Source organism: Phocoena sinus, chromosome 9 (genome assembly GCF_008692025.1).
Source record: "Phocoena sinus isolate mPhoSin1 chromosome 9, mPhoSin1.pri, whole genome shotgun sequence".
NCBI lineage: Eukaryota > Metazoa > Chordata > Mammalia > Artiodactyla > Phocoenidae > Phocoena > Phocoena sinus.
The window spans coordinates 32,568,754-33,145,469 of NC_045771.1; the positions used below are offsets into that span (position 1 = coordinate 32,568,754).

General features: G+C 39.0%; 4 protein-coding genes, 1 non-coding gene and 2 pseudogenes across 17 annotated transcripts; 4 read left to right on the plus strand and 3 right to left on the minus strand.

Annotated features, from left to right (window-relative positions):
• Positions 1 to 9,223: 9,223 nt before the first annotated feature.
• On the plus strand, positions 9,224 to 89,359 carry ASZ1 (ankyrin repeat, SAM and basic leucine zipper domain containing 1). 2 transcript variants are annotated; one of them, XM_032643134.1, is made up of 13 exons: positions 9,230 to 9,335; positions 9,713 to 9,812; positions 13,631 to 13,753; positions 15,790 to 15,901; positions 70,674 to 70,785; positions 71,329 to 71,463; positions 73,219 to 73,337; positions 74,769 to 74,844; positions 75,809 to 75,865; positions 78,006 to 78,115; positions 84,078 to 84,183; positions 85,012 to 85,125; positions 88,809 to 89,359. In XM_032643134.1, the coding sequence occupies exons 1-13, from the start codon at positions 9,231 to 9,233 to the stop codon at positions 88,956 to 88,958; spliced, it is 1,419 nt and encodes a 472-aa protein (XP_032499025.1). In that variant the 5' UTR covers position 9,230; the 3' UTR covers positions 88,959 to 89,359. The 2 variants fall into 2 exon arrangements, with proteins under 2 accessions (XP_032499027.1, XP_032499025.1); XM_032643136.1 differs by lacking the exon at positions 70,674 to 70,785 and having other exon boundaries at positions 9,224 to 9,335.
• Positions 89,360 to 105,168: 15,809 nt separating this feature from the next.
• Positions 105,169 to 105,356, plus strand: LOC116759106 (annotated as a pseudogene).
• Positions 105,357 to 105,429: 73 nt separating this feature from the next.
• LOC116759824 lies at positions 105,430 to 107,346 on the plus strand (annotated as a pseudogene).
• A 13,756-nt stretch (positions 107,347 to 121,102) lies between these two features.
• Positions 121,103 to 166,371, plus strand: WNT2 (Wnt family member 2). The gene is made up of 5 exons (XM_032643242.1): positions 121,103 to 121,485; positions 123,586 to 123,812; positions 129,134 to 129,411; positions 146,845 to 147,109; positions 165,120 to 166,371. The coding sequence occupies exons 1-5, from the start codon at positions 121,403 to 121,405 to the stop codon at positions 165,347 to 165,349; spliced, it is 1,083 nt and encodes a 360-aa protein (XP_032499133.1). The 5' UTR covers positions 121,103 to 121,402; the 3' UTR covers positions 165,350 to 166,371.
• A 50,184-nt stretch (positions 166,372 to 216,555) lies between these two features.
• Positions 216,556 to 478,211, minus strand: ST7 (suppression of tumorigenicity 7). Of its 12 annotated transcripts, XR_004351468.1 has the most exons (17): positions 477,940 to 478,211; positions 336,725 to 336,807; positions 326,090 to 326,249; positions 310,849 to 310,903; positions 310,110 to 310,225; positions 308,714 to 308,789; positions 306,541 to 306,609; positions 304,492 to 304,646; positions 302,181 to 302,278; positions 271,583 to 271,697; positions 254,490 to 254,562; positions 253,591 to 253,726; positions 252,919 to 253,021; positions 236,819 to 236,969; positions 227,225 to 227,317; positions 224,562 to 224,701; positions 216,556 to 216,951 (listed from the first exon to the last, which is right to left on the minus strand). XR_004351468.1 is itself a non-coding variant. In XM_032643436.1 (16 exons), the coding sequence occupies exons 1-16, from the start codon at positions 478,088 to 478,090 to the stop codon at positions 216,856 to 216,858; spliced, it is 1,719 nt and encodes a 572-aa protein (XP_032499327.1). In that variant the 5' UTR covers positions 478,091 to 478,211; the 3' UTR covers positions 216,556 to 216,855. The 12 variants fall into 12 exon arrangements, 9 of the variants coding, with proteins under 9 accessions (XP_032499327.1, XP_032499326.1, XP_032499331.1 ...); XR_004351469.1 differs by lacking the exon at positions 306,541 to 306,609; XM_032643436.1 differs by lacking the exon at positions 253,591 to 253,726 and having other exon boundaries at positions 236,834 to 236,969.
• LOC116759936 lies at positions 239,866 to 239,972 on the minus strand. The gene has a single exon (XR_004351598.1). It is a non-coding gene; the product is annotated as a U6 spliceosomal RNA (small nuclear RNA).
• Positions 478,212 to 506,123: 27,912 nt separating the features above from the next.
• Positions 506,124 to 564,276, minus strand: CAPZA2 (capping actin protein of muscle Z-line subunit alpha 2). The gene is made up of 10 exons (XM_032643130.1): positions 564,035 to 564,276; positions 538,451 to 538,514; positions 534,581 to 534,632; positions 523,165 to 523,228; positions 518,631 to 518,837; positions 516,838 to 516,917; positions 513,670 to 513,748; positions 511,515 to 511,586; positions 508,275 to 508,337; positions 506,124 to 507,551 (listed from the first exon to the last, which is right to left on the minus strand). The coding sequence occupies exons 1-10, from the start codon at positions 564,071 to 564,073 to the stop codon at positions 507,411 to 507,413; spliced, it is 861 nt and encodes a 286-aa protein (XP_032499021.1). The 5' UTR covers positions 564,074 to 564,276; the 3' UTR covers positions 506,124 to 507,410.
• Positions 564,277 to 576,716: the final 12,440 nt, after the last annotated feature.

Genomic DNA, 576,716 nt, shown 5'->3' on the forward strand with positions numbered 1-576,716 from the left:
ATACTTCAATAAAAAAATTGTGGAAATTTAAAAATTCATGTTGCCTATTAGAACATGAAAAAAATTAATAAGGAAGAAAACGATTTAATTTGATTAAAAGAAACAAAATAAAAGATTAGTTCCAATAGAAAAAATACTTGATATAAATGACAGTGAGATTTTAGTTTCTTTCAAATAATAACAAAGTGTACAATTTATTTCCTGCATAGAGTATACAATTACTCAGGGTAATACAGTTTATAAAACAGAGCCCAAAAATGTGTCAAAATTTCAAGTAACCAATGGAAATAACTTTCATAAAATATGGTACCTCCAAGTCCATTGTTAAGAAAATAAATTAAGGTACATTAAAATGCTCGGTTTTAAAGTTTTAAACCTTTGCCTAGGTGGGAAAATTTGTAATGTAATACTGGTTTTGATTCTTCTGTAAATTTAATTAAAATTTATCCTTAAGTAAAAACATCTATACTTGCTGGTGTCTAAAGCAGTAAGAATGACTTTGCTGTATACCTGAAACTAACACAACATTATAAATCAACTATACTCTAATAAAAATTTTTTTTAAAAAAGGAGTAAGAATGGACAGACCATGTAAACCTGAGTTTAGGTCTCAGATCTCTTTGACACAACCTGGATCTAGTACTCCCAACTGTCATGCAAATGATCACATTTACCTTTGCCTATTTAGCACGGGATTTATGAATAAATCACAAGTATGAAAACACTTAGAATTCTTTGAAATGACTTGACAAATTCAAATTAACTATTTATTAGTAGTAGTTAAATAAGAAAATATAATATCAATAGCAAACATTTATCTGATTTTTAGGTAATACTTTGCCTATTATGAAAAACAATGTGTCATGATGAGAATGTTAGGAAGTTATATGAAAGATCACTCTTACAAGAAGGCAGAATGTGAAACCTGTCTAAGGCTTAGTTTCCATATTGTAGTGGAATGGCTGAGAAGAGGGTGAACTCTGAGGACTGACCACCTGAGTTGACTCCTGATTCTGTTATCTTTTAGTTGTTTGACCTTGGTCAAGTTTTGTAACTTCTCTGTCTGAGTTCCTTATTTGTAAAATGCGGATAAACAACAGTACCAATTTGGTAGGGTTTTCATAAGGATGACATGGATTTGTGGCAGTCATTCTTGACTGTCTAACTCAACACCCATTCTCAACCTTCTCTTCTCTTCTCTTGCTCCACTATAAAGTTTGAAAAAGTGTAAAACTTGCTTTCCCAATCTCCCTTTCAAATTGGGGTGCTAGGTGACAGTGCAAGCAAAGGAGACAAAAGCAGAATACTGTTGGAGCTTCTAGGAAAGCTTTGCCTTGCCTGATAAAAGGAGACAGATTTAGCTGGGATAAAAGGGGAGAGATGTAGCTGAGACCATCCTTTCCTTCCTTCTTTTTTCCTTCAACACAAACATGCTGCTTGGTGTTGGGAGAGACATCTTACAAATAGGAGAACAAAGTCAAGGGAATGGGATGCTGTCAGAAACCACTATGTCACTGAACAAATGCCAGTTGCCAGAAGCCTTTTAATATGAAAAAGTGAACTGTAAGTTTTTAGCTGACTGATACTGAATATTGTTACTTGCAGCTATAACTATTCCTAACTGATTCAGAGTTAATACATGTGGAATGCTTGGAATAGTTCTTAGCCATGATTAATGCTTAATAAATTTTAGCTATAAGTATTTTTTTCTAGTTGATCATGTGTTGTATGTCATCAATTTTATATTCATTAATGTGTGATATGTATTTGTGTGGTTTATGTATCTTGTCTTATAGTTTCAACATAGAGTTGTAATATTATTTAAATAGTATTTAAAATTCACTGTAGTTTAAATACATGATAATGGTACATGGTACCATAAATACATGGTCATTTCTTGGAGCAATTAATCTGTCTAAATGCCCATTTTTTTGCTGTCTTCTTTAATTCAAGAGCCCATTATATCTGTTGAGCTTTTCTTGTTATTCATTAATATGTTACTAACTTAAAAGTTTTGGAAAAGATGCTCTGGAATTTCATCATTTGCTCCCTTTTATCTATTGTTTTAGAACTTCTGTTTTTTTGCAACATTTTCAGAATAAAAATGTTGAGGCACTTATGAGCTTCTGCTATTTCCTAGCAGCATACAACTATAATGTTCTGTTGGAAGTAAGGGCTAACTACTCTTAAGGCACTTTCTTCCACCATGCCTATCTGAAATGCAGTAGATTTATGGATATGCATTAAAAATCTAGAAAGAAAAAATAAAATTAAGAGGACAATAAAAAAAACTACAAGTTCTAAAATTTACTTTACAAGTTAAGTAAATGAGTAAATTTCCTAGTTAATGCAAAGAAAAAACAGATATCAAGTCAAAGAAACTAATCATTTCCAGGAAACAAATCATTCAATTGTGAACCTGTACCCAACTCTATGTAACAGCCCATTTTAGAGTTTATTAGCACTCCCTATATTATGAAGAATAAACCAACACTCTTGATTTCAGTTACCCCCCTCCCTGCCAAACACACATCCACATACACACACACATCCCTGCTTTTCCACACATTTTCTTTCACTGGAGTAAATTCAGCCACCATTTACCCAGTTTTTCAGGCTTAAAACTTGGATGTCATCCCTGACCCCCTCTTTCCTTCTCATCTCACTTCCCATCTATTAGCAGTTTTTATCTGCTAACTCTAAAAAACATATATACCCTGACTCTGGCATCTAGCCACCTTCAAAGATAACTGCTCTTGACCTACCCTTCTATGATCATTTTCAAACCTGGGCTACATGTTAGCATATTTGAAAAAATAAACATGACACAAACAAACATTTTCATTAACCATTACTTCCTTGTATTATATTAGTTAATGCTTCTTTTAACACCCATTTTCATCATTTCCTGATGACTTTTTTCCTCTTTGTTTAATTGGTTGGATTGGTTTAGTTCTCTGATCTAACCATGCTCCTTAAGGAAGAAAACAAATCCAAATAAGAATCCACTCCTGTTTTAATAGTTTAACCCCATCATTTTGGATTTTTACATTCTCCCACTGGATGTAGATAACTGCCCTAGATCCAGCCCCACATCTTTCTTCTACAACCTTATCCAACCCTGGCTACACATTAAAATCACCATAGGAGCCTTGAGAAATATCAACTCCAGGACCCTACTCCCAGAGATTTTGATATAATTGCTTTAGACTGGGGCTGGCTAGAATCATCTCCAGAGGTTACTAATATGCAGGTAGGGTTGAGAAACTAGACTACTGTAGTAGATTCTTAATTGGTATTACTGCTTCTACTCTTGCTCCCCTTGCATACAGTGTTTTCCCCTTTAGCCAGAATGACCTTCTAAAATGGGAAATCAAACCCTAGGAACTCCCTATAACACTAAGAAGAACACTTCAGAGAGACCTTCTCTGAAATCCCTATTTCAAATTCCCATTTGCCTCCACTAATCTCTATTCCCTTTACCTAGTTAATTTTTCTTTATAGAACTTATTATTACCTGATATTTGATTATATATTTGTTTCTTTTTCTTACTAGACTATAAACACTCTGAGGTCAAGAATCTTGCCTTTCTTACAACTCCATCCTCCATGCCTATGTATAGTAGGAGCACAGAAAATATTGTGGAATCAATTAATGTTATTTTTTTAATGCTTATCTCTCCCCTTGACTGTCTTGAGCATATAAATTTTAATAATTGAAAAACAACATTTTCAATTACCATTTTTATGCTTCCAAAATTATGTCTAAAAGAAGCAGTTACCCCAACTGGATCCCAGACAGGATTAAGTATTAAGGATCCCAATGGAATTTTTTTAAATGAATGAAAATGAGACCACATATATTACTATAGAAAATAAGCAAGAATTATAACTGCATGATAACATTAAAGTTAAAACTAGTTCCCCACAAATACAGCATTATCAGAGGTACTGGTAAACTAAACTGTATTAGCTAATCATTACTAATGTCTGAGTCAAAGCTTAAAAGTTAAAACAAAGCAAAACAAAACAAAAAAAAAACACCCAGGAACTAAGGAAAGTCTAAATTTGAGTAATATTTATTTCCCAGATACTGCTGTTTTCTTGCCCTCTTTGTTTTACCAGTCTCCTATCATCAGTGAACTAAGCAGAACACTGTGGTCATTAACAGAGGGTAGGTGGCTTTCTGACCCACTCCAGGAAGTCACCCTGGGGGAATTCCCAGATCTTTTCAGACAAAACCAAATTACCCATTTCTTATCTGTCCAGGAATGAAGCTTGTGATTAACCTGTAAATGAATCAAGGTTTATTCTGAGTCTGGTTTACTGGTCAGAAGATGAAATCTGCTTTGGAAAAGAGTGCTTTAGAGACAGGGCTACAGTGTGATGGTGAAACACTTGTTAGAAACAAGGATCCCTCTTGTGCTTTTGTGTGCTTTGAGTGCTTTTGTGGGCATCACACTTCCCTGAGTTAAACCTGAGCCCCATTCTGGAGCGAGAGAGTCTACTGTGAATTCTGACCATCCCACCTAGCAACTGTATAATCTTGGGCTATTTACCTAACCTGTCTGTATTTCAGTTTCCTCATCTGTAAAATGGAGATAATAATAGCACTTACCTCAAAAAGTTATAGTGAGGATTACATGAATTAATGGATGTAAAGTGCTTAGAAAAGTGTCAGGGCACAGGAAAGTTCTACATAAGTGTTAAAAAGTGATGACTAAAAGCATGGATTTCAGAGCCGACTGTTTTCTGCATTTGAATTCCATCCCTGCCAAGGTAGACGACCTTAGGCAGGTGACTTTACCGTTCTGTGTCTCCATTTCCCCTTTTGTAAAACTGAGATCATATTTACCTCAACAGGGTTGTGTAAGTATTGACTTAATATAGGTAAAGTCCTGAGAACTGTGACTGGAATATAGGAAGTATTATAAAATGAATTTAGGCCCACTGATCTCTTCATCCTATCCATTCTCCCTCAGCAATATCATTGCTTTAATATATTCATTATCACCTCTTAGGAAGATGGTTTCTAAAGCTGAATTGATAGCCCAGCCCTCTCTGGGAGCTCTACACCTTATCTGAACATGGATGTTCCTCAGACATTTCAGACTGTCTCTGTGCAAAACAAAACTTATCTCCATTTCCATTTTCCTCTTCTAATGTCCTTGTCACATTAGCTTTGACTTCTCTGTCCCCTTGTCCTTCATATAATCACCATTGTGATTCTTATTCACAATAAATTTTGAATGCATCCTCTTCTCTCCATGTTTGCTGCCACTTCTCCAGCTCACAATTATAGCAGTCTTTTAATGGGTCCTGCCACCTCCTGAAATCACCTTTTGAAATCAGTACCACACCTTATTCAACATAAAAGGGAATGAAGTGTAGATATATGTTACAATGTGGATCTTGAAAACATTATGCTAAGTGATATACGCGGTATATTGGGTTGAACCGTGACCCCCTAAAATTCATGTCCACCCAAAACCTATGAATGTGACCATGTTTAGAAATAAGGTCTTTGCAGATATAATCAAGTTAAGATGAAGTCACAGTGAATTAGGGTGAGTCCTAAATCCAATATGACTGATATCCTTACAAGGAGAGGGGAATTTAGATACACAGGCCCTCAGAGACACAGACACACAGAAAAGAATACCTTGTAAATAAAGAAGCAGAGATTAAAGTGATGTATGTCTACAAGCCAAGGAATGTCAAGGATTGCTGGCAACCACCAGAAGCTATGAGAAGGCAAGGAAGGAGCCCCCTCTAGAGCTTTCTGAGGGAACGTGGTGCTGCTGACACTGATTTCAGACTAACCTCCAGAATGGCCAGAGAATAAATTTCTGTTGTTATAAGCCACTCAATTTGTAGTAATTTGTTATGGTAGTCCTAGGAAAATAATATATATAGTATGGATATACCACATTTTGTTTATCCATCCATCAGTTGAAGGACATTTGGGTTGTTTCCAATTTTTGGCTAATAGGAATAATGCTGCTATGAACATTTGTGTACATCTGTGATCCATTTTGAGTTAATTTTTGAAAAGAAGTGAGGTTTTCAAAATTAAGTCCACTTTTTTTTACCTATGGATATTCAGTTGATCCAGCATTATCTGTTGAAGACCATCCTTCCTCCATTGAACTGCTCTTTCACCTTTGTCAAAAACCATTTGGTCTTACTTACATGGGTCTATTTCCAGGTTCTCTGTTCCATTCTATTCCTTCTCCAGTACAACATAGTCCTGATTACTGTAGCTAGCTACATGATAAGTCTTAAAATCAAGTAGAATAATTCCTCCTACTTTATTCATCTTTCTCAGAATGTTTAAGCTATCTAGTTCCTTTGCCATTACACGTAAGTTTTAGATTAATCTTATCTATTGTTATAGTCTGTTCAGGCTGCTATAACAGAATACCATAGACTGGGTCATTTAAAATAACAGAAATTTATTTCTCACAGTTCTGGAGGCTTGGAAGTCCTAGACCAAGGTACTGGCAGATTCAGTGTCTGGTGAGAGCTTACTACCTCATTCATAGGGCACCTTCTTCTTGTGTCCTCACATGGTAGGACAAGAGAGTTCTCTGGGGTCTCTTTCATGGCACTAATCCCATTCGTGAGGGCTCCACCCTCATGACCTAATCACCTTCCAAAGACCCCACCTCCAAATACTATCATTTTGGGGATCAGGTTTCAACATATGAATTTTGTGGGGCCGGGGTGGGGGGGGAGGCGGGGCTGGGAGACACAAACATTTAGTCTATAGCATCTATATTTACAAAAAATCTTGCTGGATAAATTCCCAAAGTTTTAAAAATCAATTATGTGTAGATAACTCCAAAATTTATATCTCCAAGATCAGCCTTTCTCCTGAGCTCCAGAGTTGAACATCCAACTACCCACCTGACAGCTACATTTGAGTGTTTGATTTTGAATATGATAATTTTGGGATGCTCATTCCATCTTCACGTTTATCTATGATCTTCCCCCATCTTAGTAAATGGCACCTCTGTTTAGCCAAATGCTCAAACCAAAAACCTCCTCTACAAAAGAAGTTCAGTATCTTTAAATAGACATATATATACATACACACACACCAGAACATGACTTTTATCAGTTTAAAAATATTTCAGTGTCCAATTGCTCTTACAGTAAAATCTAGAAATCCTTGCTTAAGGCCAACAGGTCCTCTCATCACATACCCCTTCCTTCAGTGAAGCTTCAGCCTCAGGCCTTTCTGGTCCAAGCAGGGCAGGGACAAGGTAAAGTAAATGAGACACCTAGAGTGCAAAATAGAAGAACTTACAGGCTCTTAAGAGTGTCTCTTAAATTTTTCTCCCTAGGGTTTTCACTTGCCCCACCCTAGTCCCAGGCCTTGGTCCAAGCTTTTTCCTGCCTTAGGGCCTTGGTACTAGCCATGTCCTCCACCAAGAAAGCTCTGGTCTCTCACTTTTTATGGCTGGCTCCTTCTTGTCATTCATGACTCTGCTCAGGTCAACTACCCTATTTAAAATAATAATAATAATAATAGTACTAGCTAAGATTTATTTACCTCTTACACTGAGACTGGCTCTATTCCAAGCCCACACTTTACTTAATCTTCCAAACAACTCTATATGATGGGTACCATCATAATCTCCATTTTACAGATAAGGGAACTGATGAAGAAAGACGCTAAGTACATTGCCCGACAGCACACAGCTCCTGATAGTAAGTGATTTGGCTGGGAAACAACCTAAGTTATGCGATTCCAGAAACTGAGCACTTGTTTATTTCCTTGGGTCACTTACAATCTGCAATAATCCTGTTTGTTTACTTGCCTACTGTCTTTATTCGTTAAAATGTTAGTTCCATGAGGCAGCTTGGTTTGTCTTTGATGTTGTCTCCCCTAACTTAGTTATGCCTGGCTGTGCTCAGTGATCCATAACATTTATGGAATGAATGCATTTAGAAAGACAGACCTTGCCCTCAAATAACCACACTACTTAAAAATACTTATCCGTGAAAATCTCTGAAGTAGATAATTTCAAAATCTTACACCAAAGACCCCTTAAGGCAAAAAAAATATTGTAAAACTTTCTAAGAATGGTGCATGGCTACATTCTTTTAAAATTATCTTTAGGTACATACATGTGCCCTACTCATTGATTGGTCTACTTTCCTCTGGTGGCAAAGATAATCATTGTGTTACCAATATTTCATCTAGAAGCTGGAATAGATGCAGAAAAGTCCGTTTGGACCGCTTTCACCTGGAGTTGTTTGTATTGTTTACTTTCTGAAAGTTTAAATCATTTCTTCTTCCCAGCTTTTTTTTTTTTTTTTTTTTTTTGCGGTACGCGGGCCTCTCACTGCTGTGGCCTCTCCCGTTGCGGAGCGCAGGCTCAGCGGCCATGGCTCACGGGCCCAGCCGCTCCGCGGCATGTGGGATCCTCCCAGACCGGGACACAAACCCGTGTCCCCTGCATCGGCAGGCGGACTCTCATCCACTGCGCCACCAGGGAAGCCCTTCCCAACTGTTTTGATGCATTCTCTTCCCCACTCCTCCCCTTTCTCAATTATTTCCTTTAAGGCATCTACACTACCCATCTGGGGAGTGTTTGATGTTCCGAAGTTTCTAAATCTACGATGAGATCCGAGATCACATGAAATTGAAAGAACGAATTCTCCTGGTTCCTTTGTCAGCTCCCATTTATCTGCCGGCTCCTTGAACGTATGGGTGATGTTCCTCAGGGAGGTATTCTGGCCAACAGCATTGGCCAGGGGACGCATGTTTGATAGTGGATTTGGCAGGGGGACAGCTAAAGGGAATGGAAGCGAAAGCCTAGTCTTACGTGTCATTTAAATCCCCATTCTGCTCTTGCCACAAGTGGGGCATTCCTTAAAGAGCAAGAATTTCATTAAGCAAATACCCTAAAAAGAATGTAGGGTAAGACCCCCGAAAGGAATTGGAAGCACTGGCCAGGAGGTCAGCTCTGCTCGCCCCGCCACAATGGCCACTTTTCCTCTCCCAAGAACTTAACGACTGGCAGGAAAGAACCTGGGTCGCTGCGCGCGCTCACGCGCCTGCGCCTGAGGGCCCAAAGCCCCAAAGCTAGCGCGTCGCGCTTGCCCACACAGCCTGCCCGCGCAGCCTTACGCGCTCCGGTGCGCAGGCGCAGAGGGAGCAGGCGGGCGGGCGTGCGTGCGTGCGTGCGGCAGATTTTGTGGGGACCTGGGCGGCGGCCATGGCTGCAGGCCCCTTGCGCGGTCTGGCAGTGGCCGGTGGAGGCGAGAGTAGCGAGAGCGAGGATGACGGCTGGGAGATTGGGTATCTCGACCGGGCAGCTCAGGTAGCGAAGGAGGACTTGTCTTGGCCGCACCTGGATCGGTCTTCCCTGGCCATGAAACCTCTTACTTCCTCGCCTGTGTTTCCCTAATTTTTTTTCCAGTGTAAATACAGGCTTTTGGACTCCAAACCAATTCACAGTTTCCCTACTGTGCTTTCCATCAAATGCGCTTCTTTAGGTTGTCGAAGTAGCTCTTTACTTAGGTTTGGACCCATCATAACCCAAAGATAATTTTAGTTATGAGTTAGTCACAAACTGGATGTTGCCTCCCCCCACCCCCCCAAAAAAGATGTACCAAAACTCGATCACTATTGTTTCCCGATGCAGTGGAAATGAAAGTATGTGTAACAGAAAATTTTTTTAACTTTCTGCTTTTTTAGAAATTAAAAGGACCGTTAGCCATTGAAGAAAAGCATGAAACATTTAAGAAAGCTTTGACCACAGGAGATGTTTCATTGGTCGAGGAGCTCCTGGATTCTGGTGAGAATTAAGGGACAGTTTCAACCTAACACAGTTGTCTCAGTTCACAAGGGTTCCTTATTTTATTTATTTATTTGTTTGTTTTGTGGCACGCTGGCCTCTCACTGTGGTGGCCTCTCCCATTGCGGAGCACAGTCTCCGGACGCACAGGCTCAGCGGCCATGGCTCACGGGCCCAGCCGCTCCGCGGCATGTGGGATCTTCCCGGACCGGGGCAGGAACCCATGTACCCTGCATTGGCAGGCGGACTCTCAACCACTGTGCCACCAGGGAAGCCCCAGGGTTCCTTATTTTAAAAGGTTTGAGTTGTTCTTCTAATGGAAGCACAGTGAATGTTAGTATCTCAAGTGTCCTACATGTCTTACTTGACTCAGTTCTCTCTGCCTTATTTTCTTTCTCTAACACAAATTTGGAATGCCGCACTGACACTGTCCATCAGTTCTTCCACCTCCTTCAAAAGGTCTAGTCTGACTAATCCTACCCCACTTTGATAATCCTTACTTACTTTGCTCAGCATTTACTTGTCTATAATTATTGTTATGTGTTTCTCAAGAATTGTTTCTAGTTATGTACATTTTAGTTATGTTCTTTGCCTGTGTTGGTTGTGTCAGTGTGTGAATGAGAATGAAGTAGGAATCTATCTGGATACCTCTTCCAGCCTATTGCCTACTCAGTGTGCTTCCTTGGGAAAGTCATTTGAACTCCCAGAGCATCTATTTCTTTATAAAAACATTATAATTCTGTCTTGGGTCCCATGACATTTTTCTGTGTATTAAATTAAATATTATTTTTTTAAATTACCTTGACATAGAAATGTGAGTTGTTGATAATGACTGAAATTATCAAAGGATTAACAAGCATCTACTGTCTACCTGTAAATACAAAACATTCACATACAAAACTGTATATAGCAAAATGTTTTTCTTCTATGCTAGAGATGCATGGTTTAGTGGAAAGTAAATCATTTTGGAAACAGTACAGTTCTGGGTTTGATTATTAGCCCTGCCACTTGATGGCTCTGTAATCTTGACCAATTTAGGAAACTTCCTAAACTTCAATTACCCCCTTTTAAAAACCGGGATGCATTGTATCAAAGGGTTTTTTTTTGGGGGGGTGATTAAAATGAGAGACTATATACGGGTCTTAGAACATATAGGCATTATATAAATATTAGCCGTTGTAACAAGTAATAAGGATCGTGTGACTTTGTGGACAATGGAACTTGAAATTAAAAAATTAAATTGAATCAAATTGGAATAATTGAAAGAGGCCTAATACTAGGATATGAACACATGCAGGAGTGTGCATAGTGTTGGATGGGATGGAATAGGCAGAAATTTGTTTTAGAAAAGTGAGTTTGCCTTGGGAGTAGTGGGACTAGGTGCACTGAAGTGTTGGAGGCTCTTGAAAGGACTTGAAAAGAGCCTACTGGTAAAGTATTTCGTCAGCCTTTTAAAATTTGTCTTTAATTACAAAAAAATTTTAACTTCCTTTTAAAAAAACAATAAATAGGTATAAGTAGAGAAACACCTTTGTCCCCACTTTCACCCATATTACCTCTGAAGTCTCATTTTCACACGTAACTCTTGTTTTAGTATTTCCTGATTTCCTTCCAGATGTCATTATTTAACACTTTAAAAAATATTTTTACTTTTTTGCCTTTCAAAGCCATATGTATTCCTGCACCAGTTGGAAGTTTAATAAAAATATGAAACCTCCTTTTGAGTCAGCCATTTTTAGCAGTCTTTGGTTTTTGTTCTTCTGCTATGCACTAACATTTTCAGTTCTCTTTAAATTATTAAATATTTTAGACATTCAAAAATGTATGGCGACTTATCTTTTTCCCCCTGGAGATTACCACTCTCCTATAGTTGGTATTTATTATTCCTATGTACGTCTTTATACTTTTACTATATGTATATACCCCCAAACAATTTAGTGTTATTTTGAATGTCGTTGAGCTATAAAAATATATTGTGTCAATCCTTTTAAACTTATCTTTTTTGCAGTATGCTTAGAACATAATATGTGCTTAATAATTTACTTTTTTGAGCTTAGAGGTGATGATTATTAAGAATTTTTATACTAAAATGCCACATTTGCTTAGCCTTATCTTCACATCTTTTCCTTTTTACTTTTGCTGTCACAGTTTTGAGCAGTAAGGTCAATAAGGAAAGAATAATGAGAAAACAAAATGATCTTTTCTCTGATCTCATTCATATGCTTTCAGTTGCAGCAATTTAAAGAGGAAAATTTGTTAGAGAAGACAAGTTGGGTCAGCAGTATATATATATGTACAAAGACAGTTTTCTGTTGTTTTCTCCTAGGAATTATCATGCACCTTATATCAATTAAAGTTAGACAATTGGGAATTTGACAAATATAGTCTTTCAGTAACTTAGTGTTCCTACAGAAAAAAAGTGAGTTCTCCCTAACAAGTTTGCATTCCTTCAGTGATATGACCTTCATCTTTGCAGATGGAACACTTTAGAGCCAGAGACTACAACCTGTAAATTGTAAGGTATATATAAGGAAGCCTATATTCAGTGGTTTTCACATACACGTTTTCCTTCTTTGAAACAGAAAAACATTCTTTTTTTTTCTTTTCTTAAGATTAGCAGATATTTCTTAGGTTGAAGAGAGAGTTTGCCACTTATATCTTGATCTCTTTATAGCAAAGGCTTTACATAAATTTAATGGGTTATGTTCACTGCCTTTTTATAATCTTGTCCTTGTATCATATCTTCTATGCTCCTCCCCAGTCTTAGATCCAAATCTAGATTAGTTCAACCATTTTCTTTTCTTTTTTATGTGACTAAACTAATCAGTGCTATCGGGGAAAATCAGATGACTTCGGGGATTTGTACCATTAATGATTTGTTTGAGGATTTTAAGGTCAGCTGGCTCTCATCATTTCTTAACAGTTACTATCCATCCCTTCCTGTCTCATTCTGGATGGTGGCTATTTAAAACTTTATCCTGCTCCTCAGGCCTGATATCTCTTCTGTGCCTCTCCTTATTCTAGCTCACTGTTTCATCCATTTGTCCAAAGCAGAACTTGATAGTTATTTTCTATTTGTTCTTTTCCAACACTCCTCTTCCTCAAAGTAATTTTAAATTCCAATAACCCTGCCTTTGAAATGTCCTTTTGTATTTCTTCTTCTTTTTCTCTGCTGCCCTTGCTCTGACTTTTGCATGGACTTCCAGCCTCATAACCAGTTCTCCCTGCCTCCTATCCCACTCTCAGCAGTGGTACCTACATTTTCTTTATAATACAAATGTAATGATGTAAATCCCTGGATCACAAAGTACAGTCTACATTTCTTAACCCTGACTTACCTTTTTAACCTTATGTTTGGCCAGTAACCCATGGTTAAATTTTGCGTTGGGAAGGAGGGTAAAGGAGTTTTAATAAGGAATATATTTGGTGTTTGCCACCATAGAGATGTATGATAATATTCTAACTAAAAAGACATTTTTTATCTGTGAAACTTTTCCCAACTGCCCTAGAGAGAAAAAGGAAGCATGTAAAAACCTGTTCTAATATAAATATATATTATATGAAAAAACATTTGACAGATTCAGTCTCTTGGAAAATAGTGAAACTGAAGTGAACTATAGTGAAACTGAAGTTAGCTTTTTTATCAAAGTTCATATATAATTTTCTATTTTTCTGAAGCCAAGAAATTACCAAGAAATTCCCTTCCATTATAAAGTACACAGTGTATGTCACTACATGAAGTACTTTAAACATATTAAGATGACAGTGATTTTTTTTTTGGTGGGGGAGGTTTTAACACCTTGTTTTTATATTGACAGGCATCAGTGTAGAGTTCAGCTTTCGCTATGGGTGGACTCCCCTTATGTATGCTGCCAGTGTTTCCAATGTAGCGCTGCTTCAGGTTCTGTTGGACAGAGGTGCTAATGCAAGCTTTGTTAAGGGTAAGATGTTTTAAATATTTAAATATGTGAAAATGTACTTTGTATATTTCTCTGTTTAGAAGCCTAATTATATTCTGTTTGGGCGTGGTGATATATACTTTCCATGCTCTGTTTTCATATATTCACTTTAAAATAAACCTTTGCTCTTGAAAAAAATTGTAATAAGGTTAAGATATTTGACGTAACTTAACTGATTATTTTTACTCTGATTTTCTTGATTCCCAAGCAGCTAATAAGCAAAGTGAAAAACATTAGTTTTTTAAAAAAAATCTTCCTATTAGTTATATTATATAAACAACATAAAAAACAAATTAGAAACCATACATATTTTGAAAAACCTTCTATCCAAAGAGGTAGATTCCATTTATATTATCGTTATAAATGGTTGTGTTCTTACTGTATACCTTTAACTTCTATGCTAGAGAGTTTTGCTTATTTTTAAGGTAAAATACATTGAAAGAAAACACTGAAAAGCTGATAATTTAGTGGAAAATTGCTTGAAAATCAGTCTTTGGAATTTACAGCTCAACTCTGAATTATATCACGTAAAGTTCTTTCAAAGATAATTTATTAAATCCATTTGTTTCTGTCTTTGTCAGTAGTGGTTTGATTGCTTTTGAAGAATAAGAGTATATGTGCAAATGCTATTTAATTATTATATTGAATTACTGATTATTTTCTACAAGTTCCCAATAGACAATTCATTTCGTAATTCAGGTATAGGTTTCATTTTAGAATTAATTTTCATATTAATTTTGTACTACATTAGATATTTGTAAAATCATTTCTGTTTTTTTCTCATTTATATATTTTATATAAATTCTTGTCTTATTGACAATTTTATGTTTAATCTGCTGCTGTGGTAGGTTTTTCTTATTATGTCATTTAAAAATATCACCCAGCGGAAAAAAAGAAAAATATCACCCAGGGACTTCCCTGGTGGTCCAGTGGTTAAGACTGCTCTCCCAATGCAGGGGGCACAGGTTCGATCCCTGGTCAGGGAACTAAGATCCCACACGCCACATGGCGTGGCCTAAAAAGAAAAAAAAAAAATCTCCCAATGAAAGCTATACTTAGAAATGAGATTTTTGAAAGTGTATAAAATGTTGTGCTCAAAAAACTGATTAATAGTTTTCTTTCTCTGCTTCTTGTAATGAGAGGAATACCTTTCAGTTATAAAACACTTTATAATTTTGCCCAGCATGTTCACATAAATTATTTTATGTATCCCACAGACCCCCTCAGGTGGAGGGCAGGCTTTAGCTTCTTATATGTAAGTTAGGTCTACTAGGATATCACTGGAATCACAGTTTATCAGTGACAGAACTGGGACCAGAATCTATATTTCTATATTTGGTCAATATTGAACCACAAATGTAAACCATGGCTGGCATGACCTATTTTTAATTCCCCAATTCTTACTTGAGAATTGTTTTTTGTTTTGTTTGGGTTTTTAATTTACCCTGATCTCCACTGATGCCATAAAAGCCAAGGGAAGAAGAGTTTTAGGAAATGGGATGGGCTAAGAGAGATCAAGTAGAAAAGGACTAAGAAGAAACCAATACATGTAGCAGTTAGGACATCTTCAGTAGGATGGTTTGGGCGTAAGCCAGATTTCAGTGAGTGGTCAAATGAGTGAGAACTAAAGAAGTGAAATCAGAGATTATCAATCATTGTTTTTTAACCATGTGTTCAAGGCATACTTTTAATCAACCAAAAACTATTCAACTCCAGGCAGTAAATCTGCACAGAGCCCATGCTCTGAACCACTTTCCTATTCTCTTGAAGAAATGAGAATAGGGAAAGGAAATTAGTAAATGAATTGTAGATATACTTTGGAAATTGATAGTTCATCCCTGAGCTCAGTTTTTGGTGAAGGAATACAAAGGTATCCGCTGAGAACAAGAGATTTGGAAATAGGTTATAGAATTTTAAGAATGCAATAAATATTTAGAATCTTTTGAACGATAAAAGAAGTTAATTAGATACACTTTCTGATGTGTGTGGGGTTTTCCTCACCTTTCCTTTCACTATAGATAAGCAAACTATTTTGATAACTGCATGTTCTGCTCATGGCTCAGAGGAACAGATCTTGAAGTGTGTAGAGCTACTACTTTCAAGAAATGCTGATCCAAATGTTGCTTGTAGGTAAGAACCTTACCATTTGTTCAAAAATGATGAAGATACTTTTCTTTGATTATCAGCCTTTTGTTTGATTATGTTAAACACTTGACAGCATGATTTTTTAAACATCATGAGCAGTGTGTGTTTACTTGGCCATATGGCTGATGAATGAAAATAAGTCATAAGGTCACGGTTCCAATTGTATAAGAATATCAAAGGAAGAGCATGTCATTAGTCTTTCAATTTTTAATATTTAGAGGAATGTCCTAAGAAGTTGAATGAGAGGGAAAGTACGACAATAAACTGTATTATTTTCCTTTGAATTACATACTCAAAAGAATATGATAATTGAGCTATAATAGTAAAGCCTCTTAGTATTCTCTCTATAAAGCACAGACCCACTAAACAATTTACACAGATACTATGAATTCCAAAATAATATATCAAAATGTTTCCATTTTCCCAAGACTTTTCCAGTTAACTATATATGTAATAGTGCCTAGATGCATAGAAGATAAGCAGTGAACGTATCTTGCATCTGTTAAAATATCAATAATAAAAAAAAATGAATCATATTATTTCAAATTTCTATCACTGACTTCCTTCTTGTCTGGCTCCAACTTCCTATTAAAGCTCTTTCTGTTTTATTTAATCTTCAAAATGAAGCAAGAGTGAAGTAGCCCATCCAATAGAAAATGTCTAGTGTGAATAGAATTATAATGCCTGATATATAGAAGTAACTAGGCTTTACTCTAGAAGTTATTTTCTAATTTAGCTTAGTTTCTGTGACCTGTATAGCAGCTTTGGAAGGTACTGTACAGCTGTAGATAATTCCCAGATCTTTTCTGAGGCAGAGATTTTGATTTAGTAGAGTGGTTCAAGCAAGGTCTATTTGGTCCTCCAGTGGATTTTTGGCAAAGCCTGGAGACTTTTTTTTTTTTTTGGCTGCATTGGGTCTTCGTTGCTGCACGCAGGCTTTCTGTAGTTGTGGCAAATTGGGGCTACTCTTTCCCAGCCACCAGGGAAGTCCCTGGAGACATTTTTGATTGTCACATCTGGGAGACACTACTGGCATCTTATGGATAGAGGCCAGGGTTGCTACTAAACATCCTACAATGTGTAGGACAGCCCCTCAAAACAAAGAATTGCCCATCCCAAAATGTCAAAAGTGCTAAGGTTGAAAAATCTAGTGTGAGAAAAGTCAAAGCTTATGGAGTGGATAATCAGTATTTAACAAATTAAGATTTAAAAAGAACTGGGAAAGAAACTACCTGCGATTTCTTAGTAAATCAATTCACAGGAACTTTTATTCTCTCATTTACAATATAATCCCTAGTTAGGTATACCTTTTGAATCTGATTATACCTTGAAATTAGGAACTCCAGGATACCTTACTGAAGTAAACTTCAACAGTTGCTGTAATTTTTTTTTATTGTTGAATTTTATTTTATTTATTTTTTCATACTGCAGGTTCTTATTAGTCATCAGTTTTATACACATCAGTGTATACATGTCAATCCCAATGGCCCAATTCAGCACACCACCATGCCCACCCCACCACGGCTTTCCCCCTTTGGTGTCCATACGTTTGTTCTGTATGTCTGTGTCTCAACTTCTGCCCTGCAAACCGGTTCATCTGTACCATTTTTCTAGGTTCCACATACATGCATTAATATACGATATTTATTTTTCTATTTCTTACTTCACTCTGTATGACAGTCTCTAGATCCATCCACGTCTCAACAAATGACTCAGTTTCGTTCCTTTTTATGGCTGAGTAATATTCCATTGTATATATGTACCACTTCTTCTTTATCCATTCGTGTGTCGATGGGCATTTAGGTTGCTTCCATGACCTGGCTATTGTAAACAGTGCTGCAATGAACATTGGGGTGCATGTATCTTTTTGAATTATGGTTTTCTTTGGGTATATGCCCAGGAGTGGGATTGCTGGGTCATAGGTAATTCTAATTTTAGATTTTTAAGGAACCTCCATACTGTTCTCCATAGTGGCTGTATCAATTTACATTCCCACCAGTGCTGCAATAGGGTTCCCTTTTCTCCACACCCTCTCCAGCATTTGTTGTTTGCAGATTTTCTGATGATGCCCATTCTAACTGGTGCAAGGTAATACCCCACTGTAGTTTTGATTTGCATTTCTCTAATAATTAGTGATGGTGAGCAGCTTTTCATGTGCTTCTTGGCCATCTGTATGTCTTCTTTGGAGAAATGTCTATCTAGGTCTTCTGACCATTTTTGGATTGGGTTGTTTGTTTCTTTAATGTTGAGTTGCATGAGCTATTTATATATTTTGGAGATTAATCCTTTGTCGGTTGATTCATTTGCAACTGTTTTCTCCCCTTCTGAGGGTTGTCTTTTCATCTTGTTTATGGTTTGCTTTGCTTTGCAAAAGCTTTGAAGTTTCATTAGGTCCCATTTGTTTATTTTTGTTTTTATTTCCATTACTCTAGGAGGTGGATCAAAAAAGATCTTGCTGTGATTTATGCCAAAGAGTGTTCTTCCTATGTTTTCCTCTAAGAGTTTTATAGTGTTCCGTCTTACATTTAGGTCTCGATTCCATTTTGAGTTTATTTTTGTTTATGGTGTTAGAGAGTGTTCTAAATTCATTCTTTTACATGTAGCTGTCTAGTTTTTCCAGCACCATTTATTGAAGAGACTCTATTTTCTCCATTGTATATTGTTGCTTCCTTTGTCATAGATTAGTTGACCATAGGTGCATGTGTTTATCTCTGGGCTTTCTATCTTGTTCCATTGATCTATGCTTCTGTTTCTGTGCCAGTACCATATTGTCTTGATTTCTGTAGCTTTGTAGTATAGTCTGAAGTGAGGGACTCTGATTCCTCCAGCTCCGTTTTTTTCCCTCAAGACTGCTTTGGCTATTTGGGGTCTTTTGTGTCTCCATAAAAATTTTAAGATATTTTGTTCTAGTTCCATAAAAAATGCCATTTGTTTTTTGATAGGGATTGCATTGAATCTGTAGATTGCTTTGGGTAGTATAGTCATTTTCACAATATTGTTTCTTCCAATCCAAGAACATGGTATATCTCTCCGTCTGTTTGTATCATCTTTAATTTCTTTCATCAGTGTCTTACAGTTTTCTGCATACAGGCCTTTTGTCTCCCTAGGTAGGTTTATTCCTATGTATTTTATTATTTTTGTTGCAGTGGTAAATGGGAGTGTTTCCTTAATTTCTCTTTCAGATTTTTCATCATTAGTGTATAGGAATGCAAGAGATTTCTGTGCATTAATTTTGTATCCTGCAACATTTCCAAATTGATTGATTAGCTCTAGTACTTTTCTGATGGCATCTTTAGGATTCTCTATGTATAGTATCATGTCATCTGCAAACAGTGACAGTTTTATCTCTTCTTTTCCTATTTGTATTCCTTTTATTTCTTTTCTTCTCTGATTGCCGTGGCTAGGACTTCCAAAACTATGTTGAATAATAGTGGTGAGAGTGGGCAACCTTGTCTTGTTCCTGATCTTAGAGGAAATGCTTTCAGTTTTTCACCATTGAGAATGATGTTTGCTGTGGGTTTGTCGTATATGGCCCTTATTATTTTGAGGTAGGTTCCCTCTATGCCCACTTTCTGGAGAGTTTTTATCATAAATGGGTGTTGAATTTTGTCAGAAGCTTTTTCTGCATCTACTGAGATGATCATACGGTTTTTATTCTTCAGTTTGTTAATATGGTGTATCACATTGATTAATTTGCGTATATTGAAGAATCCTTGCATCCGTGGGATAAACCCCACTGGATCATGGTGTATGATCCTTTTAATGTATTGCTGGATTCTGTTTGCTAGTATTTTGTTGAGGATTTTTGCGTCTATATTCATCAGTGATATTGGTCTGTAATTTCCTTTTTTTGTAGTGTCTTTGGTTTTGGTGTCAGGGTGATGGTGGCCTCATAGAATGAGTTTGGGAGTGTTCCTTCCTCTGCAATTTTTTGAAAGAGTCTGAGAAGGATGGGTGTTAGCTCTTCTCTAAATGTTTGATAGAATTCGCCTGTGAAGCCATCTGGTCCTGGACTTTTGTTTGTTGGAAGATTTTTAATCACAGTTTCAATTTAATTACTTGTGAATGGTCTGTTCGTATTTTCTGTATCTTCCTGGTTCAGTCTTGGAAGGTTATACCTTTCTAAGAATTTGTCCATTTCTTCCAGCTTGTCCATTTTATTGGCATAGAGTTGCTTGTAGTAGTCTCTTAGGATGCTTTGTATTTCTGCAGTGTCTGTTGTAACTTCTCCTTTTTCATTTCTAATTTTATTGATTTGAGTCCTCTCCCTCTTTTTCTTGATGATTCTGGCTAATTGTTTGCCAATTTTGTTTATCTTCTCAAAGAACCAGCGTTTAGTTTTATTGATCTTTGCTGTTGTTTTCTTTGGTTCTATTTCATTTATTTCTGCTCTGATCTTTATGATTTCTTTCCTTCTGCTAACTTTGGGTTTTGTTTGTTGTTCTTTTTCTAGTTCCTTTAGGTGTAAGGTTAGATTTTTTATTTGAGATTTTTCTTGTTTCTTGAGGTAGGCTTCTATAGCTATAAACTTCCCTCTTAGAACTGCTTTTGCTGCATCCCATAGGTTTTGGATCATTGTGTTTTCATTGTCATTTGTCTCTAGGTATTTTTTGATTTCCTCTTTGATTTCTTCAGTGATCTCTTGGTTATTTAGTAACGTATTGTTTAGCCTCCATGTGTTTGTGGTTTTTACGTTTTTTTCCCTGTAATTCATTTCTGATCTCATAGCGTTGTGGTCAGAAAAGATACTTGATATGATTTCAGTTATCTTAAATTTACTGAGGCTTGATTTGTGACCCAAGATGTGATCTATCCTGGAGGATGTTCCATGTGCACTTGAGAAGAAAGTGTAATCTGCTGTTTTGGATGGAATGTCCTATAAGTATCAATTACATCTATCTGGTCTATTGTGTCATTTAAAGCTTCTGCTTCCTTATTTATTTTCATTTTGGATGATCTGTCCATTGGTGTAAGTGAGGTGATAAAGTCCGCCACTGTTTTTGTGTTACTGTCGATTTCCTCTTTTATAGCTGTTAGCAGTTGCCTTATGTATTGAGGTGCTCCTATGTTGGATGCATATATATTTATAATTGTTATATCTTCTTGGATTGATCCCTTGATCATTATGTAGTGTCCTTCCTTTTCTCTTGTAACATTCTTTATTTTAAAGTCTATTTTATCTGATATGAGTATTGCTACTCCAGCTTTCTTTTGATTTCCATTTGCCTGGAATATCTTTTTCCATCCCCTCACTTTCAGTCTGTATGTGTCCCTAAGTCTGAAGTGGGTCTCTTGTAGACAGCATATATATGGGTCTTGTTTTTGTATCCATTCAGCCAGCCTGTGTCCTTTGGTTGGAGCATTTAATCCATTCATGTTTCAGGTAATTATCAATATGTATGTTCCTATGACCATTTTCTTAATTAAGTTTTGGGGTTTTTTTTGTAGATCCTTTTCTTCTCTTGTGTTTCCCACTTAGAGAAGTTCCTTCAGCATTTGTTGTAGAGCTGGTTTGGTGGTGCTGAATTCTCTTAGCTTTTGCTTGTCTGTAAAGCTTTTGATTTCTCCATTGAATCTGAATTAGATCCTTGCTGGGTAGAGTAATCTTGGTTGTAGGTTCTTCCCTTTCATCACTTTAAGTATATCATGCCTCTCCCTTCTGGCTTGTAGAGTCTGCTGAGAAATCAGCTGTTAACCTTATGGGAGTTCCCTTCTATGTTATTTGTCATTTTTCCCTTGCTGCTTTCAATAATTTTTCTTTGTCTTTAATTTTTGCCAATTTGATTACTATGTGTCTCAGTATGTTCCTCCTTGGGTTTATCCTGGTTGGGACTCTCTGCATTTCCTGGACCTGGGTGGCTATTTCCTTTCCCATGTTAGGGAATTTTTTGACTATAATCTCTTCAGATATTTTCTCTGGTCCTTTCTCTCTCTCTCTTCTCCTTCTGGGACCCCTATAATGCGAATATTGTTGTGTTTAATGTTGTCCCAGAGGTCTCTTAGGCTGTCTTCATTTCTTTTCATTCTTTTTTCTTTATTCTGTTCCACAGCAGTGAATTTCACCATTCTGTCTTCCAGGTAACTTATCCGTTCTTCTGCCTCAGTTATTCTGCTATTGATTCCTTCTAGTGTAGTTTTCATTTCAGTTATTGTATTGTTCATCTCTGTTTGTTCTTTAATTCTTCTAGGTCTTTGTTAAACATTTCTTGCATCTTCTCGATCTTTGCCTTCATTCTTTTTCTGAGGTCCTGTATCATCTTCACTGTCATTATTCTGAATTCTTTTTCTGGAAGGTTGCCTATCTCAACTTCATTTAGTTGTTTTTCTGGGGTTTTATCTTGTTCCTTCATCTGGTACATAGCCTTCTGCCTTTTCATCTTGTCTTTCTGTGAATGTCGTTTTTGTTCCACAGGCTGCAGGATTGTAGTTCTTCTTGCTTCTGCTGTCTGACCTCTGAGGTGCTGTAATTTTGATTTGTACTTTTAGCCATGGCTTATGATAAGATTTGCCTCTCTGGATTCTTGGAAAATTGTTTTTTGTTGGTGCTGTTCAATTTTTGTTCCTACTTCTACAAGATACTATAGATATTGAAGTCTTTAACCCTCCCAGTCACTTACTATCTTGTAAACACATTAAAGGAGAAGTCAAGCAAATCAGTGTCAGACTATTCTATTTCCTTAAGAACTAGAAGGTGTCTTCTAGATACATAGGGAATATTTGGAAAAAACATATTTCATTTGAATTAAGATAACACAAGGTTAGAATCTCAAGCTAAAAGTATAAGGCAACCACACAATTTCAAAACTCAAACTCTAGAGAATTTGCTGAATTTGAAAGAGTATAAGGTTTAGATTTGTATGTGGTCAACTAAAATAAATAGAGAATTCTACAGCATGGCTGAAGAAAAGAGTAATCTGCATCTAATTAACAAATGTGAGAAATACCTGAAAAAACAGACTATTCAACCGCTTTTATTTTAATGCTCAAATAAAGCAATAAAATGATTAAATTGTGTTTTTTTGCAGAAGAAGGATCTTGATAGAGCTAAAAAGAGAATAAGTCATGGCAAATAGTGCTGTTAGGCTGCAGATTTTATACGGATAGCATTAGTGGACCTACGGGGATAGCATGCTGGCAGTGTAAAGAAAAACGTCTCAGGACACAGGAGAGTGCAGTGAGATTTGGGGGAATTTTAGAGGTAATTCATTAGCAGTGGCAAAAACTGAAACCTATTAGAAGATTGGGAGTTTTAGTCTCATGTACAAAATGCCAGAAAATATAAGGGTTATGTGAGGGAACTCCTGTTCAGTTAAAACATGTTTAGATGAATTTACTTTCAAGCTGTTGATATAGGCTGTTTTGTTGAACAGTTCTTCTGCTGAGAGAAATTACCTCTCAAGAAAAAGAGGGGGAAGAATCAGCCATAAAACATAAATGGATAGTTTTTGTGAAAGCTGGACGGTCATATACTTGCCAGTTGCAAAGGAAGTTGACCTGTAACTACTTTTTTTTTTTTTTAACTAAAATGAGATCAGTAGTCTTGTTCCATGAAGTTAAAGTAACAGAAAAGTCTTTAGAGATCAGCCTCTAATCTAGAACACAGAAGTCTCATTTTCGATATATAAAGTAGCATGGAAGTCCTTCTGTATTCTATGGATATAACATAAAAGACAGTCTTAGTTTGCATAGAATATGGAAAAAAGAAAAGGAGGGTTTTTACCAGTATTAGAAGCAGGAAAATAATTCTAGATCTTATAATGGAAGTGAATCACTTAAATGTACCACTTGGTTCTGTTTGCACTAAAATTGAATAGAAGAATAAAAATTAAGAAGAAACTGTTGAACTCCCTATACTTAATTAATTAGAGGTCTTGCTGAATGGTACTGAGGAAATTGCATAGTAAAGATTTTTATTGTATGTAATTTACATATAGTGAAATATTCAGATTTTCAGTATACAGTTGGATCAGTTTTGACAAACACACATTTGTGTAACTCACACCCCAACATGGAGCATTTCTGTCATCCCAGAAAGTTCCTTCATGCCCCTCCCCAGTGCTCTGGAACTTACTTCTTTTTTATTTTTTTGCTGTGTTGGGTCTTAGTTGCGGCAGATGGGCTCTTCGTTGAGGCATGCAGGCTCTTTGTTGCAGAGCGAGCTTCTCTCTACTTGTGGCGTGTGGGTTTTCTCTCTCTACTTGTGACGCTCAGGCTCCAGGGCGCATGGGCTCTGTAGTTTGCTGCATGTGGGCTCTCTTGCTGAGGTGCCTGAGCTCAGCAGTTGTGGCATGCGGGCTTAGTTGCCCGACCAGTGATTAAACCCGTGTCCCCTGCATTGGAAGGCAGATTCTTTACCACTGGACCACCAGGGAAGTCCCTGGAACTTACATCTATCACTATAAATTATTTTTTGCTATTCTAAAATGTTACATAAATATAATTATACAGAATATTTTCACTCAGGATAACGTTTTAATGATTTATCCACGTTGTATGTATCAAAAATTTTTTCCTGAGCTTCCCCTGTGGTGCAGTGGTTGAGAGTCCGCCTGCCGATGCAGGGGAGACAGTTTCGTGCCCCAGTCCGGGAAGATCCCACATGCCGCAGAGCAGCTGGGCCCGCTGAGCCTGTGCATCCGGAGCCTGTGCTCCGCAACGGGAAAGGCCACAGCAGTGAGAGACCCGCTTACCGCAAAAAAAAAAAAAAAATTTGTTCCTTTTTGAACCCTCTTGCACTGTTGGTGGGAATGTAAATTGATACAGCCACTGTGGAGAACAGTATGGAGGTTCCTTAAAAAACTAAAAATAGAACTACCATATGACCCAGCAATCCCACTACTGGACATATACCATGCGAAAACCATAATTCAAAAAGAAACATGTACCACAATGTTCATTGCAGCACTATTTACAATAGCCAGGACATGGAAGCAACCTAAGTGTCCACTGACAGATGAATGGATAAAGAAGACGTGGCACATATATACAATGGAATATTAGCCATAAAAAGAAATGAAATTGAGTTATTTGTAGTGAGGTGGATGGACCTAGAGTCTGTCATACAGAATGAAGTAAGTCAGGAAGAGAAAAACAATTACCGTATGCTAACACATATATATGGAATCTAAAAAATAAAAAGCTTCTGATGAACCTAGGGGTAGGACAGGAATAAAGACACAGATGTAGAGAATGGACTTGAGGACACTGGGAGGGGGAAGGGTAAGCTGGGATGAAGTGAGAGAGTAGCATTAACATATATACGCTACCAAATGTAAAATCGATAGCTAGTGGGAAGCAGCTGGGAGATCAGGGAGATCAGCTGGGTGCTTTGTGACCACCTAGAGGGGTGGGATAAGGAGGGTGGGAGAGAGATGTAAGAGGGAGGGGATATGGGGATATATGTATACATATAGCTGATTCACTTTGTTATTGTAACATTATAACATTCCTTTTTATTGCTGAGTTTCCATTGTATGGAAATTCTGTACTAATTTAAAGAGATGTGATGAAGTCTTTATGGCCTGACAAAAATAGCTGACTCAATCAGGCAGAAAATTGATTGGCTTGGAAATTGAAAGAAAAGACAGAATAGTATATTTAAAAGACTGTGAAATTATTAAAATACTTCAGTAGGCAGAATTGAAAGCATACTATGGCTTGCTCTGTGCTAAGGCAGCATGAGTGCAGACAACATAGTGCATGATTCTGTATCCCTAGCAGCTCCTGGTATTAGGTCCAAGCACCTGTAGCCAGCCCTTAGCTTGTCTTTCCACAGTGTTTTTTGATCTCACTCCTTTCTTCAACTCTTCCCAGATTCCTGTGTCTTTTCCTCTAACGTTTAAACTATTAAGTCCTACCTATCGCCCTCCTTTTTTTTTAATTTTTAAAATTGTGGTAAAATATTTATAACATGAAAGTTGCCATTTTAACCATTTTTAAGTGTACAGTTTAGTGTATTTTTTGACTAAACGTTTGCCCCAGGTATTTGAAGCTTTGCAGTCTTTTTGAGCGATGTCTGCTTTTCTAGATTGAGTTGTGAGTTAAACTAAATAGACGAGCATCTTGTCAGTTCTTCAGATAGCTGTGACTGTCTGCTTCTTTGTTTTACCTGCTGAATGCTTATTGGTGTTTGTTGTTTGATTTGGTTCAGCAAGCCATTTGTGTATGTGTGCTGAACGTCAATATTTGCTGAACGTCACTAATTGCTCTTATATCATTTTCAGGGTTTCTTTTACTTCCTTAGCCATTCTAGTTCATTGTTATGATGAACGTTTAATAATATTCATATTTATTAGATAAAGGTTATTTAAAAGAGCAACTCTCATCTGCTTTGAAGTTTTATGTTGTTCCCAAATTTTGTATGCAAAGTAGACTTTCAAATCTGCTAGTACATTTGATTCCTAGGTGTCCATGTATTTTGGCAAATTTTTCTTAGTTTCTTCCAACATTTCTGTTTCATCTTGAAAATGGCTAATGAACAAAACACCAATTTAATGTGGTAGGTATTATTAAGGTATCTCCATCTGCCACTTGAAGCATTATTATGACAAGCTTCTAAATGTGGGGTTGGTGCCTCAGTTCTGGAGAAGTCTCATCCATTATCTCTTTAAATATTACCTCTGCCCTGTTCTTTTCTCTGTTTCTGGGTCTCTGTATATCTGTTAGACCTCACTGTATCCTCAGTGTCTGTCTTCTTTATTTTCCATCTTTTTGTTTCACTGTGCCACATTCTGGGTAATAGCTTCTAATCTGCCTTGTAGGTCATTGAATCTCATTTCACTTGCTTCTAATTTATTGTTAAACTCATCAGTTGAGTTCATAATTTCAGTTATTTTTTTATTTCTAGAAATTCTGTTTGATTCTTTTTAAAACTGGCAGTGTTATAAAGAAGTTATGAAGTATTATTAAGTGTTATAAAGAAGTTTATAGCTTCTTGCTCCCTGAAAATATTTTCAGGCTTTAAATAAAACTTCTTTAATATGGTAAACATATAGTCTAGATGTAACAGTTATAGTATTTGGGATCTTTGTGGGTTTGTCTCTATTAGCAGTAGTTTCTTATGCTTCTCACTCATGACTAGGTGCTAGTCATTAGATTTTAAAACTTACTTGTTGGAATAATATGAGGCCTCGGATGATGCATCAGAGAGGATTTTGTATATTTCTTAAAGGTGCCTAGGGCACTATCAGTCCAGGACTCATGTAATCTAAGTTCAGCGGTTGAAATTCCCTGGACCATTTTGGTGATGTAAATTAAACCTAAACAGCTGGTTTATTTGTTTCATCCTTACCCTTAAGGTACTTTGAGTCCCAGATTAATGTGTCTTGAGTATGGTTTAGTAAACTCTCTACTTTGTATAGGCCCAGTGCTTTGAATTTTGTTCATGAAGTTTGAAGCCACCCAAGCCACAGCTCAATTTCTCACTGGGTTCTTATGCACTGCCAGATGTCCTCAAGGCAAAAGCAACTGTTTGTTTACCTCTCTTTTACTACTTCAGTTAGTAGTTCTTTGATATCTTATTCAGTCTCTAAGAAATTTAAAAAAAATTTTATCTAGCTATTTTAAAAGCCTTCACAATTTTGATCCAAATTTAGCTTGCCATTACTGGAAGTAGAAATCAGCATCTTCTAAATTTTTTAATTGTTTTATTTATATGTCTTCTTTTAACTCTTTGTATTCCTTGCAGACTTTTAAAAATCTTGTTGAAAACAGCATTGATTTATTATTTAATGATCAGTTAAGTGTGAGTACATATAGATCTACCTTGTTATTTTATTAGTTTTTTTTAATTTTAAAAATTCTTTTAATTTCCTTCCTGTAGGACTAATGGAAAAAAACCTGACAACTTAAAAACCATTTTTAAATTAACACAAATCACGTTTTATGTTTCTCTTGGATCTTACTGCTGACAATACTTAGTGTACTGTGTCTAGCAAATACAACAATTTAATACTGATTTATTTATTTTAGCTTTAGAATTTGTTTCTGGGGTTAGGTTTTTTATTTTGTTTTTTTTTGTTTTTTTTTTTTTTTTTGCGGTACGGGCCTCTTACTGTTGTGGCCTCCCCCGTTGCGGAGCACAGGCTCCGGACACGCAGGATGTGCAGGCTCAGCAGCCATGGTTCACGGGCCCAGCCGCTCTGCGGCATGTGGGATCTTCCCGGGCCCGGGTATGAACTCGTGTCCCCTGCATTGGCAGGCAGACTCTCAACCACTGCGCCACCAGGGAAGCCCTATTTTGTTTTTTAATGAAACATTTATTTAATGTTTCCTGTGTACCAGGCACTGTGTTAATTGCTCTTAAATGTGTTGTCTAATATAATCCTTACTGCTCAGTGGTAGATGGTATGTTATTTTTACAGAAGAGAAAGTTGGCAATCAAGTGTTTAAGCTTTTGAATGTAGCAGAGGTTTGGTAAGGGAATTTACAAGTTTGATGTGAATAGGATCCACCATTGGGAATGTATTTATATTCCCTGTCTTGTCTAGGTTGAGGATTTTTAAAGACAACCAGTTTAAACAGCATGTCTTATCTAATTGTTGCAAAACACGTCTTAAATTTGCCTGTATCTTTGGGTTTTTTCCTCTCTTTCCCTAAATTATTGTCGGTACTTGAACGTTCTTACTTGAAAAGTCCACAGATTGCAAAGGGAAGTATGTGAACAGAAAAATATTATCACCTTAATTCAGCATAATTGTATTTAGCTCTGAAAACAAGGTGGCCTGTGACTAAACTGATTGAACTTGGCAGCTGTGCCATAGTATGGATTTTATCATTCTTTATTTTTTTATATTGATAGTGAAGTAACAGATTATATTGTAAATTATTAAAGTCTAAAAGGTCTATATTAGACTATTGGATACATGATAAAATTTGAAACCCTCTTCAATCTAGCCTTAAATTTGCAGTTGATATTTTTATTGTTTGAGTAATAATAAGCCTTTAAAAAATATACATAATTAACATTTCTGTTTTTAGGACTTGTGTGTTTTTCCCCCAGTTTGCTAAAACATTTTCTTATATTAAAAAATACATATTTTCTTTACATTTAGTAGGCAGTTTTTCTGGCAGGGGAGTTTGTTATATTCACATCACTTAGTCATGAGATAAGGGTTTTGTAAAATGATGTGGCATTTTATTTTCAATAGATGTTTTATTACCATTGATAAGACAGCACACATTAACTAATGTCCAAGGTTTTGACGTAATCATTGTGTGATTGTTAACTTGTTCAGTGTTATTGCCTATACAGAAAATACTCTGGGAAGAATGTTGCTTTCTTTATCACAATATAAATTTAGTTGTAAATGTCACTGGAACAGTTTGGTAGATTGAGGTGTAATTTTCAATTAAAATATTAACTTGTGTTCTAGTTGTAAGTAATGATATGACATATCTTTGCTCTGAAAACATAGGCTGAAGTCACAAGAATATTTTCAGAAAAAATTTTTTTAAATAACTTATTTAGAAAATATTACTAGAAATTGTTATTTTGTGATTTTCTTTTTTTTTTTTATAAATTGCCTGTCCATATCCTATACTCATCTTTTCATTTACCTGTCTTTTCTTTATCTGCATATAGGAGCTGATCTTATCTTTGTCATCAGTTTCCCATGTATGTAAAAGGTGACAAATATCTTAGTGTTACCTTGCATATACAGGGCATAGGATTAATATTGCTATTCATATACATGGAAATCTGCTTGGTCCTTTTGAAAGTACAAAATGGAGAGGATAGAGGTGAGAAAAGCTAGCTAATGAAAGCACTTGACGCTCATCTCTCAAAACACATACACAGAAGCCAAGACTGAAAAAAAACAAGAACAAAACCCTTACAAATTCTGACTTGACTTTGTCTTACTTGTGTCTGGCACCAATGGTATATTGTGTGCTGGCTACTAAAGCTTCCACCTGGAAGAGACACATGCCATTTCTTCTATTTAAGTATGGTCACATGGTCATATCTAACTTCAAGGGAGTAAGGAAGTGTTCACAGAAGGAGAATCAGCAATATTGGGTGGACAGCCCTCATGATTTACCACGTCACCCTAAATGTATTTTCTTCATGGCCATAATAATTGTATTTTGTTTTTACTGTATGCTTAAAGCAATAGTTAATTTTGAATTTTGGACATAAATTTATACCGAGAAAAACTGATATTTATCTCAGACTTTGCCATTCACTTTTATGTATAATTTGTTCTTACTTTGTAATATCTCTTAGAGTTATTGCAGTTTTGATATTTATCATCCCACCTTAGGGGCAACTTTAATAGCCTCCTAACTGATATTTCTAACTGCAGTATTTCTGTACTTCGGTCAGTCCTATATGCTGTTACCTATAGAACACACTTCCTTTTGTCTATTAGGTGAAATCCAAAACTCTCCATAGTTTGATCCCACCTATTTCTGCTACTCCCTTATATCTAACTTTTATTTTATTTATACAATTTCAGCGATGTTCCTCAGGTACATAATCATTCCTGCCTCTATGTTTTAGCTTTTGTTATTCTTCAGTTTGGAATGTCCTCTCCTCCCCTTATTGTGCATTCACATTATGCCTTCGAGGGCCAGATTAATAGTCTGTTAAGCTTCCCTATGTTATTACAACCCACAAGAGTGCTTTTTGTTCATAAGCTATGATTTTGGGTGGGTGATTATCTTGTTTAGCACATTTTTATACATGTCGTGTGTTGTTCTCTTTGTTCTCTCATTGTTTAATATATGAAGGTCTTGATTTTACTGTAAGCCACTTGATTACCATGGCACCATATGTATTTTTCGGCTCCTTCACAATTCTTTCCTGTGGTATTTGTCAAGTTTTTTTGTCTGTTTTTGTTAGTATTAGTTTTTTTTTTAATTTTTGAATTTTATTTTATTTTTTTATACAGCAGGTTCTTATTAGTCATCAATTTTATACACATCAGTGTATACATGTCAATCCCAATCACCCAATTCATCATGTCAGGTTTTTTATTGAATTTAATATATTTGATATAGAATGATCATTTATCTATTTATAAAACTTAACTGAAACATAATTTGTGAAGTAATTAATATATTAATCCACTTATACCCCAGAAAGTATGAAGCATGACTTAGAGCCTGAAAATCTGGGTCCAAATACTATCTCAATGACTTATCAAATCTAATATGACTATTAAGTCTTTTTTAAATCTTTGAGGCTCAGTTTCTTCTCTCATTGAGAGATATGATATCTGGCTAACTAGCAGGATGACTATGAGAATTAAAATAAGATAATGAATATGAAAGTACTTAACATGCTGCCATTTGATAGTTCTGGTGCTTACCAAATGTTACATTTACTTAAATTGGGAATGTTTCCTGTGCTGTGTTATGAGCGCCATAATTTCTAAAATGTTTCTGATTGCTTTATAAAACTAAATAAGTATAGGTACTATTTTTCTTTAAACATTTGTTATCATTTTAATAAAATACACATAAATGCATGAGTATATTCTTATCTGTTATGACTGAACATTAAAATGATTATGTATTTCAATAGGAAAAAAATCTGGATTATTATTGTGGTGGGTCAGGAATAAATGAGAGTTGGGGATGTGGAAAGAATGGATATAAACTACCTTTCTTGTAGCTTAGCAAGAAAGAGAGAAGAGATATAGGATGCTGTCTAAATGGGAATGTCAAGTACATTACTGACTTTAACAGTTAGTCTTTTAACTCTGTTCTGTTAAAAGAATGAATTTTTTAAAGTTAATCTGGAGTTTGCCTAACACTTCGCAAAAAGATTACCCAGGTAGTGAATATAATTATTTCAATTGCTTTGTGATTAGAAATTATAATCAATACTCTTCAGAAGTCTCTCTTTGAACTTTGGAATTGATTATGTTTAGATCACCAGATACATTTTCACAAAAAAATTAATTTGAAATAAAACCCAACCATATTTCATGTTTTATGATACATATTTTTTTCACATATTAGCATCTCTGAAATTAGTATGCTTCCTAAAATTGATGATATCTTAGATCCAATGAAATATAGTAATTTGTTACTTACATATTTTAGTAGTTTTATCTTAGTTTATCTTAGTTTGTACTTTCTGTATCCAGGGATGTCCAGTGATATTAGAAGTCCTGGGAAAAGTGAATAGTGTAAAAATAACATTAAAAATTTTCTCTCATGATTTCATAGCTTTCAAAAATTAAAATTTTTTTCTTTCTTAAATATACTCTATTTCAGCATTTTCCCACCAGAATACTTTCTATATATTAATGGTCTGTGCTAAAGAATTTTAGGAGAAGGATGATTCCTGATGCAAGTGAAGCATCAGATATAAAGAATTAATATATTTTTTATTATACTACCTTGTATACAAATATAGATGATGTTTTCATTAATAGGAAGCATAGTGCTACAATTATATTTCCTTTTGGAAAATTTTCCCACATTCCAGTGTTATAGCAATAACTTCATGAATATATAGAAGTGAATCCATTCTTGCTGGGAAAGCTTAATATCTCCTCTTAATATGTCTCTGTGGAATTGTGCAATTATAAGGACCTTTATTTAGTCAAAAATTTACTGGATCTTGGAACCCTTTTCCTCAAGATCCCAGCGGGCTGAAGACTTGGAGAGGGAGAGCTTGAGGTGGATCAAGTGCGATGTTAGAGGGAAGCAATTAGCTCCTGTGTTGTTGCCTCTTAGGAGTCCCACCCCTCTGGGAAAACCTGCCCCAGGCCGCCTCCAGAGATCTTTAAGATGGCAGAGGAGTAAGATGTGGGGATCACCTTGCTTCCCACAGATACATCAGAAATACATCTACATGTGGAACAACTCCTACAGAATACCTGCTGAATGCTGGCAGAAGACCTCAGAATTCCCAAAAGTGTGGCTGACAGGGTCTCGGTGCGCTGGCCGGGTGTCAGGCCTGTGCCTCTGAGGTGGGAGAGTTGAGTTCAGGAGATTGATCCACCAGAGACCTCCTGGCTCCACGTAATATCAAATGGCGAAAGCTCTCCCAGAAATCTCCATCTCAAAGCTAAGACCCAGCTCCACTCAACGACCAGCAAGCTACAGTGCTGGAAACCCTATGCAAAACAACTAGCAAGACAGGAACACAACCCCACCCATTAGCAGAGAGGCTGCCTAAAATCATAATAAGGTCACAGACACCCCAAAACACACCACTGGACGTGGTCCTGCCCACCACAAAGACAAGATCCAGCCTCATCCACCAGAATACAGGCACTAGTCCCCTCCACCAGGAAGCCTACACAACCCACTGAACCAACCTTAGCCACTGGGGGCAGACACCGAAAACAATGGGAACTAAGAACTTGCAGCCTGTGAACAGGAGACCCCAAACACAGTAAGTTAAGTAAAATGAGAAGACAGAGGAACACACAGCAGTTGAAGGAGCAAGGTAAAAACCCACCAGACCAAACAAATCTAGGAAATAGGAAGTCTACCTGAAAAAGAATTCAGAGTAATAATAGTAAAGAAGATCCAAAATCTTGGAAGCAGAATGGAGAAAATACAAGAAATGTTTAACAAGGACCTAGGAGAACCAAAGAGCAAACAAACAATGATGAACAACACAATAAATGAAATTAAAAATTCTCTAGAAAGAATCAATAGCAGAATAACTGAGGCAAAAGAACGGATAAGTGACCTGGAAGATAAAATAGTAGAAATAACTACCACAGACCAAAATAAAGAAAAAAGAATGAAAAGAATTAAGGACAATCTCAGAGACCTCTGGGACAACATTAAATGCACCAACATTCGAATTATAGGGGTCCCAGAAGCAGAAACGAAAAAGAAAGGGACTGAGAAAATATTTGAAGGGATTATAGTTGAAAACTTCCCTAATATGGGAAAGGAAATAGTCATTCAGGTCCAGGAAGTACAGAGAGTCCCATACAGGATAAATCCAAGGAGAAACACACCAAGACACATTTTTTTTTTTTTTAGACACATTTTTATTTTTTAAAAAATTTTATGTATTTTTGGCTGCATTCGGTCTTCATTGATGCTCGCGGGCTTTCCCTAGTTGTGGTGAGTGGGGCTACTCCTCATTTCAGTGTGTGGGTTTCTCACTGCGGTGGTTTCTCTTGTTCCAGAGCACAGGCTCTAGGTGCGCGGGCTTCAGTAGTTGTGGCAGGCGGGCTGAGTAGCTGTGGCTTGTGGTCTCTGGAGCACAGGCTCAGTAGTTGTGGCACATGGGCTTAGTTGCTCCGTGGCATATGGGATCTTCCCGGACCAGGGATGGAACTCATGTCCTCTGTATTGGCAGGCAGATTCTTATCCACTGCGCCACCAGGCAAGTCCCACTACTATTTGTAATTTTAGCCATTTTATTAGGTGTGTGGTTATATCTTACTGTGGTGTTAATTTTCATTTCTCTTTAATTTTTGTTAACGTGGTTAATGATGTTGAACAACTTTTCATGTGCTTATTTGCCATATATCCTCTTTGGTGAAGTATCTTTTCCTGTCTTTGGTGAAGTATCTTGCCCAGTCTCTGTTTGGATTGTTTGTTTGTTGACTAATAAATTATGAGAGTTCTTTGTATATTCTAGATACAAGGCCTGTCTTTTCATACTCTTCACAGAGTCTTTGGTGGAGCAGAAGTTTTTAATTTTGCTAAGGTCTCTCTCCTCTGTATTTAACTTATATGTTTAACCTGGCCTGCTCTATCGCACTTTTTCCCTTGGTACAAAAACTGTATCACAGTGCATCGAACTCTAGAACTACATCTACCTTGAAGCATGTTTCTTTTCCTCTTGTTATATCAGCTAGTGATGCCACAGTCTAGCACAAAACAGACACCTGAGCGCCATCCTTGACTCCTCTAATCCTCTACTTTCTCTTTTAACCACCCACCCAAATCCTGTCTATTCTTACTAAACATTTCTCAAGTTCACTCTATATCATATTTTTATTCTTAGTGCTCTTGTCTTGATTCAGATCCTTATTATTTCTTGTCAGGATCATTGCACTGAGCTCCTCATTATACTCCTGGCTTCCAGTTTTGCCTATCATAAAGCAAGAGAATTCTTGCTTCCATATTGCTATAGAATGATCTATCCAAAATGCAGCCCAATCATGTTATTCCCCTGCTCAAAAAAAATCCTTAAACATCCTTAAATAGCTTACCATCATCTCCAGAGTAAGTTTAAATTTTTAAACATGATGTACACACCTTATCTTTCACTGCTCCCTCACACCCACACATTAGCTCCAACCAATCTAATTTATTGCAGTTTCTTTCTCTTTTTTTAACATCTTTATAGGACTATTATTGCTTTACAATAATGTGTTAGTTTCTGCTTTATAACAAAATGAATCAGCTATACATACACATATATCCCCATATCTCCTCCCTCTTGCGTCTCCGTCCCACCCTCCCTATCACACCCATCTAGGTGGTCACAAAGCACTGAGCATATCTCCCTGTGCTATCTATTTTACATTTGGTAGGATATATAAGTCCATGCCACTCTCTCACTTTGTCCCAGCTTACCCATCCCCCTCCCCATGTCCCCAAGTACATTTTAGTATGTCTGCGTCTTTATTCCTGTCCTGCCCCAGGTTCTTCCAACCCTTTTTCTTTTCTTTTCTTTTTTTTTTTTTTTTGTGGTACACAAGCTTCTCACTGTTGTGGTCTATCCCGTTGCAGAGCACGGGCTCCGGATGCACAGGCTCAGCGGCCATGGCTCATGGGCCCAGCGGCTCCGTGGCATGTGGGATCTTCCCGGACTGGGGCACGAACCTGTGTCCCCTGCATCAGCAGGCGGACTCTCAACCACTGCGCCACCAGGGAAGCACTTTTTTTTTTCTTTTTTTGATTCCATACATATGCATTCCACTTATCCATTCATCTCTTGATGGACACTAAGGTTGTTTACAATCCTGGCTATTGTAAATAGAGCTTCAATGAACATTGTGGTGCATGACTCTTTTTGAATTATGGTTTCCTCAGGTTATGTGCCCAATAGTGGGACTGCTGGGTTGTGTGGTACTGCTATTTTTAGGACACATATTAATCAAACTATCAAAATTTAAATACAAAGAAAAAATATTAAAAGCAACAAGGGAAAAACAACAAATAACATACAAGGGAATCCCCAGAAGGTTAACAGCTGATCTTTCAGCAGAAACTCTGCAGGCCAGAAGGGACTGGCAGGACATATTTAAAGTGATGAAAGGGAAAAACCTACAACCAAGATTATCCTACCCAGCAAGGATCTCATTCATTTTTGACGGAAAAATTAAAACCTTTACAGACAAGCAAAAGCTAAGAGAATTCAGCACCACCAAGCCAGCTTTACAACAAATGCTAAAGGAACTTCTCTAGGCAGGAAACACAAGAGAAGGAAAATACCTACAATAACAAACCCAAAACAATTAAGAAAATGGTAATAGGAACATACATATCAATAATTACTTAAATGTAAATGGATTAAATGCTCCTAAAAAAAGACATAGACTGGCTGAATGGACATAAAAACACGAGCCATATATATGCTGTCTACAAGAGACCCACTTCAGACCTAGGGACACATACAGACTGAAAGTGAGGGGATGAAAAAAGATATTCCATGCAAATGGAAATCAAAAGAGAGCTGGAGAAGCAATTCTGATATCAGAAAAAATAGACTTTAAAATAAAGGCTATTACAAGAGACAGAAAAGGACACTACATAATGATCAAGGGATCAATCCAAGAAGAAGATATAACAGTGGTAAATATTATGCAGCCAACATAGGAGCACCTCAATACATAAGGCAAATGCTAACGGCCATAAAAGGGGAAATCAACAGTAACACAATCATAGTAGGGAGCTTTAACACCCAACACCCAGTGGACAGATCATCCAAAATGAAAAAAAGGAAACATAAGCTTTAAATGATACATTAAACAAGATGGACTTAATTGATATTTATAGGACATTACATCCAAAAACAACAGAATACACTTTCTTCTCAAGTGCTCATGGAACATTCTCCAGGATAGATCATACCTACGTCACAAATCAAGCCTTGGTAATTTTAAGAAAACTGAAATCGTATCAAGTATCTTTTCTGACCACAACCCTATGAGACTAGATATCAATTACAGGAAAAATTCTTTAAAAAATACAAACACGTGGAGGCTAAACAATACACTACTTAATAACGAAGAGATCCCTGAAGAAATCAAAGAGGAAATCAAAAATACTTAGAAACAAATGACAATGGAAACACGATGACCCCAAACCAATGGGATGCAGCAAAATTAGTTCTAAGAGGGAAGTTTATAGCAAATACAATCCTACCTCAAGAAACAAGAAATATCTCAAATAAACAGCCTAACCTTACACCTAAAGCAATCAGAGAAAGAAGAACAAAGAAAACCCCAAAGTTAGCAGAAGGAAAGAAATCATAAAGATCAGATCAGAAATAAAGGAAAAAGAAATGAAGGAAACAATAGTAAATATCAATAAAACTAAAAGCTGGTTCTTTGAGAAGATAAACATAATTGATAAAGCTTTAACCAGATTCACCAAGAGAAAAAGGGAGAAGATTCAAATCAATAGAATTAAAAATGAAAAACTGACACTGCAGAAATACAAAGATCATGAGAGATTACTATAAGCAGCTCTATGCCAATAAAATGGACAACCTGGAAGAAATGGACAAATTCTTAGAAAAGCACAAACTTCTGAGACTGAGCCAGGAAGAGATAGAAAATATGAACAGACCTATCACAAGTAATGAAATTGAAACTGGGATTAAAAATCTTCCAACGAACAAAAGCCCAGGACCAGATGGCTTCACAGGCAAATTCTATCAAATATTTAGAGAAGAGCTAACACCCATCCTTCTAAAACTCTTCCAAAATATAGCAGAGGGAGGAACACTCCCAAACTCATTCTATGAGGCCACTATCACCCTGACACCAAAACCAGACAAAGATGTCACAAAGAAAGAAGACTACAGGCCCATGTCACTGATGAACATAGATGCAAAAACCCTCAACAAAATACTAGCAAACAGAATCCAGCAGCACATTAAAAGGATCATACACCATGATCAAGTGGGGTTTATCCCAGGAATGCAAGGATTCTTCAATATACGCAAATTAATCAATGTGATACACCATATTAACAAATTGAAGGATAAAAACCATATGATCATCTCAACAGATGCAGAAAAAGCCTTCGACTATAACACCCATTTATGATAAAAACCCTCCAGAAAGTAGGCACAGAGGGAACTTACCCCAACATAATAAAGGCCATATATGACAAACAGTCAACATCATTCTCAATGGTGAAAAACTGAAACCATTTCCACTAAGATCAGGAACAAGACAAGGTTGTCCACTCTCACCACTAATATTCAACATAGTTTTGGAAGTTTTAGCCACAGCAATCAGAGAAGAAAAAGAAAGAAAAGGAATCCAAATCGGAAAAGAAGTAAAGCTGTCACTGTTTGCAGATGACATGATACTATACATATAGAATCCTAAAGATGCTACCAGAAAACTACTAGAGCTAATCAATGAATTTGGTAAAGTAGCAGGATACAGAATTAATGCACAGAAATCTCTTGCATTCCTATACACTAAAATGAAAAATCTGAAAGAAAAATTAAGGAAACACTCCCATTTACCATTGCAACAAAAAGAATAAAATACCTAGGAATAAACCTACCTAAGGAGACAAAAGACCTGTATGCAGAAAACCATAAGACACTGATGAACAAAATTAAAGATGATACCAACAGATGGAGAGATATACCATGTTCTTGGATTGGAAGAATCAACACTGTTAAAATGCCTGTACTACCCAAAGCAATCTACAGATTCAGTGCAATCCCTGTCAAACTACCAATGGCATTTTTCACAGAAGTAGAACAAAAAATTTCACAATTTGTATGGAAACACAAAAGATCCTGAATAGCGAAAGCAACCTTGAGATAGAAAAATGGAGCTGGAGGAATCAGGCTCCCTAACTTCAGGCTATACTACAAAGCTACAGTAATCAAGACAATATGGTACTGGCACAAAAACAGAAATATAGATCAATGGAACAGGATAGAAAGCCCAGAGATAAACCCACATACATACGGTCACCTTATTTTTGATAAAGGAGGCAAGAATATACAATGGAGAAAAGACAGCCTCTTCAGTAAGTGGTGCTGGAAAAACTGGACAGCTACATGTAGAAAAATGAAATTAGAACACTCCCTAACACCATACACATATGCTCCTCTGTATGTCTAGTAATTCTTCTTTATTATAATATACTCTGTCTAATATTAGCATGGTTATATCAGCTTTCTTTTAGTTAGTGTTTATATATCTTTTTCCATCCTTTTGCTTTCAACCTTTCGATGTATTTTGACGTAAAGTAAGCAACAAATATATTTCTTTTTTGATCCAGATTGATTAATAATAGTTTCCTTTTAACTGGAATATTTAGTCCATTTGTATTTAGGGTACATACTGATATATCTGTTCCATTTAATTAGTGGTCTTTTCCAATATTGTTTTTAATCTTTTTATTATTCAGTTTCCTATCTTGCTACTTATTTATCTATTCTTTGAATGGCTACTCTAGAGATTATAACATGTATTGTCTGCTTCCTAGAGTCTATTATAAATTAGTACTTTTTCCAATTCCTGGACAGTGGCAAGAATCTTAGAATATTTTAACTCCAGTTGCCCATGCCACCCCTGCCTTTGTGCTATTGTTGTCATATATTCCTAACCTATATGTATCTTAAACCTGACAATACATTATTATCATCATTTTATTGTCATCAATTATGTTGTTATTATTATCTACTTTTATTTAGTTTTACTCCCATATTCATCTTTTCAGGTGTTCTTAATTTCATCCTATATTTTCATGTTTCAATCAGGAGTCATTTTTCTTCTGAAAACCTTTCTTTAGTGTATTTTCTGGTGACCAAGTCTTCTTGTTTGAAACCTTTTTATTTCACTTTAATTTTGAAAGTTATTTTCATTGAGCATAGATTTCTAGGTTAGGAGTTAACTTCCTTTTGGTATGTTAAATCTATTTTGGTTATCTCCTGGCCTCCATTGTTTCTATTGAAAAGCCAGCTGTTAGTCTTATTGATCTTTTGAAGGTGTTGATTTTATCTGGTGACAGTTTTTTGAGATTTTCTATTTGTCTCTTGTTTTGGGCAAGTTTGCTATGATAACCCTAGGTTTGGTTTTCTTTAAATATGTTCAGCTTGGGGTTCATAGAACTTGAATCTCTTGTTTGATATATTTCATCAGATACTGCTTTTGCCTCATCCTCCGTCTTCTCTTTTGCTGGGATTTAGGCCATTACACCCATATCACATTTGTCAACATTCTTTTCTTTATTTTCCATCCTTTTTTCTCTCCATTTATTACAGTAGTTCCCTGAGTATTTTCTCCTGGCCTAGCTTCCAGGTGACTAATCCTCTTCTGCTATAGCTAATCTGCTACTAAACCCATCTATTACCTTCTTAATTTCACTAATCCTAATTTTCAGTCCAGAATTTCTGCTTGCCGCTGTTTTTTCCTTAAAATTCAGGTCTCTAATTAAATTTTCACTTGCTTTCTATTTTCTGGAGCATATTAATCACACTTATTTTTAAAGTGTGTTTCTGATAACATCTATAGGTCTTTTTTTATTATTTCTTTATCTTTTCTTTTGGTCACTTGGTTCTGTCTCCTAAAATGCCTAGTAATTTTTGATTGAATAATAGATATTATGTATGAACATTTGTATAGGTCTGTTTGCTTCCAGAAATATTTAATTTTCTTCTGACTGGCAGTTAGAACCTTGATCTAATCAGGGATTACAGTGGTTCAAGTCTGGGTGTTGGGTTTAGTCTATTTCCCTTATAGCCCTTCAGTGGTCGCAACTGAAATTTGGGTGTTTACTTAAGCCACTCTCCCTTTGAGGGTCATGAATGCCAAATTTTGTCTCCTCAGTTTTATAGGAATGCTAAAAGCCCCTCTTAGCTTTTCAGCCTTTTAGCAGCTAATTTGTAGTCTTCCTCACTCCCTCCCCATGCATATTTTGTGTATTTTAGGAATATGCAAATGCCTTGAAGGGAAAAGCCCAGCTGAAGATCCCTTCTCTGCAGGGCTGCTTTTCTGCTATTCCCTTTTTCCCAGACTATTAGTCCTTGAAGTTCTTGGTTGGTAGCTCTTAACTTCAATTTTTGTGTCTCTAGCAAAAAAAAAAAAAGCCACCCAGGAATTGGCAAACGTCTCAAGGGAAAACGTGTCAGAGAATGTAGGACTCAATTCAACAGATGCTTCTTTTCTCCCCAGGATCTTGACTTCTCATGTTTTAGCTGCCTTGGTCTACTACAATGCCTTCAAACATATTTTGCATTTTATCAGCTGTTATAGCCTTTGTTAGTGGAAGGGTTGATCTAATAAAACTACTGTAATAAGTAGAAATGGATGTTCAATTCACAGCCTTTTATCATTTTCAAAATCTCCTTTATCATACTTACTTCATTAATCTCCTAGCTAAAAGCTAATTGTTTAAAGCACACTAAAAACAGTAGATAATACTGACCTGTACAGTAAAAATGTGACAAGAAGGCAAACTAGCCATCTTCCCCTTGGTACAGAGAAGTAATAAATATATCACCAAGAAGGTACATTTATTTTTTCTCTGTCAGACTGAGTTTTGGTTCTATCAATACTTTTCGTTGTATGCCCTCTAGTGGAGGTTTTATTGAAATGAAATAACTAGAAAGTGAGATGAATAAAAGGCTCTGTATCATCCAGAGAAAAAAACTTGTACATAAACTTTATTCTTGTTAACCAACTCTTGATCGTTAACAATTTTGAGAACGTTTGGTAGATGAATTAAAAAGCCGACTTAATATCATTAGTAAATTCAGCTGGGTGTTGTTAACAATATATGCTAAGTACTAGGAGACACAAGATAAAAGACCCAGTCCCTGCCTCTATTATATTTGATAGTATGGTAGAAGAGATTATAATACTATAGGCATTTTACAAAATTGTAAGATTATAGATAGTAGAGCGTGTCTCTAGGAACATAAATTAGAATTTAACTGAGATGAAGATGACAAGTGAAAGCTTCCCCGAGGTTTATCTTTTGAACTGAGGTTTGAAGAATGAATCGGATTTAGCCAACCAAAGATGGCAGTAAAGAATATTCAGTGTAGAGGATGGGTGCATGTGTAGGCCGAGAAGGATGAGAAAGCACATTTCATTCAGCCAGTTATAAGTTATGTAAGAAGATCATATGATATTAGGGTAGAAAATGAATCAGAATTCAGCAGTGGCTAGATAATAACCTATGTAATCCATGCTAAAATATATGAATTTCATCCTGAAAGCTATTGAACAACTTTAAGACTGAACATATTAGTATTTTATAAAGGTTATTTTGTCAGCAGTTGAGGATGAATTGGAGGCAAGATGTCCAGCTAAAAGGCTTGCTCTTGCCAAAGCCAGGGACTATGTATTCAGAATTAACATTAGCAAGTAATTTTGCCTGAATTTGAAGAACACTAGTTCCAGTATACCTAAAGATAGATTTCAAATTTTATTTTTATTTAAAATTTTGGTCATAAAAGGTTCCTATTAAATTTTTTAAACAATATCTAACTTAGGAAGTGGGAAGTCTGTTTTCCCTATAATATGGTTGGTTATTATGTATTCTTGCAGAACTTCTTCCACGTGTTAGCATTTTTCTTTTGTTTTCCTTTGTTTTCTGTTTTTTAACATCTTTATTGGAATATAATTGCTTTACAATGGTGTGTTAGTTTCTGCTGTATAACAAAGTGAATCAACTATACATATTCATATATCCCCATATCCCCTCCCTCTTTCGTCTCCCTCCCACCCTCCCTATCCCACCCCTCTAGGTGGTCACAAAGCACCGAGCTGATCTCCCTGTGCTTTGTGGCTGCTTCCCACTAGCTATCTATTTTACATTTGGTAGTGTATATATGTCCATGCCACTCTCTCACTTTGTCCCAGTTTACCCTTCCCCCTCCCCATGCCCTCAAATCCATTCTCTACGTCGGCGTCTTTATCCCTGTCCTACCCCTAGGTTGTTCAGAACCTTTTTTTTTTTTTTTTTTTAAGATTCCATGTATATGCGTTAGCGTATGGTATTTGTTTTTCTTTCTGACTTACTTCACTCTGTATGACGGTCTCTAGGTCCATCCACCTCACTACAAATAACTCAATTTCGTTTCTCTTATGGCTGAGTAATATTCCATTGTATATACGTACCACATCTTCTTTATCCATGCATCTGTCAATGGACATTTAGGTCGCTTCCATGTCCTGGCTGTTCTAAATAGAGCTGCAATGAACATTGTGGTACATGACAATTTTTGAATTATAGTTTCCTCAGGGTATATGCCCAGTAGTGGGATTGCTGGGTCGTATGGTAGTTCTATTTTTAGTTTTTTAAGGAACCTCCATACTGTTCTCCATAGTGGCTGTATCAATTTACATTCCCAACAAGATTGCAGGAGGGTTCCCTTTTCTCCACACCCTCTCCAGCATTTATTGTTTGTACATTTTTTGATGATGGCCATTCTGAACGGTGTGAGGTGATACCTCATTGTAGTTTTGATTTTCATTTCTCTAATGATTAGTGATGTTGAGCATCCTTTCATGTGTTTGTTGGCAGTCTGTATATCTTCTTTGGACAAATGTCTGTTTAGGTCTTCTGCCCGTTTTTTTAAAACTAATTAACATATTTATTTATTTCATTTTTGACTGCATTGTGTCTCTGTTGCTGCACACGGGCTTTTCTCTAGTTGCTGCGAGTGGGGGCTACTCTTTGTTGCAGTGCACAGGCTTCTCATTGCAGTGGCTTCTCTTGTTGCAAAGCAAGGGCTCTAGGCGCATGGGCTTCAGTATTTGTGGCACGTGGGCTCAGAAGTTGCGGCACACGAGCTCTAGAGTGCAGGCTCAGTATTTGTGGCGCATGGGTTTAGTTGCTCCGCGGCATGTGGGATCTTCCTGGTCCAGGGCTCGATCCCATGTCCCCTGTATTGGCAGGCGGATTCTTAACCACTGCATCACCAGGGGAGCCCCTTCTGCCCATTTTTGGAATGGGTTGTTTGTTTCTTTGATATTGAGTTGCATGAGCTGCTTGTATATTTTGGATATTAATCCTTTGTCAGTTGCTTTGTTTGCAAATATTTTCTCCCATTCTGAGGGTTGTCTTTTTGTCTTTTTTATGGTTTCCTTTTCTGTACAAAAGCTTTTAAGTTTCATTAGGTCCCATTTGTTTCTCTTTGTTTTTATTTCCATTTATTTAGGAGGTGGATCAAAAAGGATTATTTCATAGAGTGTTCTGCCTATGTTTTCCTCTAAGAGTTTGATAGTGTCTGGCCTTACATAAACTCTAATCCATTTTGAGTTTATTTTTGTGTATGGTGTTAGGGAGTGTTCTAATTTCATTCTTTTACATGTAGCTGTCTAGTTTTCCCAACTTATTGAAGAGGCTGTCTTTTCTCCATTGTATATTCTTGCCTCCTTTATCAAAAATAAGGTGACCATATGTGTGTGGGTTTATCTCTGGGCTTTCTATCCTGTTCCATTGATCTATATTTCTGTTTTTGTGCCAGTACCATATTGTCTTGATTACTGTAGCTTTGTAGTACAGCCTGAAGTCAGGGAGCCTGATTCCTCCAGCTCCATTTTTCTTTCTCAAGATTGCTTTCGCTACTCGGGGTCTTTTGTGTTTCCATACAAATTGTGAAATTTTTTGTTCTACATATGTGAAAAATGCCATTGGTAGTTTGACAGGGATTGCACTGAATCTGTAGATTGCTTTGGGTAGTACAGGCATTTTAACAGTGTTGATTCTTCCAATCCAAGAACATGGTATATCTCTCCATCTGTTGGTATCATCTTTAATTTTGTTCATCAGTGTCTTATGGTTTTCTGCATACAGGTCTTTTGTCTCCTTAGGTAGGTTTATTCCTAGGCATTTTATTCTTTTTGTTGCAATGGTAAATGGGAGTGTTTCCTTAATTTTCCTTTCAGATTTTTCATTTTAGTGTATAGGAATGCAAGAGATTTCTGTGCATTAATTCTGTATCCTGCTACTTACCAAATTCATTGATTAGCTCTAGTAGTTTTCTGGTAGCATCTTTAGGATTCTCTATGTATAGTATCATGTCATCTGCAAACAGTGACCGTTTTACTTCTTCTTTTCCAACTGGATTCCTTTTCTTTCTTTTTCTTCTCTGATTGCTGTGGCTAAAACTTCCAAAACTATGTTGAATATTAGTGGTGAGAGTGGGCAGCCTCATCTTGTTCCTGATCTTAGTGGAAATGGTTTCAGTTTTTCACCACTGAGAACGATGTTGGCTGTGGGTTTGTCATAAATGGCCATTACTATGTTGAGGTAGGTTCCCTCTGTGCTTACTTTCTGGAGGGTTTTTATCATAAATGGGTGTAGAATTTTGTCAAAAGCTTTTTCTGCATGTATTGACATGATCATATGGTTTTTTCTCTTTCAATTTGTTAATATGGTGTATCACATTGATTGATTTGCATATATTGAAGAATCCTTGCATTCCTGGGATAAACCCCACTTGATCATGGTGTATGATCCTTTTAATGTGCTGTTGGATTCTGTTTGCTAGTATTTTGTTGAGGGTTTTTGCATCTATGTTCATCAGTGATATTGGCCTGTAGTTTTCATTTCTGTGACATCTTTGTCTGGTTTTGGTATAGGGTGATGGTGGCCTCATAGCATGAGTTTGGGAGTGTTCCTCCCTCTGCTATATTTTGGAACAGTTTGAGAAGGATACGTGTTAGCTCTTCTCTAAATATTTGATAGAATTTGCCTGTGAAGCCATCTGGTCCTGGGATTTTGTTTGTTGGAAGATTTTTAATCACAGTTTCAATTTCAGTGCTTGTGATTGGTCTGTTTATATTTTCTATTTCTTCCTGGTTCAGTCTCAGAAGGTTGTGCTTCTCTATGAGTTTGTCCATTTCTTCCAGGTTGTCCATTTTATTGGCATAAAGTTGCTTGTAGTAATCTCTCATGGTCCTTTGTATTTCTGCAGTGTCAGTTTTTACTTCTTCTTTTTCATTTCTAATTCTATTGATTTTAATCTTCTCCCTTTTTTTCTTGATGAGTCGTGACTAAAGGTTTATCAATTTTGTTTATCTTGTCAAAGAACCAGCTTTTAGTTTTATTGATATTTACTATTGTTTCCTTCATTTCTTTTTCATTTATTTCTGATCTGATCTTTATGATTTCTTTCCTTCTGCTGACTTTGGGGGTTTTTTGTTCTTCTTTCTCTGATTGCTTTAGGTGTAAGATTAGGTTGTTTTTTAGTTGTTTCTTTTTTCTTGAGGTAGGATGGTATTGCTATAAACTTCACTCTTAGAACTGCTTTTGCTGCATCCCAAAGGTTTTGGGTCATTGTGTTTTCATTGTCATTTGTTTCTAGGTATTTCTGATTTCCTCTTTGATTTCTTCAGTGATTTCTTGGTTCCTTAGTAGTGTATTATTTAGCCTCCATGTGTTTGTATTTTTTACAGAGTTTTTCCTGTAATGGATAATCTAGTCTCATAGGGTTGTGGTTGGAAAAGATACTGGATATGATTTCAAGTTTCTTAAATTTACCAAGGCTTGATTTGTGACCCAAGATATGATCAATCCTGGAGAATGTTCCGTGAGCACTTGAGAAGAAAGTGTATTCTGTTGTTTTTGGACGGAATGTCCTATAAATGTCAATTAAGTCCATCTTGTTTAATGTATCATTTAAAGCTTACATTTCCTTTTTTTCATTTTGGATGATCTGTCCATTGGTGAAAGTGGGGTGTTAAAGTTCCCTACTGTGATTGTGTTACTGTTGATTTCCCCTTTTATGGCTGTTAGCATTTGCCTTATGTATTGAGGGGCTCCTATGTTGGCTGCATAAACATTTACAATTGTTATATCTTCTTGGAATGATCCATTGATCATTATGTAATGTCCTTTTTTGTCTCTTGTATTAGCCTTTATTTCAAAGTCTACTTTGTCTGATATGAGAATTGCTACACCAGCTTTCTCTTGATTTCCATTTACATGGAATATCTTTTTCCATCCCCTCACTTTCAGTCTGTATGCGTCCCTAGGTCTGAAGTGGGTCTCTTGTACACAGCATATATACGGGTCTTGTTTTTGTATCCATTCAGCCAGTCTGTGTCTTTTGGTGGGAGCATTTAATCCATTTACATTTAAGGTAATTATTGATATGTATGTTCCTATTACGATTTTCTTAATTGTTTTGGGTTTGTTATTGTAGGTCTTTTCCTTATCTTGTGTTTCCTGCCTAGAGAAGTTCCTTTGGCATTTGTTGTAAAGCTGGTTAGGTGGTGCTGAATTCTCTTAGCTTTTGCTTGTCTGTAAGGATTTAATTTCTCTATCGAATCTGAATGAGATCCTTGCTAGTTAGAGTAATCTTGGTTGTAGGTTTTTCACTTTGAGCACTTTAAATATGTCCTGACATTCCCTTCTGGCTTGCAGAGTTTCTGCTGAAAGATCTGCTGTTAACCTTATGGGGAACCCTTGTATGTTATTTGTTGTTTTTCCTTTGCTGGTTTTAATATTTTTTCTTTGTATTTAATTTTTGATAGTTTGATTAATGTGTGTCTTGTCGTGTTTCTCCTTGGATTTATCCTGTATGGGACTCTCTGCGATTACTGGACTTGATTGACTATTTCCTTTCCTATATTAGGGAAGTTTTCATCTGTAATCTCTTCAAATATTTTCTCAGTCTGTTTCTTTTCCTCTTCTTCTTCTGTGAACCTTATAATTTGAATGTTGGTGCGTTTAATGTTGTCCCAGAGGTCTCTGAGACTCCTCAGTTCTTTTTCTTTTTTCTTTATTCTGCTCTGTGGTAGTTATTTCCACTATTTTATCTTCCAGGTCACTTATCCATTCTTCTGCCTGTTATTCTGCTATTGATTCCTTCTAGGGAATTTTTAATTTCATTTATTGTGTTGTTTATCATTGTTTGCTCTATAGTTCTTCTAGGTCCTGGGTAAATGCTTGTTTCTTGTATTTTCTCCATTCTATTTCCAAGATTTTGGATCATCTTTACTGTTATTACTCTGAATTCTTTTTCAGATAGACTGCCTATTTCCTCTTCATTTGTTTTGTCTGGTGGGTTTTTACCTTGCTCCTTCATCTGCTGTGTATTTCTCTGTCTTCTCATTTTGCTTAACTTACTGTGTTTGGGGTCTCCTTTTCTCAGGCTGCAGGTTCATAGTTCCCATTGTTTTTGGTGTCTGCCCCCAGTGGGTAGTTTTTTTTTTTTTTTTTTTTTTGCGGTACGCGGGCCTCCCACTGTTTTGGCCTCTCCTGTCGCGGAGTACAGGCTCCGGACGCGCAGGCTCAGCGGCTGTGGCTCATGGGCCCAGCCACACCGCGGCATGCGGGATCTTCCCGGACCGGGGCACGAACCCGTGTCCCCTGTATCGGCAGGCGGACTCCCAACCACTGTGCCACCAGGGAAGCCCCCAGTGGGTAGTTTTGTTCAGTGGGTTGTGTAGGCTTCCTCGTGGAGGGGACTGGTGCCTGTGTTCTGGTGGATGAGGCTGAATCTTGTCTTTCTGTTGGGCAGGGCCACGTCCAGTGGTGTGTTTTGGGGTGTCTGTGACCTTATTAGGATTTTAGGCAGCCTCTCTGCTAATGGGTGGGTTTTTTTTCCTGTCTTGCTAATTGTTTGTCATGGGGTGTTCAGCACTGGAGCTTGCTGGTCATTGAGTGGAGCTGGGTCTTAGCATTGAGATGAAGATCTCTGGGAAAGCTCTAGCCAATTGATATTACATGGGGCCAGGAGGTCTCTGGTGGTCCAATATCCTGAACTCATCTCTCTCACCTCAGAGGCTCAGGCCTGACACCCACCAGAGCACCAAGATCCCCTCAGCCACACAGTTCAGAAGAAAAGGGAGAAAAAAGAAGAAAAAGAAAGAAAAAGAAAAAAAATAAAGTTATTAAAATTAAATAAATAATAAAAAGAGAGCAATCAAACCAATAACCAAATCCACCAATGATAGCAAGCACTAAAAACTATACTTCAAAAACAAAGAAACAAGCAAACAAAAAACTGACAGACAGAACCCTAGGACAAATGGTAAAAGCAAACCTATAGAGACAAAAGTTACATAAAGAAGCACGCGTATACACATTCACCAAAAGAGAAAAAAGAAAAAACATTTATATATATATATATATATATATATATATATAAAAATAATGGAAGAGAGCAACCAAATCAATAAACAAATCTACCAGTGATAATAAGCTCTAAATACTAAACTGAGATAAACATAAAACCAGAAACAAATTAGATCAGAAAGGAAACCCCAAGCCTACAGTTGCTCCCAAAGTCCACCACCTCAATTTTGGGATGATTAGTTGTCTATTCAAGTATTCCACAGATGCAGGGTACATCAAGTTGATTGTGGGGATTTAATCCGCTGCTCCTGAGGCTGCCAGGAGAAATTTCCCTTTCTCTTCTTTGTTTGAACAGCTCCCGGGTTTTAGCTTTGGATTTGGCCCTGCCTCTGCATGTATGTAACCCTCTGGCATCTGTTCTTTGCCCAGACAGGATGGGGTTAAAGTAGCAGCTGATTAGGGAGCTCTGGCTCACTCAGGCTGGGGGGAGGTAGGGATACGGAATGCGGGGCGAGCCTGTGGCGGCAGAGGCCGGTGTGACGTTGCACCGGCTTGAGATGCGCTGTGTGTTCTCCCGGGGAAGTTGTCCCTGGATCACTGGACCCTGGCAGTGGCGGCTGTACAGGCTCCCGGGAGGGGAGGTGTGGATAGTGACCTGTGCTTGCACACAGGCTCTTGGTGGCTGCAGCAGCAGCCTTAGCATCTCATGCCCGCCTCTGGGGTCCACGCTGATCACTGCAGCTCATGACTGTCTCTGGAGCTCCTTTAAGCAGCGCTCTTAATCCCCCCTCCTCGTGCACCAGGAAACAGAGAGGCAAGAAAAAGTCTCTTGCCGCTTGGGCAGCTGCAGACCTTTTCCCGGACCCCCTCCCAGCTAGCTGTGTGCACTAGCCCCCTTCAGGCTGTGTTCACGCAGCCAACCCCAGTCCTCTCCCTGGGATCTGACCTCCGAAGCCCGAGCCTCAGCTCTGAACCCCCACCTGCCCCTGTGGGTGAGCACATAAGCCTCGCAGGCTGGTGAGTGCTGGTCGGCACCGATCCTCTGTGCGGGAATCACTCTGCTTTGCTCTCTGCACCCCTGTTGCTGCACTCTCCTCCATGGCTCCGAAGTTTCCCCCCTGCCTCCCCCAGTCTTTGCCAGTGAAGGGACTTCCTAGTGTGTGGAAACCTTTCCTCCTTCACAGTTCCTTTCCAGAGGTTCAGATCCATCCCTATTCTTTTGTCTCTCTTTTTTCTTTTGTCCTACCCAGGTACGTGGGGAGTTTCTTGCCTTTTGGGAAGTCTGAGATCTTTTGCCAGCATTCAGTAGGTGTTCTGTAGGAGTTGTTCCACATGTAGATGTATTTTTGATGTATTTGTGGGGAGGAAGGTGATCTCCACATCTTACTCCTCCGCCATCTTGAAGGTCCCCTCCCCCCTTTATTTTTAAATGGGATTTTGTGCTATATGCTGTATTGCAATTGGCTTATTTAACTGGACAGTGTTTCATGGTCAGTATATCTGCCAGTATGTACAGATATAGTTCTCTGTTTATAATGGCTGCATAATATTCCACTCTATGGATATGGTATCATTAATTAACCTAATATTTTATTGAAGAACGTTTGGATTGTTTTCAGTTTTTTAATATTACAAAAAATGCTACAGTGAACATCTCTGGCAACTTGGGTAGGTTTTCTATAGAATACATTCGTAAAGTGGAGCTTTTGACTCATATATGTATATTTAGAATTGTGATACATGCTGCCAAATTGTTTTCTGAAAAAGTGGAATCACTTTAGATTACCTCCCACAGTATTTGAAAGAACCCACACAGTGATATCACCAGGTATTTGGTATTCTGAATTTCTAATCTGATTTGTAAATAATACTTCATTTTAGTTTGCATGCTTTTCAATAATACTTAATTGATTAGTCTTCCACATTTTTGTTAGTGGCTTATATGTATTTCTATTAATTGCGTTTGACCTTTTTTGACCAGTTTTCTAGTTGGTGGTCTACGTGCGTCTTACTGATTTATAAGACCTTTTTGTATATTGGATCTCTTAGATTTTTATTGTTACATGTGTTGAAGATGCTAGTTCTAGTTTGTGTTTTTAAATTTATGCTGTTTTTGGTTGTTGTTTTTCTTAATTTTTATGTTGTGATTTTTATCTGTCTTTTGAGAAAAATTGTCATAAAGCCAAGTTCCAAAAAAAGTCCTGGACTCAGAGAGTTTAAAGGTCATTTCTTTTAAACTTCCAAGGAATAGATTACACTAGTACAATTTGAGGAGTTCCAGAGTATAAAAGAAGGGAGAGAGAGAAGCCTTTCAGTTCTTTTTTATAAAGCAAACGTAATTCTAATTTTGAAATTGAGTAAAAAAAAAATTATCCAGTCCAACAAACTTTGTAAATCAATCTCAGTTATGACTATAAATACAAAAATCCCTTAATGAAGTATCAGCGGGGTGAATGTTATCTGCAAAATAAATGAGTAATATACAATAATCAAATGGGATTCATGTTAGAATTTCTATTTCAAAGGAAAATAGTTCAATATTAGGGAAATAAATTTTATAAATATGTCAAGAGCTTTTTTAAAAGGAGGTTATCATTATAATAGATGCCAGAAAGGTGTTTTTATAGAAGTTAAACTCTTATTCTGATTTTTGTAACCTTAGTAAAATTTGATTGGGTGAATAGTTCTTAACTTCATACACATACATCTGAACCCCAAACAAGTCATATCCTTATCAGAGAAACACTAACAGCATTTGCATTAATGTCAAGAACAAAATAAGGATGCTTACTATAAGCTCTTTTTGTCTTACATTGTTTTGGGAACTGTAAGGCAATTTAGTTATGTAAGAGAAAAAAACAAGAGACACAAATAATAATAAAAATAGCTAATAATGACAGAGCATTTATTTTATGCCTAGTACTATTCTAATTATTGAACATTATTATTTCTTTACCACATATTATGATAATATCACAAATAGGTAACACAAATGCAGAAATTATTATTATGCCCATATAAAGTTGTGGAAACTGAGGCAATGAGAGTTTAACAAACTTGCCTAAGGTTACATGGCCAATAAATACTGAGGACTAGATTTTAACTTAGGCAGACTGACTGACTTACACTTATAAGTATACTTCTTCTACTCTAAGCTAGGATTTTTGCAAACCTTTAAAGTGTGATTGGAACAGAGCCATGCTCATTCCTTTATGTATTGTCTACGGCTACTGTGTGCTACCGTAGCAGAGTTGACTGGTTATGACACAGCTGTGTATGCCCCATTAAGCCTAAAATATTTATTTTCTTGCCCTTTACAGAAAAAAAACAGCCAATCACTGTTCTAAACCACTGTATTATGTTACCTTGGATCAAACTATTAGGCCTTTTTTATTAGGAAAGAGGGGACAAATTTATATTTTAGATTATATGAATATATGCTTGATAAACCCAAGCATGAACTCAGAAACTGTTAGAAATAGTAATCATAAAGTGAGATAGCTTTCTTTTAACTAATATGCAAAATTAAGTTGGTTTCCAATTTACAAGTAATAGCCAGCTTGAGAATACATTTAGGTAATAGAGCCCAGTTTCAAGAGCAAAACCCCATAAATATCCAAAGGTAAATGTAAAAGAAATGTGAAGGATACAAATGAAGAGAAGTTTAAAACTATACTGACTAAAACAAAAGGAGATTGAATAAATAGACATGTCATGTTCTTGGCTGGGATGACTCAGCATTAAAAAAAAGACATTTGTTTTTTATCTAAATTAGTTTGTAAAATTAAACATCTTATTTAGAGTGCCAAGGGAATTGATTTAATTTGATGAGATGGTTCTAAAAATTCTGAAAGAAAAACATGACCCAGAAAAGACCAGGAATTTTCTGAAAAATAGGTTTATGACTTCAAGATGTTAAACTGAACATATGCTAAAGTTTTGCCCTTCCGCAGCAAACTTTAGACATCCTTAAAGTTTTAATAAACTTCTATTTGAAACAAGAAAGGGAGTTATTTCTGGGATGGAAAAGGAGTAAAGAAAGAAACAAATGGGAACCCTCTCTGGCAATCCCTAAGAACTGCATTACTGATAGTCCAGGCCAGGGTTGCTGGCTTTGAGTTTTCCATGCTTGAGGGGTCTTTATAGGCCAGAAGATGGGTGCATAACCACAGATCACCAAAACCTAGAGAATGTAAGCATCACAAAACAAGGGCAACAAATCCAACAAAAGGTGTCTTAGACTAGATAAAGTAGAAAAAACAGAAGAATCTAAAAAGGACTGTATTCCTCTAAGCAATAAAAGAAGGATTTGCTTCCACAACATAACAAACAGGAATTATGAAACAAGTAGAGTGCATTATGAAAAAAGAAACTATTATTGAATATTAAACCTAAGTACGTGTAAAGAATAGCAGATAGGACTCAATTGAAGAGCTAGTGAGTGGACTGGAAGATAGATGTGAGGAAATCTCCTGGAATGTACAACACAAAGAGTTACAAAGGAAAAGGTAAGAGACATGGAGAACCTCGCCAGAAGTTATAACATTTGTCTAATAAGAGTTCCAGAAGGAGAAAATGGAAGATAGACTGTATTTGAAGCAATAATGTCCAAGAATGTTCCTAAACTGAACACACAAGTCCTTAGGATTGAAAGATCTACCAAGTGCAAAATAAAATTTATACATACAAAGTGATAAAGATATATAACATATATTTTAATTTAAAATTAAAATATAAAGACACATCACAATAACCTTCCAAATATCAAGAATAAAGGCAAAATTCATAAAAGTTACCTATAGAAAAGACAATTTATCAAGACAATTCCTATCAAGAATTGACCATCTGACATTAGACTTCTTAATAACAACTATATATGGAAGAAGACAAATGGTCTGAGGAATAAACTTTGAACTGTACTTCTGTGTTTAGTCATTCTGTCATTCAAGAGTGAAGGCAAAATAAAGACATTTTCATATATACAAGAACTTAAAGTTATCATCTTCAGCATAGGTACAACTGACATTTTGAATGAGATTGTACTGTGTATTGCAAGATATTTAGCAACCCTCGCCTTCACCCATTAAATGCCAAAAGCTCTGTGCAGTCATTTTGATAAACTAAAATACCTCCCACATATTTGATAGAAAAGTGTTCCCAGTCAAGAACTGCTATTCAACTGACTTAAAAATAACATCTAAAAAGTTTGCTACAAAAAGAAAAATAAACCCAGAGGCAATGGGATGCAAGGTGTAATGTTGAACAAAGAAATTAGTAAGCATATTGGTAAATCTAAATATCTACTGGCTGTAAAAAAAAAAAAAAAAAAGAGAGAGAGAGTATGTGATTATAAGACAATGTTATACTAAATTTCCATGATAACAAGTTTGGAATTTGGGTGGCTGAGGAGAGAATGAAGCAAAATAAAAGTAAACTTCTCTCTTCAGATGAGACCAAAGTTATTGATTAACTTTAGTTTTTGTTGAATGGTAAGGTGAAGGGTGTTAGGAAGGTGGTGAAAAGAATTTAAAAGTAAGCACAGTAGTTCCCCCCTCCTTATCTGCTGTTTTGCTTTCTGTGGTTTCACTTACCCACAGTTAACTGCAGTCTGAAAATATTAAATGGAAAATTTCAGAAGTAAACAATTCATAAGTTTTAAATTGCATGCCATTCTGTGTAATGTTATTAAATCCCTTGCTGTCTCACCCAGGACATGAATCATCCCTTTGTCCTGCGTATCCACACTGTTTATGCTACCCGTTTTTTCTGTTAGTATAGGAAAAAAACGTAGTATATATAGGGTTTGGTACTGTCTGCAGTTCAGGCATCCACTGGGGGTTTTAGAACATATCCCCTGTGGATAAGGAGGGACTGTTGTCCTAGAAAAAAAGAAGGACGTTACAAGCTTTTAGATAAAGGGGCGGGGTGGGGGGAGGTAGAGGGTGGATAGAACAAATAGAACTTGATCAGTCTAAGAAGACTAAAAAGGAGACATAAATGCATATATTTACCATGGAAGCACAATAAATAAAAACTGCAAAAATATAATGTCAGAAATAAGTCTAACCATATTAATAAAAAAGAAAACATTGGTAAAGCTCACTGATTAAAATATAGTAACTCACATATGGCTAAAACCAAAATCCAATAAAATCACAACTAAAATACAATAATAATGGTTGAAAATAAAATGATAAGAAAATGTTGTTCATTTAGAAAGTACTTATACCTGGTAGATACCAAGACAAAACAAAACAAAAAACCCTCTGGGGTAATAAATTATTTAAGGGAACAGAGAGGAAGTGTTCATTTTGATAAAAGCAAAAATTTAACAAGATAGTTTTAATATAAATGGCTTTAAAATATATAAAATGAAAATTACAGAACTGAAAAAGAAATGGAAAATCTATAATTATCTTTGAAGACTTTAGTATAAATGTATTAGACAAAAATTAAAGGTATAGGAGGTTCAAATAACACTTAAAAAGTGTATCTAACTGATATTTATTTAGAATTCTGACACTAACATAATTTATATATATAAATTCTTTTCAACTGTACATGGATTGTTTTTAAAATACGGTTATGTTCTAGGCCATAAAGGAAGCTTTAATAAATTCCTTTTTAAAAAGTGATGTCTTATAGAACACTTTCACTAACTACAATGTAATGAATTTAGAATTTAATAACCAAAAGCCTCCTCAATGCATAAAACTGGGTATTTAAATTATACATTTTAGTAACTTCTGGATTAAAGAGGAACTGAAAAGAAAAGTGGTAAAACTTAGAATTGAACAACAATTAAAGCCTTGGTATCAAAACCTGTGTGATTCAGACAATGTAATATTCAAAGGGAACTTAAAGAGTTTTCAATTCATTTATTGGCAAGACATTGCATAAATAGCATGATATTATTTATATTTTAAAATGTCTCCTTTTTCTGCACACATATGTTTATATACGTAAAATTTGCTCTTTTTGTTTGCAAAGATCTGGAATGATACCCAACTCTTATCAGTGATTATCAGTAGTATTCTAAGGGAAAAGTATTACTACATATGTGTGAATTAAGTAATTTTAAAAAATCAATACATTTTTTTTAAAAGAAGAGTTACGATATATAATTTGCCTTATGTCAAAAGTAAATCACCCTAAGTGTCCATCAGCAGATGAATGGATAAAGAAGATGTAGCACATATATACAATGGAATATTACTCAGCCATAAAAAGAAACAAAATTGAGTTATCTGTAGTGAGGTGGAGTGACCTAGAGTCTGTCATACAGAGTGAAGTAAGTCAGAGAGAGGAAAACAAATACCATATGCTAACACATATATATGGAATCTAAAAATAAAAAAAGTTATGAAGAACCTAGGGGCAAGACAGGAATAAAAACGCAGACCTACTAGAGAATGGACTTGAGGACACGGGGAGGGGGAGGGGGAAGGGTAAGCTGGGACAAAATGAGAGAGTGGCATGGACATATATACACTACCAAATGTAAAATAGATAGCTAGTGGGAAGCAGCCGCATAGCACAGGGAGATCAGCTCATTGCTTTGTGACCACCTAGAGGAGTGGGATAGGGAGGATGGGAGGGAGACACAAGAGGGAGGGGATATGGGGATATATGTATACATATAGCTGATTCACTTTGTTTTACAGCAGAAACTAACACAACATTGTAAAGCAATTATACTTCAATAAAGGTGTTAAAAAATAAATAAATCACAATAATTAAACTGTGTGGTATTGGTGGCAAGCTCTCAATTGCTGATTGCTAAAAGTAAAACAGAAAAGAAAATCTAGGATGAAATCCAAGAATACATGAAATTATTATATATGATTAATGTGGCATTTAAAACTAGCAGGGGAAAATGGATCATCATTTTGGTGCTGGGGATTTGGATTGCTATTTCAAGGAGTAAAAAATGCTGGGTTCCCCACAGCCAATATAACACTCAATGGTGAAAAGCTGAAAGCCTTCCCACTAAAATCTGGAACAAGATAAGGATGCCCACTCTCACCTCTTCTATTCAACATAGTATTGGAAGTCCTAGTCACAACAATCAGACAAGAAAAAGAAATAAAAGATATCCACATTGGAAGGGAAGAGGTAAAATTGTCATTATATGCAGATGATATGATACTCTATATAGAAAACCCTAAAGACCACACAAAAACTACTAGAACTGATAAACATATTCAGCAAGGTAGCAGGATGCAAGATTAACATACAGAAATCGCTTGCATTTCTTTATACCAACAATGAAATATCAAAAAGGGAATGTAAAAAAATATATACCTTTTAAAATTGTACCCCCAGAATAAAACACTTAGGAATAAACCTGATCAAGAAGGTGAAAGACTTATATGCTGAGAACTATAAAACAGTAAAGGAAACTGAGGATGATTCAAAGAAATGGAAAAATAGCCCATACTCTTGGATTGGAAGACTTAATACTGTTAAAATGGCCATACTACCCAAAGCAATCTGCAGATTTAATGTGATCTCTATCAAATTACCTATGACATTTTTCACAGAACTAGAACAAATAATCCTAAAATTCATATGGAACCATAAAGGATCCAGAATTGCCAAAGCAATCCTGAGGAAAAAGAAGAAAGCAGGAGGCATAATGATCCCAGACTTCAGACAGTACTACAAAGCTACAGTAATCAAAACAGTGTGGTATTGGCACAAAAACAGACATACGGATCAGTAGAACAGAAAAGAGAGCCCAGAAATAAACCCATACACCTATGGTCAATTAATCTCCGACAAAGAAGGCAAGAATACACAATGGGAAAAAGACAGTCTCTTCTGCAAGTTGTGTTGGGAAAGTTGGACACCTGCATGTAAATCAACGAAGTTAGGACACACCCTCACACCATACACAAAAATAAACTCAAAATGGCTTAAAGACTTAAACATACGGCATAACACCATAAAACTCCCAGAAGAGATCACAGGCATAACATTCTCTGACATAACTTGTACCAATGTTTTCTTAGGTCAGTTTCCCAAGGCAATAGAAATAAAAACAAAAATAAACAAATGGGACCTAATCAAACTTACAAGCTTTTGCACAGCAAAGGAAACCATAAAACGAAAGGACAACATACAGAATGGAAGAAAATATTTGCAAATGATGCAACTGACAAGGGCTTAATTTCCAAAATAATACAAACAGCTCATACAACTCAACAACAACAAAAACCAAACAACCCAATTGAAAAATGGGCAGGAGACTTAAAGAGACATTTCTCCAAGTGGCACATGAAAAAATGCTCAACATTGCTAATTATTAGAGAAATTTGTCAAAACTACAATGAGGTACCACCTCACACTGGTCAGAATGGTGATCATTAAAAAGTCTACAAATAACAAATGCTGTAGAGGATGTGGAGAAAAGGGAACCCTCCTACACTGTTGGTGGGAATGTAAGTTGGTGCAGCCACTGTGGAAAATCAGAAAGGAGGTTCCTCAGAAAACTGAAAATACAATTACCATAAGATCCAGCAATCCCACTCCTGGGCATATATCCAGACAAAACTCTAATCCAAAAATATACATGTACCCCTATGTTCATAGGAGCACTATTCATAACAGCCAAGACATGGAAACAACCTAAATGTCTATCAACAGATGAATGGATAAAGAAGACGTGGAACATATATACAATGGAATACCACTCAGCCATAAAAAAAGAATGAAATAATGCCATTTGCAGCAACATGGGTGGTCCTAGAGATTATCATACTAAGTGAAGTAAGTCAGAAAGAGAAAGACAAATACCGTATGATATCACTTATATGTGGAATCGAAAATATGACACAAATGAACCTATCTGTGAAACAGAAACAGAATCATGAACAGAGAGAATGGATTGGTGGTTGCCAAGGGGGAGGGGGTGGGAGAGGGATAAAAAGCTGAGTTCCAACCTCACACAAAAGTTACTTTATATGCCTCAAAATATTTAAATGTTAAAGAAAAGTCACACAGATGCTTAATAAAAATTACTAGATGAAAATATGGATAAATATATGTTGGATTGGCAATGGCCCTTATAAACATGACACAGCATATCTGGGAACTTGGCTACCAGAACATCATTCTCATCCTCTGTGTTCTCAACTCCAAGCTATGCCTTTCCCAGACCTTGGGCTGCTGAGACCTTAAGGGAGCTGGGTGTTGATAAGGATTCAGGCTTTTGTTCCTATCACTGCAAAACAGACAAACTCTTTTCCCCAAGGGTAGGAAATTATCAGGCATAAGCCTAGGTGGAGAGCAGCTGATCCCGCAAAAGTTTGACATTAGGAGATCTGTGGACCTGGGGTAAAGCTGATCCGGCATGAATGCCTTAGGTTTCCAGACTCTTAAAGACTTGGAGCTAAACAAATGGGCTGAGTTGTCTCTGTTCATGAGGTTGGGCAAGTTCAGGAAGATAGGAAAGCTGAGAAAATTCTCAAGGTACTTCTGGAGGGAGCTAACAGCCTGCCCTTAAACTATAGACCCATTGCATAAGCAACTTCTTTGATTTTCAAAATCTGTAAGGATTTCTGCCATTAAGAATATTACAGGTACAGGACCTGAGCCCTAAAGAGGCAATAGGAAATAAAAAACTTCCCAGCAGGTAGAGAAAAGACTGACAACTAAAATATTTGCCTAGTACAATAAAATTGCTGACAGAGAAAGGCAAAAACCTGAATTAAAAATTAAGAGCACATGAGATCTAAATGCAGCATGAAGAAAGATCTCTTGGAACTTAAAAAAATGTGGTGTTTGAATCCAAAATTCAGGGAAGAAAAAGGAACATGGAAGATTGGTAATAATAAACACATTCTAGAAAAAAGAAATGGTTCCTAAGCTGAAAAACTCTATATAAAGACTGAATGTCCAAAAAAAAAAAAAAAAAAGACCATTTTGGAAAAGTTCCTGAACTTTAGTTTGGACCGATGGGGGTGGGGTAGGGAAAGACACTCCTAGGCATAAATTCTGGTTAAAATGTGTAAACTCTAAAAACAAAGAGGAAATTTTTACAAGTTTCCAGGGAGAAAGAATTAAGTGTTTAACAAAGGAAAGTAAAAAGATTAGAGTGACATCAGATTTCCCATGTGCACAGCTGAAACTAGAAAAAAATGAAATTATATTTTCATTTAGACAAAGGCCTGCAACCTAAAGATCTTATTCTCAACCAAGCTAAGCCTGTCAGGGTGAAAGAAAGATGGTCAAGGATATGCAGGAACTCAGAAAGTACATTACCCAAGCACCCCAGCTGAGGAAAGACTAACCAAACCAAAAAGAACCAGAAACCTCATGAAGGAGGAGGGTGAAGAGAAAGCAGTGAAGAGGGATGAACTTAGATAAACGTGTACTTAATGGATTATATTAGACTGGGAATGTGAAATATGAGTGCTAAATAAGGATTCTGGAAACAGACAAGACAAAATGCAAGTAAAATTCTAATAAATATTAAATTATGCCAACAAAATCTAAGAGCTATAGTTTGCAGAGAGTTGGGGGACACCTAAGAGAAGAAAGGGAGCTAAGAGTATTCAAAAGATCTTATCCTATTTGAGTGTAAACAGGGAGAATGTGGCATGGTGGAGGCGGAAACCGTAAGTCTCATTAGGAGAAATAGGTCTTACCTTGCTTACCTATAGGAGAGTCATATGTGTTTTGCTAAGAGCAGAGAAACAGGGTAATGTTTAATGGCATCTTTTTTTAAAAAAAAGGCAAATCAGAATCATCAGATTTTCAAGGGGAAAAATGTAGTGAATGGCAGTTTTGTTGCACCAACAAAAACAAAAGAGAAGAAATACTGTCAATTATATCAGTCATTATGCTAAATGAGAATGGACTGAATTTTTCAACTGAGATACTGACTTAAAAAACAAAAGACAGCTAAACGCTATTACAAGAAAATTTGAAGAAAAAGAGGTATGAAAAATCCCTTTACAGGGACTTCCCTGGTGGCACAGTGGTTAAGAATCCGCCTGCCAATGCAGGGAACACAGGTTTGAGCCCTGGTCCGGGAAGATCCCACATGCCGCAGAACAGCTAAGCCTGTGCACCACAACTACTGAGCCTGCACTCTAGAGCCCATGAGCCACAACTGCTGAAGCCCGTGCGCCCTAGAGCCCGTGCTCCGCAACAAGAGAGGCCACCACAATGAGAAGCCTGCGCACCGAAAGGAAGAGTAGCCCCCGCTCGCCGCAACTAGAGAAAGCCTGCACATGGCAACGAAGACCCAATGCAGCCAAAAATAAATAAAAATTTTTTTTAAAATCCCTTTACAGGTAAAGGTAAACCCATAGAAATTAGGATTATCAATATCAGATATTACTACTATTAAATGCAATACACAGAATAAAGAACTTTATACTATGAAAAGAGGCAAAATCAATGAAAATATAACAAGCACAAACCTGTACACACTAAACTACATGGCTACTAAATCCATAAATCGAAACCCATTAAAATTCTGGGAGAAGTAGATCAAAATACAATTATAGCAGGAAATTTCAACATGTATCCCTCATTAGGCAAATCTAAGGATATAGAGTAAGGATATAGATGCATTGACTAACACAATCAGTAGACATGTGATGATGTAATAGATAAGGAGAAAACCCTGCCTGTGTTAAATGTACGCACGACACAAAACACAGAAGTAGAGCATTATACTAGTCATTGCATGGGTTGTGGGGGGTGGATATAGAGGCAGGTCAGGATCATTATCCTCAAAGAACTGATAATCTGGTTGAGAAACTAGATGAATTGAACAAATACATTTTGGCCTGAAAGATGAACTGACAAAAGTAAGTACAGAGTGCTATGAGAACATAGAGAAGAGGGGAATTGCTATCTAAGATGAGATGGGGCATCAAAAAACTGGGGGACATGTTGGCTTCTAAGATAAAACCCCAGAGGTAGATTATGAATACATGTGTTGAAGAGAAAAGTGAAAAGACATTTCAACCAGAAAGTTGAAAATAGGACATTCAGAGGAGAGAGTCAAATTCATACCTGCAGATATGACTGAAGTCTCTTAATAGGATGGAGTAGGATTGCAGGTGCTAAAATGGTAGAGAGGTAGACAGAGGACTTATCATGAAGATTCTCATAGGTGTAACCTTGAAAACTTTAAACAGTGAATTGATTTGATGAGATTTACAGATGTGGAGGAAAGACTGGAGAAAAGGAGGCTAGTTATGCTGTTGCATGCAGTAATCCATGTAAGAAGTGATGAGGGCTTGAACACAAGGAAGAAGGAGGAGAGTGTAAAGTACAGATGCAAATGATGGGAAGGAGGTAACACTGGCAGGAGTGCTGGCTTAGACATGAAGGCACAAGGAGTCATGGATAAATTCCAGGTTTCTGGGTTGGGCCATGCTTGGACTCTGATGCTGTTCACAGAGATAGGTAATAACAGAAGAGTATTGTGTGTGCGAGCAGGAAGATGGTGACTTAAGATTTGGGTATGTGTTGATCTTGAGTTTTGTTGGGGTACCCAGGTAGAAGTGACAGTTATGATCCGGAGCTCAGGAGCAAGGCCTGGGCTAGAGATAGAGACTCAGCAGCCATCAGTGTTTTAACAATAGTCATGAGAGTGGGTGAGATCATACAGGTATGGTGTTTATGTAGTGAAAAGGGAAGAGTATTGAGGACGGAAGCCTCTGAAATACATACCTTTAAGTGCTAGAAAAATAAAAGGAGTCCAAGTAACTCCTGACCTTTGCCAAAGCAGTTGTGTGTTAGAAGGAGCGGGCAGAACAAAATTGCAGTGATTTAAAGAGAGAATGGGAAGTAAAGAATTCTTTATATTAAATCTCAGGAAATAAATAAGATGGAAATTAATATTGAAAGTAAAGTTATCAGTAGCACAGAGTTACCATGTCACCTGAGTAAACCAGTTATTTTAAAGTTTCATAACTTCCCTGAAAACTTTATAAAATTGTTTATAAGAGTCTATAAGATTGTCCATTGGTGTAAGTAAGGGGTTAAAGTGCCCCAGTATTATTGTGTTACTGTTGATTTCCTCTTTTGTAGCTGTTAGCAGTTGCCTTATGAGTTTATAAGAAGCTGAGTAATACACCGTCTAGGTAATCTAGACACTTCTATAGGAGTTTGCTGTTGCATTCAGTAAATTCAACTTTTCTTAGAAGTTAGAAACCAATGCAGTGTTTTTTATAACACATTTTCCAGTAGTGATCTGAAGCTTCTTAGTCAGCAAACTATACTAGTCTAGTAGTTTTATTATCTAGGATGAAATAAGCATCTCTAAGAAGCCATTTTATGTCCATGTGAATTTACAGTCTGAAAATTATATGCCTGCTGGTTTCTGAGATTCTAAGAGAAATTGATACTTAGAAGAACCTCAGTTTTCAGTACAATTTCAGAACAGAGTTCAGTACATATTCAGGAAATTTCACTTATGATTTTCAGTAATAAGTTTCCAGCAAATGGGACACTCACACTTTCATGTTACCTTTTCTGATTAAGATGAAGGAGTGCACAATATGAAGGTCTAGGGAAAGGTGAAGGGAATAGCACTTGCACAATCTCGGCAAGGGGAAGAACTTGGCATTTCCAAAAAGAATAAACTGTAAGTGGCCAGAGTAGAAGCATGGAGAGCAGTTATGAGGCTGTTACAAAACTATAAATCAGAGAAATATAATGGTGGTTTGAACTGCTTACAGTGGCTAACAAGGTTGTGAGAAGTGGTTAGATTCAAAATATGAGGGACTTCCCTGGAGGTCCAGCAGTTGGGACCTCACCTTCCAATGCAGGGGGTGTGGGTTCGATCCCTGGTCAGGGAGCTAGGATCCCACATGCCTTGTGGCCAAAAATCCAAGGCATGAAACAGGAGCAATATTATAAAAAATTCAGTAAAGACTTTAAAAATGGTCCAGATCAAAAAAAAAATTTTTTTTTAAATATGATGAAAATAGAGCCAATAGGGCCTTCTGATGACTTCTATATGGAGAGGTGGAGAAAAGTCATGAATGGTGCTTAGTCTTAGGCCTGAGTTATTTGGTTAATGGAAGCTTTTTGAAATAGGGAAGCTTGGAAGGAGCAGATTTGAGCTGTTGTGGGGGAGGTGGGGTGGAGGAGAAGCATCAAGACGTCTGATTTAGACTTAGGGAAGAATTTGCATGATCAGTTGACTCAGACAGCTTTGTCCTATTGTATGTATTTTCCCTATTTTCTTAAGCTATCCAGAACTTCACTCTTCACTTCATAAAGATTGTCTAATGAAGCAACTGTGTAGGAGGTATTCAAGGTAGAAGAGGCAGTGCTTGACAACTACCTTAGCATATAATTTCTAATAAAAGATTGAAATTCTAATAAAAGATTGAAATTGTAATTTCTAATGAAAGATTGAAATAGAAGGAACAGATAAATGTGTAAAGCTTTTTGTGCTAAAGACATTGGTGTGAAGTGACCAGATGATATACCTCATGTTAACAAACCTTACAGAAAAGTATTCTGTTTCTGTGTTGTGTATGTAATGTGAGTAGCCAAGACAAGCTACCTTAATGAGGTCAAAACAGAATTCTGAAATTATTTAATTTGTTGTTATTTTGCAAAGGTCTTTGTATATAAATCAGATATTTGAGGTGACTCAGGAAGATTGAGCCCAGAATCCCAGATCTCCTTTAAAACAGACCATGATACTAAGTTCAGCCCAAGTGGAACTAATAGAATCTTTCTGGTGTCCTTTGTAATTAGGTCCAGAAGCTGACCTCTAGGAGTAGAGGGGTTGAATCTCTAATTTTGGGAAATGATACACTAGAGGAAACTACTGTGGTCTCCCAGAACATAGTCTCTGGCTAAACTATTGGACTGGATGTCTTTCTTGATTAAAGTAAGCCTCCAAGTCAGGGTAAAATTCTTTCAGTCCTAAAGTAGAATCATAGTAGAACACATTAAGAAATAAGAGTTTTAAACTTATATTTTTACTAAATAAACGGTAAACTTAAAAAATGTAACAATTATTTAGTATGAGCAATTTTGAGAGAATAGGGGGCTTGTTTGTGTCATTCATCACTATTTTTCCAGCACAAGCACAGTTAGGTACTCTGATATTTTTCTATGTAGATAGGTAAATTAATGAAACCTCACATTAGAAAGCATAACTTCTTTCGTGATTTTTTAAAAACACATTTATACAGTCCACTATACACACCACCAGTCCCTCCCATCAGAAAACTTGCACAAGCCTCTTAGATAGCCTCATCCAACAGAGGGCAGACAGCAGAAGCAAGAAGAACTACAGTCCTGCAGTCTGTGGAACAGAAAGATATACAAGATGAAAAGGCAGAGGGCTGTGTACCAGATGAAGGAACAAGATAAAACCCCAGGAAAAAAAACAAATGAAGTGGAGATAGGCAACCTTCCAGAAAAAGAATTCAGAATAATGATAGTGAAGATGATCCAGGACCTCGGATAAAGAATGGAGGCAAAGATGGAGAAGATGCAAGAAATGTTTAACAAACACCTAGAAGAATTAAAGAACAAACAAACAGAGATGAACAATAAAATAACTGAAATGAAAACTACACTAGAAGGAATCAATAGCAGAATAACTGAGGCAGAAGAACGGATAAGTGACCTGGAAGACAGAATGGTGGAATTCACTGCTGCGGAACAGAATAAAGAAAAAAGAATGAAAAGAAATGAAGACATCCTAAGAGACCTCTGGGACAACATTAAACACAACAACATTCGCATTATAGGGGTCCCAGAAGAAGAACAGAGAGAGAAGGGACCAGAGAAAATATTTGAAGAGATTATAGTCGAAAACTTCCCTAACATGGGAAAGGAAATAGCCACCCAAGTCCAGGAAATGCAGAGTCCCATACAGGATAAACCCAAGGAGGAACACATGAGACACATAGTAATCAAACTGGCAAAAATTAAAGACAAAAATATTGAAAGCATCAAGGGAAAAATGACCAATAACATAGAAGGGAACTCCCATAAGGTTAACAGCTGATTTCTCAGCAGAAACTCTACAAGCTAGAAGGGAGAGGCATGATATACTTAAAGTGATGAAAGGGAAGAACCTACAACCAAGATTACTCTACCCAGCAAGGATCTCATTCAGATTCGATGGAGAAACCAAAAGCTTTACAGACAAGCAAAAGCTAAGAGAATTCAGCACCACCAAACCAGCTCTACAAGAAATGCTAAAGGAACTTCTCTAAGTGGGAAACACAAGAGAAGAAAAGGATCTACAAAAACAAACCCAAAACAATTAAGAAAATGGTCATAGGAACATACATATCGATAATTACCTTAAAAGTGAATGGATTAATGCTCCAACTGAAAGACACAGGCTGGCTGAATGGATACAAAAACAAGACCCATATATATGCTGTCTACAAGAGACCCACTTCAGACCTAGGGACACATACAGACTGAAAGTGAGGGGATGGAAAAAGATATTCCATGCAAATGGAATCAAAAGAAAGATGGAGTAGAAATACTCATATCAGATAAAATAGACTTTAAAATAAAGAATGTTACAAGATACAAGGAAGGACACTACATAATGATCAAGGGATCAATCCAAGAAGAAGATATAATAATTATAAATATATATGAACCCAACACAGGAGCACTTCAACACATAAGGCAACTGATAACAGCTATAAAGGAGGAAATCAACAGTAACACAGTAACAGTAATAACAGAGGAAATCAACAGTAACACAGTAATACTGGGGCACTTTAACCCCTTATTTAGACCAATGGACAGATCATCCAAAATGAAAATAAATAAGGAAACAGAAGCTTTAAATGACACAATAGACCAGATAGATGTAATTGATATTTATAGGACATTCCATCCAAAAACAGCAGATTACACTTTCTTCTCAAGTGCACATGGAACATTCTCCAGGATAGATAACATCTTGGGTCACAAATCAATCCTCAGTAAATTTAAGAAAATTGAAATCGTATCAAGCATCTTTTCCGACCACAACGCTATGAGATTAGAAATGAATTACAGGGAAAAAAACGTAAAACACAAAAACAGATGGAGGCTAAACAGTACATTACTAAATAACCAAGAAATCACTGAGGAAATCAAAAAATACGTAGAGACAAATGACAATGAAAACACGATGATCCAAAACCTACGGGATGCAGCAAAAGCAGTTCTAAGAGGGAAGTTTATAACTATACAAGCCTACCTCAAGAAACAAGAAAAATCTCAAATAAAAAATCTAACCTTACACCTAAAGGAACTAGAGAAAGAACAAACAAAACCCAAGATTAGCAGAAGGAATGAAATCATAAAAATCAGAGCAGAAATAAATGAAATAGAAACAAAGAAAACAATAGCAAAGATCAGTAAAACTAAAAGCTGGTTCTTTGAGAAGATAAACAAAATTGATAAACCATTAGCCAGAATCATCAAGAAAAAGAGGGAGAGGACTCAAATCAATAAAATTAGAAATGAAAAAGGAGAAGTTACAACAGACACTGCAGAAATACAAAGCATCCTAAGAGACTACTACAAGCAACTCTATGCCAATAAAATGGACAACCTGGAAGAAATGGACAAATTCTTAGAAAGGTTTTTAGCCTTCCAAGACTGAACCAGGAAGAAATAGAAAATATGAACAGACCAATCACAAGTAATGAAATTAAAACTGTGATTAAAAATCTTCCAACAAACAAAAGTCCAGGACCAGATGGCTTCACAGGTGAATTCTACCAGACCTTTAGAGAAGAGCTAACACCCATCCTTCTCAAACTCTTCCAAAATATAGCAGAGGGAGGAACACTCCCAAACTCATTCTATGAGGCCACCATCACCCTGATACCAAAACCAGACAAAGATACTACAAAAAAAGGAAATTACAGACCAATATCACTGATGAATATAGACAAAAATCCTCAACAAAATACTAGCAAACAGAATCCAACAACACATCAAAAGGATCATACACCATGATCAAGTGGGATTTATCACAGGGATGCAAGGATTCTTCAGTATAGCAAACCAATCAATGTGAAACACCATGTTAACAAACTGAAGAATAAAAACTATGTGATCATCTCAATAGATGCAGAAAAAGCTTCTGACAAAATTCAACACCCATTTATGATAAAAACTCTCTAGAAAGTGGGCACAGAGGGAACCTACCTCAACATAATAAAGGCCATATATGACAAACCCACAGCAAACATCATTCTCAATGGTGAATAACTGAAAGCATTTCCTCTAAAATCAGGAACGAGACAAGGATGGCCACTCTCAACACTATTATTCAACATAGTTTAGGAAGTCCTAGCCATGGCAGTCAGAGAAGAGAAAGAAATAAAAGGAATCCACATTGGAAAAGAAGAAGTAAAACTGTCATTGTTTGCAGATAACATGATACTATACATTAGAGAATCCTAAAGATGCCACCAGAAAACTACTAGAGCTAAAGAATGCATTTGGTAAAGTTGCAGGATACAAAATTAATGCACAGAAGTCTCTTTCATTCCTATACACTAATGATGAAAAACCTGAAAGAGAAATTAAGGAAACACTCCCATCTACCATTGCAACAAAAAGAATAAAATACCTAGGAATAAACCTATCTAGGGAGATAAAAGACCTGTATGCAGGAAACTATAAGACACTGATGAAATAAATTAAAGATGATACCAACAGATGGAGAGATATACCATGTTCTTGGATTGGAAGAACCAATATTGTGAAAATGACTATACTACCCAAAGCAATCTACAGATTCAATGCAATCCCTATCAAATTACCAGTGGCATTTTTTACGGAACTAGAACAAAAAATCTTAAAATTTTTATGGAGACACAAAAGACCCCAAATAGCCAAAGCAGTCTTGAGGGCAAAGAACGGAGCTGGAGGAATCAGACTCCCTAACCTCAGAATATACTACAAAGCTACAGTAATCAAGACAGTATGGTACTGGCACGAAACCAAAACATAGATCAATGGAACAAGATAGAAAGCCCAGAGATAAACCCATGCACCTATGGTCAACTAATTAATGACAAAGGAGGCAAGGATATACAATGGAGAAAAGACAGCTCTTCAGTAAATGGTGCTGGGAAAACTGGACAGCTACATGTAAAAGAATGAAATTAGAACAATTCCCTAACACCATACACAAAAATAAACTCAAAATGGATTAGAGACCTAAATGTAAGACCGGACACTATTAAACTCTTAGAGGAAAACATAGGAACAACGCTCCTTGACATAAATCACAGCAAGATCTTTTTGGATCCACCTCCTAGAGTCATGGAAATAAAAACAAAAATAAACAAATGGGATCTAATGAAACTTCAAAGCTTTTTCACAGCAAAGGAAACCATAAACAAGACGAAAAGACAACCCTCAGAATGGGAGAAAATATTTGCAAACGTATCAACGGACAAAGGATTAAGCTCCAAAATATATAAACAGCTCATGCAGCTCAATATTAAAAAAACAAACAACCCAATCCAAAAATGGGCAGAAGACCTAAATAGACATTTCTCCAAAGAAGACATACAGATGGCCAAGAAGCACATGAAAAGATGCTCAACATCACTAATTATTAGAGAAATGCAAATGAAAACTACAATGAGGTATCACCTCACACCAGTAAGAATGGGCATCATCAGAAAATCTACAAACAGCAAACGCTGGAGAGGGTGTAGAGAAAAGGGAACCCTCTTGCACTGTTGGTGGGAATGTAAATTGATTCAGCCACTATGGAGAACAGTATGGAAGTTCCTTAAAAAACTAAAAATTGAACTACCATATGATCCAGCAATCCCACTACTGGGCATATACCCAGAGAAAAAACCATAATTCCAAGAGACACATGCACCCCAATGTTCATTGCAGCACTGTTTACAATAGCCAGGTCATGGAAGCAGCCTAAATGCCCATCAACAGACGAATGGATAAAGAAGAAGTGGTACATATATACAATGGAATATTACTGATCCATAAAAAGGAATGAAATTGGGTCATTTGTTGAGACGCGGATGGATCTAGAGACTGTCATACAGAGTGAAGTAAGTCAGAAAGAGAAAAACAAATATCATATATTAACGCATATATGTAGAACCTAGAAAAATGGTACAGATGAACCAGTTTGCAGAGCAGAAATTGAGACACAGATGTAGAGAACAAACGTATGGACACTAAGGGGGGAAAGCGGCGGGGTGGGGGGTGGTTGGTGGTGGTGGTGTAATGAATTGGGCGATTGGGATTGACATGTATACACTGATGTGTATAAAATAGATGACTAATAAGAATCTGCTGTATAAAAAAATAAAATAAAATTCAAGAATTTTTTAAAAACCCACATTTCTTCACTAGAGGGTGCTGTGTAAGCATTCAATACTTTTAAGAGTGTAATCTCCCTTATATTTATTTATTTGCTGGAAAATTGGGTTTTCAGATCCTCTGATTTCTGAAAAGCTTTCATGTTTCTTTACTTTCAAAACAACACTGATGGTATTGTGTATGGTAAATTTCATGGCTTTGAAGAACTGTTAAGGGCAGCATTGACACAGTTTCTTTTTTTCCTCCTCTGTAGGAGACGTATGACTCCCATCATGTATGCTGCACGGAATGGTCACCCTCAGGTTGTTGCTCTCCTTGTTGCTCATGGAGCAGAAGTTAATACCCGGGATGAGAATGGCTATACTGTGAGAACCGATTGTACAGTGTTCCTTTTTATCTCTAGGGCGTTAATATCTTATTATCAGTAGTCCACAAGGGAGGTTTTTTAAGAAGTAAAAATTATAGAAGGGCTGGGATGTAATTGCTGTTCAGTGAAGAAAAGCAACAGCTTAAATGGGAAAAAAGAAATTATCTGCTTCTCTTGGTCCTCACCCTTGACACAAGAAATTGTAACACACAACAAAGCCTGGATTCTGGAATACAAATGGAATTCTTTTTTATAGAAAACAGTTCTGTGATTGGCAGATAAATCGTTTTATTCTATAACATCACTTGTCTGTGTAAAACATTATTTGGTCTTACAAAATCAGTGAACACTGGCAGTCTGCTTTGCAATTACAACTTTGGAAATAGGTTTACATTTTATTGTGAAATGATGAGATTGCATCATTCCATTAATTAACCATGTTCACTTTTTTATTGTGCCATAAATACTGTTGAAAAGTTTTCCCCTCTGTGTCATATACACTCCCTCTCTTTAAACAGTCTTTTTTTCCCCCTACTTACAGGCTTTAACATGGGCAGCACATCAGGGTCATAAAAATGTAGTTTTGAAGTTGCTTGAACTTGGAGCTAATAAAATGATACAAACCAAAGATGGAAAGACACCAAGTGAGATTGCAAAAAGAAATAAACATCTAGAGGTATCCTGTTATTAAACTAATTTTTCTTAGCCTATATTATTGTTTGTAAAACTTTTGTTTTGTTAGAACTCACTACTAAAATAATAGTATATCTGGCTATTATTAAATGTTTCAATGTGTAATTTTCTTCCAGCCAGGTAATGAAAACTTTATATTACTAGAGTATTTATCTTTCACTAAATAAGAGGAATTTATAATGTGGTAATTTAAAAACTATATAAAGGGATAATAAAGTCTTATCTAGCCCTAGAAATAAAATTGTAATAGACTTTAAATGTTTATTTAAACATTTCCAACTGGTTCAGATTTTCAAAAATTAATTAGTGTATTGACAGTTAGTAAAATTTCAAAATTTGCACATGTAATTAAACTATTGTTTTAAAATTTTAATTAATACATATTAAACAATTTAAAAATTAAATCCTTTAAGCTACATTTACCTCTGTACATTTGACAAGGTATGTAATAAATTGATAACATGCTTGGGTATATGATTTACAATCATCAGATCTTAAAGTCAGTAATAAATATTTGCCATACATTAAATTATTGATATAAACTTTTGGTCTGAATACTAAAGCCATCAGCCAAAGGTGTGTAATTTCTAAGCAAGGATCAAATACAGTACAACTGTAAATCTGTTATATAGTTCAAGATCTTCTAAAACTGAGTTTCTGAATTTGAAAACTTGTAACATTCCAAAGGTTCCATCATATAATACTCAGACCATGCCAGTTTTGTTGCATGTAAAATAACTTCCTCTATTTTTTTATTATTTTTTTTTTTGGCGGTACGCGGGCCTCTCACTGTTGTGGCCTCTCCCGTTGTGGAGCACAGGCTCTGGACGCGCAGGCTCAGTGGCTATGGCTCACGGGCCCAGCCACTCCGCGGCATGTGGGATCCTCCCAGACCGGGGCACGAACCCGTGTCCCCTGCATCGGCAGGTGGACTCTCAACCACTGTGCCACCAGGGAAGCCCCACTTCCTCTATTTTTAAGCAGCCTATAAACATGCCTATCATTTTATAACTCAGATCTACATTTCCAAAATTATTCTAGTGTAAATGCTAATCACTGAAGCCCTGTGAAACTTTAAAAAAAAATTAAGTTTTTCTACTAAGCTTTGGAAATTTGAAAACTTTTAATTAATATACTGCATCATTAAATTTAGGGTAGATGACAGTGAATTTGACATACTAAGAAATTTATGAACATCAAAGATTATTTTGAGTCATAAAGTGTTTCTTGAAGTGAGATTTGATTTTGTATCTTGGCTGATTATATGACTTAAACTTGGCTTGCTAAAAAGTTAGAACTAAGAAGTTTGAAAACTAAGAAATTTCACATCTCTTTAAGTTGTACAGTTGAGATTTGTGTACCTTAGTCGTGCTTCTTACTCTCTCTCAATTGAAAAATGTATTTAGGGCTTCCCTGGTGCCACAGTGGTTGAGAGTCCGCCTGCCGATGCAGGGGACACGGGTTCGTGCCCCGGTCTGGGAAGATCCCAAATACCGCAGAGCGGCTGGGCCCGTGAGCCATGGCCGCTGAGCCTGCGCGTCCGGAGCCTGTGCTCCGCAACAGGAGAGGCCACAACAGTGAGAGGCCTGCGTACCGCAAAAGAAAAAAAAATGTATTTAAAATACTTAGTCTTTCTGATTCACTTACCAAAATGGAATTTTTAGTTTTGTTTTATATCTTGTTGAAAATATTATATTAATTACTATCTTGCTTTAATTTTTACTGTAACTTTTTTCAGATCTTCAACTTTCTTTCCTTGACTTTAAATCCTTGGGGAGGAAAGCTTCAACAGCTAACTAAAGAAGAGACTATTTGTAAACTATTGAGAACAGATTCTGATAAAGATCACATATTTAGGTAACATAGCATGTTTCTGTTCAACACAATACCTATAAATAAGTAAAAATTGTGCATGTTTTTTATTACTTATAGTAAATGTGATGACTTATTTAAAATATATATTTTAAACTTTTACAAGCATTTAAAAATATTACTTAGAAGTGTCTGAATTTTAAGTGCTTTGTTCTCCAGAATTTTAGAAAAATTTGATATACATGTACTAACAGTAATGAGAATAATGTTTTACTTTAAATAAAATATCAACAATACAGTTTTTTTCTAAAAGGTTCTAAGATTATATTTTTTTTAGTGTTCAAACTAGATTGCATCTTGCTCTCTAATTCTTTATAGCAGATTTCTGATTTTATAAGCTAAAAATAAAAATACGTTTTTTCCCCTGAACACAGTTGTTCAGTACATGGCCACAGCATTATCCTCTACTTACCTACATTTAAAATAGTTAGTAAATTTTTACTTCCTACAATTAAAGAGATTTTCACGTACAGACCGCTCACAAGGAATACAGCTGACCCTTGAACAATTCCGGGGGTTAGGGGCGCTGACCCTGCCCTTGGAAAATCTGTATCCAAGGTTCCTCCATCTCTGCAGTTCCACATCTATGGATTCAACTAACCACGACTGTGTAGTACTATAGTATTTACTGTTGAAAAAACTCCATGTGTAAGTGGATCTGCACAGTTCAAACTGTGTTGTTCAGGGGTCAATTGTATAAATATTGGCAAATATTTTCCTTCTTAGGAAAAATGAGCTTCATTTTACTATCACCATTTTCTCTGTTTACTTAAATCTTCACTCAGGAAACCTTTCTTATTCCTTTGTATAACATAGGTCTAGTGGGTAAATTTGCAAATATAGGCATACCTCAGAGATATTGGGGTTCAGTTCCAGACCACCACAATAAAGCAAATATCACAATAAAGTGAGTTACGCAAATTTAAAAGTTATGTTTACACCATACTGTAGTCTATTAAGTGTGCGATAGCATTCTGTCTACAAAAACAATGTACATATATTAATTAAAAATTACTTTATTGCTAAAAAATGGTAACCATCATCTGAGCCTTCAGCAAGTTGTAATAGCAACATCAAGAATCACCATAACAAATATAATAATGGAAAAAGTTTGAAATATTTCAAGAATTACCGAAGTGTGACACAGACACACAAAGTGAGCAGATACTGTTGGAGAAATGACACCAATAGACTTAGTTGACATAGGGTTGTCACAAACCTTCAATTTGTAAAAAACAATGTCTGCAGATAAAGCAATAAAGCAAAGCACAGTAAAACGACATATGCCTGTATATTCTACATAGACTCATTCTTACTCATTCTTATTCTCATTCTCTTTCTGCATCATAAATATATATTTATTATTTGTGCACTGATAGTCTGTTCTGAAATTGACATTGCTATAAATATGTATAGTTCATATACAGCATTTGGAGATCTGGAAATATTTTTACATGGTCTTGGACTTGAACATATGACAGATTTACTGAAGGTAAGATTTTGTTTAAGCTATGGTGAGTTATGTATGCATGTTTATTTGTTGGTTAACATAACATTAAATATTAATTCATAAGCATGCTTATGAAGGGGTGACAGAGGTACTTTTCTCCATAATTTGTAGTATTGATACATCCCATTTTAAAATTACAAGCATTGTGAAAATTTATTATTATAGAAATTTACATAAATTAGAATCTGGCTTTTACCCACTGCCCAAAGCATCACAGAACTCCTTGTACATCTAAGCCCTTAGTCTGTTTTTGCAGTTGCTGATCTTTGTGTATAGAATATTAGAAGCATGATTTTAAACCAAACAAACCAGGTATCAGATTCTTGCTCTAATGATTATTAACTGAAATATGTTACTTAAATCTCCTTTTTTTTCATAAGGATGGTAATACCTAGTGTAGGATTGTCATAAATATTAAATTAGATCATATGTGAAGCTCTGTTGTAGGTATTTTAGGCATGCATTATGGGATTTGAGCAGATGACAGTTATCAGCCATTTAGCTGATACTGCAGCAGTAAAGCACTATTTAAGACAGGCTCTCCTTAAGAATATGCACATTCATTTAGGCAGTTTAGAATTGGGTTTCATTGTACAATCGTGAAACTTCCTATTTGAGAAATATTCAGTAAAACCAAATTTTATTAATATTATACAATTATAAATTTTAAAAATTCATAAAACAATTTCTGTCAAACTTTATAGAGCTGTTTTCTTTTTATGTAAGCAAATATAAGTTGTAATACTTTTTTCTGAATCTGGGAAACTAGTTATGTTTATATTTTTTTTAGTAATTATACATATTATTATACTCATTACTATCTACCCAGTAGTTGAAAGTTTTTAGGCAGGTAGCATATAACTGACTAACTTATATGTACAGTTGCCTACTTCCCCTTCTACTATTTCATTTATATAGAAAGGTGGCATTTTTTTCTTTTCTACAGGAAAGGGATATAACTTTAAGACATCTTTTGACCATGACGAAAGATGAGTTTACAAAGGTTAGTATCAATTTCAAAAACTCCAGACATTATCTTTCATATTTTTAATAGTTTGAATCCTTTTATTTTCTATTTAAAAAATCCTACAGCTATAGACTGTGAATGATCTTTTGCTAGGTTCCTCATTAGATATGATTATGGATAACCATATCTAAAATCTTCCATTCCAATATTAAGTTGCCTTAGGAATATTTAAAGACTTACTTAAAAGCTTTTGCACAGCAAAGGAGACCATAAACAAGATGAAAAGACAACCCTCAAAATGGGAGAAAATATTTGCAAATGAAGCTGCTGACCAAGGATTAATCTCCAAAATTTACAAGCAGCTCATGCAGCTCAATATGAAAAAAACAAACCAGCCAATCCAAAAATGGGCAGAAGACCTAAATAGACATTTCTCCAAAGAAGATATACAGAGTGCCAACAAACACATGACAGAATGCTCAGCATCACTAATCATTAGAGAAATGCAAATCAAAACTACAATGAGATATCAGCTCACACCAGTCAGAGTGGCCATCATCAAAAAATCTATAAACAATAAATGCTGGAGAGGGTGTGGAGAAAAGGGAACCCTCTTGCACTGTTGGTGGGAATGTAAATTGATACAGCCACTATGGAGAACAGTATGGAGGTTCCTTAAAAAACAAGTAGAACTACCATACGACCCAACAATCCCACTACTGGGCATATACCCTGAGAAAACCATAATTCAAAAAAAGTCATGTACCAAAATGTTCATTGCAGCTCTATCTACAATAGCCAGGAGATGGAAGCAACCTAAGTGTCCATCAACAGATGAATGGATAAAGAAGATGTGGCACATATGTACAATGGAATATTACTCAGCCATAAAAAGAAATGAAATTGAGTTATTTGTGGTGAGGTGGATGGACTTAGAGTCTGTCATACAGAGTGAAGTAAGTCAGAAAGAGAAAAACAAATACCATATGCTAACACATATATATGGAATCTAAAAAAAAAATGGTTATGAAGAACATAGGGGCAGGATGGGAATAAAGACACAGACCTACTAGAGAATGGACTTGAGGACATGGGGAGGGGGAAGGGTAAGCTGGGACAAAGTGAGAGAGTGGCATGGACATACATACACTACCAGATGTAAAATAGATAGCTAGTGGGAAGCAGCCACATAGCACAAGGAGATCAGCTCATTGCTTTGTGACCACCTAGAGGGTTGGGATAGGGAGGGTGGGAGGGAGGGAGACCCAAGAGGGAAGAGATATGGGGACATATGTATATGTACAACTGATTCACTTTGTTATAAAGCAGAAACTAACACACCATTGTAAAGCAATTATACTCCAATAAAGATGTTAAAAAAAAAAATAAAGACTTAGAGTTGTTTTTTTTCATTCAGATTAGTTATGACATCTCAACTAAAACTGATGGTTTATTTCTAAACATGAAATAGATCTGTAAAACAGTATAAAACAGGTTACTTAGAAATAAGAGGTGGTTTTTTGTACATGTGGGTATAAACGTGTTCTTCAAATACTGCCTTTTGCTAGGTTCTCAAAATGACCAAGACTTATTATTTTGCTAATGAGTAGTATTAAGTAACAATTTGAAAATAGCTGTGGGAAATATCAGAGATACTTTAATAAGTAGGATACACAAAAAGGAATGATCTTCCTGCATGAGCACATTGGAAACTTGAAATCTTTACCATTACTGAAAATCAAACCATACTACTACTTAGCTAAATCCAGGATAGAAGATTTAGTTAATTCTAAAGGTAGAACATAGAAAAAAAGAAGACTTAATTCTCACTTAATCAGTGATAACATTTTAAATAATATTTTGAAGGACAAATTGTTTTACTCTGGTTTTCTGGAAACATTATATATTAAAATCTAGTAATTTGTTTTTAGAATCCATCACAATTGTTATATAATGCAAAAAATTGACTATAGTCACTATATATCTAAATATTTTAGTGATGTAACCTAGTCAGTCCAGTTACAAGCAAACTTGTATATTTTTCAGTATGGTTTTTTTCCAGTATGTATCTATTTTTTTCAAGATGTTAATTAATCAAGTAGAAAACTTCTTCAGTAATTTTGTATATTGTTCAAGTATGACTACCTTATTGTACTTTAAAATCATTTCTACTTAGAATGGAATTACCAGTAGAGATCAGCAGAAAATTATGGCTGCTCTTAAAGAACTAGAGGTAGAAGAGATAAAATTTGGAGAATTACCTGAAGTGGCAAAGTTGGAAATCAGGTAAAATTAACCTACTGGTTTACATTAATACTGTTTAGAACCAACTTTCTTTTTTAATTGAATTTTGATAATGTCCAAGTTATTTTACTTAATACCATCATTTTGGCAGGGATATGGATAGTTAATTTTGCGATATAGTGTGTTCTGAAGTAGAAATTACTTTATAAAGTCAGTTTTTACAAAGAAGCAAAACTAATGCATCTTCTTAACTCACATAGAAATATTTTTGTTGTATTTTTCCATTGCATTTTGTTAAATGAGTTAATTAAAAGATCCCATGCTTTTCATAGTGTAGCTCTTACTCTCTTTAAATCATATAAATGTCAGATTGAAGATTCAGAGGGTAATATTTTTGCTTAGGGCAATAAGAAAGCATTTCTCATGTACTCAGCTCTATTTTCAGCCTTATTCTTTATGAAATTATGTTATCAATATATAAAGTTCATTTCAATATTATAAACTTGTCAAACACTGATTAGTAGCAATATTAGTAATCTAAAATTTATTTTGAAAATAATGGTATTTGATTTTTTAAACATATTGTGGAACAGTAAATGATTTTTTTAACTTTTTATTTGAAATAATTTTAGATTCACAAGAAATTGCAGAGATGTACAGAAAGGTTCTATGTACCCTTCACCCAGTGTCACCCAGCGTACCCAGTTATCTTGCATAACTATAGTACAATATCAAAACCAGAAACTGACATTTTTCTGGTTTGTATTTCATCAGTTATACACATGCTCATTTGTGCGTGTGTGTATAGCTCTATGCAATTTTGTCATGTGTGTAGCTTCTCATAACCACTGCCACAATCAATATACTTAACATACCATCACCACAATGCTACCACATACTACCCCTTCATAGCTCCCACCACCCCTCCCCATCCCTAAAACTAGCAATTGATAATTTGTTATCCGTCTTTAAAATGATGTTATTTCATGAATGTTACATAAATGCAATCATACAGTACGTATCCATTTTTGATTGGCTTTTTTCAGTCAGCCCAATTTCCTTGAAGTTCATCCAAGTCTATAAAATATAATACTTACAAGTGCAGTAGTATAGTGTAGCCTGCCTAACACTAACATTGCAACTATGAGAAACATTAATTAAACATAGGAATAATAAGTTTCCACACCATTTTAAAATTTAGATAAGTCTTCTAGGGGATAATTTAGATGATCCAGATTTCTTTAAAAATGTTATTGCAAAATTATTTCCCTTTCTCTAACTGTATCTCCTTTTAACAAGATGATCTATATTCAAAATAATGCCTCATCATTGTTTCAAAATAACATTGCATCTCTTAAATATTGTAAAGGATTTCAGTTGTGAGGACTTAAATCAGCAAACTTTGAGTCTCTTTGTTCATTTTCTTTACTTTTCTAATTTATTGCTTCTATGAAGGAATATTCTGAGTTCTACATGACTGAATTGCAAATTAAATTTTTTAATATAACTTATTTGTATGATGTCAGAGTTGCCTCTATGAATTTTCATTGTTGCGATTTAATAGACTTAAAGAATGTACAGAATCCTGAATGGTTCACTTATTAAAACTGCTGAATTTTTTAAAAAATAAAACTGGCAGACATATATTTCAGGAATTTGACCTTGTTATTAAATCACAGACTTTGTTTACATGCTGTTATGGAAAAGGTTTTACTTCCCATTTGTTCAAAGTCATTCTTTAAAGAAGAAATTAGTCATTAAGTCATAAGAAAACTAACAGCAGGAAAAGTTGAACTGATTGATTATAATCTTCTGGTAATGTGACTTCAACAATTTAGCTACTGATTTATTTTAAGATACTTTTCTTCTATGTGTTCAGTTTTATAAAATAGTCTGTTACAGGAACACACATGCACAGTACATTTACTTTTTTCTACAGTTGGCCTTAGTATGTTTTCAGAATTAGAGAATGCAATCTAAAAATACTAATAACCATTTCATTACTACTTTGAGATATTTTGAACACAAATATTAAGTTTCACCCATGTCTTGACATTTTCAGCAGTTTCTGCCCAGACCTTTTCTCTGAGCCTTTTTGATACCTACTTAAATGTATCAAAAGCATCTCAAAATTATGTCTACTTAGGAAATGATTTCTCCTCCAAAAAAAAATCTGTATAGATGCAAATTTTCACACAAAAAATACATTGTTCACATCTATTATAAATATTCATCTAATATAAACTTGGAAACTCTAAATATTTCAGGTGAATGGTTGGATTATATTACATCAGTATAATTATTTTATTATGTTGTTTAAATTATTTTGAGACTTAATGTCATGGAAAAATACTCATAATAATATAAAAGGCAATATAAAACGGAGTGTGAGGTATAATGCCAGTTGTATATATTCATATGAAAAATACTAGAAGAAAATGTGTACTATAAGAAAATATTCTGTAAGAAAATATTACCAGTCATTATCTTTGGGTGATAAAAGTATTGGTAATTCTAGTTTTTCCAGATAGTCTACAGTGAGCACATAGTACTTCTATTTCGAGTACCTTTATTTAAAGTATAAATTTTATCCTAATACTTAACTTCACATTTTAAAAATATGGCCTGTTGTTTCAGTCAACTTACACTTTGTTGTGCTGCAGTAACAAATAACTTCTAAATCTAAATAACTTACAGAAACAAAGCTTATTTCTTGATCGCCTATATCATGGATCAGCTGCAGTGAATCTCCTCCTTATTATTCTGAAAACAGGCTGGAGAAATAGCTCCACCTCGAACTATTCAAAGGTTACATAGTCACTTCCAGTCATATTTTATTTGCCAAAGCAAGTCATATGGCCAAGCCTCTTGTAATACTCTGGCAGAGAGAGGCCTGGTAGTATTTGGCTCAGTAGAAAAGACATGACAATTTGATCAAATAATATAGTCTACCATACATATGCCATATCTGCTTATTTTGAAATCCTTAAATAAGTACAAAATTATCAGGGCTGCCATGTAAAGGTATGTAGGTTGTACAGCTGTGGAGTGGGGGCTGGGCAGCCAGTCACACAGTATATGATGAAAGGCACATTTTTGAGTTGTGTTTTTTATAATTTGCCTATCCATATTCAGTGGCCCTGAAAATTATACATCACAAGAAAGGTATATATTTTCCTTTCATTAAGATTATGTAATTTTGTTAATAATAGTATTTGCTTATTCGAACTGAGTTGTTAACTTAGTCTTCCTTGAGAATAAGAGCTTATAAGTTTATATTCCACATATATATGTGTGCTTTGACTATCTAGAATAATATACCTGCTATCACTTTGAATGACAGTTCTCAATGGATCTTAATTTCCTTAAGAATCATTACATAAAAAATATATAGGGCATTAATGAATTACTTATTCAAGTACTTATTTTTTCATTGATAATAAATAAAATTTGAGTAAAGAGCACTAAAATATAAGTTTTAAGTATACCTTATATAAACATTACATGGAAACAGAAAAATTAATACAAGTAATGACTGCTGTTGTTTCGACAGAAAAATATGTTCAAGTTCTGTTCTTTCTTGAGCAAAAAGCAGAAAGAAAATTAATAAAGAAGAATTATATTTATTTGGAAATGTTTTTATAAATACCACTTTTGCTAGATAGAACAAGAGCTTATCTAAATTTTTTTATTTCAATTTGCTTTTATAAAGCAGTCATCAGATACTTTTCATAGTTGGTGACTTGATTATATATTATATTTGTAAAGTTTAAAGTCTTTATTTTGTATAAACTTTATTTTTCAATCTAATAGCTAAGAAAAAAGATTTCTTTTAAATTAAAATACTATATAAAAGTCGTGTCTTAGAGAAAAGTTTGCTATTAAGTTTCATTAGAGGTTGTCCTTGCTTGCTTTTTATAACCTTTCCTCCTAGAAACAGCATGAAAGAAACTTTGTGCAGTGTATAGTCAAAACTTCTACCTATAAGAATTTCATTTGGACTCAGAAGTAGCTTTTAGTCCCATTGTATTAGTTTTTGTGTGAATTTTTATTATAATAGATACTGCTAAATAACTCTCCAGAAAGGTCATCTCACAAATTTGTCAACTCTTGATACTAATGATCTACCTAATTTTTGTCATTCCACTAGAATATAACGTCTTATTTTAATCCCATGTTTATTATCCATTTAAAATTTTCTTTTTTTCTTTTCCTCTGAGTTACCTATTCTTATCCTTGGTCCCCTTTTCTATTTGGCTGTGTTAGTTTCTTTGTAGCTTTCACAATAAATTGGCTTCTGTCTTTGAAACTAATCTAGTCATCAGTATCTCTTCATTGTCCGCATCATTGGCCTAATCCTAATTATTTAACATGCTTGACTTTTTTCCTCCATCTTGAATCTATTCCCTTCAATACCTTTCATAACAGACCTTAACTCCTGATTTTCTTTTTCTCAGGGTACTTTTCCTTTGATAGCTTTTTTCTTCTACCCCTATCGACTCTCCCCTCTTCACAATATGTATCTTTTTTCTTTGTGGTCCTCTCCGTGACCATTGTTTTGATTTCTACTGGTGACCAAAATTATAGACATTTCTGATACTTCTGTGGTTTGTGCCTATATTCATAATTGCAGGAAAGACTGAAATTCTGTTAGAGGTTAGTGAAAATAAACATGTAATTTTTCCCCATGTAAGTTCATCAACTGCCTGAATTCTGTGTAGCCTCATGAGGCTGTGGACCCCAGTATAAGTACCTACAAGACTGACATTTCTACTTGCCACCATCATCATTATTAAGTTTGTTTAAATGCTATATATATACTAGACAGAATGCTAGGTGCTTTTCACATGTTATCTCCTTCAGTCCTCCTGACACTCCTTTTACCTCAGTTCTACAGATACGGAAATATTTGGCTGAAGATTAGGTTTGCCCAAGATCATAAAGCTGTGGAAGCTGAATTCAAACTCAGGTCTTCCTGACACTAGAGACTGTGTTCTTAATTATTATGCTATATTGCTTTCTCTTCACCCCGCTGCTTTCTCCACCACCCGCCCCCAAATTCACCTCCCTGCTTGGTAGTGCCATCTTCCACTGCAACCAAAGAACTTAGAATAACCCTAGACCTTTCCTTTTCTTTTACGTGCAATCCATCACCAACTTTTTCAGTTTATTCTCCTAAACATTTCTTAAACTAGTCTCCTAATTATTCTATTTCCACTTTTTGTTTTCCTTTAATCCACACCACTCCCCAAATAAACTTTCTCATACGAAAATCTGATTTTCTACTTTCCTGTTTAAAATTCTTTAGTAACTGTACATTATCCAAAAGATAATATTCCATTCCTTAGCATGTCACGAAAGTTCCTTAAACAAGTGATCCTGTACAGCCTCTTTTCTTACGACTTTCCCATAATTGTGCTTTAGTTATACCTTGGAGACCTCCTACCCCTGTTCTTTCGCACCTGCTATTCTCTCCGTCCAGAATCTCTTTTCTTCCTTACCTGACAAACTTATTTTTAAGCTCCAGACTCAGTTCAAGTATGAACTCTATGAAGCATAACTAAATCCCTATTCTCATTATACTAGATTCATTATGTCTGAGTTTTAGATGTCTCAACTATAAACTACTGTTAATAACATCTACCTTACAGGAGTTGTTGGGAAGAATTTAAAAAGTAATAAATGTAAAATAACTAGTGCAGTGCCTTCACATAATAGACATTCAAATATTGGCACTTTTATGTTCCTTCTTCATATGTCCCTGTGAATAACAACGTTATAATTCTATGTCTGCTTCTCATCCTGAACTTTGAGATCCTCAAGATTGGATGCTTGGTTTTCTTTGTATGCTCAAAGTCTGTTTCAGTTGCTAATACAAAGGAACTATTCTACAAATATTTTTTAAATAATCTAATAAATGTTATGACTAGACATTGAATAACTAGCCAAGTAAAATGGAGTAAATTGTTCATATTAGTGATTCCTTTTTATTTCCTCTCTTTAGTGGTGATGAGTTCCTCAACTTTCTTCTGAAATTAAACAAACAGTGTGGCCATTTAATAACAGCTGTACAGAACATTATTACTGAGTTGCCTGTAAATTCTCAGAAGGTATTCTACAAGTTATTCAGTGAAGAAAAGTATGAATGCTGGAGAACATTCCAGATAAGTTAATGATAACTCAATAAACTGTAATGATCTGGTAAAACTGTGTCCTCTGTAAAATCACCTAAGATCTAAATAAGTCAATTTATTTAATATTACTTTTTTATACTAATTAATTGAAAAACTTTGTGTTCTAGCCCTCAAGAAAAGGAAAATGAGTCAGACCAAAAGTTAAACTGATCTGTGTATTGAACTTACCATTTGTTCTTAAAGGGAATTTAATTGTTTAAAATATAAAGTGACAGGAGACCCAAGTGAAAGTTGAAACAAAACAGTGTGTTGAGTGTTATTAAAAACCATTTCAATATAAGGATTTTTTAATGAAGGAAATTTTAAATAGAGAAAGTGTAAGTGACCTGTAAAAGCAAACTTGTTTTGTAAAGTTTTTCATGTGATTTGGTTTTAGCTATTTGCATATAGTGAAAAATATTTAATGCACTTGTTTTCCTATGATTTTTATATAACACTAATATGGGAATCATGTCATTCTTCAAACCTTCATGACTTTATTCACCATAAATATTTTTATTACTAATGTTAGTCTCCATGGTGATGTATATATATATATTTAATAAATGCATTCAGGAAATGATTTGACTATTTATATAAAAATACTGAGTTCTTTTGGTGTCAGGATTTATCCTGAATAAAAAAATGCTTTTCAGTTATGTAATTTAATTTAATATTTGATAATGTTGTATACTTTTTGTGGATATAAAGTTGTGAAAAGTTGCTTTCCATTCTTTAAAATGTAACTTTTGAAAATATTAACAGATAGTACTAGAATGGGCTTCTCCCCGGAATTTTACTTCAGTTTGTGAAGAACTGGTTAGTAATGTTGAAGACTTGAGTGAAGAGGTCTGCAAACTAAAAGACTTAATTCAGAAGGTATTTAAATATTTAAAATTAAAAATGGGGAAGATTATTTACAGCATAATATGTTAGACAATGAAGCAGTTCTGACGAGCAACTTAAGCTCCCACTAGACAGGTGGAGAAAGGACAGTTTTCAAAGGAAGAAATATACATAGGAAACAAACTTTGTTGGTCATTAATGAAATGCATACTGAAAGAACAGTGATATATCATTTTCATCCTATAAATTAGCAGGGAATGTATTACCCTACCCATTACTGGTTATAGTTCATCAAACATAGTATTTTCATGTGAGACTGATGTCTAAACCACTTTCAAAAACAGTTTGGCAAGATGTGGCAAGGACCATAAAAATATTTGTATCTTTAATAGTACTAGTTTAATGATTCCAAAATTATATGTACATAAAGGTCCTATATGAGAATGATTTAATAAATTATGGTATAACCGTTTCTTATAATGATATGCAGCCAGTTGAAAAATATAATGAAAAGAATATATCAACTTGTTAAAGAAGTTCTATTTCTAATTTTTATTTACATATATAAATGTGAATATAAAAAAACTACCAAAAATGAAATGTTATTAGCTCTGTTAATGAGGTAGGGTTGTGGATAAAATATTCCTTCTATTTTCTAGACTTTTTTTTTTGGCTGCATTGGGTCTTCGTTGGGGCACACGGGCTTTCTTTAGTTGCGACAAGCGGGGGCTACTCTTCGTTCTGGTGCACGGGTGTCTCATTGTGGTGGCTTCTCTTGTTGCGGAGCACGGGCTCTAGGTGCGTGGGCTTCAATAGTTGTGGCACATGGATTTAGTTGCTCTGCGTCATGTGGGATCTTCCCCAGACCAGGGCTCGAACCTGTGTCCCCTGCATTGGCAGGTGGATTCTTAACCACTGCACCACCAGGGAAGCCCCTTCTAGACTTTTTATGGTATCTTTTATAATTTAACTTTTTAAAAGAGTATGGGCTTTTTTTGGTTCTTGTTCCTATACTCATATAAAAGTATGTATTTTGGTTTAAGGACAGGTGACTTTTTTCCCCCTTTAAGGAAACTGGCTATAACAAAACCTAAGCTGCTAAAATAGAGAACTCTGTTGAACGTAGATAATAAAGGGCAACACTTTCACTTGACTAAAGAACTCATTTCTGAGTCTCCATGTCTAATAAATATATTTGATATCGATAAAGTTTTTGTGAAATATCTGATGTGAACATTAGATTATGCGTTAAATTTTTATAGCATCAACCCATGTCATTTAATATTTTCATTAGTATTTTATCAAAAAAGTTATTTTCCTCAAAATAAACTTTATACATGTTCCAGGCAATTTGTCATTCTAGCTATTAACATGTTCAGTCAAAAGGAGTCTTTTTTAAAAATGCGCAGAAAATTGTGAAGCAAATTCTACAAAATTATAGGGGGATAAAGACATTTAAAATAGGGCAAATGAGCAATATATTTCACATTTTTTGTAGATGATAACTCTTTTCCAGAGAAGGGCATCTTAGAAGTTGTATTATCTCTGACATTTATTCATTCAACAAACCTAAGAGTGCCTCCTGTATGTCAGGCAACTGTGCTACACATTAGTTTCCTAATTATTCTCTCTACTTCCACTTTGTGTTCCTTTAATACACACCACTCCCCAAATGAACTTTCTCATGCAAAAATATGATTTTATACTTTCTGAACTTGCTGACAACACGAAAATTATAGCACCATTCATCTTCACTGTATCTGTCATCTAGAAGAATTGAAGGGAAATGGTATTGATTTTACTTATTAGCATGGTGTTTTTCCTGGGGATGCAAGAGAAATTTGGAAGGATTTGTGTAAAGATACTTCCTGCAAAGCATCAACCTTTAATGTTTAGTGTAAGAAATTCCCTAAGACATCTTTGTCTCAGGATTGGTAATTATTTGTTTTCTCCAAGATGAACTAAAAACATCTGGGGAGGTGGGGTGGAGGATTAAGATGAAATTAGAGAGAGCACCCATATTTTTCTTAAAGGGATGAAATTAAGAAACACTGCTTTCGGAGTGTAACTTTGACTTGAAAACATGAACAATTCAATCAGGTACCATAATATTTATTTTAATAAAGTATACCTATAGAGAAAATTTTCAGCTTTCTTTAGCTAAATGGAAGGTTGTTTTTCTTTGGTCTTTTCTACCTTGAATCTATACATTTCTATGTAAGGACTGGCCTTGAAAACATATTCATTGGTTCATAATAACAGCAGATAGAGTTCTTTGGGCAGGAACGTCTTAATTTTGCAGCAAGCCTGTGCATTGGGTTTTCTTTGGATTAGGCTTAAACAAGTAATAATCACCAAATAAGATTTTATTTAGAGAACTATGAGGCTTCCAGATTTGGGAGTAAGCTATCATGCCTGTTAAGCTTATGATATTTTAGAGTTTACCAATAATAACAGAAGGGATTTTTTAAAAGAAACATATGAGCTATCATAGATAAGTATATGGAGGTAACAAAGAGAGAGGGTGGGAGAGGTCAAGGCCAGACTCTAACACCACATCATTCTCTTTCAAACCAACACACTGACAAGCTCCTGTCAGAAAGGGTCATTCTAAGTAATTGGTTAATAAAAGGAATGACTGTCTCAGGATTCAGTAAATGGAGCATCAGTGTCAAAAAGGAATCTGTTGCTGAATGAAGCCATTTGGAAGTTAGACCAAGAATACAGTATTAATGAGATTGGCATTGAAGACCATCTTCTACTATAAATTTGAAATTAATTTTGCAGGTTTTTTTAATTAAATATTTACACTGTAGATTTGAGAAGTAGTTATTTTTGCTAATGTTGAACGTATGTCACCACTCCAGCACAGGATGTTTCTAGTAAATATCACTCTGTAAATGTGCCTGATTCTTTTTATCTTTCAAGGATCTTTTGGTTTCTGCTCATTCTCCCTCTTCTGCCTCTCCCCAGCAACTATCTCCTCCCTCTCCCTCCCCCCTCCCCTCTCTCTCTCTCTCTCTCTCTCTCTCTCTCTCTCTCTCTCTCTCTCTCACACACACACACACACACACACACACACACACACACACACAAGTTGAGAGGCCTTCTTTAGCAAGAAAGTTCTACGTATAGGAATTTAGAAACTGACTGGGTCATGTACTTTCATTGTTGAGAAGTGCAAAAAGAACCACTGAAATTTTTGTTAACATTTGTTCCTGTGACTATATTTAAATAAAGGATTATACTTCTAGTGTTAGCATCGAATCTTCTAGTTTCTGTTGAATTTCATGTACTGTAGGTATGCCATAACAATACCTTTTTTAATAAGGTTCACTTTTTTTGTAAGAAATCAGTTGATATTTAATACAAAGGGAAAAACGACTGTCGTTCCTTATAGGTAGAAATAGAAACTTTAACGTTAAAGGAACTTTATCTCCTGACATAAAAACATGTTTTTAAAATGTAATAATCTATAGAAACATTTATTTTTAATGTAAAACTAATAGTCTACTACAGTGGGATCCTGGTTGAAAGAAAGACTGTCTTTTAAGATTTTGAATCTTTACTTTAAATCTTCCACGGGAATCTTGCATTTAGGCTACATCTAAATCAAGTGATTAACATGGATATTTTGATATTTTTTAAATCAAAGATATTTTTATTTTCACTGTACTGCACATTAACTTTTTCATTTTTCCCATACTAAACATTAGTTGCAAAATGAACGAGAAGATGATCCAACTCGTATACCGTTAACGGAAGGAGTATCTACATGGAATAGAATTTTGAAGAGGACGGCTATTACCGTATGCGGATTTGGGTTTCTTCTTTTCATTTGCAAGCTAACTTTTCAGAGAAAATAACCCTAATATTTGTCTTGAGTAATTATGTATGTCTTATTCAAATTACCTAAAAATGTTGCTTTTAACTGTTTGTGGCACAGTATAACTACATTCTTTGCCAACACTCCATAGGAAAAATTATGATAGCTTACTGCAGAATGTTTTTCTTTAGAAAGTGGTTTGTCAGTTTGAGTTGACAATATAATTTGTTATATTTTTATGTTAACTTTGATCAAGCAGTAAATTATAAGTGATTCTTAAGTTTGATCCTATCCTATGACTCTAATAAATAACATTTAAAATAAATAAAAGTTTTATCTAATATTCTTTGACATTTATAAAAATGTGTTCATTTGTCACAGTGAATCTTACACTATTTGTAAAGTGTTCATAAATTAGTAGCTTTCTTTTAGTTCTTATTTTTCCCTTCCATTATTATGTAATAAGGAATTTCTTATTTAGTTTTTTTAGTTATATATCATTATAAGGAAATTATTAACTTGAGAGTAGTTTAGAGAATACAAAGTATAAAGATAAAATGTAAAATTTTTGAATTATGGATTAAAACCTAGGAAAAATATTTTAAATGTAAACTTTAAAAAGCAGAAAATTCAGAGAGTAGTGGGGAAAGCCTAAAGCACATTAGAATTTTTTATGTAATGTACTTTTGGGAACATATGACATGTACTATGTGTAACATTCTGGAGGATGGTATGAAAGTGAATGGCATTTGGTGTATAACTTCTCATACCAATCTGAAGAAGTAATGCACGATTTCTTTGTGGGGCTTTTTTTTTCAAAATCAAAATAATAATATTCAGATTTTAAAAGTGAGGTTAATAAAAAGGCAGGCCTAATTTAGCAGGCAATATAGTAGTTAAATCTTGCTTGACTTAGTACCATACTTAGAACAGATGCAGTTGATCTACAACTGGGATAACAGTGCTTTTAGCAGTGCTCTTTTTGACTGTCTCTTTCTAATCTCTCCGATAGGCTGTCTGCCTCATTTGGTATTATACCCAACCCTTAGGCTCCACTAATTACTGGTTGATTGCTCTACTGTTTTGACATGCCCTGGGGCATGAATTGCTCAGCAGTCTCATAGAATTAAATTTGGACAGGGGTAATTTTTGAGGCCAGCTTTTGAGGCTTATTCTGATCAGGGAAGGGTCCTTCTCAGCTGTCTCTTGCCCTGGTTCTCTCTGGTGAACTAGCTGGCCTAGTTCACCTTAGAGGAGCTGTTGTCTTCAGGAGTGCCCTTAGGCTTGATTTTCTCCACATTCTCTTTCAAATGAAGTCAGTTCCTTTGGGGAGAACTCTGAAACTCTCTTTCTTATGGACTGCTTCTCCCCCCTGGACAAAATCTCTGAGCCACTCCTCTGAGTGCTGGGTGGGGCAGTAGCCTCTGGTCTTCTGCGTTTGCTTCTTACACTTATGCCGTATAAGTGAGCTGGCGAAAGGAAGATCGTGGCCTTAGTGTTCTGGCCTGCCATTCCTGGGGTAGAGTTCTCATCCTGTGAGGCTCAACGGAAGGAGAGAGCCCTCAGCCTCTCAGCCACACTCACCAGAATTGAGCTGCACAAGCTTGGAGCTGGAGGGCATTAGAAAAGCTGGAGGATTGCCCTTCACATGAGATATGGTAACTCTTATTTGGGAGCTGAGGGGAGAGGGAGCCCCATCTTCTTGGCCACATCCACCCAGAGCTTTTGGAGCTTTTGCTAAACTGAGATGACTTGGGGTTGCTGGGAGGCAGGTGGTAAGGGAGAGATTGGATCAGTGGCTCAGTGTTCTTACTGAGTTTTAGTAGGTTTTCTTGAATAAATGTTTTTTCATTTGTTCTGAGCCCTTAGGGCTCTGCAAAGACTTTAAAGTGCCAATAAAAACGTTATACTGGACGTACATGACACATTTGTTCGTTATTAGAGGAACTAATTCAAAACTATTTGAGCAACGTTCTATTATATTCCTCTACCTGTAAATTCAGATTATCTTATCAATATTCTAAACAAAATGAACAAATTTTTATATTGCATAACAATCTTGGAGAGAGAGTAAATAAGATGACATTTTCAGAAGTGTCACCATCTCTGGACTTATCTCTGTAAGGCAGTATTATTCACGTTTCTCTTCCCAACTGATCTTTCATAATTGTTTCCATGAATTTTCTTCCTTCCTGGAATCGTTCTAACACTTTAATCTTCTGTATTTTCTTTCCTTTTGAAGTCCATGTCTACAGTGACGTGCTCCCTCTTCCCTCTCAACCCCTAACCTTCACTTTTCTGTTGACAGATAAAGCAGAAGGTAGCCCAGGTTCCTAGCCCTGTCACATTATCTTGTACCTTGTCCGAGTCTTGGTTTCCTCATCTGTATAATAGATTCTAAAGACTAAATGAATCAGAACAATGCCTCCTTGTTAATAGGTCCAATTTGGAGCTCTGAAATTAGAACTAAATCTTAGGGGCTTTATGTAAGAGAATCAGTGCTTCCTAGACAAAGTGAACCCCTCATAAGTGGTTTTGCTTTTTGAGCTCACATCCAGAGATCTGATATGAGAATTGATCTTAACATTTGGTTGTTGCCAACATTTTATAATATTTTGGGGAAAATTACTAGTAATTACATTTCAATTCATTAAATAATTACTGATTGCTTAGTATGTGTAAAACAGTACACCCATACATTACATATTTTACATGAGATCAGAAAACCTAAATATGTTTGCTATTATTAAGAGAGACATTGAGGTTACTGTTGTTTTATGGATGTTTTACAAACCCACTTTGTAAAACTGTTTCATAGGAAAGGGGGTGGTTGAGCGTTTTGTTTTGTTTTGCATCTCCACAGTTGAGAACGTGCTGTGATAGACTTATCTTTCCTTATGGGAGAAGGGCTCAACCTCAATCAATGCCTTCCTACAAAAAAACAGCTACATAGGGAAAGTTGGTGAAGTCCCAGCGTGTGAAATCTTTTAGAAGAGATTTAGACTAGATTTAAAGTAAGTTTCTATTCATTGTGGATTCAAGGTACATTAGTGCTAAACCAATTTTTGGAGTTGTGTATGTACAATTTCCCCTGCCCTCAGTGTAAGGTATTAAAATAAGACACCTAGAATCTTCAGTAGTAATACTATTAACTATCCAGTTAGTGGTAATATAACAATTAACTGTAGTTAGTGGTAGAACTAAAATAGTGGCAATATTACATTAACCCTGTGGCTAATGAAAATTGGACTTAAAATGTAGAAACGAAAGATTAGAGTTATTATGCAAAGTTCTTCAGTTTCTAGATAAAATAGGAATAGCATCATAGAATGAAAGAAAAATTGTGGATTTTGTTTCCTGAAGTATATGCTGTTATGTGGTTCCCAGATCTCCCTTTAGGAGTAAAGAACTTATTCCCACAGCTGCTGGGAATGTAGCTAGCAGAAAGGCCTCTTTAGGAGTTTTCTCTGCTAAAGAAAGATGTATTCCCAAAAGTATGTCCTACTCCCAGGAATGACTAATCAACATAGGGGTTTAAAGGCCCCAATTTCAAGGGCCCTCATCCCAAACCAAGATAACTCTGAAGGACCGTCCCCCTTTCAGAGCTCCCGGTGAGGCTGGCCAAGGCTTTCATTAAGAGTGTATCACAGCCCATCTTCTCCCTCTGTCCAGGGCTGCTGCTTTCCCTTCCCTTGCACAGGTGTTGCTCTCCAGAGCCCTTCCTAATGAATGTCCTGTATGCTAATCTTCACCTCAGCATTCACTTTCCAGGGAACCCAATTTTGTCACTGACCAGCAGAGCCTTGCATAAGTCATGAAATATACGATCATTATTAATAATTATCTTCTCCAGAACTTAAGTTTCCTAATCTGAAAAATAAAGATCATCCTGAACTAGGGTTGTTGCTGGAGTGTTAAATGGAGTAACATACAAGTGGTTGTAGAGTTTTATAACTAATGCAGACTTGTGGCCAAACAGACATGAGTTCCAGTTTCAGCTCTGCCTCTTAATAGCCATGCAACTTTTAGAACACTACCAAAGGTCTCCAAGTCTCTGGCTATAACATGCATGTAACAGTAATAATCAGACTAAAAATACTGCATTAATTCAGCATTTATTCTCATCTATAACAAGAATAACAGTAATAATCAGACTTAAAATTATTGCTTTAATTTGGCATTTACTGTGCCAGTCATTCAGCTAATTTTTAAAAACCTATATTTTAATAAATATATTTAATTAAACCTATAAGGTTGTTGTAAAGATTAAGTGAACTAAGGCAATATAGAGTTTTCTCCAATGTGTGCGTTTATAGCATACATTAATAAACGGTAGCCAGTATAATTTCTACTGTTATAATTGATCATAAAGCGTTTATTACACTGACTTGTACCAAAAATCAGATTTTTATAATTGCCAGGACCATATTTTTGTTCGAGAGAAATATTTTCTATCATTTAGTGACATAGAATTAAAAATACTTAAATCATCTAAGCTAACACAGATATATTCACAATCCACAAGACAACAGTTAATAGGCCAAGCAGATAATAAATTATTTGAGAAGACTCCCTCTATTTCCCCTCTGCCTTTTTAACAGGTGGTACTATACTCAAAAGCAGAAACCATTTGTCTATAAAACCAAGTTTATTAAACCCTCTTGTGATGATGGTGAGAGCTAGAGTCTGCATTCTTATTGTTCCATAGGTGAGGACTGGTGGTGGTGTGAGGAGTGTGTAATTCAATCCCGGTCAGACTGTCAGCTTGATAATGACACCCTAATACACTTTCACCTCCTCAAGCCACAGAGAGGACCTCTTCTCCCTGAAATGTTTTATACACCATGAGGGCACCAGTTTATCCACCTGAGAGGTACACATTTTCTCAGCTTTTTATTTATTAAATTCGCTTGATTTTTAAAATATTTACCCTTTATGTCTACTTGAAAACGAATACTAAAGACATGGTAAAATCTGGGCTAACTGAATTGATAAATAACATTAAATGATTCCATTTTAAGCACAGATATGGGGCTATTACCAAATACCCGAAAGCCATAAGATGGAGCCCCACACTAAGAACGGTGCAAGAACCCTCCTTATATAGATCCTGGAGCATGTGCACCAGCTCTGGATGTGAGAAAAAGAAACCCATCTTTTATTAAACCACCGTGTGGGTTTTCTGTTAATGGTGCCAAAGGCATTCCCAAGTAATACAGGGTTATGCCTGTGTTGCCTCATTCTGCAATTTGCTTTTTCCATCAGCATTTCAGATGCATCCATGTTAAAAAGTAAAGATGTAATTAATTCCTTTAAACTGCTCTATAGTATTCCATCATATGTCCATCCCACATTTTCTACTTGTTCCCCTACTGATAAAGTTTTGAGTTATATCTAACTTATTCCTCTCAACAGTACTGTACTGTACATACTTGTACATGTGTCCCTGTATAAATATGACAAAGTTTCTTTAACTACATTTAGCAGTGGAATAGCTAGTTGTAGGGCACAAAGATTTTCAATTTCTACTTCATTAACTATTGATGTTGCCAGGTATTTCTGTTTGCCCCTCACGAGCCTCCCTCTACCCCACCCTACCCTGGGAAGCTGAGTCTATCAATCCAAAATACATCAAAGGACCTTTCAACTACTGATGGGGCTTATCCAATGGCAGAATATCTGAGGGAGGGTAAATCTAGATATTTATTCACCTGGCTGTACTCCCTGTGAGGTTGCTACCTTTGCCCCTCAACTGAAGGCTTCCTCTCAAGACAACCTCTACAAGATTCACTCCTTCTGGGTTCCTGGAACCTTTACTCCCCCCACATCCCTTCTGGTCTGAGGGGTGGTAACAGCTCCTCTGCCCACACCTTCAAAAATAGTCCCTTTGTAAAGCAAATCTCCTCAAATCATTCTGCCATCTGTTTCCAGGTGAGAACATGACTGCATCACTTCTGTACTGCTCTTCAAGGAGCCCGTATTAATTTACAGACCTACCAGCAGTGCATGAGAGTGTTTGTTACCCCACAGCCATACCGACACTTAACATTAACTGACTTAATGTTTTCTCCTATCTTATGGATTCAATAAAGTTGATTGTTTTTGTTTTATTTTGTGCTTCTCTGATTACTAGTGAAATTGAGCATCTCTTTAGGTTTATAGGCCATTTTTCTCCCTATAAATTACTTTCTACTATGATTTGCCTATCTTTCTACTGGACTGTTTTTTGTTGGCTTTTAATCCTTTAAATATTTGAAATATTAATCCTTTATCTGTAACATGTGCTGGACTTTCTTCTATCTACTGTTTTTCTCTTGCTTATGATGTTCTTTGTTGCCCAAACATTTTAAAAATCTACCTGTATTTTCTTCTGTTTTAAAGTTTTACTTTTCACGTTTTGGACTTTAACATAGCTGAAAATTATTTTTGTGCACAGTGTAAAACAGAAATCTAATAACATTTTTTCCTCATAGTGAGCCAGTTTCCACACCACCATTATTAAATAATCTATCTTTTCCTCCTTGATTTGAAATGGTGCCTATTTCCATGCCTAATTTTTAATGACTTATGGGTCTGAATTTTATGTTTTATTCCATTCATCTTATTTGCTGCCAATACCACACTGTTTTAAGAATTGATACTAAGGCTTTATAATATGTCTTAACATCTAGTAGCACAACAGTGATTTACTACTACATTTTAATTTGTTTCTTGCTAGCTGAGAAATGTAAATTACTTCTGTATTTGACCTTGAATCCAGATCAAGAATCTGAACTGTCTTATTCATCCTAATAGTTTTGTCCACTGATTGTTTTAGGTTTTCTATGTAGAGCTGCAAATAATGAAAGTTTTACCTCTTTCTTTCTATTTCTTGTACTTCTTATTTCTTTATCTTACCAGAACATTTTAGGACCTCAGTCCCATAGTTAATAACAGTGGCGATAATGGATGTTCTTGTTACTTTGGGGACTATTTCTAATATTTATTCCTTGCATCCATGCCCTTGCAATATGTGGAGTCTCTTTCCTAACCCCCAGTATCCATATTGGCCATTTGACTTTTTTCAGCCAATGGGACATTAGCAAAAGGGATGGAAGCAAAGTCTTGAATGGTGCTTGTGCATTAGGGTTTTCACTCTCACGGCTTTTCTGATCTTCCATTACATTAACAAGTTCAGGATAACTTAATATAATGAGATAATCATGGCCCAGTTATCCTTCACTCTAGCAAACACATAGACATGTGAGTGAGGCCATCAAACGTGTGTGACCCCAGCTGAGACCAGCAGAAAAACTGCCCAGCTGAACCCTGTTTAAATTTCTGATCCACAAAATAGCTAATACATGGCTGTTATTTTAAGTGTCGAAATTTTGGTGGTTGTTTCAAGCTATGTGTTACATGGCAAAAGCAAATTGATACAGTCAATTAATGAGAGAGATGGGTTAAAATCTCTCGCTAAGATTTTCAGTTTAACCTAGTATTTCTGTTAATTTTTGCTATGAAGATTTGAGACTGTAATGTTAGATAAATTTAACCTTAAAATTATTGTTTTACAGGTGGATGGTATCTTTTATCGTTATGTGATCAACTTTTTTTATCCCTAACTAATGTTTCTGCCTTAAAATATAATTTGTCAAAAAAAATATATAATTTGTCTGATACTAATAGAGGTATACTTTTTAAAAAAAGATTATTTTCCTGGTATGCCCTTTACCATTCTTATGCTTTCATTCTTTCTGTGTCCTAAAAGGAAATAAATCTGCCAATCCTGTCCTTAAAAAGAGATGGAAAGTTTTGCTAATTTACATCTATTGTGATTATTTGTGTACTGGTATTTGTATTTATTTCCACTGTCCCTTCGGCTTTTATTAAGCTTTTCTCCTTCCTACTTCACACTGATTTATGAAGTTTTTTTAACCCCCCTCCTTTCCCAACCATATTTTAAATTATATATTCTTTTTTATCTCTTTTAGCAATTATCCTTAAATTTTTAACTTAACAACAGATGGAAAGTCTAAGGAGAACCAGCAACTCTCCCTTCCCCTTAAAATTATAAACCAGAAAACTTTAACTCTGATCATTCTCCTTTTGTTTTACTTGGCCTTGTTCATATACTTGTTAGACATTTGGATATCTTCTTTGTGAAATGACTATTCAAGTTTTTAGCCCATTTTATAATTGAATTGTCTACCTTTTTCTTTTTGACTGGTAGGAATTCTTTTAATATTCAGAAGAAAAGTCCTTTATTAGATATATGTATTGCAAATATCTTCTCTCAGTCTGGAGTTTGCTTTTCAAACTTTCTTAATGGCATATTTTGATGAACAGAAGTTCTTAGTTTTAATTAAGTTCAACATCTTTCTCTTTTCCCTCACACTGCTTTTTATGTTCTGTTTAAGAAATCTTTGCTTATACAAAAGTCATTAAGGTGTCCTGTGTTTTATTCTTGAAGCTTGATTGCTTTTAGCTTTGAGATCGAGATTTATGATCCATATCAATATTTTTTATATTATAGGAGGTAGGGCTAAAGATTAATTTTGTTCATTCGGCAATCCATTTGCTCTATTACCAAAAATTTAAAGAAGCTTTCTTCCGCATTAAATTGCTTTGCACCTTTGCTGAAAAACAAGTTGGTTCTATATGTAGGGCCCTATTTTGGGACTCTATTAATTTGTCTACTTGACTGTTCTTGCACTATATCACCTTGCCCTGATTATTATAGCTTTATATTAAGTAAGCTTGATAGCCCATAGTGTAAATCTTTCAACTTGGCTCTTCTTCAAAATAATCATGACTGTTCTAAGCCTGCTGCATTTTCATATACATTTTAGAATCATTACCTGAGGAGACTTATCTATACTAGAACTAATTTAGATAACAAGGTCCTAGACTTCAAGCCAATACCATATTGGAATAAGACAAGAGTGAGAGAGAGTGAAGGTTTTGTGCATGCAGAAGGAATGTGAGTCGTTGTGTCCAGAGGGAAGACTGTGGAAGATTATATTTTCCAGAGACGGCCACAACAATATCTCCTATGTTACATGTTTTTCTGCATTACCTTGTTACTCTCACGATGAGCCCCCAAAACATCTAGCTTTGAAAGCCAACAGGGCTTGCATCCATGAGATCTACAAGACTATAGTGAATGAAGAGACAGTTCTTAAAGGGCTCACTCAGACTCACTGTGGCTACCCCTCACAGCACAGAGCAGAGGCAGTAGACTGAAACACCCATTCTTTCACTAAAAGAGGCTTATTTGCTTATTTTAAAACCTTCAGCCTGAGGGATAGGCTTCTAATTCATCCAGTTAGAGGAACATAAAGAAAAAAACAAAAAGTGGAGATAGCTCAAAGGACTTGTGGGACAACATCAAGAGGACCAATGTTCACATTATAGGAATCTGAGAAGGAGAAATGAGAGAGAAATGGGCAGAACAATTTTTGAAGAAATATTTACTGAAAACTTGCCTAACCTGGGGAAGGAAACAGACATCCAGATTGAGGAAGACTAGAATGTTTCAAATAAGAGGAATCCCAAAAGACCCACACCAAGACATATTATAACTAAATTGTCAAAAGTTAAAGACAAGGAGAGATTCTAAAATGCAGCAAGAGAGGGACACTGCCAATACAACAGAGTAGAAAGACCCTGAGCTCACCTCCTCTCATGGGTACACCAAAATTACAAGTATTTACAGAACTGCTATCAATGAAAAAGACTAGAGCTTCCAGAAAAGACTTTGTACAACTAAACATATAAAGAAGGAACTACAAAAAGAGATGGGTTGGAGGCTCAGAATCACAGTATAGTTAAGACCTATACACCCCAGGTGGGTGACACACAATTGAGAGATTAATTACAATTGCAGAGGTTCTCCCCAAGGAGTGAGGGGTCTGAGCCCCACATTGGGATCCTCAGCTTGGAAGTCCCATGCCAGGAAGACAAGCCCCCAGACTGTTTGGCTTTCAGGGCCAGTGGGGTTTACTTCCAGGAGACCGCGGGAGGGCTGTGGGAAATAGAGACTCCACTCTTAAAACAGTGCACACAAAATTTCACATGCTCTGGGACCCAAGGCAGAAGCACTAATTTGAAAGGAGCCTAGGTGAGACCTACCTGCTGATCTTAGAGAGTCTTCCAAAGAGGCAGGAGGAAACTGCAGCTCATGCTGGGGACATAGACACTGGCAGCAGCCATTTTGGGGAGCTCATTCTACTACGTGGACAGTGGTCATTTTTGAATCCTTCCTCTAGTTTATTAGCCTCAGGACCAAGTCCTGCCACAGACCACCAGCCTGTAGGCACCAGTGCTGGGATACCTCAGGCCTCACAATTAACTGGGGGGGGGACACAGCCCCATCCATCAGCAGATAGGCTGCCTTAAGACCACCTGAGCCCACAGCTGCCCCTGGACATGGCCCTGGCCCCACTCACCAATGCACAGGCACTAGACCCAAGACCCCCAGGACAATGCAGCCAGACCCCAGGACCCAGCTCTGCCTGCCAGTGAGGTGGCACTAGCCCCAGGACCTAGCTTTACCTGCTGGTGGGTGGGCACCAGCCCCATGATATCCTGTACCCTGACTCCACCCATCAGTGAACCAGGCACCAATGGTTCTGTAGCCGGCCACCTCGTGACCTGGCCCTGCCACCAGTGGCCAGTAGCCTCTACACAAGGCATGGCCTGACAACAACCAGACTGGGGGCCAGCCATGCCTACCACACTGCCCACAGTACTCAGCTCACCACAACAGAAGGACCCACAAAGCCCACACAGGCGGCACCCCTAGAGCATATAACTCTGGTCACACACACACACACACACACACACACACACACACACACACACACACCTCATGGTAACCACAAACTAAAAGTCTCTAACAGATACACATACGAAAAAGAAAAAAGAATCCAAATGTACCACTAAAGATACCAATCAAGTCACCAGGGAAGAGAACAAAAGAAGAAATGAACAAAACAGAACTATAAAAACAACCCAACAAGCAATTAACAAAATACATATCAATAAATACCCTAAATGTAAATGAACTAAATGTTCCAATCAAAAGACAGAGAGTGGATAAATGAATAAAAAAAAGAAGAACCGTATATATGCTATATACAAGAGACTCATTTAAGATCTAAAGACACACAGACTAAAAATGAGAGGATAGAAAAAGGTATTCCATGCAAACAGAAATCAAAAGAAAGCTGGGGTAGCAATACTTACATCAGACAAAATAGAATTTAAAACAAAGACTGTTACAAGAAACAAAGAAGAATATTACATAAGGATCAAGGGATAAATCCAAGAAAAAGATATAACAATTATAAATATATATGCACCCAATGTAGTACTACCTAAATACATAAAGCAAATATTAACATGCATAAAGAAAGAAATTGACAGCACAATAAAAACAGAAGTGAAAAAGGAGAGTTACAACCAGCACCACAGAAACACAATGATTACTATGAATAATTATATACCAATAAAATGGACAACCTAGAAGAAATGGACAAATTCTTAGAAAGGTACAATTTCTCAAGAATGAAGCAGGAAGAAATAAAAAATATGAACAGACCAAGTACCAGTGATGAAATTGAATCAAACAAAAGTTTTGATTCCAACAAACAAAAGTTCAGGACCAGATGGCTTCACAGGTGAATTCTATGAAGCATTTAGAGAAGAGTTAACACCTATCCTTTTCAAACTATTCCAAAAAAGTGCAGAAGGAATACTTCCAAACTGATTCTATGAGGCTAGCATCCCCCTTCTATCAAAACCAGACAAAGATATCACAGAAGAAGAAAATTACAGGCCAATATCACAATATCACTAATGAACAAAGATGCAAAAATCCTCAACAAAATATTAGCAAACCAAATCCAACCATACATTAAAAGGATCATACACTGTAATCAAGTGGGATTTATCCCAGGGATGCAAGGATGTTCAATATCCACAAATCAATCAATATCATACACCAAACTGAAGAAAGAAAAAAAAAGCTTCAGACAAAATTTAACAACCATTTATGATAAAAAAAACTCTCCAGAAAGTGGGTATAGAGGGAATATACCTCAACACAATAAAGGCCATACATGTTAAGTCCAGAGCTAACATCATACTCAATGGTGAAAAGCTGAAAGCATTTCCTCTAAGACCAGGAACAAGACAAGGATGCCTACTCTCACCACTTTTATTAACCATAGTATTGGAAGTCCTATCCGTAGCAATCAGACAAGAAAAGAATTAAAAGTAATTCAAATTGGAAAGGAAAAAGTAAAACTTACTATTTGCAGATGACATGATTAATATACATAGAAAATCCTAATGATTCCAATGAAAATATACTAGAGTTCATCAATGAATTCAGTAAAGTTGCAGGATACAAAATTAATAAACAGTTTGTTGCATTTCTATATTCTAAGGAAGAACTCTCAGAAAGAGAAATTAAGGAAACAATTCCATTCACAATTGCATCAAAAAGAATAAAATACCTAAAAATTAACCTGCCTAAGGAGGTAAAAGACCTGTACCAGGACAACTGTAGGATGCTGATGAAAGAAACTAAAGATGACATCAACAGATGGAAGGATACATTGTGTTCATGAATTAGAGGAATTCATATTGTTAAAATGACCAATGGCATTTTTCACAGAACTAGAACAAGTAATTTAAAAATGTGTATGGAAACATGAAAGACCCTGAAAAGCAAAAATAATCTTGAGAATGAAAAACATAGCTGGAGGTATCATGCTCCCCAACTTCAGATGATACTACAAAGCTACAGTTATCAAAATAGTATCATACTGGCACAGAAACAGACACATATTAATGGAAGAGAATAGAGAGCCCAGAAATAAACCCACAAATTTATGGTCAATTAATCTATGACAAAGGAGGCAAGACTATACAATGGAGAAAAGACAGTGTCTTCAATAAGTGGTGCTGGGAAAACTGGACAGCTACATGTAAAAGAATGAAATTAGAACCCTCCCTAACACCATACACAAAAATAAACTCAAAATGGATTAAAGACCTAAATGTAAGGTCAGACACTATAAAACTCTTAGAGGAAAACACAGGCAGAACACTCTATGACATAAACACAGCAACATCTTTTTTGACCCACCTCCTAGAGTAATGAAAATTAAAACAAAAATAAACAAATGGGACCTAATTAAACTTAAAAGCTTTTGCACAGAAAAGGAAACCATAAACAAGACAAAAAGACAATATTTCCAAACGAAGCAACTGACAAAGCATTAATCTCCAAAATATACAAACAGCTCATGCAGCTCAATATAAAAAAAAAAAAAACCAAACAACCCAATCCAAAAATGGGCAGTAGACATTTCTCCAAAGAAGACATACAGATGGCCAACAAATACATGAAAAGATGCTCAACATCACTAATTATCAGAGAAATGCAAATCAAAACTACAATGATGCATCAGCTCACACCAGTCAGAATGGCCATCATCAAAAAATCTACACACAATAAATGCTGGAGAGGGTGTGGAGAAAAGGGAACCCTTTTGCACTGTTGGTGGGAATGTAAATTGATATAGCCACTATGGAGAACAGTATGAAGGTTCCTTAAAAAATGAAAAATAGAACTACCATACGACCAGCAATCCCACTACTGGGCATATACCCTGAGAAAACCATAATTCAAATAGAGACATGTACCACAATGTACATTGCAGCACTATTTACCATAGCCCAGACATAGAAGCAACCTAAGTGCTCATCGACAGATGTATGAATAAAGAAGATGTGGCACATATATACAATGGAATATTACTCAGCGTTAAAAAGAAACGAAATTGAGTTATTTGTAGTGAGGTGGATGGACCTAGAGTCTGTCATACAGAGTGAAGTAAGTCAGAAAGATAAAAACAAATATTGTATATTAACACATATATGTGGAACCTAGAAAAATGGTATAGATGATCTTACTTGCAAAGCAGAAATAGAGACACAGACGTAGAGAACAAAAGTATGGATACCCAGGGGGAAAGGGGGAGTGGGATGAATTGGGAGATTGGGATTGACGTATATACACTACTGATGCTATGTATAAAATAGACACCTAATGAGAACATACTGTATAGCACAGGGAACTCTACTCAGTGCTCTGTGGTGACCTAATTGGGAAGGAAATCCCCAAAAGAGGGGATAGATGTATATGTATAGCTAATTCACTCTGCTGTACAGCAGAAACTAACACAACATTGTAAAGCAACTATATGCCAATAAAAGTTAATTTAAAAAAGAAAAAGACCCAACTATATGCTGCTTAGAAAAAATTCACTTCATGCTTAAGGACACACAAAGACTGCAAATGAAGGAATGGATGCAATGCAAACTAAAAAAAATGCTGGGGTACCTATAGTTACATCAGACAAAATAGACTTTAAGACAAGACTGTAATAAGAGACAAAGAAGGCCACTGTATAATGATAAAAGGGTCAATCCAACAGGGTATAAGATCTGTAAATATTTATTCACCCCCAATATAAGCACTTAAATATATAAAGTAAATATTAACAAACTTAAAGGGAGAAACAGACAGCAAAACAATAATAGTAGGAGATTTCAATACCACACTTTCATCAGTAGAGAGAGCATTCGGACAGAAAGTTGATGAGAAAACACTGGATTTAAATAACATGTTAGACCAGATGGACTTAATAGACATTTCCAGAACATTCCATCCAAAAGCAGCATAATACACATTCTTCTCCAACACACATGGAACATTCTCCAGGATAGATCATATGTTAGCCACAAAACAAGTCTTAATAAATATAAGAAGTTTGAAAATATGAAATCATATCAAGCATCTTTTCCAGCCACAATGGTATAAAAGTAGAGATTAATTACAATAAGAAAACTTGAAAATACACAAATATATGGATATTAAACATCATCCTACTGAAAAAATGATGGATCAAAGAAGAAATTAAAAGCAAAGTAAATATCTTGAGATAAATGAAAATGGAAATACAATATATCAAAACTTATGTGATGCAGCAAAAACATTTCTGAGACAGAAGTTCATGGTGATAAATGCCTACGTTAAGAAACAAGAAAAACCTCAAATAAACAACATAACTTTATACCTCAAGAAACCAGAAAAACAACAAATAAAATCCAAAGTTAGTAGAAAAAAGGAAATAACAAAGATCACAATGGAAATAAATGATTGGAGACTAAAAAGACAACAGAAAAGATCAATGAAACTAAGAGTTGGTTCTTTGAAAAGATAAACAAAATTGACAAACCTTTAGCTGGACTCACTAAGAATAAAAGAGAGAGGACTCAAACAAAATCAGAAATGAAAGAGGAGACATGGTAACTTATACCGCAGAAATACAAAGGATCTGGGCTTCCCTTGTGGTCCAGTGGTAAAGAATCCACCTTACAATGCAGGGGACATGGGTTCCATCCCTGGTCAGGGAACTGAGATGTTGCGGGACAACTAAGCCCGCATGCCACAACTACTGAGCTTGCGTGCCTCAACTAGAGCCCACATGCTGCAAACTACAGAGCCCACGTGCTCTGGAACTCACGCACCACAACTACAGAGCCTATGCGCCCTGGAGCCTGCACACCACAACTAGAGAAGAGAAAACCTTCATTCCACAACTAGAAAGAAGACTGCGCACCACAACAAAGAGCCCGCATGCCACAACGAAAGATCCCGCATGCCTCAAGAAAGATCCCGTGTGCCGCAACTAAGACCTGACACAGCCAAAAATAAATTAATAAGTAAATCTTTAAACAAAGAAAAAAAGAAATACAAAGGATCATAAGAGACTACTATGAAAAATTATACACCAAAAAATTGGACAACTTAGAAGAAATGTATAAATTTCTAGAAACATACAGCCTACCAAACTGAATCATGAAGAAACAGAAAATCTGAGTAGATCTGTTACTAGGAAGGAGGTGGAATTAGTAATAAAAAAATCTCCCAACAAACAAAAGTCAGGAACAGATGGCTTCACTGGTGAATTCTACCAAACATTTAAAGAAGAATTAATAACAATCCATCTCAAACTCTTCCAAAAAATATAGAAGAGGAGGGAACACTTCCAAACTAATTTTACAAGGCCAGCATTACTCTGATATCAAAACTAGACAAGAACACAACAAGAAAAGAAATTACAGGCCAATATTCTTGATGAACATAGAGGCAAAAATCCTCAACACTGCATATTTAATGCTCTGTGGAAATGCCCAGCCAGGGTGTACAACCCAAGGACAGTGCGGGGCTGGGCCCTACCAACAACTCGGCTCTGCACAAGGAAGACCTCAGCAGCAAGATTACAGAACAAAAAAGGCAGCAACAGAACAGCAACATATTTTCTTGCAGATTGAACAGAAATGCTTTCTGAAAGCAAAAATATATTGGATGAGCTGAGGAAAGAATACCAAGAAATAGTAAACTCAGAGAAGACCAAATCAAGAAATAGTAAACTTAAATTTGCATAGAAATGTGTGGCATTTGTTGTGCAGTAAGCTTTTCTGTTGAGCATTTCAGCAAAGATTTGAAAGAGGATTTACGGTGTAATCTTAAATGGTGGGGATCCAATAGTAGTAAACAGTTGTTAAAGTCTAATGTTAATTACCAGTGTTTATTTTCTGGTCATGTCCTTCACTTAAGAGGGGTGTTGACCGCCCAGCCTGTGGAAGATGAAAGAGGCAATGTGTTCCTGTGGAATGGAGAAGTCTTTAGTGGAATAAAGGTTGAAGCTGAAGAGAATGATACTCAAATAATGTTTAATTATCTTTCCTCTTGTAAGAATGAATCTGATATTTTGTCACTTTTCTCAAAAGTCCAACGTCTTTGGTCTTTTATATATTATCAAGCATCTAGTCATTCTTTATGGTTTGGTAGGGATTTTTTTGGTCATCTTAGCTTGCTTTGGCATTTTAGTAATTTGGGCAAGAGTTCCTGTCTTTCTTCAGTTGGCACCCAAACATCTGGAGTGGCCAATCAGTGGCAAGAAGTTCCAGTATCTGGAATCTTCAGAATTGATCTCAAGAATACTTCCATTTCCAAATCAGTTGTTTTAAATTTGTATCCTTGGAAATAACTCTAGGGAGGATGCTATCAAAGAATGTGTTAATAGCCTGACTCAAATTTCAGCAGACTTGTCAACATTTATATCAGTGGTAGCAAATGAAGCCAAACTGTATCTTAAAGAACCTGTTGTCCCTTTAAATATGACGTTGCCACAAGCTGCATTTGAGATCCATTGCAGTAGCATTTCCAGCGTCCCACCGACAAGAGAAACCCTTCAGGTCTTTCTTATTGATGGACACATGAAGGAAGTAGGTCAGCAGTTCATTGATGTCCTGAGTATTGCAGTCAAGAGACGTGTCTTGTGTTTACCTAGGAATGAAAACCTGACACCAAACAAAGTTTTGAAAACTAGTAATAGAAAAGCAAATGTTGCAATCCTATTTTCTGGGGGGATTGAGTCCATGGTTATTGCAGCCCTTGCTGACCATCATATTCCCTTAGGTGAACCAATTAATCTTCTTAATGTGGCTTTCATGACTAAAGAAAAGACCATACCAGCTAGTTTTAACAAAAAAGGGAGAAAACAGAAAATCATTGTGAAATACCCTCTGAAGAATCCTCTAAAAATGTCGTTGCTGCTGCTAGTCCTGGTGAACAATTCAACATACCAGATCGAATCACAGGAAGAACAGGACTAAAGGAATTACAAGCTGCCAACCCTTTTCGGATGTGGAATTTTGTTGAAATTAATGTTTCTCTAGAAGAACTGCAAAGATTAAGAAGAACTCGAATATCCCACTTCATTCAGCCTTTGGATACAGTGTTGGATGATAGCATTGGCTGTGCAGTATGGTTTGCTTCTGGAGGAGTTAGTTGGTTAGGGACCCAGTATGAAGCAAAACCATATTAGAGCAGTGCAAAGGTAGTTCTTACTGGAATCGGTGCAGATGAGCAGCTTGCAGGTTATTCTCGTCATCGTGCCTGCTTCAAGACACACGGGCCAGAGGAATGAATAAGGAAATTGCGATGGAACTGGGTTGAATTTCTTCTAGAAATCTTGGTCGTGATGACAGTTATTGGTGATCATGGAAAAGAAGGAAGATTTCCTTTCCCGCATGAAACTGTCTCCTTTCTAAATTCCCTACCAGTTTGGGAAAGGGCAAATTTGACTTTACCCCATAGAATTGGTGAAAAACTAATTTTGCATCTTGCAGCAGTGGAACTTGGTCTTACAACCTCTGCTCTTCTGCCAAAATGGGTCATGCAATTTGGATCCAGAATTGCAAAAATGGAAAAGAATAATGAAAAGACATCTGATAAATGTAGAAAGCTCCAAGTCATTTCTTTAGAAAACCTTTCTATTGAAAAAGAGATTAAAATGTAATATTTCATAGTGTAACATTTACTGAATGATGATTTTAAAAAAATAAAATACTCTGCTTCTTTGAAAACAAACAAAAATTCCTCAACAAATATTAGCCAACCAAATTCAATACATGTTTAAGTATACTGTTATCATAAATTTATACCATGATCAAGTATGATTTATTCCAGGCATGTAATGATGGTTCAATGCCTGCAAACCAATCAATGTGTGATACACCACATTAACAAAATGAAGGATAAAATCATATGATCATCTCAATAGATGCAGAAAAAGCACTTGACAAAATTTAACATTCATCCCTGATTAAAATGCTCAACAAACTGAGTATAAAGGGAATGTACCTCAACACAATAAAGGCCATATATTACAAGCCCACAGCAAACACTGTACTCAATGGTTTAAAAAAAGAAAGAAAGAGAGCTTTGCTTCTAAGATCAGAAACAAGACAAAGATGCCAACTCTTGCCACTTTTATTCGACAGTGGAAGTGCTAGCCAGAGTAATAGTCAAGGAAAAAAAAAGCCATCCAAATTGAAAAGGAACATGACATTTGCATCTATTTGCAGGTGACATGATATTATATATAGAAAACCCTAAAAACTCCACCAAAAAAAAAAAACCTGTTAGAACTAATAAATGAATTCAGTAAACTTGAAGGATATAAAATCAATATACAAAAGTTAGTTGCATTTCTATACACTAATAATGAACTATCAGAAAGAGAAATTAAGAAAACAGTCACATTTACAATTGCAAAAGAATAAAATACCTAGAAATAAATTTAACCAAGGAGGTGAAATACATACACACTGAAAACTGTAAGACATTGATGAAAGAATTTGAAGAAGACACAAATAAATGGAAAGATATTCCATGCTCATTAATTGGAAGAATTAACATTGTTAAAATGTCTCTACTACCCAAAGCAATTGATAGATTCAATGTAATCCCTATCATAATTTCAATGGCATTTTTCACAAAAATAGAATATACAATCCTAAAATTTGTATGGAACCACAAAGGCACTGAATAGCCAAGGCAATCTTGAGAAAGAAAGAAAAAGCTGGAGGCATCACATTTCCTGATTTCAAACTATACTACAAAGCTATAGTAATCAAAACAGTATAGTACTGTCATAAAAACACACATAGACCAATGGAACAGAATAGAGAGCCCAGAAATAAGCCCATGCACATATGGTCAATTACTTTACCACAAAGGAGCCAAGAATATAAAATAGGGAAAGGATAGTCTCTTCAATAATGGTGTTGGGAAAACTAAACAGCCACATGCAAAAGAATGAAACTGAACCAGTATCTTACTCCACTCACAAAATCAATTCAAAATGGATTAAAGACATGAATGTATGACCTGAAAGCATAAAACTCCTAGAAGAAAACATAGGTGGTGAGCTCCTGGACATCAGTCATGGCAATGATTTTTTGGATTTGACACCAAAAGGAAAAGCAACAAAAGCAAAAATTAAAAAGTGGGACTACATCAAACTAAAAAGATTCTTTATATCAAAAGAAACAATTAACAAAGTGAAAAGACAACTTATGGAATACGAGAAAATATTTGCAAGTCATTTATCTGATAAAGGGTTAATATCCATAATACATAAAGAACTACTACAACTCAATAGAAAAAACAAATTAATTAATAAATGGGAAAAGTATCTGAATAGACATCCTCACAAAGAAGACACACAAAGGGCCAACAGGTACAGGGAAAGGTGTTCAACATCACTAATCAGTGAAATGCAAATCAAAACCACAATAAGATGTCCCCTCACACCTGTTAGAATAGCTATTATCAAAAAGACAAGAAATAACATGTATTGGTGAGGATGTGGAGAAAAGGGAACCCTTGTGCACTGTTGGTGGGAATGTTAACTGGTACAGCCACTATGGAAAACAATATGGAGGTTCCTCAAAAATTAAAAATAGAACTACCATATGATCCAGCAATTCCACTTCTGGACATTTAACTGAAGGAAATGAAATCGTTAACTCAAAAAGATATCTGTACCCCTGTGTTTATTAAAGCATTATTCACAATAGCCAAGACATGGAGACACCCTAAGTGTTCATTAACACATGAATGGGTTAAAAAAATGTGGTGTGTGTGTGTGTGTGTATATATATATATATATATATATATATATGCAATGAAATACTATTCAGCCATAAAAAAGGAAATTCTATTTTTTGTAACAACATGTATGGACCTTGAGGGCATCACGCTAAGTGAAATAAGTCAGACAGAGAAAGACAATTACTGTATGATCACTTCTACTTAGAATCTTAAAAACAAAAACTAAAAACACCAAACTCATAGATGCAGAGAACAGATTGGTGGTTGCCAGAAGTGGGGAGTGGCTGAAATGGGTAAAGGTGTTTTAAAAGGTACAAACTTTCACTTATAAATAAGTCCTAGGGATGTAATATACAGCATAGTGACTTTAGCTAACCATACTGTATTATATATTTGAAAGTTGCTACCACAGTAAATCTTAAAAGTCCTCATCACAAGAAAGAAAAAAATTGTAACTATATGTGGTGATGAATGTTAACTAAACTTATTGTGGTAAACTAAACTTATTGTGGTAATCACAATACATACATATATCTAATCATTATATTATACACCTAGAACTATTTGTATGTCAATTATATCTCAATTTTTAAAAAGCAGTAATTTGAGGGTAGTTTTTTATGCAGCAATAGATAACTGGAAAATTATTTATTGTATTATTTCTTTAGTGGTTAACAGAGAGATCACAATATTTATTCTTGACTTAGAGTACATATTAAATATGGTTTCATAATAATGCATTTTTATTTAGTTCAAAATACAGCTGACCCTTGAACAACTCGGATTGGAACTGCATGGGTCCAGTTATGTGCAAATTTTTTCCAATAAATATATACTGCAATACTACACAATCCATGGTTGGTTGAATCCATGGATTCCTGGATCCAGAGGGTCAACGTAAAGTTATACATGGATTTTTTGACTGTGCAGGGATTGGCATCCCTAACTCCCATGTTGTTCAAGGGTCAACTGTATTTTCCTTGAAACTTTTTACTTGACCCAGAGATTATTTACAGGCATGCTGTTTAACTTCCAAGAGTTTGGAGATTTTCTTGATTTCTTTCCATTACTGATTTTCCACTTAATTCCATTATGATCAGGGAAAACATTTTGCATGATTTCAATTTTTAAAAAAATTTAAAGATTGTTTTATTACCCAGAATGTGGTCTGTCTTAGCAAATGTTTCATGTTCATTTGAAAAGAATGTATATTCTGCTGTTGTAGAGTGACATTCTATAAATGTGGACTATATCCAGTTGGTTGATGGTATTGTTGAGTTCTATATCATGCTGGTTTTCTTTTTCTTTTTCTTTTTTTAGGTCTTGCTGATTTTCTATTTGTTCTATGAACTACTGAGAGTAGAGTGCTGACATCTCTAATTGTATATTTGCCTGTTTTTCTTTTTCAGTTCTGTCAATTTTTGCTTTATATATTTTGAAAATCTATTGTTTGGTGCATACACATTTAGGACCATATTTCCTCTTGGTCAATTGACCCTTCTGTCATTATGTTATATCCCTCATCCCAGGTAAATGTTTTTGCTCAGATACCTACTTTGATATTGATATATCTACTCCAGTTTTATTTTAATTAGTATTTGCATAATTTATCTTTTTCCATCCTTCTCCTTTTGAGCCTACCTGTATTATATTTGAAATGAGAAGAAGATGTGGCCATATATACAATGGAATAGTACTCAGCCATAAAAAGAAATGAAATTGAGCTATTTTTAATGAGGTGGATGGACCTAGAGTCTGTCATACAGAGTGAAGTAAGTCAGAAAGAGAAAGACAAATACTGTATGCTAACACATATATATGGAATTTAAGGGAAAAAAATGTTATGAAGAACCTAGGGGTAAATCAGGGATAAAAACACAGACCTACTAGAGCATGGAAATGAGGATATGGGTAGGGGTAGGGGTAGGCTGTGACGAAGTGAGAGAGTGGCATAGACATATATACACTACAAAACGTAAAATAGCTAGTGGGAAGCAGCCGCATAACACAGGGAGACCAGCTCGGTGCTTTGTGACCACCTAGAGGGGTGGGATAGGGAGGGTGACACAAGAGGGAAGAGATATGGGAACATATGTATATGTATAACTGATTCACTTTGTTATAAAGCAGAAACTAGCGCACCACTGTAAAGCAATTATACTCCAATAAAGATGTAAAAAAAAAAAGAAAAGAAATGAGATACTTGTGTTTTTATTCATTCAGACAATCTTTGTTTTTAAATTTTTGTTTTGGGAACACATATATCTTATATAATAGTTGATTTTAAAATTTTTATGTCTACTATTTGTTTCCTGTTTATTCTGTTTCTCATTCCTCTGGTTACCCTTTCTTGCCTTCTTTTGAGTTATTTAAACTTTTAATTTATTATGTTTTTTCTACATCTCTTTGTATAGGTTTTTTAGTGCTTGCTATCAAGATAATGTTAGTTATACATCACTTTTTGCAGTATATAGAATCAAATTTTACAACTTTCAAAGTTAGCACCAGAGAGTCAATTTACCCTCCCTAGTTGATATGGTAGTTTTTTAATATAAGGTATTACCTCTACATACAGTGAAACCACTATCACACACTGTTGCTATTTTTGCCTTCAACCTTCAAACATATTTTAAAGAACTGGAGAGAAGTAGAAGTTTATAATATATACCCAGCTATCTACCATGTCTCTTGAATTTTTTTCATTCCAGATTTTCCAAGTTTCCTTCTTGGATCATTTCCCTTCTGTCTCAAAAACTTCCTTTAGCATTTCTTTTAAAACAGGTCTGCTGACAATGAATTCTCTTTGATTTCATCTGAGAGTGTCTTTATTTCACTTTCATTCATGAAGGTATTGTCACTGGATATAGAATTCTGGGCTGAGGGTTCTTTTCCTTCAGAGCTTTAAAAAATACTGTTTCATTCCCTTCTGCTTTCACAATTCCTCATGAGAAATCTACAGTCATTCAAATAATCATTTTCCTTTGTTCCCCATAAGTAATGCATCATCTATCTTTGTCAACATATAAGATTTTGTCTTTGCCTTTAGGTTTCAGTAGTTTTATTATTAAGTGTCTTGGCATGGATTTTTTTTTAACTTTTAATTTTATATAGTTGATTAACAATGTGTTAGTTTCACGTGTACAGCAAAGTGATTCAGTTATATATATACATGTATCTATTCTTTTACAAATTCTTTTCCCATCGAGGTTCTTACATAATACAGAACAGAGTTCCCTGTGTTATAAGTAGGCCCTTGTTGGTTATCCATTTTAAATACAGCAGTGTGTACATGTCAATCCCAAACTCCCTAACTATCCCTTCCCCCCTGGTAACCATGTTTGTTCTCTAAGCCTGTGAGTCTGTTTTGTAAATAAGTTCATTAGTATAAATTTTTTTTAGATTCTGCATATAAGTGATATTATATGATATTTCACTTTCTCTGACTTACTTCACTCAGTATGACAATCTCTAGGTCCATCCATGTTGCTGCAAATGTCATTATTTCATTCTTTTTAATGGCTGAGTAATATTCCATTGTATATATGTACCACAACTTCTTTATCCATTCCTCTGTTGATGGATATTTAGGTTGCGTCTATGTCTTGACTACTGTAAACAGTGCTGCAATGAACATTGGGGTGCATGTATCCTTTCAGACCATGTTTTTCCCTGGATATATGCCCAGGAGTGGGGTTGCTGTATCATATGGTACCTCTATTTTTAGGTTTGTTTTTTTTTTTTTTTTTTGCAGTGCAACGGAGCAACAGGCTCCAGACGCGCAGGCTCAGCGGCCATGGCCCATGGGTTCAGCTGCTCCGCGCCATGTGGGATCCTCCCGGACCGGGGCATGAACCCGTGTCCCCTGCATCGGCAGGCAGACCCTCAACCATTGCGTCACCAGGGAAGTCCTATTTTTAGGTTTTTAAGGAACCTCCATACTGTTCTCCATAGTGGCTGTACCAATTTACATTCTCATCAACAGTGTAGGAGAGTTCCCTTCTCTCCACACCCACTCCAACATTTATTGTTTGTGGATTTTTTGATGATAGCTATTCTGACTGGTGTAAGGTGATATCTCAATGTAATTTTGATTTGCATTTCTCTAATAATTAGCAATGTTGAACATCTTTTCATGTGTCTCTTGGCCATCTGTATGTCTTCTTTGGAGAAATGTCTATTTAGGTCTTCTGACCATTTTTTGATTGGGTTCTTTGTTTTGATGAGATTAAGCTGCATGAGCTGTTTGTAAATTTTGGAGACTAATCCCTTGTCAGTCACATCATTTGCAAATAGTTTCTCCCATTCTGTGGGTTGTCTTTCCATTTTGTTTATGGTTTCCTTTGCTGTGCAAAAGCTTTTGAGTTGAGTTCGGTCTCATTTGTTTATTTTTGTTTTTTTTAAATTTCCATTACCCTGGGAGACAGATTGAAAAAGATATTGCTGCAATTTATGTCAGAGAGTGTTCTGCCTGTTTTCCTCTAAGAGTTTCATAGTGTCAGGTCTCACATTTAGGTCTTTAAACTATTTTGAGCTTATTTTTGTGTATGGTATTAAAGAATGTTCTAATTTCATTTTTTTTTTTACATATAGGTAGCTGTCCAGTTTTCCCAGCATCTGGCATGGATTTCTTTGCGTTTACCCTGTTTGGGGTTTTCAAATCTCTGAGCTTTTCAAATCTCTAGGTGTATGCCTTTGACAAAGTTTAGGAAATTTTTAGCCATTAGTTCTGCAAATATTTTTTGTTGCAATAGACTGTTTATCATCTCCTTCCAGGAGTCATGACACATTACACCTTTTGGAATTGTTTCAGAGATTCCTGAAGCTTTGTTCATTTCTTTTCACTCTTTTTTGTTTTTTCCTTCTTTTGTTAGGACTAGATAATTTCTATTGTTCATCCTTGAAGATAATATATCTTCAAGTTCACTCAGACATTTTTCTGCCATCTCAATATTGCTACTGCCCTTATTCAGTGAAATATTTCACCCTCTCACTGTGGAAGATAGTACATATATTTTTCCATTCTAAAACTTCTGTGTGGTTCCTTTTTCCATTTTGTTTCTTTGCTGATATTTTCTATTGTCCATTTGTTTCCAAAGTATTCATCATTACTTCTTGGAGCATTTTCATCATAGCTGCTTTACAAGTCTTTGTCTGATAATTTCAACATCTCCGTCATCTCAGAATTAGTGTCTGTAGATTGTCTTTTCTATTTGAATTGGAACATTACAGGTTTTTGTATGCCAAGTAATTTTGATTGCATCCTGGACATTTTGAATAGAATGTTAAGAGACTCTAGGTCTTGTTTAAATCCTATGAAAAATGTTGATATTCTTGTTTTAGCACACAATCAACCCAGTTGGGTTCAGGCCAAAAATTCTGACCACCTTTCTGTGTCTAACGTCTAATGGTCTGTTAGACATTCTTATGCTGTATCTTATTTTATGTTCTGTATTTTATACCCTTTTAATTCTCTCTGTGAATTAATCTGGATACTTTTTATTCACCTCTTCTGGTTTACTAGTACACTGTTTTGCTGATTCTAGATAGTTCCTCAATCCATCTATCTAATTCTCAATTTCAGTCTTAACTTCCCTCCTCCCCTCAGTTCTAGGATTTTTATTGAAGTCTTCTGTATGGGTTCCAGCTCTGTTAAAATTACTTGTTATTGTTTGAACTTTTATTTTATTTTTAAAATTAATTTATTTTATTTAATTAATTGTTTTCTAAGCCCCCTGTGTGGGGGCTTTTCTCTGGTTGTGGTGAGCGGGGACTACTCTTCGTTGCAGTGCGCGGGCTTCTCACTGTGGTGGCTTCTCTTGTCGTGGAGCATGTGCTCTAGGTGTGTGGGCTTCAGTAGTTGTGGCACACAGGCTCAGTAGTTGTGGTGCACGGGCTTAGTTGCTCTGCGACAAGTGGGATCTTCCCGGACCAGGGCTCGAACCCATGTCCCCTGCATTGGCAGGCGGATTCTTAACCACTGTGCCACCAGGGAAGCCCTGAACTTTTAAATTTCAGTTATTTTGCAGTCCTCAGATAAATCAAAACTCTAAATTACTTGTGGGTCTATTTCTACTTCTGTTGATTTGCTTACTGGGTTTTTGTTTGTTTGTTTGTTTTGTAACTTTTAGATTTGATGCTACATATAATAGATGAAAATTTGTAGAGACCCTGAATGAAATTATGTTCCTCCAAGGAGGGTTGAGTTTTCTTTTGGCTTGCAAATAGAGTACCTATGACTCACTTTGATCCTGTCAAGAGTTGGTTTTAGACTACTGGGGTGCTCTGTTGCAGTTTTGCCCTTGCTCGTGGAATGTAGTCCTTATTCCCAAGGTAAGGGAAAGAAGAACAAGAGAAGAGCTCCTCTTTCAATTGTGAAGGATATTTTCACTGATTGTAGAGTTCAGTGTGAACCATTTTTTCTTTTCAGCATTTTAAAGATGCTGCTCCACTGTCTTCTGGCTTCCATTATTGCTAGTGAAAAGTCAGTTGTAATGCATATTCTTGCTCCTCTATATTTAATGTATCTTTTCCCTCTGGCTGCTTCAGAGATGTTTCTCCCCCTTTTTGATTTTAAACTGTTTGATCATGATGTATATAGGTGTGATATGTTTTTTTGTTTGTTTGTTTTTTTGCGGTACGCGGGCCTCTCACTGTTGTGGCCTCTCCTGTTGCAGAGCACAGGCTCCGGACGCGCAGGCTCAACGGCCATGGCTCACGGGCCCAGCCACTCCGCGGCATGTGGGATCTTCCTGGACCAGGGCACGAACCCGTGTCCCCTGCATCGGCAGGCAGTTTCTCAACCACTGTGCCACCAGGGAAACCCTTGCTTTGTATTTATTTTGCTTGGCGTTTTCTGACCATCTTGGGTCTGTAAATTGATGTGTTCTATCATATTGGACAAATTTGGTGCAGTATATCTTCAAATATTTTTGTCACATTTTTCTCTTTCTTTCTGGAACTTCACTTGCACGTGTATTTAAACTGCTTGGTCTTGTCCTGCAGATATCTGATGTTACATTTCTTTAATTGTCAATATCTTTTCTTTCTGTTTTTCAGATTATATAACTTCTATCTTTAAGTTTATTGTCCCTTTCTCCTGCCAATTCCATTCCATTGTTATGCCCATTCAGTGAATTTTTCATCTCAGATATTGTACTTTTGGTTCTAGATTTTCATTTGTTTCTAATGGCTTTCATTTCTCCACTGAGATTCTCCATTAGTTGTTCATTATGACCTTTAAATACTTGAACATAGTTATGAGTTATGCTAAAATTTATTTCCTGCTAGTTCCTCCAACTGAGCCTTCTCAAAGTCATTTTCTTTCGACTGCTTTCCCTTAAGTATGGATCACATTTTTTCTGTTTTTTCACTTGCCTATTAATTTTTTATTGTATGCTTGACATTGTAAATGATACAATGTTATCTTCCTTCAACGGGTGTTGGTTTTATCCTTGTAAATTCCCCTTGGCCTGTCTGATTTGTTTTTATTCTTTGTTACTGCATGTGATATGAGGAAACAGAATTTTGAATTTTGTTCTAAGACATGCTTTTTATACTAAGGTATGATCCTTAAAGGATGCCTTTCTGGCATCTCAAATGAATGCCTGAAGTGCTTAATAAGGTCTCTCTACCCCACTGAGCTGGAACTCCAACGTCTCTCAACGCTGCATGACATGCAGAAAGCAATTTCTGCTAGGCGTTAGAATCTTCTCATGGCTATATTCAGCCCAGCTCTTGACCAAGAACACATGGTGAATCACCATGTAGACTTTTGGGACCCTCTCTTTCACAGTTACCTATTTTCAGATATTCTACCTGCCAATTTCAGCTGCTTCAGCAGCCCAGACCTCTACTCCCTCTATCCTTAACTAAGACTACTGCTCTGTTTCCACTTTCTTGCACCCCCAAAAAAGTGTCCTTCAGCAGAAAACTCAGGACAGTTATGGGATAGTTGTGGAGCACACCTCAGGTGTTTTCCTTCTGTCAAAGATCATAGCTGTGTGCTGCCTATTACCCAATGCCTGAAAAGATTTGCCTTATCATTTTGTCCAGTCTTATATTTTTTTTCAGTAGGAGAACAAGTCACGCACCTATTACTTTCTCATGGCTGGAAGCAAGTCTTTGGTGCACATTAATTTAAATGCACACTGAGATTTAAATCATTGATATTAGAACTTTTCATAAAATCAATTTTTTTTTTTTTTGGCGGTATGCGGGCCTGTCACTGTTGTGGCCTCTCCTGTTGCAGAGCACAGGCTCCGGACGCGCAGGCTCAGCGGCCATGGCTCACAGGCCTAAGCCGCTCCGTGGCATGTGGGATCTTTCTGGACCAGGGCACGAACCCGTGTCCCCTGCATCGGCAGGCGGACTATCAACCACTGTGCCACCAGGGAAGCCCTCATGAAATCAATTTTTGACAAAGATTAGCTAAGAGTGTGCTTAATAAAAATTTTAGGAGTGACTAAAGGGGAAAGCGGTTAATGCCTTTAAGGGCATTGAAAACACACTTCAAATTTCAAACTTAATCTATATTATTATGTATATGATGCTCTTAGTTGGATAGACTTAGCAAGTAAAAAAGTTTTAATGATATATATTGTTTTTATTTGATATATTACCTCTGTTGTTATATATATGATACTACTAGATTTAGAAAGTTATATATATATATATTTTTTTTCTTTCCCATTGTTGACCTTTTAATACACAATGTTCTTTCTTAAGGTCATTGATTCTAAGTTGGAAATACTAGACCTTTGAATCACTGGTTAGTGAGTAGCTAAATTAAGAGTCACTGCGTTAGGAAGAAACCAGTTCAGATTGAAACACATATGACTATTTGGTTGAAGAAGTAACTGTCCATTTTTAAAGGGTGGAGATGGTTTGGTAGTAAATTAGTTCTCTCTCTGCCCTGGGAGATTAGACAAACAATGGATCTAACTAAGAAAATAGACTGACTCATTTGGCTACAATGTTATACTAAAGTTACAAGCAAACTAACATTAATATCCAGAAAGAGAATTGGGTCCCGTATACTGTAAATGAATTTTACAGTCAATTCAATGAGAATTCTCACTGAAGAAACCAGAAATCAGATATTGAATTCATAGATCTAAAGGCACTCTGAACCCTGTCTTTCCTAATTCATCATCTGCTATAGCAAGGCTATAGTAATGTGTAATTTACTTAAATATTTATCAACTCTTCCTTAGGATGGTAGTTTTTATTGGAGAAGTGAGGTTTGTAATAACTTTCTTTCCTCTTAATTTTCTTGAGCATTTCCCAACTTCTTCTAGTAGTGAACACTCTATCTTCAAAGTGCACAGGTACAGATGAGGAAGAAGAAAAGTCAGACCTGTTGGGCAGGAAGCGAAGTTGTACAGGGCTAGTAGTAGGTCATAAGTGAATAGGGGTGGAGAATGTGAGAGAAATGGAATCACAGATCTGGAAGGGACAAGTCACGTGGTCCAGACTGCCTCTAGACAGGTCGGGAAGGAGTGTTTGGGTGGACCTTTTTCACATCTGGATTTAGTTTCTCTTGAACTTTTTCAGCAGTTGCCATTCACCAAGGCTGATTTCTTCTCTGCAAGTCGTGAGGTACTTCTCCTGCCCCAGGATAAAGCCCTTTGGAGTGGATTTAATTAGTTTTGGGGATGGTCCTGTTCTTACTCCAGGAGGTCTGTTTCAGGTTTAGGTCATTCCATTGGCCTCATCAACAACTGAAGGGCAGATCTCCTGGCCACTCAATAATTCCCTGGGCGGAGAGGAAAGGCCTCTAAGCTGATAGTCATACTCCATGTATTTCTAACTCCCCTCAGCTGGAAGAACATGATGTGCTGAGGTGGGTGGAGCTTTGAGTTGAGCTTTTTAGGTAGTTTCAGGTCTCACTGTCCATGAGAGAAGCATACAGCTGCCTACCTTTCCCGACGTACACATCCACATCCCTACATTATTCACTGGTAGAAGTGGAGAGACTGTGGACGAAGGAGGATGGAAGTGAATTTTAACTTATTCTTCTGCTTCACCCAGGGAAGAGGTTTATGAGCATAAGCACAGAGGTTAATGAGATATTTCTTGCTCTTTGATGCCCATCACATCACTCGCCCCGTCTCCCCCAACCTCCTATCCCCCAACACACACACACACACACACACACACACACACACACACACACACACACACACACACGAGCTTGTGCACGCACTGTGAGCAGAAATACAACCCCCACCTCCCCTGCCCCTCCCTCCCTCCAGGCACAGACCGATCAGAACTTCCCCTGGGTCGCGGCCCAGCGATATGGAGCGGCCCTGGCGCGGAGCCCTGCTCTTCCCGAGTCGTGGGTGGCGCGGTACTTGTTTCCCTCCCCTCCCTTTCCGGACCCAAACGGGGATGTATCTGGGTCAGCCTGGGAGGGGCCGGACCTGCCAGGGACCAGCGGGGGGAGGGGGGAAGGGGGTGGCGATGACAGCATTTTTCAGGTTTTTGGCATTTCTGAGATTCGCCCCGTCCAGCTTCTCACCGCGCTCGCGCCTAGCGAGGGCTGATGCTCCGGCCAGTCTCGGCTCTAGGAGGGGGTGGGGGGAGAGCCGGTCTTTCCTATCCGGACGGCCACCCCTTCACGCCCTGCGAACAATGCAGCGCCCACCCCACCCCCAACACGCACACACATTCCCCATTCCCCAAGGCACGCTCCGCGGGCGGGCGGCGGGTTCCTCCGCCCCAGGAAAAGAGCAATGGAACAGTTCACGGCCGCCGCGAGTTCCTGGTCTTCCTTCCTTTCCGGTGATAAACGGCGGGGCTACAAGCCAGTTGCTGCTCAAGATGCTCCACCCGCGGGCTCAAGCCTGTCTCTCTTGGCCCTGCGGGGGCCTAGATCAGGACCGATAGTCCCTTGACCTCCGCAAGGAGCAAAAGCTGAGCGCCAGGGCAGCAAGAGGCGCGACCGGTGCTGGGGCGCAGACCCTCGGCGGGCTCCTGCTGCCTCAGTTCCTCCCTGCATGATCTTTTGCGCTCTACAGCGCCGTGGAGGAGCTGGGTGTGCGTAAACACCGCATCTTCCCCAGACGTTTTGGCCGAGGACGCCTGGGTGAGGTCCGGAGGGTCAGGGACCTTCCCGTTTCCCCTCCCTTGGAGCTCTCTATATAAGCCCAGCACCAAGCAATCAAGGCCACAGGTCTTCACTTCCCTGAGGCCTGAACCCTCCCTCTCCAACCTTGCCCTGCTTAGCTCCAGATTTACGAGGGCTTGCTCTTCCTTTCGGTATTAGGAAGAGAAGCGGAGGGATGAGTTGAAAATCATCTCTGGATTCTTGCCTCCTGTACACTGCTGTATCCCTATCCTCTCCCTCCTTTCCCCACATTGCCCGCTCGGGGACTTATGTTTGCCGGAGGGTAGCCTCGCCTATCCGGAGCGCTCGGTCCTGTGGCGGGGCACCCACTGATGCTCTTTGGCCCGGAGCTTCCCGAAACGTGCCTGCCTCCGCGGGTGCTCGAGGCCACGCAGAGGTGCTTCTCCCTCCCCGCATCACCTCACCCACAGACCTCTCTTGCCATCATTTCACCCACCCTTATATAAAACCGCGCGACCCACCCCCCCGCCATCCTACCCGGCGCAGCGCCCCCTCCCTTGGCTGCGCCTGGGCGGGCGGGCGGGCGGGGAGCTGAAGGGACCGGGGCGCGCGGGAGGCGCGCAGAGCTCTCCGGCAGCCCGCGCTCGCCGCGCCTGGGGAATTGGCTGTGGGCGAGGCGGCCCCGGCTGGCCTTTATCGCTCGCCCCGCTGGTCGCTTGAAACTTTATCAGCGAGTCTCGCCACTCGCCGCAGACGCGAGCGGGGGGCGGGGGCGCGGCAAGGCGCCGGCGGCCGTGACGAGGCGCTCCCGGCGCTGAGCGCTTCTGCTCCGGGCACGCATGGCGCCCGCACACGGAGTCTGACCTGATGCGGACGCAAGGGGGTTAATATGAACGCCTGTCTCGGTGGAATCTGGCTCTGGCTCCCTCTGCTCTTGACCTGGCTCAGCCCTGAGGTCAGCTCTTCATGGTGGTAAGTGCACACGCACGGGCGCCGGGGTATTTTGGGGATGGGAGTGGAGCCCGCAGGGGCCACATAGACGCTTCCCGGCGGCACTTCCCCGCGGCCGCGGCAGTCACGGCTTCCGACCCGAACCCAAGCTGCTGCCCTCTCCTACTGCCCCTTCGATTCTCCTCGGAAGCCCATTCCAGCTTCGACAACTTCAACACCCTCCCCGCGCCCCGCCATTCCCCCACAACTGAGAGCTCGGATGTTCGGTGTATTTGGATCCAGCTGAGCGACAGCAAAATCGGGATCTTTGAGACAAGCGCTAGCCGGGTCTCTAGCTCTACTAGCACAGACGGGTGTGCGCGCGCGCGCGCGCGTTTGTGTGTGTGTGTGGGGGGTGAACTCACCTCCAAAACTAGTATCATCCCCCCATGCTCCCCTCCCCCCAAAAAACCCTCAAGATAAAAACCGACGGGGCAATTCAGGCGGGCAAGAGCGGTAGAACTCGAAGCGTGTGATTTTGCCTTCTTTCCCGTCCTTCCACATTCCTAGTGCTTCACCCCAGTGGGGCGGAAGAACATTTTGCTGCCTCCAGGTAGAGACTACCGCCTTAATGCGAAGCTCCAGAGGCCGGGAGCTCTAAGATGTCAGTTCGAAACCACAGTCACCCCAAAGAGTAAATTTGCTGCTGTCCTTTATACGTGGATCTTCGACTTATTCTGCATAGCGAAGGAACGTTGAAACGTAACAGGTCTTAGCATCCTTAAAAGTTCCAAAGGGAGAGGCTCTCCCCACCCAGAAACTCATCTCCACCTCCTTCATCTTGAGAAGAGATAGAGTTGAGAGCTCTTTAGCGTTCTTGCACCTAAAAACTTCCGAACTGATACTTAAAACACTGATTCAGAAAGACCTGTTATCTGTTATGATGTGCTGTTTTTTAAAAGAATCTGGCAAAAGTAAGGCGTCTCAGCCAAATGAGAGACTGGAGCAGGGAACTTTAGGAAGACACGAGCTCTTCAAAGGAGCAAAGCAAAGAAAGCATGGATGGGAAGAGGGGTTCAATTCCTTCCTAAGCCACTTTGAACAGAAAGGCGTTTAGCCTTGACCTTACTGACATAGGATCAAAGATTGATTTATCAGAGTGACCGTTTTTCGATAAAATGGCTATTTCTGTCTCCATGGGTGTATAAACATTATTTATTGCCCAGGCTTTTTGTCACATTGTCTCTCAGCTGTCACTTAAATATATTTTTGGGGAGTCACAGCTGTAATGATTTTATGATCATATAAAATAATGAAAATACAAGAAAAAGACATTCTCCTTGTTTGATCGCTTCAAAAGACACCTATGGCAGCTTGGGTTATATAAAAGGTACCTTTCTAAACATTTCACAACTAATAGAGAACATCTGGGTAGAGATGATGATGTAATTTTTTGTTAAAGTTTCTTCTCAAAAGTACTTTATGGCGCTATAACACTGTTTGATTCTTCCAAATATTTAGTGCCCTTAATAACAATAGAAAGATTTTTTTCCAAAGGTTCTCTATCAGAGCCAAAAAGAGCTGGAAAATGGAAATATTTAACAGATTCTTTAGCAGGAAAAGAATGGCATGCCTGTGCAGAGAGGATAACATCAGATACCGGCAGGTGTTGATTAGACAGTTACAGACAGTTTAAGACACTTAAACATTAGATCAAATAAATGGCAGTGAGGAGCTTCTAAAGGTCGGCTTCCTCCAAAGCCAAGTCCAGACACATTGTGTACTGAGATCAGTCTTCTTGGAAGAAGTCTTCCAAAAACATATTGCCCCTTCCCCCCCTCAACCCATTCCCCAACTGCAGACCTTGCCTCTCCCACCCTGCCCAGAGCATCATCTGGTGGCCTCGGCTTCACATCCAAGAAACAGTCAGCACTCCGTTTTGGGGTGGCTTCTACCAGATCACTCACCATGCCTGCTGTGTCGCTTCTCCAGTGAACTAAAGTTAAATAACCTTTGCCTTCTAATATCCCCCAAAGGATAGGAATTCATATTTGCAATGCTGCTTTGAACTCTTCCCTCTCCCCGGAAACACCATGTGAGGCCTCGCTGTTCTGTGCTCTCCCCCGTGTTGGTCCTTCCCAGGTACATGAGAGCTACAGGTGGCTCCTCCAGGGTGATGTGTGACAATGTGCCAGGCCTGGTGAGCCGCCAGCGGCAGCTGTGCCACCGACACCCGGATGTGATGCGTGCCATCGGCCTGGGCGTGGCCGAGTGGACGGCAGAGTGCCAGCACCAGTTCCGCCAGCACCGCTGGAACTGCAACACCCTGGACAGGGATCACAGCCTCTTCGGCAGGGTCCTGCTTCGAAGTAAGTCTCCCGCCTTCACGCAGCTCATGGGCTCTACCCTCATATACACACACCCTTATTTGGTCTTCAGAGTCCCTGCTCATCTTGTCTTGCATGCTATGCAGTCAGAAGCTTGTTCTGTTGGGTGCCATTTGTCCCGTTTTACAGACAAGGACTCGAGAAATCAAGAAACTTGTCTGTCTCAAGTTTGGGAGGAGGATGTAGTGCCCCAGGCTGGTGTCTTTTTTATTCTTGGCTCTGTCCATCCACGTCAAGTCACAACCCTGCCTGTCCCCCCAGGTTCAGATTTTGTCTCTAGAAGAAAGGACGCAGCAGCCACAGAGCGCTCTTGACTTTTTAACGCTTCTTTCTGGGACTTGAAACTTCCAGAAGGAAATGAGCAGAAGATTGGGATAGAATGCCCAAATCTTTTATTGGCCATAGATGGTCATTATTCCAATAACGAGTCAGTGTTATTAAGAAGCAGAGACAAATCTCTGCTCAACACCTCTGACGTCCCATTCGGCTACTCGGCTTCGGGTCACTCTGTTTCTAAATTAAGCATTTTTTTCAGTAAAACTGTAAATTCTGTAAGGCAGGAACTCATCTGCTTCCCCTGCACCTTACTTGGTACCTTGTGTGTTGTAGGCATCACTCATTCATTGAATGGTTGAATGAATGGATGCATGAACTTGTAGTGAGTGCCTATTCTCCAGGTACATTTTAAGCAGAAGGATATTTATGGAGGGTAGGGGTGGGAACCATGAATTCAGAGGTAGACCTTGGATATATTGCAGGTTTGGTTCCAGATCACCACAATAAAGCAAGTCACACAAATTTTTTTGGTTTCCCAATGCATATAAAAGTTATGTTTATACTACGCTGTAGTCTATTAACTGTTGAAAAAACAATGTACATACCTTAATTTTAAAATACTTTATTGCTAAAAAATGGTAACCATCATTTGACAATGCAGGTTGCCACAAAGCTTCAGTTTGTAAAAAACAATATCTGTGAAGTGCAATCAAATGGGGTACGCCTGTGGTTTCTTCCTTTTCTTTTTTTTTAGAAAGCACATTGAACATTATCTAACTACATAATAAACTTCTTAAAAGTTCTGAATGTGGAAAGTAGCTTACTAACTTGTACACAATCAGAGAAAATTAACTGAAAATCAGATCTTATTTTCAAAACACCCCCATCCCTTAACCTGGTCTTCGCAGCATTCTCCAAGAAGTAGCACATCCCCTTTGCTACTGGGAAATCTTACTGAAAACACAACAGTTTATGTGCGAACCCCAGAAACAGGAAATTTTCCACTTGTTTTTGCCCACCTCCCCCTCCCAATCCTAAGAAAATCATTCGGGCTGTGCACTTGGTAATGCTTAACAGAGGGTTGTTTCTATCAGGTAATCATCACAGCCCTAGGGTTTTATGAGGCCAAATGCATAACCGAATGTCTCTAAAATCCCCCAAGGGCATAGTACTCTCACTCTTAGTGTACCCCTAAAGTTAATTTACTGTGATATTCTGCAATTTTATTCTCTGGTTTAAGAATATTCTTCCGCATTCCTTTTGGAGTTTTGATATGACATCACAACATTTTTGAAAGGATAATAATAAATTTCAGCTACATGGAATTTTAAGACTTCACCTAGATTAACTCACCAGTGAATCAATTAAAGTGCTGGACCTTATCAAAGAGAGTTTGCAAATATCTGGCACCATAAATCTTTGCATATATTAGGTACAGGCTCTTGGTGTTAAAGATGTATCAGGATTTTTCCTTTTCAAAGGTCTCAACCATTTTCCAATGATTACAAATTAGGTGTACTTCTCATTTATAAAATGATCACCTATAGAGTCTGTCTATGAAAATCCATTAAGATGTCTCCATCTTGAAAAAAAAAAAAACACCTTTCCATAACAAATCAAAGGAAGCAAGTTTGACCACTGATTCTAGAGAGTGTATATGCCAAAGCTGGAGATTCATTCAACTTAATCTTGGCAATGTTTGTTTCTTCAGAGCTGTAGAATGGCTGAGAGGGAAAAGGTTATAAATAGAGAAAGCAGAACAAGTTTGACTTAGGCTAAGCCTTCAGGTAAATTAGAGATTATAACTGTACTCCCTTCAGATTTCTTTCAGATGAAGCTGAATGCTTTGCCAAAGTACTCAAAACTTAAAACACTCATGCTACACAGTTTCTTTCCAATCTTCACAGAAGGCCAGATTTCTTCCTGGACATTTACGTAAACTCCTGTGACTGTCAGTGATGATTTTGTGTTGGTTATGGGAAGGCTGAATTTGGCCTAAGGTAGCTTATCCTGGAAATAATCACGAAATTCCAATGAAGCTATCCAAGGAGTTTTACAATTAATTGCTTGGAGGGAAATTCACATCTTAGAGTTGTAAAGAACTCCTCCTTCGGAAACCTAAATGTCCTCATAGATAAATAGGAAAGCCAAAGGGCAGTACCACATATAAGGAGAACATAAAAGTTACTAACATATCCTGTGGTCATAGAGAAATGGAGAACATCTGCCTCTTTTGCTTCAGAGACCAAGAGTAAGGCAGACCGACTTTTAGGAACCTTCGTAATTTGCTCATTCAACCGACTATTACCAGACACGTCAGAGAAATGTAAAGACAGAACTAGTAAACTCAAAAATAATCCTGCAAGAATTTGTATATACTTTCAGAATTCTAGAATAAGCCTTAAATAAAAAAGTGATTAGGTTTCATCCTTGTTAAAAAAAACAAAAAAGGCAAGCATTTAAAAAAAAAGAGTTGAACAACCCATAACTTTCCAGAAAGCCTAGCTTCTAGTGTTTTGCCTTCCCAGCTGCCTGTCCCAACCTATACACTTAGTAAACATTGCTTGACTTACCTCAAACCAAAAATTAGAGAAACTTCAATAGTAACACATCAGGAAGTCTAAATATCACCATTTAGATTTGGATTTTGTTTCATATTGCAATGGCTTTAAAAAGAACCAGTTTAAAAAAAAAAGAACCAGTTTTTCTAAGAAGAGGCCCAAGATCAAAATTTGTTTTGTTACAAAGCCAACTCTTGAAATGTGCTACTATTTTGCACATAGCATTTTAGTGATTCATCTAAGACACTTAACTGAAAACATCTTAAGGCCGTATCTACATGATATACCAAAACATCTGGAGGTAAAATGAAAAGATATTCCATGTGCTAATTTTTTCTTTAAATAAATAAATAAATATCTAGCTATTTAGTAATGCGTTTGAATAATAAATGACAAATATTTAGAAAGGTGATGGCTTTGCTTTGGAAATTATTTCTGAAATGTAGCAGATTTTTAAGTGATTTTTTTTTTTTCTTTCTTTCAGCCAACAAGTCAATGTAGTTGTTTGCAAGTTAGGCCAGGATGCATTCTGTGCCTAGACAATGTATTCCTCTACTAACCTTCAAAATACTGTCTGGTCACAGACATTCTATCATCTGCATCTTCCATAGCTTTCCCCTAAAAGATCACCTCATAAAGTTTCTCTTCTTTCTCCTTAAGAAATAAGACTAGTGCAAAATATATTATGCATTCAGGAATTTTCCCCCATATGATATCTCTAAATGTGGGCACTGAACTCCAAATCCAAAACCAGGCTTTAGCAGATCAATGGGATGACTATGGACAAGGTATTTTCCTACATGGTAAAATGGGTAAACTAAAAATTTTATTTATCTGAAAGCCACTAGCAGAGATTAAGCCACATTTGCATCTATTAGTCACCATCTTTTACAAAACATGTCAATTCCTCTTAGAAAATCATCTGTGATCCTTATAACATAATCTGGAATTCTAAAACAGTTCCCACAACCGTCACATTTCTCTCTGGAGAGCACTACCTGCTACCTATGGCAAATATTCATATAACTGATTTTACCTAACTTCAAGGCATGATTGATTCTTTTTTTTTTTCGGATGGTTAGAGGTTTCGGGGAAGATATTTTTTGAAGGCTGAGGCAAGTGCCATTTAATATGGTATAGATACATTTTCCTGATTTTTAATAATGAGACTAGCAGAGCAAATATTGCAAGGGATGTATAATAAATTTTAGCACTGAATGACAAACGGAAACAAGCAGGGCTTTGACGCGAAAAGGTGGTTTATTCTCCCAGCTGTGTGGTTCAAAAAGTCACACTCGTCTTGACATAGTGAATCACCACATGGCTCTCCATTTGCTGCCTTGCACTGGCATTAGCTTGTTCGGCTTCTATTTTGATGGTGAATATATTTGCTGCAGCAACCATTAGTAAAAAGCCATGCTAATAACAGTGAAGTACAGCTCCACTTGAAAAATGAGGTGCACACAGACCCTTAAGAGCCTTATATCTGTCACTATACCACAACACCGTGTTATGAGTTACTACAGATTATTAAAATAATTTAATGTAGTTATCACACTGAAATATGTACCCTTCAGCCTGGAAGTGAACGTAGCCTGTGCTCTAATAAAGAACAATTCTAAGAAAGCACCCCAAAGGGTTCTCGCCCAGGTCTAATTATAGGCGGTAAATTTGTTTCCTTCCAGAAAAAAACCAAAGAAAAGCTTTTCGCTGTCTTTTACCCAATACCAGTGATTAGTGCAGGTGTTCCAGAAGAAAGCAAATTCACCTTAATAGCTAGACGTAGTATGTAACTCAAGGATATTGCATATTGCCTTCAATAATCTCGCCGTTACTTGTGAAAGCTGATGCCAAGCCGAAGCTCTCCAGGGTTAACCAGAGGTGCTGGTTACTGCTGTGAACTGTCTTCCCACCTCAACCCCTAGATTACTTCGAATTCAGTATTTCAGCAGCAATCATTTACACACATACAAGTGTCCTCAATAATGCCTGGAGGTCTGGAAGGTTTTTCCAGTGAGAGCTGTAGTAGCACGAATACCCAGATATGTTATGGAATGATAGAATTGTAGAATTCAGACTGTATGCTGCAGAGGAGGAAACCAAGGTCTAGAGATGTCCTGCTCCTCTCTTCTGGGACATGTGGGATTCTAGGTTAAAGCAAGAACATGTATGAGACTAATACGAAGCCAGGAACTGGGCAGGGCAGGCTTTTGCTGCATTTTCTTTTACACTCTATTTACTTTAAGGATAGTTGTCCTACAGTTATCCAAACTGATAAAAGCTTGTATTAAGCGCGACGATTCATATTCAACAGCCAGCCTTGGCTCTAGGAAAGAATTCTTCAAGGATACTTTGTCTAGCGGCAAAGTATGTCAGAGGCAGAACAAGTATTAAACAGCCATCGTGTAAAAGTTATTCAGAACGAGCAATGCCAGACTACTTTTAAGAAAAGCATTTTTGTTACAGGTAGCCGGGAATCTGCCTTTGTTTACGCCATCTCCTCAGCTGGAGTTGTATTTGCCATCACCAGGGCCTGTAGCCAAGGAGAATTAAAATCCTGTTCCTGTGACCCAAAGAAGAAGGGAACCGCCAAGGACAGCAAGGGCACTTTCGACTGGGGTGGCTGCAGTGATAACATTGACTATGGGATCAAGTTTGCCCGAGCCTTTGTGGACGCCAAGGAAAGGAAAGGAAAGGATGCCAGAGCCCTGATGAATCTTCACAACAACAGAGCCGGCAGGAAGGTATGGACTGCAACAGCGCTCGTTTTGTAGACTGCATGGCCTTATAAATCACTTAAGGCAAGCTTATCTTAAGCCTTCCTAGAGTGCTAAAATGCTATCATCACAACTTCCCACTGTCCCCCAGCCCAGAGCTGTTTGTTCTAAAGAATACCACCAACCGGGTTGAAATATCCCCACCTGCACTCTTACCTTCCCTCCCACAGCTAAGCTCAAGGAGTCCACCACTGCTTTTGGCGTTGGGTACAGTCGGGTGCCTATGGTCTCTCTGGATACTGTATCATATAGTCAGAAGATAGCATCTGTGGTTGAGGATAGGGCTGCATCCCACATACCAGTAGCACACTGAATGCTTGTATCTAAGGGGTATCAAGTCCCAGAACATCTTCTCTCAAACTTATCATGAAAGCAACTCACCAGGCATGGCTTGTTGGCTTCTTCTAGATTCAGGGAAGCCCTTTTCAGAACCAGAAGCTGCTTTCACTCTTAAAAGCCCCACCTTGGGCTTTTAAGGGGTTTCTGGTACTGGATGAGTAAGTGGACTAGGGGAAGACGTGCCCCAGAGAGGCACACTGGCCCCTTAACCTCTAGTCCTGACTAAGCTCTTGGGCTGTGGGTACCTAGTCAATATTCATTCCCTAACTCCCATTTGTTAGATGAGGAAAATAGACCCTCCAGTGCTCAAGGTCACATGGAGAATCCGAAGAAAATCCAGGACTAGAATTCAGGTTTCAACTCCCAGCCCCGGGGTGGTTTGGCCTAGGATTAAACCATTTCAATGCCAGTGTTCAGATCCACTGATGAGCCATGTCTTTGGGCATGGTGGCTTGACCAGAATAACTAGAGAATCTGAATGCTGCACATTAGGCCTTTGTGTAAGAAGCATAAACTGGTTGGCTAATCAAACATTCAGTCAGAACCATTCTAAAATAATCTAACTGCCAATGAGAAGAGATAACTATAATTTGTCTTTTCTCAACACAAAATAAATATGTGCTTGACATTAATATATAAAGAAAGATCAGCATAAAATTGAAAAGTCCCCAGGGGGGCTTTAATAGGAAAAAAGGATAGAAAAGAATGCAGATCTGTTTGGATGAAAACCCTTCTACTAGGCTCACAGAGGGAACAGATCTCATTTAAAGGAATTTGGAAGGAAAGAAGTCTTGCTTAGCACATGGAATAAGATGAGTGTGACCTGAGCCGTTTACAAATAGTACCTTTCTTGAACTTGGAAAATCAGCATTCCTAATTTTCACAAATGTATGAACTTATAGTGACTACTGCCAAGAATATAGACTACGGTTGTGCAATCCTACAACTGTGGTAATTACTGTTTGTGCAATGGTTTAGATAAGGAAAGATTTACATTGACCTCTGTTTTGACATTGATACCATGTGTGTAGGTGATAAAGTGTGGCGTCCTTGACAGGAGAATGCTGCTTAATTATTCGAACACAGTATACAGTTGGATCTCTCAGACTCTTTGTACGGATAAGAGCATATGGTCATACACTGCATCCAAAATAACGTTGACTCATCAAAATAAATGTTAGTTTTGCTTAATAGATCATCAGATATTGAATGTTTCTACTCTTCAAGACAATAGATCTTAGCTATTATATTGTAGGCTCTGAATAAACATGATTTTTAACGTAAATTACATGATTCCTCACTGTGTAGAGGTGAACAGCTGTCAGGCCTCAGATATTCTCCTGCCTACTCTGCAAAACTTAGGAGGCTACTTTTGATTGGAATAAAAGTGCACACACTGACTTTTTAAAATGTGGCTTTAATTAATGGTGGGTGGGCAGACTTTTTCAAGGAGATGCATGATGTCAGTGAATATGAACTTTAATGAGAGTAAATGTATTGAGATAAACATGCGTCTCTAATTCTCTTCTTGCGGTCATTAGACTCCCAGTCTCTACTCCCCCTTCCTACCAGCAGAAGGTCTGTGGAATCAAAATGAGAACAGGCTGGGCTTGAGTCTGAAGGCAGGCCTCCTGAGCTAAGCCTCCGACTGGCCTAGCTCTAGAAAACCCCAGCCTCCAAGGCTGAGAGCCACATCAGTTCATCTTTTTTTTCTTCTTTGTGCTTTTCAGTATTTCCAAAATTGTCCACTACGAACACCTTCTACTTTTTAAAATGGGGGGATGGGGTGGGGTGGGGAGCAAGGGGCAGGACCAATACATTTGAAAAGAAAAGCCATCTATTCCAAGATTGTTCTGCTTAGCCAACACTACAAATCAGAATTCAACATTGCCATTCACAACAGGCCTTAACTTTCCCCTAATATTTGAGCAGTTTAATTCTTTTATTATAGCAGCTGGTTAGAGCACCCTCATGTGTCTCTGTACTGTAATATCATTTTAGATCTTCTATGCTGTTATATCACTTTATTTTAATCACAGCTTCAACAGAATTTGCAATGACGCTTCTTTCCTTCATGTTTTCTTGGAACTCATCTTAAGTCTAGTTTTCTGCCTCCAAATAGGACTATTAATAAGTCTTGAAAAGATAAATCTACCTTGTTCAAAACAAACATTTTATCGAAAAAGATAGTCCATAGCTTCTCTTAGCAGTTCTTTTTAGATCTAAAGAAGCCATGCTATGAAAACTTCTAAATTATATTTTAAGATAGGTTAAGGTAAATTTCAGGTGAAAGTTACTTGGTTGATAGTCACCATTTGTTTCCTTTAAGGATCTTGAAAACAGCTTTAAATTAGTCCACTCTTTCTACATGAAATGATCACAACTTCTTTTACCTTTCCTAAGAGAATCTAACTCAAAATATTCTATGTACCCAGTCAAATACTGCCCTTCAATCAAGACATTTACATAATAAGAATAAGAGGAATTCCATAAAAATACTTTTCCCAAAAGTATTTCTTACCATAGTGAAGATGGAACAAGGGATGTGAAGCGAGACCTACCTTCGTTTTAACCCTGCAATACCGGTGGATTAGATCACTGAATTCAGGCTCTTTCAGATGTAAAGGGGATTGTAGTGCTATGGAAAGACAAGAGTAAAGTGAATAGCACAGAACCTGGCAAGTAGTAAGTAGGTGCTCAGTAAAAGCTAGTCCCCCCGTCCCCCTTCAGTGACGTGAAGGTTATCTGTAACTCAGGGTACAGAATCAGGCACAAATCCAGTTTGAACTAGTACTTAGGATTCAATCTGATCTCTCCACGTACCCATAGACTCATCTTCGGTACAGTCTAACATACTAAGAAAAAATAGGCATACGGCATTAGCTAATGTACAAAAGACCGTCAAAATCCTTTGTAATTTGATCTTCTAAAAAACCCCTATTGGAATAAAAAACAGTATTAGTATTTCTATTTTTCAGATGACGAAACTGGGCCTCAGAGGGATCAAGTGACTAACACATAGGGTCATACAATCGTGAAGTGCTGGGCTTGGGGGCTCAAACCCATTGCTTTCATCTTTTTGTCCTTATCTACCTTTCCATGTTGTCTCTGTTGAGAATTTCTGAGAAAGATAAACACACAGCATTTCTGTACTGAAAAAAACAAAACAAAAACAGCAGCAGCAGCAAGCAGTCCTTGGAAGGTAGTTTACTGGTGATAATTTTTTCCTCTTTGTGTGTGTCTTTAATTTTACAAGTTTCCTAAACTGAATATGTATTATTTCTTAATAAAAGGCAAAACCTTGTTTAAATACCAAAAACATAACTTCTAGTCACCATGAACATGCCCAAAGCTTATTTGGTGGATTTCCAAAATTTCAACTCAAGGCACTGCAAGTTCTAGAGCACTGTTCCTATGTGCTACGGGACTAAATTTGGGAAAAGCACTGTTTCTGGTACTGTCATATGTAGAAAAGAATAAGATAAAATCCTGACCACAAGAAACTTTTTTTTGCAGTACGCGGGTCTCTCACTGTTGTGGCCTCTTCCGCTGCGGAGCACAGGCTCCAGACGCGCAGGCTCAGCGGCCATGGCTCACGGGCCTAGCCGCTCTGCGGCATGTGGGATCTTCCCGGACCGGGGCACGAACCCACGACCCCTGCATCGGCAGGCGGACTCTCAACCACTGCGTCCCCAGGGAAGCCCAAGAAACTAAATTTTAATCAGGGAGACAAGTGAAATACAGTTGTGAGGCAAGCTCTACGCTAGACGGTATAATATAAAAGTCACCCAAAGGGCCAGTTAGTTGAGGAGAGAAAGGTTGTGTCATAAAAGAGCTGGGTGTTGAAGCTGGAGATAAAGGTCTCCTATGGCTGAGATAGGGAAAATGCTTTCCAGGATGAAGGGACTCCAGACAAAGAAAGATACGAGAGTAGAAAGAACATCAAAGTTGAAGAATGACAAGGGTACTAGGGTAGAGCTCATGACTGAGAATTAATAGGAGCTGAGGCTGCAAATTTGAGTCTCGGCCAGATCTGGAGAGCCTCAAATGCCATGCTGAGATATTTGGGTGCTGCTGTGAAGCAATGGGAAGGTATTGAACAATGCAGGAGATGTTAAATACTTAAGTTCCAGTTTTATGTACTGTTAATTTCTCTAGAGTCCACTTTAAAAGAATGACAGATTTCAAAGTTCAAATCTTCTGTAATAGGTTTGAATGAATGACTTTAAAAAATAGACTCACTAGGAAACTTATGAGAAATTTCTACCTCCCTGAATTTTATTTTCAGCCTTACCTATACATATAAGGACTGATACAGACAGTAAGCTTCCTGATGGATAGTAATAAAAAATTAGCATATGGCAACTGTGTTGCTATTTATATTTTTAACATAGTGTTTACATTGTTATTGGCTCATTAGGCGTTCTTAGCTATTGACATAATGTTGACTGAGGCAACATGGAGGCTGGGGCTCTGGACACTGGTTCTAATACTTGAGCATGACCTTGGACAAGTTACCTAACAAGGATTGCTACAGAAAATAAAATATATACACATAAGCACCAGGTTTTAAGCAAGCCTAGGAGGTAGGTATCATTACTATCCATATTTTCCATATGAAGAGACTAAAGTCTATATAATAGGGTGGCCGGAATTAGGAAACAAGTTGAATTTATTTCCTAGCTGAAATTCAAACTTAACTTAGCCTCCTGTATTTTACATTTATATATATTTAGATATCCTGTATTTTTTTTTTGCGCAGCACGCGGGCCTCTCACTGTTGTGGCCTCTCCCGCTGCGGAGCACAGGCTCCGGACGCGCAGGCTCAGCAGCCACGGCTCACGGGCCCAGCCGCTCCGCGGCATGTGGGATCTTCCCAGACCGGGGCACGAACCTGTGTCCCCTGCATCGGCAGGCGGACTCTCAACCACTGCGCCACCAGGGAAGCCCATCCTGTATTTTATATGTGAGAAGTTTGGAGGGCAAAGGATCCAGAGTTTCTAGTTCTGTGCTCTGCCCAATCCAGCACCCCTCAAGGTCAGTGCTGTGGAGCGCCGGGCCTGCCCCTGAGCTCGGCCCACTGAGGCGCCAGCACAAAGCAGATACTTCCAAGTTCTGACTACAGGAAATACCTCCAAAGTCAACACAAATGGATATTGTACAAGATGTAAGCATAGCCTTACAGGCAAGTAAATCTTGGGCCTAATAAAGACTTCCAAGAATAGATCCTATGATGCCACTTAAGGTAAATAATACATAACGGGTCTGAACCGAGAGACCTGGGTGTGATGAAAAAGAAATCACTCTCGAAAAGTAAGGAATATCAACAGAAAAGAAAGTGATAAAACTGAACTGAATTATAGAGCCAGACAGCTTTAACCTCCTGTATATCCTCATCTTCCTTTCAATAATGTTGAGCATCTTTTCAAAGCACAACTTTCACTTAGTACAGGTTTATGTTCTGACTGGCCTTCTCTGTTCATAAAATTAAATGCATTCTGAAAAATTAGATTAGTTCTGCCAGCCTCACCTCTCTCTTGTTGAACCCAAAGATAGAATGTTTTTGATACTGTCAATGTTTTACCATGTATGAATCAAAAACTAACCAGAGTTAAAGTCCCAAGGCAGAGAAAACTGTTAACAAAATTATTACAGTTCCAGGTAAAGTTCTATTATTCATAGAAAATGTTTTTTTAGACTGGCCTCATTAGTCAATAAAAATTATTATATATATGGTTAGTCAACAGTAATGTTCTTGAATTCCACAAATAAGTTCCACACCTTATATTTCCTAGCTAAGCCCACCCACAGTCACTGTTTTTAAACAATAACAGTGCTCAAGAAATCACAATGTCTTATTTAAGTTAATAAATGATTGCATAAGCAAATCAACTGCACAGTTTGCTAATAAATGTTCCTTATTTTCCTAGTTCCAGAGCATGTATGTTTGAAAGATATGTTGGTCTGGTTTTCAGTAACTCTTATTAGAGATGTGGACCTGTCAAAGGGATTTAATTGTTAATAAATGTACTTGGCTTTAAGCCAGCATCTGAAAATTAAATAATATGTTTTTAATGTGTGTTTCCCTCAGGAAAACTGATATAGGACCAGAAATATGGTAGTTGCTTTGTGGCATACACCCAACTAAAAAGTGAAGTACTAACGCTTCTTCAAATGCTCAAGTTAAACTAAATACTTTAGTTGAAACATAGCATATAAAGACCTAAAATAAATTCTAAGCAGGATTTCTAAAGCAAGGTCAGTAGTTAAGTTTGCATAGATTTCACATGGTATCCTAGGTGGACTGCCCTTTTTCTGATAGGGAGAGAATCAGTATAGCAGGACACAGGGGTCATAAACTTAGCAAAATGCAGGTACTTACAAAAAAAATTCTCATGATCTGCAAAGAAGTCTTATAAAGACACCCTGGCGTTCCTTGGGCTCCGTCTCCAAAAAGCCTGAGTTAAGAGACTAAAATTTCACTCTCCTTGGGAGAAGTTTGTCTTATTAAAACTGTCAAAATAATTCTTTGTGGACTAATTTGATGTGCAAACACTACATGTAAAAACTTTTGTAGAACCCATCCACTGAAACCAGAGACCATGAACCCCCCAGGAGTTCATGAGAAAGGCTGGCAGAGTGAGTTAAGGTGTCAACCTGGTGTCAGACAGGCTTGGGGTACATCCTGCCTCAGTTACATTGCCTGTGAGACTTAGGGCAAGGTCCTCAGGGTCTAGGTATCTCAATATCCTCGTCTATAAAACGGGGATGAAAATAGTACATGCCTTATATGCTTGTGTGGATTAAATAAAAGTGCTTAAATCAAGTGCTCAGCATGGCTTAACATATGGTAAGATCCTAATGAATGCTATGCCCTGTTATTATGCTCTGAGCTTTAGTTGGGATAAATATAAAATAGAATTGTTCTAGCTTGCACAATGCATGTATTTCCTTCTTCCATGCCCCCCCTTTGTTTTAAAAACAGTCAGACTTTTGTTTCTGTGGTATAGAATATTAATAAGTTTCTTAAATTCTAAGAGTAGAAAATAGCCTCTGCAGACCTGAAGGCTTAAAGTGCTCAAAATCAAAGATTTAAGGGCCATCAAAAATCTACTGAGATTTTAGCACTGACAGAACGATGAGCTTACTGAAGATTTTTTATTGAGAAAAGTTATATATTAAACTAAAAATGGTTTCTATGAGGCTAAATGCCAAAAGAGTACTCCTGTCCTTAGCAGTCACATTTATTCATCTTTTTAAAAGTAGTGGACTTCCCTGGTGGCACAGTGGTTAAGAATCCGTCTGCCAATGCAGGGAACCCGGGTTCAACACCTGGTCTGGAAAGATCCAACATGCCGCGGAGCAACTAAGCCCGTGCGCCACAACTACTGAGCCTACACTCTAGAGCCCGTGCTCCACAAGAGAAGCCACTGCAATGAGAAGCCCGCATATACTGCAAGGAAGAGTAGCTCTCTCTCGCCACAACTAGAGAAAGCCTGTGCGCAGCAACAAAGACCCGACACTGCCAAAAATAAATAATTTTAAAAATAAAAAAATAAAAGTAGTCATGTCAAGTGAGCAAAGGTTTAGTGATGAGATGCCACAGAGTAAACACTGGTGGGGTTAAGCAAATAGTGAGGGGAAGTGGTTGATGAGGAATTGCGCTGGGCGCCTGGGGGATAGAAAAAGCCAGGAGGGCTGTGAGAATTTACAAAGAGGGACCTAAGAAGTAGGTTGAAAATGGAACCTTGACAGCAGTCCGCATCAAGAATCAAAGAAGGAAGTGGTACCAGAGACCCTTTAGAAAAGATTCGAGATAAAGTGGGAAACGGGACCTAAATGTGTCATGGGCTGAGGCCTGTTTCTGGAAGAAGCTTTCAGCATCACACATTGGAGAGAGACAGCAAGTCACTGTAATCGATTCTTTCTCGAGTTCTTTCTGTTATAAAAACAATACTCACACAAACAAAAGTAACAAACTGAGCAGTGCAGAAGTGTGTCTCATAAAATGAGAACATTTCCTCCCCTCACAATCCTTGTCTCCTTCCAGAACATTTCAAAGTGCAGTCGGACTCAAGGCTGTGGACAGCACATATACAATTTCACCTCTTCCTCCCTCCCTCAGACCTCATTAAAATTATAGTAATGGAATAAAAGTGGCTTAAATCAACAATAAAGAGAAGAATCAAAGAAATGAGAGAACTCAACAAATTTCTGGAAAGTGGAAAGGGAATGAAGAAATCGTAACATAAAGCAGGATGGAGAAGCCTCAGCCTAGAAGAATAAAAGCAGATGAGGGGGGTGAAAAACAAAAGCAGATGAGGAATGTGGAAACTAAGATACCCTGAGAAAATTTCAGATACAAATGAGCACTGGAGAGAAGCATAGGGCTGAAAATTGGGATTAACTGAAAAACCCATTGGTGGCATAAAGAACCCCATCCCCTCCCCTTCACCCCCAAGCAGAACTCCTGGAAGTCTAGTGTCGAACCTTCTGGGCTTTCTGCAGTTAGAGCCTCCAGAACAGCCAGTGTCCTACCTACTCACTAGAAAGCCAACCTCTGGTCCACAAGCCCCACCATATAACCAGAGTACCTAAATACTTTGTTATGACTTCACTCTTAAATATGAAGAGACTGTCCAAGAATTACCATATATTTGATTAAATTCAGAAGCATAAAAGAAAGCAAACAAACAAGCAGTAAGTCAGGCAGGGATGAGAAGAAAAAATTTTAAAAGCCAAGAAGATCCAAGCAGATATTAACATCCATGAACAACAAGAATGGATGCTTTGAAAAAGTGACAATTAGAGAACAAGAGAGAACTTGGAAGAGAAAGCCAAAGAAATCTCCCAGAAAGTAAAACAAAAAGCCCAAAGGACAAATGGAGAACCATAAACATCACCTCTCTTTCCCACTTGAGTTTGAAACCAACTAAAAAATGAACAAGGGAGGTAGACAGAAGGAATAACAGCGTCTGTTGCAGGACTGAAAAGAAGGCTGCACTGGAGGGTGCAGTTTTGAAGCTTCGACTCCACTGGGAGCTGGGCAGACTTACTCACCCCATCCCAGGCTGCGCACCGGGGCCCTGCAGGGAGCCCTCTTGCTGAAGGGCAGGAGCTGATCATAACTCATCTGCTCCACAGGCTGGCAGATGCCCAAAGAGAAGGAACCCAGGCACACAAGCCCTGCTCCTTCTTCTAAACTCACCAGTTGGATAAGTCAGTTGTCCTACCCTGGGGAGAAATGAGTAAGGGGATGGAGAGAGCCAGGAGTGTTAGTCTAATGGAATTTATTCCTCAAGAAGCCAGGAAGAAAGTATTAAAACTATAAAAGAGAAAATATGAGACATGGAGGATTGAGTCAGAAGGTTCAGCAACTTGACTAATTAGAATGCCGTAAAGAGACTAAAAAAGTGTGTGTGGAGGGGCGGGGGGTGGAATATTAAGAGAAAATTCTCAGCGCTGAAGTTTCTAGATCGAAAGGGCCCACTGAGGGCTGAGCAGGACTAATTTTTTAAAAAAATCCTAAATATATCATTGTGATATTTCAGAACACCAAGGATAAGGGAAGGTTTCTAGAACCTTTCATGGGCGGGGTGGGGGTGGGAAAGTGAAATGAAAACAATAATCAGTTGCCAGAGAATCAGCCAGACATCAGACTTCCCATCTGTAACACTAGAGGCCAAAGCCTGTGGAGCAATAACTTCAGTTTTGAGGGAAAATTATTGTCAACCCAGAATTTTATAACCAGCCAAACTATTAGCCAAGTGTGAAGGCTGAATAAAGACATCTTAACACACAAGATTCAGAAAATGCATCGCCCATGTGCCTTGAAGGAGTTACTCAAGAAGGGGCTGCAGCGAAGAGAAGGAATGAACCAAAAAAAGAGAAAACATGGCATCTGGCAGAGCAGAGTGTCCACCTAGGAGGGCATGATCCCAGCTGTGTCCAGATGGGACTGAGAAGATGCAGGACCACGGAACCCGCAGGAAACGAGGGGAAGTAATGGAACAGGTGGAATGAGCCTGAGAGTGGAAGACATTAGGTTGCAGTAAACACACTTGGTAGCAAGTAAAGTGAGAAAAAGCCAAACTTCACTCCAGCAACATTCTTCTTCAGCACAGAGGCAATGCTATTGGATCAGAGATTATAAAATGCAGTCCTTGGTTATGCAGTTAACTGTTTGACATCCATCTTTACTGTTCTGAGTTTTTAGATTCAATATCTAGACATACCATGAGAGACTTAACTATTGTTACAGAACTTCATGATAACTAAGTGCAACATGTGATCCTGGGCTGGATCCTGGACCAGAGAAAACAAGAGCTCTTAGAAGAAGGAGGAGGAGGAGGAGAGGAAGGATGAGAATGAGGAGGAGCGAGCTGCGGGGGGGGGGGGGGGGGGGGGGGGGCGAGCTGCGGGGGGGTGGAGGGAGCAGACATTATTGGGACAACTGGCAAAATTTGAAGAAGGTATGTAGATTATAGTATTGTACCAAAGATGTTAAATTTCCTGATTTTGATAATAGTATTGTGGTATTTCAGGGTTAAGAGATGCCATGTCTACAATGTACTCTCAAACATAAGAAATTTATGTATCTAGACTATTTTCTCTCTGTGCGTGTGTGTGTGTGTGTGTGTGTGTGTGTGTGGAAAATGACAAACCAAATAGGACAAAATATTTAGTAATTGGCAAATCTGAGTGAAGAGTTCATTGTACTATTCTTGCAACATTTCTGTAAGTTTGAAATCATTTCAAAACAAAAAGTAAAAACAGCAAAATCTATTAGTAATCCTAAAAATAAGAAAGAAAAGGACAGGCCCTGCTGACAGAGACTGGGAAGAAGGGGAGGAGGAAGGAAGGGCTACAAATATCCTCATCTCCTAAGAAAAAGCACCAGTAACTTTTGGAACTAGAAGAGGGGTAAGGGTGCTCCTTGAAGTCAGAGCGCTCATCAGAACCGTTACAGAACCATGTTGGGAGCTGGGTGAGGGAAATGAGGTGTGAATTAAGTTCTCACCCCCCACAAGAAGTCTATCAGGAGCTATCTAATGTTGACCCATACGTAAACAGAGTGACTAGCAGAGCTGCCGGACTCAGCTGCGCCAGCAGTGCGTGGCGCCCCTGTCCAGAGGGTTCCATTCACTGCACTGTCACTCGATTTGTTTAGTTATGAAGAGAATTTTCTGGTGGATGTCCGTATAGTATCTGGAGGATGGGATGTCTTTCTGCTTCTCACAAAGCTGGCGGTCAGCTAGCACAGAACTGGTCGTATAGACATTTGGGGAACCACCACAAGGGCAGAATGCATTAAAAGTGACCGCTCTGGGGTTGTGCCGTGTAGACCGGGAGGGGAGATAAGAGGAGAGGGTACAGCACAGGGCTATTGCTTTTCACTGTCTTTTCTGGACTACTTGATTTTTTCAAATCATGCTCACATAGTTCTTTAATTTTAAAATTTGAAAGTAATAATTAAAAACAAACAAACACAAAAAAAGCCCCAGACTGGCAACGCCTGGGATGTATGTCTCCAGGTACCCCCCACCACCCCCGACCGCTTCGTTCGCTCATTTCCTTTAAGGTGCAAATAAAAGGTCTGCAGCCGCTCCATCAGCGGCCTGCGGGGGAAGCCCACCATTCCCTCAGCCAGCGCCTCCCGAGACCCCGGGGGAGCGTCCCTCTGGGCACGACCCTCCACTGCAACCTGTCTCTCTGAGAGCGCTTGGCTTCTACTCCACTGGTCGCCATCTTTCGTGCCCTCCAAAGCAGCACTAGCGCAAACTGCTGCTTGTGGGAAATTTTCCCTGGAAGTCAGAACATTTTGGAGACATAGGGTAGGACACAACTTCTAATTCAGTCATGAGATATCCCAGTTCCTAGGACCTAAGTCCTAAGACCGACCCCTCCACGAGAATTCCTCACCTGCTCCGGCCCTCCGTGGGCCCCGGACTCTGGCCGTGGTGCGCGGGCTCCTTTCCTCCTCCGCTGCTTTCCCAGGTGTGTACTTGATTCTCAGCCTGGCTGCGTATTAGAAGCACCTGAGACCGGAAGTACCATCAAGTCTAGGCCCCACCCCCAGGGCAGGTTCTGGTATATTCAGCTCCGGGAGAGGCCAGGGTCTCTGTGACCGAAAGGGTCCCCAGGTGATTTTAATGTGTATCCAGAAGGAGAACCACTGCTCGGCTCTCTCTAGGTGCCAGAGAACAATCCCCAAATTCCTGGGGGTTTTTTTTTGTTTTTTTAACTCTTTCCAGATCAAGCAGCCTCTCAAACGGCAGCCAGATTATAAATGAACATTCTTTCCCTTCCTTCTTTTCTGTGTATGCACACATACGCAGGCCTTTAAAAAGTGGATCAGGGCTTCCCTGGTGGCGCAGTGGTTGAGAGTCCGCCTGCCGATGTAGGGGACCCGGGTTCGTGCTCCGGTCCGGGAAGATCCCACGTGCCGGGGAGCGGCTGGGCCTGTGAGCCATGGCCGCTGAGCCTGCGCGTCCGGAGCCTGTGCTCCGCAACGGGAGAGGCCGCAACAGTGAAAGGCCCGCGTACCGCAAAAAAAAAAAACAACAAAAAAGTGGATCATACCACGTATACTGTTCTGCATTTTCCTTTTCATCTGACATCCTTTTATATTGTAAGAATGATCTACATCATTAATCGAAGACCACATCGTATTCCTTTATTAAGCACATACCATAATTTGCTTAACCCTTGTCCTGTTGATGTCATTTGGTTTTTTCCTAATATTTTGCTCTTGCTAATTATGCTGCAGTGAATATCCATGTGGGTATGCATCCTTCAAAACTTGTGCAGATATTTCCAGAGTGTAATCGCAAGGTCAGAGGATACCGTACATTCTCACCAACAGTTTGTTATAGCATCTCCTTTCCATACTCTTACCAACACCAAGTATTATCAAATTATCAATCTTTTTACTATTTGCTAACCTGCTAGGCAAAGAAAAAAAAGGTGTTACATTGCTTCAGTTTGCATTTCTCTGATTACTAGTGAAGTTGAACATCTTTTTGTCTCTTTGTTGGTACTTTGTATTTCTCCTGTGAATGGCCTGTTTCATAGATTTTTGATGACAATTAGTTTGGAAGATGCAATGTAATTCCTCCCCATATCTCTCTCTACTTCTTTTCTGCCCCATTGTAATAGGTCTCTAATATTATTCATTTAATTCTTGATTTATTCAAAAGGATAGAGGGAAGCAGAGTATGCACAATTCAAAAGTTGAGAAAAACACAGTGCAATTTATATGAAGATTTTAAATGTGTTTTTAGAAAGAGCATGGATCTGGGAGTGAGACATATCTGATTCACATCCTAGTCTGCCTCTGTCTAGCTGGGTGACTGGGGAATTTTACTCTCCTCACTGATCCCGGGTTTCGTGGGAAAAACAATCCGCTTTGCCTAATCACTGTAATTAAGTAAGATAATGGGCGGAGCCTGGCACATAGTGCAGTACTCACTATGTGGTGCGTATTATTATAACGTTATTACAACATTGAATATTGGAATTCTTCCAGACTAGGCGAACTTATCGTAAGCTTCTCCATCCCATTTCTTACTCTTACCTCAACTACTGTCTAAGTCCCTTCCCTCTGCCTCGCTGATGGAGTGGGGTATTGCCCTCTTCGAGGTTAAGGGTTTGAATTTCAAGTCTGCAAACCTGGGACATAGAAGAGGTGGAGGTAGCACCCAGGTGTGATTGAGCACTTCTCAGACTGTTTGTTAGGAATGGGGCCTGGAGAGGCAAGCAAACCCAGTACCAGAGAAGGTGTCTCACTTTCCCCCTTGGTTAATTGTCAAGCCCGTGATTAATCCACAAGCAAGAACTGACCTAGAGTCTGTCGTACAGAGTGAAGTAAGTCAGAAAGAGAAAAACAAATACTGTATGCTAATACATATATATGGAATCTAAAACAAACAAACAAAATGGTTCTGAAGAACCTAGGGGCAGGACAGGAATAAAGACGTAGGGAATGGACTTGAGGACACGGGATGGGGGAAGGGTAAGCTGGGACGACGTGAGAGAGTGGCAGGGACATATATACACTGCCAGATGTAAAATAGATAGCTAGTGGGAAGTAGCTGTATGGCACAGGGAGATCAGTTTAGTGCTTTGTGACCACCTAGAGGGGTGGGAGAGGGAGGGTGGGAGGGAGACGCGAGAGGGAGGGGATATGGGGATATATGTATACATATAGCTGATTCACTTTGTTATAAAGCAGAAACTAACACACCATTGTAAAGCAATTATACTCCAATAAAGATGTTAAAAAAAAAAAACAAAAAAAGAACTGACCATGGTTCCAGTGGAGATACTTTCGCTTATAAGTAACAGACCCCGGGGACACTAAATAATGAGGAAAACTTAATATCTTGGATCCCGAGAAGTCTGGAGGCAGGGCAGGGCCACAGTGGGTTCATTCAGGCAGTTCAGCAACACCCTCCAGAACCCAGTTCTTCCTATCCCTCCAGACTGCCGTCTGCAGCTTGTTGCTTGTCTTGCATTGGCTGCCTCATGTCCTAAGGAGGCTGCTGCAGAAAGCTGCATCCAGAGACAGAGAAAAGGACTTTCTCCCCTTTTAAAGAGTGAAGAAACCTTTCTTACAAGCCTCCCAACAGACTATTCCTAACATCATATTGGCCCAAATTGAATCATTACATGCCCTCTGCCGAAAAACATCAGTGGCAATTAGTATTATTGATTTGGGCTGCTCCGGGTCAGAGAGAAGCCGGGCCACTTCTGAAGCACGTTGGCTGCCCAACACCTGAACGGAAGTTAGCAAGGAAGAGGGAAGTGGCTGCTGCCACTCAACAGTGAATGACTATGATGATCAACAGGGTGTACGACTGCCACGGCTGTGCGTATTTATAAGGGCTCACAAGGTGTATTTTAAAGTAATATGCAAACCCTTCAGTTAATCAAATAATATGTAAGCCCTTCCATTTGCATATTTTAAATTAATATGCAAACCCTTCAGTTACCAAGTTCGAAATCTGCAACCTGGAAACCTAGTATTACAAAGAAAGGGAAGTAATATTTCCTGTTATTTTTAAATCTAGGAGTATTACTTATGAGTATATAACCCAGCTTTTAAAGGAATAAGCTTTGAAGAATGAGCACTTGGCATGGAGTGAGTTCTGCGTGGCTCCATCTAGATCTTAGGATAGAGGGCTCCCGGACAGGTGACCCAAATGGGGCAGACTGGGGGAGCCAAGACAGCCCTCCTAAGGGTGTTTCTCTGGCAGAGGCCTGCTGTCCAAGTCACCCGGTGAGCCTCATACCAAACACCTGGAATATAAAGATAGGGGGGCAGGGTGGGGGCCATATGGGGAGTGTAGTTCCAGAAAAGGAGCTCATTCTAAGAAATCCTTTAAAGATGCCCAGATCCCTGGGACCTGGGAGACCAAACTGACGCCATTTCTCCTGCTTCCTTCTCTGTCCTTCACTCCAAAGCCGGCTCATCCTGAAGAGGACAGATTTCAAATGTAACAGGACACAGTCCTCCATGGGGGGGCAAAGCGGGAAACCTGGGGTGCCAAGGCCCGAGCTGGGAAGGGGATGAGTGAATGCACAACTGTGGAGCCACCATGCTGTCTCGGTTCCTTCTAGAACGCTTTTGTGGGCCTGACCTTCTGGAGTGATGAACATTTCTGCACACGTAGTCCCGTCGATACTATAGCCTTGTTCAGAAACTGAGTCTGTGCAAGAGGAAACACCAGGGCAGAGTTACCTGGGGTGAGGCTCCGGGGAGGGAGAGGCAGCCTGGAACATTGGTTTCTGTGGAGTGGGGTGGAGGGTGAGCTAGGGTGCTGCAGGGAGCTCCACCTGGGCTGCATTTTGGAGCCACCCATACCTAGACCAATTATACCAGAACCTCAGGGAGTGGGCTGAGCAAGGTTCCAACTACCACCTCCAAGTTCTTAGAAATAGGTCTCTCAATGCGTTCCCCTAAGAATATTGCTCCTAGCGCCACCTTGAATAATGTCATCAAGGGGTTTCATTCCCCTTCTGCCTATGCCCCCCACCCTAGATACCCTCTGTCTTGGACATGCAAATGGAGAGGATGGGGATGCTCAAAAGGCAGGTTTCTCCTCCTCTGCTCCATGACTGAGCTGAGAATCAAAGGCTCAGACTTGAGATCTCCAAGGCCCGTCTCTCCCACTGCCTTTCTGAGTGTCACTGTGCTTTTGGTATCTGATGAGGGAGCCCCTAATCATCCCACTTGCCTCTGCTTCCTCTCTACGAAACAACAGAGCGAGCCCAGCCCTGCCTGCTAAGCTGAATAACTTGGGTGAAGTTGAGTGATAATCTCCCAAATTTACTGTCACCCTGAGGGTCACCAACTGACTTTCCAGTGTACCCTGACTCTGTCCTGTACCAGCTGTGTCACCTTGGACAAGTGTTTATCCTCTGTAAGTCTTGCTCCTCAATCACTGCAAAATAAATACTGTAGCACAGGATTGTTGAGAACAGGGTCATCAGGATAGAGTTCAGAAAGCATTATCACAATGCCCAGAACATGGAAAGCACCTCAGAAATAGGAACAATCACTATTATTGTTCTATTGAAAGAAAACGGGCTTAGCGATTACTTTGTTCATTTGAGTAATAGTATACATTTCCAATATATTGATAGTAAAGCTATATATTTTTAGAAAATACTCTAATTCATTCCCTCATTCTTCAAGCTGGCCCCACACCCCAGTAAATTCAAATTAGTGGGGCTTTTGTTATCCCCCTAGGGAAGCTCGTTTGCAGTCAGGCACTGCCCCCCGCCACCTGCTGCAGTGTGGTATGGCTGAAGAGATCAGCAAATGACCCCAACATCTCCCAGTCCTGAGCCCCAGGATCCTGGGTCTTTGGTCACTTCTTTTTTTCCCCTTTTTAAAAAAATTTATTTGATTGAAGTATAGTTGACTTGCAACGTTGTGTTAATTTCTGCTGTGCAGCAAAGTGATTCAGTTATACATATATATACATTCTTTTTCATATCCTTCACATGTACGTGCTGGAGTCCGCCTCCACTGAACTTGCCCGTCTTCTCCCATAGGCTGTAAAGCGGTTCTTGAAACAGGAGTGCAAGTGTCATGGCGTGAGCGGCTCATGTACCTTGAGGACCTGCTGGCTGGCCATGGCCGACTTCAGAAAAACGGGCGATTATCTCTGGAGGAAGTACAACGGAGCCATCCAAGTTGTCATGAACCAGGATGGCACTGGTTTCACTGTGGCTAACAAGAGGTTTAAAAAGCCAACGAAAAATGACCTCGTGTATTTTGAGAATTCTCCAGACTACTGTATCCGGGACCGGGATGCAGGTAAGTTCAAAACACTTTATTCACAGCACCTAATTATTCCAACAATCAGCACTCTGCAATTTAAATGCAGAGCTAAAATTTAAGTGCGAAGTTCTGTATTTTCCGCCTGCCAATCTTATAAGCGCAGTCTGCTGCCTGCAGGTTCAAAGCTCAGGTTCTTTATAATTCATATTTAAAGTGCACAGAGAGCTCTCCTAAGCACCTGGAGAAACCGGTAGATAATGTGCAGATTCTGGAGGAATGGGAACCCAACAAGCATGCACACGGCAAAAAGTCAAAGTATGCAGATTAGCAAAATTCTTCAGCCTGGACAGAACTCTAATTAGTGGGTTAATGCCCATATGTATAGAAACACAGCATCTGTCCTGTGATCCCGAGGCTGAGAGGAGGACAGCTTCGCGGTGTATCTGCTGCCCCTTTAAATCCCACCTCTGTCACTGTGGAGAGGGTCCCAGGGATTTACAGTTAGCCTGTTCTGAAATCCTCCATACTTCACACTCCCTTGCTCTTTCCACAATGCTCAGAAAGTTGCCAAATACTTGAAAGCAAGAATTCATCCCCACTGGCTCAGCTGTCGGTGAGCAGTGGAAGAGGGCTGCATAAGAGGCAGTTCGTTTATTAAAGCCACACCCTTCCCTTGACGACGGCACCTTTTCTGTCCTGAACTCACTCAAAGAGCAGCTCCGTCAGCCTTAGCACAGCTGTTGCCACCTGTGGGTTTTATACGCGTGCTTTCCTCCACCTCTTGCCCCTCCCGGTCAGCACTGAACTCCTTGCTTAGCACAGTCCATGCAAAGACTCTGGTACAAAATACAAGTACTTGTACTCTCCACTGAGTACAAGTCTCAGTGGAGAGGAGGTGATGGAGAGCCCACAGCCAACTTGGCTGAAGCCAACTTTTCAGACTTAGTAGAAAGCAAGGGAATTCATTACCAGGAAAAACATCCTAGAATTCAAATTCTGAGTTTGTTTTTCATTCCAAAGTAATTGCAAAGGAAACAGTAAAACAGTGCAGACGTCAGCAGCTCCTATCACAGGTCTGACCAAGAGGCATGATTACCAGGGAATGTCACAAGAAGTCCAAAGCCTCTTCTTTGTCCCCGAGTGGTTGGATTTCCTTCATGGTTTGATGAGCTGGTTCTTTGCAGCACTGGAGCAAGTTTGTACATGCAGCGTCTGGATTAATAACTGCTGAGCGAAAGGGCCAGATGCTGTGCCCTGCTGCATTCCTCACATGCTTTGCGACCTCTAACAAGTCATCCTACCTGTCAGGCCAAAGTTTCGCCGAATCCCCAAGAAACCTGTGCGTTGGTACAGTAGGGTCCCAGAGGTCTGGGTCCCTCTCTGCCATTAACTAGCTGCTTAACCTCAGGCTCCTCAGACGGGCAGGGGGCTGATGACATCAGGATCATTTTAGGAACTATGTACTGACTCCTGTGTGCCAGGTACTGGGCTAAGACCATTGCACACATGGTCTCATTTAATCCTTAGAGCCTCCCTATGACATCAGTGCATTGGAACTGATTACTGAAAAAAAAAAGACGACTAAGAAGAGGGTGGCGGCTCCTGGTTGATCAACCCCAACCAAGAACCAAATTCACATCTTATTTTTTGAGATCAGATAAGCACCGTGGATATCATCATCCCTATTGAACAGATGAGAAAAGTGAATGACCAGCTCAAGATCTCACTGGTCTTGGAGGGTACGGATGTCCAGCTGTCTGACCCCACAGCCTGTGCTCCTAACCCTAACACTGCAACCTGTCCTTACCTTTCTCCCAGGGCATGTATTATGTGAAAGGCCTGGTGAAGCAGAAACCTCATTTTAAACATAAGAAGACCTGCTTCCTCGGGACATCTTTTCTGGTTTTTTGGATTGAAGCAGTTTGCACAGTGAAGCAAATGGCTATGCTTGATGAACACTTAACTGCTTCATAGATAGTCACTGAAATAAAGACCTTACTTTCTCTTCCCCACAAAGGAGATGCAGACCCTGCTGCGTCTTCAGGATGCTAAGTTATTCCCACACACTTTGCTTTTTCTATGCCTGTATCAGAACACAATTCTGTCTCTCGATCCTAAAATAGCAGACACATCTACAGCACCTGCCACGTGTTAGGGCTTGATCTACATTCTCTCACTGAGTCAGGTGGGTATGTTATTATCCCACTTCATGGGAGGGGCAACTGAGGCTCTGACAGGCAGGCTACGGATTTTGCCCAAAGACTCTTGATGGGCATGAGGCAGAGTAGGGACTTGAGCCCGAGTCTCCGCACGCTTGTAACCATTTTACTCTGCCTCCCAGTGCACCAGCCACTGGGCACACTGCTGCAGGTGCGGGCTTTCTGAGGGAGGCTATATAATTTACCCCCTCTCCTAATTTATTTCTGCTCTATTTTAGGCTTATTTTAGCTTCTCTGATTTAAAAAGATGTGAATTGGGTTCTGGGTTGGTGTTGACTAACCAGGAGCCACCTTACTATTTTTTAAGTAGCCAGTTCCATTGTTTTAGGTCAGATTTCCACTAAGATTCCTAGGTTAGTCATAACTTGTCTGAACTGCACTTGATGCCTTTATTTTTCTGCCTAGAAAAATGCCAGAGTCATCCATGAAAACTCGCAATATTTCTTTTGAATTCTGTTGACCATGAGATGATTCTTTTAGTGAAAATATGATTCAGGGCGTTTGATATCATGTAGAGAAAAGTTTGGATTGCTGACAGTAGTTTTTTCATTGTTCATATTTGGACAAACAACACATACAAATAGCACACGTATGAGATGCAGATTTCCCCTGAGACAGCCTCCTTCAACCCGCATAGCTGCCAAGGGCCTCGTGCTGGTCTGTGTAAAGGTGAGGCTTTCTCCCGGCCACTTTCTACTGGAAATTTCTGTAGTATGCAGTCTAGCAAGTCAGTCAGAGTGCGTGGTTCGGAATCTTCCTGGAGTAGCTCATAACTTCTGACTTTAGAGGCAGGGAGATGTGACAGAGTCTGAGACCTGTGAGAAGGGGAGATCCCTGAGCCCAATTCAGTGGCTGGCGTTCCTTCTCCGGGCTCTGTGCCCTTGTTTGGGTCAGTGCTAACATCCTCTGGTGTATGTTAAAGGAGCACTCACAGTTAACGAGTCAGGACATCACTGAGGGAGTCTCTCCCCTCACTAGGATCACACGACATCAGAAAGGGCCTGTTTTCTGGTAAATGGAACATGTTCAAGATGGGTTACCATCAGAGGTATCCAGGCTCTAAGATAAGTCAGAAGTTTGCAGTAAAATTTAAATCAAATAACATATATATATGTTCACTTGCTCTATTAAAATCGATATTAACTTGTCCCTAGATTACACCTCAAACTACCCACTCTGCTGTGTTGCGGTTATTTTATCTTGCTCTTTTGATAAAAATATATCATGCACGTTTAATATTCAGCTGACTGGGCACCTTCCCTTGTCAGCACTTGGAAAAGCAGTGATGGTGAGCAGGTTGAATATTGTCAAGTAATAGGTATTTGGAATTGGCAGACTTCAGTCTTGCTAGTCAGCACCTGCTGCCTGCTCGGATTCGCCCGTAACCTGACTGAAGTAAGCCGGCTTGTCTGTCATTTCGGCTTGTGGAGTGGGTAAACTCTGCAGGTCTGGTCCACTATTTTCCAGAGTGAGGGCCTCTTCAGAGACCTATTGAATCAGAATCTCAGGAAAACCCCTGAGATTCTGTATGCTTTTCAAACTCAAGCACATCAAAATTTGAAAAATCCATGATTTAGGTAGTCCATGGTTCCTGATTTTCCCATAAGTATTAGGTAAGAAGAAATCCAGAGAGATTTTTTTTTTTAAAATACCTGATCTCTTACAAAGGAAAGAAAGCTTTTTTATTTGAGGAGCTCTAAATAAATGTCATTCAAAAATATCCCTGCCCTGACTTACCCAGTGTAAGAGGGTGTCCTTTCACATTAAGGCCCTGCGTTTTCTGGAACCCTCTTTTACTGGGAATAGCACACTGAAATGATCTCGGCCATCAAAGCTTCCATTGGAATTAGCTTGACAGAGATCAGCAAGTCAGCCCTTTAGTGAAGTCCTGAAATGGTGATACCAGGAGTAGTGAATTTTGGTGAGAATTACAGAAGGGTGAGTCAAGACCCTAGGGTATTCCTGGGTGAGGACAGACCCAGACCTCAGGTGAGGAAGGGCGATGGGAACTTTGGGTGAATTCCTACTGAGAATCAGACTGTGGGCTACAAGCTTTATGTGTATTTTCTCTGAATCTTCACAGCTGTTACCTCCATTTACAGAGAAGGAAACTGAGCCTCTGAAAAGCTAACTTGCCCAAGATTTCATGGCCTGTAAGTGATAAACAAAACAAAACAAATAAAGTCAAAACCAAAATCTATACTTTTCTCACTTTGCTTCCTGAAATTTGATGGCAGTGACTGGGGGGCTGTGTAATAAAGAGTCAGCACGAGGACACAGAACATAATGGGATGAGGTGCCCACAAAGCAGGGAGGTGGGAGGTGGAGAGACTTCACCCATGTCTAGCTCAGGTTGCCTAGGAGCCCCTTTCAATGACAAGCCCTTCCAGAGTGTTAATGTCTTCAGTTGCTCCTAAGAAATGATAAGCTCAAAACCTGATTAAGGAAGATTTTCTTATGGCAACAATAATAACAAGACATTTTCTCCCAGTCTTCAGTTGAAGAAGGTGAGTGCTCTGATGTTCAACTATAAATACTCCCCAGAGATTCGGAGAGTAGGTACAGCCATGTGATGCTGTGCATGTGACATTTTGCAGGCCAAACTAGAGGGCAGACCTAGGAACTGGGCTTTCTGGGAAGGGTGGTTCTGTGGTTATCTTCTCTGGTTATTTCCCCAGGCATCTGTAAATCAAAGAAACCCTTAAGTTAGAGATAGGTGCATCGCTAACTAAGGAATGCTGCTGTCCTCTCCAGGGAAGCGTCTGCACCTAATCACAGGCCACTTTCACTGGTTATTTTGTAAAAACCCTGACCTGGGCCAGAGGTCACCCTGAGGTCTCTTCTCCCACTGTAGAACACAAGCAACTCTCCGCCTCCTGTCCAGTCAAGTACAAAAAGCAAATGGAGTTCAACAGTTGTTTAACTTGTTGCTGAAAACCTGATACAGGTTTCCCTCACTGTCTGGAAGTAGAGCCTTCCCATGGAACCTTTCGTAAGCCGAAATGGTATAAAGCGAATAAGCAATTACCTTGGGATACATCTTGCTAATAGATGCACAAGATAAATTGAGATAAAGCACAATACCTCACAGACTCCTTTCAAAGTGATGGCGCCCTGATGCTGAGATGCTGTGTGGGTCCTGAGGAGCTTGATGGGGGTGTCACCCCTGCTGCTCAGGTTTGCGCTGCCTCTCTAACAGCTTGCTGCAAAAACAAACGCTGAGAGCTTTGTTCACTTTTAGCCTTTTTTTGTAAAAGCAAAAATTCTCTTGGGATTTCTTCCAGTTAGCCAAAAAAAAAAAAAAAAAAAAAAAAAAAAACAGGTACCAATGTAGGTCTTTCGTAAAAGTGAAATGCTCGAAGTGAACTTTCTCACCATCGGGGGTTACCTGTACCTGGCTGAGAGCTGCAGGCTGTGAACGATGTAAGACCTCCCTCGGGTATCACGGTTTTTTTCCGTATTAATCATCTTTAGCAAACAGCTCAGTACCAAAGGAACACACAACTCCAACCACGGCTTACAGAGTTTGGTGTTCTAGACCTGCCCTGTGGTGTGGTTTGGTTTGCAGAACCTCTGAATGATGTGCTTGTGACCTGATGAAAAACAAGGGAACACCATGTCAGCCAATAGCAGTGGGTGGACCCTGTTGTTTTTTTTTAACATCTTTATTGGAGTATAATTGCTTTACAATGGTGTGTTAGCTTCTGCTTTATAACAAAGTGAATCAGTTATACATACACATATGTTCCCATATCTCTTCCCTCTTGCGTCTCCCTCCCTCTCACCCTCCATATCCTACCCCTCTAGGTGGTAACAAAGCACGGAGCTGATCTCCCTGTGCCATGCGGTTGCTTCCCACTAGCTATCTATTTTACGTTTGGTAGTGTATATATGTCCATGCCACGCTCTCACTTTGTCACAGCTTACTCTTCTCCCTCCCGATATCCTCAAGTCCATTCTCTAGTAGGTCTGTGTCTTTATTCCCGTCTTACCCCTAGGTTCTTCATGACCTTTTTTTTTCTTTCCTTAGATTCCATATATATGTGTTAGCATACGGTATTCGTTTTTCTCTTTCTGACTTACTTCACTCAGTATGACACACTCTAGGTCCATCCACCTCACTACAAATAACTCAATTTCATTTCTTTTTATGGCTGAGTAATATTCCATTGTATATATGTGCCACATCTTCTTTATCCATTCATCCGATGATGGACACTTAGGTTGCTTCCATCTCCTGGCTATTGTAAATAGAGCTGCAGTGAACATTTTGGTACATGACTATTTTTGAATTATGGTTTTCTCAGGGTATATGCCCAGTAGTGGGATTGCTGGGTCGTATGGTAGTTCTGTTGACAATCTGTATATGTTCTTTGGAGAAATATCTATTTAGGTCTTCTGGCCATTTTTGGATTGGGTTGTTTGTTTTTTTGTTATTGAGCTGCATGAGCTGCTTGTAAATTTTGGAGATTAATCCTTTGTCAGTTGCTTCATTTGCAAATATTTTCTCCCATTCTGAGGGTTGTCTTTTGGTCTTCTTTATGGTTTCCTTTGCTGTGCAAAAGCTTTGAAGTTTCATTAGGTCCCATTTGTTTGTTTTTATTTCCATTTCTCTAGGAGGTGGGTCAAAAAGGATCTTGCGGTGATTTATGTCATAGACTGTTCTGCCTATGTTTTCCTCTAAGAGTTTGATAGTTTCTGGCCTGACATTTAGATCTTTAATCCATTTTGAGCTTATTTTTGTGTATGGCATTAGGGAGTGTTCTGATCTCATACTTTTACGTGTACCTGTCCAGTTTTCCCAGCACCACTTATTGAAGAGGCTGTCTTTTCTCCACTGTATATTCTTGCCTCCTTTATCAAAGATAAGGTGACCATATGTGCGTGGGTTTATCTCTGGGCTTTCTATCCTGTTCCGTTGATCTATATTTCTGTTTTTGTGCCAGTACCACACTGTCTTGATTACTGTAGCTTTGTAGTATAGTCTGAAGTCTGGGAGCCTGATTCCTCCAGCTCCATTTTTCGTTCTCAAGATTGCTTTCGCTATTCGGGGTCTTTTGTGTTTCCATACAAATTGTGAAATTTTTTGTTCTAGTTCTGTGAAAAATGCCAGTGGTAGTCTGATAGGGATTGCATTGAATCTACAGATTGCTTTGGGTAGTAGAGTAATTTTCATAATGTTGATTCTTCCCATCCAAGAACATGGTATATCTCTCCATCTATTTGTATCATCTTTAATTTCTTTTATCAGTGTCTTATAATTTTCTGCATACAGGTCTTTTGTCTCCTTAGGTAGGTTTATTCCTAGATATTTTATTATTTTTCTTGCAATGGACCTTGTTTTGATACTAAATGTACAATTCCCACCAGGACACCTGAGCTCCCTCATCTCGTCATGGAACAAATATTTATGAAGCCTCTTCTATATGCCAGAAACTACGATAAGCCCCAGGAATACAAAAATGAGGTAGACAGACTCAGTCCTTGCCCTCGTGGTTTCATAGGCCTCCTCGTCCTTGTGGAGGAGCCAGGTGGGTGACAGGCAAGGAGACTCAGGCTAGGTGCTGGGGAACCCTGCCTGAACAGGAATGTGATTTTCTTAGGTTTCAGTCCTCACTCCATTGCACTATTACAAGGTCTTACCTTACATTTGTCACTTTGAAAAGTAAAGAATCAGTTATTCATTCCTTTCTGTGTTGAGCTTTATTGTAGAAATTTCATGAGCTGATACCTCAAAAGTGCTAGAACAGGAGAGAATGATATGAAAAATGTATTGGTGAGGCTTCTAAGTCACCATTTTTCCTGTCTGTCCCACTGGATTGTGATTCCATGATGGCAGGAACTATATGTCTGTTCACCACTGAATCCCTGGCATCTAGTACATAAACATGTGTTGGATCGAATTAAATGGCAAGCTATAAACAACATAAAATATGTTCAGCATATTAGCTGGATTCTTACATTGGTGCAGTGTCATAGCTTAAAGATAACTTTACCTTCCTTTGACAGGCAATTACTAAGCACATCTTCACTCATCACTGATTACTTTATAATACACAGCCTGTGAAAATTCCCATTGAAGCTTAAGTGTTAAATGGAATTTTCCCTCATATTCAAGTGCATTAGTGGGGCATTTACAGAGCTTAAGATGCTGCTGGCTGCCCGTTTCCTTGGATGAGATCAAAGGTCTCAAATAAATGCAGCAGCAGACCCTATCTGTTGCTTTTAGCTGCCACCACATACTCAGTTCTTTTACTCTTTGGGGGGGCCTTTTTCATTTATTGTTATCAGTGGGATTACTGGGTAGTTCATCTGATTTCATTGTTAACATAGCAAAATACTTTTTACCTCCAGTGCTATTTTACGTTATAGGCATGATCTACAAATCTGCATTACCTTTTGGAATATAGATTTGCTAGAATTACTATACTTTTAGGATACACTAAAAAGTACCCTAATTTGAATTAGTTGAAAGTAACAATCAGATTGAATTTGTGAAAAATTTTTTAAAAAGGAAATTTTTTTCTTTCAAAAGAAAGAAAATTGCAGGAAAAAAGATTTTATTTTCTTATTTTGAAATCTTTGACATAATTTAACTACTAACAACAAAGGATTTACCAAATAGACATCCTTTACTTTTTCGGGAAATAGAAAAAAATTATCTCTAATTACCATATTAATGTGTTGCAAGCAAAAGAATGTTTAAGTACTTTAAAATAATGTATTTGCTTACTTCCTTTAAGCTTTCCCCCTCCCTGAAACCTATTTTGTGCTTGTGTGGTAAATCTCCTTTTTAAAATATGCAAATTTCATATTCCTAGGGAAAGAGCCCTGTATTATAGATTAGGAGACTTTGGTGCTACCTATTATTATTTCTACTGATTACTAATTAGGTAGTCTTGGGCAAATTAACTTCTTTGGGTCTCTTAAGATACGTGTGTCACCTAGAAATTCCTAAGGTTCCTATGATTCAATTATGAATGAATGAATTGTTCCTTAATCTTACTCTAAGTTTGCAATAACACAACCTGAACTTGATGCCACAGACTCTCTTAAGTTGTCATTTTGAATTTCTGTCATTTAAAAATGTGCCACACTTCTTGTATATGTTCTCTGTGTATCAAGTGAGATAATTTGAATTAAAACCTGGCTTTTAGCTAGTCTATTCTCCCATAGTGCCTGGGGACTGGGTGACCCCTCCCTGGAGGGGAGGCTGATCTTAATTTTTAAGGAATTGCTTTTAATATTTGACCACCTGAGAACTATGCAGTATATAGAAGAAATATAAGACCTAATGCTGTCCTTGGGAAGCAAGATGCATGAGAAATCGTCAAACATTTCAAAACAGTGTATGAGCTCTACTGGCTGACGTGCTAACATTATAGGACTTAAGAAGGTGGTCCAGGTGGGCTTGGAGCAGCCAGGGAGCGCTCTATGACAGGTGCTGAAGTAGGCCTGAATCTTGAAGGATGGGAAGACTTTCAATCTAAAGGAGTTCGAGGAAAGTCCAGTGCAGCAGATAAGAGTAACTCTTATGAGCAAACAGTCTACACGGCTGTGACATCAGAAAGTCTCTTCAGGAGACGGCCTGACTAGAGGATAGGGGTGGAGGGCAGTGGGAAATGAACTTGGGTAGGCTAGCTAGTGCCAGATATGGAAAACCTTGACCAGTCTAACCTCAACAACTTTAATTCCACGATAGGATTTGCTAATTTAATGGGACATGCTTTCCTGTGCCAGTCAAACCTGTCCTAGTTATTATGAAAATGTTGAGGAAAACCCTCTGAGATAAGTGGAGAGACATTGTCCTTCCCTGCTTTTAAGCTTTGCAATCACTGATGTGAGGAAGGGGGAAGCCTTCCAAGTAGATGAATGTGCGGTCTCTAACATTTGCTCTTTAACATTCTTTTCTTCCCTCAATAAATCTGTGTTGTGAATGACAACGGGTAAGTCAGCCAGAGGAGAAACAGCCTATTGGATGACGGGCTTAAGTGAATCTTGCCTTATGCCCTAACGGTCAACATATGGGCTTCTGTCAGCCTGGAGTGGTAGGAATTTCCAAAGATACAGGCCCATCCAGAGAGAGAGAGAGAGTGAGAGAGAGCGAGGGAGCGAGTGCCCTTTCTCCAGGTCCCTGAGGTGTGGGTCTGGGAACTATTAGCAAAAGCCCTTCATCCTCCTCTGCTGTCAGGAAGATGCATGTTAGGGGAGACAAGTGTTTTTGCACTGGGAACCCTGACTCCATCATTAATTTTATAGCTCTGGGGATGGGATGCTTGATTCTATAAAGTTCCCTCAGCATTGCTTTACCAAAGATGTATTATGTGGCCCCAAACTTACGTGATTTAGAAACTCTGATTCTTCATTTTTTTCCCATGCATATGTGAGCTCTTGTGTGAATCAGGGTGAGGAAAACACCTGTGGGAGGAGAGCGGTCCATCTGGCTGGAACCCGCACCTTCCCATGGTTACAGACCGCCCGGATTTTACGGGCACTGACTCCAGGCAGATGATCTAATGACAGTGCGGTATGAAGATGACAGGTGAAGGTTTGGGTCCGCTGAACCTGAGTCTGTACCACACTGTCTGGGGATTGGGATCTGTACCCAGGCAGGTCACATATCTGGGCACACTTCACAAACCTAAGGCAAAGGGAAGTCAGGGAGAAGAGCTTCCAACTTGTCACTTCTCTTAAGTGAACTGAGTAAATCAGAGTGTAGTAAGAAATAACATTATAAAGCAATATAAATGATCTTTTAAATAAACATGTTAAATCTGAAGCATCTAAATATGTGTTTATCCATTTAACATATCAATTTGGGAGACTAATATTAGGGCCATTACTCAAAAGTATTTTTTAACTTTCTCCTTTGAAGTATTTTTAGAGCCAGCCACACAGGCTTTGTAGATATTGTATGATGCAAATATTTGACCCATAAAGATCAATTTGGCATTTGGAAATGGCGCAGAGAATCTTAGAATGAAGTCTGAGAAGAGCTAGGTAAGTGAGCAAGCTATGCCATTTCATTTTTGGTGATATGTAAATTGGTGCTATAGGCTTTCCTGAGCAGAGAGCTCTGCTTAGGGACGGCTCCTCCCAGAGTCTTCAGTCGTAGCCACATCAGCAACATGTATTAGAACCAACTTGGGAGCACGCGTGTTTTGGAGATGTGCGTTCTGGTATTGCAAAGTATTTGGTCTGTCTCATTCCTCAAAAAGGTGCCAGGAATTCAACAGGAATATCAGTACGGGAATAATGCAGGGTAAGCTACAAATACCACGTTAACAAGCCTTGTTCACTTTCTCACAAGACTTCGGTGTCCTAATTGTCTACGGCATATCACGAATTGGAGGAAAAGGTCCCCTCCAAAAGAGTTATAAGTCAGGACCTTTGCAAGTTCTTCAGTTAATAAAATAATGAAGGGAGAGAACAGGAAATCTGCTAAAGCACTGATCACATACTGTTACACATGAGCCTGTCCCTGGCGGGACACGAGATCAAATCACAAGGTCAAGAGCTCCATCTCCAAATCCTGACCCTGCCACCTGCTCGCTGTGTGATCTCGGGCAAGTCACTTAACCCCTCTGACCTTCTGTTTCCTCATTTCCAAAACAGTGATGATAATAGTACCTACTTTATAAGCACTTATGAGAATTAAATGAGATAATACAGGCAAAGGCTTATCCCAGGGCCTGGCCTGTGTAAGTGCTCCACAAATATTGGCCCCAGTTATGAACAAAAAGGAGAGAAAGAGGATAAAAAAGAAGATAGAGGGGGAAGAAAGAAAGAAGAGGGGCAAAAGAGAAGAAAAGAAAGGACGGAAGAACTTCAGCTCTCTCTGGCTTTGAAAATGTGAAAACTGGCTCTTCTGGTAGGTGTAGCTGGCTTTATTTCCCCAGGGCTCTTGTTATGGCCTAGGTGGGGTCATCAGATCATCTAATGAGTGACTCATTACTTAATAAGTTGGTATATTATTTAGAAAAAGAGATCTAAAAGTATATGTCACAAATATTCAGAACTAAACAAGCAGCCAGGTCATAAAACTCAGTGGCTCCTTTTCATAAAGCACACGTGAGCGCTCTCTCTTTCTGTCTCTCACACACACATATATGCATATAATCTTGTGTATGTGTATATATATATATATATATATATATACATATATGTATAGTCTTGATTCTTTTTATTTCAAGAATAATGGTGATGGTGATGTTTTCTGTCTTGCAAAGGCTAATGGGAAGTCCTTATTATAATTTCAATACAGGAAGCAATACCAACACGTTTTGTGTAGCTTCTGTACTCTGGCAAACTCTCTTTTCAGGGTTTTGAGGAAATGGCTCTATATTCTCCTCAAACGGCAGCAAGTGTCAAAACTGCCCTTCCTCCCTGCAGTCTGTCATCAGATCTAATGAGAGCCAAACCCCAAAGCAGGGCCAGTTTGTAGTCCTTCACTAAGCAGCCTCGTCCTCCCCTCGGCTGGCCCATCCTGGCGCCGCTGATCCCTCAGAGGGGCCGTTGCTGCTCCGGGCTGCGACCCCACAGCGTTCTCACATCAGTGGCTCTCAACCTTCAAAAACCCATCTCACATTTTCTTCTGGGCCTTCATTATGCCCTGTTTGGGCAGCCAGTGGAGAGTGGTAGGTTCAGATTCATCGTGAATTCCAGCATTGTGTAGCTGAACACTGAACTGCTGAGAAGGCTCAGAGGCAGAGTCTTTGTCTCCTTTTCTGAAACCACTTCCTAGTTAAGCTCTTGCCAGCGGCCATCACTTTGCTCCTCTCAGAGTTTGGATGATGTTGAGACCACTTCACTGAACAACCTTCTGTCCAGTTGGAGTCCAGTTAGTTCAGTTTGCTGCATTTGGGGGACAAAACCCACCAGGACCATTAGTCCAGGCTGAGTTAGACCACACGATTCGACCTCCTTAGGCTTGCAAGCCGCCAGGGAAAGACCACGGAGTTCGATGTCAGTAAAAGGCCCACAGCCTGATTCAGGAATGAGACATTTGGCCTCCCTGTCCTGGCCCCTGTGCCCCAGAGCCACAAAGGGGATAAAGAATTCTAATTGCATGGTAATGTATTTATATTCTGATAAATGCATGTCAGTGGAAGTGAGGAATGCTCATTGACGTGCAGGGCTTATGAACAAAACACATAAAAGGTAAAAACTCAGTTGCCTCTGAGACGGCAGGTGAGAGCACTTTTCACACAACCCCTAGGGGTCTCATTCACACCCAAGGCTTCAGTTGCCACCTCTGCCAAAGATTTCCTAATCGGCATCTCCATCCTGACCTCTCTCCTGAGTCCCAGAGAGGATTTTCAGTGACCATTCCTACCTGTATGGCACACAGTCACAGCCAACTCAACATGCTGAAAACTAAGCTCGTTATCTTCCCCCAAAGCCTGCCTCTCCCAGGTGTCCCCCACCTCAGGGAATGTCACCCGCGTAAACCCCGGCACTCCCGCCGGAAGCCTGGGAGCACCTCTCCACTCTCCTCAACCTCTCAGCCCCTTGTCCAGTCAGTCACCACGTCCTGAGGTGCAGCCTTCTCAGCTTCCCTCGAGTCCGTTAACCTCTCCCATTGCCACTACCACTGGCTCCATCCAGGCCACATCGTGTCCTGCCCAGAGTCCTTTATTGGTTTCTAACTGGTCTCCTGGCCTTCACCCTGGCCCCCTTCAATCCAGTCACCCATAGTGATTCTTCTGAAATACAAGTCAAATCATGTCTCCCTTTTGTGTAATAACTCTCAATAGCATTCCTCTGCCCTTGGTTAAAACGTAAACCCCTTGGCCTGTGACACAAGGCCTTTCACAGGCAGCTTCTGCCCACCTCAGTGGCTCATCTCCTGCCACTGCCCGCTTTGAGCATTACGCTCCAGCTGCGGTGAACACTTCTCCGCTAAGTCTTCGCGTCTGTGGCCTTAGCTGCTGCCTCCTGTTCCTCTTCCTCATTCCCTTCCCCCTTCTCTTCTTGTTAGTGAAATATAAAATGCATCCGGCAAAGGGCATGTACCACATGTGTACAGCTAAGCGAACCGTCTCAAATGAGCACCCCCAGGTAACATGCGCCCAGATCAGGACCCTGAAGAGAACAGTACCCCAGAAGCCTCCTTCAGGCCCCTTTTCACTACCTCCCCAAGAGATAGCACTACCCTGACTTCTAATGGCACAGACTAGTTTTCCCCACTTTTGCACTTTATATAAATGAAAACTTACACAATGTTATCATCTAACTCCTGCTGCATAGCAAACCACCGATCAACGGAATGGCCTGAAATCACCTTAAAGTTCCACCTTCAGCTTCATCAGTCCTTGCAGCTCTGCTCTTTTGTCCACTTCATCACCAAGCTTCTTGCAAACTGCCCACACTCTGTCATCACCTGGCCTCTCATCCTGTTCACTCTTCAATCCACTGCACCCACCTGTATTGTTCCACTGAAGCTGCTCTCATCAAAAGGCACGAGTTACCTCCTTATTGTTGAACCAGATGAACAGTTTTCAGTCTTTTCCTACTTGACACGCCCCACCATCCAACTCACCCTTTAATTCAGTGGGTCACCAAGTCCTAGGGCTTCTTCCTCTTCAACCCATCCTGTATTTGTCCTACTTCTGTCTCCACTCATTATCTCTTGCCTGGACTAATCCAACAGCCTCAAGATACCTCTCTGACCCAAGCCACTCTTCCAGATTTATCATTGCAACATATTTTTCCCTGAATAGAAATCTGGACTGGCTCACCACCCACCATGGAATAAAATCCAAATTGCAGCAAGGCAGGAAGACTCTTTGACCTGTTGCTCCAACCTCTCTTTCCGTGCTTTTTGCCTAACACACACCCTCTGCCTCGGCCACGTTGAATCTGCACAGTCTCTTGTGTACTTGACCTCTGAATTTCTGCTGGGAGGTTCTCTCTCGCCAGAAATGCCTGTCACCCCATTCTCCCCTTCAAATCTTCTATCTATCCTTCACGTCATATCTGTAATGCCACCTCCTCTACAAAACCATTAACAGCTCCTTTTCTGATCCTGTTTTCTACTATTATTACTAATAAATATCATTATTATAATATGCTTGGCTTACCCCCCTAGAACATAAACTCCTCGAGGCAGGCAGGATCTTTGCTTTGTTCACTGATACAGCAGCCCAAGCTCCCAGAACTGTGCCTAGCACATAGTAGGCACTCTTGTTAAATACTTGTTAAGTGAATGAATGGTTAACATTTATTGAGCACTTATTATGCCGGGAGCTTCCAGGCAGAATCTCATTCAGTCCCCACCACAGCCCTATGAGGAAGGAACTGTTCTTATCCCAGTTTTGCATAGGAAGAAACTGAAGCTTAATGAGATTAAGTAACGTGCCCAAGGTCACACAGTTGATACATGATAAAGCTAGGATTTGAACCCTGATTTGTCCAAGCCCTAAATAACCTCTCTCTACTGTCTTGAGCTTTGCAGCGGTGTCTTCCACAAAACTCTACCGTTGGCTATAGTAGGTCTTCAGCAAATGGAGCAGTTATCTTGAAGTAGTGGAAATAACTCTTTACATATTTATCTCTTCATTATATCATGAGTTCCCTGAGAACAGGAAGTGAATCCTAATTATTTTATTTCCTCATGGCCACCGCCAGAAACCCCAGGTAGCCGCACAGTGTCTCACACACGTTTGTGTTCGCTGAATGTTTACTGAATTAAGTAAAGGAGTCTGCTGTTAGAGGCAGCACGTGGCAGCCTGTCCTTTTTGCACAGTCAGGGATTCTGAGTACTGTCCCGATGGTTGCCCCGAATCCAGGCCCAGCTGCTGTCTCTTCCAACGCTTTGCTTCTTCAGCACACGATGTAGGCTCAGGGCCATCCCTGGCTAACCCACCCGCCACCCTGACTCCGGCCCTTTGCCGTCCTTCCTGTCCTTATGAAATTGCCCTGCCTGTCTTCCTGCTGTCAGTGGTCTGATCACACAGAGCAAGTCCTGCCCCCCCCCACCCCTCTTCTTGACCCCATGCCCTGCTTGAACCTGGCTGCTTCCTTGGTCGTTCTTGACAGGCAGCTCAACATGACTTTTATATAGATAATTGGAACACAGGGTGGAATGTGATAAGCGCAGAGTCACGAGGCACTGGAGGAGCTATGAAGAGGGAAAAATTCCTAGTTAAATGATGGAGGAATGGAAAGTGAAGCCACTGTCTTTTTCATCCCGATAAAAGGTGTTTTTGTTTTGTTTTGTTTTGTTTTTAATAAAGAGTTTAGGTTTGTTGGTTATTTAGGATTGTCAATTGCAAGTGATAGAAACTTGAGTGCTTTAAGCTGAAAGGTGAAATTTACTATAAGGATACAGTCTCTCGAGGTATCCAAAGGTTGGAATGCAGCCAGACCTCAGAGAGAAATGTCCAGAAAACAGTCCAGGGTCTGGGCAGCATTCTCTTTCCATGTCTTATCCTCACTGTCTCTGTACATCTGCCTCGTTCTCATCTCTCTGTGATGTCTTCTCGTCCACAGACCTCATCATGGTACATGGCTGCCAATGGCTGCTGTGTTTATACTTGGAATTTGTACTAACTGTTCCCATCAGAACCACAAATCCTCAGGGAAATCTACCTCATTGGCCCGGCTCGAGTCCGGTGCTCACCCCTGGCCCAGTCACCTGCTGCCAAGAGAGCAGGGTCACGTTGTTCACCATGGCTGCCAGGCGCCCTGCTCTGTGCAGAAAGGATCATTGTAAGCTGAGCAGACTCTCTAAAAATGTCCATTACAATTGGTTCTGTTACCAGATATGGCTCTTGTAAAAGAACTCTGGGTGCCTCCTCAAGAAAAGAACAATTAAGAGGCTTCCTAGGGCTTCCCTGGTGGCGCAGTGGTTGAGAGTCCGCCTGCCGATGCAGAGGACGCGGGTTCGTGCCCCGGTCTGGGAAGATCCCACATGCCGCGGAGCGGCTGGGCCCGTGAGCCATGGCCGCTGAGCCTGCGCGTCCAGAGCCTGTGCTCCGCAACGGGAGAGGCCACAACAGTGAGAGGCCCGCGTACCACAAAAAAAAAAAAAAAAAAAAAATGGAGTCTTCCTAGCTTTGAGATTCTTTGAGAAACAAATACATAAATATGAATTGCCAAACAGCAAGCATGATCCTAATTAACTAAGACAATGTCCACTAGTCATTTCTAACAGGCTTTTCATACCAGTTTTATCAAAGACCTAGAATCCTGGCTTCAACCAGGTGTCTCACACACATCTAGATGACCCACTAGACCAAAGCATGGAAGATAAACCAGGCTGGGCATCGCTCCCTCCTCAAGGCCTTACACAAATGATGCCCACACCTGCCCTTCGGCAACCAGAGTTCTCTTGTCTTTCTAATAAGCCAGTGTAATCAAGTCTGGGGAGACAAAATCCCCACCGTTGGAGGGTTCCATGCCCCAACAAATTCCAACAGAGCTAACTTTGACCACTGCTTCCTTAATGTGATTTAAGGCTGGGAGAGAGAGGACTAGTATGGCTCCTTCTTTCATCCTGATCTGGCCTTGCCCATTCAGTGACCCATCAATCTAAGGCTGGGTAAGGATAATCTGAAAAGTTTATCCAACTTAGAAGTGGGAATGCTGGAGTCAGGATGTCCAAGGCAGCTGCAAAGCTTCACGTCCATTCTTCCTGGACAGGGTGCTCACTGCTGTTGCCCCCAGGGTGCTCCGGGGGTCCACAGAATTGGTGGCACAGCCCCGGGATGTGGTGAGGTGGCATCAGGGCCCCGTCCTGGTGGATGACAACGTGACGCTTCCTCTCGAAGCATACTGTGTTCCACCCACACCATTTCAGTGACACCCCCTGGCTTGTCTTCCAGGCTCCCCGGGTACAGCAGGCCGTGTGTGCAACCTGACTTCCCGAGGCATGGACAGCTGCGAAGTCATGTGCTGTGGGAGAGGCTATGACACCTCCCGCGTCACCCGGATGACCAAGTGCGAGTGTAAGTTCCACTGGTGCTGTGCTGTGCGCTGCCAGGACTGCCTGGAGGCCCTGGATGTGCACACGTGCAAGGCCCCGAAGAGCCCCGACTGGGCGGCTCCCACATGACCCCAGCGGAGGTCCCCATCCACCTTCCCTCCCACAAGGACTCCACTGGATCTGCAAGGATGCTGGGCTCTTGGGTTCCCTCTGGGAGATGTTTCCTTAGGCACGTGGCCTTTGTCTCTACGGAAGCCTCTTCCTGCTCCCTGGGGGCCTGGGACGGGGCCCACACGCTGCACATTAAGCACGCCCTATTTTCTCCGACCGCCGGCATCCTGTGGCACGTCTCTTCCTGGTCGCGCCGGGCTGTTAGAGGGGGGAGGGGTGGTGGGCCCAGACCACTGTCTCTACCCACCTAGACGTTTCCTCTTCTAGAACAGTTGGCCGGAGGGAAAAAGAGTGTCTCAAAGGAGCTTCCTCTGTGTTTTCCAACAAATGTTCACAGTTAAGAAATTCCATACTTCTGTCCGGAGGGTGAACTATAGAAAGCAGGATAAACCCCTACTGAATTAACTTTAATTCTTGAAAAGACCAAGCAAGGCTTTTGCCTGATCGAGTGATTTTCACAGCCACCACCTCTGGGGTGATTGGTAATTGGCTGGAGAAAAATGGCTTTCAATAAACTTTAGGTTTCAAATGCACGCATTTCAAGGCATTTGTTGCCATATTAAAATCTGATGTGACAAGGTGGGTCTGTTGTCCTTTGGTACAGTTTGGAGTCTGTGCAATAGCAAAAGCCTCAGAAAGTGATTGCTTTGCATTACTGTCCACTCAATATAAAGAACTTTTTAGGGAATGAGATCACTTAGAATCTGAAGGGAGTTTAAAAGAAAACTGATGATCTGGCAGTATTCTGTAACTGTTGGGTGAAGATGGAGGAAAGTAACCTAGTGAGTGGAATGTCAGAAAACACATCTGTACAGATAAGGGGGAAGGAGAGGAATGAAATTCCTAGCTGGTGTGATGCTTGTGGCCCATGGAATTCTGTAACTGAGATGGCTTTAAGAATGAAAACTTTGGGGATGACAAGACCAGGGAACCAAAATGCTGACAGAGAGGTTTCCAGAGCGAGGTCACGCCTGGACAGCTCCAACCATAAGTGGACAACTAAAAGAAGTCGGCCGTGTGCGCAAAGGGGCATCAACTAGTTCCTGTCGCCCTTCAAGCACGTTGTAAAGATCTGTCATATTTAATTGTGTTCATTTGACGCTTACAAGATGACAAGATACCATAACCTAAAGCAAATAACACATAGCCTTGCTTATAAAGTTGGTAACCCTAGTGTATTATATTGCAAACAAATTGTAACTTGGAGACTATATTTAAGGGACCCAGCTGTAATTAGGGGAACATCGATATGCAAATTGTGGCTGGCTTCTGCCCTAAACTGCAAGATGACATCCAAGGAAAATGGAGAGGCTGCCTGCCCCATTTTATCAGATGAAAGATGTATCAGATGAAAGAAAGGTGAAATACCCGAAGGTACTCCTCATTCCCCCCCTCCAGTTAGGTTCTAGTTCTAAATGTGATCTCTTCACAGAGCTACATTAACTAACAGGATGATTCATTATGGGCATCTGGTGTCAAATTACTGATGCTTGCTTACCCTTTGATACTTTGGCCTTCTGGTTCTCTATCCTTGATTTAGAGCAGGACATTTACACCAAGCCTCTTGGAAATCAACCCTCTGGAGTGCTTTGTCATAATGATATTTGCCTCTTAGCTTTCTTTAAAATGACAGAATTCATCTCTTTTCACTCACTCCCAAACCCTAAAATTAATTGTCTAATTTTTCCAAAGTGGCTCTTCCTTCTTTTTATTCTAAGGATTCAGAGGGTGGGAGGATGGAGCGTGGTGGTGGCTGCTCTGAGCCCAGTGTGGGTCCGGGAGCGGGGAGCGGGGGGTGAGTGGGAGGCCGAACAGGTGAGCTCAGTCTTAGTTACACTAAAGCTTGCTGTGGGAGGATGGAGGGACTTTCTTGGGGGTCCCAAAGCCATCAGCCCCCCTTCCTGCTGGATGAACTGTGAACTCATAAATCCATGGATATATTTAGACATGGAAAGGATCTTAGAGGACATCTTAGCTCCCCTCAGCCTGTATCTGGGGAAACTGAGACCAAGAGAAGTGAAAGGATCTGTACAAATACCAGCCGTTACCCTGATACTCCCACAAACAGGACCACACTCTAAGAGTCTTCAAGAAAGTTAAGCACTTTATCTATTAAATGAAACTAGTTTGTCTCAGAATTAACTTGGTGGATTCTAAGCAATTTTAGTATCTTGAGAGGATGTTCATTGTTTGTTTGTTTGTTTATCCCTGGCATGCTTAGATCTGACTTTCTTCTTATGCTGAAATGCATCCTTCCTGATAAGGAGCAAAGGGGACAAGGCATGTCCGTGTCCCCTTGCTCATACACTGCCTCTTGCTGCATAAATTGTCCTATTTTGTAAGAGAGACTATGGCAGCCATCTCCAGTGGTAGTAGATGAAGCCACTGTGGAGAGTAAAATAAGAGAGTGAAATATTTTTATCTGCTTTTACTTCTGAAAGAGAAAATCTCCAAATTTTTAAAAAGGTGAAGATAATTTCAAACTTATTTTCTTTAGGGTTTGGTACAGGATCAATATTTCATGACTCTAAAAGATACAAAACTCTTGATTATCCAGGCTTTTAAGGGAATGTATGGCATGAATTACCCAAAATAAAATAATGAGGGAATCCATTCAGGTCAAATCCCCTTACAAATTCCCTCCCGGTAAATATCTTATTATAAGTGGAAGTTTTCTAAGCTCTAGATGATGCCTATTGATTTTTCTGCCATTTCTGAAAACGTTCCACACAGCAGGAGATCTTCACTAGTTCACTGTAGTTTCCTTAAATAAAGATACAATTGCACATGATTCTCAGACTTAGCAAATGGGTTTTTTTCTTCAATAGATTTGCCTCTGTCAATTGGTCTGTGGTGCCGACTGTTCGGTGAACACCCTTTTCAATGTGCATTCTAGTTACAGCGTCCTGGACAGTGCCTCATGCTCTGAAAGCATTAACACCCTGCCTTAAAGAGACCAGTTTATCCCCTCAAATGGCTTAAACTCAAGCACAAACGCCCCCAGTGCCATGACCACACTTGGCTCTGGCTCTGTGCCCCTCAAGGATGGGGGCCCTGGCCTGTTATTGGACCACAGTTACTTCAGGATGGGAGTGGGAGAGGCATAGGGCAACCCCAGGCGTAGAACACTGCCTATCTGCTCTGCCTTTTATGGGTGTCACTAGATTGAAATGAGCATCCCAGAAGGATCCACCAAATGGCAATTTAATCTGCACGTGGCCTGATCACGGGAGGGGGAGTGAGAGGGAAAGAGCCAGGTAGCTGTTGCCAAGAGACCAGCTGAGTTTGGTGATGGTGGGAGAGTGCTTTTTCAGCTCTTGTGGGTAACCTCCACCCTTCCTTCTCTGTTGCTTCCCTGTCCCCTCCCAGCACCTACTTCCAAGGCATCTGGAGGCCCCTGAGCCTTAGGGCCTCGGGCCGTTGCTCAGCTGTCCATACCTGTTGTCTAGCTCTGCTCCAGGCTGCCAAGGTTAATTTCAAGAGATGTTTTCAATTGTCACAACGATTTGCCTTTTTATAGGAGTTATTACGATGCTTGAAAACATCAGGTATCACGTTTCTTTTTTCAAAGAAAGGTAGCTTTAAAGTCAGAAAATCCAACTTCACATTGGCACTTCTCGGCCTTATTAACTTATTAAAGAATCTTACACTGACTCTCTGAGACCTACAGCGGGCCTCTCTCTCAGAGGCAGCCAACATGACTGTGCATGCACTTGGGCTTGACAGTATTTTCAGGCCAGGATATTGTTATTACTTCTCACTTATTAAAGGCTGGCCTGGGGCCGGTGTTGTCTCGCTCAGTTAAAGAACATTCATTTCCCCTATTGCCCACTCTCAAAATAAAGGCTCAGAGAGGTGTCCAATGGACCAGAACCATTCTTTTGTCTATTTACTGTACTTCAACCTGAGTTCCTTATCTTAAGAGCAAGAGTTGTACTCTCAACAAATAGACCTCCCAGTTCCAAAGCTGGTAAATTGCTTTTGTCAGGTCTGTGCTGACCTGCAAAGCAGTCTGCTGGTGTAAGCTGACAGCTAAGGTGTGCTGATTTTGACCTTATCCTTACCTAGGCAGAAAAATTTTCACTCATCCATGAGAATGTTCTTTACATTTTTCTGGGGATCAGCAAGGTGACAGGTGGTTTGCAAAGCCCAACATGATCGTTATTTTTCTAAATTGTCGTTGTTCCAGCTCTAGTTTTTTTTTTCCTGAGGTTCACATGGATTTCTTGTTTAACCAAACCTCCCACTTCCACAAGCTAATAAAAGTGTCACGCAGATTGTTACAAAGAACTATTGTTATTTACAAGTCTACATCTTCTGTGAAATCAAAATATAATAAAGCCAATTTTCGGTGTTGACTTTGTTATTCTAAACTCGCGATAGTCTTGCCAAACCCTCTGGTGAAAAGAAATCCCTTCAGGTTACAGAAACCGTCTTTTCTCAGGACCACCCTTAACACAACTTGATTAAGAGGTGTCTTTCAAGTATGTAAAGATTTTCAGGGAAGGCAATTGACTTACCTCACTGATAACTACAATTCACAGGTAAGACATATTCTAGATTGAAAAATTATCCTAGGTTTTCACCTGTGTTCTCCTGTGGTTGCCACCTAAGTGCTTGCCCCCTCTTGGCACCAGCATGCTTTGGCAGCGTTTATAAATTCAGTGTCTCTCCACAGCAGCTAGACGCATCCCCATCAACTTCTCCATATTATTTTCCAAATAAGTGCTTGCTCTCAGCTGCCTCTTCCATTGCGGAGCACAGGCTCCGGGCGCGCAGGCTCAGCGGCCATGGCTCACGGGCGCAGCCGCTCCGCGGCATGTGGGATCTTCCTGGACCGGGGCACGAACCCATGTCCGCTGCATCGGCAGGCGGACTCTCAACCACTGCGCCACCAGGGAAGCCCTAAATGTTTCTTTTCTCAGCTTGATTAAAAACATACAAGATCCCTCACCCCTTTATTGAGATCTGTGCATCCTGATTGTATGTGCCACTTACATACAAGCAGCAAAAGCTCAGAAAATGGAAATAAACTCTCCCACAGCAAGGGAAATCCACTCCTCCCCCCATTTTCTCTTCCTTGATGAGCTATATTTTGGGGTGACCTGACTAAACAAGGTGCTGACTGTACGTCAAGCACCCCAAGGTGACCAGCCCCCTAGTCAGGCTGCTCCTGGCCCCTCTAGGATTCATTCCTAGAAACTCCCACACTTGCACGATTTGAAGAAGAGGTGGTGGCACAACACATGTGTCTGTGTGTGTTTTTCAAAGGGCATTTCCCCGAAATATTCTTTGCCCAGACACTGTCAATGCAATTCCCTTTTTATCTAAGCTTTTGTGTGAGAGGGCTGTCCTGCACATGGTAGGATCTTTAGAAGCAACCCTCGTCTCTAATCACTGGATGCCAGGACCCGTGCTCCCTAGTGTGACAACCAGAAGTGTCTCCAGACATTGCCAGATGTCCCAGGTGGGGTGGTGGGAGCGACGGGTGATAGCGAAACCGCTCCCGGGTGAGAACCAAAGATCTAACACTTCAAGTCCTCTTAGTAAAATGGCAGTGTGTTTTCAGAAGTTGGAGGCTGAATTCTTCTTAGGAACTCCTCAGTTTCACAACCCTCAGGGACAAAAAGCCCAAGATATGGCCTGGAGCTGGAGGAGTGAGAACGTTCTAGCTCTGCCTAAAATAGTTGAGTGATTTTGAGTTTTTCAGGACAGAAGAGGGGTAATAGTCAAGAGGGGTCGCTGCAAAATGGAGAAAGTCTGAGTTTCAAGCAGATATGGTGAGACTTTCCAGTGGAGAGCCTGGGTGGGTTATCAGCTACAGGTTCACTGCACACACACACACACACACACACACACTGCCTAGACTCATGTGGGTGGTATTTTAGTGGAGTGAAGGAATTCAGAGAGTTGTCCAACATGTGCCAACGAAGACGGGAAAGGGCCAGCATGTGCTGGATGCAAGGTGGGGTAGAGTGGAGGAAGAAAGACTCTGGGTGATAGACAAAATGAAGGGTCACCTCAGCGGGCTGGAGAACTTGGGGCAGATGACAACTGGCTAAAGGAAGGAAACAGAAAGCCTGTCTTCTTTTACTTGACAATTTTTCATGGGCCAAACTGGATTTCTATTTAGGCTACCCAAAGAAGTAAAGAGCAGATGAGAACCACTTGGATGAACAAAAGAACTCTTCATCTGTTGCTTCATCCTATGATCCAGTTCTAGATAATACAGCATGAGTAAAATCTGATCAACCAGACCAATTTACCATTTAGACTATTTTTGGACTCAACTTGATTTTGTAATTTCCGAGTACTGACTAACCCTGTGAAAGCCCCTGTAACTGAATCACGGGCTCTGGATTTCCCCAGGTAGTGCACGCAATCCTATCTTAATAGCATTGCCAGCTTTCCTAAGTTCCACACACGAGAGGAATCACATTACTGCCTGTAAACCCAATTCAAATACTTCAGTGATGAAGATGCATCCAGTATCCACTCAGCCGGCTTGTTCACACTGCTTACTTGGGCAGAGGCTAGGGAGTTTGGCAAACCCATCTGTAAATGTTTAGGGGCTTCATGTTGCAGGTGGAGGGTGCACACCAGCCGAACAAATAGCAGGAAATACAGAAAATGAAATCTGAACTGGAGTCTCCAAATGTCTACCCGCCCACATAAATTGGCATCTACCCCTTGATCATTATTCTCCAATAGTAATGAAGACTTCATGAAAGGCCTTGAACTTGAGTTGTCACTGTTGGAGCTGTGCTTAATCAAGACAAATATTCCCAGCCTAAGAGTATGACTAGAAGAAGAAAGGAGTAGGGGTTTAATTTTCTTACATATTGTTATAACTACAAACAATGCCTTATCTTCTCAACAGCTCTCGTGAAATAATAAGCGCTTGTGTTTTTTAAAGTATTTACACCAGTCCTTGGAGATTTTATTAGAATCATGATTCACAGATGAGAAACTGTCCTCCTCTACAGCGTTTAGTAACACTGTATGTCTCTGGCTATTAACCATTCATTCATTGGTGATGTTCCTTTATTTTTTCTGAACTGACTGACTGGCTCAAGAGGATCCCTCTGGTTTGGATATTACAGACATATAATTAAACAGTTTCTGAAAATTATGTTGTTCTGTCATATGGATATGGGACTTCAAGAGAGCAGTAAGAATCCCTCCAGGATTCATGGAATCACAGAATGTCACATTTGGAAGGAACAACGCACATAATTTATTCCCACCTCTGCATTTTATTCATGAGAAAACAAAAGAAATTTCATGGCTTGGACTGTGATGTAAGCAAGACACTCTGAATCATCTTCAGGCAAGAACAGTTATTTTTCATTCCATCAATATGTATTGAGCATCTCCTGTGAGTCAACTGCTGTGCTACATGCTGGAAATGCAGCAGTAACTAAGACAGACATGCCCTTTCCCAGACCCTTCTGGGAGGCTACACGGGATGTGTGTAGTTTACTTTTTACTTTACAAGCACTTTCACATGCAGGGTTAGATCTAGTCCTTAGGACCACCCTTAAATATAGATATGATATCCTCTTTTTTTTAGATGAGGTAAGTTTCAGAGAAATTTAGTAATTTGCCCAAGATCATAAAAGGGCTTATAGGAGGGAGAGCCTGGACTCGAATATTTGTTTTCTAAGTCTCACTCCAGTGATCTCTCCAGTACACCAGAGCTCTCTCTGATTAACACTCAAGGAGAAGGGCTTCCCTGGTGGCGCAGTGGTTGGGAGTCTGCCTGCCGATGCAGGGGACATGGGTTTGTGCCCTGGTCCGGGAAGATCCCACATGCCGCGGAGCGGCTGGGCCCGTGAGCCATGGTCGCTGAGCCTGCACGTCCGGAGCCTGTGCTCCGCAATGGGAGACACCACAACAGTGAGAGGCCCGCGTACAGCAAAAAAAAAAAAAAAAAAAAAAAAACTCAAGGAGAAGTATTCTGTCCAATGGGCTAGTGAAAACTGCTTAGTTGACTTCCATGACCATATTTTCCAGCAGACGTGTGGACTGCCAAAGGGACTTCTGACTTCATTTATGTGCAATCCAGACAGCAAATCATATGTAGAGTCACATGTAAAAGAGCTCTACCAGAAAGTGACTTGTACTTATACATTTAACAGGGCACTTATATTTAAAATAAAGTAGTTTTGAGATTCTTCTAGAAAATCTAAGATTTCTGGTCATAAGAAGTCTATTTACTCTGTCATGTGGAGATTGACTCCACAACTGAAGAGGGTTCAAAAATATTATGTATCAATTCCAACATTGTATGAATTATGATTTATTCAAGAGTATTTTCCGGGCTTCCCTGGTGGCGCAGTGGTTAAGAATCCGCCTGCCAATGCAGGGGACATGGGTTCAAGCCCTGGTCCAGGAAGATCCCACATGCCGTGGAGCAACTAAGCCTGTGCGCCACAGCTACTGAGCCTGCATTCTAGAGCTCACGAGTCACAACTACTGAGCCTGCATGCCACAACTACTGAAGCCTGCGTACCTGAGCCTGCACTCTGCAACAAGAGAAGCCACCACCATAAGAAGCCACGCACCGCAATGAAGAGTAGCCTCCACTCTCCACAACTAGAGAAAGTCCACACGCAGCAACAAAGACCCAATGCAGCCAAAAATACATACATAAATAAATAAATTTATATTTAAAAAAAGAGTATTTGTCAAATTCCTATCTAATAAGTGATTACTCAAGTTGAGTAACATGTCAATAATTTTTTAAAATATTTTTCATAATAGTCTTGCCCTTTTACCCTAAGAAGGAGACAGTTAAAATTTTCTTAACAACATTGCCCAAGAAAAAAAAATTCAGAATTGTATTCAAATGTAAGAATGTATTTCAAAATATTTTGAAGGCACAAAGTGCTTATAAATATGATATTAGCATCTATTAGCAATAATAATATTTTACCTTGTTTAACATGAAGTATGGATGGTCTTTCTCTCCATAAAGCAAACTGGGAAGATTTGTATAATCCTAGATTATTAGATAATGTTTCTAGGAGCAACAGGTGATCTCTGCTGTACCTTCCGGTCTAGAAACAGTCCAGCAGGGCTGGAGCAGTACATATTGTTGGCACTGACCTCCAACTGATTTCTAATCTACGACTCATTTAGTCGAGCCTTGTGGTTGGGATTGCTTCTGATGGTGGCCAAATCAGCAAAAGGAAATTCTCTTTAGAATGTAAAGGAACCAAGGATAAGTCCTTACATGAATATATGAGGAGTGTAGGAGAGCAAGAGAGAATCTTTGTCTAGATAGAATGTTAAGCAATGGGCTAGGGGAGAGGGTGGAGAATTTTTATTACAATCATTCTAAAAGCGTATGGAATAGATTTACACTCATGTTTATTCATGATGAAAAAAAAAAACCTGCCCCCAGATATGCATTTTAATTTGTGAGAAAACTGCTAAGCAATGTGAGATCATGGAGAAGGTGGTCCTTAAAATAAATAAGTAAATAAAATCTAGGGAATGTAATCCTGCCTAGAATGTGATTCATTCTTTTGGAGCAATAAGTGAAATGATGTCCAAAAGCAATTTTCATATTTCTTGGACATGTAAGCATTTTTCCTTGTACAACTATAGCAGAATCAGATCCCTAGGTAGATTATATAGACAACCATGAGGGGAACAACTCACCCCGAAATGTCATTTTTCTTTCATTGTTCCAGAATGGGGCTTAAAATTCTCACCCTTACCAATGCTGCCTGGGGATGAAGAAACTACGTTAGGAACTTTTCTTTTAAAGTGCAGGAACTGGGGGGACCTTCAAGATGGCGGAGGAGTAAGACATGGAGATCACCTTCCACCCCACAAATACATCAAAAATACATCTACATGTGGAACAGCTCCTACAGAACACCTACTGAATGCTGGCAGAAGACCTGAGACCTCCCAAAAAGCAAGAAACTCCCCACGTACCAGGGTAGGGCAAAAGAAAAAGAATAAACAGAGACAAAAGAACAGGGACGGGACCTGCATCTGTGGGAGGAGCTGTGAAGGAGGAAAAGTTTCCACACACCAGGAAGTCCCTGCACTGGTGGAGACGGGGGTGGGGGGGGGGGGTGAGCGGGGTGGGGGAAAGCTTCAGAGCCAAGGAGGAGAGCACAGCAACAGGGGTGCAGAGGGCAAAGCGGAGAGATTCCCGCACAGAGGATCGGTGCCGACCAGCACTCACCAGCCTGGGAGGCTTGACTGCTCACCCACTGGGGCAGGTGGGGGCTGGGAGCTGAGGCTCAGGCCTTGGAGGTCAGATCCCAGGGAGAGGACTGGGGTTGGCTGTGTGAACACAGCCTGGAGGGGGCAAGTGTGCCACACCTAGCTGGGAGGGAGTCTGGGAAAAATTCTGGAACTGCCTAAGAGGCAAGAGACTATTGTTTTGGGGTGTGTGAGGAGAGGGGATTCCTTCCCCGTGTGCCCACAGAAGGCAGAGCACCACCTAAGCAAGCTCCAGAGAGAGGCGCAAGCCATGGCTATCAGCTTGGACCCCAGAGACGAGCATGAAATGCTAACACTGCTGCTGCTGCCACCAAGAAACCTGTGTGCAAGCACAGGTCACTACCCACACCCCACTTCCTGGGAGCTTGTGCAGCACGTCACTGCCAGGGTCACGAGATCCAGGGACAACTTCCCTGGGAGAATACACAGCACTACTCAGGCTGTTGCAATGTCATGCTGGCTTCTGCCGCCACAGGCTCGCCCTGCATTCCAGTTATGACTACTGTACCCCTCCCTCTTCCTGGCCTGAGAGAGCAAAATAGCCCTAATCAACCTCTGCTTTAACTCCCTCCTGTTTGGGCAAGGAAAAGATGCCTGAGGGCAACCTACATGCAGAGGTGGGGCCAAAAGAGCCCCAGGAGCTGTGCAAACAAAGAAAGGGAAATCTCTCCTAGCAAGCTCAGGAGCAGCAGATTAAATCCCCACAATCAACCTGAGGTACCCTGCATCTGTGGAATACCTGAAGAGACAACAAATGTTCCCAAAATTGCGGTGGTGGACTTTGGGAGCAACTACAGACTTGGGCTTTGCTGTCTGCAACTGACTGGTTTCTGATTTTTATGTTTATCTTAGTTTAGTTTTTAGTGCTTGTTATCATTGGTGGATTTATTTATTGGTTTGGTTGTTCTTTTCCTTTTTTTTTATTTTTAAATTCTATTATTTTTAATTTTATTATTTTTAATTTTATTATGTTTTACTATTATTTTACTTTATTCTTTCTTTTCTTTTTTTCTCTTCCTTTTCTTCTGAGCCATGTGGCTGACAGGGTATTGGTGCTCTGGCCAGGTGTCAGGCCTGAGCCTCCAAGGTGGGAGAGCCGTGTCCAGGACATTGGACCACCAGAGACTTCCTGGCCCTTCGTAATATCAATCAGTGAGAGCTCTCCCAGAGATTTCCATCTCAACACTGAGATGCAGCTCCACAAAATGGCCAGCAAGCTCCAATGCTGGATGCCCCATGCCAAACAACTAGCAAGACAGGAACACAACTCCACCCATTAGCAGAGAGGCTGCCTGAAATCATACTAAGACAAAGACACCCCAAAACACAGCACCAGACACGGGCCTGCCCACCAGAACACAGGCACCAGTCCCTTCCACCAGGAAGCCTACACAAGCCACTGAACCAACCTCACCCACTGGGGGCAGACATCAAAAACAATGGGAACTACAAACAAGCAGCCCGTGAAAAGGAAAGCCCAAACACAGTAAGTTAAACAAAATGAGAAGACAGAGAAGTATGCAGCAGATGAAGAAGCAAGGTAAAAACCCACCAGACCAAACAAATGAAGAGGAAATAGGCAGTCATTCTAAAAAACAATTCAGAATAATGACAGTAAATATGATCCAAAATCTTGGAAATAGAATGGAGAAAATACAAGAAACGTTTAACAAGGACCTACAAAAACTAAAGAGCAAACAAATGCAATAAATGAACAACACAATAAATGAAATTAAAAATTCTCTAGAAGGAATCAATAGCAGAATAACTGAGGCAGAAGAATGGATAAGTGACCTGGAAGATAAAATAGTGGAAGTAACTACCACGGAGCAGAATAAAGAAAAAAGAATGGAAAGAATTGAGGACAGTCTCAGAGACCTCTGGGACAACATTAAACACATCAACATTCGAATAAGAGGGGGTCCCAGAAGAAGAGAAAAAGAAAGGGTCTGAGAAAATATTTGAAGAGATTATAGTTGAAAACTTCCCTAACATGGGAAAGGAAATAGTCAATCAAGTCCAGGAAGCGCAGAGAGTCCCATACAGGATAAATCCAGGGAGAAACATGCCAAGACACATATTAATCAAACTATCAAAAATTAAATACGAAGAAAAAATATTAAAAGCAGCAAGGGAAAAGGAACAAATAACATACAAGGGAATCCCCATAAGGTTAACAGCAGATCTTTCAGCAGAAACTCTGCAAGCCAGAAAGGAGTGGCAGGACATATTTAAAGTGATGAAAGGGAAAGACCTACAACCAATGTTACTCTACCTAGCAAGGATCTCACTCATCAACAGAGAAACTAAAACCTCTGCAGACAAGCAAAAGCTAAGAGAATTCAGCACCACCAAACCAGCCTTACAACAAATGCTAAAGGAACTTCTTTAGGCAGGAAACACAAGAGAAGGAAAAGACCTACAATAACAAACACAAAAGAATTAAGAAAATGGTAATAGTAACATACATATCAATAATTACCTTAAATGTAAATGGATTAAATGCTCCAACCAAAAGATACAGACTGGCTGAATGGATACAAAAACAAGACCCATATATATGCTGTCTACAAGAGACCCACTTCAGACCTAGGGACACATACAGACTGAAAGTGAGGGGATGGAAAAAGATATTCCATGCAAATGGAAATCAAAAGAAAGCTGGAGTAGCAATTCTCATATCAGACAAAATAGACTTTAAAGAATATTATAAGAGACAAAGAAGCACACTACATAATGATCAAGGGATCAATCCAAGAAGATGTAACAATTGTAAATATTTATGCACCCAACATAGGAGCAACACAATATATAAGGCAAATGCTAACAGCCATAAAAGGGGAAATCAACAGTAACACAATCCTAGTAGGGGGCTTTAACACCCCACTTACACCAATGGACAGATCACCCAAAATGAAAATAAATAAGAAAACAGAAGTTTAAAATGACACATTAGACAAGATGGACTTAACTGATATTTATAGGACATTCCATCCAAAAACAACAGAATACATTTTCTTCTCAAGCGCTCATGGAGCATTCTCCCAGATAGATCATATCTTGGGTCACAAATCAAGCCTCAGTAAATTTAAGAAAATTGAAATCATATCAAGTATCTTTTACAACCACAACACTATGAGACTAGATATGAACTACAGGAAAAAACTCTGTAAAAAATACAAACACATGGGGGCTAAACAATACACTACAAAATAACCAAGAGATCACTGAAGAAATCAAAGAGGAAATCAAAAAACACCTAGAAACAAATGACAATGGCCCAAAACCTATCAAAAGCAGTTCTAAGAGGAAAGTTTACAGCAATACAATCTTACCTCAAGAAACAAGAAAGATCTCAAATAAACAACTGAACCTTACACCTAAAGCAATTAGAGAAGGAACAAAAACACACGCAAAGTCAGCAGAAGGAAAGAAATCATAAAGATCAGATCAGAAATAAATGAAAAAGAAATGAAGTAAACAATAGCAAAGATCCATAAAACTAAAAGCTGGTCCTTTGAGAAGGTAAACAGAGTTGATAAACCATTGGCCAGACTCACCAAGAAAAAAAGGGAGAAGACTCAAATCAACAGATTTAGAAATGAGAAAGGAGAAGTAACAACTGCCACTGCAGAAATAAACAGGATCATGAGAGATTACTACAAGCAACTATATGCCAATAAAATGAACAACCTGGAAGAAATGGACAAATTCTCAGAAAAGCATAATCTTCCAGTACAGAACCAGGAAGAAACAGAAAATATGAACAGATGAATCACAAGCACTGAAATTGAAACTGTGATTAAAATCTTCCAACAAACAAAAGCCCAGGAGCAGATGACTTCAGAGGTGAGTTCTATCCAACATTTAGAGAAGAGCTAACACCTACCCTTCTCAAACTCTTCCAAAATAAAGCAGAGGGAGGAACACTCCCAATCTCATTCTATGAGGCCACAATCACCAAAACCAGACAAAGGTGTCACAAAAAAGAAAGCTACAGGCCAATACCACTGATGAACATAGATGCAAAAATCCTCAACAAAATACTAGCAAACAGAATCCAACAGCACAATAAAAAGATCATACACCATGATCAAGTGGGGTTTATCCCAGGAATGCAAGGATTCTTCAATATATGCAAGTCAATCAATGTGATACACCATATTAACAAATTGAAGGAGAAAAACCATATGATCATCTCAATAGATGCAGAGAAAGCTTTCGACAAAATTCAACACCCATTTATGATAAAAACCCTCCAGAAAGTAGGCATAGAGGGAACTTTCCTAAACATAATAAAAGCCATATATGACAAGCCCACAGCAAACATCATCCTCAATGGTGAAAAACTGAAAGCATTTCCACTAAGATCAGGAACAAGACAAGGTTGCCCACTCTCACCACTCTTATTCAACATAGTTTTGGAAGTTTTAGCCACAGCAATCAGAGAAGAAAAGGAAATAAAAGGAATCCAAATCGGAAAAGAAGAAGTAAAGCTGTCACTGTTTGCAGATGACATGATACTATACATAGAGAATCCTAAAGATGCTACCAGAAAACTACTAGAGCTAATCAATGAATTTGGTAAAGTAGCAGGATACAAAATTAATGCACAGAAATCTCTGGCATTCCTATATACTAATGATGAAAAATCTGAAAGTGAAATCAAGAAAACACTCCCATTTACCATTGCAACAAAAAGAATAAAATATCTAGGAATAAACCTACCTAAGGATACGAAAGACCTGTATGCAGAAAATTATAAGACACTGATGAAAGAAATTAAAGATGATACAAATAGATGGAGAGATATACCATGTTCTTGGATGGGAAGAATCAACATTGTGAAAATGACTCTACTACCCAAAGCAATCTACAGATTCAATGCAATCCCTATCAAACTACCACTGGCATTTTTCACAGAACTAGAACAAAAAATTTCGCAATTTGTATGGAAACACAAAAGACCCCGAATAGCCAAAGCAATCTTGAGAACGAAAAAAGGAGCTGGAGGAATAAGGCTCCCTGACTTTAGACTATATTACAAAGCAACAGTAATCAAGACAGTATGGTACTGGCACAAAAACAGAAAGATAGATCAGTGGAACAGGATAGAAAGCCCAGAGATAAACCCACGCACATATGGACACCTTATCTTTGATAAAGGAGGCAGGAATGTACAGTGGAGAAAGGACAGCCTCTTCAATAAATGGTGCTGGGAAAACTGGACAGGTACATGTAAAAGTATGAGATTAGATCACTCCCTAACACCATACACAAAAATAAGCTCAAAATGGATTAAAGACCTAAATGTAAGGCCAGAAACTATCAAACTCTTAGAAGAAAACATAGGAAGAACACTCTATGACATAAATCACAGCAAGATCCTTTCTGACCCACCTCCTAGAGTAATGGAAATAAAAACAAAAATAAACAAATGGGACCTAATGAAACTTCAAAGCTTTTGCACAGCAAAGGAAACCATAACCAAGACCAAAAGACAACCCTCAGAATGGGAGAAAACATTTGCAAATGAAGCAACTGACAAAGGATTAATCTCCAAAATTTACAAGCAGCTCATGCAGCTCAATAACAAAAAAACAAACAACCCCATCCAAAAATGGGCAGAAGACCTAAATAGACATTTCTCCAAAGAAGATATACAGAATGCCAACAAACACATGAAAGAATGCTCAACATCATTAATCATTAGAGAAATGCAAATCAAAACTACAATGAGATATCATCTCACACCAGTCAGAATGGCCATCATCAAAAAATCTAGAAACAATAAATGCTGGAGAGGGTGTGGAGAAAAGGGGACACTCTTGCACTGCTGGTGGGAATGTGAATTGGTTCAGCCACTGTGGAGAACAGTATGGAGGTTCCTTAAAAAACTACAAATAGAATTACCATATGACCCAGCAATCCCACTACTTGGCATATACCCTGAGAAAACCAAAATTCAAAAAGAGTCATGTACCAAAATGTTCATTGCAGCTCTATTTACAATAGCCAGGACATGGAAACAACCTAAGCGCCCATCATCGGATGAATGGATAAAGAAGATGTGGCACATATACACAATGGAATATTACTCAGCCTTAAAAAGAAATGAAATTGAGCTATTTGTAATGAGATGGATAGACCTAGAGTCTGTCATACAGAGTGAAGTAAGTCAGAAAGAAAAAGACAAATACCGTATGCTAACACATATATATGGAATTTAAGGGGAAAAAAATGTCATGAAGAACCTAGGGGTAAGATAGGAATAAAGACGCAGACCTACTGGAGAACGGACTTGAGGGTATGGGGAGGTGGAGGGGTGAGTTTTGACAGGGCGAGAGAGAGTCATGGACATATACACACTAACAAACGTAGTAAGGTAGATAGCTGGGGGGAAGCAGCCGCAAGGCACAGGGATATTAGCTCGGTGCTTTGTGACAGCCTGGAAGGGTGGGATGGGGAGAGTGGGAGGGAGGGAGACGCAAGAGGGAAGACATATGGGAACATATGTATATGTATAGCTGATTCACTTTGTTATAAAGCAGAAACTAACACACCATTGTAAAGCAATTATACCCCAATAAAGATGTTTAAAAAAAAAAAAAAAAATCCTCAACAAAATACTAGCAAACAGAATCCAACAGCACAATAAAAAGATCATACACCATGATCAAGTGGGGTTTATCCCAGGAATGCAAGGATTCTTCAATATATGCAAGTCAATCAATGTGATACACCATATTAACAAATTGAAGGATAAAAACCATATGATAATCTCAATAGATGCAGAAAAAGCTCTCAACAAAATTCAACACCCATTTATGATAAAAAAATCTCCAGAATGTAGGCAGAGAAGGAACCCACCTCAACATAATAAAGGCCATATATGACAAACCCACAGCCAACATCGTTCTCAATGGTGAAAAACTGAAACCATTTCCTCTAAGATTAGGAAGAAGACAAGGCTGCCCATGCTCACGGCTATTATTCAACATAGTTTTGGAAGTTTTAGCCACAGCAATCAGAGAAGAAAAAGAAATAAAAGGAATCTAAATCAGAAAAGAGGAAGCAAAACTATCACTGTTTGCTGATGACATGAAACTATACATAGAGAATCCTAAAAATGTGACCAGGAAACTACTAATCAATGAATCTGTTAAAGTTGCAGGATACAAAATTAATGCATAGAAATCTCTTGCATTCCTATACACTAATGATGAAAAATCTGAAAGACAAATTAAGGAAACACTCCCATTGACCACTGCAACAAAAAGAATAAAATCCCTAGGAATAAACCTACATAAGGAGATGAAAGATCTGTATGCAGTAAACTATAAGACACTGATGAGTGCAATTAAAGACGATACAAAGAGATGGAGAGATATACCATGTTCTTGGATTGGAAGAATCAACATTGTGAAAATGACTACTACCCAAAGCAATTTACTGATTCAATGCAAGCCCTATCAAACTACTAATGGCATTTTTCAGAGAACTAGAACAAAAAATTTCACAGTTTGTATGGAAACACAAAAGATGCCCAATAGTCAATGCAATCTTGAGAATGAAAAACGGAGCTGGAGGAATCAAGCTCCCTGACTCAGACTATACTACAAAGCTACAGTAATCAAGACAGTATGGTACTGGCAAAAAAAAAAACCAGAAATATAGATCAATGGAACAGGACAGAAAGCCCAGAGATAAACCCATGCACATATGGCCAACGTATCTGTGCTAAAGGTGGCAAGAATATACAATGGAGAAGAGACAGCCTCTTCAATAAATGGTTCTGGGACAAATGGACAGCTACATGGAAAAGAATGAAATTAGAACACTCTCTAACACCATACACAAAAATAAACTCAAAATGGATTAAAGACCTAAATGTAAGGCCAGACACTATAAAACTCTTAGAGGAAAACAGAGGCAGAACACTCTATGACATACATCACAGCAGGATCCTTTTGGACCCACCTCCTAGAGAAATGGAAATTAAAAAAAAAATAAACAAATGGGACCTAATGAAACTTAAAAGCTTTTGCACAGCAAAGGAAACCTTAACAAGACGAAAAGACAACCTCAGAATGGGAGAAAATATTTACAAATGAAGCAACTAACAAAGGATTAATCTCCAAAATTTACAAGCAGCTCATGCAGCTCAATATCAAAAAAACAACCCAATCCAAAAATGGGCAGAAGAGCTAAATAGACATTTCTCCAAAGAAGGTATACAGATGGCCAACAAACATACGAAGGAACGCTCAACATCACTAATCATTAGAGAAATGCAAATCAGCACCACCATGAGGTATCACTTCACACTGTTCAGAATGGCCATCATCAAAAAACCTGCAAACAATAAATGCTGGAGAGGGTGTGGAGAAAAGGGAACCAACCCTCTTGCACTGCTGGTGGGAATGTAAATTGATACAGCCACTATGGAGAACAGTATGGAGATTCCTTAAAAAACTAAAAATAGAACTACCATACGACCCAGCAATCCCACTACTGGGCATATACCCTGAGAAAACCATAATTCAAAAAGAGACATTTACCACAATGTTCATTGTAGCTCTATTTACAACAGCCAGGACATGGAAGTGACCTAAGTGGTCATCAAAAGATAAATAGATAAAGAAGATGTGGCACATATATACAATGGAATATTACTCAGCCATAAAAAGAAATGAAATTGAGTTATTTGTAGTGAGGTGGATGAACCTAGAGTCTGTCATACAGAGTGAAGTAAGTCAGAAAGAGAAAAACAAATACCATATGCTAACATATATATGGAATCTAAAAACAGAAAAAAAAAAAAAGGTTCTGATGAACCTAGAAGCAGGACAGGAATGAAGACGCAGAGGTAGAGAATGGACTTGACGACACAGGGCGGGGGAAGTGTAAGCTCGGATGAAGTGAAAGAGTAGCACTGACATATATACACTACCAAATGTAAAATAGCTAGCTAGTGGGAAGCAGCTGCACGGCACAGGGAGATCAGCTCAGTGCTTTGTGACCACCTAGAGGGGTGGGATAGGGAGGGTAGGAGGGAGGCGCAAGAGGGAGGGGATATGGGGCTAGTTGTACACATATAACTGATTCACTTTATTATACAGCAGAAACTAATACAACATTGTAAAGCAATTATAGTCCAATAAAGATGTTAAAAAATAAGTAAATAACAAATAAAATGCACGAATATTATTGAGCTTTATTCCTTAAGTCAACAATTATTTATTCAACAAAATCTGGCACAATTTACCATCTATCAAATGGTATTTTCCCCAGTGTTGGGGAAACAGCATTGAAAAGGCAGATGATATAAATCAGAATTCTCTTTCTGGTAACATAGCAGACGAAATATCCCCCAAAGAAGACTTTTGCTGCAAAATGTCTAGAAATTCAACAGAAGGTAAAATAAGCATCCTTCGAAATGTGTAAGTGAATTCTTCCCACCCCGACACTCAAATACAGGAAAGTTCCAAAGCCCCCAAATAAAGAGCAAACTGAAAACTCAAGTTCTGGTGCCCGAGTGGAAGTCTACTAATCTCCGCCTCTAGGAGATTGGCCATGTCAGTGCAGGAAACAAGGTTTGGAGTCTTCTTGAAGTAAGGAATTGGAATTAGGACACAACATCCAATCCTTTCCCATGTAAAGTCAGAACCTTCAAAGGGCTATACAATCAGTAAAGGAAAAACCTGACCACCAGGCACAGGGAATCAACTGGGAACTTTGTTTGCTATGAAATGAGATTAGGGTAGGGAAATATAAATTAGTTAATGAATTAATTAAATTTATAGCTCTGACCATTTACAACTACCAGTCTCTCCTCATCTTAGTTTGAAGTTAGAATTTACATAACTTGTTCCAGGAATTGCCTACCCAAGAAATTAACCTAAAAAAAATTCTAGATTGAGGTGCCCAGCAGATGCAAGAACAAAACCTTTCAGCGTGTCACACTTTCAACCAGGCTTGTAGAGGATTCTCCTAGGTAAAACTTCACCAAACCTGAGTTTATAAACTAAAACTACAAAACATGCCACAGAATAAGACTACAAGATTGAGAGTAACAGAAAAAACAAACCACAGACTTAGATACTCAAGAATATTAGATAATAGAATTATTATACACAGACTACAAAACAAATCTGTTTAAGCATGATAAAAGAAAATACAAAATGAATGATAATAAAATAATAATAATACTTAAAGGAAAAAGATTTAGTTAAAAGATAATTGAAAAGAATTAAAAAGAACATCTAGAAATTAAAAATATAATCACTGATATTACAAACTAAGGGATTTTCTACCTGTGGCCACAGCTGAGGGAGTATTGTTAAAGGCTTCCTTCTACTGCCATCATGTCTAATTCAGTCTCCCAAAGAGCCCAAAGAGCCACGTAAGCCCTTTGTTAAAGGTTTGAACTTAAAAAAAAAACAACTGTGAGAGACTGAGGAGCCATGGGGAACACCCACAGACTGTGTGGTAATGGAAGATTCAAACACCAAGCACTTCATAAGCTTTGGGTTTTGACATGTGCCACTGTGGTGCAAGCAGATGCATCATGAATGCAAGGCCACACAGGTGGATGGAAGAGCTGTGAACCAAAGAAGGCTGTCTCTAGAGAAGGTTTTCAAAGACTAGGTGCCCACTTACCTATGAAAAAGACCTTTGTCAGTAGCAATGAAAACAACATTGAAGAATATCATGTAGGAGGTTAACCTGAGCAGTATAGGAAGAATGAAATGACTGAAATCATTACAGTCTAGGGAAGTGACAAGAAGAGAGCTTTGCTTTTATAACTTTAGATGACCATAACTCCATGGATAAGACTGTCATTCAGAAATGCCATCTTGTGAATAACCATAACTGTGAAGTAAGGAGAGCCCTGGATAAGCAAGAGATGGATAGTGCCTCATTCAATTCAAAATGGTTCTAAAAATTTTGGCAAGAGGTTGTTTTAGAGGGAATGGCAACTTTGGTCATGGAGGAAACTTCAGTGTTGTGATAGCTTTGCTGGCAGCCATGTTGGTGACGAATCTGACGGCAATAGTGGATTTGGTAAGAATGCAAGTAGTTTTGGAAATGATGGAAGCTACAATGCCTTTGACAGTTACAACAATCAATCTTCAAATTCTGGACCCATAAAGGAAGGAAACTTTGGAGGCAGAAGTTCTGGTCCTTATGGTGGTGAAGGCCAATACTTTGCCAAACCACAAAACTAATATGGTTATGGGTCTTCCAGCAACACAGGTAGTTATGGAAGTGTAGAAGATTTTAATTACAGTTAAGAAAAAAAAAAAAAACAAAAACCTTAGCAGAAAAGGAAAGCCAGAGAAGGGACAAAAAGCTATAGGTTACAACAGGCGTGTAAACTCAGCCAATCATAGTGGCAGACCCTAACTGCTACAAGGAAAAAAAGGAAAAAAAAGAGGGTCTGTATTTGTGACTAACTGTATAACAAGTATTTTAGTTGTTTTTTTAATTTTTTAAAACATCTTTATTGGAGTATAATTGTTTTACAATGTTGTGTTAGTTTCTGCTGTATAACAAAGTGAATCAGTTATATGTATACAAATAGCCCCACATCCCCTCCCTCTTGCGCCTCCCTCCCACCCTCCCTATCCCACCCCTCTAGGTGGTCAGAAAACACTGAGCTGATCTCCCTGTGCCATGCAGCTGCTTCCCACTAGCTATCTATTTTACATTTGGTAGTGTATATATATCCATGCCACTCTCTCACTTTGTCACAGCTTACCCTTCCCCCTCCCCATATCCTCAAGTCCATTCTCTAGTAGGTCTGTGTCTTTATTCCCATCTTACCCCAGGTGCTTCATGACCATTTTTTTTTCCCCTTAGATTCCATATATACGTGTTAGCATACAGTATTTGTTTTTCTCCTTCTGACTTACTTCACTCTGTATGACAGACTCTAGGTCCATCCACCTCACTACAAATAACTCAATTTCGTTTCTTTTTATGGCTGAGTAATATTCCATTGTATATATGTGCCACATCTTCTTTATCCATTCATCTGATGATGGACACTTAGGTTGCTTCCATGTGCTGGCTATTGTATATAGACCTACAATGAACATTGTGGTACATGTCTCTTTTTGAATTATGGTTTTCTTAGGGTACATGCCCAGAGTTGGGATTGCTGGGTCGTATGGTAGTTCTATTTTTAGTTTTTTAAGGAATCTCCATACTGTTCTCCATAGTGGCTGTATCAATTTTCATTCCCACCAGCAGTGCAAGAGGGTTCCCTTTTCTCCACACCCTCTCCAGCATTTATTGTTTGTAGATTTTTTTATGAAGGCCATTTTGACCAGTGTGAGGTGATACCTCATTGTAGTTTTGAATTGCATTTCTCTAATGATTAGTGATGTTGAGCATTCTCTCAAGTGTTTGTTGGCAATCTGTATATCTTCTTTGGAGAAATGTCTATTTAGGTCTTCTGCCCATTTTTGGATTGGGTCGTTTGTTTTTTGATATTGAGCTGCATGAGCTACTTGTATTATTTTGGAGATTAATCCTTTGTCAGTTGCTTCATTTGCAAATATGTTCTCCCATTCTGAGGGCTGTCTTTTTGTCTTGTTTATGGCTTCCTTTGCTATGCAAAAGCTTTTAAGTTTCATTAGGTCCCATTTGTTTATTTTTGTTTTTATTTCCATTTCTCTAGGTGGGTCCAAAAGGATCTTGCTGTGACGTATGTCATAGAGTGTTCTGCCTATGTTTTCCTCTAAGAGTTTTATAGTGTCTGGCCTTACTTACCTTTAGATCTTTAATCCATTTTGAGTTTAAGTATTTTAGTTTTGTTCTGTGGAAAGTACAAAGCATTCCAACAAAAGGCTTTAATGTAGGGTTTTGTTGTTGATGTTCACATGTTTTGATTGCTAAATATAATAGTCTGATCATGATGCTGATATACTGTGTCTTTTAATATTCAGTGAATGTGGTGAATAGAAAAATAGATATAGCTAAAGAGAGAACTAGTAAAGCAGAAGATAAACCTAAGGAAATTACTCAAAACGCTGTCCAAGTTATAAAGAAATGGAAAATATGAAAGAAGTTAAGAGACACGGAACGTAGAATGAAAAGGTCCATTATATATCTTATAATAGAAATTCTAGAAAGAAAGAAGAGAGAAAGATGTGCATTTTCCAGAATGGATGATCAATATGCACCTTCAGTTTTAAGAAGCACAAATTCCAAGTAATAAAAACAAAATAAAGGGCTTCCCTGGTGGCACAGTGGTTGAGAGTCCACCTGCTGATGTAGGGGACATGGGTTCGTGCCCTGGTCTGGGAAGATCCCACATGCCACGGAGCAGCTAGGCCTGTGAGCCATGGCCGCTGAGCCTGCGCGTCTGGAGCCTGTGCTCTGCAGTGGGAGAGGCCACAACAGTGAGAGGCCCGTGTACCACAAAAAAATAATAATAAATAAATAAACACACATTAAAACCTATTGTAGAGAAAGTGCAGACAGTAGAAGAAAGAGAGAAGATATTAAAAGCTACCAGAGAGGGTTCGTCCCTGGTGGTCCAGTGGTAGGACTTCATGCCCCCAATGCAGGGGGCCTGGGTTTGATCCCTGATTGGGGAACTAGATCCCGAATGCATGCTGCAACCAAGAGTTCGCAATCCGCAACTATGAGTCCACATGCCGCAGCTAAGGAGTCTGCATGTCACAACTAAGAAGTCCACATGCTGCAACTAAGAAGCCCACATGCTACAACTATGATGCTGCAACTACAAAGATCCCACATGCCACAACTGAGACCCAGCACAGCCTAAATAAATAAATAAATTTTTTTTTTAAAAAAAGCTACCGGACAGAAAAGACAAGCTACCTACAAAAGAAAATCGGATCAAAAGCAGACTTTTCCAAAGAAATGATGGAAGCAAGAAGGCAATGGATTACTTTCAAAGTCCTGAAAGAAAATAAATATTAATCTATAACTTTATATCCAGCTGAACTATCATTAAAGAACAAGAATAAAATAATAGCATTTTCAGACAAACAAAATCTATCAAGAACAAATCCTATCTACAGGAACTTCAGGAAGAAGGAAATATATTCCAAAAGGAATGCAAGAGGAAATGTTGAGCAAAGAAATTTGTATATATGCAATCAAATTGACAATAATGGATATATATATTTTTTTAACATCTTTTTTGGAGTATAATTGCTTTACAATGTAGTGTTAGTTTCTGCTATACAACAAAGTGAATCAGCTATACATGTACATATATCCCCATATCTCCTCCCTCTTGCATCTCCCTCCCACCCTCCCTATCCCACCCCTCCAGGTGGTAAAAAAGCACCAAGCTGATCTCCCTGTGCTGTGCGGCTGCTTCCCACTAGCTATGTATTTTACACTTGGTAGTGTATATATGTCCATGTCACTCTCTCACTTCATCCCTGCTTATCCTTCCCCCTCCCCACGTCCTCAAGTCCATTCTCTACATCTGTGTCTTTATTCCTCTCCTGCCCCTAGGTTCTTCAGACAGTCTCTAGGTCTACCCACTTCACTACAAATAACTCAATTTCATTTCTTTTTTGGATATATAATTACTAATTTCTGGTAAAAAAACAAGGTGAAATAAAATAGTGGTAACAATATTAAGATGGAAGGAGAGTGATTAAATATAAGCATTTTAAGTTTTTTTAATATTGAGAAGTTAGAAATACTAATAAACTTTAGACACTGTTAAGTAAGCATGTTAAAATTTTAAGATAACCATTAAAACAAAAAGTGAATAATTTCCTATTTAATAAAGAGATAAAATAATTTTTAAAACTGTTTAGTCACTCTAAAAGGAGAATAAATTTGTAGGTGTTGATGTGGAGAGGACTTAGACTGAAAGCAGGGAAACTGGCTGGGATTCTATTGCTCAAAATAAGCAATAAAAATACCTAGGTATAAAAAATAATGACTGTACAGAACTATAAGGAAAAAATCTACAAATCTTTAGTAATGGAAATAAGAGACACTTCGAATGCATAAGAGATTAGAAAAATGAAATATTGTAAAATGTCAACTGTTTACTAAAATTCATCTACAAAGGTACAACTCTAATACAAGGCCAGCCAAGGATGATTATGATTGTTTTCCCGTAGGCAGGCTTTCTCCCTCCTTTCCTTTCCTTGTACCAGTTTCCCTTCTCACTTCTCACTCATGATTCCACCATAGAACAGCAGGCATTCAGCAGGTATGCAACAAATAAGTATTCTTTTAAAATAAAGGAATAAAGAAATGAATGATTTAACTGTTCTGCAAGCAAATTCTGATTCATATTCTCAAAAAATTTCCATCAAGCATGGTACACAATACATATCAAGATAATACCCAGGCTTCCCTGGTGGCACAGTGGTGTAAGATCCTGCCTGTCAATGCAGGGGACACAGGTTCGAGCCCTAGTCTGGGAAGATTCCCACATGGCCTTGGAGCAACTAAGCCCATGCACCACAGCTACTGAGCCTGCACTCTAGAGCCCATGAGCCACAATTACTGAGCCCACGTGCCACAACTACTGAAGCCCATGTGCCCTAGAGCCCATGCTCCGCAACAAGATAAGCCACCGCAACGAGAAGCCTGCACACCACAAGGAAGAGTAGCCCCCCCCCCCGCAACTAGAGAAAGCCCGCGCACAGCAACAAGACCCCAACGCAGCCATAAATAAATTAATTAATTAAAAAAAAAGATAATACCCAACTTTGAATCTCTGCATAGGTATGCACAGCAACCTCTTGAGCAGGACATTTTGTGGGTTGATTACAATTGGAAAATTACTGAAGACGTCTTCCTGAGAGACTCAGATAGATGACAATATTGACTTCTTAGTATTAATCTGACGAAAAATAACCCACACTAATTATAAGAACAGAAAATCATTAAATACTTTCTAAATGCTTCTTTTTTTTTTTTTTCGATATGTGGGCCTCTCACTGTTGTAGCCTCTCTCGTTGCGGAGCACAGGCTCCGGACGCGCAGGCTCAGCAGCCATGGCTCACAGGCCTAGCCACTCCGCAGCATGTGGGATCTTCCCGGACCGGGGCACGAACCCATGTCCTCTGCATCGGCAGGCAGACTCTCAACCACTGCGCCACCAGGGAAGCCCCTAAATGCTTCTTAAAGTCAACAAAGCTCTGATTTCATATAGTAATCTCTATAGCTTCCTATTTATTGTGTAGCTCAGGAGGTGTCTTCAAGTAAATCTTTAGGTGTATAAATATAGTGAAGTACTCATGAAAGGATCAGAAATTCACACTCTGATTAATTTCCTGAAGATGATCAAAAAGATCCCAAATGCATAATAGGCCCTGAGAGCTGGTTGTCTTGAAACACAAAAATATTAACATATTACTAAGAATTGTATTCCCCTATACTCTTTATCCCTACTCTCATTACGAATGAATAACTGGAGCTTGAAAGCTAGTATTACTCATATCTTTACCAGCTTTACACACTGTTCCCCAATCTACTGCTTATTCATCTATGTATCCTAATTAGCAGAAATTCAGGATCTCTCTCGGGGTTCCAACTTCAAATTGTCCAAGAATCCCAGGGACTCACTAAGCCCATATTGGTCAGTACTTCTAAAACAGCATAACTGGAAGTCTCTTCAGTCTAGGCATCATTGTTTCTGTGACCTTTTCAGGTAAGGTGCCATCACTGAACACTAATCCTGTGGAGCGGCAAGGACTCTAGCTCAAGGATCAGGAGATACCCTTGCTGGGCCAGATCCCTATACAAGCGAAAGCTCACACTTGGCTTTCAAGGATATAGCTCTTTTCATTTTCACTCACATATTCAGCCACTGTCCTCAAAGAGTGACAACACATCTCGGTGTCTAGGTCCAGAGGTTCTTCAGCCTCACCTACGTGTTTTGCTGGAACCCTGCTTTGAGCCTGCATTACCTCATAAGGAATTCCCCCTTGGAGTCTTCTCATGCCAGCAGATGCCACACGCTTAAAAAACAGATTTCTCTAATTTCAACTCTCAGAATGAAGAGCATGGGGTCTGGCATTCCTTCCTTACCACAAGCCTCTAGGGCTCTTTTTGCAACTGATAAGCCACAGGAATTTTAAAAGATTGTTACATCCTCCCTCTAGGGCAAGAGGAGTCTAGTGCCTTCACGTTAGCTTAACTAAGACTGGGTACACAAATGGTTCTTCCCATAATGAAATTCTTCTCCAAACTGATTTGTGTCTTCATTTCTATACCTAGTAGTTACAGTACCCAGATACATGAGCTTAAAAAGCTAACTGGTAATCCCAAACTACTATATATAAAAGAGATAATCAACAGGGCCTACTGTATAGCACAGGGAACTCCACTTAATACTCTGTAATAACCTATCTGGGAAAAAAACCTGAAAAAGAATAGATATATGTATGTGTATAACTAAATCACTTTGCTGTACGCCTGAAACACAATGTTGTAAATCCACTATACTTCAATATAAAATTTTAAAAAAACATACACAATGAAACAACAACAAAAAGTTAATCTGTGCCCTCAGCTTTCAGGTAAGGTACAGAGGGTTGGAGCAGGCCACACCTCCTACTGTGACAACTCTGAAAAACTTCCTTCACATAGCCTCCTTGCCTCCAGGTCACAGCCTCCCTCAACTTGAACTCCTCAGCCCTCTAGGTAGGAATTTTTTAATTAAAGTTATAGTTTTTAGGTACAAATGGCCCTTTTTAAACACACACCAACCATCCCTCAAGGGCTCAGGGAAGAGGCAGAAATCTGTTTCAACACTAGAGGAGAAGCTGTGTTGAACTGTGTGAGCAGAGCTCCACCATCTTCATGCGTTTATAAGGGTATTTCAAGGGTAGTTTTGATTATACTGCAGTACCTACCCTCTGGGTGAATTGGGGCTCTACTGGGCTTGGACCACTTAAATGGAGTATGCTGCCCTTCTAAGAACAGCAGTCATACATAGAACCTATCCCTCTCAGAGAGACCCACGGTACCCACATAAAACTAGCAAGATGGAGTGGCAGGTTCTTGCTCTTCTAATCTAAGTCCAGTGGAAATTTAAATATGTTTTCATTGGTTGAGGCTATGAAAATCCAAAATGCCTACTGAGCTGTGTCTCTACTGGCAAGCAGAGATCTTTTCCTTTCTGACTCTTTATCTTGCAAGGTACACACCACCTTCCTTAATGGGGCAAACCAATTCCAGGTGAGTTTTCTTGTGCTGACAACACTTGAGCCTGAGGTTTGAATTAGTGAAACACTCTGGGGTCAATAGAGAATGCACGTGAGGGAGCATTCAAATAGGAGATAACCACAGATGCTGACTTTAAAAGAAGTACCAGGTCCTGGCCACACCCTCCACCTCACCCCACCTTACCTCCCGGACCTCCACCTCTTACAGGTCCCACCCTTGGCAAAAGAAAAATAATATCAGGTCCTTTCCCAGCTTAATTAAATCAGACAGTTTAAAATGGGTCCAGGTGCTCGTATTTTTAAAAGCTCCCCCAAGTGATTATGATGTGAATACTGAAGTCAGAGAACCACTGCTATCCGTTATCCCAATAAATCCTCCCAGCCACAGCGAAATCACTCTGCTAAAGCAAAATGCATAGCAAATAGCGGCAGATTGAGAGTTAATCCAGTTCCTCACCTCTAGTCTGTTCCCTGACTACACAGTGAGTAGTTACCTCTAATCTCAATGATCAACTTCACTGATGATAACCAGGGTGAGACAGCAAAGCGCTGGGAATCCTCTGCTCTCCATCCTATCGTGGCGTGTTGGAGGAATGGGAAGAGTGCAGGGGGGCAGAGGCCATATTCTAGGAAGAAAAACATTCCAGAATTCACAGAATTTCTATTTCTTAAAGCAGTGTTACTCTTCTGCTAGTTTCCTAGACCCCAAAACTTAAGGATTTTGAGTCCTACTTTTCAAGCAGTATCTATGTACAGCCATTCCTGTTCATTCTTCCAAAAATCTCTCCTCTCCCTTTCTTTCTCGCTGCTGCCACCCAAACCAAAATTATCATAATTTCATAATGAGGCTCACTGGCACCAGCCTCTTCTCTCTTCCACCAATCTTACTCACTCTTTCCAAAGAAATCTCTCTAAAGCATGTTTCCACCATTTCACTGACATTTTCCAAAATTTTCATTGGTTCCATTACCTAAAAGGCCCAAATCCCTTAACCCTCCACAAATGAGGTAAAACTCACCTTTCCAAATGTATCCACCATGCATTTTTTCAGCAAACTTTGCATCCTGTGAAGGGAAGAGCCTTGCAGTCAGACAGTCCTGTGTCCGGATCTCCGTTCTGCCCCTCAGGCACAGGGTAAGCGTGGGGAGGTTATTTAACCTGACTGCAGCTCTTCCTTTGCCATAGGTGAATAGCAATACTGACGTCATAAGGTTGTTGAGAGGATTAATTACTGAATGGGTAAAATGATACAGAGTGGATGCTTGGACGTGGTAGATATTATTACTATTTTGCGTCAACTATATCCCTTACTTGAGCTGTCCCTTCAGGGCTGGTTATTAGACTGTTATTTCTCAGCTCCAAACCCACCCTTCTGGCTGGGGTGCATGGCTGCGGCTGCAAAGTACATTTCTGCTTTACCACCTGCTCCTTGGTAAGCTCTTTCAGAAGGAGGAGTTAGAGGGAGACTGCTCCTGTCTGTTGCATGGTCCCTGTGGGTGTTATTCCAGCCAAAGTTCTTCCTGTAGCAGCAGCTATTTCCAGTTTGCAGGTTTTCCCACACTCTGGAACCAGCCTTGTTGTGACTCTAAGAGACACCAGCCCCATCTGGGCAGGACCCCTGCTTCAGCTCCAGGACGTCTTCTCCAAGTTTCTAATAATCCCACCTTTTCCCTTCGTTCTTCTACCCCTATGGGTGGTAGCTGCTTCCTGCACTTCCTGTCTCTGTAATACCTCAGAATTTCCCTTATGTTCTCCAGAACCCACTTAGGAACTCTCTATATTAAATTGCCTGTTAGTACAACTGGTGTGGTGTGTGTTTCCTGACTGGTGTGGCTGATATCCTTCCCATTACCCCTCTTCCAAGTTGAATATACACCTCACTTCCAGAAGCCTCCATGGCCAGCCCATCCTATGAACTCTTACAGATCCTGAGACTCACCATAGATGAAGAGCTGGGATGACCCCAGAGATAAATTTCTGATATGACTTTCTTGTCTTGCAATCGAAGAACCTCAGGTTCAAAAGTTAAAGCCAGGACCTCTACCTGGCTCTCTCGTGTGCCTTCCACAACAAGCCGCCCCCTGGACTGTTCACTTCACACTCAGTCACAGGAGGCCCTGCAGCATCTCCTTCATTACCGCCTTAGTACGTCATTTAACTGAGACTGTTTAACTTAGCTTTAGGCGTCCTTATAAAAGAACCCTCCTGTGTGAGTCACTGGGCACCAAATAGTACGTGGCTCTGTATTATAGACACCATGTATGTGTGGACACCTAGGGAGTACTCCAAATAAAGTCTGGTGAATGAATCATGTAATTAATCCAGAACTTTGAGCATATAGAAAGGATGTCCATATCTCTCATATGTTCTAGATTATAGCTAGCAATGACCAACATCTGAACCTAATAACATCTGAGAAGCATAGTTTTATGGCCTTCACAGATGCTGAGGTCTTCTGATTTGTCTGCTCCTTAGATGTGGCAAAACAGAAGCTTTAATAGAATTTTATAAGAATGCATATCCTACTCATTAGAAAGTTCATGCAAATTCACAGCACAGTTTTATCAAGTGATGTTTCCTCACTGATGGAATTAAATACTAAAAGTTATAAATAACGTCTTAAATGGGACAAATATTTTAAAGAGGTAGTCTAGTTTTCAAATTTCCTTCCATAAATTTGGCTGTAATAAAATAACCTCAAATTATCAAAAGGGGAAAGTAAATGCAGCACGAGGAGTGAGTGACCCAGTGAGATTTTTTTCTGGCAATTTCTGGTACAGTGCGTGGCCATGACAGCCTGCCATGGGAACACTGTCAAGGACTCAGGGAGTGTGACCTGATTGTTGCCACGGTCCGCACCTACTCTGCATGCTTCCCCTGCAGAGCCTCACCTTCTCTTCCCACAAAGGTAGGCTCTGCCTTGGGATCAGTCTGTAGAAACCAGTCATGTCAACATGTTGGAGTGATGAAAAAGAGGAGGGGCTGAAGGATGGCAAGGAGGCAGGCATCTCTCGTCAAAAAAGGCAACTGAGGATCAATTTGTGAAAACTTAACTTTGGCCTGTGCTTCCTAACCTATTTATATCGATTTAGGAAATTTCATTGGAAATGAATTTGGGGCTCATATTGACCAGATAATTAATTTCTTTCTCTGCTTGTTTTTGCTTTTGAATATTTGCCAACCTTAGAATTTAGAGATAAAATGTCCAGTGGACCAGAAAAGCATTTGGAGACAAGATTCAGTGCAAACATGTATTAAACACACTATGTGCTGGATGCTGGGGGGAGCACCGAATGGCCTACAGCAGTCGTTCCCAAACGATGCTGTACATTAGAATCAGCTGGGCAGGGAATTCCCTGGTGGTCCAGTGGCTAAGACTCTGGGCCCCCAATGCAGGGGGCCCGAGTTCGATCCCTGGTCGGGGAACTAGATCCCACAGGCCGCAACTAAAGTTCTTGCACACCGCAACAAAGATCCCACAAGCTGCAACTAAGACCCAACACAGCCAAATAAATAAATAAATAGTAAAAAAAAAAAAAAAGAATCACCTGGGCAACTTAACAAATAAATCAACACATCCCAAGGCCTGGGTTACACACCACATCAGCTCAATCAGAATGTCCAGGTGGACATCAATAACTTTTAAAGATTCCCCAAGGTGATTTCCATGTGCAGTGAAGATTGGGAACAACTGGTCTAAGGGAAAGAGACTGAACTTTGGAATAAACCAGACCCACATTCACGTTCTGGTTCTTCCCCTCGCCAGCTGTGTGACCTTAAGAAGAAATGTAACCTCTTTGAGCCTCAGTTTTCCTCCTTGGCAAAGGGAGATTCCCACACCACTTTGATGAGCTGTGGTAAATATCAGATGAGGTGATAAGAACAAAGAGCACATGTTACTCAGTAAAGGATTGTTAGGAAAGTACTTGTAGCAGAAATAAAAATAACCAGTCATAATTCAAGACAGAGTCAACTAAGTGCTAAAAGTAATGCACAAAGGGAGACAAGAGGAGCAACAGCCAGTCTGTCCAGAGGCTTCACAGAAAAGATGGCCATTGATCTGAGTAGTTTTGACTTATGGGACAATTTGGGTTGGCAGAATGAAGGTAAATATCTTCTTAAACAAAGGAATAGCAAGTGGAGGCATGAGATAAAGAACAGCAGGTTCAGGTAGCATCAAGGAGATACACGGCAGGAGCGAGGGGCACAGAGAGTATGGTAGGAAGCATGCCAGGGATGCCCTGCCAGGGAGTCGGAGCCTTTCTCTGCACACAAGGAGGAATCAGTGCTCTCTCTGAGGTGGAAATGGTCTGATTAAACCTGTGTTGAGAAGAGAGAACTTCGGAGGCACACAAACCAGGCAGAAGGTAATTGCGATTGATTGAGGGGGGAGGCTTAGGCCCGGAATTGCAGAACGGACACAAAACCGTATGGCCACCTGGCAGTATGAGCTACTGATTAACTGGGAATTCATCCACCAGGGTTTCCACGTGCGTGGCTCATTGGTGGTGTCATTTATACAAGATGGGGGATTTTAAGGGTAGAGACACTGAGTTCAGTTTGAGATATGCCAAGTTTGAAGTGAGATGTGCCACTGGCAGTTAGAAATGTAGGTCAGGAGCTCAGAAGAGATGGGGTGGAGTCATGGTGGGTGGGGAGAGTGGCCAACATATGGGTGAAACTGTGCGAGAGAATGAGATGGCCCTGGGAAAGCAAAGCAAGAAGGCCCTCCAGGACAAGATGAGAACTTTGGGAGAGGCCTGCATTTACATAGTGGAAAGGGAAAACAGATCAGAGAGCTTCAAGAAGAATCTGGAGAAAAGAGCGTCTTGAAGGCCCGAGGAGAAGAGTTCCCAGGGCTCTGTGGTCACATCGGAATTGGGAGTTGAGCCGTCACTGTTCCCCTTTGAAAGAGCAGATTCTGTTAGAACAGGGTTTGGAGGGTTGAAGAAGAAATGTGTGAAGGGAAACCAGGGACAGAGTGCTGAGTATCAACTCTAAAGAAGGGATGGGAAGATACTGAATGGCAGCTTCAGGGAGAAGCAAGATTGAAGAGGGATTGGTTTCTATAAAAATATTTGACCATTCATTTAGGTCAATGAAAAGGAGACCTGAAACAGAGACAGTAGAGAAAGAGAGGAAAATTGATGTGGTAATATTCTGGGGGAGAGTCAGAGGCCAGGTGAGAAGGAGAACTTAGACTGGGGAGAAGAAAACAGAGGTCAGGAGTTAATGAGGAATTAATAAAATATTATTAAATGGTATTGAGGGCCCACCTGGGATGAGAGAGAGAGAAAATGAAAGAGACAGAGGGAGAGAGAGACACAGAGAGAGAGAGAGAGTGAATGATACGCCTGCATGATGAGAGCTTGAGCCACAAGAGCAGGTGGTGTGATAAGCAGGATGGACAAGGTGAGTGCAGTGGAGATGGAGGGATGAGGGAAGCTGTGGTGCTGCCCATGCAGGTTTCCGTGGCCAAGCATGGGGTGGGATGCCGGCTGAATTGGGGAGGAAACCTGAAGGGAGCTGGGAGCCTATGAGATTAGTAAGGGTAAAGACAAAGGGTCTTGATGAATCCTAAGGGCAGGCTTACTGGGAGAAACTAAGGGGAAAAAAAATAAGAGCCTAAGAAATTTTCTTCATGGAAGGAAAATTAAGACATCCAGGTTTTGGAAATGAGCCAGTTATAAGAGGATGAGTTTATGATTTGGCTTTGTGAGTGGAGTTCAAAAATCAAAACAAAGTGAGATTATGACTGGGAAAATATTTCCTAACCTATAAAATACGAATCACTTTTTATATATTGTTTTCATTATATTTGGAGTGGATAGGGCAAGGAACTGCAGAGCTGACCTGGTACGTGAATTGTCCGTGTGGATACTCAGGTTGCCCAGGCTGATGTCAAGGAAAAGGAAGGAGAGGGGAACTTCCTATCTATATTTATTAGGGAACATGTAAAAGTGTCCAGATATCAATGAATGATAGGAAAGAGGATGGTACATCCTTGTCTGGACATGGACCTAAAAGGAAGGATGGTTTGTTTAACAAGGTGTTGCAGAAACATCTGGGAAATGGCACTGTGGGGTAAGAGGAATAGAACCCTTCTCACAGGGTTGATATTACAGATATTAACAGATCTTGACTTGATAGATCTAGCTCCACTGGATAGACCTTGAAGGCAATGCCGTCACCAGGAATGTTCAAGAAAGGCTCTTTTGGTGGCAAGAAACAAAAATCCACTCAAAATAGCACACACAAAAAGGGGCAGCTTATTGTAAGATTATAAAGATCTGACAGAATCCCTGAATGGGAAGCAAAGTGCAGTTGGGCTTTGAATGAACTGACATTTGTTTCTAGAGAGATATTGGAGACCAAGGTAACTACTCTGCGCTTTTCATTCAAGCTAATGGCCCCTCTGCTTCTCTCTGTGGCTCAGCTTCCTCTTCCTCTTTCTTAGTCTCTTCCTTCACTTGTTTAAACTTCACACCATCCAGCATGACAGCTGGCTCCAGCTCTTCATTCCACCTCATGCTTCCCACACCCCGTCTCTCCTTCTCTCTTCCCCAGTTCAGTGAAAGAAAGAAACTAAGCCCTCTTAGCAGGTATGTCAAGGGCCTCTTGGTAGCCTTGGATTGGTTGCCCAGAGGTCAGTGTCTCCCCACCTGGGCAGCTTCACAGGGTTCAAATCCACTCAGGAGACACTGGAGTGGAGGATGGAAATGTTGGGCATGTGCAGCTACAGGGGGAAGTCAAGCCTTCATTAACTCCAGGGATGGAGCGGGTAGGAGAAGACATGCTGGAGAGGGCTTCAGTGCAGAAGACCTAAGGGGAGGTTGGCAGAGGACAGAGAGGCCAAGGAGAATAAAAGTATCCGGATGCTGGGAGCTACATCTTGGGTTGTTGTGGCTGAGCCAGGAGGTGGGAGTTGGGATATAGGCTGGAAGGACTAGGCAAAACGTGCGTGAGCACCGTGTGGGCTGCTAGCCCATGGGAGTCCCGGGCTCCATTCACAGTCTTGAGGAAACCAGCTGGCCCTACCGCATGGCATAGTCTGGGTGAAAGTTCTCGAGCTGAGCAGAAGCAAGGATGGCTGGGTTAGTTAGACATTTCAATTTTGCCTTCTTAAAGGGGAAAGGATGCCAGGTAGGGAAGACCAGGCAACAACACTCAAAATTCAAAGAGTCTGGAGAATCAATCCCAGGAAAAGCTGAACTAAGATTATCAGTTGTTCTCACAGCATGAAATGGCATATCAGCCCCTGGTCCGATCCTCGCTTGTGCTTGGGAACGCCTCACACATATTCAGATGTTGAAGCTCGTTGAGCTACCTGCCTAGACGTCCTCGAGCCAAGTTTCTCTAAGCAGGGCCAGTCAGTTGCCCAGCACGCCTGCCGGCAATAGGCCAGCCTTTCCCCGGCACGGGGTTGCTATCGTACGGCTGCTGGTTTCACAGAGTTAGGGCTTCCAAGTATCAACATAGAGACAGAATGGCCTATGTGGGGGCAGAGCTGGGGAGGAAGGGAGGGGACGGCATGCTGGTGGTAAAAACACGGCATGTGGAAGGAATGAAGAGAGAAGCAGCAGAGAGAAACTGTCACAACAACAGTCTGGAAAACGCACAAGAGCAAACATGTTTCTCGAAACACTGTTCATTTTCCACTGAAAGGAACCAGAGCTCCTTTTAGGGGCAAAGAAATTACAAAATAAGCTTAGAATATCTTATCTTGTGCCAGAAAGCAAGGAAGTGATCACAGAATGATGGGGACATGTCAAAAATACACAGAGCCAGACTAAGTGGCTCCTTCTAGCCAAACGTGACACAATCTGAGCATCAAAATAAACAATAATCATAACAGATTAAAACCTGTTGAATAAAATAGGAATTACAAGTCCTTTCAGATACAAATTAATACACTAATAAGTTGAAAGTTGGGAACAGGATATTGACTTAGTGCCAAAGTCTTCCCCACAAAATACTTATTAATTATAAGGGGAGATGGGAAGAGTTGCCAGGCAGATACACCTGAATCAAACGATCAAAATCTTCATTGCCACTAATCATACGAATTGAAAACATATGTTATTCAGTAGGATGCAGTGAGAACACAGCATTAATTTTGGAGTAGTCTATCCTGAATCTAATGAGGACATATCAGCCCAAACTGAAGGACATTTTACAAAATAACTGACCTTCAATCTTCAAAAGTGTTAAGGATTTGAAACTCAAAAAAAAAAAAAAAAGACTAAGGAGCTGTTTCAGAGTGAAGAAAATTGAAGGGACAGGATAACTAAATGCTATGTGTGATTCCGAAGCAGATCCTTTGGCTACAAAATCACTGTTAGGACAATTGGAGGAACTTGGATGGGATCGTTGACGGGGAGGAGTGAAGTTGTTCTGTGTCAGCGTCAGTTTCCTGGTTTTGACAGTCACACTGTGGTTACACAGAGGAACGTCCTTGTTTATAGGAAATGCACACTGAAGTATTTGGGGGTGATGGGGCATCATGTCAGCAACTAAATCTCAAAAGAAGGTTTATGTGCTACACTTCCAACTTCTCTGTAACTTTTTGTTTGTTTCAGATGTCTAAAAAAATAAAGTACAAAAAAGTCAGTCTCTGTGTTGAAAAAAATTTAGCTTTGTTTTAGAGTATGTAATGGGTTGACAGGGGACTCCCAACAAAGGATACCCACATCCCAGAACCTGTCAATGTGCCCTTATTTAGAAAAAGGGTCTTTGCAGATGGATTTAGCTAAGGGTCTTGAGATGGGAGTGTCCTGAATTATCCTGGTGGGCCCTAAATCCAACGACAAGTGTCCTTACAAGAGACACACAGGGGAGACACACAGAGAGGGAGACACACAGAGGCACAGGTTGGAGTGATGCAGCTACAAGCCAAGGAATGCCCGGAGCCACCAGAAACAGCAAAAGACAAGAAAGGATTCTCCCCCTGGAACCTCTGGAGAGAGCACGGCCCCGCCAACACCTTGATTTAGAACTTCTGGCCTACAGAATTGAGAGAGAATAAATTTTTGTTGTTTTAAGCCACCCAGTTTGTGGTCATTTGTTACGGCAGCCCTAGGAAACTAATACAGAATACTTTTCTTCTTTCATTTTGTTGGAGACAGAAAACTAGGTAAAGACTGAAAGCAGGATGTGCTTTGGATGTCTTCACCAATTTAGGCTGTATAAGCCAGTAGGGGGACACTCACCCTCTCAGTGGGGCACACTGCAGTCCTGAGAAAAATGACTTTTCTAGGACACGACCCCACCAAATACTGCATCCGACCTTCACCATTGCCACCTTGGGTGCAAAGCTCTAGGCTTGCTGGGATTCTTCCTAAGGCGGTGGTTCTCATCCAGGAATGATCCAGGACATTTAACATCCAGGACATTTAACAATTTCTGGACACATTTTTGGTCGTCATAACTGTGAGATGAAGGTTGCTACTGGCGTCTAGTGGGTAGAGGCTGGGGATGCTGCTAAATGTTTTATAATGTACAGGACAATCCCTCACCACAAAGAATTATCTGGCCTAAAATTTCGGTAGCAATGAGGTTGAGAAGCCCTTCCTTTTTTGTTCTACAAGCAATACCCACACTTGTCTGTCAGGGTAGGAACAGGAGAAGGAAGGAGGAGGCATTCTACACACACTTCTGGACTGATTTTTTTCAAAGTGGTAAGAACAGATAACATGAAATCTCCCCTCTTGACGAAGTTTTTGGCGTACAGTACAGTGTGGTTAACTGCAAGCACAGTGTTGTACAGCAGCTCTCTAGACTATACCTATCTTGCATGACTGAACTCTATACCCATGGAACAGCAACTCCCCATTCCACCTCCCCCATCCCCTGACAACCACCATTCTACTTTCTGCTTCCATGAGTTTGAGTACTTTAGATTCTTCATATAATAGAATCATGCTATGACCAGTTTATTTCACTTAGCGTAAGGGCCTCAAGGTTCATTCACATTGTCACATGTGAATGAACAAGGATTTCAGGACAGGATTTCTTTCTTGTTTATGGCTGAATATTATGCCATTGTGTATCTATACCACATTTTCTTTATCCATTTATCCACTGATGCACAATTTAGGTTATTTCTACCTCTTGGTTATAATGCTACAATGAACATGAGAGTGCAGATATCTCTTCATAATCCTGCTTTCAATTCTTTGGGATAAATATTCAGAGGTGGGATTGCTGGATCATATGGTAGTACTATATATTTTTGATTTTTTGAGGAACTTCTGTACTGTTTTCTATAGCAGCTGTACCATTTTACATTTCCACCAAGAGTGTACAAGGGTTTCAATTTCTCTGTATCCTCTCCTACAATTGTTTTCTTTTGTTTGTTTGTTTTTGATAATGGCCTTCCTAACAGGTGTGAGATGATATCTTGTTGTGGGGTTTTTATTTTGTTTTTTATTCCATTGGTTTTGAATTGCATTTACCTGATGCTGAACATCTTTCCATACACTTGTTGGCCATTTGTATGTCTTCTTTAAAGAAATGTCTATTCAAGTCCTTTGCCTATTTTTAAGTCAAGTTATTCATTTTTTTGCTATTAAATTGTATGAGTTCCTTATATATTTTGGATATTAACCCCATTATTGGTTATATAGTTTGCAAATATTTTCTCCCATTTCACAGGGTTGCCTTTTCACTTTGTTGATTGTTTCCTTTGCAGAGCAGAAACTTTTCAGTTTGTATAGTCGCACTTGTCTATTTTTGCTTTTGTTGCTTATGGTTTTGGTGTCATATCCAAGAAATCATTGCCAAGACCAACATCATGAAGTTTTACTCTGTGTTTTCTGCTAGGAGTTTTGCTGTTTGAAGTTTTACTTTTAAGTCGTTAATCCATCTTGAGTTGATTATTGTGTATGGTGTGAGATAAGTGTCCAATTTAATTCTTTTGCATTGGATAGCCAGTTTTCTCAACAACATTTGTTGAAGAGACTATCTTTTCCCCATTGTGTATTCTTGGCAAACTTGTAGATAATCAGTGGACTGTATATGCATGGGTTGATTTCTGGGCTTTTTATTCAGTTCATTTGGTCTATATGTCTTTCTTTATGCCAGTATGATACTATTCTAATTACTATAGCTTTGTGGTATATTTTGATATCAGGATGTGTGATGCCTCCAGCTTTGTTCTTCTTCCTCAAGAATGTTTTGGCTATTTGGGGTCCTTCATAGTTACATATGAATTTTAGGATTGTTTTTTCTCTTTCTGTAAAAATGCCATTGGGATTTTGATAGGGATGCACTGAATCTGCAGACCACTTTGGGTAGTATGCACACTTTAACAATATTAAATATTCCAATTCATAAATATGGGATGCCTTTCTATTTATTTGTGTCTCCTTTAAATTTTTTTGTAGTTTTCAGTCATGTCTTTAATCTCCCTGGTTAAGTTTATTCCTAAATATTTTATTATGGTAAATGGGATTGCTTTCTTAATTTCTTTTTTGGATAGTTCAGTTTAGCCTTCCAGACTCCTTATGTCTTCCAGTTCCAGAAGTCCGTGGTTTATAGTAGGATATGCGCTATGGGTGAGATGTGGGGAGCAAGCAGAAGATCTGGGATTTCTGAGGAGTCCCAACCTCACACCTTTCTTTAGGCTGGTCTTGTACTTTACTACTCACACATGAAGAGAGTGACTACTCTACAGGTGACTACTGTAAATTGGTTCTGAACACACATGACAAAATGTCTCTATTCCAACTACCATTGTACAACAGATGCCAGTGCCCAAGCCATGAACCCTGGGATCTTAAGTTCTTACACGGTACACCTTGGGAAGAAAACACTTCTAGGATTCTAACCACCACCCCCTTTCCTGCCTCCTTCCTTCAGCTCAGCATTTATTGACCAGTACCAATGCAAACACTCTGATAAACACTGGGAATACAAAGATGAATAAGTTAATAATCTGACAGGAGGATAGAGAGAGACATTAAAATATGAAGTTCTGAGTGTAGTCATAATGGTGTCAATAGAGGGACATTTTTTGAAAAAGCTTCCTATACACGACAGGCAAATCAAATCAGGATTCAGGTATTTCATAGGAGAGATGAAGAAAGCATTCTGGAGAGACAAAATTGAAACTAATATCTCAAAGCTTGGTTCAGGCCTTTCTGTGGCAGAAAACTGGCTGTGGGATGTGAGCGCTCCTAATTTTTGAAAATCCAAATGTGCTTTTCAAGTATCTGGTGAGACCCTTCTGAACTAAAACACATCTAGAGATATTTTTGAAGGCAAATATACACAAGTCCTGAAAATTCACACGTATGAAAACGTTTCTTACTGAGTCCCAAAAGGAGCTTGTTTGTGCTGCCGTGGATGCCGTGGGGCCCCTCGGGTGTGAGGCCGCATCCATGGATATAATCGCAGTGGAGCAAGACAGAGAAATGAGGGCCTGGAGCAGCTGTCATGACTCATATTCTCTGTTTGTATTTGGATCATGTTGGAAAAGCAGGTGGATTAACTGAATGACCCTTTAAGGCATGTCTGTGGCTGTGGTGGCCAGTGATCATTGGCCAATCTCATTTGATATTTTGATTATAAAGTAGGCGATTAAAGCACCTACTTACCTACAGCTTGACTATTTTTAGACTCTAACATTTTCTGGAGTCCAAGGCCCTGTGCAAATATGGGCAAAGATGCTCAAGGGAGGTGAGGAGAAAGAGAGGGGCCCTTCATAGCCCTTAGGTACGAAACTTTAGGAGCAATGCCACTGATCCCCCTCCTGGTGACAGCTGCAGGCACATCAGAGCCGAGCCAGGGACTGCTCAGCTAATTGAAGTGCCCTGTAGGTTCTCTTTGCCCTCAAGAACCTTTCTGATAAATAGCTCTTGACCAGCTCCTTATATGGCTACAGACAGCCCCAAGAGGTTGAGATGTATTTTAGACACAATTGGATTCTCATTTCTCAAGGGTCTCAGGCCTTCGCCTTTGCAGCTGAGGGAGACGGCAGTGGCCTCCAGAGGCTCTCGTGTCTTGGCCCTGTGGCAGTCACTTTTCCTCTGAAGGTTCCCCTTATCTTGAAGAAGAGAGCTGCCTGGCGCTCATCACACTGTGTTGGGCAGCGGCTAAGATAGTTTGAAAGAAGGCATGTGGGGAAATCAGAACTGGCAAAGTTTCACAGGAGAAAAGTGGCTCTTGACTTGTTCACCTTTTGAGAGCCTTTGGGGCCCACTGAGAATAGTCTCATAAGCCCCTTTGGGTACGACATGCTGGCTGTCCAATTGTGTTTGTTCACTCCTCAGAAGAGCCACACCCAAGAGGAGGGTTACTGATGTTGCCTGGCGTCAGGTACCACGTGAGAACCCCAACCCAGAGACTGCACGTGAGGACTTTTTCCCCAGAGGACTGTGGCCCTTACCACAGTCACAAGCTCACAAGCATGAGCACAATGGATTTTTTCTTGTTCATCGATGGAACTCAAGGCATAATATATGTTGAGGAAATGGATGAATGGAGCAAAGGAAGAAGCCGGCAGCTCATGAGAACTTCGTGCTTGGATAAAAATATGCTGTCATTGTGGATTTATTGAACTGATTAAAGATTACATGCTGTGAAATCCCAAAAACACTGTCTATTAACGATGCTACAACACAATGCTTAAGAGCATGCTAGCCACAGAAGACAAAACCTTGGTGGCTGTAGAGAACAAAAACTCATTGACGTTAATGCTGCAGAAGGAAAGATACTGTGGCTTTTTGCCAGTGGTCTTGATGGATTCTGGTACAACCACCTCCTGCGTCCCTGATCAGTGCAGCAAACCATCCACAGAAGGCCACGAGCTCCCAAACAGCTGCCACTGTCTAACCTCCTCTCCGGAAATCTCTAGAGAAAAATACTTTCCACCTTCCCCAGGTAGACTTTTCTTACTGGAAGGCACATCTTCCCTGAGGAGTATAAAAGTGGAGAAGAAAACTTCCAGGAAAATCAAGGAGCCAGGAATAAACAGACAACGCCCTCAGGCTCCACTCAGGACAGCCCATATTTAATGTAGACCCGTAACTGCGGAGTGAGAGCTACTCAGAAATGTATACCCACGAGTGTAACGAGCTGTAATATATGAACTGATTTTGAAGTCACATGTAATATGCTTAACATAACACTGCAACCAGGGGAGCCGTTTTTTAGGAATAAAACGAGGGAGAATAAATACCATTAATTCAGAATGAATGACCTGGGAGTTCCCAGTGAATGGGAGATTTTCTCGCTCTGACCTCGGATTCTAATTGCGGAGGGACAATCTTAGTTGTCACTAACCAACTTTTGAAACATATAATTTGTTAGATATAAGACCTATAGGCCTTGGGGTTGGTGAACACCCCACTTGGTGGGAACCCCAGGAGAGCGACAGTTACTGACTGGCCACCACGGCCAAAAAATCAGTTCTTAACAGGCTCTCTCAGGGGTTTTCTTGGATAACTGGCGAGAAAACAGAGCACATGAATTACGACAGCTGCCCCAATCCTTAATCTCTCCCCTCTGTTTAGCTGTGTCGATATCGATAGACAGTTAAAAGGCCCCAGGACCCTCCTGGGGGTCCATGGCCAACATTCATGGCCAGCACCAAGGGGACTCAGGAGGAGACACAGAGCACCTGATGCCAGTTAGGGAGCATGGCAGGGGTTCACAGCTGCACCAGCCTGCATTCTCCCCGAATTCTGTCTAGTGGGTCCCCACCTGGTCAGTATGGATGGAATGCCCAGAGGACCACATGCCTTGTTTGTGGGATCCTCCTTCTGATTCAGGACTGATCTTGTCCAGTGTTTTCCAAAATGAATATGGTGAGATGTGTAGAGTATTCTTCATGAAAGAAGATGGTGACCTATGATCTCATGAGGAGAAGTGCTGGGTTAAACAGATTTCTTTTTCATGGGACTTCTCAGGGCTTATGACATTGTGAGTTTCCAGGAGAACGGTAACTGCCGTGATGTGTTCCAAAAAAGCATTTCACCAGACTTAAGCCTTCTCAAAATCCACTGTGGGAAACAGTGGTCTGTGCTCGCTACAGGGTTCCTCTTCCTGTTTCAAGTCCACACACAGTATTCTGCTTGTTTTTAGGCTCATATCACCCACTCTGGGAACACTTGTTCCCTGACTCCCATCACACCACACATGGCTGGAATGTGAAGAAAAACATGAAGCCCACCTTGTCTTTGGAGATCTGCTCAGCATCTGCTTCTTTCTGGCGTGTTTGAGAGGCAGTGTTCCCCGGTGCACTTTTCCCTGGGCCTAAAGGTCAGCTGATGAGTACTCTCCCTCGAGCTGGAGAGACCAGGTGGCAGGCAGTCAGAGGCAGGTGAGCAAGCACCCTGTGGCCACACAGCACCAAGGCCAGTGGCCCAGTGCTCAGGCCCAAACCCAGATCCTTGATTCAGCAGCTGCTCAGTGGGAGGACACTAGCACCCACCTCACACAGTGGTTTGGAGAACCCAAAGAGGCCCTGCACATCAAGGACCCGGCGTGGTATCTGACATACCACAAACACGAAAAATGATCATTCAGGGAACATGGGGTAAGAAGAGAGAACACATCCCAAAGAAAATGATAAGTGGACAAAGTTTTTGCAAAAGCCCCTCATTAAGCTGCTGTTCTAAGAATGGAATAAATACATTTTATTTCATTTTCTTTTTTCCTGGAGTTCTATAAAAGGAGGCTCACTTCTTATTTAGCATCACTCTCTCCTCTACCCTGTCTGTCCTACCTTCCTGCCAACATTTATTAAGCTTTTATATTCTAGAATATAGAACAGCCAGTTCCAGATCCTGAGGGTGTGAAGACAAATGCCATAATATAGAACTTGAGTTCCCTGTGGTCCAGTGGGTGAGACAGGCAAGTAAACGTACAAATAATGCCGTGTGATAAATGCTACAGTTCAAGGTGCAGTGGGGATAGCATGATTCTGTCCCCAGCAACAGTAGGTCCTCAATACATTTTAACTACTTAAAGGACGGAGACAACAAATGAGTCTAATTTATACTGGATGTGAAGGTTGTCTTTGATTTGAGGGGCAGACTGTCTTTCGGATGTTAATTCATATTTTCTCCCTGCATTCTCCCTTCTGTCATTTCAAGCAGCAGTCCAGATTTTGTAGTTCTTTGCCCCAGAAAACTATCGGGAAATCAGCTGAAACTGCCCTGTGTTTGGCAGGATGTGTTGCCACTGCAGAGACTGTTCTGGGTGACCTGAGGGACAGTGGAGAAGCTGAGAGGCACCAAGGGGTGGCCTGTGGGCCTGCACGCAGCACCCAGACCTCAGAAAGGGGGCAGTGAGGCTCATGTGGGGAGCCTGAAGCGGGGAGGGGCGTCAGATCCTACAGCCCGTGTGCACGGAAGCCGAGAGCCACCAGACTTCATGGACACACTTAGATTCCCTCTAAAATTGTAACCTACTGCCCCCTCCCTGGACAAACACAGACCCACTTTGAAGTTTGCTTGCCTTTTGGTGACGGTCAATTGAGGTGTTCAACTCCAGAGTTTTTCTTCCTAAGTTTTTCTTCCAAGTTATTCTTCCTCAGCTTCAAGGCTGAGGATCCAAGGGACTATGAAATGGACTGGAGCTGGATGTAATAGGAGACAAGCTGGAGAAAGAGGGGAAGAGAACCTGCTTCCCTTCTGCTCTTTGCTCCTGCTGGAGAATCATAGCTATTATTCTGAAGGAGACACATTTATCAACTGCAGGTCTTCCGTCCCCTGTGCTCTCCAGAGCATTCCTGATAGAGGCCCAGTCCACCTCTGCTTGGACATTCCCATTTCAGTCAATGCCTGTTTGGCCTCAGCCATTCTTGACCTTCAAAAGCCAGAACTTCAAGACTAGCTCCTTCAAGGCCCTGTCTAGCCCCTGCCACCTCCTTTTACATTTCAATTCCTGATACAGCCCGAGCTGTCACCATAGCAGAGTAGAAGCCAAATATGTGATGTGAACTCGTCTTTGCTTGGTGAAGAGCATGGCCATGGGGAGTGGAGAATAAGAACAACAGAACAGTGGAAGTGACATAAACATGGTTTAGACATTTTAACATCACCCTGAAGGTTCACACTGAAGAAAGATGTAATTTAAAAAAAAATGTTGGAAACAGGAATCAAAAGTTTACTTGGAACTAGTACATGGGTGTGAGGTGTCAGGGTTTACTGTATTTGGGGGTAGGTGGTTGAACATCTTTGATGTTTTCATTAGATATTGCAGAGTAACATTAAAAATAAATCCCTTGAAGGCAGCAATGGAGAACCAATTCCTAGAAAATGTCCCCAAAGTGATCCCTCCTGGATAAAAAGAAACTAAAACATAAATTTCTAGAAAAGAGTGGAGAACGCTTAATAGCAAAATCTATGGAACAAGAAAGCTACTTGTAGAGGAAAATTCATAGCCTTAAATACCTCCTTCTTAAAAGAATGTAAAAATGTACCAAGTACTCACCTAAGGGAATTAGGAAAATTATAGTTCTTATAAACAAGAGAAACCAGGAAGAAATAATAAAATACAAAACAAAAAGAATGCATCAGTAAATCCAAAACTTTAAGGTAAACTTTGTGAAGCTGATTAAAGAGGGAAAAAACAGAGAAAGATAGCAAAAATATACAAAATTAGGAATGAGAAAAGAAATTACCACAAATACAGGAGAGATTGAATATATAATATAAATGATATACACATGTAACTTTGTGGTAACACATTTGATGCCTAGAGAAAGCAGTAATTTCCTAGAAAACATGCAATCAGCTAAACATAAGAAGTAGAGTATCTGCACAGACCAGTCACCATTGCAGATAGTAAAAAGGTGATCAAAGACCTACCATTAACAAAGCACTAAAATCAGATGTTTCATGTCTGAGTCTTATCTAATCCTTGAAGAGCAGGTAATGTCAGTGTTTAATTATTCTGGGCCATATAAAAATATCGAAAGCTCCCCAATTCTTGTATAAAGACAGAATGACTTTTATACTGAAGTACTGACAAAAGAAGTTTAAAAAAAAATCAACCTTCCCATTTGGTCACATTGTGTCTTCTTGTATACACTGCTAGATCCAATCTGCTAGTATTTAATTTACAATGTTTACATTTGTATTCCAACAAACACATGTAAGGTGAGGCTATGCGACACTTATGGTCCGGCTGGGAGGAAGTGTCTTTATAGAGGAAAGCCCATCAGAATGGATTTCGATGTCCCCTTATATAGAAATAAAAGCAGAAGGCAGAAATGCAACTTGGATTCCAGTTGCCATCTTATTAAGTAAGGAACTCTGGACCTTAGGCAAGAAATGTAAGAACTGTGTAAAATCGATCACCTTAAAAATTGCTCTGATGTACTGGTTGCTCTCATTCTGCCTCTCCATAGGTTTGCAAAAAAAACTTAAAAAGACCTGAATGCTTGTGCTCAGGGGCAGCAAAGCAAGGCAGGTGCTGGGAAGACAGCACCCTCCCTGGCATCCCGGCCCAGGGAGGTCAGAATGGCAAGAGTGAGTCATGTTTGCTCTCAGAGTTGAGCACAGCAGCTGAAGGGAGAGGTGGAAGAAAGGAATTAGCTCACGTGATTAGCTCCTCTCCTGGACTGTGGACTCATTCCCTCCAACAGCCCCTTATCCCCCCTTGTGTCTTCATTCTGTCACCATCTTTTCTCCACCTTCATGGCTCCCATTCACTCCCTGTACCCGTCAAAGCCTAACTTCTGCCTCCCCTCTCCGTGGAAATGCTCTAGTCCTCATTGCTAAATTCACAAGGTGCTTTTAAATCCTTGTGTTACATTTCTTTGCTGCATTTCCTGCAACTGGGGTTTCCAACAACAACTCATGCTGGGCCATTTCCACTTACCATTGCCTATGGGCTCTCGAACCTTTCATTTAAGGCTTATCACAATCTAGTCCAAACTCAGGTCGAAATCTTTTTTGACTTTGGTTTCCCCATCTGTTAAATCAAATAATTGTATTAAAAAATTACTACTTTTTCTTCCAGCTCCAAATTCCAATTCTAAGGCTTCCCTGGTCCTTTTCTGCTGGAACCAATCTCTCTACTCTGAACATGAATAAAAATTTATCTGTACCTATCACATACTGCATCAATTTGCTCAACACATCATTTGAGCATCCACTCCAGGTCAAGAGTTGTGCTGGGGGACGAAGAGGAAAAGAGGCAAGCAAAGCAGACACAGCTCCTGCTCCCAAGAGCAGTACCACTAGATGTGGATATAGGGGTTCAACCTCTTCTGAGATAGTTTACTAAGAGCAGCAGCCAACTGCACATGTCCCCCATGGCTTTGCACTAAGGAGGTAGAGAGAAAAGTTTGCCCAAAGCACGAAAAGCCCTTGTGCACCTAAACCTTACCTGCCTGCTTGACTCTGCTCTTGGATGAAGACCAGGAGGTGGCAGGAAGTCCAGCTGCGAAGGGGACATGGTGTGGTGCTTTCCCAAACGCTGCCTATTGCAACGTTCATGGGGAAAGATTCAGGATTCTAAACAAAAGGGAAAATAAGCCATGTAAAGGATGGTCCTTTCTTTTTACAGCACCACATAGAGATTTTGAATAGAGGTACTTTTCACTTCAGATAGAGGAGTCAAGGTTATTTATTTTTCTCTTTTGCTTAAGTAAAAAGAGATGCTAGATCATGCACCATGATCAAGTGGGGTTTATCCCAGGTATGCAAGGATTCTTCAATATACGCAAATCAATCAACGTGATACACCATATTAACAAACTGAAGGATAAAAACCATATGATCATCTCAACAGATGCAGAAAAAGCTTTCAACAAAATTCAACACATATTTATGATAAAAACCCTCCAGAAGGTAGGCACAGACAGAACTTACCTCAACATAATAAAGGCCATATATGACAAACCCACAGCCAACATGGTTCTCAATGGTGAAAACCTGAAACCATTTCCATTAAGATCAGGAACAACATAAGGTTGCCCACTCTTACCACTATTATTCAACATAGTTTTAGAAGTTTTAGCCACAGCAATCAGAGAAGAAAAAGAAATAAAAGGAATCCAAATTGGAAAAGAAGAAGTAAAGCTGTCACTGTTTGCAGATGACATGATACTATAGATAGAGAATCCTAAAGATGCTATCAGAAAACTACTAGAGCTAATCAATTAACTTGGTAAAGGATCAGGATAAAAAATTAATGCACAGAAATCTCTTGCATTCCTATACACTAATGATGAAAAATCTGAAAGAGCAATTAAGGAAACACTCCCATTTACCACTGCAACAAAAAGAATGAAATACTTAGGAATAAACCTACCTAAGGAGACAAAAGACCTGTATGCAGAAAACTATAAGTTACTGATGAAAGAAATTAAAGATGATACAAACAGATGGAGAGATATACCATGTTCTTGGATTGGAAAAATCAACATTGTGAAAATGATTCTACTACTCAAAGCAATCTACAGGTTCAATGCAATCCTTATCAAACTATCAATGGCATTTTTCACAGAATTAGAACAAAAAATTTCACAATTTGTATGGAAACACAAAAGACCCCAAAAAGCCAAAGCAATCTTGAGAAAGAAAAACAGAGCTGGAGGAATCAGGCTCCCAGACTTCAGACTATACTACAAAGCTACAGTCATCAAGACAGTATGGTACTGGCACAAAAACAGAAATATAGATCAATGGAACAGGATAGAAAGCCCAGAGATAAACCCACACACATATGGTCACCTTATTTTTGATAAAGGAGGCAAGATTATACAATGGAGAAAAGACAGCCTCTTCAATAAGTGGTGCTGGGAAAACTGGACAGCTACATGTAAAAGAAGGAAATTAGAACACTCCCTAACGCCATACACAAAAATAAACTCAAAATGGATTAAAGAACTAAATGTAAGGCCAGACACTATCAAACTCTTAGAGGAAAACATAGGCAGAACACTGTATGATATACATCACAGTAAGATCCTTTTGACCCACCTCCTAGAGAAATGGAAATAAAAACAAAACTAAACAAATGGGACCTAATGAAACTTAAAAGCTTTTGCACAGTAAAGGAAACCATAACTAGACAAAAAGACAACCCTCAGAATGGGAAAAAATATTTGCAAATGAAGCAACTTTGTCAGGATTAATCTCCAAAATTTACAAGCAGCTCATGCAGCGCAATATCAAAAAAACAAACACCCCAATCCAAAAATGGGCAGAAGACCTAAATAGACATTTCTCCAAAGAAGATATACAGATTGCCAACAAACACATGAAAGAATGCTCAACATCACTAATCATTAGAGAAATGCAAATCACAACTACAATGAGGTATCAGCTCACACCAGTCAGAATGGCCATCATCAAAAAATCTACACACAATAAATGCTGGAGAGGGTGTGGAGAAAAGGGAACCCTCTTGCACTGTTGGTGGGAATGTAAGTTGATACAGCCACTATGGAGAACAGTATAGAGGTTCCTTAAAAACTAAAAATAGAACTACCATACGACCCAGCAATCCCACTACTGGGCATAGACCCTGAGAAAACCATAATTCAAAGAGTCATGTACCACAATGTTCATTACAACTCTATTTACAATAGCCAAGACATGGAAGCAACCTAAGTGTCCATTGACGGATGGATAAAGAAGATGTGGCACATATATACAGTGGAATATTACTCAACCATAAAAAGAAATGAAATTGAGTTATTTGTAGTGAGATGGATGGACCTAGAGTCTGTCATACAGAGTGAAGTAAGTCAGAAAGAGAAAAACAAATACCGTATGCTAACACATAATATATGGAATCTAAAAAAAAAACCAAAAAATGGTTATGAAAGAACCTAGGGACAGGACAGGAATAAAGACGCAGATGTAGAGAATGGACTTGAGGACGCAGGGTGGGGGGAAGGGTAAATTGGAACGAAGAGAGAGAGTGGCATGGACTAATATATACTACCAAATGTAAATTAGATAGCTAGTGGGAAGCAGGCGCATAGCACAGGGAGATCAGCTCCGTGCTTTGTGACCACCTAGAGTGGTGGGATAGGGAGGGTGGGAGGGAGATGCAGGAGGGAGGAGATATAGGGATATATGTATATGTATAGCTGATTCACTTTGTTATAAAGCAGAAACTAACACACAATTGTAAGGCAATTATAATCCAATAAAGATATTAAAGAAAGAAAAAAGAGATGCTTGGCAGGTGTGACTCATGTAGAAGGCTTTCGAAGATGGTGAAGACAAACGACCACTATGGTTCAGATCATGGAAACACTCAGAGAACGCTCACACGCAAGCATCAAGAATGAAAACATGATAAAAAAAAAATGACCCTTATGAGAAAACATTTTAAAAATGGCAATGTTGAAAGTGGTCAGGTCCTACAATAGACTATTGGCTCTGTAGCTCTCATCAGAACTTTCTTTCTCACGACAAGTTTTCAGAAAGCAGAAGTAAAATGATTCCTAGAACCACAGTGCTGAGTTCTATTCCGTGAGTAGAGTCTCTGAATTGGAACAACCTGGGATGGCACATACATTTCGTTTCATTCAGGCTTCCTGTCATTCATGCTGGAAATTTCTTTTGTGCATTTAGCCTATGAGGACATACAGTTTGGGGCTGAAAAAGATGGTACTTTTTAGCCAAAGAGAGTCTGTTTTCTAAGCTACCAACTGTAGGGGTGCCGAGGGCCTGGTGAAAGGAGTTCCATTAGCATAGAAAACCATTGTGTTGCACTGAGCAGATTTGGGGCCTTAGTAAATTAAATGTAACCTGTAGGTTTATTTGGACACCAACAGTTTTAGGGCTGGAAGACACAACCGGTTGCTGCAATACACAAAAGTTTATTTTTGACTTTTTTCTTTTCTGAAAGCAAAATATAATAGAACTGAACATCAATGAATTTTGTACAACAAAAACAGCTTTTAATATGGAACAGACAGTCCATGAAGGTTTTAAAATCTCGGAATGGCTTCCCTTTTTCAAAGTCATGCTTTCTTGCAGTCCACAAGGAGTTGGCACGAAGAGATGGTGGCAGCCCACTGGGTGAGGTGAGTGGAAGAACGGGTGGGCTTCCCTAGATCCTAGTCAGCTGGTGCCATAGACTGGATGGGAGGATGCTTTCCACTTTCTCCATGACAAAGTTTAAGGGGGCAAACAAAGTGCTGAGGAACTGCGAACAAATGAGAAAAGCAGAGAGGTCAGGAGAAATCTTGTTCAAGACATCAAAACGAACCTCTCCAACTCATGCTTTCATCTTACGTCTCTGCATTATAAAAAGCTTCCAAAGGCTAAGATTTCATATTTATGTTTGTAGGAAACATTGGTTGACGAACAAACCTACATTCCAGCTTCTGCACCCGCCCCCCTGGCTCTGATGGATGAGGGGGAGAAGTATTGGCTGACAGGCCCTTCACTCCTCTGACAGCTGCCCACAGTTCTGAGGCCTTCCAACCAGCCTTCAGGATCTGAGGGCTGCCCATGGAGATGACCAGTGCCATCAAAAGGGACTGACAGATGGATGGCAAGTGAGCAGAAGAGTTAAAAAAATGGTGACAACTTCTCCACCTACTTGCCTAGTTATAGAACTTTAAGTGGAAAAGGCAACAACAGAAAAAAAAAGTCCAGTTTGTCGTATGGTTGTGAATTGCTTTGGGATCCTATTGTCTCCCAAACACCTGCAGCCCATGTTCTTTTCTGAACTACCTGCTTAGTGGTGAGCATCATGGGAGCCTTGGGGAGGGCAGCAAGCTGGCCAGTCCATGGACGACACGTCCTTGTGGAAAAGGTGCTGCTCTGAGGAGAGCTTTGGGATCTCTTTCGTTTGGTTACTGAATTCCTTTCTGTTTTTCATGTAGAGAATAATGCTTATTATCTGTGCCTTTTAGGAAAGTCAGGCGTCTTGCCTGAGACTCATTTAACATAATCTCAAATCTGTTCTGATTATGTTCTCGTGAAGAATCAGCCTCCCTCCACAAGCCATCCAGCATCTGGCAGAAGAGGTGCCCTAACCCAATCAGGCACAAGACGGGTGTTTGGATGGGTTTCCTTGCTCTCTGTTCAGAACCAAGGTATCGTCTCACTAGGGTTCAATGTCTGGTTCTTGTACTGTGGAGTCCTTTGTCCCAATCCCTTGCCCATAGCACAGCACAGTCTACACTACCAAGAATTTCCCACAGAAGTGTGCTGTAGGACATGAGTACATACGCAGAGGGGGAACATGGACTGAGGCCAGACAAATTAGTAGACCTGCATGTAGTGAAGTTAAAACAGTCTCCTCTACTGGTCATATGTTCTATGGATTGCGGGTCCTCAAGAAGGGGTATGGTAGGCAAGTTCCCCAAATTTACATGACCTCAGAATCTGTCCTTCTTCTTCTTCTTTTTTTTTTAAAGAACCAGTAGAATGCAAACTGGGAAGGCCTGTACCACATTATGGCAGGACCATCAAGTGCAAGATTTGTGTAACGAAAACTCGAGAGAGTATAAGATTCGGAACCCTTCTCTGTACTGCATCTTTTACATCAATTGAATATATTTACTCAGTAAGGCACTTAAGTACTGGGTGAGATATAAAAGCGTCTAGGACAAAAGTCCCACTGTCAGGAAGCTCAAAGCCTAGGGGTTGGGGAAGGGAGCCACTAAGACCTGTACCCAGCAAAGTAACAATACCAGGTAGACCACGACAGAGTAGAAGATAGACGCACAAACAAAACACCAGGAAGGTTCGGGAAAGGGAGAGAATCCATTTTGTCAAAAGGAACAGGAGAAACTGAAAATGAGGTGACTGAAATAGTCCCCAGTGGATGGCTGGGGTATGAAAAGACAGAGATGGGGTAAGAATGGTAAGGAAAGAAATGTGAGCAGGTGGGCCTTCCAGGCTCAATAAACAGCTGGAACAGAAAGGGGAAAGCAGCTGGTATGACTAGAAGAGATGGAGGTAGAGTTCAAAAGCAACTAGCATAACTCTGGGGAGGGCCTTGAGTGCCAGGCTGCTAAGGAACTTGCAGTTAAGAAAAAGGCAGCCACGTTAGTACTTGAGTGAAGGTAGGATGGCTCTTTCCTCAAGTGGGTGTTAGATATAGGGCAATGCCTGGCAACCTTCTGAAATTATCCTTGGTTGGGTTCACAGTACCACATGGGATGCACACCCTACTTAATGGACTGCCTGTCCTTTTCAGTTTAGAGCTGGATGCGGTTGGAAGGCATTGTGGGAGATACTGGGCCCAGGAATGAGTAATTACTGCCCGAGCTGCCCCTGAAAGAGTTTGTAAAATCCTACTTCTGAGAGGATGACATGGAACAAGTCTACTGATTGTATCAGACCGACATGATAAAACTGTAGAATTAAAAATATTTACACATAACATTTATTCATTTGTTTGTAATCAGAGATTGTCAAGGCTCCATAACACACAGCATTTGCCTATAATACTCAGCTCCATAAAGAGGAGTTAGGTGCTAAAGTAGTCTGGATGAACCGAGGATCCCGACAGTGGCAGGAAGATGAGGCCCAATGAACAAGGTGATTTTGCTGGTGAAGTTACCATATCCTGCAAACCTAATCCAAAACAGATTTATAACCACCGAAGTTGTGACTGAGGTGGGAACAAGTGATGCATTAGCGTGAGCCAGTGTGGTTAGATGATAGGAATCGCTCAAAGTCTACACCCTGGGCGACTTCATACACTAAACGGGGGGACACCAGGGAGCCTCAGCTTGGGTAGCAGAATGAATGGAGATGTTGTTACAAAGCTGGTTCAAGATAAAGGCCTGTCTGTTTGCTTAGTTTTGGTCACTGACCTGACTTGGATAAAAAGCGTAAAAGGGAGGCCTCTGGAACTTAAGGGGCAGGCCTCGCCCAGTTTGTGGTCTGTAAATGCCCCTCTTTCCACCCTGCACAGCAAGATGCAGTGAGCTCTGGCCCCCGGGACACACCTGTGCTTCTCGACCAGGTTCCACAAGAGAATTAACTCCTAATACCTCCCATGTATGTGATCATTTACTGCTCTCCCTCATATCTAGAATGTTCTATCCTTGGGACAATCGAGAAAAGAATGCCTTGAACCCCTTCCTAGAGATCCTAATTCTCTCGCGGCACCCCAGTTGCGATGCGCACCCTTTGTTGCTAGGTTACCTTCCTCCTTAGCAGCGCACTCCGAGACCTCCTCCCCAACCCTTGCCCACAAGGAAGAAGCAGCAAAATGTAATGGGGTGCCTGGAACCGTTAAGCCCTTTTCATTTAGTAACCAAAGGTCAGTGGCTTGCATCAGGAGGTATTAAACAAAAACACTTTGGTGGAACATGCTTTGTTTACTTAGGATGCTTCTTTGCACGTCTGAATATCAGTCAACACTCTTTGGCCAAAGACTCAACCAATGCACATAGAGAAACAACAGTTTCACTTAGGGACTTGGGAAATTTTATTGCCTGAAAAGTTAAGTCTGAATGAGCAACACCAGGCAACGCTGGAACAGCTCATCTGTCTCAATGTCCAAAACTTCTGTCCTGGGGGCAGACATACACGGTCCAAAATGCACCATAATTCAATCAGTGTCTTGTGGTGAGAAAAAGCAACTGAACTAATAAAAAAGAGAGAGCAACACTTCAATCGCCTGATCCTCCTTTTCCCTGAAACACCGTTATTTAGAAGGTCATGGCTCGCAACGTGCTTCGTTAACGTTTGAAACGCCTCTGCTTATCTGAATAAGTTCCAGGTGCCCTACTGCAATCAGACAATTGACATTTCACTGCAATCAATATCAGACTTCAAAGAGGTCAGGGCGTATAAGTTGAAGACAAGAGTCAGGAGTCAGGGGGCTGGATCTCAGGGAAGGAGAGAGACCAGAGGAGGAAAGACAGGGCCCTTCAAACAGAAGAGGTCAGCATGCTGACCTTCCCACATTCTGTGAGGGGCTGGGTTTGGAATGATCACTTATTTATATGAGCAACCTTATCTTGGTAACCAAACATTCTAGGAAGAGTTAGTCCTAAGTCATTGAGGTAGATTAGATTAGGCGGAGAGAGTTGAAGCCTCTCATTTTACTATTTTCCAGTGGCTCACACTTGGCTGCGGGCTTCCTTACTGGCTGCATATCAACATGTAAACACACTGGAGAGTTCCCAAGCTGCATGCAGCCTGGCGGGTGGCAGTGCAATCTCTCTCCATCTACTGAGTCATTATCCCAGGGACATTATCTCAGGCGAGGTCTGAGAAAATCATTTTCACAAGCTGCAAATGGTTGCAGACAGCCTATAGGGCAGCTGTGATAACCTGTGGGGGGCTTCACGAGGGGCCTGATGAAGTGACAAGAGTGAAAATGTGGAGAAGACTCCGGAGCAGTGGTGGGGGGGAAGGAGGAGGGAGATGGGGCTTGTCTCCTTCAGGCCATCCATCTTCCTTCCCCATGAAATCTCTCCAGACGTTTTAGTACTGCTAAACCTTAATGAAGGGCAAGATGAATGTGATCCTCCAGACAGAGGTTTAAAAGCAAATTTATCTAAACTACTTTTGAAAACTATGAGTAGCTGACCAAACTACCACACCTTGGTAGAGTATAAAATATGAGGATCATAAAGGTAAATTTATATTTTATTTAATCACCTGGTCCTTGACTCAAAAACAAAGCTTTGGGAACATTAAATGAGGAGAGTGGCCCTTGGTCTAATATCCATAACGAACACATCTCTGTGATATTCTGGAGGCTACACAGCCTTACCTAGAGAACACCCAGCCGTATTCTATGTACTACACTCCACTCCTCCCAGCCCTCTCCCTGGGCGACGCAGTTTCAGGCAGTTACTTTATTCAGTACAGGGGCTCTCAGCCCTGGCTGCACACCCAAATCACTAGGGGGGGCATCTGAAAACTCAGATGCCCAGGCTGCATCCCAGACCAACTAAGTCAGAGTCCCCAGGATTGGGAGATCAGGCACCTGTAATTTTTAAGCTCCCTAGATGATTTCAAGGAGCAGCTGGGGTGAAACTGCTGGTTCCTAGAAACCTGTCACCTCAACAGCTCTGACGTCGCACCACGCACCTGCAAACAGCTGCTCAAAGGCTGGATTTTTTGAGACCAGTGTTCTTTGAAGGAAATGGTCCTCAACCCCCATCCTTAGAATCGGTGGGGAGGCGGGGCTTGTTTAAAAACGCAGATTCCCGGGTGCTAACACTCAAGGCTCTGAACTTCCGGTGGTAGGACCAGGTGAATTTTATGCACACTAGGGGCTGAGAATCACTGTCCTGATCCTAAATTCCCACCAAGAGCTGCTTGTTAGTTCAATGAAGAATGACATTGTCTAATGTTGTAAATGTATTCTTATTTTAAATTTTACTACGTGACACTCTAATCTACTCAGACTTTTGGTAACTGCTTTAACTCAAAGGTTGGCTTGGGAATAGAAGCAAATAATGAATAGCATAGGCTCATAAACTAGGGAGCATCCAAGGAGGCAGCTTGAGTGATGCTGGGTTCAGGAATCATATCATGTACAGAAGACTTAAGGAAATTGAAGACATTCTGCCTGAAGAAAAGAGAAGGTAGTAAGTTAGAGGTGAGAGGTGGCCATGAATATATTAGTTGCCTCAAGAAATTGCAAGAGGAAGTAGAGTTGTTCACTACAGTTTTGGAGAGTAGAATAGGAAATAAGTGGAAATTAAAGGAAGGCAGATTTTATCAGGACCAAGAAGAGTTCTGAGTGATCCAGTACTGAAATGGGCTTCCACGTTGAACAGGTGAACACTCCATCGCTAAAAGTATTCCAGATGAGTCTAAATGACCTTCATCAAGTTACTGTTGAAGGCAATTTAAGGTCCATTTCAACTCTGTCCGTGATCATAATTATAAAAGAAGAGAAGAAATGCTAAGCTGTATCTAATTTTTTACACTGATTCTTTCTGCAGAAACCACTACCATTTATTTATTTAATAATCATTTATTGAAAACCTACTATGCGCAAGGCACTGTGCAAAGCTTTGGGGATACAGAGATGAGGAAGACACAGTCCTGCTCACAAAGAGCTCACATTCTACAAGGGGGTCAGACAAGTTTTTAACAATTATAATACAGTACAATAAACGTAATATAGGTATTCATGGAATACTGTGGGAGCTGAGAGGAGAAACATCTAACTCAGCTTGGGAGAAACTTAGAAAGGAAGCTGAGTATAAAAGAATGAAGAGGTGTTAGTAGACTGTACAAGTGCTGATGATGATGGGGAAGGGCATCCCATGCAGAGCAAATAGTACGTGCAAAGGCACCGAGGCTCACAAAAGCATCTGGGAATGGTGAGCAATTCACTGTGGCCCAAGACCAGTGTCTATGCAAGAGTTGGGAGAGAGATGAGGCTGAAGAGGAAAGCAAGGGCCAGATCATAAAGGACCCTGTATGCCATGCTGAAGATCTGGGACTTTATCCTGATGCTGGTGGGAAACTACTGGAGAAATTCAAGCAGGGAAGTGACATGCTCAGACTTGCAATTTAGAAAGATCATTCTTTTGTCAGTATGAAAGAAATACTGGCAGAGGATAAGACTGGAAGCAAGGAGACCAGTTAAGACTCTTGCAGGTGTCCAGGCAAGAAATCACAAAGATCCAAACTAAGAGACAGCCATGGGAGAAGAAGGAAGGGAAGAAGAGGTGAATTACATTTACCGAATGCCTAGTGGCTCAGGAGGTTAGAGCCGACAGACTGTGAAAGCCAAGACAGACAGGATATAAGGAGTGAGAGAGGGAAGAGTTTGGGAGGGCTGCTGAGTTTCTGGCTTGAGTAACTGGGTGGATATCAGTGCCACTGGCGGAGATCAGGAATACAGGAGAAGGAGCAGTTGTGGTGGTGGGGGAAGAAGGGTGATGAGTTCAGTTTTGAAAATGATGAGATTGAGGTGCCGGTGGGATTTCCAGTTCATCTTCAACACGCATGAAAATACTCTTGCAATTCCAGTCCCTGAACTCTGCCGAGCAGAAAATGTCAATCATCTGGAAAGGGATTAAATCAACCCAGCCAAGTTAGAAATCATCCTTGCTGACTCCACTCGCCTTGAAATCAGAATGGAGTTCCAGGGAAACAATTGATATTCTTTTCCTTATTCCTTCTGTTTGAAACTCCTTTGTGGCAAAATCAGTGAACTTATCCTCACTGCATGTGCAAGCTGAAATGGTCACTTTTCATCAAGGAAACAATGGTTCTTGGTTGTCAATGCAGATGGCTTTTCTTATTAAAGCTCTTCTCCATAACCCTCTTTAAAGACCCTTAATGGATTTCCATGCTTCTAAATATCATATCTGTATACTTCTTAATACTACATACCCTTCACACCCTCTCAGTTCATTCCCCAAACAAGCCATTTAATTTGTAGACATTAGGACTTTTAAAATTTAAATCATCTTTGAAAATGTAAATTCTATCTTTCTTGAAGGAAAGACCTACAATATCTAAAGATTAGAAATGATGTCATTCAATTTATACAAAACTGAAAAACCTCCCAAGTATTTTTCATTTGCTAGGATTTCCTTAATTCTTTTAGACCTCATGCATTTTTTTAGGGGAACTGCTGAGAATTTTTGTGTCTGCGAAATAGGCAAGGCGTGCAGTAACAAACAAGCTACACTTTCTCATTCTGACCCTCAACCCTTGATCTCACCGATGATAATGAAAATTGAACAGTATGCAAAGGATCAATACAAGCACGTCCACTTCTACACAACACTCCCCTCTTTCTCTTAAGCTGCTTCTCTTGACTTTCCCTGCCCCTTGCCTGCGGCCTCCCCCTTGGCAAATACTCACAGCTTTCGCAAAGACCCCCATGAGTTCCGGGAACTGATGTGTCAGGAGGGCCAGCATGGCTGTGAAGGAACACAATCCAGCAGTAAAGAGGATAAAGAAGGGAAGCTCCTTTTTTGGGTAAACTGAGACTTCATGGAAAGCTGCAGAGAAGATCAAAAGGGAAGTGTTAGGGCTGCAGTAAAATGCATTCTCAGGGAATTTCTGTAGGTGGGACTGACTCTGCAGAGCTTTGGCTCAAGCCTGCTGGAAATGAAAAAGGTAGGGCCCTGGAACGAAGAAGAGCCCACATTTCAGCCAGCCTTTGGTGGCCTATCTGCTTCTCCCAAGTCCACGTTCAACCTTCAGAACTCTATCTAGGGCATGATAGGGCTAATTTGGGGATGTCACACACTCACGGGCAGGGACAGTAACACTATCTATGCCTAATATACAGTATTTCTTTTGCAAAAGCAAACACAAATAAAACAAAACTTTATTCAAATTATAAAACACATGTTCATTGAACAAAACCTGGAAAATCCAAAGTCAAGTATACTGAAAAAAAAATCCTCTCTCTAGGTTTTCACTTTTCCTGTAATTTTTAAATCATTGTGATAGGGTGATCTTAGTGTATCTTGTATTTTTTCCTGGTACAATCTAACTATGTCAGTGGAGGGTGCCACCCTGACAGAGAGACATCCAGCGAGGACCATCCATCCAACAAAAATGGGAGATTTTAGAGCCTTTCATAACTTTTAAATTTCGAGTGGTCCGCACAGACAGAAAAGCAACTAAGGCTGGCCCAGTGGAGGGGAGCCGTGAGGCTGTGTGTGAGCTACACTGCCACTCAAACCAAAAGATTCGAGGGGCTCCATCTTCCTCAGGAAATCCAAGGTCTCAAGCCTTTCCTCGACCTTTCAGCTCTAAGCAGTAACCCACTCTGCTGAAACTGAGGGTGTAGAGGGCCAAGGAGGGACAAAGTACGAACGAGCACATGCACCTGAATCCGGGGATGCCAACCTGCTAGGATTCTTCATGGGTGGACGTGTGCTCGGGACCACCGTGGACACTACACCACTCGCGTGCAGCACGCAGGTAACATGTAAAGCCACCCACCCCCACCCCATCCTCACCTTCATCACCCAACGATTTTGAGGGGAGACCAGACTTGAACCACTGCATGCAAATAAATAAACGTGAGCCATAGTTTTCTATTCCAGGACTGTAAAGATTATTCCTAGACAGTTTCTTTTAAGAACTGTAATCTTGTTCTAATAGTGAATCTATCCCCATGGAAACATGATTGGACTCAGTTAAAACACTGTAAAAGTGTACTTTTCAGAAAACTGCCTTTCTTACCAGAAACTGTAAATGTTAACAAGGATCTCCCTGAAGGGGGAGTCAAAAGGTAAAGCATGGGCCCATCACAGGGATTTCTGAAATCAAATCTAATGCAGAGTGAGGCACCCGACGCTTTTCCACAATAAACTCAGATGGTGAGGAACCACACCCCTCTGAGGTCTCCCAGCTCCCGAGGTAACATGTCTCCCAGTGGGTCTGTCCTGCAAAGAAATGAGAGAGCTGCCTCCCGCTCTTTCAACCTGAGACGGCAGCCTTGTTTTGCACCCACTACGTTGGAGATTTACGGCCAGCTCAAAAACGTGGGCATTAGACAGTCTGCCAACACTCAGGGCTCCACAGTTATACTGGCCCTCCTGGCAAAGCATTTAAATATGTTACAGCTATGAGACGTGACGTAGCTGGGGCTGGTGCAGGGTGGTTGTGGCAGAAGAGAGGACGGGGAAGAGAGAGCAACCAAGATTTGGAGCGTATTGTCTGAGGGAGGAAAGTATGTCCTAAGTCAGGGCCACATGAACAGCCTGGACATGCTCTTCATACACAGTATAATTTGATAATAAATATTTAGCCGGAATTGTCAAAACAATGTTGCATTACAGTAAACCAAATCATACTTTCCACGTGTGGTATGGGCCCCCCGACTGCTAGCTTGTAAGGCCCTCGAGGGCAGGGTTTGCCTGCCGCCTGCTGTATACAGTGTTGAGGCTGCACACGTGCCCTGCACACGTTACACCAGCTCACTGTGCGCCTCCGTGAGATGCTCACGGGAAATCCCGCCGGCCAAGAGCACCGCATCACTGCAGAGGGCAGTCCCACCCTGCCCACGACTCCGCCTCTGGCCACAATGACAGCGTCCCCGTGCCACCCTCCCACCCATGGCTCATCTGCAGCTCCCTCTGAAGCCAGTGCCTCCCCTCCAGACTCCGGTCTGTGCAGACTGCCTCTGACCAGAGGGAGAGCCCAGGCCGAGCCCCGCATGGTGGATCAGCCCAGCAAGGGGCATCTGCCCCAAACTAGGGGTCTCTGCCCCAAACTAGGGGTCTCTGCGCTCAGACCAACCGTACATGATGGCTCTTCATCTACATTTCAGACCTGGGCGGGTCTTTCCCTTTGATGAATCTGGAGAGACGTGGAGAAGCAGGAAGCCAGACCTACACACATAACTCACTTTAATGCTTATGCTATCAAATGAGGACAGGGTTTGGGAGAAGAGTAATAAAAGACAAGGAACATCATAAACATTTATCATTTCCACCTCTTCCCATCCCAGTCTTTGGCACACCACCCTCACCAGCCAAAGGGAGGATTATGGGGGGGAGACTCACATGGAAGCAGCTCACGATCTGCTGTTTCTGTACAGATGGGGTAAGGATAAAATAGATGCCCCTTTTCCAAGGGATAAGGGATCATCCGAAAAGCTGCAAAGGAGAGACGATACGTTAGAGGTACAATATTTGTCTTATAACTTCTCAAGTCCGCAAAGATACTTTTGAGCATTTTTATAATGGCTCACATTATAAAATTATAAAAAACATTAGGTCTCACACTGAACACTTCTACAAATAGCTCCCATAAAGGAGGCAAGACGTACCCGAACTCTGAGTCATGTGCTAGATAAGCTGTCAGAGATGCATTATGAGGTATGCCTCACACATTAACCTCACGCTATGTATTCTGGGAGAACCTCACAAAACTGAGTGCGGATGGGGGTGCAGAGGAGTAGGGAAAGCCAGCAGTTCCAATGCCCAGGGTTTCCTCATCTACAAAATATTATGAAAACGTCGTAAGCACTAATTCAATATAGCTCACCTGATGGTAATAACGCAAACCTGGATTGAAATGCTTCCCCAAGAAGCAAACGTGGACTGACTTGTTGGATCATGTCACAGATGCACAAATATGAAAGGCATTCTAGCATGTCTATTTAAAAAATATGTCTAGGTGGATTAGAATTCCAACCAAGATGGATGAAAACAAGAACCTAAAAATGCATGACTTGGGAGGTATTTCTAAACTTCATGAAACTTTTAAATCTTCAACATCATGTGGGGAAAAAATGGATCTGGAGAGACTGATTATCTGTATTTTGATGATATCAGGCCACGTAAGTTCTGGTTTCGTGGCATCAGATAACATTAGGTCTCACACTGAATTATGACTTTCCAATCAATCCATCTCTTCCCCTTATCACGTGTGTTACTCTCCCTGTTACGAGGTCATCAGCACGTTAGTCTCACTGTTTCTGTGAACAGTACTCGAGGTAATTTTTCTTCAACAGATGTCCGGTAACTACAGCATGCTGTAGCTATAAAATATAAAAACTAAACCCTACACTGGGAATGTCAGATTACAGTCCTTGCCTTCATGTGTGTCAAAAAGGGATGGTGGCAACACAGCAGCCTTTTCAGTCTTAAATGCTACATTTCAAGGACTCCTAGCTACATCCTCAGCTGTGCAATTACCTGAGCCTTCTCAAAATGCTGTCAATGTACATATTTATCTTTTGCATACTTATTTCAAACAGAAATCAGAAACAAAGAATGTTCTCCCTCACAAGAAATGACAAGGTTCCATTGTAACCAGCATCAGTGCACATATGGTATTTATTCTGGTGTCTGAATATTATTTAAAAGTAAAAACATTATGTATGTGATTCCAGCATTTGGAATGCAGTCAATCTGCACCACAGTGGTATCACTCTGAGGTTACAGCACATTGCCACGGAGAATATAAATCACTATAAACGTGGGATTAGAGCAGAGCCAGTTTGCTGGCAGTTGGCTGAGGTAAAAATGTTATCAATTTTCCTCTCATAACAGAAACCTCTTAAATAGAGATTAAAACATTAAAAACACCCCACACTTTAACTCTTCTTAAAATGAAAGGCTCACCCTAGTTCAATCAGACCTCCTCTTTCATGCAAACCAAGATGACTTTTGCCCATTACAACAAGCAAGAGAGGAGCTCCCTGTACAGGTTGTTAACACACAAAGATTACTCAAAGGGACCAGCATCTCTCTCAGTAGAATTAGGCTTTCAAGAGAAGTGAAAAAATTACAAAACCGAAAATATCCATCTAGTGCCTTTATAGGACACACTAAACTCTCTACTGGGAAGCAGTGCGTTTAAATTTCAACTGCAATATGGCAGGATTTTAATACTATTTCCCATGAATGATGGCTGCTATGAAAGCATCTCAAAAATGTAGAAAAACCTATGTGGAAGGTTTTTTTTTTTTTTGAAATCCAGATTCTCCATGTGCACTAGGGCTGCTGTAATTAAGAATCTGTTCAGGTTCATATGATATAAATAAACCCTCAGTTTTCAAAGTGGCTATAAATTTGAATGCTAAATTTTGTTCAAAATTGAAGTCAGTTTGCACTTCAGGGAGCAATTTTTTAAATGAAATATAGGAGTGCAAGATCTTGAGAGTGTTCAACCATAGACATCAAATGGCTGCTTGGTGTCTTTTCAGTCGGATGCCAAATATTTTTTACTCCAGTACTTGGCATGCATACAAATTTTGTGCATCAAGTTAGTCTTTTCCTTCTTCTAATCAGTTCTGGTCTTTTTGGAGAGGGTGAAGGCACTGATTATATACGACTCAAGAAAGAATACAAACACACACACACTTTCTGTACTGTCCTCTGCCCCCAACCCCTGGGATTGTAAAGACGCTCATGTGCTCTTAAAATTTCTCATTCTCATGTCAGTTGCCATTTACATCAAGTTCATAAAATAATATTAAGACTTTTGGCTTCACTAAACAAAAGCAAGCACAATTTCTGTTTGCAATTCTATCCTTGGTCCACCCTGCTGTGCGGGGCCCAGCAAAGTGTGCGATAAGCAGTGGGGGTCTGCAAAGAGTGGAGGAGGCACTACACGAGCCGGGCCAGCTTCACCTCCCACCGCCTGGTCCCTTTCACTGCAAAGACACGACACTGCTCCACAAGAACCTCGTGGCTTGAGCCGAATGTCCAGAACTTTTGCAAGTGCAAATAGTAACACGCTGATTTCGCAGGGCAAGGAAGAATGGAAAAAAGGTCATTTGAACTATTTTATGAATTTGATCTACTTCATGAGTGACTAAAAATCTCCGTCCAAAAAAACATACCCTTCAGAGGAATTAAAAATGTACATGTATTTGGTTAAAAACGAAACCAAAAACCTGGACCACTCAGAGTTAATACACGGGACACAAGTGGCATTGTTGCATTTTCCTCTTGTGCCATCCCCTCCCCTACCTTGGTTTCTATTGTGTCTTTGTGGGAGAGGCAAAATGAAACTGGGAACTACTTAATGAACACAGCAGGCTCTCCACAATGACATGTGAGGCGTGACACAGCTGCTTTCCACCCCTGCCCAGACACGTTTTCTAGGCACCAAGCCTAGCAGTGCTGTGCCAATCAGAGACTCGACCAATACTGGAGAAAGAATCAACAGAACCAAAGAATGAACAGAAGCATGGATACATGAACAAATTAATTCCTGATTTCCCCAGTGACTCCTAATGTGCTCTCATCCTGTCCACAATGTAGACAAGGATAGAAGGTAATGTTTGATACTTTGTTGCCTTTTCAAAGAGGATCTATGTTGCCTTTTCAAAGAGGATCTCAGAGAACTTTATACAGACCCCTTGCAATAGCAAGAACTGAGTCTGAATCCCAGCTCTACATGGTCAAAATGTTGAGTGCCTTCCTCATGCAGCAGCGATAGAAAGGTGAGCCAGGTACGCACTGTCCCTGCACTGATGGAGCTGACCACCCAGGGTGGGAAACAGATGAGCCAATAATCGTGAAAGCAAGAGTGAAAGTCCCCCTGTGATAGCCCATACCTAATGGGGGAGTGGTGGAGGTGACAGCTCAGGATGAGTCAAACTTGTCCAGGCTGACAACTGTGTGACTTTGGGTGGGTCATTAATCTGTGTCCAGTCTCTTCGGCCGTAAAAATGAGAACACCAAGGACCTCGAGAGGCTGTTAAAGGGACTAAGTGTGACAGCGGAGGTCAACGTGCCCACACATAGTGCCTGACTGCTCAATGAAAGTTAGTTTTCTCTTTACCGTGCCTTTCCACTAACCCCAAGTTCCTCCTTTCTCTAACAGGTCATACTCTAGCTTATAAGTAAAAATGCTGCTTGTTTGTGAACAATTAGAAGTGCAAATGATAGAACAGAAAACTTTCATCAAAATACACACTTTATGTTCTCACTTTTGACTGTAATGTGGGCAACTGGCCATAACGGCTCTTTGTCTTTTGTGAGACTTTGGGCACAATAAGGAAAATTCAGAAGTCAAAAGCTTGGGTTCTGATCCACGTTTTTTCACTATCTACTTATATGGCCTTGGGAAAACCACTTTCCTTTGGTTAGATTACGTGACGCTCCATTCCAATTCTGAAGAAAACTTCTCGAGTTTTATAGCAGATTCACTAATTTGTTAGTGACCTGCAACACTCTAGAACACTCTGTTCCTGCTTCCACTGCTTGTATCCACACTATATATTATATATGTGTGTGTATGTATCTGTGAGAATATGTGTATACAGACACACACACACACACATTAATGTTTCTCTCAAAGCGTTTCAGAGTCTGACTCATCTTGGTATCCCCAAAGAATGCCTGGCACAAAGGAGGGACTCAATAAATGTTAACTGAATGAAGGAATGAATAAGTTAATGCACAATAGGGCAGAGACAGAATTTTTCCCTTTAAAAACCCCAGTGGATCCAAAGTACGGTCCGCGGCTCAAAACTGAATAACTGAAAGGAGCAAGCTTGGTCCTACTGGGCAGTAGGTGGGGAAGCGCTGAATAATATTTGGAGTCCGGCTACTAGTGTTAAGTTGGCTACGGCCAGGGACTTTAGCTGGCCATTGTTTTCTCCCAAATTATAAAATTTAGCCTTAGATCTATGGGGTGAGGGGTGGAAGAATTTCTCTTTAGCAGTCCCAAAGGTGCCAGGCTTTTGGAGGAAAGGTTTGGTTAGAGGAAATGCCCTAAGGACCACATCTTACAGCAAGTAGCATTTACCATCAGGTTCAAAGAGAATAAATTAGAATTAGAATCTCATCCTTTGCTTCAACAATGGACCATTTTCTCCTCTCAAAGGAAATACTTTGCCTAGTCCCCCTAAAAAACACCACCTTCAAATCTTATACATTATTTAGCGAATTCTTTGGAAAAAAAATCTCCAAAAAGAAAATAAAGAGTCTTACTTGATCAAGTGGAAAAAATGGAAACAAAGAAAAGCTAAGCGATTTACCCCATGGCATTCTAGCCTTCTGATATATAGAACCTGAAAATCAAATCTTAAAGTTCACAGTTGTGGTCAGCAGACTATTCTGCTTTATAAAATAAATACAGCCAAAACAGAGCCCTGAAAAGATCAAGGTAGAAGGGAGATAAGGCCACATCAGTATTTAATACAGGTAAAATAGAAGATGTGCCATTTAAAATAGGGCCCCATAAGGCGTGATACCATTGTAAATAATACACAATTCAATCGAGATCCCTCATTCATATATGGCTTTTACATTCAACACATACTTGCAGTCGTGTGTGTGCACGTGTGTGAGTGTAACCAGAACCTACAGTGTTTAAAATAAATATAATTAAGATAATGTGGCAGCTGTGTAATGAATTAAGAAACATGTTTTTAAACCTTATAAATTAAAACTTTCCCCATTTCTTCATTATCTTGATTTTGAGGAACATATTGTGTAATTTCAGGGGCTGGGACAGTGATGAATCAAATCTTTTACAAGCCTTTGAAATGCTGATGTATTTGTGGTTGAGGACTCTGTTGTTTTTTTTTTTTTTTTAAAACCACCATATGTTTCAAACCCAAACAATCTCTGCCATGCATCAGCTGGACTTTGGGGTTTTAACAAAAATGTGAGTTATTTCAGCCTGATTGGTGGGAAACTCACTTAAATCCACAAGATGACTAATGCTCCAACATAATAAACTCATTAAAAATCAAAGAAAACTATACCTCATCCCTACCCCTAACTAACACTTTTGACATAAGTCAGGCTTTTAAAATTTTTCCTAAAAGATAAACTGACTTTTTAAAAGAATACTCACTTTTAACATGGAACATGGTGAAATGAGGCACTGTTACCTTCCTCCCTGAATTATCTTTCTAATGAAAAGGGGAAACTGGAAGGGAGTTGGGGAATGGCCTTAAATTTCAGAATGAAGAAAAAAATGATTTAAAGGCAAAAACCTAGACCCTGAGGCTGGAGACGTCAAAATGCGGCACCCAGTGGTGAACTGGAGGAAGTGCAGCCTCCTGCGCTCAGGCACAGGCCGTCTAGGGGAGCCCCACTGACCTCAGAGGGAGAGGGAGAGGTTCTGGTACTGTAGCCGCCCTGAGGGCAACTGCCCTGAAGTCCACCAATCTGGGATGGGGTGATGGCATTCAGTATCTTCAGCGCTTCACAGTTTTCAAAAAATGGGTAAGTTAATACCAGTTAATAGGTAACTAAGTCAGAATTCTAATCCAAGCCCTTTTGATTTAAAATCCAGAGCCCTGATGCCTCCATTTAACTTAGAATGGACACAGATCTAGAAGTTCTGTCAACCAATTACACACAATTGTCTAAAGTTGGAGTGGTAATTCTTTCTTCTGAACTGCAAGACAGATTTATAGCTTTGTTTTCGAAAAAAGACCAAAACTGTTTGTAATGAAAGATTATTTTTCTAAGTACATGCATATACATATATATATATACACATACACATATATACACATGCATATTTATGCCTGTAGAAGATATATATGCTTGTTGTAGAAAGTTTGAAAAATACAAATAGGAAGAAAAAACCAAATCACTTAAAATCTACTTAAAGATGTATTTATTTCCAGTCTCTTACCTTTGTTTATATATAGAATGTATTTTTTTATAGAATTGGGCTCGTTCTATAGTTAAAATGTTTAGGTCAATATTTAACAACAAAAATATAATTTTATATAGAATGATTAACTTTCAAAACACTAGAAAGGGCATAGGTATACCGCAGTCTGTAAGCAGTAGTGTAAACTGATGGCTTCTAAACAAATGTTTCGGAAATGGCTGACCCTCTTATCCTTAACCTATTCAGGAAAGGCCTAAATAGCTGGTATTATAGAAAACAGCAGTGAAGAAAAAGTAAACCTGGCTCTGCCAACAGTGCTGGCAGGACGTTCAACAAGGTACTCACCTCAATGAACCTGTTCCTCTCTTGATCAACTAAGATGGCCACCTCTGTCCTGCCTAACTCAGAAATTTATCAGGAGTCCATGAAATGATGGAAATGCAAACCCTCTGTGAATTACACTGTTACACAAACACTCTTCAAGGTTCTTGGGATCCTCCAAGGTAGTTAGCACCTGGTAAGCACTCTCACGGTTCTCTTTTCTTTCTAAAACTGAACGGTATGGCTCTCTTTTTGAAAACTGAACAGCAGCGTAACTTCCTGGTTCTTAATTATCTGTAAGGATCAGATGCTGAATTTGTCTTTCCTATAGGCCCCTGACTACCTTGCCACACTGTTTTATGTCTAAAAACTCACCCCTACCTACTAGAGAACGGACTTGAGGATACGGGGAGGGGGAAGGGTAAGCTGGTACAAAGTGAGAGAGTGGCATGGACATACATACACTACCAAACGTAAAACAGATAGCTAGTGGGAAGCAGCCGCATAGCACAGGGAGATCAGCTCGGTGCATTGTGACCACCTAGAGGGGTGGGATAGGGAGAGTGGGAGGGAGGGAGATGCAAGAGGGAAGAGATATGGGGATATATGTATATGTATAACTGATTCACTTTGTTATAAAGCAGAAACTGACACACCATTGTAAAGCAATTATACTCTAATAAAGATGTTAAAAAAAACCAAACCAAATAAAAAAACAAAACAAAAAACTCACCCCTTCTTTTTATTCTAATAAAGTGTTCTACCCATCTAATTTGAGGTAATTACATCCCCCCCAGAGGTCCTACACTGCTTGATGTGGGGTTCACTATGTCACTTCACATTTCTCACAATCTCACTGTCCTTCCCAGTTGTTCCAGAGCATCTCCCTATTGTTACACGATTATATGGGTAACTAATTTCCAAACAGAATTTCCTCATGGTTTTTTTTTAATAGTTATGCCGTTCCTAACACTGTGTCTTCATCACTTCTGCCCACCCGCTTTTGACCTTTTCTATAGGACTGGTAACTTTCTTATCAATTAGATCCAATCAATAAGCTTCTATTACTATGTTTCCAAGGTACCGATCTATAAATACGTCCTTATTTGGTTAAGTCAGTTTGTCCATTTAATTTTATCACGACTAACACTAGGTGAGGCCTCTCATGTTTATTCTTGCTGGGCTTTTTCTGTCTCTTTCTCATGTTTAAATAAAAATTCCTCATCTGGATAGAACACTTTAAATGCAACAAGAAGCCCAAGCCAGAGGGGACTGCATACGTGTCCACACACACCCTGAGCAGAGTGTGCTGTCTTAACATATCCAAATAGCGGGACCAGGACACCAGGAGTATGTTACCACACTTACAGAGTAGGGGTAGAAACATCGATCAAGTCGATATCCCTCAAGTTATAAATAGTAAATGATTTAACTTGACCCGCTATCAATTCTCTAAAGAAATGTTTTCAAAACAACTAAACAAAAAACTTTCAATCAACCTGAGTCCCCTGTCAAGTTACTTTTTTACTCCATCTCATTCGGCTGCCCCCCCTCCCTTCCTGCACCAGTTTAGATTCCTGCTGGGTTACGGAAGGGCAGGAAAAGGGAAGAGCAGAAGATTAGCAAAATGAAAATGGAAGGAGCAAAGATAAACAGTGAAAGGGATTAAAAAGACATTCATTTGTGAGGCTGATCAGAGTAGGAGTGAACTAAGGAAAAATTATCTGCAGACTCTAATATTTCTTTTCCCCATGAGAGGGGAGGAAAAAAAACCCATGCTACATGTTGTGTTTGTTTTGATTAAATTAATGAGAACCGAGTGTCAATATATATGTGGTCCAATAATCCACAATCTTGAGCCTTTTTCCTTAATTTTCATTCTCCCCAACAGCCCCACCGCTTAGCATTTGTTCACAGTGTCCTTGCTTATAATACCGTCCCAGTTCTTCAAGGCTTGGTTCAAATCCCATATGACCCATAAGGTTAAGCATGACTGCTCCACCCCATAGGCCTCTCCTGTCTGAAGAATCACTGGGCAGCTGTTACATGCTGCTGATGACTCCTCCCAACTGGATGAAATGCTTCTCCAGGGCAGGGAGCACGTCTCACCCACCGTTGGAGCCGCTTCTCCTTACACGGAATGACGGTGCCCAGCTCGTGCTCAGATCAGTTTATCCCCACATCCATCTAACAGGCATTTATCCCTTAACGCACAATACTACACCTGCCACCATACTGGAGTCCAGCGGCCACTGCTCTTGTTCTGAAGCAAGCGTAACCGCTGCTCGTTTGTGTTTGGCTAAGCCAGCTCTCCTGGAGGATAACTGTGGCTCTTCAGCCAACCCTCCCAGAAAGGCCATCCAGAAGTGGTCATCAGAGCCCAGCACGAGGCCTGACCCCACGCCAAAGGTTCCCATGGTGCCGAGGGGCTGTCCAGGTCTCCAAAGAGGGTTTTCCAGCTGTAAAATGCTCCTCTGCCAGGATAGCCCAGACTCACCCCATCCACTGTATAAACTTGCCTTTTTGAGCTGCAGAGATGGGATCACCACAGTAACACCCGCCACCACTGGGAAACTAGAGAGCCTGAGTAATTAACCATCTCTTGGTGATGGAATATCACAGAGAAGGAGAGCTATAGATATGCAAATCTCCATCACTCACCGTGAACACTCAGGGTAAAAACAGTTTTAGCATCTTTTCATGCTTTAAAAACATTTCAAAGAAGGAAAATTACTTACTGCCTTCCCACGTACAATGCAGAAGATTCAAAGCCCCTTCTACCCTCTTCCAGTGTGCCAGATGAAAGAACGCATATGCTATTGCTTCACTGTCCCCTCTCTTCAGGATATGTTCTGGGGGCAGGATTAAGCTTTTCATTTCTAGTAGGTACTGAAATAAAAAAAAAGGCAGGAGGCAGATGTGTTAATACACAGTAATTTGGAATTCAGAATGGAAAATGGAGAGGTTGATTTCCCTAAAGCTGCCGCTCGTAAGCATTTCATCAAACCTGCAACCTCACCACTACATTTGAAGGCAATTACTGAAACATCCAGCAATCCAAAGTTTCCTGGCAGGTAATTAGCCTTGTACCAGTTTCCTACAGTGAACATCAGAGGCTTTCAGGTTAAGATATTCTAATCAAAGAAATATATATATACATATACAGACTCAAACAGCAAAAAGGAAAATTTAGAAGACACAATAAGTTGGTATAATCTTGTAACCAGAATGAAAATACATGAAACAAACACATGAAGGTTAAGAAGTTTCATATGACTAAACCAACCACACTGGAGAGACCTGAGGATGATTAGCACTGCCCGTTAGTTTTTCCTCACAGATCTATCAAGGAGAAGGCCCTAGCCCTGCAGAAAGGGTCACCCATAGCTGCTCAGGTGCTGGAGGAAGAGGGGTGGCAGCCTGGGCACAGGAAGACCCAAGGGAGGGGAGCAGTACAGACCCCAAACCACACTGTTCTTTCGGCTCCTTTCCGAAACACTGCAGGGGTCTCAGGAGCACAGGGCAAGAATGGATATTCTTCCTGGGGGCTCACAGCAGACTAAGTTTCCCTTTGTACTCTTTCGTGTTTACTATAGAATAGAGAGGGAAGCAAATTCAGGCCGGTATTTTATATTTGCAGATGCTCACTTGTCTATGCCAGCTGGCGTTCCCCGAGCTCCACTCTTCACCACCTCCCCTCCGGATTCGTTCCCAACACACACACACACACACACACACACACACACACACACACACACACACCACCACCACCAACCACTGTCACAACAACCCAGTCATCTCCTGTAAAATGGAGATTAGCAGACCACAGAGGTACATGTTTCATGAAAACAGCACAAATACAGCGAAAGGAGGTGCTATGAGAAGAGATGTCCAACAATTTTAAATTTATGAAAGAGGGAGAAGAGTGGAAGAATTCGGATCCACAGAACGGAGGTCACAAGACACCCATCAATGTTTCACTCTCATCTTGCTGTGGGTTCATACACTGGGCACGTGGGGTGCAGTGGCCTTTAAGCTTCCTCTCCTGTTGGCATGCTTGGCATCGGGGCGCACCGCCCAGCAAGAGCCGGGTGGACACATTCTGGCCTCTTGGTTCAGCAAATGAAACTTTCCTTGCTCTGGGTCTGATTATCTGAAGAAAGCTCCAAGCCTTAGGCCTCAAAGCAGGAAGAGCAGGAAATGAGAGCCCACCCCGAGAGCAGCAGAGAGCAGCCGTGCAGCCCTCACACTTGCGGAGCCGGTGGGCTTGAAGGCCCTCCTCGATAGTAAGACCTCTTCCCAGGCTGGTCCATGAAAGGTGTTCATCATTATTATTATTTTTTGGCAGTACGTGGGCCTCTCACTGCCGTGGCCTCTCCCGTTGCGGAGCACAGGCTCCGGACGCGCAGGCTCAGCGGCCACAGCTCACGGGCCCAGCCACTCGGCGGCATGTGGGATCCCCCCGGACCTAGGCACGAACTCATGTCCCCTGCATTGGCAGGCAGACTCTCAACCACTGCGCCACCAGGGAAGCCCTGGTGTTCATTATTTTGATGGGAGGTCCTCAAGCATGAGTTCACGTGCTTTTTTGAATTCTACATGTTACTGCCTTCTTTCATCTTGTTTTAAAACAGTGAATGACAAAAATCTTTCGGGAAAAATAACGATTTTGAATTACGTAATAATCCAACTAGCACTGTATCTATTGATATAATAAATATATAAATATAAAGGAGAATTTTATGTTCAGAGATACATCGTCTCGTGATTTTACCTTAATAGAGGCATTATGTCATGGCTTCTGCTACTGCCCATGATGATTTTAGATGGCCCCAAGAGTCATAACTTGTAAAATACTATGGAATCTATTAATTTTTAAAAATAATCATCAGGAGAACAAAGGAAAGGGAAAATTTCTTGCTTAATGAGTGCCCTAGAATAAGATTTTGGCTTCTGAGTTTCTAATAATTATTTATAGCCTACCAAATAGTCAACTTTTTTTATATATATCTGTATTGGAGTATAATTGCTTTACAATGTTGTATTAGTTTCTGCTATACAACAAAGTGAATCAGCTATATGTATACATGTATCCCCATATCCCCTCCCTCTTGCATCTCCCTCCCACCCTCCCTATCCCACCCCTCTAGGTGGTCACAATGCACCGAGCAGATCTCCCTGTGCTATGCAGCTGCTTCCCCCTAGCTATCTATTTTATGTTTGGTAGTGTATATATTTCAATGCCACTCTCTCACTTTGTCCTAGCTTCCCCTTCCCCTTCTGTGTCCTCAAGCCCGTTCTCTTCACCTGTGTCTTTATTCCTGCCCTGGCACTAGGTTCATCAGTACCGTATTTCTTAGATTCCATATATGTACATTAGGATACAGTATTTGTTTTTCTCTTTCTGACTTACTTCTCTCTGTATGACAGACTCTATGTCCATCCACCTCACCAGAAATAAGTCAGTTTCATTTCTTTTTATGGCTGAGTAATATTCCATTGTATATATGTGCCACATCTTCTTTATCCATTCATCTGTTGATGGACACTTAGGTTGCTTCCATGTCCTGGCTATTGTAAACAGAGCTGCAATGAACATTGTGGTACATGACTCTTTTTGAATTATGGTTTTCTCAGGGTATATGTCCAGTAGTGGGATTGCTGGGTCATATGGTAGTTCTACTTTTAGTTTTTTAGGGAACCTCCATACTGTTCTCCATAGTGGCTGTTATCAATTTACATTCCCACCAACAGTGCAAGAGGGTTCCCTTTTCTTCACACCCTCAAAAATATGGAATGGTCCACGAATTTGCATTTCATCCTTGTGCAGGGGCCATGCTAATCTTCTCTGTATCATTCCAATTTTAGTACATGTGCTGCCGAAGCGAGCACACCATTCCTTTTCATTCTTATGATTTAGGAAAGGCTTTCAAAGTCACATCTGTGACAGAACTCTTCTCTTGGGCTAAGGAACATTCAGGAATCGGAGCACCTGAGAAGACGTGGGCCTGGCAGCCACCCACATGTGGGTAAAAGTCTAAACAAACTAGGAAGGGGCGTGGCAGAGGAAACTTGGGGAAAGAGGGAGGATTTTTAGAAAATTATCTACAAAGGGATATGTTAGATCTGTGTTGTCCAATATGGTAGCCTCTATTTAATGTGTGTCTATTTAAATTTAAATCAATTAAAATCAAATAAAATTAAAAATTCAGTTCCTCAGTCCCACTAGTCGTATTTCAAGTCCTCGAGTGCTATATGAGTTAATGACTACCCTACTGGACAATGCAGAGACATTTCTATGATCACAGAAGGTCCTAGTGGACAGCACTGCTTCAGACAATGGAAGTTCCTAACCCTGAAGTAACGGAAACAATTTTTAACATGAAAAAATTTCACAGATGCCCATGATAGAAACTGTAAGTGTAGAATCTACTGATCAAAAATACACAGTATGGCAAATAGTTATACAATAAATAGTAATGCTACAAGAATTCGTTCAAAAGTATTGTAGGCCACCAGGGCATCTACATAATATTTGGAAAGCAATAGTGCACATGTGTGTGAGACAGATGGTTTCCTCAGCCTGCAGACCGAACGGGGTGCATATGGCTTCAAGGACATCGTCCACAGCCACCCAATGTGAGCCGTGAGGTAATGCTCTGTTTCTCCCCTAAGCTCCCTCTGATCTTTGTACTTTTCACAAACCACCTTAGATTAGCTATCCATGTGTCCTTCTCCTCAGCTCAATTATAAGTCCTCAAGAACATGAATCTCATTTCCCAAGAACTCTCTCAAAATGAGCATCCCCTGGCCTCAGCAGCCTCATGAGACTAACTCACCAAGGAAACTCAGCTGCCTTCTCATCGCATCTACTTTATGGCAGAAATAGGTTATGTCTATAAAGGAGATTTATACTGCAGCATAGTTCCAAACAAAATGTTGGCTCTAACCAAATAATGAAGGCTAATAACAACAATGTGTTAGGTTTCTGGCCAGGCTTAAAATGGCTGGCAAGATCGGTTCTCAACATGTGCAACATTTAAATTAGAAAGGCATGGAGCAACATCTCACATCTTACTTGTTGAGAGAAAAATAAATGGAAGAGGGCAGATCCCTATCCACAAGTATGCAGAAATCAATTAGAATAACTGTAGCTTGCAAATCAGAGAACACTCCCTGCCTGTCTGCAATAGTTACTTGGCTTCTATTCGCTAAGCCAGCATCCCGTGCTATCTTGCTTGCCATCCTGCCTCTAACTTCCTTCCCGGATTCTCAAATCACATTGATCTCGAAGCAAGGCTTCTAAAGGTTTCGGAAGGAAATTTTCAAAATCTATTTGTGTCAGAATCTAGTTCCTATGCCCAAGATGGGAACATATAACGTTAGAACAGGCAAAGAGGAGCTGAGTAGTGCCTACTTATGGAGGTCTGTGAGCAGAGGCCGGCTCACCTGTCAGGAGAGATGTGCCCTGTCACAGGCTACCACACGTGACTGCTCAAGTCTCTTCTGTTAAGATCGTAAAATTCTATAATAATTAGAGTGAACATGATCCCAAAGTTATCCTTCACACAGACATTAATGCCAAAAAAATCCATACCCCCTTTTAGGATTTCAATACCGACAACAGCATATGTCATATGAAAATCACTGGCAAAAATACAGGAATAAACAAAACGAGAAAGAACAGATTAATTAAACAACAGTACATTTAGATGATAGCTATCAAATTGCTCCCCAAAATCAGGTAGTAGAAGAATATTTACTAGCATGAGGAAATGTTCCTGACATATCATGAAGGAAAAGACCAAGTGTATCGTACAGATTATGATTTGGGTAATACAAATGTACATGTAGGCATTAAAAGCATTGGAAGGTCACAGATTGAATGTGAATGGTGGCAAAATATTTGATTTTATGGAAGATTAATTTCTTTTGTGCTTTTTCTATGCTTTCCAAGTTTTCTATAATAAGCATTTTAATATTTTTTCTGTCTATATGTATATGTGCGTGTGCGTGTGTGTGTGTGTGTGTATATAATACAAAACTATTTTCTAGACTTGCATCAAGAACATAAACAGCAAACCACACAAACAAACAAGATAACCAGAGAGAGCAATTTTTCATATATGTACAGTGCTTTGGTGCAACTGGCTCTGAAAGAGGCTGTGAGCCCAGAAAAAATGTTTTTAAAACATCAGTAAAGGGTTCAGAGAATACAGCTAGTGCTACTTGGAAGACATGCTACATATTCTGAGTTTCAATGCTGTCCACACCCTGGACTCAGTAAGACGCACGCTGGAATAGGACAAAAATGACGCAGGAACCTCGGCTCGCTCAGGCCACGCTGCGATGAAGCCTGAGATGCACAGTCCCCCGGCCCTGGCCCCCTTCCCTCATCTGCCCTCTGCCCCTTTGCATCACTGTCTGAATCCTGTCTCTACTATTCCGCTAAGAGACCTTGGACAAGTTATTTAATTTCTTTCAACTTCAGGCTGCTTATCTGTTAAAACAGAATAATAAAAATACCCATCTTGCTGTTTTAACTTTTGAATATTACATAGGATAATATTTGTAAAGCATTCACACGGTTCCTGGCACATAAGTATTCACTAAATAGTAGCTATTTTTGTTAACAAACAAACAAAAAAATGAAGTATTTCAATTACTGTGGAGGTAAGTTATATTTCTTGTGTATGTGTGTCCCACAGATGATTGAGTCTGTTTCTAGGTAAAATACTTCAGCAATTTTATAGTAGTAGCAGTTCAGCTGAAGAGAACTGGCTGCCAGCAGAGTCACCAACTGACCAATATGGAGACAAACACAAAGCAGAGCTGAAATGCCAAATTCAGCCTGGTGATCTGTAGTACCACTCAGGGGTCCTCTTCTCAAGGTAACTGTTTCTTGCTGGTTCACTTACCTATTCATCAGTTACTTTGCTTCATTCAAAAAATATGGGTGTGTTCACAGTATATCCCAAAGAAAGATATGGGAGTGCCGTAGTGTCCCCCAAGGGCACAGATACAGCAGTGGCCACAGTGCTCTCTAACGATCTTCTGTGGGAGCACCCACAGTCTTACCCCAAGGGCACAGATATGGCTCATCCACAATTCACCTGAAGGGCACGGACATGATCAGGTCAGGTAACTACCTTGCTAATCCCTAATCTTTGTAGGAGTGTGTGTGCGCGCAAGCATACGTGTACAAAGAAACAATAAAATTCAACATGGTGACTGCCTTAGTAAGAGGTCTATACTTAGTACTCAGGAAGCAAACGGGGAACATTATCTCTGGGACAGCTTCACAGAAAAAATGAGTCAGTCTCACTAAATAAACAAAGGTTTACCTGTAAAGATGAGGGGAGGCAGAAGCCACTGCAAGGCTGGGCACCAAAGCATCAGAGGACACACTGGGCTTGCAATCTTGAGGTGCTTGAGTACTAACATGACAGGAATTGCCAACACTGATGAAGCACTAACGTGCGTCAAGCTTCTTATCTCAGGAACCCCTTACAGCTCTGTGAGGGAGCTGAGAGTATTATCCCTAGTTTACAGATGGAGAAATGGACGCTTTGGGAAGTTAAATAGCTCATCCTGGGTTGCACAAGTTGTATGTGATGGAACCTGCGCCGGAACTCAGGTGTTATGCTAATCTCCGAGGGAGTGAAGCAGGAAAAGTGGTTGTAGAAGGCCTTGCATGCTATGCTCCAGAGTGTGACCTTCACCCGGAGTTATTCCGTGGTTTTCAAACTTTGAGACACCAACAAATTTGTTCAAAGGAAAAAAAGGAAATATCAAACAGAATGTGCAAGTGACGTAAAACAAAACTCTGGGGATCTTGGGGGAGGGACCCACAAGAAGACTGAAGACCCTTATGGCTCCTAGGGAGACAGTTTGAAAACCTCTGCAGTAGGCAATTGGGAAGTGAGTTGGTACAGTTTGTGGTTTTGAAAGAAATGGGCAAGTCACGTGTAGGAGCACCCGACAGGGAAGAGATTCAAGTTAGCAAAGTCAGAAAGTTCCTGTCACGGTCCGAGTGAGGGGTGATGAAACCGAGGATGGGGACTTCCCCTGGACGTGGTGCCTGGCTGAATCTGAGGGCAAGAGAAGGAATCAAAGGTCACTGTGATATTTCTAGTTTAGGAAACTAGAATAATGTGAGATCATTAGCTAAGATGAAGACACCAGAGGAGGAAAAGTCTTAGCAGCTGTCGTGCCTGCCAAACTTCTCTGCCTGCAGTGAGGAGTGAAGGTGTGCCGGTCTGGAGCCTGGGAGAGCAGCTGGAGACAGGGGTCTGGGTGTGCGGGGAGAGGCTGAGGCAGTGGCAGCGCGTGAGGTCTCCTGGGAGGGCTGCAAGCAGGAAAGGAGAACCAGCCTGAGGGTGAGCAGGGAGGAAGCGCTGCAGGCAACGAGTGCTCAGAGAGGCAGGAGTGGCCCAGGAGAAGGTGGCAAGGAGCCAAGATGACCTCAGATAGAAAAAGTGGTCAGTGGGACCAAATGCCCAGGAGACATGAGATAGGATGAGCTGGGGAGGCCGTGGCGGGAGTGACCTTGGTGGGAGCAGCTACAGTGGTTTTTGTTAAAGAAAGAGACCTCTTAGAAACTTTCTATTCCTGAGATACATTGCTAAAAACTGGTTTCTGCTCATTTTTCTCCGGGTCATATTTCCACAGTACATTCTCCTTACTCTAATGCAAAAAAGCTTTGGAACAAAACATGACTCAATTCAAAAACAACTTATATTGAAATAATATTTCTGAAATATACCATTGATATACAATATCACAGACGATCTGCCAGGGTATTCTGAGTTTCTGCTTCCACGCTTCAAGCATTTTTAAATGTTAAAACCCACTACACATTTTGTTCCCTAAATTGGATTAAAAAGCAATTTTATACTCTGTCAATCAGCTTTACCAAGATATAAAGGGAGGCCTGCATTAGTGTTTGCAAGAAATAGAATTTCCATCATTGTAACAAGGTCCTGTGGACACTCCATTCGCAGATACATTTACCAGGATGTTTTCCCCCACGAGCCTTTCAAAATCCCTGTGAAATTTTAGATTAACATGATATGAGCTTTTTAAAAAAAATGCAAATTTTTAATGGGAATGCATTTCTGTCATAACATTCTTCATTCTTTGCTCTCCATTTTTCTCACAACTTTCTTTCCATACTCTGATATAATTTAAAAACTAGATCTTCACCCCAATATTCTGTCAAGCTCAGGCTGCTCTGTTGGTAAATAAGCTTTAGGAGCATGGTGAGCCCCCTTCCGCCAGCACCCTCAGGGTGCCAACTGCACCCCCTGCAGGTCCCTGGGTGGGCCCAGTAAGATGAGCGCGAGGTTTAATAGTGCCAGGATTTTAGGCAAGATGAAGAAGAAAGCTTTTCCCCATCGGTGCTGGTGATTTTTCTTGATTTTTCTCCCTCGATAGCTCCACCCACAACACCCAAGCATCCCAAGTAGCTGGGGCTCAGCATGGGTGTAGGGCCTCCTGTTCTATGTGTGGGACCTCGCAAGCTGGGGGTTTTCCTGTGGTGATGGTCAGGGCTCACAGGCTTCTCTCTGTATGCAGAGGTGCATTGGGGTTGCAGGGCTACCAGCCTTCTCATTCCAGTTTCATCACAGTGGTTCTACTTTTAATTACTTTGTTCATTGGGGTTTCACATAAGACTGCGTTAGGAGGGAAAAACTGTTCATTGCTTTAAAAATAATAAATCGTTATTAATTAGTTTGTCGTTCCTGTTTTGTTTTGGCTTTTTTTTTTTTTTTTTTTTTGGTGGCAGAAGCAGGAATGGCTATGCTAGAACAAGAATACAAGGCAGAGGTCAGAAATGGGCACCTCTTAATCAGCAATGGACTTAGCCAGCAGTTACAAACTAGAAATCCCTGAAGATAAGAGCTGCAGCCAGAACGTGCTAGAGCCTCCTCTCAAATCTGGAGGCCTGAGGAGAACCTGTGGGTACTCCAGGTCGGGGCACTGTAGCGCCACTGTTACACTCTCTGGTTATCCTTCTTCAGACTAGAGTGGTCCAAGAAGTACCATTAATGCATGTTTCTAGGCAGCCCCTACTTCCACCCAGCATGCAAGTGCAGAAATAGAGCTGAAGGTACAAGCAAAGCGGCGATGAAAGGGCCAGCACGTATCGCGCACCTAGTACGCACTGAACGAGTTACACAGTGTAATTCCACTTACTTTTCAACAACCTTATGAAGACTTAACTTTTATCCCCATTTTATCAAAATAGAAACAGGCAGGGAGCTAATTAACTCCTCCTTCCCATACTTCCCTCTGGTCCCAGGGACAGGAAGTGGGTGTCCTTGTTTTGAACACTTGAACTCTTTCAGTAGTACTTGATAGGTCTGCCTACCTTTATGTTGGTACCCTTTGCACTATCATTGTAATTAATGCTTTCTCAGTAATAATAGGAACTCTACATACTTGGCCTGACAATTCAGACACGCACATGGCTGAAAATGTTCCACGTTACTAGTAGTGGCAAAGGAATGCAAACTAAAAGAACAGAATTCCAGCTGTACTTAATAAAATCATAATTTTTTTTCTCCTTCTCTCACTCTCTCTGTTTCGTTTTTGTTTTTAGACAAACTGCTAAATGCTGGCGAAGGTGTGAGGAAATGGAAAAGTAGGAGTCACCAGCTGATGGGAGTGTAAACTGCTACAATTTTTTTGGTAAGCAACTTGGCAGTAAATATCAAGAACGCTGAAGTGCTTCTACATGTTACTCAGTCATTCTCATTCTGTAAATTTATCCTAAGAAAATAATCTTAAAGACCAAAAAATCTTTATGCCCAAAGAGGTTCACTATTGGAGTTGACCACAACCTGATGTCTACAATTAGAGGATGCAAGAACCAAATCATTCTCTTCAACAAACGTTGCTGGAAAAACTGGGTATCCACATGCAAAAGAATCAAACTGGACCCACATCTTACCCCACAGGCAAAAATCAACTCAAAATGCATTAAGAGTTAAACATAGGGGAAAAAAATTCCTAACACTGGTCTTGGCAATGATTGCTTGGATATGATACCAAAAGCACTGGCAACCAAAGCAAAAGTAGACAAGTGGGACTACATCGAAATAAAAAGCTTCTGCACAGTGAAGGAAACAATCAACAGAGTGAAAAGGCAACCTATGAAATGGGAGAAAATATCTGTAAACCGTAGCTGAAAAGGAGTTAATAACCAAATAAATAAGGAACTCTTCCAACTCAATGTTTAAAAATAACCTGATTTAAGAGTGAGCAAAGGACTTGAAATGCCATTTTTCCAAAGAAGACATACAATGATCAACAGGTACATGAAAAGGTAACATCACAGATCATCAGGGAAATGTAAATCAAAACCACAATAAGATATCACCTCACACATGTTAGGATGGCCACTATCAAAAAAATAGAATATGACAAGTATTAACAAGGAAGTGGAGAAACTAGAACTCCTGTGCACTGTTGGTGGAATGTAAAACAGTGCAGCCGACATGAAGACCCCTCAAAAAATTAAAAACATGATCCAGCAATCACACTTCTGGGGATTCATCTAAAAGAACTGAAAACAGAATCCTGAAGAGATATTTACACTCCCATGTTCACTGCAGCATTATTCACAATAGCTGAGAAGTGAAAACAACCTAAATTTCCATCAACGAAAGCACGAATAAAGAAAATGTGATACACACACACACACACACACACACACACACACACACACAATGGAATATTATTTAGTCTTAAAAAGGAAAGAAATCTTGCCTTATGCTACAATATGGATGAACTTGGAGGACATCATGCTAAGTGAAATAAGTAACAGAAGGACAAATACTGCATGATTCCATCTATATGAGGTAGCGAAAGGAGTAAAATGCACAGAAGAAGAAAGTAGAATGGTGGCTACCAGGGCCCGGGAGGAGGGAGAAATGCAGAGTTGCTGCTCGACTGGTATAAAGTGTCCGTCACGAAGATGAAAAGGTTCTAGAGATCTGCTGTACGACGACGGGCTTACAGTTAGCAACGCCGTGCCGTATACTTAAAAATTTGTTAAGACGGTAGATTTTATGTTATGTGCTTTTTATAACAAAAAAAGGAAGTAAATCATCCAGAGAATATTTTAAAATGTTTGAAGGCAGATGGCTAAAAGATGTGCACTTTACTGTTAAGTTAGAGGATAACCATTTTAAGGTCAGAGAACTCTGAAAATCTGATGATCCTCCCCCAGGAGGAATAAATTTACCCCCAATTCCCAACCATAAAGTCCAACTGAAGCGTCCCATGTTAATTTTTAAAAATATGAATATGCTATGTGATTATGATTCCTAAGTATGAAAAATGCACAGAAAAGAGGCTAGAAAGAATGGTTTTAAATATGACTAGATACAATGCAATTATGAATGACTTTATTCTTTTCTCAAATATAAAAATTATTATTATAATACCACTACAGAGGGAAAAACCATATCTAATACTGCTTGTAACAAACCAATAATTTAGTCTCTTTTTGGAAATTTGTCAAAATGAAATTTATCTTTAGCACCCTGAAGGAGTGAATGTAACATCCTGCAAACCAAAAATGTGTCTCTTCACAGGGAGAGCCTTGCGATGGAGGTGTAGCATACTAAGAGCACATAGCACTAATTAACTTAGGTCTGTGTAAAGTAACGGATCACTGATAGAAATGCGTCCCTCCCACGTCAACCTTGTCCAGCTGGGCAAGAGCAGGGCAGGTGAGGAAACACATTTTCCAGGAAAGTGGAAGAAAAATACTCAAGCTAAAAATCCATTAAACAGTATACAGCAATACAACATAACAATACATAGATAAAGATACAGAACAGAGCTGAACTTACCCTTCATTTGTCCAGCATTACATGAGTGAAATTTTCTTGAAAAAAAAATGGAGAAACTCTCTTTAAACTCAAAACTCCTATTTTAATCACATTAAATGGGAAAGTCCTCTAATGGTTTAAAGATTTGTCTTCTTCAACTGTGTACCCAGTTCTTGAAAATCACCAGCATGATTAAGATCCTAATACCCCTAGTCATTCTCAAAAAGAGGTGAACAGTAAGCACATAATCAATGCACTGTAGTGAGAGACCAGAGGGGGAAGACTGATTCTGGGACAAGGAGAGCACAGGCTTCCTGGTGGAGACTTGTAATGGTGGGGGTGAAGGATGAGGAGGACTGCCTCAGAAGAAGCAAAGAGGGAAGAGGAGAAGAATGTTTCTGGAACAGTAAGTGGACTGTTGGAAGGATCTAGAAAAAAATGAAAAACAAGTTGGGTTAGATCATGAGGGGTCCTGAAGAACTATCCAAGGAGTTGGTACCTTCCATAGGGCTGGAGACACTGCTGCACTTCCTTGGGAGGGGAGTAACACAGTTCGATTTGTAGTATGAGCCTATGGGCTGCTTCCTCCTTATAATCTGCTGCAATCTAAAGCTTCAGAAATCCTCATGCTTAGAATCTAACGGCTTCAGAGGCTCTCCTTCAGAACAGAAATCCATGGCTTTTTACTATTGTTATTTATTTATTTTTCAGTACGTGGGCCTCTCACTGTTGTGGCCTCTCCCGTCGCTGAGCACAGGCTCCGGACGCGCAGGCTCAGCGGCCATGGCTCACGGGTCCAGCCGCTCCGCGGCATGTGGGATCCTCCCGGACCGGGGCACGAACCCGTGTCCTCTGCATCGGCAGGCGGACTCTCAACCACTGCGCCACCAGGGAAGCCCTACTGTTGTTATTTATTTCCCAGTCCTGTGATGTGGTTAGGAGCTATACTCCCTACTCCTCATGTTTGCAGGTAAAGAGAGTTCCTAAGAATAACCCTCTGGGGGTAAATAACTAATATTTATCATTGGATGTTGAAATATTAACTATGCTTACTGGGATACCAGTTGGAACTAAGATGGAAATTTATGGAAGGCAGTTCACAGTTATCATATTTGGTATTTTTTTCTCCTTCCAAGCAGACTATAATTGGGTAAAACAGCGTGTATATACTGAAAATTCCTGTGGTGGGCCACTGACAACTTCCTGTGAAAGAGAAAAAGAAGGCTATGGCAGTGTTTAAGACATGATAATATCCTGAAGAAATCTGAATTGTCTACAGGGAATTGAGTGCCTTGGGAAGGGATGTGGCCGCCATCATTTGAAGGTTCAAGCCTAGGCTGGTCTGCCACCTGGTGGGATCTGGGGGTCAGCGGAGGGAGATGTTTAAGAGCTGGATAACCCAGAATCAGTTCAGGCTCTGTCATTTACTTACTGTGTGACCAAGAGCAGATTACTTAACCTCTCCAAACCTGCAGTGCCCTCATCTATGTAGCAGGGATAATAACATGACACACTTCACAAGGTTGTTATGAAAAATAAATGAGATGGCATACGTAGTTCAGTTAGCACTGTGCTTGCCACATAGTAAACATTAATAGAAACCAAAAATAAACATAATTATCATAGGATCATTATGAGGAGAGATTTAAGCTTAAAATGGGAAGGTGTCCTACATGACATTTAAGATCTCTTCTTACAACAAGAATCTACGTGTTTATATCCTCCACTGATGTTTCATTAGAATTAAGGCTATTCTCTGCCTGAAAAGTTATATACATATATATACACACACACATACATGCGCGTGCACGTGTATGTGCATTCGTGGTCACGCAGATGTGTGCACGTATGCACGTGTATGTGCATGTCTGCTAAAGTATTAGCAAGCAGTCCAACAAACAGAACACACATAAAAGATGTTTATAGCAGCCTGCATGTGGTACACGAGTACCAGAGGTTTGTGATTAATTCTGAACATATGAGGTCAGTGGCTCACAGGGCTTCTTCCCCACAGAAATGTCAATAATGAGGACGATCTGGAAACAAGTTTCCTCCTCAGCACAATCACCAACAAAGCAAAGTGATGGAGAATCGGTTTACTTACATGCCCTATCTTCTCTCAGTTTAATGATTAGAAGGTAAAGTGAAATCAAATTATTTCAACTTTTTCAAATTATTTCCACTTTTAAAAGACTTCTATTTTGCAAGTAGAATGCAGTTGACTGAGGTTAAATTCTTCCATGGCAGCTTTAAACTATTTCTTAGGGCTTTTACTACTCTTCTGGAGGCTCAACCATTTAAGACCATTATCTAGAATTAAACGACAGCTTCAATTAAAATATCTAACCAACAAGTATTGTTCCAGTTTTCTATCTTGTGTCCCAGGATTACAAGGCTCAGGTTGGTATAACTGGAAAAATTAAGATTCAGGTCCCATACTTGAGGAGCTGCCAACAAGCCAAATATTAATAATTTTAATAATTTACAAACATATAGTACTCAAGTATTTTCAAAGAACTTCGAACATATTATCTCGCTTGATCTTTATCACAGAAGATAGGTGAGTCTTATATTTTTATCTTCATTTGGAAGATGAGGGAAAACTTTGAGTTCAGAGATGCTAAACCCAAGATCCCATGGCTAATAAATGACAGAGCCAGATTTGGAACCCAAGTTTTTGTCTCAGAATCTAGGACTCTATTGCCCAATACTACTTTTAAAAGAGGCTTATTTATTTTAAGGCTATTTTATGAGCTACAGAGCTCATAAAATAGCTCTGTAGTTAGAGAATGATATTCAATAAATATTAATTGATGACCTAAGTTTACTGTAATTCAGGACAATATTTTCATGATTAGTTTTACATTTTAATCAAATTTGAATAAACGTTTTTTAACTTAGTTGAAAAAATATTAAATAGATATATTTTATACCACCCTATATATAGTACCTAAGTCTACAAGTACTATGTTGGTCATTATCCACCGAAACTAGAGTGGCTAAATACATCCTTCTGCAAATACGGCACTGTGCACCACTCTTCAATTTCCTGTTTTGTGAAAAGATGACCGTGACCTGAGTAAAACCTCAGGAATGATATTAGATCACTTATCTTTGTCACTCTGGATATCAACAAATTAAACTAGGCAACTCCATAAATCATCGCACAGGCACACATACACGCACCCAACCCCACCCTTTTGCTACAGTACTGCAACAAAACAAGAAGACAGCCTTCCTTTGTCATTTTTCACCAGTGAAAGTCTTCATCAGACATTTTGCCAAGAAATCTGTCTTGCAGTACCTGATGTGAACTGCAGGAGGTTTCCTAGAGGTCAAAATCAAGAAACTGAAAATGGCCCTCAGCAATGCGCCTATCACGTAGTAGGTACTCAAACACAGGTACGTCATGAACACACACTCCTCTTCTGAATAAAAGATTACAGAAATATCCTCTGCAAGACAACTATTTCCTACTATATATATATACCTATTAAAATGGCACTCACAAGTCAAGAGAAAACTACTTCTTCATACTTTGAGGTTTTCCTCGTTATTTGCTGGCCAATACTGATTAACTATCATTTACTTATGGAGATACAGAATGTCATATTAGTATTTTTTACCACTTTTATTCACAACAAGGTTCATTTCTCAAGTTGGTTCTAAGTAAGACTATAACTGGCGTGCAATTCCTATCAAATGCATCAACACCCTTGGGATCTCCATATTTTGCCACTTTCAGGCTTCCTGACCTGGCCTGCCTAAGCTAGGTCTATCAGTTTACCCTTACTGTATGAAGCCCGAAAATGGGCCCCAAAGCCTCTTGTTGTTTTACTTTAAAACAAGGCTAATAAGCATAGGCTCTACAGGGCCTCAACATTCATTGGTTGCAATTCATTTTTTTATAACTGGTGCATTCGAGACATGACATTGTGGTCACTGAACGCTCTCTGCTATCGTAACGAGTTCCTATGGGGATTCCACAGACTCACTTTTGGCACATGAGGATTGAATTCCACAGCTCTATGAATGGCCTCTACTGCATTCATCTCTGCTGTGCTCAGCCCCCGCCGAGATGCAGCCTCGGGAGAGAATCTGAAAAGCAGAAAGACAAACACCATCCAGTTGGGACCACTGCTTGGGCATTAACCTGGAAAGGCGTCTACACATCAAGGGCCCAGAAAACCACAGCGAGCCAAAGGCATGAGCTCTCCAAACCTCCACTACACAGAACCTCTGAGTGACCCCTCAGACAGAGGCCAACAAAAACCCCAGCAGAAGCAGAAAGCGTGCTTGCATCTAATCGCGGCAGGAATTAAATTCAGCTGTGAAGTCTCTCTGTCTAAATAGCTAATCTAAGTTTTCTAGGAGGTACCTGCTTAGGTCAGGGGAGCGGGTAGGACTGACAAGGGCAGACAGTGTAGGAAAAAGAGAAAACTAGGTTACAGAAGAGCGCACTTGGTTAAAAACAGAACTGGGGAGAATTTTAAAGGAGGCTCCCAACCCAATGTCAGTGCTGCGATGGAGGGTTAAGTCTTGCAGCTTCAGCAGCAGGCGAGCCTGCTTGGGGCTGTTCCGGCAGGGGGAGTGTGCATGCCCAAACTGCGGGCGAGACACCTGCCCAAGTGAATGAAAAAAACCAGACCATGCAATCTCTTTCTCACCTCACACCCAGGGCTAACTCCAGAGCTGTGCTTGGCAGGCAGACACCACAGGGGAAGCTGTGACAACCCTGGCCCTGCCCTCCCAAGCTGGAGTCGCTGTGTAGGGAGAAAAGATGTTGCAGTAGGTACTGGCGATCTACAGGATAAAAAAGAATGAAAGAAAATTACTTCGGTCTTGAAGTGCACACACACTTAACAGCAAACCTGTCTGACACAGCAGAGGCTGTTTTCTTTTCCTGTTATCTGCTTTTCAGTGCTACCGAGGGAGTGTATCGGGGAGTGTAAGCGTTTATGAACTCAAAACCAGTTAAGCCATCTATTTTCTTTCACCTGCCAGTCATCTTGGGGGTTTATGGAAATTCTCTATACCATAGTCACCTGCCTGAACAAAACGGGCAAATGTCCCACTGTGATGGTGACTCAAGGTAAACGGATCCTGGGTGGGGAGTTAGTTTGGAATTGATGAGGTAAGGAAAGGGAGATGACCATCCCCTTTTGCCATATTAATATGTTTGTTATGACTACTACCCCATCCTGGACTGCTGGAGGAAGAGGAATATGCAAAAAAAATGAATCAAAGAAGGCATTTTGTGTAAGTCCCAAGCAGGCCTTTTGGTATCTACTGTCTGGCAAAAAAAAAATAAAAATAAAAGTCACCTCAGAGGCATGGAGTTTCATATAAATCCCTCTTTAGGAACCCACACACCATTACAATACCTGGCGATATACATTCCCTCCTTCTAGTAGTGAAAGAAAAGAAAATGCAGGTTTTGGAAAATGCATGCTCATAAGCAGGGATCTCATAGACTAAGAAAAACTTGCAGAGAAAGCCCTCAGAGACAACACATCTCCTTCCGTCCAGACCAGCATCTGTACTGCACAGGCTACTATCCACTTACTTGTCAGAGACAGCTCTTGCTTTGAGCAAGGCCGCTGTGTAGCATATTGTTGCCGACTTTGGTAAGCTTATATCTGTTAGAGAGAAAAAAAGTAGGAACTGTTATAAGTCTGTACAAGCAAAGAGCAATGATTTTTTAATACACTAGCATTTTAATCATGTAAGCCTAAAGAGCATAAATTAAGAATAGTTTAACTGTTCCTTATGTATCCAAGTGGTAGGTGAAACTAAGGGTAATTCATACTTTTGTGAATAATTCAAGTTTCAAATCCACCACTGTTCAGCAATCATCTTTTATTTAAAATATGGATTTTTCATATGTTGAGTTTATTTAAGCAGAGAATAGCTATAAATACATAAATTTAAATATTACATGAATAGTCTTGATATCAAGAAAGGCAAATAGGACTTCTTTGTTAACTTATAAAATTTCTCAAGAGGCATATGAAATATTAAAGTGAAAAAAATATTATCTGGATTCTTTTTTAAAATATAAGGTTTTTTAGTGATAAATAAATGTATTTAAAAATTATTCTTTAGTGGTCAGATTTAAACCAGATTTCATGAAATTTATATTCAGTTTTTTTGTTAAAATTGGAAAGAGAAATCTTTATGAGGATATATTATGAAATCTTTATAAAACTATACAATTTTTGTTCATTCAAACCCATGATAAAGCCCCTTTCATATGAAGCCTAATTTGTTGCCCAGAAAAACAGTTCCTTTCAGTTTGTATAGAAAATTTCAGATGGAGGGGTGGGAACGGGTACCAGATTCAGATAGAGTTTACAGGCAAATAAAAGCACAGAGTACAACTAAGAGGAGATAAGTGCAAAGACGGTAGCCCCTCTGGGGGCAGGGGGTAGGACTTGTTTTTAAATTATGATCCTATTTCGCACCAGAGCTGTCTTTCTTTAACACTCAGACTAGGTAAAAATATGCCATTCCCAGGTGCTACAAAATTCGCCCGAGGTTAGAAGAACTCTTAACACCTGGAACGCCCTCCAAGTTTCTTTCGGGCTGTTTTCAACTTTAGAAGAATTACATTACGGTAGGGATGAAAAGGAAAGTCCATAACTAGACAAAAGTCAACAGCAGAAGAAAATAATTTCATAAAAGAAAAACAACCTTTCATTCAATAATGAGTATTTACCACCAATTCCAGCATGAGGAATTTCTCTTTGAGGGAAATTTCAATGACATTGATAAAATACAAATCATCAGAGAAAATACCAACACAGAATTGAAAGGGAGAGAGGTCTTTGTAACCCTGATCTCATAAATTATATCCAAACAAAATTTCAGCACCATATGCATACTGTAAAATGGTGTGCTTATGACTAAGAAGGAAAAAAAAATGTCAGACACTCATGGATTTGTCTTGTTGCTTCTCCAACATCTAAACATTTAACCACTTCCCAGTATGTGAAGTCAATTCAGGAATCAATTATCTTGATTGCTAGGGTCCATTTATTGGTTGTTACTGGAAGATAATTTAAAAAAACTGCAGATAATACACACTCTACTTAAAAGTTCAGACCTTTTTTTTTTTTTTTTTTAAACTTCAGACCTTTCATTTAAAAATTATCCAAACCCTGCTTCCACCCTTCCTGGTGTGATCTGTGTTCCTTCTGCGACAATGCAGCACCTTTCTATGAAGTGGGAACAAAGGATTAGTCCTAGAAAGGAGTCGAAACTGAACATAATGGTCAAAATTATTCGAAGGTGGCAGCACAGATGGAACCTCACGTGATAAACTAAAGAAAACCTGTTGTTAAGGATTTAGCTTCTCAATGAGAACGATCATGTTGTTTTGAAGGTTACCTAAGCAAGCAAATGAACACATTCACCCAGTTGGAAATGCAGAAAGAGATACGATTGATGTGTTCCAGCAGAATATTAGAGATGCCTAATCAAAGGTGATCTTTAATCCCCTCACACCCATAGACAGGACATTCACAACTCTGCAACGTTACAACTACTATGGTACATTTTCCCCATTTAATAAAATTTTACCCTTACTCCCTCATTGTATGTAAAGATACTGGTATATGTGCACAGTCATAATGCTTAAAAAAATAAAGAAAAAAATACTTTAATCAATATCAAATGGGAAAAGGAAGAAATATAAATACCCCATTCCCCACCAGTGGCAAGTTCATTCCATTTGTTATCTCTTTAGTATATTATTTTGCTCTCACTATTAAACAAAAATTAAAAACAGCAAACAATTCTTGCATAACTTACTTATATATTTTCAATAGTTTTCTTTTAATTCTTTCAAAGCAATACATCTATTTGGTAATGGTAATTTGTCTCTAAGCAGGGATGAATCATTATAAAGAAACTGATCCTAAATTACCCTTCAGGTAAAGCATCTTGTTCAAATAAGGTTTTTTGTGTACAACACTTTTTTTTAAATGTGGCAATATAAATCAAATGCTTTAACATTTTGCCTACCCAGCAATTCTACTTCTGAGACTTTATCCTAAGGGAAATCATCACAACTGTGCATGAAGATTTAGCTTTAAGGATGTTGATCACGACATTGTTTCTAACGGTAGAAAACTGGAAACGGCCCAAATGTCAATCATAGGAGAATGGCTAAGGTGCTGCACATCCACAGGGTGCAATTCGATGCAGTCGTTAAATCATGTGGTGGAAAGTATTTTATGACCTGGGGAAATGTTGCATTGTTGTGTACACATCAATAAGTAAAACAAGTTTACAAAAATTATGATTTCACATATTTTTAAAAAGCATTTTATGCACAGAGATAAAAAGGCTGGAACTATATATACCAAATATCAACAGTTTTTATTTCTGGGTGCTGGGATTATAGACAATTTTTTTCTATGTTTACCTTCATTTCCAAAGCTTCCTGCGACATACACGTAATAAGTGAATTTTTAAAAGATAACAATGATGCTAAGTGGAAGAATTCTTTCTACAAATTGTCTGCAGCAAGTTCATGGGCGAATATGATACACTGGTGGAGCGAGACACAGACAGCATAAACAGACAAAGGCAGAACTTACACGAAGTGCTGTTAGCCCGCAGATGTAGAAAATTATTTATATACCTTCATGAAAGTTAGTGTATTCCTTTTGTGGTGTGCAGTTGTTAACCGTATTTTAATCTAACAAATGCCTAATATCTAAATCAGAGGCAGGACCTGCATGTTTTGGCTCACTTTTAAGAAAAAACCATATACGTTACCTCTCGGAGAAAGCTAATTATTATGGGCTGCTTGCCCCATGAGCCTTTTTCATTTCTTTAGGGAAAAAGAAAAAAAAGGCTGAGACTTGGTTGTTGTTGCCTATTATAATTATGAAACTTATTATTTTGAAATAATTATGGGGTCATAGGAAGTTGTGAATATAGTACACGGAGTTCTGTGAAGCTTCCTTTAGCGTCCCTCAAATGGTGACAACTCACATAACTGCATTATAACATTAAAAAAACCAAGAAATTGACGTTGGTACAGTACTATTAAGTCAATTACAGACCTTATTCAGTTTTCACCAGTTTTTACATGCATTCCTGTGTGTGTGGTTCTATGCAATTTTATCCCAAGGCTAGATTCATGTAACCACCACTACCATCAAAATACACAACTTTTCCAAAGGAACTTTCTCACGCTACCCCTTTATTTGTACCCTCCCCACCCATACCTGTTCCCAGTGACCACTAATCTGTTCTCTATCTCCATAGACTTGTTTGCCTACTATGATTTTATGCTTTTGCCACCAGGCAAATGGATAAAATGGTAAGGGGAACAGGGTGACTAACCGTACTGATGAAAATGGTAGTATCAGAAGTTTTAAGCAGGAAATAACAACAAATAAGCTGCTTTCCAATATTGCTTGTAATTTATTCAGAAATTTTATTTTGAGGAAGAAACTCAAAATCGTTCTAAGTCCAATTTTGTATGAGCAGACTCTAACTGTGCAGTGCTTTTCTGTCTTTTGAAAGTGGTGTGTAGCTACCGTTATTGCCAGAAAGTTCCCTTAAGAATTAGAATCCAAGGAGGAAATCAAAGTAAATGAGACATCACACACTCATTGTAGAAACAAGGAATGCTGAATAAATGTTTCTCACTTCGGCAAAGCTGAACTGTTGGCGTTAGTTTAATTTTCCTTCCATTTCTTTCCATCTTGTGTTTCATACAGATCCTTTTATGAAAGAAGAACTTTCTCCAAGCATCTTAGGTGTACAAAATCAAATTGTTGTGAAAGTCTTTCCTTAAAATCTACAATCTTGAATTTCATACAACTGGAATCATAGCATGTGTACTTTTGTGTCTGGGTTCTCTCTCTCCAAATGATGTTTCTGAGGTTCATCCATGTTGTAGCGTGTATCAGTACTTCGTTCCTTTTTATTGCCAAGTCGTATTTCATTGTGTGGATATACAATATGTTTATTCTCTTGCTAATGGCTACTTGGATTGTTCTCCAGTTTTGGACTACTATGAAGAAAGCTGTTGTGACTATTCTTGTGTACTGTTTGGTTTTAAAAAAAAAACCCTCATTTTTTCTTGGATATGTAACTGGAAATGGAATTGAGTCAGAAGGTAGATGAATGTTTAAACTGGTAGACAGTGCTCCATAGTGGTTGTATGAAGTTTGCAAAGCTAATATACGGCGAGAGAGGTCAGAAAAAGGATGATTTCTGGGTTAGAGGGGCAATTTTCTGAGATGATGGAAAGTTCCATGATTCTGGGCGGTGATCACAGAGGTATATACATAGGTGAAAAGTCATCCCAGTCTACATTTAAGATTTGTGCATGTTACAATATGTAATTTATACCACAATAAAAAAGACGAAAAAAAAAAAAAAGCCAAACCTACAATCCTGTGTCACCTGAAGCTGCCTTCTCTTACTTGCCTTTCATCATTCCGGCCCCTCCATTCTCTCTATGCATCCTTATCTAAAAATTACTTCCTAGTTTAATAAACAGAATCCGATTATGTTTCAGGTTGGCCTTTCAAATACTAAGATGGTTAAATTATCTCCTCTAAACCTAATCTTTTCCAGAATAAATACTTCTAGCCCCTCAACTGACACAGTCTTCAGAGCTTCTCACTTATTTTTGTTACGGAGCCATGGGTGATTTCAAAATATGAGAATTAGAAGTGGAAATAATCATCTGAATCCCTGAAACCCGACAGTACAGAACTCAGGGGAAACGTGCAGTCTGAGCAGCCCTGGCCACGAGCATTCTCTGAGTACTAGCTGGGCTGGCCCTGAAGCTGAGCACCTGGAGCGGTTTGTTCCTACGGTCGTGTGGTCAACAAACCCCTCTGATTCTATTCAAACCAATTTCAGCCAAAGCCAGGTCTTTTCTCTTTTACTTCAGCCATGAGAATTTTTGAACCTAAGAGCAGGATTTCACATTTGACTCCATTAAATTTTAAATCTTAAGATAAAATCTAGGACTTCTCTGATGGCACAGTGGTTAAGAATCCACCTGCCAATGCAGGGGACACGACCCCTGGTCCGGGAAGATCCCACATGCCGCGGAGCAACTAAGCCTGTGCACCACAACTACTGAGCCTGCGCTCTAGAGCCTGCAAGCCACAGCTACCGAGCCTGCGCTCTAGAGCCTGCAAGCCGCAACTACTGAGCCCACGTGCCACAACTACTGAAGCCCGTGCACCTAGAGCCCGTGCTCCGCGACAAGAGAAGCCAACGCATGCTGCAACTACAGAAAGCCCACGCCACGTGCAGCAACAAAGACCCAATGCAGCCAAAAATAAAATAAATAAACTTCTAAAAAAATAAAATCTAAACCATTAACTATTAATGGTTTCAGCATATTAGTCCAGGCTATTAGTCATTGTTGTAACTCAACCTACCACTCACAGCTTTGCTCCATATACCTCGTAAGTACACCTTCCTCCCCATATGATTATTATCATCATCAAAATTACTGCTGACATTTATCAAGGGCTTATTAAGTGCCAGGCACTGTTGTTAATCACTTACACACATTAATCCTCAGGGCAACCCTATGAGATAGGACCCACTGCTAGCCCTGTTTTATAGATGGGGAAAGTGAGGCATAGAACAGTTAAGAAATATGCCGACATCACACACTTAGAACAAATAATGAGCTTCCCCCAGAACACACGCTTTTTAACTGTGCTATGCTGTTGACAAGGTCTGATTTAAAAACATACTGACCATAGCAATACCAAGGAGAGAATCCAAAAATGGTATTCTAGAGATCACCCTAAATTTGCAATGGTCTGCAATGATCTATGTGCAACCATTTATTAATAGTTATGATAGGTATTATACCATTAAATTATACCATTTATTAATGGTGTAATAGGCATCATGACCACATTGCTCCACGTTACCTGAAAAGACAGCATTAAAAACATTATCAAAATTCACTTTGCTATAAGGCAGAGACTAACACACCATTGTAAAGCAATTATACTCCAATAAAGATGTTAAAAAAATTTATCAAATGTTTTATTTAAATAAAGATACAAATACTCCCATGGCATTTCTCTAATTCAGAAATATAAAGAAAAATGGCCTTAATAAGAAACATTTAAATATTATTGTATAGACTACAAATATTTTCACATGTACTATCTCATCTGTTTTTATGTCACACAACTTCCTCAGTAAATCCATGCTGGATCTTCAATCACCTCTTTCCTAAGTGTTCATAAACCACATATTTCTCTCCTCTAGAATTTTGCTGGGATTGATTTATTTGTTGAAATTCTTAAAAAAAAAAATCAAAAGTATTGAGGGGAAATAGAAAATAGGAGTGAATAGCTGTATATTCTTATTAACTTATTAACACATTACTTTCTTATCCAGATAGTAGTACTACAAGATAATCAAAGAATTGGACAACAGCACATGACTGTGTAGGTCAGCCCTCAAAAATCTTTCATTTTACAGATAAAAAATACAGGCCCAGGGAAGCTAAATGATATACTTAAGAGCTGCCTAACTAATTAGTGACAGAGATGGTCTTGCAATAGCGTGTCTTTGTCACCATCCCATACTGCCAATGTGGTACTTGCTTTTATTTTCCTTATCATCATTCTCTCATACTTTATCATTTTCCTTGGAAAATGGCTTCACAAATAAAGTCTTGAGACTTTTGCCTCCTCTGAACTTTAGCCACCCAGAACACCTGCTGACAGGTTTCTACCTCACTTGTATATACTTATTTAGCTATTTGTCATTCTGATATTTTCATAAACTTTAATCATTTGTGTTTAATTTTACATTTTTTTCCCAGCGGGAATAACTATAATCTCATCTTTTAGAATCTCTCATCCTTCGTGAACCAATTTCCACTTTAAAAATCTCTGTATCTCCTATGCCACATAGTGTCCGCACAAAGTATTTATTGAATCTCCATTTATGGGTTTATATTTATCTTTCGTTTGAATTAAAAAAAGGGTGCGACTTCTAGTTGTTGTTATTATAAGCTATACGATAACATGCTCTCCTTTAAGGTGCTTCCTTTTTGGTAAGAATTAAATCCAAGGTATTAACCACTCTCAGGCTTTGTCTACTTTGGTTGTAATTAAAGTGTAAGACAAGACCTTGTCAGAAGCTTTGCTTTTAGCAAATGAGACTCGTAGATTGACAGGTGCAGGCCTTCACATCGCCTGCTCCAAATTCACCACCTCTGAAGACTAGGTGGACCTTCCACCTGTTCCCCACATTCCACTATGTTTTCCCTCCTCATGTCGTTGTTATGACTCAGCAGAAGTAGGCAGGTGTTGGTGGGTTACATGAATACTGGCAGGCTCTCGATAACATCTTAGTTACATGCCCCCGAAAGACAGATTATCTAAGGCTTATACTGGGTCTACATAGTTAAGAAAGAGATCCCAGGAGAGCAAATGAAATGAAGTAGCTATAGTTTAAAATAGAAAGTTTCGATCACCCAGGAAATAAAAAAAAGTTTCTGCACTGGGATTCCCATTTGTTGTATAAAGAAGAAAAGCCAAACTCTAAAAACTCTTTTATACTTGTTGGTTGGAAAACCCTGCATATGTTTCCCCGAAGGATAGAATTCTGTTTCTTCGCAGAGTCTGAAATCACCTCCCCTGTCCTCTCCAGCGGCATTCTACTCCTTCACATCTTAGGGCTTTCCCAGCATTCATCTCTCAACCACCTCAAGTCAAAAAAGGGTAGAGTGTGAATCCACTGTGCCACTCCCCTCACTCTGGGGGCAGGCTGAAGCCCCTCCTCTGCTGACATTGCCTCCAAGTCTCTCCATGGTCTCCAGAACAAAATCCAAACTAGATCCAAAGCTTTTTGAGGCCTGGCCCCTGCTTAACTCACCCAGTGCAAGTTCAGCCCTTTGCTACAGCCTCTGTCTTCCCTCTGCTCTGTGGGAAAGAGTTCTCCTCACAAGCTGTGTCAAAACTGCCCTGAACCTCTGGACATATTCTCTTTGCCTCCAGCACCTGCGCTGTCTGGCTCAGCACAGATCCCACCTCCACTGGAGTGGCTTCCCTCATTACCCTGGATGAGGTGTCCCTTCCATCTTGGGTTAAACTCTATCAGTCTTTACACTTTACAGCGATTGTCCATTCTCTTATTTCCCTCTCCTACTTACGTGGTGTGCTTTAGGGGTAAAAGCTGTGTTTCTTCATCACTTTGTACCCACAACACAAAGCAATGTTTGAAACATAGTTGGTGGTCAGTGTTTGCTGAATAAAATCCTAAGGTAATGTACTAACATATCAAATCACTTGATATTACCTTCCTTCAACATGCAAACATTTACTTCTAATTTAGCTTCTGGGAGCCAAAAGTGATCAGTGTTGATGGGTGCTTTAAGAGGGAGTCATAAACTTGTTATTTCTCAACACGTATACTTCCTCTATCTTTGCTTACAGCATTCCGGTAGAAGGCATGACATTGGACTGTGCTCTAAATCTAGATGTCTATTTGAAAAGGCAGTGGAATGAAAAAGTAGGGCAGGAAGAAGGCAAGAGTAAAAGCTGAAACAAGGTTGAAGAAAAGTAGAATTTTTGTCCAGAAACAAGGAAGGCAAACCACACATCTTCTGGCTCCCAGGGACCCTTTACGAGAATGATGCTGCTGAAAAAAAAAAAAAAAGTCATCTCAGGGAGGATGACTGTTAAGTTTTCAAAAGTCCTAAATGGCTCATAAGATCAAACCTGCAATTCAATGAAATAATCTTAGGACAAATTTATGTAATTATGAGTAAAACTGTCAATTTGATGTGTCTCAGAAAACCCATGGGGCAAAACTTTAGATAGGACAGAATTTTTCCAGGGATAATCTTTTCGCCTTATTTCCTTTTGTTCATCTGCAATAATAATAACAATCAAGATGTAATTTTAAAAGGACCATTACTTTCCCTGTGCATGAGATTAGTCAACTGAGGGTCAATTTTACATCTCTACTTCTAAAAGAATGTTTTCAAGGGTGGCAACCAGCAGATAAGTCCCAAAGCACCTCACAAGTAAGGACACTACGTCATAGTGCATCTCCATCTAACAAGCTGTTCGTTCACCATGGATGCTCTGAACACCTACTGTAGTACATAAGTGTCCAAGAGGAAGAGGACACAGGGCTTGCTCTCAAAGAGTTTCTTTCTCTGTACTTCCCCCAGCATGTTTCAAACTGATTCACTGAGCACGGATTCATCCCACCTCGACTCACCATGCGTTGTTTTTTGTTTTTAACATCTTTCTTCAATAGACCGAAAGCTTCTTGGCGACACAGAGTAAATCATATTCATCTCTGAATGTGGAAGCACCTAAAAGTTAGTATCTTCAACATAAAGGTTTGATAGATCCTTGCTGAATTAATTTGAAAAAATTAACCTAATTACTCTTATAACCATTTAAGATTACATAGTATCAAGCATCACTTTTCTTGGTTGCCCAGCAAATTGATATACTTGAAGTTTGTGTAGCCTTGACAGACGCTTTTAGAGCCACGAACTGACTAACCAAACAAACAAAATTGAAAAACAAACGAATGAAAATGCAGCCCACTTCTCCTTCCTGTTTGTGGACTGTAATGTCTTATTACTGTACCATTATGTGATGCTGTCCTCCATGTGACTGTCTTCAAGAAAATTTCTCAGTTTACTCCTGTTCATGATATGATGCAATGAAAACAACAGGTATGTAAAATTCTGTCCTTAGATTTTTTTGGGGGGGTTCCAGACAGTATGAAGTCTTTCTGTCCCACCTTCAAAAAGTCAATCTAAGGTCCCCTTTCAACCAAAGGTGAAAACTCCACTGAAGAAATAGAAAGGACTGATATACTAGAACCTCAAAATGATGTGCCACCTGGGATGGGGAAATACTACATGATCTTGGTAACCTGGAGGAGGGGGAGAGGCAGGCAACACGGATTCAACTATCATGCTACAAAGCCAAACAACAGATCTTGTTTGCAACTTTGGAATTGGATTACCCCAAAAGGTCTGTGTCAGGAGGCCCTTCTGTGGCTGGTGCCCTGGAGCCAAATATGGCAGTTTATGTGATGGTGATGGCCAGCTAAGGAGGGATGTTACCTTGGTAAATTATGCTAACTGGGCAGTAAGGATTACTAAAGCCAGCATAAATTTAGAGGGTTTGTTCATGTGCCAACTCTGCGAATCACAGATGTATGCATTCATAAAATGTCTTCCATCATCAGAGACTGTAGAAGTTTTTCACGTACACAGTCTTCACTGAAATAGCCTCTGTTATCAGAACTCCCACTCATTTCATGTATAGTATATACATGCCCTTTGTAACGTCAAAGGCCTAGTCCTCTTGATGGATCTAACTCTTAGTTTCCAAGTCAGCAGGGCACCCACTGCAAAGCTATACAGGGCCATCACTTCTCAGTCACTCGCGCTTACCAGCCTGAAGCCATAGCCCATGGTGTCAGTGCTGATAATTATTTTCTTCTTTGAAGCAGCAACGGGATTACCTGCCTATCTTTTACACAAGGATTCTCTTCAGCATTTGCCGGGTATCCTTGATCTTTTCCATAAGAGCCAGGCCAGGGAAGGGAGCTGGACTAGGCTTCGAGTCTGTCATTAGGGACTGATGACACTTCCAACCCTCTTTCTTGAATGCAGCCTCCTTTTGTAGTGGATATGTGTCAGAAGCTGCCTGTGCCTATGGCATCAGAACTCACATCTATACATACACTTGACCGAAAAGCACCATTTTGGAGGTCTGGACAGCCTGACGCTGACCGCTTCAATACAGATTTTTTTTTTTTAATATTTATTTATTTTATTTGGTTGTGCCAGGTCTTAGTTGCGGCTCGAGGGCTCCTTAGTTGTGGCATGTGAACGCTTGGTTGTGGCATGCATGCGGGATCTAGTTCCCTGACCAGGGATCGAACCCGGGCCCCCTGCACTGGGAGCGTGGAGTCTTAACCACTGTGCCACCAGGGAAGTCCCGTCAATAGAGATTTTATTCACTGATCCTTCTGGCGTCTCAAATCCCTCTTATTCCACAAACATAAATGGAAAACAGCCTAACCAAAAGACAGGGTATCCAGTGACCATTTCAGAGGAATGGAGATGATAGTTGAGTAACTTGTACTAGTTATAAGGCCCTGGGCAATGAACAAAGTGTACAAAATTTTTACTTATAACTACATGCTGACTCTGCAAACCAATGATTAGCAAAAAGCTTATTCTCTGAATAGTCTCAACATAGAGTGATTCCCTCATGCTTTCTTTAGAATTTCTGTTTTCAATCTACTGAGATGAAAGTATTTCCCCCAATGTTACAAACATGTCTTGTTCTTGAAAGTATACCCTTTGCACATTGCCAGATGGTAGATAATAATGCTAATTTAGGATGGGCTTGATGGCACCAGTAAAAATGGTCTTGATATAGTTGTTGCATTTATATAGTATTCGTGACTATAAAAAAGACCAGCTGTCCCTCACAGGGAAATTCCTGCCCCCAAATTTAGGGCAATCACTAAATGACCTAATGGAGTAAATATCGAAAAGAGCTTGGATTTGTATTTCTATTGGTACAAATTGCCCCAAGGCTGAAACAATTTGTCTTTTGATCAGGAGTGAAAATGTTGGGCATTTTTCCTTTTTCAGCTTTCCAAATGTTAGAGTTGTTTATAGATAAAACTAAGCATTTCCATTCTTACCAAATATCTACACATATGTCCTATGAGATCTAAAATTAATTTTAATAACAGGCCATAACAATTTTGAGGGGGGCAAAAGACTGGGCTTTTATGCTCTCATTTTAACTGACATTTTATGTATGGTTTTCCATTTGAACAAAATGGATTGAGAACAGAGGTGAAGTTCAGGAGTGGTCACTTTAGCGCTTTATAATGGTTAATAGTTACTGAATTCTTACTGTATGGCCCACACTGTTCTAAACATTTACCATGGATTAACCGCTTTAATCCTCACAACAAATTCCCGGCTGCGTGATCCTGGGCAAGTTACTTAGGCTTTCTAAGCCTCGATTCCATTTCCAGAGAAAGAAATGGAAGCTTAGAAGGTTAAGTGATTTGCTGAAGTTCACTCAGCCAGTGAAAGGCAGAGCTGGGACTTGATCTCAGCAGGTCTTCCCCACCAACAGGACTGCCTTTGGCATCCTCAGGGATCACTAACTAGAGACAGAACTAGACACTCCCAAAGGAAATGCTCACAAAATTAGCACTCACATTCCTATTCACTTGCTCTGTGAGATTCTTCTAAAATTGAAATGGGCAAATGATAATGAATAAGAAACGCATGAATTCTTTTCCCCATTCCCACCCTAATCTTTGAGACTTAAGCTTTCAACCTAGGTGGCCTATAAACTTCTTTGAAAGGCACTCCAAAGCTTGCAACAACTTTCTCAATGGCTTTGAAAAGAAGGTTCTGATGGCTTAATGATCTTAAAAAACATTTCTGTCTTTATAGCTAATGTATGACTGAAAAAAAAAAGATAAATCTCCAATTAAATGGACATCATACATCAAATCCCCTTTGTGACTAAAGAAATCAGGTACATGTTGAAGATAGAAAGACATATTTTGAAGATGGTTTCAGAAAGATAAGCAAATATCGATATGCCCAATTCTTAAGGAACGATTTTAAAAGAATCTTAAAAGACAATTTGGCATTATTGAAATTCTGCACCACGGCTCCAGCCCGCCTAATTCATGCCTTTGTAAGAGGAGTGAGAGAGGGAGTGAAAGTCACTTCAGCAAGGCTTACATTTATGAAAAACACATGGGCTTTTAAAGCCAGCTAAACCTGAATTTGCATCTCAGTTCTACAGTTTTCAAGGAATGTGGTCTTGAAAGTTACTTAAATTCACAAGCCTCAGTTTCTGCATCTGCTAAAATGGAATAACTACCTCCTTGCAAAGACACTGTAAGGGTTATAGGTAGTGTGTGCAATGTGCTTGGCACGTGGTAGGTTCTCAACAAACTGTAGCTGATAATAACAACAAGAACAGTGTTAATAAAAACAATAAAAAATACTGCCAACAGCAGAGACCAGTGGAAGTATGATGATGGTTAAGAGCACGGGCCAGGGGTCAGACCACCTCAGCTTTTATCCTGGCTTTCCTTTCCTCATATAATTCACATCTTATTGAACAAAGACTGTTCTCAGTTTATCTCTGCTCTCATAACGTAACATCTCCAGGGCTTTACTTGACATCTTAGGCTCTTCACTTCAGCAAATTACTTAACTCTTCTCTGTACCAGTAACCACAGCTGTAAAATGGGGCTAATAATAGTATCTGCCTCATATGTTTGTGGTGAGAATAAATGAGTCCATCCACATAGAGCTTAGAACCATGTCTGACCCTGACACATTATAAGAACTCAATGCTAGCTGTTTTTTTAGTTATTGTGTGAAGGACACTCCAAAACCAACACCAATCACCTGGATAAAAACTGCCCACCCATAATGTTGTTTAACAAATTGAAACTAGAAGAGCATGGAAACTCCTGAGGCTGGCAAGACAGCATTTCAGACTAATGGCTAGAATAATATAAGATCAGAAGTTATCTCAAGGGAAAAAAATCAAAATTAGACTGCAGTTTACAAGGAGGCGTGATCAGTTACCTGGTAATCCTACTAAGAATGCAGGGTTGCCAAAGGGCTCCACTGTAAAAGGACTTTGTAAATGTCACTTTTAAAAGTCAAAGCAAATAAAAAAGTGAAGAAGAATAAGAATGAGGCAAAGGGAATACAGGTTGCCTTCCTCCTTTCCTCAGAACATGTTGTGTTTTTTTCCCCCATGCTTTACCGTATTTCTAAATCCTTTTTGCAAAGGTCAGAAAAGCAGCACTAATCCCATTGTGTCACCTCTCAACATACTACTTAAAAAAATTCAGCTACCTAGCAAATGTAATAAAGAAGGATGGCTGTACCCATAAAACATCCAAGAAACAGCTACCAAACCAGAGCATTCCAATTTGCAAAGATAACATATAATCCTGCTGCTTTGGGTGTGGCTCGATGGCGAGGGATGGTGAGGCTGGGATTCAAAGTGCTGTCTCCAGCATCTCATGGATTAGGATGATGACATCTGAACCAGGGTGAAGAACAGGGCACCCCCATTGCTGTCTGCACTCCAAGCCCTCTGAAGCACCCACTTTCTAACACAGGGGCAGAAAATGGGACCAGAACTGGGTCAAGGTCCTTTGGGTCTCCAGAAAAAGCAGCAGGGATGAACTTGAAAGAGCCCATTTTATGGTACGGGGTGAGGAAGAAGAGGCATGCGTTTAATAGTCTTGTGTGGTTGCAGCTCACTCCTCAAGCAACAGTAACTTCAGCAGCCACTTCATTATAGTTCTACTGTAAATGACACTGGCCTAAGCCAAGTCTGTACCAAAACACCCTCCAGAATTCAGCTGGGGTTAGGTCATCTGCAGTCTATTGACAACTGCTGAACTTAAAACCCCTAACGAGGTATCTCAGCAACAGTATGTGTCCTGCCACTAATGAGGCTCTTTTTCCATGAATAATGAATAAGAACATCATCTCTGTTGCCAGGTACAAACATAAACAAAGCTCAACACAAGGGCCTTGGTATGGTGAGTTTGTCCATTTGCAACAAAGGAATTTTGCAAAGTGAGAGCCAAGTTTTAGTGGAGGGTGGGACAAGCTCTTGTAACGAATAATGTGGACATATGTTATCAGAATCTAATAAATCAGCTTTTGGTTGTTGTGGAACAGAGGCTGTGCAAAGGGATAGAGAGAGACAACAGAAAGCTCCAAATGAGTTCATTTCTTTATTTTACGCTCAGTCTCGTAACACAAGCTGATGATTTCTGTAATGAGCCAAAATCTTCATGAAAGGAGCCTTAGGAGATTTGAGATCCCAAAGGCTCTGTTGGTTAAATCTTTTCTTAAGCCTTGATGTATCAGGCTGAGGGCAGGTCGGCGCTGGGGATGAGAACACTGGAACCTTGCCATGACACTGATGGCTACGGGGCAGCATGTGGAAAAGTGCATGGCCACTTGAACCCATGTGCTGGGTTCTGCTGGTACTAAAAGGCCTGTAATGTATGAGCATTTTGCCTCTAAGGTAGTTTCCTGGCTTAGACTCCCAAGGTCATCCCAACAGAGATTCCACATATAAACAGAGAACAAAAGTGAGCTGACATGAAGGCCAAACAGTCTTTATTTTGTTTACTATAAAGTGTGCCACAAATACTTTTGTCTCTTTCTAAAATCAGTTCCATATTAGGTAGCGTATATCTTGTTACACAGGGTGCTCATGTTTGCACAGGCCAAGTGATGCCATCACTGGTGGACGGGTTTTAGTTTCCATCAGTTTGAGCAAGAATTAACAATAAAATAAAACAAAAACAGTCTCGTGATGCCTCAGTTCCTCCAACTGCAGGGGTAACAACTCTAACCTATTTCAGAGATTCCTTATGAAGAACTGTAGGTCAAAAACAAGACTCAAATAGTATAGTTTGCCCTATATGTTTGATGACTATTTTGACCTGAATAATTATTTTTTTATTTTTATAAATTAATTTTATTTATTTATTATTTTTGGCCGTGTTGGGTCTTCGCTGCTGTGCGCGTGCTTTCTCTAGTTGAGGCGAGCAGGGGCTACTCTTTGTTGCGGTGTGCGGACTTCTCGTTGCCGTGGCTTCTCTTGTTGCGGAGCACGGGCTCTAGGCGCGTGGGCTTCAGTAGTTGTGGCTCGCAGTCTTTAGGGCACAGGCTCAGTAGTTGTGGCGCACGGGCTTAGTGACTCCGCAGCATGTGGGATCTTCCCAGACCAGGGTTCAAACCTGTGTCCCCCGCATTGGCAGGGGGATTCTTAACCACTGTGCCACCAGGGAAGTCCCCCTGAATAATTCTTTAAATGCACTAAAGGTGCTTACTTAAGAAAAAATATTGTATAAAGTAAACAATGATCATAAGTAATCACTCCCTAATATCCATTTTAAAAGCAAATATATTTATTTTCAGGAGACAGTTAATAAAATATGGCAGAATAGTATGAAATTCTGCAGAGATTCCAGAAGCTAAGTCATGGCAGGTAATTATGTAGAAAATTTTTGTACAATTAATCAAATAGTAAATTCACAGACAATGGCAATATGAGCGGAAGAGTTTTCAAATATCTAGGAGATGTCAGCTTACTTTTTCTGGTTTATTAAGAAGAGGCAAAATGTTATTCTGTGCTCATGGGTGAGGAACCAGAATGGCAAAGCCTCTCATGAAGAAATGGGGGTTATTCTGCTAATGAGGAGAAGACCTGGGATGAAAGGGCCATGATCTTATCTTCAAATATTACTGAACTGTCACAAGGTTTGTAGCAAGAGCTACCAGCTGTTCCATTGCTTTGAAGGATCAACATAACCAACAGGTAGTGGTCACAGTCAGCCGATCAGGGGTCACAGCAGGAGCTCAAACAGTCAGTGCTGTTCCAGCAAGGTACATGCTACGTGCAGAGGTTCTGAGTGATTCCTGACCACGGAAATCAGGTGGAAATTCTCTAAGAGGATAGTCATCAAAGTGCCGTGCTATAAAAATGATCCTTCTGATCTAATCATTGAAATACACCTAGAAGAGAGGAATACTCAAGTAGATAAAAGTACCCAAGGACTTACCATCATACTTTGCTAAGACTGCCTGAACATCAGCATATGCTTGTAGTTCCAGAAGGGCTTCTAAAAGGTTTTCATGGATGTTGAACATGCTCAGGAGAGGGAACTCCTTCATTAACTAGGAAAGAAGAAACCAAGGAATAATTAATATATGTTTCTTATCTTTTTAAAGTATAACTAATACTGAGTTATATTCATACACTATATTTAAAAGTATAATGTAATTTTTAGAAGTATAATTAATACTGAATGATAAGCATTCATATCAATTATTATGTTGTGAAGCAATAAATGCTTAAATTTTTTCCTGCTATTTTGGAAAAATGGCAACTTTGAATTTGTGAGAAAGTAAGGTGGGAGAAATTCCAAAAGTGAGGAGTTTTTATGAACACTGAGGAACATGTTTAGAGGTAGTACTGAATAATGTTAAAATGCCTTAAAGGTCAAATCAAGTGAAGGTTGAAAACCATCTCATAGGTGTTAACAGTTAGCAGTTTTGGATGGAAGCCAGAGGGTAGAAGGGGAAACAAAAGGCACTACTCTTCTGAGCAGCCTGGTGACCAAGTTAAGGAGAAAAAGTAGGAAAATAACTAGAAGGTGATATGTGTTGAGAAAATTTGTAGGTAGTGAGACAGGGAATGTTAGTAAAAGAAGAGGATGTTCAGGAGTTCCTGCCTGGTGGTCTCAATAAAACAGAAGTCAAGATTATTTTCTGAGACTGAGGGAACAGGTGGCAGGGAGGAAATAGGAAGACAGCGGTCAAAGTGTAGAACAATCGAGGATTGCAGAGGCCGTCTTGGGGCCCTAACAGACCATGGATTTGCAGAGGTTATAATTGGCACTGCTGTCAAGTTTCAGCTAACAGAGCTCAGCAGCCCAGGTACAGTGGCAAAGATGTCAAATGATGAGGTTGAGCCTGGGAAGACTGAATTAGATCCAATGAGAAGTCAAGAAGAGAACTGGCTAGAATGGTGAAAGAATGATTAAAGGAACGGCCTCAGGTTCTCGACAGCATGGGGAGGAAGAGAGGTCCAAAGAGAGTTAAAAGATATAATAATGAATTTCACTGGAAAACAAAGAGAAAGAAGACAGGACCAAGAACTTCAGAGTAAAATCTTACCTTCAAGAAAAATAAATCTCACCTTAAGAAAAAGATAACCAGGGTCTTTATAAAGCAAAGACACACACGCACACACATGCCTATTTATATATATGTGTGTGTGTATGTATGTATTGATGTATACGTATATAACCTCTATTTAATCTCCTAAATGGATAACTGTTTTCTATTATAACACAATGACCTCTAAAAAAGTGATACCTCTTTTTTTTTTTTTTTTTTTTTTTTTTTTTTTGCGGTATGCAGGCCTCTCACTGTTGTGGCCTCTCCTGTTGCGGAGCACAGGCTCCGGACGCGCAGGCTCAGCGGCCATGGCTCACGGGCCCAGCCGCTCCACAGCATGTGGGATCTTCCCAGAGCGGGGTACGAACCCGTGTCCCCTGCATCAGCAGGCGGACTCTCAACCACTGCACCACCAGGGAAGCCCCGATACCTCTTTTTTTGATTTCAAAATATTTAAAGCAATTGTGCTGAGAGAAATAATACTCAAGAATAGGCTAATTTACTGTTAAGCAAGAAACCAGTGGATACATTGCATTGACTATCCACTTCTTCCAAGTTATAAAATCTTTGCCATATTGTTTTGTTTTTTTAAAGCCAAGAGAACATTTAGCATATCTCTAAAAATGAGTAATTTTCTGCCACTCCAAAGCATCATATTACCAACGAATAACACCTATCAAAATGATTATGTCTTCAATAAGCCTGTCTGAACCCCCTAGAGACAGCCTGCAGTATTTTCATTGCTAGTAAAGTAAGTGAATAAGGCTGTATCACACATTGTTGATGTTCTGTAACCAATAAAAGTATTTCTTGTTCTGGTTCACTTTGATTCTGGCTGACATCACCTTTTGATTTTTTTTCCCTTTATAATTAGTGCTTGTTAGAATTAAATCTCTCTGTCATTCAGCATTTGGCAACACAATCAAGACATTCTCTAACCTGCAACATTTAAACATTTACCATTTTCAACCAATTCTTCAGGTAAAGGTCAAACTTCAAGGACACAAATCATATTCTATAATTTAAAAAGTGCAACTCCAAATATTAGTATGCTGAAGCTTAAAAACTGAGAGGGGGGTCTAATTAAAATCCAATGAGACTAAGAGCAAACATGGAGGTCTTGGCTTGTTTAAACAGAACTTGAAGTAAGATGCTAGGAGTCTGGGCAGCAATGCTTTTGCTGGATGCTTGGACAGAGTATACCATGTCCAAAAAAATAATCACCAATAAAAGGATTTTAAACATGGCAAATAACAAATGTTGGAGAGGTAATCGAAGTCATATGACAATTTGGAAATCTAGCTTTGCTTCTTGAATATAAACAAGAAGAAAAAGTGAACCTTCTGCTGTCCCATCTCACTCTAGCTCGCACCTGGCCCTCTCCAGCCCTTCACAGCACGCTCTCTTAGAAAAAAGCCATGAATGTTCTACTCCCGCAGCTCCCTTCAGTCCTCACTGCAAGCTACAATCTGGCTTCCAGCCCCACAATTCCTCTGAATCTGTTCATTCCACATTTCCAGGTGACTTAAATTGCTCCTGTGGACGCCCTCCAGTCCTTTTCGTGCTTGACCTCTGCAACAATGGACAGTTTGATGACTTTTTCCTTGAAACTCTTGTGTCTCTTGGCTTCCTCAACACCATTCCCTTCTGGTTTTCTTCGTACTTATCTTCTAGCTCCTTCTCTAGTTTCCCCCTTGCCTGCTACTTAGGAGAAGGTTGTCTCCCTGGTTATGCCCCAAGTGCCCTTCACATAAACACCCTCATCTCTAGGGTACTTCTGTGTCCAGGGTCTCAATACCACCACCACCTTTGTGGGGATGGCTCCCACATCCTCACATCCTCACATCCTGCTCTGACCTCTCTCCTAAGCCATTATATCAATTTACAAACTACCTCCTTGACAGTTTTACCAGATCCATCTAATACTGGGCTCATAAATTTCTCCTCCCCACGCCAACCCTTCAAACCTGTTTCCCCCCCCACCCTGTAGTACTTCCTATTTCGGAAAAGAACCATTAAGCCCCACTAACCTCTTCGCCCTACCCACAATAGCCACCTTAGAGGTCCCTAAACCCCTGAATTCATATGTAAAAAATGCTGGTAGTTTTCATCAGGTTCGAAGAAAGCTCTGTCATGCAAACAAATACATAAACATAAAACAAGCAAACACTTTAAGAATCGTTATCATTTCCTCTTTTCTCTGACCTTGCTGCCAATAACTTAGTTTATGCCCTTACACTTGGCCTAAATTGCTCAAATAGCATCTTCCTCTGCTTACTTCTAGATCATCTTTTTCCAGCCCACCCTTCACATTACTGTCATAACAGCTTTTCAAATAAACACACTTGAGTCCATCTCAAGCCTGCTTAAAAGGCAACCACTGACGTGGCTGGACGTATCCTAAGGAAATATGCAGATGTGAATATAAATTTACAAACAAGATTGTCTTTCACGACATTATTTATAGTAGTGAAAAATGCAAGCAACTTAAAACTTTATCTATTATGAGGCATTTATGTAAAATAAGATAAAGTCATCTATTGGACTATGATATACAGTCATTAGTAGCTAAATTCTCAAATAATTATTAATGGCATGCCTTGGAAATGCAGACACATGACATTACATTAGAAAAAGTAAGATACAAACCAAATAACACAATAAGATCAAGCTTTTCTTCTGTATCTATGCATAGAAACATACTTGGTTAGAAACATACCAAAATGTATACTAGTAGTTATTTCTGGTTAGTGAGATTAAAAGTGATTTTTATTTCTTCCTTCATATTTACCATAGGTTGTAATACTTTTAAAAGGAGTACGTGTACATTCTATAAATGGGGGTGGAAAAACAGTTTTTGAGAATATTGACTTCTCTGAGAACTAAGAAACATTGATAAAGGAAACTGAAGATGATTTAAAGAAATGGAAAGCTATCCCATGCTCTTGGATTGAAAGAATTCATACTGTTAAAATGGGCATACTACCCAAAGCAATCTACAGCTTTAATGTGATCCATATCAAATTACCCATGACATTCTTCACAGAACTAGAACAAATAATCCTAAAATTTATATGGAATCACAAAAGACCCGGAATTGCCAAAGCAATCCTGAGGACAAAGAACAAAGCTGGAGGCATAACCCTCCCAGACTTCAAACAATACTACAAAGCTACAGTAATCAAAATACCATGGTACTGGCACAAGAACAGACATATTGATCAATGCAACAGAACAGAGAGCCCAGAAATAAACCCACACACCTACGATCAATTAATCTTTGACAAAGGAGGCCAGAATATACAATGGGGAAAAGACAGTCTCTTCAGCAAGTGGTGCTGGGAAAGCTGGACAGCCACATGTAAATCAATGAAGTTAGAACACACACTCACACCATGTACAAAAATGAACTCAAAATGGCTTCAAGACTTGAATATAAGACACGATACCATAAAACTCCTAAAAGAGGACATAGGCAAAACCTCTGACATAAATTGTAGTGATGTTTTCTTAGGTCAGTCTCCCAAGGGAATAGAAATAAAAGCAAAAATTTTTAAATGGGACCTAATTAAACTTAAAAGCTTTTGCACAGCAAAGGAAACCATCAAGAAAACGAAAAGACAACCTATGGAATGGAAGAAAATATTTGCAAATGGTGCAACTGACAAGGGCTTAATTTCCAAAATATACAAACAGCTCATATAGCTCAATATCACAAAAACCCAAACAACCCAATTAAAAAATGGGCCAAAGACCTAAACAGACATTTCTCCAAAGAAGACATACAGATGGCCAACAGGCACATGAAAAAATGCTCAACACTGCTAATTATGAAAGAAATGCAAATCAAAACTACAATAAGGTATCACCTCACACCACTCAGAATGGCCATCATCAAAAAGTCTACAAATAATAAATGCTGGAGAGGGTGTGGAGAAAAGGGAACCCTCCTACACTGTTGGTGAGAATATAAATTGGTGCAGCCACTATGCAGAACAGTATGGAGGTTCCTTCAAAAACTAAAAATAGGGTTACTGATATGATCCAGCAATCCCACTCCTGGGCATATATCTGGAAAAGATGAAAACTCGAATTCAAAAAAATACATGCACCCCAATGTTCACAGCAGCACTACTTACAATGGCCAAGACATGCAAGCAACTTAAGTGTCTGTTGGCAAATGAGTGAATAAAGAAGATGTGGTATATATGTAGTGGAATATTACTCAGCCATAAAAAAGAATGAAATAATATCATTTGCAGCAACATGGACAGACCTAGAGGTTATAGTAAGTCAAGTAAGTCAAACAGAGAAAGACAAATGTCACATGATATCACTTATATGTGGAACGTAAAAAAAATGATAGAAATGAACTTATTTACAAAACAGACTCATAGTAAACAAACTCATGGTTACCAAAGGAGAAAAGGGGGAGTAGGGATAAATTAGGAGTTTGGGACTAACAGATACACACTACTATATATGAAACAGATAAACAACAAGGACCTACTGTATAGCACAGGGTACTATATTCAATAACTTGTAATAACCTATAATGGAAAAGAATCTGAAAAAGAATATATATGTGTATATATATAATATATATACATATATATGTATGTATCTGTATTAACTAAATCACTTTGCTGTACACTTGAAACTAACATAATATTATAAATCAACTATACTTCAATAAAAAGGGAGAAAAAAGAACAAAAAAGAATATTGACTTCTCATCAAATTTAGGATATAAAGTCCTTAGCATGGCAAACACAGCCCCTCGTGACCAGTCCCTGTCTACTGGCCAGCCTCACTTCTAGCCATTTACTAGACACACACTACATCTCACCATAGAACGGCTTTCAGTTCTTTAAACAAGCCACATTCACTCATATTTCTACCTGTGTGCTCCCTCTCCCTGGGTGCTCTCCCTTCGGCCTCCTGGGTCAATCTGGCCAGGTCCTCAACTTCCAGGAACCCTTACCTGCCCACCCCTGATTCCTGACCTCTTATCCTCCATCTGCCAGGTTAGGGACTCCTGCCCCAAACTCCCAGAGTCCTTGTCACAATGGTCTGCTGGTCCATCTTCCCCATGAGCCTGGGAAGAGTGTGAGAGCAGGAACTCTGTCTTATCACTAGGTTCTTGGTCACTGACTGACCCATCGTAGGTGCTCAACACATATTTGATGAATGGAAGGCTTTTTAAAGGCTTTTAACAGTACTCTTCCTTTGGGGTACAGTCATATGGGTGCTGCCACAGGCCTGCTTCAGGCCCTGGGGTCACATATCCCTCAACATGTTCCTCTACCATTTAAAATCTTCCAATGACTTTCAGTATCTGCACCTTAGAAAAGGTATAGCTAGAACCCACAAGCTTTGACTCAATGTAAGGAAGAATTTTCTTATACTTAGAGCTGCCTGAAAATGAACAGATGGTGTACAAAGTCTCCATCAATGGAACTTCATAGAGAGAGAGGACGGTCACTGGACAGGGACGCTCAAGAAAAGACAGAGGACCTTTTAAATCCTCTAATTCCAAGGAAAAGCATCCCAGCTCCTAAGCAGAACTTTCAGGCCCTCCCTCAGCTCAGTGCCAGATGCCTCTTGCCTGCCCCGCCCCCCCCACCGCCATCTTCTACAGATTAAACTCTAGCCTAGTCGGATCAGACTATTATACACCATCCCTGGAATTCTTTCTACAGTTCCTAGACACTGTGTTTTTGCTCAAACTGTTCTTACCACCTGGAATACCTTTTCGCTTCATTTACAAGGCAGCCTGTCAAAATCACCCCACCCTCCAAAGCCCAGATCAAATGCCACCTCCTAAAGTCACAGCATCACAGAAAGTGAGAGCCAGAAGAGCTTGTGGAGATCATCCAAACACCCTCCTCAGTTTACAGACAGCTCCCTCCCACCCCCGCCCCACCAAACAACAATGAAGGCTGCAAATTTAAGTCATTCAGCCAAGTTAGTGCCAGGACTATGATTCAAATCAGTACTGATTCCAAATTTCAACACATCAGAACACTGTCTCTGGCCTGCCAAGTCTAGGAGAACTAAACCATTTTGCTTATGCTTTTCTGCTATAACACTTACCTATCTGCTTGGTATTGTGTTTGCATGAATATATGAAGACAGCTATATTACAGAGGAAAGGGCCCTCTATATTTGGAGTTATTCATGAGTTTAAATCTCACTTCTACCACTTACTACCTGTGTGACTTTGTACACATTACATAACCTCTCTGAGCCTTGGTTTTCGTATCTCCTGGGTCTCAGCCCATACGGCATTTTCCCAGACTCTCTCGACCACCTATCTGATGTCATCACTGCACTCACATCACCATTTTCCATTGCTTCTATCACATTCTGAAATCGTCTTATTTATTTACTTATGTAGCTGAATATTAGATAATTTAAAAAGCAAAACAGTAAACAGAGTGACAGTAGGTAATACTATAATTTCACAGGTCAGCAAATTTTTTCTGTATAGAGCCAGAGAGCAAATACTTTGGGCTTTGCGAGCCATATGGTCTCTGTTGTGACTACTCAATTTTGACATTACAGCATGAAAGCGGCCACGGACAGTACATAAATGAATGAGTGAGGCTAGGTTCCAACAAAACTTAACATAAAAACAGGCAGGAGACCAGATTCGGCTGCAGGCCTTAAATTGCCAATCCCTGGTTAACTGGAATAAGTTTCAAAAAACAAAAGGTCTTCATAAAATGAGTTTTATAGTGATATTACACTTGAAAAACATAGCATCTCTCACACACACAGCTGGTTCAGCAGACTGTAGTAAAATGGAAAAAGGCCTGCTCTACAGCCCAATACTTCCTCTTCCAGCTCTGCTTCCTAGAGCCCGTTCATACATATTTCTGAGGATTCGCATACTGGGATATTCACACAGGATGAGGAACACCGCCATAAATAGCAGAATGGATAGATCAAATGAGGTTTACTCATGACAAAATGCTATTCAGTAGGCAAAAGGAAGGAGTTAAGCTTAATATGTCTTAATGTAGACAAACATCAAGCAGTTTTGAGTTCTCTAGAAATACTCTAGAGAAACAGGCTGGAGAATATAACATTTAATTACATTTTTTAATGCACACAAAACAATCCTACATATTGTTTATGGGTATATTTTATGGAACTATATGAAAGCAAACTGAAAAAACAAAGTTGCTGGTACCTAAGGGGAGGTGAATGGTGTGAGTGGTAGTCACATGGGGTCTATAGCTTTATATTGTTTTATGATAAAAACTGTTAATTATTTATTTACTACTATTTAGTTTTATAGTTAATTCTGGGTAGTGAGGCTGTTTTTTCATATATTAAATTTTTACACATTTTTAAAGTTGCTTCCTCAAACATAGGAAGCTCATTAGATGTACTTTTCATTTGTAATTCCTCAAGTCATGAAGACTTTGATTTTTATCATTTAGACTTTAATTTGTTTTCCTATTTTCTAATTGCCCTTTGAAGCAAAATTACTTCTTCCTGTTGGGGGTTTGACTCTGTAGCTCCTTAAAATATTTCTAGCAATGTCTGATTAGACAAGATTTAGAGAATTTCCTCCAAAATCAATGTGAGTTAATAGATTTTAATATACTGCACTTGAATTTGATAATGATGACAAGATAATAATAGCTAATCTCAGATGAACCACGTCTTAGAGTCCCATCTTAGAGTCCCAATTTTCCTCCATTTGAGTTCCAGAGAGTAGGGCCGCTGACAGACGTGGTGTGAAGAGCTATAAGAATTATTATCTTACCTTGAAGGATGCTTCAGAGTTAAATTTCCTCTAAGTCCCTCTCTCTCTAACCCTTATAGCTGGGATTGGGGTTGAGGTTGGAGATAGGGTTAAGGGTTAGGCTTAGCTGAGACCACCTAACAGGAAAACTCTTCTGTCATAAAATTCCTTCTTGCTTCCTCTCCAGAACCACAAAGATTCCCATGACATACTGTTTTCAAAATAAAAGAGAAGGCACCGCACACATCAGTGGGGCTGCTGGAAAGGGTTCAACATGGGGGAGGTGGTATACAAAAGTCAAGAGCACCACTGCCTTTGGAATCAGATAGATCAGGTTCCCATTCAGGGACACTGGAGTTTCTTGGCACCAGGTGAGCTGAATTTTCTCATCTGCAAGATAAGGATAATACCTAGCTCACAGTGCACCCAGACACAATCCGGGGCTTGGCAAATGTCAGTCATTATCCTTGCATGTTAACACCAGATACACTGCATTTTCAAGGTGCTATTTGTTTTGCTGTGTGCGACTAAGTTTTCTTCAGGGGTTTAACTGTGCGGTATAACACAGCCCAATTCATTTATTTATTTTGAAATAATGTACAAAAAATAGCTTGGTGACATAATTAGCCTTTCTACTAAGAAACTCGAATGAAGGCATATGATAAACATAAAGGCCTGTTTTCTATAAGCTAAGCCATTCTAAATAAACCTTTAAAGTCCTATCGAGCATAGTTCTGTTTACTTATTGCCAGCTATCTTCTCTGCACTGGTAATTGCTTTCTCCTGGCAGTAAGAAATTTATATGCCCTGCTTTGCCCAAATATTACAGTTCACATACAATGAAAACACTAACTCTTCTATGATTCCTCTAATACCTAGGGGGAAGAACGTGGGATGGGCCAAGGATAGAATTTCAGTTTCAATTTTACATCATCTGGCTATTGTCAGTTCAACTTTATTTCAGTGGAAGAATTTGAGGCACTTCTGAGGTTAACATTTATGAGCTCAAATAGGAAAAAAAAGGAGAGTTAATTTACTGGATTTGAAATACTCTATGGACATAATTTAGAACTACAATCTGTATGCTTTTTCTCAGCTGACTTACAGGATGAAAACAACAGTTTAAACTTTTCAAGTTTGATTTGTACCTATTTAAACATTTTATTAGTTTAGCTATCCATGCATTGTTCTTTGAGTGAGAAAAGCAATGTGAAAATTCTTACATATTTTAAGGCAGAGGTAATTAAAAGAGATCCTCAGCCAGATTCCTACTGAGCTCAATGCAAGCTTGGTCTAATTAAAGTTTATAGAATTTGGCCTGTATTATATTCAAACAGCAGATACTATTTTCTTATAGTTGCAAGTTTGACATTATTTCATTACAGTTTCAAATAAAGGCATAAACAGAAAATAGAAAAGACACTCTGTATTGCATGCTTATTATTTTGTCATTGATTTTTACTGACACTAAGGGCCATGAAAGGAAAAAATGAATTGTTTACCAGTGTCCTCAGAGGGCCGTGAGAGTTCCAGTTACACAGACCACTCTAAAATGCAGTCCTGAGAGGCTTAAACATACATTAATAAGAAAACATCATTTTCAGATCTAATCTAAAGGAAAATATTAAGCTGCATCTATTGCAAAGTAACATGACCAATACATGATATGCATGGACAGTTAGTTAAATCACCAGTTAACTAGTTCTTCACGGAACTGAGCACACGATGTAAATACATTCATCACTGAGAACTGGAGAGGAAAGTAACAGCTGTCGGCATGACAGTGAATCTTCTTTCCAAAAGCAAGGATCTGATAGCACCCCTGTCTCATCTATGTTATTGTATATTTGTAAAATTTCCTTACTCTAAACTCTACGGTAAACTGCAGTTTCAAGAACTCTGAGGGTGAAGCTGGAGGAGAGGGCAGGGAAGCAGTCAGCCTCATCCTGTCTTGGGGAAAAGAATGATTTATAACGGTCCTCAAAACTGACAGGTAACACGTTGAGTCAAACATTTTCTGTATCATCTTAAACTGCTTCAGTTTAAGAACATTTTCTGTAGCATCTTAAACTGCTTCAAACAGGGCTGCGCCCTAGCCCTGAGTTCATGAACAAATCTGAACAATTTGATGCATATTTGAAATGGCTTGGAAGAAGGCCTGGTAACGGAAAACAGGACGATAAGCATCCTTCCCTCTGTGATGACATGGCATTGCTCTCCTGTTCCAGGAGTGGCCTCAAGGAGCAGCTAAACATACTGGCCAACAATTACTGTCAGAAAGGACTTTTTATGCCAAAACCACAATAACTGTGTTTGGCAGACACCCTTCCACATTCACATGGGTAATGGTAAATAACTCTACTCAGAAGATTAACTCATTTGGTTATCTAGGGCACAGTTATTAACAAATACTCGCCCTGGCAGGCATCTCACAACAGGGTCAGGCTGAAAGTTTACAATTATGAAAGATTCTTTTATAGCAACAGGCAGAAGGTCAGTACTTCAACCTCTGACATTCATCCCCACAATGCTCTGTAATCACTCTGCCTTCCAGTGTTCTCTTTCCTCCCCAAGACTTTCCACTCTATTCTCCTGAAACCTGAGTCCACGATACACAAATTCCCCAACACATCCATAAGCTATTTACAGAACATGAGCCTGAGTTCACTGCTTCTGTAAATTCCCCGCCCCCCCCCAAAACTTATGTGTACCAGCAGGATGCAGGGCTGGCTTCTCCTAGTTCCCCAAAGCACATCCAGACCGTTACTGCTCAGCCCTGGGGCAGCAGCTTCTGGTCCTCTGAAGCTCACACCATAATGCTCCAGTACCGGCCACCAACCTTTGATCGTGTTTTCTACCAGGTAACAGATCCTCATACACTAAAGATTTTGGCACCTGTCTCCATATTCTCACTCTGAACCTCAAGTCCTACCCTCAGTGTAGATGATTACAGTCCATGTAAACATTCCACCTAGTATCCGAGATTCTCAACTGTTTTACTGTCTCTAAGGAAAAGACTGTCCCTCTACTGCAATTAAGTAACCCAAGGTCATAGTCAAACTGCAGACTTTGACATCTAGATGTGTCCCATCTATGCAACTCTCTGACCAGAACGTACCAATCTCTAGTTATCTTACACAATTACTCACACTAAACTTCCTCTCTAACTTCACTGAGACCACCGGTGCCTTATCCTGTCCACTTTGTTTGGTCCTTATCTCTCTCAGGCCATTCCCATTACTCTTAGTTTTTTTCTTCTCCTAGCTTCCATGGTATCACACTTCCCTGGTTTTCCTCCTATATTTCCAGGTCCTCCTTCTCAGAAGCCACTGGATGCTCCTCCCCTACCCAGCCTGTCAATGTTGGACACCACAGGGCTCACTTCTCTTTTTTTTTTGCGATACGCGGGCCTCTCACTGTTGTGGCCTCTCCCGTTGCGGAGCACAGGCTCTGGACGCAGGCAGGCCCAGCGGCCATGGCTCACGGGCCCAGCCGCTCCACGGCATGTGGGATCTTCCCGGACCGGGGCACGAACCCGTGTCCCCTGCATCAGCAGGCGGACTCTCAACCACTGTGCCACCAGGGAAGCCCAAGACATCCATCTTTTTATGAATCCCTGCCTTCCCGAAAGTGACATTTTAGTGAAGGGAGATAGAAAATAGGCAGATAAATATAAAGAGAGACTCTCAAGTGGTGACACATTCTAAAGAGGATGAATAAAGCCGGGAATGAATAAAGTTAGGGAGTGCTGGCATGGCAGGCAGATGACGTTTTACATAGAGCAGTCAGTGAAGGCAGCACAGGGAAGATGGGATGGCGAAGGTGGGAAGGTGGGATTGCGAAGGTAGCATTTAAGCAGAAACTAAAGCGGGTGCAGGAGCTAGTCATGAGACTGGAAGAGGAGAATTCCTGGGAAGGGTTCCACGAGTAAAGATCCTGGGGTGGCAGTGAATCTGGCGTGTTCAACAAACAGGAAGAAGGCCAGTGTGGCTAGACCACAGTGAACACAGAGCAGAAATGAGGGTTGGACTGTGTAGAGTCTTCTAGGCCACTTGTAGGGTTTAAATTCAGAATGAAGGTTTTAAGCCAAAGAATAACATGGTCTAACCTGTTTCAAATGGTTCATCCTAGCTGCTGTGTGGAGAGTAGATGCAAGGGTACAAGAGTGCAGGCAGAGAGACCAGTTGGAAGGCTCTTATAATCCAATGTAGGGTAACGATGGTTGAGATCAAGGGGGTGGCTGTAGACATAGTAAGGTGTTGGGTTCTAAATCTATTTTAAAGGTAGAGGCAATAGGATTTGCCAATAGTCAAATCATATTGATTCTATGTCCAAATATATCTCACACCCATCCACTCCTCCATTGCCACCCCCAATTCCAAACCTTCATCAGCTCTCGTCTGGACTACTACTGTACCTGCTCACCTGGACTCCCTGCCTCCATTCTTGCCCTCCATTCTCAACAATGTACCCAGCAATCTTATAAAATCATCAGTAAGATCACATCCCTCCTTTGTTTTACACATGTTTAAGTTTTACATACTGTGTATTTACAGTGAAAACTAAAGACCTTACTATTTCCTGCACAGCCCTGGACGACACAGCTCCTGCCTGCCTTTTCCCATTCACCTGGTTCCAACCTTTCTTTCACTCACCTGGCCTCCTTTTCATTCTTGCCAAACTCTTTCCAGCCTCAAGGTCTCTGCTTTAGCTCTTCCTCTGTAACGTCTTTCCCCAGATCTTTACGTGGCTGGCTCTCTCGCTCACCTTTCAGGCCTCAGAAATAAAGTTACCTCCTGTGGACACCTTCCTTGAGCAATTATCTGAATTAGCCCCTCTCCAGGTACCCTTTATCACAGCAGCCTTTTTAGTTCCTTCATAGCATTCACCACAATCTGTAACTGCCTTTATCATCATGTCTCCCCTCCTCCTCGTAACTGCTCCATTAGAGCCGTAACTGTTGTCTGTCTTGTTGTCCACTCTGTACTTCGTGCTGGCACCTTGTAGACACTCAAAAGACACCTGTCTCTAGAAAAGACCGAGTCCATCATCCCTTCTTCCTTCCCTCCCTCCCTCCCCTCCCCGACCTAGAGCCCACAGTTCATCTCCTTACCACTTCCTTGACAATCCCTCAAGTTCCTGACTTGTCTTTCTATTGTACTCACCCTACAACACCTGACCTCTGATCAACCCAGATGTCTATCAATTCTGCCCCAACATTCAGGCTAAAGGCCACAAGTGTAAGGTTTGGAGGAACAACTAAAATATAATGATCTCCAATCTCTGCTGGGCCGATGCTGCCCAGTAACCCTCAGTATTTCCCTGGTGACTTCTCTCCCCCACTCCACCATTTCTTCATACTTCTAACCCAGCTCCTCCCAGTGAACTCTTAGCAGAAGATCTTGTCAACTATTAGTCAAGAAAACAAGTCAACAGGCAGGACCCCCTTCAATTCTTCAGCCCTACCCCTCCACTACAATTCCCATCTGCATCCAGATACACTTGCATATTTCTATCAGCCACACTTGGGGTCCCTCCTTTAGTCAATCCTTCTCTCCCGCACTCTGGAATTCATCACTATGCACTCCTCAGGACCTCATTCCAGCAACGATTCCCTCTCTTTCAAATGTATGTTCAACTTTTGCCTTTCTTCTCAGTCTTCTTCCACCATCATTTGAACATGCTCAAGTCTTCTACTGCTTATGTGCTCCCTTCTAGGTATCATCACCTCTCTTTCCCTTTTATATACAAGCTTATTGAAAGTGTTGTCGCCAGAAGACACATTACCTCACATTCAGCGGACAATGCAATGCAATCTATTTTATACCCTCTACATCCCACTGATCTTGCTTTTGCCAAATTACCAACCACCTCTTTGGAGTAAAATGTGATAAATATTGTCTCCATAATAAATATTTACCAGATACTTAATGTGTGACAAGTACTGCACTAAGAACTGTCTAGATCTCATATTCATGTTCCTTTCTTGCTATGGTTTTCACAGCACAACATGCTCTTAGATTTTCTTCCTATTTCACTTCTTCTCAAGTCTCCTTTGGTCAAACTATTCTGCACTCTCCTCCAAACCTCTTTTTAAATATTCGCTCTTCCATATATGATCCCATCATTGCTCATGGTTTTAATCATCTTCCATGCTGATCATTGCCAGAACTTCCTCCAGCCCAGGTCTCTCTCCTGAGCTCAAGGTCTGTATGTCCCAAAGCCTACTAGACATTTCCATTTGGACGACCCACAGGTACTGCAAAACAGCATATCTATAATTGAAATAATTCCATCAATCCTCCCCCACCCACTCCCAAAACCAGCTACTAATACTACAATCTCAATCTCCATGATGGCACCGTTGTCTCCCCAGCTTCCCAAAAAAGAAATCAAGAAATCATCCATGACCTTTTCTTGTTCTCTCCCTCATACACCACTCAATGTCCTGAAAGGTAAAAAAAAGAAGACCAAAAAAACCCTTATCTAACCAGTCTTCAACTTCTCTCAACTCTACCTCTGAAATCTCTCAAACTGGGCCAAGGAGTTGGGGTTGTTCTACCAGGACCTGTTAAATTAAAGCCAGAGCATTCAGATGTGTCTCCCCATCCCTGTAGGATAGAAGGCAAAGTTTAAAAAAGAAACTATATAAGACAGGAGTGACATTTCTCTCTTTCTGAAAGGAAAATATGCTGAGATGCAGCAGTGCAAAATGAACTCTTACTATTTAGAGAAAGGTCTAAATAAATTTTCCTGTCTGAAATCAGGGATGTATGAGAGGACTAGGCAGACTTATTTATTAATAAATAAACTCCAAGTCTACTCCAGAAACTGTTATGTATCTCACATCACTACAGTAAAAAAAAAAACTCAGGCAAAGGACTTACAAACTGAGACGGAAGACTGAACAAGCATGTCTACCTACTCTCTCTCACAAACCTACTGAAATGATGGGAAAGTGGTACAAAAGGAGACAAACCAATATCTGTGATGAAAACAGCGAAGAGGGTGGGAGGAATGGCTGGCAGTCACTGAACAAGAGACTTTAACAAACTTCTCCAAGACAAATTACAAATGGGCATTGATTAAACTACAGCAGAGGAAGCAGAGGAAGCCTCAGCTGTTCTTCTGAGAAAAGACCCAGAGAAGTTCCAAATTTTGGAGCTGGCAGAGACAGAGAGCAGGAGTGGGCTGCAGAGCAGTAACCATACATGACTAAACACCTGACCACAGAAGTGTTGGGCTAAACAACCCTTCTCATCCCCCTGAGTTTAATGGAAATGAAATGACTGCCTGATCTCTCATCAGATGAGTGCTCACTAAAGAAACTGAAGATCTGTTCAGGGTGGAAAAGGGCTTGCAATGTGGTCGTAAGATCTCAGTCCAGTCCCCTTGTTTGTGCATTTGGCGGGATGTGGTTAGGAAGTGATCCTGTCTACTCCCCACCCAGGCATCCATTCACCTATCCATCCATTCATTAACTGAGTAGCTATCATGTGCCAGGGAACAAGATGAAGTCCCTGCCCTTGTGGAGTGACTTTCTAGTGGTGATGCGGGACACAGACAACAAATAAGTAAGTAAGTAGGTAAATAAATAAATAAATGAGATAATTTCAAACGTGAAAGGGCAATAAAAAATAAGACAGTAATATGACAGAATGATAGGGTGTGTGAGTGTGTATTGTGTGTTTGTGAGTATGCGTGTATAGTGCTCCTTCAGCTGGGTATCATGGAAAGCCTTTTAAATGTAACGTTTCAGTTGGGCTTAAATGACCAGCCAAGTGAGGATCTGGAACAGAGTATTCCATGCAAAAAGAAATATGTGCACAAAGCCCCTAAGGAAGGAACAGGCAAGCTTAGCATACTCAAAAGGAAGCCCAATGTGGCTTTAGCCTAGCAAGTGAGGAAAACAGTAGCATAAGCTGAGTTTGGAAGAGTAAGCAGGAAGCAGATCATGTAGGGCCTTGCAGGCCATGGAAAACATTTGTATTTTATTCTAAATGTAATGGTAAATCATTGAAGGCTGTTAAGCAGGAAAGTAACAAGTTCTGATCTGAGTTTTTCAAAGTTACTTGGGGGACTTCCCTGGTGGCTCGGTGGTTAAGAATGCACCTGCCAATGCAGGGGACACGGGTTTGAGCCCTGGTCCGGAAAGATGTCACATGCCTCAGAGCAACAAAGTCTGTGCACCACACTACAGAGCCTGTGCTCTACAGCCCACAAGCCACAACTACTGAGCCTACGTGCCACAACTACTGAAGCCTGCGTGCCTAGAATCCGTGCTCCGCAACAAGAGAAGCCAATGCAATGAGAAGCCCACATACCTCAACAAAGAGTAGCCCCCCGCTTGCCGCAACTAGAGACGCCCACACGCAGCAACAAAGACCCAACGCAGCCCCCAAAATAAATAAATAAATAAAAGTTACTTGTTTACGTTCTGTGGAAGGGACTCTAGAAGGAGAGCAGCATTAGCCTGGAGAACACCTGCATAGTACGGATGAAAGATAATGGTAACCTGAATGAGGATCACAGCAGTGCAGTTGAAAAGAGGTGAATATGGTAGTAGAGCTAACAGGACTTATGCACATTAACTGAAAGTGGAAGGTGAAGCAAAGAGAGGAGTCCAAGGTGTTTGGGAGCAGAAAAAGAGGTGGTAACTACCTTTACTCTACCCAAGCAGTAAAAATTTTCCTAATGGGAGAGTATAGCAAGATGCTCTACTAGAGACTATGCTTGCATTCAGAGGGCTCAATGAGACTCAGGTCTCAGAAAGTAGCCTTGTGCACCAGTGGATTTTTGAGTCACAAAGGCAATATCTCTAAGCCCAGGGAGAGGGAAGAGGCAATGGGGGTATCTGCTCTTAACAAGTAGGACAGACAACTATCTAGGAAGGAAATATATTCAATGCTTTCGTATTGATTATTTAAAAAAGAAACCCAAGAGACCCAACTCATTGGCCTCCCTGGTTATCAGATGCACTGCTGGCTTTGCCTGCTTTATAGTTTCTGTCCCTTCTGGCCCAGGTCAGCCAAAACGTCTCTTTTCAATAATCACGTCTCTGTTCACCCTAGAAGTCAACAGCTTCACTGGCTCCTGGTAAAAGAAGCAGCCCAGCCAACCAGTAGAGACTCAGACATCACTGCTCCCTGCACATCTCACAGAAGGAAAAGCGGCTTACAAATTTCCCTGGTTGCTGCATGAGCTAGAGAGGGTACAGGCACAGGCTAAGTTAACTGTACCATCTGGGAAAAAGATATAGACATTGATAAGCTTAATAGCTGATCAAGAAACATAATGGACATATATACACTACCAAATGTAAAATAGATAGCTAGTGGGAACCAGCCACATAGCACAGGGAGATCCGCTCGGTGCTTTGTGACCACCTAGAGGGGTGGGATAGGCAGTCTGGGAGGGAGATGCAAGAGGGAGGAGATATGGGGATATATGTATATGTATAGCTGATTCACTTTGTTATGAAGCAGAAACTAACACACTATTGTAAAGCAATTATACTCCAATAAAAATGTTTTTAAAAACCCATAAATGTAAGTATGGATCCTAGTTAGTAGGGACCACAAGAATAATAAAACAGAATTTTTAAATATTGAACTGGCAGATCTATTCAATGGAAGAGAAGAAAGGAAGAGGGAAAGTATGACGGATACAAAATATGAAAGAAAAAGTGACTCTAAACAGAATAATAATGATGGTAAACACAAATGGGAAAACATACCAACCAAAATACAAAGCTGTCAGATTTTGAAGACAATATTCAGCAAAAATTTTACAGATACAAATGGTCCATCAAAAAGTTACAGAAAACTTGATTATAAAATATGGAAATAAATATACCAGGCAAATCCAAATCCAAATAAGCTAGAGCAGCCCATCTTAATACAAGTGAAAAAGAAAATCAAGGCAGAACAGACTAAGGGACAGAGGAGGGGCATTATATACTCAATAATCAGTAAGACAAAATAATTATCAACTTAAATGCATTTAACAATATAGCCTCAATATATATAAAGCAACAATTAACTGGACATGGAAAACAGCAGGTAAGTAAGCAATTAGAAATGAATAATCTTATCATATCCTTCTCAGAAACTGATAGAGCAAACAGACATTTTTGCTAAGACAGAAGATTTGAATAACGTGGTTATTAGTAAGCTCAAACTAGTAAATACTTATAGACTTTTGTAAACAACAGAAGCATACTCCTTTCAAACAGATATAAAATTTATGAAAACTGACCATGTAACTAGGCCTCAGAGGAGGCCTCCATTAAATTTTCCCCAAATCAATATCATATGATCTATGTTCAATAAATATAATATAAAAAAATTATAAATCAATGATAAGGGGCTAAAAACACACTATGTGGAACAAGATAAAATTATAAGGAAATAAAGAGATACTTAGAATCAAATGGAGCTACGTGTTTAACTTAAGAAACTGATAAAAAGGCAACAAACACAGAGAATGGGGGAGGGGAGAAAGAAGAGAAGGAGGAGAGAGGAATAGTACAAATATGGACAGTAAAACTGGAATAAAGACAAAAAAGTTGAGTAAATAAATAGAACCAAATCCTAGTTCTTGTGAAAAGTTTAACAAAAAAGACATGAAGCAACTGACAAAGGATTAATCTCCAAAATAATACAAGCAGCTCATGCAGCTCAATATCAAAAAAACATAGAACCCAATCCAAAAATGGACGGAAGACCTAAATAGACATTTCTCCAAAGAAGATATACAGATTGCCAAAAAACACATGAAAGGATGCTCAACATCACTAATCATTAGAGAAATGCAAATCACAACCACAATGAGGTATCACCTCACACCGGTCAGCATGGCCATCGTCAAAAAATCTACAAACAGTAAATGCTGGAGAGGGTGTGGAGAAAAGGGAACCCTCTTGCACTGTTGGTGGGAATGTAAATTGATACAGCCACTATGGAGAACAGTATGGAGGTTCCTTAAAAAACTAAAAATAGAACTACCATATGACCCAGCAATCCAACTACTGGGCATATACCCTAAGAAAACGATAATTCAAATAGAGACATGTACCACAATGTTCATTGCAGCTCTATTTACAATAGCCAGGACATGGAAGCAACCTAAGTGTCCATCGACAGATGAATGGACAAAGAAGATGTGGCCACACATATACAATGGAGTATTGCTCAGCCATAAAAAGAAACGAAATTGAGTTATTTGTAGTGAGGTGGATGGACCTAGAGTCTGTCATAGAGAGTGAAGTAAGTCAGAAAGAGAAAAACAAATACTGTATGCTAACACATATGTATGGAATCTAAAAAAAAAATGGTTCTGATGAAACTAGGGGCAGGACAGGAATAAAGACGCAGAAGTAGAGAATGGACTGGAGGACACGGGGAGGGGGAAGGGTAAGCTGGGACGAAGTGAGAGAGTGGCATGGACATATATACACTACCAAATGTAAAACATATAGCTAGTGGGAAGCAGCTGCATAGCAAAGAGAGATCAGCTCAGTGCTTTGTGTCCCCCTAGAGGGGTGGGATAGGGAGGGTGGGAGGGAGACGCAAGAGGGAGGGGATATGAGGATATATGTATACATATAGCTGATTCACTTTGTTATACAGCAGAAACTAACACAACAATGTAAAGCAATTATATAGTTCAATAAAGACGTTAAAAAAAAAAAAAGACACACCCCTGTCAAGACTGATCAGCAAAAATAAAAGTAAAAAGAGGCAAATAAAGAGAATACAAAATGAAAAGGGGGGAAAAACTACAGACATAATTTTTTTTTTTTTAATTTATTTATTTTTAGCTGTGTTGGGTCTTCATTTCTGTGCGAGGGCTTTCTCCAGTTGCAGCGAGCGGGGGCCGCTCTTCATCGTGGTGCGTGGGCCTCTCACTGTCGCGGCCTCTCCCATTGCGAGCGCAGGCTCAGTAGTTGTGGCTCACGGGCTTAGTTGATCCGTGGCATGTGGGATCTTCCCCGACCAGGGCTCGAACCCTTGTACCCCGCATTGGCAGGCGGATTCCCAACCACTGCGCCACCAGGGAAGCCCCATAATATTTTTTAAATTATGAAATAACATGATAAAAAGCAATATGCAATGAATTTAAAATATATTTAACATATATATAGTGTTTAAAACAGGCCTAGTACTGAGATAAATGGGCGTAGTCATGTACTGCTGATGAGAATTTAAACAATCACAGGCAGCCATCCTGGGAAGTGTACTGGCAGGACATGCTGAAATCCACATTCACATGCCTAATATCCAGCAATCCACTCCTGGGCATACATCCCAGGGAAGGCTTCTCGCATGTCTATCAGGGTGTTGATAATGGGAAGCTGGAGGCAATATGGGGGCCCTCACTAGGGGAAAGGTTAAGTAAAACAGAGTAAGAGCATAATAGGGAATAGGACACAGAAGTTAGAAATTGCAAACATATACCAGAGGTACGAGAAGTAAACATGGACAGACCTGAAAAATAAGTGTTGAGTGAAAACGGTAAGAAAAAGAAAATCTATAGATATGTAAGTTAAACACATACTGCATTACATATTTTGCAAGATTGTGATGGTCCTGTCTCTCTAAAATCAATTAGGTTTTGCCTTCCTGGGATTTCTTAAATGAATGGTACTATAATGGGAGTTCCTCATCATCTATATTTTAGAAGAGATTCCATCAAACACAGAGGTCCCATTATTTTTCCTCTATTTAATGGTTTCCTCACCTCAACAAAGCGAAAATTTGTTTTGATCCACAAAAAGATTAAGAAGCCATTATTTATGATAAAAATGAGTAATGTGCTCTCTCAAATATAGCATGTTCAAAACTGAACTCAACTTTTCCCAAAAAACCTGCGGATTTCCACATCTTAGCTGATAGGAACTCCTCTCCTTCCATGGCAAAGTCCTTGGAAATATCCTTGACTTCTCTCTTTTTTTCACACGGCATATTGATCGATTAGCAAATCTTGCTGGTCCTATTTTTGAAATATATGTAGAATCTGATCACTTCTCACCACTTCCTCTGCTACTACTCAGGCCTGAGCCACCACTGTCTTTCGCCAAGATTAATATAAGAGCCTTCCGATTGACCTCTTTGCTTCCCCCTTGCCACACAGCAGGCTGTAAAAATTAAGAGTGGTCATGTCACTCCTCGGCTCAAAACCTTTCATGGCCCCCATTTCACCCAGAGCAAAAGCTGAAGCCCTTACTATGGTCCAAAAACCCTATATCATCTGTAATCTCCACCCCTCCCCTGGGATTACTCTGTTCCACCCAGAACTCTTTTGCTATTACTTGAGTGCACCAGTATACTCCTGCTTCAGGGCCTTTGGTGAAATGTCACCTTCTACATCACACATACCTGATCATTTTATTAAAACTGTGATTTCCATGGCCTCCACTCTCTGCCCACTGCCTTTCCTTATTTTCCTTATTCTGCTCTATTTCATTGTTTCTCCACAGCATTTATCAATTTCTAATATGCTATGAAAATACATGCTTATTATGTTTATTTTTGTCTCTTTTCTCTGCTAGAATGTAAAGCATGTCAGGTCAGTGGTCTTTGTTTTGTTTATTGATTATACCTATCACCCAGAACAGGGACTGGCATGAAATGGAGGTTCGATCCTTTTTCGCTGAATGAACGAGTAGATGAATAACTGGATGGTTCAGTGCAACGTGGGTAGTGGAAGACCAAAATTGGGGCTGCAGTGTAGAAAGGGAGAGAGATGATGTGGAACTAGATAAACAGTGGGCACGACTGGAGCCACTGAATGAAACCAGGATTGAGTCCTGGGAAGGTGAAATGCAGAACAGCAGGAATCCAAGAGAAGAACTGGTTGTAGACATAGTGGAGAAGCAGAAGCCAAAGATGCATACGTGGAAAGGGAGGTCAAGAACAGTTGATTGGAGGAGGGAAGCCAAATCAAACCCCCAGATGACAGGCATCTATCTAGAATTGCTCATGGGCCAGCCATATACATTGAAAGCTCTACTCAGTAGCGGATACTACTCACCACATGGAAAAACGTGGGCCCAGCATATGAAAAACCCTGATAGTGACGGCCAGCTTATCAGCCATGAATTTATTATGCCACAAATAAGACTCTTACGTAAATGACAACACCTAAGGTAAATAACAGTCTCACCCGCCTCAGGGATTATTTGCCGCCAGCCCTTCACTCTGAATAGTGAATACAGAATACGGGGCTGCTGAAACTGCTTCACCATTGCTGATGCAACCAGCTAAGTCAATAATCGATAAATCTATCATTTGCTCTTATTAGTTAAATCATTTTCCTTTCTATATACATTACTAATTGCCAATAATTTATTGAATAAGTCAGCTTAATATATCAGGCAAACCCAGAAAAGCAAATCATGATAAAAAAAAAAAAAGCAAAGGTCTATTAAGTTTTCAAAGTCATAGCCTTTGAAGATCAGTGAGTTACTATTGATAGCATTTGCTTTCAAGATTCACTTTTTCTTTATTTGTGAGTATAGCAAAGAGAGAATCTAGAAAACATGCCAACAAACACTTCAGGAACACTTACTAGGAATTAATATATTTCGCCGCACACTTTGTCTTTAGTTTAATGATATATCTGGTTGTCTTAAAAGCTTGAAAGTAACTACGTTCAAGTGATACTTGGTTGCCTGGACATATTAAAATGCTACTCTTCCCGTGCCTCACGCCTACATAATGGTACTTGACTTCTTTCAACAATCTACTTAACATCTTCTAAAACAATCCATCAACCAAGTTATTCATAATAATCCAAGACAATTTTAAGGAAATATTGATAAAAGGGAAATGTGACCTGTGGAATGCAAAGGTGGAGGGAAGAAAGGAATGAAACTAGAGGATTTAAGAATAAGGAAAAAGAGATAAAAGGGAATAGAAATTAACCTCCGATATATCCAGCTAGAATTTTCCTCCTAAAAAGATCTTCCTACCTATGCAATAAAAACAGAATTTTCATTACAGAATATTCTCTAAAATTTTTTTAACAATTTGGGAAGGGCATACCAGTTCTTTTTATAAATCATTAATTTCATGAAGATTTTTCTTCATGAACATAAGCAGACAAAAACGCAAATTAATAGTCTTTAATGTTCCAAAGAGTTTGATTAGTCCCAGAGGTTTATATTTTCTAAAGTGCACTTTCATTAGAAGTGCTCCACTTTGCAAATCATTTAAAGCACATCCTCTTGCTATTAATACCAATACTATTAAATTAATTCCCAAAGGTCAATTGCTTACACCCTAGGATACTTCTAATGACCTAAAAGGGATGATATATAATGAACATCTACAATAATATTCTAAATAGAACTTGTCTTAATTTACTTTAACAATAAATGTTACCACTCTAAGGAAGGTAGAAAATCAGTAGAATTAAAGCAGTAACAAAGAGGTGTCTTAACAAAGGCTGGGAAACAAAAGTCACAGGTGCAAAGTGCTAACTGGGAATTTGTATGCCACAGCTCTGATTCACCAACTCAAATATTTTCTTGACTGTCTATCTACAAGATACCGTGCAGTGTGCTGAGAGGGACACACAGGAAAACTAAATACCATACCAGCACTCAAGACACTCAAAATCTAATGAGCTTCACTTATCCTTCTGTATGCTTTTAAAATTTGGTTAAAAAACCCTGTCTCTCTCTGTTCATTGACCCTAATCTCTCCTTAATGAAGGATCACCTGAATAAGTGATCTGAGATAAAAATTGAGAACAGTGAAAAACAGGGATAAAATAGTTGTGAAAAAAGAGATCAGGAGAAATGGCACTTATTATCTCAAAACCTGTATGTCTTCTTTAAGAGGGAGTCCCCACAGAAGAAGCTCAGAAAGTGAGCATCCCCATGAAGGCTTAATTTTCATGGACACTTGGTTAAGATACAAATCAACTCTGCTCAAAATCCTTACATGATCAGATACGTATTTATAGGAGCAAAGAAAACGGGGTGGAAAGATGTACACCGAATCACGAGTGTTGGTTACCTCAGTGAGATGGCACTGCAGGAGTGGAGGAGAGATCGTAACTTCCTTATTCTTTGACTTGTTACAGTGAGTACAAATTATTCTTCCAACTTAATAGGACACCTATGGTATGTGAGTTAAATGAGATGGTATATGTAAACTTCTTAGCAAAATGTCTGGTACATAGTAATACTCAATATGTAACTTACATGACAAAAAACTGAAAACACTCCAGTTCTCAACTGGGAATCATGGAAATGATGCTGAAAATGCAGGAAGGCTACAAGCCCAGGGCTGAGGTAACTGCAGTTTCCTCTCACTATTTTTTATAAAGAGCCCCGACTAAGAACAAAAGAAGGGTGTTTAGCAGTTATAACCTTTACCGGCTAGACTGAGAAAGGGTTTAACATGGTCTAAAGAATATAAAACATGCCTTCAGCTAATCTGATATAGGTAGTGAAATTTAGAAAGAATAAAAGTATTGACAAAGAGTCTATATTTTGCTTTTATATATAACCTGGTGTTGTGGGTTGAATTGTGTCCTCCAAAAAATATATTGAAATCCTAACCCTTCGTATCTATGAAAGTGACCTTATTTGGAGACAGGGTCTTTGTGGATGTAATTTAGTTTTAGTTTTAGTTTCAAAAATGGTAAATATCAATAGATAAACCCACACAAACAAAAGTTTTGAGGTCCTTAGTAATTTTAAAGGGGTTCTGAGACCAAAAAGTTTGAGAACCACTGGTTGATATTAGCATCTATTTTTAATTGAAAAAAATGGAATCAAACTATACCTAATATTTACACCTTTCCTTATCACTTAACAATATACCTTAGACAGTAATGGTAAGAATAGCACACTGAGTACTTATTCGTGAAGTCCTGTGCCGAGTGCCTTGTACGGATTATTCCATTTAATTCCTACACTAATCCTGTGAAGCAGGTGCTCAACTAGCACCCTGGATATTTCTGGTGCAGGTGATTGGATTGGAAGATCACATTCTCAGAAATACTCATTAGCTATGTAACCTTGAAGAAGCACCTATGTCAAGGGCTGTTATGAGAATTAAGTAATTTATATTTGTAAAGCACTTAAAATAATGCCTAGAACATAATAAACACTACAGAAAAGTTCATCAGCATTTAGATGGTATTTAAAACTCTGAGTCTAAATGTCGTCATCCAGAGTTGTAGATGGAAATAGAAAGGAAGGCTTAGGACAGCCCAGGGGACACTTCAAATTTGGGAAGTTAGGAAGATGAGGAGAATCTAGCCAGGAGGACTGCAATTTCAGGAGAACTTAGAGAGCATGGTTTCCTAAAATAAATAAAATGTTTTAAGAAGGTTGTGATGACCTGTGTCAAATGAGAAGCCAGGATAGTGAAAGAGGTAGTGTTGCAGAGAGAGGGTGAAACAGGAATCAGGGAGAATGACTCAGAGGTCTGCAGAAAACTACCAAAGGAGGCAAAACAGGTGGTAAAGTCTGAGAGCTTAAGGTCAACTTTCAAAGGAGATTTAGATGTTAGGGAAGAGAGGCAGACGATGATCTAGAAGCATGGACAAGGACCAAGGAAGACCTCCACCCCATAATTTGCCTCTGTTTCTTTCTTATCCCTCCAACTAGGACACCGCCAAAATCTTTAAGTTCATTTACTCTTCATACCCCAGATACCTATTCAGGGAATCCCATATGAGACAAAATAGCTCCTCAAACCAGCCTGGTGCCAGGTCAAGGGTTCTGGTAGGAGCTAATCAATTTTAGAGGTTTGTACCCACCACAGGGGAAACTCAGACTGCCAACAAGCAGAGTGAATAAAAATCTGATGTCTGCCCTAAAACATATCTACTCACTGTAGGATTCTCCAGATCAGTGGTTCTTAATGGGTAGTGATTTTGCACACCCCCTCCCCTAGGGGACAAATGTCTAAAGACGAGCAGTGTCTAGAGACATTTTTGGTTGTCACACTGGGGAGCAACAAGGGGGTGGGCTGCTACTGCATCTAGTGGGTAGAGGCCAGCAATACCGCTGAACAGCCTACAATACAGGACACCCACGACAAAGCCATGTGGCACAAAATGTCAATAGTGCCAAGACTGGGAAATCATACCCTAGACCAAATGACCTGGGGCAAGAGGAGCTTTAAGAGGGTCCTCTTATCTGAGCACACAATCCCACCCATACCAGTTTACACCAATTCTGACTGAGTATGGCTAAGGGGCCAGACCAGTCAGCCTTATGAATTCTATTTCCAATCTACTCAAATAGGGCCAGGGAAAGACAGAGGAAAACTGTGAGGTCAGCTAAATGGTAAAAGTTAAAAAGAGAAAAATTGTGTCATATATCAAATGTTAATAAAAGAGGCGGGGAAGAATGAAAACAAAAATAAAATAAAATAAAAATTTTTTAAATTAAAAAAATAAAAGAGGCAAAATTCCCCCAAATGAGAATAAGCAAATAGACTTTCTTTAAATTTGAAAAAGAAAGACTTTCTTTAAATGTAACTCTTTTCATTTTGAATAATAAGTAACACCTTAGAGTGAAGTTCAAAAGCCACCATGCTCTCTTATTAGCTCTATTCACTGCCAAACACTCCTTCAGTAAGGACGGTGCTTTTGTATTCTTGACTGCAAAAGGAAGCTAATTAAAGTGAGTTTTTGAGAAAGCAGCCTGTGAATTCAAAATAATTAATGTGTTGCTTTCAAAACGAGAAACCATGAATCTTGACATTAAGAAGCCTATGTTTTCTTACCTCATCAATATTTCACTTACAGGATCAATATTTTGATCCATAACCATCGACAGCTGGCCTTCCCAGAATTCCCATTCATTCTCTTTCAGGATAAATCACCAATGAACAGTTTTTAACAGTTTTCCCTTTCTTAAGGGATTGCCAGAGAAATGTTTTAAAGAGTCTACTTTCTACAGGGAAGGCATTCTGACTCTGCCATATCTATGTCCACTTTAAAATCTGCTCTAGGAAAGTTTCCACTAACGCACACGGGGGAGGATGGCTGTGTCTTAATGAAAACTTAGATCCTCCTGCCCTAATGCTTTATCAGCAGGCTGCCTGAAACCCAGCATGCTGTTTTATCAGAGGAAGCTTCCCAGCAAAATGGTTCGTGAGCACGCTGTTGAAGGAGTGGCCCCTCAGGGAAGTCCCTGTCTACGTGTGACCCGTGATCTGAGAGGAGCCAGGCTGGCCCAACTGTCTGCTGCAGGGCGGGGACCAGCTTCGGCTTTAACAGAGAGAGGGGCCTCAACCTCCCCTCCTCCGTTTAGGGTTCCAGCAGTTTCTGAAGGAAAGAGCACTTTGGATATTTCTCTTCAAAACAAATCTCCACCATGTCTGACGGTGTCCTTCACTGGACTGTTTACAACACTAGGGCCCATATCTACTGGATGCTCCGTAGACCCAGTCAAAAGACAACATGTCTTGGTAGTCTAATAATATGACAGATTTTTTTTTTAGAAAAGTAACCCAAGAAATATATACATAGGATTATAGATATATACATGTATATGGATGTGTGTGTATACACATATGAAAAGAGAAGGAGAGAGACTAATTGATTCATTCAAGAAAAAGAAATCATAAATATCCCAAAATGCCCATCAGGGGTATAGTTCAGCAAATTAAGACATAATTATGTAATGGAGAAAAAATAGGGAAAAAAGGTAAGCACGTCTACTATATGCCAGGTGTTTTCACATTATCTCATTTCATTGTCCCCATGACTCCCTCAGTTACTCTTTTAGGTAAGAATCATTATCCCCAATTTACAGAAGACGAATGAAGAGCCCATGAAAGGGAAGGAAGTTGCCTCGAGTCACAAAGCTAGTGAAGAGCAAAGCTGAGAGTTACTTGCAGGTTTTCCTACTCCCTGCCCAGCATTTATTACACTGGATTCCAAATTTTCCCCCAAGATCTATTTGTAGACTAAGTCAATAAATGGGATTGTAAATATAAAATAAGGTTAAACAAAAATCAAACCATAGTATAGACATATTGCTTTTAATCATGTGAAATTTTATATGTATATACTAAAAATGATGACAATCAGCAGGAGACTGATTGAAAAAACTGGAATTAAAATCATCTGAGTTTGTTTTGCCTACGAAATTGCTTAAACATATAATAAAGAAAATCACCAAAATCTGTTCCTCCATGCACGCCTGTCCCAGGCTAATTAAGGTTAAGAAAAGGCAATAAATATAAAATACCTTGTTAAAGGTTGAATGTGGCTGGGCCACTTTAAGATAGAGAAATACTTCATCCTTCATAAAATTCTCAGCTCTTTCAGGGACTGGTAGAGTTTCTGCACTATATCAAAAGCTGGAATTTCTGCAAGTTAAAAAGCTTTGCAAGCAAGTCATGTTTCTACAGAAATCTCCTTTTCTAAAATTTAGCACTATATAACATTCTTTAAATTCTTCCTTCGACCAAAAGAATTGAATCCTGGGAGATCCCCCTAGCAGTGGCTTTGCCTAAGAAACATCTATCACCTTCAGTCAAGTTAGAATTATCTTGGAATCTCCCTCCTCTGTTCCTCTCCTCACATCTGGTGGCTAAACTGCTGTTTAATGGAGTAGCCAGAACCCGAGCCAGAAGTATGGGCCTCACTTGGGCCTTCACATTATACTGTAACTTGCAGAAATAACCAGGGCTGAGCCTGGAGTGCAGGTCCCCACCACCAAAGAGTAACTGGGAATTTACATGAATTACTACCCTTCCAGAGACAAACTGAGGAAAGGCTCACTGGGTTTACACAGTCCTGTTCTCAAACCCAAAAGCTGAGAACTGGGCAGGATGCCACTTTTCTTACCCCGTGTTTCTTTTATTTTTATAATGGGCAGTTACCTGTCTCCTAATTCAGGAAGACAGTAGAAGAATAAAACGTTGACAAAGGCTTTCTGAGATTGTTTTTAAAAAGAAAATTGTTTATAAATACAATTCCCACTGGTGTCTGTTTCTTTATGAAAAGTATTTCTTACTATAAAAAAAAAATGTGAAAAAAAAAATTTGGAAGTAAAAGTTCCTCAACTGGTTTCCCTTAAAACCACTGTTTTTATTTAAAGTTACATAATAATAACCTCCTTTGGTTCTCTTCTGTTTTAAAACTCTCACCTATTTTCTCTTATTATGTTGACTACCACTAATAAAATATCCTGATTCAAGAATGTAGGAAAATGCTTGAAGTGACTATAATAAGATTAGATCATAATGTTATTAAATTTGAGAGTAGCAATTTGAGCCATAGTTTATTCAAATCTTCCTAACAACTAAACACAAAAGAAGTCAGTTAGCTAAAATGGCTGATCTCATTCTTGGCTTCTGGCTACAGTCCCAAAGGTCTAATAATAAGGATATCTACTGAGATTTCTTAAATAGGCCAGTCACTCTATTAAAAGCTTTGCATGTATTATCTCATTTAATCTTCACAACACTCCTAAGTAGTAATCATTATTATTAGTGTATTGTTATTGCTAAAGTTACTGTTATCCCCACTTTACAGATGAGGAAACAGGGCACAAACAAGCTGAGTAACTTGTCCAAGATTACTCATCTACTAAGTTTGGAGCTAGAACAGAACCCCAGCCCTTATGGGACCACCACACCATCAGTGGTACTATCTGCCGTGGCCCCATTCAGTGGGTTCCTCCTTCTGTAAGTCAGGTGCATTGTCACTGTTCCCAAACATGAATTCAAACTCACATCTCTCATCATTTTCACTGCTTCTCTGGTCCTCCCGAGTCTTCTGGCACACATTGCTAGCCTTCTTTTGATGTAGACCAAGACATTGGTGTCTCGTCCTGAAGAGGGAGACATAAAGCACCAAAACTTAAAAAAAATACAAGAGCTTTCAGCTCAGCAGCAAGAAAAAATACAGAGGCGTATTTTTCATGCCCTTAAAGGAAAACCTCAGAGAGAAGAGTCTGCTCCTTTGACTTTTCCTTACTGCCAGGAGCACTGACAACTTTTCTAATAGCAGAATGCAAACAGAGTAAAGTCAAAGTACTTAGACTTCCAAAGGTCAAATCATGTGACTATTAAGTCATGCTTTTGAGTTAGGATGTTGAATATTCGATAAATAAAATCATCTGCCACAAAGTGCTGGGAAAATGAACATACCCACATTGCATGAGGTTTACAAGCAAGAATTCCACATTCTTCTAGCGTTGCATGCTTTTGGTGAAGATGCAAAGAGGTGAATCTCAGGTTGCATCCTGATGAACTATTTTTTTTTCCTTCTTGACATTAAGTCTGGAGAAGCCTCATCTTGAACTTCTGTTTTACATTATTCTTTCCCTAACACTAGTGACATCATAATCATCTCCAGGTCCCCAAAGCAGTCAATTTTAAATGGCAACATAACACATTCCAGATATGACAATAGACCATGCAACAAAATGAAAAACTACCCTAGTGTTAGAGAAAGTATTGACAAGCTAAATACTTGTAATAATAGTCACTAAAATGGCTCTTAAAAAGTACATTAACAACTTCTCATCTTAATCTCTTATTTAATTATGTGTATTTCTGGATATGTTTCCAGACCAGTGAGAACATGTACGTACTTAATCCTCAATAAAATTACCATGTTTTAGAAAAATATGACACACCTGTTATAGATTAAGTATATGTATAATATGCAGCTATTAAAAGATGTTAAGACCGAAGTACTAACATTTCAAGTTTTAAACAATGAGAACAAGATGTGTGCTGAATATCTGCCAAGTACCTACAAATTACTTTAAAGATGTGATTATATTTTTTTGGATAGATTTAGGCAACAGGTTGAAGGGATTAATTTACAGAAGAAAAGAAATAAAGAAAATTTCTCAAGTTATATTACAGATTATGTAATTTTATGTATTAATCCTCATTTAATTCACAAAACAGACATTTACTATATATGTCTTCAAAATTCACTGTGCTATACATAATTTTTTTAAAAAAGCAAGATATAGATGGTGACTAGAGACTTGATTAACATATGTACTACTAAGAATAAAAATTAAAACCTGTGTATTGAGGGGTTATGTGGACAGACTTATATACACAGGCCACAGTGCAAAGATCTCACTATATCTTAGTCACGGGGACTAATGCATTCAGTTTCTGCACCAAATCCAGGCTTAAAACTAAAACTTAATTTTATAATCTCAAATATGAAGGAGATACACTCCTACTCTCTAAGACGCAGGACAGAGAAATGAGAGAAATTCCATTTTAAAGAAACAACCCAAAGTTTGGTTAGACAATGAAAACACTCCCTCTCACAAGGATCACTAAATTTCTACTTAAACAACCAACAAATTGACAAGTCGAGGAGCTCAAGAAATTCCAGAAATGATTTTGTTGTCGTGTTTTTATACCATTCCCCTAAAATAACACTGACTCTCAGTTTAGTGTACTGAAGTGAAAGGTCTCATTTTAAAGTTATGTTAAATAAAAGAAACCATTATTTTAAATAATTTAAATATAAAAAAGATACATAATTAGGAATTCATGGCTCTTTCTCCCTAGGAGCCAACAGCAGTGCTTCCTAAATAAGAGCTAAATACTGAGACAATCACCAATAGCTGTTATATTCTCAGCTGTCCTATTGCAACCCATGCTGTAGAAGACCCATAAGACAAAACCTCTGATAGCATTGATGCTAATTTAAGTCCTGTTTCCCAATTAGGATTTAAAATTATGGGGCAGAGAAGCAACTGATAAACAGAAATATGTAAGAATTCTGAGGAGAAAAAGGGTCACCATTAAAGGTTATTACTTTTATTTCTAGTGTTAAAAATCCGTGGGCAGGCATGAAAACATGAACATGAACAGTAATGAAGCTATAAGTTAATTATGTGCTGTGCTCTTGTGGGGAAGAAAAATTAATAAAAACAAAGAAAGGCAAAAAACAATATTTATTCTAATCTAGGAGAAATGTCGTTTGAACTGGACTGAAAATCTGCTCTGATTAATCATGTTACAATTCTGATCCCCCAACACGTCAACCTGGAGGAAACCTTACTATGTTGGGCTTCATACTGGGATCCATGATGCTGTAGCTGCTGAGAACGCCGGTAACAGCCGTCTCCAGCTTTCAGGGCCTGCTTAAACAGCTTTTCTGCTTCAGCAATGGTTGTTGCTTCTTCTTCAGCCAAGAGAATATAAGCAGTTGCACACCTGTCCATTCAGATAACAGCCGCCATCAATTACAAATTCAAGGACATTGTAATAGCTGTAGGAGTGCATGCAGAAGGGCAGGAGTTATGCCAAAACATGCAGAGTGGCCAACTGGTTCATGCACCCCTGTTTGTAGTTGTTGACACAAAATAATGGTACAAAAGAAATGTCTGTGTTTTAGCTTGAGAGGTAGGATGAGTAGTGTTAGGAGCCTATGGACTCTGCCCCTTATTAGTGTGTCACTTTGGGCAAGTTATTACTCTGCCTCCCTGATGGAGAACAACATGGAATCCACTTGTTCACAGCGTTGTTGTGAAGGTTAAGTAAGGTGATGCATGAAAAGTGCTCAGTACAGTAGTAGCCAGCATGTGGTACATGCTCAACAATGTCAACTAACGATGGCAATGATAATAGCTGTTATTAAACATCTCCTTCTGACACTCAAAGTTAGAGATACCATAAAGTTTACTTTTATTTACTAAACACAGATTCTCTTTAGTCTAAGGGTTTATTCAGAATGAGAAATTCATTAAATCAAGTAAGTTATTCATTTAACAAGCAGTGCTTCAACATTTCATTACAGTTAGCACTGGTTTTCTATGTCAGAGAAGAATACTGGAAGAACCTACAGGTAGAGTTATTTCAGAAGAGCTTAAAATTAGATTCAGCCTCAGTAGCAAACAAGGGTTAAATCTCACACCTTTAACAAGAATAGCTACCACCTGTTGCTTAGTTTATATTAAGCACTGTACCAGGCACTTAACATATATCCTCTCATTTAATCCTTTCAACAACCTCTAACATAGGAAGTCAGAAAGGATAAACACTCAACCAACGAACAAGGGGAACTCTTGAAAATTTAAACCTTCCAAATCATAGAACAACAACCCAAATGCCAAAGAAAGGGAATGTAACAAGGAAATGGTGAGGCCAGAGCAGACCACACAGGTCCTGATCTGTGCATATCCCTTGGCTTTCTCCACTGCCTCTCTTGTGGTCATTTCCCTACTTATCACAACCTCCATCAGACCACAAGAGAGAAAATAAACAGAAAGTGAAACCAAATGTTACTTCTATTCATAAACTACAACAGCCAGGTAGGAAAAGGAGGCTGAATTTATGGCTTATGTGAGATTTGGGGTTACTAGTTAATCTTAGCCTTGAGGAGGGGTCTTGTAAGTTCTTTAGCCAGTCTCTCTAATTTCAGGCAGGACTGACCAATAGGGCTTTAAACTGAATGTGGTGAGGTAGGGAGAAAAAAGCGCCCAGAAAAAAAGCTGTAAAACCAATGACTGTGGAGGGCAGCAGATATGACTTGGAGAGAACAATTATGATGCTAAAACTGCCCAGTGATTCATTGGAGAAATAAATGGGTTGGGCATTGGGAAGCAACACTTCAGGCTTCAGATGCCGACCCATAAATATAAGGTCCAGGGTAATGAAGTGAAAATTGAGATTATAATACTGAGTGGTGGACACAGTGTCAGAGGAATTAGCTATAAGATTATAGTTGGTGGGCTGGGAACTCAAGACAGGTTGGGGCTGGCTTGCTTTCTTTGTTTATATTGCAAATAGCACTCTTAGGAGGAGAGGCAGAGTAGCACTACTGGCCAAGAAAACATACCTCTATGTAGAAACTCATGAGTCTGGGGTAGAAACATGCTAAGAGCTTATGAGTGAAGGAGAAAGGAAAGAGCAATAGAAGTGCTAATGGTTGGGGAGTACAGAACAGACTGCTCAGCTCAATGGAAGACAGAGATGATGCATCCTGTCACAACACAATACACATACAGAAGCAAGAGAGTATGGTGATGGGGGTGTCAACCATCCAGATATCTGCTAGAAGAAGTCTCATTTGGTTAGAAGTAGGGCACTCAACAGGTTCTTGACTTACTTTGGTAATAATTTTATCTCCCAGATGGTAGAGGAAGCAATTAGGGGAACTTCAACTCTGGACCTAATTCTGACCAAGAAGAAAAAAATAGTTGGTGAAATGAAAATTGATAGGAACACTCAGAGAGAGTTACTATGTCATTTCGGACTTTAGGATAATCAGAGAAGGTAAGGTGGACTTCAAAAAATTCAAAGAAAAGAGGCGTGATTCAATGGCGTGAGACGCAGGAGGAAAAATGGTTTAAGAGGATTAAGCAGCTTCCAAATGTCTAATCAAAATCACAAATGACCCTCTCGGGAAGAAAAGAGCGGTGACAAGTAACCACTACGACTGCACAGAGATCTCTCACAAGGTCATATTTCTAAAGGACATGTAAAAAAAAGATGGAAAGAGGGCATGTAATGAAGGGCTACAAGAGAAATGAGCTTTTCAGAATAATGTCAGGAGAGCTACAACTCCACATTAGCCGAAGCTTGCAAAACAAAACAAAGGCAAAACAAAAAATGTTAAAGACAATTATCTATTCCCTGTTTTTAAATTATGTTTAAGGCCCTATCACCACCCCCACTTCTCCAAAACCATGACAAATATAAATAAGCAAAAAAGACAAACAACACAACAACAACATCAAAACAAGGAAAGTTTATAGTTAGTAGCAGCAGATAATAAAGAGAAAACAAAACTCTCTAACTCCTATTTTGTTCCAGGTCTCTCCATCAGGGAGAATGATTGTCAGACTGACAAAGGGAGAAGAAACCCTAAAATGAATAAAAAGATGTAAGATAGCAAGTAACTGATCTATTGTAAACGAATTATTGTACTGGGATAGGCAAATCCCAGGAAGCCAACAGATCCTGTAGGCAGCCCACGGAATTGCTCTCTGTGTATTGTTAAGGAATCACAAAGAATGGAGAGGTTCTAGAAGATGAGATGTAAAAAATTGTTCAAAAAGGGGAAGAAGGCAGACTTCCCAAACTACAGAACAGTGATTTGGAAAGATATTCTAATGGATTATTAAAGGGATAGTTTCTAAGCATTTTTAAAAGAAAGTAGTGAATGCTGGAAGCTAGCTTAAATTCACCAAGAATAAATAAATCAGTTCGTGCTAGCTTAATGTACTCTAATGGATTTACTATACATTAAAGATCCATAGCTACAACTGGCATTTTTAAGATCAAAATGGAGAAATATGGGTTGAATCACAGTGTAACTGGGTGGCTTAGTAATTGGTTGTACAATAAATACCAAAGGGTGATGATCCATGAAGACATGAACCTGGAGGGTGGTTTCTATATGTCATGTCACAGGGTTCTATCCCTGGTCCTGATACTTTTACTAGAAACACGGATGACACATAGAAGGCAGGCATATCAAATTTGTAGATGACAAGAAACTGGAAAATAAATATGTTGCATGACAGAATCAGAAACCAAATAGATCAACAGGTTACACTGGCAGGATTTCCAACTCTCAAGTGAATCTTTTCACTAAGACCTCTGAAGATTCTGTAACCCTCTTCAGAAAAATCATAAAATAGTTTAACAACGACCACTTGGCAGGGAGAGTGTCGAGGTGATTCAAGCACCAGATGGGTGTTTGAACTACAAGACCTTCAAAGTCTCTGCCAACCCTGAGCTTTTATGACTCCAACTTTAAGAATCTTTCTCATTTCCTGACATCTCCAGACGAGACTTCCCAGCCTTCCTTGGTGACCCACAGAATGTTTAACAGCACGAAGGACAGCATTTCCTCTTATCTTTGTCTTGATCTTGAAATATTTTTAAAGTATAATTTCTTCACTTTATGTTTTTACTATGTTTTCCCTACTAGCAGAAGTTCTCCCTAGAAAATGTGATGGCAGAGATGAGCATTCTATATCTGGAAAAATGTCCCTGTCACAATGTTTTAGATATGTAAAGCACTGTGTTTATTTTATGTCCACACATTATTCCATGGCTAGCCCTTGAAGGATTTAATTTAGGGTCATAGCAAAGCCACTAAATTGCTGGCTAAAATAACTAAAACTATCTTCACATGGATGTCCTTTATAAAAACAATTTTTTTAATAAATTAATACCCCCCCCGAATAATCCTCAAATTCAAATGCATAGTTTTAAGTATCCCATGAATGGCAACTGAATACATTCAGCAAGCAAGATTTCCCCCCACTTACTCATTTATCTCTAAGGCTTCATGGGCTGCAGAAATCCTAGCTTGGGGGTTTCTCTCTCTCCAGGCTTTCTGCATTACTATGTTAGAAAAAGACAGAAAAGCACATCAATAAATACTTAAAAAGACTCAGTACAGGTATAGCTAAATTAATGGCTTTCAGCTTGAATTACAAGAGAACAGTTCACTTACCAAGTGGGTTAGCCCAAAACTCCAAAGTCACACAAATACATTCTAATTTGCTATTCCATTGTCCTTCAATTGCTGATATCAAATCTTTCTTATGCTCATAAAACTAGAGGTCTAATATCTTATAGACTAACCCATAGTCTATAATCATAGAGACTTAATCTTGATTAAGATTTCTTAATCAAGAAAAGAAAAGGCATTCTAACAGAGATTTAATATTTCTTTTGCTCATTAATATCATTTGTTGTTAGAGAACATACATTATTTTGCACATTTTGGGATGAGATTGCTACTAATCTCTTACTTCTGTTTAGACACAGCACAATTTTTATCGGTCATTTTCCCAAACACTTGCTATAGGATCTGGATATTAGAACATTCTAAAACCACTGGAAGAATTATGAGTTGGATCAGAAAAAAGTGCTTTAGACTTTTGCTTAACATGCGTACCTGTTCCCAAAGTTTGCTGCAAACCCAGTTTTTATATAGCAGAGCAGTTTGTGAATATATTGTGGGAAGCTTAATGCTTGGAATTTTCATTGTATTATGTATCCCCACCACGGCAAGGGTACCTTTTTAAAAAGGGTAACAATCTCCTTATCTAATTTGTTTTATAAATTTGTATCTTCTAAGTTAGTTTCTTAGGAGCATGTACATATTCCTTTTTTTTAAGGTTTTTTTTTTCACCTATTTACTTTAAGTTTGGTAATATAAAAGATATCAGTAGGATTATATGCAACTCAAGCAGTATGAAATGCATGCTAAACAAAGTCTCTTCTAGGGTAGAAAACAAATCTGGATTCCAATAACCAAGTCCATGCCCCCATTCAACGCTAGTGAACCTACAAATAGGCATATAAATCACTACAATATATTCATTAATTATTTGGGTTCACTGAATTTCTAACTAGAATATCATCAAGGAGACATGACCTTTCACTCTATCTCAACCAAGGATTTAGTTAGCTTCATGGTATATTTTTTAAAAATAACATTTTAAATTATAAAGAGGGGACCCATTTCTATATTAATACTTCATTGCGATAAAGCCTTTAAGTATCAACAATCTGGGTTTTACTGGTTAATCTCCAATTTAATATTTTATTCATCAGGGTTTTTGTAGAGCAGATATTCTACAAGTAGTAACCTTGATCTTTAAAACAAACCAAAAAGCCCTCCCACTCAGTAACTATCTAAAGGATTTTCCATACTTGCATCTGCAGGACGCAGATGGTCCGAGTCACAAGTAAAGAATGTCTGGTGGTCCTGGGCAGAGAGGTTCATGTCATAGTAAGTCAGAGGCTCTCGTCCAGTCACCCAAGTGTACCTGTAAAGGAGAAGTAAGATGGTCAGGCACTTCTGAGGGAGGAAAGCAAGACCTACAAAATATTAAGCTGCATAGGTGTTGAACCATAACACACTGAGTACTATTACCAATAAATAAAAAAATAATCATCCTAGTCTCCCTTTAGGAAGTATATCGGCAGAAAAAAAGTTTTAAAAATTCTGCTATATTTTTGTCTTAAAATTTTAGTAGCACTAGCTAATGAAAACCTTTCCTAATTAGTATTATGAATAGAGATTCCCCCAAAGCTATGAAAATTCTTATCTGCCTAATTACTCTGCAAAATAAAATTCTAACATTACTTCTGTGGCATCTTTATAACCATGTTCCAGGTAAGCTTCAAAATATTTTGACTACGTAGTATATAGTGAAAAGAATAACGTAATAGAAAATCTCTAAAAACCACACATTTTTGTATGTTATCCTAATTCCAATGCTAAAATATTTATAAAACTGAAAAATCAAAACATTTCAGGATAGCATCAAAAAATGGAAGCACTCTACAGACTGTTAAATGACCCCTAAATGAACCTGCAAAAACATTTACTGCTGTCTTTGCTCTCTGAACTAGACCCATTTGTTTCCCAAGCTGTCAAAATGCTTACCGATTATATTCAGCACCCCTAAATAAATTTAGTGGATTTCGCCATACTTTGCATTCTGCAACAAAGAGAAATGCGAAAATGTTACACTTAAGTTCACAGACACTACAAGCTAATTAATTCAGCGAAACACCCTTCCTGGCCATTTGATAAGATAATTTTATTCTCGATCCTCTACATAGTAAGCAATATGGAAGAACTCTGGGTAGTTAATCAGGAAATGTAGCTCAGGCACCAGGACTTTGGAAAGTTTCGTCTAATCTCTCCAGGCCCAAGTTTCCTCATTTGTTAAATCAAGGCACATGCCAAGAGGAGCTGGTTCATAACCTCTATAGTCACTTCAAGAGGTCCAAATAGATTGTATAAATTTATTTCTAAATTATAGGTAGAAGGTAGAGGTAGAGGTAAAACTACTTTCTGTCACTCTAAGATATATCTTACAATGACTACCTATATAACAAGCTAAATTTAACCTCCAGAGTACAATATGTAAAGAACCTTAGATGCTTAATTAGGGCCTATGCTAATATTGATTTTGTGATAATTTACCAGGTTTCTTTTACATTGCTGTAAAGGAGTGGTAAGAAAATTAATACTAAAGTTACCATTATGGTAGAGAGAAATGCTATGAAAATAAATTGTTTTCAAGTACTTTAACATTGTTTACTTATGCAGACACAGGTAATTAATCATCATACTAATATCATAATGTTAGCATGTAATAATAGATTATACATCTTGTTATACAAGGACCACAGACAGAACCATAGGACTTTAATTTAGAAAAGTCAACCATTAGCTTTTAAGACTGTGTTACAGTAAATGTGTGACTAATAAGCTACAGTTCTTTTAAAACAGTCTATGATTAAGAGTTTCTAATGATTCAGAATGCTACATTTCTTTGAATGAATAATTCTTTATTAGAAAATAAAATCAGTTAACAGTATTTAAGAATCTATGTGTGCTGTCAGCCAAAAAACACACCCAAAGACATAGATACACAAAAGTGAGCAATTATTACAGAAACTGAAAGAACATTAAAGGCCATGGATGATTCATTAAGATTCTACCCTCAATCCTGTTACATTCAACATCCATCTGTCCACCCATCCATCCATCCATCCATCCATCCATCCATCCAGTTTGCATTAACTGAGTACCCAGTGGGTGAAACAAACAAGTAAAACCATCAATTACAATACAGGGTGAAAATGGAGGAAAACATAAAGCACTAGGGGAACACTGTGTAATCTCAATAAATTTTTGTTAAAATAGTGAATGAAAGGTGTACACATAACAGGAAATCATGTTTTTATTTAAAGAAAATAAATTTATCTTTAAGTTAGGGCAGGATCCCACCTGAAATTTACTTAATGTTTGGAAACAATGGTCTTAAATTTTTTGTAACTTAGCTTAACCTGCCACTTAGGAAATGATGTTTGCTCAGTTAGTTCAGCAGTTTTGAATTTTGCTCTTGAGAAACTGAGATTCGATGGCTGTCATTTCATATGACACTAATTAGAAAATTATGCTTCCCTTAAGTAAATACTTTTTTTCCAGACATAAAGCTCCTTAGTGGGGTCACTAAAGTACTCCAGATCATGGCTTGAAACAACTGGTGAGCCAAACAACCATGATCTCAGTCCTCATGGCTTTTATAGCACTTAGCCCTTAGGTCCTCACCACTCCCAACCCCTCCTAAGAGGATGTCTTTCAAGATTCCAAGTGCTCTTAAAGCTTCATGAATATTGCTAGGTTTGTATTTAACACGTAATAAACGTGCACACAAATTTGTGTGCAATCATGGTCATTTTAGTATTATTTACAATAAAATAGAAGCCTCTCCCCCACCAAATTTCATCTGAAATATCAGTAAAAAGGTTATGGCAAATACTTTGTCTCCAACAAATATATTGCCTGGAAGGATATGTGCCATTCTAATATCAATTGACAAATTATAAAGAAAATTGTCTTCAATTAAAATTTTAACTCTATTATACATTAGATACAAATGAAATTATTTCTAAATAAAAATAACTCCAAATAGAAATGGTGTGTATACCTAAAGTATTACTGAACAGTATCTAAAAATGCCATCTTTATTTAGGAACTGCCATGATATAGCCAGCAGGGGGTGCTGCAAACATTTTGAAATATTGTTTTTATGACTTCTACTAGAGAACTGAACTTTAAAAAAAAAACATTGTTAATATCAGTGTCATACATCTGGTCTGTATTCAGTTTCTTCAGCTATTCCTGAAACTTAGAAATGAGTACCTATGTAAATGTAACAGATGTAAAATGTTCTCAATGAGAAAAAACATGTGATGAAGAAATATATAAGAAATGTCTTCATGAGCTATATCCTTCAAGTTGAGGGTGCAGAGCAGGTACAATTTTCTTTTAAGAAATAAGCAATCTAGAGGTCGAATAAGAACACATGTAAAAAACTTCACTTCAAATTAGGTCATAGCTACATTAATTTCCTCTTTGCTGCTTTGTTTCATAATTTTATCTTTACTACGAAAACTCTCTTGGTCTGGAATCACTCTAGGGAACATACCCCATAAATATCAGACTACCTGATGGTTTCATGATATGGACAAAGGTTGTAAATGCCAAAAGTATCATAATATGAAGATTTAAGTCAATAAATTAAACTCAGGTCTCCAGAGGCTAGAAGTTTTTCTACATGAGGTCCAGTTTCTTATCTTACTTGTATCTTTGAGAAATAAATTTCTTATTTAAGTCTGAATTAAAATTTTACCTCCAAAAGGTATTTTCCATTATCCATCAATATCAACAATTTTAGTGCTCTTTAGGAGCACTAAAGGTTGACTGGGACTCATCAAGGGCTTGCTAACATCATTAATAGTTCAGTTAAATATATGCCCTTGATACAATTAACATGTTCTCTCTGATTCCATCTGTAGTAGCCCACAGAGGAGTCTCTACCCATAACTGCTGATAGGAATGTTCAGACCTCACCGTGCACATAAGAATGCAATTCAAGAGAAAGAGAAGCAGTAAACGTTGGAATAGCGCTTGTTTAGTTCCCAAAGGAACTAAATGGAGAACAGATTCCATTCACCTGTAGGATGACAATAAATTTCTGTGTGGGAGATAAAGAACATAAAAAATAATACTTACCACCGTCAAGGACTTATAAAATCATGCTCCAATCTTTTTTTCAGTCTTCCCTCTCACCATTCCCTACCAAAACTTTCCATCTCAGTGAGACTTATTTCTTGCCTTTTCATACTCAGTTATTCCTCCAGAATGCCCACCTCATAGGACTGAGTGGTTTAAACATGTATAGAATGGCTATTATGCATTAGTCCTTGCACGAGGTCCTGGGTTACAAAAAACAGATACAGTTTATGACCTAGAGGAGCTTATACTGGGTTGGCCAAAAAGTTCATTCAGGTTTTTCCATAACATCGTACGAAAAACCCGAACGAACTTTTTGGCCAACCCAACACATTGGTAGAAAAAGGAAAACGCCACTGAACCGCTGTATGGCATCCAGATGAAGAAGCTCCTTAGAAGGAATAAATGTACTGAGAGAACCAAAGACTTTCCCTTTGTCACAGTCCTCAAGGAAAAAGAGAACTTAATTCTCAGAAAAACCAAAAGGCTCTAAAGTCACAGGGCTTTTAATCACATGGAAGAAAATATTTTTCTACATCCAACCTATTTAACTCTGAAAACCTTTTTTCCCTAAAATTAAAAATATATACATAGAGAGAATCCCCACTCCTAGGACTTTCAAATATATAAGTAACTAATGTATAGCCTAGGAAGATGTATTATACCAAAAAGTTACCACCTCTTCCCAGGATCTGAAACATAATAATGACAGTAATACTATTACAAATAACAGCAACAGCAACTTGTGTCATAGCTATGAGCTTGATTTGCATTGAGCCTTTCTATAAAAAGGCTTAAAGCTCTAGTCATCTAAATTCCTAACATAAGTTAGTGAGGGTCACAGAGTAGGCCCTTTTTATAGAAGTAAAGAGTAAAGCATAGAAAAGCTACATAATTTCCCCATGGTAAAAGTAAATGAGATTAAAGGTCTGGTATCCAGATTGCCTAACAATTATCCACAATATACAACAGCCCTGTTACCTGCAACATCATATTTTAAAAATCCTGTGACTTCATCAATTAAATCTTCTACTAGAGGAACAGTTTTGAAAACTCCTCTGGGGAAATGTTAGGCACTTTGAAACAATACTTTTAAACATTTTAGTACCAAAGTACAACAGAGAAGGGCCCTAACTAATGTTTTCTCCGATATATTATGACAATCAAGATTAACCCCAAGCCAGTCAATTTCTGACATGTGATTCTGCATATATTTATTAGCTTTGCTATCTCAGAAATGACTACCCAATTCTCTACGTCATACAGGTTGATCTTAAGCAATCATTAAGAGTAACAAAATATCCATTTTATTTTTTTAAGTCTTTATTGAATTTGTTACAGTATTACTTCTGTTTTATGTTTTGGTTTTTTGGCCTTGAGGCATGTGGGTTCTCAGCTCCCCGACCAGGGACTGAACCTGCACCCACTGTATTAGAAGGCTAAGTCTTAACTACTGGACAGCCAGGGAAGTCCCCCATTTTCTTAAATAACTAAGCTTTAACTGTTTTCATAACCTTTTGAAATAATTAGTTTGAAAAGATTAGTAGAAGTAAAGGCACAAAGTAATATGTAGGTAGCTTGCAATTCAACAAATATATTACTCTCTCAAATTCCCTTCTGGAATGAGAAAAGGTGTAAATAATTATGAGTTTTAAGACCATTTTTATTGATCTACTTTATTCAAGATAGTGTACAAATTTCTTCAAGAATATTGCTAAATGGCTAAATCTCTGTCTCTCATACATTTCATTGGTCATTTCTGACCTAAGTCAATCAACTCTACCAAATAACATGAAAACTGTGAAATAAGTTTATTAAATAAATGTTCACCAGGGGACAAAAGTGTTTTTGAGGCATTTTCACCATTCATCTGGAGAGCTAATCTATGCTAGAACACAAATTTTAGTGGCAAAAAATTTTAAAAGACGTAATAAGCATTGGCTAAGAGAATCATTTTCAACTCATAAATAGATTTTGGCAAGTATAAACTGGGTTTCCCCTGATTGAGACTATTAGAGAGCAACTCTAAAGGTCCTGGACATGCAGCAATGAAATTTGCTGACAGATATATTTGAAATGCAAGCTCTGAAAGGCCTGGTCTTAGGATATATCTTTACAAGCTACCTGAGTTTCTTCAATCTCCACTGCTTTTCTTTAAATTATTACCTGTATTAGTTAGTGCTTGAACTGCCTCTAGTAATGTAATGAACCTTAACTTAGAATCCCAGGAGAAATTCTTATTAAAAGTTTTACATAAAAATGTATATGAGCTCACAAAATATGCTGAGGATGCGAAGTAAGAGTGTCAGAGGACGCCGGCCCACCGAGGCCCTGATACTGGGGTTGGGAGACTGGGGTTCGGACTGGACGCAGCACCCCTGCCTTCCAACACCACTGACAGGCAGGGAGGAGAGGCGAGGGGCCCCGGGCAGAACAAGAAGGGCGGCCCAGTTCGCCATGAATGTCCATCCGTTGTCTGACACAGCTTGGGCCCGGCCCCGGCGAGCCAGACATCACCACATCCATCGATCGACATCAAAGATAGAGAGATGTTTGCCATCTATGGTGGAACTGAAGATAAGAAAGACGATCAAAGGAAGAAGAGGACTTCAGGAAAAGCCAGTAAAGAGTGCTGAGAGGAGAAGACTGAGGCACAGAGGTGGAATCTTTCACCTGCAGTCATACAGCTGCCGTGTGGCTGACAGGGTCTTGGCACTCTGGCTGGTGTCAGGCCTGAGCCTCTGAGGTGGGAGAGCCGAGTTCAGGATATCGGTCTGCCAGAGGCCTCCCAGTCCCACATAATATCAAATGGCGAAAGCTCTCCCAGAGATCTCCATCTCAACACCAACACCCAGCTCCACTCAATGACCAGCAAGCTATAGTGCTGGACACCCTATGCCAAACAACGAGCAAGACAGGAACACAACCCGACCTATTAGCTGAGAGCTGCCTAAAATCATAAGTACACAGACACCCCAAAACACACCACCAGACGTGGTCCTGCCCACCAGAAAGACAAGATCCAGCCTCATGTACCAGAACACAGGCACCAGTCCCCTCCACCAGGAAGCCTACACAACCCACTGAACCAACCTTAGCCACTGGGGACAGACAGTAAAAACAACAGGAACTACGAACCTGCAGCCTGCGAAAAGGAGACCCCAAGCACAGTAAGTTAAGCAAAATGAGAAGACAGAGAAATACACAGCAGATGAAGGAGCAAGATAAAAATCCACCAGACCTAACAAATGAAGAGGAAATAGGCAGTCTGCCTGAAAAAGAATTCAGAGTAATGATAATAAAGATGATCCAAAATCTTGGAAATAGAATAGAGAAAATGCAATAAACATTTAACAAGGACCTAGAAGAAGTAAAGAGCAAACAAACAATGACGAACAACAAAATAAATGAAATTTAAAATTCTCTAGAAGGAATCAATAGCAGAATAACTGAGGCAGAAGAATGGATAAATGACCTGGAAGATAAAAGAGTGAAAATAACTACTGCAGAGCACAATAAAGAAAAAAGAATGAAAAGAATTGAGAAGAGTCTCAGAGACCTCTTGGACAACAATAAATGCACCAACATTTGAATTATAGGGGTCCCAGAAGAAGAAGAGAAAAAGAAAGGGAATGAGAAAATATTTGAAGAGATTATAGTTGAAAACTTCCCTAACATGGGAAAGGAAACAGTCAATCAAGTCCAGAAAGTGCAGAGTCCCATACAGGATAAATCCAAGGAGAAACATGCCAAGACACATATTAATCAAACTATCAAAAATTAAATACAAAGAAAACATATTAAAAGCAGCAAGGGAAAAGGAACAAATAACATACAAGGGAATCACCATAAGGTAGACGGCTGATCTTTCAGCAGAAACTCTGCAAGCCAGAAGGGAGTGGCAGGACATATTTAAAGTGATGAAAGGGAAAAACCTACAACCAAGATTACTCTACCCAGCGAGGATCTCATTCAGATTCGACGGAAAAATTAAAACCTTTACAGACAAGCAGAAGCTAAGAAAATTCAGCACCAACAAACCAGCTTTACAACAAATGCTAAAGGAACTTCTCTAGACAGGAAACACAAGAGAAGGAAAAGACCTGCAATAACAAACCCAAAACAATTAAGAAAATGGTAATAGGAAAATACATACCAATAAGTACCTTAGTGTAAATGGATTAAATGCTCCAACCAAAAGACAGAGACTAGCTGAATGGATACAAAAACAAGACACTTATATATGCTGTCTACAAGAGGCCCACTTCAGACCTAGGGACACATACAGACTGAAAGTGAGGGGATGGAAAAAGATATTCCATGCAAATGGAAATCAAATGAAAGCTGGAGTAGCAATTCTCATATCAGACAAAACAGACTTTAAAATAAAGACTGTTACAAGAGACAAAAAAGTACAGTACATGATGATTAAGGGATCAATCCAAGAAGAAGATATAACAATTGTAAATATTTATGCACCCAACATAGGAGCACCTCAATACATAAGGCAAATGCTAACAGCCATAAAAGGGGAAATCGACAGTAACAGAATCATAGCAGGAGACTTTAACCCCCCACTTTCACCAATGAACAGATCACCCAAAATGAAAATAAATAAGGAAACACAAGCTTTAAATGATACATTAAACAAGATAGACTTAATTGATATTTATAGGACATTCCATCCAAAAACAACAGAATACACTTTCTTCTCAAGTGCTCATGGAACATTCTCCAGGATAGACCATATCTTGGGTCACAAATCAAGCCTTGGTAAATTTAAGAAAATTAAAATCGTATCAAGTATCTTTTCTGACCACAACGCTATGAGACTAGATATCAATTACAGGAAAACAATCTCTAAAAAATCCAAACACATAGAGGCTAAACAATACACTACTAAATAACCAAGAGATCAGTGAAGAAATCAAAGAGGGAATCAAAAAACACCTAGAGACAAATGACAATGAAAACAAGACAACCCAAAACTTATGGGATACAGCAAAAGCAGTTCTAAGAGGGAAGTTTATATCAATACAATCCTATCTCAAGAAACAAGAAACATCTCATATAAACAACCTAACCTTACACTTAAAGCAATTAGAGAAAGAAGAACAAAAAACCCCCAAAGTTAGCAGAAGGAGAGAAATCATAAAGATCAGATCAGAAGTAAATGAAAAAAACATGAAGGAAACAATACCAAAGATCAATAAAACTAAAAGCTGGTTCTTTGACAAGATAAGCAAAATTGATAAACCATTAGCCAGACTCATCAAAAAAAAAGGGAGAAGACATAAATCAATAGAATTAGAAATGAAAAAGGAGAAGTAACAACTGATACTGCAGAAATACAAAGGATCGTGAGAGATTACTACAAGCAACTCTATGCCAATAAAATGGACAACCTGGAAGAAATGGACAAATTCTTAGAAAAGCACAACCTTCCGAGACTGAACCAGGAAGAAATAGAAAATATAAACAGACCAATCACAGGCACTGACATTGAAGCTGTGATTAAAAATCTTCCAACAAACAAAAGCCCAGGACCAGATGGCTTCACAGGAAATTCTGTCAAACATTTAGAGAAGAGCTAACGACTATCCTTCTGAAACTCTTCCAAAATACAGTAGAGGGAGGTGCACTCCCAAACTCATTCTATGAGGCCACCATCACCCCGATACCAAAACCAGACAAAGATATCACAAAAAAATAAAACTACAGGCCAATATCACTTATGAACATAGATGCAAATATCCTCAATAAAATATTAGGAAACAGAATCCAACAGCACATTAAAAGGATCACACACCATGATCAAGTGGGATTTATGTCAGGAATGCAGGGATTCTTCAATATATGCAAATCAATTAATGTAATACACCATATTAACAAATTGAAGGAGAAAAACCATATGATCATCTCAATAGATGCAGAAAAAGCTTTTGACAAAATTCAACACCGATTTATGATAAAAACTCTCCAGAAAGTGGGCATAGAGGGAACATACCTAAACACAATAAAGGCCATATATAACAAACCCACAGACAATATCGTTCTCAACGGTGAAAAATTGAAACGATTTCCACTAAGATCAGGAATAAGACAAGGTTGCCCACTCTCACCACTCTTATTCAACATAGTTTTGGAAGTTTTAGCCACAGTAATCAGAAAAGAAAAAGAAATAAAAGGAATCCAACTCAGAAAAGAAGAATCAAAACTGTCACTGTTTGCAGATGACATGATACTATACATAGAGAATCCTAAAGATGCCACCAGAAAACTACTAGAGCTAATCATTAAATCTGGTAAGGTTGCAGGATACAAAATTAATGCACTTCCGAAATCTCTTGCATTCCTATACACTAATGATGAAAAATATGAAAGAGAAATTAAGGAAACACTCCCATTTACCACTGCAACAAAAAGAGTAAAATACCTAGGAATAAACCTACTCAAGGAGACAAAAGACCTATACGCAGAAAACTATGAGACTCTGATGGAAAAAATTAAAGATGATACAAACAGATGGAGAGATATACCATGTTCTTGGATTGGAAGAATCAACATTGTGAATATGACTCTACTACTCAAAGCAGTCTACAGATTCAGCGCAACCCCTATCAAACTACCAATGGCATATTTCACAGAATTAGAACAAAGAATTTCACAATTTGTATGGAAACACAAAAGATCCCGAATACCCAAAGCAATCTTGAGAAAGAAAAACGGAGCTGGAGGAATCAGGCTCCCTGACTTCAGAGTATACTACAAAGCTACCTTAATCAAGACAGTACAGTACTGCCACAGAAACAGAAACATAGATCAATGGAATAGGATGGAAAGTCCAGAGATAAACCCACACACATATGGTCACCTTATTTTTGATAAAGGAGGCAAGAATATACAATGGAGAAAAGATGGCCCTTCAATTAAGTGGTGCTGGGAAAACTGGACAGCTACATGTAAGAGAATGAAATTAGAACACTCCCTAACACCATACACAAAAATAAACTCAAAATAGATTAAAGAACTAAATGTTAGGCCAGACACTATAAAACTCTTAGAGGAAAACATAGGCAGAACACTCTATGATGTAAATCATAGCAAGATCCTTTTTGGCTCACCTCCTAGAGAAATGGAAATAAAAACAAAAATAAACAAATGGGACCCAATGAAACTTCAAAGCTTTTGCACAGTAAAGGAAGCCATAAATAAGACAAAAAGACAACCCCCATAATGGGAGAAAATATTTGCAAATGAAGCAATTGACAAAGGTTTAATCTCCAAAATATACAAGCAGCTCAGGCAGCTCAATATCAAAAAAACTAACTACTCAATCCAACAATGGGTAGAAAACCTAAATAGACATTTCTCCAAAGAAGATATACAGAGTGCCAACAAATACATGAAAGGATGCTCAACATCACTAATCATTAGAGAAATGCAAATCAAAATTACACTGCGGTATCAGCTCACACCACTCAGAATGCCCATCATCAAAAAACCTACAAACAATAAATGCTGGAGAGGGTGTGGAGAAAAGGGAACCCTCTTTCACTGTTGGTGGGAATGTAAATTGATACAGTCACTATGGAGAATAGTATGGAGGTTCCTTAAAATACTAAAAATAGAACTATCATATGACCCAGCAATCCCACTACTGGGCATGTACACTGAAAAAACCATAATTCAAAAAGAGTCATGTACCACAATGTTCATTGCAGCTCTATTTACAATAGCCAGGACATGGAAGCAACCTAAGTGTGCGTCGACGGATGAATGGATAAAGAAGATGTGGCACATATATACAATGGAATATTACTCAGCCATAAAGAGAAACGAAATAGAGTTATTTGTAGTGAGGTGGAGGGACCTAGAGTCTGTCATAGAGAGTGAAGTAAGTCAGAAAGAGAAAAACAAATACCGTATGCTAACACATATATATGGAATCTAAAAAAAAAAAAAAAACAGTTCTGAGAAACCTAGTGGCAGGACAGGAATAAAGACACAAACGTAGAGAATGGACTTGAGGACACGGGGAGTGGGAAGGGTAAGCTGGGACGAAGTGAGAGAGTAGCATGGACATATATACACTACGAAATGTAAAATAGATAGCTAGTGGGAAGTAGCCACATAGCACAGGGAGATCAGCTCTGTAACCACCTAGAGGGGTGGAATAGGGAGGGTGGGAGGGAGACGCAAGAGGGAGGAGATATGGGGATATATGTATACATATAGCTGATTCACTTTGTTATACAGCAGCAACTAACACAACATTGTAAAGCAATTATATTCCTATAAAGATGTTAAAAAATGTATATGATATATATTTATCTTATATAGAGATTAAAATGAGATGATTTGCAACAGGAAACCAAGTGACTATAACCAGAGTTTGTCTAAAGATCCAGTTCTATGCAAGATGCTATTAAAGTGTCTCAGAGAATTTAACCTTGACTTTGACAAGCATACTTCTAATGTGATGGAATACTCTGCACTTTTGTAAATATCTTGAAGAAGGTGAACACTGCAAACCTTTGTCTTTATGACATCTTATTTGAGAACAGGGCAAATTATCAAACAGATTTTCCCATGAACCCAAATTCAGAATGTTACTGCACCCTGAGAATCCCTTCCCTTAAGACAGGGAGAAGTTGGACACGTTTTAAATTCTTGTGCATCATCAGTTCATAAGTTAAGCTGAATTAAGAAATGGCAGCAGGAAACATGATGACATGGAAAATATATCAGCAGGGTTTATCAGAAACTGTATATCTGTGAGAAAAATAGCAGTTTAGCTCCCAAAATAAATCGAGATAAGTGAAATGTTCATAAATGTTAACCTAAACCAGACAATCTGAAATTTGGCTAGATTAAGAAGCTGTGGGACTTCCCTGGTGTTCCAGTGGCTGAGAATCCGTCTTGCAATGCAGGGGATGCTGGTTCCATCCCTGGTCGGGGAACTAAGATCCCACATGCTGCGGGACTACTAAGCCTGCGCACCACAACTAGAGAGCCCGTGAACCACAACTACAGAGCCCGCGTGCCGCAGCTACAGAGGCCAAGAGCTCTGGAGCCCGCGCGACACAACTAGAGAGGAGCCCGTGCACTGCAACAAAAAATCCCACATGCCGCAAATAAGACCTGACACAGCAAGTAAATAAATAAATATTTTTTTAAAAAAGAAGCTGTATAATTAACTACATTTCTCTTCTGGCCCACAGATAAAGATCAATGCAAGTTTTGAGAGGGTCTGCAGTCAGGCCAATTTGCACAAATCCAAATGTTAAACAATATATGAATAGTCTCCTGAAACAATTACAACTTTCTCCCTTCCCATTTCTCCACCCCAAATTATTCTTAGGTAGGCCAGGTCTTTCAGCTTTTAATCAAAACAAATGATTCTTTAAAGAAAGAGCTACACTATGAGTTTTCATATAGTCCAATGTTTATAACTAGTATTTTCTGTCTGTTTTTAACTTTTTCAATGATTTTTTTCAAATAAGAAATGCCATTTAACTGCCTTTGCAAATGTCCATGGGACTTGGTTAGCCACGTTTTATTTCACGTAAGATTCAGCAAAGAGCTGTCTTATGATGCTTCTTTTATTAAGGCAATAGTCATTTTATCATTATTAAGGCAATATAAATTTTAAAACAAATTCCTCTATTTTAAGAAAATGTATTGATTACCCTCAGCTTTGGACCTTCTTTTTCCTTTATACTTAGCTGAAACTAGACTATGAAATAGAAAGTGATTAAGGGTAGAGATAAACAGAGACAATGTACTTTTATAGCATTTTTCTTATTCAAAAATAAAAATCACCACAAGAAAAGAGAAGTGGGAAATGGTATTAATCCCATGGTACCTGGCACTTCCATACCAACACACGTTTGTTGAGCTGAGTTAGCCAAATATTAGAAACCCAGATGTCAAGGAGAAGTAGGCAGATTGAGCCCTAAATATACTTGGACAAGATAATTTCCATTTTCCTAAATCTAATTATTTGAACACTGTTATGAGATCAGATCATAAATGCTGTATCTGTTACAGGAAATGAATGGAAATACTGCATGCATAGTAGTAGACATTCAGCAAATACTAGTGAAATTGAATTAATAATAATATTCAAAAGCTTAGTCTTAGCAGGGTAAAAACTCAGTACAAATAAAATTGGGAAGTTCCATGATCACCATTGTCGAATGTATTTTTATAAAGGACTGAGATTCTCCCTTTAAAAACTGCTGTACCAGCACTAAGAATAGCATCAAGATTTATATAATGCATAAGGCTTATTCAAGGCATCCACAGAGAGTCAGCAAAGTAACAGCAACAATAAGGAGAGTATGAACTCTTCGTCGCATTAAGGAATGATGTTAAATTGGGCAGAGCGAGAATTTTAATGAAAATAAAAATGTACTCACAATAAAAAATGTCCTTAAATGAGGTTGCTTTCTGTTTTCAATCTGTTAATTTTCTACAATGTTCTGTGACATACAAAGACTGTAGTAAATCAGATCAGACAAGAACACATTTAATCTGTAGGGTCTTCCAACATATGCAAAGTGAGGCAATTATCCATGGTGACAATGACTGAATGATCAAGACTCCTCATTAGAATAATATGCCACGTGTGTTAGAGTACCTGGTTGAAGTAATATTTCACTTTGCTCAGATCTCTTTCTGTTTCTTCCACAAAGCAGATGAGTTTATAAAGTCCCAGACAATTTTGTTACCTGAGTGGTGCCATCTCTCACACGTGTACCCTTTAGAATGAAATAAATGTGTACTCAGAGGTGCCCACTACCACTCATGGCCGGCTGGCAAAGGTTCTATTATATTAAAAGAGCATTGAATCAACATCAGGAATAAAATATATATACAATGCTCCTTGATGCCTATCACCTGGCTAGACAGTTATGAAATATGAACTGAGTTATTCTAGGGAGGAAAGAAAAAAGATCTAACTTAGTTCTTTAATCTCTCCCTCTTCATCCTTCAAGTCTCAGAAGTGGTACCCTCTCCTTCAAGAAGCAAACTTCTTCCCCCAGTTTGGATCGGGAAGCCCTCCCTTGTACTCCAAAGTATTGCATGTTTCCCTCATATAATCAGAGCACTTAACCCTCTGTCTCCCTTCAGTAGACACAAGAGTTCAATGGGGACAAGGACTTCGACATTTTTTAAAATCATAATATTCATAAGAACCTGTATAAGGCCAAGTCCATGTTAGAGAGTTAGGAAATGTTTACTGAGGTGATGAAGAGACCAAGCTAGGAAATTATATTCGTCCCTCTTCTTTCATGAGTAGAGAAATTACAGGCCATGTATGCCCTCATTCATTCATTCACTGAGTTTCAGTGATACAGTAGACACTATGCAAAATGCTAGAGATATTACGGTAAAGCAGTAAGCTTAAAAATTTCGGTACAATTTAATAAATGTTGCTAAAGGTAAAAATATATGAGTCAACAAAGGTGGAGAAATATTGTACAGCCTATCAGAGAGGGCTTCCCAGGAGGTCACATTTGAGTTGGGTTGTGAAAGATGAGCAGGCACAGAGGAGGGAAGACAGACTTCCGGGCAGAGGGGTCATGAGAAAACGTGGCCCGTTCAAGAAATGACAGAAACCAAGGTTGGCGAGATAGAAGCAGCTTATGCTGTGCTAAGTAATCTGGAATCTGGGCTTTATCTTTAGTGGAATGGGAACCAACCAAGACTTTTAAGCAGAGGAGTGATGTTATCAGATCTAGTTAGACATAAGGTTCTACAATTAGCATGGAAGAGAATGGATACATTTAATGAGGTTTGAGGCACTAAGGACAAGGAGGTGGAGACTCAGGTGGGAACCACTGACCTAAATGATCATTAGCTAAATCAAATGGAATAAAAAGTAAAATTAAACAAGATAAACATTTCCTTTCCCTGGGATGCTTATACTCTACTTCTCTTGTAGAAGTTGTCAAATTCTTGGGAAAATAAATCGTACTTTTCTTTGAAGTCTAATCTTTAAATAACAACATTCTTATTGTCTTATAGTCATAATAATTTAGTAAGAGTAAGTAAATAATGTTGCAGACTGAAGGACTTTCCATACCTGAGACGCTTTGCCTGTTGGAATCTGAGTCCCCATTACTGGAGTTAGAATTGTTGGAGGAGTTGTTGTCAACCCCTCCCAGAAGGGGGCGCAAGTGGCTTACTGAGACTTGTTCAATGAATGATGTTCCATATTTGCGAAAATACCACCATTCAAATATCTAGAACAGAAAGATAATAAGCGTGATTAGGGTCCTTGTTACCAGCTATGATTTTGTACATGCCCATAACTGTGTTGCACTTACTAATTATACCCACCTTAAACAATGGTTTAAACATTTTTATTCCAAAAAAATGGTTTATTTCTAAAAATTAAGAAGTTTGATAAAAGTAAATACCAATTACATTTTAACTTCTCAATGCTGTTTCGTCCACTTAATACTGGTTTTTAAGGAAAATTTATAGCTACAATCCTGGTGAAAGAACATTGTTAAGAGCTGCTCATTATTTTCCTCCAAATTTACATAATATTCTGATAATAAAATCACCATAGCTAAAAAACAATTCCAGAAATGAATACCAACAAGCCAGTTTTAGAAGTATGGCTTATGAAATATTCCAATTTTTGGTATCTTATATTCTGATAAAGTCATAACTGCATACATTTTTAAGATAGTAAAATTCTGTTTTAAAAAAAGCATCTCCCTAGAGAAATCCGGCTTTACAGAAAGAATAAAAGCCATCCTATTTCATGTATCGAGGGCACCCAACTGCTGAGAGATTCAGTAGCATCCCACCTGCTGAGTGTGCTTTGTAAATGCTGCATCTGTTGTACACCATTACTGTTTCCTAGCTCACAAGCTTACCAGTTGTTATGTGCTGTTTGCAAGGAAGAAAAGAAATAACTTTCATTAACAAAAGGAAAGAAGCACCGAAGCTCACATGACTAGACTGAAATCAGGGCTCCTGAGCATGGGGAAAGCCAGCCACCTCCCCCAATCTTTTTACCTGCCCCTACCCCCAAACCCCCTCTGAGCACTTTCCCACCACTGTTTGAAGCTGCTCTCCCCACATCCTTTCCTTGGCTTCCCTGATTTGAGATTCGTTCCTTAAGCAGTCACAAATCACTATACAGAAGAAATTTAAGAATCAACTATATCCCAGAGTCTCCTAGGATAACTATACTATATTTTTGTAATATAATATAGAATGTGGAAATAACAGACTTAATTACCTTTATCCTTACTTATTTCATAAAAACAAGATTTTGTTATCTTCTGTGGAATGGACTTTGGGCTATCATTTAAAAATTGATATTTTGCTCTACCAAAAATTTCTTTAAAAGGACAGAAAGAACATCTACAAATGACCAGAAGGAACTGTTAATCAAACCAAATGTTTGCAATCCTATAACAGGAAAACTTGATTTAACTCCAAGGGGTTATTCCTTTTGACTATATGAATTTTCACATGTTAAAACATTTAAGTAATTTGACTGAGAAGACAGGGAGAATACAATATGAAAGCTAAGAACGGATAGGACCAGTCTGTAACATCTGGAATGCTAGGAATAAAAGATCTTGCTTGAAGAAAGCAGAAAGTTCAAGAATGGCAAATTTACTGACCATGGATCTAGAAGGGAATTTGTAACCTCAAGTGAGTTATTTAATCTATTTTAACATCAGTTTTTTCAACTGTAAAGTGGAAATCATATTTGTTATTTACCCTTGAGGGTCCTCAATTTCACACTCATGTAAAACATCTAGATTCAAACCCCATGTAAAAGACCTAGTTCAGTGCCTTCTGCATAGTTGGTTCCCAAAAGCAATAGCAAAGCTATCATTTATTACATCGATGCTGTACATAGTCAGCACACCTCACATACTGCTGTGGTGCATCCTTCTTCTTGCTGGTCTACAATTCAGGATAGAACAGCATCTTGTTACTAAATGGTTGGCTGAGAGCCGTGGTAATCATTGTGAAAAAGGAGACTGCTCACCATTTGGTCCTGACCACCCAAAAAAGATTCATGGCTTTGCCTTTATTAGAAGAGATGGAAGGCTCCAAAGGACCCAGAACAATGGTCACAGAACTGGCAATGGCTCTCAAACACTTGTGGGGTAGAGTTTTCTTTGCCCCAAGTCTTTACTCTGCTTTCTATTTTATGCTGTTAAGGCATCTGCCAGGCCTTCATTCATTCATTTACACAGCACTAAATGCTCCAATCCAGGCATGGGCTGTGCTCCAGGGCCACAGAACACAGATGTAGCCCCTGCTCCTACCAGTGCATGCCACAGACCCACAATGCCTCTCACAAGTTGCTCCCATTCACCCTCCCCCCCCAAAAAAAGCCACTTTGGGACTCTTTCAGATTTCTCAGTTTCTCTAGCAGAATCGGAGAACGTCAGCACTAAAAGGGACCCTAAAGGACCATGAACAGTTTCATTTAGAGATGAGGAATGAGGGCTACATGTCAAGGTGTGGTGACCTGACCAGAGTCACATAGCTAATGAAGTAGCTATTTAGCCTGAAGCCCCAGCTCTTGAGCCACTAATCTTACTAGGGCCCTAAAACAAGACATCTTTTTATAACTCTCTTGCTCATTTAAACAGACAGATGTAGCCTATCGCTTCCCTTTTAAAATCTTCACTTTCAAATGCCCTCCAACTCCACTGTCTCTTTTTGCTTTCTTAGCTATCAAAACTAATCCAGAAGTAGTCTATCAAATGGGACTGGATAATACATCCTAAGGTATAAATGATTCATATTAATGAGGTATTTGCATTATAACAGGAGACAGACCTTCCATCCAGTATTTCTAATGCAAAAATAGCAGACCTCAGTGAAGACTGGGTTATTCATGCAGCTACTTGGGAGGCAAAGGAGGGTCTTCTCAAGCCTGACCTATCAGAGCAGTAGATGGTTTCTTTCCTAACACAGTCCTTTATACTAGTGTCCACAATGCCCTGGGGCTGACACTCTAATATGAATTAAATGAACAACTACTAAAACGAAGTAGGAAAGGACTTGAAGCCTTCTTAAACTTCAAACCAAATCTTCTAATCTGGGGTCTTAGCATAATAATCTGTCCCATATCCTGAAACATGACAGGATTTGGGCCAGAACCTCACAGTATTTTTAAAGAGCTGCACAGATCCAAATGGGCAGATGGTGTTATTTAACACGCACATATTTGGTGTCACTTTGAATTATTCTCCCTGGTGCATAACCTACAGTGTAAACAGCAAAGCTCTCATAAACAAATTTAGATTTTAAAACTAGCCCTTAGACATGCCAGTAGCTTAATGGAGTTGCCACAGTGGAACAAAACAGTTTTTAATCTGACAAATAACCATAAAATTAAAACATAAATTTACACATTTCACAGTTTTTAAAAGTGTAATCTCTCTACCCCAAGAATTATACAGATCAAGTAAGATGAGAACTAAAAAGCATCAAGCAGGTTTGTCATTCAGGAAGTCAACAATGACCCTACCATCTAGCTGAAAGGTAAAGGCCCTAAAATATTTCATAATAGCTGAGTTGTATGTCTTGGTTGGTACTCTTGATTCTCTGGGGCTCAGTTGCCTAATGTGTAAAATAAGGTCACTCAGTTAATGTTGGATGGGTGGGTGGATGGATGGATGGATGGATGGAAGGATGGATGGTTTAAAGACTGAATGGATAGATGGCTAAAAGGTTGAACGGATGGATGATAAGGGCTGGCCTGGTGATTTAATGGGATATTGTTTAAAACCAATGAAAGGTTTTGTGTACATTTTGTTTGTTATAAAAAAAAGAGAGACCTATACTTATTTGTGGAAGAGGAAAGAATCTAGCAGAAAGAGAGAAACCGAAGTGCAAAAGCATACAAATGACCAAGAGACATGACACCAGGAGCCCAGGAAGAACATTTACCCTGCCTTAAAAAGGTACCTTACCATTTCTTGCTCTAAGGATGAAAGGGAAGCAGGAATGAACAGAAGAATACATTCTATTTTGGAAAGTAGGGTGTGAGGTGAGCTGTTTTACAGGTAAGAAGGCAACAAATGAATAAAATGTAGATGACACTGATCTCAGTGGAGATGTAGGTAAGGGTTATTATCTGAGAATAAAGGAAGCAGGGATGGAATTGGGAATGTGAGGGTCAAAGAAATGGTTTGGATCTATACCTTGCAGGACAGAAGGGCCATACACTACACTCAGGACCCAGATCATATTTAAAACAAAGATTCATTCGTCAAGAACCCAGTTACCTAGGCCTCGTAACCCTCTCCATTACTGTATGACAGAAGCAGAGGGGATGATCAAGGAGCAATGGGGCTGTGGGCTGGGAGTGGAGATCCAGGTTTGCAGCTGGCCTAAGGGTGTAAATTTATCTCATCTTCACCTGCAGGGAAGGAACAAAAATCTGGCAAAGGGTTAACAAACAAGGCGCTTCCATCTGTCTTACAGACCTAAAAGCTGAATCTTTCATAAAGATGCCTAGATTCTTCCTATCCAACAAGACCTCCCCTTCTTGAATTGCATGTTCTATATATAAAACACTTCTCTCTCCTGTATCCTATAACATACTCAGAAATGCTTCAAGATTTCCACATAGCAGCACCATTGTAATTCCACAATGTAATTCCATTAAACCCATGGGAAACACAAAGGTGTCACAGCCTGAAACTGGCTATGTGTTTCCCAAGGATTAAAGTAGATGATGATATCACAGGATAGATACAGCAATGGTGGAGACTGAAGAGGAAATACGAAACTCTGGCAGTCTACTCCCAAATAGACTGCCAAATTGACACCTGCTCCAAGTCTTGAAATATATCTAGCGGTAAACAGTTTTTTGACAAGAGGGGATCTTCTAGGCTTGAAGATAAACCAAGGCAAATGGCATGGGTTATAGTAATATCCATAACATTTGTAGTTTCCTGTTAGAATCTGCAAGTATACCCTTTCCTCCATACCACTGATCCTTTCAAAGTCCCTTGCAATTCCGCATGACAGAACTTCCTCCCTCCCTCCCTCCCTCCCCTTCCTTCCTTCCCTTTTTTTCTCTCTCCTTCTTTCTTTCTTCTTTTTTCTTTCTTTCTTTCTTTCTTTCTCTTTCTTTCCTTTTCTTCCTTCCTTCCTTTCTTTCTTTCTTTTTCTTTCTTTCCTTCCTTCTTTCTTTCCTTTCTTTTCCTTTCTTTCTTTCTTTCTCTCCCCCACCCCTCTCTCTCTGCCCCTCCCGACCCTTTCTTTCCTCCTGGCTCCTGCCTGTTTTGTTTAGGAACACAGAAGAGCTACAGAGTGGGTCTTGGCCTCCTGCCGCCTTGGGCCCAGCCAATCACCCCTCAGTCATCTGTCCCCCTAACCAGTTCAGGGGGGCTGTGTAAAGAACTGCTCTTCATGTCCTTCCACCCCCTTTCCTGGCCACCTATTGCCAAGGCTTTAAGAAAAGAGAGGAGACAGAGAAGTGAGATTCTCTTCAAGGTCAACAGCCAGTGAGTGATCCATGCCCACCTCAGTGTCTGCGTGTTCACAGGATGAGATTTTCCCACTGTAGCATTAATGACTATGGCCTGGACGGGAGGATCATTCTCCTGGGGTGAAGTCATGGGGACCACTGACAAGTGGGAAATGCCAGCCTGTGCCATGGTGCCCCAAGCTCTGTCAGCTCCTCCTGGGTGGCAGCTTTCCTCTAGGCCCTTGCCCTAGAGATTCTGATTCAGTTGGTCTGGGGTGGTACTCAGAATCCATCACTTTAAACAAGCTCCCCAGATAATTCTGATACAGTCAGTTAATTCATTCACTCACTGGATCTGTGTGCATTCAACAAATATTTCTTAAGAGTCTACCCAAACATTATACAGTTGAACACAAAAACACAGATATGTTCCCAGCCTTTGTGAAGCTTCCATCACAGAGAGGATAAGACCATAAATGTCTCAAATGAAATTATAAATTTTGTTAAGTGATGGTCCATGTTCTAGACTGACCAAATCTGACCTAATCCATGGCTGATTGGAAAAAGAAAAAATGTTCCCTCCAGAGACGTTTGTAGTCTCCCTCCATCCCCCTTACCTTTCTCTTTCTTTCTTTTTCTTTTCCTTCTCTCTTTATCTACGTGACCCATTTCTACGGGTCTGTTCAAAGGAATACATCAACCACTAGACAATGCTGCTACCCATCTTCCTAGTCAACATGTTTATGAGAGGCAGAATGATGCTGGGACAAAGCAGTGGAAATTTAAATTCGAGCCTTCCCTATACCTTACCTAGCAAGGTGACCTAGGCAAGTCATAAGCTTTCTGGGTGCCTGTTCCTTAGGTCTTTGCTGGCTTAAACTGGATGGCTTCTGAGGGTTCCTTCCTCCAGCCCTGCAACTGCATGATTTTCAGGTCAAGTGGAGGTCAAGTTCTTTAGATGAATGAAAAAGAGTTGAAAGGAGCCATAACAATCTTCTAGTCCCACTCCCTTACTTTTGAACAGGAGGGGATAGAGGACATGGTCAGACAGACCCAAAATTCAAATCTCACCATCTGTCTGCTATATATCCTTGGGCAATTTATTTAAATTTTGTGTCTGTTTATACTCAGAGCAGAGAGGCATTGGTTATATCAACCACTTTGAATTTCCATGTAATCAGAATTAGAATTCACTTAGAATTAAATGAAATAATACATTCAAAGTGCTCAGAACAGTACCTGGCATAGAGTGGAAACACAATAAAAGGACCTTTCATTACAACTGATTCCTATCTAATTGTCATCTCTTCTACTGCTTTTCTGAAAACAATTGTTTTACGCCTAATCCCTGAATTAATTCTTTTATTTACTATTTTAATTTTCTTTTTTCTTTTTTTTTGAAATTTATTTATTTTATTTTTGGCTGCATTGGGTCTTTGTTGCTGCGTTTGGGCTTCCTCTAGTTGTGGCGAGCGGCGGCTACTCTTCCTTGTGGTGTGCAGGCTTCTCATTGTGGTGGCTCCTCTTGTTGTGGAGCACGGGCTCTAGGCGCGCAGGCTTCAGTAGTTGTGGCTCGTGGCTTCTAGAGTGCAGGCTCAGTAGTTGTGGTGTATGGGCTTAGTTGCTCCGCGGCGTGTGGGATCTTCCTGGACCAGGGCTTGAACCCGTGTTCCCTGCATTGGCAGGCGGATTCTTAACCACTGTGCCACCAGGGAAGCCCTAATTTTCTATTTTTATTCTTGATTCTCATTTTTAAAAATATTGCTTTGGCTGCCTTTTCCCATATCTCTGTATTTAACACGCATGTGTAACACGTAGGTGTAGGAGCATGTCTATACACATGTTAATGGGGACACAGGGATCTAAGTATAAATGTCAATACAGCAGCATTTTCTCCATTCTACCAACATTTTGAGAAAATTAAGGGGAGCATTTTCTCCACATATCCACCTTACCATTCTCAAGAGCAAAAACAAAACTCAGAAATTTTTTCCACAGAAATAAACATTGCCCACAGAGGCTACCTCAAGCAGACTGGGCATGTCCTTCCTACAGCAGATAAAAGACTAAATTGGTGGGTTTGGACTGTGACAACAGGTGCAGTTCCTGTGGCTGGAACTGGGCTGAGATGAGAAAGCTTGTGCCAAGCGGCCAGACGGGGCAGCTGGAAGTTAAGCAAGGGAAGGAGGTGCCTGGAGGGGATATGGGCCCAGGAACCGTAAGGGAAGAATGACAAGTAGGTGGCATAACAAACTCATTGCTGGCTTTCAACTTGTGAAATTAAGAACTAGCAGTGATATCTAGTAAAATGCACACTTCTGAGTCCTCACTTATTTTTAAACATGTTAGTGTAAAAGCAGCATTTGCCAAACACATTTTATTTCTATATATGTTTGTTCAGTTAACTGATTTTTCCTTCATAGAGGAAATAGCAGGGGGGTTTTTTGTTTGTTTGTGTTTACCTCTCTTCGCCTAAGACATCACATTGCATGATCATTTCAGTCTCCAGCACAGAAATACTAAGGTCCCCAAACAAATTCCTCAGGGCCAGCCCTGCACTTTCAGTATTCACCGCCTGGCTCCCTTGACATTTGCTTAGGGGAGAGTAGTTAGGTAATTCTCTCTCTGGTGCCAGGAAACAAACCACTAAGCAGTTCTATGCACACAGCTATTCTGCAAAGCACCTGACTCTTGACCTCAATGCTGTCTCTCCATGAAATGCACTTGGCAGAAAAGAACAGTGGCTGAAGAGAAAGCTCAGCCCTGGGTGCATTTCAAGGGCTAGCAAAGCTGAGTCCCCAAGGGCTGGATACCACCAGTGTCAACAATCTCTAAAGCAGGAGCCTAAAGCTATCAAGAGCTATTCCCACATGGTAGTGACTTTGTCTTCAGTACAGACCAAGAATTTTTTTAATATATTATTATTTTTTTAATTTTTATTGGCGTATAGTTGATTTAAAGTGTTGTGTTTAAGTGAGAGAGTGACATGGACATATATACACTACCAAACGTAAAATAGATAGCTAGTGGGAAGCAGCCGCATAGCACAGGGAGATCAGCTTGGTGCTTTGTGACCACCTAGAGGGGTGGGATAGGGAGGGTGGGAGTGAGGGAGATGCAAGAGGGAAGAAATATGGGAACATATGTGTATGTATAACTGATTCACTTTGTTATAAAGCAGAAACTAACACACCATTGTAAAGCAATTATACTCCAATAAAGATGTTAAAAAATAATAATAATAAATAAAAATTTTTTAAAAAATAAAATAAAGTGTGTCAGTTTCTGCTGTACAGCAAAGTGAATCAGTTATACATATATATATATACCCACTTTTTAATTTTTCTATTTTTTAATTTTTTAGAGGTGATTTAGTGTTCTTTACACTATATTTTTTTACATCTTTTTTTTTTACATCTTTATTAGAGTATAATTGCTTTACAATGGTATATTAGTTTCTGCTTTATAACAAAGTGAATCAGTTATACATATACATATGTTCCCATATCTCTTCCCTCTTGTGTCTCCCTCCCTCCCACCCTCCCTATCCCACCCCTCCAGGCGGTCACAAAGCACGGAGCTGATCTCCCGGTGCTATGCGGCTGCTTCCCACTAGCTATCTACCTTACATTTGGTAGTGTATATATGTCCATGCCTCTCTTTTTACATCTTTATTGGAGTATAACTGCTTTACAATGTTGTGTTAGTTTCTGCTGTACAACAAAGTGAATCAGGTATATGTATACGTATAGCCCCATATTCCCTCCCTCTTGAGCCTCCCTCCCACCCCTCTAGGGCGTCACAAAGCATAGAGCTGATCTCCCGGTGCTATGCAGCAGCTTCCCACTAGCCACCCACTTTATATCTGGTACTGTATATATGACAGACCAAGCATTTTTGAGAAGGGCTTTCAAAATCTTCACACATCAGAGGTTTTCCTTTGCTCAAAGTTTTACATTAGTCAGGAGTATCCTCTGCTTCCTAGGAATGCAGCAAGACAAATATATCATAAAACAACACGGCAGTGACCATCAGGCTTCAGCAGCTGCACTCCACACACAGGGAGAAAGCCTCACGAGCCTGGATCTGTAAAGCTGGTCATGGTCTAAGGAAACCCCTTTATTTGGAGGAGAAGAGAAGCAAGGACATGGGACATCACCATCTCTAAGTGAGAAGGGAAAATGACTGTCAGGCTTAGCTCACCCTGCATTCTGGTAATTCATTTATAGCCTAGTGAACCCACACCAAGATACTACTAGAATAAAATCCAGACTTGCCATTTGTTCAGCAAGCTGGAAAAACAGCTGAGAACTTAACCAGAGAGGCAGTGAAGTGAGTGATAAAAGCACAGGCTCTGGTGCAAGCCAGCCTGGGTTGAAATCCTGCTCTGCCACTTGCCATCTATGTGACCTAAGATAGGTTGCTTCCTATCCAGCTTATGTATTAGTAAAATGGAAACAGCACTAGCGGTTACCTCATTGTACTGTTTCTTGTCCATGTCTCTATAATAATTAGTAATCACAGCATTATGTATAGAGGGAAAAAAAGCTTTCTAAAACCTCTTTCTCCTTAAAGCTCCTTAATATAAATTTAATTATATTAGAGTGATTCCACTAGTTTAGATGGCCCCCTCTAAGGTCACTTAAATTAAAGAAAACTACTGCAGGTGCTATAACTTATTACACCTATAACTATTTTAGCACATAAGGCAATGGAGCCTTGGGGGTGATTGTCATATTGCTTTTTGACTACTGGGGATTTTTTTTTCAAGGAAGCAATAGGGAAATATATGTAAATTTTAAAAGAAAAGGAGATGAAGGGCGAAAAAGCTTAGAATTGCCACATCCATGTCAATATGTTTAAAGAAACTGAGCTATATTTCTACTGATCTTGATTATGTCCAATAATCCATTCTGAAAAGGGTAATGAAAAACATTTTAGTTTAACTGAGTCACACTTACTTTATAGTATCTTAGACATTAGAATTTGACACAGAATTATGTCTTCCTTTATTTTCCATTTTGTTTTTTCCTTCAACAAAAGCAGTATATAATTGTTTAAAAAAAATCTTTTTTCCAATATTTTAAAAACGTATAACCTGTATAGTGAAAGGTCTCTATCAGTCCCCTATCCAACATATACACACACGCAGACACTGTAAGGTGCTCTTCCAGAATTTTTTCCTGCACATATATAACGTATATATTAGTAATCAGCATGTTTTTAAATAGCAGGGATTCCACCACTTACCAAAATAAGCCCTGATATTAGTGAGGAAGTGCCTGTCAGGGCCACGTAGAACTTCGGTGTTAATGTGTTCAAAAACATGCTCACTGAAAAACAAGAGAGAGGGAGAAGAACAGAGAATGCATGAGTATGTCATCAGTAAAACCAGCTCTCATTTTCCTTTCTGGTGAAATCATTTGTTTCTGATGACAAGAATTACAATCATAGCCAAGGGCTGCTAAAATGGTTCAGCAGTACACAGGCTCGGAATACTAGATTCAAGTTATATATCCTAAAAGAAAACAACTACATACAAGAAGAAAGAGCAGCTTTTTGTTTCTGCCTCCCAAAACTATTGTTGTGAATGATTTTCATGGATTTACAGCCACTGAGGAGTCAAATCAAAGCTGGTTATTAAACTGTTAGAGAGGAACGGAAGGTACTCTAATGTTTTGTGGGACCCTCACATCAGAGTCTTTGGTGAGCCAACAAGCATATTTCAACCTTAGAACAAATGAAAAATAACTATATTAAACAGTTATTAAAGATTCTAACACTACGTTTACCCCTGAAAAAGAAAGGACGAGTTAGTATGTAAGTTAGCATATATCAGAAAAATTTTTTCAGCTAACTTACAAGGTTGTCAGACTGCTCATCAAAATAATCGTATTCAATGCAGAAAAGATGAAAAATAAGCCACTAAAAATGAATGTGTATTGTCAGACACCTTCCTGACCTGCTCCTGACACTGTACATATCAACTACATAGTTAATCTGGTTGCCCATTAAGTAAGGTCACTTATACATTTTATAAGTATATTTTAAGTCATTATTTATATCTAGAAATTGCACAAAACTTTGACTACTACCAAAACAACAACTGACCTAAAGGGTTTTTTGCATGCGTATTCACATTTCTTTACTGAATATGTTTGTGGAAGGGGATCATATCCAGTTCTGTTTTAAAATGAAGAACATTAGAAGTAGGACTTCTGGGCTTCCCTGGTGGCCCAGTGGTTGAGAGTCCGCCTGCCGATGCAGGGGACACGGGTTCGTGCCCCAGTCCGGGAAGATCCCACATGCCGCGGAGCGGCTGGGCCCGTGAGCCATGGCCGCTGAGCCTGCGCGTCTGGAGCCTGTGCTCTGCAACGGGAGAGGCCACAACAGTGAGAGGCCCGCGTAGCAGGAAAAAAAAAAAAGAAGTAGGACTTTTATGTCATTAAGGGAAAAGGCTTTTGTATTTGTCAAAGCAAAGTCACCAGCATGAACAGAGATCAGCCCAGAAAGCAAAGTCACCAACATGAACAAAGATCCTATGCTCACTCATTCAACAAATGCTTCTCTCTGTTTATGAATGAGACTGTGGACAAAAATGGAAGCATGATTCAGACACAGCTCCCACTCTCTAGAAGGTCAAAGTCTAGCTAGGAAACAGACAAGTAAACAAGCAATCACCAGACAGTTTTGATAAGTGCATAGAAGGGTTCTGTGCACAGAATTTTATGAAAACACATAAAAGGCATGCATCTCAGGCTGGGTGTCAGGAAGATGTCTGGGAGAGTAAGCAGGAGTTAACCAGACCAAAGTGGGCAGCAGGAGGAAAGGAGAGCAATGTGAGGGAAGGACTGGGCCAGCTTTGAGGCCCTGAGGAAACAGCACACAGCCTTTCCAGCTGGTTGCACGGGTTGAAGAGGGAAGGAGCTTGGGCTGTGGACCCTTCACAAAGGCGCAAATGTGGAAGGATGCACTAACTCCATCCTTCCTGGTTACTGGGCATGCTCTCAGTAAACCTTCTCCCCGCCAACACCCACTTTAAATGGATTGGTTTGCCGTGACTCATGGTCTGTCATTTGCAATCACGAATCTGGACTAACACAAAGTGCTCAGTCAATAGTCACAACTTGACTAAGTGGACTCTTTCAGGGAGGTAGCGAAAAGCACAGAAGAAGCAGTCAGCCTAGGGCTGTGAGGCAAGAGGAGGTAGAGTTGAGCTGAGGTGGTTATGCTTGGCCATTAAAAAAACAAACCTAAAGCTTGTAATTGACAGTCTGATTCTGAGGTGCCTAAAATTCTCAAAATTCCCCTCCTCATGCTATGAATGATCCCACATTTTCCATTATTTTTAAAAAGTCACCAAAATAGAGTATTCACTTTGTTATTCTGTATTTATGAACATTCATATCTGTACCATATACTTTTCAGTAAGTTTCTGGGGACAAACTGAACATAGAATTCAACAAAATCCGTTTCTAAAAGAAAGAGGAAAAGACTTGTCTGATTTGGTAGCCCTGCTAACTCCCCAGCAACAAAAGCATAAAACAATAGAGGAAAAAAGATTTTCTACTGAAAATTGCTGATCGACTGGGGACAAAAGATTATAGAATGAATTGACAAGTGAAAAAAAAGAAACTATGTGAGTTTTTTAAAGAGATAAAAATAAACATTCTATACCTTTAGTTTTACTTAAGATTATATAGCTACCATAGGTAATACAAAAATTAAAACATGCTTCTCTACTATATCCAGTTATAGAAAGCTACCAAAGTTGGGAAAGAGAATGGTGGGCATTAAAAGAAATAGAGACACAAATAGAGAATGAGAAAAGTAGAAATCGAAAACATTTAGAGAGTGGGAGGTGTTCATTTAATAACCTATTAATTTTACAGTCTTACTGGGCATTCTGGCTAACATCATTAAGACATGGCATTTAGCAATTCTGAGCACAAATATCAACAATCAGTACTTGCCATTTGAATCTATCTATCTATGTGTTTAAAGTTTATAATAAAGCAATTTTACAAATTAGAGAACTTAATGCTCACTTCAGCTCTGTGAGGTCAATATTATTATTAATCTTATTTCACAGGTGGAGGCTGGGCAAAGAGCTGAACACCGGTCACCCAGCCTCCAGAGCTCAGGCTCATGGCATCAAGGGTGCAACATGAGAACGCTGCTGAAAAGCATTAAGGAACAAAGTAGCAAAAGGAAAAGAGTAGTCTTTCATTAGAAAAGGAGAGGAAGCTCTAAATAAGTGATACTGAAAGATGGATGTTTTTAACACTGTACTTATTTTTATCACTGACTGTTAAAGATAAGTCCACTGGGGCTTCCCTGGTGGCGCAGTGGTTGAGAGTCTGCCTGCCGATGCAGGGGACGCGGGTTCGTGCCCCGGTCCGGGAGAATCCCACGTGCCGCGGAGCGGCTGGACCCGTGAGCCATGGCCGCTGGGCCTGAGCGTCCAGAGCCTGTGCTCTGCAGCAGGAGGGGCCACGGCGGTGGGAGGCCCGCGTACCGCCAAAAAAAAAAAAAAAATGATAAGTCCACTGGGATCTTATCATCAGTGTGTGTAGCCCCAGGGTGGAAGGGCAAGAAGCCACCTCGAAGGGGAGCATCTAGTTAAAGATTCCCCCATTAAATTAGGAGGGCTGCACATTGCAAACTGGACTGCCTTAAACCTAGGAATACCTGGCCTAGTTTCATCAGGGTCACTAGCAATTATTTTTGAAAATATATGAGGGCCTTATGAAGTACCTAAAAATTAGATCAGAAAACTGTGGGGTGTGTGGTTTGAAACATAAAGTGGATATTCCTGACATCTATAGACATATCGATACTATCTCCACAGGTGCTGGAGCTAAGGAAAAACAAATTCAAAAACAAACAGTAAAGACTAATCTAGCTTTGGTAAAAATAAATTATACAATGTCCTATATCAACCTGGAAACAAAAATTAATAAGTCAGAAGGCTTTTCATCCGATCCAGATGCGCACTCTAACAGGTCACTGCTTAAAGAATACTGCATCGGTTATTCAAGGGCAGCCTCAGGGACTGTGTCATCAGGCGTTCTGAAGATGCTGAACTTTAACTTGGTACAGTCTTCGTGTTTAATTAATGAGTAAACAGGAAGAAATTAAGTACAGGTCTGAGAAGAAACTAGGTATGAGGTGTGGGTTAATGGATTGAAAACTCAGTGACCCCTCTGGATCACAGAAGAGAGGACGGAAGAATATAGTACAACAGGTCAACTGTGGAAAGTGGAGAATCACTCCCGTGAGCAGGGAACTAGAATACCGGAGGGCTTAATGAGGAGGCACTCGGAATGGCCCTGTGAGGCCCTGTCTGTGAGGAGCCAGCCCTGTTTCTGGCCCTCGTGACAGTAAGAGCCTCCTCCCGTATCCTTCAAAGCACAAACAATCCCCAAATTAGACTCCTGGAAAAGATGTTCTGTAAAACAGAGTGAGCACATAACGCTTAAGAAGTGTTTGACTCCTTAAGATATATTCCGCCTTATTCAAGCCCTTGAAAGAAGAGGTTGGGCTTCCCTGGTGGCACAGTGGTTAAGAATCCACCTGCCAGTGCAGGGGACACGGGTTTGAGCCCTGGTCCGGGAAGATCCCACATGCCACGGAACAACTAAGCCTGTGTGCCACAACTACTGAGCCTGTGCTCTAGAGCCCATGAGTCACAACTACTGAGCCCATGCACCACAACTACTGAAACCCATGCACCTAGATCTGGTGCTCCACAACAGGAGAAGCCACTGCAATGAGAAGCCCGCGCACCGCAACAAAGAGTAACCCCCACTCGCTGCAACTAGAAAAAGCCCGCGCGCAGCAACAAAGACCCAACACAGCTAAATATACATAAATAAATACAATAAAAAATAGAAAAAAAAATTTTTTTTAAAAAAGAAAGAGGTTAAGGCAGCATCAAAGACTTGGAGGTACTGACTAGATAGAACTGAATATGAAGTGTAATAAAGTCTACAACAACCAAAAATATGGGTCTGCTTTGTCCTGTGTTCCATTTAACACCTTGCTAAAATAGGGCATGTGAAGTAGAAAAAATTAGAAAGTTATAACAATTAGCAATCACTGAAAAGATTAGGACTAAAGTCCCTAGGAAGAAAGGTTAAAGAAACTACGTCTATTTAAGCTGGATGAAAAATAATAATAATAATAAAGAGATTTTGTGTAAAAGCATTATGCCTGGGAAAGAGAGCAGGGTTAGGAGACTTCGTCTCTAAATGTGAAACCAACTGCAGCATGGAGGCCCTGGGAAAGTCCCACACCTTCCCAGAGCGGTTCTGAGGCTCACATGAAACAGGCATTCCCTCAACCCTCACAGTGAGATGCAATTTATTTTCCCAAGGAGTTGACAACTTCTACCAGAGAAGTAGATAATAAGCATCCCAGGGGAAGGAAATGTTTATCTTGTTTAATTTTACTTTTTCTTCATTTCATTAGCTGATGATCATTTAAGTCAATGGTCCCAACCTGAGTTTCCAGCCTAAGTGAACTTGGAAGTAGACTCTCCCTCAGTTGAGCCTGAAGACAAGATCACAGCCTGACAGACACCTTGATTACAACCTAGTGAGACCCAGCTAAACTGTGCCTGTACTCCTGACCCACAGAAGCTGTGAGATAATAAATGTGTGCTGTTTTAAGCTGCTATATCCATGATCATTTGTTACGCACCAAATGAAACTGGTAGAATCATGTATAATTCATGAAAGTGAAAATCCATGTGAACATCCAATAACTCCAGCTAACTGCAGTGAGCCCAGAAAGGGTGTTAAGATAAGCCAACTCTATCTGCTCCAAGAGTGTCTTTCTAAACTGTTCATAAATAAAATGCAACTTCAAACGCTGCTGCCATGACAGCATGTTATTCCACATGCTGACCTGTGATTGCCTTTGCTAATCCACTAATATTAAAGTAGAAGCTCAGAGGAAACTTTTTTTAAATGCGGAAACTAAGTATCTTCATTTTACCCCAGCAAATGGTCTTTTAAAAAAAAAATAGGCACATTTTAAATATACAACATTTGCATGTTTCCAAAAAAAAGTCAGTTTTACATCTGCAAAACTGCATCAGTTCAACAGAAGATTAAAAGCACACCAGGAGCACATTTTCTCATTTGTTGCTCCTGTTTCCCTTCTCCTTGCCCTTTACCCCTGGTCTCCTTGAACTCTGATAAGGTCTCAAGCTTTATGCATCACAATTCCCTGGATAAATCCTGTGGCATTTATCCTTGAGAGGAAAAAGACATGGAAGTATATTTTTAGACCGGTTCTTAGGGCAAGAAACCCTCATAAATCATTCTGTCTACTCTTCCCTCTTACCCTTGACGTTGCCTTGGCAACTTTACAGGTATACTGTTTCTGCTTTACTGGGCATCTGGCTCTACTGAGGAGTGGAGCTGAGCACATTCTTTCTTTTCTCAGCTGTGATCTGGGAAACTATAACGAAGCAGTATTCAATCTTCATGGTTCCCTGTCCTTTGCTGGAGGGAGGCCATCTGTCAAGCTATGAAGGACTGTCCAAAGCCCAGTCACATACAAACCTCGGTAACCCAAAAGGACAAGTGAAGCAAGATCTCAGATTACCTGTTCCCTTTTATTTACAAGCAAGCTGATGTTGGGGAACTCTCGTCAAGAACAGGAGAGAGGCTTGTATAAGTCTTACATTTTTAGCTATTTAAAACATGCTTTAATTTAGGGTTGAAGTTATGAATCTTTTTGTTTCTCATCAACTGTTTAACATTAGGAAGAAAAAAGACATATTTGCCTCTAATGGGAGAAAATCTTCCCTATACTTATTCTGCAAAGAGACAGAAGCCTTGTGGAGACATGGTCCTCCAGAGTCTGGCCTCCTCTAGCCTACAAGCATTCACTGTGCCTCCATCATCCAGCATCCAGCACCCAGCATAGCGCCTGGTCCACAGGGGTACTCAATGTTTGATGACCACTGCATGCCTGCATAAGGGTAGAGGACTAGGTGATGAAGTTGTAATAACATTATCCCAGGACTTCTGATTAAAAAAACAAAAAAACCTTCCTGTATCTGGAAACAATGCGTCTTTGATGGCTCTAACCTTGTCTTCTGATCGTGTGTGTGTGTGTGTGTGTGTGTGTGTGTGTGTGTGTGTGTGTGTGTTTCTATCCCCAAAGTACTTGCACAGTGTGAGATGCTTATTAGGTAGATTGAATGACCGCTACTCACCAATAAATCAAGAAGGTCCAGACATACTTATACTACCCTCACACAGCAAGACCTAGGCTATGTAGAATCCTCAGAACTGAATTATTTGAGATAGCTAAGGACCTATTCTATTAAAAACCAGACGTTTTCTTTCTAAAACAATTTAACAAGGAAATCTTTACAAAATGCATTACATACTTGACTGCATCTTTAAACAAAATATTCAGAAAATATTTCAATCTTTATTTGATGGCCCTAAGTCAACAAAATTAACATAAACTACAGTACTGTGCTAGCATTCAGCAATGTTTTTAGAAACCGTTCAAGTACTCTGTTTTTTCCCTCCAAAATGAAGTTATCCCGGACTGTTTTCAGTCTTTCTCATACCATTGTTGTCACCTGGCATACTATTATTTGTTGTTGTTGTGTGCCTGTTTCAAACCACTTTCTCTCCTTTTTAATATGCTACTTAAAAAAGCTACTGTTCCTTCAAAGGCAAAAAACAACTTTGGTCATTCAATAAATATTGATGTTTAACGTATGTCAAACACTGTAAAATGCTGGGGATACAAAGATATATAATACATAGTTCTTGTCCTCAAGGAGCTCTGGACTTTGTGGAAGATGCAGACGTGGAACCGAACTAACAGGCAATTATTCTGAGCATTACTCTGGAAATAGAAAGTTGGTACTTCTAACTCAACCTTGGGCTAGGGTGGGGGACAGAATGTTCATCAAGGAATGTTCCTTTGAGAAGACTGCTAAGCAGAGCCAAAGGATGTTCATTGGATCTTTGTAAAATAAGACCTGTGATCTCACATTGGTAATGCTTTGATGCTCATCTCTATGTGTTATATAAACTGGCCTTTTGTTCTTAGAGCTCGGTGGTTTGAGGAGTTAAGATGACTGGATGGCTGAGTTCCAGAAAGGTCCAGTATCACTGTAGTGAGCTATAATACACACTTCGGTAGGGTGGCTGTAACCAGTGTTGTATAAGAACACTCTCAGTGGTTCCTGTGTTCACACTGGAGGGCTCCAAAAGGCTCCTGACAGAATCTGCCATGCAAAATGTGCTTGGACTTTTCTATCATCTTGAAAAGAATATGGTCATCAGCTTCTCATTTACCCCTCCTTTACTGTAAGTTATTTTTTTTAAAAAGAAGCCTTAATGGTTTAATTTAGGAAAATTACATGTGGCAAAGTTCATTACTTAAAGGGTTAGAATAGATGTAACTACCTAAAAGCGTTCAAAATACCTGTGGCAGTCAGGTGTCTGAACAGATCATTGTTAAATCTAAGATGCATGGAAATAACTAAGAAAGGTAAGAAGAATACAAACAAGAGTAATGAATCTATAGTCTAAAACATCTTTCAGGAAATGTCCTACATTTAGTAACATTAGCTAGTTCATTCATTTATCCAAAATGTACGTGGCTTATAAAAGGTATAAGACACTGAACTACACATTGGGATTGTGAAATTAAAAAAGAACAAGACTGAGACTTGGTTTTATTCTGTTAGGATTGCTGTATTTTAGGTTTTGTTCTTAGTGCTAGGGCATCACTCTTCTTTAGGGAGTGGGGTTTTCCAAGGTGTAGCCATTCTGTGGTCCTACTGAAGGCTAAGGTGTGCAGTGAGGCCTGATTTTAAAAAATGGGACATTGAGATTGGTTCAAGGTTGTGGAGTAGAAGAATGTGCTCTCACTCCCTCTTGCGAGAACACTGGAATCACAACTAACTGCTGAACAATCATTGACAGGAAGACACTGGAACTCATCAAAAAAGATACCCCACATCCAAAGACAAAGGAGAAGACACAGTGAGATGGTAGGAGGGGCGCAATCACAATAAAATCAAATCCCATAACTGCCAGGTGGTTGACTAACAAACTGGAGAACACTTATACCACAGATGTCCATGCACTGGAGTGAAGGTTCTAAGCCCCACATCAGGCTTTTGAACCTGAGGGTCCAACAACGGGAGGAAGAATTCCTAGAGAATTACACTTTGAAGCCTAGTGACATTTGACTTCAACAGGACTGGGGGAAACAGAGACTCCACACTTGGAAGGCACACACAAAGTAGTGTGCGCATCAGGACCCAGGGAGAGGAGCAGTGACCCCAGGGGAGACTGAACCAGACCTACCTGCTATGTTGGAGGGCCTCCTGCAGAGGCGGAGGGTGGGGGCTGTGGCTCACTGTGGGGACAAGGACACTGGCAGAAGTTCTGGGAAGCACTCCTTGGCGGGAGCCTTACCAGAGTCCGATATTAGCCCCACCAAAGAGCCTGGGTAGGCTCCACTGTTGGGTTGCCTCAGGCCAAACAACCAACAGGGAGGCAACCCAGCCCCACCCATCAGCAGACAAGCAGATTAAAGTTTTACTGAGCTCTGCACACCATAGCAACACCCAGCTCAACCTATCACCAGTCCCTCCCATCAAGAAACTTGTACAAGGCACTTATATAGCCTAATCCAACAGAGGGCAGACAGCAGAAGCAAGAAGAACTACACTCCTGCTGCCTGTGGAACAAACAACACATTCACAGAAAGACAGACAAGATGAAAATGCAGAGTGCTATGTACCAAATGAAGGAAAATGATAAAACCCCAGAAAAACAACTAAGTGAAGTGGAGATAGACAACTTTCCAGGAAAGAATTCAGAATAATGATAGCGAAGATGATCCAGGACCTCGGAAAAAGAATGGAGGCAAAGATCGAGAAGAAGCAAGAAACGTTTAACAAACACCTATGAGAATTAAACAACAAACAAACAAACATGAACAAAACAATAACTAAAATGAAAAATACACTAGAAGGAATCAATAGCAAAATAAATGAGGCAGAAGAACGGATAAGTGAACTGGAAGGCAGAACAGTGGAATTCACTGCTGCGGAACAGAATAAAGAATGAAAAGAAATGAAGACAGCCTAAGAGACCTCTGGGACAACATTAAACGCAAAAACATTTGCATTATAGGGGTCCCAGAAGGAGAAGAGAGAGAGAAAGGACCCAAGAAAATATTCGAAGAGATTATAGTCAAAAATTTCCCTAACAAGGGAAGGGAAATAGCCACCGAAGTCCAGGAAGTGCAGAGAGTCCCATACTGGATAAACCCAAGAAGAAACATGCCAAGACACATAGTGATCAAGTTGGCAAAAATTAAAGACAAAGAAAAATTATTGAAAGCCCCAAGGGAAAAACGACAAATAACATACAAGAGAACTCCCATAAGGTTAACAGCTGATTTCTCAGCAGAAACTCTACAAGCCAGAAGGGAGTGTCATGACATATTTAAAGTGACGAAAGGGAAGAACCTACAACCAAGATTACTCTACCCAGCAAGGACCTCATTCAGATTCGACAGATAAATCAAAGGCTTTACGGAAGGCAAAAGCTAAGAGAATTCAGCACCACCAAACCAGCTCTACAACAAATGCTAAAGGAACTTCTCTAAGTGGGAAACACAAGAGAAAAAAAGGACCTAAAAAAACAAACCCAGAAAAATTAAGAAAATGGTAATAGGAACATACATATCGATAATTACCTTAAACGTGAATGGATTAAATGCTCCAACCAAAAGACACAGGCTCACTGAATGAATACAAAAACAAGAAGCATATATATGCTGTCTACAAGAGACCCACTTCAGACCTAGGGACACATACAGACTTAAAGTGAGGGGATGGAAAAAGATATTCCATGCAAATGGAAATCAAAAGAAAGCTGGAGTAGCCATACTCATATCAGAAAATATAGACTTTAAAAGAAAGAATGTTACAAGAGACAAGGAAGGACACTACATAATGATCAAGGGATCAATCCAAGAAGAAGATATAACAAATATAAATATATATGCACCCAACATAGGAGCACCTCAATACATAAGGCAACTGCTAACAGCTATAAAAGAGGAAATTGACAGTAACACAATAATAGTGGGTGACTTTAACACCTCTCTTACACCAAAGGACAGATCGTCCAAACAAAATTAATAAGGAAACACAAGCGTTAAATGACACAATAGACCAGACAGATTTAATTGATATTTATAGGACATTCCATCCAAAAACAACAGAACACACTTTCTTCTCAAGTGCACATGGAACATTCTCCAGGATAGATCACATCTTGGGTCACAAATCCAGCCTCAGTAAATTTAAGAAAATTGAAATCATATCAAGCATCTTTTCTGACCACAACGTTAGAGATTAGTAATCCATTACAGGGAAAAACTTAAAAAAAAAAAAAAATGGAGGCTAAACAATACGTTACTAAACAACCAACAGATCACTGAAGAAATCAAAGAGGAAATGAAAAAATACCTAGAGACAAATGACAACGAAAACACGATGATCGAAAACCTGCTGGATGCAGCAAAAGCAGTTCTAAGAGGGAAATTTATAGCAATACAAGCCTACCTCAAGAAACAAGAAAAATCTCAAATAAACAATCTAACCTTACACCTAAAGGAACTAGAGAAAGAAGAACAAACGAAACCCAATGTTAGCAGAAGGAAAGAAATCATAAAGATCAGAGCAGAAACAAATGAAATAGAAACAAAGAAAACAATAGCAAAGATCACTAAAACTAAAAGCTGGTTCTTTGAGAAGATAAACAAAACTGGTAAACCATTAGCCAAACTCATCAAGAAAAAGAGAGAGAGGATTCAAATCAATAAAGTTAGAAATGAAAAAGAAGACACCGCAGAAATACAAAGCATCCTAAGAGATTACTACAAGCAACTCTATGCCAATAAAATGGACAACCTGGAAGAAATGGACAAATTCTTAGAAAGGTTTAACCTTCCAAGTCTGAACCAGGAAGAAACAGAAAATATGAACAGACCAATCATAAGCAATGAAACTGAAACTGTGATTAAAAATCTTCCAACAAAATAAAGTTCAGGACCGCATGGCTTCACAGGCGAATTTGCTCAAACATTTAGAGAAGAGCTAACATACATCCTTCTCAAACTCATCCAAAAAATTGCAGAGGAAGGAACACTCCCAAACTCATTCTATGAGGCCACCATCACCCTGATACCAAAACCAGACAAAGATATTATAAAAAAAGAAAACTACAGGCCAATATCACTGATGAATATAGATGCAGAAATCCTCAACAAAATACTAGCAAACAGGATCCAACAACACATTAAAAGGATCATACACCATGATCAAGTGGGATTTATCCCAGGGATGCAAGCATTCTTCAATATACACAAATCAATCAATGTGATACACCATATTAACAAATTGAAGAATAAAAACCATATGATCATCTCAATAGATGCAGAAAAAGCTTTTGACAAAATTCAACACCTATTTATCATAAAAACTCTCCAGAAAGTGGGCATAGAGGGAACCTACCTCAACATATTAAAGGCCATATATGACAAACCCACAGCAAACATCATTCTCAACGGTGAAAAACTGAAAGCATTTCCTCTAAGATCAGGAACGAGACAAGGATGTCCACTCTCACCCCTATTATTCAACATAGTTTTGGAAGTCCTAGCCATGGCAATGAGAGAAGAAAAAGAAATAAAAGGAATCCAAATTGGAAAAGAAGAAGTAAAACTGTCACTGTTTGCAGATGACATGATACTATACATAGAGAATCCTAAAGATGCCACAAGAAAACTGCTAGAGCTAATCAATGAATTTGGTAAAGTAGCAGGATACAAAGTTAATGCACAGAAATCTCTTGCATTCCTACACACTAATGATGAAAAATCTGAAAGAGAAATTAAGGAAACACTCCCATTTACCACTGCAACAAAAAGAATAAAATACCTAGGAATAAATCTACCTAGGGAGACAAAAGGTCTGTGTGCAGAAAACTGTAAGACACTGATGAAAGAAATTCAAGATGATACAAACCCATGGAGAGGTATACCATGTTCTTGGATTGTAAGAATCAATATTGTGAAGATGACTACACTACCCAAAGCAATCTACAGATTCAATGCAATCCCTATCAAATTATCAATGGCATTTTTTACAGAGCTAGAACAAAAAATTTTACAATTTGTACGGAGGCACAAAAGTCCCCAAAAAGCCAAAGCAGTCTTGAGGGAAAAAACGGAGCTGGCAGAATCAGGCTCCCGGACTTCAGACTATACTACAAAGCTACAGTAATCAAGGCAATACGGTACTGGCCCAAAAACAGAAATATAGATCAATGGAACAGGATAGAAAGCCCAGAGATAAACCCATGCACCTATGGTCAACTAATCTATGACAAAGAAGGCAAGGATATACAATGGAGAAAAGACAGTCTCTTCAATAAGTGGTGCTGGGAAAACTGGACAGGTACATGTAAAAGAATGAAATTAGAACACTCCCCAACACCATACACAGAAATAAACTCAAAATGGATTCGAGACCTCAGTGTAAGACCAGACACTATAAAACTCTTAGAGGAAAGCATAGGAAAAACACTCTTTGACATAAATCACAGCAAGATCTTTTTTGATCCATCTCCTAGAGTAATGGAAATAAAAGCAAAAATAAACAAATGGGACCTAATGAAACTTAAAAGCTTTTGCAAAGCAGAGGAAACTACAAACAAGACGAAAAGACAATCCTCAGAATGGGGGAAAATAGTTGCAAATGAATCAACGGACAAAGTATTAATCTCCAAAATATATAAACAGCTCATGCTGCTCAATATTAAAAAAGCAAACAACCCAATGTAAAAATGGGCAGAAGACGTAAATAGACATTTCTCCAAAGAAGACATACAGATGGCCAAGAAGAACATGAAAAGCTGCTCAACATCACTAACTATTAGAGAAATGCAAATTAAAACTACAATGAGGTATCACTTCACATCAGTTAGAATGGGCATCATCAGAAAATCTACAAACAACTGATTCTGGAGAGGGTGTGGAGAAAAAGGAACCCTCTTGCACTGTGTGTGGGAATGTAAATTGATACAGCCACTATGGAGAACAGTATGGAGGTTCCTTAAAAAACTAAAAATAGAATTACCATATGACCCAGCAATCCCACTACTGGGCATATACCCAGAGAAAAGCATAATTCCAAAAGACACATGCAACCCAATGTTCATTGCAGCACTATTTACAATAGCCAGGTCATGGAAGCAACCTAAATGCCCGACAGACGAATGGATAAAGAAGGTGTGGTACATATATGCAATGGAATATTACTCAGCCATAAAAAAGGAACGAAACTGGGACATTTGTAGAGATGTGGATGAATCTAGAGACTGTCATACAGAGTGAAGTAAGTCAGAGAAAAACAAATATTGTATATTAACACATATATGTGGAACATAGAAAAATGGTACAGATGAACTTGTCTGCAGGGCAGAAATTGAGACACAGATGTAGAGAACAAACATATGGACACCAAGGGGGGCAAGTGGTGGGGGGGCTGGATGGTGGTGGTGGGATGAATTGGGAGATTGGGATTGACATATATATACTAATATGTGTAAAATGGATAACTAATAAGAACCTGCTGTATAAAAAATTAATTAAATAAAATTTGAAAATTAAAAAACAAGAATAATGAGACTGACCTTGAGACAGGAAAATAGGATGCCCACACATATAACACAGGACACAATAAGAAACATATCAGAAGAGAGGTACAGATAAAATCTAAAGGAATAAAATATTGCTTCCAGCTATAAGGATCAGAGAAGCTTAATGAATGAGATGTCCTTCCTTCTGGTCTTTGAAAGAAGGATAAGCTTTGAGCATGAGGTTTGAGAGGAGAAAAGAGAGTGTATGGACTCCAGACAGATATTACAACACACACAAAGGAACTGGGTTGCAGTACAAGGCAGATGAGAAGCAGTGGGAGAGAATGTTGGCTCAAATGCCAGGCCGAGAAAATCAGACTTTACATCGCAGACAGTGAGAACATACTCACCATTCATGAACAGAGATGTGAGCAAGACAGATGTGTCTGGGAGTAATGAAACAGTATGTAAAATGTATAGCTTTAGGAGTTACTCTAGAGGGGAGCTCCTGTAATACCACTAGGGTGGGCAGTTGTGCATATCAGATGCTGCAGACATAAATTCAACGGGATTTGGCTCTCAACAATGTGACATACAGTGTAAGATTTTAGAGAATGTTGGCAAAGTGGGGCCAACGTCAAATGGCAAGTGATTAAAGACAGTTAGTGAGTGGTAAGGGAATTATGGCAGCAAGCACGGGCTACCTCTACAGGAAGTCTGGCAGGAAAAAAAAGAAGAGAGTTTATCATTAAGTGACGTAAGTTAAAAGAAAATATAAATAGCATCTTATGAGTTAGTAAGTGAACTAGGAATAAAACTCAAACCTTTATTCTACTGCAATAAGATTAGCTCGCCCAAGAAATCCAATACTGGTTCATTCTTATACCAAACTTTTAAAGATATATGGTTAATCGTTAGAAATGTGTCTACTTTTTCTCAGATTTTTTTTTATATGTCTTAAAGAATAATTAAAACAGTGTGAAGCACTTTAATTGAAATGATTCTGAACCTAACAATTACACTTATGTACATTCCTGTTTTATCATTTGGGATTAAACAACAAAACAAAAATAAATTATCTTCTATTTATTCTGATTTTTGCACTTTCTAATAATTTCCTTGCTCTGTTTTGAAACCCTCTGCTAACTTATAGCTGAAGAGTTTGCTCAAACGAAGACCATAGTTTGGGCCAGAGAAGCAACTATAGGCCACAGGGTAGTAAAATTCAAATCTGACTTTTAAGTTACGTGTTTCTTTCTATTATATTCCATTATATTAGTTCAATGATTAATCTACTTCTCTTTTGAGTGAAAAGCTGCCCCACAACAGAAGGTCTGCTGGAACCTATGTTAGGCTGTTTCCTTTTGGGTGAGGATGCATAACCCACAGAGTTAAGAAGCCACAGGGGAAACCACTAGACAGACCAATGTTTAGTATTCAGCTGCTCCAACTGCCTAATCCCAAATAAGCCCTTGGACTCATTATTTTCAATCCCAGTAACTAGATTTGGCTTTGCATGTGCATCAAATGACTGGTTATTATTCCAGAGGGCACTTAAAATTATCTCCCCAGGTTCAGGGCTGGCAGCAAATTATAAGTAGTAAATCACAAATGAACCCAGCTTTAAGTAATGTCTACAGGTGGCAGTCAATGGAAACTGGAACACTGGTATTTCCAAATACTGTTAAGCCAGTTTTTAAAAATCAAATCTATTAAAAGATGCATCTAAATTCCAGATGCCCTATGTTGTCCCTAATACAAATGCTCCCAATGCCTGTGGATGGCCTTTCATTCCCTTCCAAATCTATTCTTACTGTCTCAAATAGTTTTCAGACATTGTCAGCCCTCACTGTGTATGACCCATTCATCTATAATGTAAAAAGGCAGAAAGAAAGAAATCTGCATGTTTTAATTAGCAATTGTTTAATGCCTAGTTCCTTAGGACCCAGCAGTTTACCTACAGGTGGATTGGTAGTGGTTAAGACCCAGGGTTAATGAGGCCACAGTCCTGGGTCTGAATGAGTCTGTGAACCTCATACCAAGAAATACTGTGCCACAAACTCAGAGGGCACCTCAGCCAGCTGTATTATAAATGGGTACTACCAGTTGGAGGCCAACCATCACATTACTATAAAATAGCCATATTTTAAAAGGAAAAAAATGGATTAATTTTCAAGGTTATTTTTCTAAAACATTTTTAAAAACAAAATTTTTTAAAAAAATCTCCCTCCCTACCCTGCCAAAGAAAGAAAAGAAAAGAAAAACCAGCACTCACAGCACTGCTAATGATAACCTGCACAGGCTAAGTTTTTCTTAGGAATAATTGCTAGATAAAATCATGCAAACTGACATGCACAAAGAAATATTTAATATAACTACTCAGTAAGCAAGTACGTAAGTGATTTGCAAAAGTGCCATTTCCAGTATAAATCAGATCATTATCAGCAAGATATCTAACATCATCATTATGGGGACAAAAAAAGTGCCGTATCATGCCATACTTTTATTTTAAATGCTTATCTCAGTTAAACAAAGTATACGGAGAACGGCTGACTAATATTTACTAAGAAGATGTACTGAAAGCTATTATGTGTTAGGCACTGTTTTAGGTGTTTAACATATATCTTTAATCATTTGATCCCCCCCCCCCCACAGGCGTGCAAAGTACATTATTACCCCCATTCTCACCCAAGGACATGCAGCTATGAGCTAAAGGTTGATCTGAACATGACTCTACCAGACCCCAAAGCCTGTGCTCTTTCCCCTTGGGGGCATACCTTTCTTTGGGGTAAATGATACCATATTTGGGGAGATAAAACAGAAATGCCCAAGTTTAAAATCTGCTATTTGAGGTTTCCAATGTTATTGCCTCTTTTGAAATGACAATGTGGCACTTGCTCCAGACCCTGTGGCTGGGCTCAGGGAGCCCTCTGGGACCTGAGAGCAAAGGACTGCCCTAAACCACAGCCTCAGTCAGGGGCATGGAGGCCGTGAGATGACTTCCTCCTGAGTTGAGGGTGAGAGGGAAGGTGGCTGATTACTGAGCCATTCATTACCACACAAACCTCATGTTGAATGACCCTGACTCTTTCTCAAGACTATCATTAGCAATGAAGAATGATGTCTGCACATTCTGATGCATTCTATTCTATATTCTATTTTATTATGTATCTTGTCCATTTAAATTACTATGGGTCAAGATAAAAATCCAGAACCAGATTTTTCACAAAGAGGCAGCACCATCTAATGCTCAGGGCATAAACATGGACATTAGTAGATCTGGCTCCTTTCTCTGATTCTTTGTTAGGTAACATTCATCCTTCTTAATTTAAAATTGCAGTGTGCTGTCACTGTTTGCAGATGACACGATACTATACATAGGAAATCCTAAAGATGCCACCAGAAAACTATTAGAGCTAATCAATGAATTTGGTAAAGCTGCAGTATACAAAATTAATGCACAGAAATCTCTTGCATTCCTATACACTAACAATGAAAGGGCAGAAAGAGAAATCAAGGAAACAATCCCATTCACCATTGCAGCAAAAAGAATAAAATACCTAGGAATAAACCTAAGGAGGCAAAAGACATGTACACAGAAAACTATAAGACACCAGTGAAAGAAATCAAAAATGACACAAACAGATGGAGAGATATACCATGTTCTTGGATTGGAAGAATCAATATTGTAAAAATGACTACACTACCCAAAGCAATCTAAAGAGTCAATGCAATCCTTATCAAATTACCAATGGCATTTTTTACAGAACTAGAACAAAAAATTTTACAATTTGTATGGAAACACAAAAGACTCCAAAAAGCCAAAGCAATCTTCAGAAAGAAAAATAGAGCTGCAGGAATTAGGCTCCCTGACTTCAGACTATACTACAAAGCTACAGTAATCAAGACAGTATGGTACTGGCACAAAAATAGAAATATAGATCAATGGAACAGGATAGAAAGCCCAGAGATAAACCCACACACCTATGGTCACCTAATCTATGACAAAGGTGTCAAAAATACACAATAGAGAAAAGGCAGCCTCTTCAATAAGTGGTGCTGGGAAAACTGGACAGCTACATGTAAAAGAATGAAATTACAACACTCCCTAATACCATACACAAAAATAAACTCAAAATGAATTAAAGACCTAAATATAAGGCCAGACATTATAAAACTCTTAGACTAAAACATAGGCAGAAAACTCTTTTACATAAATCACAGCAACATCTTTTTTGACACACCTCCTAGAGTAATGAAAGTTAAAACAAAAGTAAACAAATGGGACCCAATGAAACTTTAAAACTCTTGCACAGCAAAAGAAACCATAAACAAGAAGAAAAGACAACCCTAAGGATGAGAGAAAATATTTGCAAATGAAGCAATGGACAAAAGATTAATCTGCAAAATATACAAGCAGCTCATACAGCTCAACATCAAAAAAACAAACAACCCAATCAAAAAATGGGTAGAAGACCTAAATAGACATTTCTCCAAAGAAGACATACAGATGGCCAACAAACACATGAAAAGGTGCTCAACATCACTAATTATTAGAAAAATCAAAACTACCGTGCGGGGCTTCCCTGGTGGCGCAGTGGTTAAGAATCTGCCTGCCAACACAGGGAAGAGGGGTTTGAGCGCTGATCTGGGAAGATCCCACATGCCGGGGAGCAACTGAGCCCGTGCACCACAACTACTGAGCCTGCAGGCCTAGAGCCCGTGCTCCACAACAAGAGAAGCCACTGCACTGAGAAGCCCATGTACTGCACAAACAGTAGCCCCCGCTCGCCGCAACTAGAGAAAGTCCACATGCAGCAACAAAGACTGAACACAGACAAAAAGGAAAATAAAAAACTGCAATGAGGTATCACCTCACACCAGTCAGAATGGCCATCATCAAAAAATCTACAAACAGTAAATGCTGGAGAGAGCGAAGAGAAAAGGGAACCCTCATACACTGTTGGTGGGAATGTAAATTGATACAGCCACTATGGAAAACAGTATGGAGGTTCCTTAGAAAACTGAAAATAGAACTACCATATGACGCAGCAATCCCACTACTGGGCAAATACCCTGAGAAAACCGTAATTCAAAAAAACACATGCACCAGAGGGCAGACAGCAGAAGCAAGAAGAACTACACTCCTGCAGCCTGTGGAACAAAAACCACATTCACAGAAAGACAAACAAGATGAAAAGGCAGAGGGCTATGTACCAGATGAAGGAACAAGATAAAACCCCAGAAAAACAACTAAATGAAGTTGAGATAGGCAACCTTCCAGAAAAAGAATTCAGAATAATGACAGTGAAGATGATACAGGACCTCAGAAAAAGAATGAAGGCAAAGATCAAGAAGATGCAAGAAATGTTTAACAAAGAACTAGTAGAGTTAAAGAACAAACTATCAGAGGTGAACAATACAATAACTGAAATGAAAAATTCACTAGAAGGAATCAATAACAGAATAACTGAGGCAGAAGAACGGATAAGTGACCTGGAAGATAGAGTGGGGGAATTCACTGCCACAGAACAGAATAAAGAAAAAAAGATGAAAAGAAATGAAGACACCCTAAGTGACCTCTAGGACAACATTAAATGCAACAATATTCACATTATGGGGGTCCCAGAAGGAGAAGAGAGAGAGAAAGGACCCGAGAAAATATTTGAAGAGATTATAGTCGAAAACTTCCCTAACATGGGAAAGGAAATAGCCATCGAAGTCCAGGAAGCACAGGGAGTCCCAGGCAGGATAAACCCAAGGAGAAACAGGCCAGAACACATGGTAATCAAATTGGCAAAAATTAAAGACAAAGAAAAATTACTGAAAGCAACAAGGGAAAAATGACAAAAAACATACAAGGGAACTGGGTTAAGCTTAATAGCTGACTTCTCAGCAGAAACACTACAAGCCAGAAGGGAGTGGCATAATACATTTAAAGTGATGAAAGGGAAGAACCTACAACCGAGATTACTCTACCCAGCAAGGATCTCATTCAGATTTGGCAGAGAAATCAAAAGCTTTACAGACAAGCAAAAGCTAAGAGAGTTCAGCACCACCAAACCAGCCCTAAAACAAATGCTAAAGGAACTTCTCTAAGTGGGAAACACAAGAGAAAAAAAGGACCTAAAAAAACAAACCCAGAAAAATTAAGAAAATGGTAATAGGAACATACATATCGATAGTTACCTTAAACGTGAATGGATTAAATGCTCCAACCAAAAGACACAAGCTCACTGAATGAATACAAAAACAAGACCCATATATATGCTGTCTACAAGAGACCCACTTCAGACCTAGGGACACAGACAGACTGAAAGTGAGGGGATAGAAAAAGATATTCCATGCAAATGGAACTCAAAAGAAAGCAGGAGTAGCAATACTCATATCAGATAAAATAGACTTTAAAAGAAAGAATATTACAAAAGACAAGGAAGGACACTACATGATGATCAAGGGATCAATCCAAGAAGAAGTTACAGCAATTATAAACATATATGCACCCAACATAGGAGCACCTCAATACATAAGGAAACTGCTAACAGCTATAAAAGAGGAAATCGACAGTAACACAATAATAGTGGGGGATTTTAACACCTCACTGACACCAATGGACAGATCATCCAAACATAAAATTAATAAGGAAACACAAGCTTTAAATGACACAATAGACCAGACAGATTTAATTGATATTTACAGACATTCCATCCAAAAACAGCAGATTACACTTTCTTCTCAAGTGCACATGGAACATTCTCCAGGATAGATCACATCTTGGGTCACAAATCAAGCCTCAGTAAATTTAAGAAAATTGAAATCATATCAAGCATCTTTTCTGACCACAATGCTATGAGATTAGAAATCAATTACAGGGAAAAAAATGTAAAAAACAAAAACACATGGAGGCTAAACAATATGTTACTAAATAACCAAGAGATCACTGAAGAAATCAAAGAGGAAATCAAAAAATACCTACTGATAAATGACAATGAAAACACAATGATCCAAAACCTATTGGATGCAGCAAAAGCAGTTCTAAGAGGAAAGTTTGCAGCAATACAAGCCTACCTCAAGAAACAAGAAAAATCTCAAATAAACAATCTAAACTTACACCTAAAGGAACTAGAGAAAGAAGAACAAACAAAACCCAAAGTTAGCAGAAGGAAAGAAATCATAAAGATCAGAGCAGAAATAAATGAAATAGAAACAAAGAAAACAATAGCAAAGATCAATAAAACTAAAAGCTGGTTCTTTGAGAAGATAAACAAAACTGATAAACCAGACTCATCAAGAAATAGAGGGAGAGGATTCAAATCAATAAAATTAGAAATGAAAAAGGAGAAGTTAAAACAGACACTGCAGAAATACAAAGCATCCTAAGAGACTACTACAAGCAACTCTATGCCAATAAAATGGACAACCTGGAAGAAATGGACAAATTCTTAGAAAGGTATAACCTCCAAGCTGAATCAGGAAGAAATAGAAAATATGAACAGTCCAATCACAAATAATGAAATTGAAACTGTGATTAAAAATCTTCCAACAGGGCTTCCCTGGTGGCGCAGTGGTAGAGAGTCCACCTGCCGATGCAGGGGACACGGGTTCGTGCCCCAGTCTGGGAAGATCCCACATGCCGCGGAGCAGTTGGGCCCGTGAGTCATGGCCGCTGAGCCTGCGTATCCAGAGCCTGTGCTCCACAACGGGAGAGGCCACAACAGTGAGAGGCCCGTGTACCGCAAAAAAAAAACCCAAAAACAAAAACAAAATCTTCCAAGAAAGAAAATGGCTCCACAGGTGAATCCTACCAGATCTTTAGAGAAGAGCTACTACCCATCCTTCTCAAACTCTTCCAAAAATTGCAGAGGAAGGAACACTCCCAAACTCATTCTATGAAGCCACCATCACCCTGATACCAAAACCAAAGATACTACATAAAAGGAAATTACAGACCAATATCACTGATGAATATAGATGCAGAAATCCTCAACAAAATACTAGCAAACAGGATCCAACAACACATTAAAAGGATCATACACCATGATCAAGTGGGATTTATCCCAGGGATGCAAGCATTCTTCAATATACACAAATCAATCAATGTGATACACCATATTAACAAATTGAAGAATAAAAACCATATGATCATCTCAATAGATGCAGAAAAAGCTTTTGACAAAATTCAACACCTATTTATCATAAAAACTCTCCAGAAAGTGGGCATAGAGGGAACCTACCTCAACATATTAAAGGCCATATATGACAAACCCACAGCAAACATCATTCTCAACGGTGAAAAACTGAAAGCATTTCCTCTAAGATCAGGAACGAGACAAGGATGTCCACTCTCACCCCTATTATTCAACATAGTTTTGGAAGTCCTAGCCATGGCAATGAGAGAAGAAAAAGAAATAAAAGGAATCCAAATTGGAAAAGAAGAAGTAAAACTGTCACTGTTTGCAGATGACATGGTACTATACATAGAGAATCCTAAAGATGCCACCAGAAAACTACGAGAGCTAATCAATGAATTTGGTAAAGCAGCAGGATACAAAATTAATGCACAGAAATCTCTTGCATTCCTATACACTAATGAAGAAAAATCTGAAAGAGAAATTAAGGAGACACTCCCATTTACCATTGCAACAAAAAGAATAAAATACCTAGGAATAAACCTACCTAGGGAGACAAAAGACCTGTATGCAGAAAACTATAAGACACTGATGAAAGAAATTAAAGATGATACAAACCCATGGAGAGATATACCATATTCTTCGATTGGAAGAATCAATATTGTGAGAATGACTATACTACCCAAAGCAATCTACATATTCAATGCAATCCCTATCAAATTACGAATTGCATTTTTTACAGAACTAAAACAAAAAATTGCACACTTTGTATGGAGACACAAAAGACCCCGAATAGCCAAAGCAGTCTTGAGGGAAAAAAACAGAGCTGGAAGAATGAGACTCCCTCACTTCAGACTATACTACAAAGCTACAGTAATCAAGACAATATGGTACTGGCCCAAAAATAGAAATATTTATCAATGGAACAGGATAGAAAGCCATAGATAAACCCACGCACCGACGGTCAACTAATCTATGACAAAGGAGGCAAGCATATACAATAGAGAAAAGACAGTCTCTTCAATAAGTGGTGCTGGGAAAACTGGACAGCTACATGGAAAAGATTGAAATTAGAACACTCTGTAACACCATACACAAAAATAAACTCAAAATGGGGCTTCCCTTGTGGCGCAGTGGTTGAGAGTCCGCCTGCTGATGTAGGGGATACGGGTTCGTGCCCCAGTCCGGGAAGATCCCACATGCCGCAGAGCGACTGGGCCCGTGAGCCATGTGCTCCACAATAGGAGAGGCCACAACAGTGAGAGGCCCGCGTACCGCAAAAAAAAAAAAAAAACTCAAAATGGATTAAAGACCTAAATGTAAGACTGGACACTGTTAAACTCTTAGAGGAAAACGAATGAAGAACACTCTTTGACATAAATCACAGCAAGATCTTTTTTGATCTGGCTGATTCATTTTGTTGTGCAGTGGAGGCTAACACAACATTGTAAAGCAACCATACTCCAATAAAAATTTATTAAATAAATATACAGTGTCAATATGTTCCAATCTCATTAAACATTCTTTGAAAACATGATTTTAATGGCTGTATAATAATATTTCTTCCTCAAGTTTTTTTTTTTTTTTTTTTTTTGCGGTACGCGGGCCTCGTCCTTGTTGTGGCCTCTCCCGTTGCGGAGCACAGGCTCCGGACGCGCAGGCTCAGCGGCCATAGCTCACGGGCGCTGCTGCTCCGCAGCATGTGGGATCTTCCCAGACCGGAGCACGAACTCGCGTCCACTGCATCGGCAGGCAGACTCTCAACCACTGCGCCACCAAGGAAGCCCCTGAAGTTTTTTTTTATAATTTATGTAACCACTTTTGTCATTGTAAATTTAGATTGTTTCTAAAGTTTTTGATGTTTCCAATGCTATTACAAATTAAAGCGACTATCCTTGTGTACAATGCTCTGAGAGGCATCTCTAATGACTTCCTTAGAATGGATTCCTAGAAGTAATATTAATGACCTAAAGGTGACAGGCATTTTAAAGTCTCGGTTCATACTGTCAAATTACTTTCCAAAATGGTTGTGCCACTTTCCACTCCAGCAGTGTTTGAGAGTACCCACCTCAACAAATTAAGTATTATGTGTTCCCAAATTAATAGGGAGGTAAGAAGGAGGGAGGAATCGAGGGAGGGGAGACAGAGAGGAAGAAAAAAGATACAGAGCAAAAGAAAGGGAGAGAGAAAGAGAGGAAGGAAGGAAGGAAGGAAGGGAGGGAGTTATTTTTTTTGATTACTAGCTAAGCTAAATTTTTTTCATGTTTATTTTCTCTAGTTTTTATTCTTTGGGGAACTATTGGTTCATGTTGTTTGCTTATTTTTCTATTGGAAGGTCACAGATTTACAGGAGCTCCTTCTTTAGTTGAGTATGTTAAACTTTTATTGTGATAGTTGATAAAATTTTTCCCTAGGTTTTTTTTAATATCGTTTATGAGTTGTATTTTATTTCCAGAATTTTAACAGAACATTTCTTTTAAAAAATTTGAGGACTTGGGATAAAAACATTACTGGGGGGAAAACAACTACATACAGCTTATTAGAAAGTAAAACTGACTGGAGTGCTCCTTTCTATCTTCCAGTTGTCTTTGATGCAGAATGTAGAAAGGGCACTCCTGCAGTATTTGATGACATGTGGAAAAACAAAACAAAAATAAACCACTCCAGTGACTACACTGAACTTCTCAGTGCTCTAGGCAAGTGCATAGCAAACAGATATAGCAGACTTTCACATACACAAACCATAAATACTGCTCACTAACAGAAGGGAGGCTTGAGGAGAGGCATGTAATCACATGAGAAGGCATGACTATTGTCTTAACTGACTGCTGAAGAATGAAAAACAAATATACACAAAACATAGAAACCATTAAAATGAACTACTTCTCAGACTTCATCACAGACAAAACCAGATTTAGAAATGATGGGAGGATAACATGAGACAAACAGCTGCAGAGAAAATCAAATAATTTCTCAAAACAGGGAGGCAAGGGATCTAGCTGCTGAAAGGAAATATTCAGGGGAAAAAAATCCCACTTGCAGAGTACTGGGTTGAAAATACTCTAAACTGTCTAACTCAGTTTAGTATAAAACAGAAGCTCTTTCTCTTCTTGCCACGGAGCACTAGTGACTTGATAGACACCTTTGTTTTTCCTTTTGCCGTTTTTCCCCTTTTCTTCTTTTTCTTGTACAGAATTGCTATGTATTTGTCTCTTATTTCCTCTTTCCTAGGAATAACCACCATTACCGACTTAAACATTATAAAAATGGACACATCCAAATGATAGAGAACAGGTATTTATGTTCTAAAATCAGGAAACAGAAAAAAATGACAATCTAAAATTAATTTACTCCTAATACTTTTGATCAAAGTAAAAACATAAAATTTATCTTTATTCCCACCAAATTTAAAAAAATAGAGCATGTCCTAGTTCTGGAAAATTATAAAGACTTTTATAATCATAATTTTTAAATGGCTGAAATTTTGCTTTGGCGCTGAAACTTGACATTTGGCTAATGATAATAATAGCAGAAAATAGTTATGAGATCTTCGTAAGACTCCCAGCAATGGGTTAAATGCTTTACATTCCTTCTTTGTTGATTTTCACAACTTCATGGGGTGTTATTATTCTGCCCATTTTTACAGATAAGAATCGTGAAGATTAAATTACTCAAGTCGCTTATCCAAAGTCACACAGCTAGAAGGTGACATACCCAAGACATAAATTCAGGCGCAACTGGCTCTGAAGGCTGAGTTCCTAACCACTGTGCTAAGGGCATCTTCCACTGGAGGGACCCCACTGCAGCTCTCATCCCAAGTCTCTGGTCAGATCATTTTTTTCCATCTGTGCTCATTAGTTTACTTATGGCCTCTGGCTGCTTTCATGCTACAACAGCGGAGTTGAACAGTTGTGACAGAGACTCTATGACCTGCAAAGCTGAAAATACGCACTATTTGTCCCTGTGCAGAACGGTTTGCTGACCCCTGGCCTACATTAAATAAAAAGTGTTTCTCTGGTATTTTCTACTGACGTATCCCTTAATGGCAGAAGAAAATTAAGTGGAGTCACGAACCCAGCTTGAGAAGCATAGATCTAAATGATCATTTGCCCCTTCAAATCCTGTTGGGGAGCCATCAGTGTTCCAATGATGTTGCCATTCCTCAAAAACATTTTTTTAAATTGTAATTGTAGCCTGATGTACTTTCTTTTCAACAATCTCAACTCTGGTAAATATTAGTACTTTGAAGGTAGATTTTATCTTTGGTAACATACAAAATTTTGTATGGCTCAAACTAGTACCTGAATTAGGTAGTCAAATCGGGTATTTCTGGTTTTTATCACAGATAAACTATGATTATATATTAATGAAGCTGGTTCTTTTATATAACCTATGCACTGATTCAGATATCAAATATCATTTTGTGTGTGTCAACTTGTCTAGGCTACAGTCTCCAGTTATTTAATCAAATACCAACCTAAGTATTGCTATAACGGTATTTTGCAGATGTGATTAAAGTACACAGTTAACTTTAAGAAGATTATCCTAGATAATCTAGATGGACCTGATTCAATCAGTTGACAGAACTGAGGTCTCCCTGACAGAGAAGAAATTCTGCCTGTGGATAGCAGCTTCAGCTTGTGCCTAAGAGTTCCAGCCTGCCCTAGGGATTTCAGACTTGCCTAGCCAGCCTGCAATCCTGTAAACCAACTCCTTATTTCTCCCCTTCTCTCTCTCTCTCCCCACCCTGACCCCTGCATGGATATGTATATATACATAAAAACCCCCACTGGTTCTGTTTTACTAGTAGAACCCTGATATATCAAGTCTGAAAATATTTCAAAAATAATTTAAATTATCTCTTTATAGTTACCATTTTAGACAACACCAATCCCTTGGACAAATATAGCCGCCTAGAAATGAAACTCATTACTTTATAGTCACATTATTGTATCATCACTCCTATTACATCTAAATTCCTCACATCCCTCTGGCAAACCACAAATTCTAAAAGAGTAAAATTAAGCTAAACAAAAACTACTTGAGAGCATAAAGTACTGAATTTTCATGTAAAGTATAAAAGTCTTTATCAATAAACTATGGCAGTAAGAAGTAAGAAGATGGATACAATGATTAAAACTTCTGCTACAGGTTACACCCAATCACACTTGAAACAGTTTCTATGAAAATGCCATGGTCTAAAAGGAATTTTAATTCACTGAAAAAGTCTAACAAACTATGGAGAGATGCTCAAACATTTCCTGGATCCAAAACATCAAAAAGATGAATAGCCTGTGGGCTGTGAGAACAAAGAAGAGAAAGGGAAATCTCTCCCAGCAGCCTCAGAAGCAGCGGATTAAAGCTCCACAATCAACTTGATATACCCTGCATCTGTGGAATACCTGAATAGACAAGGAATGATCCCAAATTGAAGAGGTGGAATTTAGGAGCGAGATCTATGATTTTTTTTCCCTTTTCCTCTTTTTGTGAATGTGTACGTGTATGCTTCTGTGTGAGATCTTGTCTGTATACTCTTGCTTCCACCATTTGTCCTAGGGCTCTATCCGTCCATGGTTTTTTAAAAAAATTTTTTTTCTTAATAATTAATTTTAATTGTAATAACTTTATTATACTTTACCTTTGTTCTTTCTTTCTTTCTTTCCTTCCTTCCTTCCCTCCTTTAGATAATGAATCACCCCAAATTGAGGAGGTGGTCTCTGAGAGCAAGATTTATGATTTTTCCCCCTTTACCTCTTTTTGTGAAGGTGTATGTGTATGCTTCTGTGTAAGATTTTCTCTGTATAGCTTTAGCTTCCAACATTTGTCCTAAGGTTCTATCCGTCCCTTTTTTTTTTTTCTAAATATTTTTTAATTCAATAACTATATTATACTTTATTTTTTTTACTGTATCTTCTTTCTTTCTTTTTTCCTTCTTTCCCTCCTTCCTTCCTTCCTTCCTCCCTCCCTCCTTTCTTTCCTTCTTTGCTTCTTTCTTCCTTCTTTCCTTTCCTCCTTTCCTTCTTTCTTTACTCATACTTCTACTAATTCTCTCTACTTTTTCTCCCTTTTACGCTGAGCCGTGTGGATGAAAGGCTCTTGGTGCTCCAGCCAGGAGTCAGGGCTCTGCCTCTGAGGTAGAGCCAACTTCAAGACACTGGTCAACAAGAGACCTCCCAGCTCCACATAATATTAAACGGCGGAAATCTCCCAGAGACCTCCATCTTAACACCAGCACCCAGCTTCACTCAACGACAAGCAAGCCACAGTGCTGGACAACCTATGCCAAGCAACTAGCAAAACAGGAACACAACCCCACCCATTAGCAGAGAGGCTGCCTAAAATCATAATAAGGCCACAGACACACCACCAGACGTGAACCTGCCCACTAGAGAGACAAGATCCAGCCTCATCCACCACAACACAGGCACTAGTCCCCTCCACCAGGAAGCCTACACAACCCACTGAAACAACCTTAGCCACTGGAGACAGACATCAAAAACAACGGGAACTACGAACGTGCAGCCTGCAAAAAGGAGAACCCAAACACAGTAAGATAAGCAAAATGAGAAGACAAAAAAACACACAGCAGATGAAGGAGCAAGATAAAAATGCACCAGACCTAACAAATGAAGAGGAAATAGGCAGTCTACCTGAAAAAGAATTCAGAATAATGATAGTAAGGATGATCCGAAATCTTGGAAGGAGAATGGACAAAATGCAAGAAACAGTTAACAAGGACCTAGAAGAAATAAAGATGAAAAAAGCAATGATGAACAACGCAATAAATGAAATTAAAAGTACTCTAGATGGGATCAATAGCAGAATAACTGAGGCAGAAGAACGGATAAGTGACCTGGAAGATAAAATAGTGGAAATAACTACTGCAGAGCAGAATAAAGAAAAAAGAATGAAAAGAACTGAGGACAGTCTCAGAGACCTCTGGGACAACATTAAACGCACCAACATTCGAATTATAGGGGTTCCAGAAGAAGAAGAGAAAAAGAAAGGGACTGAGAAAATATTTGAAGAGATTATAGTTGAAAACTTCCCTAATATGGGAAAGGAAATAGTTAATCAAGTCCAGGAAGCACAGAGAGTCCCATACAGGATAAATACAAGGAGAAAAATGCCAAGACACATATTAATCATACTGTCAAAAATTAAATACAAAGAAAGCATATTAAAAGCAGCAAGGGAAAAACAACAAATAACACACAAGGGAATCAGATCAACAGCTGGTCTCTCAGCAGAAACCCTACAAGCCAGAAGGGAGTGGCAGGACATACTGAAAGTGATGAAGGAGAAAAACCTGCAACCAAGACTACTCTACCCAGCAAGGATCTCATTCAGATTTGATGGAGAAATTAAAACCTTTACAGACAAGCAAAAGCTGAGAGAGTTCAGCACCACCAAACCAGCTTTACAACAAATGCTAAAGGAACTTCTCTAGACAAGAAACACAAGAGAAGGAAAAGACCTATAATAATGAACCCAAAACAATATAGAAAATGGGAATAGGAACATACATATCGATAATTACCTTAAATGTAAATGGACTAAATGCTCCCACCAAAAGACACAGATTGGCTGAATGGATACAAAAACAAGACCCTTATATATGCTGTCTACAAGAGACCCACTTCAGACCTAGAGACACATACAGACTGAAAGTAAGGGGATGGAAAAAGATATTCCATGCAAATGGAAACCAAAAGAAAGCTGGAGTAGCAATTCTCATATCAGACAAAATAGACTTTAAAATAAGGACTATTAAAAGAGACAAAGAAGGACACTACATAATGATCAAGGGATCGATCCAAGAAGAAGATATAACAATTGTAAATATTTATGCACCCAACATAGGAGCACCTCAATACATAAGGCAAATACTAACAGCCATAAAAGGGGAGATCGACAGTAACACATTCATAGTAGGGGACTTTAACACCCCACTTTCACCCATGGACAGATCATCCAAAATGAAAATAAATAAGGAAACACAAGCTTTAAATGATACATTAAACAAGATGGACTTAATTGATATTTATAGGACACTCCATCCAAAAACAACAGAATACACATTTTTCTCAAGTGCTCATGGAACATTCTCCAGGATAGATCATATCTTGGGTCACAAATCAAGCCTTGGTAAATTTAAGAAAATTGAAATTGTATCAAGTATCTTTCTGACCGCAACGCCATGAGACTAGATATCAATTACAGGAAAAGATCTGTAAAAAATACAAACACATGGAGGCTAAACAATACACTACTTAATAATGAAGTGACCACTGAAGAAATCAAAGAGGAAATAAAAAAATACCTAGAAACAAATGACAATGGAGACACAACGACCCAAAACCTATGGGATGCAGCAAAAGCAGTTCTAAGGGGGAAGTATAGCAATACAAGCCCACCTTAAGAAGCAGGAAACATCTCGAATAAACAACCTAACCTTGCACCTCAAGCAATTAGAGAAAGAAGAACAAAAAAACCCCAAAGCTAGCAGAAGGAAAGAAATCATAAAAATCAGATCAGAAATAAATGAAAAAGAAATGAAGGAAACAATAGCAAAGATCAATAAACCTAAAAGCTGGTTCTTTGAGAAGATAAACAAAATAGATAAACCACTAGCCAGACTCATCAAGAAAAAAAGGGAGAAGACTCAAATCAATAGAATTAGAAATGAAAAAGGAGAAGTAACAACTGACACTGCAGAAAAAAAAAAATCATGAGAGATTACTACAAGCAACTCTATGCCAATAAAATGGACCATCTGGAAGAAATGGACAAATTCTTAGAAATGCACAACCTGCCAAGACTGAATCAGGAAGAAATAGAAAATATGAACAGACCAATCACAAGCACTGAAATTGAAACTGTGATTAAAAATCTTCCAACAAACAAAAGCCCAGGACCAGATGGCTTCACAGGTGAATTCTATCAAACGTTTAGAGACGAGCTAACACCTATCCTTCTCGAACTCTTCCAAAATATAGCAGAGGGAGGAACACTCGCAAATTCCTTCTACGAGGCCACCATCACCTTGATACCAAAACCAGACAAGGATGTCACAAAGAAAGAAAACTACAGGCCAATATCACTGATGAACATAGATGCAAAACTCCTCAACAAAATACTAGCAAACAGAATCCAACAGCACATTAAAAGGATCATACACCATGATCAAGTGGGCTTTATTCCAGGAATGCAAGGATTCTTCAATATACGCAAATCTATCAATGTGAAAAACCATATTAACAAATTGAAGAATAAAAACCATATGATCATCTCAATAGATGCAGAGAAAGCTTTCGACAAAATTCAACACCCATTTATGATAAAAACCCTGCAGAAAGTAGGCATAGAGGGAACTTTCCTCAACATAATAAAGGCCATATATGACAAACCCACAGCCAACATCGTCCTCAATGGTGAAAAACTGAAAGCATTTCCACTAAGATCAGGAACAAGACAAGGTTGCCCACTCTCACCACTCTTATTCAACATAGTTTTGGAAGTTTTAGCCGCAGCAATCAGAGAAGAAAAGGAAATAAAAGGAATCCAAATCGGAAAAGAAGAAGTAAAGCTGTCACTGTTTGCAGATGACATGATACTACACATAGAGAATCTTAAAGATGCTACCAGAAAACTACTAAAGCTAATCAATGAATTTGGTAAAGTAGCAGGATACAAAACTAATGCACAGAAATCTCTGGCATTCCTATATACCAATGATGAAAAATCTGAAAGTGAAATCAAGAAAACACTCCCATTTACCATTGCAACAAAAAGAATAAAATATCTAGGAATAAACCTACCTAAGGAGACGAAAGACCTGTATGCAGAAAATTATAAGACACTGATGAAAGAAATTAAAGATGATACAAATAGATGGAGAGATATACCATGTTCTTGGATGGGAAGAATCAACATTGTGAAAATGACTCTACTACCCAAAGCAATCTACAGATTCAATGCAATCCTTATCAAACTACCACTAGCATTTTTCACAGAACTAGAACAAAAAATTTCAAAATTTGTATGGAAACACAAAAGACCCCGAATAGCCAAAGCAATCTTGAGAACGAAAAAAGGAGCTGGAGGAATCAGGCTCCCTGACTTCAGACTATACTACAAAGCTACAGTAATCAAGACAGTATGGTACTGGCACAAAAACAGAAAGATAGATCAATGGAACAGGATAAAAAGCCCAGAGATAAACCCAGGCACATACGGACACCTTATCTTTGATAAAGGTGGCAGGAATGTACAGTGGAGAAAGGACAGCCTCTTCAATAAATGGTGCTGGGAAAACTGGACAGGTACATGTAAAAGTATGAGATTAGATCACTCCCTAATACCATACACAAAAATAAGCTCAAAATGGATTAAAGACCTAAATGTAAGGCCAGACACTATCAAACTCTTAGAGGAAAACATAGGCAGAACACTCTATGACATAAATCACAGCAAGATCCTTTCTGACCCACCTCCTAGAGTAATGGAAATAAAAACAAAAATAAACAAATGGGACCTAATGAAACTTCAAAGCTTTTGCACAGCAAAGGAAACCATAATCAAGACCAAAAGACAACCCTCAGAATGGGAGAAAATATTTGCAAATGAAGCAACTGACAAAGGATTAATCTCCAAAATTTACAAGCAGCTCATGCAGCTCAATAACAAAAAAACAAACAACCCAATCCAAAAATGGGCAGAAGACCTAAATAGACATTTCTCCAAATAAGATATACAGACTGCCAACAAACACATGAAAGAATGCTCAACGTCATTAATCATTAGAGAAATGCAAATCAAAACTACAATGAGATATCATCTCACACCAGTCGGAATGGCCATCATCAAAAAATCTAGAAACGATAAATGCTGGAGAGGGTGTGGAGAAAAGGGAACACTCTTGCACTGCTGGTGGGAATGTGAATTGGTACAGCCACTATGGAGAACAGTATGGAGGTTCCTTTAAAAACTACAAATAGAATTACCATATGACCCAGCAATCCCACTACTGGGCATATACCCTGAGAAAACCAAAATTCAAAAACAGTCATGTACCAAAATGTTCATTGCAGCTCTACTTACAATAGCCCAGAGATGGAAACAACCTAAGCGCCCATCATCGGATGAATGGATAAAGAAGATGTGGCACATATATACAATGGAATATTACTCAGCCTTAAAAAGAAATGAAATTGAGCTATTTGTAATGAGATGGATAGACCTAGAGTCTGTCATACAGAGTGAAGTAAGTCAGAAAGAAAAAGACAAATACCATATGCTAACACATATATATGGAATTTAAGGGGAAAAAAATGTCATGAAGAACCTAGGGGTAAGACAGGAATAAAGACGCAGACCTACTAGAGAACAGACTTGAGGATATGGGGAGGGGGAAGGGTGAGCTTTGACAGGGCGAGAGAGAGTCATGGACATATACACACTAACAAACGTAGTAAGGTAGATAGCTAGGGGGAAGCAGCCGCAAGGCACAGGGATATTAGCTCGGTGCTTTGTGACAGCCTGGAGGGGTGGGATAGGGAGAGTGGGAGGTAGGGAGACGCAAGAGGGAAGACATATGGGAACATATGTATATGTATAACTGATTCACTTTGTTATAAAGCAGAAACTGACACACCATTGTAAAGCAATTATACCCCAATAAAGATGTTTAAGAAAAAAAAAAGATGAATAATTTGAGGAGCATTTTAAACCAAAGCACTCAAGCCTGTCATGCACACATTATTATCCTGGCCTTAGTGAAGATTAATAAGAGTGGCAAGAAGCTCCTACAGCTGAGTTGGGTGCCTAATGTGAGCTCTCTACACAGTAGCTATTACAGTCACTACATGCACAAAATTGTAGTTTTATTCTAATCATATAGTTATTGATTTAGTCAACACTTGAGGAAGTATACCCGTTTACATTTTTCAAGTTATGATAAATATCTTTATTTTGAAACAAAGAAACAAACAAAACAACTAACATACATAATTTATTTTCTGCTCCTAGAGTAAAAGCTGCTAATACAAGAAAAGAAGTTTAGAGCCCCCTGGAAAATCACATATCCTTTTTCTCCAGGAAATCTTGTTATACTTGTTACTGAGCCATAAAACATGTGTTTGTTTTCCACTTTGGATTTGGATTTGATGGGATATGCACAATTCCAAACATTGAATAAATGTGAAACTCAGTGACAAAAACAAGAGTATAAATACTAAAACACATACAATAGGCTTCCCTTGAGCAAATGGGGTGGTTATACCTTCAAACACAGCATTTGAATACCTAAACCCAGGATGTTTGAACCTAGAAGATTATCTATATAAATTAAAAGCCTAAAATTTGGAATTTGCAGATTTACTTGCTAAAATCATTCTAAAAATATGAAGAGATCTTGCTCATCCACTTGTCAATCCTGAAGTTCATACATGTGAATTGAGCACATTTTTATTGTTTTTTAAATCATTATACACCTAGGAATTTACCCTAAGGAAATAATCATGGATTTCTGCATATATTCATCTTCAAGGATATTCAGGAAAATATATTTATAATTTATAAAAGCAAAATAAAAAAACACTAAATATCCAACAAAAGAAATGGTTAAATATTATATATCATTATGATAGAATAGTATGCGGCCATTAAAAATCATGCTATAAAGTTACTTAGGAAAAAATGATCACCACATTTTAGTTTAAAAAGCATATTATATAACTTTTTATAGTTTGATGCCTTTTGTAAAAAGTTCATAGATTATACATTTACTAACTGTGTAGGTACATAGGCATAAGTATAGTTTCTGGGCACACAAAGAAAAGTTGAAAGAGAAAAAAAATACCGTATGCTAATGCCTGTATATGGAATCTAAAAAGAAAAAAATGGTACTGATGAACCTAGTGGCAGGGCAGGAATAAAAACGTAGATGTAGAGAATGGACTTGAGGACATGGGGGTGAGGGGGGGCCGCGGAGGGGGAAGCTGGGGCGAAGTGAGAGTAGCATCGACATATATACACTACCAAATGTAAAACAGATAGCTAGTGGGAAGCAGCCGCATAGCACAGGGAGATCAGCTCAGTGCCTTGCGATGACCTAGAGGGATGGGATAGGGAGGGTGGAAGGGAGGCTCAAGAGGGAAGAGATATGGGGATATATGTATATGTATAGCCAATTCACTTTGTTATACAGCAGAAACTAACACACCATTGTAAAGCAATTATACTCCGATAAAGATGTATTAAAAAAAAAAAAAAGAAAAGAAAAGTTGAAGGATACAAAGCAGCTTTCCAGTACTGCTCAACTCTGAGTGGTAGAATTATGTGTGAAACTTTTTTCCTTCACTATAGACTTGAAATTTTCTACTATATGTGTTGTTTCTTTTAATCAGGGGAAAAAGATTTTCAAAGCATGACATAAAACTAAAAACTATACAGTGCAAAAGTTATCTTTGGAGGGTGAGATTATGTGAAACCTTCATTTTATACTTTTTACACTATCTATAGTCTTAAATTTTTTACATATGCATGTATTATTCTGGTAATCAATAAAAGTATATATAGTTTTTAATACAACCAATATATGCTAGTCTTTAATTTCAACAAATAAGATATTTTCTTATTTAAGGGAATTTTTTAAAGAACATACCTATTTTAGTTTAGAATAAGATATTTAAGGATAAGTTGACAGATTAATAGCAACAACAACAAAATGCTCCTACTTTTATTAAGAAGTTTTCAAGGAGAACTACATAGGAAAAGTTATATATGTTTACATGTATCTGAATTCCAGTTTTATAAAGATGAACACTGAGCAATTTTTAATGATTACAATGCTACAGTCACAAAATCTTGTATGAAATTATTTATTTCAGTACATTTATAATTGCATATGGATAGCACAGAGATTTTTTTTTTTTTTTTTAAACATCTTTATTGGGGTATAATTGCTTTACAATGGTGTGTTAGTTTCTGCTTTATAACAAAGTGAATCAGCTATACATATACATATGTTCCCATATGTCTTCCCTCTTGCGTCTCCCTCCCTCCCACTCTCCCCATCCCACCCTTCCAGGCTGTCACAAAGCACCGAGCTAATATCCCTGTGCCTTGCGGCTGCTTCCCCCCAGCTATCTACCTTACTACGTTTGTTAGTGTGTATATGTCCATGACTCTCTCTCGCCCTGTCAAAACTCACCCCTCCCCCTCCCCATATCCTCAAGTCCGTTCTCCAGTAGGTCTGCGTCTTTATTCCTATCTTACCCCTAGGTTCTTCATGACATTTTTTTTCCTTAAATTCCATATATATGTGTTAGCATACGGTATTTGTCTTTTTCTGACTTACTTCACTCTGTATGACAGACTCTAGGTCTATCCATCTCATTACAAATAGCTCAATTTCATTTCTTTTTAAGGCTGAGTAATATTCCATTGTGTATATGTGCCACATCTTCTTTATCCATTCATCCGATGATGGGCGCTTAGGTTGTTTCCATCTCCGGGCTATTGTAAATAGAGCTGCAATGAACATTTTGGTACATGACTCTTTTTGAATTTTGGTTTTCTCAGGGTATATGCCAAGTAGTGGGATTGCTGGGTCATATGGTAATTCTATTTGTAGTTTTTTAAGGAACCTCCATACTGTTCTCCACAGTGGCTGAACCAATTCACATTCCCACCAGCAGTGCAAGAGAGCACACAGATTTATTCAAGAACGTGAAAGACTATTCCTAAGCCAGAGAAGGAGAGCCATTTAGGAAGCCAGCAACTCATTTAACATGCACAGTCTGCACCAAGCAGTGCCACCCACCCAAGCACTGTCACCATCCTTCAGTGTCACAGTGGGCTGCTGACATGACTTAATTGCTGAACTAAAGCTAATTATAAGGCAAATGAAACAATAAGAGAGAATTCACCCCAACCAATTAACTAAAAGAGTAGACATTAATTGTCTTAGAATGTCCTACATATGCTAATTTAAACTTTATCACCCATAAAGGCATCCATACAACCACAACTTTTTTTTGTTCTATTCTTTTTCAGCCTTTATAATAGTAAGAAAGTCCCTGATGCATAGCATCTATCTTGCTACCATGTAGCGGGCATTCAGTTTTCTCCAGCTGGGTATGAATTTCTATGCTTCACCCTAGGCTTTAAGCAGTGTTGTTTAAATAATGTTAAGTTACTGCATGGTAATAAGCTGATAATTGCATAATAACTCCATTAGAAAGAATGAAAGCAGCAAGAGAACTTGGATTCACAATGCTTATATTATAACCCAATAAGTACAATTAATTTGTGTCCCAAGATGGCTGGACTAATTAATACATCTAATTGGGAAAAATGGGCAGAAGAACTGAATAGACATTTTTCCAAAGAGAAAACGCAGATGGCCAGTAGACACAAGATGCTCAACCTCGTTAATCATCAGGGAAATGCAAATTAAAACCACAATGAGATATCACCTCATACCAGTCAGAATGGCCATCCTCAAAAAATCTACAAACAATAAATGCCGGAGAGGGTGTGGAGAAAAGGGAACCCTCTTACACTGTTGGTGGGAATGTAAATTGGTGCAGCCACTGTGGAGGACAGTATGGAGGGTCCTCAAAAAAACTAAAAATAGAACTACCATATGACCCAGTAATCACACTCCTGGGCATAGATCCAGAAAAGATGAAAACTCTAACTTGAAAAGACACATGCACCCCAATGTTCATAGCAGCACTATTTACGATACCCAAGACATGGAAGTAACCTAAGTGTCCATCGACAGATGAATGGATAAAGAAAATGTGAGATACACACACACACACACACACACACACACACACACACACACACACACAATGGAACATTACTCAGCCATAAAAAAGAAATATTGCCATTTGCAGCAACATGGTTGGACCTAGAGAATATCATACTAAGTGAAGTCAGAGAAACACAAATATTACATCATATCACTTTATATGTGGCATCTAAAAAATAATACAAATGAATTTATTTGCAAAACAGACTCACAGACATAGAGGCATAGAAAACAAACTTATGGTTACCAAAGGGGAAGGGGGGGGAGGGATAAATTAGGAGATACACACTACTATATATAAAATAGATAAGCCACAAGGATTAGTGTATAGCACAGAGAACTATATTCAATAACTTGTAATAACCTATAATGGAAAAGAATCTATATACACATATATGTATAACTGAATCACTTTGTTGTACACCTGAAATTAACACAATATAGTTAATCAACTACACTTCAATTAAAAATAAATAAGTAAAATTAAATTAAATGCTGCAACAGCACTAGATTGTGTGGAGGCCCAGGGATGTGGTTAAATAGGCTGCTGATTTCTCTGAGTTTTTTTTAACTGAGTTTCTTTTGCTTTTTTTTCTGGGTCTCATTCCAGTAACCTGCTTAAAATCCCACCCCATTTTAGTCCTGTTCTTCAAAGACCGAAGCTTAGCCTCAGTGCTCCCTAGTGGGTTCCAGCATAGTCTGCTTGGACTTCTGAGAACTGTAAGCCTGAAATTTTGAGTCACCACGCTCCCCTTTGCTTCGTCTCAAATTCCCTTTCGCAATGGCCTACCATGTGCCCTTACTGCCTGAGCACCTCTTTGGTCTCTGGTCTTGATCTGACACACTTCACTTCCTTTGTCCACACCTGAAGCTGGACCAGCTGCAGTGGCTGCATCTTTTCCCTAGTTCTGGCTCCTGCCCACCTACCTTGCTCAGCTAGAAGGAATTAGCTCTGCCTGGCCAGATGCCAAGAAGTGACAAATCAAGCTCAATCAATAGGTGGTCATTAAATTTCCGCCTCAAAAGCCCAGCAGAGGTTGTCAATGGGATTTCTCAGTGGATCCCTGCTGCTAAGCAAGGATGCAATTTTATATTTAGTTTTAAAACTTGAACTTTCTCCAACAGGATTCTTAGAGAAAACAATAAAGAGTGAATAAAGGCAATAGTAAGAGTTGTTTTATGGGGAAAAGGGCAATAAGGGAGGACTTGGCATTTCCAAAATCAAAATGCCTATTGCTAGGTAGATCGTGACTAACCTTCGTTTCTAGGTAAGCTGAATAGAAACACTAACTGAAAAGTGATGTAGGTCACCTTCAAATATAATCTATTCTCTTGTTTTTTCCTTCAGTCTAGAATCTTTAAGCAAGCCATTTAGAAGATATAATATTACAGGATGACACCAACTGAGGGGAATAGGGTGAAGCGTAAGGGCCGAGGACAACTTCAGTGGCCTTAAGTGGGAAAAGTGCTGCTTCCACTCACTGATCTATACCATATTTCTTTTAAGAATGCATTAATATGAATATGCTTTTCTCCCCCACATCCAATCCATATCACTGCCCCAAACAATTATTCCTCTAGGAAGTGTGAGGTTGAAAAAAAATGTCTCCCATTAAATGAGAGAGAACTACTCTGTTAATGACATTAGTACATATGCTCTCACTTTAAAAATAAGAGGCTGTTGAATTAATCACTTAAGTATATTGAACAAACTGTGGAAGAGTATTATCCTGCTGGAAACTCCACTCCTCACTCACACAACCACTGGAGATTTCCAGTGAGGTCTAATGACCAGTGATAACCACAGCCATACAGACGGTCAGGAGAGTTTCTGATTTACCTAAAGTGGAAAACTGTTGCCAACAAAAAGAAAATGGAACACATAGTATAGTATGTTCTGCCTCTAATGCCTCTTTCACAGGCTGAACATGACATCTGAAGAGCATGACATTTCATGCAGCTTTCTCAGTGATAGCTTTTTAAAGATCTTACTACCAGATCTGTACTCAACTGGTGTGCTAATTGGATTACTGAGCTCCTAGCCCAGAGCCACCTTGTCTGTTTACCCACATGTACCATTCAAACATTATTACTTTCTATGCCTGCCATGATATGGAAATGGTTGGGAAGCCCTGAATTAATCTTTGTCGTCTAGGGTTGATTTTGGCATAGCCCATATTATCATATGGTGTCTTTGAAGAATGGTAACATGTTCGAGCTGGAAAAGACCTCAAATTACCTTTTCCCACATGGGGATTCTCCAGATGTAAGTTCCATAGGATATTAAGAGATGTTAGTTTAATTGGGGGAGGGGCAATCTGAGAAACATTGGGTTAAAGTTAAGTAGATTTTGTTTAGTGCAGGATGTCTCAGAAGCTACCATATGCTGAATACACTGACTCTCCAGAAGGGGAGTGTAACACACAATTTATGTTTACTTAAGAGTGGAGCCCTAAGAATATCTCTTTTTTTCAATTGTGGTAAAATACACATAACAAAAATTTATCGTCTTAATTGTTTTTAAGTGTACGTTCAACAGTGTTAAGTATATACACATTGTTGTGCAACCAATCTCCAGAATTTGTCATCTTGCAAAACTGAAACTCTACAGCCATTAAACCACAGCTCCCCATTTCCCTCTCCTCCCAGTCCCTGGCAACCACTCTTAGAATACTTTTAGCAAGTAATAATTCACAAAACATACTTTGGAAAATGCTACTTTATCTCTTTTAGCTCACCCCCTCTTTTTATAGATGAGAAAATGGGCCTGAAGATGTTAAGGAATTTATACAACATCACAAGTTAATAGTGAGCCAGGCCTAGAACATAGGCTGCTGGACTTTCAGTCTGACCTCTTTTCACCACAGAAAGAGTAGACTGCTGAAATAAGCTAATGATTATCCAAATTCTACCAACGTCTGCTCTGAAAATACCTAGTATCCACCAGATCCATTCCAAATAAAGGACTATTAGGTAAAAGAATTCTCCCAAAAGTCACACTAAATCCACAGTATTCCAAACTGGGGTACACATGACATCAGGAAGTCCCAATTTAAACATGCCATATCTTTCTGGAGCATCGATTGTACTTGATGATTAAATGATAAATAAATATTTTGATATTAAAATCATCATGGATCTATTGCAAGGCAGGATATAAAACTGACCTATTTTAAAAGGACTTCAAGGGAATCCTGTTTCAGCAGTGAGCTACTCATTGGCCTGTGGCCCCAGCTGCCTATCCTTTCCCATTTGAATCTAGTGTGGAGGCGAAAAGCCTAAAACCTAGGAGGCCTAAAACCTAGGCCTGGGATACAGCTCAGGAGGAACACCCTGGTAACCCATGAACCAACATGTACTTCCACAGGCACCTGGACAGTTCATCCCAATTCTGATGCTCTTTAGTACCTGTGTCTCTCAACAAGCGTCCTAAGGCTCCAGAGAAGGGACAAGTTAGGAGGATCTTCCAATAATAAAAATCAAAAGAGCACAAAAAGGAGTGATATTGTCTGTTGGTAGACATCAAGTTTACGATGAAATGGGGGAGCTGGTAGCAGAAGTGAAGGGTTGAATTATCAAGCTCTTAGTCAGAAGGTCTATTGTGGGATGGCATTTAAATTCCAGCAGCTACTCCCTCTCTCTGTAGATTCTAAATCCATAAAACTTAAAATAGTTATACTGTATGCCCATTCATTTTCACAATGTACTTATTAAAATTCAATTATATCAAATCATGCTATAAGAGTGAAAATGAAAAATGTTTTTTGCCTTTCTTCTAAAAATTATCCAAAGAGAGAAGGTACAACCTTTTAAAAATAATTCTGCAGAGACGGGAAGGATAAGCTATTTTCCTTTTAGATTTCTAAGTTTTTAGCTTTCATCCATATGCTACTGCCAACTTTCTAAGCTTTAGAAATTACTGGCAGGTTTTCAAATATAAAATACATAGTGATAATTTTCTTGCCTTTATTTTAGCTGTGCCTAAGCAGCTGGCTTGAAGCAGCTGGCAACCCAAGAGGGAAATAAAACAGAACGAAGCCAAGCGCCTCCTTGACTAGCATCACGTGCCAGGGCAAGGTCGGCTTCAGTTCCACTTGGCGTTTCCTTTTAACCTGTCTCAAAAGATCCCTTCTCAGAATATCTGCATCAGTATGTTAATCCTGGCACTGGGTGCTGGGTATTCATTCTTCCCCCAGCTGCTCTCTGCTTCACATCCTCTAAAATCATGGTTCCCCACGCCAAAATGAAATGCAAACTGGTACATTAGTCAAAGACACAGAGAATGAGCGCCAAGTAAGGTGAGAGGCATGTGCCATGAATATTAATGTAACCCAAGCAATTGTAATCATTACAATGGGAGCTGGCACACGTTAGTTACTGACTGCACAGAAGAGGCTGCAGTTAACCTGGGTGAAGGTTAGGAAGCTCTGCTTTAGTCACTCAGAGGAAGCCTTCATTTTTCCAATTGAATGAGTAACAATTCTGGATTCTCAGCTCCCCGAGACAGCCAATTATTTTCAGGAGCATTGCTAAATTCTCAAAATAAATTTGAATTTGCATTAATTGAAGCTACATGACATACTACAGATGGGTGGCGGTAAAGTAGAAAAAACACAGGATGAAACAGTTTGTGAGAAAGTAAAATCATTCTTGGCAGTGGCTGGTTAATTTATAAACCACCTACTCTAACAATGTTCCAGTAAGTGGGATAAAATAACAGTACTAATAAAAACAATTTAGTACTAGATTGGAGCCACCACCCACCCTGAGGCAGAGAAAGAAAATGCTATTTACAAAAGGAAAGAATTAATAAAAAGGAGAAAGAAGAAAAAAAGATATTCACACTTAAAATGTGTATTTATGGTAGGAATAGTAATTTACTTAAATGGGGCCGATGTCTTATAAAACTGTGAAACCCACCATAATATATGATGTTGCCTTTCCTCTTTACAGCATAAATGAGATTTCCAAAGAGGCCTAAGCTATCAGACCTGCTAAATGTTTCTAAAAACAAAACAAAAATACTAATTTGTAAGAACGAAATAGAAAATAAAGCACCTTTACCAGCTTTAAGAAAATATTACACTGAATCCCAGCTCAGCTAACTCCATGTCAATAAATATCTGTTGGATGCTAAATGAAATGCCACCGTGGAGAATTTAAGGGAATTTAAGAGAATTTATTAGAAGCCTCCTTGCTAATACAGTTGAAGAAAAGCAACTGGAAGGGTAAAACCTGAATCATCTGTTACGGGTCTGACAAAGAGTCTCCCTTTGACCAACCTTTAATCAGGCTCCTATTAATCTTCCTCCCAACTAGGCCTCGACTTCTGGACTGGTATGTCTGCCTTTGCATCACCAACTTTAGCAAGGATCTTATTAAGTAGGTTTAGCCAGAATCTCCACCCTTGATATCTGACCACCCTAAATATCTAACCAAATTCCTCATCCTCCGCCATCCCCCAAATGATAGCTGATCACTCTGGCCAGTCTTCAGCAAGAATCTCTTTAGATCAGTTTAGCAAAGAATTGTCCTACCCTCTTAGTAATTTTCTAGCCACCTCCTCCCCCTACCCCCAGCCTGTTCCTTGACTATAAACCCCCAATCTTCCCTGTTGTGATCAGAATTGAGCCCAGTTCTATACTGAGGTCTCTTTCTCCCTACTGCAATAGTCCCTGTTTTTACTGCTTTAACTATTGTCCAGCTCTGATTTTCTTTGAGAGGTCTTAGTCATTGTGCCTCTCTGGAAAACAGTTTGGCAATTCTTCAAAATGTTAAACATAGAGTTACCACAAAACTCAGCAGTTCTACTCCTAGGCATATACCCATGAGAGAAAAGATATGTCCCTGCAAAAACTTGTACGTAAATGTCCACAGCAGTATTATTCATACAGCCAGAAACTAGAAACAACCCAAATCCCCATCAAATGATGAATGGATAAATATCAATAAAATGTGGTATATCCATACAAAAGAATAATATTCAGCAATAGAAAGGAATGGAGCACTGAAACATGCCACCACGTGGAGGGACCTTGAAAACATTGCACACTATGAAAGAAGCCAGTCACAAAAGACCATATGTTGTATGATTCCATTTATATGAAATTTCCAGAATAAGAAAATCCATAGAGACATAAAGTAGATTAGTGGTTTCCAGGGGATGAGGGGAGAGGGAAATGAGAAGTGACAGCTAATGGATACACAGTATTTTTCTGGGGTGATGCAAACATTCTAAAATCAGATAGTGATGATGGTTACACAACTCTAGATATACTAAAAACCACTGAATTGTATACTTTAAAAGGGTAGATTTTACTGTATATGAATTATACTTCAGTAAAGCATTATAAAAAACAAGTCATTTTCACAGGTTTATTGGTTCAATAGGTATTTGTTAAGGGCCTACTATATTCCAGGCACTGGGAAAATAATAATACACAGACATGGTTCCTGCCCTCCCAGAGCTTATAGTCTTGTGGAGGAAGGCTGGGTTTAAACCCTGGCTCACAATTTGCTGTAATCTGGGAAAGTATCTTACTTCCTCATCTATAAACAGGATGAAAGGCAGTACTCAGTGGCTGGCACATTGGGAGGGCTCCCTAAATGTCAGTTATCATTAAGTGACTATAAAAGCAAATTATAAACACCAGAGAGAGAAGGAATACAAATAAAACAAGAGGGCTAAGGTTGGGAAGTTGGAGAAGGTATCTCTTCAGGAAATGACATTTGGGCCAAAACTTGAAGGATCAGCTAAAGGCAGAAAGACTTAAAGAACTACAGACAAAGGAAAATACAAGTACAAAGGTCTTGGGGCAAGGAAGAGCTTGAGGCATTCCAGGAGCTATATGTGCTCAGCAGACACTAAGTGAGGGAGAGATAAGCAGGGGCCAGACTGTGCTGGGTCTTGTAGACAAAAATAAGTATTTTGGTTTTTATTCTAAGTACAATGGAAAAATCACTGAAGGCTATTAAGGGAGAAGTAGTGACATGATCCAAATTACATTTCCAAAAGATCCCTGGCTGCTATGAAGGGAAGAGCATGCAATCAGAAGGCTACTGCTGTGCTCCAGGGGAGAGATAACAGTGACTGTTGTAGAGATCTTAATGACCTTGTCCAGGCTGAGACACATAGAAATGAAAACAAGGATTTGCAGCAGAATCCCTTCCACTCTGTTCTACATATGCAGCTTGCGCTGGATAGAACACCAAAGGAAGAGTGAACATGATGTAGAAGAAAGTGTGCCATACCAGACCTGAATCCAGAAGCCCTCAAATTCCTAGTTCTACTGCCAACCAGCTATGCAATCTTGGCAAAGACTTCCTCCTTGAGCCTCAGTTCCTTATCAGTATAATTAGAATAACAGCTCTACCTCACCGGGTTACTCTAAGACTTAACTGACTTATATGTGAAAGTACCTGCAGAGCATCAGGCAATATGCCCTCTAAGTGGTAGTCAACTTAAGAGATACACCCAAAACAAAAACAAAGTACAGATTGTGATTAGTTGTTTGTTTCTCTTTAAGGTAAAGTTGTTTTTTGTTTGGTTTGGTCTGGGTTTTGTTTTGTTTTGTTTCAGTGAGTATGTGCTAAGTTTCTTCAATATACTTGGGCCTGTAGAGAAAACAGCAGGGATCCACCTACTTGTTCCATGGCGTTTACTTGCTGGGAAACCCATACACTTGTTACAGATAAAAGTCTTTTCCCAAAGACACATCTCTGGGGAGCAAATATTATGTAAAGAAAACTTTTCCCTAAAGAAGCTCAGGCCAGGAAATGCATGAACCTAGAGCAAAGCAGTGAACATTCTGCTATAAAACTGGTTTTTGAAGTAACCAATATAAGGATTGATTTTAAGAGAAATGTAGCAAAGTTCATGACAAAATTACCCTGTTTACATGTTTAAACTTCTGGTGAAATTAATAAATTATACCCAAATTCTACCCGAAAAACACAGCACTTTGGTCTTGCTGCTGGTGAAGACACCCCTGTACACATTAGAGTCCCCACTTTTTCTGAAGTATATTTGTAGTAAGGGATTTATCTCAAGTTAATTAAACGGTTATAAAAAAGGCAAATTCTTCTGAGACTTTTCTGGAAGCCCCTGATAGAAGCAAATAAGGGAAGTAGTTTTTTAATTACCTTGATAGTTCATTAATGTTTTTGCTGACTTATAATTATATCACATTTCTTCCTACAATTCTTCCAAGAAAGCATTAACTAAAGGAAAAGCAAAGGGTTATGTGTTTATCAGTATGTTGAATCAGATAATGAAAAAGAGAAACAAACAAGAAAAACCTTTCTCATGTATATTGTCCCATAAATTTTTATCTTAAAAAGAAAAAAACAGATTTTAGATTTATGATTTAATAAAATACCATATTAAAAAACCAAAGGTAGCAAAACAAAAAGCACCTTTAAATAAATGCCATATTATGTTGTCATAGCTAATTTATTCAATATTAATTATTGAATAAATAGGAGGAAATCTAATGATTTCTCTGAATAGAGATTTAATGTTCTGAAAATTATTGTACTTCAAATCCTCTACACAGACACTGATACAGATTAATACAAATAATCCCTGTGGAAATTGCTATAAATGGCACATGTTGGTATAAAGTTATGTCCGCTGGGTGAAGGGGACCCTGGAGGATAACAGTACCACAGGTATTTTCTGAGTTTGTGTGTGTTTGTTTTTTAAAATCCAGCTTCCTTCCAAGAAGCAAATAAACTATGCTTCTATAGAAAAAGAAGAAACCAAGAAAGCAGTAGATGGAATTATTTTATACAAATGGAAACAAAAATCTTTCTCTACTACCTCTCAACTGAAGGAAACACAATGAATGGAAACAAAAGCTTTATCATTTTGAAAACCTTTCACCTTTCTCCTGGCTTAAGGCAAAAAAAAAAAAAAGAACTAGAACTGTATTTTATCATTTACATAAAATCAACAGTCATATTATAAAAAGAACCTCACCACTCAGATTTTCTTTCTAATTTAATTCTGCCTAGAGCCTCAAAAGAGAACTGAGCGAAATAAAAAACAAAAACAAAAAAAGCAAACACTTAAGATTCTATTTCCAGTTACTTTAATCCTGATCGAGATATTTTTCATGTACAGGACAATAGGACAATGTCTCTATCACAGTATGCTAAAAAAGTCAGTGTTTTAAAATATCATTAGATATAGATTAATGAGAGAGTCTCAGCAAAAGTCAAAAATAAGAGATTTCTTAACTTTCTTCCTCTTGAAAGATGAAAAAACTAAAAATTCAGCATTTTTGCTCCACTCTATCTGATCATTTAAGTGGTGGATTAAGGCACCAATAATTCTAACTGAAGTGACAGAACTAACCCATTATTTTGGCACAGAATAGGCACACTAGGTTGGTCACAAGGTGTGCTGGCCCAGCTCAGGATGTACCATTTCTCCCTTCATCTCTCGTCCTGAAGTCTATCCAATGTTTGATGTATAGAGTACATAAGCACTCACTTTTTTCCTACAAAGTATGTAAATTTGATTTCATTTACCTATGATAAACTAGTGGAATTACATCTTTTGAGATCTCACAGATTTATTGTATCCTAGAAAATTTAGCATATTTAAAACATGCTAGAAAAGGAAAAGAAAATAAACACGTGAACTGAACTGCTATTGTTGCTTAGCACTCTAACAGGAGGCTAACTCTTTGAAATAAATTCCATAGATTACTATGAAAGTGTGATTGAATTTCATATCACAATCAGCAAAAGATTAACAAGCTATCAACTTTCCTTAACCAATACTGATTCTGATCTCCATGGCAGCACATGTGCAATGAGCTCTCTGCTTAGAGGTTTAAAAAGTATAAAATGGGGTCCCTGTTGGAAAGATTACTTACCATTTGCTATAGACTCAACTGTGTCCCCCTAAAATTTATATGTTGAAGCCCTAACCCTCAATGTGATAGTATTTGGAGGTGGGGCCTTAGGGAGGTAATTAGGTTTAGACGAAGTCATGAGAGTGGAGTGTTAATGATGAGATCAGTGTCCTAAAAATAAGAGACATCAGACAGCTTTCTCTCTGTGTGCGCGTGCACGCACCATGCAAGGGTGCAGCAAGAAAGTGGTTGTCTGCAAGACAGGAAGAGAGTGCTCTCACCAGAGATGTGAGTGATTAGCACTCTGATCTTGGAATTCTCAGCCTCCAGACTCTGAGAAATAAATTTCTGTTGTTTAAACCACTCAGTCTATGGTATTTTGTTATGGTAGCCCAAGATGACTAATACTCCATCAAATCAGTGAGAAACAAGGTATTCTTTAGAATAGAGGACAAACTACAAATATAATCTGAAAATGGGCTTGGATTCTTAAGCTTTGTCCTACATGTTAATTTTCCAAGTGACAACTAGTGTAACTATTGCTTATTTTCTTTTTGGGTCACAGCAATGGCTATACATTTCTTTTTTTTTTTTTTTTGCGGTACGCGGGCCTCTCACTGTTGTGGCCTCTCCCGTTGCGGAACACAGGCTCCGGACGCTCAGGCTCAGCGGCCATGGCTCACGGGCCCAGCCGCTCCGCAGCGTGTGGGATCTTCCCAGACTGGGGCACGAACCCGTGTCCCCTGCATTGGCAGGCGGACTCTCAACCACTGCGCCACCAGGGAAGCCCTACACATTTCCTTTTAATGTCAGTGTCACTCTCCAGTACCCACTCATATGTAATCCTCCATCTTTGCTACACCTACGGATCCAGACCTGCCATTTACAGTACTACTTCAACTTATATTCTTCCTCTCTGATGTACAGAAGTAAAATTCAAACTCTCTGACTAATGTTTTCTGGGAAGTAGAGCATTTACATCTAATTTTTTCTTAACACTAAATCTGGGATTCAGATCATTTACAGTAGGTTGTTCTTTGGATATCTAATTATTTTACATCATAAATTATTTGCACCAAATTACTTGTAAAAAGTAATTTCTACTACTCTCCCCCCACCACAACCACCACTTACACATAAAAGTTGTAGAAAGTAAAGTTCAAATAAATTTCAGCAAGCTGGCCAGTGAAGAGGCTGGCCTAATTGGCCTTGAATCTTGTGAAACCTGCCCTCCATGCTTCTCCTGTTAGTAAAGAAGTCTTTAGAGCTGAATGGCATCACTGGGACTGTAAGAAAAAAGTCAAATGTTTGATCTGTCTCATTTTCTACCACCCACTCATCTCAGAGACCTGAAACTCCATGTCCGGGAGTTTCAATTCCATGATGCTTATAACTGGCTTCACAAGAGAGGAATTAGATTTCTTCTCCTATTTATTTATAGGAAAGGCAATATTACATTCAACATTACCTTAATTATTTTAAAATATTCTGTAAGCTATCATTTTATTAGAATTACTTTCATTATTGCCTATTAGCTTTCACACACACTTATTATTGTTGAAATCATATTATAGGTTCTTTTCCACAACACTACATCTTAAATGTACTTCCCAAGTTTTTAGTCTTCATACTTTTCATTGTAATGACTTGATGAGATAATGTCGTGATGATATAGCATCACTAATATAACAATTCACTTTTGATGAACATTGAGGTTACTTCCAATCATTTGCTACTGTGGGAAACAATAGGGTCTGATCATGGTGTGAACACATATTACCTTGGAATGGATTCCTAGGGACAGGATTACTAGCCCAAAGGGTTTTAGCAATTTTTCTACTTTTCCTGTGGTTTACCTTTTCTTTCCCCCGCAAGAGGAACTGTGCCAATGTCTTCGCCAGCAATGAATAAGTTCCTAGTTTCTTTTTAAAATAAAAATGTACAAATTTTGCTGCAAATTTGCCCATATGAGACGTTCACTTTTGTGATGGCAGTGGGGGATTACCTCAATATAATTATAAAATGATACCTATGTGCTATAAATTTGAGCAAGACCTTTGATAATGAATTATGATAAACATTTTTCATGCTCACTTTACTAACTGTATTTCTCTTTGTGTGAATTATCTGTTTTGTCCATTCATCTGTTAAAGTCTCAATGTTTGAGGGATAAAAACAAACAAACACTTTATACAAACAGCCCTCCATATCTCGGGTTCCCCATCTGTGGATTCAACCAGCCACAATTAAACATATTAAATAGAAAGACTCCAGAAAGTTCCAAAAAGCAAAACTTGAATTTGCTGAGTGCTGGCAACTATTTACATAGTATTTACGTTGTATTTGTAACATTGTATTAGGTATTATAAGTAATGTACAGATTATTTCAAGTATATGGGAAGATTGCACAGGTTAAATGCAAATACTATGCCATTTTATATACGGCACTTGAGCGTCCACAGATTTAGGTATCTGCAGGGGTCCGAGAACCAATGCCCTATAGATACCAAGGGATGACTGTACTTTATATTCGTTAGCAGTCATATTGGTACAGATCTATTTTCCCATTCTATTGTTCTTCTAAAACCTGTTACTGAACATACATCTTAAATATTTTTCAAATCTATCTTTTCTTTGTTTTTCTATTTCTTTAAACCCCAAAAAATATCCTTTCACATTTCTATTATATATTCTATTTTTTTTAGTCTTTCTAGAACATGATTTTTTCATTAATTTCATTAATTCATTAAGTTCACTAATTTCTTTCAATTTTATATTAGTACATAGTAAAAGATGTTGATGTAAATACTTTTTTTTGGCTGCATTGGATCTTCGTTTCTGCACGCAGGCTTTCTCTAGTTGCGGCGAGCAGGGGCTACTCTTCGTTGCCGTGCGCGGGCTTCTCATTGCGGTGGCTTCTCTTGTTGCGGAGCTCGGGCTCCAGGCGCACGGGCTTCAGTAGTTGTGGCACATGCGCTTAGTCGCTCCGCGGCATGTGGGATCTTCCCAGACAAGGGATCGAACCTGTGTCCCCTGCATTGGCAAGCGGATCCTTAACCACTGCACCACCAGGGACGCCCTGCAAATACTTGTTTAAAAACTGCTACTCAGCTCCCCCAAAACACTGTAATCCTTTTTTTGGAGAAAACTTATTATATTGTTTACATATTGCTGAATCTATTTCTAGACTTAAGTATTGTTCCATAGACCTGTGTTTATACTTTTTCATCATTATTACTCATTGCTCTTCTATTTGGAAAGTTCCTTGGAAAGCTCCCTTGTTTATTTTTCCATTAGATCATTCTTTCCAGTTCTCCCCAAAATCCCAGAATGATTTTGACTGAAATGGTAGTATATACATAAATTAACTTTGAAAGGTCAGGGACTGGATTTATAAATTAAAATACTGCATACACATAGAAGGAATGCTTTGGCTTTCTAACACTTGTTTTCTGTTTCTCTCAGAGTGAAGAAGCTTCATGCCTATTTCTTGAGACTGTTGTTGTATATAACAAGATCTCTGGGATTCTGTTTCTATGTCTCAGCCTTTACTTAGTTCAAAACATACTTGAAGGCCCACCACCTGTTCTAGCTACAAAACACCTGGAAAGAGACAAGGTTTTCCACTCAGCTGGAATTGTGAAAGAGGCAGAGGAAAATTAGTTCACCACTTCAATTAGAAACCTTTCCCTTATACACGGTGTTGCAGTCATGAATTACCTGATATTCTGCTTGCCTTGTCTGCATTTCCTGCTTCAAATGATTCCATAGCTTTCAGACCCATTTTGACCTCTGTTATGCACAGGCTCTTCTTCCTTGAGCAGCCAGTGTCTAGCCCCACCCACAGTCTGTCTCTAGTGGACCCTTCCTCTCCTATGCAGGCTGCTTGGCTACCCCCAGACCTTCACACCAAAGGATGCCACCACATAAGCCTCAACTTGTTATACTCATCAAACGGGTGTGAAATTTCAAAACTAAATGTTAATATTTAAGTAACAAATCTGTAAACTGGTGGAAGCCTAAGGCCCAAGGTCAGAAATAAATTAAAATATAACTAATAACTATTTGGTACATAAGAATTTGATCTGATATCAAGAGTTCTTCTGTACTTCACAGGTCTTTTAACCAGAGGCACTACTTTCATGAAATGAAGTAGCTGAGGGATGACATTATTCTCAATATCAGAATAAATATAGATCTATATGTCTCAAATTAGCAGGAATTTCATATATATGCCTATATGTGCCAGAAATACCACACACACACACACACACACATTTGCCATGATTTGTGTTCATTCTAGCACGTGTTAGACAGGTAAAGAAACAATTCTTAACTTGAAACATTCCTTCTCTTTTCCCTTTAAATAATAATTTCTATTCAAGAACAAAAATCGTATTTGCTATTTCTTTGATACCATCATATAGCATTTGTATAAATATAGCCAACAACTGTAAATGCCGAGGTAAAATTTTTCTGGATTGTCATTTCTCATAAGACACAGGATAGCTATGAAAATAGGATTTATAATTCTACAGCATTTCTCTTTTTTGATACTTGGTTTCCTCCTCAGAATTATGATACTCAATTTCACCACACTGAACCAAAAACTCAAAGCAAATTTAGCCTTCAAGTAAAGAAGCACAGTGTTCCTTCATGAAAAAGAGGTCTGCATTAACAACCGAAAGAAAAGATAACAAAAGGTATTAAATAGAACACATTTTAAGTTTTCCACATTAACATTTTCATGCAAATTGATCATTAACTTCTGAACAGATAAAGCTAAAGGAAGTTCACGTTTTACTGGGAAATAAAAAGAAAAAAATTCCACCATGCAAACTGTATGGGAAAAAACTGCTCTTCTGCAAAAAGAAAATGTGTTATTGATTTCCCTGCCTTATTTAAATAGATAACCTGACTAGTTAAAGAATAATCTATTCTCAAAAAGCAAAAGCAGATGTGTTTCCAGTCACTCACTCACGCCAGTTAGGCAATATTCCTGATACTCTTGACACTCACAAATACGACTTATAAAGAATTTAAAAATAAAAACTCATGAAAAATGAGCATGCTTTACAATGACAGCTCACATAAATCCTGGAATCTGTGGCCCACACACAAGAAACAGCTGTTATCCTAAGTCAGAGGAGTCAGAGGCACTGCCTCAAACCGACTGGGGTTCTGCAAAACATCCCACTTTGATAGGATTACTGTAGCTGCCAGACGCCACAGATGGTAACAGGACTTGAAAAAAATCGGAAGGGATATTGATTTTTAACCCTCTTACTTTACAGCACAAATAACTTGATCCCAACAAGTGACAGGCCACGTTCACATATTACATAGTGACAAAGTTCAGGTCTCTTGACTCTACTTCCCCAATTTTTTTCAAAGGCATTCTGTTAAAAGGAAAAATAAGTCCCAATAAAGGAGTACCTTATACTATATTCAAATTGATGATTTAGTATGGGTCTGAAATAACATAATAATTAGTTGATGTCAGAGGTCTTCAATTGGGCTATTATTTGGTAGGTTTAGGCATTTGATGCCAAATAATCAAGCACAGACATATTAGTACAGAACTCAAACAATCTCCTATTAGGAGGAGTCCTAATTCAAAGCATGTAAACAATATCTTACAACTCCCTAAGGCTTAGTTCTTTTTTAAAAATTCACATCAAATCAACACTATAGAAAGAATATCAATTATATCCAAAATATAATGTCGAGAACTGTATGAAAAGCAAAGAAGTAGAAGAAACAGTCCCTGACCTAATGAATTTAAAACTCTAGTTTTAGTTTTGTCCTGGGCCAGTTTTCATTCACACATATGGCAAAAGAAAGGCACTTTCAGACATACTAAGAATGAATGAATTTGGACACATACCAAATAATTATGTTGTACATCTAAAACAAATATACAATGTTATATGTCAATTATACCTCAATTAGAAAAATAACAAGTATAACAAGATAAATTAAATAGTGAAATACAGCTCTAAGCATAAAAGCTTTAAATTGGCCACGATTTAAAATCACTACATTTTGGGATTCCCTGGTGGCGCAGTGGTTAAGAATCCGCCTGCCAATGCAGGGGACGCGGGTTTGAGCCTGGTCCGGGAAAGATCCCACATGTCACGGAGCAGCTAAATCCGTGAGCCACAACTACTAAGCCTGTGCTCTAGAGCCCGCGAGCCACAACTACTGAGCCCACGTGCCACAACTACTGAAGCCCACATGCCTAGAGCCCATGCTCCGCAACAAGAGAAGCCACCGCAATGAGAAGTCATGCATTGCAACAAAGAGTAGCCCCCGTTCACTGCAACTAGAGAAAGCCCATGCGCAGCAACGAAGACACAAGGCAGCCAAAAATTAATAAATAAAATAAAAATTTTTTTTTAAAAACTACTCCTACACCTATATTTAAATAAATAAATAAATAAAATCACTACATTTTAAAAGGTTTACCTTTCAAATCATTAGAAAAAATAAAACATAAGGAATCAATGAAAACTAAACCTACAGCTGTAGACCATCCACAAGTTGATGATAAGCAGCGTCTCTCTATTCTCTTCATCCCAGATACTGATACAGAGTTGAAATGGGCAGGTTCAAAGTTAGAACCCTGCAGTATACCACCAGAATCCTCCCCCAGAGTGACTCTGATGTAGAAGACTCCCTTACACGTGCAAAGCTATTTCCAACTTACACTTTCTTCTATTTTATCTCATTTAATCTCATGTAACTCTCACAACTCTGAGCAAGAAATACACTCTTCAGTAATGCACTGAAATTCTTTCTTCACCTGGCACAAATCAATATTCCCATCACCTGGATCATTAAGCTGGAACAAAAAGTCCTACTGACAATTTGAACAGAAAGAAGGAAGAGTACCAGGAAGGTACCTGAAATTTACTACAATATGATCATCAATTATCAGATACATAATATATCAGATACATAAATATTTTATCAAATAAATAAATCCCCACTACCCCACTGAGCAAACGTGGAGTTAGGTAGATTAGGTACAGTGTAGTGGTTGGTGCATGCCATAATGGTCTGATTGTAAATATCAGATCCACACAACTAATAAGAGGTGTTAACTCAGGACCAATGAATGCGTGTCTAGGGTTCCTCATACCACATCATCACTAAATATAAGACTTTCCTAATTCATCTACTTTTCCTTTTAACTAGCCCATATTTCTTCAACTCTGAAAAGGAATATGAATTGGATGTACTGCTAAAATCCAAATTTATTTCTCTGCTGCCCTTCCCTGATATGCCCAGCAGAGAATCCCATAGCAATTGCACCCATCAGGAATACTAGTTGTTTTTAAAAAATAATCAATGTTGGGAAAATGCTCACACAGAGCTTATAGCAAATGAAACTGTCTTGATCTTCACCCATGAAGATTTATTTGCCAAATTACCAAATAAACCAAACAAAAAGAAAGCACAACACGTTACCCTGCCCTCAAGCACAGCACATTTATAGTACAGACCAAGTGTGATAAAGGAAATGACCAACAAAGGCAAAACTCACTTATATTCTAGTTCATGGTGGTGTCCTTTTAAGAAGAAGAGGAGGGAAATGCAAAAATAATAATTGTCACCTTCTAGGCAGACTTCAAGTCCAGCTCTACCCACGACCACCTTTAACATAGGGCATGTGCACATGTTACATGTGACACGTGTCACAGGCACAGTGGGGAAGAGTAGTTTTTGATCCCTGAAGGACTGACAGACTTGCACTATGGCACCTGAGGATCTAGCCTGACAACTCCAATAATGGAAAAGGCCAGCAGAGAGACACAGCATTACCAAGCAATGCCTCTGTTTCACTGACTGAGTTCTTCTGTCTCATTTTATAGTTTTAACAGATGTAGCTCATACCTAAATGGGTATGTGCACAGGTTTTAAAATGTACTATATAGTAATCTATACCAGCTATAGTAATCTTTACTAGCTGTACTAGCTACGGTCAGAACTATGAACTAGAACACTGTTTAGTACATCACTCTCCCAAGCCGTACATAACAATCTATCCTCCCTCGGTGTAGTTGCTTCCCACCCAGCAAAGACCTGAGGGATTGCCACAGAGAAGGACTGGGCTGAGGATGGGGTGAAGCCAGGCAAATCTGGCAGCCCAAAACTGTGGTAAGAGAGCTGTGCCTCTATCTCCCTAGTTCCAGCCGGTGCTGCAAGGCAAGGTTCAGAGGTGCCAGCTACAAGTGGAAATACAGAGAGACTCCCAAGGACCAGGGAGAAGATCCCGGTGAGTAGTGATGCTGAGGGGCTTGGCAAAGGGAGTCCACGTTTATCTTTGGTACCTCCAGGACACAGAAAGAGCAGGACACAGCAGAGAGCCCAGGAGACTAGGGCTTTTATTGCTATTGTTCAGATGCTCCAATCATTCTTCTAAAACTGCCTGGAGAAGACAGTGGTTTTTACAAATTATTTTGATTTGAGTAGAAGATTGTTTCTTTCATTAAAACTCTGTGTTCTGTAAAAACTGTCTGACTTTTTCCCTTCATTTAAAAGTTCTCTACAAAAGACAGCAAATACCCTAAATGCTCAACAACAGGTAAATGATTAAATGCTGCATGGCGTGGAATGGCCCATAGCCATTTAAAATGTTGTCTTTCAATAATAGTTTATAAGATACTGAAAAGAGTCATGACAGAATGTTAGGTGAAGAAAAAAAGTGGATGATACAAAACCGCACAGAGTATGAAGCATCACACTGATTAGATTTTTTTAAAGACTGGAAAAAATATTACTTCTTGGTGTTGAAACTACAAATGATTGTATAACTTTCTGTACTTTCCAAATTATCTTCACTGAAAATATTTTATTTATAACAAGAAAAGTTATTTATTATTAAAAGAATAAGAACGGATATGAATAATTACTTTCCTGGAAAAGTAACTACAATGTCAGATGGAAGGTTACAAAGTTATACCTCCAGAAGTCTTGCTGGCGGTTGACATGGGGAAAAAAATCAACTGAAAGCAAAACATACCAATCAAACTGTTTAGTTTCCTGTAAATAGGGTATGGGTGTTAGTACAACAGGTCCTGGAAGAACAATAAATTTTATATACACCTACAAAAGGGAGAGTGACCCTAGGTAAAATTTAATTATGGCCCTTTAAATCGTGCCACACTAATCAATGATGGCATGTTTTGTTTTTAAATCTTCCCTTTCATATCTGCCCTGTGAAATATCCTGGGAAACCAGATCTGAATGACAAGGCCTTGGACACTAGCACTTTTACTTGAGAACACTGCATAAATTATTGATGACACAGAGGCTGCTCTGTGTTCAAAGAGTCTGCAGCAGATGAAAAGCTTTTATTTTGGTAAAGAGCAAGAGAATGGGAATAAAAACATGTGGGTGGCTAGACTCTACTAAGGGCTGCCAACCTTCATATTTCTTTTGGCCTTTGTTGTGTGTCCTTCTCTATTTCCTTCAGATAATTTCCTATGTCAGTTAATGACACTCCCATCCATTCAATTCCTCCAACCAGGAACTTAAGAGTCATCCTTGATTTCTCCATCTAATCTCACTCCCCACACCCAATCCAACAAGTCCCACTAGTTCTACCCTTCAGATACATTCTGAACACACCATCTTCTCTCTCCCCACCATGACCACCCTGATCCAGGACACCATCACGTCTCATCTTACACAACAGCCTCCTAATTGGTCTTCCACTTCCACTCCTGCTCCCCTGGCCTCTTTCCTGCACCAACAAGACTCGAGCTCTTTCCCCTGTCAGAACCTTTGTACGTGCTGAGAGCCCCTCTGCCTGAAAGGCAATTCTTCACAAGGCTGACTTCCTGGAATTCTGCACCTTAACTCTCAAGTCCACAGAAAAGCTTTCTCTGACCACCTTATCTATAGCAAGAGCCCGACTATCTCTGCACCCTCTTTGGTAAATATGGATGTGCTATGTATTTATTTGATGTCTGCTTTACTCATCAAACTATAAGCTTCAGGAGGGAAGGACTATTTCCATCTTGTTCACAGTTGTATCTCTAGCAGCTAAACACAATATGGTTTAATGAACTGAAGAATACTTTGTTTCATCTGTAATTGGTAGTATTTCTACAAGTATATTAGAGTGGGACAGGGAAAATAAATCCCTGACTTCCAAGCTGATTTCTTAAATCATTGTTTACGTCTTCATTTATTTTCTCAGCATATCCTCTCACACCAATTTCTGGAATAAAAATTTGGCATGGAGACTTATAACCATGAAAAACATCCCCAGCCTCCAAACACCTGGTATTAAGCTGGCTAACCTACCCTCAGATGTCACAGACTTCACATTACATCTATTTAATCCAAATCCTTCAATTACTGCCAGCCTAGGAAGTTTTCTGACAATGCACACAGAGTATAAAGTGCCAGACACTAAGTCAGGGTAAAATCATACTGCCGCTGGACATGCACATTTGCATGGTTTTAAATTTTTAATAGAAGACTCTCTAAACAAAATTCTATCATATGGACACCATATCACAGGGCCTACCACACAGATTCTGGGTGAGCTTCAGTTCTTGCAATCAAATGCTCCACTTCCTAAAACCTCTCCCTATCCCATCTCATAAACAACACTAAGACTGTTACATGCCTGTAATTAAACCCTTCTGATGAAACATACAACTCTCAGATTACAATGTTTCCCCTGCTACAATAAACATTTCTAAACCCTCTTCATTTAAATGTTTAAAATATTCAATTTATCACTTCAAATGAGGGCTCTATATAGAAAAAAAGATGTGTCAGAAATTGCTTCCCTTGTCGCACAGTGGTTGAGAGTCCGACGCAGGGGACACAGGTTCGTGCCCCGGTCCGGGAAGATCCCACATGCTGCGGAGCGGCTGGGCCCGTGAGCCATGGCCGCTGAGCCTGCGCATCCGGAGCTTGTGCTCCGCAACGGGAGAGGCCACAACAGTGAGAGGCCCACGTGCCGCAAAAAACACAAAAACAAACAGAAATAATTCTGAAGTATGAACACACAAGGTGACAAAAAAGTGGCTTTTTTTAATGACCGATGTCCTTAATTTAGCATTTTGCTCAATCTATTCAATGCAATTTAAATCTAAGATAATGCCATACAAACATTAACTCCTCCAGAAAGCTTTGTTGCAATTTTATGTATTTATGTCTTTAGTGCTTAATATATGGCAGTCCCTTTACATGCATTGCCATTAAATCCTCCCAGCAACACTATTAGGTAGGCACCAATATTATTCCCCATTTCATAGATCAGGTGGAGGTTTAGAGAGATAAGTAATTTGGCGAGGTTAAACCTGACGTTAAGTGGCAGGGCTGGTGTTGAACCCATTAAGTCCGTGCACTTAATAACTATTCTATGGCAATGAAAATACGAATGAATGCTTCATCCACAGAGCATTTATGAGGTGTCTTCTAGACTTTTCTTAGATTACAACTGCCATTCTTCTGTTTTTAAATTCAAAATCCCTAGATGCTTCCATTACCCATTATGGCCCATATCATCAAGTGAGTAAAGAAGCATTTTCTTAGTATATTGTATATTCTAGGCCCTGTACTATGTATTGGTAAAGCAAAGAACAGAAGAAAGCCCCATTCCTGGGGGACTAAGTAGAATATAGTGGAAAGTATAAGTCATTACCACATGATAGGTGGCATTCTGAGAAGCAATGTGCAGTGACCAACTACCTCCCCAAGTGAAGCTAAAAAAGGCTTCACAGAGGTAACACATGAGCTGGGATTCCAAACAAGCAGAGGTTCTCCAGGCAGAAAGGGGAAGAAAAAGCATTTGAATTAGTGAAAAACACTTTGCAGAGGTGTGAAACTACAAGCATACGGCCTATTAGGTAAAGAGCAAGATTTTAAACAGAAGCTGGAGTTGACAGTGCCCCAGAAGAGAAAGAAAAACTAAGGCTCACCACACAGGCTGAATGCAGACTGAAAGGGTCTTATATGCCATGCTTGGGAAAGGGGTCTTACCCCAGAGGTGATGAGAAGCTGTCTGAGAGGCACTGGGCAAAGTAGGAAAAGCAGAGACAGACAGACATGGGTTTGACTCTTCCTTGTGATACTTATGGCATAGCTGAATTTTGCAGAGTACATAATATCCCTGAAACACAGTTTCTTGCAAAACACACACAACATATTCCTCGTGGGTTGTTGTAAGGTATAAAAGAATGCATTCTGTCTATCTATATGAAGCATCTCCTACAAAGCAACTGCTGAACGCGTGCTGGCTCCTTTCACCACTGGGAGTTATAACCTCTCTAGAAATTGATTTCCCTTTAACTGAAAGGTAGAAATCCTAAAAAAATGGAATCATTGAAAGTTTGAGAGCCAGGGAAGGCCTCTGTATTTCTCACTCTCAGCACTGAGCTGGACACAGTTGTGAATAAATTTATTCGCTCCACACATTTTATTGATCCCCAACAACGTGTCAGGCCTTGAGATAATTGCTAGGCATACAAAATGAACCAAGCAGACCAAAAAAAAAAAAAAAAAATCCTTGTTCTTTATGGAACTTTCAATTAGGGGTGGGAGAGCAGAGGCCAGGGGAGACAGACAATACACATTAATAAGTAAATTATATAATCTATTAGAAGGTGATACGTGCATACTTCACTTTTTTTCCCTTTCTTCTGATGCTACAGTGTAACTTCTTTAAAGAATAGCTTTCTGGGGCTTCCCTGGTGGCGCAGTGGTTGAGAGTCAGCCTGCCGATGCAGAGGACGCGGGTTCGTGCCCCGGTCCGGGAAGATCCCACATGCCGCGGAGCGGCTGGGCCCGTGAGCCGTGGCCGCTGAGCCTGCGCGTCCGGAGCCTGTGCTCCGCAACGTGAGAAGCCACAACAGTGAGAGGCCCACATACCGCAAAAAAAAGAAAAAAAAATAATAGCTTTCTTTCCCAACTCTGTAGGGGGTCATGGTGACTTGCTGCTTGCTTTGTATGTGTTTACCTGTACTATGTATCCTTGGTGAACTTTATGTAAAACATCGTGTGTCATTTTGATGTACAGTCTTTTGTCTTGAACATGTATATGAGTGTGCCTTTGACTTCTAACAGGCAGAACAATTCTCAGAACTCTCAGAGATGTTTACAGTTCAGTAGGCACTCCCATCTTTAAGGAGCTCTGGTTAATGTGTAATACAGATGCACACCGCACCTAAGGAGGCCCAAACACAGAGAGAGAATTTTATGTTCAGTTTTTCTTGTCCTGCCTTACAATATAAATTTTTTTTTAAATTTATTTTATTTATTTATTTATTTTTGGCTGTGTTGGGTCTTCGTTTCTGTGTGAGGGCTTTCTCTAGTTGCGGCAAGCGGGGGCCTCTCTTCATCGCGGTGCACAGGCCTCTCACTGTCGCGGCCTCTCTTGTTGCGGAGCACAGGCTCCAGACGCGCAGGCTCAGTAGTTGTGGCTCACGGGCCTAGTTGCTCCGCGGGATGTGGGATCTTACTGGACCAGGGCTCGAACCCGTGTCCCCTGCGTTGGCAGGCAGATTCTCAACCACTGCACCACCAGGGAAGCACCAATATAAATTTTATTTCATCAGCCACATTGAGAAGGAACCATCTGCTCAAAGACTGGATGAAATGAGCAACTGAGCCCTGCAGATGTCTGGGGGGAGGTCATTATAGGAAAAAGGAATGTGAAGTGCAGAAACCCTAAGGCAGCTGTGTGCCTGGTGGTTCAAGGGATATAGCGAAAAGGCCTGCATGGCTAGAGCAGGTCAGGAGGGAACGTAAGAGGAGATAAGACCAGGGAGTTAACGGGGCCAGATCCTGTAGGGCAGCAGTCCCCCCTTTTTGGCACCAGGGACCGGTTTCGTGGAAGACAATTTTTCCACGGATGGGGTTGGGGGGAGGGGATGGTTCAGGCAGTAACGCGAGGGATGGGGAGCCATGGGGAGTGGCAGATGAAGCTTCACTCGCCCGCCGCCGCTCACCTCCTGCTGTGCGGCCAGGCTCCTAACAGGCCCTGGACTGGTAGTGGTCCCCGGCTCGGGGGTTGGGGACCCCTGCGTAGGGCTTTAACTCTGAATAGAATAGACTTGGGAATCAAGGGTGAAAGAATGGTCACCAGTCAGGAGAGCTCTGCAGTAATCCAGGCAGAAACGGTGTCTGAAATTTTGGAGATAAAGTCAACCAGACTTCCTGACAGAGCACATGTGGAACATAAGAAATAAAGGGGTCGTGGATGACTTCCAGGAAGTTTTGCCCTGAGCAACTAAAAGGATGGAGCAGTCAAGATCTGCGAAGGAAATAAATGCGTGAGTAGTAGGTAGAAGAAGCGCTTGAAATCAGGATGAGTTTGATGAATTTATGGGCCACTCAAGTGGAGATGCTGAGTAGGCCACTGGATGAATAGGTCTGGAGTTCAGAGGAGAGGTCGAGGCTAAAGGTCTAGACTAGAGAAGTCCAGACTAGGTCTAGAGGTCTAGAGATAAAAATTTGAGAGATGTCTGAATATGAATGGTATTTAGAGATGTAAGAAATAGATGAATAAAAAAATACTAACTTTAGAGTCACAGACTTCTAGATTTGATTCTTGGCTCTCATACTGTGTGACCATAGACAAGTTTCTTTAAAACTTCTCTGAATTCACTTCATCTTGTGTGAAATGGTATGATAAAACCTACCCTAGGGATTAAATGAATTAAGACCACAAAGTTCCTGAATGGTGCCTGGTATATATCAAGCCCTCAAATGGTACTGGGTTATCAGATTTTTAACCAGAGTGGTGTTATCCAATTTGTTTTGTTAGAAAGATAAGATTCTTCTTTCCCTCTTTCTCCTTCTTCCACCTCCCTCATGTCTTATCCTTTCCCCTAAAATGAAACATTCTATCAGATAGGTAAATCAAAACTGTAACAATCCCCCCCCCTTTTCTTTCTTTATGAAGCCGAGGTGAAAAGACGTTGGAGAGAGAAGGAAAGGGAAAAGGGAGGCATTTAAGCACCCATGCAAGGGTTGCGCACTATGAAAGAACAAGGCGCTAAGAAAAAATAAATAATGACAAGGCAGAGTATTATAAAGTGCTTTCCTCAGAGTTGCTAAGAATGTAGTTTTCTATTATTCTCTCAAAATTTCTTTGACCCTGAGAAATGCAGACCATGAGAAATGTAAATGAAATCAAGGAAGACTGGCTAGAAAGTTAAGAAACAGAGACTTGCATCTTCATGCTCAGGCACAGCAGGTGCTAATACTCAACTGGAATCTCTACAGCTGTGAACGAGAATAACATACGCTGTCTCACAGGGATGTGTTGGCGTTGTTTTACAAGTTTGGACTTAATAGCCCTGATATTGAGATCTGAAAACTGAAATAACATTTATGCTATATTCTGAGGGACTTCAATAAATAACAATGTTTACGTATTATGATGGTGTAGACAATCACTTCCTCATCTTGGGAGGTGAGGTCAGGTTCCCTTTAGACCCCACTCATGACAAGCCTTCCTTGGCTAAAAGCAATTAAACACAGGAAACTCTCTGGCCTCCTCTGAGTCCTGCTGACCTGGGAATAGGAGGCAGTTATTCACAGAAGTAATACATATTTAATCAAGACAATATTTCTGGACCTAAAAAGTTAATTTGTCTCAAACTCATGACTTCTTTAAGGAGAACAGAATTTTGTAAGGCCACAATGGAAAAACTGAAAAAGAATAGTCTCAAACACCCCAGCAAGTACCAATGCTTGCTTCTTAGTCACTGTGTTTATCAACATCAATTTCAAATAAAAACTCTAAGACTATAAGGCATAAGTAATTAATCTTTATTCCCCCACTGAGAAGCTTAAGTCAAAACAAAAAATTACTAAGACTGAACACATTTTCTTCCTCCAAACTGCTATTATCAGACATCAGAGAGTAGCTTAGATAATAGCAAGGTATTCCAAAGATTGATTATTAGCAGCATGTTTTGTGATGCGTCAATGATAACTCATTCCTGAATGCCTAATTCTTTATCGATTACTATGATAATTTAAAAACAGAAAGGTGATTTGTTTTGCATTGCAATTATGGTCCAAAACACTACGTATCCCACCCCTAAATAGTTATACTGAAAACTTCAAAAGTAAAAAGCAATTATTTATTATCATCGTTAATGAAAGAATATATACTGAGCAGTACCACTCTGTTAAAACATTATATTTAACATAAAGACCCTAAAGATTATGCCAAATCTCATTCTACTATTTAATTGCATAAATTTTTCCTTGAAAAGAGAAAAAAACTATTGGTGGATCAAAGATTGAAAAGTAAAAAAAAAAAAAAAGTGTAAAAGTTCTAGAAGGAAATATGGGAGGTTTTAATAATTTTTTTTTTTTTTTTTTTGCAGTACATGGGCCTCTCACTGTTGTGGCCTCTCCCGTTGCGGAGCACAGGCTCCGGATGCGCAGGCCCAGCGGCCATGGCTCACAGGCCCAGCCACTCCATGGCATGTGGGATCCTCCCAGACCGGGGCACGAACCCATGTCCCCTGCATTGGCAGGCGGACTCTCAACCACTGCGCCACCAGGGAAGTCCTAATAATTTTTTTTTAATCTTGTAGAAGGAAGGCCTTTGTAGGCAAGACACAAAGAAAAAGCTATAAACAAAACAACACAAAAAAATCTGACTACATAAATATTTGAAATATCTGCATGAGAGAAGAATTCCACAAATAAAGACAAAAGATAAATGACAAACTGGAAAAGTTTATTTGAAAAATAGATGGCAGAAAAACAATTAACCTTCTTAATATAAAATAAGCAATTATACATCAATAAAAATTTGTATACATATTTAACAATGTTCAACCTCATTAATAATTAAAGAAACAGTTAAATGAGATATTATTTTCACTCATCAGGTTGACAAAGAGTAATAGTAACTGTGAAAAATGATCATGCTTCCTATGTACTATTATCCTCATCTTTTAGGTGAGAAAACTATGTAATTATCCCAACATCACAGAGCTAGGAAGTGGTAGAATTGTCATTTTTTTAAGTTTGTTCAGACTAACTTGATGAAAGTGAAGTGAGCAGGTATTTTCATACATTATTGCTGATGATGTCTTATGGAAGACTCTTAGAAGACAATGTCCTGTACCCCACGTCCAGGGCCCCTTCAAATGCTACATGATTTTTCCAGCTCATGAGGCAAACATCTTACCTGTCATTGAAAAATTAATATGCCAAAGTCTTGTGCCCCTTCTAGAAACAGGCTGCGTATTTCCAAAACAGAACTACACTCAGGAATCATGCACACTAGCTAAATATTGTGTTTCTGAGTGCATCAGTATCCCAAGTAAGGGAAAAGACAAGGTTGGACAACAGACCACCTTCCTTCCCCTGCTAGAGTTACACAGTCATCCCACAGGAACTAGGCTGCAGGACATGGACACCCCAACTGCCGTCCCATTCTCATCACTGCCAAAGGAACCACACTGGCTCTAAGACCCAGATCATCTGCATAACTGAAGCCTGGAAATCAGGAAACAGTGTTTGACATTGTGTTTAATTGGGAATAAAGAGAGTGACAGTCTGTCTGATCTCTGTCTTTTAGTGTTTTGCTCTTTCCATTTCACTGTGACTAAAAATCAAGGTACACTCTAGCCCAGACAGAGGCTATAGAACAGAGTATACCTTGGATAGCCTCTTTGGAAAGTAAATTGGCAATAACCATCAAAATTTTTAAATCATAAACTTCTCCATATACTCCATTTTTAGGAATTTACGTTGAAAATATACTTATGCATGTTCACAAAGACTTGTGCTGTAGCTGAATGTTTAGGTACCCCCAAAATTCACATGTTAAATCCTAACCCCAAGGACACCCCAAAGAGCTCCCCTGTCCTTCTGCCATGTGAGGACACAGCAAGAACCAGGAAGCAGGCCCTGACTGGAATCCAACCATGCTAGTGCCTTGATCTTGGACTTCCCAGCCTTCAGAACTGTGAGAAATACATTTCTGCTGTCCATAAGCCTCCCACACTATGATATTTTGTTATAGCAGCCTCAAAGGTTTAAGACAACGTGTAACAGCCAAAACTGAAAACAACCTAATAGTTATCAATAGAGGACTATTTAAATAAACTGTTGTACAACCATATAAAGGAATACTAGGAAGCTGTTTTTCTAAAAATATATAATCGATCAAAATGATAGTCTCTACAATATCTTTTCAACACCTGATCTAAAAAGCAATAACTCAAGGAATATAAAAGTATAGATTAAAAAGCTCCCATTTGTACAAAATAAAAGGATGAGAAATATATGCGTGAATTTACTACACAAAAACATTTCTGGAAGGTTACACATGGCCACCCACATTCCTTGGCTCGAGGCCCTCTTCCTCCAACGTCGAAGCCAGCAACAGCAGGTTGAGCTCTTCTCACATCGCATGACTCTGGCCTCTTCTTCTACCTCCCCTTTCCACATTAAAGGACCTTTTGTGAGTACACTGGGACCACCTAGATAATTCAGGATAATCTCTGTATTTTACAGTCAGCTCATTAAAAACCTTAGTTCCAACTGATACCTTAATTTTCCATTGCCATTTAATATTATATATATGCAGGTTCCAGGGATGAGGACATGGACATCTTTGGAGGTCATTATTCTGCTTACCACAAGTATGGGCATGCAGTTTAGGGAAAAGACTTTCTTTTTTTTTTTTTTTTGCGATACGCAGGCTTCTCACTGCTGTGGCCTCTTCACTTGCGTAGCATAGCACAGGCTCCGGACGCGCAGGCTCAGCGGCCATGGCTCACGGGCCCAGCCGCTCCGCGGCATGTGGAATCTTCCCGGACCAGGGCACGAACCCGTGTCCCCCTGCATTGGCAGGCGGACCCTCAACCACTATGCCACCAGGGAAGCCCGGGAAAAGGACTTTCTTATTTTTCTTTAAAGCAAAATACGCCGTGCTGAAATAACCTATACAGCTATTTTAGGAAAAGAGGAACATAGGTATGCAGACAGAAGGGGAATTTATATGTGAGAAAACTGATCTTATTAAAAGACAATATATATGGATACCAGTAATAATGCAAGAGAAATAACATAGGAGAAAATGTATGGAAAAGAGGGACACATTCCAGTCAGCACCAAGCATTAATCAAGCATTAATTCTTGATTAATGAATTAAAGTTGCAATTAAAGTAGCAACTGCTTTTCAGACCTTCATTCTTTGCTAATATCAATTTTCTAAAAGTATCCATACCACTGTCTCATAGCTCTTGCTAATTTAGTTACTGTAACATGATTCCTTGGCACATAAACGTCTCTAGGCTTTACCCGAGGAGAAAAGCAGAACACTCCAGCAACAGCAGGATTTGCAACAAATAACCAATCTGCTTGCTTACCTACCAAAATTACATTTATCCTCAGTGAAGAAAAAATGAATATGCAGTAAACATCCAATCCTGTATTTCAGAATGACACATTTCTAAGCCCTTTAAATAGAAAGTAGTTAATACATTTGCACACACATCACCCAGGTTTTCTTGCTCATGTTCAGAGGCTTCACACCACAAAGCAGATACAGTCCTTAAAGCCTTCCCTAGAGAAATCCTTGAATTTTCAGGAAGTATCTTCTACTGAAGGTAAGTCTAACTCAATCCAAAGAAAAGGGGTGGAATACATAGTGGAGAGAGGAGGGAAGAAGAGAAGGAAAAAAATAAAACCCAAACCAGTGAATAGTAAGGTTTGATGGTGTGTGTGTGTGTGTGTGTGTGTGTGTGTGTGTGTGTGTGTGTGTGTAATTCCATGAGCTAGGTTTTATAGAATAAAACAAGAAAAATATTGTTCAAGACACTAGATTAATTCAGAGTTAATTATAGACGTTTTGGCAATGATATTATTGCATAGGCTATATTAAATGCAAATATGGAAGTCTAAATATATCAGGAACTCTCCCTACCAGTGATGGTTTCCAAAAAAAAAAACCTGGCACCTGTCAATACTCCACAGTGACAAACAGATACATCTGGATCCATTAGCAAAGAAATGAACTGGATCAGCAGATTAAGACTCCAATCTTTAAAATAAAGTTTACCAATGACCACTCCCTAGAGACTTATTATGATGCAACTTGCTCAGTTTAAGTGTGTCATTTATTGTTCATAGCATAAATACATTCTTACCAATTGATAGTGTCTGAATTTCTTAAAAAGAACTCTTTTCATGAGCAAGCATGTCACTAACGAAGCTTCTTGGGCTCTTCTAGCTCCCACAGCAGATTCTTTCCCTTGGGACTGCTGCCCAAGTTTTGCAGGATGACTGGCTAGGATAGACAGTATGGTCTATGACTATAAAGAGGTGGGCCAACTGTAGCAAACTGAGCTCAAACCAGACACACCAAGATCACAGCCTAACGGAGGGCCCCAGCCACCCTGCTGGGACCTGCACAGGTGCAGAATAGGGAGAAGGGATTCACTGCAGCCACCTTTCTTTTACACAAAAATTATAAATTAAAAAAAATAAAATTAAAAGCTTTTTCTTATGCACAAGAGAGAAAGTAAATGATATTACTGCATTCTTTCATAACCTTATAAGTTCTTATAAGTTCTGAGTTTACACAAATACATTTGTAAAATATATAACAAAGGAGTACAAATTCCCGGAGTAATCTAGTAATAGGAACCAAGTATTTTAAATTCTTGCATGCCTTTTGTCCTTTAATACTACCTTCTAGGAATTTATCCTAAGGAAAAAAGCATGACTATGTGCAAAGATTTAACCACAAGAATGTTTACTACACGTGTTTATAGGAGATAAAATGAAAACAAAAACAAACAAAAAACTTAACATTAGTAAAGGATTAGTTTAAAAATGTTTCAACCTACAGCAAAATAATCTATGGCTAGAATCTAAAAAAGAGTAGATATATGTATATGTATAACATTCACTTTGCTATACACCTGAAACTAACACATTACATACTCCAATAAAAATTTTTTAAATAAATAAATAAATGTAAAAAAAAATCTATGGCTGTTAAATTTGGCATTGTGTAAAATATTTATAAAATAGTGCTAAATGAAAAAAAGTAGATTGCAAAGTAGTATATAGAAAGCGATATCCTTTTATACATATATCACTCAAAGACTATTTTATGTTAAAACAAATAGAGAAGTTATCACCAAGGGAGAGGATTTGGGATGTTATGAATAATCATAAAGCCTCCCACTTATTGAGCAGGGCACTCTGCTTTAAAGACACAGCTGAAGATGTTCACTAGAATTTACACACTTATACACCTTTATATAGATCTGTCTATATTGTAAATCCCTCAGTACATCAACCTACAAGTATTCAATACATGTTTATTCGTATTTATACTTGTATAAGTACATATTCAACATTTACTATATGTGGAGCATTGTTTTAAGATATTTATATATACCATCTCATTAACCCTTTCAACATGGGCTGGGTGTTGTTCTCTGTTGAAAGATTATAAGATGACCAAAGATCACTTGCCCAGTAAAGGGCAGAACCAGGATTCAATCCGAAGTCCATCTGGCTCCAAAGCTCAGGGCCTTCTTTTTCTTCTCTCTCCCTTTTCTCATTATTTGTATTATTCAAGATGTCTACAATGAAAATGAACTTTGGTGTGCTAAAGAAACAATATGTTATTTTAGATGTACACTAAAAAGATGAAAGTGGTTTCATGTTTTAAAAGTAGCTCTCACCCTAGCCGTGAGGAATAAAAATGTCATTAGGTATCAATCAATACTCACTGGAGGAAACTCTTAATTATAAGGAGGACTAAAACTGACCAGCACTGGTTACTGCAGGAACCGAAGTGAACAAAAGCTTCTTAGCAGTAGGAACTGCTCAATTCTGGCCATTCACTGTGGTCTCCTTAGTAAACTAGGACTCCTTTCCAATTGGCTTAGGAATGACCATTAGCAATGAAGAGGACTCCAGGCAAATTACAGAACAGTTATCACATTATATCTACCCTTTGAAAAGCTGTCACATTAGACTACCTTTTTAGCATCCAATATCTATAAGGTATTTTTCACTTAAGGCTGTAGTGATAAAAAGTCTAGCTTCCTCCTTCCTCCATCATCCCCCTTAAAGAACAAAAGGCACTAAGAGTTTTTACTTTAAAAACTACCCTCAACATCTCCGCATGCGGAGCACAAGTATCTGAAACAACTATTTCAATGCAGTCTGGGGTCACTCTTGTTCCTATACAGACTAACACTAACATTCCCCAAAGCCTACTACAGAAAATTATTTCTCAAAGCATCCATTTACCACTGGCTAGACAGTTTAAATGTTGGGAAGTGATTAGCTAAACTATAATGTCAGATATTAGATTCAACTCCATCTAGAAATAATTTCATGAAATTCACAATCATGCTATTTGCTATATAATTAATTTAAAAAAGTCTCATTTGATGCCTCCCTTACACATTTCAGAAGCAGGCTAGTAGTAAAAGCCCTTAGGGAACATAAGAACTATTAAAAAAAATTTTTTTTTAAACTTTAAGTGAGGCACAGTGTGCTGAACATGTAACAGATAATTTTAATAGTTTCATGAAAACTGAATAAAATATTCCCTCCATCTCCAACAGGAGAATTTGAAAAGATCAAAGCACTTCAATTATCCTGACCAAAAGAAACTCTCTATTGGTAACTTGGGTCCAGTCAATGCAAGGGGTGATGGTCAGAGGCTAGGATCAACCTTTTTGGATCCATCTTACCATAGGCTTGTCTGTTTTCCACCTCATTCTAATCCATTACATTAGAGAGCCTTGCTCAGTTTGAATAGCATCATAAAATCTTTTCCTCTTCAGCCTGAAATTGGCTCTCCTCAGGAAGCTTTTGTGGTAGGACTGTATATTAGGGACATAACATAAAACTTCAATGCTGTGCATTTTCATAAAAAATACAAGGTCACAGGGCCTTGCTCCCAAATGCCAAATTCTTCTAATCACCAGCATAAAATACCAATGTTTAAGGGACAGGCTGCCTCACAAAACATGGCACAGGCAATTGCTCTGGCTGCCCGTGTGGCTTCCATGGCAACTGTTCAGGGCAGAGCTGCTCTCTCTACTTATATTGCCAGCGATCCTAGAGACAGAATGCTGGCTCCAACCATCAGCTTTTAAATTTGGTTATTATGAAGTGACCTCCTGGATTTTGTAAGAGTATAATGGACCTTTAGGCTGAACTGCTGAAAAATGGCACGGAAAAAAAAAAAAAGTCTGACATTGTTACCACACCCACTTCCACCCTTAGGACAGGATTTTCAACTGAAGATTGGATTGGGAGATTTGAGCAGTTGTGGTTTTTCCACCACATGTGGGGCATTTTATTATTACGCAACTACTTTTTCAAAATACAAAATGGGTTCTCTGAAAAGGCAGCTTAAACGATCATGCCTCATTTTCATAGTGACTGGGAAGGAAACTAAGAGTATAAAGCCTAGCACAGCTGTTACTTAGCCTTATTTCTACTACTAATTTTCAAAAGCAAAAAATTAAATAGAAGTCCAGTCAGCTCAATGAGTAAAATACTGAGGAATTTCCTATCTAGTTCTACTGATTCACTATACATGTCATATTGTCCCTTTTTCCAGACATGATGTTTTGGAGGGTCCCACACAACAGAAATGATAAAATAAAATATGCTGCATCATTTGGACTGACATCCAATCACTGATAACGTGAGCTGACTGCCAAAGAGGATGGGTCACTAATAGGGAGGTGGCTCAGCCGCGCGGAAGGCAAAGCAGAAATTTTAGTATTTCAGGAGCGAGAAGTTCTAAGAAAACACAGGAAAGTCAAGTCTTAATGCATGGAATGAGCTTCCCAAACCATAATAAACAACTCCCAGCAAGATTTATTAAACAGCAAGGAACTATTTTACTTGTCAGCCTGGGTCCTCCACAAATGCAGTCCAGGTCAGAAAAAGAAAAATCAGTACCTCAGGCTTTTAATGCCAATATCCTAAGAAATCTCCAGAATGATTTATAAAGTACACATAAAGCTATATATTTCTTTGTATGCTTCTCAAGAACTCCCAGTCATCTGGTTATCCATAATAGTTAGCAGAAAATATTTGATTCATATTAGATCCTGAACTAACAAATTCTTTGAGGGTTATCTATTCTACAAAGAATGTACCCAGGGGAAGAAAATAAAACTAGACTAACCCTAATTTTTGGAAGCTACAAATTATAGTACATTCAATGCCAAAGGAAAGGAAATATTAACTCTATAAACATAATCCACTTTTATCTACTTTAAAATGTCAGATAGAAAAATTCCTGAAAATATTCGTGAAGAAAAACTGTTCTCATCCTGGCAGAAGTAGTTAGAATGGAGATATTTCCTTTATTAAAAATGAAAAAGCCTAAAATATAGCTTTAAATAATCAAGTTGCTGTGAAGAGAAAGGGTCTGACAACCATGACACTGAAGACAGTTAAAATTTCTCCTACATATGTGTGTTTTACTTTAAGCAAATTAGACGTACTGAATAAAATTTGAAATTTCAGACAGGTTATTTGCTTTTTAAAGCAAATACCCCTCCCCCAATAACTAAAAATAGAAAATGTTGCTTTCATTCATTTGAAATATTCTACTGACAAAAGGAATCAATGCACAATTTCAGGAAACAAAGGCGAGGCATACTCTGTATCCCTGAATTATTGTTCCATTCTGACACCACACACAGCTGGTGTTATGCAGACTCCAACTTCCTCAACAAGAGAGCCTGGAAAAGGTCAATTTAATACTAAAAACAAATGGATGATAGTCAGGTGTGCAGCTGATGAATAACCAGCCGATGAAGACCCAAAGACTCAGGGACCTGGGTATTTTACATATAAAAAACCCAACTCTCCAATCCTCTGCATGAAATCAAATGTAAGCACAGATTGTATTTGCTTAGTGAAAGCCTGAAGGGAAGCAAGGCATGTTGCAACACCACAGTAAAAGTCTTTCATGATACACACAAATACTGCAGAGAGTAGTAATGCTGCTGTCTGTTCCCCCTTACACAAACAAAAACATCTCTGATACATGCTAGTATAAAACCTAAGAGAAATAAACCCAAAAGTAAACTCATAGGTCTTTTATTTCCCTACTATTCCTTCTTAAATAGTGACAATTCTGTGCATTCCAATTAAGCATCAAGAAGTTTATCAAGGGGGCTTCCCTGGTGGCGCAGTGGTTGAGAGTCCGCCTGCCGATGCAGGGGACACGGGTTCGTGCCCCGGTCTGGGAGGATCCCACATGCCGCGGAGCGGCTGGGCCCGTGAGCCATGGCCGCTGAGCCTGCGCGTCCGGAGCCTGTCCTCCGCAACGGGAGAGGCCACAACAGTGAGAGGCCCGCGTAACCCAAAAAAAAAAAAAAAAAAAAAAAAAAAGAAGTTTATCAAGGGATTTCCTTGGTGGCACAGTGGTTAAGAATCCGCCTGCCAATGTAGGGGACACGGGTTCGAGCCCTGGTCCAGGAAGATCCTACATGCCGTGGAGGAACTAAGCCCGTGCACCACAACTACTGAGCCTTCACTCTAGAGCCTGCGAGCCACAACTACTGAGCCCACACGCCACAACTACTGAAGTCCGTGCGCCTATAGCCCATGTTCTGCAACAAGAGAAGCCACCGCAATGAGAAGCCCACACACCGCAACAAAGAGTAGTCCCCACTCGCTGCAACTAGAGGAAGCCTGCGTGCAGCAAAGAAGACCCAATGCAGACGAAAAAAAAAAAGAAAAGAAAAAAGTTTATCAAATGCCACTAAACCATTTAAATGGAGGTTAAGCAATGCAAAGCATGCTGCAGCATCTATATCAAAGTATCATGAAGCTTAAAAAAAAAAAGAACTACAGATATGCATGACTTTAAGAAAATCTAACAAACAAAACTACAAACATATAAATCAGAAAAATTAGGGAATGATTATTTGTATTTAAAAGATTCTCCTTAAATATCAGCTTGAGATAAGATAAAATATGGTACCACTACAAAGGTATGAATTCCATTCACATTTTCCTTAATAAAGAGAAGGATACTGACATTATTGTGTTTACTTTAATAAGAAAGACACCCTGAAACATGAGATTAATTAAATACAGGTGTTAGGTGAATTAAGCACAAAACCCAGAACCACTAATATTCTGTCTTTAAATAAATGTCCCAACACATCATAGACTTTCATACAGAAAACTATTAAATGGACAAATTACTATTATTGTTTAGTTTGATAGCCACTAAGATGAATACACCCAAGTCACAGGGAAAATGCAATGCAATTGGAAGTATAAAGCAATAACATAAAAACTCCAATATGATAATACCTAATAATAATAGGTAACATTTATTGAGTCTTTACTAAGTAATAAGCATTTAATTGCATTTAAAAACTCACAACAGCCCATGATATAGTATGCGATACATATGTTCATTTTACAGAGGAAGAAACTGAGGTGCAGAGAAGTTAGTTAATCTACCCAAGGTCATACAGTGGACAGAATGAGAATTTCAGCCTCAAAAGTCAGATTCCAGAGCATGTAAACCAGGAACCATACACCCTTCGTTAAAAAGTGCAACAGGGTATTCAAAAATGTGGGATGCATTTTGGTAGGGAGCAGTGATTAGAGGGGTAGGGGACAGGAGAAGGATGATGTTGGAAAAGTTGAGAATAATTGTTCTGTGTGCAAAAGAAGTTTCTATGATGATGACCATGGGATGATGATTAAAAAAAAAAAAATGCTTGAGAACCAACACATTAGGAGAACCAGGAAAATTCATAGAGTAACTGGTACCTGAGATGAACTTCAAAGAGTTAGAGAATGGTTAGGATTTGAATAGCTGGAAATAGAGGTAAGATCCAAATAGAAGCTCTTGCATGAGAAAAGGCACTCAGGAAAAAGCAAATAATAAATACAGAGTAGTAGTGGGAGTTAAGCCAGGAGAGGAAAGTGGCAACCGTATGGTGGCTAGCTTTAAACACCTGGGCAAAAAGTTTATATTTAGTTCAAAAAGCAGAGTCATCGAGTTTTTGAACAGCTGTTGGCCATTGGAAAACATGATCAGCAAGCTAGCTGACATAAAAGAATACAAATTGTGTAATTCCACATACATTAACTCCAAGGCAAAACTAATCTTAAATCATAAAAATCAGAAAATGACCGCCTAGTGATGAGGGAAACCATTTGGAAAAGGCACAAGAGAACCTTCTGAAGTGATGAGAAATGCTCTATATCTTACTTGGGTGGTGCTTATAGGTGCATGTAAAATTGTCAAAACTAATAGAATAGAAGACAATATCTGTGCATTTTATAGTATGTTAATTATATCTCAATTTTTTTTAAAGAGGCAAAAAATCACCTAGGCATGGCAGAAGGGGAGCTAAGAAGACAAGTTAAGGTGACTATTACAGAAACCCATGAGAATAATACCAGAAGCGAGGAGACTGTGGATATAAAGAGAAGCAAGAACACTTATCTTAGGTAACTTATCTTAGGTAACAGTAAATGTATGAAAACGTTTCTACAAATCAATATTAAAATAAAGTATATATGCATGAATTTTATATATATTTCATTCATCCTGTCCCCTGAGAATGTAGGCTGCCAGATGGCAGGGACCAAATAATAACTTTTTCATTTAAAATTATTTTTTCTCATTCTTTTCAATTTGTATACATCTGATGCCGCCACTTCTACCCTCAATTATACTCCATCTCATAACCAATATACATATACTATGTAGTATTTCTGGTATGGAAAACTTTAAAAATAATTAAACTAATGATTGCTTATGTGCCATTAAGGGCTTGTCCCCCTACCTACCTATTTCACTTAAGAATTATAAGAATCTCATGAGGTTACCTATTATATCCATTTTACAGATGAACAAACTAAGGCTGAGATAAGATGCTCACAGCTACTAAGTAAAACTAGGCCCCCTTGTCTGTCTGTCTCAACTCCCAGGTTCTGAAGCATTGTGCTATATACTTACACCAAAAATAACTAATATAGTAGGGCTACCTGGAACCAACTCAGAAAAAGGGTGAGAAAGTCAGTACAGGTGAACTCATAATCCATTAAGTATATTCATCCCCATAGTTTTCAAAAGACTATGTTAGTTAACTGGGGGTTATTACAGGACTGCTGTTTTATAAGCTTCTTAAAACAAGGGTGGGGGGACTTGATGTTAGTTGCTTTAGGCATTAGATAAATGTTTACTGATTCATATTTATAATGCATATACATAACATGCTATGTCAGGTCAATTCAATCTCTATCAAATCTGGCTTCATGAAGTTTGAAAACTTTGGAAATTATCACAACTAGTGTCAAATAATTAGAAAACATTCTTAAAAAAATAAAGTCAATTCAAATTCAATTTAACTTTTAAAGGTGACAAATGCCATCCTGAATGTATTTTTAGAGAGAGGTTGTCTTAAAATCTCTTGAAATCATAAGGATCAATAGATTTAATAGACTCTTAAAAAGGCTGGTAACCCAGTAGGACTATAGGACCAGTTTCATAAGAAGAGGGATCCTGTTTCTAAATATAAAAATTTGTAAGTTCAGATCCTTCTAATTAAAGAAATGTGAATATTTAGGTAAAAACTGTAGTAAATTTACTTCTAAAATATAAGAAAGTGATTTCCTAAGATAACAAACAAGAGGAAGAAAGAAGTAGTTTATCATGTTGAGAGAGCAAATGTTTTAAGTGCTGTAAAAACAGCATTTTACATAAATATACAAACTCTGCTTATCTATTTGTTAAAATATATCTCCCCAAAGACTTCTACATGACAACATTTGTTTAGTAAAGTCTCATTTTTCAGGCTATTTAAGGTTTTTCACAAGTTCAAGAGAGTCTTCCAAATTTGAATTAATGAGATTTTACTAATACCACCAACTTTTACATTTTACTATACCTTCCCTAGAAACAAATATTCAGTGGGTGAGGTAGTTACTCTACTCCAGATAAGTATTCTTTTATCAGTGAAAAAAAGAAACCCCAACTATTCTTTTAATTTCATAACTCATTTTACCATTGCTGAGAGAAACTAAAGAAGACTTAAATGAAAGGATGGATATACCATGTTCATGAATTGGAAGACTCAAAATTGTTAAACCATCAACTCCCGCCAAACTGCTTTATAGATTAAACACTCTCAATCAAAATACCAGTAGGACTTTTTGTAGAAATTGACAAGCAAATTTTAAAATTTCTATGGGTATGAAAGAATCAAGTATAGCCAAAACAATTTTGAAAAAGAACAGAACTGAAGTGCTTACACTACTTGATTTCAAAAGGAATCATAAATCTGTAGCAATCAAGACTCTAATACCATGGCCTAAGGATAAACATAGAGATCTCTGGAATAAAATAGAGAGACAACTGATTTTTGATAAAGTTGCCAATTCAATGGGGAAAGGATTGTCTTTTCAAGAAATGGTGCTGGAACAACTGAATTTTGGCGGAAAAAAAATAAATGTCCATCATTACCCCACACTATACACAAAAATTTACTGAAAATGGATCATAGTACACATAGAAGCAAAACATATAAAACGTTTGGGAGCTAAACCTTTACGACCTTAGGTTAGGAAAAAAATTTATATAGGACACAAGACACTGAAAAACTGTATTTTATGAAAATTAAAAATGTAACATCATTAAGAAAACAAAAAGCTACAGACTATAAGAAAATATTATCAAGACATATGCCTTTAAAAAGATCGTATCAAAATATATGAAGAACTCTTAAAATTCAATTATAAGTCAAAGTATTTGAACAGACACTTCATCAGTGAAGATATACCAATGGTCAATAAGCACGTGAAAAGATGTTCAACATCTTTGCTGATGAGGGAAGTGTAAGTTAAAATCACAATATACCACTACACACTCATTAGATTAGCTAAAATTAAAGAGACTGACAACATCAAGTGCTGACAAGATATAAAGCAACTGAACTCCCATACATTGCTGATGGGAATGCAAAAAAATATAACCATTTCGGAAAACAGCTTGGCAATTTCTCAACAACTGAGGTCCTTACCCAAGAAAAATGAAAACATATGTCCACACAGAGAATTAAACATGAGTAATTACATCAGCTTTGTTCATAAGAACCAAAAACAGGAAACAACTCAGTATCAACAGGCAAATGGCTGAGCCAACTATGTATTTTTTCTACTACTCAGTAATAAAAAGAAATGAACTACGACTAGCCACAACAACATGACTGAAAACATTATGCTGAATGAAACAAGTATACATTGTATGATCCCATTTATATGAAATTCTAGAAACATGGAGATTCACTGCAAACTGGCACAAGGTAATTTTGTGGGGTGACAGATATGTTCTACATCTTGATTGTGCAGATAATGATGGTTACACATAGGTACACATTTGCCAAAATTCATCAAACTGTACATTTAAATGGATATACTTTTAAAAATGGATAATTTTATCATATGTATATTGCTCTCCAATAAAATTATTTAAAGAAAAAGTTGGCTTCCCTTGTCATATTCTGCCTATTATATAATGCCAATTCCAATGACATCCAATTTTTTCTTTGATTCATGGGTACCTGTGTCAAAAATAATCTCATTTACACTGCTTTAACTGAAAGAGAAACATATCGTTTTAATATCATAACCCTTTCTGTTCTCCTCTCACTGCCTCACCCCCCCATATCCAGTTGAACTTTAAACTTTTTGAAAGCTTTTTGCCCTCTTATCTCTTATCACATGCTATTCCTCTGCATTCCATAAATATTTGTGAAACTGAATCAAACAGAAGTTCTCCATAGTCTGTCTTACCTAGTGTTATTGTGAGAACAGACTAGAAATTAAGCCTTCAAATGTCCTGTGATTTTGTTTCTTTGTTCTATTTTTTTCAGTCATTTTTAACACAACCTTTTTTCAAACAGAATATTATGCCAGAGCCCAATATGTAAAACTGACCTACATTTATAAGTTCAAATTTATAATATTTAATAATAAAGTCAACCAATGAGAACCTAAGTTCATCTATCAGTAGTTCCCCACATATCAAAATTAGTTATTTTTAATATATGAATGTATCTGTTGTTCTTTTAGGTTTTTTAGCAATTAAAAATGAAATTCAAATCAAATATTAAGAGCAGGGGTCAGCAAACTAAGGCGCATGGGCTAAAGCCTGCCTACCACCTGGTTTTGTATGGCCCTTGATCTAAGAATTATTTTACATTTTAAAAGAGTTGAAAAAAAAAACACAACAAAAGAAGAAGAATATTTTTGACATGTGAAAATTATATAAAATTCTAATTTCCATATCCATAAATAAAGGTTTCTTGGAACACAGCCACACTCATTTGTCTATGGCTGCTTTTGTGCTACAATGGCAGAGTTGAGTAGCTACAAAAGAGACTGAATGGGCCACAAGTTTAAAATATTCACTATCTGGCTCTTTACAGGAAAAGTTTGCAGACCTCTGACTTACAAAACCCTGAAGCACCAACTTCATGGAGTAGAGTTTGGAAACAACTTGTGACAAAGTGTATTTTCCAAAGATGACCACTAAGATATTTTCCATTCTACTTGCTCTTCTACAATGCACTCTTGCCACTGCCTCACCAAGAGGAATCCAATTCCCTGCCCTTTGAATCTAGGCTCATCTTAGTGACTTGCTTGGCCAATATAATATGGTGGAAGTGACTTCTAAGACTTCCAAGACCAGGTCATAAGAAACCTTGCAGCTTCCTCCTAGGTCTCTTGGATGCTCTGGCACAGGATGCTTCCTTTGAGAACCTAGCACCATGATGTGAGAAGCTTGAACCTCATAGAGAAAACAAGAATAGGCATTCCTGCCTACAACCTCAGCTGAGCCTCAAGTCAACAGCCAGCCTCAACTGATATCCATGTGGGAGAGCTATCCTGGCCTTCCAGCTCAGATGAGCCTTTAGATGACTGCAGCCCAGGAGATAGCTGACTGCAACCACATTAGAGACTCTACATAAGAACCACCAGTGGCTCCAGTCAATCAGTCAATCTGCAGAACTGTGAAATATAATAATAAATGCTTATTTTAAGTTACTATATTTTGGGGTAGTTTGTTATATAGCAATAGACAACTGAAACACCATTATACTAAAACAAATCTAGGAAAGTTTCAGGTAAGAAATTCCAGACTTGAGTCAAGCCCATGCGTGGACTATCACCAGGCCAAACCCTACCAAAGCCTCCCGCTAAGCCTAGGTGTTCTAGAAGTAGCCGTGGATAAAGGAAGTAGTAAACAATACTCGAATGGAGTCACTGCAGTTTCCTAATCTGTATGCATCCCAAGCAGACTCACTGTTCCCCAAAGCATGCCAATAAGCCTGAGTGTTAGTCTGAAATTCTCACAAAGAAATGGAGCATAATTTTTCTCATTCTTAAAATTACATCAGGATGGGCAAAGAAACAATTCTCAGTTTTCATGCTGTAAATGAACTGATGATTACAATTCCTCGTTATTTTTATTTAAATATCTTAAAAAAGGGCTTCCCTGGTGGCGCAGTGGTTGAGAGTCCGCCTGCCGATGCAGGGGACACGGGTTCGTGCCCCGGTCCGGGAAGATCCCACATGCCGCGGAGTGACTGGGCCCATGAGCCATGGCCGCTGAGCCTGCGCGTCTGGAGCCTGTTCTCCGCAACGGGAGAGGCCACAACTGCGAGAGGCCCAAGTACCGCAAAAAAAAAAAAAGTAAATATCTTAAAAAAATGATAAGTGGACTTAGATGAGATGTAGTCAAGTTAACAGTACATAGCAAAGTATCGGTAAATGGCAGTGTACCTCTAACAAATTTGGGCTTAATAATAAAAGTCCATATTGTCACCTACTCTTGCCTGAAGGGTGACAGGTAAGAGTTGTCCACTGACATATTTCTGATATGTGCCAGTTATGTGTGATAAACTCCTTAGCCTGGAAAATTTAATTAAACTGAGTATCAATCCCCTATAAAGCCCACACATCATTCAATATTACATTAAGCCACAGCAGACTCAAATTTCAAAGAATGAGTGCTTAGTGTATATGTTAGGTATGCTGCTACACTCTGGGGATATGTCTTCAATTGGTGTAAATTTCATTCAAAAGAGAGTAGCGGGGACTTCCCTGGTGGTCCAGTGGTAAAGAATCCATCTTTCAATGCAGGGGACGCCGGTTCGATCCCTGGTCGGGGAACTAAGATCCCACATGCCATGGGGCAACTAAGCCCGCGTGACACAACTAGAGAGAGAAAGCCCGCACGCCACAACTAGAGAGAGAAGCCCGAGCACCACAACTAGAGAGAAGCCTGCACGATGCAACAAAAGATCCCACATGCCACAACTAAGACCCGACGTGGCCAAAAAAATAAAGAAAAAAAATTGAAAAAAAAAAAAACGAGAGAAGCAGCTCTGAATTATTTTGATATTACTGAGAATCACAATGTAACACAGAATGGTATGTTTATTTTATATAAAAAGGGATATTACTGGAACACTTAAGATTCCTAATTTTTTCTCAATTCAATAATTGTTTTCAAGTTTATTTAAATATTTATTCATGTGACTATTGTTCACACTAATGTGGAAAACACTTGCACAGATAAGTGTTTTAAGAGGAAAACATTTCAACCCTTTATGACTTAAGGCAATTCTACAAAAGTGCTGTGACCAGTTAGTGATGTCTGCCACAGGGATGACCAGCAGTGAGAAATATGCTGGGCATTTGCCAACCCTGACCTATTTCATCAGTTTCATGCAGTCTCCTCCCTTCAGATCTCCTACGGGGTCCCTTCAGAGATCCCCGTGATGGAACTTCCACCCAGTCTTAGGAAGTGAGATTTCCCTTTCTTCAGCCAGTCTTTCCCACTGCCAGAGTCTAATCTCCACAGTGACCCTTGATAAGCCTTACCCTGATGCAGATGTCCTGGCCCAAAAAGGCAGATTCCCCTAACATCAAGAGGTCATTGGATAAGCCACATTTTGGGCCCCAAGAGCTTAGATGGTAGACGGCCAAACCCTGGCAGAATGTGGTAAAGCCGTTATTTGCATCCAGGCAATCAAGCACCAGAGTCTCTGCACTTAGTCACTGTATCTGGCACGTGGTTGCTGCCATTTCTACAACATGTATTAAACTATATCTTGGTCCCTTCAGTGCACAATTATCTGAATCCATTATTAATAAAAGCAAAATCTATAGAGAAAATATTACAATTTACTACTCCAGCACAGCAAATGTGACTACATTACAGGACTTTTTAAATAATTCAAAACTGGCATTTTCTAATTAAAGACACACTATAAGCGTGTTAATGAATGTTTTACACTTATTAGGAAAAAAATGGTGGGATATAAATACGCTTTGTAAAACAATTTTAAAATGACCATACAATTCATATTCTTGTGTTCCATATGGTTTTGTATTGAAAATTTAACAGTATTTGAACATAATTTAATGTGATAACTACTATTAATGTTCAAAATACACATTATCAGTGACTTTTGCAACTCAGAATCCATAACAATTCTATTCACATCCTGTGTAACTCCATGGGGATTCTATAAGAAAGTTTCCATATATGGTAATTTTTCCCCATAGACTCCCCACGGTTTATACAGGATATAAATCTGGTCCATGGTGACAATGAAAACAACAGATCACTGAAAACTCATGTGTAATTTCTGCTGAACAAACCAAACTAACAATTAGGGAAACTAATACTCAAGTGAAAATAAATAATCTGAGAATTTTAAAATAACCACTGGGTATTTTTATTCCATTTCTGTACTAGTAGAATTAGTATATAAATACCCAGAAGTAAAAAAAATCCTATCTTTATTTAGTTTAAAATATTCCCTTGATACTAAAAATTATGGTGTCAACTGTTAACAGGCAAGAAACCCAAGAGGAAATTTCACATCAGAACTCACATTGTCAGAAGGAAAGAAAAGACAGTAATATAGTAAGATAAGTCAAAAGTGTTATATGAAAAAAAAAAAAAAGTGTTATATGAGCTTTAACTTCCCAGCCTCCTGTATGACCGTGTCCCAGGGTAAATCCCAGTGATCTATAATTATTTTTCCTTATTTGTGACTTTAGCAGTCTGTGGTTTCTTTTATCTAAAGTCATGTAATAATATTTTTTCTTTTATTCAATGTTCTGAGTACAGAATTAGAGGTAAGTTTTTGGGTGTATATTTAAGTATTTGTATTTTAAGTAAGATGAAAGCATCTAAAATTCAATACAGCTAAATACTAACAGCCAGATTAAAAACGTAGGAAAGGAAAATGGCTGTTTCTAAATTACCTAGTTTCATATGACAAAACTAATAAAGCGGGGGAGATATAGTACTAAAATGTCAAACGTACATATGACAGCAAAAACAGCAGTCTCATACAATTATTTAACAAGAACTAGGGCTTATATTGTAAAATAGTCCAATTGTGAATAGCCATTTTTTGAATGACCACAGTTGCTGTTAACATCTCAACCAACTCACAAAAATTACACCAAAACAATAGACCTAAGTTTAATCTCACATATGATTGGTTGTCAAGAATGGCCCTGAAATGCACATAAAAAGGGAGTGGGACTCATTTATTTCTCTATCAAAGAGATGCCCATTTAATTATACAGTTTCTTGGTGACCTAATATTGCTAGGGTATATTCATTTTACTATCTCCCACATAATGGCTCAAAATTTGAAATAATTACAGTGTTCTTAGAAACATGGTACCATACTCACTATTAAAACTGAGAAGCTGTCAGTTCCAAAATTAATTGCATTCATCAGTAATGAAAATAAAAAGCAACAGCTGTTGGGACGTCCCTGGTGGCACAGTGGTTAAGAATCTGCCTGCCAGAGCTTCCCTGGTGGCGCAGTAAAAATCCGCCTGCCAACGCAGAGGACAAGGGTTCGAGCCCTGGTCTAGGAAGATCCCCACATGCCGCGGAGCAACTAAGGCCCGTGAGCCCCAACTACTGACCCTGTGCTCTAGAGCCTGTGAGCCACAACTACTGAGCCCACGTGCCACAACTAATGAAGCCCATGCACCTAGAGCCCATGCTCTGCAACAAAAGAAGCCACTGCAATGAGAAGCCCGCGCACCGCAACGAAGAGTAGCCCCCGCGTGCCCTCAGGTAGAGAAAGCCCGCACACAGCAACGAAAACCCAACGCAGCAAACAAAAAAAAGCACAGACTCTTTAAAATAAAAAAAAAGAATCTGCCTGCCAAAGCAGGGAACACAGGTTCCAGCCCTAGTCTGGGAAGATCCCACATACCGCAGAGCAACTAAGCCCGTGCACCACAACTACTGAGCCTGTGCTCTAGAGCCCATGAGCCACAACTACTGATCCTGAGCCCACGTGCCACAACTGCGAAGCCCACGTGCCTAGAGCCCGTGCTCCGCAACAAGAGGAGCCACTTCAGGAAGAAGTCCGCGCACCACAACGAAGAGTAGCCCCTGCTCACTGCAACTAGAGAAAGTTTGCGTGCAGCAACGAAGACCCAACACAGACAAATAAATAAATTTATTAAAAAAAAAAAAAAAGCTGCACTTTTGGTGCCCATCAAAGAAAACTGCATGGGGCATCACCCATACCCCAAATGCTTTCCAGCATCTAGCTGCCTACTGAAGGTGATGTGGGCATGCAGAGAATGGCAGGGAAGACTTGTAGGCCAGCCACACCAGAGCTAAAGAGAACTGACACTCTGACACACAGGTCCACCATTTCCCCATCACCACTAAGCTCACAAAATACTACTGCTCTGTTCGGACTTTGGTGATTTCTTTCTCCCTTTCGAGATAACACTAGATGTTCTTTCTAATATATCACGACTATAACAAAATGTTGAGAGGAGGGATTAAATGACACTATTTGCCCCAAGGGCACACTTTCTGAAAAGGTAAGATGTTGCTCTCTTCACTGGACTAATAAGGTAGGTGCTTTGGAAGACACATTAATTTGTTAGACCAGGGCACAATTCCCACCACAGCACATGTTAAATGGTACCCTTGAGGCCTGAAAAAGTTAAACACAGGAGGGGAAACAGGAGGAGGACCAAGCTAGATAAACGTTAATTGAATAAATGCCCATGTACTTTAAGTATTTACTCTTTGGAGAATAACTGGCTTTATGAGGAAGGATGCAGTACAAAACCAGTGTTCCTTACTCCACAAAAAGAAAAGATGAACTTTTTCTCCATTTATAAAATTTAAAGAGGAAATGAAAAATTTTTAAGTTTTATAGAATTCAATTTATCAATTTTAAAATATGAACTATCATTAAGTCAAGTACCTAAAATATGCATTTTAAGGACCACTCCCCTCCCAAAACTTAATTTTAGTACTTTCTTCTTAAACCTAAATTATTTTGATCACAGACTAAAATTGCATTTCCTCAAAGTAGATTAACAGCAGACTTACTACTCCCATTTTTAGACATGGGAAATTTCAGTAAAGGAAAAGCTCGGTGAAATATATCAAGATGGTAACAGAGTTACAGAAGCTATACTTCCTGCTTTGTACTAATGATTAATCTACACATAACACAAAACACTTCCATTTAAAAGTGGGCTGAAAACAGATTGTGCCCAATTTACACAACTATGGGAGATTCAGATACACTAAGTGAGAAAAAATGTGACTGGCACTGTTGGAGTTATTCACTAAAGTGAATTAAGCAGATATTCACTGGGCCTTCCCTGGTGGCACAGTGGTTAAGAATCTGCCTGCCAGTGTAGGGGACATGGGTTCAAGCCCTGGTCCAGGAAGATCCCACATGCTGTGGAGCAACTAAGCCCATGTGCCACAACCACTGAGCCTGCACTGTAGAGCCCACGAGCCACAACTACTGAGCCCAAGTGCCACAACTACTGCAGCCCGCACACCTAGAGCCCATGCTCTGCAACAAGAGAAGCCACCACAGTGAGAAACCCACGCACTGCAATGAAGAGTAGCCCCCGCTCGCCGCAACTAAAGAAAGCCCGCATGCAGCAACAAATACCCAACACAGCCTAAATAAATAAATAAAATTTTTAAGAAAAGAAGGTATTCACTGAAATGAGGTCAGAAAAAGCATTTACTAATCTTGTTGCCATAACTATGTAAGTTTTAACTTTGTTAAACAAGGGTCTACTCTTCCAGGTAAATTTTTTGTCATTTTTAAGGCTCTTTTGTGTATGTAAGTGTGTGTGTATGTGTGTGTGTATGGAAGAGGCGGGTGCTTTTTTGGCATTTAAATTAAGCAATACTATTTTCAGTGAGACAAAACATGTTATAATGTGATACCCAGGTTACCTCAAATTCCTGACTTCAAAGGTCTGAAACAAAAAGTCAACTTAATCAATCCAGCACTTGAAAGGGAAGACATGGACATTTCTATTGACATTTCCTTCTCTTTTTTTATTTTTTATTTTTTTTGCGGTACGCAGGCCTCTCACTGTTGTAGCCTCTCCCGTTGCGGAGCACAGGCTCTGGACGCGCAGGCTCAGCGGCCATGGCTCACGGGCCCAGCCGCTCCGCGGCATGCAGGATCTTCCCGGACCAGGGCACGAACCCGTGTCCCCTGCATCGGCAGGCGGACTCTCAACCACTGTGCCACCAAGGAAGCCCGACATTTCCTTCTCTTATAAGCAAAGAGCAAGGAGGAGAGAAAGAAAATTTTAAAGAGCCATGTACAAGTGACTATGTCAAAAGAATTCAGAATAGTGATTACCTTTTGGTGAGGAGGAGAAGTAAAATTGACTGGGAAGGGTCATCACAAGGAAACTTTCTGGAGTAACAGAAATGTTCTGTATCTCAAACTGGGTAGTGGTTCCATAAGTGTAAACATAGGCAAAAATTCAATGAGCTACACACCTTGACTTACACATTTTATCGTACGTAAACCATACCTCAATTTAAAAAGTAAAAGCATCCAATACAAGTAAGGTACTGTAACGAGAAATCAAGGATAAGAATCATGAAATCAGAATATGTTAGAAAAAAAAAACAGACCTTTCCAGGATCTAGCACAGCACTGTACATCGAGTAGATGGCTAAACAAGTATTTATTGTAAAAGTTTAGTAAGAATATCCTAGGTGGTTTGGAAGATCCCTTCTGAACTAATTAGAACTTTTAATGTGACTATTTTTCAGAATATTCCAAATATAGATAGGCTCAGCCTATAAAATAGCCTCCAAAAGATGGACATTATAGGTCTAGAAAAGCTATGCCTCAAAACACAAAGAAAATACAATTGTCTTAACTCTGAGTACAGATTTAAGGAATCTCCTTATCTAAAGAAAGCAGTCCATTCTCAACACTTTACAACCACTGACAGTACAAATCTATCTGTGGTCTTCTAGGGACAAGCAGGAAACAAAATTTAATACTCAGTAAAGTCAAAAACTGCCCTAAACCTACATGATGATGTTCTGTCTTCTGAATGGTATTCTACCTGTGCAGTAATTTGGCAGCTATGGAGACCAAAAGCAACCAGCAGTTTTCAAACATAGCACATAGCACACGTGTGATATTATCAAAAGATCAGGTTTAATGATCAAGAAAGTCAACATGTCTGCTTGGTAAACCTGGCCACACAATGTTAGAGTCCCTATGCCAAGAACCCAAAGAGTCCCACACTGAGTTTCAACTTGCATTTTCAGCTAAACAAAGTAATTAGACTAATTTTCCTTTAGTAGATAAATATTTCTATCTATACCTAGGTTCCTACATAAACAAAATTCCATGACTGAAATGAAACTGGAAGGTCTTTGCCACTAAATAATCTGTTTCTATTTCTTGGGTGACAGTAATTCCAAATGTATCATTAAGTGAATTCAAAAAACATTTTTAAATTATTGGAAAATAAAATTGTCACATGCTGAATGGGACATTACATCTCATTGTTATTCTATCTTGACGTTGATAATGCAGTGTGGTAATTTCAGAAATGGAAAGCCTCTAGGTAAACCAACAAAAATAATCCACCCTTTAAAAAAGCCAACCAAGAACAAAGGAACGGAAGATTATTAGCTCTCTTGAAATACTACTATTCTGGAATAGTCATCAGCTATGCACAAATAGTCACACTGATCACCTGAGATCAGAAAGAAAAGGTTGGATTACATATTCATAAGAAATGTGTTTCCTAAATTCCTACCCTAACCCCCTCTCCCCACAAAGACAGTGTCTTGCCAATGTTTAATGTTCTAGGTCAGCAGGTTGAGTCTCTTTAGAAATTCTTAACTGTCACCTTTGCTTATGGATAATGACAAAATAGTCTGCAGAGCCTGTATAACTGCATCAACAAGTTATACTATTCTACATCCAGCATTAAATAATCCTCATTACTTAGGCTGGTCATCATTTTTCAAATACCCATTTTAGCTGTCTACAAGTGCCATCCAGCCCAGCCCCTTGTGCAGGGCCTGCTCTGCACCAAGGCAATTTCATTGTATAAGTTTTAAGACAGATACAATGCTGCTGGACTGTGGCACTAGCCAGCATATCAAAATTGAAGCCATTGTGTATTAAAAAAAAAATCCGTCTTTCAAAATAAAGCTTATTTCTTATTCTTTAAATCTACATATAATATCTACTCCTATGTTTCTGTAAAAATATGGAAGAAGAGGATATAATGATACCCCCATTCTCCTTTTAGATAAAAAATGTAAGCCCTTTTTTCCTTTTTAATAAACACTATCATCTCAGATCCTCCAGTATCTATTTTAGGGTTTAAGGACCATTATAGAACCCACAACAATAGATCAGTGACAGACTTGATCCCATCAATTAACACGTTCTGGGGAGGCTGCCCGGATTCCTGTCTTCCTCCCCTCCCTCTTGGAGGCCTGGTTTTGACCACACTGACATCCCTGGCCTTAAGGATGAATAACCCAGATAAGGGGCAGTCCCTTCCCAGAGACCAATTTCTTTGTGATTAGAGCCAAAATACAAAAGCTGTTAATGACCTAAGGCAAAGTGATATGAACTCCAAGCCAATGAAACCATGACAGCAAACAGATTTCTAAACAGCAAAGTGAGATCCATTTACTTACATGAAGATTCAGTGCCAAACATGGCTGGCTCCAGAGGCTGCTTTTAAAGATTAGAAGAAAGGAAAAAAAGGAAGGAAGAAAAATCGAGGAGAGTGTACGTGTGAGAGTGGAGAGATGAGCTGCTACACAGCAGAGGTCATGAAGACAGACAATGCAGTCCAAGCTGTGTCCAGCTGCCAGATTCTCCTCTTACAAGCTTCAGTGTTCTCCCGTGTGATTGAAAAGCAAGGTCTCCTACAGCACCAAAAACCGAAGAGCTGTTTTGGAAAATCCAACACGGAAAGGCAGGCCGACGTGGCTCTTCTGGGATGCAGGGAGGCAGGACTAGGTAGCAGCAGGGGCAAGACTGGGATCAGCAGCAACAGCGGATACTGCAATCCCCAGCCCTGTTATAGCAGTAAGACAATAGCAGGGCTTATGCATACACTGGTGACGTCAGAGACACTGCACAGACCGACTGCGCTGCTTGAGCCAGAGGCTCCAGGGGCTTCAGGGGAGCAGGCAATTCAAAGGGGAATTCCTTCGTCCCAAAATGCACAAGACCAAGAGCCACATATATATTCACCCTCCTGACAAGATCTTCATCCTGTGATACCAGGCACTAAAAGAGACCTCAAAGAAATTTAAATATTGGCTTTATAGCAACCAACCACAAAGATATGCAAATCAGCGTTCTTGGTTTTAGGCAGCAAGCAGAACTTTTCAAGGGAATTAAGAATATCAGAAATGAGAAAAATAACCTACCTTTTAAAATAACTTCAGAGCTCACTGTTTTTTCAGTAGGCTTGTGGTAGACTAACAGATCAGGGGTTGTACACTCAACCACAAATATGTGAAAATATGTAAACTATGCCACACACTTTCTGGGCATATAAATTCACAAGCAAATGTAACAGTAAAATAATACTATAAGCACTTAGAACACTGCTTAACACCCAGTGGGCACTCAAATGTTAGTGAATACATTATTATTTATTTTGCAACTATTATTCAAATGTGAAAACTACCATTCTATACTCTAGGAATTTATGTATGTACACATATTTCTCCTATCCCGTCTCTTTTGCCTTATTTTTCTTCATTTTACCTTGTGAGAATTCCTGTCATTTCTCCCAAGTAACGCAGTCATGTTAATGCTGTGTGCACACACCAGTGTACACCTGTGTGCAAGTGGGCATAATTCTCCTTCATCCATCAACACAAAGAAGATATTATTATTTTGTCTCTTGACTCATTACCTGCATTACCTTTACTCTTAGAAATTTTTTTCTAAAAGCTATAAGTGAATAGACTTTAACTAGAATGTCTATCCAACACAAGCAAAGAAAGCTTTGTTCTAATATTTTTAAAATATTGAAATGCATAAAAAGTATATTTTTTCAATAATCCCACTTTTAAAATCATATAAAATAGGAAGTTCAAAAGCTCAAGTTTCTTCTCCATCCATTCATCTAAGGTATATACTTTTTCCAATATTTTCTAAAGTTTACAAAGACATGTCTTTATATGACACAGTTTTTAAACATTAACTTCTTATATGATTGTGGAACTGCAAATTACCATCTAAAAAATATCATTAATAACTCTCTGGTCAGTATATGTAGATCCATCTCATCTTTAAATGGTTACACAATATTCCATTGTATGGATGTGCATAATTTATTCAAGGTAATTTGACCTTTATCTTACTGAAAATGCTGAACCATAATGAAGAAATTGCAAAGATTATACATAAATACTTTGTTGTAGCTAAGATAATAATAACTAATATTTACTAAATGTTTACTATGTGCCAGGTGTTATTTTGGGAACTTCACATGTATCAGCTTATGTAATCTTCATAAAAACCCTACAAGGTAGGGTTATCCACATTTGATAGACAGTGGTCACACTGCTTACTAAGTGATAAGCTGGGATTCAAGCCCAGGCAGTCTGATTCCAACACATAGACTCTTAACTACTCTTCTATAATGCCTCTTGAAAAATAAAAAAATAATTACCAAAATTATATTTTAAGAATTCAACTAAAATGAAAGGAAAATAGAAATCAACTGAAAATATGGAGAAGAAAATTCTTAAAAGAGAAGGGTCACCAAAAAAACTAAAAATGACAGAGAGGACTACACTGAAAATTACAAAACTTAAGAAAAATGCATCCCTCCCAAAAATAAGTGGCCCAGGTCAACAACCAGTGGAGAACACAGGCATACCTCAGAGATACTGTGGGTTCGGATCCACACCATCACAATAAAGCAAGTCACACAACTTTTTTGGTTTCCCAGTGCATACACAAGTTATGTTTACACTGTACCGTAGTCTATTAAGTGCCACAGCACTATGCCTAAAAAAAAAAAAATGTTAATTTTAAAATACTTTATTGCTAAAAAATGCTAACCATCATCTGAGCCTTCAGCGAGTTGTAGTAGTAACACCAAAGATCACTGATCGCAGGTCACCATCAAAACAAACGTAACAATAATGAAAAAGTTTGAAACATGTTGAGAATTACCAAAATGTGAGACAGAGACACAGAGTGAGCAAATCTGTTGGAAAAATGGTGCTGATAGACTTGCTTGAAGCAGGGTTGCCACAAACTTTCAATTTGTAAAAAGATGCAATTTCTGCAGAGAGCAATTAAAGAAAGCTCAATAAAATGAGGTATGCCTGTATCAATAATAGTGTTGAGACACAACTGCAGGAAGTGGGAAAGGGCAATACACTTCAAAAGGGTTGAAACCAGAATAGTATCTTAACATAAGATCTATTTCAAATTGCATCCCAGATGTTGCACATGAATAGTCACATACATGGGGGTGGATGTGGCCATCAGAAAGGCAAAAGGAAAAGTAGGGTGAGAAAATGATCCCTGGGTAGAGATACAGTTAGTCCTCCATATCCACTGGTTCCACATCCATGGATTCAACCAACTGCGGATCAAAATATTTGGTAAAAAAAAAATTCCAGAAAGTTCCAGAGCAAAACTTGAATTTGATGCCCACTATTGACATAGCATTTACACTGTATTTACAACAACTTACATAGCATTTATATCATATTAGGTATTATAAGTAAACTCGAGATGATTTAAAATATGCATGTAGGTTATATGTAAATACTACACGATTTTATATAAGGGATTTGAGCATCCGTGGATTTGGGGGTGAGGGCAGTCCTGAAACCAATCCGCCACAGATACCGAGTGACAACTGGTACTTCCCACCAGAGGCCATAGTCTATATGCGACAACTTCTTGCTGACTCACTGATGTAGCTCTTTCTTCAGCTTATATGTGAGGGTGTATATATGCATATATAAATACATTTTTCTGAGTGCCTATACTTATTTCTTGGCACAGATTTCTAAGAGTAAGTTAAAGGCTGCAATATTTTTCAAGACGTCTACTTTTTAGATAACTATAGCAGGATCAGTATGTTAAAAACGTTAGGTCTCTGGGCTTCCCCGGTAGCGCAGTGGTTAAGAATCCCCCTGCCAATGCAGGGGACATGGGTTCGAGCCCTGGTCCGGGGCTCACATGCCACGGAGCAACTAGGCCCGTGCGCCACAACTACTGAGCCTACATGCCACAACTACTGAAGCCTGCATGCCTAGAGCCCATGCTCCGCAACAAGAGAAGCCACCACAATGAGAGGCCCACGCACCACAACGAAGAGCAGCTGCTGCTCGCCGCACTAGAGAAAGCCCATGCCCAGCAACGAAGACCCGATGCAGCCAAAAATTAAATTAATTAAATAAATAAATTTATATATATATTTAAAAAAACACATTAGGTCTCACTTGCCAGCAATCTGGACACATATGACAACCTCTGACTCCTATTAAGGTTTCTATAACCTCTGGATGCCTGAGGTATTTCTAAACACTTCAGAAGGTTGGGATCCATATGGCTAAAGACCCATCTTTGACAAAACAGATGCCAAAATTTTAGTTTTCTCCCGTTCTTTCCTCTGGGCAGCTGGCATGAGCTGAGAAAATGAAGACAAATATTAACGGCCTGCCTAAGGAAAACATAATGAAAGAAAATGAGGGAAGAATAAAACTGACTGATGTCCTCCACACCCCTTCAAAAAAAATCACATAATACATTCCAAAACCAAAGTGATCGTTGGGTTATCAATTATGTCTAATTATGCATGCCTGCAACCCTGCCTGCCTGTGACCCTGCCCCTCCATTAGTGAAGTGAGTACTGTGAATTTCAGGATAAAATTAGCAATGAAAGAAGAGATCAAAATAATTTAGTGGTCAAAATAATTATTGTTAAATTAGAATGTTGCTGATAAAGAAAGATAATAGTGACAATCTTAAAGTAAGTCAATAGTAATTTTTAGAAGAAACCCCATTCATAAATTGACTCAACAACTATTTCCTGAAAGCCTACTGTTCTGCACTCTAGGGATACAGCCATGAACAAACTCTCTCCTCTTTGGAGCTTATGTTCTAGAGGGTGAGATGGACAAACAAATACGTAATATATCAAGTGGTGGTACGTGTTATAAAGAAAAATAAGAGGAATTAACGAGGAGTGATTGAATGGGAGGGTTATTTTAGGTAAAACTGTCAGATAATGTCACCCTAAAAGGATGACATTTCAACAAAGACCTGAAAAAACTGAGAGGAAACCACATGGGTAACATGGAAATCACATGGGGGAAAGCTTTCCAGAAAAACAAAATAAAATACATCTATTCTTGAATATTCAAGACTCAGTTTTCTACTGGAAGATATCCCCTTTAGTGCTATGATGCTGTCATTAGTACAAAAGTGGTTGTGCTGAACTGAAATAAATTCTCTTTTCTAATGCAAAAGAATTCATTCTTCCATGAACTGAAAACATGTGTGTTCTTTTCTTCAAAGTTTAATAGACTAAATATACCTATATTTGCAAATATGTAAATGTTTATAAAAATCACCACAGAAGACAATACTCAAAATAGCTTCCTACCACATCAGACAACTAGCTTAATAAATGTTATCTCTATTAGTTTGGTAAGAACTTAAACCACATATTCTCTTCAGAGTACATACAAGACCTAATTTTAAAAGTGTCATATCTGGAATTTCTCTGGAGCTGTATCCTTTGTTCACATTAAAGCTTTATTTTCTTACTATTCCTCTTGATGTGTATTTAGCATGTTGAAGTTGTGTGTATTTTAAAATACCACCTATGCATTTATAAAATATTACTTAAAAACAACAAAGAAGTGTTTTAATGGCAATACATAAACTATAGAAAAATGAAAAAAAAATCAATGATTCTGTTCTTTGGAAAAAAGGTACAAATATATAATTAAAAACAAACTCATAGTAAAGCTCCCTGGTAGGATTCTAGAAATTTGATTTCTTTGTATATGTCTATAAAATGTAGCCCTTTCTGCTTCAACATAGTATCACACATACAGTGAGCCTTCTAACAGGTAATTATATGCTATTTCAGAGCCCTGGAATGAAATTCTAGTACACTAATGTTATAAGGAAAAGAAATTCAAAATCCAGAGAGAGCGAGAGAGAAGGAGAGAAAGAGATACTACTATGCTATTTGATTTAAAGGAACTCTAAAATAGGAAATATGGATTTATAGAAAAAACATATTTGGGTATTTGGGATAATTAATTACTTTTAAATGTTTTAGCTTCAAAATACATTTACCACAGAAGTCCTTTACATAGCAAGTGCCTAAAAATGGCATTTTATTAACAACTTCACAAAAAAATTAATTTTCTCACCTAATTAGCTATCTTCCCAAAGATCCATCCATAGATCAAAAGGGATCATTTATAAAGAACATGTAAATAATGCTTAATTTAAAACACACACTGGGATTTTGTCATTTTCAGGGTATGGAAAGTAGGTCCCTGCCCTGGTGGAAAAATCTTCCAAAGTCTTAGTTGTTTAGTTTAAGATGAATCTGTCAGAAAACAGTGTCACTGTTACCCAAAAGTTCGAATTTATGGTAGTATAATTTTGAATTACCTGCACAAGTTTTGGGCAAAGATCCACGTCCATATCTCCTTACCACCACCTTACCTCCCAACCCCACCTTCACCCCATCCAATCTAAAGAAAGCCCCCACTTAATCATCAAGAAACACCGCCCCTTGTTAACTTCACCTTAACTTTATTCTTGTACCAACTTACCACTCAGTGAAACTAGAAACTGAGAACAAGGCTAAGCAGTTTAAAAAAGGAAGAGGTCGGTTACACTCAGAAAATTTAGGATAAAAACTGAAATTCTCCAATTCACTTCACTACGTCAACCGCATCTAAAAGGTCAGGCCACACACATGCACAAGAAAACCAACACAATGGCAAAAACGTTTTACAGTCTCTGTAGACTGTATATATATTTTATTCTCTCTGTGGCATAATCTGAACTCAGATATTTGTATTCTAAACATTCTGGCCCAGAGGGTAGAAATGTAGATTAAATATGGGTTGCAGTTTATTTTAAGTCTGTTTGAGTAGGACCCAAACTGAAATAGAAGAAACAACAAGGGTATGTCTGAGAAATTCCCTTAAGTACTTATCCTAAATTAATCACAATTTGTATACGACAAATTCATACATACTCAGGAATAAGTTCATGCATAATAATTTTTAAAATACATTATTTACAAACATAACCAATGTAATTTTTAAAATACTAATTCAAAATAGTATATTTTAAGTAATTCTACATGGCTGGAAAATATTTTAAATTTAATTTTACCTGTATAATCCATAATGAAGCAGCAGGCAGGGAACCGGGTATTTTCCAAAGTAAAACTCTATCAGACACAAAATGAAACAGCTCCCTGGACAGGCAAACCACTCTGGGGAAAGCCTCCTGCCATGTGACATTGAGCACACACACTTCTGCTTATCTCGATTCAAGCTGCAACGGTCATGGCTCTGCTCTCCTTTGCCTGTTCTTTTAAAGCCATCCTTAGAAAAGTCTTTCTTAGAAAAGAACTATTATTTCTTCCCATTTCATTCCTGTAGTATTAGTTTAAAACTAGGGAAAAAATAAATTCTCTTCTTTCTTTAAGTGAAAAGAACACAAGAGGGCTTCCCTGGTGGCGCAGTGGTTGAGAGTCCCCGGGTTCGTGCCCCGGTCCGGGAAGATCCCACATGCCACGGAGCGGCTGGGCCCATGAGCCATGGCTGCTGAGCCTGCGCGTCTGGAGCCGGGAGAGGCCACAACAGTGAGAGGCCCGCGTACCGCAAAAAAAAAAAAACACAAGATACCTATACTTCATCCTAGTACTCAGGGTTACAAACCTACATAACCTGAAATGAATCAGCATCCAAATTTTTAGGAAAAATATCGTCATTATGTTCATTCCTTTGATAGTATGCACATGTGATCAATTTGAAACATTTGATTTGTAAATAAACCTAATACAGGTGATGAAAGAACTATCCTTTAAAGCATATCTAAAACCTTTAACTCATTTGTCTGAGTCCTGAAACAGACATCAGATGGAAAGGACATATGGTCATTCCTGAGACAGACTGCATCTGATGTAATCTTTAATGTCACATTGTCACATGCATTGAGCCATCTTTTCCTTCATTGTCAATTGTTTTGATCTTGAGTGTGCCCTGGCTAAAGAAACCTTAAGAATGGTTACTTCATCTTGATACAACATTTCTTTAGACTTTGTCCAGAGACAAGATATAAATAAAATTTTAAATTTTTTATCAGCTTTCTTTTTTTTTCAGCAACCTGAACAGTTGGACAATTTCCAATTTAGAGACATATTAATGCTCCCTTAAACTGCAGCTACTTTGAGAAAGATAAGGTATTGGTGTTTTGAGTGGTTTTACTGGAGTAGCAGGATGTTTTGTTTTGCTTTTACTTTGCTACTTTCCTTTCCATTGAATACATTTCTCCATGAGATAATTACAAAGTTGACAATACTATACAATACGATTCTAATTTTCAATACAATATCAAAAGTATAAATAGTACAGAAATCTAAACATTCTGGGCTCAATATTATCTATAATTTTATGAAATAAATGAGAAAGTATCATTACATTCAGCCATCTAGTCAAGGCTTCATTACCATAAGCAGATCCCATTACACTGCCATTCTGCTAACAGTCAAAAGCTGTTAATTCCCATCAACCTCACCTGTCATTGTTGCTAAGCAGCCTTGTCTCACTTCTCGGGCTTTAATTCTCTTTGTCTCAATCTAGGGTACTGGCTGGGGAGCCTTCCATGAGCTATAAAAATTTGATATACTTTCTTCCTGGTAATTAAAATGTGCAAATGGTTAAAACATTAATGCCATGATTGTTTTAAAATGGTATGTTTAAAATGCCTAATAATAACAGTCTTAATTTCCACACAACTTAAATGTGTGTGGCAACACTGAGCCATCATCAGATGTCACATGAAATGACGTTTTAAGCCTTTCACAATTTAGTACTGTTAGCATGGATTTTTAAAGTTCTTTAATTATTTGAGCAGCATTATTGTAAGAGCAACTGTTTTGTTTTTATCTTTTATATTTTATTTATAACTCTTAAGTCACAGATATTTTAAGGAAATGCATTCTATTAACAAAATGAGAACATAATGAAAAATCCAAATTAGAAAGTAGAAGATAGATGGATAGATGGGTAGATAGCTATAAAACCTACAATACAGTTTAGTGATTTGCCACACCTCAGAAAGCCAGCAGAGTGGTTGAGAGCCAGGCCCTGTGTCAGACAGAGAAGGTTTAAGCCACAGCTTAGCCACTTCTTAGCTGGATGATCTTAAGCAAGTTTTTAAATCTCTCTTGACTTCAATTACCTCATAAGTTAAGTGACAAAGGGCCTAGATCAATGCCTGGGATGTGATAACAGCTAATATGTAAACAGCACTTAATGTGGACCAGGCACTGTTCTAACTCATATATTAATAACTTACTTAACCCTCACAACAACCCTGTGAGGTATTATCTTCATTTTATAAGTGAGGAAACTGAGGCATGGAGGGTATGTAACTTAACTGAGGTCACACACTATACATAACAGAGCCAGGTTTTAACCCAAGTAGTGTCGTTCAGAGTCCTTGTGCTTAACGACTACACACACTACCTCCATAGAGTAGGTGATCAATAAATGGAAGCAGAACAAGAAAAACTGTTTCCAAAAACTAGGTTCATTCTTTCCAATCCTGCAGTTTGCCAGATATTCTAATAAGCCATGTATTAATAAAAATTCAGAATTTATAAAAATTCTCTTTTTATAGTCCATCTTCAATTCCAACATGCAGAAAAATTAAACAGATAACCAGAATGAAAGGGATAAGGGGTACAGTCATTGTGATAGCTTAAAATGAGAGCTGCATTAGCCAGTTAGGCAGAAATAAGTACTCAAGTGCAGAAAGCTATAACCATAAAAGGACCTGTACTATGTACTACCTGCATACTCCTAGCAACCACTATGTCCCTCCCTCTCTACTTTTCAGTTTCCAAATGTCACAGTAGATACTACTTGTCTGGCCTCTAAAGAGTCTGAGCAGGTTCCTCTGACTGCAACTTCAAAGCTCACTCAGGAGGAGAGCACCTTCAACTAGACGCCCCTGCCTTCCTCCCCAGGAATCTTCTCTTGCCTCATCTCACCCCTGGCAAAGGAGACTCGCTAGTATGCCTAGACGCACTCCTCGGACACAGAAACAATCACATCACAGCACTCTCCAAAATGTACTTACAAGTCATGGGAGTCAGAGGTCCTTTGCAGGTCACCTGTTCCAGCCTACAGCTCAGGGACCACTGTCCTAAGTGTAACTTACTGACTCAGGAGCAACCCATGCTGCACCCCCAAACCGCATCCCAGATTCATGCTACAATTTACCCCTTCACAGTCCAAGCTGGAAGAAGCATAGTTATTGAATCAGCAGGCCTGGGGTCTAGCCTCTACACTGCCACTCATTACCTCTCTGGTCTGGGATAAGTCCTGGAATCCTCACAGGTGTCTATTCCCAATGGGCAAAATGAGGAGGTTGAACTGGATGACCTCTAAAATCCAGTTCAAATCCAATGATACAGGATTCTACTTTAAACCAATTACAGCTGGATGAGAAAACTCAAGTAACTCCCGCCAAGGAGCTCTTCCTCCTACTCCAGCCCACAGCATCCCCTCCTCCATGCTGACAGGGCTTTGGGAACAGCCCCACCTCAAGGGTGGGAAGCCAGGGAGCCAGCAGGTATTGTCCAAATCCAGTGCATTCACGCTGAATGGCTGACTCTTCCAACTGTTCAGGCACTGTTCCTCCCTAAACAGGCCCCAGTAACTCAGCCTAGGGGTGAACAGACAAATACAAACATTCATGAAACACAACAGAAATAACTGTTGGAGGCCAAGCCTACTGGAGAGTTCATGCCCTGGTGGGTCATACCTCTTAGGACAACAAGGCCTGGGTGCCAGCAATAAAGCTTCTGAAGGTGACCCCTCCTTCCAAAACATGACTGAGACAGCCTGGACAGGGAGTGCCAAGTTTTCTGGAGATGACAGCTCAGACTGAGACACACATCTCCTCTCTTTCTCCGCCATGGCTTTCCTATCTGGAGTAGTTCTTGGTGTGGGAGTCCATAGCCCTTTACCCTCCTCAGAAAAGGAGAATGTACCATAAAACCATTTACCATAATTTTTGTTGTTGTTGTTGTTGTTTTGTGTGTTTTTCGCGGTACGCGGGCCTCTCACTGTTGTGGCCTCTGCCGTTGCGGAGCACAGGCTCCAGACGCGCAGGCTCAGCGGCCATGGCTCACGGGCCTAGCTGCTCCACGGCATGTGGGATCTTCCCGGACCGGGGCGCGAACCCGTGTCCCCTGCATTGGCAGGCGGACCCTCAACTACTGCACCACCAGGGAAGCCCTACCATAATTTTACCATAGTATCTTACATTGTATTTTACCATAGTATCTTACATTGCACATTTTAAAACCCCAAGCCCAGGACTGGATTAAAAATGCTTACCCTGGGGCTTCCCTGGTGGCGCAGTGGTTGAGAGTCCGCCTACCGATGCAGGGGACACGGGTTCGTGCCCCGGTCCGGGAAGATCCCACATGCCGCGGAGAGGCTGGGCCCGTGAGCCATGGCCGCTGAGCCTGCGCGTCTGGAGCCTGTGCTCCGCAACGGGAGAGGCCACAACAGTGACAGGCCCGCGTACCGCAAAAAAAAAAAAAAAAAAAAATGCTTACCCTGTTACTCCAGAAATGATAATATGGGGTTTTCCCTCCAGTCTCTATTCTCACCCTCCTCACCAACAAGTCAGTTATGTCAAAATGCCTTAATGGTATGCTTCATCCAAACTTCCCTTTACTCTAAGTCAGAACAAAGGTTACCTAACAAGTTGATGCTCACCCATGCTTCTTACCACTCACTCCAGCCTGCATCCACCTCAGTATTTCCTTTTCATGTTCTGTCATCCTTCACTGGTTTTGCTTACTGAGCTGCACCATTACCACATGGCCTATTCCATAATGTGAGAAGACTCCACTGTAAAATGAGTTCTCTGAAGAAGATTCTAACAGCATGGGCCCATCTCCTCCCATGAGTGAGCTCTCCATACCTCGAAATGTTTAAGTAAGCTAAGACAGAGAAGCATCAAGCACCAACCAGATAACAAAACAGCCCTATGCAGTAAGATGGGGACTGTTTAACTCAATACCATGGCCCAGACCAGTGCTATACATTCTCCAAGACAAAATTAAGAACCTTCCCCATCAAGCACAAAAGCACAATTATGACCAAAGGCAAGCTGAAACCTGAGAGAAGATCTGCTTTACCCAACTCCAAACCTTCAGATAAGGGTTATTTCTAGATAGGCAACACCTGTTTGCTATGCTTGACAAGAACGGTGGCAGAATCCAAAACTCTCAGTAGCTGTAAAACGCAGACTTTAAGTAGCAGGGCCACTCCTTTCTTACACGAGCCCCAAGAGAACTGACATCAAGTAAACACAGATGGAGAGAGGAGGGAAATAACTTTTATAAGAGGTGGAATACCATTGCTGTTTTTATTCTATCAAAAGGTTACTGTAGGGCTTCCCTGGTGGCACAGTGGTTAAGAATCTGCCTGCCAATGCAGGGGACACGTATTCGATCCCTGGTCCAGGAAGATCCCACATACTGCGGAGCAACTAAGCCCGTGCGCCACAACTACTGAGCCTGTGCTCTAGAGCCCAGGAGCCACAACTACTAAGCCTGCGTGCTGCAACTACTGAAGCTCACGCGCCTAGAGCCCATGCTCCACAAAGAGAGAAGCCACCACAATGAGAAGCCCGGGCACTGCAACAAAGAGTAGCCTCCGCTCGCTGCAACTAGAGAAAGCCCATGGACAGCAACGAAGACCCAACACAGCCAAAAATAAATGAATAAAATAAATAAATTTTTTAAAAAAAGATTACTGTAAAACGAGACATTGGCTTAAATGTTTAAGGCTAACCAATGAAAAAGAATAACCATCAACTAACCTTGATGTAAAATTAAGAGTCATGAAAAACATAACTAACATTATTAAAATGTCTGGCAAAAACATGAAAGATTAAGATTTTCTGCCCACAAATATGAATCTAACAATAAATGTTTGTTAATTTTACACTTTGAAAGTGAGGGTTATTTTATATATATTTGAATCAAAGTTCTAGTGGAAAGATCACAAGCAAAATCCAGGTTTCTACAACAGAGAAGTACCCAAGCCAAACATATCCTTCTGTAGAAAGCTTCTTTAGAAAAACCACAGACCTTCCTGTGTGGTTTTGGTCTGTTCACCTGGCTGGCAAAAGGAACCATGGAAAATAAGCAAAGGAAGTCATGAAAAACAGTCATGAATGGACTACTGTGGGTTGTCCCTGAGGCAAAAAAACAGTGGAGAATCCTTCAAGAAATGTAGTAGCATTCAGCTAGCGTTTTTGGTAAGCAAAGAAAGCCACAAATTTCCATGTTACTCCAAAACATAAAATAATACTGATGTTTTAACAGGGGCCGGCACTCCTTCTACAAAGGACTAAACAGTAAATCTTTTAGATTCTGTGGGACCATCCAGTCTCTCTCACAACTACTCAATTCTGCCATTATAGTGCAAAAGTAACCATAAACAACACATAAACAAATGAGTATATGTAGCTGTATTCCGATAAAACTTTATTTTTAGACTGTGAAACTGGATTTCTTACCATTTTCATGTATCATGAAATATTTTTCTTCTTTTGATTTTTTTAAACTACTTAAAATTTTTTTTTTAAAAAAATACTGTTAGCTTGCAGAAACAGGTGGCCCTCAGACTACAGTCTGCCAGACCTGTTCTATCATCTTTAGCTGATTTGACCTTTCTCTGAAAGAACTCTGATTTTCAATTAGGTCTCTGCCATTAACAAAGCTCACAAAGGTAATGGATTCCATCAGCAACTGCTTGACGGATCAGGGCTGGAAATTGAAGAAAACTTGTACCCCAATTCCCTTCTTTTTTAATGATATTATGAGCAACACCTAGTCTTGATAGCCCACACTACCTGTTCACTCCCTATCATGTTAGAGTTAGTAGTAAATGCTGAATCAACTTGTGAGAAATCAACTACTTTAACAGTGTAACAAAAACGTTTCCAACCCACATACATCTGTAGCCCTCAAAAATTCTATAAAAATGGAAATCATTAAGACCTCCAAATCTCCTCAATTATACTATAAGCCAGGAAACTTTATACAAAGTACACTCATAGTATAAAACACAAGTAACAGCTAGTTTAGTATGAGAAAATCTAACCCCATTCACCAACAGTAGATGAAAGAGAACTCTTTGAGAAACAAGAAACTTAGATCTCAAGCCTAAATGCATAGTCAACTACTTCAGGTAGCCATTTCACAACAGTACCTCATTTTCATGAAATTAAGACGAAGGTTTAGATTATTTCTGTGGTCTTTTCTAGCTCTAAAATGCTTGTAACGAGCTACACTAATTATATCTGATGTAGCTCACTGAGAGTTTCAGCAATTTTCACTTTTCATTATCCTTCAGATAAGAAGCAGATAATTCCTTCTCTGCTCTTTTATCTGTGGCTTTTTGAAAGGCCAATGAAAATATATTTCTGATTAGGACAATTGCTGCCTCCTTAGAAATATCCAGTCAACACAGATGCAAGTGATTCAAGAGAAAATTTAATGTAGTATGATACTTGGAAGATGCTTCTAGAGACAGATATTTGTGTCTGCTGCAACTATAAAATACAAATTGTGGAGCCTCCTCATAACAAAGGAACACAATCATCCTTTAGCTACCACAGAAATGTGTCTTTAAAATTGCTTCATTTTTCTACAGCAATCACATCCCTACTCTATACAAACCACACTGCAGTCTGCCTCTAGAAACAAGCAGACCTGCATTTTGTCCCTGCCATTGCTACTTGTAAACTGAAAGGTACTCACCTCCAATTCTCATTTTCCCCATCTGTGGAATAGGAATGCCGTTCTTGGTAGCAATGTAAATGATATATTCATAATTGTGTATAAATATTGATGTCTTCTGGAAGACATCTGCAATACACTGTTAGGTTTCAAAAATAAATTGCAAAGCAATAGGAATAATATGATAACACTTTAGACGGTTTTTTTTTTTTTGAAAAGCATACAGTGGGAAAAAGGAAGGAAATTCTGACACACGCTACAATATGGGTGAATCTTGAGGACATTATCTAAGTGAAATAAGCCAGTCATGGAAAGACAAATACTGTATCATTCCACTTATATGCAGTATTTACGGTAAGTCATAGAGGAAGAAAGTAGAAGGGTGGTTGCCTGAGGCTGGGAGGAAGGGAAAGGGGAATTGTAATGGGCACAGCACTTCAGCAAGACGAAAAAAGTTCTGAAGAATGGTTGCACAACAATGTGAACGTACTTAACAGCACGGAACTGTACACTTAGAAACTAGTTACGATGGTAAATTTTACATTAAGTACATTTTACCACAATTGAAAATTTTCAATAAATTTTTAAATAAAATAAAATTTAAGACACTTTAAAAAAGCATACAGTGGGGGCTTCCCTGGTGGCGCAGTGGTTGAGAGTCTGCCTTCCGATGAAGGGGGCATGGGTTCGTGCCCCGGTCTGGGAAGATCCCACATGCCGCGGAGCGGCTGGGCCCGTGAGCCATGGCTGCTGAGCCTGAGCGTCCGGAGCCTGTGCTCCACAACGGGAGAGGCCACAACAGTGAGAGGCCTGCGTACCGCAAAAAAAAGCATACAGTGGATACTTTGGCAGTAAAACTACTGATGATTTTCACTTTCTATTTTATGTGATTTGTCACTGTTGCAAAAGTAGAATGAGTTCACTATGGAAAACATTCAACCCAGAAAAAAGGTATTTTCATTTTATATGTAAATAAGCCTAAAAGCCTGAAAGCCATAAAAATCTACCAGCTAAGGGTCCAGTTAGCCTTTTTTTTTTTTTTCTTTTTTTGCGGTACGCGGGCCTCTCACTGCTGTGGCCTCTCCCGTTGCGGAGCACAGGCTCCGGACGCGCAGGCTCAGCGGCCATGTCTCACGGGCCCAGCCGCTCCGCGGCATGTGGGATCTCCCCGGACCGGGGCATGAACCCGCGTCCCCTGAATCGGCAGGCGGACTCTCAACCACTGCGCCACCCGGGAAGCCCCAGTTAGCCTTTTTTAAAAAATGAAGTATAGTTGATCTACAATGTTGTGTTAGTTTCAGGTGTACAGCAAAGTGATTCAGTTTTATATATATATATATATATATATATATATATATATTCTTTTTCAGATTCTTTTCCATTATAGTTATTACAAGATAAAAGAAAATTACAGGCCAATATCACTGATGAAAAGAGATGCAAAAATCCTCAACAAAATACTACCAAGCCGAATCCAACAATACATTAAAAGGATCATACACCATGATAAAGTGGGATTTATCCAAGGGATGCAAGGATTTTTCAATATCCGCAAATCAATCAATGTGATATACCACACTAACAAATTGAAGAATAAAAACCATATGATCATCTCAATAGATGCAGAAAAAGCTTTTGATAAAATTCAACATCTATTTATGATGAAAAAAAAACTCTCCAGAAAGTAAGCACAGAGGGAACATACCTCAACATAATAAAGGACATATATGACAAACCCACAGCTAACACACTCAATGGTGAAAAGCTGAAAGCATTTCCTCTAAGATCAGGAACAAGACAAGGATGACCATTCTCGCCACTTTTATTCAACATAGTATTGGAAGTCCTAACTACCACAATCAGAAAAAGAAATGAAAGAAATCCAAATTGGAAAAGGAAGAAGTAAAACTGTCAGTGTTTGCAGCTGACATGATACTATACATAGAAAACCCTAAAGATGCCATCAGAAAACTACTAGAGCTCATCAATGAATTTGGCAAAGTTGCAGGATACAAAATTACTACACAGAAATGTCTTGCATTCCTATACACAAAAACAAAAGATCAGAAAGAGAAATTAAGGAAACAATTCCATTTACCATTGCAACAAAAAGAATAAAATACCTAGCAATAAATCTACCTAAGGAGGCAAAAGACCTAAATGTCCATCAACAGATGAATGGATAAAGAAGATGTGATAGAGAGATATAAATATAGAGAGATAACATAGAGATATCTAGATCTAGATGTAGATCTAGACAGATATATATAGATATACCTAGATCTATAGATATATATAGATATATAGATATAATGGAATATTACTCAGCCATAAAAAGGATGAAATAATGCCATTTGCAGCAACATGGGTGGACCTAGGGATTATCAGACAAGTGAAGTAAGTCAGAGAAAGACAAATATTATATGATATCACTTATATGTGGAATCTAAAAAAATGATACAAATGAACTTATTTACAAAACAGAAAAAGACTCACAGACATAGAAAACAAACTTATGGTTACCAAAGGGGAAAGGGGGGGAGGGATAAATTAGGAGTTTAGGATTAAAAGATACACACAACTATACATAAAATAGATAAACAACAAGGACCTACTATATGGCACAGGGGACTATATTCAATTAGTCCTGAAATACATTAAAATTGCATACTGTTACCAGGAACTATACATACAATTACGGTCAGAATGGCTAGAAGAATGATAAAGGATTGATAAAAAGGAAGTATATTTCTGTTCTTAAATTTGTAGGGAAATACTAACTTTAAATGGCATTTATGCAAGTTTGTTTAAATTTTTAATTTGATAAAACAGCATATAAAGAATAAAAATTTCATTAACTCTAGTGCCTAGCAATGCTTGTTGAATGAATAAGTGGACATACTTGAATAGAAACCAACTCCTTGAAACTCGGTAAATGTACAAACCATTCAGAATAGATAATTATATTACACTGCTACCAACTGGTGGCAGCATCCCTAAAACACAAGGACAATAACTAGGAAAGGACGAGTTCATTCTCAAACTTTAAAAGATATAAGAGGGTGACAGACTTGCAACAACTTTTCTCCTTTGAAAACTTCACTATTTCCAATAAAATATGGACACTGTCCTTTAAAAAGGCAGTGTCCATATTTTATTGGACTCTGCTATAAACAGCATAAATAGCATCGACTCTGCTATCAATCAACTATGAAAAAGATATGAGGTGGAAAAATTACTTGGAATTAGAGCAAAATCAAATTTTGGATTCTACTTTAGGCAACAATGTACCTCAGGTTTTCTCAGACATGAAATATGTGAACCTCTCAGAAACCTATTACCCATATTTCATGTGTGAGAGCATCTAAATGGCAAAATGTCAGGAGTTAATATTATTATTAATTAAATTATTATTAGTGACTGTTTCTTAAATAATAAAACATCTCTGAAACATTTCTATTTATGATCCATGTATTTGTTCATACATCAGCTTTCTAATATGTTAAATGCCTAAAGAAAAAAAAAATAACAAATATCTGTCCTTTGACTGAGTCATTCTTTATATGGTACTCCATCTTCTCGATTCAATTCAGATTTTTTTCCCAGGATTTTTTTTTAGCAGAAACATGCCCTACATACTTTTCATGAACATGATTTATTTTTAAATTTATGTCTGGGAATTCAGCACTGTATCTTAAAACAGTGCTTCACGTTAGTCATTATTTCCATAGCCCATCAGCACTTAGGCAGGAAGTGTAATATGCAAAGAAGGAACTGAATCTCATGGAGTCTATCAGAAATGTCCCTTGGCGTTTCATAAAAATCTGATACATATATCGTGAAAACTGGAAATGTTTTTATGTTAATGGTAACAACCAATGTAAAGACAAAGAAGAGGGCTTCCATGGTGGTGCAGTGGTTGAGAGTCCGCCTGCCGATGCAGGGGACACAGGTTCGTGCCCCGGTCCGGGAGGATCCCACATGCCGCGGAGCGGCTGGGCCCGTGAGCCATGGCCGCTGAGCCTGCGCGTCTGGAGCCTGTGCTCCGCAACGCGAGAGGCCACAACAGTGAGAGGCCCGCGTACCGCAAAAAAAAAAAGACAAAGAGGAAAAACAGGGACCGTTTATGACTCATTACCACAGGAGATAACTGAGGGTGAAATAGATTGAAACTGAGGCTAGACTCAGGATCAACAGCTTTTAGATTTTCCACTCTGTACAATATTAAAATAATATTACATTTTATATTTATATAATATGAATTACTAACATCAAAAATCTGCCCCCATAATGAATCATAAGTAAATAATGATCAAATAAAATGGGAGAAATTTTTTTAAGTTATTTTGTCAATATTATAGTGTATTAACAAATACCTTCTGCTTCAGTGAAATTAGATTCAACAGACCTATGTCTGGGCATTTCATTGAGAATGCTCATTCTAGGAATGTGTGTATGTTTCTTTAAAAAATATGTATACACTGAGGATAGATGATGTAACAATGAACAAAACAGAGGCCAGTGAATTCCAGACATTATACAGTAGCAAAACACTTAAACATAGCCATGTTTTAAAAATATCTAAAGAAATTAAAAATATATTAGGTTCCCACATACTATTTACCTAAAATACTCCTAATTATACTTGAATCAAGTCTTCATAGAAATGTATTATAAATGTTTTCTTCTATCCAAAATAGCCCATGAAAAATGTCATCTTTTTAATTGTTTACTGTAACTTATACATTTTTTTAAATTAAGTACTCTCTTTAAGTTATTCTAAAGCATTACAAGATAAAAATAAAGGCTCATAGAGAGTTCTTAACACCAGACATAAAACGTAAGTACACTAAACGTAAAATACAAGTATAAAAAAGAAAAAATGTTTTATTTCTATAATCAAAAGTCTTTTCAGATACTCATCAACTACAATCAATGCCTATTCAAAGACAGATTTCTTAAAGGTGATAGATTATTTAGGTCATTTGGGGGATAGTGCGATGACAATGTCTACATTTTTCTCCCTGAGAACAAGAACTTGGTTACATAAGTCCTCTAGATGCACGCAAAGAATTAGGGGAAAAGTATGTGGGAGGCATGAAGCTTTTGAATTTGGAGTTAATGCCTGAGGAGTGAGGCTTTTTTCCTTTTTTGGTAAAATGCAAATGTATTTGTATGAATTGTGACAAAAAATATAACTGTAGAAATTATGTAATATTATCCTAGGAATGCTTGTTTTACATTTTCAACAAAAGAAAAGGTTTTCAAAGAAAAAAAAGACAAGAACTAACATTTATTGAATTCTTTAGTATGTGTTAGAGACACTGAAACACTATGATAGAAACTGTCATATATTACATTATCACAATCATTTTCTCCATCTTTGCTATAAGATCATAATGGACTCTATGTTAAAAGGCATAAAAAAAGTCCATCAAGACTCTAAATTATTAAAATGCCTATCTTACCAGAGTTCTAAAAAATTTCAATAGACTGTTCATTTCTTTTCAACACACACATTTCTGAATTAAGAGATTCAACAAGCTGAATATTTCATCCTTTCTCTCCAGAGACCACGGGCAACATGACAAAATGGCAAAATTCTGAGCCAAATGGATATACAAAAACAAGGTCAAAGAACCCTTTAGCTATCTCCCTAGACCTCTGATTATCACCGTCCAAGAAATTATTTTCAGAACACTGGGCTTTTTTCCTCCTTAATTTAACAATTTTACTGCTATATATCCAAAAGGCAATCATTTTCCATCTGGATCAAGTTATTCTGTCGAAAACATATTATCCATACTATTCAACATTCATCCACATGAATATAAAGAAACTTTGAAAAAAAGAAACAAACAAGGAACCTAAACAGAATCTAAAATAGGATACCATAAAAGGCAGTTTTCTCAATTTAAAAAGTAGACAATAGATAATGGTGGTATCATTTTGAGAGATCCCCACCTTAAATTTGTAGAAACCACTGAAAATGGAAGTGAGGTCTCTAAAGATTGTAGTCACCCTGCAAAGACACCCTCCATGTGACATGAATCAAGATAGCAGCAATTTATGACCTACAGACAATCCATTTAGAACCCCTTCCTAAGAAACATTAGAAAAAAAAAAAAAGCACATTCTAAAACACTAATTCAGTAAATTCATCTGGCACTGTAGAAAAATAAGATTTTGTTATTACTGATTTGCACAATTTTTTCATTGAAGGGATTCTACCTTTAACACACACACACACACACACACACACACACACACACACTGCAGCCCTTAGAGAAGTAGCAGAAATTCTATGTACCTAATCAATTTGAAATAGGCTGCATTAAAAATAAATTATGCGATCAACTGAAGGTAATTAACAAGCTTGTAAGCATAACCAAATACTGCATAAAAACAATATTGCGTTAGACACTTGAAATCTCCTCCCCAAAACAGATATTCTTTCTTGCTTGATCTCCAGCAAAAATTACTAGGGAAACTTCAATGCGTAAGAAAGTATATTTATAAAACATGATGTCTTTTCAGGTTTCCATATGTTTTTATTATGTTTTGCCTTTAAGCAAGATAGAGACATCAGATTATATTTTGCTAGAACAAGATAAAGGTCCTGCCATTACTATGGCATTGAGGGGGAAAATAAGGAAAAGTGGTCAATATACCCCCTATATTGACATTAATGCAATTATCAGTCTACCACTCACAGTTACAAAAATAGAAACACTGTAACACTAGACTGTATCAGAAAGGGTCTCTGGTTACTATGACAGTTACATAAGACATACCTTTTCCCAAGCTTGGCCCAGAAACATGTAGGCTGTTAACAGAGCCATGTAGGCTCTGTTAACTGCCTACATGGATGGCTTCTGAAAGCATCATTACCTGATCCCTGCAATTTTATCACCTTTACTAACCACTAGTCCTTTCTGTAACTCACATAGATATAAAAGCCTCTCTTTCCAGCTCATTTATCAAGTGAAAGGTTCCTTTCCAGGAAAACAGACACCTGAGCTCCAGGGACCATAACAGAAAACAGCAGTCAAACCATTCCACTGACAGCATTGGTAGTTTTCTTTTCTACTTTGTTCTTTCAGGAAGAAGGTGGCCTTTAAATTTGGAAGTACATTCTATAAACACATGCATTTTCCCACATAAAACTACAAATAGTTTGACTGATTTGTCTTTTAAAGCAGAGTGAGGCGCGTATTGTTTGGGTGAGGACTCAGCTGACAATGATTAGACCTCCTGTTACTTCCACTCATTTGCAGCAGAACAGTTTTTCAATCATCCCTGTGGATTTTTATGCACACTAGATAAGGTTCCAGTTTCACTGCTTCTGCACTAAGCAAATGACAAATAGCCTCTTCAGTGTTTTCCAACATCAACATTTAAATGTTCTATTAATTGGTTGCTGCTGAAAAGGACTCTAGATTCACAACACCATAGGCTGCAGAATAGAACAAAACCTCATAGCCAGAAGCTTTAGAGAATGTCTTTAAAATATCTGAGTTTTTCAGAGAAGAGATAACCCTTTGGATACTAGGATTTCTCAATTGTAATATAACTCTTACCATCAAAAAGATCCAACAGTGCTTCTCAATGAGGGCGCTATGGGTATTTTAAGCAGGATAACACTACAGTTAACATCCCTGGCCCCCAGGTATGAAAGGCCAGTGGCACTGACCAGTCACTGTGACAATACAAAGCCTACACACACATTTCCACATGGCCCCTAGTAGGATAGCACTGCCCTCCCAACCTTAATACTGTATTTCCCTGCCATCTTAAATTTTAAGTCACACAAAGCTCAGAATAAGCTTTTCTTAATAACTTTACTATTTTGATAGACTACAAAAGTAACTGGAGATACAAATGGAGATGATATACGATATAGGACTAAGCCCTCAAGCAGTGTTTAACATGCAGCTTGAAAAAGTCCCAAAGGTCACTTTGCTTTTTTGGTCACTTGTAAAAATATTAAAGTTACCTCTAAGCCTTGCTGACCAACATGGTAGCCACTAGCTAAGTATGGCTATTTAAATTTAAATTAAAAATTCAGTTCCTCGGTAGCACCAGTACATACGCTCAAGAGATGCTTTATTATAGAACATCTCCATTATCACAGAAAGTTCTATTGGACAGCACTACTCTAAGGCTTCCTAAGAATATAACAAGGCACCTCACTGCCATTCTGAGGGATGTTTACAGCAAAGACATAGAATTCTTCAGTGGTAGTAACAAAAAGCACTTATGCAATCACAGTTCCACTCCAAACTCTTTTTAACATTTGGCTTTGGAACAAAATTCTAGACATGAGCAACATTAAAAACAGAACAATATTAGACCAAGTTTGATTAGTAGCTACAGAATGTTTCAGCTCTCTTATAATATCCGTAAACAAACTGTTCTACGAGATAACATTGATAAGTGAAATAACACTAAGAAGGCACCTAACCTTTTTTTCTTTTCCAGATTATCATCTACTATGGGCCAAACTCTGTTTTATTAACAAAAAAACTATCTGGTGGCTAGTATGCCCTTCACAAGGCTCTATGTAGCCCTTTGGAAACACAGAGGTATAGATCTGCTCCTATTTGCCCCTCCCAAATTCAGAGCTGGTCCATCTTCTCTTTTATCTGTCACTGGTTCTCTTCCTCACAGAGTTTGTAGTTCGCATACTTACTACACTTGGAATTGTGCCCAAGCAGGGGCCTGGAAGGCTACACTCCAACTATCTAAACTGTTTAGTATGTAAATTCCTGAAAAAGCATGTGATAAGACTGTAAAAGTATTTTTCTACCTCTCTACTATTTGAAACTCTAAGATTAGGGCAGTAATTCTGTTGTAATTCCTTTTAAACCAGAGTTTTCCAAAACTTCTGGTGTACTGAAGTTTTATTAATAGGTCTACTATTAAAAGGCAGAAAGGGGGACATTTCAATCTCAAGCAATTTGGAAAGCAGTACGGCACAGGCATGCCTGATTTCCATCCCTGTTCCACTAAACTGACAGGCTCTAAGAATTTAGGCAGCAGATTGCTTGGTAAACCAAGGTTCTTATCTTGTAAAATGGATGATAAGGCATTTGAGTTGCAACCCTTGGATGTACTCAAAGTTATGATCCATATCAGGGGCTGAATACCAAGAATGAGAAAGAAGCAAAGCACAGTCAAACTAAGGAAGACTAGATTACAGTCTGCAGTGCGGTCCATCTCAATTTGTAAAATAGCTTCCTTCGTACTTGGGCTGCTTTCCATGGGCTCCCAATCAAGTGCAAACCCTTGTCATTTAAGGCTTAAAGGCCAGTCACTTCCTGTCCATTCATATCACCTCAACCGAGCAGGTTTTACTCCCCTCACTTGGCATTCCAAACTGGTCATGAGCACAATGATAATAACGCCTTTTGCTTGTGGTAACTTGTTTTTCAAAAAGCATTCAGGGAAACTTAAATATGTATATATGTACATAACCACAAAACCACCTCAGAGTGGGGAGGGTTAATATTACTATTCCTCATTTGTCAAAAGGTAAAGAGATTACAGTCTCTCACGAGTAAGGACAGAGCCAGGGCTACTGTCCAGATCTCCTGGGCTGGTGGTTCTTTCCTCTTTTCCAACCACCCACTGGATTCTGTTATGTATACTAGTCAGGGTCCTAGCAGGAAGCAGATACCACACCCAAATCAGAATACTTTGAGTAGAGTTTAATAAAAGAACTATTTACAATAGTGTGGGAAGGGCATAGAGTAATTATAACGAATAGTGCAGCTCCCTAGGACCATTACCATCCACAAGATGGAAAGAGCCAAGAAGGAATTACCAGAACCAGGAAAGTGAAAACCATAGAGAGAGTGAAATTCATATAGATATACTGTGGCTTTCACGGAGGGGTACAGCCAGGTAACTCACTCTCCCTAGGTCCTACAATCCTCTACCAGGCTTCTTCCCACTGGCTAAACCCAACCAGAAAACAGAAGACAAGACAACTGACTGGAAAAGTCTATAGTAGTCATCTCCCAGGGTAGAACGTAAGGGTATAAAAGGCTAAAAGTGAATCTGAAGGAGAAAACAGAAGATGACTGGTACTGCAATCATTTATCTAAAAGGAGAAAAGAAGACATTACATATATTCAGAGCATCAATTTCTCTACAGAAGAACCACTATTAGCACTTCATGTTCAAGAACTATATATTTAGTTCTGTTCTTTTTTTTTCGGTACTCGGGCCTCTCACTGTTGTGGCCTCTCCTGTTGCGCAGCACAGGCTCCGGACGCACAGGCTCAGCGGCCATGGTTCACGGGCCCAGCCACTCCGCGGCATGTGGGATCTTCCCAAACCGGGGCACGAACCTGTGTCCCCTGCATCGGCAGGCGGACCCTCAACCACTGCGCCACCAGGGAAGCCCTATTTCTGTTCTTTATTGTGGTCTCTAAGACAGATCTCCTTCATGTCAAAGTACTTCTTCTAGTGCCTTAATGAATTCCTCTTTAATAGTCTTTGGTATAAAAATATCACCAAAGGTTTTCTCTTAATCTAAAATCATTGTGTCCATTGGTTTCTCCTTGTTTGAAGGTAAATATACCTTCTCATTTAGGAAATTCTACTATAAAAATCAGGCTATCTTTCCCCAAAGACTTATAGTTGCTTCCTTTAGTCAATGATTCTATTATTTATTATGTACAAAAATCACTGGTCAATTAGACATAGATTTTGGCAAATAATTATGTCTTTAAGTTTCTTTGATACTTTAGGAAAGATGTTTTTAAATCCCAGAATGTTAAGTATATTTACTAATCAAGTCCAAAACATTCTCCTTTTTTTTTCAATTGAAGTACAGTTGATTTACAATATTGTGTTAGTTTCAGATGTACAGCAAAATGATTCAGCTATATATATATATTATTTTTCACATTCTTTTCCATTATAGTTTATTATAAGATTGAATACAGTTCCCTGTGCTTTACAGTAAATCCTTATTGTTTATCTATTTTATATATAGTAGTGTATATCTGTTAATCCCATACTCCTAATTTATCCCTCCCCCTCTTCCCCTTTGGTAACCATAAGTTTGTTTTCTATGTCTGTCAGTCTGTTTCTGTTTTGTAAATAAGTTCATTTGTATTTTTTTTTAGATTACATATATAAGTGATATCATATAATATTTGTCTTTCTCTGTGTGACTAACTTTACTTAGTATGATATTCTCTAGGTCCATCCATGTTGCTGCAAATGGCAATATTTCATTCTTTTTTATGGCTGAGTAACAGTCCATTGTATGTATATACCACATCTTCTTTATCTACTCATCTGTTGATAGACACTTGAGTTGCTTCCATGTCTTGGCTATTGTAAATAGTGCTGCTATGAAATTGGGGGGCATGTATCTTTTCAAGTTAGAGTTTTCATCTTTTCTGTATATATATGCCCAGGAGTGGGACTGCTGAACATCCTCATATCTATTTGCTTCAAAAGAAAATTTGGAACCTTGAAGACATTATGCTCAGTGAAATAAACCAGTCACAAAGAGACAAATATTGAATGATTCCTTTTATATTAGGTTCCTCAAGTAGTCAAATTCATAGAGGCAAAAAGTAGAATGGGTATGTAGACAGGTAAGTTAAGAGATTTACTATTTTCAAGGGTCAAGGAAGGCTGAACTGAGAAGGTGATATTTGACTAGGAACCTCAAAAAGTGAGGGCGTGAGCCATGCAGCTTTCTAGGGGACAGTGCATAGAACAGACAGTTCAACCTATGCTTATAAACTGCAATTTATATAACATAGAGAAAACTGTCCACTTATTTTCTACCTTCCTTTCTTATTTTAGTGCAATTATAACAACCTAGATCACTGTAAAATAATTTTTTTAAAAGTTTCCCAATGTGTGCATACAACAGAACAAAACAAAACAAGACTAAATCCTTAGAAAAATGGGATTCTTAAGCACAAACACAGCTAGTATGCTGAACAAAAGTCAAAGGAATGGCTTCACCCAGACTAGAAAGAAACTTGTCCAAACTGGACAAAAAAGAAAGTAGGAGAAATTACTCTTTTTCACTTACTCACTCACTCTACAGTGAAGTCAAAGGTTAAACAATCACCAATCTCCCCACCCCTGAAAACACCACACACACACACACACACACACACAGACACACACACGCACACACACAGAGTTTTCTATCAGTCAAGGATCACCAGATACATGAAGAAAATTTCTAACAGAATGGACAGTGACAAAAACAAAAACACTTCTTTTAAAAAAGCATATGGAAGAAACAGAGACAATAAAAATAGATTTCTTCATTTCTTGGTTTTGGAAATCTCTATGATGACAGCTATTGAAATAATTGAGACTAATAATTAAAATGGGGCTTCCCTGGTGGTGCAGTGGTTGAGAGTCCGCCTGCCGATGCAGGGGACACAGGTTCGTGCCCCGGTCCGGGAAGATCCCACATGCCGCGGAGCAGCTGGGCCCGTGAGCCATGGCTGCTGAGCCTGCGCGTCCGGAGCCTGTGCTCCGCTACGGGAGAGGCCACAATAGTGAGAGGCTCACATACCACCAAAAAAAAAAAAAAATTAAAATGATAGTTGGATTCTAATAGTGTATGGGAGGAATAAATCGTAATCTATAAAGTATACTAAAAATACTTTAAAATAATCAACAAAAGACAAGAATAGACAATTCTCATCTTTTAAAGCCTGCCCTCTAGCACTCATAATATTATTAGAATAAATACATTTATCCAGAAGGATCAACTTGCTTTACAATAAAATTTTTAAAAATTTAACCATGAAATCTGTACATAGAAATATGTTAAAAGACTGAGAAAAACATAGGAAAAAATTAATTGTTGTGAATAGCTAAAATATTGGCCTCAAATGAACCAGTTTAGTGAAAGAAAGTTGAAGACAAAAATATCCTTCAGTATCATTTTTTAAAATATCAATAAATATTCAATTTTATTAAAGTGGGTGAACTTGCAACCTAATCTCCCACCAATGTCACCCCAAATATACCCAAATAAACTAATAGATTTATCAAAAGAAACTAATCAAGTTGGGATATGAACTGATGCAGGAAAATACTTATGAGTCCTTCTACAGAATTATAAAAATGTCTCAAGCACTTTGAACTTTTAAGGTCAGAACAGGGGCTAAATAGCCAGTACCTCTAAACCAGCAAAGGAGGAAAAAAATGTTTGGTATCAGGACTAGCTATGGAATTTTTGGAAAATAAGAAAAGAGGAGTGTGGTCATGGTGGGTGATTCCCAGTACCAGACAGAAACCGACTCCAGATGTGGGAACAAGAGCAGCTCCTAGGTGACAGGCTTCCTGTGAGGTCTGAGCAAGTAGTAAGGTCAGTAATGAATGTGCAGAACTGAGTTCCAAGAGCAATCTCATAGGAAAAATGAGTATGAAGTTCAAGGGGTGGTGCAGGGTCAAGAACCAAAGCAAGGGCCAGTTTTCAGTAACAAGACTATGGGACTAGGCATAGAAAATCCAAGTCGGAGCAGTTTTCTTGCTGCAGACTCGAGCAGCCAGGCCAGTGGCACTACAGCAAGCCCAAAGGCTTGGGGAGGACGCACATTCCCAGAGAGGCACTCCTGCCCATGGCCTCCTATCCCTCAGCCACATCCTGGCTTCATGGGGACTTCCTCAGAACCCAGTAAGAGGCCTACGGATGAAAAATACCAAGCCCGTTTAGATGGCTCTATATAACACACTCACACTCGGTCACAGTTTCTAACCCTTCTTTGGAGTGCCTCTGAGGATAAGGAAGAAGAGAGATTCTTTAGGTGGGCAGAATGTCAAATACCACATCTATTCACTCTGTAAGAAGAGAAGGCTGAGGCTCAGAATCTATATAAATTTCTGGACAGTGGCTAATGTCCTGCTGAATAAGCAAGGACTTGAAAGGAGTAATACTAAAGGATTGGGGGCAAGGAGGTTGGAGCTTAGGGAGTGTGGACTATTTGAAAGGGCTCGGAGGATGAAGATTCGCACACGAATTCTCAGTAAAGGGCCCATCTGCAAGGGAAGACCTTAAACATCCTTCTCCATCACCTTTGCTGGTTCCTCCTCTTTTTCCCAACCTCTTGAAATGGGAAAGCCTCGGAACTCAGTCTAGAACTTTTTCTCTTCTCTATACTCACTCTCTCAGTAATCTTATCTAATCTCATGGCTTTAAATACTACCTATAAACTATGTCCGAAATCTCTCTCTCCCTATCTCCAGACTCAAATATCCAACTACCTACCTGACATCTCCATTTGAATGTCTGAATATCTCCAACTTAACACATCCAAAACTAGTCTTTCCCCAAAACCTGCTCCTTCCCCTCAAACAAGCCTTCCCCATTTCATTTGATGCCTACTGGGATGGGTATATGGATGCTCTCTCCAAGAAATCTGATATTTAGCAGTGTTTTTTTAAAAAACTGAAGTAGTTGACATTCATTCATTCTGACAGTGACGTATGAGATAACTGTCCATTGGTTCCTGCTACCTAGATCCCTGGAGACGTGCTATATTTTGTCCTTTCTGAAATCTAGTTCTTCAGCTTTTCATTAGATTCTGAACATTTTCACTTTCCCTTAAACTGGTCAGGCTCAGTTTCTGCTGCAACTAAAACCCCATACTGGGTATAACCACCAGCTCTCAGCTCACTGACTCTGCTTTACTACCGACGACTCCCCATTTGCCACCAAACCCTGTCCTCACTACTCCTTTCTACTTATAGTGAAGATGAAAAAGCAAAGTTATCCCACTTTCAATTATAACAGACTCTAATCACACATGCCCAGAACCGTTCTCTATGTTATCTGAGAAATTCTAAAAATTAAAATTATCTTTCACCAAAGTATTTGTTCCCAAACTGGTTATGTCCAGCTATTCATGGAAAACACAATGAGTAGGAAATCTCTAACAGGATTCCCCCTACAGCTCATCTAAAGAAGTCCTGTACCACAAATTCTAATAATCCCTTCCTCTGATCCCACACAATCTCTATTATAGCAGCTAGCCTCAGCCAAACACAATTAATTATTCATGACTTCATGAAAGGAAAGGACCATGGGTCTCCTCATTTCTGTATCCCCGTGTAAGGCAGGCTTGATAAGTATTGGTTGAATTTTATCAGAAAGCAATATAGAAAATGCTTCACAGTTTTAAAGCAATCACCGTACTTCAAATGATATGCACTCTGAGCTGAATATGATGTTAAATTATCTGCTACTAACATATCTGAGGATGAACTGTCCACTAAGTCTTTCTGATCATACTGAAAAATCAAGAGAAACTTATACATGGGCTTACAAAGTGCTTATTATTTTGATATTTCTAACTAATTCATGAATTAGCCTAGGTAAAATTTTATGTACATCTCAAAAATAAGAATACCATATTTACTCACCTAATTCCTCCCATCTCATTATTTTTTTAATAAATGTCTTATGTTTAAATGTGGGAATTATATGGATAAAGAGAATGATCTAAAAGAACTTTTAAGTCCCAAAAATTTCTGCTAACCTGGTTCTGCTAACCTCTAGTTTAACCTAAAAAATATCTAATCAACAGGATGAACATGAGTATCAATACCACATATACAACTCTCCAAGGTATTGAGATGTGTTTTCCCCCGAATAATGTAACTTTAGATAGGAAAGCCTCACAAATGCATGAACAAGCACCATCTAGTGGCAAAAAGAATTACTCCAGATAAAGAGATCATGGACAGCAGAGCTAAATGAAATTACTACCAAAATCTAAATCATGGACATTTGTTGTTCAGGACCCAATTCTTTTAAAATGTTTAATAACCATGTGGCTAATAATCAAGGGTAATACCAGTTTTAAGGTAAGACTAAATGGTCAGGGCTTCCCTGGTGGCGCAGTGGTTAAGAATCTGCCTGCCAATGCAGGGGACACGAGTTCGATGCTTGGTCCAGGAAAGATCCCACATGCCGTGGAGCAACTAAGCCCGTGTGCCACAACTACTGAAGCTTGCAGGCCTAGAGCCCGTGCTCCACAACAAGAGAAGACACCGCAATGAGAAGTCCACGTGCAGCAATGCAGCCAAAAATTAATTAATTAATATAAAAAAATTTTTTTAATTAAATGGTCATTAGGACAGTCCAGGTTCAGCTGTTTTAACACTCAAGCGTGAAGTGGAAGGTAGTTAACGAACGGCTGCATCGGGCACTCACACTGCAATGTGTTGGGCACATTTACATATGCTACATCTCATTTAATCCCCACAGCAGTCCAGTGAGGAAGTTATTAAAGTCTCCCCTGTGCAAATGAGGAAGCCAAATCTCAGATATTAAGGAACGTAAGTCATACAAACAGAAGTGATGAAGTCACCTCCCCATCCACTGCTCGTCTAACTATAACTGGGTCCTTGGGGAAAAAAAAAAAGTAATACAACAGATGAAGTGTATACAAACCCACTCAGCACTTAGTTTAGGCCACATAAAACTGACTCCAACATAGAAAAGAGAGATGTGCTGTTGGATGACAGATAATCCCTCAGACTTTGAGACTAATCAGACGGCAAAGGGACAAAGCCCTTCTTAGTCCTGAACACACGTGAAGTGTAGTAGAAAGTTCATGGGCTTTGGTGTCAGGCCTAAGTACAAACCAGTGTTACAAACTAATATTAACGGAGGGTCTCCCATGCAGCAGAGCCCAGAGCTGGGGCTGGAGACACAAAGGTGCCCCAGCAGACATGACCTGCTCTCACAGAGCCTTACAGTCCTGCCCTTGAAAAACTTCTAGCCTAGAAGAGAAGATGACAGACAAGTGGGTCCTTCTCGCACACTGGGAGAGGCTACTTAATCCATAACCTGGTTTGGAAGAAAAAGAAGGAGCTTCTTAGAATTTTTTTTTTTAATTGCACAAAGATTGGCCCCTTCACAAGAGAGGCCTTTACACAAGATGGATCACAACTTTCAATTTTTTCTTCTCTCTCTCTCTCTTTCCTCCCTTCTCCTCTCCTCTCCTCTTTCTCTCTCATATACATGAATATGAGCAAACTGGGGCCTGAATTCAAACTTCTTCTTTTCAGGAGACATTCCCTTTGGAACAAGGTCCAGTTCTCCAGGGCCTTACATCTTTGCAGATTTAGATAAATTCCATTTTAAGAATTGAAGGATATAACAAATAGATGATGGCATAGCTTAATGGAAGAGGACAAGCCAGGTCTATTGAAATTCTAGGTCTGTCGTAACTGATTAACAGATTATTTGGTTCTTTTTTCTTAAAAGGTAAGAAGAAGGGAGGTAAACAATCATAGAGTTTGGCCCACCTCTTCTCTTTCTCCTCCTAAATAATTCCATGCTAAACTCATAGGGAGGGCCAAGCAAAGTGGGCCTCTGCTGGGGTGGCAAACACAGTGTGGGGGGGGGGGGGGCAGCAGCACAGAGGCCCAGAGCAGGGTGAGGAGCTCATCCACGCATGGGAACACCTCTGCTTGGGGTGTCAGAGCCCAAGCAGAGTCAGGAGGGCATAAGAAAAGGGAGTGGCCCCAAATGTGATGTCAGAGCTGAATGGTGAGAGGAAGCCATCCCCCTGCGGGGAGTGGGGAGGAACGTAGAGGTATCGGGTGTTAGAATCCAAACAGGATGAGCAGGGCCTTTGAGGTCTGCTCAGCATGTGGTTTCATAACCCAAGCATGTCAGAGTCAGAGTAAGGTGAGAAGGCATGTTAAGAGATACTGGTACATACAGATATATCGAGCAAACAGAAAGTATATTAAGGATAGTGGGATCCAGGTTTCTCACCGTCAGTGAAGAAACAGATATGGAAAGAAAACTGGAATGAACCCTGAAGGGATTAGAATGGAATCTGAGGTATCAATGTGAATTCATGATTTCAAGAGAGCTAGATAGGGAATAAATAGATATAAAGAAATATACATGTAAATGTGCCTATCTCTATCTGTATCTATCTATCTATCTATCTATACATATATTCCCTTGCTCTGTCATCTGAGAGGGCTGGGAGAAGCAAAACGCCAATAAGCAATAAGCACACCTTGTGCCCAGATCTTGGCTTCTAAATATTTGTCTCCACTAAAAGGAAAAAGGGAGTCTTAGAGAAACTGCTGATTCTAAGGCTGGAGCAGGTAAAGCACAAGCTGAGACTGGAACATCTTAGAAAGTAATCAAGTTCTCAAAGAATGACAGGGACATGTCAAAAGGATACAGAAATCCGCCTGAAGGGCCAAATCTGGGACAGTTTGAGTAACGAAATAATAATAGTGATAGTAACAAATTATAGCTCACTGAATAAAACAGGAAACCAGGAGTCCACACTGATACAAAGAAATAAATGAATACATTGAAAGTCTGATCAAGAATTTATGTAATTTCAAAGCTCTTCTCCACAAAATACATACTAACTACAAAAGGAGTAAAAATAACTTTACAGCAGCAAATCCTTGCAGACGCAAGGATTCAAAGGATCAAAATGAGCATCGTCACTAACGGGACGAATAAAAACCATGAGCTACCTGATAGGATGCAATGAGCAAAACACAGCATTGCTACTGTGATGTTCTGGCCAAGGTACATACATAACCTGCACTTAATCAGGAAGAACCATTGGGCAAACTCAAATTGAAGGGCGTTCTACCAAATAACCGGCATGTATTCATCAAAAATATCCAGGTCACGAAAGTCAAGGAAAAACTGAGGAACTGTTCCAGACTAAAGAGGTCTAAAGAGACACAGCAACTAAATGTAATGCATGAGTGCAAATGATCCTTTTGCTATGAAGCACATTATTGGAACCACTGGTGAGACTTGAGTAGTGCCTGAGAACTAGATGGCAGTACTGTAGGAATTTCTGATTAAACTGATTAATTAGTAGAATCAATTTATTTTGATGATTTTACTGTGGTTATGTAGGAGAACACCCTTGTTTGTAGGAAATACTAAGGAAAGTGTAGGAAATCACATCAGCAATGTCCTCTCTAGTGGTTCTGGAAGAAAAAAAAACCTGTACTGACTTTCCACTTCTCTGTAAATTTAAGATTATTTTAAAATAAAAATTTTAGTCCACAAAAAGTGAATCAGAAGTGCTAGAGGGGCCTCCATATTGACTGTCAGTTGTTCCTTGGGACCAGCATCAAATAAAAGGGCTCGGCTTCCAGAGGAACATACACTGTTGGGGAGAAGACTGAGGGCCCCCAGAGTTCAGGGGCTGACAGGCCTGGATGTACCATGAGTAGGAGTAAGACTCTGGAAGGAAAGGTCAAGGTCCTCAGGAAACACAGGACAAGGAGGTCAAGGAGCCAATGGGATATATAGGTTATGTGGGGCACTTAGAATTGGGGGTTTGGGGAACCATTTGGAATCAGTAAACTATAGGTGTCATCCAGTCTCCATGATAAAAAAAAAAAGTGAGGAATTTTTAAAGTGATTAAGATGACAATACATGAAGTAAAGTATATTTTGAGTGGAGCGCATAATATGAAGGTTAGTACTGAGTATCAAGCTAGAAAGGTTCACCAGGGCTAATGGAAGAAGGCCTAGAATATTAGATTTAGATGTCTCCATTTTATTTACTAGGCAACAGGAAGACATTAAAGGATCTGAAAGCGAAATCCCAGTATGGAGGATAGATTAGGAGAGATTAGAGGCAGGAAGATCATTTGGGAGATTATTGTAATAAGATTATAAAGGCTGAAATAAAGATAGAAGTAGGAATTGAAGGGTGGTTCATGAGGCACTAAAATTTGACAGGATTTGTCAACTAAATACATGTAAAGGAAATAACAGATGAAGATTATTACGAGCCTTGCAAGTGGTGCGATCCTTCAGAGAAATTGAGCTCTGCTGGGAGGAAGAGAAGGAAGAGAGCTAGTGATGTGTATCTCAATGAAAATATCCAATAGGCCACTGAAAATGCAAACCTGGAAGCTGAGATGGGGGCAGAAAAGAAATAGAGACTTGAGTTTCATCTACATGAGATTACTGAAGGGTACAGCATGAGAAAAGAAGATTATTGAAAAACAGAACCTTTAGAAATGCCTCTTGTTAGGAAAAAGAAACTCTTTTAAAAAAATGGTTCAAGGAGGCAGAGAAAAGTGCCTTATGCTAGGCCAGGCATTTTCCATTTGCCCCTCTAGCTTACTTCCCACCTTCCTCACTCTACCCTCTGGCTCTGGTTGGTTCATCCAACGGGAGACCCCAACAAGGGATTCAGAGCGTGGGCAGGGAATAGGGGAAGGACATTCTTCCCCGGCTCCCAATGTACAGCTTCACCTCAGAGTCACAAGTTGGCCCTGGCTCTCTATGGAAGGCCACAGCCTTCTGCAGGGCTATCTCTCCAGGTTCCAGTACCTGCTACTTCCCCTTGTCCCTTCAGGCCTGCAGATGGTAATGGCTCCCTGCTGCTGCTAGCTCCAAAGTAGTATACTACCCTTTATTATCAATAAAATATCCCTTTTTATTTTCCTGCCCACATCTTTGTTTATTAAATTTTTCTCAATTAACAATCTGAGTGTATGATATGTTTCCTGCTGGGATCTTCATTAACATAGTGCCCTTATCTCTGCCAGCAATGGTTATATTCATGATATACATCAAAGCATTTAATTTCCCCCACTCAAAATCCTTACAAAATGTTCTAGTCTAGGATCTAGTCTAGCCTTTTCTGAGAGGTAATTGGTCCATTCTATTTTTGGTCTCCTCTGTTGCCTTCCGAGATGCTGGATTCTAAGACATCAGGACTGGGATTCATCCTCACTAACCCTGTGATAGCTGGGCCTCCAAGAAAAAGCAGATCTGAAGGCATCAGAAAACCTCACACCTACAGATCAGGAAGCAGCCTTTCCCTTCCCTGGCAAGAGACATGCTGTTCCATGTATACTGACCCAGCCTCCCCGACCTACTGTTTCTCTCTTTGAAGACTGCCAACAGCCAGTAAGTGTACCTGTCTTACCAAAAGATGTGAGGATGGCCAGAAGGGGCGAAGGAATGACTCAACTAAGCTCTTGGCACCAAAAACTAACCTTTCCCTGCTTACCTAACAGAATAAAATGTGTTGATGCTGAAGAATACAGCAAGTCACCGACCACTAGTCTGTCAAAGGGAATCCTGACATCGCCAGCCCATCTACTGAAACCGCAGCCTCAAGATTAAAACCCCATTACCATTCAGGATTTGGTGCCCCAGTCAGCTACACTCCAGATTAAAATCACCGCTCTAGGACCAAGCCAAGCAGGCATGATGGCCCTGATGTAGCTGCAGTGAGGACAACTGTGCAAAGGTATTTAAGGGGTGGGGGATGCGGGGAGGGATTCACCAAAACTAAGCCGTGGGAGTTCTAAAAGTCACACTCAAAAGTGAAAGAATCACACAGAAAAGACCTGAACATGTGAGTATCAAGTCACGTAAGAATGTGCTGTTCTGGGGACCTCCCTGGTGGTCCAGTGGTTAGGACTCCGTGCTTCCACTGCAGGGGGCGCAGGTTCAGTTCCTGGTCGGGGAACCAAGAGCCCGCATGCTGTGCAGTGCAGCAAAAAAAAAAGTGCTATTCCAGCAGGAAAGGGTATACCAATCCCTGATGAAGAGGCAGCTTTTCTCCCACCTGTAAAAGAAACATATTCCACATACTATTGTAGAACAGACCTGCCTTGGCAATACCAAGCCTTAGCAGTCCCACAGAAACCAGAGGAGTGTCTCAATGGCTGTCTCTTTGAAGGCCCTGCCTCCCTTCCATATTTTTTCTAAAGGATGGCTCCTGGCCATGGGGCTGCTGGGACAACAGGAAGAACTGGGTACACCCCTAGAGCCCCAAACCAGCCTCCCCTTCCTTGTGTGACAGCACAAAAGGCATTAATGGTGGCCTATGCATAGATGTCCTCACTCTGTCCACAGCCTGCCAAAGAAAATCCAAATCAATACTCTACCCAGATCTTCACTCTACCAGCCTCAAAATCCAAGAGACTCTCCTAGTCCACTGTCCCCAGGCTTTCTGTGATGCAGAATAAAAAATGGGCAGAGAAGCACTAGACCTAAGAGACAAGAGAGGACCTGAGACAGTAGAAAGAGAGAAAAGGGCTATTGAAGAGTCACTCTCTGTAAGAAAACACTGAGGCTGAAGAGAGTAAGGAGAGTAAAAGTCCTGGCTGACTGGGAACAGGAGAAAGAACGAAGGGCAGGGTGATACATGAGGAACAGCAGACAAAGCAGACACTAGAAATGCACTGGGGTTATGAATTGTATCTCCATTAAGAAATAACAGTATAGAATGAAATTTCTTTCCACTCATTTTTGTTATTGTTGTCAGTAATGGCCTGTGCTTCTCTGAAAACACCACCATTCTAGGACTAACCTGTCTGATCCAGCATAAATGGGATTACATGTATTGCGTTGGCCAAAAGTTTCGTTTGTTTTCTTCCGTAAGATGGCTCTAGAAGCGCTTAGTTGTCTTTAACTTCATTCGAAACAATTTTGTTAGACTGTAAGTGACAGCTGTCACATCAGTGTGCATTTTTAAAAAAGACATCAAAATTGGTGAATTTTTGTGTAGCCATTTTAACATTGAAGATGGAAGAAAAAAAAGCAACATTTTCGGCATATTATGCTTTATTATTTCAAGAAAGGTAAAAACTCAACTGAAACACATAAATAGTTTTGTGCAGTGTTTGGAGAAGGTGCTGTGACTGATCAAACGTGTCAAAAGTGGTTTGTGAAGTTTCGTGTTGGAGATTACCACTGGACAATGCTCCACAGGCGGGTAGACCAGTTGAAGTTGACAGCGATCAAATCGAGACATTAATTGAGAACAATCAACATTATACCATGCGGGAGATAGCTGACATACTCAAAATATCCAGATCAAGTGCTGAAAATCATTTGCACCAGCTTGGTTATGTTAATCGCTTTGATGCTTGGGTTCCACATAAGTTAAGTGAAGAAAACCTCCTTGACCGTATTTCCACATGCAATTCTCTATTGAAACATAATGAAAATGTTCCGTTTTTAAAACAAATTGTGACGGGCGATAAAAAGTGGATACTGTACAATAATGTGGAATGGAAGAGATCGTGGGGCAAGCGAAATGAACCACCATCAACCACACCAAAGGCCAGTCTTCATCCAAAGAAGGTGATGTTGTGTATATGGTGGGATTGGAAAGGAGTCCTCTATTATACAGAGCTCCTTCTGGAAAACAAAACGATTAATTCCAACAAATACTGCTCTCAATTAGACCAACTGAAAGCAGCACTTGACGAAAAGCGTCCAGAATTAGTCAACAGAAAACGTATACTCTTCCATCAGGATAGCGCAAGACCGCGTGTTTCTTTGCTGACCAGGCAAAAACTGTTACAGCTTGGCTGGGAAGTTCTGATTCATCCACTATATTCACCAGACATTGCACCTTCAGATATCCATTTACTTCGGTCTTTACAATATTCTCTTAATGGAGAAAATTTCAATTCCCTGAAAGACTGTAAAAGGCACCTGGACCAGTTCTTTGCTCAAAAAGATAAATAGTTTTGGGAAGATGGAATTACGAAGTTGCCTGAAAAATGGCAGAAGGTAGTGGAACAAAACGGTGAATACACTGTCCAATAAACTTCTTGGTGAAAATGAAAAATGTGTCTTTTTTTTTTTTTTTAATGAAAAGTCAAAGGAACTTTTTGGCCCACCCAATACAAGGCAGAAACTCTGTGGGTGCCTTTCTTCCTCCCCACGCCTCTCTCACCTGGATGGAGTCCACCGGTAAGCGCTGCCTCCAGATGGAGCAGTGCCAGTAAAGAGGAAGCACTCTTCCCAGAGAAACACCCCAGAAATCCGTTTACTGAAACTCACAACAGCAGCATATTCTGTAATAACCAGTCACGTTTTCAAAAGAGTAGTTTGGAATACATAGCGTATACCTGACTTACTAACTGGATTCAATAGAATTAGATTACTAAGTAGAAAGAAAATTGTAAATGCACCATGTCCACAGAATCATAATGTCAGAACTAAAAGGGTCTTTCAAAAACAGAGTATAGGGCTTCCCTGGTGGCGCAGTGGTTAAGAATCCGCCTGCCAGTGCAGGGGACACGGGTTCAAGCCCTGGTCCAGGAAGATCACACATGCCACGGGGCAACTAAGCCCGTGCGCCACAACTACCGAGCCTGCACCCTAGAACCAGCAAGCCACAACTATTGAAGCCTGCACGCCTAGAGCCCATGCTCCACAACAAAAGAAGCCACTGCAATGAGAAGCCCACGCACGGCAATGAAGAGCAGCCCCCACTCAACGCAACCAGAGAAAGCCCGCATGCAGCAACAAAGACCCAACACAGCCAAAAATAAATAAATTTATTTAAAAAAAGAGTAGAGACATTTTTAATATTCTTCAGAATATCTGACATCATGTAAGCAAAAGAATAGAAATTGGTTGCCAGAGTTTGTAACTAATTACAACCATCATAATCTCATATTCCAAATTTTTGTTTTCATCACAAAAAGATTTTATTATTCTTATTAACTGACTTTATAGTGGAAGAAAAACTAATCTTTAAAAACAAGTATATAGTAAATATTTTGAATAGACATATACAATTGGAAATGCAAATTAAAATAACAATATGTCATTTGGCATGCATCAAACTAGCAAAAATGTTGAAGTCTGGTAACATCAAGATCTTGAAGATGCTGAGAAACAGAAGCTTGCATACATGACTGGTAGAGTATATAATGGTACAACCATTGTAATAAACTGAATCATTGGTCATAATTCTTCATACCCTCCCTGTATTGGAATTATGATCCACAACTTTTCCAGATGGCTCTGCAGAATAAGCAGAGTATACTTCCCTACCCCATAGATGTTGGGCTTATGACTTGCTCTCACCAATGGAAAGTAGGCAGAAGTGACAGAGAAGGAGACAGTAGGCCAGTTCTAGATATGACCCACATGAGGTTTTACATATTTCCTACCCCACAGATGTTGGGCTTATGACTTGCTCTCACCAATGGAAAGTAGGCAGAAGTGACAGAGAAGGAGACAGTAGGCCAGTTCTAGATACGACCCACGTGAGGTTTTACATATTTCCTACCCCACAGATGTTGGGCTTATGACTTGCTCTCACCAATGGAAAGTAGGCAAAAGTGACAGAGAAGGAGACAGTAGGCCAGTTCTAGATACGACCCACATGAGGTTTTACATATTTCCACTTGCCTTCTTTTTGCTCTTGCCATGTTGCATGAGAAGATTGGGTAGCTATTTGTCCAACAGAATGAGAGACATGGAGCAGACCTGAATCCGACCTTAACCTAATCTGTAGCCTGAAGCCTGGAGTCCGATGTCTGGAGTCAGGAATCCAGCCAAGCACATCTGAGTTGCAACAGGGAAAAATAAACACTTATTGTTTTTTTGGTTTGTTTTTTTTTTGCTATACGCAGGCCTCTCACTGTTGTGGCCTCTCCCATTGCGGAGCACAGGCTCCGGATGTGCAGGCTCAGCGGCCATGGCTCACAGGCCCAGCCGCTCCGCGGCATGTGGGATCTTCACGGACCGGGGCACGAACCAGCGTCCCCTGCATCAGCAGGCGGATTCTCAACCACTGCGCCACCAGGGAAGCCCTGAACACTTGTTGTTTTAAGCCACTAAGTTTTGAAGTGTTTTTTTGTTTTGTTTTGTTTTATGTAGCATTACTGCAGCAATCTCTGACAAATACAATCATATGTAAATTAATCTGGAAATATCCAATAAAACTGAAGATGCTGATATGGCTAAGGAAGGGACACTTCCAAATATATGACCTACAGCAGTGGTTCTCAGTCCAATCAGATCTAACACCTTTTATAAAAACTAATTTTAAACACCCTCTTTCTATCCTATAACAAACTTAATAATCTACCTACTCTCACACATAAATTTCAAAAATAACCAATATAATATCCTAACCCTAATATAAAGAAGAAGTAAACAGAACACAATTTGTAATCAAGGGCAGGATAAGGGATAAGGCAAGCAAGGCACCCAGGGTATAAAATTTAAGGCAAAGTCATGCAAATGCTGAAGCTGCACCTGCAGGACTGAGAGAGAGTAGCTCCTTAAATTCTGCACCCAGGCACCTCACATGCCTCACTCTGGCCCTGTTTAAAATAATACAATTGTATTCAGAATGCAAATGTTTTCATGACTTTGGTAAAACATTTAATGAAGTAGACAGACACTTGTACCCTTACATAGCATCACCATGAATGCAACAACTACCAATAAAGGCCGATACAAGTATGTCATATTAGCGACTCAGATACTACAAATGGTATTGCTATTGGAGTCCTGAGTTTCCAAAATGGTGAACAATTCTTGGTGAAGTTCTTCCTTGCTATAGCAAGCTCTGAATAAACAGCCTTTACTTATTCCTTTTGGGTGGTCTCTGTTTATTTTTACAAAGGGAAGCAAAACTTCACTCCAGAAGCATGGGCTGTGCAAAGTGACTTCCATTTTAATAGTACAGTATTTGAAGGGGAGAGGGGAGTAACTTTACAGTGTAGAACTTGACAAACACTAAACCACCTCAGTCAGGTGATCAAGGTCAACATCAACAGTGACAAATCAAATTGATGGTATGTACCCATGATATGTAATGAAAATGGCGTTTTACCTCTGTGGTCCTCCCTCCCCAAATCCATAATCCCAGAAAAATCATGAGAAAAACTCCTGACATATCCCAGTTCAGGAAGAGTCTACAAAACACCTAGCCAATACTCCTCAACACTATCAAGGTCATCAAAAACCAGAAAAATATGAAACCCTGTCACAGCCAAAAGAAGTCTAAGGAGACATGACAACACTGTAGTGTGGTATACTGGATGGAATCCTGGAACATAGTAAAAGGACATTTGGTAAAAACTAAGGAAATCTGAATGATGTATAGACTTCAATTAAAAATGATGTGTCACAAATGAATTTATCTATGAAACAGAAACAGACTCACAGCCATAGAGAACAGACTTGTGGTTGCCATGGGGAAGGGGAGGTGCAGGAGGGATGGACTGGGAGTTTGAGAGTAGCAAATGCAAACTATTACATATATATATTCAGATATATATATCTGAATCATTTGCTGTAAACCAGAAATTAACACAACATTGTAAATCAACTATACTTCAATAAAATAATTTTTAAAAAATGATGTGTCAATATTGGTTCCTTAATTGAAACAAATGTACCATAATAATGTAAGATATTAGTAATAGGGGAAACTGGATGTTAGGTATATGGGAACTCTCTGTACTATTTTAGTAATCTTCTGTAAATCTAAAAGGATTCTACAAAATATAGTTTGTATATTTATGTTAAAAATAGAGAAATAGGGCTTCCCTGGTGGCGCAGTGGTTGAGAGTCCGCCTGCCGATGTAGGGGACGCGGGTTCATGCCTCGGTCCGGGAAGATCCCACATGCCGCGGAGCGGCAAGGCCCGTGAGCCATGGCCGCTGAGCCTGCGCGTCCGGAGCCTGTGCTCCGCAATGGGAGAGGCCACAACAGTGAGAGGCCCGCGTACCGGTAAAAAAAAAAAAAAAAAAAAGATTAATCTATACTACTGTTTTTCTTGAATAATATCCTGCATGACTGCTCCTGTCTACAATTAATTTTCTGCCCTTTTGGAAAAGCATTGTTTTAGGATAATTAATTCACTTGAAAACTGACAAGTAACAATATAATTTGGGGTTTTTAAAAATCTTGTCAAAAGTTCATTATATTTTCAGTAAATCATAGAACTATTTTAACATTCTCCTATCCAACTCAAGGGCAGAACATCAAAAATCAATTATCAAACTAACCACTGTGTGCTATTCCTAATACGTTTGTTTCCTCCTTTGTCTTTCCTAAATTCAGTTTTCATTATAAGATTTAAATTTAAAAACTCCCAAAAAAACAGAAGATGGTTTCACAGGTGAATTCTACCAAACATTTAGAGAAGAGTTAACACCTATCCTCCTCAAACTATTCCAAAAACCTGCAGAGCAAGAAACACTTCCAAACTCATTCTTTGAGGCCAACATCACCCTGACACCAAACCATACAAAGGAGATTGGTTCAAGATGGCGGAGTAGAAGGACATGCTCTCACTCCCTCTTGCGAGAACACTGGAATCACAACTAACTGCTGAACAATCATTGACAGGAAGACGCTGGAACTCACCAAAAAAGATACCCAACATCCAAAGCAAAGGAGAAGCCAAAATGAGATGGCAGGAGGGGCACAATCACAGTAAAATCAAATCCCATAACTGCTGGGTGGGTGACTCACAAACTGGAGAACACTTATACCACAGAAGTCCACACACTGGACTGAAGGTTCTGAGCCCCACGTCAGGCTTACGAATCTTGGGGTCTGTCAACAGGAGGAGGGATTCCTAGAGAATCAGACTTTGAAGGCTAGCGGGATTTGATTGCAGGACTTAGAACTGGGGGAAAAAGAGACTCCACTCTTGGAGGGCACACACAAAGTAGTGTGCACATCGGGACCCTGGGGAAGGAGCAGTGACCCCACAGAGTCTGAACCAGACCTACCTACCAGTGTCGGAGGGTCTCCTGCAGAGGTGGAGGGTGGCTCGGTCTCACCGTGAGGACAAGGACACTGGCAGCAGAAGTTCCGGGAAGTACTCCTTGGCGTGAGCCCTCCCAAAGCCGGCCATTAGCCCCACCAAAGAGCCTGGGTAGGCTCCAGTGTTGGGTCGCCTCAGGCCAAACAACCAGTAGGCAGGGGACCCAGCCCCACCCATTAGCAGACAAGCGGATTAGTTTTACTGAGCTCTGCTCACCAGAGCAACAGCCAGCTCTACCCACCACCAGTCCCTCCCATCAGGAAACTTACACAAGCCTCTTAGATAGCCTCATCCACTAGAGGACAGACAACAGAAGCAAGAATTACAATCCTGCAGCCTGTGGGAAAAAAACCACATTCACAGAAAGACAAACAAGATGAAAAGGCAGAGGGCTATGTACCAGATGAAGGAACAAGATAACACTCCAGAAAAACAACTAAATGAAGTGGAGATGGGCAACCTTCCAGAAAAAGAATTCAGAATGATAGTGAAGATGATCCAAGACCTCAGAAAAAGAATGGAGACAAAGATCAAGAAGATGCAAGAAATGTTTAACAAAGATCTAGAAGAATTAAAGAATAAAAAAACAGAGATGGAAAATACAATAACTGAAATGAAAAATATACTAGAAGGAATCAATAGCAAAATAAATGAGGCAGAAGAACAGATAAGTGACCTGGAAGACAGAATGGTGGAATTCACTGCTGCCAGAACAGAATAAAGAAAAAAGAATGAAAATAAATGAAGACAGCCTAAGAGACCTCTGGGAAAACATTAAATGCAACAATATTCGCATTATAGGGGTCCCAGAAGGAGAAGAGAGAGAGAAAGGACCCGAGAAAATATTTGAAGAGATTATAGTCAAAAACTTCCCTAAAACGGGAAAGGAAATAGCCACACACGTCCAGGAAGTGCAGAGAGTCCCATACAGGATAAACCTAAGTAGAAACATGCCGAGACACATAATAATCAAACTGGCAAAAATTAAAGACAAAGAAAAATTATTGAAAGCAGCAAGGGAAGAACAACAAATAACATACAAGGGAACTCCCATAAGGTTAACAGCTGATTTCTCAGCAGAAACTTTACAAGCCAGAAGGGAGTGGCATGATATACTTAAAGTGATGAAAGGAAAGAACCTACAACCAAGATTACTCTACCCAGCAAGGATCTCATTCAGATTCGATGGAGAAATCAAAAGCTTTACAGACAAGCAAAAGCTAAGAGAAATCAGCACTACCAAACCAGCTCTACAACAAATGCTGAAGGAACTTCTCTAAGTGGGAAACACAAGAGAAGAAGAGGACCTACAAAAACAAACCCAAAACAATTAAGAAAATGGTCATAGGAACATACATATCGATAATTAAACGTGAATGGATTAAATGCTCCAAGCAAAAGACACAGGCATGCTGAATGCAAACAAAAACAAGATCCATATATATGCTGCCTACAAGAGACCCACTTCAGACCTAGGGACACATACAGACTGAAAGTGAGGGGATGGAAAAAGATATTCCATGCAAATGGAAATCAAAAGAAAGCTGGAGGAGCAATACCCATATCAGATAAAATAGACATTAAAATAAAGAACGTTACAAAAGACAAGGAAGGACACTACATAATGATCAAGGGATCGATCCAAGAAGAAGATATAACAATTATAAATATATATGCACCCAACATAGGAACACCTCAATACATAAGGCAACTGCTAACAGCTATAAAAGTGGAAATCAACAGTAACACAATAATAGTGCAGGACTTTAACACCTCACTGACACCAATGGACAGATCATCCAAACAGAAAATTAATAAGGAAACACAAGCGTTAAATGACACAATAGACAAGATATATTTAATTGATATTTATAGGACATTCCATCCAAAAACAACAGAACACACTTTCTTCTCAAGTGCACATGGAACATTCTCCAGGATAGATCACATCTTGGGTCACAAATCAAGCCTCAGTAAATTTAAGAAAATTGAAATCATATCAAGCATCTTTTCTGACCACAAAGCTATGAGATTAGAAATCAATTACAGGGGAAAAAAAAGTAAAAAACACAAACACAGGGAGGCTAAACAACACTTTACTAAAAAACCAAGAGATCACTGAAGAAATCAAAGAGGAAATCAAAAAATACCTACTGACAAATGACAATGAAAACATGACGGTCCAAAAGCTATGGGATGTGGCAAAAGCAGTTCTAAGAGGGAAGTTTATAACTATAGAAGCCTACCTCAAGAAACAAGAAAAATCTCAAATAAACAATCTAAACTTACACCTAAAGGAACTAGAGAAAGAAGAACAAACAAAACCCAAAGTTAGCAGAAGGAAAGAAATCATAAAGATCAGAGCAGAAATAAATGAAATAGAAACAAAGAAAACAATAGCAAAGATCAATAAAACTAAAAGCTGGTTCTTTGAGAAGATAAACAAAATTGATAAACCATTAGCCAGACTCATCAAGAAAAAGAGGGAGAGGACTCAAATCAATAAAATTAGAAATGAAAAAGGAGAAGTTACAACAGACACTGCAGAAATACAAAGCATCCTGAGAGACTACTACAGGCAACGCTATGCCAATAAAATGGACAACCTGGAAGAAATGGACAAATTCTTAGAAAGGTATAACTTCCAAGACTGAACCAGGAAGAAATAGAAAATATGAACAGACCAATCACAAGTAATGAAATTGAAACTGTGATTAAAAATCTTCCAACAAAGAAAAGTCCAGGATCACCTGGCTTCACAGGTGAATTCTATGAAACATTTAGAAAAGAGCTAACACCCATCCTTCTCAAACTCTTCCAAAAAATTGCAGAGGAATGAACACTCCCAAACTCATTCTATGAGGCCACCACCACCCTGATACCAAAACCAGACAAAGATACTACAAAAAAAGAAAATTACAGAGCAATATCACTGATGAATATAGATGCAAAAATCCTCAACAAAATACTAGAAAACAGAATCCACCAACACATTAAAAGGATCATACACCATGATCAAGTGGGATTTATCCCAGGGATGCAAGGATTCTTCAATATATGCAAATCAATCAATGTGATAAACCATATTAACAAATTGAAGAATAAAACCATATGGTCATCTTAATAGATGCAGAAAAAGGTTTTGACAAAATTCGACATACATTTATGATAAATCTCTCCAAAAAGTGGGCAAAGAGGGAACCTACTTCAACATAATAAAGGCCATATACGACAAACCCACAGCAAACATCATTCTCAATGGTAAAAAACTAAAAGCATTTCTTCTAAGATCAGGAACAAGACAAGGATGTCCACTCTCACCACTATTATTCAACATAGTTTTGGACATCCTAGCCATGGCAAACAGAGAAGAAAAAGAAATAAAAGGAATCCAAATTGGAAAATAAGAAGTAAAACTGTCACTGTTTGCAGATGACAGGATACTATACATAGAGAATCCTAAAGATGCCACAAGAAAACTGCTAGAGCTAATCAATGAATTTGGTAAAGCAGCAGGATACAAAATTAATGCACAGAAATCTCTTGCATTCCTATACACTAATGATGAAAAATCTGAAAGAGAAATTAAGGAAACACTTCCATTTACCATTGCAACAAAAAGGATAAAATATCTAGGAATAAACCTATCTAGGGAGACAAAAGACCTATATGCAGAAAACTATAAGACACTGATGAAAGAAATTAAAGATGATATGAACAGATGAAGAGATATACCATATTCTTCGATTGGAAGAATCAATATTGTGAAAATCATTATACTACCCAAAGCAATCTACAGATTCAATGCAATCCCTATCAAATTACCAATGGCATTTTTTACAGAACTAGAACAAAAAAATCTTAAAATTTGTATGGAAACACAAAAGACCCCAAATAGCCAAAGCAGTCTTGAGGGAAAAAAACGGAGCTGGAGGAATCAGACTCCCTCACTTCAGACTATACTACAAAGCTACAGTAATCAAGGCAATATGGTACTGGCACAAAAAGAGAAATATAGATCAATGGAACCAGATAGAAAGCCCAGAGATAAACCCACGCACCTATGGTCAACTAATCTATGACAAAGGAGGCAAGGATATATAATGGAGAAAAGACAGTCTCTTCAATAAGTGTTGCTGGGAAAACTGGACAGCTACATGTAAAAGAATGAAATTAGAACACTCCCCAACACCATACACAAAAATAAACTCAAAATGGATTACAGATCTAAATGTAAGACTGGGCTCTATAAAACTCTTAGAGGAACACATAGGAAGAACACTCTTTGACATAAATCACAGCAAGATCTTTTTTGATCCACCTCCTAGAGTAATGGAAATAAAAATAAACAAATGGGACCTAATGAAACTTCAAAGCTTTTGCACAGCAAAGGAAACCATAAAGAAGACAAAAAGACAGCCCTCACACTGGGAGAAAATAGTTGCAAACGAATCAATGGGCAAAGGAGTAACCTCCAAAATACATAAATTTGCAGCTCAATATTAAAAAAACAAACAACCCAATCCAAAAATGGGCAGAAGGGCTTCCCTGGTGGCGCAGTGGTTGAGAGTCCACCTGCTGATGCAGGGAACACGGGTTCGTGCCCTGGTCTGGGAAGATCCCACATGCCGCGGAGCAGCTGGGCCCGTGAGCCATGGCCGCTGAACCTGCGCGTCCCGAGCCTGTGCTCTGCAACTGGAGACGCCCCAACAGTGAGAGGCCCGCGTACCGCAAAAAAAAAAAAAAATGGGCAGAAGACCTAAATAGACATTTCTCCAAAGAAGACATATAGATGGCCAAGAAGCACATGAAAAGCTGCTCAACATCACTAGTTATTAGAGAAATGCAAATCAAAACTACAATGAGGTATCACTTCACACCAGTTAGAATGGGCATCATCAGAAAATCTACAAACAACAAATGCTGGAGACGGAGTGGAGAAAAGGGAACCCCTCTTGCACTGTTGGTGGGAATGTAAATTGATACAACCACTATGGAGAACAGTATGGAGGTTCCTTAAAAAAATGAAAAATAGAACTACCATATGACCCAGCAATCCCACTGCTGGGCATATACCCAAAGAAAAGCATAATTCAAAAAGACACATGCACCCCAATGTTCATTGCAGCACTATTTACAATAGCCAGGACATGGAAGCAACCAAAATGCCCATCGACAGACAAATGGATAAAGAAGACGTGGTACATATATACAATGGAATATTACTCAGCCATAAAAAGGAACAAAATTGGGTCATTTGTAGAGACGTGGATGCATCTAGAGACTGTCATACAGAGTGAAGTAAGTCAGAAAGAGGAAAACAAATACCGTATATTAACACATATATGTGGAACCTAGAAAAATGATACAGGTGAACCGTTTTGCAGGGCAGAAACTGAGACACAGATGTAGGGAACAAACGTATGGACACCAAGGGGGGAAAGCAGCAGGGGGTGGTGGTGGTGGTGTGATGAATTGGGAGATTGGGATTGACATGTATACACTGATGTGTATAAAATTGATGACTAATAAGAACCTGCTGTATAAAAAAATAAATAGAATAAAGTTCAAAAATTAAAAAAAAATAAGAAAACCATACAAAGATATCACAAAAAAAGGAAATTACAGGCCAATATCACTGATGAACATAGACGCAAAAATCCTCAACAAAATACTAGCAAACAGAATCCAACAATACATTAAAAGGATCATACACCATGATCAGGTAGAATTTATCCCAGGAATGCAAGAATTATTCAATATCTGCAAATCAGTCAATAGTGTCAGCTTCCCTAAGGAAGGAGGCCTGGGCCACCAACAGCTTCCTAAAAGCAGCTCTAGATTCAACAGCCTCTCCAGGGACATGTGCTTTCATCATCACAGGAAGAGGCAAACACCATAGCACTTAGGAACAGCAAAATTAGTCCCATTAGAACCCATTTAGATCTCCCTGAAAGGACAAGTTCCACCATAGGAGGGTCCAATGTCCCCTTCTCCCCTTACCTTCTCACAGAAGTGGCAGAGAGAGATGTACTCTCTGTGTGCTTCTCCTTTGCCTTCTTTTATGACTAAAATATAGGTAAAACCACACTGAAAACAGAAGTCCAGCATCACTGGGGTAAATAGTCCCAGGTTCCCTCTACCACGTGTCTGATGAGACTCAGCCCAGACGGCCTGAATCTCATACCTCGTCTTCATATTTCCTCTATCTCTTAGAGGCCCAAATGAGAAATGACCCTAATGCAAATTAACAAAGGTGTTTGTGAGAAATACTAGATTTAAAGTTGCTGGGAGAGGACCTAACAATTTTCTTCCTTAAAAATTACACATATTGGGACTTCCCTGGTGGTGCAGTGGTCAAGACTTCGCACTCCCAATGCAGGGGGCCCGGGTTCGATCCCTGGTCAGGGACTAAATCCCGAATGCTGCAACTAAAAGATTCCCTCATGCCCCAACTAAAGATTCCGCATGCCACAACTAAAGATCCCGCATGTGGCAAAGAAGATCCCAAGACCCGCAACTAAGACCCGGGGAGGCCAAATAAATAAATATATATTTTTTTAAATTACACATATTACCAGTAGGTATTTTGCTTCTTGCCTGTTCTGTATAAAGCATTGGTATGTGGCACGTATGGGCACATGCATACATATACACACGTAGATGATTATTTAACCTACTTTAAGAAAATGTAGTATTACAAATGTGTGTTCTGAAATAAAAATTTTAAATGTTTATTAAATGAGAAACGTTCACAATTTTTAAACCTTACAATGAATTTTTTGGGAGAAAAAAATCAAACCCCCTTACCAATAAATATAAGACTCCATGGCCTCATATATTCAAGCAACTTCTTAAGATAACAAAACTTTGGGGACTTTCCCAGTGGTCCAGTGGTTAAGACCCTGCCTTCCAATGCAGGGCACCCGGTTTCCATCCCTGATTGGGGAACTAAGATCCCACATGGAACTAAGACCCCACATGCCGCGAGGTGAAGGTATCTTAGAGATATATTTGCCAAAGGCAAGGAAACCAAAAGCAAGGAAGAATACTCTGATAAGCAACCACTCTAACAGATGCAAAAGCCAGAAAGCCATCATCACTAGGATGACTGCATCCAAGGGCTGAGCAGCTCCTATAAAAATGGCAAGATGATTCTAGGGTGCAGAGTCTTATCTGCACCCCAGGAGTACCATCCCAAGGGATACTATGAAACAAATGTGAATATGAACATGAGTTCAAGTTAAAGAAATCAAGGTATATGAGGTCTAGTATTTAAAAGCACAAGTAGGGGCTCCCCTGGTGGCGTAGTGGTTAAGAATCCGCCTGCCAATGCAGGGGACATGGGTTCAAGTCCTGCTCCGCGAAGATCCCACATGCCGCAGAGCAACTAAGCCTGTGCACCACAACTACTGAGCCTACAATCTAGAGCCCGCGCGCCACAACTACTGAACCCGCGTGCCACAACTACTGATGCCCGCACACCTAGAGCCCGTGCTCTGCAACAAGAGAAGCCACCGCAATGAGAAGCCCGCACACCACAAAGAGTAGCCCCCGCTCACCGCAACTAGAGAAAGGCCACGTGCAGCAACAAAGACCCAATGCAGCCAAAAATAAATTAATTAAACAAGTACCTAACAAAATGACATTATCTCAAACATTCTAAAAATTGTTTTAGTGCAGTTAACAACACAGAGGAAAATGCATTTCCATACCCCTGACTCCCGGAGTAGGTAAATCACACATTAGGTAGAATACATATGCATTCATTCAAGAATGTAAGGATTTCCCAAATTACTGTGAAATTTTAAAAAAGGAAAGACCTTTCTAACGAGTCGCACAACTATTTCCAGACTTCAAGAACTGTAACCCTTCCTGCAAAATATACTTTGCGTTTTTTATTTGTCTCCGGAGTGTCACTGTTGGTGTGAGTTTTCTCTGTGGTTGTTTTTTAATGATTCAGTTGTCTGGTTGCAAGTTTAAGATCCTGTTTAATTACCTTCTGCACCTACGACCGTGGAGAGGACACACGGCGGGGCTCACTTCTTAGCATGTGGAGCTTTATCTAAGATCCTGAACATGACTAGTTATCAACGCCTTATGCAGACGGGGAGAAGGGAGAGAGAAGGGCTAAGACCATTTAAAACCAACATAAATTCCAGATTTCCTATCTCTCCTTTTGTCCCTTTGACATTCCGTCTGGTAACCTGACACGTCATCCATAGCCCTGATAGTACCTTCGAGAAACCCTCTCCCCATCTAAAAGAGACACCTCTTCGCCCGCAACTCAGGGGGCTCACAGGCGGGCAGTCCCGGCCCCAGGTGCGGGGTCGACTCCTTCTGGGGTCTTCGCCGCTGGGCACCCCTGAGCAGTACCCTCACGGGGGCGCCCAAGACCGGCCGAGTCGCGCCGGGATCTGGAGGCACGCCTCGTCCGGCTACACTTCGGACGCTCTGCACCCGCAGCCGACAGCGTGTTTGTTAGGACACGGTACAAATCTGAGGAGCCCTCGGGGTTCACGCGCAGACAGCCAAGGGGGCGTACGCGGGGACTCCCTCCCTCCCGACCTCCGTCTCCTCTGTCGCCGCCCGACGAGCACGTCGGGCGCAGGAGCGGCAACCGCCGGTCAGGCCCGCCTGCCGGCGCGGCTCCTCCTCCGCGGGGTCGCCGGGCCGCGGAGCCGCGAAGGCCGCTAGGCGCCTTCGCACAACCCCGTCTACCCCGCCAGCCGAGGCGCCGCGTCCTTGGCGGGTAGCCGCGGGCATCCGGTGCGCGGGACCCGGCGCGTCCTCGAGCGCGCGCCCGGCCGCCCCCGCTGGCCGCGGCCCCGGGCGAGTTGCACTAACTTTCCGGGGCGGGGGAGGGGCGAGCGCCGCGGGCCCGGCTGCCCGGGCCTTACCTGTGCTCAAATTGTCGTTGATTTTCAAGGGCACCCGCAGGATGTAGACCAGGAAGAGGACGATGAAGAACCATACGGTCCAGAGATAAGTCCAAGACCAAACTATGCAGGACTTGAGCTGCTCCAGAAAGCCCGTGCCCGCTTCAGCCATTTTTCCGGCGCTGCTCTCTGCTGCCGCGGCTCTCGGTGTCTGCAGGGATGATTCACCGGCCCGGAGGCGCCGCTCGCGCCGCCGCCGCCGCCGCCGCCGTCGCCGCCGCCGCGGCCCCGGCGCCCCCGGAGCTCGCCCGCCGCCCGGGACGCGGGCGCGGCGGGAAATCGCGCGCGGGTCGCGGGCGCGCTTTCCTTTTTTTCCCAGCCTTAATGCTAACTCTCTGAAGGCCCCTACAAGTGGCCTTCGTGGAAGGATCACGTGGCCCTTGCCCCTCACGTTCTGATGCCATTTATATTATGCTAATATTTAGAAAGACAAGCCAAGTGGCGCGCTGAGGGAAACTCTTGACATATGTTGAGGGTTTCCTGTATGTCAGGCACTGTTCCAAGGTCTGTATAATCTCACCTAATTCCTTCAACAATCTCCATTATATAGATAAGGGAAACTGAGGCACAGAGTGACTGAGCACTTTACCTTCAGCTCGAGCCAAAATTCATTTGCAGTATGATGGATGCCAGCGTACGAGGTCTTAAACCCAACGCTCTACTCCTTTCTCTCTGAATTTAGGTTCAGAGGGATGAATAAACGCGGAGCAACTAGAAAAAAATTAGATGTGCTCCTGTCACTGGTTAGTAGGCCTGAAGATAAATCATTCTGTTAAGCAAGATTTGGGTTGCACACTATTTACCTTTGTTTTGTCTTCCTTGAAGCCGCACAGGGGGTTTCCAAAGACAACTTGACAAGAAGAATGTTTATCTTCCAATCTGGGGGGTGATGACAGATCAAACAACTCTCAGCCTGTTTTTAATATAAACAATTCTCCGGGATAATTTTGGCTTACTCTGAACTGGCTACTTTAAACAAGAAGTAAATTGTAAACGTTTTTTGTCTGTACTGAATGAAACGTTGCCTTTACCAAATGAAAATTTAAAGTCTGTTTCTGTCCATAAATAATTTCACTTTCTATGTATTGGATAGTAATAAAGCAATGGCAGGTAACCCAGTCTACAGCCAAGACATTTTTAGAATTCTGAGCATTCAAGAGAATATTTTATTATAAATATTGTTTTGCTTACTTGTCGTTTCCTGCATAATAAAACAAGCTCCTTTAACTTTTTACATGTATTTTATGTATTATGGCATACATAATAGAACTACTGTTACATTTTCACTGATTCCAATCTCACTGTCAGCTACTGGTTTCTCCATATATTTGATCTACTAGAGCGGTGATACAGACAAGGATAAGAGAAATTGACACACACATACTTTTTTATAGATATTTATTGCAGCATACTACCAAACAATTTTTTATCTAACAATGATGCCTGGATTCTCAGTAGAATAAAACAACATAAGTACATGAAACATCTATTTTATGTGATGATTAAGTAACCCACCAGATTCTCTGCAATAGGTTTGCCTACTTAATTTAAATGAATAGACTGGGGCCTGACTTTTTGCTGTCAGTGAACCTCAAAGAAGGGACATAAATCTGACTCAGTTGAGCTACAGTTTTTTGATTATCTACTAGGAGATCCTGTAGGGTCAGCCCTATCTTACTCATCATTGCCTCTCCCTGATGTGCTGCCAGAGCGGGGGTTGGGGTTGGAGACATGTCTTTGTGCTCGGATGCAGAATTGAGTGAGAACAAGATCTCGTGAGAGCCTCAGCTGCTTCAGTATGGCTGGAGTGCAGGCTCCACATGGAGTAGTGTTGAGAGGGATAAAGCTGAAGAGTGTCTGATCTTGAAGGGCCTTGTAGAAATGCTAAGGTGTTCACAGTTATTTGGCATTGCACACACTAATCCAAATGACCAAGATTTATGTAAGTGGAAATTACATATTAAGGAAGTAGAACTGACAGGCCTTCGTGACTGATAGTATAGGCAGGGTAAAGATAAAGAGTGAAGGGTGGCTGTTGAGTGGGACCATTCATGAAATAGTGACATCCCAGATATGTCCCACCACCACCTGACCATCTCTCAGTGGGCTGGTGCACAGTCACCCCAAGGTCATCGTATCCAAAAGTGAACTCATTACTTCCTCACCCCCAACTGCTCTTCCTTCTAGAGTTCCATCAGGGAATGGGCATCACCCTTCCGGCTCCCTAATTCAGGAATCTGAGGATCATGCCACCCGGATTCCTCCCCCTCCCTCACCTTCTTTCCTCCTCACATTCAATTAGGCATCAATACTTCAAGGTGGGACTTCCCTGGTGGCGCAGCGGTTAACAGTCCACCTGCCAATGCAGGGGACACAGTTCGAGCCCTGGTCCTGGTCGAAGATCCCACATGCCGCAGAGCAACGAAGCGCATGTGCCACAACTACTGAGCCTGCGCTCTAGAGCCCACGAGCCACAACTACTGAGCCCGCGTGCCTAGAGCCTGTGCTCCGCAACAAGAGAAGCCACCTCAATGAGAAGTCCGTGTACTGCAACGAAGAGTAGCCTCCGCTTGGCGCAACTAGAGGAAGCCCGCACATAGCAACAAAGACGCAGCCAAAACTAAATAAAAATAAAATAAATCAATTAAAAAAAAACTTATTACTCTATTCTTGACTAAGCTACTCAATATCTTTACTCTTGGGAAGATACTGTAAGATGGGCTGGTTTTTCAGTTGCACTTTACATAGTGTAGAAATGATAATAGTATACTTTTCTTTTTATTCTTGATACTCAAACCCAAGAGGATTTTTTTAATACAGTACTTCTAATCAAAATAAAAATTCATTGTCTGAAATTTTCTATATATGTAAAATAGCATCAGTTATCCCAACTTTATTATTTTATTTTAAAACTGCATGTTTTTGGTCCATGACTGGCTAGAGTTTCAGGAACCAGAGTCACATCTAGACATTTCTTTGCTAAAAATTACAGGATTTCAAAAATACCCAGAACCAGTAATAACCATCATATAAAATAATTCCAGGAGAAATACAAAAATAATACGCTATTTACTGGCTATGTCATGTCATGTTATTTTGTGGTTTTGGCTTCAAATTGCAAGTTCATGCACACAGACCTACCTCCAAAGCACTTGACAAATATAGACTCCTCAGTTAAACAATCTGTTGCATTGAAAAAAATCCAGAAATTGGGTTAAACTGATGTTATAGAATTATTGGTAGAATTAAGAAAAATCTGATAGTCATGATATAAGCTTAAATTTGTTTTTATTGACACAGACCATTTAGTCTTTAATTTCTGATAATTAATTCCATTCTTTAACCAAGAGGTATTCCCTTACACTTTATCAGTTACATTTCATCTTGTTCTCATTTCTAATGTGGAACTATACTTAGGCATGCAAATTAAAGTGAAAATTTCACAATCATCTGGTGTATTTGGCCTGTATGGAAACCTAATCTAAAAAAGAGGAAAAAAGAAAGATCAGATTTTTCTTATCTTAAAGCACATTTCAGGCTAGTCTGAAGTAATGCACTTGCCTGCTCCATCTTCTAACCTCTCTTCTTTACTTTGTCTTGCAAAAATTAATCGAAGTTTTCCTTTTATTCTGAGTTGCAATGCTATTGCATGGCTGCTAAATTTGGCATCTTATGCACATTTAACTGTAATGGGATTTATCTCCTTGTTAATAATGACAGTTAGTGAATATGGTTTATACTTGAAACTGTGGCTTCCCTTGAGTTTTTCCTCCCCCTCAAAATTATCTTTATAATACTATTTTTACAGTATAATTTTTTCTCTTTGATCAGAGTTTGTCATTCAGCCTTTGAGCTGAAGATGTCCATATAATCAAACCAATTTGAATTAACTTGTCAAGTTTGACTGATTGGACACACTGTAGGAAATAACTTGCTATAGCCTAGATTTAATTATCTGCACTTCTATTTCTCATATGCATCTCATATTATAATTTTATTCCAACAGGGGCTCTTATCTTGCGCTACCATGTTTAGACACATTTATCAAGTATTCTTTATTGGGTTCATTGACCCCTCTTCTTTTATCAGATGCCCTCCAGAGCCTTACACAGGCCTTGAATGCTGAATTGATTTGAAATGATTATTATTGAGCTGAAGAGTGAGGGGCTAGGGTTATTTGAATTTTGACCTCTCAGACAAGCTGGTTTTCTAGACTTAAAAAATGTAAGCGCTTTGTGATTTTCATGTAAGAAAGAACCAATGAATATAAATGATGGGGAAGTACTTCTGTTTGAGGAGGAAGCCTCTAACAGACCCACTAGCTGGCTTCCCATCACTGAGATCACTCAGAGTATTCTAAAAGATGTTTGGCTGACACCAGCCTCATCTGTAAAATGGGAACAATAACAGCTTTGTTTGTCATGTAAGAAGGGATCCTTGCAGAATGTGGGAGGTTGCATGAGGTTTGCTGGGACTTTCCTAGTTTTAAAACTGAAAGTCCTGTGTCCTGGGAACCCCCTCAGTCACAGCTGGGCTAAATGACCTCTGAGTTTTCTTTGAAGTCATAAGATTCTAAGATGCAGGGCCTACCCCAGGCAAACTGAGAGGTAGAAGGACATTTATTTTCCACACCACCTAGCAGGCCTTCTTTCTTCCTTAGCTGCCTAGCTCCTTTATTTCCTTCCCTTGTCTACTCTCAAAATATGCTCTCCTATCGAGTTATTTACATGTAAACAAAATTTATGTCAACTGAAAAAGTTACTCTTCCAAGTGCTATTAAAAAATACCAGATATCAAAGCCATAAAATAAAATGATGCTTCTCAATGTTTTCAGGCATCAGCATATGTTGGGAGTCTAGAGCCCTTAAGGAACCTTATAATATGCTGATAAGCTTAATTCCAGCACACAAGGTAAGAATAAATAAATATATGACTATATTATACATCTGCAATAAAAAAAAGTCATAGCTAAGAGCATGTATCCATTAAACAAAATTAGCAGACAAGCTGAAAAAAAAATCTATACCTTACTGTTTCTTTTTGCTAATTTTTTATTCATCTGTTTTATTGTTTACTAGGACTGGAAAACAAACAAGAGCAATAGGCAAAGATTTAATAAAAATGTACTGGAAGACATCTAAATTTGAGAAAACTGTCTATTCTCTTTTTTACAAAATAAGGTTGTCATTTTTAGTCTAGTTCACAAAACACCTGAATTCCAAGAAATTATAGATGGAGAAAACTGAGGTTAGCAAATGAAACTCCAAATTCAGATATTAACCAGCTATAGTGGGATTTGAATCATGATATAGTAGAAGCAACATGAAATTTAGTAAATGAATATGTAGGTTTAGAGGAATGGCCAAACTTTGGCCAACAGTAAAAGAATAATATATTTAACTCACTCTCAAACTATGTATATCTATTTACAAGTTAGTATGCTCCACATATCAATATACTATGTACATACACAATGAAAATAAATATATAACCTTTTCAAAGATGAGTTGAATATACATATGTTTTAGCATTCCCTCCCTAAAACTCAACAGACTATATATGTGCTCCTGGACTGCCTACACCCCACTAAGGATCAGTGGTTTAGAGAACTTATATACTGACTGTTATTTCATTATTGCCAATTTGCCTTAAATCACATAACAACATTGCTGCCTATTGCGGATAATACTAAAATAATTTGGGACAGAGATCTCATTCTGCTACCTCGTCTGAGCACCCTCAGCAGTTCCACTCTTGTTGAAGCCTCATCCTATCGCCCACTGCAATTGCTTCAGTTCATCAGTATATACTGCTTATTTCTGAACCTCTATGGGGGCTATATGTTTCTAGAAGTCTCCTTAGTTTATGTATAAATCATTGGATGCAAATATAGACCAGGAGTGGGGGAGATTGTTACCTAACTTCACAAAGTTTTATCTTTTCTCTCTCAGTTCACATCCAGCAGGGATTTTTTTTTTTTTAATGTAATGCTGTTAGATAATGGCGATCTACTTTGATTTTAGAATTTTTATTTTATTCTTTGTTTAGATTCCAATTCTTTAAATGAGTAAGAAATTCTCTTTATCCATATCTTTTTCTCTATTCTCTTGAATATATTAATCATAGTTATTCTAAAGTCCACATCTATTAACTTCAGTATCTAGACCACCTGTGGCTCTATTGTTATTGTGTATTTGGTTTTTTTTTTTCCTCCTCTCTTGGCTTTATTTTGATATGTCTAAGAATTTTTTAATGATGCTTAACACTGTGTATAAAAATAATTATAGAGCATGTTCCAGATGATGTTATCTTCTACTAGAGAGGGTTTACCTTTTCCTCTGCAGAGCAGGGGTGTTAAAAGTGAGTTTTTATTTATGAAATTACTGGCAGTCAAGATATGAAACTGGTTAAAATATTTTAAAGATACACTGTCCAGGGTTCCAAAAAGAAACAATGGGGGAGGGTGGTGCAAAGAGCATGATTCCTAAACACTTCTGGGACTAGTTGATAACTGGAAGGTTTCTGGTTACCTCATGCCAACTATATGGTTAACTGAATCCTGTTTCTTTCATGCAGTTTTTTCATGGAAGGGTGGCAGAACACCTAAAATTTCAGAAAGTGGGGACTTTATCCAGCTTACAGAACAAGTTATATAAATTCTTGTAATATTTGTTTCCAATAAATGCTTGGGCGTACGTCAGAATTTGGTCTGAGACTAGCTTTTATCCGAAGATACTACCTGGTGACTATGATGTTGAGGCTATAAGGAAAGGAGAGGGGAAGACCTATAGCTACATATGACCATTCATAGCAATTGATATCAACCAAAAGAAAAAAGAAAAACAACCCAGTGCACATGCCCAAGTTGTCAGTTCACAACTTGAGCCAAAACAATCACAATAACATTTAGAAAATAAAGAAAATTAGACAAAAATAATGAAGAACCATGACCCTACTATACACCTTCTGTTAGTTAACATTTTAGTATATTTCCCTCAATCAGTTTTTCCATGCATACTTTTTACATTGTTCTAATCATCCCCTAAGTTTATTGTTGCAGACTACTCTTACATATTATTATTAAAAGATTTCTCGGGCTTCCCTGGTGGCGCAGTGGTTGAGAGTCCGCCTGCCGATGCAGGGGACACTGGTTCGTGTCCCGGTCCGGGAAGATCCCACATGCCGCGGAGCTGCTGGGCCCATGCGCCATGGCCACTGAGCCTGCGCGTCCGGAGCCTGTGCTCCGCAATGGGAGAGGCCACAACAGTGAGAGGCCCGCATACCGCAAAAAAAAAAAAAAAAAAAAAAAAAGATTTCTCCATATTATTATATAGTCTTCAAAAGCATCATATTTTATTTAATGATTGCATGATATTCCATACAACATAGAATTTTTAAACCATTCCATGATGAAACTTACTAATATTTTGCTATTTTAAGTCATTCCATAATGAATATCACTGCATTTATAACTTTCTATTTTTAAATTTAGGGTTATTGTATTGGGATAGATATGCAGAGGTGAATTCAGTGGTCAAAGTTAAGAACACTTTAAAGTTCCTTGACACATCCTGCCCCGTTGCTCTTCAAAAGCAATTCTTAAAAACTCCATTCAACCTGACTGCATAAAATCCTAAATAACCATAACTTTAAGTTATAGCATGGTTTAAAATGACTGTGCAACACACACAATGAGCTTTGCCTTGTCATTCAGGTAAATCATATCTGTGGTATAAAGAGTCCTACTGGTCAGATAGATAGTTGCCTAAATTTTGTCATAACTAAATTTTCTTTTCCATTTATTTACTCAAAGTTATGTAATAGACATTGTGGGGAAAAACTGGGGAAATCTGACTGTGGACTTGATAAGAGGAACAAGTTTCCATTCTAAATTTCTCATAAACTGTAATAGAAAATAATTTAATGCTCAGGGAACAAGAGTCACTTTCTATCAGTCGATTAGAAAAATTACAAAATTTCCAAACTTAAGTCACTGTACACTGCAGGCAATACTTAACTCTGCATCATCAAAATGACACATCATCCCTTAGAAATCACATTTACTCTCAAGAGTTTTCATCTATTCATTGGCTAGGAAAGAGTCAATAAAGATTCCTTCTGAGGAGCAACCCTTCACAGAAACAAGCTTTTACTGGTTAAACTGCACCCTATCTGCATTAATTTTCTAAGGCTGCTGTAACAAATGACCACAAACTTTGTGGGTTAAAACAACACAGATTTATCCTCTCACAGTTCTAGTGACCAGAAGCTTGAAATCAAGACGTCAGTAGCGCTGTGCTCCTTCCAAAGGCTCTAGGGGAGAATCCTTTCTTGCCTCTGCTGGCTTCTGGTGTCTCTCCTTGGTTTGTGTCAGCATAACTCCATCTCTGTCTCCATTTTCACATGGTCTTCTCCTCTTTTATCTGTGTTAAATCCCCCTTTGCCTTTGTCTTATAAGGATATGTGTCATTGGATTTAGGACATACTCAGTTAATCCACGATGATCTCCCCATTCCAAGATCCTTACCTTAATTACATCTGCAAAGACTATTTTTCCAAATAAATTAATACCCACATGTTCTGAGGATTTAGTGTTTACGTATCTTTTTGTGGGGGGCAGCTACCATTCAACCCACTATACCACCCAACCTCCATTTAATGAAAGAAATCACATTCACCCTGCAGACTTCTGTTCTCTCCTTTTGAATGGTGAACAACAGTCTGAAGATGTGGAATCTGTTTATAATAAAGAGTTATTTAAACAGCAAGGTCCTACTGTATAGCACAGAGAACTATATTCAATATCCTATGATAGGTCATAATGGAAAAGAATATTAAAAAAAGAATATATATGTATGTATAACTGAATCACTTCGCTGTACAGCAGAAATTAACACAACACTGTAAAACAACTATACTTCAATTAAAAAATATATGAAAAAAAAAGAAAAAAAAGAGCTATTATCCTTGGTTTAACCTTATGGCTACTAAAGAAATTAGGTTATTCTAACCAAAAGCCAATTTAGATTTTTTCACTTTGGTCCTTTAAAAAGCTCTTCAAATCTTTAGCAATCATAGATAGAGCATGTCAAATTAACAGAGAAATATGATACAATGCTATTTACTGTTTAATTATTTTCATTTCATTAATCCTGATATTTCCTTTGAGTTTTCCTTTTAAGAGAACTTGTGACTTCAAAAAATGTTTTGCCAAATATCGTATATTAACGCATGTATGTGGAACCTAGAAAAATGGTACAGATGAACCAGTTTGCAGAGCAGAAGTTGAGACACAGATGTAGAGAACAAACGTATGGACACCAAGTGGGGGAAACCGCAGTGGGGTGAGGATGGTCGTGTGCTGAATTGGGCGATTGGGATTGACATGTATACAGTGATGTGTATAAAATTGATGACTAATAAGAACCTGCAGTATAAACAAACAAACAAACAAACAAAAACAACTAATACTAAACTTTCTTTGGGTTATTTGTATGGAAATATGTTAATATAAATATTTCAGACATTACATGAAATTTCTAAAAATCTTATATGTTCTGGTATAATGTTATAAGTTATAATTCTAGTTATTACCTTAAAATGTATATCTCAGAAATAACTAAATTTCTTTGTCAATTGCATTATTATGAACTTTTATCAAATCTTTAACCGTGGCCATTTTTAAGTCTTTTGTCATTTACAGACAGTTCTGGGTGTACTCTGATGCTTTTGCAAATATGTTCCTATACAAGGGTTTCATCTTCAAGGAATTCATGGAAAAGACTCTGACAAGTACAGGATTATGGTAACTGACTGTACTGCTGAACTGAATGAATAAGCATTTTCAGAACTCTAATGGAAAACTGATGAATTCATAAAAGTGCTAACAAAAGATCAAGATGAAAAAATGAATTAATTACATGGGACTGAGTGAGCTGATGAGGATGATTATAATTTATGTGACTTTCTGTTTGAATAAAAAGAAAAGAAATCCCACAAGGACTCAGAGGTAAAAAATATACAAATCAATTTTCACTGCAAAGTAAAGTTGCTGTTACAGTGGAGGATTATTGGACTGAATGTCAATATTATGACATAGTAAGAGTGTGCTTTGTGTTTGATAATTGCAACCATTGTTGCTTTTGTTGTGGCCATCCATTTACAATGCTTGGTGTCAGTTTATTTACCTCTTGTAAAAATAAAATACAGTGTGTGTGTGTGGAAAAAGAAAAAAATGAACCTGGAGAGTGGCTTCTATCTGGCTCAGCCACCCTCCTCCCACAAAAAATAAATAAATAAGTTTTGTTTTCTTGAATATGATAACTCTCCTTGTGATATTATTTACTTAAGTTGCTTAAAAAATGAGTGTGTGTGTATAAAATTTGAGAATTTCTAAACATCTTATAATTATTTTCATTTTTACTTTATAAATAAAAAATAAACCATTTGAAGTATTATGCATGATAGACTTTTAAATAAAATTTAGAAAACCCCACTTTATTTTATTTTTTTAAATTATTTATTTATTTATTTGGCTGTGCCGGCTCTTAGTTTTGGCACACATGATCTTTTAGTTGCAGCATGTGAACTCTTAGTTGTGGTATGTGGGATCTAGTTCCCTGACCAGGGATCGAACCAGGGCTCCTGCATTGGGAGCATGGAGTCTTAGCCACTGGACCACCAGGGAAGTCCCTAGAAAACCCCACTTTAAAATATTGCCTTTGGTTTTTATCTTATCTAAAAAGTGTAAGGATTGTTTAAGGGGGTAGAACTCTAAGGTTATCCTCTATGTAATCTTGGACAAGGTACTTTACTTTTCTGAATCTCCACTATTTCATCTGTCAAGTTGGAACAATGCATCACTCACAGGATGAAGTGAGTTCCTCTATGTGAAGCTTCTCGATGTGGATAAGTGTTAGTTTCGTTTTCCTTCCTGAGGAGCTGGTTATATGGGTCCTTATGAGCTAGATAATTCTTTTCTTTTTTTTTCTTTTTTTTAAAAAATTAATTAATTTATGTATATTTTTGGCTGCGTTGTCTTTGTTGCTACTCACGGGCTTTCTCTAGTTGTGGCGAGCGGGGGCTCCTCTTCGTTGCAGTGCATGGGCCTCTCATTGCGGTGGCTTCTCTTGTTACGGAGCACGGGCTCTAAGCGCGCAGGCTTCAGTAGTTGTGGCACATGGGCTCAGTAGTTGTGGCTCCCGGGCTCTAGAGCACAGGCTCAGTAGTTGTGGCACAAGGGCTTAGTTGCTCCGCAGCATGTGGGATCTTCCCGGACCAGGGCTCGAACCCATGTCCCCTGCATTAGCAGGCGGATTCTTAACCACTGTACCACCAGGTAAGTCCCCAATAATTATTTTCTTTAATGGCTTCTTTTTGCTGTTTTTCCTATTTCCACAGTTTTAGATTTTGTGTTTGCCAGGACCATTGTTAATGCAGTTTAGGCTAAGAGTAAGTAGCAGACCCAGACAAGCAAATAGGTGTGTTCACTGGCTCAGAGCAGATGCTTGTTGTAAACAGCTTTCCCAGGAATTCTCCTCGGACATGAAAAGCCACCATCTTTCATGTAGTCAGCTCTTCTCCCCACCAATCACTCTCCTAGAAGACAAATAGGAATTAAGGAATCTTGTCTGCAAAGGCCAATTCATTGTATGTTAGGTTATTTTATACCACATGATCTTAAAAGACAAATAACTAGGATCCTAACATAAAGGGATCATACTCTAAGTCTAACAGGAAAGATACTACAGGTACAGAGATAGCTATAAAATATAGGAATCTTAAAATAGTGTATTTATATTCTCTCAGTATTCATTGTATTCATGCTACTGACGTCCTATATTTTACTTTATATATGTTATAAATCTGTTATAAACCTCCCGCACTACATTGCTATTATTTTTGTTTAAATAGTCAATTATGTTTTGAAGAGATTTAAATAACACAAAACCCCAAAACCCTTGTGTATTGATCCATGTAGCCTCCACTTCCAGGGCTCTTCATTCCTTTGTAAAGATCTATACTTTCAACTGGTATCATTTTCTTTCTGCCGGAAGTCCTTTAACATTTCTTGTAACGCAGGCTGAATTGTGATGAATTCCTTTGACTTTTATATCTGAAAAAATTCTTATTTCACCTTCATTTTCGAAAGATGTGTGTACTGGATATAGAATATAGGTTGATAGATTTTTATTTCTGTATTTTAAAGATGTTTCTCCACTGACTTCTCACCGCATTGTTTTTAATGAGAAATCCAACGTCATCCTTATCTTTGTTTTACCATATTTAACGTTGTCTTTGGCTGCTTTTAAAATATTCTCTTTATCACTGGTTTTAAGTAATTTGGTTATGATGTGCTTTGGTGTCATTTTCTTCATGTTTCTTGGGTTTGTGGTTCATTGAGATTTTTGTATCTGTAGGTTTATAGTTTTCATCAAATTTGGAATATGTTTGGCCATTATTTCCTCAAATATTATTTCTATTGTCCTCTCTCTTTTCTCTCCTTTGGTCACTTGAAGTTATCCCTTAGCTCACTGAGGCTCTGTTACTTTTTGTTCACTTGAGTCCCATTTTGTATATTTTCTTTTGCTATGCCTTCAAGTCCACTGAGCCCATATTCCAGTGTATTTTTCATTCTAGACAATATTGTTTTCATCTCTAGAAATTTGATCTGGCTCCTTATCAAATCTTCCATGCCTTTAATTAACCTTTTCACTATATGGAGTACAGTTAAAACAATCGTTTTAAAGTCCTTGTCTGCTCTTCTAACATATGAGTCAGTTTCAGGTCTGTTTTACTGATTGATTTTAATCCTCATTATGGGTCACATTTTCCTGCTTCTTTGCATGCCTCATAAGTTTTCAAATTGGATGCCAGACATTGTGAATTTACTTTTACTGTGTTCTTAATGTTTGTTCTGGGATACAGTTAAGCTACTGGAAAACAACTTATCCTTTTGGGTCTTGCTTTTAAGATTCGTTAAATGCAACCAGAGCTGTGCTTAACTGAGGGCTAATTGTATCCCAGTACTGAGGAAAGACTCTGGTGAGTAGTCTGGCCAAGGCTCCGTGAATCATGAGGTCCTCCAGTTTGGCTGAGGGGAACAGGCAGTATCCTAGCCCCATGTCAGCACTGGATACTAGCTTCTCTAATGCTTAGTTTAGGGTGCTCCTCTCTGCAGCACAGGGTAGTTTCCTCACACATGCACTGATCAGTACTCTGTTGAATATTTGCAGAGGCCCCTCTGCAGATCTCCAGAATTTTCTTTTTGTGTAGCTCTCTCCACTCCAGCCCTCTTTCCTGTGAGCTCTAGCTGTCCCGGTGTCCCCAGACTCTCAGCAATGTCACTTCAGTTCAGGGTATCTTTCAGGCTCTGCATCAGTCTCCCCTCCATGTGCTGCGGCCTGGAAACTCTCTGAAGTAGACTGGGATAATTGTAGGGTTCATTTCACTTGTTTTTCAACCCTCGAGTAAAATTGTCCTTTACTGCCTTGTGTTCTTATATCTTGAAAACTGCTGTTTCGTATGTTTTGTCCCTTTTGTTGTTGTTTCAGGTGTGATGGTAAATAGACTCACAGTCCATTAACATGTTCCCAAAATAACTATAATAGGATTTATAATAGGATGACTCTTTTAAGAGAAGTACAAATATTATAAGGATTCAAAAACAAGAGAGAGATGAGTTTGCAGGCTTTTTTGGAGGGAATAGCCCTTGGATCAGGCCTTAAGGTGTGGGTGGAATGTGGACTTGTAGAAAGGGCATACAGGTAGAAACATAGACACAATTCAATAAAGGGATAAGTCTGGGTGAAAGTGAGCCCTACAGAATGGACACTTTTGTGAAAATGTTTCCAGGAATAATTCTATATATTTCATAACTTATCATAGGAAGTATTCAGTGCTATGGAGGAAACACTCTATTCTTACATTTCAAACAACAATCCTTTACAGACTGCTGTCCCAGCACTATGAAATTACGCTGCCTTCTGTTCGGGTTGTTCTTTCATTCATCATGAAGGATTCATTGAGTGCTGGTCAGTCAGTGTTCTAGGTGCATGGGCTACACTAGTGAACAAAACAAAGATCTCTGCCCTTGTGGAGCTTACATCCTAGGGTAGGAGAGTGGGAGGAAAGAGAGACAATAAACAATCATCTGATTATAGACTCTTTCCACACACCTTAATCACTTTCTTTCACTTAACTCCACGAGGTAAATGATTTAACTTGCTGAGTGACTTTGGTACCAGCCTGTTTCTTACAAATATTCATAGGTGCCCTGAGGGGGTGGAAAGAATTGCTTTTAAAGAGTACCTAATAAAAATAAACTGTATACTCATAGGTTTATATTTAGAACTCAAAAATAGCTTTATGTTTTACTGCAGATGAATAGGGCTTTATGAGTGAATAAATAGGCTGTGCTAATTGGCAGGTAGCTATGACTGAAAGAAGAGTGCAATTCCATTCTGTAAACTGTGCTGGTAGAGGAAAACATAAACGAGACGAAAAGACATCCCCCAGAATGGGAGAAAATATGTGCAAATGAAGCAACTGACAAAGGATTCATCTCCAAAATTTACAAGCAGCTCATGCAGCTCAATACCAAAAAAACAAACAACCCAATCCAAAAATGGGCAGAAGACCTAAATAGACATTTCTCCAGAGAAGATATACAGATTGCCAACAAACACATGAAAGGATGCTCAACATCACTAATCATTAGAGAAATGCAAATCAAAACTACAATGAGGTATCACCTCACACCAGTCAGCATGGCCATCATCAAAAAATCTACAAATAATAAATGCTGGAGAGGGTGTGGAGAAAAGGGAACCCTCTTGCACTGTGTGTGGGAATGTAAATTGATACAGCCACTATGGAGAACAGTATGGAGGCTCCTTAAAAAACTAAAAATAGAACTACCATATGACCAAGCAATCCCACTACTGGGCATATACCCTGAGAAAACCATAATTCAAAACAAGTCATGTAGGGCTTCCCTGGTGGCGCAGAGGTTGAGAGTCTGCCTGCCAATGCAGGGGACACGGGTTCATGCCCTGGTCCGCGAAGATCCCACATGCCGCGGAGCGGCTAGGCCCGGGAGCCATGGCCGCTGAGCCTGTGCTCTGCAACGGGAGAGGCCACACAGTGAGAGGCCCGCGCACCACAAAAAAAAAAAAAAAAAAAAAGTCATGTACCCCAATGTTCATTGCAGCTCTATTTACAATAGCCAGGACGTGGAAGCAACCTAAATGTCCATTGACAGATGACATGGAAGCAACCTAAGTGTCCATGAACAGATGAATGGATAAAGACGTGGCAATATATACAATGGAATATTACTCAGCCATAAAAAGAAATGAAATTCTGGTGAGGTGGATGGACATAGAGTCTGTCATACAGAGTGAAGTAAGTCAGAAAGAGAAAAACAAATACCGTATGCTAACACATATATATGGAATCTAAAAAAAATGGTTCTGAAGAACCTAGGGGCAGGACAGGAATAAAGACGCAGATGTAGAGAATGGACTTGAGGACACAGGGAGTGGGAAGGGTAAGCTGGGACGAAGTGAGAGAGTGGCATGGACATATATACACACCAGCAAGAGTAAAATAGCTAGTGGGAAGCAGCCACATAGCACAGGGAGATCAGCTTGGTGTGACCACCTAGAGGGGTGGGATAGGGAGGGTGGGAGGGAGATGCAAGAGGATATAGGGCTATATGTAGGGATATATGTATAGCTGATTGACTTTGTTATAAAGAAGAAATTAACACACCATTGTAAAACAGTTATACTCCAATAAAGATGTTTAAAAAAAAAGAGAGAGAACGTGGAACTCTACATGTAGAAATAAGACTAAGAGGCTAGGGGTCTATGCAAAATCTATTCCATGTTCTGTGTTCTAGTCAGTGTCCCTTGCTCCTTTCCTTTGTGTGTGTGTGTGTGAGAGAGAGAGAGAGAGAGAGAGAGAGAGACAGAATTTCTAAATACCACTATTGTTATTTTCTTTTGAGGTTTATTTTTGCAGGCTCTCTCTCTAGGTTGCCTCCATCAACGACTGTCACATTTGAGCACGCCCTCAGTCAGGTTGTGATTAGAAGTCAGACTTCATGGGCTTCTCTTTGTGGTCTTGTAATTGCCTACATGAGAACAATCACTCAAATCAGTTAGAACAATCATCTTTATCAGCAGGAAACCATTTTTTAATTTAAGTGAACACGTCAGTTTAAACACATTTATTTGAACAGTTATTTCTGTTGGAAAGAAATTATGTGTTATCCCAAGATGTCTTGAATAGAAGAATGGGATGCATGGTTTTAGGACCAGAATGTGTGGAGATAATTAGAAGACATGCCTTGTTCTCTTTATGTTGCTAAATGAAATGATGTGAAAATCAATATTTGGTGACCCATTGGAGGAAAATCTTCAAGTCCCAGCCTGTCAAATATTGTTTAACATACTTGCAGCCTTTTATCCTTCATAGTAAACTAAGAATGAAAAGCTAAAAAAATAAACAAAATAAACTGTGCTGGCTTCTAACTTGAAAGTTGCTAAACATTTAGTAAGGGCAGGCACACAGGGGCATGCTTATTTTTCTGTCTCTTGAAGTAACACAACTAGAAGACAGCAAATCAGGGACTTCCCTGGTGGCCCAGTGGTTAAGACTATGCGCTCCCAGTGCAGGAGGCCGGGGTTCCATCCCTGGTCAGCGAACTAGATCCCACATGCATGACTCAACTAACAGTTTGCATGCCACAACTAAGGAGCCAGCGAGCCACAACTAAGGAGCCCACATGCCACAACTAAGGAGCCCTCCTGCCGCAACTAAGACCCAGTGCAACCAAACAAATAAATAAAACAAATATTTTTTCAAAATCCAGTTAAGAGCTTCTTTGGTGGCACAGTGGTTAAGAATCCGCCTGCAGGGGACACAGGTTCGAGCCCTGGTCTGGGAAGATCCTACATGCCGCGGAGCAACTAAGTCTGTGTGCCACAACTACTGAGCCTGTGCTCTAGAGCCCACATGCCACAACTACCGAAGCCCACGCATCTAGAGCCCGTGCTCCACAACAAGAGAAGCCACCAAAATGAGAAGACCGGGCACCACAACCAAGAGTAGCCTCCGCTCGCCGCAACAAGAGAAAGCCCATGCGCAGCAATGAAGACCCAATGCAGCCAAAAATAAAAATAAATACATTTATTTTTTAAAAATCCAGTTAAAAAAAAAGAAGACAGCAAATCATGCCCATGGCTACCAATAAATTATGCTAAAAGGAGGCACCCACCTTTCATGGGTTATGCCTCCTCCTCTTTGTGACTGAAAATCTCAAGGCCACCATGCCCTTCTGGACATTATCTCTCAGACTGGGATATTCTTGGAGATCTATGAGGGTTTTTTTTTTTTAATTAATTAATTAATTTTATTTTGGGGTGTGTTAGGTCTTCGTTGCTGTGCACGGGCTTCTCATTGCGGTGGCTTCTCTTTGGTGCATTGCACGGCCTCTAGGCACATAGGCTTCAGTAGTTGTGGCACGTAGACTCAGTAATAGTGGCTCGCGGGTTCTAGAGCGCAGGCTCAGTAGTTGTGGCGCACGGGCTTAGTTGATCCGCGGCATGTGGGATCTTCCCGGACCAGGATCGAACCCGTGTCCCCTGCATTGGCAGGCGGATTCTTAACCACTATGCCACCAGGGAAGTCCAAGATCTATGAGTTTTTAAAGAACTTTGGCAAGAACTTTTAAATGAAGTTTTTTCATTTATGTGATAATCATGAAAAGCTGATGTGTGTGCATTTGGGGTGATCTGGACAGTGCCCCCTGTTGTATAATTCCTGGGGGCAGTGTCCACACTGTGCTGATTTGGGCTTCAGGAGAGCTGTTCACAAAGACAGTGATGTGAAGGGGCCTCCAGAGCAGTGCTGTTCTCTGCTTCTGCATCCTGTTGCTACCTTAAAGCCATCGACTGCATGAGGTTTTAGTACTGCATCTGCATTTGATTCATTCATTCTACAAATGATTACTGAGAACCCTCTATGGTGGGCTCCATTTTAGGAGCTGGGGATTCAGGCTTGTTCTCCTTAAGACTGTGGTCAGTTGATGTAACATAATCGAAAAAGAGAGGTTTAACCAAATAGGGGGGTTCTGTTTCTCACATAAAGTGGAGTTCAGAGTCTAGGGCTCATTAAGCTGCTCCAGGAAGTCATCCAAGTCCAGGTTCCTTCTGCAGGTCTGCTGTGTTTCCAGTACAGGGTGCAGCTTTTATTTCCATGACTGCAAGATGGAAGCAGCATTTCCAGGAAACAGGTCCACATTCCAGGGATGAAGAAGGGCAGAGGGCAAAAGGCCAAAGACAGAGAATCAGAAGAACATTTCCTGAAGGCCCACCCAGCTTCTTCTGTTTACCTCTCATCATTTGGCCACCCCTGACTGCAAAGGAAGCTGGGCAAATGTGTATTTTAACAAGGCATATTGCCACCCCCAACATACTTTGAGGTCTGTTAATAAAAAAAGAAGGAAGGGAGGGAAAAAAAGAAGGAAGGAAGGTAGGAAGGAAAGAAGGAAGGAAGAAGAGAAAAGAGGGTAGAAAGGGACAGGAGAAGTAAGAAAGGGGAAGGAAGAAGGCATTTGGGCAGGTAGCCAGGAGTATCTGCCACAGTAGTGAAGAAGATGGGTAAGATGAGATCAGGCAGCTGACACTCTATAGGGGTGACAGATGACAAATTTTCTTTATTATCTTTAGCAACTTAAGTTCTATCACATCCAGATTAATTTCTAGTCACATCCAGATTAACTTGAACACATTCAGGATTTTTTCCAATTTCTCACTACTGTTAAATCTAAGCCCTGGGATTATGGGCTTCACCATTAAATGGGGAGACAGTATCTATTTCCAAGCTTCTATTTGGTCTGTGCTGGCCTTGGCAGTATTGTGCAACTCTCTAATCCTTGTCTTCTGTTGTCAGCATCTACTCCACACTGGCTGAGGTGACTCTAATTTCTAAATGCACAGTCCAAGACTCTTTCTCATTAACAGCTGCAAAGCTTGGAGCTGTAGCAGCCATTTTGTGACCATGAGAAGACCAAACAAACTAATAATAACAACAACAATAACAACAAAAATGCTATATGCTATGAACAGTGGAGCAAAAAAAGAAAAAATAGAAAAGACTGACTCCGTGTTGCCATCATTGAGTGGCTGAACTACCCCTGGAATCACCTACACCTGGACTTCTTAAATAAACAATAAATGTTTTTTAGGTATAAGCCAGGGTTATACAAACTTTTTCAGTAAAGGATCAGATAGTAAATATTTTAGATTTGTGGGCCATTTGGCATTGACAGCAGGAAGAAAACCTGACTCAGCTAATATTTTTTTAACACATTTGCTATTGTCTTACAATCTTCAGATCAGTCTTTGAATGTAAAATTCAAGACTTTATTTGTCCTCGTTTTCAGTTTCCTCTCTCTTTTCCCTTAGGTAATTATAGCTTTGTGTCTTTTGGGGATTTGGGGAAGGAAGGGTGAAGGAATGTGAAGTAATCAATACTTCAAATATATCCCATCACAGAAACGAACAAGATAATGAGAGGCTGTTATAAGTGATATGAATGGAATACGCTCCTTGGTTAGGAAGTAAGTTGGGGGGGGGCAGGGAGGACTACTTTAGATAGGTCATGTGGGAAGGACCTCTCTGAGGAGGTGATACTTGATCTGAGACTTGAAGAAAAGAAAATGCAAGCCACGTGAAGGATGAAGCAGGGGAGGTGGGGGTGAGGGGAGAACCAGGGAAGAGGGAATAGCACGTACAATGGCCCGGAGGTAGAGAGCACTGAATGCATTCCAGGAACAGAAAGGAGGCCAGTGGGGAAGGTCTAGGAGGGGAAGAAGAGAGTGGGACAATGTGAAACTGAGGAGGCAGGCAAGAGCGCTGTTAACCAGGGGGATTGAAGACATTTCAGTGAGGAAGGGAAATGACAAGATATGCGTTATAAAAAGACCACTCCGCTGTGGCCATATAGGAAATGGATTGAAGAGAAATAAGAGTAGAAGCAAAAAACCACAAAGATTGTCTCCACAGTCTAGGTGGTTTGTGTTAGGGTGATGACATTGGGAGTAGAAGTGGACTTAACGAAGATACGTTTTGTTTTTTTTGTACACTTATCACTACCTGGCGTTTTCTTATTTGCTTGCTTAGGGCTTGTCTCTCCCCTAGCAAGTAAGGACTTACTGTTTAACTGACTACTGCATGGCCAAATACCTCAACAGTGTCTGGCACTAAAAGGAGTTGGAGGGAATTTTGTTAAAGGAATGAATTATGATTAAAAAATAATTTAACCCCCCACCCCAAAATAATAATTTAACTCCAATAGTGGAGTTTTGCACATTTTTTTTTCTATAAAATGTGTTGGAACAGTACTCAGATCAGGAAACACTAGATTATAGGGGCCATGAACTCCCTTAAATTGTATGGTATGAAGTATGTGTACGTTGAAGGAGAGCCAAAAGAGAGAAAAAGAAGTATGAGTGTGCAGACACACATGTACTTTTCTGAGAGAGAGATCATAGCTTTCTTCAGATTTTCAAAGGAGTCCTGGACTTCAAAAACAGGAAAGGCTGTACTCTGGCTTGAAGCATTAGTGGGCAATATTCTAATTTATTGCTAAACATTTCCACATCCTAAGGGCCCTTTCCTCACATGCTAACTGAAACGTTTCTTTCCTAGAATAAACTGTTTCCTTCCCCTGAGTAACAGCCAAGTCATGACAAGTCCCGGTGCTCCACGTGGTCAGACAAAGCACATGGTGATCTAATTTCCCTTTTTCAATAGCCTTCGGAACTGCCATTTGTCTGAAATGAGAACAGTGACACCTGCTGGTTTCCCTCAGGAACTGCCACCGTAGCCACTCCTGGTGAAAATTTCAGAAACATCCCAAACATAAGCTCAGAAAACACAAACTGCTTTTTCCCCTTTCGAGCAGAACACGGTTTATTATACACCATGTGTGCCTGGACCTGATGGCCCAAAATGGCGGCAGTAAAGTTTCAGGCAACAGGAAGAGGGAAACAAGAAGGCAGCACGTAGGTTCGGACCCCTAAGGAAGTTCCCTGAAGTTACCCTACAAAAGGTAACACTTTTGCTTACCCACTTAGCCAGGATTTAGTCACATAGCTCTTAGGAAAGCTCGGAAATGTAGTCTTTATCCTGCAAGAGCGGCTGAGCCACTAAAAATTGTTATTAGGGGGCAACTAGCTATTCCTGCCACAGATTATCCCTTCGACCTATGCAAACGCACGCTTCTTACCACAGTATATTCACCCTTCCCCAAGGGAGACACCCCAAATACCCATCCCCTTACTGCAGTGAGCTAAAAGCCCAAGACATCTGGGTCTACAGTTCTCCTTCTCAAGAACAAATGTTATTTTTTCACTGTCCAGCAAACAAAAGATGCTATCTGCTCCAATACACCCATTGTAAAATGGAGGTGCAGGAACAGAATCACAATTCAAAAATGGAACAAAATGGAAATTACATATTGTCATTGAGTATCAAATACCACTCAGTGGGAATCTCAAGGTCTCCCTACGCTGGCCGTAGAATTTGTTCTTTGGTTAGTCCATGGGGCAGCCCCTGATTCTGCTCGTTGGGGAGAACCCCTTGTCCATTCTTCCCAGGGAAGTTCTTCATTTTCCATCATCCTTCCGGGCTACAACTGGAGCTGCACAGCATAGCTTCCAAAGCTCACACACAGCAGCTTGCCTAGAAGGGTACCTGTCTACACCTGTTATCAATGTAATTATTAAAGCTTCCCTTTTTCTCTAAAAAGGACTCCACTTTGGATAATCATCTTCATTCCTGAACTCAGTTGACAAGGAACTGAATTGTGCCAACCACATGAGCTTGGAAGAGGACCCCAAGTTTCCGATGAGATTGCTGCCCCAGACATCACCTTTAGTTTAGGCAGGTGGGACCCAGAACAGAGGACCCAGCTAATCAGTACCTGGACTCCTGACCCATGGAAACCGAGATAATGAACTTGCACTATTTTTAGATGCTAACTTTGTGATAATGAATTACACAGCAATAGAAAACTAATACACCTTCTCAAACAATGGGATTGGGTGGGAAGGCAATACCCTTACTTTTATCTGCCTTCAACCTTGCCTGATTGATGTCATCACTTTGGACCTGCAATCCATAAATTACCAGTGAGAGAATGAATGATCCTGACAATCAGGTTCGGTGGACTTGGGAACATTTTTGGATCGGTAATTAGTGGATGGCAATCCTTGCAAGATTTGATACTGTAAGAAATTTAACTGGGCTTGGCTCTACACGCATCTCAGAAGTGGGAGGAGGGATTAAGTACAGCTGTCTTAATCTTCCTTCTGTCTTCCATCTCAGCTTGTAGAGGAGCTATCTTCAGCCCTAGGGCACAGGTCACCATTCAGAATCTTCCTTGTCATCTTGCCTGTTATTAAAGCCATGCCATTCTACTTCCCGAGGTATTCAGAGACAAGCATTTCTATTTTTTGTCATGGCGCAGCAAGGGTCACCAGCTTTCCAGCCTGCAATATCTGTGCCCTATGGAATCTCCCTAGCCAGTGGATCAATACTCCCTTCCTCTAGGGAGTTATTTCTGATTGTCACAGGATCGGGAGATGTCAGTGGCAGAGGTGATAACTGCACCACAGAGTGTAATATGAACATTGTACTGTATTCAAATGTCAGTAGAAGCCCTGTTGATATACTCTGCCTCTAGCCAATGCCATGTGTTAGGATGCCACTTCTGGTACCAAATTCTGTGTAGGATGAGAAGCAGAAGTGGTTAAAAAAAAAAAAAAAAAAAAGCCTCAAACAGAAAACAGCAGTGGCTTAAACAAGTTCCTTTCTCAACAAGTCCAATTAGGCAGACCAAGACCCGTAAGGCTCTCTCCATGTCAGGGACTCAGACTTCAGAGCATCTGCTTTTCAACATTCTATTGGACTCTTAATTACTGTGTTGTAGGTACTCATTAGACATTAGGAAAAGTAACCATTTGCCAAATATGTTGCAAATATGTTTTTTCCTGTGGGTAGTTTGTCTTTTGACTTTGCTTAGAGCATTTTAAACTTACAGAAAAATCTTAATTTTTATGAAGTCCAATACATTTTTATTTTATGGATTCTGAAGGTTTTCTTAGAAAAGTCTTCTAATACTCTATTATTCTGAAATTATTTAGAAATTGTTACCATGATTTATTCAAGAACTTTCATGATAGTTTACACCAATAAAACTTTGATCCAATTTTAACTTGGTGTTAACTTGTGGGGGAACGGATCCAATTTAACTCTTTTTCCAGCTAGCCACCCTGCTGTCCCAACACCATTTATAGAGTTAATTCATCTTTACCCCCCTTATTTGAGATGCTGCCTTCAAAATCAGGACTGGGTATAAAATTTTATAAAATGTTTTACTGAAAGGATTATGTGTGTTCTCTCCTTTAATATGTTACTGTAGTGGGCTACATTGCTAAATTTGCTAACAAGGAACACGCATTGCATTCCAGTGACAAATCCTACTTGGTCACAATGTAGTATGCTTTATTATTGTATTAAGGAATTTTGTCTTTAACTTTACAGGGAAACAGGGAAATTTCATCAACAGTTTTCTTTTTTGGTTCTTTTTTATTTAAGGTTATGCCAGGCTCATAAAATAGATGTCCATCTATTTGTATAACATTGAAATAATCTGAATATGGAAAGTTTGATAAAATTCACTATACAACAATACTGATCCAATGACTTTAAAAAGAGGTATTAGTAAACTTCTTATTCAACTTATTGTATGGTTATGACCTTTGACATTTTATTACCTTCAAACTGAGTCCTTTCATAAAGTCCCAAATGTGTCAATGTAAGTTGTATAATATTTTAAATGACAAAAAAAAGGATTATGCTGTAATGAACACCTATATACCTACCACCCAGTTTAGGAAACAACTCTTACACACACAACTGAATCCCTCTATACTGTTCCCCAGCCCCACTCCCCTATGTTCCTCCCAACACATATACTATCCTGCTTTAGCTTTTTACTGTATACACTTGCTGTACATAAAACAATACACACACACACACATATATGTAGTTTCAGAGGTTTTCAACTTACACTCAAAACTGTACTTACCTTTTTGCAACTTGCTTTTTTCTCTCAATATTTATAATCTGTTGTATATGATAAGCTCTGGCTAATAAGTTTTTAAAAGCTGTATGCTACCTCATTAACAATCCATGGTATCTGTATTCATTCTTTGTTACTGGATATTTAAACTGGTGTAAGATTTTGCCAATGCAAGTCTCTGTCATTTCCTTTTTCTTTCTCCTTCGTAAAGGGGCCCCAAAGGGGAAAGCGGTGCAAGCAGGATTCTCTTTTCTTTAAATTTTGCCTTTTCCTCATTTCAGATACTTTCAGTGTCCTGAACACTGATCTATATTTTCTTGTGCAGTCTAAAAGAACTAAAGTCTTAGTGTTTACTATACTTAAGAGACCTGTAGCTCCTTGATATTCCTCTTTAGCGTTCTTTTGGGAAACAAGGAGCAAGGCCTCAATTTCAGGTAGAAATCTGGAAGAGATCTGCATCAGTGTTCAGATTCTACTAAGTTAGCAAGTTAGCAGCACAAAACTTGAAGTCAAGGAGGAAGGCAGTGATTTTTGTGGTTTAGTCAAGAAGACTTTAAGGGGTATCTTTTAGTAAGAGAACTCCTTGGATATTTATTTGGTTTAAGAGCTGGGCATTCTACAAATTTCCCGAAGAAATTATCTTCTAAGACATACCAACCAACTTTGTTTCCTTAACAGTCTTCTATTAATCAGATAGCTTTAAGTTCATGTAGTGAAGATGTTATTAGAATGAAAGGCTGGTCTGACATCTGTGACACATGTGCTCTCTAGTCAGTTTGCGACAATGTTAGTTCTCCGATAGTCACACTACAAAAAAAAATGAACATCGAGTTTTTAACACTACATGTTACAACATTAAACTAACTAGTACAATTTTCTTAGATTATACCAAAACTAGAGATAAAAATGGTTTAGTATCTTATTAGTCATACTCCAGTTTTATAAGAACACGCTTAAAATTTTACCCTTTGTGTTGACTTCATTTTGTACTGTGAGATGTATAAAGAAAGAAATAAAGTCAGATTTCGTTTTCAACTGGATAACACTATTTGACCTATGACATACCAGAGAGGGTGATATGCTGTTATCTGTATTTTGATGCTTCGATGAAATACAAGAGGATTTCCTGCCTACCAGTTACATGCATACTTACAAAAAACAAGTGTGAAGTACAGTTTAAACTCGTCCTTTCCAGGAAAACTTCCTTGGCCTGACATCCCTTTAGAAGGATGTCTTACCTTTAACTTACCTTTAAGTTAGGCTTGAAGTGCATCTTGTAAACAACCTTAAAGTATTTTACACACCTTCCTAAATAGGTTCAAGGTGTATGAAGATTCTGATCCCCTCAACCCTTAGGACAGCTGGCGAGCAGACTCATCTGTTTCTCCCAGACTGTCTTAAAATTACCACCATTTTTCCATACAGGTTATGATGTGAAAAAATTAGAAAACACTGCTATAGTACCATGACTACCTTGTAGACTCCTTTAAGAAACAATTTTATATTCTCCTGACTCTACAATGCCTAGAACAGTCCTCTGGACACAGTATGATTAATCTTGAATGACCTGACATTAATTTCTAATACCAATTAGGCCTTAAAAGTTTAACTGGTTATTTTAATTAGTGAATATTTTGCATATTCTCTAATAGCTAGCATTACTAGCCAATCCTACAATAAAGCTTTTGCATAATATGCAGAAAGTGAAATTTGAAGATGCCTATACAAAGAGCCTTGTTAAAAAGTTTTCAGTTTCAGGCCCAAAACACTACAACTTAGGAATAGCATGTACATTGTGATTCTGCTTTTAAATAATCTTCTGTAGAGAAGTGAACAGAAATACACCCTCTTCTTAGGAAATTTAATAACATACATGCATTACCAAACTCCTGTGTTTGGCAAAATATGCCTTTATATTTTATAACCACTAGTTGGCAAAAGCGTAAACTGATGATCAGTATGGAAGATATTTTCAAAGGATCTTGCATTATCCCGAAGTTTCTGGTGTGATTAAAAGTCAAAAATGATTTTAAACACAAAAAGGGCCACCCCAATGCTAGAGAATTATCTGTAATTGTCCTTAATTATTTTCCTAAGAATTTCACTTTCCAAGAACATTTTTTTTTTTCTAAAGGAAGTGTTTTTTTTTTTTTTTTTGGCCGTGCTGAACAGCATGCAGGATCTTAATTCCCAGACCAGGGATCGAACCCATGCCCCCTGCAGTGGAATCTTGGAGTCTTAACCACTGCACCACCAGGGAAGTCCATCCCAGAACATTTGTAATGAATCAGAACTTCCAGGATACCATTTTAATGCTCCTGTCCCCATTTTAGTTCCCAAAATCCCAAATGAGGAAAAACCTCATAAATATCTGTCAAATGTATCACATCAGAACATTTACTTCTATCGTAATTCTTGACTGCAACATCCACAGCAAGCCTGGGCTTCATGGTTCCTGAACTCCTCTCCTCTCTTACTCAGCCAGTCACCCCCTTGATCATACTTGTCATGACAGATAAGTCTAACTCCTCAAATTCTCAATTTTAAGCATATCACTCTAACCCCTACCTCTTACATTTCCAGGTCATTCCTTCTAAACATACCTATAATACATTGATGGTGCCACATTTTCACTATCCCTCCTCTCCTCTCATGTCCGCACTTCCCCGCTTACCTAGCTGAAATTTCCAGGTTATCATTAAAACCCTGCCCCTCTTCATGGGGGCAGTCAGACTCACTTGGTAAAACCACAACCTTGGTTAAATCGAATTCACCTACTCTGTGCCTGCACTCATGCAGTGTTACATGGCTGAAGAAAAACATTCAGTCAAACTTAGTGGTCTCATTAGATTATCACTAACTTTGAGTAGTCCTTCATTTTGCCTGGCTATCAAAGTATGTTTTCCAGGTCTGTTTGCTCTCCCATTCTTCTGGTCCAGAGCACTCCTCTACCTCCTATCTCCAGTATCTAACTGCTACATGGTATTTCCCCCTTGAAAACCAAGTTCCCAGGCTTCCCCAACCCTGAATCTTCCCCAATTTCTCAACCCCCAAATGTCCTTGACATCCTTCACATTCCACAACCAATCCTGGCAAATACACTTGCTTTTATCTTTAACATATATCCAGATATCACTACCTCTACAGCCTACAGCTACCACCACAGGCCAAGCCAGCTTTCTCTCTCCACCGGATTCCTGCAGCAGCCTCCTAATTTTGTTCTAATTTTGCCTTTATCTCCACACTTTGGCCTATTCAACACAGTAGACATTATGACTCCTATTAAAAAGACATCCCTGAGATTTAGGATACTTTGTGTTTCTAATCTTCTTCCACTTTAATAAAATGCTATTCTTAGACTATAGAAGACGAAGTCTATAGCACAACCATTATTTCAGACTGTACTCTAAATTATTTTGATAAATATGACCTTTTACATGCACATCACCTTAAAAACAATTACATAAGAGAACAAACGTATGGACACCAAGTTGGGGGGGTGGGATGAATTGGGAGATTGTGACTGACATATATACACTAATATGTATAAAATAGATAACTAATAAGAACCTGCTGTATAAAAAATAATAAAATTAATAATAAAATAAAAACAATTACATATATTTTTACAACAGCATTCTAGGTCATAAAACAGAGCCAAAGTAATTGACCTTCAGGGGATATAATCCCATGATAGCCCAGTTGACACGATTAAGCTAATCAATTAAAGATTCACCTAGTTTTTGGTTAGAATCATCAGACCTTTGAAAATGTGTTTTAAAAAAGAGAATAATTAACACTGCTAATTCATTTTCTTCCAGAATCTCAATATGACAAAACTTGCATTTTAAAACTAGAAAAAATGATTTAACCAAAAATGTCATAATTTCATATTATATTCTCAATGCTTTCAAAGCCCAACTGTGATTTTTAAAAAGATATTAAACAACATGCTTTCATTGAGAGAATTTTCAAAATCTATACAATTCAAGCTAATGAAATATTTTATTGTACAAAATAAAAGTGGTGTTTTTTAAAAAAACATTTCCAGGCCCAGACATCCACAGGAGTATGTGAGGAAAGGATTCCACTGGAGTATAATAAGCAATACTCAACTGAATGAAACCACAAATTCACCCTCCCTATAGTAAATACTAACATTCACCACAGGCTTGAAATTCCTGTACCATCAGTAAATGTATTTTTTAAAATATTACAAACATGCTTATGATGCATAGGAAGATGGAAAAATTTAGACTTAACTGCACACCACATGTACTCCCAACTTTTCTAATTTACAACCAGTTAAGGATCACAAATATCCAAAGAAAGTATTTTAAAATAATATATATGATTCACTGGTAAGTGATTTTTATACTCAAATAAATAGTATAAAATGAAATGCTCTCATTTCATTTTAATGTCACATTGAATTTTAGTACTTTTCAATCCAAGAAAAAAATAAACTGAGACATGGTCATGAGTTCAGGATTATATATATTACAATTTGCCTTGTTATAATACATTTGTGGCTTTATGATAAAAATAACTCAGGGACATATGGAATCCAAGCTAATTTGCATAACTGTCACAAGAAAAAAGCATTAAATGCATTTCTGAAATAAGTATTTTCATTTAATTCAGAATCTCAAAACAGCATTAGACCTTGGTCTTTTTTAAAAAAAGTTTAGTTAAACACTAAGCTAGCTAAATAACCTTCTTGAAAGGTTTAAACACAATTGATATAGAAAATGCTTTCCCTCTAATCTCAATCTTACATAAATGAAAGAGGTAAGGGGGAAAAGGTAGACAATTTCTTTAGCAGCATATATGGCTAAATCCATCAACCACCTTAAACTAGAATGTCCATTATTGACCCCATTAAAAAGAACTGGGCATATATCAAAAGTTACCCACTTCATAAACCAAAAGACAATAATTTTAGGGTTACGGTAAGTAAAATACTTTTGAAACACTTCAAAAAACTTCTGACATTAAACTAGAGGAATCATGTCTTCATTGTAAGAAAGAAAGGCATAAAAGAAAGTAAAAGACATTTAAACTAAACTGATTTTCAATCTTCTTTGAACAAAAGAAATAAAAAATAATGGTTGATTAGCTAAGCTCTGTGCTCTAACCAAACTAATTAATTACAGTGATTTTAAATGGCAACAGCCCATCTGACTGGGTAGCTTGACAGTTCTGAATACTTTTGCAATGATTTTTTTTAAAACGCAAAGACACTAAAATGATCCGGTCATGCAATGTTCATCTTATGCATTCTGCATCTCTTTGCCAATCTTGTAGCTAAGGATCTTGTTCCAATCAATCTTAGTGCGTGTAACTGGCAACTGTCGACGTAAGGCTTTGAAAGTAGTGTCCGACATTGTCTGATAATTCTCACTGATGGCAGTCTATGAAAAACAGTAGTTAAAAGTTTAAAGAAATAAAAGGAACAGAACAATGTATAAAACACACAGATGTTTTAGGAAACATCTTTATTTAAGCAGTCTGTTTCACTGTTTTTAAAAAGCCAAATAAAAACCCCAATATGGTTTTAAAAGCTATTTATAAAAGCAGCTAAAAGAAAAAGCTTATAATCATTTTGAATAATTAAATTTAATAAAATGAAATTATAAATTATATTTACTATCTGTGTGTCCTCATTTTGGATCTATTTTACTATTTCTCTCAGAACAATTTCACAAGTTACTGTTTGCAAGGAGTGGAAACGTGTCCAATACACAAATTAAATGCTTAAATTCAAGAGTGCAATTTAGAAGCAGGTAAAGAACGTAAAAGAGTACAAAATGAAATATGATCTAAGGAGACCACATATAATCCAAATGCTTTGGGAAATTGCTCCTAAAGTAGAATTTCCAATCAGAAACAAAATAACCATTTAAAATCTTGGCCTATTTTGACCAATACTCAGAAATTACAGTTAGCTAAAACTGAGTTTTAGCTACATTTTCACAAGTTTGCCCTTGAACTAAAACAAACAAAACACACACAAAAAAGACTATAACTTATTATAGTGAAACAATGAAAAAATTCAGTCTTATGACTGAAATTAAAATTTCAGTGCCATTATTTACAAGCAAATATAGATTATACAATATTTTTGAAAATCATACCTGGTATTCATTTTCTGCAGCCTCTACAATCTTTATAAATTCTTTTGCTGTTTGCACCTCATTCTGAATGAAAAACAAAATCAAAAGTAAATAAAATAGTAATTTAAAACTACACCACTATTACTTTTAAATAGGTATGTCAATAGATGTATGGTTAATGATTTCTTATAATTTAATAAATAACACAGATGGATATTATGACAAAGGGAAAATATTGTAAGATCAATTATTCTAAATTCAAGGGGAACTAGGCAAAAATGTTTTAAAAGTCTACAGAATGAGCATGGCTTTAGTATTTCACTGGTTAAGGAAAGTGAAATCTTAATAGTATATGTTGATGAAAAATTCAATTATAACACTTAACAGCATTTCAAAAATCTTTACGGGTAAGATGTTAGTCACAGATTTCTAGTTAATGACTATATTGCTAAATATTTACTGAACAATATTTACCACCATAATGATACATTTAAAAAATATTACCAATTAGAAAAAGCATATTTTAAAGTTTAAGGTGCATTTTTTAGTGTTTAAATATTTTCTGAAAAAAATTAAAAAAAATTTTTTTTATATTGGAATTTTATTCTGATATAATGCATTTCTTTGCTTCTTTCCTAACACTAAAAGTTAACAATTGTTGACGTAAAATTATCTAACACCTTACTTTACATATATTATTTATATATATTTACATATGTATTTATATAATGGGTACATTTTTTCTATCCAAAAATAGTAAAACAACAATGAAAGCCCTCTAAGATAAAGTGAAAAGGTAATTCCTAAAACACTCAGCACAAATTGGCCTATTAGTCAAGTTTAATTACTATGACGAGATCTCACAACTCCACAGTATATAATTTTGTAGACAAATCTCTCTTAGGAAGACTCTTTACTCAATGTCAAACTCCTCAAAGAATACTAAGTATCTTGTTACACAAATAATATTACATATATACTCACGATATAGAACTATATTGAGTGGAGACCAGACATTAGTAATTACCTTTCCTGGCAATTTTGCAAGAAGAATACTACTTAGCAAGAAAGCAGAAATCACCTAAGTGCTAATGAAAACTTGAAAAAAAACAAAAGAAAAAGCAAAAAAAAAAAGAAAAGAAAATCCAAAAATCCCACAGCTTTCATTTCTTTTCAGGTAGCATCTGGCCTAACACACTCACACATGCTTCTTAACATTAAATCAAATGCTTTCTTAAATTAAAAATAAAGTTTTAAAAATATTTGTAAGTTAGCTAATTTTAAATATTAGCAGTTGATGTTTATAATATACTAATCCTTTTAGGTATACAACACATTTGATAAACAAATGTTTATCAGAAATGTCACTGTTAACATCTTATAATATCTTTGGGACAAAAAAATTCTGCAAAGAAATAGTTGCATGTTCAATGAAAAGAATGTGTGAAAAGACCTCTGCAGGGAAAAAAAACCAAGTTCAAAATTTCCAGAATTTGAAAGCCGAACATCAGAAAAACTTCATTAAATCATACTCCAAATAGAGAAAAAAAATACAATAGGGTTTAAAAGTTAAGTACAGGAGCACAGATGTAAATTTAAAAGCTAAAACTATAAAATTCGTAGAAGAAAACACTGGAGTAAATCGTCACGATCTTGGGTTAAGCAATGGTTTCTATTAATATTCCAAAAGCATAAGTTACAAAAGAAAAAATAAACTGGACCACATCAAAACTGGTATCTTCTGTTTTGCAAATGATACTACCAAGAAAGTGAAAAGACACACAGAATGGGAGAAAATATTTGTAAATCATATATCTGATACAGGACTTCTATCAGAATACATAAGCAACAATTACAACAACAATAAAAACACGAGTCCAATTAAGAAATAGATAAAGGATCTGAAAAGACATTTTTCCAAAGAAGCTATTCAAACGGCCAACAAATACACAAAAAGATGCTCAATATCATTATCCATCAGGAAAATATAAATAAAAATCACAATAAGATGCAATTAACAGGGGCTTCCCTGGTGGCACAGTGGTTAAGAATCCACCTGCCGATGCAGGGGACATGGGTTCAAGCCCTGGTCCAGGAAGATCCCACATGCTGTGGAGCAACTAAGCCCTTACGCCATAACTACTGAGCCTGCACTCTAGAGCCCACGAGCCACAGCTACTGAGCCTGAGTGCCACAACTAGTGAAGCCCATGTGCCTAGAGACCAAGCTCCGAAACAAGAGAAGCCACCGCAATGAGAAGCCTGCACACCGCAACGAAGAGTAGCCCCTGCTTGCCGCAACTAGAGAAAGCCGCGCACAGCAATGAAGAACCAAAAATGCAGCCAAAAATAAATAAATTAATTAAAAAAAAAAAAGATACAATTAAGACCAACTAGGATGGCTATAATAAAAAGGTAGACATAAGCTTTGGTGAGGATGTGGAAAAACTGGAAATCTTATATACAACTGATGGGAATGTAAAAATAGTGCAGCAACTTTGGAAGCAGTCTGGCAGTTCTTCAAAAGGTTAAACAAAGAACTACCATACAACCCAGCAATGCCACTGCTATGTATACATCAAAGAGAAATTAAAACAATGTCTACACAAAAAAACAGTATACACAAAGGTTCACAGCAGCAAAAAGTAGAAAACACAAATGTCCATCAACTAATAAATATATAAATAGAATGTGGTATATGGATTATTATTTGGCTACAAAAAGGAATGAAGTACTGGCACATGCTCTAACATGGATGAACCTTGAAAATATTATGCTAGGTGAAAAAAGCCTGTCGCAAAAAATCACATATCGTAGGATGCCATTTATATAAAATGTCCAGAACAGCAAAATCCAGAGTCAGAAAGTAGATTCACATGGTTGCCTAGGGCTGAGAGGGGTTTGGGGGAAGGGCTGGTGGGAGGGAACGGGGAACGACTGCTAATGGATACAGGGTTTTTGGAGGATGAAAATGTTCTAAATTACATTGTGGTGACTGTTGTACAACCCTATTAATATAATACTTAAAAAAAAAATTTATACTTTAAATGGGTGAACTGAATGGTATGTGAATTGTATCTCTTTAAATAAAGCTGCTAAAAAAAAAGTTAGGTACCAATTTCCAATTACTTACCATCTTTAATCTATCTGAAAACACTTTAATCTGAAGCAGAAATACTACTTAAAATGTTAATTCCAAAACCGCTCTAGTTGTATAGAAGTATTAGGTTGTTTAAATTTTATTTTGGAATTAATTACTTACAGACACTGTTAGGGAATCTTGTATATCTTTATGACTCACTAGCTGAACATTACCATCTTCATAATAATGAACCTATTAGAAAAAGAAATTACAGAAACCATATTACAGGAGTTATCAAGATCCTCATGGCTTCAACAATCACATCAATGCAGATGACTACCGATTTCAGCTCTAACCTAGTCTTCTCTGCTGAGCTCCTGACCTTAAACTCCAGCGAGCCTCTTCCTGCCCTTAGGCTAGCGAGGAACTAGGTAGCAGTTCCTGCAGTTACTCAGGCAAGCCCTCCATTGACTGGACTGCTGCACATTTCTACCTCATGGATGTTCTACTGGTATCTAAACTCAAGATTTCCAAAATCAAACTCTCAGTATTATCTCCCAACACCACTCTTGTTTTGTGTATTTCCACCAACCATTTAATTCCTCAAATTCAAAGACATGAATTTATTCAATGAACATTAACTGAGTGATTACTATATATGACTGCTACTACAGGAAGTTCTAGAGACACAAAGCTTTTAAAAAGACAGCCCCTGACCTCATATTTCAACACCACACAGTAAGAGGTACATACAAAGTACATTAGCAATACTCCAGACTCTCTGAGACATAAAAAAGGACTTCAGAAAAGAGGTAACACTGTACTTGGGCTTAGTAAAATGAGTTTAACAAACTAGGGAAGGTGAGGAAACTGAGCTTAGTAGAGAAGAGCATACTTTAGGAAAGGCCTGCAGGCACTTAGGACTGGAATGTGTGCAAGTTTGGAGAGGAGGAGCTGTGGCTGGCGGAATATACAGGTAGGTGACAAGTCAACCCTGGGCCTTCTATGCCATGCAAATATGTCTGGACTATCTAGTAGGTGAGTGTACCACTAAAATGGTCTCAAGTGGCAAGTAACATATCCAGATTTAAATTTTTAAAAATCACCTTTCTTGATGGCAATGTAAAAAAGTGGATTAGGAGATGGCAAAGGGTCCAACCAATCAACAAAATAAAGTAACCATTATAAACCAGGCATCATGCCAAGTGCTTAAGATAGAACCAGCCAACCCTGGCTCTCAACAAGCTTTAGCCCAACAGGGGCACATCTCAGAAATCATCCAGGTGAGAGCTAGAGGCCTAACTGAAGGAAAAAATAATGTCAACAATAATGGCTACCATTCAATAAGCACTTTATGTCTGGCTCTGTTCTAATCATTTTGCCCATATTAACTCATCTTCAAAAAATTGCATGAGCTATTTCATTGTTGCTGTTTTCTTGTTTTTAGCTGATGAGGAAACAGAAAGAGCTTAAATGACTTCCTGATGTCATACAGCTAATAACTGGCAGAGCTGGGATTCAAACTCAGGCAGTCTGGTTTCAGAATCCATGCTCATAACCTCTATTTTCTAGCCCCTAAACAATAGCCACACCAAGACATACAAGTAATAGGATAAAAGACTAGAAATAATGTATACTGGAGTCAAATGATAGAGCAGTGCATCTGATTCATTTTTATTCCTTTATGGCTCTTAGCATAATACCTTTCATGATAGTTAAGCAACAAATGTATTGAATAAATAAGTGATCCAAGATACAAAGAAATTAGTCAGTATTCTTCTTTAACTTATTTAGTAATATTCATATTTAAATCCTCTTAGTTATCAAATTTCTTCTATAGAAACATATGAGCTTACACTGAGTCAATTCTAGTGGGTTTCATATAAGAAGCCAAATATGAGTACAGAAGATACTTAAGATATATGTAGTATGTACATGTGTTAACATATATATATACTTATACATCTATACACACACATATATTAATATTATACCTCACTCAACTCCACTCCAATTCAAAAGACAGAACAGCACAACTCAAACTCAGAAGATGCTTGGATGAACAAATTGTATGAAGAGCAGACCAAATGGTAGCATCTAATTTTAGCTGTGTTTTTAGAATCTGTCAGCTATCCTTGCAGATTTCTGATGACTAGGAAATGAACTGCAAGGTTATTTAAAAGATGAAATCAGCACTACTTGTTTTTCCCATTACCTCAAAACAAAGACCTGGAAAAGAAACAGTTATTGAGTACTATGAAAATGTAAACATATGAATTAGCTGCTTCTATGCTCAGAATCATCTAGAGATCAGCAAATTCTTTTTATTTCATACCTGAATTTTCAAGATGCCAACCACCTGAGTGGTTGAAGGAGTGATTGTAAACTTCCACTCTGACCTCCAACGACCATTCCTTAAAAATAAAAACAGCAGCTATAAATAAGGTAGGGAAAATAATTTGAATAAATTTTAAGTTCCAGATTTAAATTTCACACTACAGTATGAGACAGTGTGGGGAATGGATGCTGGACATTCTTTTTTTTAATCCCTGAAATATTCAAAAGAATCAAGAGGTTACGTTCAGTTATGAGCTACATTTAATCTTCATCCTGCTGATAAAAAATGACCTATATAATGGATGCAACCTCAGAACTCTAAAGCTAAGGCTTAAAATACAGTTCAAAACTACATCAGTTTTCTGACTTACGCTTTAATTATGAAAAAACTGAATAAATGTTCAGATTACCAGGGGCTTTCACAAGTTTACCATCCAGTGAATGACACAAAGTCCCGTAGTTTTAAAACAATAGATAGTAATACAACATTCTTAAGGAGATTTTGATATCTGGAAAGAGAAGGGCTTTAAAGGGTTATAAGCATCAGATTTTTTTCCCTTTTCCAATTTTAGACTTAAAGTTTCCACATAAAAGGCACATACATCCTCCTCCTAGATCCCAAAATGATTTTTGGTATAAAATTGATACAGATTAATCGTAAGAAACTGTGACATTACAAACAAGCAACAGGCATGTTATTCATTTTTGTCTCCTAGATAATTAATTTTATCCTAATTTTTTCCTGACAGCCTTTTCATAGCAACTCCTTTTCTTCTGACCTCTATTTGCATACTTTTGCATACTAAAGACATATTCCGATATGTAAACTTATACCTGTTTTTTTTAAAACAGTATATATTTCTAAAACAGTCACAGAGCTAATGGATCACTATACTGGCTTTGCTACAGAATTATTTCTGGGTTCCCTTAAATATTCTTGCTGTCTGCCCAATCACAAAAACCTGCAGAATGATAGCACTCTCATACCTAAAGTTAACACTTATCATTTGAAAAGTACTATTATTAGAACAATGTTTATGTTCTACGAAATAAAAGATAATTTTATAACATGTTTTGATTTTGAGTGACTTAGCCAAAATTATCCATTGAAGCTTGACTGGAAAAAGAACTTAGATCTATTCATTTTTATTTCATGATTCCAAAAGAAGTTATTCCTTTTATTTAGGTATTACTATCAAGCACTAGTGAGTTCTAAGCATACACATTTCTGATTTATAATGACAACATACATATATCACCACTGATTGTGAAAATTAAAAAAAAAAAAATTCCAAATCAAGTAATCATACCAATTTGAGAACTATTTCAAAAGATCCTTCCAAAGGCATTACTATATAGTAATAGTAAACTGCACTGCATAGACAGTACCCTTTCTTTCATCAATGGAGTAAACAGTCAAGATGTCCTAGCCTTTAATTATATTCTTCCCTTCTCTTCTATCAATGCTTTAATTAGAAATGTGTATTTATTCAACAAACATTTATTAAGCCCTCAATACTGCTAGATGTTAGGGAAACAGCAGAGACCAAGAAAAGAATGTCCCTAGTGAAATCTAAGAAATGACCATGACTAGAATCTTCTGATTTTTATGCTATCTGCATTTGAGGTGAACTGAAGTAATTTCCTTGTACCAAAATATTTAGATTTTACTGAGGTTATTGTGATATGTGATGTCTAGCACTTTGGAATGTCATAAAAAATTATCTTTTCCAAAAAGTGGAAGTGATTTTTAGCTTCAATGATATAATGTTCATAGTGGTAGTTTAGAAAAAAAAAATTCAGATATGTGAAGTGAAACAGACTAGAAAATTCAAGGATATCATTTTCATTTTATATATGCTAACACTCAAACTGTATTTCTGAAAACTAGTAAATTTACTATTTTATTTTATATATATATATTTATATATTTTAAACTAAAACTTAGTAACGAGTTCAATCCCAACAAAATTGATTTTATTATATATATCCTGGCACAAACAGCACAAATTAATAGCAATTTTGTGAAGACTTATTTCTTAGGATACTGGTAAATTAATGCTACAAGTTTTTAGGCCAAAAATGGAGAAACTACATTTATATCAAGGCCATACAAGTAAGTTAATACAACAGAATTTTTAGGAAACTACAGCTTGTCATTAAGGCCTATGTTTACAAATAGAATTTATTTTCCTGCAGTGATAATGGATCTCTTTCCTCCAAAAGCTCCTGTAACCTGCATTTATTCCTGTGATGGTTAAGTAGTGGAGCAACCTTGGGCCATAGACCAAAGTGGTCCACAGGGGTTACTGATACCTGCTACTCTACCCTTAACAGCACCACCAACCAACTCGGCTAACAAGTCAAAGACTAATATACTTAAAAGGTAAACACTATGACCACACTTACTCTGATGGCCTTAGAATGTATTATCAAAAAGGGAGGATAAAAGTAAAGATTTCATTCAATTCTGAACTTATAAAGTCTTGGAGAGCCACAGAATTTTATAACAGGAGATATCTCAGAAATAGTCTTGTCTAAGAATAAAAAGGCCCAGCAACTTGTTAAAGGTCCAAGATTAAGAGTGCAAATCAGTGCTTTGGGGAGCTGGACTTTTACAAGGGATAATCAAATGATTTGTACAAAAATTTGTAAGGCATGACTGTAATTTGCCTCGCTGGACAAAACGTGTCATTACTTCCTCACATTGGCCAACCAAGCACAAAGCAATCCACACGAAAACATCTACTTCAGAGTCACCAAAGTTCATGTACCAAAACGCAATCATTCTTCACTTTGTAAGTACCTCTGCCCTCCTCCCCCATGTAAGTCTCATTCAGGAACAACCCCTTCACAGAATGAGCATATGGGCCTGCCAACTGGTCTGCTCACAGGCACGCATGTTCCCTCAGAATGCTGCTTGCTAGTCTAAAAACACCCAATGCTCTCCCACCTTCTTTTCACTGAGTGTCAACAGATTTACTGCCACCTTTGAAAGATCAGGTTGATTATAGAACAGATATTTTTCTTATATAAAAAGGCTGAAGTTTTATATTATATTGTTCTTAGTCAATCATACAGAAACAAGGTATAGGCCCAATCAATAAAGAACTACAAAGAGAATAAGCAGTATCAAAATTCCCCAATACACAAAACTTTAACTTACCAAAAGTTTTTTGCTTGAAACTGATGGCTTTCTATGCATGCAATAATGGTCTGCTGTCCATCTATTTTTTTACCATATACCTTGTTGGTAAAGAAAATAAACACAAGAGTGAATTTAGGGCCACAGAATGTCCAACTTTAAACATCTATAAAATACTGAAAATTGTACAGCATTTTGGCAAGAACATATAAAAGAATACAAAGTAGGTCATCATTCCAATACAGTAGCTAGAAAAACAAATACTTAAATATGTACACCTAATCACAGATTCTTAGTGAATCATAAAATAGCTCACAATTAATGAAGTACAATTTATTGGAAAAAAATAACTGTACTCTCAAAATATGCATAAACATCCCACAATCTCAGGGGTTGCCATTTCTCTACACATTTAAAATAAAAAAGTACTGAGATAGAAGTGAGAAAGTTAATTTACTTACAACTAAGAAAGTTCACTAAGAGAATGCCTGCAATGGTATGGTGATGTTATTTCACCTCTTGCCAACTGCTTTTAAAAAGTAATGAATAGGGCTTCCCTGGTGGCGCAGTGGTTGAGAGTCCGCCTGCCGATGCAGGGGACACGGGTTCGTGCCCCGGTCTGGGAAGATCCCACATGCCGCGGAGCGGCTGGGCCCGTGAGCCATGGCCGCTGAGCCTGCGCGTCCGGAGCCTGTCCTCCGCAACGGGAGAGGCCACAACAGTGAGAGGCCCGCGTAACGCATAAAAAAAAAAAAAAAAAAAAGAAAAAAAAAAAAAAAAAAAGTAATGAATAATTTGTATTTCGATCCCCTGGGAACAAGTAAGGACCCTCTAACTCAACCTCACCACCTTATTCTTGAGGTATTCTTCCAAAATAATCCTAATCAACATGGTTATAATTCAAAGAACCTGTAAGGTATTTTAGGTTATGTTGCTATACTTCTCAAATAATTATTGAGAGCTGGATACTTAAGGCGACCATATGAATTTTTGTCCTAACCAGGAATCTTCTGAGAGTGAAATGAGGTGGCTATTGGTAATACTAATAATTATGTTGGGACAGCAGGTATAAATCAGGATGTATGGTCATCTTAGGCTGGAGAGGTAGGCAGAGGCCAGGTTCACAGGGCCTTGAAAACCACGTTCAGAAGTCTGGACTCTATCCTAAGTGCAACACGAAATCTTTGAAGAATTTCAAGCAGGAGCTTTCATGGTCTGATTTGCATTTCAAAAAATCACTGGCTATGGAGAAGATCACAGAAACACAAATGTGGGGGACTAAAAAGCATAGCTAGGCACAGGCTATGAAAGAAAAAAAAAGTACTCCTACTTTCTATCATATTTTATCCTGAAAATAAAAAATAGGTTAAACCTATGAAAGAACCACATTTAAAACCTTAAGAAATTTGATTATAAAACACACGAGGACAAGAGTTCACTTCCAAATAATTTTATTTGTTCTAAGATTTTGTAATTTAATGAAAAGAAGTTTGATGTAAACTTAGGGAGATGAGTCATGAACATGACATTAAAGAATCTCATCATATCAAGTTCCTCAAATCAATGTATGAGAATTACTACTTGGATTTAATTCAAGGTACAACCATTTTTCCATTTTTGACTATCATAATACATTTACTATTTAAAGTTTCTTGAAAAAAATAGTAAACATTCTTAGAAATATTTACTTCAAAAAAAGGAATATTAAATTATAAAATGTCCATTCTGTAAGTTACTATAAATTTCAAGATATCACAAAATCACCGTCATATTTACATAATACAAAAGAAAAAAGTGCACACTGGATAACTTACAGTGCAGACCCCATTTGGATAATGTTCTTTTACATAAGCTCGCAGAGCAGCTTCTACTGAAGTTCTCCAAGATTCAATTGCATTTTCTGCTTCGTATGGTCTTGGATCAGTTGCTTCCTTTCTTAAGTGATCAAATTTGAAACAGATTCTGTTTTTTGGATCCAAAAACTTTCCATTTCCCAGGTCACCATGTTCTGTAATCAATACCTTCAATGATGCAATGAATTTTGGAAAAAAAATATTTAAAATAGCATTTAAATACTGATATATTATACATTCACTTGAACTTTTTCCTTAAAACTATAAAATAATTCTATTCCAAGCAACTGGTTTAACTATATGGCCCAAGTATAATACTTCAAATGAGCAGACTATAAAGACAATGAGGCTGCTCTCATGCAGCTCAGATCAGTGGATCTGATTTTCTCCCAATATAACATCCAGCTACCTGGTGGGGGGGGGGGAATCCATTGTCTAATTACCCTGCTGGAGTCAGGTTTTGTTTTGTTTTTGAGAACTATGGACAGTCTCCAGTTCCTCAAAACTAAGGAACTGGTAATAACCTCCATTGAGAAGGGTTACAAGTGAATGTTTTGTTTTGTTTTGTTTTGTTTGCTGTACACGGGCCTCTCACCGCTGTGGCCTCTCCCGTTGTGGAGCACAGGCTCCGGACGCGCAGGCCCAGCAGCCATGGCCCATGGGCCCAGCCGCTCCGCGGCACGTGGGATCCTCCCGGTCCGGGGCACGAACCGCAGACTCCCAACCACTGAGCCACCAGGGAAGCCCCAAGGGTATGTTTTTAATCCACTTAGAATCCTCTTCAGTGTGTCCTACATTACTGCTGGGCCCACAATCTCATCTACTGTTAAGTGCCTGCTGCTTGTTTTTATTAAGATAATCACTGACTGTTGTTTTCAACTGACTTCCAAATTTTAACAAATGTAATTTCTTTGTTTATGTGCATTTAAATTATACACGCATAAATTTGACATTCTGTGCTTTCTTTTAAAAATTTTTGCTTTTTTTCCTTCCCATGCGACTCTCCCAATCTTTGACTCTATGTCAGGACTCATCCATCCCTTTGATGTAAATTATGCAAACACAGGATGTACCCGTCTGATTTTTTTTCAGTCATATTATCCTACACAGATAAATACATACACGTCTATATATACATACACACACATCCAGGGGCTTTTATTGGCCACTGTTCTACAAGAAGGAACGAAAATGCACACATATTTTTCTGCATCTGTTTTTTTTCAACATCAACACTTTATAGAAATCCTTCAGAGTCAACTGGTAAACCTCTCATCATTCTTTTTCATGGTTGCATACTATCCCATGATGTGGGTATAACAATTTATTCTGTCATTCCACTACTGTTGGACCATCTCTTTATTTCCAGGCTGTTCTCTTTTTGGGAGGAGGGATAGGCACATTAAAAATGTTAAAGTATTATTGTACATATATTCTAACATACTAATGTTTCTATTTCCACTGGATGCTTCTATTTTTCTTAGCTAGATTCTCAGCAGTGAGGACAGTAGGTAAAGGGTTTGTATATTTTTAATTTTTAATACATAATTAGACTGCTTTCCAGAAATGGCTGTGACAATTTCTGCAAACAATATATGAGATGCTTCCCTTCAAATTATCACCATCAACAGGTATACAGTTCTTTTTTCAGTCTGATGAATATAAAATATATCTCATTACTTTAATTATATTTCTCTCACTCACAGGTCTAAATATCTCCAAGTTTGTGGGCCATTTTCTCTTCTGTGAGCAAATATTTTTCATCTGGGTGGGTTTTTTTCTTACTAATTTATAAGAGTCCTTTATTTGAGGTATTTGTTTTATTCTATAGTTAAAATAATTGATATGTAGCAAAATGTCCATCTTTTCTTTTATAGTTTCTGGGTTTCCAGTCTTATTTAAGATGGTTTCCTCTGCCCTTAATTATACATGTAAGACTCTTTTCTCCTAAAATTCTAGTCATTTTACAAATTTTTAATCCACCTGAAATTTATTTCTATATATTGTAAGACAGAGGACTGCTTTAACTATATGGCATATGTAGTTGATAGAAACCAGTGGTACCAATAACCTTTATTATATGTCTGTCTAAATTATAACCTTATCATGTATAAAAATATTCATATATTTTGGGACTAAATTCTGGCTTGATACGCTGCTCTATCGATCTATTTGTCTACACAATACCACGCTGATTTGACTTTACATTGGTTGTAAAGCACCTTCTGCTATCTAGCAATGCAATTGTCTCTCACCACTCTTACATTTTCTTGTGTTTCTTCAAGCATGTTTTTCATATAAAGTTTATGAAAATTTTGACCAATTAAAAAACTATCAGGATTCTAATCAAACTGCATTAAATTCATATTTTAGTTTTTAAATAATTTAACTTTCTACCTCAAAATGGAATTCAGTGTGCTCTTCCATTTGCTCAGAACCTGTTTTATGTGTTTCAAGATAACCACCATTTTCTTCACAATCCTATGCATTTCTTGTTAAGGTTTATGTTCAGTATTACCACAATTTAAAATGAAACGCCTCCCCCTCCAACCACGACTAGTGTAAAGTCCCTACTTGCCACAATAGAGGAAAGTTAATGCATTTTGTACACTTACCTTAAATTCAGCCATCTCACAAAATTCTGTTAAGTCTAATAGGTTATTTTGGTTGGGAGGTTAATTTATGGGAGTTTCTCACTATTTCTAAATATATAAATCATGTCACCTAAGAGTTTTCTGTTCTTTTCCAAAGATTTAGGAGTTCTCATTCTCGTCTTATTTGCTATACTTCCATTTATGATAAATAATAATGGTGATAAGTTGACATACCTGGCTAATTTTCTATGTTAACTAAAATTATATTAGTGTTTACAGTTTGATATTTACTACTGTTTTTCGTTAAACAGTATATTATATTTAAGAGGTTTTCTTCTATCCCTATTTTACTTAGGGTTTTTTTTTTTTTTTTTGCGGTACGCGGGCCTCTCATCGCTGTGGCCTCTCCCGCTGCGGAGCACAGGCTCCGGACGCGCAGGCCCAGCGGCCATGGCTCACGGGCCCAGCCGCTCCGCGGCATGTGGGATCTTCCTGGACCGGGGCACGAACCCGTGTCCCCTGCATCGGCAGGCGGACTCTCAACCACTGCGCCACCAGGGAAGCCCTACTTAGGGTTTTTGTAATGAGGATTAGCTGCTGGAGTTTTCAAACCCCTTTTCACTGTCTACTGATGTATCATAAGGTTTTTCTCTTTATTTGTTGATTAAGCGATAAGAGCAATATATTGCCTTACATGGAACCACTCCTGCATTCCTGTAATAAATTCTATTTAGTCTTGGCATATTATTCTTTTGATATATTTCTGGATTCTGTTTGTTAATATCTGTTTAAGGTTTTAAAACCTATAGTCATATGTGAGATTAGTATAGTTTGATTTTTTTGTTTTATATTTATTAGGTTTAAGTATTAAAATTACAGTAGGTTCATAAAATGAGTTTGAGAGCTATCCGACATTTTAAAAGGACGCATCCCCGGATCCAGCAATTCTTTTAGGGATTTACCTTAACAAAACAATGGTCCATGTGCCCAGAGGATATTCAATACAGCACTGTTTATAACAGTTTAAAAAAAAATCCAAAACACAAAATCTCCCAAGGAAAAAAAATTTAAGAGCTTCATGAAATGAAACACTACATGCCTTTATATGTATGTGTGTGTATACACACATGCATAAATCTATCTACCTACCTACCTACCCACGTTTACTTTTTCCCTTCAGTTATAAGTCATCTTCTGTCTGGTCTCTCTTTTTCCCCTATAACTACGAGACTACATATTACATAATGAATAATGCCAAATGCAAGCTTTAATATAATTTGCCACTGAGAACTAATTGTTACTACTCTCTCTTATGTTTTACCTCCAGTTCCTTCTTCATATTGTTTTATATAAATTGTGCTTCATGTAAGCATTACAGAAACACAATCACTGTTCAATTACTAGTAACTGTAAACCAAAAAATAAAAACTAAGAATGCTAGTGACTTTTGGGGCTTTTCTTTGCTTAGTAATTCCAACTTGTACTTTGTAAAGAAAAGATTTAATGATTACTAAATGCTAAGTTACTCACATGAAGAACTGTAGAATTCCAGAGCAATTAAATTATGACATAAATCTTACTAATATAAACTCTAGATTTTGGATTAATATAGGATTGATTTTTTTCCTATAAAAAACAAGAAAGTAGATTTAAAGCAATTACCTTCTAAAATCTTAAAATAATTACATTTGAATATTTCTAAAAGGAACTTTCTGCTAATAGCATTATTGGTCTCAACAAAAGAAACTACATTTTCAATTACTTTGCTCCTAAGTGGCTATGATTAAAATGAACGCTTTTTTTTTAAACTTTAAACATACCACTTCACAATTCTTGCAGGATACACTAACCATTATAAATGAAATAAAGAATATCAGATCCTGTGTTTATATGAAACATACCTGATCTTCATAACCTTCAATTTTTACTGGAGTAAACTGGTCCAAGTTATACTGTGCAAATGCACTAAAAAAGAAAAGGGTCAATTATTTAAAATTACGTATTTAATGTTCTTAAAAAAATCACAAACAATTTATTGTCAAATAACAGTCTCCTGCACTGCACATGGCAAGTTAAATAAAAATGTAATTCTCTACTACTGATCTTATATTAGGTATAAATATTATATAGGTATGGCTTTTTAAAAACCAGTGAATGACATCCAGCTTTCAATGCTTAGCAAAAAAATTAAATCAGTAAATATAATCAGTCCTTTCCTTCAAAACCCTGAAAGTAAAGGTTAGCCACTTATAAGACACATATCCAACTACTCAAGTATATACTAATATTTAGTATACAACATACCGGGAAACAGAGTAGGTGCTGTGAGAGATGCAAAGAGTAATTAGACAGATCAAAGGGCTTACAGTTGAATAGGAGCTATGATAAACATAATCATAACACAAAGCAGAAAGTACCATAAGAGAATGACCAATAAACATCACAGAGAACATATATTTTTAATAATTACATTCTGTTGAGGCAAGGGTAAGAAGAAAAGAGAATCAGGGGTGATATCATAATGGAAGTGATACTGAGAAATGGCCTTGAAATAATATGGGTAGGCTCTCTGGTCTTGCAGAAATTGGAGGGATGAGAAGAGTAATTCAATTAGAGGGACCAAGATGAGCAAAATACAAGAGGAGAAGATAGGTTAAGTCCAACATCATAGAAAGCACCAAGCTCAATGCCTGGCACATAGCAGGTGTTCAGTTATATTTACTGCCTTCAACTGAAAGGCCCTGCATGATGGAAAAATTACTTCATTTGGGAGGCAAAGCAGAATTACAGAAGCTTTTTGAGAAAAGACAACCGCGAACTACTTCTGAAGATTAATTTGGCAGCAGTGTATATGACAATTGGGTGGTGGAGCAACTAGAGCCAGAAAAGCAGTTGGGCTATCATTAGGCAAACGTCCATGTTAGAACAGCTGAGAGTCTGAACTAGGAAATGGTGACGAGATAGATCCAAGAATAAAGCCTCTCTCTACTTTCATATGAGTAAAGAATAATGTATTACATAACTACATAATACATTTGTAGGAAAAACTCTCATAGCACAAAAAAATTACCTAAAAAATAAAGATCACACTGTATTTTATTAAGTCTATAACCTAGGAAATTTCTTCCACTTACTAGGAAAGATACTGAGAATTTTTAAATTTAGGAGTACATCTCTAAATCTAATCTACTTGGAAGCTTTTTAGATTACTCTGGATGGCAACATGTCCACTGAATTTTTAGGTGTTAGCTACTGAATCTCCTCGAGAGAGGAGATTGAGCAAAGCATTACTGATGAGTTAACAGGAGACTAGTAAATGTAAAAACAGCAAAGTAGGATTAAATTCCTAGCTGTCAAATTCCTGACACTGCATGTCAAAAAAAGATGGGGGTAAATATAGAAACGTATGGAGGGAAAGGGAGATTTTCTTTATTCATTAAAACTGTAATTTTCTTAGGAATAGCCCCAACATACCCAGGCAGTTACTATCCCTTAAATGAATTTATCTCAAAAGTATGTTTGAGATTAAAAAGTATTCTAAATCACTTAGAATTTAGGGTTCCCTTTCCAGTAAAAGACATATTTAAATAATAAATTTAGATAGTAATTTGGTCTTGGGTCCTTTACTGCTCATATCAAACCCCATTCATCTATAATCTGGGAATGGGGTAAGAACAGGAAATCTGAAAAGAAGACAATGAATATGAAATAAGTAAAACTGTATCTTAAATGCTCAAAGCAAGTTAAACAGGTGACAATTACGCAGTATGGCAGGAAAGGTACTCATTAACCTAGGAGTCAGATTACAGAATATCTAGGTTTTGTTCGAACCCTGATATTAGCTAGTATGGGCCCCACTTACCATATCCACAAAAAAGACGGGTTTGAACTAGATGACTTCCAAGTCCCTTCTAGTTCAGAAAACTTACTCCATTTACCCACTCATCATCCATTTACCTACCCCTCTACCCATGCAAATATTTAGGTGTTAAGCACTCTATTAGACACAGTGAAAACAATAATTTCTCTGCCCTTGTAGAGTTCTGTAGCCCAGTCACCCATTTCTAAGTCACCTGTTCCTGTATTTAGATTTTTTTAATACCCTTTACCATTAGTCATTCACATCTTATACTTTTCACCATGTGTTTCCACATCATCTCTTATTTCCTATTTGAATTGCTTTCATCATTTAAACTCAGCTCAAAAACCATCTCTAAATAGAAATTTTAAATTTCTTCCTTTGGGCTCCAAAGGTCTTTGATATGCCTCTATATTTTATTTCAGTTGGCCAGAAATTCAACATGTCTGACTCCCCATCGGAAAATCCCTAAGAGGTTTATTTGTCTCATCATCACAGTGAAGTCTGGCATTCATATGTCTGTTGAATAAAAGGCTATTTCTGGATATTTCAAAGTTTTCTAGACTTGAGAGTACCAAGTCTTCAGTATGCCTAATTTTACTATGAAATACACTGAATTTTATGCCCTTCAGTAAAGATGTCCCATTAGAACCACTTTTAAGAATAGCCATGTTTCCCCCCCCCCTTACAAAAAGATAGGAAGAGGAATTTCTCAAAAATAAATTTAAAATTAAAAGAGTTAAAGCAACAGGAAAAAGGTGGAAGAATGGAGGAAAAGAAGTACACAGAAGGAGCTGTACTTGTATAAAAGAAATTCAGTATCAAAAAATGCAATTGAAGAAGCAATAGGACTATGGCTATGCACTTGCTCTGGTGAAACTGCCACTAGGACACATTTTAAATGTTTTTATAATGCTTTCCAAGCTTATGTTATATAGGTCTGGACAGTCTCAATGACAGGTGATACATTATCTTTTGAGGATGAAACCAGGTTTGGAGGTATTTCAGAAGTAATTCAGAACCAAGTCAAATGAACAATGGGGGTAACAGCATGTTTGTTTGAAAATTATTTCACAGACAGGACACTGTGAACCAGAATAATATAATTCTAAAGTCAATCAATGATTTAAGGTGTATTTCTGTACTTCACAGATAACTTCAGATGTCTGCAAAATGAATTTGAACAAAGAGTTTTGAGAAATTCTTCTGTACAAAGACCACTACTGAAGTCAACTAAAAGAATCAATTCTTTCTCTTCTTGTTCATCTAGTTAGCAATCACTTACTGAGACTATAACCACATGCAAGAAAACCTGAAGATTCTACTGAAGGTTTTGATGTTTCTTGAGGTCATACTATAAACATCTTGTTTTATCATTAGGTACTGATTTCCTCAAAGACTAAAATCTCCTTAAAAAATCAGAATATCAGGCATTTAATGTATATACCTCTTGAAACACGGACCAAGACTGTCCCTGAAATTTGGTTCATAATAAAAGAGAAATTATTCCAATTATTTTAAAAAGAACTCCAATTTATTTAAATGTAACAGTCATCAGATAAATACTCCTTTGGACAAATAAAATTTCAATGCTTTCATCATTTTTTATTCAAATGTGTAACTGTTTCATACCACTTATATAATTATGAATATTTTTCTGACCTTCATTAAACTTTACTCTGCAGGGGAAAAACTCTTCTTTCAACAAACAACTTTGTTACAAAGCAGAAACTAACACACCATTGTAAAGCAATTATACTCCAATAAAGATGTTAAAAAACAAACGAAGTTTCTCATTTCCTTAACTTTAAAAAAAATTCACTAATTTTTGCACCTACATGAAACAACCCACACATTTATTTACCACAGAGAACTCAGAGGAAAAGGTTACTTTGAAAGTACTGGGGGGGGGGAAGGGGAAGATTGCGGAAGAGTAAAACGCGATCACCTTCCTCCCCACAGATACATCAGAAATACATTTACACGTGGAACACCTCCTACAGAACACCTACTGAACGCTGACAGAAGACCCCAGACCTCCCAAAAGGCAAGAAACTCCCCACGTACCTGGGTAGGGCAAAAGAAAAAATAAAAAACAAGAGACAAAATAATAGGGACGGGGCTTCCCTGGTGACGCAGTGGTTGAGAATCTGCCAATGCAGGGAACCCGGGTTCGAGTCCTGGTCTGGGAGGATCCTGCGTGCCGCGGAGCAACTAGGCCCGTGAGCTGGCAGCTACTGAGCCTGCGCGTCTGGAGCCTGTGCTCCACAAGACAGGCGGCGATAGTGAGAGGCCCGCGCACCGTGATGAAGTGCGGCCCCCGCTTGCCGCGGCTGGAGAAAGCCCTCGCACAGAAACGAAGACCCAACACAGCTAATAAACAAACAAACAAACAAACAAATATTAAAAGAATAGGGACGGGACCTGCACCAGTGGGAGGGAGCTGTGAAGGAGGAAAGGTTTCCACACACTAGGACGTCCCTTCGCGGGCGGAGACAGCGGGTGGCGGAGGGGGAAGCTTCGGAGCCGAGGAGGAGAGCACAGCAACAGGGATGTGGAGGGCAAAGCGGAGAGATTCCCGCACGGAGGATCAGTGCCCACCCGGCACTCACGAGCCCGAGAGGCTTGTCTGCTCACCCGCCGGGGCGGGGGTGGGGGTGGGGGCCTGGGACCTGAGGCTTGGGCTTTGGTCCGCTCGCAGGGAGAGGACAGAGGACTGGAGGCGTGAACACAGCCTGAAGGGGTTAGTGCACCACGGCTGGCCGGGAGGGAGTCCGGCAGAAAGTCTGGACCTGCCGCACTTTTTCTTCCCTTTTTGTTTCCTGGTGTGCGAGAAGAGGGGATTAAGAGCGCTGCTTAAAGGAGCTCCAGAGACGGGCGCGAGCCGCCGCTAACAGCGCGGACCCCAGAGTCGGGCATGAGACGCTAAGGCTGCTGCTGCTGCCACGAAGAAGCCTGTGTGCAAGCACAGGTCACTATCCACACTTCCCTTCCGGGGAGCCTGTGCAGCCCGCCACTGCCAGGGTCCCAGGATCCAGGGACAACTTCCCGGGGAGAACGCACGGCGCACCTCAGGCTGGTGCAACGTCACGCCGGCCTCTGCCGCCGCAGGTTCGCCCCACATCTGTATCCCTCCCTCTCCCCAGCCTGAGTGAGCCAGAGCCCCCGAATCAGCTGCTCCTTTAACCCTGTCCTGTCTGAGCGGGAACAGACGCCCTCAGGTGACCTACACGCAGAGGCGGGGCCAAATCCAAAGCTGAACCCCGGGAGCTGTGCAAACAAAATAGAGAAAGGGAAATCTCTCCCAGCAGCCTCAGGAGCAGCGGATTAAAGCTGCACAATCAAATTGATGTACCCTGCATCTGTGGAATACCTGAATAGACAACGAATCATCCCAAATTGAGGAGGTGGACTTTGGGCGCAACGATATATTTTTTTTCCCTTTTTCTCTTTTTGTGAGTGTGTATGTATATGCTTGTGTGTGTGATTTTCTCTGTATAGCTTTCTTTTACCATTTGTCCTATGGTTCTGTCAGTCCGTTTTTGTTTTTTTTTTTTAGTCTAGTTTTGTTTTCTTAGTATATTTTTTAGCACTTGTTATCATCGGTGGACTTGTTTGTTGGTGTGGTTGCTCTCTTCTTTTTTTTTACTTAAAAAACTTTTTAATAGTTATTTTTTATTTTAATAACTATTTTATTTTATCTTCTACTTTGTTTCTTTCTTTTTTTTTCCCCCTTTTATTCTGAGCCATGTGGATGACAGGCTCTTGCTACTCCAGCCAGGCATCAGAGCTGTGCCTCTGAGGTGGGAGAGCCAAGTTCAGGACACTGGTCCACAAGAGGCCTCCCAGCTCCAAGTAAAATCAAACAGCAAAAGCTCTCTCAGATATCTCCATCTCGATGCTAAGACACAGCTCCACTCAACGACCAGCAAGCTACAGTGCTGGACACCCTGTGCCAAACAACTAGCAAGACAGGAACACAACCCTATGCATTGGCAGAGAGGCTGCCTAAAATCGTAATAAGGCCACAGACACCCCAAAAAATACCAGCAGGTGTGGACCTGCCCACCAGAAAGACAAGATCCAGCCTCATCCACCAGAACACAGGCACTAGTCCCCTCCACCAGGAAACCTACACAACCCACTGAACCAACTTTAGCCACTGGGGACAGACACCAAAAACAACGGGAACTACGAACCTGCAGCCTGCAAAAAGGAGACCCCAAACACGGTAAGATAAGCAAAATGAGGAGACAGAAAAACACACAAGCAGATGAAGGAGCAAGGCAAAAACCCACCAGACCTAACAAATGAGGAGGAAATAGTCTACCTGAAAAAGAATTCAGACTAATGATAGTAAAGATGATCCAAAATCTTGGAAATAGAATAGAGAAAATGCAAGAAACATTTAACAAGGACCTAGAAGAACTAAAGAGGAAATAAGCAACGATGAACAACACAATAAATGAAAGTACTGTTGTTACAAGTTCATAAACATTGTATGTTTTCTTTACTTCCGTAAGACTTTTGTCAACATGCTATATGCTATTGTAAAGAAAACTAATTTTACTTGGGTATATATAACTTAAAAAGGTTAAAAGAACTTAGGAATAAGAGGCCATTCACCCAGAAACTAATAACTAAAGTCAAAGATATCAAGTAAACTGATTTTTATTATGTACTTTAATATAATAATGGGTGGAAGCAACCCAACTGTCCACTGACATGCGAATGGATAAACAAAATGTGGTGTGTGTGTATATATATATATATATATATATATATATATATATATATGTATATAAACACACACACACACATTCAGTGTTAAAAAGGAAGGAAATTCTAACACATGCTCCAACATAAATGAACTTTGAAGACATTCTGCTAAGTAAAATAAATCAGTCACAAAAGGACAAATACTGTATGACTCCACTTCATACATTAAATAGAATGATGGTTCACAAGGGCTAGGAGGAGGGGAGAATGGGAAATTATTGCTTAAAGGGTATGGAGTTTCAGTTTGGGAAAATAAAATGTTCTGGAGATGGATGGTGGTGATGGTTACACAAATATGTGTATGTGCTTAATACCAAGGAAGTGTGTGCCTAAAAATGGTTAAAACATTAAACTTCATATTAAGTATATTTTCCCCACAATAAAAAATAATAAATACAAATTGCTATTAAAAGATAAAAGTGGGCTTCCCTGGTGGCGCAGCGGTTGAGAATCTGCCTGCTAATGCAGGGGACATGGGTTCAAGCCCTGGTCTGGGAGGATCCCACTTGCCACGGAACAACTAGGCCTGTGAGCCACAACTACTGAGCCTGTGCGTCTGGAGCCTGTGCTCTGCAGCTGGAGAGGCCGTGATAGTGAGAGGCCTGCGCACCGTGATGAAGAGTGGCCCTCGCTTGCCACAACTAAAGAAAGCCCTGCCATAGAAATGAAGACCCAACACAGCAAAGATAAATAAATAAATTCCTACCCCCAACATCTTCTTAAAAAAAAAAAAAAAAGATAAAAGGACATAAAAGACCCCTAATAGCCAAAACAATCTTGAGAAAGAAGAATGGAGGTGGAGCAATCATGTTCACAGACTTGACTTATACTATGAAGCTACAGTAATCAAAACAGTACGGTGCTGACACAAAAACAGATACACAGATCAATGGAACAGAATAGAGAATCCAGAAATAAACCCACACACTTATGGTCAATTAATCTATGACCAAGAAGGCAAGAATATAAAATGGAAAAAAGACAGTTTCTTCCATAAGTGGTGCTGGGAAAACTGGACAGCTACATGTAAAAGAATGAAATTAGAACACTCCCTAATACCATACACAAAAATAAACTCAAAATGGATTAGAGGGCTTCCCTGGTGGCGCAGTGGTTGGGAGTCCGCCTCCCGATGCGGGGGACGCGGGTTCGTGCCCCTGTCCGGGAAGATCCCACATGCCGCGGAGCGGCTGGGCCCGTGAGCCATGGCCGCTGAGCCTGCGCGTCCGGAGCCTGTGCTCCGCAACGGGGGAGGCCGCAGCAGTGAGAGGCCCGCGTACCGCAAAAAAAAAAAAAAATGGATTAGAGACCTAAATTTAAGACCAGACACTATAAAACTCTTAGAGGAAAACATAGGAAGAACACTCTTTGGCATAAATCACAGCAAGATCTTTTTTGATCCACCTCCTAGAGTAATGGAAATAAAAACAAAAATAAACAAATGGGACCTAAGGAAACTTAAAAGCTTTTGCACAGCAAAGGAAACCATAAACAAGACAAAAAGACAACCCTCAGAATGGGAGAAAATAGTTGCAAACGAATCAACGGACAAAGGATTAATCTCCAAAATATATAAACAGCACATGCAGCTCAATATTAAAGAAACAAACAACCCAATCCAAAAATGGATAGAAGACCTAAATAGACATTTCTCCAAAGAAGACATACAGATGGCCAAGAAACACATGAAAAGCTGCTCAACATCACTAATTATTAGAGAAATGCAAATCAAAACTACAATGAGGTATCACCTCACATCGGTTAGAATGGGCATCATCAGAAAATCTACAAACAACAAATGCTGGAGAGGGTGTGGAGAAAAGGGAACCCTCTTGCACTGCTGGTGGGAATGTAAATTGATACAGTCACTATAGAGAACAGTATGGAGGTTCCTTAAAAAACTAAAAATAGAATTACCATATGATCCAGCAATCCCAGTACTGGGCATATACCCAGAGAAAACCATAATTCAAAAAGACACATGCACCCCAATGTTCATTGCAGCACTATTTACAATAGCCAGGTCATGGAAGCAACCTAAATGCCCACTGAAAGATGAATGGATAAAGAAGATGTGGTACATATATACAATGGAATATTACTCAGCCATAAAAAGGAACAAAATTGAGTCATTTGTTGAGACATGGATGGATCTAGAGACTGTCATACAGAGTGAAGTAAGTCAGAAAGAGAAAAACAAATATCGTATATTAACGCATATATGTGGAACATAGAAAAATGGTACAGATGAACCAGTTTACAGGGCAGAAATTGAGACACACATGTAGAGAACAAATGTACGGATGCCAAGAGGGGAAAGAAGCAGAGGGGTGGGGTGTGTGTGATGAATTGGGCAATTGGGATTGACATGTATACTGATGTGTATAAAACTGATGACTAATAAGAACCTGCTGTATAAAAAAAATAAATTAAATAAAATTAAAAAAAAAAAAAGGCCTAAATGTAAGACTGGAAACCATAAAACTCCTAGAGAAAAACACTCTTTTACATAAATCTTAGCAATATTTTTTTGAATCCATCTCCTAAAGCAAAGGAGATAAAAGGGACCTAATTAAACATAAATGCTTTTGCACAGAACAGGAAACCATCAACAAAACAAAAAGACAAAATGAACGGGAAAAAATATTTGCAAATGATATGACTGATAAGGAATTAATATGCAGAATAAATAGTTCATACAGTTCAACAGCAAAAAGACAAACATAGACATTTTTCCAAAGAGGACATACAGATGGCCAACAGGCACATGAAAAAATGCTCAACATTGCTAATCGTTAGGGAAATGCAAATCAAAACCATAGTGAGATACCACCACACACCTGTCAGAATGGGTATCATCAAAAAGAACACAAATAACAAATGCTGGAGAGGACGTGGAGAAAAGGGAACCGTCCCACACTGTTGGTGGGAATGTACATTGGTACAGCCACTGTGGGAAACAGTATGGAGGTTTCTCAAAAAACTAAAAATAAAACTAGCACATGACACAGCAATTCCACTCCTAGGTATATACTGGAAGAAAATAAAAACACTACTTCAAAAAGATACATCCACCCCAATGTTTGTAGCAGCATTATTTACAATTGCCAAGATATGGAAGCAACCTAAGTGCCCATCAACAGATTAATGGATAAAGAAGAAGTGGTAAATATATACAATGGAATACTATTCAGCCATAAAATAGAATGAAATTTTGCCATTTACAACAACATGGGTGGACCTGGAGGGCATTATGCTAAGTGAAGTAAGTCAGAGAAAGACAAATACTGTATATCACTTGTATGTGAAATCTAAGAATACAACAAACTAGTGAATATAACAAAACAGAAACAGACTCACAGATATAGAGAACTAGTGGTTACCAGTGTGGAGAGGGAAGTGGGGAGGGGCAAGATAAGGGTAGGGGATTAAGAAATACAAACTATTATGTACAGTATAAAATAAATAAGCTACAAGGATGTACTGTACAACACAGGGAATATAGCCAGTATTTTGCAGTAACTATTAATGGAATATAACTTTAAAAAATTGTGACTCACTATGTTGTATACCTATAACATATGTAATATTGTACATCAACTATACTTCAATTTAAAAATGGGAAAAAAATAACAGGAATTTAAATCAGAAGCAAAATCAGGTATGTCTAGAAGTCTGTTGAACCTCTACCTTCATTAGGATTAACAAATTGACTCAATAAAGCCTTACAAACATTACAAAAATAGAATTAGAGCAAATTTCCCCCATCAGTCAGGACTTCACATTTTGGGTAGTACACTAAGATGAAAGTAGGTGACTGGATGATACTGAACACTCTTTGTAAGGCACCTGAACGTTTAATCTCCTCATTTTCAAATGAGTAATGGAGTCCATTAGCCTAAAATACGGGTCCACAGGCCTTATTCAGGGAGGTGGGAGAGGGAAAGAGAACCAATTATTTCTCTGAAATCTTAAGATAGTTGTGGCAAGTCATGATTGTGGTCATTGGTCCAAAGATGATGTACTAGGATTTAGAACTGCTTAGTTCTTTGAATCACTCACAAATCTAATAAATACTTATTAAGTAAATATGTGTCAGATACTATGTTAGGTATTTATGGATGAATAAAATAAGCTCCTAACCCTCAAAAATCTATTTCTTTTTACTGAAGTACAGTTCATTTACGATATTTCAGGTGTACAGCAAAGTGATTCAGCTATACATACATATATATATTCTTTTTCAGACTTTTTTCCCATTATAGCTTATTACAAGATACTGAATATAGTTCCTTGTGCTATACAGTAGGTCCTTCTCAAAAATCTATTAGGATCAAGCATTTAACAGAAAGTAAAACCTGCATAAAATTTAAAGTATCACAATTTCACAAATCAAAGTTTTTAAAATAATTTTATCCAACTTTGCAAATGTCAAAATACAGTATTGAGTATATAAGCCACTGCCAAACACACAATGAATAGAGAATTTCATGTTATGATTGTGTCTCTATATCCTGTGATGAAAAATATTTCTCCTCTAACCTAGTACATACATATTATTACATATATTTGAACTTGATGTGCAAATATCTATTTCATGGATTAGTACCTAAAAACCACTTTTAAAATATTTTTTCCCATGTCACTTTAATTATGTTAGTATAATGCATAATACTTACTGGGCTGCTCCTTCCCTGAGAAGATTATCATTATTAAGCAGTAACCGAACATCTGCAAAACAAACGTTATTTTTTCTATATTACTATTTTCCTATATTTGAAATTTCTATAGAATGAATTTAGGTTATTTTAGTCATGTGTCAGTAACCTACCCACCCCCCAAAACATGTATGGGAGATCAAAATATCACTGTGATGACCAAAATAACCACAAAAACATATCATGATATAAATAAAAAAAGAAAAGATTTTGGTAAGGAAATAGCAGATGGAATGAGATAAAAATATGCTATTTCATACTCTTAATAGTCAATGCAGGCAGACTATAACATGTCTCCAAAGAACTAAAGTGGAGATAAGCTACACCAAGAAGATGGTGTGATAAGATCTGCCGAAGACTGAGCACTATGCCTCTCAGTCTGACAATACTATCATGAGTTTCAAATGAATCTGTTCTATGGAAAAAGTGATTAAACAAGAAACAGCTTATGAATGCAGTACAGATGTAGGCATTTTGTTTCTCAGACAGCTCATGTTCAACAACAGATGAATGTGTTGAGTTAGATATGGATAACTACTTTATTTGATTTAGTAATCTCACTTTGGTTGTTGATTCTTAACTCTGTCCTAACTTCAGACTCAACTATGTAGACATGTGCTTTTTAATCATTAAAACACAACTTTAAAACTACAATTTTAATTGGAAAAAAAATCACATAATTTCACCAAAAAACAAACAAAATTCTACTCTAGTCTTGATGTACTTTCTTTCATTATTTTCCCTATACACTTGGCTGTTTTACATAATTGCTATCATAAAGTACATATAACAAAGTATCCTAATTTTTTTCATTAAATGAAAATAACACAAATAACTTAAGTACCTTCTATTAAGAAACTGGTTAAATGTAACATAAACAGACAATAGTTCTTATAAATAGTGTAAAATTGGGCATCCAATAGAAATAATGTAGATACGTATTTATCAACTTGAAATATATACATAATATAATAAACAAGAAGGGGAAAACCCAGCATGTACAGTATGATATTTATGCAATGTTATATATATGTGTCTAAATTGAGAAATGTTGGAAGTATTTCATTCAAACAGTGGAGAAGAGAGGGTAGAATTTTGTGTGATTCTTAGATTCTTTTTTGCTCTTTGGAAATTTTAGAATGACTATGAATCATTTTTACAAAAATAATAAAAGCTATTCCAAAAAAAAAATATTGCCTATTCACATACCTCTTTGTAGCAGTAAGTCCCAATTTAAAAAACAGTATCTGGCTAACCACTAAAATAATACTAATTTGATTTCTAAGTTAACTGATTTTAAACAATGGAAGCTTCTGCCTAAAAAATTAAAACACAGACATTTACAATTATAGGTATTCTTATCTCACAAAGTAAACTGGGAATTCGATTTGATAAATATATTATTGTATCTTCAATATTTAAAGCATAATCATTAACAGCAGTATTGCATGGTAGGTAGTATATCTTTTTCAGTTCTACCTAAATGGGAAAATAATTTAAAAGCAACGTGTCTACATGATCCAGTTATCTTTACTCTGGAAAAGAAGTCCAAACTTCTATCATATGAAGAATACAGTGAAAGAAATAGAGAATAATTTGAATAAAATAAAAACTACTCTTAAGAAGGGATGTGGTTTCAAGTCAGACCACACATCAGAACAATGCGTGGGTGGGAGTCTTAATTAAAAAAAAAAAAAGTATCCATTTCAGAGCTCCAGCCCAGATAACACAACAGTTCCTGAGAATGAAGACCAGAAATCTATGTTTTAATGATTCTTACATAGCCAATCTAGGAAATAGCATTTGGGAACCACTGATCTGACAAGATTTTATGACTCTGAAATTCTAAAATTTGTGGCTTCAATGGAATCATTCTGATGTTAATATTATCAACAAAAATAGCATGAAAATAACCAAATGCATATGAGATTTCCCCCTCAAATACTTAACTCCTTTCTCACTCTAAAATACTCCCTCATTTAAAACTTACATATATATTCCCATTTCCATTCCACAGTTCCAGCCCAGGTCTACTGAATGGCTCATCCTGAATGCCCAAGTCCTCATCCAAAATGCCTACTGTACGTCAACACAGAACATATCAACTCAACATCAATTTCCAATGAGACTTAGAAAAGCAATTTCTGGGACTCATACATTCTTTCAGGGTCTTTCTGATTAACAAATCTGTTGGGCATTTAATTCAGGGTAAGAATAGTAAGTGAAAATCTTTTCTTAGAATTATAATTTATTCCTGGCTCTATAAATTGTATGGGAGTTTGGGGGCTACTGACTTTAGCACAGTTTCCCCATTATCAGTTTAAGTTAAATGCCAACTTTTGACCCTATGGAGAAAAGACTATCTTCTTTAATGCCCCAACCATCAAACGTATTAACCTGTATTTAGGTTATAAAGGCTGAATATTAAAACAGAAGTTAAACCCTATAGGAAGAAGAAATACTTCTGAATTCTCCCCAATTTCCCAATTCATTGCTTCAGATTTTATAGTTATCTTGAAAGGAAGAATATTTTAACTTCCAGATTTTTCACAATATAGACTGCCATTCTTCCTCTAAGTGTAGCTCAGTGGTTAAATTTTTAAATGTATAAAAATTACCATATGTAATTATATGTACTAAATCATATATTAATCTTGTTTGTGGATGATTTAAGGGATTTTCTAGGGTATTTTAACTTTATACAATTTTTGCCTCATTTTTTGACTTTCAAACCTAATCTTTTCTGAGGTGAGATTCCATTATATCTTATACTATGAATTAAAATGAGAGATTAAACTTCTTGAAAAACAGGTTTAAATAGATTACTCTGGAGTAGAATGTTTAAAAAAATGAAACTGAAGAGCACTGTATAAATTAGTTTTAATTTAAGACATAGTGAAAGCCAAATATATATGAAGTAGAAATTAAGCATTTAAAGTACTTATGGTAGATTATTCTTAAAACTGCTTTAAAAAAGTTTTGCATAGGGCTTCCCTGGTGGCACAGTGGTTGACAGTCCACCTGCCGATGCAGGGGACGTGGGTTCATGCCCTGGTCCGGGAAGATCCCACATGCCGCGGAGTGGCTGGGCCCGTGAACCATGGCCACTGAGCCTGCGTGTCCGGAGCCTGTGCTCCGCAATGGAAGAGTCCACAACAGTGTGAGGCCCACGTACCGCAAAAAAAAAAGAAGTTTTGTGTAAAAATCACTACAGGCCATTTTCTGCACAACTATTTCAACCACTTCATTCTGTTAAAGAGGAGCTATTGTTATAGTTTTTACAGCAACCAGGAGACTATGTTGTATTTAAATTTCTCATCTATGGGTGAATAATTATAAAACTGTTTGCCAGTGAGGTGTGAGGTTTAAAGAAAGGTATACTGTGAACTGATTTATGAGATATAATTTAAATAACAAATTGTTTTTACATGTGATGTCATCTTCTAAGCCCAGGAAACAAGCACAGTGAAACAATGTCCCTCCCTTCTTTTCTGGCTGTTCCTATTAATCAAGTAGGCTTTTCTTTAAAAGAAACATAAAAAATGCATTTCACAACTCCAAAAAAAAATTAAAATTTTCTTGTCTTTTAAAATGATTTAATGTTATTCTTTAAGAGGGTTAAAATTTGCAAACATAATTATCATATGTCATAAACACATTATATTCTCAACCTTACAAAATCCAGATTGACAAAAATTTTCACTGTAATTCAGAAAATACAGATTTTTCTACCCACTCCCCTTAACTTAGTTACTTTGGTTATGTAACTTATTCTTTAAAAAAGGAGTGCTTGACATATCAAGGCGTAAGTGTTATGAATTAAACACTCACCATTAAACACCTCATTAAATTCTCCAGGAGGGGCATGAATGATGAATTTTGCCGCTATACGCACCTAAAACAGAAACAAAGATATAAATGTTCCACAGCATAGGCCTCTGCTAAAACAACCAAAAACCATGCAAAATTAAAATACTTCAAAGTTCTACTGAAAATGGCTTAAGATTTTAAAGACAGTGACATTTTTTCACTCAAACACCCTAAGTTTATTACTGTTTTAATCATTTAATATAATCACAATGCATAGACTGAATGTAGATAAAATATATGTATAACTAATGCATTTAAGGATTCAAAGCTGCCTACATATAAATATTTTCTTATAAGCAAATTTTTCTTTTAAACTAAAATGGAAAAGAATGATCCATCAAGAAAATTTCTATGTGTGAGGAAATAAGATGCATTTAGGTACTATGAAGAAAATATATTGTGTGTCCATACAGTCACAAATGTGCATGTCGATAAAGTCACAAATTAGTTTAAAAAAATGTAGAAAGGAAGAGGGAAAGAAAGGTCTAAATTCAAAATGTTTTGAACATGAGATCTGACTAGATCTTAGGAAATTTTAGTTCAAAAATAAGTGAGAGACAAAATATCAACAGGTATACTGACAGGTATATTTTAAGAGAATAAAGGCTATATTAAAGAGATTAATCACTAATGACTATATATGAGAGTTTGATGACATGCCCAATATTATAATTTAGTGAAGAAGTTCTGAGTATTTATAATAGTTTTCCAACCACTATACAATAGCCTCCAACTCAGCTGATCAGTGATATTGTCAGAAATGGACATTCATGAGCCCTACCCAACCAAATGAATTAGATTCTGGAAATGAGGCCCAGAAAACACTATAAACAAGCTTTCCAAGTGATTTTAAAAATACACATCCACTTCCCTGGTGGCGCAGTGGTTGGGAGTCCGCCTGCCGATGCAGGGGACGCGGGTTCGTGCCCCGGTCCGGGAGGATCCCACGTGCCGCGGAGTGGCTGGGCCCGTGAGCCATGGCCACTGAGCCTGCGCGTCCTGAGCCTGTGCTCCGCGACGGGAGAGGCCACGGCAGTGAGAGGCCCGTGTACCGCAAAAAAAAAAAAAAAAAAAAAATACACATCCAAGTATTCACTGAATTAAGGGACCACACATGACAAAAACAAAAGCTTTATTTCATATTGTCCACTTTACTAGCACTGTCGCTGCTCTGATGTAGAAACTAAAAATAATGGAAAAGGAAATAGTTATATATGTTTGTGTATATATGTTATATGTGTGTGTGCATGCATCTAAGTACACATATGGTTTTCAGAGGAGAGACACAGATGAAAAAGGTATTTACAGTTAAAAAGAAGATGTTCCTAGCTAGAGGCCACATATGTGACAAGGCCAGTTAGAAAACTGTTGATTTAAAACAAAAAGAAAAGCTTTTGTAGTCTGGAATATCAAAAAGTCTGAAGCAAAACCTACTGTTGTTGGATACCACCGAGAGATTACACTGATGAAGATGATAACAAAAATGGGATTATTTAAATTAGTGTTTACCAAGCACTTTACACGGATTATGTCATTTACTCTTCAGTCATCAGACTGAATATACTGAATATACACTTTATTTACTACATTATGCTGCTTCTCAGATTTAAAACAGTTTTGTTGAATGGGTAAAATGCTCCCACCAAAAGATGAACAGGGCAGAATGTGACAGGGTGGCCACCAACAAACTGCCAAAGTATAAACATTTTTTGGTATTTAAAATGTCAATAGCAGCAACTTAAGGGAAATAAATTCTTCCCAAGACAGAAAAAAACAGAGTTCACTCCAAAAGAAAGATGTAACCTGAATAGTCCTAGATCTACTAAAGAAATTGAGTTTGTTGTTAAAAGCATTCCAACAAATAAAACTTCAGGTTTTCTTATAACAGGCATTTAAGGAAGAAATATTACCAATTCTCCACAAATTATTCCAGAAAACAGAACTGAAGAAACTTCCAACTTATTTTAAGAGAATAGCATTATCCTATACCAAAGACTAAAATACTACAAGAAACACAACTCACAGACCAAAACCTTTCATAAACACAGAAGCAAAAATCTTCAATAAAGTATTAGCAAATTGAATCCAACTATATAGAAAGGATAACACATCATGACCAAGTGGAGTTTTTCCTAGAAATGCAGGGCTGTTTCACTATTTGAAAAGCAATTCACAATATAAACTGATTAAAGATGAAAAACCACAATCACCTCAATAGATGCAGAAAAATTATTTAATAACATTCAACAACCAATCATGATAAAAAAAACTCTTAGAAAACTAAAAAGACAATGTCTTTAATTTGATAAAAGGTATTTACAAAAAAGCCTATAGCTAACATGATCCTTAATGGTCAAAAACTGAACGCTTCCCCCTAACATCAGGTAAGAATGTCTGTTCTCATCCCTCCTATTCAACATCATACTGAGATCTTAGTGCAATAAGGTAAGAAAAACAAATGAAAGTCATTTCATAAATAAAATAAAACTTTCTACTTGAGGACAACATGATTGTTTACAATGAAAAATCCCAAGGAATCTTAAACAAACAAACAAAACCACCCAATAACCTATAAAACTTAGGTACAAATCTAACAAAATATGTACAGGACTAATATCCTGAAAACTACACAAAACTGATGAAAGAAATCAAAGAAGATCTAAATAAATGGAGAGACATGTATGTTCACGGATTGGAAGGCTCCTTATTATAAAGATAACCATTTTTCCCAAACTATTCTACAGATTCAATGAAGGCCCAATCAAAATCCAAGCAGGATTTTTTGGATACACATCAACAAGCTGATTCTAACATTGATGTTTCCTATATTATTATTTTTCTATGTTTGAAGAATGCAATGAATGCAGGCTATTTTGGCCATGTACCAAGATTAACACTCCCTCCCTGCAAATGTAAGCAAGATCAAGAAATCACTCTGGTGCCCAGAACAACCATAAACACACACATGAACACACACAGCATGGTATTAAAAAAAAGACTTTGGTTAGGAAATGAGAGGGAATGAATATTATTTCACACCCTTAGCAGTAAATGCGAAGTAGCAATGGCAAATGAACTAGAATAGCCAAAATAATTTTGAAAAAGAACAAAGTTGGAGAATTCACACTACCTAATCTTAAGACTTAATATGAAGCTACAGTCATATATGGATCATAATGGAATAGAAGAGACAGCCCAGAAATAAACCCACACACCTACGGTCGATTAATCTTTGACAAAGGACGTAAGAATATACAATGGAGAAAAGGCAGTCTCTTCAGCAAGTGGTGTTGGGAAAGCAGGACAGCCACATGTAAATCAGTGAAGTTAGAACACTCCCTCATATCAAACACAAATATAAACTCAAAATGGCTTAAAGATTTAAATATAAGACATGAAACCATAAAACTCCTGGAAGAGAACATAGGCAAAACATTCTGACATAAATCATACCAATGTTTTCTTAGATGAGTCTCCCAAGACAAAAGAAATAAAAGCAAAAATAAACAAATGGGACCTAATCAAACTTTTAAGCTTTTGCATGCAAAGGAAACCATAAACAAAATGAAAAGACGAACTTGGAGAAAATATTTGCAAACGGTGACCAGTAAGGGCTTCATTTCCAAAATATACAGACAGCTCATACAACTCAATAACAAAAATACAAACAACCCAATCAAAAACCGGGCAGAAAACCTAAATAGACATTTCTCCAAAAAAGACATACAGATGGCGAATACTCACATGAAAAGACACTCAACATCGCTAATTATTAGAGAAATGCAAATCAAAATTACAATGAGTTACCACCTCACATCAGTCAGAATGGCCATCGTCAGAAAAATCTACAAATAATACAGGCTGGAGCGGGTGTGGAGAAAAGGGAACCCTCCTACACTGTCGGTGGGACTTGTAAATTGATGCAGCCACTATGGAAAACAGGATGGAAGTTCCCCAAAAAAACTAAAAATAAAGTTGCCATATGATCCAGCAATCCCACTCCTGGGCATATATCTGGACAAAATTATAATTCGAAAAGATACATGCACCCCAGTGTTAACAGCAGCACTATTTACAACAGCCAAGACATGGAAGAAACCTAAATGTTCATCAACAGATGAATGGATAGAGAAGATGTGGTGCGTGTGTGTACATATATACATATACACACACACGCACGTGCGCACATACACACAGAATACTACCCAACCATAAAAAAGAATGAAATAATGCCATTTGCAGCAACATGGATGGACCTAGAGATTATCATACTACGTGAAGGAAGTCAGAAAGAGAAAGACAAATACCATATGATATCACTTATATCTAAGTGAAATTAAAGTGAAACCATAAACCTTAAAGTAGAATCTAAAATATGACACACAAATGAACTTACCTACCAAACAGAAACAGACTCACAGACATAGAGAACAGACTTGTGGTTGCCAAGGGGGAGGCAGAGAGGGGAAGGGATGGATTGGGAGTTTGGGATTAGCAGATACAAACTATTATATACAGAATAGATAAACAACAAGGTCTTACTGTATAGCACAGGGAACTATATTCGGTATCCTGTAATAAACCATAGTGAAAAAGAAAATAATAAAATAAAAACCAAAAAAAGCTATAGTCATTAAGACAGAGGGATAGATAATGAATGGAACAGAACTGAGAGTCAAAAAATATACCCTGCATACGTATCGCCAAATGATTTTTGACAAAGGTGCAACGGCAATGCAATGTTTAAAGAATATCTTTTCAACAAATGATATCCAAACAATTAGATATCCATGAGCAAAAAATAAACTGCAATCTAAACCTTACCCCTTACCAAAAAAATTACCTCAAAATGGATTATAGCTCTAAATGTAAAATATAAAACTTAACAAAAAATTAAAAGGAAACAGAAGAAAACCTTCATGACCTGGGGTTAGGCCAAAAGTTATCAGACATGATACTAAAACCATGACCCATTAAAAAACTGATGGGCTTCCCTGGTGGCGCAGTGGTTGGGAGTCCGCCTGCCGATGCGGGGGACGCGGGTTCGTGCCCCGGTCCGGGAGGATCCCGCGTGCCGCGGAGTGGCTGGGCCCGTGAGCCGTGGCCGCTGAGCCTGCGCGTCTGGAGCCTGTGCTCCGCAGCGGGAGAGGCCACAACAGTGAGAGGCCCGCGTACCATAAAAGAAAAAAAAAAAAAAAAACTGATAAACTGGACTTCATTGAAATTAAAAACTTACGCTCTGTTACAGACATTGTTAAAAGAATGAAAAAGCTACAAACTGGAGAAAATATCAGCAAATCACATATCCAATAAAGAAATTGTATCTAGAACATATACTATCAAAACTCAACAGTAAGAAACCAGTGAACAGAAGACTTGAACACACTTCACCAAAAAGGATATATAGAAGACAGATACATGCACAAAAGGATGTACAGTATCATTAATCATTTAGGAAATCAGTATCATAAAATACCACTATATACCTAATAGAATGGCTAAAATAAAGAAGATTGATAATACCAACGTGAAACTGAAGCTCTAATACATTTCTGTGGCAATGCAAAATAGTACAATTGGTACCGAAAACAGTTTAGCAATTTCTTATAAACACACACCATACGACAAAACAAACCCACTTCCAGGTATCTACCCTATGTTCCCACAAAAATCGATTCAAAATTGTTCAAAACTAGAAACAATCCACAACCTAAATGTCCACCTATGGGTGAATGGATAAACAATAATGTGTCTATGCGATGGAATACTACTCAGCAATGATAAGGGACAAACTATGAATACATGCAACAACTTGGATGAATCTCAAAAGCCTTATGCTGAATGAAAGAAACCATTCTCAGATGGTTACATGGCAATGATATAAGATTCCATTTACATGACATTCTCCAATAAACAATATTTTATAGCAATGGAGAACAGATCAATGGCTGCCAGGGGCTGGGAGGAGGAGTGGGGATGGGTGTGAACGCAATGGGAGAAATGAGGGAAAGGAAGAAAATAAGAGAGTTTTTGGGGGTGATGGAATTACTCCATATCTCGATTTTGGTAATGGTTACATGCATCTATACATGTGTTGAAAGTCATAAAAAAAAAAGAGAAGGGGGTATTTTATAATATGTTAATTAAAAATATATATTTCGTGTGTTTTCAAAATTATTTTCTTCTGGGCTTCCTGGTGGCGCAGTAGTTAAGAATCCGCCTGCCAATGCAGGGGACACGGGTTCAATCCCTGGTCCGGGAAGATCCCACATGCTGTGGAGCAACTAAGCCTGCGCACCACAACTACTGAGCCTGCACTCTAGAGCCCGCAAGCCACAACTACTGAGCCTTAGTGCCACAACTACTGAAGCCCGCGTACCTAGAGCCCATGTTCCACAACGAGAAGCCACCGCAACAAGAAGCCCGCACACCGCAACTAAGAGCAGCCCCCACTCGTCGCAACTAGAGAAACCTGCTTGCAGCGACAAAGACCCAATACAGCCAAAAAAAAAATACATTTATAAAAAAAAATTATTTTCTTCTAAACTGTTTAAAAGTATTATTAAAATCAAAAATGAAAATATAAAAAATAAGTCATTTTAAAAAGGCAAGGGTGGAGTTGGGAATGGAAGACAGTCATACTAAATATACATTGGCATCTATTATGTTTCCATAAAATGTCTTAATTTCCTTTGTCCCTTTATTCCTCCCTCTCTTCTACTGGGGTTAATGTTAGAAAGCATTTAAAACAAAGTCTTAATCACTACCACAGGCAACAAATAAAAATTGTGGTAACCTGTTAATGAATTTATCAAATATTTCTTTTGGAAACTTTTAGAATTTTGAGGAAATTTTTTTTAACACTTCTAATGACTTACACCCTACCAATGAAACTGACAAAATTAAAGTACTGATAGCAAGCAGTATCTATCTATCTATCTATCTATCTATCTATCTATATATATATATATATACAGTATAGCATATTTAGTGATATGATCAACGGTTGAGCTTTATATTTTTTAGTTGTTTCAAAAAAAGGTACATATCATTTAGACTTTTAGTCAGTTCTATTTTGGGTTTTCACCTAGAAAGCAAAAATGTTCTATAGTTTTATCTTACAGACTTGTTTGCCCTTACTATTGCACAAAATGCATACAGTAACCAAAAAGAGTTAAGACTGCTCACAATATCCAAAATGAATGGTGGGTCAAAAGAAGTGCCACTGAGGGTTGAGAAGTCATGGGAGCTGTCTGGCTGAGAACCCAAAACACAACTTGGACTTTACCAGCTATGCCTGAAGTATCTTAATCTGGTCTTTGTGAATTTCACAAGCTAAGAAGAATCTGTTTTTTGGATTTCTCAGGTGCTAAAGAAAAGAAAGTGTGTCCACCACAGTAAAGGCTTAATTGTCTTCCTGCAAAACTGTTCGTTCAATCATCTGGGTATTTTCTAAACACTGCTACAGACTGAACATTCCCCTACATCCATCCTTCCTAGCAGACATTTTTTTTAATTTTAAAAATTATTTATTCTAGCCACTTCCAAACCCAAGAAAGAAAAAAGGTTACACAAGTTAACACATATGGAGCTATACTCAATTTACCCCTGGGAATATTATCATTTTTCTGGATGAGCCCAGTGAATTATTAGATACACCCCTAAGGCCCACAGCAAAATCTCCTGCATTAACCACCATCTTTCCTCCACATGATATTATTCGAAGTCAAGTCCTTCTAAATTGGAGCAGGAAAGAGTTATTACTTTTTTTTTTTTTTTTCTGGTACGCAGGCCTCTCACTGTTGTGGCCTCTCCCGCTGCGGAGCACAGGCTCCGGACGCGCAGGCTCAGCGGCCATGGCTCACGGGCCCAGCCGCTCCGCAGCATGTGGGATCTTCCCGGACCGGGGCACTGCGCCACCAGGGAAGCCCAAGAGTTATTACTTTTGTTTTATATCTAAACTGTAATTCTAGATTGCGAGAGGGAGGATACCTTGGTTTTGTTGGGAAGGTTTGGCTAGATGGGAGATTAACTCTTACCTATGTCAGTGACTGGCAGTTTACAGGCATACTTCATAACAATCACATCAAGAACAACAGTTTTAAAAAGTTAACCTACTGGGACTTCCCTGGTGGCACAGTGGCTAAGAATTCGCCTGCCAATGCAGGGGACACAGGTTCAAGCCCTGGTCTGGGAAGATCCCACATGCCACAACTAAGCCCATGCGCCACAACTACTGAGCCTGTGCTCTAGAGCCTGCGAGCCACAACTACTGAGCCCGTGCTCTAGAGCCTGCGAGCCACAACTACTGAGCCCACGTGACACAACTACTGAAGCCCATGTGCCTAGAGCCCGTGCTCTGCAACAAGAGAAGCCACTGCAATGAGAAGCCTGCCTGCCGCAACGAAGAGTAGCCCTCGTTCACCGCAACTAGTGAAAGCCCGTGCACAGCGATGAAGACCCAACATAGCCAAAAATAAATAAATAAAATAAATTTATTTTTTTTAAAAGTTAACCTACTAATATAGAGCTAGAAGCTAAAAGAGCTATATTTTTTCTTTGCTTTCTCTAGGATCCAAACATTACTTGGTATAAAATATACAAAAAGATAAACATAACATAAAAAGTATGTCCCACTCTGTTGTGCTTCTTGGAAAAAAGCAGATACTCTAAAGTTACTTATGCAGAAGACAAAGCAGTATATTCAAAACAATATCCAAAATGTTAGTATACACTACCTCTGAGAAAAAGTAATTTCTGCCCGTCAACTTTCTGAGATAACACAAAAATACTACTAAACTTTTTTTTTTGTACTTTTTCTTATGGGCTACAATTCAAGCAACAAATTAAATAATGATAGCATCCCACAGAATAAAATAAGAATCCATGAGTCCATATTGACATAAAGAAATGAATGAACAAACGGAGGGAAGCTCTTCATTATAGTAGAATTTCAATTAATGTAGAAGGAATGATGGAATTAGAAAATCACCTGGGGTGACCAACAATGGTAACTGTTGCAGGCAAAAATCATCAAGAGATGCTAAAATTAATGGGTAGAAGTCTAAGAGCATATTTACACAATGTGAATGAATCTTTCTACATGATACTTAATTAAGAATGGATAAACAGTAACTTTATATTGAGGAAACCTGCCACACACCACCTTTACCAAATGACCTAAGTTATCATAATAGTAAAAACTGTGCCTCCTAGTAGGATGTACTGAGGATACAACATCACTTGTTATGCTCCTGCCAAAACTTCATAGGCTGATCTAATCATGAGGAAACATCAAATAAACTGAAATTGAGGTACAGTCTACAAAATAACCATTTTGCACTCTTCCAAAGTGGTAAGGTCATGAAGGACAAACAATGCTGAGAAACTGTTCCAGATTAAAGACCAAGGAGACACTACAACAAAATTCAATGCGATCCTGGATCTAATTGGAGCAATTGGTGAAATTTGAATAGGGTTTGTAGATGAGACAATAATGATGTATCAATGTGAAATTTCTTGATTTTGATAATTGTACTGTGGTTATATAAGAGACAGCCCTAAACACAGTGAAGTATTTAGAGAGTGGGGAAAAATATTCCTTCTCTACTCTTAAATTGTGGGGATTTTCTCTTACATTTTTTCTAAAGTTTCTTAAAGTTTCACTCTTTGAATTTAGGCCATTAATCTACATGGGACTGATTTCTGTATATGATGTGGGATGGAGATCCATTTTTTATTACATCGTCATAAGGATAAATAAGCCATCCTAATGCTATTTGTTAAAATGGACTTCTTTGTCCCACTGAACCAAATAAATAAACAAATGAAAGAAAAAAAGGAAAGTCACTATTTTCAGTACTATTTTTAAAGTGTGAATTACTTTTTTTCAGTCTGGGACATGAAAAACACATCATAATTTTTAATAAATTCCAAAGATAATTCTGAAAAGTGTCTAATGAATTTAGTAGTCAGCATTCAGGTAGTAACTGCAAAAATGTAACTTCCTCAAGGAACTTCTGAATAGTCAATAATATCAGTAGGCAGCCCTATACTCTAAACTTGGTAGGTAGTTTTTGTTGAATCAATGTTGAATCAATCTATAAGCAAGAATAAACTCTCATTTATTTAGGATGGTCAGGGAATAAAGTATTTTAATGAAATGAGCATTCTAGAGTTATCACTAATGGAATTCTGTATGTAGACAGTTAATTTTAAAATAATGTACATTCAAAACCATAAAAACTTATGCTAATATAAGGAAGCAGTAGAGTGTATGATCTCTGGAGTCAGATTGAATGAGTTGGATTTTCATTTCTACTACTCATTAGCTACGTAAACTTGGGTGAATATATTAGTATGAGCAGTAACAGTAGTAGAGAATAAATATATCTGCATTAGTATAGTTCAATATTCCTAAAATTAGCTCTGGAATACAGGCATTTTCACATTACACGTGAAATGCTTCTTTGTGCCCTACAGTGGTACAGCTGTGGCTTACGCCCATGCATTTCTGTGTTTTCTGCAGTGCATTCACTTCCCACATGCCAACATCCTTTCTCCTCCCTTGGAAATCATCCCTTCCCTCTGTACTCTGCTTACCTCAAAAACCAGTGGTAGCAAAACAGGAGAAAAAGCCAGTTCCTAGTTCTGTGGTGGCAATGTGCAGTTAAGATCTGGGTTTTCATGTAAGCTAAGACAAACCATCTGCACCCAGGTTTTGATTTAACTTCTGTAAATCTCCATTTCTCATAGGTAAATTAAGGGAGATGAAATATATCATCATTTCTTAACCTCTTAAAACCCCTGTGGTCCGTTAGATAAAAATAAAATATCATCTACAGTTACTTTCCAAGATGGCTGTTATTACCTTTAATTCATGAAAAGAGAAAACAGAGATCCAGATTTGGGATTTGAATGAATTCTTCAGATGAAGTCCAAGGCTTTTCAGAGCCGCCTCCCAATACAGCATCTTTCTATGATGGTTCAGAAGAAACAACCAAAATATCTGGGTAATCTCGTTTACTTCCACTGCTTCTATTATCACCACATAACAATAGCTCTCAAATCTATATACCTATCACAACCTCTCTCAAGATCAAGATCCATTTTTCTAAATATAACTCATTTATTAGAAATCTCCATTAAATGCCTGACTGTCTCACCCAAACCTACTCCCTCTGTTCTTCATAAAATTATCAGCACCACCTACATACAATTCCACATTTCTCCCTTTCTCCCACAGTCAGCCACATTATCTAGTGTCTGTCTGTCTTGCTCAAATCCAATCTCCTTTTCTTTGATTCCATTTCATTTGGACCCATTCCCTTTCTGGATTGTTACAATAACTGCCCTGCCTCTAATCTCATCTTTCTCCAAAAGTCATTTTCCACTCTGCCACCAGATTGATATTTTTCAATGAAAGTTCCGATCATTTTCTTTCCTGCTTAAAATCATCTAATGGTGGTCCACTGCCAACAAGGTAAGTCCAAAGTCCTTAGCATGACATATAAGGTCTTTCTGTATTCAAAGGCTGTAAAATGTACTGTTAACAGCATAAACCCTAAATAAGACTGTATGTACTCAGACTACAGCTCCACTGACTTCTACCTATATGACCAAAAGCAAATTAAATTCAGTTTCCTCACCTGCAGTAAATGAGGTAATACATTTAGAAAAGTGCTTGGCACAGAGTAAGCACTCAATTAACAGCTATTACCTTTTTACTCTTTCTGCTACTTGATAGCTCCTACAACCAACCCACTCTTTTGCTCATCCCACCTATACAATACTAGAGCCTCACCACTCCATTCAGTCTTTCAGACAAGAACTCTTTTCTTTCATGCCTCCATATCACTGCATGTATGTTTTGGCCACCTTTCATCTACTGTGACTAAATTGTACAAAGCAGCAGAATATCTTAAACTTTGCAAATTATCAAAGAAAAGGTCACACAGAAAGGAAAACTCAAAGGTCAAATTATGCTATTAAAAACTTCTTGATGTATTATTCAATACAGCAATCATTAGCATACACTTCTGATAAAAGATTAGTACTACTACTGAGAACTGTAGTATAAGGCCTAAAATTAAAGCCCAGTATTACGTGTGCCTTGACATCTGGGGAAAAACGGAAGGACCTTGAATGGCCTAACTGCAAGTTTCCATCCTCAATCTCCTCCTGCAGATAAGGTTCCTAGCCAGACAACCCTCTTTATTACAGGGAACAGGCACAGTTCCTACTCATCCCTGAGTATGGGGCTTCAGTTCCCTGCCAGCCTGTGGAACTATTCAAACTAGCCAATCACATCCTCCTCCTGGAACCCTCACTCTACCTTCTTGATACTACAAAGCTTGCCTCCCTTGGCCTCTGCTTGTTCACTCTGTTCCCTCCACTGTGTCCCTATCTCCTGGGTTGAGTATTTGTATTAATAGACTGCTATTCACCGCATCTTTCCAATGTCAGGTGCTGTGTGTTCAGCCATCTCCATAACCCTACAGCAGGAACCCCTCCCTCACCAACAGAGTGCAGAGGAGGCAAATAAACTGGATCTCACTTATCTGTGAAGCTCAAATTTAAGATATAATTGGAGACCAAGAAGCAAGGAACTCAGTTATTTAAAATATATTTTAAGCAAGCAAATAAGCTAATATATAGTCCCAACATTAGAAGGGCATAAGAGAGATTCTTCGTATATCTTCCCTATTTTTATTTCAGACATAAATTCACAAGTGTGCTTACCTAGTTTCCGATCCTCCATGTATTTGAGGGAGGAGGGTAAAATTTGACAGTTATATTTACAACATTAAAAAAAGGGAAGGAGCTGAGTCAATCTGACAAAGGCTGCAGAAAACAACGTTCTTTTATAGGAACAAAAAAATTACAAATCAAATCTCTTGAAAAAAGAGCTCTAAAATTCCTAGGAAATGAATTTTTATTTAAGAATAACTACAAGCTTACATCAATAAACTTCTCAGATGAAAATAAAGATCAAGATTTTCAATTATTGGATGATGCAGATGAAACATTTCAAAACCTCCAGACTTACTGCAAGTCTACTAAGTGACTAACTGGGAAAAAATCTTGTGTATGTGGCCAGTGGAGTGGAAGATGAATTTCAGGCTTTTCCACAATTTTAGGCAACCTTCCTCCACTCTTCTCTATTCCTTGGCCTACAGAGAACTCCTTGCTAGTTCAGAAATAAGAAGATAAAGTTGGTTTATTAAGTAGTTAGGGTCTATGATGGAGCAAACTAGAAGGCCTGAAAGTGAAACGGACCTCCTCTAAAATGACCACTGTGCCATCGTGGCAGTTTGTGACTGCTCAGACTTCTTTGGATCAGAATCCTCACAAATATCTGAAGAAAATGGGCAGAATTCAGTTGTAAATCATTAAAATCGTTCAGACAAGGGAAAACGTAAGGACAGTCACCTTTCAATATCAGACAAAGTTGATTCCACTATTCTTAGAATTTACCAAATCCTTTCCCTAAGAAAGGAAGGAATGCTATCTTCTCCACTGAGTAAAAATACAGTTCACTCGGGCTTCCCTGGTGGCGCAGTGGTTGAGAGTCCGCCTGCCGATGCAGGGGACACGGGTTCGTGCCCCGGTCCGGGAAGATCCCACATGCCGCGGAGCGGCTGGGCCCGTGAGCCATGGCCGCTGAGCCTGCGCGTCTGGAGCCTGTGCTCCGCGGCGGGAGAGGCCACATTGGTGAGAGGCCCGCGTACCGCAAAAAAAAAAAAAAAAAACAACAGTTCACCTTTGATAATCTTACAAGAAATTGTCTCCTGCTTTCCACCACACGTTACTTTCTTTTTGTGAATGTCAGCAGATAGTCACCTAGGATCAGAAGTGTCTCAAATTGCAGTGAAAAAAGTACTATGTTAACGCTGGGATGCTGCCTGCACAAATTGTTCTTCACGTGCTGCAGGCAACAGAGAGGAGCTGGTGCCCCTCATGTTGTGTAGCGCATCTTACAGCCTGAGCCAACAGACAGAAATCAGTTTCTCTACACAATTTTCAATTGAGAGACCAGGTGATGAGCAAAGCAAGTAATACTGACGAATTATGTGGCATTTGCACATGATGTTGGACCAATATGTGTAGAAGCCAAACTACCACAGTGATGGAAAGAGATTAGTCACGATACCCAGAAAAAGGACTACCTGTGGCTAAACCCTGTGGAGCAACGATGCCTTACTTTTCTAAAGAAGTTCCCAATTCCTTGGTTGTTTTTTTTTTTTTTTTTTTTTTTGCGGTACTTGGGCCTCTCCCATTGCGGAGCACAGGCTCCGGACGCGCAGGCCCAGCGGCCATGGCTCACGGGCCCAGCCGCTCCGCGGCATGTGGGATCTTCCCGGACCGGGGCACGAACCCGTGTCCCCTGCATCGGCAGTCAGACTCAACCGCTGCGCCACCAGGGAAGCCCTCCTTGGTTCTTTAAGTGCTGCAACAGATGTAAATGGAAGATAAGCACATTTGGTATAAGAAGCTGTGATCAAAATCCTTGGTAACATTATGGCATAGACTGATGATCCAGACAAATATCAACAGAATACTGAATTGCTGCTTTTGGTCCTGGGTGATCCCTCAGAAAAAATAGATTCCTCAGAAAGAACAGATCCCTCAGAAAGAATAGAACACATCAAGTGTTTTTATCACCCTGTGCTACCTGGACTATAATTTTAGGACTACACTCTTAAAACTTACAATCTTATCTTATACCTACACTGCTGAGTAAGACTGAAGAACTTCTCAGGGGAGGAGAACAAAGGGAAGGTGGGCTGAATGCAAATAAACTCCATATGTAGCTTTCTGCCTTGCAGTCCTTCATTCTGTCAGTCTTTGCATTACTGTACAGAAAGCATCTTTCTCAAGTAAAGCCAAGCTTCATGGTGAAATGCCAAAGATAGAAGTGACTAGATTCCCTTGGCCTACACTGCCTCTTTAAGATATGTCTGTTACTGGAAGATGTGAGCATCTGGCAGTACTACTTCAACTTTATGATTACCAGCTAGAACAGGAAAGTACAACAAGGTGGGGGAATTTACCACAAATTGTCAATCAATTGGCACAATTTATAGAAGCTGCTGGCAAAATTAATGTTACTTCAACTACCTGTGTCTATGAATTCTCCAGATTTTTCTGATGCTTTTGCTGGGCACTGTAAATTGGCAAAATTTTTACCAACACTAAGGTAAAATCCAGGAGATTTTGACTGTCTGTAGAAAACATTAATTCTTTAGCAAAAAATGGAGTCTTCACCAAAGCAGATATAAATATATTAAGCTGACAAAAATTTTAAAAAGCTTTGAGCAACTGGAAAAAAAGGGGATAAAAGTATAAAAAGCAGACAGTGCCTGTGCACAAAAGCACACGCACACCACAAAAAATAGCTATCTGGAACCATCAAATCTAGAGGCGAACAGCCCTGCACTCTACATTAGCCCCAAAGTATACTGCACTGGGAATACTTATACTCAAAATTATTTGTTGTTTATCTTAAATTCAATTTAACCAGGCATCCTATATTTTATCTGAGAACACTGCCTACAACCCCTCTAATTTCCATACGTTGGACATTTTCCCACATAGTTATCTCCTCCATGATCTAGGCAGGAGACACTAGCACAGAAATTTCCCAAATCTGGATGCCTGGTTGATTTGCTGGGGAAGCTTTTGAAAAAATACAGATTCCCATGTTCCATTCCAGACCTACTGAATCAATCTCCAGAGGACTGACACCTAGAAATCTATATTTTTGAAAATCTCCCCACCTGATTCTGATAGGCTGCCAGATATTGTACCCACTGCCCCGTAAGGGACTGTATATGCAAAATTTGAGGCATTTGGTCCTCTGAAGAAAAGAATCATAGGTCTCACCTGACTCTCAAGGAATGTGATCCCAAAAAGGGTCACTGTCTTAGAGACCAGCAGTAAAGTTAAAAAGAGCTATTATGAATTTTTCTACTTCAACTACAAGAATTATTTGACATTGTTTCCCATAACTCTCTAAAAATTGCCTATGCCTTTTTGAGAGTTAAAAGTAAAATAAAAATAGAAAAAATACTTTTTAAAACTCGATCATTATTTAAATAGTTTATGATCAAGTGATCATTAATTGCATGTCTGTGTTATAGACTAATTTATTTTAATCTGAGTATACATAAAAGACGTAATTTGTTTTGATGTTTTCCTTAAGAATTTTTTTCCTTTATAATTATCATTTTGAATAGTAATTAAAAACAGGGCCCATATCACTTAATCTACAACTAGGTCATCCACTGAATTCAACAACTATTTCTTTAAATATGTTTTTACCATTTATTTAAAATATTAAGAAATCTAAGAATCCAAAGTAGGCATTATTATTAACTGAGAAAGTTATACAAACTATTATTTATATTTTTAATTTTTTTCTGTCCTCTGAATCATTCACCTCAGCCCACAAACACTCCTAAAGTTTTTCTATCAAAAAAAAAAAGTATCCCTAAAATGAAACAGTAGGAAAAAATGAAGTAGTATCTACTCTTTCTCTTCGGTTTCATTACTGAATTTTTTTCAAGAATGATTTATACCTTAATAGGGAAAGGAGATTAAGATGTACAAACTTCCAGCTGTAAAATAAATGAGTCACAGGGATATAATGTGTAGCATAGGGAATATAGTCAATAATATTGTAACAACTTTGCGTGGTGACCAATGGTAACTAGACTTATCGTGGTGACCATTTTGTAATGTATAAAAAATATCAAATTACTTCATGGTACACCGAAAAAGTACACCCAAAACTAATACAATACTGTAAATTATACTTCAATTTTAAAAAGCTTAAAAAATTAATTAAAAGACTAATATAGGGGAAAAAAGTAATTTATACTTACTGTCTCCACTTCTTATCCTTTAGTCAACATTTATTGAGCACCTAATACAGTGAAACTCAATCCTGGTGGCACATTCAAACCATCTGGGAAGCTTTTTTTGAAAAAAGTACAGACGCTCCAGGCCTCACCCATGAGTGAAGCCTGTGCATCCATGTTTGTTTATAAACTCTCCAGTTGACTCTTATGTGCAGCCAGAGTTGAAGTCACTGATGTAATAATATATGCCACACATTCTACTGCAATTACAAAGATGTGTAAGACACAGGGCCTGTCCCTGAAAAACGCAGGAAATAAGAACATCAGGAAACCTATTAAAATGGGTAAATGTTATAACAAAAGTATGTACAAATTGCTAAGGGAACAGAGATAGGCAAGAATACAAAAGAAGGTGAGGGAGGTCTTTGAGTATGGTTACTGAACTACAACGCACACAAGACTGAAAGGCCATTAAACTGCTCTCTTAAAGGCCAGCAACGATCTCTAGTCTACCACTTAAAATAGTTGGCCTCATCTACACCAGTCTTACCATATGCAAGATACAGATAATAGCAAGGTTGCTCTGACAATTGAGAAATTAATTAATACAGTAGATATTGGCATATAGGAGATATAATTTGTTTCTCATCCCTTTCTCTTAAAGCCAAAGGCTCTTCTCAATTCTATATTCCTTTTTAATCTCTCTGCAATACTTCACTGCTCCTTCTGCAAATTCTCTTCAAGTTCTGTGAGATAAGCACCTACTCTGTGCTAGGTATACACTTCTACTTCAAAGGTCACTCCTCACCTTCTAGTTTCTCTCCTTCTCTTATGCCTTAAATGAAAGTATCCAAAAGTATATGCTCTCTGCCCTCTCCTCTCCTATGTCTGAACTTGTTCTCCTAAAAGCTATTCCAATCTCGTGGCTTTAACCCACAGAGAGGATTTCCAAATCTATATAATCTCTGGGCCTGATCTCTTTCCAAGCTCCATTTCTACATCTCCCTATCTGCTACGCATGTTAACATAGACATTCTGCTAGCAACTCAAACTTAGTAGAACCCAAACAAAATTCACCAATATTCCCCCGAGCTGTGCATCTTCTCTCCTGTGTTCTTTAGCTGTTAGTGGTGGTTCCACTTCCCAGTCAACCAGATTTTAATGTTCAGTTACCTCTGATTCTTCCCTTTCTCTACATTCACTCACCATGTCTTGTTGATTCCAACTCTGAAACGTCAGCAATCATATTTTTCCTCCGTGTCTTGTGAAACTACTTTAAATCTGGTCCTAACACTTAGTTTCCCAACTGGTCTCACTAGCTCCAGTCTGTCTAGACCCGTGGTTCTCAACCAGGGGCGATTTTGTACTACAGGAGACATTTGTGACTGTCGTGACTGTGGTGCTACTGGCATCATGTGGGCCAAGGATGCCCAAACATCCTAAAATGCACGGGACACCCCTACAACAAAGAGTTATCTGGCCCAAATGTCAATAGTGCTGAGGCTGAGAAAATCTGTGCTGTTTAACAGCACAATTCATCTTTGCATCTCTTACTTGCAAAGTACTTGAGATATAACTCATATTTCCTGCTCATTCCCACTTTTGTTTTTTCTTCCTGTGCTGTGCTCTCTGACATGAGGTTGTACCTCAACTGATACCTACCATCCTCCTAGGCAGAAGTAACTTTTCCATCTTCTGAATGTCCATGAACTTATTGCTTTTTGACCCTGTATAATATATGTTATATATGTCTGATTCATCCTTGAATCTGTAGTCTTGCACTATGTCTACCAACCAGGTAATCAAATCACCAATCTTCAGTGAGTCTAAAACTTAATCTACAGAATCATTACTGCTATTCACAAATACTGCATTTCTCCTCTTCTTCCCTGCCCCCTCTGAAAAGAGGTTTATAGATATAACTTGCTTAAGCTAATTGAAATCTGAGCAGAAGTGCAGTGAGTGTCTTAGAGTGTGTGGGGGTAGGGGGGAGCTTTAAAACCCAGTATGGTATTCATTGCATTTCTTTCCCACTGCTGTGGGGACAGTGATAAAGAGCCTAAGACTTTTTTTGGGGGGTGGGGGGAGGAGAGGTAGATTTCACATGCTACATTTTGTAAATTTAAGGTGTACAGCCTGTTACTTTCATACATTTATATAATGTAGTATGATTGCGACTAAAGCTATATTTATCACATCACTGTAGTACAATGGTACTGTCCATATTCATTATACTGTGCATCAGATCGCTATGGTTTATTTACTACTCATTACAAGTCTGTACCCTTAAACACCATTAATCTTATCCCTCCCACCCTCCATTCTCTGGTAACCACCATTTTATTGTTTTTTTAAACAGGTTTGACTTTTTTAGATTCCACATATAAGTGATATTGTACAGTACTTGTCTTTCTCTAACTTATCTCACTTAGCACAAGGTGCTCAAGGCCCATGTTGTTGCAAATGGTAGGATATCCTCCTTTCTCGTGGCTCAGTAATATTCCATTGTGCATATGTATCATATCAAAAAGCCTACGTTTAGACTGAAATCCTCCAAGAGCCTACAGCTATGTGACTTTGCGGAGCAGGGCCCTTCTGCTGCTGACCCACACTAGACACACACAGAACGAGTGAGGAGATGCCACGAAAAGCTCCCACCACCAACGCCCTCACGTTGAGATTTTAGTTTGTTTGTTATTGCATTATATCCTTGCTTACCCTGATTCACAATCAATGAAAGATGCATAATTTCATGGGTCACTAAAAAAAGGAAAAATGCTACCTGTATCACAAGCCATGATTAGTACAATGCAGCCTGATTTCAGAGATCTTAAAATATGGAAAATGATGAGTAGTGAAATCAATGAAATATGGTATATTTGGTAAATGAATAAATGTGGGGGTAGTTTTCAAAAATTAATTCTATTCATTTTCAGTAGAAACATTATGAACTAAAATGTGCAAGAGAAGCTCTCAGCCATAGGGTTCACAGTAGAGCACGTAAATAAACGTCTTAAGAGAAAGAATATGAAGACTGTAGTTCTACCCTCCAGAATAAAATTTATGAAATTCTCCTTTTTGACAACTATAAGTGGTTCCGTGGAACCCCTATTTTCTTTGATATGCATCCATCTCTTGCAATAAATTACTGCTTCAGGCAATTAAGCTTTTAGGTCAGGACCACAGGTCAAGTTTTCCCATCATGCTTTTCAACCTTAAAAACTACTTTGTACTAAGCGTGTTTATTGGGGTGGCCAAAAAGTTCGTTCGGATTTTTCTGTAATATATACCATGTTCTTCTATGTATATAACCACCTTTATTTTATGTAGAAATGACTCCCCAATGCACTGAGAACGTACTACAAATTTGCTTTAGTGTGCAAAGTCTAAAAAACTCCACTAATGCTGCAGCAGCTATCAAGTTTCTGCTTGCTGTAGGAATTTTTACATTTTATTGGTGCAATGACAGAATTCATTCACCTACAGAATGAAATTAGGAATGAATAATTTCTACATTAATCGCTTACTGGTTGAGTTGACTTTTTAGTTAATAAGAACACTACTGATTTTACATTAATTATGATGGAATATAATGGCAGCTTACATTGCTTTTATCAATACATACAAACAAAACTTCTGAAGCCACATTATGATTGTGGGGGGGGGAGAAGTATACAAACTGCTTATAAAAATTTAGCATGTGTAAGTGATTTGAACCATAGCCAGTATCACCACCTGCACCTCAAGGAGCACCAGGAATTTCATTTAACTACCTAAATCTTTAAAATCTATAACACTATTTAGAAGTGAAAAAATGTAGGCATACTAGATTTTCCCTCCAAAACTTACCTTTATATGCTACTTCTTTTCATAAAACTGTTATTTTTTTCTTAATTTTGTAAATTCATTACTCCTTTGTTCATTCACTCACTGAACCATTGTACTCATCCCATACATTGCACTGACAGATGCTAAAGATGACATTTCTGCACTAACGAATTCAACAGAATACAGGAAAAAAGACAGGTAAACAGATAACTACTATGCAAAACTGTATTCAATATTAATGTGTTTCAGCGTTCAGGAGAGAGAGAAAACAGTTGTTCAGGAGAGAGAGAAAACTAGCCATGTGATCTGAGCTAAATCTTGAAGGAAGAGTAATTTTTCATCTTTCAAAAAAGGGGACAGATCGGGGAGCAGTACCAATGCTCAAAGCAGGTAAGTCATGAGCAGAGAAAAATAACTAAAATTTATTGTGTTTACTACATGCCAGGCAACATGTGCACTTATAGAAGTTTAATGGGGAATATAATTTCTGTTATATCCCCACATTTTAGAGGAAACTGAGGCTGCTGAGAGATTAAATAATTTACTCCATGTGCTAGGCATGGACTAGCATGCAGGTCTCTTTGAATTCACAGCATGATTAAATAACAGTATATATTGGAAATGTCAGAACTATTCAGGTTAGAATGGAATACAAGGACATGAACACCATTTTCAAGAGTTGGGCTTCCCTGTAAAGGCAATGGAGAATGCAGCAACTAAAGTTTGGAGTAGAAAAATGATAGGAAGATGAGGGATTTGTCTAGAAAGTTTATAATAAAAAGTCCAGCAGTGGCAAATAAACAGATATGAGACATTCTTCTAACCTTACTTTTCCTCCCTTAGCTTTGTTTCTTCCTCAACTGTGTAGTCACAGAACAGGTACAATCAATCTGCATTCTGTTCATACAGTACAAGTTTGTTACTAAACAACAGTAGTTCATAACATAAATTGTTAATGGTCTGGTCAATGGAGAGGTTATAAATCAAATATTAATATAAATGAACTTTTCAAGCAAGAAATAATTTCTGTAAGACATATTCTGTTGGAAGTGACAAGGTTTTGGAAACTAAATGTAAGGTACAGAGAGCACAAGGAGGAAAAGTTAAAGCTGAAGTTAAAAACCTGGATGACTTGAATAATGGGAACAGAGTCATAAAGAGAAATATGAGCAGAAAGAGATGGGTATCTGCCCTGCTTTGTGTAGGGACAGAGAGGAGGGGAGTTTATGAATTTACTTTCAGTCAGGTTCCATCTGAGCATATCTCCTTAACTGTCTTCTGTGGAAGAGGACCAGCAGATAAAAATGTGTGACCAGTGCTAAGGGGAGAAGCAGGGCTGAGCTAGGTACTTGAGACATCTGCAAAGATACAAAAGCTGAAGCTACGCGAGCGGATCACTCTACTCACTGGGGGAAGGTAGAAGAGGTTGGTGGGGGGGGGGGGCGGGGGTAGGGTGTCTTCCAAAGCTTCAAGTGACTTCCAGGATTTCTCACTTAGAGAGCAGTTTGGGAATAGTTCTTATCTGAGCCTTATACCACAATTTCATATAATTTCAATCACAAAAAATGCTTTACTGTACAGTGCAGCTGACCCAGGAAGGGAAAACATGAACTGTTCTAACCTAGAGTTTCTCTAACTATGTAAAAAGGTCTGTAGGACACACCACGACAAATGAATAACTAAACAACTTCATTGTGCTTCTTCAGATAATTTTATTTCCTACTAACCCAGTGGCCAAAAGTGAAAGGTTATTACTTCATACCGGTATCCTCAAAAAGCAACTGTATATAACTGAAAAAGCAAAGATATTATTCTAGATAATTTCTAAAATGCTTCCTACCACAGGACATATATGAAACTACACCAACAGCATAAACTTTTAAATGTGTCAAACAATAATAAACTTTGTTCTAAAACCATCAAACACAAATTAAATTTAAAACCCAACACTATTTAGTGTTTGGCACTTACAACTTCTATTAAAAACAAAGAGAACTACTGTTTCTCCCTTTTCCAAATTAAGCTGTCAAATTTAACACAAAGAGATAAATCCAGAAAAGGATTCTATCATCAATTGTTAAGAAGTGTAATGTCACAAGAGCATCAACTTTGGATTCAGACAAACTCAGGCTTAAATACCGCCTTTGCACTTCCTACTTAGGTGTCCTTCTGTGAATTACTTAAAGCTTTTAAAAATTTATTTTACTTATTTGTGCAATGGTAATAATCAAACCTAGCTCAAACTTACAACAAAATAACAAATGTATTTGTCTAACTGAACCAGGCATATACAAAGTATGGTACTACCAAGTCTTAACAGCTTCCCTTCCTTACTTCCACAGTCAGTAATGGAAATTCCAAGAGCTTTAAATTAAAAACTTATTTTTGAAAATTACAAACAAGGTGGCAGAAAAAGTAAAATGATTTAAATATTAGTTTAAAAAAATAACACCTTTTAGGGACTTCCCTGGTGGCTCAGTGGTTGAGAGTCCGCCTGCCAATGCAGGGAACACGGGTTCGATCCTTGGTCCGGGAGGATCCCACATGCTGCGGAGCAACTGAGCCTGTGTGCCACAGGTACTGAGCCTGCACTCTAGAGCCCGCAAGCCACAACTACTGAGCCCGTGCACCACAACTACTGAAGCCCATGCGCCTGGAGCCCGTGCTCTGCAACGGGAGACGCCACCTCAGTGAGAAGCCTGTGCACCGCAATGAAGAGTGGCCCCTGCTCACTGCAACTAGAGAAAGCCTGTGTGCAGCGGCGAGGACCCAACACAGCCAAAAATAAAAAAAAAAAAAAAAAAAAAAAAAAATAACACCTTTAAATCCTATTTCTGATTCTATATGCAAGGTCTTCCTCCCAAGAGATTAAAAAGAACATTTAAATAAAGTGACAAGACTGTTAGAATTTCACTTTACCAGTTACTTCAATTTAACCTCACAGTTTGGTTAATATTTTTCTTAAATTACTAAAAGATGTGATCAGAAATTTATATGCAAAATATCCACAGAATAGTCTTAAAAACTCGAAATAAAAACAAACCCACAAAATTCCTTCAAATTGGAGTTTTCATTCATTTACTGTTAAAACATGGTGTTGGAGGAGCATAGAGAAGAAAACCCCTTCCCACCCAGCCCCACACCTTTATGGAGCTCAGTGCCCTGAGAGTGCCGGATGACAAGAAATCCTGTCGTAATCATTTTGAAAAAACTTTGCTATTTTAGGTCTTTACAACACATGGCAGGCCTATATTAACTCCCACACTGAGTACTCTCTCCTCAGCTAGATTTCTAGCTACTTGAGCTACTAATCACCACTTACCAACAGCAGAATAAAAAACATGACAATCCCTTTAAAAAAACTTTTAGTACTACTTAATTTTAAATGTGTGTGAGCACCTGCATACATTTTCAGTTACCCATTTATGGGTTATTTACCAATATTACATGTGTGAATACTGCACAGCAACTTTTGTGTATACAGGGATCTATCTGCCTACCAGGACTGTGGATTATGGAGAATCTTCCTGCTCTACCCATTTTGTTGTTTTATTATCACTTTCACCAAAGAGCACAGAGGTAAAAAAGATTTCTGGAACTGAAGATAAGGCTGACTGCTGCACGTTCACATCGGGAAGAAGACAGAACATGACATTTCAGTACAAGAACACAGGATATAAAAACACTTGGAGCAGAGCGTTCCAACCGAAAATATCCGTAGGCTTACATGAGGATTTCTTAAACACCAGTTATGTGTTTGTGTTTCATACATGGCTGTACTGCTTTGGAACTTAAAAATGAGCCCTGTTAAATTAAGAGTGGAGTCTTCGAAAACTTTAACTATCTTATTCATTGTTATGTCAGTTACTTCTGAGTTTGAGAAACATCAAGGACCTGTGCAGGAAATACTTAAAATTAGGAGGGTACCCCTGTGTCCCAAAACACACTCTGCAGAATGGGGCCTCACAGAGGCCAAAGGAAACCGCGAATAAGAGAGATCCAGTTCAATGATCAGATTTCTTACTTCAAATGCCTGAGAACTTAAGTCGTTCATCTGGTTCTAATGCTGTCACAGCATCTAAGATACAGTAAAAGGAGTTCCACAATCTCCCCTCTTCGGAAGAAGTCCTATCAGGACCACGGGGCGCTACCAAGTCGGCCCCCAGGGCGGCTACTGCCAACAAAAGAGTAGCAAACAACCGTGGGGAGGGGGGTGTCTTTTTATGAGCAACTTCGTTGCCTACAGCTAAAACCGAAAAAGAAAAAAAAAAAAAGAGAGAGAGAAAGAGACTTCCACGGCTAAAGGAAAAAAAACGTAGGACCCAGGAAAGAAAGCAGTTTGCTTGTGGGAGGATAGACTAGAAGAGAGAAGTCAAGGTCTGCTTCCTAAGCAATTCTTCCCCCTTAGCCCTCACCCCGGCCACCCTCTCCGGCCAGGCCATCGGGCTGAGTACTGTCCTTGGGCCGCTCCCAGGCCGGGACCCAGACCCCTCTGCAGTCCCCGACCCTGACGCAGGGCCCCATGGCCCATGCGCGGGGAGAGGGTCCCCAGCGGCCGCCGCCCTCTGCGCCCCCGGCCCCCGCCCGCCGCCGCCGCCGCCCAGCTCCCGCTACCTATTTTCGGAGCACACACCCTACAAGGAGCGGAGCGAGCAGGCCTGGCGGAGACCGGCCCCCGCGCGGGGCCTCGGGTGACTGACAGGGGCAGGCACTCGGGCGCAGCAAGGAGAGGGGAAGGAAGGGCAGCCGGGGCCACCGACCAATGCCCTTCCCCGGCGGCCAGACTCCGGGCTGATATGGCGGGGCTCTACCGGCTTCCCGGACCGATGGGCTCTGCCGCCCCCGCGGCCCTTACCTTCTCCTCATCAGACAACTGCTCCTCCAGATCCGCCATTTTCCTTCTGGCGACAAACCGCGGCGGCGGCGGCAGCAGCGGCCACCTGACTTCCCCCTTTCGTTGCGGTCCTCCGCGCCGCGCGACCCTGACAAGGGAGGGGCCCACAGCCCCGGCCGCCGCGCACGCGCCCCGGGAGCTCCGCCTTCCTCCGCCCGCCTCACGGGGCCAGAGCACGGCTGTGCGCGTGCGCGGGTGCCTTGGAGGCCCAGGAACCGGGAGGAGTTGCTTACTTCCGCCTGAGGCAGGCTTGTCAGTATCCTGGGGTCGAGGATTCTTTCCCTACCAGTGACCGTATGGACCCAGTCTGCGATGAGTACATGCTGAGCCCTTGATTATACTCCCATCAAATCCTGAACTCCGCCAGCTAAAATGTGAGAAAGTGCACAAATAGCTTTTAAACATTCTGGTTTTAAAAAAAAGATTACGAGAAAAATATTCAGCCTTCATTAAAATATGCACATACAACCCAGTACATAATTGGAAGATGTTCTGGATATATTCATTAAAGAAATAACTGCTGGTCCTTTATTGTGTGTGGGATACTGTGTTCGCTTCTGGAGATATACAATGTTAAGTAAAAGCCAGAGAAACCTCAGTTCTGAAGAAACTCATTGTCTGTTCCTTAAACGAACATATTAAGAAGTTGGGGAAGGCTCTGCACTATTGCAGGGGAATAAAGAGTTATGTTAAACATAGATCGTACCCTTCTGAATAGGGTTGCCAGATTAAATACAGAAAAGCCCAGTAAAAGTTGAATTTCAGATAAACAATGAACATATATTTTAAGTGTAAGTATGTCCCATGAAGCATTTGAGATATACCAATTATTCATTGTTTTCAAATTTTATTGGATGTCTGCTAATTTTATTTGCTAAATCTAACCCTACTTCTGAATCTTCAAGTTTAGCAAGAGAGTGAAGATGTAGTTAAAGCTGTATATATGAATTGGCTAGGAATCCTGTTAAGTGCAGTTGCTGATTCAGCAGGTCTGGGATGTGGCTGAAGAATCTGCATTTCTAACAAGCTCCCAGGTGGTGCCAGTGCTACCGATCTGGAGACCACAGGTTGAGTAGCAAGACCTTAGAGCTCAGATAGGAGTTAAGATTTTAATCATTTTGTTGTACACCTAAAACTAATACAATGTTACATGTCAATTATATCTCAATTAAAAGTATATTAAATACAGACTGGGAGAAAATATTTGCAAATGATGTGACCAACAAGAGATTAATTTCCAAAATATACAAACAGCACATACAACTCAATAACAAAAAAACAAACCAATCAAAAAATGTGCAGAAGACCGAAATAGACATTTCTCCAAAAAAGACATACGGATGGCCAATAGGCACATGAAAAGATGCTCAACATCGCTAACTATTAGAGAAATGCAAATCAAAACTACAATGAGGTACCACCTCACACCAGTCAGAAGGGCCGTCATTAAAAAGTCTACAAATAGCAAATGTTGGAGAGGGTGTGGAGGAAAGGGAACCCTCCTACACTGTTAGTGGGACTGTAAATTGATGCAGCCACTGTGGAAAACAGTATGGAGGTTCCTCAAAAAACAAAATAGAGTTGACATATGATCCAGCAATCCCACTCCTGGGCATATATCCAGAGAAAACTCTAATTCGAAAAGATCCACGCACCCCAACATTCATAGCAGCACTATTTACAATAGCCAAGACATGGAAGCAACCTAAAATGTTCACTGACAGATAAATGGATAAAGCAGATGTGGTTCATATATACAATGGAATATTTCTCAGTCTCATAAAAGAGAATGAAATAATGCCATTTGCAGCAGCATGGATGGACCCAGAGACTATCATTACTAAGTGAAGGATGTCAGGAAGAGAAAGACAAATACCATATGATATCACTTATACGTGGAAACTAAAATGTGACAGAAATGAATTTACTTACAAAACAGAAACAGACTCACAGACATAGAAAACAAACTTATGGTTACCAGGGGATAATGGGGGAAGGGATAAATTGGGAGATTGGGACTGACATATACACACTACTATATATGAAATAAATAACTAATAAGAACCTGTTGTATAGCACAGGGAACTCTACTCAATAATCTACAATGGCCTATATGGGAAAAGAATCAAAAAAAAAAGAGTGGATATATGTATATGTATAACTTACTCACTTTGCTGTATACCTGAAACTAACACAACATTGTAAATCAACTATACTCCAATACAAATTAAAAAAAAAACGAACTTATGGTTACCAAAGGGGAAAGGGGGTGGGGGAGGATAAACTAGGAGTTTGGGATTAGCAGATACAAACCACTATATATAAAACAGATAAGCAACAAGGTCCTACTGTATAACACAGGAGACTATATTCAATATCCTGTAATAAACCATAATGGAAAAGAATATGGAAAAGAATATACATGTATAACTGAATCACTTTGCTGTATACCAGAAACTAACACAACATTGTAAATCAACTATACTTCAATTTTAAAAAGTATATTTAAAAAAGACATTATTCAGTAGAAAATGAGACACTTGGCAAGTTTTGAACAGTGACATGACACCATCAGAAATATGTCTAGCAAGATGAATCTGACAGCTGCATGTAAATGACACATGTGAGACTACCTTAAAGAGCTCAAATAACTGTTCCTATGTAAAACTTTGTTATTGAGTAATCTATTGAATGGTCATGGTGTGCAAATCACTGTTTCTTGTGGATGGAAAGCAAACAGAAGCCATGCTACTAAAAAGCTCATAGTCGGTTAGGGGAGAGAAAGGAAGGGGAAGCTTGCTGACACATGCAGGCAAAAGCAGGTGTCCTGTTAAGGGTAAACCGTGCAGAGAAGACAAGACAAAGAATAAACCACACCGTTTGGTCAAGGACCTCACTGGATGTAAATAAAATGTTTACTTTTTACAGTTTAAAAACAATTTTTTCATTGATTTCTCACTGCAGCCTCCCGAAAGAAGGTATGTATCAGCATTATTATACCGATTTTAGAGGAGAAAAAACTGAGACAAAATATTTGTCCAAGGTTGCACCTAAGTGACTAAACTGGGATTCGACCCCAAGCATCATATTCCGTATCCCATGTTCTTTCCACTTTGAGATCTTTCTTTCATCCTCTCTAAAGCCTAGGCACTCTCCACCAAATAAAACTTAATGAAGGTGATTACTCTCCCATCCCATCAATTTTATTCACCACCACCTACTTCATCAACAGTACTTCTGTTGTGTTTTGTTTTGTTTTATGGTTTCTGTTTACTCAGCAACGCTTAATATCAATAACTCGTACTCAGTGGGTACTCAGTAAATGTGTTGCTTGACTAATTGCTGCTCTCTTCCTTTAGAAACCTCACCCAAATCTGGTAATGTCTGGTAATAATTTGAGTCAGACTATGTTTATAATTGTAACCTTGGTGATACTTTACATGGGTTCCCCATAGTGACACAACCAGCAATTATGTATAATTTCTGACAATCCTTTCAAAAACCTCCCAATATCACCCTCTTGATACAATTAAAAGGAATTATAGAATTCACATAATCTAGGAATTCTAGGAAGATTTCAAGCCATCACACAAAATAGGTACATATATGGAATGACATTATAATGGCTGCAGGTAGAAATGCTCTGGTATTTTTTTTTTTGCAGTACGCGGGCCTCCCACTGCCGTGGCCTCTCCCATTGCGGAGCACAGGCTCCGGACGCGCAGTCTCAGCGGCCATGGCTCAGGGGCCCAGCCGCTCCGCGGCATGTGGGATCTTCCCGGTCCGGGGCACAAACCCGTGTCCCCTGCATCGGCAGGCGGACTCTCAACCACTGCGCCACCAGGGAAGCCCTGGTATTCTGGATAATCAGTTATTTTCTGATGAAGAGAGAAAAAAAAAACCATTTTCCCCTTACACAATTCTATCTACTAAGAATTGCTACCCTTCTTTAATTTTTTTTTTTTTTTTTTTGCAGTACGCAGGCCTCTCACTGTTGTGGCTTCTCCCGTTGCGGAGCACAGGCTCCAGACGCGCAGGCTCAGCGGCCATGGCTCACGGGCCTAGTTGCTCCGCGGCATGTGGGATCTTCCCGGACTGGGGCACGAACCCGTGTCACCTGCATCGGCAGGCGGACTCTCAGCCACTGCGCCACCAGGGAAGCCCTCTCATTTAATTTTTAAACTCACCTGTCTTCTACTTGTTAGTGGTGTAATCTTGACATTCCCAAATATCTGCACCAGAAACTGATTAAAAAAAAAAAATTCTTCCCTTTTTAGTGTTTGTTTTTAAATTACTCATATGCTTCTTAATCTATTTTCCTGTGGATGTGATCTATGTCCTCAACTAATTTTAAGCTTGTCAAGGTCAGAGGTTACCTAATTTCATAGAATCACAATCCTAGAATCCATCTAGTGCAAATCTCTCATTTTACAGGTAAGTTGAGCTTTGGATAAATTAAATGAATTGATCAAAATTGCAATCTAGCTGATATTTTTTTTTTTTTAAAGATGTTTTTGATGTGGACCATTTTTAAAGTCTTCATTGAATTTGTTACAATATTGCTTCTGTTTTATGTTTTGATTTTTTGGCCAAGAGGAATGTGGGATCTTAGCCCCCTGACCAGAAATCAAACCCGCACTCCCTGCACTGGAAGGCGAAGTCTTAACCACTGGACTGCCAGGGAAGTCCCTGATATTATTTTAGAACCCAAGTGTCCTTATGGTTAAACTCATGTTCTTAGCTTAATACACACACACACACACACACACACACACACACACACACTCATGTATAAATATGTATAATCTAAATATATATCACAATCATATAATGTATAATAGAATAAACATCCTTTAAGTATCAATGATGAACTACTAAATAGTTGCACCAGATATAGATTTGTGTAACACCATGTTAAAACTAATATCCATAGTTTAAAAGTATGGCTTACCTCACTTCTGAGAAAAACTGCCAGTGTTAGTGTTATTTGGTTGTTAGTCTTTCATGATCAATGAACACAACTGGTCTCATATAATGTCCTTTATGGCAGTAGAAAAATGTTAAAAATCATGTATATTTTCAAAGTAATTTCTTTCTAAGTCAAATAATTGCCTGAACTATTTGTTACTTGCAGCTGTGTGTGTCCTACCTGTAGTCCATTTCCTCAGATGGATTTGAAAAGGTCTATACAAGTGGAACCCTTGGAGAAGCCTGACATGGATCATTCCAGAAGTACCAAGGAATCTTTTTTTTTGATATTGCAACTTTTTTTTTAACATCTTTATTGGAGTATAATTGCTTTACAATGGTGTATTAGTTTCTGCTTTATAACAAAGCTCTACATATACATATATCCCCATATCTCCTCCCTCTGGCGTCTCCCTCCCACCCTCCCTATCCCATCCCTCTAGGTGGTCACAAAGCACCGAGCTGATCTCCCTGTGCTGTGTGGCTGCTTCCCACTAGCTAGCTATTTTACGTTTGGTAGTGTATATATGTCCATGCCACTCTCTCACTTCGTCCCAGCTTACCCTTCCCCCTCCCCGTGTCCTCAAGTCCATTTGAAGAAGCTGATTTTAAAATTCCTCCTCCTTCCTGAATATGTTGTCCTTCATAATTTTGTTCCTACCAACCTCACTAAACCCTCCTCTTCCACTGCCCCAAATGCAAATGTCTCTGAAACACACAAAGCTATTTACTTGCATCACATTCTCTCAGGTCTCTGCAGAAACTCTTTCTGGAATGTTCTTTGCCACTGCATATCCTTTAAAATTCAGTTCAGTTATCCCTTTTTTCCATGAATCCCACATTGAATCCTCTGGCTAAAGCTAATAATTTCTTTTTCGAGATTCCAATGGAAAGTTTTCCATGGATTTTTGCCATGTACTCTAGTGGTAAGATGTACAGATTTTATAATCAGTAAATCCTGGGTTCTGATCTCGGTTCCAGCTCTAGTTAGCTGGGCAACTTACTTTGGAAGCTTCGGTTTCTTCATCTATACCTTGGGAGTAACAATGGTCCCTCCCTCATAGGACTGTTGTGAGGATTTAATGAGATAATACAGGCAAAGTGCTTAGCACCCAGCACAGGCATTAGCAAAGGTTTCAACAAATGTTAGCTATAATCATCATATTATAATACTAATCCACTCCTTAAGAACATAGCCTGTCTTAATTAGCTGTCTGATAAATATAGAGTCTGGCACATAAGTGCTTAAAAAAATTGTTGTTGGAAAGCATATTGATTGAAAGACTCTTTCATTTCACATCCCTAAATGGAAGCTAAAAAATTGAGCTAGCCACCCATGTGGGGTCTAGAGATTGCCCTAAAATATGGCTCTGGGACTCCAGAACAGGAAAACAAACTTTTTCCTCAGCAACCCCCAAATCATACCTCCTACTCTTTACTACTCCATTATTTAGTCGCCACTTAAATATCTAGTTAATTTTCTGCTCTTTAATTTCTCTGTTACTGTAAGTTCAAGCCTTCAGTCTCTTCACACAATGTCCCAAATGAAGTATAGAGCATGGTGACTGACCAAGGTGGTCCTTAGGGTGAGGCAAGGAAATACTAAAGCTTCTATTTATTTACATTTACTTTATTATTAAGATGTCAGATATACGGGGAAAAAAAAAAAGCATGTTTTACCCCTTGTAGATCCCATTCCCTTTCTTCTTCTTCCCATAGGTAACCACTAACCTGAATCTAGTGTTCATCATTCCCATGCATGTTGTTTCTTTTTCAACACAGGACTGTTTCTTTTTAATCCACTTAATGTGGTACCTAATTCAAACAGTATTTATGGAACAAATTAATAAGTATGATTTCTTGCATGGTCTTAAAAACAACATGGATAAAGAATATTAGACTAATTTCTCACTTAAAAAAAAATCTCCCTATATGACAAATGTAAATTATGGGGCATAAGTAAAAATTAAGGCAGACCACTGACCTGGAAAGATGAACCAACACAATGAACAGATTTGCTAGTAGCAAGTAAAAGGATGGGTCCAACATCTTTGATTTTTTTACCTTTATGTCTGGTAATACTTTTAACCCTTATTTGGACTCAGTAATAGCAGAATAACAGTATAGCAGAAAAAGAAGCTTGTCATTTGTGTTTCCCCAAGCCACACCAACCTACAATAAAACTGTACGCTGACTCAGGTCTAATCCAAAGAACTGTAGGAGTATTTGCCCAAATTACTTCCTCTTAGTTCTCTGGAGTACCACAGTGGTTCACGTGCATTCAGAAATGTTTACACTGCCGTGTTCCTCTGTCTTTTGGACATTGGCCTTTACTGCCTCTGCTGCTCTCTATCTCATCAGAACTCTCCCAGTGTTGTAGGCTCTGGCATTTTTCTGATACTCCCCCATGGGACGTACGGCTCAGTGCTCGTGTCACCTGATTTTCCTCTTCCTATGACTTAGCTGCATCCATTGCAGGTATGGTGTTGGATGATCCCCAGCCACTGTCCAAGGCTGTGTGCTGGGGTGTTCAATTTTCTGCAGTTTTCTCCGGAGAGCTGCTTCCGATGGATAGAGCTGTAGCAGACACTGGAAGTGCTCTGACCAGATTCCCTCGGATCACTTTGACTATTTCTGTGCTTCAGTGCTTTTTTGCCTCCACTTCAACAGAACTTTCAATTATTCTTTGGAGGACTGCTCTTGTGCTACTGTGGCTGCCGTTAAGCAGCTCTTAACCAACGACTGTCAGATGACGGAGTATGAAAACCCAGCTCCCTAGCCTCAGGTCACAACAACTCTGAGGTGTAATTTACCGTTCCAGATTCTCCCTGAGGAGAAGGCCAACCTCTACTTGCCTCTTCCCCCTTTCCTGGGAGTGACTGAGGTATTATGGAAAGCTTTCCAATTAGGGAACAGGAGAACAGCAATAGAATAGAAGTAAGGTTTTACACACGGGGGGCACTTTGGGGCTCCAGATTGGGGATGGGAGGCCAATTATCAAACTTAGAGCACCTCATTAGGGTTGGGATACCCTTGAATATGAACCCCCAAAATATTGATTTGGAAAGACTTTAATCGATTCTTGCCTCAGTAAGATTAGCCCTAGGAATACAGAATTAATTTTGCAGGTGACTTTAAATGTGGAGAGAAAGCCAGGAACTTACCTGACATAGGTCTGACACTGTGCATAACAGAGTAGGTGGAGAAGAGAGAATTTTATACTGCAGGACATAATCCATGGTCCTAAAGTAACTTATGTTCTGGTTGTGAAATGCTAGACTTCAATATATAAAAATATGAGTCTACAATGCAATGTGATGAGTTCAAAATAATTGGCATGGATGAGAAATGTTTTCCTATATGTATGAGATTAGATGTAAAACATATTAAAACAGTGGATGAAAGGAGGAAATAGAGACTACTTTTCTACTCTTTGTATTTCTTAATCTGCCACACTGCCTATCTCATGACTGAAGCATGATTTTAAGGCATATTATAATGTTAAGCTATTAATGTTTATTTTTAGTTTAAGTCAATACTTCCAGAAGAAATCTATATTCTAAAGATATATACATGTGATTGCTTCTATGAGTTCCTATACTAATCACTTCTTAGATGAGTTGGCTTATTTTAGAAAAGTTTCCTAATTTCACAATACTTGACATAGTAAGCCAAAGTAAGAGATTAATGTACAGCAGAACATATTAGAATAAACTGTTCTGAGTGGTATTGAAGAAAGGGATGTCTGCTTCTTGGGAGAGTAATTTCTTTTTATAAGAAAGCTTCATATTTTCAGCCTAATATTTCTGTATTTTAACTTATGGGACAAATAGTTGTATGATTTCTGCCAATTAGTGAAATCATTCTAAGCCTCAATTTTGTCATCTGTTAAAAGGGAAACAAAAGTAATACCTATGTCATTGTGTAGATAAAAATATGTGTAAGTGTTGTACACTTTTTAAACATATAAATCACTGCAATTTGTCATTCATAGTCTGATGGAAATTGAATTCTATTCATTCATATTCACTATGATAAACATAATGAATATATAAAATATTGCCATGTACATATATACAATGGAATATTACTCAGCCATAAAAAGAAACGAAATTGAGTTATTTGTAGTGAGGTGGATGGACCTAGAGTCTGTCATACAGAGTGAAGTAAGTCAGAAAGAGAAAAACAAATACCGTATGCTAACACATATTATGGAATCTGAAAAAAAAAAAAGGTTCTTAAGAACCTAGGGGCAGGACAGGAATAAAGACGCAGACGCAGACGAAGACGCAGACGTAGAGAATGGGCTTGAGGACACGGGGAGGGGGAAGGGTAAGCTGGGACGGGACGAAGTGAGAGAATGGCATGGACTTATAAATGCTACCAAATGTAAAATAGATAGGTAGTGGTAAGCATCCACATAGCACAGGGAGATCAGCTCGGTGCTTTGTGACCACCTAGAGGGGTGGGATAGGAAGGGTGGGAGGGAGATGCAAGAGGGAGGTGATACGGGGATATATGTATATGTATAGCTGATTCACTTTGTTATAAAGCTGAAACTAACACACCATTGTAAAGCAATTATACTCCAATAAAGATGTTAATAAACAAATGAAATATTGCCATGAATGTTTAACTTTTGATTTAAACAAAACATTAAAAAGATATTTCTCCCAGTTTGCTTTGACATTGTCCTACCTTGTAATGGTCATGGACAAAAGGCCTTATGAAATATAAGAAAGAGTATTGGCTTAGAATACCCAGATTTTGGCCCGTTTTTTTTTTTTTCACTTAAAAAAGTCACTCATCTTGGATGAGTCTCTTAACATCTTCATTCAATTCAAAGATTCATTGTGAAACTTGCATGAAATAATATATGAAATGCGCTTTGTAAAATAAAAGGTGCTGGATGAATGTAAAGAATTATCATTAAAGTACATTATATCTTGTGATATCAGTAACCTATCATTCATCTTTCTTCTGGTTTTGCCTCTAGTGTACTCAAGTCCAATAATGCACGAGTCCTTAAAAAAAATTTATGGTGCTTCTATTATATATCAGCACTTACTAGTTATTGGAGATGCAGCAAAATAGACATGGTCCCTGACTTCACAGAGCTTATTATTGAGAGGATCACCTCAGCATTCAACCCTCAGATTATAATAGGCATTTTTACCCTCAACATATCCTATTTCTTGAGGTACACTGTGCTCCAATCTGGACATGTGCCTCCCCTTTTCAGGGCCATAGGTAACATCTTGGTGTCTCCCTTTCTCATTCTCCTGGAGACTCCTTTAGTACTATGTGTTGAATCTGTTTGAGATCTCCTATTTTGTGTCAGATCTCCTATTTTCTGTATCCAATGATTTCCTCTTTTTTTGATTTATTGTTGTATTTGTAGAACATATTGTCCAGAAGCTTCCTGAGGAAAGGGATATAGAAGTATAGACTGCATATGAGGTAAAATTTTACAACTGTATATATCTGAAAACATCATTATTTGACACTCACACCTGATTGATAGTTTGGTTGTGTATAGAATTCTAGATTGGAATTCATTTTCGTTCAAATTTTTGAAAGCATTTTTCCAGGGTCTGTAGATTTTTTTTTTTTCTTTTGGTTTATGACATTTTCTTTGTCCTCAGTGTTCTGAAATGTCAAAATAAAGCGACTTTTGTGGGTTTATTTTCAATTATTTTAGTGGGCTCTGTGGGTCCTTCCAATCTGGAAAGTCATGTCCTTTAGTTCTGAGAAACTTTTAAAATTATTTCATTGATGATTTTCATTTTTCCACTTTCCCTGTACTTTCTTTCTGCAACTCCATTTATTTATACATTCCACCTCCTGGATTGGTGCTCTATTTTTGTTTAATCTTTTCTTTTCCTGTATTTACATACCTTTTCTTTTTTGCCCTACTTTTCAAGTAACAGCCCCGACTAACCTGACTACCGAGTTTTTCCTTTCATTTGTTACCTGCTCACGTTAACTAGTTTAGTTTTAGTTTAGGAATATCTGATTGGTCTGTTTTGTGATTCTCATCTTGTTTTGGTCAGAATCCCCAGAACGGACTCTTCTAATCTTCTGCCAGAAGAGGAAAGGCCTGGATAATAGTATTTTAGAAGCCAAGTAGAAGAGAAAGGCTGGGTGTTTCAGCATTCACCATCCAGATGTTCCTTTAATTCCCCTCAACTATGCTTGGTATCCAGCAGTCCAGAATCCCTTTACTTTACCCTCCCCAGAGGATAATTTTCCACACTTCTGCCAGGGTGGGGAAGGGGCAGTGGCTAAGCAGCACAGACTAGGGGCGGGGACCAAAGGATGTACCTGCTTCTTAAACAGCCTACAGCCGGTCCTTCTGATTTCAGGTCCCACTTCACCCCCATTTTCAGAAGGACTTGGTGCTATCAAGTCATGGACCCTTGAGGATCTTGTGGGTACAAATGAGGCTGATTCTTGGTTTTTGCCACCACCAGGATATGTCTTTTTGAGGTCCTCAAATCTGCTACAATCCTCCATATACTTTCTAGCCTTAAAATTTCTGGGGCTTTTGTATCTTTTCCTTTTTTCCACATTGTTGCATGTTTATTAATTAAAAAAAAATCCTTTTAGTGACGTTTTGTCAGGGAGGAAAAACTAGATAAATGTGTTAACTTTACATATTAACTTTCCAATCCACTTACTATACTGTAGCTGGAAAGAGCATCCTGTTTTGGTTTCAGGGGTGTAATATCTTATCACGTGAGGATATTATCCAGTTTTGCTTTTGTTTTCTTTTTTAGTTTTGCAAAACACTGTATTTTGCAAAATACAAATCTGTTAGAAGCAAGGTTCATACTCTCCATTTTACCATAGGTCCTGCTCCTCCCTCTTGTCATTTCACACATTATCTGTCCAGTCCCTGAGGTAGTAGAGTCCTTTGCCTCTGCCTTGTATGTTTTCGCATCTCTAGCTCAGGTCTTACCACACTTCCCTCTTTCTCTCAGCTTCACCACACTGGCTTTCTCTTGGTTCTTTGTAAGCCCCACAATCACTCTTCCACTGGGCCTCTGCATGTGCAACTCTGCTTGTAACCTCTTCTTTTTCCTCTTTAATGCTACTCTTCTTCAGATCTCTATTCAGTTGTTTCTTCTATCTTCTGACCTTCCCAACTAGGTCAAATCCCCGCATCATAGGCTCTCCCAGCACCATGGAGCTGTTTTACGTTTCTTTGGATGCTATTTGGATGGTGCCCACTTCCCATGACTAAATTATAAGCTTCGTGGGATAGGATCTAGGTCTGTTTTGTTTCCTATGGCATTCACAGTGCCGAGCACAGAACGTGGCTCAAAGTAGGTACTTAATAATTATTGATTAAATGACTAAATAGAACTGATACCTTAAGGATAAATAGGACTGATAAGATGAGAACTGAGGAAAGAGTCCTCAGACCAATAAAACATATGATGGATATGTTTGCTGGACTTGAGGAAGTGAAAGACAAGGGCTGTGTCCAGAGCCATGTGAACAAGGGGAAGTGGTGCTGGGTGAAGCTGGAGGGATCAACAAGAGCCAGATCACAGAGGGCCTTTTAAGCAATGAAAAAACTTCTGGACTTTTTCTAAGGGCAACGAAAATTTTAGTAGGGGAGTTACATACTCCAGATACTATGTGGAGAATGGGTTGGAAATGGCAAAAG

What these genes read in the sequence shown, in the direction of transcription:
- ASZ1 (XM_032643134.1), top strand. Translation starts at nt 9,231, where the DNA reads ATGGCTGCAGGCCCCTTGCGCGGTCTGGCAGTGGCCGGTGGAGGCGAG. An exon ending in GATAAAGATCACATATTTAG is followed by an intron (nt 73,338 to 74,768) that starts GTAACATAGCAT and finishes AAATATGTATAG; the next exon opens with TTCATATACAGCATTTGGAG. An exon ending in GTGGCAAAGTTGGAAATCAG is followed by an intron (nt 78,116 to 84,077) that starts GTAAAATTAACC and finishes TCCTCTCTTTAG; the next exon opens with TGGTGATGAGTTCCTCAACT.
- CAPZA2 (XM_032643130.1), bottom strand. Translation starts at nt 564,073, where the DNA reads ATGGCGGATCTGGAGGAGCAGTTGTCTGATGAGGAGAAG. An exon ending in TTGAAGGTTATGAAGATCAG is followed by an intron (nt 518,838 to 523,164) that starts GTATGTTTCATA and finishes GCATCATTGAAG; the next exon opens with GTATTGATTACAGAACATGG. An exon ending in ATCCAAATGGGGTCTGCACT is followed by an intron (nt 516,918 to 518,630) that starts GTAAGTTATCCA and finishes TTTACCAACAAG; the next exon opens with GTATATGGTAAAAAAATAGA.
- ST7 (XM_032643434.1), bottom strand. Translation starts at nt 478,090, where the DNA reads ATGGCTGAAGCGGGCACGGGCTTTCTGGAGCAGCTCAAGTCCTGCATA. An exon ending in CAACAGGCAAAGCGTCTCAG is followed by an intron (nt 310,904 to 326,089) that starts GTATGGAAAGTC and finishes TCTTTGTTGCAG; the next exon opens with AATGCAAAGTATGGCGAAAT. An exon ending in TCAATCCTCATGTGCCAAAA is followed by an intron (nt 236,970 to 252,918) that starts GTGAGTCTGTGG and finishes TTTTTATTTCAG; the next exon opens with TACCTACTAGAAATGAAAAG.
- WNT2 (XM_032643242.1), top strand. Translation starts at nt 121,403, where the DNA reads ATGAACGCCTGTCTCGGTGGAATCTGGCTCTGGCTCCCTCTGCTCTTG. An exon ending in GAGGTCAGCTCTTCATGGTG is followed by an intron (nt 121,486 to 123,585) that starts GTAAGTGCACAC and finishes GGTCCTTCCCAG; the next exon opens with GTACATGAGAGCTACAGGTG. An exon ending in ACAACAGAGCCGGCAGGAAG is followed by an intron (nt 129,412 to 146,844) that starts GTATGGACTGCA and finishes CTTCTCCCATAG; the next exon opens with GCTGTAAAGCGGTTCTTGAA.